The 482,644-nt window shown below is 41.8% G+C and overlaps 1 protein-coding gene and 1 long non-coding RNA gene across 38 annotated transcripts; both read right to left on the bottom strand.

The window, feature by feature from the left end:
• Window positions 1-82,004: 82,004 nt before the first annotated feature.
• Window positions 82,005-420,875, bottom strand: TCF4 (transcription factor 4). 37 transcript variants are annotated; one of them, XR_014556176.1, is made up of 20 exons: window positions 417,245-418,016; window positions 412,636-412,708; window positions 313,499-313,560; window positions 308,596-308,692; window positions 250,103-250,167; window positions 214,486-214,615; window positions 214,268-214,317; window positions 141,097-141,202; window positions 138,913-139,046; window positions 134,652-134,784; window positions 128,901-128,968; window positions 126,602-126,680; window positions 124,045-124,121; window positions 120,466-120,669; window positions 97,430-97,565; window positions 93,969-94,131; window positions 90,261-90,490; window positions 89,248-89,397; window positions 87,489-87,841; window positions 82,005-82,995 (listed from the first exon to the last, which is right to left on the bottom strand). XR_014556176.1 is itself a non-coding variant. In XM_083702698.1 (20 exons), the coding sequence occupies exons 2-19, from the start codon at window positions 414,568-414,570 to the stop codon at window positions 89,261-89,263; spliced, it is 2,016 nt and encodes a 671-aa protein (XP_083558824.1). In that variant the 5' UTR covers window positions 414,571-414,590; window positions 417,245-418,019; the 3' UTR covers window positions 83,048-87,841; window positions 89,248-89,260. The 37 variants fall into 37 exon arrangements, 33 of the variants coding, with proteins under 33 accessions (XP_083558824.1, XP_083558825.1, XP_083558826.1 ...); XR_014556177.1 differs by having other exon boundaries at window positions 93,981-94,131; XR_014556178.1 differs by lacking the exon at window positions 417,245-418,016 and adding exons at window positions 414,499-414,590; window positions 415,646-416,102 and having other exon boundaries at window positions 87,489-89,397.
• Window positions 216,047-225,364, bottom strand: LOC310827249. Its single transcript, XR_014556256.1, has 2 exons — window positions 222,900-225,364; window positions 216,047-222,860 (listed from the first exon to the last, which is right to left on the bottom strand). It is a non-coding gene; the product is annotated as an uncharacterized lncRNA (long non-coding RNA).
• Window positions 420,876-482,644: the final 61,769 nt, after the last annotated feature.

The raw sequence follows: 482,644 nt of genomic DNA, 5'->3' as shown, positions 1-482,644 counted from the left end.
CATGTGGCCAGCATGACTAAGCCGCTTCTGGCGAACCAGAGCAGCACACGGAAATGCCGTTTACCTTCCCCCCAGAGCAGTACCTATTTATCTACTTGCACTTTGATGTGCTTTCGAACTGCTATGTTGGCAGGAGCAGGGACAGAGCAATGGGAGCTCACCCCGTCGCGGGGATTCGAACCGCCAACCTTCTGATAGGCAAGCCCTAGGCCCTGTGGTTTAACCCACAGTGCCACCCGTGTCACATACCCTATATATAGAAATGAGCAAACCAGTGATATTTTAGGGAGCAGCCTGGCAAGCTGGGCCCATTACTCACATCATAGGAGCCTACACAACACAAAACACTGTTGCTGTATGTAGGTTTTATTTTATTTGTTTTTTATCTTATACTTTGGAAATTTACATCCAGGTTTTTTTCCCTTTACATTTTTTTGGGGCCCCCAAGAGAGTGGGGCCCTAAGCTATAGTTTGTTTAGCTTGTATGTAAATCTGGCACTGGGGAGCGTTACAGCCTCTGACCGAGGAGGCAAAGCATAGTCATCATGGTCAGTAGACATTGATTGCCTTATCCTCCAGGAATCTGTCTAATCCCCTTTTCAAACCATTCAAGCTGGTGGCCATCAGGGGCAAGCTATAGAGTAGCTGTGATAACGAAGAAGAGATTCATCCACTCAGGGACTGAATATACCCCCAAGATCCCCCCAGAAAGTTGAGACACAAATGCTTCCAAACTATAGTGGTACCTCGGGTTACAGACACTTCAGGTTACATACACTTCAGGTTACAAACTCTGCTAACCCAGAAATAGTACTTTCTAGTAGCACCTTAAAGACCAACTAAGTTAGTTCTTGGTATGAGCTTTCGTGTGCATGCACACTTCTTCAGACCAACACGGCTACCTATCTGTAACCAGAAATAGTACCTCGGGTTAAGAACTTTGCTTCAGGATGAGAACAGAAATTGCGTGGCAGCGGCACGGCAACAGTGGGAGGCCCCATTAGCTAAAGTGGTACCTCAGGTTAAGAACAGTTTCAGGTTAAGAACGGACCTCCAGAATGAATTAAGTTCTTAACCTGAGATACCACTGTACTGCACTCAAGTTCTGCTTGGGGCCACTGTGAAAACAGGATGGGGAGGGGGGTTGTTTGTTTATTTATTTTCTTAGACACCTATACCTACTACAAAAAATAGTATTGAGGTGATTTATAATATAAAAGTACTTTGAAAAATATGTTATTTAAATGCTGTGCTTCCCAGTGGAATATATGTGAGTTGAATGAGCAATTAAATACTCTGCAGTTGTTATTGTTTGCATATAGCTTGTACAACCAGAGAAGACAGAGACTGGCTCTCTTGAGAAGCCTCTCCCTGCGAAGGGAGTAGAGACCTTTTTCATCATCTAGCCAAGGCACATATATAAGCCTAATAATAATAATAATAATAATATACTCTTTTCCCCTGGTGGGACTCAAGGCGGCTTCTAGATAAAAACAAGAATTTCTAAAATCATAGGAAAAACAAGAATTTAAGAACAATTAAACATTAATAGAATTAAAACTATATACATGTATTAAACCCTGTTTAAAGCATACAAATAATTGCCACGAAAACAGCACAACGCCAGCCCTTTCATGGAAAGCAGTCAGTTCCCAAAAGCCTGTTGGAAGAAGGTCTTCACCTGCCAGTGGAAAGACAAAAAGGAGGGAGCCAGTCTAGCTTCTCAAGGGAGGAAGTTGCAGAGTCTGGGAGCAGCCACCGAGAAGGCCCTCTGCCATGTCCCCACCAAGTGCCTGCGCCAAGACTGAGAGAAGGGCCTCAGCATCTTTCCTTTATCAAGTATTGCAAAGAATATGGCTACTGTGCAGAACTGTTTTCCCCTGTAAGAAAGAGTATATTTCTATAGAGAAATGAGTGCATGAAAACAATTCCACACAGTTCTAGGTAGGACTGCTACAGAATTCAGAGACAAAAACATGAAGAGCTTTGAAGGCACAATCAGAGGAAAGCCAATGTGCTACATCTGCCACACTTTTCAAGTGTTCTTACTGTAAAACCAAAGCCTTCTGATATTTGAAATTCCGACTGTCAAACTTTTGCTTTAGCTCTTTTTTCTTTCTTTTTTTGGATTAGTAAGGAGGCACGCAGAAGTGACTGGAGCTAGATAGGCCTTTGGTCTGATCTAGGAGGGCTCTTCTTAAGTTCTTAACTGTAATTAGTGCCAGGCAAAACCTGCTCTCCTGTTTGTGTGTGTGGAAAGATTTTCTTCCCTGTGGGAAAAAGCTTCCATTTTCCTGCCTCATTCTAAAGATACTTAAGAAGGGTAGGTGATAGATAGATAGATAGATAGATAGATGATAGATAGATAGATATAGATAGATGATAGATGATATAGATATACAAAATACAGTAAAAAGAATAAGTATAATCAGTGCAAATGCATGAAGAATTAGAAAAGATAAAATGAAGATACAATGGGGAGGAGAATCTGAAAGCACTTGAGAATATAACTGGGGCATAGAAAGGGATATGCAATTGGATAGTTAGGTAGGAAGGTGAGAAAAACCCATACAATGAGCCCCATACATGTAGGCACACCATTCAAATGTGCTCCCCTGGCCTTCATGTTTCTTAAAGGGTGTGTGTGGAATGTAGCACATTGCAAGTGGTTAAGGAAGACTCACTTTCAGATTATGGAATCAGTAGGGGAAGAAATGGAGGCAGTGAGAGATTTTACTTTCTTGGGCTCCATGATCACTGCAGATGGTGACAGCAGTCACAGAATTAAAAGATGCCTGCTTCTTGGGAGAAAAGTGATGACAAACCTAGACAGCATCTTAAAAAGCAGAGACATCACCTTGCCAACAAAGGTCCGTATAGTTAAAGCTATGGTTTTCCCAATAGTGATGTATGGAAGTGAGAGCTGTACCATAAAGAAGCCTGATTGCCGAAGAATTGATGCTTTTGAATTATGGTGCTGGAGGAGACTCTTGAGAGTCCCATGGACTGCAAGAAGATCAAACCTATCCATTTTTTAAATCAGCCCTGAGTGCTCACTGGAAGGACAGATCCTGAAGCTGAGGATCCAATACTTTGGCCACCATGAAAGGAGAAGCCTCCCTGGAAAAGACCCTAACGTTGGGAAAGACTGAGGGCACAAGGAGAAGGGGACGAGATGGTTGGACAGTGTTCTCGAAGCTACTAACATGAGTTTGACCAACCTGCAGGAGGCAGTGGAAGACAGAAGTGCCTGGCGTGCTCTGGTCCACGGGGTCACGAAGAGTCAGACATGACTAAACGACTAAACAACAATAACTCACAAATGAGTTCAGGACAAAACAACGTTAAGAGTTCCTCCTTCCTAAAGGGTTTCAGGGACCTGGCAAAGAAGTTCATAAGATGGACAGTATTAGAAGAACTCTGAAAAGCCCAAGGCAATTATTATAGATGACAGCGGTCAATTTTTGCTCATACATTTGCCCAACTTATTTGATTATACAATGGCTGCCGAGCCAATGCCGAACAAGATTACAAAGTCTAAAAACCTATAAGTGATTGTTATGAAAAGAAAACTCCGCCACATATTAGAGTGGCTTAGTTTTTCATTAGATCATGACAGAATATCTTTGGCCAAATATTCACTGTGGGACTGGTTTTAATGATTTATGGGTACATTTCCCCCCTTGCCTAGCAGCTGGGAAAGCAAGCATCTCTGCTTTGAAAGATAGTGATATGTGATGTTTGCCTAAAACCCATAGAATAAAGAACAAAACAGTACAGATTGAGCCTCCAAGGAACCCAACAAATTATGCACAGATTTTCTGTTTATTAACTCATTCCCACCACTAAAACAAACATAGATAAAGTTGACCCAACATGGAGATGTGTCAGAACTGATTTTGTAGCAAGCCACGTTCCATAAAACCTCTATAGAGGCTGAGAACTTACAGCCTGACAGCTGGATTCAACCCATGGCTTCATTTCATCCAGTTTACCTGAAGGGAGTTTCGAAGATACAGAATAGGTGGCTGAAAACTGCCCAATTTGTGCCTTCAAAGCTTTCACTTCTTCAGCATGACATGGTCCAGCACTGGGAAGCCTCTCACCTGAGGAACCCATCTGAAGGTGTAGATTAGCTGTTTGACAACCTTACTAATTATCTTCTTCTTCTTTGGCAATCACTCGTAGCTGAGTAAGATTGTCTTCCATGAACACAGTCTTAACAGTAAGTCCGTAAGTGACTGTGAAAGCCAATTCTGAATCCACAGTGGGGACATAGGTTTCCAGATGGGAGTTGATCACAGTGAGGGTTTGCCAAAGTGCCTTTCTCTTAGCACGTTTCGTCCTGAGTTTCAGCATCTTCAAAGTCTATGACACCTTTGGTTAAGGCTGTTTGCTACAATTGGAGCACTCCCTGCCCAGTGTTTCCCAATATACTAATGTACACCTTGTCGATGAGAGCCTAGATTGGCACAGCTGTCTGTCATCTCGTTCTGTGCCTTCAAAGTTGTCCTTGAAGGAGAGAGGTTCTATCATGAAAGATAATCAAAATAATTACAGAAGACAGGTTCAAAATATCAAGGCAGAGACAAAAAAAAAAAAAAGCAGGGCAGAGACCTCAGTAATACATTCCAGAATTCATAATATGTCTATAACAGTAAATACACCATTAGCATGGAGATCCCTTTCCCAGGGAGGTGTGAGCTGCCTTGGTTTGTGAAGCTCTGTGTGCATTTTATTGTATTATCGACAACCATTTATAAGCCAAGTGGGAAGTTGGCGATGTCTCTCCAGACATGAAGACTCGCAGTGACTTCTGGCCTGTGCAACTTGTCATCCACCAAGCTGAATACAAATCACCAGCAGCATATTGTGCCCTACCAAGTTATTGGCAACCCCATCTAGGCAGAAAAGCAAGAGATTGAAAAAGTCACTGGTGGGAAATGCTGCCAGACTGGGAAGCACTGTTTTGGCTTCTTGGGTTGCAGCTTAGGCAGGCCTGTTATGGGTGTCATTGTGGAGCAATGGAAGGTTTTTCTGGGTGAGATTCTGATGTCAAACACAGTTCCAGTATGTTCACTGACTTCAAGACACGTGAACTTGGAAACAGGTCTCAATGAATTGAGCAGGGATCCTTTCCAAGGAAACGTCTATGGGGATTGCACTATCAAAAGTAAAATAAATATGCATAAAGTCCACATCAAGCTGTCCACAGCCCTTTTTCAGAGCACTGGAATCCTCTTTGCTCATCCCACCATGTTCAGTATACAGTTTCCTGCATACTTCAAAAACCTGCAGACCTCCAAGACAATTGTGAGATGTGTGTATACCAAGGGCAATGTGGCCTTCACCACAGCATTTCCTTATATCTTAAAAGCCATTGCCCATCTCCAGTTTAGCATAAGCAGGCTCCAGTCCTGCTTTCAAAAAGAGCAGAAATGGTGTATCTGAATAGCAGGCTCCAGATTGACTTCTAGAGATACAACTCTGCCCTCGCTAGTTTTAACCATGTTGCTCTCAGGAAAGTTAATTGCTTACAATTTAATTAAGATCTCTCACTCATTAATGCTCTAGTCACTTAGCAAGTTTGGGTTAAGCGCAGCATGCAGCAAAGATTTCATTCTATCCGTTATCTTTCCATTAAGTCACCCTGCATCGGTAACCCTGCTTGCTTACCCTTTTCTGCCCCAGGTTGCTAAACCATCTGAGATTTCATTAACTAGGAGGTTCCAAAGATTTGGATTTCTGGATTTGCCCTGCTCAGAGTTAGGTTACCGTATTTGTGCACATTGACATGGCTTACTCTTATGTGTTAGAAGTAATGAGTCATACATGACACTTCTGGTCTTTAAATGGACATTGCTTAACATTAGACAAGCAAGTCATACATGCAAACTTGTGTGAGAGACTATCAAGCCAAATTTATTCAATTTTAAACCCATGGATTTCAACGACTGCATAGGTGATGCAGGGTACTTAAACATTTCAGCACTTAGGAATGTAGACACAAATCAGAATAAATTTGATTGGTTGATTTGTACATAAGCAAATTTAGAATTTAAATGTCACAGTAGGCAAACCTACTAATTTAGTATCCAAATCACTGCAGATATTATTATTTTTTGAGTGTCCAGTACTCTATTCCAGATCACCCCAAATCAATTTCTTTTCCATGCATTTGCCCCTAATCAATTCTGACTCCAAGATTAAATTACTCTTTGGTTACCCAATTTATTATCCCCAAATAATTTCTATATAAGGCATCTTGAATGTTACATATTTTTGTGTTTTTATATTGTAAACTGTCCTGTGATCCTTGGATGAAAATAAACAGTAATGAACAACCCCATAAACCAGATCTCCCCACCCAAAAAAGCAACTCCCCACCCCAAATTCTTACTGATCTAAAAACACTTTGGATGCATAGTAAATGATCTGGAAAACGTGGAAAACTGGACTTCAGATTGGAAAAATGAGAAACTAAGAGAAGCAAAACTGATAAATTTGTCCATCCTATTGGGGTGTATGTGTGTGGGAATCTGTGAGGGCTCCTTTTTGGGGGGATAGTTTGTATGTAGAGATGGCAGAGCAAATATCTGAGTACTGCACCACTGGCTTAACTGCTAGATTTTACCATCCTGGATTTTACCCCCTGCCATTCTACCATATCAGTTCCACATCACAAATATGTTTTCATGGTGTTTCCCTAGCAAGGTAAACACTACCTTTCGCAAGAAGTGTAAGTCTGATGTATTCACCGTGCAAAATGGATGGCAGTGAAGTCAGCTTGTGGCGACTGCTCCTCACCCAAAACTGGTGTGAAAGGACAGCCCTGACTTTAAAATTCTGAAGTGTTTTCTTTGCAATCTCAGACTCTGTCTCTTGTTTGTTATGTCAGGAACCACAGAGGCTAAAACGAGGGTGGCAGAAGATAAAAGGGTTAGCAAATGCAAAGCTCAGAGTCTTGTGCTATTGGCTCTCAGAGACACTTTCTAAAATTATGCTGAGTGAGGGGAAAATGACACAAAGACAAGATGATGTTTCTGCTATTGTTGTAAGAGCTAATAATAGCTGTGGCATTTGCTTATGCAGAATATCATAATGAAAAACGTTTTCCTCTAAGGCATGGGCGTCAATGGATTTAAAATAGCTCTCGCAGGAGTCTGTTAGAGGAGTAAAGTTGAAAATGCGGGCGGAATGAGTTTTTTGATTGAGAGGAAGGAGAAGGGAGCTGAGGTGAATTTTGGAAGATTCACAACAGGTGAAAGAACAGGCTTCATGCAACACATCAGGTGTGCCAACTCTTAGGGGCAGAGGCAGTTTTGTCCCCACCCCAGGTACTTTTTGAGGGAGTCAATATTAGGGGGTGTTTGGCTCCGCCCCCTGGCATCACATGCATGACGTCATGATGTCACACAGTGTCATACAGGGTCCCCCTCAATCCCCCTAAGAAGATGGCGCTTCTACAACACATAGTGATATTATGGAACTCATTCCCTCAGGAAAAAATGGTGGCCACCAGTTTACATGGACAAATTTGTGGAGGAGAAGGCTCTCCATGGCTACTAACCATGAGGGAGGAGAGTGCTTTTGTGCCTACTCAGAAGTAACCCCCACTTAGGTGCATGAGATTAAGTCCCAGATAAATGTGTGCAGGACTGAAGCCTAACTGGTCATATTAGGTAAAGGTAAAGGTAAAGGGACCCCTGACCATTAGGTCCAGTCGTGGCCGACTCTGGGGTTGCGGCGCTCATCTCACTTTATTGGCCGAGGAAGCCAGCATACAGCTTCCAGGTCATGTGACCAGCATGACTAAGCCGCTTCTGGCGAACCAGAGCAGCACACGTTTACCTTCCCGCCAGAGCGGTACCTATTTATCTACTTGCACATTGATGTGCTTTCGAACTGCTAGGTTGGCAGGAGCAGGGACCGAGCAACGGGAGCTCACCCTGTCGCGGGGATTCGAACTGCCGACCTTCTGATTGGCAAGTCCTAGGCTCTGTGGTTTAACCCACAGCACCACCTGTGTCCCACTGGTCATATTAATCTGACGCATAATAGAGATACTAAAATTCAGGAAGAGCTTTTCTCAGCCCAGCCCATCTTTTCCAGCACAGTGTTTCAAGCAGAAACAGGCATCCCAATCCTCTCAGCATTTGCAGCTGAGAGATTAGAAGGTACGCTGCCTCTGACTGTGGAGGTTCTATCTAGCTGTCATGGATAATAGACCTGTCCACCATTAATTTTCTCTCTGTCCCCCCTCTCCCCACTTCCCTCTCTCTTGAAAGCAATTATTGAAAGCAAATCTAGGATGATGGCCATCTTGTGGCAAGAGGTTTTATGAGCAAAGCTTTGCTTTGCCTAAAGAAGCATTTTCTTTTGCCTGCCCTAAGCCTACTGTCTCTTAAAAAGTAGAGACATCACCTTGCCCACAAAGGTCCATATAGCTAAAGCCATTGTTTTCCCAGTAGTGATGTATGGAAGTGAGAGCTGGACCATAAAGAAGGCTGATCGCCGAAGAATTGATGCTTTTGAATTATGGTGTTGGATGAGACTCTTGAGAGTCCCATGGACTGCAAGAAGAACAAACCTATCCATTCTGAAGAGAATCAGCCCTGAGTGCTCACTGGAAGGACAGATCCTGAAGCCGAGGCTCCAATACTTTGGCTACCTCTTGGGAAGAGAAGACTCCCTGGAAAAGACCCTGATGTTGGGAAAGATGGAGGGCACAAGGAGAAGGGGACAACAGAGGATGAGATGGTTGGACAATGTTCTCGAAGCTACAAACATGAGTCTGACCAAACTGCGGGAGGCAGTGGAAGACTGGAGTGCCTGGCGTGCTCTGGTCCATGGGGTCACGAAGAGTCGGACACGATTAAACAACAAAGCCTACTGTCAGTCAGATGTACTGGGTGATTCCCCTGAGTTCTTCTGTTATATGGCAGAGGGAGAGGGAAAGAAATGTATCTCGCTCCACACCATTCAAGCTTTCCCCAGGCACACTCTCCAGCTTTACTGAACCCTTCTTGGAGGTGAGATGAATAGGCCTCTGCACAACATTCCAAATGTGAACAACCAATCCATTTATCTAATTTCATTTCAATTTTTTAATTGCACTTATGCACTGTTTTTCCTTTGAGAGTAGCTTGCATATGGTACCCAGGTGGTCCAAACATTTTACAGTGCTAGCCCTGCCTAGCATTAGCAATAGAAATGCATGATCAGACCTTTCTCTGGACCATATAATGGCAACAGAATGCTTGCTACTTTATTACCCATTTCTTCCTTGCCTAATTATCCCTACATTGGGTTTGCCTTTGCAGAAACACACTGAATCGGGTTAACCTTTTAAATGCTCCCTTTCCGAGGCCTAAAGGCTCTTCCCTGTGCTTTATTTACATGCCTTAGACGTTAGCCAGGTTCCCCAAAAACACATATGCTGGATAATCCTAAAACAAATGCTAGGCCAGATATGAGCAGATGGTTAGTTGTGCTTTACGTAGACCTTTTTTAACGTGCAGTTTCCAAGCTTAAGTTTTATTTAAATTTTACACTAGTCCGTCCCATCAGAAGTCTGTAGGGAATGTGTTGGTTAAAAATAACAGGAACTATTCACTACATTACACGTTATTTATAGACATTCATATACATAGCACTTTACGGGACTGCGTATACATGCCTGCATGGATATAGGAGAGCTGCCAAATTTAAATTTCAACAGAGTGATGGGGAAGGGGATAAATATGGAACATGCAAATACGTTCTTAGGGTTGGTTTCAAATAGAAACTGGCAAATCTGCTGATGTAGTTTTCTCAGTTATTCATCTTTAAGTTCTTCAGTTCTGCACATTTCCACATTATTATTATTATTATTATTATTATTATTATTATTATTATTAAAATTTCTATACTGCCCTTCATCCAAGGATCACAGGGCAGTTTACAATATAAAACATCAGTTTATGAGCTGTTTTTTTAAGTGGTCAGCAGGTTTCACCGAATTTTAGTGTGACTGTCTCCTAGTACCCACATTTTGTTTGCAATTTTGCCCAATATATCCATTTTTGCAAAGCAGCTTTCCTGAAAATAGTGCTTCCTTTGATATGTTGTTTTGACGAATATGTGCATCTTTTTGCACACTTTACCCTAGTATATGATTTATTTATTTATTTATTGCACTTGGCTTGAGAACTGCATTGCAAATTTGACGAAGTGCAAATTTCAATGGTTGGCTGGGTTTGGTTCTTGTATTTATTCAGAATAAACCTCCATTTGCCCTGCTGCTTACCCCCAGGAATCTCAGTCTTTAGCACTGACTCAGAACAAACAGCTGCCGGGTTTTCTGCAGATTGCCATTTGTTCTGGTTTAGCACTAAAGAGTGAGTTTTCCAAAGGAAAGCAGTGGGGCAAAGGCAAAACCACTCGGACCATTGCCTAGAAAGCCTGGGTCAAGCAGAAAACCACTGTGCTTTCTAGGCAAGCGACAAGCAGAAGTTTGGGTGAGCCCTAGGTCAGATCGCCTTTACACATGAACTGAATCACTCCTGCATTGCAGGGGGTTAGACTAGATGACCCAACAACTACTCACAATGATGGTTGTGGTCTACCTTCACCGTCACAGGCAGAATGCTACCCTTGTGAAATTCCCCATGGCATTTGGTCAGCCACTGTGATAGCAGGATGCTCAGCTAGGTGGCACATCAGGGCTCTTCATCGTTAAGTACCGTATAATAATTTAATTAACTCTGAAATGGAGAATAGCTAAATGTGTATTGCTAGCATTGGGTTTTTCCCCATAGCAGCATACTATTGGACTCGGAGCTTTAACCATTTGATCAATAACTGAGAATGTTCTCTGCTCTTAAACTGAGTGTGTGCCTTTGATCACATGAAAAAGGTATTTGGTTGCAAATCTCCATCTTGAAAAGGAGTTGCCTTCGGTCTTTTGTTCCCAGCCAGAGTGGAAGTAAGATGTGATAATGAAGTCACTCCAGGAGTTGCATAGCCTCAGGCTGCAAGGGATGCTAGAATGGGGAAGACACAGAATTTTGATCCCAGCCTTGTTTAAAGTTATTTCTAAGATGCTGAGCCCGTGTTGGACATGTTCAAGATATTATGGAACTGTTTGGATGTATCATTTACTACTTTTTTGTTCTGTTTTGAAGAAAGTTCTGCAAGTAAAGCTTTGAATCAAACTTATGGGTCTGGACAACGTTTTATTCCAGAAGGAGTCCGTTTTTATGCATCCAGTCACTTCAAGCTGCACAATATTAATATCTGCAAAATTATTATATCCTGCTTTCCGGTGCGAATGTAGTAACACCTATGTGAAACCCACGGGCCACTATCGGATTGTGTATGTGATTGTGATCCAGGAAACTGCACGCATGCATACAGAGTTAGTGTAGAGAGGTTCCATGTGCTTGCAGTAATTTTGGACGGCAGCTGATGTTTTTATTGTTTTCCAATACCCGTGAGTTATTTAACACAAGCATTTGGAAGCATCTTCTTCCCACTATGATCCCAAAGAGCAATGAAGGGATTTGAAAAACCAACCATCTCTTTTAAAAATAGGAATTATTATTACTGCAGTCAGAACAACAATAACCAGATCCTCCTTGTTTCCTTACAAAGGCAACTCAGCAATGCACTCTAGTCTAGCCAAATGCTAGTCACAGCCTTAGTATGATCCTGCATGCATCATGGAAAACTTTATTGAATTTTGCCGGGCAGACATGAATATTATTTTTGTAATACCTTCTCTTCCTCTCAAATCCTCCTATTAATCTCTTTTTTTTCTCCTTCCAAAAATGCCTTTTGAATTAGTTTCTTGGGTCAAGGCTAATGAAGGCAATTACTGAGGGATTCTGACTTCTGAGGAAAAAGGAAATGAGCCAGAAAGCAATGTTGTTGATCTAGTTTCCATCTCTTTTCCGCAGATCCTACTTATTAAATGGGAGGGAAAAAATCTTGGTTATCAGAAGTAGAGTACACAGGATCCAAGTACAGTTAGAGTGAACGGGCCAGGAATCTGGAAGCTCATTCATCCTAATCCAACCAAAGGGTGATAATCCAATTTATTGGACTTGAATACTTAGAATGTTGTCAGCTAAATTAACATTATTAGGTGCTTAGGAACAGAGCTGGCCAGCTAAAGGACAAGGAGTTAAAAGTACCAGTCCAAAATTACCAAATGGATAATCCTTAGCAGTGTTTTTATTTGGCTTTCCTTTGAATACTTCTGATATTGGCCTAGTGTGCACATCATACTAGGCCTGGGGGCCAGAAGCAACCTCCTCTCCTCTCTGTGTGGATTTCAGGACTCTCCTTAGGCCACACCCTCTCCCAGAGGCCACACCCTCCTTGAGTGCCTTTGCCTGCCTGGAATGTGCCCTTGAACTTCGCTAATTCCTTTTGCTGGTCTAGAAGGAGGATGGAGAAATGTGTGTTGGGTGTGGATATGCGCTGCAGAAATCTCTAACATTTGCATGCCTGAAATGTAACCTACTGTACAGAGGTAACATGCAGAGGTATGTGACCCTCAAAGGTGTAGCCCTTGGGCTGAAAGCAGTTCCCAACCCCCACAATACACCATAATTTAAAGCTCTGGTTTGATGTGGATGAACAGCATGATAGTGCATTGTATGCAAGAGATTCCTGTGACACTACTGCTACTACTGTTGCCGTGCCATGAACAAAACAAGTCTCGTAGAAGCCTGGGCTTGTGGTTCGTCCCAAACAAACCATGAATGCTAGCCAAGATGTGTTATTGGCTTACTGTCTGTGGTTTGTCTGTTATCTCTACCTGATCACTAGAGTCTTTAGGGGAGTTGCTGTTAGTGGTCCCCGATGGTTTGCTACTTACATGAGTTTGACCAAACTGCAGGAGGCAGTGGAAGACAGGAGTGCCTGGTGTGCTCTGGTCCATGGGGTCACGAAGAGTCAGACACGACTAAACAACAACAATGGTTTGGGTGCACAACTTGTACTCACTAGGAGGCATATTGTGGGCCCAATTCTGCGGGTCTTCCTCCCAAGTGAAATCATGCTCCCTCCATGTCGACCTTCCCATGCCTAAAGGTAAAGGTAAAGGTACCCCTGCCCGTATGGGCCAGTCGTGTCCGACTCTAGGGTTGTGCGCCCATCTCACTTAAGAGGCCGGGGGCCAGCGCTGTCCGGAGACACTTCCGGGTCATGTGGCCAGCGTGACGAAGCTGCTCTGGCAAGCCAGCACCAGCGCAGCACATGGAAATGCCATTTACCTTCCCGCTATAAAGCTGTACCTATTTATCTACTTGCACTTAAGGGTGCTTTCGAACTGCTAGGTGGGCAGGAGCTGGGACCGAAAGATGGGAGCTCACCCCGCCGCAGGGATTCGAACCACTGACCATATGATCGGCAAGTCCTAGGCACTGAGGTTTAACCCACAGTGCCACCCACGTCCCTTCCCATGCCTAGTGCTGGCCTTTTTATAAAAAAAAATATTCAAGCACTGTAAGTATTATTTTCTGATTTTATGGTTGAATTAATTAATGAATGAATGTTAACATGATTGCAAAAAAGATTGTGGCCTTAAAGACTGTGTTTTTGGACACCGTACTCTCACGCAAGATTGCAGCCCTGAAAGATGTGTGTCCCGTTTCCCTCTGGGACATGCCAGAGGGTATGGAAGTACCACCTTGTCTTTGCCTCAAGTAGCAAAACCTATTGGTCCAGCCCTGCCATTGAGGGGACACTTGTGTAATGTCAGGTTTCAGGGAATTGGCTTCCTCCCCTATGGCAGTAGATAAGCAGAACAAAGGAAAAGGAATCTTCTTACCAGTTAGAATCTTTAATAATCACAGCAAGAGACAACAGAATGCATCTCTCTAGAATGGCGGTGCTCCCAATTAAGGCTCACTCCCCTTCCATCCCTATTAATCTACGTCACTCCTACGTCTTGTAACCCGAGCTTGTACTCTCTGTGCTTTTTGTTTGGAGACTTTCTGAGCTCTTCTAGACCGGGGGTAGGGGATGGGGGTGAAGGAATACTATCCAGAGACTGTTAACCCTCTCTCTTCCAGTGTTTCTTCTCCTAGCTGTTCTCCATCCACTATTTCCCAGCTTCTGCTTTCTGAAATATGCCCCTCTGCAAACCACTGTTCTAAATCTATACTGTCCTCCTGCTCATGGGGAGATTCAGGATCGGGGGGAGGAGGAGGCTTCCACCGCATTTTGGCCCTCCTCAGCACAGTCCCTGACAAGTATGTATAAACTCACCGGCGCTATGCTGAGGACCTCCTCAAGTCAGGCAGCTACCCTCCTACTGCTTAGTCCTTCAAATGTGTACTGAGAACAGAGAGGAAGGAGGCAGTCACCCTTATTTTCCATGGCAGCGTTCACTAAGCTGAAGTCCTCTAGAAGTCTTGGACTACAATTCCCATCAACCCCAGCAGGCTTCTGGCTGAGACTGATGGATGTTGAAGTCCAAAGCATCCTGAATGTCACCCAGGTAGTGAATACTGCTCTACAATAACAACAACACACGCACACACACCCAAGTTTCTCTGAATGCTGTTTTCCTTCTCCATCGGTTCATGCAATGAGGGAAAAGACTAAGTAAGAATGAATTCAGTTATTGAAATAAAAGATCTAAAGAAATTGAAGCACCACAGCTGAGAGGGAGCAAGGTAAACAAACACATGAGTATTAAAATTTAAGCTCTAGTAGCTAGTGGAGAAGTATAGGGTAATAAGCACAGTGGGGTGTCCCTCAAGGTACTTGAGCGTCCCACTGTTTTTATTGCCTAGTATCAGTAAGGAAATATATGCCTGACTACATTTATGGGGCCATTTAGAACTTTAAAACAGGCTCTTCTTCCCAGAAAGAGGTCATTAAAATACTCACCCTCCAAGGTCTTTCTGCAGATTAGTCTACTGCCGAGTCAGCCATGGTATGCCTGATCAAAGATGCGCTCCCCCTGTGGTACTATGTAGGAGAAGGGTAAGCATTCAAAAAGCCCGTGGTCTCATACGTGGTGTGTGTTGTGGTGGCCAGAGCATTTGAAAGGGAGCTGGCTTCGTTGCAACACAAGCCTTATGATGAACCTCCCAATAGAAATCAAAACAAAACAACAACACCACCAAACCTTGCAACCTGTGTCTCTCTTAGGCCACAGAAAAATCCCTCTTGTAGGACTGGTGGGATTCCAACTCCCATCAGACTCAGTCAGCAATGGCCAACAGTCAGGGAAGATGAGAGTCGTAGTTCACAATATAGTGATGCCTCAGGTTAAGTACTTAATTCATTCTGGAGGTCCGTTCTTAACCTGAAACTGTTCTTAACCTGAAGCACCACTTTAGCTAATGGGGCCTCCTGCGGGAGCACGATTTCTGTTCTCATCCTGAAGCAAAGTTCTTAACCCGAGGTACTGTTTCTGGGTTAGCGGAGTCTGTAACCTGAAGCATATGTAACTCAAGGTACCACTGTATGCAGAGGAACAGAGATTCCCTATCCCTGCAATACGTAAGGTCTTTAGATTTCAGAGCTTTCCACATTTTTCAGTGAGACAGAAATTCCAGGGGTATGTTTACCCGAACCTTTCCAAATTGAAATATATTGTGATTGTGATTCATGTACAGAGTGTTAAAAGTACAGCAGCAGATATCATTCCATCTGTTACTTAAGGGGTGATTCTGTTATCCATTGGTCCACTAATCAAGGGTGAGGGAGGTGTTGCTTAGCAACCAAACAGAGTGAGGTAGCCCATGCTCTGATTGGCTGTGTAGTTCTGTGGGAGGTTTTTCATCTGTATTGTTTGGTTTAATGTCTTCCTGCTATGTACAAGGGTCTGTTTGTTTCTTCTAAAATGATACACTGTTTTGTTCAGTTTTCTCAATAAAGTGTTATCGGGATTTATTTTCTCCCTGAACTCTATCTGCATTATTTAAATGATTTTGCTAACATATAGCACTCTCAGTGTACATGGCACTTTGCAGAGTGACATAAGCAAATGTTCCCTGAAAGAAATGTGAGATAAAAATGAAATAAACAAGCAGCCATTTTAAACTAAGCTCATCAAGTGCAAATACAAGGGATACATCTGTGAATTCCATTGTCATGAATTGTAGTCAACCTTTAATTGTTTGGGGTTAACTCCACTTTTTAGGCCCTGTGCAAACACCTCTATAAATCATCTAACATTGACTTTGGGGAAGAGTTGGTGTATATAATTGAGGCCCCCGACTTCAAAGTCTCTGTGCATGATCACTTGATTGAATCGTACTGTACTTTTGGACTATGTGTCCCATGGTGCAGTGCAACTGTAGTATTTCTGTTTGCATAAGAAGTTATAAGGGAACCTTTGGCCCTCCAGTTGTTGCTGAACTACAACTTTCCTCATCCCTGCTTTTTGGGGATGATGGGAGTTGTAGTTCTGCAACATCTGGAGGGTCAGAGATTCCCCATATATGCCTTAGGCCTTATAAAATTGCTGGAACATATTTGGCATAAATCATGCCCTCAGGCGTTACAGATAGTCCTTGCAGATGCTATGGCTAGGACACAGCCTCTAAAGGGGAGAATGCAGGGATCTCTCCTGGGCCCATTGTTGTTCTACGTCTTTATAAACAACTTGGATGAAGGAATTGAGGGGATGCTCATCCAATTTGCAGATGACACCAAACTGGGAGGAGTAGCTAATGCAGCAGAGGACAGAATCAAGATGACCTGAACAGATTGGAGAACTGGGCCCAAACTAACAAAATGAATTTCAGTAGTGAAAAATGTAAGATTCTGCACTTAGGCAGGAAGAACCAGCTGCAGAAATATAAAATGTGGGACACCTAACTTACCAGTAGTACATGTAAAAAGGATCTAGGGGTCTTAGCAGACCACAAGCTTAACATGAGTCATCAGTGTGATGCAGCAGCAAAAAAGCTAATGCCCTTCTTTGCTGCATCAACAGAAGTAGTGTCCAGATCAAGGGAAGTAATAGTACCACTCTATTCTGCCTTGGTCAGACCAAACCTGGAATACTGTGTCCAATTCTGGGCACCACAATTTAAGCAGAATGTGTGCAAAGGAGGGCAACCAAGATGATCAAGGGTCTTGGGGGGGGGGATCCTTATGAGGAATGGTTGAAGGAGCTAGGTATGTTTAGCCTGGGAAAGAGGAGATATGATAGCCATCTTCCAATATCTTAAGGGCTGTTTTCTCCTGCTCTGGAGGATAGGACTCAAACAAATGGATTCAAGTTACAAGAAAGAAGATTCTGACTAAACATCAGGAAGGACCTCCTGACAGTGAGAGCTGCCTGGCAGTGGAACAGTCTCCCTCGTGAGGTTGTGGGCTCTCCATCATTGGAGGTTTTTAAGCAGAGGTTGGAAGGCCATCTGTCACAGTTGCTTTCATTGAGGTTTTTGTATTGCAGGGGGTGGACTATTTGACCCTCAGGGTCCCTTCCAACCCTACAATTTTATGTGTCTATGACCTTTTGGGGCACAATTCCCTTGACAGCAGTAGCATGTTCTCCTCTTGAGAACCAAACTACATATTGAAATACTTTATTGTCACTTGTACAACTTGTATACAGTGAGATTACATGAGCACCCCCCACTCAGTTCTCTTAGTCTTAATTCCCCTTGTTTACCCACACAACACACACACCAAACCCCAAAGTCAGTTGCCCTGTTGTTATCTTTTCATTCAGCAGCCTAACAGCCCATGGATAGAAGCTGTTCTTTTACCCTGTTGGTGCAACGAATTATGCTTTTATATCTACTGCCCGAGGGCATGAGATCAAGGAAGTGCCGGCCAGGGTGTGACTCATCCCTGAGAATTTTCCTCACTCTCCTGAGGCAACGCAATGTCATCCAGTGGATTCACGGAACAGCCCATAATATCTTGTGCTGTATTCACCACCCTCTGTAGGCACTTCCTATCAGTTGATGTCAAACCACTGCGATGCAGTATGAAAGGACACTTTCTATTGTGGACCGGTAGAAGGAGATCATCAAATGTTGATTGTTGATTGACATCATTCTTTCACAATACTCTGAGAAGATGGAGTCTCTGTTGGCCTTTCTTAACCACCTGGGTTGTATTGATTTTCCAAGTAAGGTCTTCAGTGAGATAATGATACATTTGTCATTAAGAGCATCTTTGCATGCAACATGCTGGTTTAACATGCTGGATGTGTGTTTATCCTGATCACAATGGCATCTAAAGCTGGTGTGAGAAGGGGAATTTAACCCACACATTGGTACTGAGGAAAGCCCATCCTTTGAAGGTTTTGGAGAAACTCCCCACTGGTCACCTACTATTATTTAAACTACATGAAATCATAACCTTCTGTTCACACTAGATGGCAGCATGGTATACCAGCAAAAGAGTTGGATCGTATTTTTCCCTGTTTAGCAGCAATACGAAAGATACCTAAGGAAGTTTGCTTCTTAAGACACATCTGTTATTGTCTACTTCCATATTACTCCTCAAGAATGTTCTATGGCAGAGATATACATCTATTCCAATGTTTCTTGTGGTATGACTGTGGGTGGCTCAGATCTTGCCAGGAATTTTTTTTTTTTAGACATTAGTAATCTTTCCCAAAGTGTGTTCCCATTGAATTAGGCTGCAATGCAGGGAATCAAGAGTTTTGCCTCGATGAGGCAACTGCAAAGCTTGGCTTTAATTGCTTTTAATCAAAATGTATAGATTGTAAGGTTGGAATAATAAGCCGCCTTCCTGACAGAGACTGTAGATGTTGAACACGATAAGCATCAGAATAGTTTTGTGATATAGAACACTCTGCTTCAAGACCTGTTTGCTCCTGAAGAGAAGTCAGGATGTAAATATTAGAAATAAATACACAAATCAAGTTTGTGGTCTTCTGGAATGCACATGTTAATCAAAAGGCTTCTTTGATGGCTCTTGATTTTTTAGGTACATGAAAAGCGCATAAAGGGATGGATGAAATCATATTTGCTGTATATGGTCTACTCACTGTGAAATTTAATAAAATAATACTCCATTTGTTTGGTCATTTTATAACCCACTCTTCATTAAAATCAATCCCAGAGTAGGATATAGCATGTCTGTCTGTCTGTCTGTCTGTCTATATCTATCTGTCTGTCTATCTATCTTTCTATCTGTCTATCATCTATCTATCTATCTATCTATCTATCTATCTATCTATCTATCTATCTATCATCTATCATCTATCATCTATCTATCATCTATCTATCTATCTATCTATCTATCTATCTATCTATCTATCATCTATCTATCGCTTCCATCATGTTGTTTAGTCATGCTGGCCACACGACCCAGAAAGCTGTCTGTGGACAAACGCCAGCTCCCTTGGCCTGAAAGCTAGATGAGTAACCCCATAGTCGCCTTTGCCTGGACTTAACCATCCAGGGGTCCTTTACAGTGGAACCTTGATTTTCAAACGTAATCCATACCAGAAGACTGTTCAACTTCCGAAACATTTGAAAACCAAGGCGCCAAGGGTGGTCTGCCAATTCAATAGAGAAAATTGTGAAAAACAACAGATACATGCAGGGGAAGCCATTCGACTTCTGAGGTGTGTTCAAAAACGGAGGTATTCACTTTTGGGGGGTGTTTTCTGTATTCAAAAACTGAAACGTTCGGCAACAGAGACATCCGAAAACTGAGGAACCACTTTATATAGATATAATAAAGTAAAACAACACGGAAAATCAAATCACAACAACAGTGAATCAAATTTGTTTCCCAGCACTGCGGGAGTGTCAAAAGATCCAGTCAACTTAACCAAATGCTTGAGTAAAAAGAAGCTCAACTAGGTAATACAGTGGTGCCCTGCAAGACGAACACCTCGCAAGACGAAAAACCCGCTAGACGAAAGGGTTTTCCGTTTTGGAGGCGCTTCGCAAAACGAATTTCCCTATGGGCTTGCTTCACAAGAAGAAAGCCCATAGGGAAATCTCCGGGGACCTCTTTTAAATGCTAGCGGCGGGGAGCAAAGCCTTTTCCCCCCCTCCGGCCTTCAGAAGAGGTCCAGGAAGGCCAGCGGGGGCCGAAAGGCTTTGCTCCCCACCACCAGCATTTTAAAAGCAGTCCAGGATAGCAGCGCTGCATTTCTCCTCTCTCCCGGGAAGGCAGGCAGGGGGACAAAGACTTTTGCCCCCCGCCGGCCTTCAGAACCTCTTCTGAAGGCTGGCGGGGGGCAAAAGTCTTTGTCCCCCCTGCCTGCCTTCCCGGGGGCTTTTAAATCACCCCGGGACAGCGGAGAATTCCTCCGCTGTCCCAGGGCGATTTTAAAATGCTCCTGGATGGCTTTTGAAGGCAGGCGGGGGGGGGAGCAAAGACTTTTGCCCCCACCCTCCTTCAGAAGAGGTCCTGGACCTCTTCTGAAGGCTGGCGGGGGGCAAAAGTCTTTGCTCCCCCCTGCCTGCCTGTCCCGGAGGGCTTTTGAAGGCAGGCGGGGGGGGGGGAGCAAAGACTTTTGTCTTGTCAGAACTCAACCTCAATCTGTTAGCCACCATCCATCCTCCAACCGCCTCCAGGCACTCACACAGGACCTTCACCGCCTTCACTGATTCCGATTTAAAAGAGAGGTAGAGCTGGGTGTCATCTGCATATTGATGAACACCCAGCCCAAACCCCCTGATGATCTCTCCCAGCGGTTTCATATAGATATTAAAAAGCATGGGAGAGAGGACGGAACCCTGAGGCACCCCACAAGTGAGAGCCCAGGGGTCTGAACACTCATCCCCCACCACCACTTTCTGAACACGGCCCAGGAGAAAGCAGTGGAACCGCTGTATAGCAGTGCCCTAGCTCCCAGCCCCTCTAGACGGTCCCAAAGGATGTTATGGTTGATTGTATCAAAGGCTGCTGAGAGATCCAGCAGAACTAGGAAACAGCTCTCACCTTTGTCCCTAGCTTGCCGGAGATGCTATAGGATATGGGGATACGGGGGGAAGGGGGTTTGTTACACATGGGTAGAACACCTGCTTTGCATGCAGAAGGTCCCAGGTTCAATCTTTCCCATCACCATGTGTTGTTGTGAGAGACACTTTCCTGCCTGAAATCCCAGAGAACCTCTGCCAGTGTAGATAGGACTGAGCTACATAGATGAGCCAAAGGTCTCCCTCAGTGTGCTTCATCTCTGACATGCAACCCCATAGTCCAGCCTTTCTCAACCTGTGGGTCCCCAGATGTTGTTGAATTATAACTCCCATCACCCCTAGCTAGCAAGGCCAGAGCTCAGGGATGATGGGAGTCGTAGTCCAACAACATCTGGGGACCCACAGGTTGAGAACCACTGCCTTAGAGCAATTGCTCAGGGGTCCTCAAAAAGAATGCCCAGTGCTCACTATATCGTTCAGTAAGATGAGCATCAATAAATCCCAAAATCTTACAAATATTTTCTACAAAATCTTACATAAGGATTCATACCAGCCTATTCTGGAGGTGGTTGTTTTGGTTCTATTTATAATATGCCTGTTAAGATCAGAACAACAGATATATTGGAAAAGTAGCAGGAACAAAACAAAAGCAGATCCCATCATCTCCATAGCTGGGCCGTTCCCTTTAAAATGGGCAGCGGAATGCTTTGCATTCCACCTTTAATCCTGCATTCCTGCCCTATTAGATCCATTCTAAAAGCCAGTGGTTCTCAGACTTCCCCTTGTGACAAATGGCCTTGAGGTCCCCCAAGGTTAAATAACAACAAAGTCAGCCTTGGCATCTTCACTGGTGATGCCCACTGTTATCTCATTGGTGACTCAGCAGTTCCTCAGTTGCATACAAGTTTGATTCTGTGACTGAGATTTGCTTTGTCTGGCTGCCATTCCTAGCTTGTTCCTTAACTCCTTGTCTCCTAAAGCTTTGCTCCACATGGGACTGTACTAAGCAAGGGGTTGAGTCAGCCCCAGAAGTGGCTTGCTGGATGGGGTGGGGCAGGGCTGCTACATTAGCTCAGCAAGTTGGTCATTGCTGTGGGAGGAAGAGGGGCCCAAATGCAGCAGGTAGGTTGATGCAGCGCAAACATGCTGGCAGAGACAATTCAGACCCTTCCCTTGCGTTTCTACAGCACTGACCTGCCTGCCACCAGAGAGACACCTCCAGGGAAGTTAGCATAGTGAGGTGCTTCTATAAGAGTGGATTTCATGCTCTTTATTCAGCTCATAGTGGTGAGGAGGAATGCAAGTTCCCCTAAAGTATCTGCTTTATATACATTATTTACACAATGGTCTGCACGTGATTGGCTAATTCCGGGATTCTCCTGCAGGCCAATCAGGCTGTGGATTCACTTCCATCTGGAGCTGGATTGGGTGGCTCCTGCAGACCAATCAAACTGCTGCATTGTTCTAGGACCCATCAGACTGCTGCATTTTGGATCCTATTCAACTCAGTACATAACAACCACCAAGGAAGAAACCACTGCAGGATGAAGCCTGCCCTGCTATCCAGATTTGGTGCATGGAAAATGTTTTGAAACAAGTGCTCTCTTGCAGCCTTTAAAAACCTGGTGAAAATCCAATATGTATATATACATGACAGTTTTAAGCTCATAATTTCTGCTCACGCCTTTAGTTTTTTGTTGAGCTCTTTTGATCCAATCTCCAGGCTTTAATTGGTTGCATGTCATAAATCAGGTAAACAGCAACAACCTGTTCTGCAAAGCAAAAGTCATACCATTTCACAATTTGCTAGCGAAGGATCAGGTTGCCCTCAAATGCTTCCATTCCACAACAGCCCGAATGACAATAGGTTCCAATCTCCCAAAGTATGTAATTCTGAACATTCCCCCCAGCATTTCCCAAACTAGGGCTGGCTACATCTACACATTTAATTTGTACCTTTTTTATAGATTTGAAGCTATTTCAGATGGAGGCAAGAGGTTTACCATGCCCTTATCACTCCTCATACAAATAGGGGATAAATATTGGTTATTGGAGGATATTTTTTAAAAAGCCCTTTAGAACTGGACAAGGACAAAATAAGCACCTGTTGCAGATTTTCAAAATTATTTTACTTATTTAATTGTCTTTTGAGTCAAGCAGGGCTGTGGCCCTTCAGATGATTTTGGAGAATAACTCCAATCACCCCTGATAGTTGGCTATGGGATTCCATGAAGTTTATCTATTGGCTTTTAGCCTTACTTTGATCTTAAAGCAATTTGTCGAGAATTTTACTGCACAGAACTATGTTTTATCCTTGAACGTTATCCCTAAAGGCTGCTTCTCACTTTTATGTGTTTTAACTTTTAAAATTTCCCTTCTTTGCACTGAGCCTTTAAAAGTGGGGAGTAGGCTAAAATGATTTTTTAATTAAGAAGCAAATAATTGAGGATCAGAGAATAATTGATTGATTTAATGATCAAATCTGCAGGCAAATCCACTTGCGTGACTGAAATCAGTTGACAGCACAAATTAGAATATTAGATCTAAAGTTTACCATGTTCCTGACTTCATTTTGACATGCAGTGTGACTGGAGTCTATAAAGACGTCTTTTATTCAATTTCTGAATTTAGCCCAGAATAGCTCAATAGGTGTGCAGCGATGTAGACAAGAAGAGGAGGAATTTGAGAAAGAGTTGGGTTGGGGCCACATTCCCACATTTGGCTGGAGTCCCAGTTCTCATCCATTAATATAATGTTCATGAAGCTCTCCGTGGGCTTTGGGTGAAAATAAGCGGAGACGTTTATTCTCATTTGGCACAAACACTTCCTTGTTCTTGTTGATGACAATCGTTAAAAAAAAAGATATTTCATATATAATACATTTTGCAAACACCACATATCTTATCTTATACAATATTTTTAGGACTTCCATCAACGACATCTAATGATTTTCATTCTTGATCACTTGCATTTCATTATTTTCACTATTACTTTTAAAAATCCATAACTAATAGTCCTTTTCATAAATTTTACCTGCAATAGTTCATATAGTCCTCCTTACATAACTTCTTGCAGTCCTACTAGCATATTCAATTGATTACAGTTGGTTTTCAAATAGTTCGTATATTTACTCCAATCTTCTAAGAACCTCTGATCCGGCCAGTTTTGAATGCTTCCTGTCATTTTATCTAATTCTGCATAGTCCATTAATTTCATCTGCCACTCTTCTTTCATCGGCAATTCTTCCTGCTTCCATTTCTGTGCCCATAGTACTTTTGCCGCCGTTAGCGCATATAAAAACAATTTAATATCTTGTCTGCTAATATCTTCACCCACCATACCAAGTAAAAATGCTTCTGGTTTTTTTTACAAATGTATATTTCAACATCTTTTTCATCTCATTATATATCATTTCCCAGAAGCTTTTCACTTTTTTACATTCCCACCACAGATGATAAAAAGTTCCTTCTTTTCCCTTACATTTCCAATGTTTGTTACTCGTTTTATACATTTTAGCTAATTTCACTGGTGTAATATACCACCTCTACATCATTTTCACATTTCCATTTGATTTTATGCCCCGTGGACATCCCAGCCCCTGGTAGGTTGGCCATGCACCTTCTTTTACAGAGAACAGTCCTCTCTTTGAAGGTGTCTCTCATTTCAAGAGCTGCCCAGTCCAAATCTGGTTTGAACACAAGAGCCCTAAGAACAGAAAGCAGGAGGGGCCTTGAAGTTGTCCACCAACAGCACCCGGGCAATAACTGAGCAGACACACAGGTCTTCCCCACCAGGGTGGGATGTATTGTATTTCTGCTGAGATTATAGTGTTAAGACTCAATGCCCATCTGCTACCAAGCCAGGTTGAAGGTTTTTGTATCAACTTACAAAATGGCAAGCAACTGGGGTCCAGGGTACCTTAGGGTACCCTTAGCTTATATCCCAACTTAGTCACTGAGATCATCTGCAGGAGCATCTTTGTCCCATGAGTGGTGAGGCTCACCTGATGTCAACACTAAATCAAGCCTCCAGTGTCATTGGCCCAATCTTGTGGAATGCTTTTCTGACAGAGATTCAGCATGTGCCCTCATAACTATTGGGCTTTTGCTAAAAACCTTTTCATGCCACCAGGCTTATGCAGGCAAAGGGAAAGCTTTCTTTGTCCACATTTAGCCAGTGTTTTGTGACCCCAGATGTTTTCATGTGGTTTTTATTATGCAAGCTACATTCTTGGCTGAGTCATGGGGAGAATCTACACTCATTGTTTATAATGTTAAGGAAGGGTTACCATAATGTATTTGGGCTTTTGCTTGTAACGTTAATAATGTGTTATTAAAATGTGACACTGCAGAGCAATCAGGAACCGGCAGTAAGGGAAACTGCATTGTTACAGAGGAAACAAGGTAAGGAACTTCTTTATTTTACCAGTATGCCCTGTGATGTTTTAAAACAATAGATCTAATATTGTTCTAATACAGTAGTACCTCGGGTTAAGAACTTAATTCATTCTGGAGGTCTGTTCTGAACCTGAAACTGTTCTTAACCTGAGGTACCACTTTAGCTAATGGGGCCTCCCGCTGCCACCACACAATTTCTGTTCTCATCTCATTTCTTAACCTGAGATACTATTTTTGAGTTAGCGGAGTCTGTAACCTAAAGTGTCTGTAACCCGAGGTACCACTGTAATGTTAAAAAAGGTCAGTGTAGATGATATCCCATCATTGTGTGTGAGCGCACATGTGTGCATGGATCCATGCAGATGTTGTTTTGCTGTTGCTTCGGGGCAGCACGAGAAACAATTCCTGACTTTATACAACTGTTCTGACTTCCCTGGCATCTTCTGGGTGGTGGCTCATGGGCTTCCATGTCCTTCCATTCCCCCCCCCCCTTGGATTTGACTTGCCTTGCATTTTCGAAGACAGGAATGAACTGCCAGTGGATCCACGTTTTGAGTTTGGTCAAAACAAATGAGAATTTTAATGGTTCCAGGTGTGTGGATGGAAAGGGCTATTGTCCTAATTCAAGATGGCTTTTCCCTTGACCTTTGGAATGGAAACAGGAGTCAACCTCCCATATTTGGCTGCTAATTGGAACCCAGGCCAACTCAACCCCTGTCTACCACTACTAAGTTACTACCAGACTGTCTTTAATAGGTAACGCTACAGCAAATGACTTGCCTGGGGATATTGTCCGTCATTCACCGTATATGTTTACCCACGCTTTTCAGACTATTTATCTATCTTGCCTGCCTTGGCTTCAGCAACCCGAGCCTTTAAAAAAAAAAAATCCCAAAGAGGAAAGAAAACAAAGGTTACATTCTGCTCAGGATGTCTCTGCTAGCAAACTGCAGCCTATTGGGGGGGGGGGAGAGAGAGAGAGAGAGAGAAAGAAAACAGCGATAAAAATAGATTTAGCAAATTACCAGCCCAAGTCTAGCTAGGATCAAAACACCTGCAGCAGTAAATGGCTGGCTTGCCTATTTCTGTGTATGTATCTTTTGGCAATGAAAGCTTCCCCTGTCATTTGAATGCTAATGTGTATAAAGGTATTGGGTGTGCAATTCTCCAATGTTCTAGTTCATTGTTTTGTCCGTTCCATGCAGTGGGAATGAAGGAAATGGAAATGGGTGGAAATTTCAGGGATGGGAGCAGTGCAGAAGGGAGATTTTCTTCTTCCCTACAGGGAACAGCAGTGTTCCCCGGTCTGGTTTCTGACTGAGCACTTTTCCTGGGTTATCAAGAGGGCTAGAAGCTTATGATTTTTAAAGAGGTTGGCACTGGTGTTTTCGTAGGACTGGCATTGCTGGGATTTCAAAGGCGGAGTTGACGGGGGCGGGATTTGTCCTGGATCGAAAAATCCAGAGGTGGTTTTTTTTTTTGGCATCTTTGTGGAAAAAAAGCTCAGGAGTTTTGGGGTCTCCCTAAAAAAAAGCTGAACCATTTTCTGCAAGAGGAAGGGGAAGAAGAAGGTTGGGGAGATGAAAGGGGGAAAGGAGTTAAAAATGCAGTTCAGTTACAGATTGTTGTTGTTGTTGAGTTGTTTAGTTGTGTCTGACACTTCGTGACCCCAGGGACCACAGCACGCCAGGCACTCCTGTCTTCCACTGCCTCCTGCAGTTTGGTCAAACTTATGTTGGTAGCTTCGAGAACACCATCCAACCATCTTGTCCTCTGTTGTCCCCTTCTCCTTATGTCCTCAATCTTTCCCAACATCAGGGTCTTTTGCAGGGAGCCTTCTCTTCTCATGAGGTGGCCAAAGTATATGATTAGTATTAGCGTTATTGGATAGGTTAGCCATCCTTCAGTATAAGGTCCCAGGGCAAGCTGCAATAATATTGAAATACAATATCAACATAAGTTAAAACTAAGTTCCGGCGCCTCTCAGGCTGGTGCCATTGCCATTATAAGAGACGAAAGAAGGCATCCGTGGTGAGTTCCAGCACCTCTTTCTCTAGAAAAACGGCACAGAGCAAAGTGAAAGCTAACTAGGAAGGTGTGTAAAGAATGCCTTTCTCCCAATGGTCCGCTGCTTTGCACGATCCATTAAGTCCCTATACCAGGTGCCTCACATAACATTTGTAACAAGACTGCCGTTGTGCTGTGTCAGGTGAGGAGAAGGAGGTGACTTTTCCTCCAGTCTTATATATTTAACTAATGGCTACAGAAGTTTCCTCAATGGGCACTAATGTCTGAAAGATGTTTCTCCAGTAACCCATTAAGGTTGGCCAAACCCCACATACTCAAGTAATGACTACATAAGCAATTGCCAGATGCAATTTATGCAGCCCAAGAGATTGGGGGAGGGGGAGGGTTCGTCTGAGGTTTGCAGCTGTCTGAAAGAGGCTGGGTTGTCGGTGTGTGTGTGTGTGTGTGTGTGTGTGAACATCAAATGGGTGTGACTTGCAAGAGCATCAGGGTTTTGGGTGCAGAGTGATGCTGTTTCACAGGCCACTGTTGCCTGTGCCTGTCTGCTCCTTCCTGCTCAGTGCATAGAGCTGCAAACTGACAGAAAACACAGCCCTCCCGTAAGTCTCCAGTGCTGTTTCCATCACCCTAAAGCAAGCAGATTCCCTGCAGGACTACCCTGGAAGTTCTCTCGCTGCTTGGGGAATCATCTTAACAGTATGCAACAGCTTCGTCAGAAACCACATGCAGGCTGTTTATTCTGGGCCTCTGCGGCCAAGTGCCTTTCCATCAGCTCTTTTACCAGTGTTTACACCATCCCTACTGAGAGACAGTGGTGTAATGCAGCAGTCTCGGATCTGTATAGCTCTGCCTCTGTCTCTTTCCCTGGTCTGCAATTACATCAGCATGCATTACGCAGCGGGGCCTGGTTACCCCATGCCAGAGCTACCTCCACTTGCCATCGCAGGGCACATCAAAGCAGCCAAGGATGTTGGCTGATTCCCTTCCAAACAAGCAGCCTTCCAGGGGGGAGGCGGCGGCGGCAGCAGCAGCAGCAGCAGCGAAGATTCATTGCATTATTATCTGCTCAGAATCTTCAAAGGACTGCAACAACAGTTAAGCCTCTTTCAGCTGTTTGCTACCCAGGCCTTTTTGGAGTTGTCGCCATGGAGATATGGCACAGGTACCACTATTTGCTGGCACACGTTATTAAAAGTGTACCCAAAATGCTCAGCCAGCAAGGCAGGCTGGAGAACACAAAACAAAAACAATGACAACCCTCTTTCTCTCTCACACACACACACACCCCACAATACCCCGCTCCCCAAAACCCCCCAAGTATTCTCCAAACGGATTTGTTTGTGCATGTTGTTAAAAGGGAGAACAAAAGGACTAGATAACAATAACACAATCGAGCTATATTGCTGACGAGGACATCCATAAATTAAGGGAGCTGAACATGAACTAACAAGCAGCCGAGGAATTTGAAGGGGAAGGGAAGGGGAAGGGAAAATCACCTGGACCCAGAAGTGCTGTGTGAGGCACACTATAGCTTTAAAGCACCATCTTTACCTCAAAGAATTCTGGGCAGTGTAGCCTACCCCTCACAGAGTTGCAGTTCCCAACATCCCTTAATGAACTGCAATGCCCAGGATCCTTTGAGGGAAAGAAGGTGCTTAGGATGTGCTTTAAAGGTGTTATAGTGTGTATACAGCTCCAGAGTTCTTCCACTCTCAAGAGCATTTCTGGTCATTTTTCAGGGAAGTTTTTAACAGTTGATTTTTATATCTACAGTGGTACCTTGGTTCCCGAACGGCTTGGCTCCCGAACAAATCGGCCCCTGAACATTGCAAACCCAGAAGTGAATGTTCCAGTTTGCGAACGTTTTTCAGAAGCCAAACGTCCGACATGGCTTCCGATTGAGTGCAGAAAACTCCTGCAGCCAATCGGAAGCAACACCTTGGTTTTTGAACCATTTCAGGAGTCAGACGGACTCCTGGAATGGACTAAGTTTGAGAACCAAGATACCACTGTTAATACTGTATACAGTATATACAGTTGGAAGCTGCCCAGAGTGGCTGGGGTAACACAGTCAGATGGGCAGCATATTATTATTATTATTATTATTATTATTATTATTATTATTATTTAGTCTATAGACTGCAAGGCAAGCTTTAATTTGATGGTGGTTCAGGGAATCCTGTGCAAAAATCATGCCGTTTCAAGATTCTCTATTTTTCATTTACTAAATCCATCTTCCCACAGCTCATGGCAGCCATACTGAGTGATGCCCACAATTCCCCCCTCCCCCAAAGTTCCAAAAGTGCTCTTAAGTCCCAAAAGGTCAGGAATTCCTGTTTTTTTTAGACATTAGTAATCTTTCCCAAAGTGTGTTCCCATTGAATTAGGCTGCAATGCAGGGAATCAAGAGTTTTGCCTCGATGAGGCAACTGCAAAGCTTGGCTTTAATTGCTTTTAATCAAAATGTATAGATTGTAAGGTTGGAATAATAAGCCGCCTTCCTGACAGAGACTGTAGATGTTGAACACGATAAGCATCAGAATAGTTTTGTGATATAGAACACTCTGCTTCAAGACCTGTTTGCTCCTGAAGAGAAGTCAGGATGTAAATATTAGAAATAAATACACAAATCAAGTTTGTGGTCTTCTGGAATGCACATGTTAATCAAAAGGCTTCTTTGATGGCTCTTGATTTTTTAGGTACATGAAAAGCGCATAAAGGGATGGATGAAATCATATTTGCTGTATATGGTCTACTCACTGTGAAATTTAATAAAATAATACTCCATTTGTTTGGTCATTTTATAACCCACTCTTCATTAAAATCAATCCCAGAGTAGGATATAGCATGTCTGTCTGTCTGTCTGTCTGTCTATATCTATCTGTCTGTCTATCTATCTTTCTATCTGTCTATCATCTATCTATCTATCTATCTATCTATCTATCTATCTATCTATCTATCATCTATCATCTATCATCTATCTATCATCTATCTATCTATCTATCTATCTATCTATCTATCTATCTATCATCTATCTATCGCTTCCATCATGTTGTTTAGTCATGCTGGCCACACGACCCAGAAAGCTGTCTGTGGACAAACGCCAGCTCCCTTGGCCTGAAAGCTAGATGAGTAACCCCATAGTCGCCTTTGCCTGGACTTAACCATCCAGGGGTCCTTTACAGTGGAACCTTGATTTTCAAACGTAATCCATACCAGAAGACTGTTCAACTTCCGAAACATTTGAAAACCAAGGCGCCAAGGGTGGTCTGCCAATTCAATAGAGAAAATTGTGAAAAACAACAGATACATGCAGGGGAAGCCATTCGACTTCTGAGGTGTGTTCAAAAACGGAGGTATTCACTTTTGGGGGGTGTTTTCTGTATTCAAAAACTGAAACGTTCGGCAACAGAGACATCCGAAAACTGAGGAACCACTTTATATAGATATAATAAAGTAAAACAACACGGAAAATCAAATCACAACAACAGTGAATCAAATTTGTTTCCCAGCACTGCGGGAGTGTCAAAAGATCCAGTCAACTTAACCAAATGCTTGAGTAAAAAGAAGCTCAACTAGGTAATACAGTGGTGCCCTGCAAGACGAACACCTCGCAAGACGAAAAACCCGCTAGACGAAAGGGTTTTCCGTTTTGGAGGCGCTTCGCAAAACGAATTTCCCTATGGGCTTGCTTCACAAGAAGAAAGCCCATAGGGAAATCTCCGGGGACCTCTTTTAAATGCTAGCGGCGGGGAGCAAAGCCTTTTCCCCCCCTCCGGCCTTCAGAAGAGGTCCAGGAAGGCCAGCGGGGGCCGAAAGGCTTTGCTCCCCACCACCAGCATTTTAAAAGCAGTCCAGGATAGCAGCGCTGCATTTCTCCTCTCTCCCGGGAAGGCAGGCAGGGGGACAAAGACTTTTGCCCCCCGCCGGCCTTCAGAACCTCTTCTGAAGGCTGGCGGGGGGCAAAAGTCTTTGTCCCCCCTGCCTGCCTTCCCGGGGGCTTTTAAATCACCCCGGGACAGCGGAGAATTCCTCCGCTGTCCCAGGGCGATTTTAAAATGCTCCTGGATGGCTTTTGAAGGCAGGCGGGGGGGGGAGCAAAGACTTTTGCCCCCACCCTCCTTCAGAAGAGGTCCTGGACCTCTTCTGAAGGCTGGCGGGGGGCAAAAGTCTTTGCTCCCCCCTGCCTGCCTGTCCCGGAGGGCTTTTGAAGGCAGGCGGGGGGGGGGGAGCAAAGACTTTTGTCTTGTCAGAACTCAACCTCAATCTGTTAGCCACCATCCATCCTCCAACCGCCTCCAGGCACTCACACAGGACCTTCACCGCCTTCACTGATTCCGATTTAAAAGAGAGGTAGAGCTGGGTGTCATCTGCATATTGATGAACACCCAGCCCAAACCCCCTGATGATCTCTCCCAGCGGTTTCATATAGATATTAAAAAGCATGGGAGAGAGGACGGAACCCTGAGGCACCCCACAAGTGAGAGCCCAGGGGTCTGAACACTCATCCCCCACCACCACTTTCTGAACACGGCCCAGGAGAAAGCAGTGGAACCGCTGTATAGCAGTGCCCTAGCTCCCAGCCCCTCTAGACGGTCCCAAAGGATGTTATGGTTGATTGTATCAAAGGCTGCTGAGAGATCCAGCAGAACTAGGAAACAGCTCTCACCTTTGTCCCTAGCTTGCCGGAGATGCTATAGGATATGGGGATACGGGGGGAAGGGGGTTTGTTACACATGGGTAGAACACCTGCTTTGCATGCAGAAGGTCCCAGGTTCAATCTTTCCCATCACCATGTGTTGTTGTGAGAGACACTTTCCTGCCTGAAATCCCAGAGAACCTCTGCCAGTGTAGATAGGACTGAGCTACATAGATGAGCCAAAGGTCTCCCTCAGTGTGCGTCATCTCTGACATGCAACCCCATAGTCCAGCCTTTCTCAACCTGTGGGTCCCCAGATGTTGTTGAATTATAACTCCCATCACCCCTAGCTAGCAAGGCCAGAGCTCAGGGATGATGGGAGTCGTAGTCCAACAACATCTGGGGACCCACAGGTTGAGAACCACTGCCTTAGAGCAATTGCTCAGGGGTCCTCAAAAAGAATGCCCAGTGCTCACTATATCGTTCAGTAAGATGAGCATCAATAAATCCCAAAATCTTACAAATATTTTCTACAAAATCTTACATAAGGATTCATACCAGCCTATTCTGGAGGTGGTTGTTTTGGTTCTATTTATAATATGCCTGTTAAGATCAGAACAACAGATATATTGGAAAAGTAGCAGGAACAAAACAAAAGCAGATCCCATCATCTCCATAGCTGGGCCGTTCCCTTTAAAATGGGCAGCGGAATGCTTTGCATTCCACCTTTAATCCTGCATTCCTGCCCTATTAGATCCATTCTAAAAGCCAGTGGTTCTCAGACTTCCCCTTGTGACAAATGGCCTTGAGGTCCCCCAAGGTTAAATAACAACAAAGTCAGCCTTGGCATCTTCACTGGTGATGCCCACTGTTATCTCATTGGTGACTCAGCAGTTCCTCAGTTGCATACAAGTTTGATTCTGTGACTGAGATTTGCTTTGTCTGGCTGCCATTCCTAGCTTGTTCCTTAACTCCTTGTCTCCTAAAGCTTTGCTCCACATGGGACTGTACTAAGCAAGGGGTTGAGTCAGCCCCAGAAGTGGCTTGCTGGATGGGGTGGGGCAGGGCTGCTACATTAGCTCAGCAAGTTGGTCATTGCTGTGGGAGGAAGAGGGGCCCAAATGCAGCAGGTAGGTTGATGCAGCGCAAACATGCTGGCAGAGACAATTCAGACCCTTCCCTTGCGTTTCTACAGCACTGACCTGCCTGCCACCAGAGAGACACCTCCAGGGAAGTTAGCATAGTGAGGTGCTTCTATAAGAGTGGATTTCATGCTCTTTATTCAGCTCATAGTGGTGAGGAGGAATGCAAGTTCCCCTAAAGTATCTGCTTTATATACATTATTTACACAATGGTCTGCACGTGATTGGCTAATTCCGGGATTCTCCTGCAGGCCAATCAGGCTGTGGATTCACTTCCATCTGGAGCTGGATTGGGTGGCTCCTGCAGACCAATCAAACTGCTGCATTGTTCTAGGACCCATCAGACTGCTGCATTTTGGATCCTATTCAACTCAGTACATAACAACCACCAAGGAAGAAACCACTGCAGGATGAAGCCTGCCCTGCTATCCAGATTTGGTGCATGGAAAATGTTTTGAAACAAGTGCTCTCTTGCAGCCTTTAAAAACCTGGTGAAAATCCAATATGTATATATACATGACAGTTTTAAGCTCATAATTTCTGCTCACGCCTTTAGTTTTTTGTTGAGCTCTTTTGATCCAATCTCCAGGCTTTAATTGGTTGCATGTCATAAATCAGGTAAACAGCAACAACCTGTTCTGCAAAGCAAAAGTCATACCATTTCACAATTTGCTAGCGAAGGATCAGGTTGCCCTCAAATGCTTCCATTCCACAACAGCCCGAATGACAATAGGTTCCAATCTCCCAAAGTATGTAATTCTGAACATTCCCCCCAGCATTTCCCAAACTAGGGCTGGCTACATCTACACATTTAATTTGTACCTTTTTTATAGATTTGAAGCTATTTCAGATGGAGGCAAGAGGTTTACCATGCCCTTATCACTCCTCATACAAATAGGGGATAAATATTGGTTATTGGAGGATATTTTTTAAAAAGCCCTTTAGAACTGGACAAGGACAAAATAAGCACCTGTTGCAGATTTTCAAAATTATTTTACTTATTTAATTGTCTTTTGAGTCAAGCAGGGCTGTGGCCCTTCAGATGATTTTGGAGAATAACTCCAATCACCCCTGATAGTTGGCTATGGGATTCCATGAAGTTTATCTATTGGCTTTTAGCCTTACTTTGATCTTAAAGCAATTTGTCGAGAATTTTACTGCACAGAACTATGTTTTATCCTTGAACGTTATCCCTAAAGGCTGCTTCTCACTTTTATGTGTTTTAACTTTTAAAATTTCCCTTCTTTGCACTGAGCCTTTAAAAGTGGGGAGTAGGCTAAAATGATTTTTTAATTAAGAAGCAAATAATTGAGGATCAGAGAATAATTGATTGATTTAATGATCAAATCTGCAGGCAAATCCACTTGCGTGACTGAAATCAGTTGACAGCACAAATTAGAATATTAGATCTAAAGTTTACCATGTTCCTGACTTCATTTTGACATGCAGTGTGACTGGAGTCTATAAAGACGTCTTTTATTCAATTTCTGAATTTAGCCCAGAATAGCTCAATAGGTGTGCAGCGATGTAGACAAGAAGAGGAGGAATTTGAGAAAGAGTTGGGTTGGGGCCACATTCCCACATTTGGCTGGAGTCCCAGTTCTCATCCATTAATATAATGTTCATGAAGCTCTCCGTGGGCTTTGGGTGAAAATAAGCGGAGACGTTTATTCTCATTTGGCACAAACACTTCCTTGTTCTTGTTGATGACAATCGTTAAAAAAAAAGATATTTCATATATAATACATTTTGCAAACACCACATATCTTATCTTATACAATATTTTTAGGACTTCCATCAACGACATCTAATGATTTTCATTCTTGATCACTTGCATTTCATTATTTTCACTATTACTTTTAAAAATCCATAACTAATAGTCCTTTTCATAAATTTTACCTGCAATAGTTCATATAGTCCTCCTTACATAACTTCTTGCAGTCCTACTAGCATATTCAATTGATTACAGTTGGTTTTCAAATAGTTCGTATATTTACTCCAATCTTCTAAGAACCTCTGATCCGGCCAGTTTTGAATGCTTCCTGTCATTTTATCTAATTCTGCATAGTCCATTAATTTCATCTGCCACTCTTCTTTCATCGGCAATTCTTCCTGCTTCCATTTCTGTGCCCATAGTACTTTTGCCGCCGTTAGCGCATATAAAAACAATTTAATATCTTGTCTGCTAATATCTTCACCCACCATACCAAGTAAAAATGCTTCTGGTTTTTTTTACAAATGTATATTTCAACATCTTTTTCATCTCATTATATATCATTTCCCAGAAGCTTTTCACTTTTTTACATTCCCACCACAGATGATAAAAAGTTCCTTCTTTTCCCTTACATTTCCAATGTTTGTTACTCGTTTTATACATTTTAGCTAATTTCACTGGTGTAATATACCACCTCTACATCATTTTCACATTTCCATTTGATTTTATGCCCCGTGGACATCCCAGCCCCTGGTAGGTTGGCCATGCACCTTCTTTTACAGAGAACAGTCCTCTCTTTGAAGGTGTCTCTCATTTCAAGAGCTGCCCAGTCCAAATCTGGTTTGAACACAAGAGCCCTAAGAACAGAAAGCAGGAGGGGCCTTGAAGTTGTCCACCAACAGCACCCGGGCAATAACTGAGCAGACACACAGGTCTTCCCCACCAGGGTGGGATGTATTGTATTTCTGCTGAGATTATAGTGTTAAGACTCAATGCCCATCTGCTACCAAGCCAGGTTGAAGGTTTTTGTATCAACTTACAAAATGGCAAGCAACTGGGGTCCAGGGTACCTTAGGGTACCCTTAGCTTATATCCCAACTTAGTCACTGAGATCATCTGCAGGAGCATCTTTGTCCCATGAGTGGTGAGGCTCACCTGATGTCAACACTAAATCAAGCCTCCAGTGTCATTGGCCCAATCTTGTGGAATGCTTTTCTGACAGAGATTCAGCATGTGCCCTCATAACTATTGGGCTTTTGCTAAAAACCTTTTCATGCCACCAGGCTTATGCAGGCAAAGGGAAAGCTTTCTTTGTCCACATTTAGCCAGTGTTTTGTGACCCCAGATGTTTTCATGTGGTTTTTATTATGCAAGCTACATTCTTGGCTGAGTCATGGGGAGAATCTACACTCATTGTTTATAATGTTAAGGAAGGGTTACCATAATGTATTTGGGCTTTTGCTTGTAACGTTAATAATGTGTTATTAAAATGTGACACTGCAGAGCAATCAGGAACCGGCAGTAAGGGAAACTGCATTGTTACAGAGGAAACAAGGTAAGGAACTTCTTTATTTTACCAGTATGCCCTGTGATGTTTTAAAACAATAGATCTAATATTGTTCTAATACAGTAGTACCTCGGGTTAAGAACTTAATTCATTCTGGAGGTCTGTTCTGAACCTGAAACTGTTCTTAACCTGAGGTACCACTTTAGCTAATGGGGCCTCCCGCTGCCACCACACAATTTCTGTTCTCATCTCATTTCTTAACCTGAGATACTATTTTTGAGTTAGCGGAGTCTGTAACCTAAAGTGTCTGTAACCCGAGGTACCACTGTAATGTTAAAAAAGGTCAGTGTAGATGATATCCCATCATTGTGTGTGAGCGCACATGTGTGCATGGATCCATGCAGATGTTGTTTTGCTGTTGCTTCGGGGCAGCACGAGAAACAATTCCTGACTTTATACAACTGTTCTGACTTCCCTGGCATCTTCTGGGTGGTGGCTCATGGGCTTCCATGTCCTTCCATTCCCCCCCCCCCTTGGATTTGACTTGCCTTGCATTTTCGAAGACAGGAATGAACTGCCAGTGGATCCACGTTTTGAGTTTGGTCAAAACAAATGAGAATTTTAATGGTTCCAGGTGTGTGGATGGAAAGGGCTATTGTCCTAATTCAAGATGGCTTTTCCCTTGACCTTTGGAATGGAAACAGGAGTCAACCTCCCATATTTGGCTGCTAATTGGAACCCAGGCCAACTCAACCCCTGTCTACCACTACTAAGTTACTACCAGACTGTCTTTAATAGGTAACGCTACAGCAAATGACTTGCCTGGGGATATTGTCCGTCATTCACCGTATATGTTTACCCACGCTTTTCAGACTATTTATCTATCTTGCCTGCCTTGGCTTCAGCAACCCGAGCCTTTAAAAAAAAAAAATCCCAAAGAGGAAAGAAAACAAAGGTTACATTCTGCTCAGGATGTCTCTGCTAGCAAACTGCAGCCTATTGGGGGGGGGGGAGAGAGAGAGAGAGAGAGAAAGAAAACAGCGATAAAAATAGATTTAGCAAATTACCAGCCCAAGTCTAGCTAGGATCAAAACACCTGCAGCAGTAAATGGCTGGCTTGCCTATTTCTGTGTATGTATCTTTTGGCAATGAAAGCTTCCCCTGTCATTTGAATGCTAATGTGTATAAAGGTATTGGGTGTGCAATTCTCCAATGTTCTAGTTCATTGTTTTGTCCGTTCCATGCAGTGGGAATGAAGGAAATGGAAATGGGTGGAAATTTCAGGGATGGGAGCAGTGCAGAAGGGAGATTTTCTTCTTCCCTACAGGGAACAGCAGTGTTCCCCGGTCTGGTTTCTGACTGAGCACTTTTCCTGGGTTATCAAGAGGGCTAGAAGCTTATGATTTTTAAAGAGGTTGGCACTGGTGTTTTCGTAGGACTGGCATTGCTGGGATTTCAAAGGCGGAGTTGACGGGGGCGGGATTTGTCCTGGATCGAAAAATCCAGAGGTGGTTTTTTTTTTTGGCATCTTTGTGGAAAAAAAGCTCAGGAGTTTTGGGGTCTCCCTAAAAAAAAGCTGAACCATTTTCTGCAAGAGGAAGGGGAAGAAGAAGGTTGGGGAGATGAAAGGGGGAAAGGAGTTAAAAATGCAGTTCAGTTACAGATTGTTGTTGTTGTTGAGTTGTTTAGTTGTGTCTGACACTTCGTGACCCCAGGGACCACAGCACGCCAGGCACTCCTGTCTTCCACTGCCTCCTGCAGTTTGGTCAAACTTATGTTGGTAGCTTCGAGAACACCATCCAACCATCTTGTCCTCTGTTGTCCCCTTCTCCTTATGTCCTCAATCTTTCCCAACATCAGGGTCTTTTGCAGGGAGCCTTCTCTTCTCATGAGGTGGCCAAAGTATATGATTAGTATTAGCGTTATTGGATAGGTTAGCCATCCTTCAGTATAAGGTCCCAGGGCAAGCTGCAATAATATTGAAATACAATATCAACATAAGTTAAAACTAAGTTCCGGCGCCTCTCAGGCTGGTGCCATTGCCATTATAAGAGACGAAAGAAGGCATCCGTGGTGAGTTCCAGCACCTCTTTCTCTAGAAAAACGGCACAGAGCAAAGTGAAAGCTAACTAGGAAGGTGTGTAAAGAATGCCTTTCTCCCAATGGTCCGCTGCTTTGCACGATCCATTAAGTCCCTATACCAGGTGCCTCACATAACATTTGTAACAAGACTGCCGTTGTGCTGTGTCAGGTGAGGAGAAGGAGGTGACTTTTCCTCCAGTCTTATATATTTAACTAATGGCTACAGAAGTTTCCTCAATGGGCACTAATGTCTGAAAGATGTTTCTCCAGTAACCCATTAAGGTTGGCCAAACCCCACATACTCAAGTAATGACTACATAAGCAATTGCCAGATGCAATTTATGCAGCCCAAGAGATTGGGGGAGGGGGAGGGTTCGTCTGAGGTTTGCAGCTGTCTGAAAGAGGCTGGGTTGTCGGTGTGTGTGTGTGTGTGTGTGTGTGTGAACATCAAATGGGTGTGACTTGCAAGAGCATCAGGGTTTTGGGTGCAGAGTGATGCTGTTTCACAGGCCACTGTTGCCTGTGCCTGTCTGCTCCTTCCTGCTCAGTGCATAGAGCTGCAAACTGACAGAAAACACAGCCCTCCCGTAAGTCTCCAGTGCTGTTTCCATCACCCTAAAGCAAGCAGATTCCCTGCAGGACTACCCTGGAAGTTCTCTCGCTGCTTGGGGAATCATCTTAACAGTATGCAACAGCTTCGTCAGAAACCACATGCAGGCTGTTTATTCTGGGCCTCTGCGGCCAAGTGCCTTTCCATCAGCTCTTTTACCAGTGTTTACACCATCCCTACTGAGAGACAGTGGTGTAATGCAGCAGTCTCGGATCTGTATAGCTCTGCCTCTGTCTCTTTCCCTGGTCTGCAATTACATCAGCATGCATTACGCAGCGGGGCCTGGTTACCCCATGCCAGAGCTACCTCCACTTGCCATCGCAGGGCACATCAAAGCAGCCAAGGATGTTGGCTGATTCCCTTCCAAACAAGCAGCCTTCCAGGGGGGAGGCGGCGGCGGCAGCAGCAGCAGCAGCAGCGAAGATTCATTGCATTATTATCTGCTCAGAATCTTCAAAGGACTGCAACAACAGTTAAGCCTCTTTCAGCTGTTTGCTACCCAGGCCTTTTTGGAGTTGTCGCCATGGAGATATGGCACAGGTACCACTATTTGCTGGCACACGTTATTAAAAGTGTACCCAAAATGCTCAGCCAGCAAGGCAGGCTGGAGAACACAAAACAAAAACAATGACAACCCTCTTTCTCTCTCACACACACACACACCCCACAATACCCCGCTCCCCAAAACCCCCCAAGTATTCTCCAAACGGATTTGTTTGTGCATGTTGTTAAAAGGGAGAACAAAAGGACTAGATAACAATAACACAATCGAGCTATATTGCTGACGAGGACATCCATAAATTAAGGGAGCTGAACATGAACTAACAAGCAGCCGAGGAATTTGAAGGGGAAGGGAAGGGGAAGGGAAAATCACCTGGACCCAGAAGTGCTGTGTGAGGCACACTATAGCTTTAAAGCACCATCTTTACCTCAAAGAATTCTGGGCAGTGTAGCCTACCCCTCACAGAGTTGCAGTTCCCAACATCCCTTAATGAACTGCAATGCCCAGGATCCTTTGAGGGAAAGAAGGTGCTTAGGATGTGCTTTAAAGGTGTTATAGTGTGTATACAGCTCCAGAGTTCTTCCACTCTCAAGAGCATTTCTGGTCATTTTTCAGGGAAGTTTTTAACAGTTGATTTTTATATCTACAGTGGTACCTTGGTTCCCAAACGGCTTGGCTCCCAAACAAATCGGCCCCTGAACATTGCAAACCCAGAAGTGAATGTTCCAGTTTGCGAACGTTTTTCAGAAGCCAAACGTCCGACATGGCTTCCGATTGAGTGCAGAAAACTCCTGCAGCCAATCGGAAGCAACACCTTGGTTTTTGAACCATTTCAGGAGTCAGACGGACTCCTGGAATGGATTAAGTTTGAGAACCAAGATACCACTGTATATACTGTATACAGTATATACAGTTGGAAGCTGCCCAGAGTGGCTGGGGTAACACAGTCAGATGGGCAGCATATTATTATTATTATTATTATTATTATTATTTAGTCTATAGACTGCAAAGCAAGCTTTAATTTGATGGTGGTTCAGGGAATCCTGTGCAAAAATCATGCCGTTTCAAGATTCTCAATTTTTCATTTACTAAATCCATCTTCCCACAGCTCATGGCAGCCATACTGAGTGATGCCCACAATTCCCCCCTCCCCCAAAGTTCCAAAAGTGCTCTTAAGTCCCAAAAGGTCAGGAATTCCTGTTTCAAAACACACATCCTGGACTGAAATAACAGACACATTAGGGAAATGGGTTTAAGGTTAGAAACCTGTCCTCTAGGCTGATAGTTTTCTATGTCCAGAGGATATTTTCGGGGGGGGGGGGAGGTTCAAACACACATTTTCTCATCTGTGCCCTGAAGTGGCACACTTTTAACAGCTATAACACATAATCCTTCTTCATCTGTAGGTTGGCTCTCTGTGAATGAGAAAGTCCCCTTATGCAGGAGCTCTTCTGTAAGTGGAAGCCATCTTGCTTCACAAGGCTTATCTTGTTTCCCACAATGGCCAGCCAAATCAGAGAACCATCATAGCACTGGAAGGGACCTTGGGGATCATCTAGTCCAACCCGGTGCAATGCAGGAATATGCTGCTGTCCCTTATGGGGAATCGAACCTGCAACCTTGGTACTATCAGCACCTTGCTCTAGTCAACTGAGTGATCCACGCAGCTTTGGGGCAGCCCAGGAGCAGGGGACAAGGGCAACCATCTTCCTGCTGTTTGGAGATATCGTGCACCTGAACCTGGAACATCTGTATAGCCATCACTGCCAGACTTGGCATCAGATGCAACAAACAAAGACATATGTGTTGTTGAAACACACGAGTAGTCAACATGGCATCCTCCAGATGTTATTGGACTCTAACTCGCATCAGCTCAAGCCAGCATGGCCAATGACCAGGGATGAGGAGAGTTGTTGCATCTGGAGGACCATGTATATCCCATCCATGTTCTACAGCAAAACTAGTTACTGGCCAGATGGTCGGAAGGCAGGCTGAGTCTCCTAATCCTATCCTACAGTATTCAGCTTATTTCCCCACCCAATCGGAGGGTGGCACATTGGCTTCCTCTCTTATAGGTAAAAGGTAAAAGTAAAGGACCCCTGGAGGGTTAAGTCTAGTCAAAGGCAACTATGGGGTTGCGGCACTCATCTCACTTTCAGGCTGAGGGAGCCAGTATTTGTCCGCAGACAGCTTTCCGGGCCATGTGGCCAGCATGACTAAACTGCTTCTGGCACAACGGAAGATTGTGACAGAAGCCAGAGTGCACGGAAATGCCATTTACCTTTTCTGCCGCAGTGGTACCTACTTACCTACTTGCGCTGGCGTGCTTTCGAACTGCTAGGTTGGCAGGAGCTGAGATAGAGCAACGGAAGCTCACTCTGTTGTGGGGATTCGAACCGCTGACCTTCCAATTGGTAAGCCCAAGAGGCTCAGTGGTTTAGACCACAGCGCCACCCGTGTCCTCTCTTGTAACATAATGGGTTCTGATATATTGTTATTTACTCCAGGAAAAGAGGATCTGCAGAAGCGGTGGCTGGGACAACTCCTCTGCAGTCCCCGCCTATACCAGTCAAGGACCAGATGGTATTCTTTGTGCATGCAATAATATTCCAGAGCCTGTGCTAACATGAGCCTCTCCTGACTCATGGCTTACTGAGAAACCCACAACTAAACCCTTATTAAAAGCTTTCTCTCGCACTCATTCTTTTCTACCACACCAGTGCTAAGGGTGTATGTTTGAGTCTTATGAGCAGCTGTCTGATTGAAGCCAATTTCACATTAAATCAAAGGGCAGAGAATAATAGCTAATGATAATGATGATAAAAAATAATAAATAGGAGATTGCAGAATGCACAAAAAGTATACATTTCCTACAAAAGTCACACAAAATTCTTGATTTCTGTGTATGCTAAAGCTATTCAAATAATAATAATAATAATAATGTAGAAAATCTATGCATGGTGGTGAAAACTTAAATTAATTTTGTTTTCCTGGAAAATTTTTGTACAGGACCCAAGGAAGGATGGATCTCTTTCAAAGTGCTTTTCCTCCTAGCATGTCACTACCATGCCCAAGGTCATGTCACAGATGAAAAGTGAGCACACTCGATTTCGAAAGATGCAAAATAGCCAGGAAAATAAAACCAGTCACATGAGCCTGGCACTGACAGATTTTTTTATTATTATTATTTCTGTTCTCAGTGATTCTTCCGAGAGAAATGTGAATGGAAGAATTTAATTATAGCAAGCCCGGATTAGCATGCAGTGATTTACGGTGTGTCTCAGACGAGCATGCATGATCAAAAGCAGAAGAGCATGTTACCAATAAAATTAAGTACATGGCACTAATGCATCTGAATGGCTTTATAACATTTTAATTTAACACTACCTTGGCAAGGAAGCCACAGGGGCGGGGGAGGGACACACAATACTTCCCGTTGCTCAAAGCTGGTGACAATCGTCGCTAAGAAACTGCAAATTAAGCGATCTAAAAGGAGATCAAATTGCCGATGGTGGGGTTTTAAACATGACTGCCCCAATCCAGCAAGTGCAGAGCCAGTTTCTGTGTATGGTCAACTCCCACATCACAAGTAAATTTTATTCTAGAGTGCAGAATTGTCATGTGGCATGTGATAGAAAAAGAAAGATTGTGATCATTTTGATTGTGATCATTCTGACTGAGACTGATTAACAGCCCTTCACCCTAAGGTCCCAGGGCAGGAGGGCCACTATGATTTAAAATATAACATTAAGAACAGCTTAAAACAAATTGAAATCACAAGGATAGGGTGGTGTCAGGGGCAGGCCGGAGTCTGAGGGGTGAGCAGAGGGGCAGGAGGATGGTCTGGGAAGGGGGCAGTGATTTGTAGGTCTCTGTGCCACTCATGAGGGTGGAGGAAAAGGAAGAGTCTGGGCAGGCAGAGAAAGGAGGAGAGGGGACAGGGCGGGAGCTGCAAGGAAGCGCAGAGGTGGAAGTATCAGTCCCAGAGAGAGTTGGGCCCTTAGACTTTCCTCCATCCCCTCCCCAGCTGTCTCCAAGGAAAAGGAGGGGCTTAAAGCGACAGGTGCAGCTGTGCAGGAGAAAGTGCCACATCACATCAGACGAGGGGGTTTAAGTGAGCTGAGAGGGGCATGGTTCGCTGTTGCACCAACTGTCTGTGTCAGAGCATAAGTCTGAAGAAGGATAAGGAGGGGTGGTGTGCATCACCATTGCACATTAGGAGCCGGTGTAATCAAGTGTTCTGCCAATAAAGAACTAGACTTCCAAACAGTTGTCATCGTTGGGTGCTAAAAAAATTTCAACCCAAGTGCTAAATACCAAGGTAAAGAGCCTTCAGCATATGAAGAAGGTGCCAGATACACCTCTGTGGGGAGGGAATTCCTAAATTTTGGGGCTGCCACAGAGAGAGATCCTTCTCCCACAATCTTCTGAAGGTTGTGGAACTACCAGGAGGGTCCCCTCTACTGATCTTAACACCCAAGAGATTCTGTAGGGAAGGAGGGAGCTTTCAGATATAAACTAGGACCTTAACTGGTGACTGGGAGTGGCCGCTGAGACCATATAACACCAGTCCTGAAAGACCTACATTGGCTCCCAGTACGTTTCCGAGCACAATTCAAAGTGTTGGTGCTGACCTTTAAAGCCCTAAATGGCCTCTGCCCAGTATACCTGAAGGAGCGTCTCCACCCCCTTCGTTCAGCCCGGACACTGAAGTCCAGCGCTGAGGGCCTTCTGGTGTTTCCCTCACTGTGAGAAGTGAGGTTGCAGGGAACCAGGCAGATGGACTTCTCAGCAGTGGTGCCTGTCCTGTGGAACGCCCTTCCATCAGATGTCAAAGAAATAAACAACTATCTGATTTTTAGAAGACATCTGAAGGCAACTTTTTAATGTTTGATGTTTTATTGTGTTTTTAATAATCTGTTGGGAGCCACCCAGAGTGGCTGCAGAAACCCAGCCAGATGGGCGGGATATAAATAATAAATTTATTACTACTACTGCTACTACTTAACACTAGTGTGAGCACCTTTCGTTGGACGAGAAAGGAGCAACCAATGTAACTTTTTAAGAACAGGTGATGTGTGAGTTCTAAATGGAACCCCAGTCATTTACCTGGCCCCTATGTTCATGAAGCTCCAAGTCAGCTCAAAGCCTGTATGGACAGGTGAGAAGACAATACACTTAATTTCCATCAGGGCACATCAGCACTGTTAACCCTGCCCTCTCCAGGTCCATGGTCAAACAAGCAAATAAACACACTGCGTGCATGTTCAGCCTGTGGGGTTGTGTATGTGGAACCTGCCCTAGTTCACAGAGGGGCGAGAGCATCAGAAGGCTTTGTGATGCTGGCTCATCGTTTTTTGGCAGGGGGATCCAGGGGAAGTTAAGCACCTTTTAATCCCCATTGAACACGAGCTTAGCACGCCCTGTGAAATCAAAGGTAGTGAAAGATGCTTGCTGCTGTTCCTTTCATCAGAGATGTTATTGTTAGCTTCTCAGCTGTGATCGCCAGCCAACTCCACGTAAGTCTACCAATGGCAGCAAATCATGATGGCTATATCCCTTCCTCCTGCTCTCTTTCCTATTTCATTTTTATCCTGCCCTTCATCAAGCAAGCGATCCCAGGATGGGCTGCGTAAAACAATAAACAACAGTCCATATTCAGCTAAATTGTTGTGCTATCGAGAACCAAAGTAAGGATTCCCACTAGCACAAGGGGAATTTCCCTCCCTCCGATCCACTCCATCCCCAAATCCACTTTGGGGGGTTATGGGGGGGGAGCCCAGAAGAGATTTAGAGGTGCAAGGGAGAGGAGACAGGAAAAATGCAAGAAAAATCATTCACCTTAGCACTCTTCCCCCATGTGTCCCTCATCCTCCCCTCTTCTCTGATTGTTGTTCTTGCTGACATTTAAATTTTCCTCAGGTTTATGTCTCTTATATTATGTTTCTTATAAGGTACTGGTACTCTGCTCTGGGGTTATTTTAATGAAGAGTGGTCTAGAAATCTTTAAAGTACAGTGGTACCTCGGGTTACATACGCTTCAGGTTACAGACACTTCAGGTTACAGACTCCGCTAACCCAGATATAGTACCTCGGGTTAAGAACTTTGCTTCAGGATGAGAACAGAAATCGTGCTGCGGCGGCGCGGTGACAGCAGGAGGTCCTATTAGCTAAAGTGGTGCTTCAGGTTAAGAACAGTTTCAGGTTAAGAACGGACCTCCAGAACGAATTAAGTACTTAACCCGAGGTACCACTGTAATCCGAACACAGCAATAGCACATCTGAATAGGGCCAGTATTCTGGCTCTGAGCTGGAATTTCTTTGAACACCGCTACTTTTCTTGTACACTGTGGCAGTGGGTACATTCAGATCTCTGCCACCTTGCAAGAATTGTTTCATTTCCTTCTACTATTATTGTGATTACCTTTATTATTACATTGATACAACGAGAATGAGCAATCTTGATTGCTTGTTTAGGTGGGGTTGATATATACACCGACATTTGCTGCAGTAAAATGTATTTTACCCCACAGCTGAAATTTCATCTTTCTATTTCTCAAGAACTTTGAGTTTAAACTCTGTCTAACACACATATTCCTGAGCATGAAACCTGTTCAGATGCAAATACTTTGTGGCCATTGTCACCCTTCAAATTGCCACCTGTCCAACAGCCTCTGGAAGTCAAGGAGAACGTCCTCCTGAGAGCTTATGTGGGAGGAATGGTCCAACATCTTAGAGGAGGAAATATAGGAGGGCGAAATCTTTTGTGTACACAGTTCTTCTGCTATTCACGTCAGCCCCTGGGGAGAGACGCTGGAGGAAACAGAGAAGATGGAGCACATGGCTAAGGACCTCCAGCCTCTACTCGAGACAAGATAAACAGTGAAGAAAAGCACTAACTGCAACTCTAAGGTGAAAGGCCTCCTTCTGGAAACATCTAAGACGTTTGCATTAGCCTACAGAAACTGAGAGCATTTATCCCATTCAACTTGCTTGCTTCACTGTTTGGAAATGTTAGTATAAGCATGAACTCAGTGAACTTCCGTCCTTTTTATAGAAAAATCCAGCCCGAGTAATGTTTAGTGGGTTGTATCGAATGCAGCACTAAGTTAGTCACCTGGCCTTCGAGTTGTACTGCTGGTGAAATGTTTTGCACCAGAAGAGCGTTGTTGCATAGGGCAATGCATAAATAGGTTGCTGGTGACATTCTTGCACAATAAACGGTTTTGCAGTGAGTTTCCGCTAGCCTGTGTGGGATTCCCTCTGCTGCACACAGTATTAAGGCTCACTCATTTGCAAGAGCACAAGTGGGCAGAGAACGTTGTGAGCCTCTGCTAAATAACTATGGCCCCTTGTCATAGGAACATAAGAAGAGAATGCTGGATCAGGCCAGTGGCCCATCTAGTCCAACATCCAGATCTCACAGTGGCCAGCCAGATGTCTGTGGGAAATCTGCAAGCAGGATCGGACCACAAAGCAACCCTCCTCTCCTGTTCCAGCAACTGGTATTCAGAAACATCACTACCTCCAACTGTGGCGGTAGAGCATAGCCAACATTGAAAGCTTTATTCTCCATGAATACATCCAATTCTTATTTAAACCCATCTAGGTTAGTGGCCATTACTGTCTCCTGTGGGAGCAAGTTTCATAGTTTAGCTACATGCTGTGTGAAGAAATATTTCCATTGATATGTTGTGAACCTTCCAACATTCAACTTCATTAGATGACCGCAAGTTCTAGTGCTGTGAAAGAGGGAGAAAAACTTTTCTCTGTCCACCTTCTCCATGCCATACCTAATTTTACAAACTTCTATCAAGTGACTTCTTACTAAAAAGTCCCAAACACAGCAACTTCTTCATAGATGTATTGCTCCACTCATTTTGGTTGCCCTTTTCTGAACTTTTTCCAGCTCCACAATATCCTTTTTCATGTGAGGCAACCATAATTGTACAGTGGTACCTCTGGTTAAGAACTTAATTCATTCTGGAGGTCCATTCTTAACCTGAAACCATTCTGAACCTGAGGTACCACTTTAGCTAATGGGGCCTCCTGCTGCCGCCGCGCCACCACCACGCAATTTCTGTTCTCATCCTGAAGCAAAGTTCTTAACCCAAGGTACTATATCTGGGTTAGCAGAGTCTGTAACCTGATGCTTCTGTAACCCGAGGTACCACTGTACACAGTTGTTGCAGTGGAAGAAGGGCTGGGGAAGAGAGAAAATATTTCAGTGTTTTACTTCAGTCTAGAGAAGAACTCCCAATATTTGGAACTTTGTATTGCAATCACCTGGAGAAGCTATCCTAAAGGAGCAGTCTAACATAGCTATACTGTGGGGGGGGGGGGATTTCCTGGAAAGAGTTTAAACACTTATTTGTATCCTCTGCCACTACAGCGATGAAGTATACTCCACACTGGTGCCACTTAGAGGAGGGCAGGGGGACGCTGTGGGACAACCAGCCTCATGTAAGCAACATGCTTAAGTCTAATTAACACCTGAAGGGGTTAATACCATAGAGTAGGCTGTCCTCCTAGGCTTAGCTATGTCCACTTCCCCTCACCTTGGGAGGAACCAGTCTTTGTTCCCACCCCCTCTACATGTGAATGCAATGATGTGGAGATGTTTGAGCTGGTTGCTGCACTCAGACCACACAACTCTTTTGAGCCTCTCAAGTTCCTATACCAATAATCTAAGAACTTTCACCATTTTGTAACTAAGCCAAGTTTTACGCCCTGTGAAACTTTCTGAAGCACATGCATCTGACCTTTGGAGAATTTGTAAGTAAACCATTTTTTTAAACTTGCCAGACGGTTTGCTAGGCTGGGGAGATTGGGAAGCTTTGGAAAGAAACTTTTAAAGGGGACATTTTGGAACTCACTTTAAAGGGCATCTCTTTTAAACATCTAATAGCCTACATTTCTGTGCTTTAATTTGCTGCGTATTTCATGATTTTAAATCTCTGCTGGCGTTTTCTCACCAAAGAGTACCTTCCCCAAATTTGAATCTTGGCTTCCAGGAATTCTCATTTCTATAGTTTTTCCTTGCACCAGGAAACACTGCACATTGCTGTTAGCCCAGGTAATGGGGAGCAATAGGAAAACTCTGCTGAGTTGATGGTGTTTGACCTGAGGCTGTTCTCACAGGCAATCTGTGAACCAACCCCTAAGGCATGTAACAAAAACTGTTTCTCACCATCCCTGTGTTTGTAAACACTTTGCATTTTTCTCTCCTTTTTTGGTGCTTGTAAATTTGCAAAGCCCAATCCTCTTCTTTCTCCACCCCCCCTTTGCCCCTCCTCAATCTCCTAAGTATCCAGCACAAAAGGGCTGTGAATGTAATTTGCAAATGACCCTCCATGGCAAGGTCTGTTAGTGTGGATATACTCACCAGTCTAGGACTTAATTAACTGTGACCAAAACACCTGGAGGATAATTAGGCCTGCCAGATGTCACAGTTTGACCACAACAGTTCAGCTTGGTCCTGTTTTTCCTCTTTCTCCAAGTCCATGAGTCAGGATCGTAATCTCCAACCAAGCAAAGGGAAAGGAACTAACTGAGCCCTTCCTCATTTGCACTTTGCTCAGTTTAATGTATGTATTTTGAACACTGCATGTTTTAAAAGCTAATGTTTGAATTAGAGCTTATTTTTTTCTTTGTTTCATTTCGGGTTTTTTTATCTAGTCTGTTTGAGGGAGGACATTTCAGGGCAAACTAGGTGTGCATCAGAATGCATATACATTGGTGCCTCTGGTTACATACTCTTCAGGTTACAGATTCCACTAACCCAGAAATAGTGCTTCAGGTTAAAAACTTTGCTTCAGGATGAGAACAGAAATAGGGCTCCGGTGGCACCGCAGCAGCAGGAGATCCCATTAGCTAAATAGTGCTTCAGGTTAAGAACAGTTTCAGGTTAAGTACGGGCCTCCGGAATGAATTACGGTAAGTACTTAACCAGAGGTACCACTGTATTGGCAAAAACTACACAGAAAACTGCACTTATATGAAGTTAAATTGCTTTGCAAAAGTGTGTCTTTTAGGCAAAAGTGCGTGCGAAATTGTGAATGTTAGGGTAAATGTGTGCTGAAATGCTGGTGAACTTTCACAAGGACTTAAAAACATAATAATAGCAAGCTGATTTAGAAATGTGTGAACTTTGAAAAATGGAAAACAAAGAGAAGCCAAAATGAACAGAATCACCATCCTTAAGTCATATTCTGTGATTTGTTTGGTAGAGGGGACCAGAGTTTCATTTAAACAAACACCCTGCATCCATTAGCCTTTGGTAATCATATTAATTTCAAAATATGGTTATAAAGTTAAATATTTATTTGAAGCAGTGGTGGGGAGTCTCTCGAGATGTAGCTGGAGTCCCCACTTCCATCAGCCCCAGCTTGCATGGCATGATGGGAGTTGTAGTCCAGCAACATTTGGCGGGGCAGAGATTCCTTACCTCTGCTTTAAAGAGGAAGAATATAAAAGAGATATTTCAAAGTGATCCTCCATCTAGTGGAACTTTTGTGGGGTTTTTTCACAGAGTTGGTTTTTTTAAAAATGTTTTTCACTAGCGGTTTGAACTGTGGCACATCTGTATGTGAGCATTACTCATATTGTTGTTTTTAATTAAGTGGTATAAAATAAGCCTGCCTTCATCTAAAAGCATAGTTCTTTACCACTGTAGAAGAAAAGAGCTTGCTGTGTATTTTATGTATGAACCAGGGCAGGTTTTCTCCCCAGGCCAAACGAATAGTAAGGCATTTACTCATTCTAGGTTCTTCTTTATTTGTAATAAAATATTTTTAAGTCTCTTCATAATGCAATAAAAAACACACTGATCTAAACAAAATAATAATAGAGAACTAATTCTAGGTTCCTCTGCCCACACACACAGGACTAAGGGTGTGTGCAACTATATGTAAAGGTATTTTTTTGCGGCGGGGAATTACGTTGAAAGAAAGAAACCAACAACTTAGCCTTTCCAACAGAGAGTCTTTAGATAATTGTGTGATGCTTTTTCTGTGTATCAAGAAGGAGATAATTTGGTCTAGCAATTGAGGGCAGCCCAACATATTTTGCCGCATGAGGAGAAGGGTCGGCTGGCAGCCCTACTTCCGTTTCACACAGAGTAGCAAAAGCAGACTGGAAGTTTCTGGCAAGAGGCTCGCTTTCTCCAGCACATTCAAGATAGCTCAGTCGGTAGAGCATGAGATCTTAATCTCAGAGCCGTGGGTTCAAGCCTCACGTTGGGCAAAAGATTCCCTACAATTCTATTATTCTTTGACCATTTGGTGCGGAACAGGCATATCTGCTCTGTAAGAACATCTGTACAATGTACATAAAGCAAGGTCATGCCACTCTGAAGAGTCAGGGCTTCCTGTTAAGTTGTGGGGGAACATATCAGACAACACAGCGATTCTTCAGGCAGCTCTTGTTTATTCACAGGCCAGAACAGAACTGAACTGAAGGGTTCAGCCAGCCTGCTTATATAGAGCTCCAGTACAACGTAACTGTAACAGTTGTCTAAAACTATCCAATCACTGAACGTTTGCATATGTGGACCTGAGTGAAAACTATCTACAGTATCCCCCTGCTGGCCCAGGGTGAGAACTTCAGTACATAACACTTCCCCCAAAGAATCATGGGAACAGTGGTTTGCTAAGGGGGCTGAGAGTTGCTAGGAGACTCAGGACCCTCCTGAGAAGAGGGAGTGGTTGTTAAACCACTCTGGAAACTTTAGCTCTGTGAAAGGAATAGGGGTCTCTCAGTACCCTTAGCAAACTGCAGTTCCCAGGATTCACCAGGAGAAGCCATGATTGCTCAATGACTGTGTTCAACATATAGCGCAGATGGAGCCTAAGTTTAATTTAGTTCAGTGTGGGACTTACTTTCAACCGAAAAAGGGGGCTGCTATACAAAGTTCGCATTTGGTCGCTGAAAAGAAGCCTCCTGCTGATACTTAGAACACCCTGGACAGTAAACAGACAGAGCGCATCTTGTTTTCAGAAGTAAGCAGATCGCTGCCCGCCCCCCAAAAGTGCTGACTTCATCTGCCGTGCCAAAGAAGAAGCCCTTTGTGTAAACGGATTGCACAAAAGTATGTCTACGTGATGCTGAACTCAGCAGCCCCATCCGGGCGTTCCAGCTGGCTCCAGGAGCCTGGAAGCCTCTGCCTTGCCTTTCATGTGGCTGAGGATGGAGTGATCTTGTGAGACAGCCATCTTTACTGCACAGGGGTAAGCCATGGTGGTACCCACAAGCAGAGATCAAGGGCGTAGTAAAAATTAAATGACAAGACAAGAACACACACACACGGGAAACCGAGCAGACATTGTTTGATAAGGCTGTTGCACACAGTGCTTCCATGCATTTCTTAAACCAGTGCTTGGGCTGATCTGGTGACCAGTAGCTTTTAGCTTGCTGCAAGCAAGGCTCATGGCTAAGGTCATAGATCATAATGTGGTGAGCCTATTCTTGAGCTATGGATGCTTTCAGACTGGGGCTTAATACTGCAACTGTGGGGCGATGGTTTCTTTGCTTTCCAGATTTTTTTTCTTGGTGGTAGGAGGGAATATGGGCTGGCATTTTGATGACAATGATGATGTGTGGATGCTACAGTCTGTTTCCAAGCATGAGGGGCACCAGTCCCAGAATAAACACCTGGCTGGAAGCAGCCATGGGGATTATGTAATTGGTTCTCCCCTTTATAAAACCTGCACTGTGAAGCGAAAGCTAGATACCAAGGAGGAGGATTCTAGAGAAGCTTTCTCCCCGACGTCCTGGTTTTCTGATGTCCTGGTTTTCTACGCAGCAAATTTATTTTCTTTTCATGTGGGAGAAACATTCAAGAAATGCAGTTCCCCCAACCTGTGGTCTGAAGTGGCAGATTCCAGCTTACCACACAATGAGCTGTTTGTCTAGACCAGATCTTAGCCTCAGGATTTGAAACTTGGAAACTCTTTCCCTGTGCTGTTGGCCTGGGATACTCCTTCTTTCCATTGTTTCATCAACTAGAAGTCCTTAAACCATTGCATGATGAAAAACCTGCCCAGCTGGGGTGGCTGTGTGCCTTAGAAACATAAGAAGAGCCTGGTGGATCTAGTCCAGCATTCTGTTCTCATAGTGGCCAACAAGATGCCCATGAAAAGCCCAAAAGGAGGACCTGAGTGCCACAGCAACTGATTGGCCTGCAGGAAAAGACCAATCAGGCTCCAGGAGGAAGTTAATCAGCCTATTAGGCTGGTAGGATTGTAGAATGCAACAGCTGATTGGCCTGCAGGAAAAGACCAATCAGGCTCTAGGAGGGAAGCAGAATAGCCAATCAGATGGGACTCGTTGTGTAAATAATGTACAGTCATACCTCATGTTGCGTCCACTTGAGGTTGTGTTTTTTCGGGTTGCAGACTGCCGAAACCAGGAAGTACCGGAACGGGTTACTTCCGGGTTTCGGCAGTTGCGCATGTGCAGAAGCGCTAAATTGTGCTATGAGCATGCGCAGAAGCGCCACATCGCAACCCATGCATGCACAGACGCGGGTTGTGAATGCTGCGGGTTGTGAACATGCATCACTCACGGATCACGTTCGCAACCTGAGCATCCACTGTATATAAAAGCCTGAGGTTTGGGGTGCAATTCACTCACTGTTTTACAAGCTGCAATAAAGAGCATGAAATCACTACAGGCCCCCGAGTATATTTCAGTGGCCATCAATGTCTCCTGTAGATAGAAGTTCCATAGTTTAACTATGTGCTTCTTCCACAAGGTTTTGCTTACAGAACATAAGAAGAGGCTGCTGCAGCAGGACAATGACCCATCTAGTCCAGCATCCTGTTCTGTTAGGCGAAGGATGGATGGATGGATGGATGGATGGATGGATGAAGAAATATGCATGTGCTGCTTTGATCTAGCATTTGACTTACCAGGCAAGACAAGATGAAAAGTTCAGTTGGCTAACAAAGAACTCACAGATGTTAAGAATGTTATAACTAGCTGGATAGCTCAGTTAATTAGAGTGTGGTGCTGATAACACCAAGGTTGCAGGTTTGATCCCCATATGGGACAGCTACACATACCTGCATTGCAGGGGGTTGGACTAGATAATCCTTAGGGTCCCTTCCAATTCTATTATTCTGTGATTCACAAGGGCCAAACCAATGCCTGAAGGAATCCTACAAGCACAGAAGCTCTCTCCCCTTCTACAGCTTACAGCAACTAGTATTTGGAAGCAACTATTACTGCCTTCCGGACGCAGGTGGCGCTGTGGGTTAAAGCCTCAGTGCCTAGGACTTGCCGATCGAAAGGTCGGCGGTTCGAATCCCTGCGGCGGGGTGCGCTCCCGCTGCTCGGTCCCAGCGCCTGCCAACCTAGCAGTTCGAAAGCACCTCCGGGTGCAAGTAGATAAATAGGGACCGCTTACCAGCGGGAAGGTAAACGGCTTTTCCGTGTGCGGCTCTGGCTCGCCAGATGCAGCTTTGTCACGCTGGCCACGTGACCTGGAAGTGTCTCCGGACAGCGCTGGCCCCTGGCCTCTTGAGTGAGATGGGCGCACAACCCCAGAGTCTGTCAAGACTGGCCCGTTCGGGCAGGGGTACCTTTACCTTTACCTTTATTACTGCCTTCAACCGTTACTGTCCTACTTTTCAGGGGATAGTCTTCTCTTTGAAATAACTTATAAACAGAGCTGACACACACCCACACCCATTAGCCTGCAGTTCAGCCCCAAGGCTATGCGCTTCCCGGAGAGGCATCTTTATCACAAGCTTTTCCCACGGAGCCTGAGAACAAAAGACCAAAGACCAATTACCCAAGATGGCGATTTGCCATTCAATACATCTCATGTGATCTAAGGTTAAACACTCACATACTAGCTAGCAGAGAACAATAACAGTTAATTACCAACCCATCTAGGTGCTTAGAGAGCAGTTCTTGCTCTTCTTTAGCTTCAGTGGAATTTCCCAGTTAAACCCTTCCAGCAATGCACACAGGCATTGTCCATTTCAGTGTCAATTAAACAATTTTACTTAACAGGTCACTCTTTAGGCATGCATAAGCAGCCACCCAGTGCCCAGGCATGCAGTTAACTCTGAAACTGCAGGAGTAGAGTTTTTTTCCATGCATGGCAACCTATAGAACAGGCAGTGGCCAATCATGATGTGTGTAAAAGACAAACACCCAAGATGGTGGGTGGAAGAATTTGGGAAGGCAATTGTCAGTGCTTCCCTAAGGAGGCCCCTTTAAGGCTTGGGAACAGTGAGACAAGATGGAAATTCACTGTGTTTGCATCCTCCATCCTTGCTTATCTAAATCAAAGCCCACCTGCTTCCCATCTTCAATATAATCCATCCCCAATTCCCTTGGCTTTCCTCAAGCTATTTTCTCCCCTGCGATTCTGCCTTCACTCACTCGTTTATTTACAATGGTTACAACTTACAAATAAATAGCTATAAATTGCTGCTCTCCACTTCCATAGATAATGCCTGACAATCTGGAGACAGTTAGTGCCGAAACCCAAATAGATATATATGAAAAAGCTAGCTTGAATTTATCATTGCCTGCCTTGCTAATAAATTATATGAGGGAACTAAATATCCTGTAATTAAGCTGAACAAACTATAAGCTCTGGGCTAAATGAAGACTGTACGGTTCGGCCATGTCTTTAGCGGATTTCTTTCCAGGGCAACAAGGAATATCTTGTTGTTTTTAAATGGTCTAATTGTTTGTGAGCCACCTGGAGCTCAAGGAGGGGTGGGAAAATGTCTCCTAAATACTAACGTTTAGTACAGCTCTCTTTCCCCCGCGATGCTATTTGTATGCATTCTGCATCCACACACAAAGAAAAAAATAGACATTCCTTGCAAAGCCAGTATAGTGCAAAAGGTGGTGTAGTGTAAGGGTTAGAGTGTTGGACTAGAACCTGGAAGTCCAGCGCTCCAGTCACCATGCTGTGTGACCTTGGGCCAGTGGCTCCTTCTCAGGGATATTGTGAGGACAAAATGAGCTCCTTGGCTGAAAGGTGGGGTAGAAATGTTATAGGTAAATAAGATGCTTTCAGCAGACTATGCTTTTCCTCAGTTGTACCATTCCAAGCTGGCACAGTGTGTTTGTGCGTGTGCCTCTAAAAAGGAGCAGTTCAGTGGGAAACATTCAGCTTAATCTTGTCCGCTGTTTTTCTACATGCAGGGAAAGTTTAGGTTTTTAAACGAAGCATTCAAACTTTCAACCCATGTGTCACTAGTTTTTATCATCGCTGTTGATTACCTTTCTAACCACAGCCACCAAATATCTGCATTATACTGCTTACCAACACATTTAATCATAACCCAGAAGCCGTGGAACTTTAGATGTGGTGCAGAACCAGCCTGACACATTTTGTCAGAAAATAAAATCAACAAAATGTTAAGTATTGATTATTAACAATAAAGGTAAAATAAGGTAAACACTTAAAGTGGCTGGTGTTTCTTTGAGGCTTGTGCTTGCTTTTAATTGCCAGTTGCATCCAAATACATAAGGATTATTAAAAAAGTTCTGTCCCTAACCATATTTAACTTACATGCCAATTACCCTTTGCCAGTCAAGTCAATTATCACCTCTACCAGGTACTGAGAACTTCTCTTGATTGTCCTATGAGCCAAGGGTTCAGGCAGTTCTCTCTCTGGTCAGCTCCAGAAACACCTTGCTTGTGGGAGTCATAAAGCCATGGCAGAGGCTTGTAATACTGCAGGGTGCCCCCTGACCTCGGCTGACCAGCACTCTGTGCCTTACAATGTATTAGAATGTATTGACCTTATATGGAGTTGTGTTTCCTCTGGGCAGTGATCACCTTATATGGTGATGGGTGTAGTAAAAGCCATGACTGGATGAGGTAACATGAGACATTGGCAAACGGCCATGCGACAGAGGAGAACAAAGGAGAATAAAATCGGAGGAGAGTGGTCGAAGGAGCTGCTCGTACCATCCTGAAAATATAGCTGGTTCTCTGTGTCTTTTTTCTATGCTAAGCACCATCTCATGATGGCAGGACTTCCGTCACTTGCTGAACTCTTCCTCACCATCCTTAGATAACCTCTCCAGCAATCTTCATCTTGAGCCAGTGATTCAGCTCCTTTGCTGCAAACTGTATCACCGGGCTTTCCATATCCTCAACACTCTCTTGCCAGTCCTTCTCCTCCTTCCAAGTCAGTCACGATCTCTCATTGAACAGGAGTAGAACCCGTGTGTCAGCCAACCTTCCAACCAATCAGATTTGAGCGACTCCACCATTGTTCAATGAGTGGCCAAAAAATTCTATCCAACAAGCCAATCAGAAGCGTAATTTTACAGCCCTCTAGCTCAGTATAAAAAGAACTTTGCTTCCCCCAGACCTAAGTAACAACCAACAAATGGATACTCTGTGTTTTTAAATTAAGTCTTCATTACATATGTAAGGTGATCTCATATACATTGCATATGTATGTATAATAAGTGCATAAAATGAAACACATTTCGAAAGGTTATTTCTCCACAACCACCTGAAGCTGCAATTAATGTGTGTTTGTCTTGTTCCTGTCCGGAAAGGCGTACGGTCTAGAATACATACAGGAAAACAAGAGAGGAAGGAAGGAAATGGATGAATGGATGCATGCATGAGATGGCAGGAGACCTTCTACATGCAAGGCAGCTGTTCTGATACTGAGCTATGTTTCCCTTTGCTTTCATTCAAGGTGTTATGTTGTGTGTAGTTCATGGCCCTGGATAGGAGAGAGACACACCCCTATCAAGGTCCATCACATGCCTCCTCCAACAAATCAAATGGAAGCCAATTAAGCATCTCACAGTGCAGATCCACAACCACACCTGCATGCACATCCATATGTGTTGCGCATGATGCTCTCCTTTGCTTGCTTCAGGCCAGTTTCTTGAATTCTTTCCCCTGGAAGCAGAGCAAACTGAAACCATCCAACAGGTTATTTGCAACGGTGTGTCTGGCCCAAGACAAAGTACCCCAAACAAATCCCATCCACACAGTTCAAAAAAATGCTTAGGATAATTTGGTGGTTTTGTGTGTGCTATATATGAGAGCGAGGTAGGGGGCCCCTCTGTTGTGCGAACTGTACATCCGCCGGCCGTTGGAGGCTGACCTGTCACATCCAATTAGAAGCAAACCTCCGTTGGAAGAGCAGAGCTGAACTTGTTGGGAGGATCTGTCCCAGTTCCAGCCTTCACAGCTCGGGGCATCTCTGCTTTCCGTCAAACCACATAATGGCTGCCAAAGTTGTCCAGTGTTATTTCCCATAGGCTTTGGGGAAATTTATATTTGTGGATGTGGGGAGGAGGATAAAAAAAACCAAAACCTGCTCGCATCTAGGTTCACATTTATTTCTGGGGTCAATTCCATGAGCGAGAGGGGACTTTGCGCAACCAGGAAGTTGCAGGCAGGTCTTCCAGCTTCCCATCAAAGCTCCTTGATGTGCCTACATGCTTGCCCAGCAGATCTGGGCTTAGAGAAAAGATCTAACTCACCAAGGCTATTCTTCCAGCTACCTACCGAGAAAATTATTTAGTATGTGGCTTACGAGGCATTCAGGGAATATTGAACCCAGGCAATAATTTAAATGGTTTCACCACTGAAGCCCCCCACCCACCCAACTCTCTGTAAGGTTGACGTCAACAGTAGTGAATTTAACTGTAGTCCATTTCTGTTTGGCAGTGGAACAGTCTCTCTCGGGAGATTGTGGACTCTCCTTCCTTGGAGGTTTTTAAGCAGATGTTGGATGGCCATCTGTCATGGATGCTTTAGCTGAGATTTCTGCATTGCAGGGGGTTGGAATAGATGACTTTCAGGGTCCCTTCCAACTCTGCAATTCTATGATTCTACAATTCTGTTTGCACTTGAAGCTCTTCAAGTGTAACTTAGCGCACAGGAAGACAGGATTTGTTGTCGGTTTTGGTTTCTCCGTTTTCCATCTTAGCTCACCACATTTCTGCATCAATTAGTTATTGTTGGGTTGTTGTCGTTGTTTTAAAGAAATTGTCCCCACAAAAATGCACCAGCATTTTACTGCACTTTTCTCCAAATATATGCACATATTTTTTGTATGCAACTCTGCTTTAATATACACATTTTTACAAATGTTGTTCCCTAATACAATGCATGCTTGTATGTTATTTTTATAAATATATGGACTTTATGCACACTGCCCTCTAAGTTATGAATGTTTGCGCCCTTTTTTTTTTTTTTAAAAAAAGAACTGCATATCAAATTTGGAGGAATGCAGATTTTGAATGATAGATTCAGTGTTCATGCAGGGGGCGTGTATTGGTTTGTTTTTGTTACGTGTTTTGGGTTCTCATTTTATATGTTTGTGTACCACCCTGTAATCTTCAGATGAAGCGTAGTATTCAAATGTGGGACACGGGTGGCGCTGTGGGTAAAACCTCAGTGCCTAGGACTTGCTGATCGTAAGGTCGGCGGTTCGAATCCCCGCGGCGGGGTGAGCTCCCGTCGTTCGGTCCCAGCTCCTGCCAACCTAGCAGTTCGAAAGCACCCCTAAGTGCAAGTAGATAAATAGGTACCACTTTATAGCGGGAAGGTAAATGGTGTTTCTGTGCGCTGCGCTGATGCTGGCTCGCCAGAGCAGCTTCGTCACGCTGGCCATGTGACCCGGAAGTGTCTTCGGCCGGCGCCGGCTCCCGGCCTCTTGAGCGAGATGAGCGCGCAACCCTAGAGTCGGTCACGACTGGCCCTGTCGGGCAGGGATACCTTTACCTTTACCTTTTTATTCAAATGTAATGAATAAATAATAATAATAATAATTTTGGTTTGCATATTGTTCGGAGAAGGAAGTGTCTATATCTATATCTATATCTATCATCTATCTATCTATCTATCTATCTATCTATCTATCTATCTATCATCTATCTATCTATCTATCATCTATCTATCTATCTATCTATCTATCTATCTATCTATCTATCTATCATCTATCTATCATCTATCTATCTATCATCTATCATCTATCTGTCTGTCTGTCTATCTATCTATCTATCATCATCATCATCATCATCATCATCATCTATCTAATCTAGTTATCTTTCCCTTTATTGCATGTATATGCCACCTTTCTGACAGCCCACTTGAAGCAGGCCCCAGTAAAAATCCATCCACATTTTGTTGCAAATGTCTCTGAATGTATTTTTGCAATGCACACATTTGCAAAGTGACTTCCCCAAATATTTTCTACGTCATTTTTCACTACGATATTAATTTTTATGCACACTTTGCCCTAGTATATGCATTTTTACACACCACTTACTCGGCTGGAGAATTTTGCATTGCAAAATTTAGAGAAGTGCACGTTTGGAACTGTGCCTGTGTTTTCGTTCACATTCTGCAACTTGGGTAGGTTAGCCTTTAAATGTGAACTGAAATTGAGTCTCTCTCCTATCCCTCCCTGTGCCATCTTCCCTTTGCACCTGGTCACTCTATTGCCCTTCCTTCCTACCTCTGTTGGGTCCTGCCATGAAGGCCAGAAACAGGCATATCTCTTTAGCCTTGTTGAAACCTCCCCATTTTCCTCCTTTTTTTAAAGTATCAAGGGGAAAGAAGGGTGCCCTTTTTAGTGGGCTGATACTCTGAGCCACTGATTACCAAGAACTCTGTTACACTAAGAATTCCTACTACTCAATGCATCTGAAGATTAAGCCATCTGGTATTTCCTTTCCTCTCTGTAAGACTCCTTATCAAAGCCATGGACTGTTTTTTGCCGCCGCTTCCATATGGATCCTATTGAGTCCGTGCAAATTCCGTCGTGCAAATTGTCCAAGTAAATGGCCAGTCATCAAGATTTGCCGTCGTTGTCCCTCTCCTTTCATTTCCTGAGACTGCGCTAAGAATTCGCACCTGTGCAATTTCTGGATACTAGGCTGAAATCAACACCAGCTTCTTCTCCTTTTCCCTCCTTCCAAGGGGGCTCATTGAACTGCTCAAAGTTTAACTGCAATCTTTGGGTGGCTGGATTTCAAGGCTTAACACATTTATTTCTTAAAACATATGCAGCTTCTTCCAGCCTGTACACAGATGCCAAGGGAGGAAAAAATTTAACCCGCTCCGGTTTCTAATTTCCTTGGAAGGCTGTTTTCTAGTAATCAACGGATCTCTTCCACATCTGTTTTGCTAGGATGTTGGGGTGTGTGTGTGTGTGTGTGACTAGATATTTTCCAGCTCATCGGGATCTAAATCTTCCTTTGTCATGGGATTGTGGGGCTGTAACTGTAGCCAGAACTCCTGGATACAGCTGTCCAGGAGATGGGATTTTGCATGAGTGAATGAGCAGTGGGACCATGCTGAGACAACCCAGGGCTCTTCCAGTAGCTACAGGAACGTCTAGGGCAGGGGGAGGCAACCTAAGGCCTGGGGGCAGGATGCGGCCCAATCGCCTTCTCAATCCGGCCCTCAGATGGTCTGGGAATCAGTGTGTTTTTACATGAGTAGAATGTATGCTTTAATTTAAAATGCTTCTCTGGGTTATTTGTGGGGCATAGGAATTTGTTCCAAAATATAGTCTGGCCCACCACATGGTCTGAGGGATGGTGGACTGGCCCACGACTGAAAAAGGTTGTCTAGGGATCTCTAGCATCACTTTCATTCTCAGGGGCGAGTAGAAGGTAGACTGTGCTCCAGTGGCGAACCATTGACCAATTTGGGAGTGGCTGTCTAGCAGTTGCCTGTATGTCCAACCCTATCCCAAATGCTATCCTAGCAAAGGGGCATAATCAGCACACCACCCCCATTTGTGCAGCTTTTCTTCTTTTTATTCCACTTGTAGCCCTTTTCATTACTTCTAGGCACAACTTTCACACATCAGGGATTGATCCCTGTCATGTAAGGTTAGCATGCATGCCTTGGATCCCGATTGCTCATTCTGCACACCATTTGTTGACTCAAGTCTGCCTTTGCAACAACGGACTGGGGTAGCTCAGTTGGGTAGAGCGTGGTGCTGATAATGCCAAGGGACAACTGCATATTCCTGCATTGCAGGGTTGGACTAGATGATTCCCCCAGGTCCCTTCCAACTCTGCAATGCTAAGATTCTATGTTTTATAGCTGCACACTGGGGCCCTTTACTGAGAGTAGCACCATATTCAACCATTCCACTCAAGGTGTCATACATGATTCTCTCTCTCTCCATATTTTCCCCTCTCAACAACCCTGTGAGGTAGGCTAGGCTGAGAGACAGTGACCAGCCAAGGTCACCCGTGTGAGCTTCATAGCTCAGTGTAGACTAGAGCTCCAATCTCTCAGGTCTCAGTCCAACCACTAAACCACACTGCCTCTCCATTTGCACATGCCTGTTAAATCCATGGGCATAGCCAAGGGGCAGCAGGGGGCAGTTGTCCGCCCCCCCCCCCCCCGATCAAGTAAGACAATAGAAATACTTAACTAACTGATGAAGGTCCGTATAGTAAAAGCTATGGTTTTCCCAGTAGTGATGTATGGAAGTGAGAGCTGGACCATAAAGAAGGCTGATCGCCGAAGAATTGATGCTTTTGAATTATGGTGCTGGAGGAGATTCTTGAGAGTCCCATGGACTGCAAGAAGAACAAACCGATCCATTCTTAAGGAAATCAGCCCTGAGTGCTCACTGGAAGGACAGATCGTGAAGCTGAGGCTCCAATACTTTGGCCACCTCATGAGAAGAGAAGACTCCCTGGAAAAGACCCTGATGTTGGGAAAGATGGAGGGCACAAGGAGAAGGGGACGACAGAGGACGAGATGGTTGGATAGTGTCTTCAAAGCTACAAACATGAGTCTGACCAAACTGCGGGAGGCAGTGGAAGACAGAAGTGCCTGGCGTGCTCTGGTCCATGGGGGTCACGAAGAGTCGGACACGACTAAACGACTAAACAACAACAACAACAAACTGATGAATCACGTTGGTTCTGAAACACACACCCCCAACAAAAATCCTGGCTATGCTCATGGTTAAATCCGTAGTTTGAGGCAACCTATATTGTGAGTCTGCAAGCAACAAATCCTTTGCAATTTCATACCAAGGTTGTTTTCTGAAGAGTTTAGCTCCCTCTATTTTTTTTGTTTGTGCAGATGTGTACACTTTGGCCCCCAGTCCATCTGTTGGTATGCCATGATCTGGCCATTTTCAGAGGAGAAAGCAGCAAGACAGCCACAGCAAGGGGTGCAATTGACCCTTCTCTTTTCCTAGGAAGTGCCCAACGTCTCCTTAAGAGGTAAAATGAAGGGAAACAAAGATGCTTTAAGACCACAATAACTGATGCCAAATCTCTCCCCCCTCCTTATATTCCTCTTACATCTGGGACATTCAATCCATAACAGCACAGAGGCATTCCTTTGCAGATATGTTACTAAGGTCTTACAAATACTTTACAATATTGCTTTAAAGATTTAAGAGTTATCTTATTTATCTGTATTATCGTCATTATTATGCTGCAAATCTGTCTTATTTTGCTGCTAAAATAAGTTCAATTGATAGCAGATAACACCGCTTCAGCCGTCTTGCATTTGGTGTATGTTAATCTCTGATTATCATTAATGATCTTTGGGTCCCTTTTATTCCACATTATTCAGGAATTTCACATAATCTTTCCATCTAAGTGTGGCTAGAGAGACTTTAATCCACCGGGGTATTTTTGTCCTCTGCTGGCTTTCATCCACATTTCATTGAAGGATTTTCCTCTCCAAGTCCCTCTCCCCCCCTCCTCTATATCCACCATCCCTTGCTTGGGCATTTGTGTGCATTTATTTGCAACATTATGTCTAGAAATTGGGTGTGCTTCCTTGTTTTTTTACGCTACCAAACTCCAAGCGCTCGTTTTAGTGGGCTTCTTTCACGCAAACCAAGGTGCACAGGAAGTTGTCAAACAAGGTCAGGTAACTTATTCATCTAGCCCAGTTCTGCCTACTTTACTCTGACTGACAGCAACAAAATCAGCTCTACTGTTAGGCAGAGTGAGGCAGCCACTTCAGGCAACAAATGTTGGGGGGTTGGTAGGCAAGGAATAGCAGTGAGATGTTGGTTGGAGGACAGACCTTGGTGAACCACAGCCTTTCCTGAACCCTGTAAACCAGCAGGAGGACCTTGTGGGAATGTTCAGGGATGCAGGAGAGGATATATTGTCTGATTATATCCTTTTCCAACTTGTGTTAACAAGTTCCACAATTTAGCAGAGTAACATTCCCCCCTTTTAAACTTGCAGCGGATGCGTTTGCTCAGGCTCGCTAAAGCCTCTATAATATCTGTTCTGGTATTTTCCCCTTATTCCCTCATAATAGATAAGACACGACACAGTCTTCTATAAAAAGGTTTACTCACACATCATTCTGTTCACGATAGGACCCCAGAAGGCAGACTTAGCTTAGAAAAGTAACATACACTTTGAAACTATTCCATAAGAAGACAGTCCCTTTGTCCTCACTTGGCTGGAGCCAAGAGGGCATCTTTGGCTAAGCAGATGTTGCTTCTTCGATGCATGTAGTCAGAGAGAGAGAGAGAGAGAGAGAGATGGCTGCTCTGCCCTGTGCTTTTGTCATTACCTGCACAGGTGATGCAAAGCCCACCTCTAGTCACATGCGGAGGAAGTCTGTTCCAGCCCAGAAGGAAGCAGGAAGTTTGCCTGCTGGCTGGACAAAGATTCCTCCCCATGTGTAAACATGTTCACTCTAGGAATGTTGTACTTTACTGCTCTTGTGTTTCACATCCCACAGCCCTCAGGTATGAGGAAGGATGCTATCCCATCTCCAGTATCAAAATGCAGCAGTCTACTTCAGAACATGCAATGGGAGCGGCTGCCATTTTGTCCTTTGCCTCAGGCAGAAAAATGTATTTGGCCAGCCCTGGGTGGCAGCTCTTTGGGTTCTTGGACAGAGGTCTTTCTCATCATCAGTTGCCTGATCCATTAATACAATACAATAGTGATGCAGTGAGTATTTCTAAAAGGCAGTGTATGATGGAAATCCTTCTGCTCAAATACTTCCAGTCTGTTTTGATTCTGGTCCAGATCTAGATCCATTTGAGTTTCTCTTGGGCTCAAACGATCACTCCTCCTCCTCCTCCTCCTCCTCCTCCGCCTCCTCCTCCGCCTCTCTACAAGATGGGAGGAGAAAAGCAGCAATCTCTGGCAATTTTCGCCCTCCCTTCCCCACAGGTGGGCAGGGTTTGTTTCACCGAGCGAGGGCTCACCTGGGCGGGTGTCTCCCACCTGCTTGGGCCACCTTTGACCCGCCCTTGGTCAGGGAGGACAATGGACGGCCAGCCTAGGGGTGGGGCAAAGGCCAAAGAAAAGAGGCTGACCCCTTAGTCCAAGCCTCTTTTGGTTTTCTTCCTTCCAGGATTTCTGATAATTGCTTGTGAATGGGAGCAGTAACCTCTGGCAGGAAAGAAAGAAAACAGGCTCTGAACATGTGCAAAACACCATTTTCCTGGTAAGATCACAGGAGTTGTAGCTTTTTAAAAAAAAAAATATGTGAGCAAACACAAATTATAGTTATATCCTGTCCACCTTTTCCTCCTTAGCTCGTCATCCAGATTGCTGCATGTGACTGCAGTACAAACATTCCCCCACCACCACCTCCATTTCTGCCCTCCCTCTTTGAGAAATAAGTCCTGCTTCTCCCCCCATGTTGCCATTTCAATGGTATGGAGCAGATCTCTCAACTACAACTGGGTGGAGATATGCAAAATGAGGAAGTCCTCTGAAGTCTGCATGCAATGCAGTTCAATAACTTGCCTGGGGTTCAGGGAAGAACACAGAGGCGTCTATTGCCCCGGGACTTTACTTCTCTCCCCGCCGCACATGCACAAGTGTCAAGTTGCTCACACCCACTTTAATAGGAGAGTTGTACATTTCTCTTCGCCCTCACCATATTCTGGGTTATTCTTTCCTCCTCCCCTCCTCTTAGATGCAACGAACTGCTTTGAACTGCCATGAACTGCCGCACAGGCCCATCTGATTCCCATTTCCTGCGGAGTAATGAGCAGGGCTATCCAATGACCTAAGTGGTCCTTTCCTTAACACCCTTCCAGGAGGCACAACCAGACCAGCCACAAACACATTCCCCAGCTGCCCCCACATGCCACGGACTGCACACATCTCCTCATTATACGTCCATTATTTTGCCGCAATTACTTGAAACGATTAAAATTCAAATTTTCTCGAAAGGGTTGCCCTCATCCAACTTTCCCAATGTTTAAATAATCAGGCGGGGGAAACTTCAAAGGGCAGCAGCGAGAGCCTGGCCAATAAACGCTGCATCGTTATCCAATGGCTATCGCTAGCATGTGTTGCCTCGATGCAATTTATTTTCCAATAGGAGCCAGGCTGTTCTCTGAAGGCCGTGCCAGGTGTGGCTGAATTCTGCCCAGGTGGAGAAGAAGGATTGGGAAGCTGCTTTTCACGGAAATAAGCAGAGCGTTCAGCAATGCAATTGTTTCAAATCGGCCCTTTGAACCTGATTGACAGTTTTAAAGAACATATCCTCCCCTAATTCATAAGCTTAAAAAAAAACCAGACTGGATGTGAGTGCAAGGGGAGGGTGAACGGCTGATATTGTCATGCTAACCTCAGCTTTAGCAAGTGTGGTCGACTTGGTGAGGACTAAGGGCTGTTTCACAAGTCCTGTTTGAGCATTTAGGCACATGCCTTAGTAGCATGAGACAAGGGAAGTAGGTCCACACACATAACAGCCAGTGGTCCATCTATTACAAATGTCCTGTTCTCACAGTGACCACCCAGATGCATACCCTCCAACATTCCTCAGATGAAAATAGTGGCACGTCTCCCTCCCTCCCAACCGACCCTCCTGGATCCACCATTTTTTGTGGGCCCCACCCACATTTCCGCCAACGGGACACACACACCCCGCACTGTCCTGAGAAAACCCCTTAATTCTGATTTCATTTTATTCTTTGTAGATTTACAAAAAGAAAAACAGACACTAATAAATAAATTTTAGAAAGGGGCAAGAATAGATGTGGATGCACAAAGCATTAAAAAATAAATAAATCAAGACCGCTTGAGTTTCTCAAGTCACAGTCTCAAGTGAGGGCAAAAAGAATTGCATTCTGGTTAGATAACAATGATGTAAGGTTGCCAGTTTTTAAATTGACAGGCAAACATTTGCACAGATAAGCATCGTCATTAATTATCTGCTCTTTACCCTAAGGTTCTAGGCAGAGGTACAGCGATTGAAACATTATGTTAGAAACAGTTTAAAACAACATACAGTTACAAAAATAAGGCGGTTCCTTAAAAACGTACAACTCAGGTGTTGAAAGCCAGGGTAAAGAGGTGCAGTTGCCTGTTATAATATTAGGAAATTGCTTCATGTTGGAACCAGCTTGGAAGGTAATAAGTCGTCATAGTGACTGAGCACAGAAATGGTCAAGATTCTACTGCCTCCTTCTGATATACCGTAGGTGTAGACTGGGGGCTAGAGATGGGTGGATCTGTCAATTATGGTTTTTCTCAGTTTCTCAGTTTTCCAACCTTAAGTTCCATTTTGCAACACTTTTGCATCAACTACAATTTGTGATTTCTTCAGAAAAAGACTTCATGAAAGTTCACCAGTTTCAGTCTGCGTTTATCCTAATTCACGCAGTTGTGTAAGCAATTTTGCTAAAGGCAATATTTTTGCAAGCAATTTCCCAAAACACTTTTTTCCTGTTATTTTCAAGGGGGGGGAGAAACATGCATTTTTACGTACACACTTCCCCACTAATAAGTGCACATTTTTGGGCTTGGAAATCAGCACTGCGAAATTTGGAGAACTGCAAGCTCTGGAGGGTAGCTGTTTTTCATTTTGCGCATTGTTTTGGAGAAGTGAAAATTGGGGATGTTCACATTGAAAAAATGCAAGCGAAGCTGAGCTCCCCCCCCCCAACCTACCCCCCACATCCCTCCCAGAAACTGATCAAAAGGAAAATAAAAGAATGTTTCCGTGGCCTTACCATCCGCCTTAAACCACATCTATTAAGAGGCAGAACCACGAGAGTGCAGGAGGAAATAATAACAGAGGGGACCTTTTCTATTTAAAATTAAGGAGCAAAGCAAGGCAGGGCTCTGCCTTTGTTTGGTTTTATTTATTTGTCTGGCTGTTTCATAAAACTGTTTAAAAATAGCCTCTCCTCCTCCCTGCACCGCCAACCCCCCCCCCCCCGCATCAAAGCCCCATTGGAACATGGAGCCATTTAAATTCTTATTTGGCACCTTCCCATTTCTGTTGATTATGGTGTTGTGTGTGATCCTGTCCGTCCTCTTACTGCTGTTCAGCCTTTATCTGCTGCTAGTTTCCGTCCAACTGCTGTGGTTACTCATGGGGCTGGCTTGACAGCTGCAGAGCCCAGATGCCAAGCGCTGGCAAGGCTTCCTCCGGCAGCAGCCACAGCAGCATTGGGGGGGGGGGGGTAGGGAGCAGGCGGTGGAGGGGTAGAGATGGCCTCCTTTCGGTTTCCATCCTTGGCTCCCAGGATAGGATAACACCCCCAGCAGCCGGCAGAGAGAGAGAGAGTTTTTTCTATTGTCATATCCTGTTAATATTTTTATCTCCCTCCTCCTCCTCCTGCTAGATGCTAAGGGGCTGACCTTTGTTCTCTGCCCCCCTGCTGCCCCCTCCTCTGCTTGAGGTCTTGGCAAGCTGCTTCCAGTCAGAGTCGACAGTATTAGGCTGGGCAGGCCAAAGGTCTGACACAGGATAAGGCCGCTTAAAGTAGAGAAGGCTGGTGCCAACTTACCCCCCCCCCACAGCAATAATAATAATAATAATAATAAATTGTATTTCTATAATAAATTGTATTTCTATCCCGCCCTCCCCAGCTGAAGCCGGGCTCAAAGCAGCTAACAACAGTAAAATAATACAGCATTCTAAAATCAATTCATTATAAAATCAATTCAAATCAAATTAATGACAACCATTGGGCAAGAAGAAGAAGAGTTTGGATTTGATATCCTGCTTTATCACTACCCAAAGGAATCTCAAAGCGGCTGACATTCTCCTTTCCCTTCCTCCCCCACAACAAACGCTCTGTGAGGTGAGTGGGGCTGAGAGACTTCAGAGAAGTGTGACTGGCCCAAGGTCACCCAGCAGCTGCAGGTGGAGGAGCGGGGAAGCGAACCCAGTTCACCAGATTACGAATCTACCACTCTTAACCACTACACCACATCTGTGAGGATTACCAAAGGATTGCCAAATTCGTTGGCATCTTATGTCACCTTTGTGGCATCTTTGTGGCCTGTTGGGGTTGTAGGCATTGGGCACCAGGTGACTGTGTTTGGGGGTCCGTGTACTCATGTTTTGCCATTGATTGTCTTGTGGACACAATGAAGATGGTGCACAGGCTCTTTATAGCATCTAACAGGTGTCTCTACAACCTCACCTGAGCCATGGAAAGCCTCACATCAAGGGAGATGAATATAAGGAAGAACATACGAACCTGAGAACATACGAATGACCTGCTGGATGAGGCCAGTGGCCCATCTAGTTCAGCATCCTATTCTCACAGTGGGAGAAACCCAAAAACAGGACCTGCACATTCTGCACTCCTGATATGCAGAAGTACAGTATTACTGCCCCTCTAACATTTCTCCTATGAAAATAGGGACATCCTATGATGATTATAACTTTATTATTTATAAAATAAAGCTGCTTCAATCATATATAAAAACATAATACAGTGGCACCTCAGGTTAAGAACTTAATTCGTTCCGGAGGTCGGTTCTTAACCTGAAACTGTTCTTAACCTGAAGCACCACTTTAGCTAATGAGGCCTCCTGCTGCCACCGCACGATTTCTGTTCTCATCCTGAAGCAAAGTTCTAAACCCAAGGTACTATTTCTGGGTTAGTGGAGTCTGTAACTTGAAGCATCTGAAACCTGAAGCATCTGTAACCTGAAGAATCTGTAACCTGAGGAACCACTGTACAGTCATTTTCGAACAGCTTAGTTCCCAGACATTTTGGCTCCCAAATGTCTCCAACCCAGAAGTGACTGCTCCAGTTTGCGAACTATTTTTGGAAGCCAAATGTCCGACGGGGCTTCTGTGGCTTCCGATTGGCTGCAGGAGCTTCCTGCAGCCAATTAGAAGCTGCACTTTGGTTTCCAATGGACTTTAAAAAAAAAAAAAAAACCTTCCCTATACAAGGTTGCCTTTAGATGTCTTATAAAGTTGTAGAGTTACTTATCTACTTGGCATGGGGTGTCACATAACTCCATACCCTCCCAACATTTCTCTGATGAAACGTGTGCCATTTCCGGGATCAAATCAGAAACCACGATGGCTTCTGTAAGTCCAGGACTGTCCCTGGAAAATAGGGACACTTGGAGGGTCTACTACTATGGAGGCAGATCCGGTAGCCATTAATAGGCAGGCAGGCAGGCAGGGGCTAACTGAGGAGAGACTGTGGCTGGTGGGGGCAGTAACTCATTCACCCTAATGGACCAGCCCCCCCCCCCCCGCCCTATATACAGTGACACTTTATGAAACACCAAAACAAGAGAGTCTTGCAGCACCTTAAAGATGAAGCATTTTCATTATGGCATGTGGTTCCAGCGTTTTGCTTCCTCTACCCTAAAGCATAAAGTGGCCGTTTCTTCCAGTCTGTTCAGCGCTGTAGGTTTTGTGCTCCAGACCTGCTTTTCAGAACTTTGGTGTATAGAATCAACAGCTTGCTGGCTGGGATGCTGTTTGGGGTTGGCGTGGGGGGAGAGAAATGCAGAAGGAGGATTGTGTTTGCAGGGGGGGAAAGGAAAGGGAAAAAAACCCCTCAATGGATTAGTCAGTCTGTTAAGCTTTTCTCTCTGGCTAGCATGCCCTAGATTGCAAGTCCCTGCTTTTTCCACCACCAATTTCCTAAATTTTCTTTTGAGTGTGTGTGGGGGGGGATGAACAAACAAACGTCTTTGGTTCTAATGTTATTCCTCCTTTTCCTCTAAAAATTAATAAATCTTATTCTTGTTTATGAAGGATGGAGCTTTCCCCCCCTTCCCATACACCTCCCCCACCATTGGTTTTCCATTTCAACCAAGTTAAAACAACAGCAACAAAGTAGTCCTGGCCTATTTCAGATTATTTAATCCTCTTTAGTCGTCTTTGAATCTCAGGCTTACAAGTTATTTAGTGCTTTCCAATAAGTATCTGAGCTCGTTCAGGGACACATCTGTACCAAAGTTTTATTTTGTGATCTAGCCTGTGTGTTGTCGCCGTTATCTCACTGACAGTAGGAGGCATTGGCTAGGTTGGCGTTTTGACGCCGGATCACATTAATTTCTAATGTCTGCATTTAGACTGCCGCCTTAAGCCGCGGGGGGCGACAACAACAGCAGTTTATATATATATGTATTCCCTTCAAGGTTCAAGAAGGCTTCTTTGGAATGCATAAGGTTCACTTTCAGGACCAAAAAATTTTGTATTCTTACATGAATGAAAATGGGGACCATACAGTAGTGCTTTTTTAAAACAATAACAACAATTAAGCCTTTCCTCATCTCAGCCTATTAAAACTCACACTTAAAACTTAACAGTCACATTCATAACAAAGCATTACTTCCATCAACAGCTCAGCAACTCTCAGCAGGTGGAAGCACAAGAATAAAAGCAATCTGCAATCTGTGTGAAACCTCCAGGCTGAGAAATACGCTTTGCCTCTCAGGACCATTTTCTGGAGAACACTGCAAGAGGGCTATTGTCCGCAGCCTCCTCTGAAGCCAGAGGCATTTGTTTGGCCACTGTGGAAACCAAGAGCCCTTGGGTATGTTTTAATAAAGGCTCTTCTTCTCAGGACACAGGTGGCACTGTGGTCTAAACCACTGAGCCTCTTGGGCTTGCTGATCAGAAGGTTGGCGGTTCAAATCCCCGCGACGGGGTGAGCTCCCGTTGCTCAGTCCCAGCTCCTGCCAACCTCGAAGTTCGAAAGCACGCCAATACAAGTAGATAAATAGGTACCACTGTGGCAGGAAGGTAAATGGCATTTCTTTGTGCTCTGGTTTCCTTCATGGTATCCCGTTGCACCAGAAGAGGTTTAGTCATGCTGGCCACATGACCCGGAAACAGTGGCGTAGCGTGGGTTGTCAGCACCCAGGGCAAGGCAAGTAATTTGCGCCCCTAACCCGTGGATTTGTGCCCCCTAACCCTAACCCCCAGATGTTGCGCCCGGTGTGGCCGGGCCCCCCTGCACCCCCCACGCTATGCCACTGCCCGGAAAACAGTCTGTGGACAAATGCCGGCTCCTTTGGCCTGAAAGCGAGATGAGCACTGCAACCATATAGTCTCCTTTGACTGGACTTAAGTGTCCAGGGGTCCTTTACCTTTTTTACCTTCTTCTCAGGTGTGCGTGCTGAGCATGCTGCTTTGTGGAAGTGGGTAGAGAACAACTTACAACCACCAGGAACAACAGCTTCCACATGTGCTGCTTCAGGAATATTTGGGGCTTCACATGGTAGGACAGAGTTTCATACAAAGATGTGCTCTCCCAAGGCCACATTCCCAGCACGTTCTCACTCCTATCTCAGTGACGTCTAAGCTGGCTTGGTTATGTCCACAGAATGCAAAATGGCAGGATACCCAAGGATGTGCTCTATAGGGTGTTGTCTTCAGGCACCAGGCCTGTTGGCAGACAAACTCTGAATTATAAAGACGTCTGCAAACATGACATTAAGGCTGGCAACATTAACCCCACTGTTTGGGAATCCCTTGCAGATGACCGCACTGCCAGGAGACAATCAGTCATATTATATATCCACAGGAGTGACCAGAGAAGGATTGATCACTGGGAGGAGCGCAGAGAGAAGAAACTCCATGGTGCATCTGTAAAAGCGAAACCAGACTCCTTCATCTGCCCCAGCTGCAACAAAACATGTCTCTCCTGTATCGGTCTCTACAGCCACAGCGGGCGCTGCAACCTCCCAGCAGTGTGACTTCACCCCCAAAGGCACACTCCTCCATTATCTCCCGAGACAGACGGATGCCAATCTTCTCATGTTCTTAGTCAAGCATCTCAAAAGAAATATGAGAGGAGCAATCATATCCATCGTCTGGGAGGACATTCCAGAGCTTTGGCGCAACGGCGTCACTTCTCACGGTGGATGTTCTTAGGGCCAGCAAGTGTCACAAGGTGCTAATGGTGCTGCCTGCATCATGCCATGATGTAGTAATTAATTAATTAAGTGTGGGGGTGGGGAACAGGGCAGTGGTCCTTGGGAAACCTTCTCACCATGATTGAAATAGCACTGCCCCCTCCTTAGGTACTGCTTTGGGATAACAAGCTCTCATTGACATGCCCAGTGAACATCATGACCTGTGCCTATAGTTTGATAAAGAAAAAGCCTGCAAAGCAATGCACTGACACTGCACACATTTAGAGTCAGACCCCGGTGTTTTTAAAAGAAGCTTCTGGAAGCAGCACCTTTCCTGTAGACTTGAGAAGCTAGTCGTTAACCTACAAAGAATGCCTAAAATGAGTAAGTTTGAGCTTTTGTTACAAGACTGCTTCCTGGCAAGCAGAAATTGAGCCTCAAAGTCCTGCGGGACACCCTGCCACTAGAGATTCATCAGGCGCGTTGAGTGCCAACTTGCAAATGCCTGGTGAAAACTTTGCTGCTCCACCAAGCCTATGCAGACAATTAAGAGAACATCACCCACAATGGCTCTCATTGAGGCTTGTTTTCAATTTATATTCGCTTTTAACTTGTATTTAACTTTTGTATTATTTTACCACATGGCTTTATGTTTTTATATTGTTGCAAACCGCTGCACTATATATATATATATATTTGCGATACAGCGGTACGTAGATATTTTTTAATAAAAAAATAAAGAAGCAGTACAAGTGTGTTGCTTTTGTAGTTAGAACTGGCTGTAGGAAAAACACATGATGGCATCTTATATGCATTTAATTAAGCACTGATCAACTGCTTAGAAGCCATTTTGGCATACAAGCGGCATGCCAATTAATTAATTAATTAGTCAACCAATCATTCTCATCCTTCTTTCCTAAATAGAAAATCTGGGTTGACCTTCGTTTCACCTCTGCCAAAGTCCTGATGGAGATTAGGCCACTGCTCAGTTTCATAGATGATTTATAAATGCATACCTAAAACATTTCTCTGACGAAGATAAGGATGTCCTATTTAATAAGAATAAGAATAAGAATAAGAATAAGAATAAGAATAAGAATAAGAATACTATTCATAGCCTGCCCATCTGACTGGGTTGCTTCAGCCACTCTGGGTGGCTTCCAACATATACAAAAACATAATAAAAAAGATAACCATTAAACAGGGCCAGATGTCTTCTAAAGTTTGTATAGTTACTTATCTCCTTGGCTTGTGGGGGTCGCATAACTCTATACCCTCCAATATTTCTCGGATGACAATAGGTGTGTCTTCTGCAAAGCAGGGACGTGGGTGGCGCTGTGGGTTAAACCACAGAGCCTAGGACTTGCCGATCAGAAGGTCGGCAGTTTGAATCCCCGCAACGGGGTGAGCTCCTGTTGTTCAGCCCCTGCTCCTGCCAACCTAGCAGTTCGAAAGCACGTCAAAGTGCAAGTAGATAAATAGGTACTGCTCTGGCGGGAAGGTAAACGGCATTTCCGTGCACTGCTCTGGTTCGCCAGAAGTGGCTTAGTCATGCTGGCCACATGACCTGGAAGCTGTATGCCGGCTCCCTCGGCCAATTAAGCGAGATGAGCGCCGCAACCCCAGAGTCGGCCACGACTGGACCTAAAGGTCAGGGGTCCCTTTACCTTTACCTTTACGCAAAAGCAGGACATTCTGGGATCAAATCAGAGGCCAGGACGACTTCTGTAAATCAGGGACTGTCCCTGGAAAATAGGGACACTTGGAGGGTCTGTAAGTGCTTAGCAATGTCCGCAACTTCTGGCTCAGCCAAGGGCTGCTAGTTATAATAGGTGTGCCCCACCCCCGCTGTTTGGGGGCAGTATATAGCGGTACCTCAGGTTAAGAACTTAATTCGTTCCGGAGGTCCGTTCTTAACCTGAAACCGTTCTTAACCTGAGGTACCACTTTAGCTAATGGGGCTTACCGCTGCCGCACGATTTCTGTTCTCATCCTGAAGCAAAGTTCTTAACCCGAGGTACTATTTCTGGGTTAGCAGAGTCTGTAACCTGAAGTGTCTGTAACCTGAGGTACCACTGTGTATACTCTGGATACCAGCTGCTGGGATTCACAAGTGGCAAGAGCGCTGTGGCGCTCCAGTCCTGCTTCTGGGCTTCCCAGAGCTATCTGGTTGGTCTCTGTGAAAAGACTGGCCTTATCGCGCAGGCTCTCCTTAGGTTCTGAAGGTCTGTGCTGCTCTGTGTGGGTGTGGGGAGTCTTCAGTTGGAGTGAGGCTCCATGAAATTCACACCGTTCATCTGCCAGAAGGAGAGAGAGACTGAGAGATTGTTGACTTCCGACTCAACTATTGCTGCAGAATGTGTGAGAGAAATTGCCTGCCCCTGTTAGTAGTTGGGACAAGTTCGGAAGTTCTAATAAAATGTTATTGCTTATTTAAAAGTGACTGCATTACCCTGCACTCTATATTCTGGTGATAAATCAAATGGTTGGGATAAAGTGCAGCTGGTGTAGGATATTCTAAGTAATTTGTCTGTTTCACCCCACATCCATCCCTGCCTTGGACCATCTAGGCAAATCATATGTTCCTGTATTCCGTAGGTAGGAGAATAGGCAAAGCTGCCTTATGCTGAATTAAGCCATTCACCCACATAGCTCAGTATTGTCTGTCCTGAGTGCCAGAAGCTCTCCAGCATTTCAGACACGGGACATTTCCTGGAGAAGCAGGAGACTGAACCTGGGACCTTCTGAATGACCCTCTGTCATGGATGCTTTAGTTGAAATTCCTGCATCAAAGGGGGTTGGACTGGACGGCTCCTGGGCTCCTTCCAACTCTACAAATCTAGGAATGCAAAGCAGATGTTCTTCCACCTGAGCTCTGTGTCAGGTGTGCGTGCAGGAGCCAGGCCCTGTGACCTGTAGGACTTTGCAGGACTGGGGCCTTCCTAAGTTTGTTCTGAAGAGGCAAGGCGTGGCCACACAGGTAAAGCCGATTGGTAACTCACAGCACCTGGTGAGGTCTTTGGAGGTGCTCTTTGGAGGTCTTTAAGCAGAGGCTTGACAACCATATGTCAGGAGTGCTCTGATGGTGTTTCCTGCTTGGCAGGGGGTTGGACTCGATGGCCCTTGTGGTCTCTTCCAACTCTATGATTCTATGATTCTATGGTGGCAAGAGCCGGGAAGGGATATAAGGTCAGCATTTCCCTTCGGCTCTTTGTCACAGCAACATGTTCCCTGCCTTGCTGTGTTTGACTCCTTGCTTCTTGATCCTTGGATCCCTGACTTCGTGACTCCTTGCTTCTTGATCCTCAGACCCCTGACTTTGTGACTCCTTGCTTCTTGAGACTCGGACCCTTGACTTCCTGACTCCTGGACTCCCGTTCCTGCTCCCACCCTGCCATCTTGCCCCCGGTCCTGACATCCCCAGCAGGGACTTTGATCGCTTGTGAACTGAACCATGACACTCTGGCCCTTCCACACTGTGGAAGCTGACAAGCCACTTAGATGCCAAGCTAAGCTGGCCTTCGTTTGACCACCAGGGCACAAGTTAGGGCTAGAACCCTCCAAAAGGAATGCAGGTCATAGGAGCCATATGCATCTAAGTGGCTTGTCAACTTCCACAGTGTGGAAGGTTACAATATTAGACTAAGACCTGGGAGACGAGGATTCAAATTCTTGCTCAGCCATAATACTCAGTGGGAAACCTTGGGCCAGTCGCTTCCTCTCAGCCTACCTCACAGAGTTGTTGTGAAGGCGAAATGGGGGAGGACAAGAACTGCGTAAGCCAACTTGGAGAAAAGGTGGGATATAAATGTAAAAGAAATAAACATCACAGGAGCCCTTGAATTGAGATAGGAGTCCAAATCATGGGACCACCACAGTCCGTCATTCCTTCCCCATAATTCAAGCCCTGAGCACAACCAACTTGTGCCTTCTTCAGCTACCCCCACCCTTACAATGAGCACTGCAAGGAGCAGTAAGGTGATTTGAGGGCACTGTGAGGGGTTGTCAGGTTCAGGCAGAGCAGTGACGGTGTGATGACATTCCATTTGGAAGGGATGCCTTCCTCTGTTATGACTTCTTCCCGCTCAAAGTGCCAGGTAAATAAATGGTAAGCACACCTATATATTGCAGGTCTCTGGTATCATAGCGGGGCAGGTGCAAAGCCAAATTGGAGTTAGCAGAGACTGAAGAAAGTGTTGTGTGCTGATGTAGGCCATAAGAGAGAACGCAGAGTCCCTGACCCCCACAGACCTTGCAAACTAAGTGCAAAATGGTACAACTCAAGCACAACATGTGCTAGGTGAAGAGTGGACAGGTTTAATTTAGCCCAGAATGATGGAGATTTCCTAGAGAATGGCAGTGTTTCTTAGTTTGGCCAGCTAGAGCTGATAAATCATTTCCCTCTAATGATCCAGAAAAGGTGCTTAGCATTTCTGCCGCGATGGCAGCTCTCAGTGATTAACAAGGCAAAACACAAAAACAACCCATCAGCAAAAAAAACACCTTGTGAGCCTTAAACACACACACACACACACACACAAACACACACACACACCCCTCTGATGTGACCAGTTTTGTGTCAAATGCTGTTTTCCTTCTGTCTGCCAAAGGGCTTAAGAACCAAGCTTGCTTCCTATGGAATGGAGAAGAAAATGCTCATTTACTTTGGCAGGAGGGGAAACGGGTTTTAATATCCACCGAAAAAGCAAAGAGAATGTTTTCAATGCCTGAGTTTCCCAGCCAAATTGCTTGCAGTGCAGAAATGTTGCAGGGATTTCTAGAAACCTTCAGCCAGCCCCTTCAGATGTTTTGTAAAGGCATAGCTTTTTGCCCAGGCTTTCCCTTACCCCTTGGTTGATTTGTTTTGATAATACCCTTTTACTGGTTTTTATGCTGTGCCTGTTTTTCTGATACTTATTATTTTTGTTTCCTTTTTTCCGAATACCACTGAGAAAATTTAAAATATTATGGTAGTTTAGTAACATTCTATGCCAGTACAACTAGGGTGTGTTAAGATTTGGTCCTGTTGTGCCAGAGAAAGTAGTGTTTCCTAGGCATATACTACCATAAGAGGTGAAGCTTCCCAGTAGTCTACTCATTTTGGCAAAGGTGGTTGCAAATCTGAGCATGTCAGGAAGTTCAGTCTGGGATTTCTGCAGATAAGGTACTGGCTCACTTCTGCCTGTGCCTCTCACTAGCCACAAGAAAGACCTATAGACAATTCCAGCTGGGGCATATTTTTGGAAGTGCAACAGCAGAGATAATCCAGTGTTGAACTTAAGGGTTAATTCTTTTAGTTCTCATATCAACTAGTTAAGATGGGGATGGGATGAGGTGCCACTTACTAACTGGCCAGGTGTCATCAGTACACACAGAAATTCCTGCCCATGACATTATGTATCAGGAGAAGCTGTAAAAGCTCTAGATCAGTGTTTGCCTACAGTGGTGAGATAGGTGAAGGCCAGCAAACTGTCCTCGAATCTTGGAAAGACAGAGGATTTTGGGATTGGTGGTTCCCATGACTGGGAGATAGACACGTTACCTGTTCTGGATGGGCCTGCCCCTCTGAAGGAGCAAGTGCATAGCTTTGAGGTACTCACAGACGCATCTTTGTCACAATGGTCCTCTGTGGGACATGGGTGGTGCTGTGGTCTAAACCACTGAGCCTCTTGGGCTTGGAAAGTCAGTGGTTTAAATCCATGCGACGGGGTGAGCTCCCATTGCTCTGTCCCAGCTCCTGCCAACCTAGCAGTTCGAAAGCACCCCAGTGCAAGTAGATAAATAAGTACCGCTACAGTGGGAAGGTAAATGGCATTTCCGTGTGTTCTGGCTTGCGTCACTGTGCTCCATTGCGCCAGAAGCGGTTTAGTCATGCTGGCCACATGACCCGGAAAGCTGTCTGTGGACAAACGCTGGCTCCCTCGGCCTGAAAGCGAGATGAGCGCCACAATCCCATAGTCACCTTTGACTGGACTTAACCATCCAGGGGTCCTTTACCCCTCTTACCAGCTTGCTTTGGTTTGCCAGCTATGGCTGTTGCTGGACAAGGATAGCCTAGCCACTGTATTCCACATGTTGGTAAACTTGAGGCTAGATTACTGCAATGTGCTCCATGCGGGGCTGCCCTTGGGCCTGGTTCAGAAGCCCCAGCTGGTGTAGAACACTGGTGGCAGACTGCTGATTGGGGGGACAAGACTGACTTGCGGCACCATGGATAAAACATTTCCTTGTAAGGACCTTGAACCTCACTCGGTTGTAAATGGGCAGCCGGTGGAAATGTTTTATCCATGGTGCCGCAAGTCAGTCTTGTCCCCCCAATCAGCCGTCTGCCACCAAAGAAGGACACGGGTGGCGCTGTGGGTTAAACCACAGAGCCTAGGACTTGTCGATCAGAAGGTTGGCAGTTCGAATCCCCGTGACGGGGTGAGCTCCCGTTGCTCGGTCCCTGCTCCTGCCAACCTAGCAATTTGAAAGCACATCAAAGTGCAAGTAGATAAATAGGTACTGCTCTGGCGGGAAGGTAAAAGGTGTTTCCGTGCACTGCTCTGGTTTGCCAGAAGCGGCTTAGTCATGCTGGCCACATGACTCGGAAGCTGTACGCCGGCTCCCTCGGCCAATAAAGTGAGATGAGCGCCACAACCCCAGAGTCGGCCACGACTGGACCTAATGGTCAGGGGTCTCTTTACCTTTATATATTTACAAAGCCCTGAATGACAAATAGGCTTTTGCTGCCTTCATCTGGGCCGTGCACACTCTTCTCTTTCCCTCCCTCCCTCCCTCTTACACAAATACACACTACTCTAGAGACAGCAGATGCAACACACAGCTCACAGGGGCACAGAAATGAACCAGTGTTGCATCAGCAGCACCAGGATGAACAGAGGACTTGGGTCTGCTTTGTATTTTGGGGGAAGAAAACCTGGCACCCCCACAGGTCCGGAGGACCACTGGTGCTCTACAAAGGGTTGAAATAAGCAACTCTACAGGGAGATGCATTTAGGACTGAGGGAGATGCATTTAGGGGAATTGTGTCTCGTCCTTCAGTCCCCACAGGACCAAAGGGAAGGGGCTGTAACTCATTGGGGGAGTATCTGCTTTGCATACAAGAGGGTCAGGTTTGATTCCCAGAATCTCTAGGTAGGGCTGGTAAAGACTCCCTACCTGAAGCGGCAGCTAAAAAAGCCAATGCAATTCTGGGCTGCATCAATAGGAGTATAGCATCTAGATCAAGGGAAGTAATAGTGCCACTGTATTCTGCTCTGGTCAGACCTCACCTGGAGTACTGTGTCTAGTTCTGGGCACCACAGTTCAAGAAGGACACTGACAAACTGGAACATGTCCAGAGGAGGGCAACCAAAATGGTCAAAGGCCTGGAAACGATGCCTTATGAGGAACGGCTAAGGGAGCTGGGCATGTTTAGCCTGGAGAAGAGGAGGTTAAGGGGTGATATGATAGCCATGTTCAAATATATGAAAGGATGTCACATAGAGGAGGGAGAAAGGTTGTTTTCTGCTGCTCCAGAGAAGTGGACACGGAGCAATGGTTCCAAACTACAAGAAGGAAGATTCCACCTAAACATTAGGAAGAACTTCCCGACAGTAAGAGCTGTTTGACAGTGGAATTTGCTGCCAAGGAGTGTGGTGGAGTCTCCTTCTTTGGAAGTCTTTAAGCAGAGGCTTGACAACCATGTCAGGAGTGCTCTGATGGTGTTTCCTGCTTGGCAGGGGGTTGGACTCGATGGCCCTTGTGGTCTATTCCAACTCTATGATTCTATGAAACTCTGGAGATCTGCTGTCAGCCAGTGTTGACAATACTGAGTGAGGTGGGTTAATGCTGACTCAGTAGAAGGCAGCTCCTTCTACTTCCTGCGAAATCCCCAATGGCATTGAAGGGAAGGCAGCAACACCAATAACCTCAGCCGTTGACTATCTGGGGAATGACTGGGTTTTCATCACCTTGATGGGAGTGAAGCTGCAGCAATAGCCTCCTGACAGCAACGTCACTGCTACTTGTTGGGAGGAGGGGGTTGGGTGAGCCTGGGGCTGTGTGTGTGCACTGTAAGGAACACAGGACTGACTTTTCCGGTGTGTCCATGAAGCCCTGACCTTGTCATTCCCTGTTGGTAGGCAGGCGGGCGGTGATGCTGCTACCCGAAGGCTGTTGCCCAGGCTCCAGCCAACCGAGTGAGCCGACCTTGGACATTTCCTGCTCTGCTGTGGAAGGGAGTAAATAATGGTAGGGGGAGAGATACAGCTCTGGGTCAGTTTGGAAAAAGGTGGTTGCATCTCCTCCTTGACATCTTTAGAGTCAGTCAGGCAAATTTAGTTGTACTCCATAATGAAACCAGGGGAGGAACCGTCAGTGGACAACCAATTTCATCCAACCACCCTAATCTGTAGTTTACCTCTGCTGCTTAAGGACTGAGCCACTGATGCCCTCATTTGGTATTGCTTTGCCCCTTTCCTCAGGCGGTCTTATCAAGGTGAAATGGGGCTTAACCGCCAAACTGTCACTGCCCATGCTTAAGCTCCACCTCTTATAGAAGATGGAAGAGTAGCAACAGGATCATCTAGACCTGTTCTTCAGAATTCCCTACATTAGCCAGATGCCCTTAATATCTTGCTCCAGATGCCTGCTGGGAACTTTTTTCAGCAAGCCTACCCTATCAGAATACCTATATTCTGATTTTTACTGATTGCAACGTTTTGCCGATAGTTTTGTGCATGTTTGTTTCTTAATGGTTTTGTGGATTTCGCCTGTTTTATCTACAATATTATGTGCACCACTTAGCTCTTTGAATAAGTGGTTTATAAATCTGTTTGAATAACTAAGAGATTCTGCACCTCTTCCATCTTTCTTAGAAAAGCTGGACTTTCTCTACTCTCACAAAAGGTGGAAGAGCAAAAGAAAAAAACAAAGGAGTCATTTGATTTCCTAATGCTATCATGCGGACCATCTATAAAAAGTGAGTAAACAAACTGTGGCAATTCTATACTAAACCTTCTGTCTGAAAGAGCCCCATGAGATGAATTGAAGCCACAATGTCCCCATATTCAGAGGGTGACTTCCATAAGAACATAAAGAGACCAGTGGCCAATCTGGCCCAGCATCCTGTTCTCACAATGTCCAACCAGATGTCTGTGGGAAGTCTAGAAGCAGGACCTGAATGCAACAGCACTCTCCCTTCTTCAGGTTTGCAGCAACTGGCATTCAGAAGCATGACAATCTCAGACAGTGGAGGTGGAACATAGGCATCCGTGTTGGCAGCAACTTAGTATTATTTGCACAGGACCAGATTTCCACTTTCCTCAAGAAGGATCCGTCTGACAAACACATCTCCTAATAGTGTACCGTATGTAACATGGGCTTCTGAATTTTGTTTTAACGGTCCTTTTTTGTGATACTAAGAGATTGAGAAAACCTTCTGGACTGATAAAATGCAACAGGGCCAACCAGAATTTATTACTTTCTTTCCCACCCGTTAACAAGATGTTAAATACAATGTTAGCATTTATAATTTACAACTTCAACACACGTTTCATTGGGGGGCAAGGTAAAAATAAAGGTGACCATCCCTTTTGGCTTTTTAGTACAGCTCAGACTGCAGTCGGAGGGAAGAAATGCTTCTGCCTGGAGACATGGAAATAATCTCATCAATATATGAAAGCTACATGAAGATCTGGATCAACAGAAGCACTATGCCCACTGATTTTTCTTCTAGTCCTTAGCTTTGAATTGGACAGATGGTACCTTCCCCCCTCCCGAGGGCTAGTTCATCACATAGTTCAGTTTATTTTATTTTTTTGCATACATGTCAGCACCTTCTTGACATTTCCCCCATTGTCCAAAGGTGCATTATATCCTCTCATTATGTACATAACAGTTTTTTTCCCCAAGTGAAATACAGGTGCTATATTTACAGAGTAGCTATATACCGATGATCATGAAAGCGATTTTACATTTTATATAGCACCTTCCATTCCAAAAGATATGAAAGAACTTTACAAAGGAGTTAAAACTTACAAACAACTTTCTCCACCAATTGGGATTCAAGCCAACCGTGAGCCAGTCCTCTCCCCAACCCCAACCCTTTTTAAAACAACTATATTACAATGCATAGCCGTATTACAGAAAGGTTTAGGCCAAGACGTGAAGTACATGTGCTTCTGCTAGAGTTATGTCCAGAAAGCAGATTCTTTTATCAGCTACCCAAGTCAGCACATGAAGAGCATGGAGGCCTCTAGAAGAACTCTTTTGTGTTCTGAGAAGAAACTCAGATGGCCAGAGCTTCAGTTTTTTACACATCATCTGGAATGTGGCAGTTCCGAACACACCAAGGGCACCTTTAAACCCCATTTGCATTTTGAGGGTTGTGTCTGGGACGAAAACGCCACCTAACCAGGTCAGCCAAAAGCAGCGCTTCCTGTGACACCTACAGAAATGGGACAATGCAAAATGAAATGAAACGAAAGTGTCAGAAGCAGTTTATAAAAATGGCACATTTATTGCTACAGAACGGTCATGTACATGACGGCATCGGATAACTACAGATGGGAAACAGGTAATGGCCTACGGCAAGCTGTGTTTGTTTGCTTTTTTTCTCTCTCTTCTTGAAGGAACTCCAGCACACAACCTGTTTGGACACTTCTACAAATCAGAAAGTACACCAAAAACATGGAGGGGAAATTGAGGCACTCAGCCACACGTTGAAAACAAAGTGTAACTGTATTAACTTTTTTCTTCTTCCTTTTTTTGTCCCTATTGTAATTTTCACCTCCCCCCCCCCTTTTTTCCTTTTTTGAACTGTTGCAGCTACTACAGGGTCGCAAAAAAAAAAAAAAATCCTGCCCCCCCCCGCGACCTACAACTAAAAAAGAAAAAGAAGCTACCATACAATTTCATCTTAGTAACACATGGTCAAAATAACATCTTTTAAATAGTAAAATAAAGTAACAAACTTTTACTCAGAATGATTCAGAAAATCTATAAAGAAGAAATATTCAGAATCTGACGATTCCCCTCCCCCGCCCCTTGCAATATTCATGGTATAAAAGGATTGCTCCTGTGAAAAATAAGCCAAATATATTTTTTATTTTTTAAATTTAGGGTTTTTCTTTTATCCTACTAGGGTGTACTACAGTTCTATTTTATAGCAAAAAGGTCACTAGACAAACGAAGCTTTGTAACAAAAAGCCAGGCACTGATACATGGTAAATCTCTGCTTTTTTTTTTCTTCTTCTCTTATCTTCACTTAGTTGCATCACAAGTAACAAGAATGAAAAAGGCCACAGGTCATATATTTTCACCATTACATAAGTCTATAATACTTGAAATGAGTATGCTCAAACCAGCACTGCACAAAGGTGAGTCAATTTCAAGTCCCAAGAGAAAGAATATGTTATTTTGGAAAAAAGAAAGAGAAACAAAACAAAACAAGCTGAAACGGTCTTGGTGCCCCATTGTGCTGGAATTCATCTTATTCCATCTTTAAGATCCCTCCGCCCTACCCCACTTCAAGTGAGTCAGTGGGCCAAGTTTAATCTATTTGTGCTTTTTCTTCTCCCCTGATGAATTCTCTTCATTCCTGGCAATGTACTGTATTGTTCGCTTTCCCCCTCCCCCCCCCGGCACAGATTGAAGCGTGCCTATCAGAATAGAAAGATGAAATTTGCAAATTCCACCCCGTTCCACCCACGCACCCCCCCCACCCGCCAAAGGAAATTAACAAACGAAACAAATCGGAAGACTGCATCGGTACAAGTTGCATCACTGGTTGAACTGACAAGTTGTCTGTATACACATTAGTGTTCCTTGCAGCTACACGAAAGACAAATGTGAAAAGGAGAAAGGAAAAAGAAGTTCTAGATGAACAGATTTCCCTAACCAGCATATTCATAAATTACTTGAATGTGGAGGTGGATCACCCACTAAAATATCTGATGGGTTTTTGAGTACTGTTGGTTACAACACATAGCCCTCCTTGAATGTTTAAAAGCCAAGCCACCACCAGGTCGATTATCAAGTGACAGCTTCCTCCGAGGACACCTGTTTGAAAAGACAGGAGCAGGGGGAAGGCCTCAGAGGTTTGTGGTGTCTTGTCTCTTACGGCCAGACCCTAAATTAATGCATGCACGCAGCAAAAAAATAAGAAAACCCAAATGGGGGGAGGTTGGGTGTGTGAGACAAAGGACAGTGTGGCTGAATAGTTTTCAAGTTTAAATTCCATTATGGAACAGGAAACCATCTCAAAAGCCATACGGATAAGATTACCATTTGATACATCACTAACCTTTCTCCTGGTTCTATGTAGATCATCAACAGTTTAGAAGCATGCTCTGTGCATAAGTGCACATTGAAAGAAAGGTGATTTTTTTAAAAAAAAAAATCCTCCTATCACTTGGGTTGTGATTTTGACAGAATAAAGTGATCTTGACTCTGCATGTTTAAGGTGTGACATAACTGCTAGGTGATATTATTATTATTATTATTATGGTTATTTACTGGTATTCTGTTTGGAAGGCATAATTAAATGGAGAAAAGGGTTTTATATTCATTCTCCCATCCTGCCCCTCAACAGCCTCATTTCAGTTATCACTGCAGTTATCTTTTAATTTAGGTGGGCAACACTCAGTGGTCTTGAAGTAAGTAAATGGAAAAACTGTCCATGGAGATGGTTTATAACAAAAATCCCCCCTCAAACTGTTCGTTTTCATATAAAAAAAACTTTTAATGTCAAGCAATTTTAATATCCTTTAAAGGAATCCTTCAGTCTGTCCAGAATACTAGTACATAGAAGAATTAGGATTACCCATTCACCTGCATAAATGCTATTAAAAGTATGGCATTTGTACTGAAACGTTCTGAGCTAAACTAATATGGTCTTTGCTCTGTTAAGATGGTTTCAATCCACCTCCACATTTGAGAAACTTACTGACAAATAAAAGCATTTAAAGTTTTACTGCTACTGAACATATTTACAATTTTCAACACACGCACACGCACACACACAGCTAATCAAAATGTTTATGGATATGTAGAAGGTGGTTCACATGGTAAACTATCATATTTGTTCTTTATGTTTTTCAGAAACATAAAATTCAGATTCTCGTATCTCACTACTCCATGAGATTTTGTTTCAACCACACAGTTTTTTTAAAAAAAACACAAAAAACTGATACAATGTATTAAAACACATAATAACAAGAGTCTACATGTAAAAATATAACTTTTACATACACAATTTCAAAATAATGATACGTTTGCCATTTTGTTGCATAAAATTTACAAATGTATTTTCCCCCCATTACTATGTAACTGGCAAAACAGGAGAACAGATGGAACGTCTAGACCGTTTTCAATGGACTTATGGCGTTTACTCAGTGCTGATAGGTGGAAAATCTACTTGAACAGGGAGATTTCATTTAAAAAATACATGCCAAGTTTGTGTGGCTATTTAAAAAAAAAAAAAACGGAAGCTGGAACAGGAGACAAAAGGATGCTGACGAAGACAATTTGGGAGCACTGTTTGTTAATTGTTCTATACCGTATACCAAAGTCAATCTTTTGAAGATTCGCTATGGATACTAGTCTCTGCTGTGCCCAAAGCTAGTTGTTGGATCAGTTGCTGTGCCATAGGTTTGATCTATGCTACAATTATATATATATATTTATATGTTAAGTAAAAACTTGGTTCATACTGGCCAGAGAAATACTGCTCTACTTCCCCCTCCTCAACAAAGTGCAACTTGTTGCTTTAGAACGGGTAAGGCTTGTTCTAAATGCTGCATTACAAGTGGATATTGGCATTATTTTCATAAATGAAGGAGGAGGCAGCTAATGGTCTACCTTTCATTAATCCACTTCTTTTCCTTTAAAAAAATGGTGTGTGTTTTTCCCCTTAAAAAAAACCCCACAAAAATCTTTCATACAACTAGCAACAACCCCCTTTGTAATCCCCCCCCCCCCAAATCTGACCATGTATTCTGAAATGCCTTGCTGCAAAATTGTATTCAGGCTACACACATTAGGTTAACACTTCTACTGGTTCGTTAAAATCACAGCCACCTTTGATTTATGTTATGTTTTCGATGATATAAACATTGGAAGGCACAGTGGTAACATTGTAGCATTCTAACCTTGTACCTCTGAAAATTCCAGAAATAGTGTCTAATGAGAGAGAGAGAAAAAGAGAGAGAGAGAGAGAGAGCGCAACATCTACAATTCGGACAAAAAACGCAAACGAAATCAGCCCACAACTGTTTGGACCAAGCCTCCGCAAATGCTGCCTTGCAGTGATGCGACTTGCCAAGTCCTGTATTCTCCCCAAAAGACTGAAGGAACAACTCTCTACTTATTTTACGAATGATAAGTAACATCAGGGCCAGCGTTTCGTCCTGAACTGCCCCCTCCAGCAACAGAGTTGGCGCTACAGGCTACAACAAAAAAAGGGGGGACCCAAAATGGGGGAGTGGGAGAGAAATAAGACCAAAAAAAAAAAAAAAAAATCAAAAAATCATTATTTACAGTAAAATCTTTTTTTAAAAAAGTTAATCGGTACTTTTTTTTTTTACAGGAGCAAAAAAGTTTGAAACAAATGAACAAAAGCTTACCATATTCACTAATTTTAATATATATTTATATATATATATTTATATATGTGTGTGTGTGTGTCATAGGTCTATAAGATCCATCTGTTCCTCCTACCCCAAGGAATGGCTAATGTCATCACTTCAGTTTTCATTAGGTCGTTTGCTGGTTTTGTAAATATGTGGGTAGCAAAAGCTTCCCTTTTTAATATCCAGTAAGTATAAACACTAGCTGACTAGTACACCAATGAAAACGTTCATTTTTTTTTCTTCAGAAGTACACTTTTCATTATTGCAAGTTTACAATTTTTAAATTAAATATTTTTTTTTTCAGACTTACAAATTAATTATATTTTTTTTTCCAAAAGAAGTTTAGGCACAAATGCATTGTCCCACAGTGTGGAGAAGATTGCCAATTCAGTCTCTTGGCTGTGCATTTACAGCTCCTAACATACTGCTTGAAACATTCTGAATGATATGTTGAAAAAAGACGTCCCTCAAGTTGCACTTTTCTTTTTGTGTTTGTTTCGAAATCGGGAATGCTGAAATCTCTTGCGTCTGTGATTCGTAACTACTCAGACTTGTCTTATTATATTACAAAAAAGGGGGTTAAGTGTTTATGTGGGTTTAAGATAATACAGCTGTTAAGGAAGTGGTCTCTGGTTTACGTAAAGAAAATGTGGCAACTTGGACCTGCAAAAGAAGTGAAAAATATTTAGGTCAATTCTTGCTCTTATTCTTAATTTTCCATACAATATACAGTTTTAAAAGTGCATTTTAACATGCTTTACAAGCCATTTCTCAATAAATCTCACCGTACTATTGGGATGTAGATTTTTTTATGCCCATTTTAGAGATATGGAAAAAGGGCACACTCGAATGATGGTGGCCTCGCTCTCTAAGATCCAAGAAAAATCTGCCCCCATCCCAGTAACTCCGAGGCAAGGAAAGGAGGCCAGCTGCAGAGGCAGAGTAGCACAGCTCAAAGACCACCTCCTTTCCTGATGGCTCTGCTTTCACCCTTTAGGTTGGCACTGCCTGTACTTCCAGCATAAGGCTGGGGTTGACCGGTTGATGGCCTTGGGTAGAATTTTCTTTATCCTGCTGGCTTCAGCTGGTCACGTGGCTGCTTTTCTACCTAACCCACATGCCGAAGATGCACAGGACAAGTTGACAGGTGCAGTGCTGGTTTAAGGGATGTTAAACAAAAATTGACCACCTGGTGCCATCTTTTAAGAAGAAGGGAGACTTCCTCAGACCTGCCCTCTTCAAGGAGGCAAGGCTAGAGGGGATAGGGGGCAAAAACAGAGCCTCCAGTTTGGGTTTGCCTGGCTCACCCACATAAAGCTGCAGAAGGTGTGTGGTGGCTTTTGCTGCCACCAGGCCACAGTAATGTGAGGCCCATGGCAGGCCATGAGTAGATTAAAGACTAACCAACAGTCCAGAGCTGGGTGAGCTTACCTAGAAATGGCAACGCATAAGGAGGAAAGCCCCTTTAACTCTGTCAGGTAAGATACCAGCACCAAAGGAAGTTATTCATGCTACTCTATTTGCCCGTAGAATATTGCTAGAAGCTGCCACCTGTCAAAATCTCCAAATACGCATCTTGCGTTTTTATTCTAGGGGAACAGTGCAATGGCGCAGCTCAGGTGGCATTAAATACCTACCGAGTTGCAGAGAGATTAATGTGTGTGAAGAACTAAAAAAGTGGTTCAAGTAATAAAACCAAGTGTGCTGTATGGAAACATTTTAATCAATAAAATCAAAGTGGGAAATATATATATATTACGGGGCCAATAGCAGGAACCAAGTGAATGTTTGGGAACATGGATGCCTATGCTTGGATGTGTTTCTGACTTCCAATGGAAGCCGCCCAAGGTTATCGCCTGCCTGATCTCAACCAGGAGGTCATTCTACAGGGCAGGAGCTACTACCGATAAGGCCCTTCTTTGCACTACAGGCAGATGTACGTTGTTGGATGGCCAGCAGGGGCTCCCCAGCAGATTGCAGTCAACTGTCTGCCTGTCTGGAAGAAGGTAAGCCTTTCAGCTATCCTGGTACTGAGCTAGTTGAGGGTAGGTTGCAATAAACAAACTTGCCTTTTTTGTTTTTTTACATCTGTCCCATATGATTAGATGTGTCTCCCATCCCAGGGTGGGGTCCTGCCAAAGAAAGGGGAGGGGGGTCCGAAGATACTTTCTCTTCTTCCCTTCTTTTCAGACATGCTGCTTTAGGATTCAGATTCCTTTCTGCAGAACCAAAGCAAACGGGCATTAAACTTGTTAGCATTTGAACATGGTACCAGCTTACTTCACAATCCCACAGCAACACCTTCCCCTCCTTTTCATTCTCGGTGTCTCATGAATCTCCATTAGAATAACAGTACATGAGAGCAGTACATGTGAAAAGGATCTAGGAGTCTTGGTTGACCACAAACTTGACATGAGCCAACAGTGTGACGCGGCAGCTAAAAAAGCCAATGCAAGTCTGGGCTGCATCAATAGGAGTATAGCATCTAGATCAAGGGAAGTAATAGTGCCACTGTATTCTGCTCTGGTCAGACCTCACCTGGAGTACTGTGTCTAGTTCTGGGCACCACAGTTCAAGAAGGACACTGACAAACTGGAACGTGTCCAGAGGAGGGCAACCAAAATGGTCAAAGGCCTGGAAACGATGCCTTATGAGGAACGGCTAAGACAGCTGGGCATGTTTAGCCTGGAGAAGAGGAGGTTAAGGGGTGATATGATAGCCATGTTCAAATATATAAAAGGATGCCACATAGAGGAGGGAGAAAGGTTGTTCTCTGCTGCTCCAGAGAAGCGGACATGGAGCAATGGTTCCAAACTACAAGAAGGAAGATTCCACCTAAACATTAGGAAGAACTTCCTGACAGTAAGAGCTGTTTGACAGTGGAATTTGCTGCCAAGGAGTGTGGTGGAGTCTCCTTCTTTGGAAGTCTTTAAGCAGAGGCTTGACAACCATATGTCAGGAGTGCTCTGATGGTGTTTCCTGCTTGGCAGGGGGTTGGACTCGATGGCCCTTGTGGTCTCTTCCAACTCTATGATTACTATATAATTAAAACAGGGACATGTTGGCCAGGCATCTAACTGACCTCTGACTTGCTGCTCTAAGCTGAGGATCACAGCTACAGCTTGATGCAAGATCAGAAGTTTGGTCTGGGGCTTGTCGCTCTTCAGGTGAAGCTGCACCATCCGGCCCAGCTCCTTGAAAGCCTCATTGATGTCTCGGACGCGGAGGCGCTCACGAGCGTTGTTGGCCATTCTCCTCTCTTTCTCACGCTCCGCCTTTTGCTCCGGTGTAAGATCTTCATCATCGTTATTGCTGGGAGGCAAACAGAAAACAGTATTTTCTAATGGTGTAGAAAATGCAGGTGTTCTACAAGAGTTCATACTATGCTCAAGTCACAGAATGATCTTTGCTAGGAGGAGATGCAGGAATGCAGCAGTTTTGGGGCACACTGTTTAGCCTGTAAAATTGTAACTTCACCTGTGATGGTAATGCAGAAGGCTAAAAGCGACACGAAAGGTTAATGCTTTAATGGTACACTGATTTGGTTTTTAGACTCTGCACAGCATAGAGATTTCGGAAACATTAAGAGGATTAAAAATACTTTTAAATAAAGCTATATAAATATATCACACTTATTTAAACTCCAGAGTCCACACATACAAATACCTCTTTTTAAGATCTGGGAATCAAGTTTCTTGGATTGCATGCAATTCACTGAGAGTTACTCTTGCACAAGCCAAAAGCCCCACTGCAAGGAAATTAATTTCTGTGGCTTGCACCCAAAGCAGAGCTGAGTGAATGTTCCATCAGTGCAAGGATTTGTGCTTGTGCAAAATCCCCCAAACCTTTTCCAGGGATTCCCCCACACAGCAGGGGATGGAAGTCCATTGTGGAAGCAGAAATCCTTTCACTGACAAAACACAGTAGCTGAATATTGGCCAAAGTGGCTTGTCCAGGACAATTTCCCATGCTCAGTGAGGGCAAAAAGATAAGAAACATACATCTGCATTTTTTTAAAAAAACCCCTGCATTGTGGCATCAGCTACATTCAAGAAAACAATATGTAGATTATGCTGTGTTAAACCAAAATTAAGATAACCCTTTGTCCTTTGTTATAGTTTATGCTTTTGGCTGGGCTTTCTGTGCTCAACACATTTTGGTCCTTTAAGGCTTATTTTCTGTGTAGGTTTATTATGGGTTATTGCTGAAAAGTTGATCTAGTCTGCAGCTGACCTGTGTTGCCTATAATGAAAAAAGTCAGGAACCTGTCTTGACATCCCTCAAAGAAATGCTTTGTGATTTAAATAAGGTGCCACTCTGAGGAAGACAGATGCCGAGGTAACTCTGTACTTGGCTAGGACGGCTGCGTTATGGAGTTTCATTCTATAATCTATACTGAGGAATATAAATTGCAGCAGCAGCAGCAACAGTTGTTGTCGAAATGGTGGTGGTGATAACTGAATGGTTCTCCGCTTCTTCCTCTGCCACATTTGTCGTTCTGGTGGCAATCAGAAATGACACTCACAGGGGAGACTGTTTCATGTATGGGGGTGAATTTTCTGCTCTGCACAATCTATGCAGCACGAGCATACTGCAATTATGTTGCTTTATTAAGAGAGTGCAGCTGTAGATTTCTCCATTAGGATTATTAAAATAGTTTTAAGGGTGGTCTATGAGGGTGAAAAAAATAGGTGATTTTCAAAAGCCTCGGAAGGGGGGCATTTTCTTCCACGATGCTGTTTATGATCCTCACCCCTGGAGCAACTGACCTGTGTGGAGACTTCTTCAGCTACATAAGCACTGAACCACACGCACCTCATGGTGGGCATGGGTAGAGTGTGTGAGGGGCCTTGGCAGGTTGGCTATGGAGCAAAGGCCTTAGGTTGCCTATTGACCTGGACTCTGCAGTCATCATCTAAGACCCTTCTTTGTGTCTCCTCCATGAGAAGTCTGGAGTTTGGCAACATGAGAACGGGCCTTTTCTGCAGCGTCTGTGGAATTCCCTCCCCAGGGAGGTTCATCTGGCGGCTTCATTATACATCTTTAGGTGACAGGAAAAAACGTTCCTTTTCAACCAGGCCTTGAGCTGGTTGGTATTCTATGCTTCAGGTTACAGACTCCGCTAACCCAGAAATAGTACCTCGGGTTAAGAACTTTGCTTCAGGATGAGAACAGAAATCGTGTTCTGGCGGCGCGGCGGCAGCAGGAGGTCCCATTAGCTAAAGTGGTGCTTCAGGTTAAGAACAGTTTCAGGTTAAGAACGGACCTCCGGAATGATTTAAGTACTTAACCCGAGGTACCACTGTATTTATTTTGTGCTTCTTATCCTGTGTTTTTATCTTGTGAACTGCCCTGAGATCTTTGGATGAAGGGAGTGTATAAATTTAATAAATCAAAAAAGTTGCTTCTGTAGGAGATTAGCTAGTTCTCCTGGTTATATTCACAACCCTAAGCAGAATAGTCTTAAATCCTTCTCGTGTCTCTGGTTGTATGTGAGCTACGTCATTCCTTGCACATAAGCACACCATGCCAAAGCCAGTTGAGTTTTCCTTATGGGTTGTCATCTTGATCTGATGATGACTCAGGTGTTCACGTTGCTGAAGGCAGTGACCAGGCTGAAGGGAGCCTGTCAAGGCTATTTCACTAGCAAGCAAGTTACATTACACCTGTATCATTGGCTCTGACTGGCCAGGAAATTCTTCCAGTCACTGGCCCACTGAAGGAATGGAAAGGGCAGAGAAGTCATGGGAAATGCTGAAGCAGCATAGAGTCTGCTGGCTAAATGTGGGTATGCATCTAATCCATACACTCTTTGCTTCCAGCCTTTATTTTTATGAAATACCGTATCATACTTCCTGTCCAGTGCCAATGACTGATGACTTCTCTACCTTGATCTCATTCTTTCTCGTCTGCCAGCAGTCTGGATTTACTATCAGTTGTAATTCTCCTTTACACTGAGCCTAAGTTTTTGTTTCATTTTTAAAACCGTAAGTTTCTACATTCTATTTATTTTTGACTCCGAACTCCATATTCTCCCACATTTGCAAGGGCAGAAGACAAGGGCCGACCAGCTTGCTCACCTGCCTCTCGATTGTGTCAGTGAAAAAGTCTTGATGATAAAACCGGAGGACAGGTTTTCACTAATGCTCCGCAGTGATTTCTTGTGCGGAACATGAAGAACAGATTGAGGGCCGGTGGCGATCCACGCGAAATCATGCAAGTTAGGGGCCACTGATGCTTTGTGAGCGAGAAATGCTGGTCTGTGTGAGGAGGACCAGGCCATTCTCGGGATCAAGATGTGATGAAACCACTCAGCGCCATGCAAAAAGCTCAACAAAGGGTCTCAGATGGTACAAACAGGCTTAGCTTTGTTTATCCCAATGAAGCTACTATACTGATATATATATCCGTTCATAGTTACGCACATAAAAAGGCAGAAGGAAAACAAGTATTCCGCTGGGTATAAAATGTTATACAAATGGCATCTGTTTTAAGACATATTCGTTTTCAAGCAAGTTATCTCTGAATTTGATTACTTACAATACATACCCCTCTCTCTCTAAATGTAAATTTTGTTTCTTTTGTCCAATTCCATGACCTAGATGAAACTTCCGGCCCTTCCAGTGTACACGCATCCGAACAGATACTCCAAGTACTACCAAAAAGGGCCATCGGCTTCCTGTTACCTTTTGTCTGACAAGAAGAAACTCCAGAGTTTCTCCTTGTCCCGTTCACTTCATCAAAATCCAATAAAGGAATTAAATGAAGCGACACTATTATATACTGTTACCTAGATCTTGACCTAGTAATTGATTTGATATCCTTCTTGTCGTCGTCTAACTTCTTGTCCTCAGAAGATTTTGCGTCCTGAAGGTTTTCGTCTCCCTCGTCATCAGATTTGATTTCGGAGCTCCCTGAAGATACGCTTTGTCCTTGAAGGCCAGTTGGCATGCCTAGGTGGGACGAACAAGCAGACACACATTTCCTGGTAATATAACTTAAGCAAAGGTATTAAGGAATTTGTATGCACGTTCCTCAGAAGTGCAGCTATTGCACTTCTTTCCTTAACTGCAGAATTTCTTTTCACAAAAGGGGATTTTAAGAAAATTGTGGCTAAAACTGGTTCCCCACCTCTGATTTCGTGGCTCTGGTCTATTCTGATCTGCTTTGGAAGAGTTAACAATTTCAATGCCTACGGATCACCAGATTTAACTGCTTTAGAAACCATAATTGTGATCAAGCACACATATCTACAATCAAGGGCAAGCACAGATACTAGGCGATGAGACAAGAAGAAGATCTTTCAATAGCATTTTCTGAAGGAGAATAAATTTAGGACTATCTAATTTCTCTGAAGGGGTATTCTTAATTTATCTGGCTGCAAGCAGTCCTTCTCTACTGCACGGAAGTAAGTTTGTGGGAGAAGGCCGGGGGGGGGGTTGGAGAAAGGCCAGCTATTGACACGACCAGATAACACAGGAGAATAGATTAACAGGAACAAAATTTGTTGATAAGAAAGACTATTCCTTAATACACAAAGTACTCACTAAGCAAGTCACCAAGTCCAATCCCCTGCAATGCAGGAAACTTTTGCCCAATGTGGAGATCAAACCCACAACCCTGAGATTAAGAGTTTCATTGAATATCTTCTGGATTGATGGCATCCCACTCCAAGAAAGAAACAGAGACTCTGTTTTGGTCCTAATCTCCTATTCATGTACCATAAATTCTGCCAATGCCATCTTATTTGGGTCTATATAAGTCATGATGCTGCCCTTCATCGTTTCATTGGCTATGGACCCCAAACAGGTGTCTAACAAATCTTTTTAATTTTTTGTGGAGCCCCTTAATACTGACTGCTCCTCATATTTTATAATCCTGACTTGCTGATTCATCTCTGTACTGGTCCTGATTTCCCCCTCAAATTTAGGTGCCACCTAGCTTGAGTAATGCCCCCCATGTGCTGATTTTTCTCTTAGTCTTCCAAATTCAGTTCCCCATTCATGTTCCCATCCTGTTTTCTTTAATGTGTGTATTCAGATATACTAGAATATTTTTTTGCAATCCCCACTGGGATAATTTTCCAGTCCCCTGGTTGATGATCTGGCTTCCCCTTTCTAATTTAAAGAGGTACATTCAACAATGAGCAATGCTTGTACCCCTGAGTATCCGCATTGTGAAATTCTTTTATACCAGCGGCTATGAATAATGCTCAGTTTAAACTTATAAGATAGCGGAGCCTGATGTTCAAGTGCTTTCAATCAATAATTTGCGGGGGGTGGGGGACCTCAGGGTCTCACATTTCCTTGAAAAAAACACACACCCAGGTTTGCCTCTGTAAATAAAGTTTCTCTTTCTCCAACTTTTCCCCTGCCCAAGCGTATGGTGTGGTAGAATGAGGCCTTGTGGTTAGCTGTGGGGTGATGCAACTCTCCATGGCAGACCCCACCACTGGGTGAATTAGCTCAGCAAAAGGGATAACAAGAGTGGACCAGAAAGGAGACTGTTTCTATTTGGCCTGCTTCGGGTGAATAGGAGCCCAAACATGGGACGTAATCACTTTCAGTTTACCAGCGATGAAGCTGAGCACGACATAAGGGCTTTGCCTGCCCACCAGTCACTGACCCTTACGTCTGCTACAAACCTATACTGAGCTCACTAAGGTCTCATCCAAATACAACATCTGATGATTCCGAGGATAAACATATGCTGTTATAATGTTCAGGTATAATGGATTCTCCTTAAAACATTATATAAATTTATACCTGTCAGGGGCTCAATACCGTATTCTGACCCCTGGGCTTCAAATCAGTTATATGAACATTTGCTGTTTTGCCTAGACAGGAAGGAGGAGGCTCCACTGGAGACTGGATTCATATTACAGTCCACCCACCCCCCGAGACATGACAGTATTATGGAAACATTGTTACTCATGATGTATACACTCATTTTTTATTTTATTAATCCTAAATTCATTGCAGGCTTGCGCTTCAGAAACATGCAAAGCCAACCAAACTGAGGCGGAAGAAATCTATGTGTACATAACGAGCATTAATGGTTCATTGTGTTCCCTCTAATAATTGTTGTTGTTGGCAGATGTCTGTCTCAAGAGACAATGGAGTGTGCCCCTGGGGGTGAAGTCAACCTGCTGTGTTAGCAGCACCGAAGTGACATCTTGGGGAGCAAGCCTGGGCAGTGTGTATGGAAGTGCTTGGTTGCCCAGAGGACAAGACCCTGCTCTTGGCCTTGCTGATGTGGTCAGAAGGAAAGCAGAGCAGCATTTAGTAGGAATCTGCCTTATACCAAGGTCCTTCTAGTTCACTCTGTCTGCTACAGCTCTCTAGAGTTTCAGACAAAGGCCTTTTTCTATCCAGAGATAGAACTGGTACTTTTCTCATGCAAAGCTATGTGCTCAACAACAGAGCTACAATTTTTCTCGTTGATTGTCTGGATGTAGCCTTGGCTCCAGTCAACTTCCATAATGCTGCTGCATAGGTATTTATCAATGTCACAGGATCCCACCCCCCACTCCCAAAGCACAGTAAGCACCTGGACCATGAAGACAATTTATTTGAAAGCTTGCAGATGTGGTAATACTTTAGGGTTCTCTGCATCACAGAACTACCAATTCTCTCCAGTAAACAGGCCTCCTCATTAGAGTGTTCCTGTAACTACATATCCTGTCTGCAAACAAACCCAAACTGTTTGTTTATTATATTTGCCTCATGCAGAAGCCCCTAGGCCAGGGATAGCCAACGTGGTGTTGCCTGCCAGATGTTGTGGACTACAATTCCCATGATGCAGGGAATTCTCATCCATAGTATTTGAAGGCTAGCACACTGCCTACCTTTATTCTACGCAAAGCACAGAAAACCAGATTTTAAAATTTGACAGCCAAATACAACTATTAATAGAAAAGAAAAGCAACTTCAGCCTTGGTACAATTACACCGAAACAAATGAACAAGCATCTCCTATCCATGCAATAATCTAGTTAGCTGTTGCATCTAGCGAGTATTATGTTGCTATCGTTGGACTTGTAGGTTTGAACTAATGACAAAGTCCAACAAATTGTTGCATCAACTTTAAAGGACATTGTTCGTCAAGTGGCAATGACAGTGCAACATTAAGGTCTACAGATACTGTGGAAAGCCACACTGCAGGACTGCACACAGGTCTGCTAACACAACGGCGCAGGATTCAGTTATGGGTCAAAAATGCATCACTCAGAGTCCGGCGCTCCCTTACTCACCTCTGTATGGATCTTGAGGCTGGTTTAAGTCGGGAGATGTAGCAGACTGTACTGGCAGCTGTGGGACTGGGACCTGATTTGGCACGAGTGGATGGCTGCCGCGGAGGCCAACAGCATCCTCACGATGAGCCCCAACCTGTAACAGAAGAGCGGCAGGGAGGCATTAATAGGAACCTGTTTGGGTGAAACGAAGGAGAGAAGCAACAACTCCTAGAGACTGTACGGGGAGAGGCTGGAAAGAGACGTGGGCATTTGAGAATAATGCCAAGGTTCCCCATAGCGTTTCACTAGAGGGCGCCTGGGTACTGCTATAGGTACGTACTCTGTATGTATATGCAAAAACACTTAACGCTCAGTAAGATGCTGTGCAGCACATTTAGTGACAAATACGGCAGAGGAGCTCAGGCAGGTAAAACGTCAAATTGCCTCTCCCAGGGTGCTGCAGCGGAGAGCACTGATTCGTACCCATCTGTCTTCTATCATGTCCGCCAACAGATCTGACAATTATCTTAATGCCCATATGCTTAATTGTGGGCTTCTCAATTCCCTCATTGCTATCAGAAATCCTGCAGGAATTTCAATTTGGCATCAGACTTTCGTTTTAGGGGGATAAGATTCTTGGGCCTGCCATTCCCCCCTCCCCTTCCTCCCCCCTCCCCACTTTCATAATGCCAGCTAAGCCTCTGACAGTGGGAGCCACTGAAGTTATCTGACATTTCCCCCCACCCCCACCAGTTTGGAGCAAACACATATATCTATCTATATATGTATAGAACACCTGGCTTTCCAAAAACTAGAAGCCCAGGCCCCACTCTAAATTAATCTTCACTGTTATGTCATTAACCACAGAATTTCAGCTCCAAAAGGGGCAGTTTTCTTTGCCAACGCAATGACTCTGGATAATATATCAATAAAGGTTTTATTAACCACACCAGTAATGCCATCATTGTAGGCATGATGGTGTCAGCATAATGGCACTATTGGCATTAATGGATGGAGCCAGAATAAGGAAGACAAAATTTCCGCACGCCGCACTGTTGTTCAGTGCACCTGTGGGTTAAATCTGTTTTGGGTTTTAAGTAAAGAAAAAGATACACAAGGACACAACACAGCCTTGCTATTCTAAGTGTGCAAGGAAACATATGAAATGGTTGCCTAATCAGATTGACTAGAAGTCTTATTTGTGCACCACTTCTGCTGCTGCTCTTACTGTCTATAGCAATGTACCTGAAACTATTAAGGTCCTGTACAAATATAAGAGAACAAGACAAGGATCTCCCTAATGGACTTATTAGGGAGGAAAGGGAATGAAGGGGAAAGAGAAAAGCTAGGGTGAAGAGACGCCTGCTAAGGAGTTGCTTAATGTCAGATGTCAGTTGGAGGGACATTCCAGGGGGAAGAGGGAGCAAGGGGAAAGGAACATAAGTGGAAATAACATAAGAGCCTGTTGGATCAGGCCAATTGCCGATTAGTCACACTGTGGCCGACCACTCACATGCAAAGCCCGCAAGTAGGACCGAAGCCAGGCTTCCTCAAACTTGGCCCTCCAGATGTTTTGAGACTACAATTCCCATCATCCCTGACCACTGGTCCTGCTAGCTAGGGATCATGGGAGTTGAAGGCCAAAAACATCTGGAGTGCCGAGTTTGAGGAAGCCTGACCTAAGTACATGAGCGCTCTTCTCCCCTCCAGCAACTAGTATTCAGCAACTAGTATTCAGAAAGCATTACTGCCTCTGACTGTGAAGGCAGAGCAGAGAAAGCAAAACCGGTAACCTTAAGTATATATAAGGGATTGGGGGAATAGTCCGGGAGTAGCACGTAGAGAAAGAAGACAAAAGGTTTTTTTTAAAAAAATCCCTCCGAGGGTAGCAGGAATGCAACTGCTGCTTGTCCACCTGATACATTTGAAATCTGCAGCACCATTGTGGGAGGGCCGTGGGCCAGAGGAACAGGGCCACGGAATCCTTTGAAGGAATGCCCATAGCACCGTGAAGATGAGATAATGAAGATTACATATTCCTGTCAAGCTGTTCTTCCTCCATGCAATTACCATTGTGAGACGGGGAGAGCAGGGGTGAGTCCACTGTCCCCTCCTCTTCCATACATCCCCACTCCGGCAGCCCCCCTCCACGTGTTTGGGGCTCCACATCTGCAATGGGGAAACTTTTCTACATGAGTAGGCTCCTGGCCTGATGAGGGTACTAAACCAAGTGAGGAGGTTAATCTCTGTTGCAGATGTCCAGCCCCCAACATGTGGGGCACCCCAGAGATGGTGAAAGGGACATGAGGGAGTGGGTAAGGTCATATGGTTCACCCAAGTGATGATAAGCATGTGAGGCTGGAGAATGACTGAACAGATCACCTTGCAAGATCAGGAATCTCAAAAGGTGGTAACAGCAGAAAAAGAAGCTATGAAATGTTGAAATTAAGAGAGAAGGAGATAGTCTTAAATTTATTATGATACTTAGAATGGTTTACACCTTGAAATGCAATTGCTTTTATTCCAGACATTCCTTTTCAGTCAGGAATGGTTTCATCTTACTGTATCGGAACCCTGTGGGTCCACACAATATGGCATTTTGAGTCTCTAATGGTATCATTCACTGATCAGAATTTGCAGAGATTAAGAACAAGGAATGTTTCTAATCAGGCCTACGAGACAATATAGCCTAATTGTTACCAGGAAGACTGAAAGACAGATTAAAAAGAATTCTGCCAAAGCCAAGAAGAAGAAAAAGAAAAAGCATGGTATACTAGGCATAACTTTGCTAATCCACAATGACTATAAATGACAATTCTCCATTGATTGCATTTTAAAATTATTAATTTCAAGGTAATGGCCCTCTTCTCTGGAGGACTTCCACAAACAGGAGTTATACGCAATAATCCCCAACTGGGGAGCAAGAAGGCACTGCAGAGCCTAGAATGGAGTCCAAAGTTGAGATTCTACACTTGTTACAAGATGGCAATGAAGAAGCAGAAGCTGCTGGGCCAAATCCTGCCCTTAGAGAGTGTTGCCTGGCCCCTTAGTTGCCAACCTAGAGGAAATGTCTCTAACACAACAGAACTTGCTTGCACACCTCTTTAGGGAATGGGGGCTGAAGGAATAACAACTCTCTTAATTCCTTAGACTGGCCCTTCAGAAATATTGATTGCTGACTAGGGTTTTAAAGAGGCTCTGAAATAAACGGCAAAGTGAAGGATTTTTAACAAATCTCAAAGATTTAACCGAGTCATATTGCCTTTGGATTGTATGAGAAATAACAACTGTAGCCAACTACTGTTTTTTCCGTGGACAAATGCAGTTCAGGCACTGAAGGCAATAATCTGTTTTCATTCTTGGGTGGAGTTAATGTAAGAGTTATAATGATTTCATCTGGGTCTATCATGTAATGAGAGAGAGAGAGAGAGAGAGAGAGAGAGAGAGAGAGAGAGAGAGAGAGAGAGAAGGCACACATATTACCATGACAATGGAGCAGATCTTTCCTGGCCACTGTAAAGAGATTAATATATTTTGAAAGATCTCCACCAAATTAAAAAATCCCTGCTAACCCATGTCCAAAATTTGGGAATAAACAACTGAGAATGTCACTTCTGGACATCATAGAACTCTACAGTTCTATGATGCTATGATTTCTAGCTGTCATATGCAAGAACAATTTACACTGGATTTCCACCAAAGAAAAGTTCAGGGTTTTTCCCATATATTTTTTTAAAAACACACAGACAAATGGACTGTAGCTTCTGAGTAAATGAGAAAGGGAGACCTCTTGCACTTTAAGAGCTACCAAATTGATTGTGGCAAGAAGCAGCATGGAGAGCTGGCAAGTTTGTATGAAGAAACAGCTGTATAACGTTAGGCTAAAATGAATAAGCACATTTTAAGAGATGAAGTATTGGGACAAATCCATGCTCCACTGATGTCCAAGACCATGGATGAATACTGAGCACAGGTAAGCATTTGCTCTGGCCAGAATTTGGTATGTCTGACTTCTACTGAATCCTAAGACTATAGAATCCTTAGCCAAATAATGTTCAGAAGGACAAATGTGTGTGTGTGTGTGTGTGTGAGAGAGAGAGAGAGAGAGAGAGAGAGAGAGAGAGAGCGAGCGCACAGGGGCAGTGGCTTCTGAATATTCGGATTGAGCAAGCTGTCTGTTGATTACTGTCTATTGCAGCTGGAATGCAGTGCCACCCCAAAGAATGCTTTGAACAGGAGCAAAAATGAAATTTCTCTCTGTGTGGCACAGGATAGAAAAGAGAGACTGAAAAGCTAATTTTTTAAAAAAATCAAACAATCCTCATCCTCAGCATACACACACACACACACACACACACACACGCAACCTCAATCATTTGTCCTGTACTTATTATGAACAAATGAGGTAGAAAGGGGAAAGTATTATTTAGTACAACAATGGAGAAAGATAGGAGACTCACTGAGACATTTTCAAGTGGCATTTCCCTCCCCTGAATCACATGGTGAGAATATGTAGCCAAGAAGCCACAGAATGAGAGAGGAAGACCTTATTCAGCTACTGGTTCAAAGCACAAATGTGAATATTCTGTGAAGCACTGATTGCTCCGTTTCTATGCAATTTGAGTGCGGTCCAGAAGGTCGGCCTGGGCATTGTCAAGCTGCTTGTAGCAGACCTTGAGGGCTTCCAGACGTTAAGAGCCCAATTTATTCCTGGTGAAATTCCAGTGATGGCAACAGAATTATGGCAAGGCCAGCTGGTGTAAAAGGATTCATTCAATCCCACTCTGGTTTCGTAACCCTTCTTCGTCTATGTGCAAATATAGCAAGCTGCTTTATGCAACATCAGACCAGTGGTCCATCCAGACTAGAATTAGCTACTCAGACTGGCAGCAGCTTTCCAGGCCTTCCTACCCAAAAACATTTTGCTGATGATGATGCAGGGACTTCCTGTGTGTCAAGTGTCTGCTCTATGAATGAGCACTTCTTTGATTATTATTCTATGGTTCTTCCTCTTTCTTCTACTTCATTCTCAGGTAAACATGTCCTTGCAGGGACCAGAAGTATCCTAAGACATCCTTCTGACTTATTTGCAATGTCCAAGCTAGAATCAAAACTATGGAATCTGTTCCCTTCTGAATTAATGCAAGGGTCAACAGTAATGTTGTTCAAGTGCTTGCTAAAAAGTCACTGATTTTCTCGACAGTGCCAGTTGGCTGTGTTTCTTAATTTTAGGATGACACTGAAGTCTTCGCAGTAAGGTTCACAGAACCACTGTTTTGTATATTCTTTGTGTTCGCTGGCCTGATCTTTGGAGCAAAACCCTGCATTATAAATAGGTTCAGTTTCAGTAACCTACCAATAAACCAAAGAAGCCATTCTGTTCTTGTTGTTTTCTCATTTTCAGCTTTTTAATGACATTGTACACATATGGAGAGTTCTAGTGATGAAGGAGCAACACACTTTGATGCTCTCTAATAGTTCCTTATTTCTGGCCTCCATCTAGGTTGCCATGCTCTCAACAGGAAACAATGCCTCTTCCTTTAAACAAGGAATGGGGAACCTGTTGACCTCCAGGCCTACAACTCACATAATCATCCCTGACCATTGGATTGGCCATTCTGACTGAGGCTGATGGGAGCTGGAGCACAGCAACATCTGGAGAACCACTGACTCCCCATCCCTGAAAGCTCTGGGTGTGAGGCAGCAGCCACTGTGCTTCCTACCCAGATTCTCCACCAGTTCTATTGCCTAGCCTGCAACTGCTATGGACAGCAGGCTAGAGGACGAGGCGATGAGTGAAAGGGCAGGTGCAGGATTGGAGTGCAAGGTAAAACAACTGGAGCTTTGCCCAGAGGCTTGGTATATTTAATGGAACTACCCCAGGCAAGAATCTCAACCTCAACCTGCCCTCTTTTCTTCCACGATCTCCAAAACATTTCCTTGTTTTATGGTAACCTGAATGCTAGATCCAGAGCAAAATAAACTAAAATTGACAAGGTGTGCATAATTTACTCTGACGGCAGAATTGCTGTGGAATCAAGAGAAACATATGCACGCTTAACTTCTATTGCCATCATTGGGATCTGAGCAGCAAGATTTCAATTTGGGCAGGAAAACTTTCTCTAGATTGTGGTTTCTTGGCACACCCACTGGCTACCTCCCTGAATGTGGATTTTCTACTTGCCTAGAGTATACATGGCTCTGTACACGGCTACATCTGTACAAGCAGGCACAAAAACCTCATTCACATTAAACTGTTAAGTTTACATATTTGATAGATGAGATCATCCCCTCCCACCCCCCATCCAGTAAACACGGAAAGAAAAGTTGATGTATTCTCACTGTAATCAGACACCCATCGACACAGAAAACTGTTTTGGTGTCTTTGAATCGTAATCTCCCCGTGAAATATCAATTATACCTGACAGGCTCAGAGTGTTAAATTCCAGTTTCAATTACCCTGCCAGTATCTGTCATATCAAAGGAAGGCAAAATGTATTTGCTCTAACGTGGAAAAAAACACACCATTTAGCCCCAAAAGCGCATCTTTAAAAGTGGTAAGAAACACTCATCCAAATGTTAACTTTTATTGCACACAGATGGGCACTCTGAAGTTTGTGAATTGTGGGCAGCAGATAAAAGCTGCAAAAAATTAAAACAATGGAGGAAGGTTTCTTATGAAGTTATGAGAAGTATACCCTGCTGCTGCTTACAGTTAACTCTTTTCATACTGAGGGGCAGAACTTCAAAAGTTTTCTTACTTTTGAGGTATAATTACTTTAAAGAAAATTGAAACCAGTTCTCAAAAGAAAGCAAATGGGAGAAATTGGTGTATCTTCACAGCTTTGGAATTCTCAACGACAATCATGAGGCAAAAAAAAGAAAAGGGGGGTGCACATTGCACCTTTGTTTTTGTTTTTATAAAACTGTCTTAACACTGCAATCCTAACCAGAAGCAAGTGCTATTGAACTGAATGGGGTTTACTCCCAGGTAAGGATGAGCATATCTGTAAATTTCAGTTTCTCTCAGTGGCTCATATATTTACCAATTTTAATTCAGTCCTCCACATTTCCACATCAGTTTGTGGCTGTTGTTTTCAACAACTACAATGTCCTCATGAAAATTCACGAATTTCTCCTAATAGACACGTTTTTGCAAAGCAATTTCCCCTAAAACAGTGGTATTTTGTATGTTATTTTCACTAGCATGTATATTTCATCCGCCACTGTCCTTGCTTATGCATTTCTGTACACATTACTTGGCTGGAGAACTTCACTGCAAAATTCGGAGAACTGCGAATTTTGAAAGATTGGTGTGTTTTGGTTCTTGTACTGTTTCAGGAAGTGAGAATTAAGTAGGATTGCCTATAAAATCTGAACTGAAATGAATTTCTCCCACATCCCTACACCCAGGTAAATTGCAGCCTAGATCTCATCGGATTACCGGATAACCAAATCTCCCACTACTGAATGCCACACAACACCTTGACCCGAATCAAAATTCTGTTACACTTTTTAGTAATCTAGAATTCATAGTGGGTCTCGTACATTCATAATCATGTGAACAGATTGTCAATATTGTTTTGATGTATAGCATAGCCTTGGTGTGTTCAAGGTGGGCATCATAATTATATATGAAATAAAGGGCTGTCAGCGGCCACTAGCTATGATGGCTATGTTCTACCTCCACTGTCAGAGGCAATGCGCCTCTGAATGACATTTGCTAGGAATCACAAGTGAACTGAGTGCAGTTTGGCTCCCTATAGGGATCTGAATGGCTACTGTGAGAACAGGATGCTAAACTAGATGGGCAACTAGGCTGATCTAGTCCCCTCTCCCCACCCAAGCAACTTGCTTAAAAATTGAAAAACTGCACCGCTAGTTGGTCCTCAGAAAATGCATTACTTCACTAAGTTTTTAAATATGTTTTGGTCTAGGTTAATAGTGAAAATGTGTGAAACCGTTAAAGATTGATTGTCGCAGGACTGGAAAGGAGTTTTTGCCTGAACTATTGGGCAGCCACTACCAATCAGGGGACGCATTACTGAGCCAGATAGATCAGTGGTCTGATAGTATAAAGGAGCGTCCTCTATACTGTATGCTATAACTGAATTGAGACACTTTGGAAAACCAGTCCTGGTCAGCCTCCTTTTCGTAAGAAAAATTGGGCACCTGCAATCAATGAAGATAGAGCTTGTCAAGCAAACAAAGCTGTGTTGCCAAAGCTGTTACTGACTAATGCACGTTTGGAAGAATACGGCCAACCAAATAAAATAATGGCAGGTCCTTATGCACACCCTATTTAATACATTTTTAAATGATGACCATTTTAAAAAAGAATCCAATTAGAAGTGTTAACGAAAAAGGCAAGGAAAAATGATGGCAAGCAGTGCACAAGGTGATGTGTGTTAACATGAGCCCAACACTGTCAAAATGCATAAGCTGGATGGAAAGCAGGTTTGTGCACATATCTTATAAACTTCCATGGCTAAGGGAAAAGGGAATGATGAGGGACACTTCCAACAGAATCGGGTTCTCACACTGTGTGTGCATGTTATTGGTCCGAATTATTCACTCTTATTTAACTGTGCTCAAAGTCTTTCATCTCCATGCTATACAATAATAGTTTCCATATGACTGGTGGCTTAGCTATAAATAAGATCAAAAGCAAAAGAAAGGATTTCATAGTAACCCCCGGGGGGGGGGGGAGAGGGAGAGAATCAGTATGAGCAGCATTAAATCAAGAAAAAATAGCAAAGTTTAACAGTTTTCTTTTTAATACAGAAAAGTACCACAGAGTAATAAGCAGCTTTCCAAACAGCTTATGAAAAAGGCATTCTGCAAGTGGTCGTCATATGCAAAATCCATTTAAACGTAACCAAAAGTGGCAAAGCAGAAGTTTGGCTTTCAAGAGAGAGAGAGAGAGCGAAAGAGAGAGAGGTACAGTGCCACGTCTTAAGTAGAGGGAGCAACCAGCTATAAACAAGGGGAGGGGGAGTTATTTTCATGTTTCTGCATACTGTAAGAGAAGACAATATGGCAGCACTCCACACATTTTTCTATGCTCTTCCTGTTCTGTTCTTTTTTAAAAACGAGGGTGGCGGGGTTGGATAATCTAGTATTATTATCATTATTATTGAAAGAATTGCGACATTGCTCAACTCGGGCCCATGAGCTCCGCACAAAAGGAAGTTTTATTTGGCTTCACATGTCCACTCAATGGGAAGAGCCAACTTCTCAAACTAATTTTCTTCTAGAGAAGCAAAAACAACAATGCTAAGCTCCATCCCCTCCTGGACAAACAGATGTTAATAATCCACGGGAGGAGATGCAGTTCCTTTGTGCCTATAGACAGCTAACACATGCACTTTTGCAGCATTTTAATACATCTGAGGACATTTCTTGCCCTTTGGGAGGCTATCTTATGGGGACTGCTGCCTCTTTCTGCCGCAGCAGTCACACACTTACTCCTCTCCCTAAGGACCTAAATTGGCTGATTTGGCATTCTTTGTTTAACGCACAAGGTGGAAAGGAGACCACGGTGCTTTAAAATGTGAATCGAGCAAAGCATGGGGAGCAGCGATCACCGCTGCCAATGAAATAAAGTCAGCAATAATTTCCTTCCTACGGAGATGATTATTCATTTTACATACTGGCTGAATTTGGAGACGCTCAAGATCCAAAAGCTACGGGATTAGGAATATTAGCGTTTAGCTGTACGTAATGGCCCTGCCAGCGCAACCCACAGAGTCAAAATAAACAGTGAAATGGGGCAGGCTGGATGCCTTATTCTTAAGGAAGAGAAGAATATCTTTCAAGAGACACATGCAGCTAGCCCAGTCTCTCAATCTTTCTTCCCCACTTGCTTCTAAGCACCTGTTGAATGGTGACCTCAACTCTACACCTCAAGATTCAGACGTTTTACAAAACAGCTTTTTAAACAAAAGACAGCTGTTACTCATCTACGCTACAGGGGAAATAGAAATCAGGGCAGCGCTGGAGAAATGTTACCCAGAGACTTCCTATTCTCCAATAACTTTCACACACCCAGCTGCACAATGGAGCCACCCATGTGTGGAAAAGCAGGGAACACAGTCTAATGCTAAATTAAAACGTGGAAACCAAATACTACTGTTTTAACAATACACCTAATTAGTTAGTTTCAAATGAATGAAGCCATTGTATTAGGTTTTTGGTTTTTTAAGTGTCATTTTATATAATGTCTGGATCCCCTGCTATCACCGTTATACTAAACATCAACACTATAGTTCAAAAATGATTTTAAGTGTGTGATATAATTATACAGAATTTGTAATGCTCACAAAATTAGATAGGCCTCAAACGTTATATAAAATGATTGGCTGCAGCCCCTTTTTAAATGATTCAACAAGATGTTTTATTGTCTGTGAAAGAAAACCTTTTTTTCAATTAAAAAAAAAAGCAATGTCACAATACCTTTTTGCATTATTGTGATAATGCTAAATGTGACAAGAGTTAAGCAATGTATTCCTTTTACTTAGTAAACAAGGCACAGCCTTTAAGATGATTTTAAGTTGTTCCCCTCTTTTGATACAAATGCCATAAAACAACTGCTACTTTATTTCCTAAGGGCGGAAAATTCCATGAGTTAATCTAATTTGGATGTTTAAAAACACACGGACAAGCATGTGGTCTTCCTGTGTGCGATCATGTGAAGCAAACAGGCAAATTGACAGCAGTATCCCCCAAACATAGCAGGCTGGATCCAAACGTGCCTTTTCATGAATGAAATGCACCCTTTTGTTTGTGGAAGGGGCTTGAATGCAGTGGAATGGAAAGTTAGGGGTAAGGGATTTTTTGTTGTTGTTGCTGGTTTTCCCTTCTCCCTTGCAGTGCCTCCTATGCTGTTTACGAAGGTTCCACAACCCACCAGCACAGATTTTTAAGGATGCAGGGATAAGATGCAAGAGCAATCTTGGAACTCCACTCACAGAATTTTCAATCGACATAATAAGCTGTTTTGCACATAAAACTACGGCTTACTGCAAATGTACAGGTTCCTCCTCTGGTCCTGCTGCTCTTGCTGCGCTGCCATCAGGAAAGCCATGGTTTGGCTTAGTGTGTTGTCTGAACCTGGGCTTGTGGTTTGTCATTCTCCAAGCCATCAGTAGTTGCCAGGACTTGTTCTAGGGCTTACAGCTTGTAGTTTGTCCAGAGGAGGCCAACAAAGAATCTGAGTTCGGACAACATGCTAAGCCAAACCATGGAAGGATCAGGCTCACAGGAGAAACAAAGCAGCTGCAATCCATTTGTGCTAATCCCAAGACTCGTTTAGAGTTATGTGACTTAGTTCACAGCAGGAGGACTGGGGAAGGAGTGTGGTGGCTGCAATCTCATCCCTGGGAAACCCTCAGATTTGTGTGTTATAGCATGAAGCCATGGTTTGGCTCAGTGTTACGTGCAAACCAGCTCTCTGCTTCTGCAACTCAACATTTGTTGCACAGGCATGAAAAACATAAACCTCACAATTCCACTGCTAGTGTTATCATACAAATGCCACTTTGCCAAACTCTCTTTAAACATCTCTAAACAAAATCGTCCAATATTCGTACAGCGGCAGGAGCTGTCCGAAGTCAGAACAACGGCTGCCGATCATGTCAAAAAAGGCATTATCAGTTTGCTAACTACAATATTCTCTTTCTTTAGTGGATTTCCCCCCCAAAATATGGTGTATTTTTCTGGGCCAGCCAATTTTATATTTGGGTGTATTTGAATCCCTATTTTCACAGTGTATCCTGTGCAATTACAGACAAACATCCATGTTGCAGGTAGATCAGTTTTTATGTTACAGAGACTACAAAGCAAAGGCCTGGACAACTTGGGTGCACCTAAATTATTTCAATGACTGAAGCCTCTCAGAACACCTTATCTCAATTCCTATGATAGTCTCTTTCAAAAGTCCTCACCTCTTGTATCTGATGACAGGGAACTGTTCTGATTCCCACTGGAGAGAGAACTTGCCCAGCAGAGGGCAAGATAGCATTTTAAGAATCTTGACATATACGGTTCAAATCATTTGTTTATCTAGTCCAGTACTGTCTACTGTGGTTGGCAGTGGTCTCCAGACATATACGGTTCAAATCATTTGTTTATCTAGTCCAGTACTGTCTATGGTGGTTGGCAGTGGTCTCCAGGGTCATAGGCAGAGGGTTTTCATATTGGCCTCGTTTGCACAACACGGTAAGCCCTAGTTGATGGTTCACTGTATACACACTGATCTCGTGAGCTATGATCCTCTCTGCTTGCACCCTGGAGAAACAGAGCATCATCTCTGGCTTTGCATTACGACCAAAGAGCACCATGGCTAGAAGTGGTGGTTTGGAGTGGGGGGAAAACACAATGCCCAGTTCAGACATAATCTGAGCCAGGGATGATGGTTTGTTGCTCCTGCACAGAAGTGGAGATGAGAAAATCTGGCTATCCCATTTTATGTTGCGCAGTGGAGGAGACAGAATCCTGTCCTGGAAGGCCAGCTGCTATAGGCCAGAATTAAGAAGCTAAAAGAGTCGTGCTTTGGGGGACTAGTGGGCTGCTTTTTTTCAGGGGGGAAAACAGACCAACTTATATGAATGAGTCTTTGGCCTGTAACTCCTGCAGTCTTTCTGAATGGCCTTAAGTTAGTTAAAGTTTGTTGAAACAGTAAAAATCCACCATCTAATGATCTCTTTGGAATCCCATGCCTGACTCCACTACCAAGGTTAAAGGAATATCTATACATGTCTAGCTGATGACTGTAGTACAAGCTATCATTTATTCTGATGAATGGAAGTTTTCACTTGAGATTTTTACATAGATGCTGGTTGGCCATCTGCCAGGTGTTCTTTACCTATGGTTCCTGCATTGCTGGGCCCTGCACCAGATGACCTTTCGTGGTCCTCCACAATTCTATGAATGCACTGCCATCAATGTACATAGGACTGCTTTTAGAAATTCATAAACAGAAAAGGAGGAAGGCAGGTCTCTAATCCAGAGAGCTCAGAAATCTAAATTTGGACTGTGGGAGCGACAACACAGGCGAGAGAGAAATGGAAGAGCAAGGGACGAATGTAAGGAAATGCAAAGATTGCAAATGGTAACCTTGATTACTACGGCCGAAGGGGAGGATTTAAGAGGCTAAGGCAAAAGCTTCGTGGAAAAGGTGAGTTCCAAAGATGAATCAGCAGCGGCAGGAGAGAAACAGCACTGCACACATGCCCTCCGTTTTATTAATATTATAAGCTGTTGTGGTTTTTCTTCCCATGAGCAGTAGAATTCATATAGGAGAGTGTGCTGGTTATTTGATAAGAAAAGACTTCTGGAAACTAACTCGCGTTCTGGACCGTGTCTCAGATTACTTTAAATGTACCCCCTTCCCCACATCCCCCACCCCCCAAAAGGTACAAAGCTGACAAAGGAAGGTGTACAGTGGGCAGAGCAGCTCCAAGCAGCACATTCTGAACAAGTTTCCGGTCCATACCTCCCACTGCTACTTTATTTACTGCAGCTGGCCAAAGTTTTATAGCCTGTTTCATGTATTAAAATTCAAATGTGGAAAACATTACCAGTGTCCTCCTTGATTTTTTTTTATTTCTCTCCCCCCCCCCTTTCAACTTCCTTTTCAGTGTGGAATGTATCAAATGGTCAAAGGCTAACTTAAGACTGACTCTACTCAAAAACTATTTCCTTTGTTCTTGGTGTTTTCACTTCAAAATTTAGACCAGTTTTCCAGAAAGAAAATAGCAGCCCTGATGCTTTCTCACAAGCAACAGTTTCAGACAGTGAATAATGCTGTCTACGAACTACCAGAAACTGGGGTTCCCTGCCCCCCCTCCTGCAAGAGGAAACAAAGAGTGGCATTCGCAAAGCCTTCACTAGCTTTGGCAGAGGTTTTTCTGTTTTTTGGTCATGTTTCCAAGAAATTGCCTGCCCGTCACTGGTGTTACTGTGTTAACTGTACTTTGTGCCTGAGGTTCATTTATTATTTTATAAATTTCGCATAAGCAAACAGGAACTTGAGATCAGCGGCAAAATCAACACACGAGTTTCATACTTTACATGCTGCATAATCACCATTTGATAAAGAAAGCAAACAAACCAGAGGACAAATACCTGCTCTTTCATTGCAGGAAGCCAAATTCAAGGGTCAGATATTTCCATCAAGAACTATATGCCGAGCTGACATTTCTGGCCGCCCTCCCCCCGCCCCCAAGTCTTTCCTTAGCTACATCTGGCATATAAGAGAGAAGTACATATTTATGGAACAACTCTCTCTGAAGTGATGCCCTGGGTGCATGTTGCATCAGTTTAACATATGCAAAGCAAAAAAGGAGAGAGAGAAAGAAAAGCTACCCAAGAAGTGGGGGGGGGGGGGGGAGAGAGAGAGAGAGAGAGAGAGAGAGAGAGAGAGAGAGAGAGAGAGAGAGATGGAACCTCTCCTCTCTCTCTTGATTGAGAGCAGATATACAGGAATAGTTGCAAGTCACAGATCTGGCTTTTAATAGAGCCAGATTTCTTCATTAAAAGCAGTATTGTTTAAACACGATGCGGTATGTGTTTGTGCATGGAATCACTTCGTACAAACCCAAATCTTAAGATCCTATGTATCCCAGGGGAACCTAATACATCACCAGAGGGCAATCTAAATTACAAACCAGAATTTCCTTTTTTTGTGAATTCTCAGCAACTACGATACAGAAACAAAATCGTGCCTGGTTCATGATATTTTTTATTGGGGAAAGTCAGGAATGAGGATGCTGAAAAAGCATCTTTCCAGCTTCCTGGTCTAGTGGGTAGACTATTTCAAGCAAGCATTTATGTAGTTATCTATAAATTCCTATGGTCTACTTCTAGCCTTTAATAATACAGTGCTCAAAACACCATTGCTTTTAACTTTACTTTTAAGAGGCAATGTCTGCAGAGTTCCTTTGTTCAAATGGTCCTTCTCTCCGCATTTTTAATGACAAACAAAACTCAGTGGTAATAACTGCCATAAATCCACTGCCTTTCATCTTGATTTGAATGAGGAGGCTGGCTACATACAGCAACACTGATTTGTAAGCATTAAACCTGGGCAAAGAGTAAGTATTTAGCCAAGAGCAGCTGGTCCAAATCACATGTTTTTAAAGGGAGAACTGGAATAATGAGTTCTGAATGTAGCCCATTGCTGTTCTGTTAATACACTATAATTCCTTGCAGAGAGTTAGTCCTGACATTTTTCAGTGCTGTCCCTAAACTGCTACTTCATAACCCAAGACATGCTTCCCCCGCCTTTCTTTTTGGTGCATATAATCTGGACATGGACTTCTGGCCAGAGTGATAGATCAAACTGGTCCCTATTGTAGGATCTTCTGGGCTGGCTTCCCATTTTGGCAACACTCGTTTAGAACTCTCAGCAGACAGGTCAAGTGAAACACATGCAAATTCTCTGGGACTGAGTACAGGAGTAAGTGCACAAGAGATTGCAAACCATTCCATTGGATATTTTATGTTAGTTATTTCAAAGCTGTAGAGTTTTACAATGATGTTTGCATGTGTCTTATTAATCATCATAGAGGAACAGAAATTTAACCATGACAAGATAACCATAGTCTTCAGAGCTTACTGAATCAGATGCTCCTTGTCTGGAAAATATCAGCAGTGCAGTTTCTACCATGAAAGCCAGATTAAAATAAATTGTTTAAAGGAAATTGACACATTTGGATCCAAAACACGAAGCTTGGAGAGCTATGATGGAAGAATGGAATCATAGATTTTTCTGGCTCCTATTAGATATGGCCTCAGGTAGAACTCAGGTCACAATTCATAAACACATAATATTGAAGTAGTTTGCCTAATGGACCTAATTAACTGATGTTTTTGTTTTCTATCAAATTAAGTCTCCCCTCAATGGGAATGAACTGTGAGCAGTACATTTTTCAGGGGTGAGTACTTAGTTTCTGCAATGAAAAAGCAGGTGTGATTTCTTAAGACATTTGTTTGCATTTATTGTCAAATGGTGATTAAGCAGCACGTTAATAATGAATCATTGTGTTGATTTTGCCATGGATCTCAAGTTCCTCTTTGCCTATATGAAATTCATAAAACAACATGTATTTATGGGATGAACCAGACGGTAGACTCTACCGCAGTATTTGTTTTCTTGTACATCTTTCAGCCAGACCCAAAAACCTCACAGGATGTTCCTTGGGTTTCAACATGGGGAACTCTATCAACTACCTTACAGCTTTTAGTATATGTGCTGCCAAAGCGAGCACAACTACCTTTCGGCTTTTGTACTAAAAGGCAGATTTCCTGCTGTAACTAAATTTTCCACAACATTCTCAGCAGCAGCTACTCGCAACAAATTTATCTTATTCAGTGTAAAAGTGACCATTCAGTCATTTGGATGGTTTTGACAGATGTGAGATTGCTGGTTTAGTTCATGTCAGTAACTGTAGTGCAATTTTATACCTGATTTTAATTATACTTGGTTTTATTCCAGTTATGCTGGAGATTGTTTGACTGTCTCTGACAGTCTGCAAACTCTTTACTGTGCATTGTAATGGTCAATTGGATGAACAATAAACCAGAACTTGACTTGACAAACACCAACATGAATAGAATTCAACATTGTGCTCCTCTGAATGCTTCATCAGCAAAAGCATTTCATCTTGCCAGACAGAATGATCCCTCCTCTCCTGTTCCCATGCTGTTCTAGGGTTTCTCCTGACCCCTCTAATTTCAGGGAGTCCCACTGAAGAAGCTGAAGTTCCTGCATGGGTTTCTGCTGATGGGATTCATTAATTGAATACCGCTCAATGGTATTTATGAAAGTAGGCACAACCAGTTTAGTCTCATCTTATAAAATGGTTTTATATTTGCTGACTGTCAACATCAAAGTAGTAATTATGATTGCCTGAGCTGAGCTTCTTCTATACATTCAACCACTGATTATCTTGAATAATAGAATACAAAGATAACACAGAAAATAGTAACTTTAAAAATTATTCACCATGAAAGTCAATGAAGACATGGGAATCTGTAAGAGGAGAAGGGAGTGGAGGAACCAGATTTAGACAGTAGTCCTATAACACTCACCAGGGAGTAAGCCCCATTGAATTCAAACTACTCTTCAAGTGTGCAAAAGAGGGCAACCAAAATGATAAAGGGGCTCAAGCAACTTCCTTATGTGGAAAGGTTACAACATTTGGGTTTTTTAGTTTGGGGTGGGCAAGACCAGTAAGGGAAAACATGACCGATGTAAAATTTAAGGATGATATGAAAAAATTAGCTAGGGAAGAGGTTTTCTACCTCACTCACAACACTATAACTGGGGTAACACAATGAAGATGAAGATCAAGACAGAGAAATGGAAGTTCTTATTCACACAGTGCATATTGGCTGTAAACTTTAAAAGGGAAATAGGAAATTTCATGGAGGGTAAGGCAGTATGCCTCTGGATGCCAGTTGCTGAGAAACACAAGTGTGATGAGTACTGTTGTGCTCAGGTCTTCCCCCTGAGTTCCACTCTAGAAAGAGAATGCTGGACTAGACAAGGCAGAGTTCTTATCAGAATTGATGGACTAAGGAACTTTCCTTACCTTAAAAGAGTATTTCTCCTCACTACTTGAACAGGATTGATGGATAAGGAACTGGTAGAAAGTTTTGTGCCCTAGCAGAAGCTGACACAGAAGCTAAACCTGAAGCTGCTTCATATATCATGCTTTAAGATTAGCCGAAGAACTGCTTGTTACAGAAGAAGTGGTCTTGGAGACTGATCACTGTTCTACCAACCTCAGTATTATCTACACCAATAGTCTTCAACCTTTTCGGATCTGGGCTCTACATACATACATAGCAACCAACTTCATAATTTTAGCATATATTTGTATGGTGGCAGTACTGCTGTTGCTCTACACCTTAGGCTAGGCTGCAACCTAATAACAGGCCATAATGTGACAGCTGTAGATGAATGGTATCCTCACTGCCCATCAGCAGCTCCCCAGGGAATCTTTCCCAATTAATAATAATAATAATAATAATAATAATAATAATAATAATTTATTTATACCCCGCCCATCTGGCTGAGTTTCCCCAGCCACTCTGGGCGGCTCCCAATCAGTGTTAAAAACAGTACAGCATTACATATTAAAAACTTCCCTGAACAGGGCTGCCTGAATGTCAGGTAATTACTCTGAATGTCAGGTAATTCTTTATCTCTTTGACATCTGATGGGAGGGCGTTCCACAGGGCGGGCGCCACTACCGAGAAGGCCCTCTGTCTGGTTCCCTGTAGCCTCACTTCTCGCAATGAGGGAACCGCCAGAAGGCCCTCGGTGCTGGATCTCAGTGTCCGGGCTGAACGATGGGGGTGGAGACGCTCCTTCAGGTATACAGGACCGAGGCCGTTTAGGGCTTTAAAGGTCAGCACCAACACTTTGAATCGTGCTCGGAAACGTACTGGGAGCCAGTGCAGATCTCTCAGAACCGGTGTTATGTGGTCCCGGCGGCCACTCCCAGTCACCAGTCTAGCTGCCACATTCTGGATTAATTGCAGTTTCCGGGTCACCTTCAAAGGTAGCCCCACGTAGAGCGCGTTGCAGTAGTCCAAGCGTGAGATAACTAGAGCATGCACCACTCTGGCGAGACAGTCCGTGGGGAGGTAGGGTCTTAGCCTGCGTACCAGGTGGAGCTGGTAGACAGCTGCCCTGGACACAGAGTTAACCTGCGCCTCCATGGACAGCTGTGAGTCCAAAATGACTCCCAGGCTGCGCACCTGGTCCTTCAGGGGCACAGTTACCCCATTCAGGACCAGGGAATCCTCCAGGGAATTTAGCCTGAAAATGCCAAAGAATTGAAAGTGGGACCTTTTGCATGTAAATCACGTGCTCTACTATTGAGCTATGACTTTTCCCCACTGTAAGAAGCCAATAAGAGAGAGGGACAAATAGTTTCACCGTCACCACTCCCTGCTTCTGCCTGAAAAGCAGAGTGACAGCTATTCCACTATCTATTCTGTTCTGAGATGCAATTAACATGTAGGATATTTGCAGCAAAGTGTGTAGTTAAGTACAAACAAGATTCAGCACTTCGATGTAAAAAATACTGTATGAAAAGATTAAGTACACCAACTAACAATAAATGTCCTGGCCTCCAATTCAAATTCAGTACTGAAGCATATGCCTAACGTAGGTTTGGTCTGAAATCACATCTCTTAATTGCCTTCAATATGTTGGCTTTGATGGCACATGGGGGGAAAAGTCTATTACATCAAACTACAGAAAGAGGGAAAATACACAGCAATATGGCAATAATTCCTTGATTTCTATGTAGACTGATGTGAACAGGAGGAAACTCCAAAAACTGCAGTTGTGCAATAACTTTACGAGAACTACACAAAATAAGACAGAAAAATGTGGGATGCTTTCAAGTTCTTCAAAACTCTTTACTAGGAAAGATGTTCTAAAAAGAGAGGTGTGAGGTGGGTGAGGAAAACCAAAAATGAAGAAATGAACAAAAAATACGCTGCTGTAGTTGCCAGGAGGTCAGCTTGTAGACTCCATTCAAAGATAGGAGGCTGCAGGCTGAACAAGAACCCCTGACCCTGACTGTGTGTGTAACAACTTGTCTAATTCAGAATTCTGGAGAAAATGAAAGCTCACTATGAATTTCTGACACTTTCAGTTGCCTCCCATAGCGGGGAACCTGTGGATTTTGGAGTCTTTTCTTAAGAACCAACATGGCTCCCTTTACTTATATGAAACTGGCGCTTTTTATAAAGGCATGGTGCAGGAAATAGGTGCATAAATCTGTAATTAGCTAGAAATTTAGATTTCCTTCCCTCCCTCTTTTTAAATTTCCCTTTTCTCCTCTGTTCTTTCAACATGTGTGCTGAGCCACCCTGAAACCTCCGGGTATAGGGCGGTATATAAATTCAATCAATCAAAAATGGGATATCTATCTTATCTATCTATCTATCTATCTATCTATCTAGGTGTATGGTAGCCGGGAATTGTTTGTGTAAATTAAATACATCAATGGTTAAGAATAATAAAAAAGAGTGGAAATGCCCCCTCCCCAAATTATTTTAAATCCAAGTAAGTTATTTTTTCATCCGAGGGCTGCGTGAATTGCGAGTGGGGTGAGGAGAGAGATTTTGTGATTCTTGAACATAGGAAATGCACATTCTGCTCTCTACAGATTGCATGGGGCCCTTTAAAAGTTGCTGCAGCCCCTGGATGTTGTTTTTCTGTGAGCAGTTCCTGTGTGGCTGAGGATAACATGTAGGAAGAGGCTGTTGACCATGGAATCAGTCCCTTGGTCGATTTAAATACACTTATCCCAGGCATGCAGGACCATATAGAAAATAGATTGTCTTATGTTTCAGGTGCAAAGGACTCCAAGTATTAAACCCACTGACTACAGATGTAAATGTGCATCCGAGATATCCCCCCACAAAAGGTGCAGTCAAAAGGAGACAGTTGCTCCAAAAAATAGGGAACAATGTGTTTGTTTTTAAAGCAAAGCACAATGACATTGGCTGCACTGGAATCTGAATAGCGCATGCCTGCTTATAGCACATGCAGATTCAACTTTCACTAGCCTCTCAGTAACCAGCACAAGCATGGACTGCAGGCATGGGCACCTTGAGAGGGTAGAAAACCCCATCAGCTACCCATGAATGTCTGCTGGCTTCTGTTTGTATAACATCAACTTTGCGTCCAATGAGGTGAACTGCAGCCCATGAAAGCATATGCCATGATGAATGTTTGAGATGCCAAAAGATGCTTTCTTGGTTGTGCTGCCACAGACTATGTGCAAGTGTTAGTCCATCTAGCTCAGTACTATTTACACTCACTGAAAGTGGATCTCCAGAGTTTACAGGCAGGGGCCTCCCCCCCCCCCCAATCTGGAGATGCTGCTGTTGGGAGATTTATCCTGGGACCTTCTGCAGGCAAAGCAGACACTCTGCCACTGAGCTACAGCCAGTTCGCTAACTAGCTAACATGGTTAACCAACATTGACTAACATGGCTACCCCTATGGGAAGTACAGGGTTATGTGCAGTGGTAGGGTAAACACAGTGAAATTAATAGACCTTATGAACATAGGTCCATTAATTTCAGTAGGTCAACTTTGAGAAGAAATTAAGATACCACCCACTGTGCTTTTCCTTTGTACTTTCCCCCTGAATCTTGCATTCACATCGTCCAAAGAAAAGAGTCAAATGTTTTGGCCAAAGGTGTGGGTTAAAGCCTCAGCGCCTAGGACTTGCCGATCGAAAGGTCGGCGGTTCGAATCCCTGCGGCGGGGTGCGCTCCCGCTGCTCGGTCCCAGCGCCTGCCAACCTAGCAGTTCGAAAGCACCTCCGGGTGCAAGTAGATAAATAGGGACCGCTTACCAGCGGGAAGGTAAACGGCGTTTCCGTGTGCGGCTCTGGCTCGCCAAAGCAGCGATGTCACGCTGGCCACGTGACCCGGAAGTGTCTCCGGACAGCGCTGGCCCCTGGCCTCTTGAGTGAGATGGGCGCACAACCCCAGAGTCTGTCAAGACTGGCCCGTACGGGCAGGGGTACCTTTACCTTTACCTATCCTTGAGATAGATAGATGGATAGATAGATATAGATAGATAGATAGATAGATAGATAGATAGATAGATAGATAGATGATAGATAGATATAGATAGATAGATAGATAGATAGATAGATAGATAGATAGATAGATAGAGATAGATAGATGATAGATATAATTAGGACTGAAGCAACAGGATGGCTTCCAACCAGATTTTAAAAGCATGAACAATGGTAATGGACTGGGTGAGAGCCAGTAAACTGAAGCTCAATCCACATAAGTGAGGCACTGTTAGTGGGTGGTTCCTTAGACCTGATGAATGGTAGGGCAACTGCTCTCAATTGCGTTACACTCCATTAAACCTGGGGATACTGCTGGATCCATCCCTTTCACCTGAGACTCAAGTGGCCTTGGTGGAGCAAAGTGCCCTCTGTCAGCTTCAGCTAGTGGCCCAGCTACCATCCCTATGTTGACAGGGATAGCCTAACTTCTGCTGCCAACGCTTTGATAACTGTTAGGGTTAGATTACTACAATGTTTTATACATGGAGCTGCCTTTGAAGAGAATTCGGAAACTGCACCTGGTGCAGAATTCAACAGCCAGGCTCCTCACTGGGGCAAAAGTGCTGGTTTTGCCCCAGAAAAATCCAAAGTGCTGGTTTTGACCGAAGTGTTATCTGGCTCAGGACCCCAATACTTCAAGGACCCTCCCCATGCAAACCAACCTGAACCCTACAATCATCATCTGAGGCCTTTTTCATGTGACCTCTCCACATGAGGTCTGGAGGGCGGCAATATGAGAACAGGCTTTTTCAGTGCTGGTTCCCCACTTGTGGAATGCTCTCCCCAGGGAGATTCACCTGGTGCCATTGTTACATAACTTGAGGTGCCAGGCAAAAACATTCCTTTTTCTCCAGGCCTTTGATTTTTAATTATCTATGGACTTTCTTGGTGGGTGGCATGTTTCAATCTCGTTTTTTTCAAAAATAAAATTGTCTTTTTTATTTTTTAAAAAATGCTGGTTTTTATGTCTGCCTGTCTGTCTGTCTGCCTGTCTGTATTTATGTATGTATGTATGTATGTATGTATGTTCCTTGCTTAAAATATTGTAAGTTGTTTTGAGTTGCTATTGCAAAAAGCGACTAATGAAGTTAATAAATTATAATGATATTAACAATAATAACAAACAATTCGGAGAACGCTGATTCTACAACCACAAATATATGCAATATGAAAGCAATAGGTGTCTTTAAAACACATCCAGAAGAGGGCTAAATGGATCTGCATAATATGAGTATGTTTGTAAACCAATTAACTGCACCAACAATATTAGCAAGGTATCATGTTTATAAGCTCAGAATGGCTACATTTTGCCCCAGTTAAAAGCCTGATAAAAAAAGAACAATGTAAAAAAAAAAATCCTAATTACTTCACTGTTGCTGTTGGTATTATTATTATTTTTAAGAGCAGTGTTTAATCTTTATAGCTTACCATTAGCGAGTGTCTATTGGCTGAAAGAAGGCCTGTCCCATATCCTGACCCAAGACCTCCCATTGCTCCATTATGAGAGGGCCCTATTAAGCCATGCATGTCGCTATGACTACCGGGCATGGCAGTTGAAGGCCCCACTGCATGATTCCGGAGAACATGAATAGCATCATCCAGTCTTTCCAAGCGGTCTTCAATCCGGCTTTGCTGTTTGTTTATGAAAAACAAATCAAGAGAAGCATCAGCAAATGTGAAGGGCCATTTAATGCTTGAGACAAAACCCACAGAGATTAGGAACCCCACACTTAAAAATAAAATAAAATTCTATTGCTTCATGCTGGCAGGGGAAGGGGGAGAGATGGGCTGCTCCTGAATTTGCATTTACATTATAGACACATTATGGGTTGAATCTAAAGTTACTCCAGCTCAGAGAAGACACAGTGAAATTAACTGACCCAAGTTAGTTATATACATTAATTTCAATGGGTACACTCTTAAGCAGGACTGATATATATAATGATATAGAAATTAAATAATAATAACAACAACTTTGGACACAACCCACTGTCTTATATAAAACAATGATACCAGAACTGTTTCTCTAGGGAACCATGCAAGTTCCATTCACAAAAAAGATAGCTTTCATTTTCATGGGCAAAACAGTTTCATTGATTCCTCATGAACATAACATCTGAAGTACATATGTTACCTTCTGGTTTTGAAACATTTTGCATCATTCAGAAATACCTAATTGCTGTGACAATTTAAAATGTTTAAATACACCGGGCTGCAATCCTATATTCATTTATTCCCTTGTGGCTTTGTTAATATCAAGTTAAAGTTAGTTAGGTTGTGCACTGTGACCTACATACAGCAAGCATTGTTAGGGCCTATTATTCTCATGCAACCAGAGAAAAGGGTAAGAACATATCTGGCTGCCACCCATTTCCCTGTGGTGCTATGGGCCCAAATAACTTTCAGAGCAATTGCACATTAAACAGGTTGACCACATCAGTTGCACAGCTAGATTGAGATTAAAACACGCACTCATGTACCAATCCCCCCAAAACAAACCCTGGGGTAAGCTGTGTCATTCACCTTCACCAACACTTATATACAAATCCTGACCTGTTCTTAGGAGCAGCCTCATTACCACTGCATTATTCTGGAGCCAGAAAGAGCAGTGGCATTGATTCTTAAGAAGCTGAATGTCTGCTTCACTGAGCTACTTCCAAGGGCCAACTTTCACTGCAAAATGAGGTGAAGCAGTGTGTTGCTTTGCCTATTCTGCAGTTCATACCAGAATTCCCAAGGAAGCTTCTGAAGTCACACAGGCCTGGTTCACAACATGCAAATGTGAGAGCTCCCAGAAAGGATCTCATAGCAGCTTAGCTGCTCCCTGGTCTTTTCTACTGCCATGCTGAAGGAAGCCAAAGTGTGCCTTCGTGTGCTGTCCAAACTGGGGCTTTGGGTTGAGTTGTATCCTCACTAACTGCAACCCATAGCCAAGAACAAACTTTGGCTACAGCTAATGGCTACTGAAGAGAGAGAGCATAACCACTAGCCCCAGTTTGGACAACACACTAAGCCAAACCTTGGCTTAGCATGTTGCAATAGTGACTTACTGGGGTGGAGCAAATTGTTTGTCAACTTCTCTATAGGAACCTGCACATTCTCATTGTTCCTATGAGCCATATTTTGGCTTCCTGCATCATGCAAATCAGGCCTTTGCAACCTTAGGAAGGCCAGGCTGATATTAACATATTTATTTACATTATTATATACCAGGGAGTAGAGAATCTAGTGCAAGCTATCTTGCACATAACACTACTTGCACTTAATCGTTACCCTTCTCTACTCCATGCCATAAGCTATGTTTTGTTTTTAATTACTTTAAAAACCTTTTGCTATGCAGCATTCTGGGTATTTGGGGTATGGTTTTGTTATTATTCATAAAATTGAAGTTTTTTTCATGGAACTAGCTGAGGAGTTCTTTGGATCTCTGGCATATTAATGCCTTTTTCTTACCATCTAACCAGGAAAAAGAGAATAAACATTGACTATTCTGGGGAAAAGGCCATTTGCAGAATACTAAGCTATATGTAAAAAAAAGAAATCCAGACCAATCTTCATCACTATTTCTTATTGTAACATTATTCTTGTGCTGAGATTACCATGTTAGTTAGATGACCTCAAAGTCAACTTTTTCAGACTTGCTGGACACTCTTATGACTTATGGGTAGCCGAATATGGTGCCCTCAAGGTTTTGTTGGACTACAACTCCCATCATCCCTGACCGCTGGCCCTGCTGGCTAGGGTTGATGGAACCGGAGGGCACTATGTTGGGTAACTCTTGCATAGGTGAAGGACACCAACCAAAGTTGAACCTCCTCATGAAAAGTACCTTCCATGGGAACCTCAAAAACATGCTGATGAGCTGCAAAAATCACCCAGTGGCAGAAAGTGGGTTATCTGGAATTTACTTAGAACCAGATAAACAATGCAGCCACTGACACTATGCATGCTTGCAGGAATATCATCTGGAAATAAATAATATCTGACATTTCCTCATGACAGCAGCATTGCATCCTTAATAGCTAGATGCTATAATTCATAATACTTCTGAAGTCGACAAAAATTCCGATGCTGAACTTGAGTTTTCCAAGAGTCTGTATTATGTGGCCACTCCTGAAGTCCTCAGTAGTCCTCTGTCCGCCCCGCCCCCAAACTGGGAATCATTTGTTTGCTATCAGCTTTTCTTTCTTTTTTTAGTTTTCTTAGAGACATGACTTTTAATTTTTGTGTGTTTTACACTGCTTAGTTTTAATTGGTGATACAGAACCGTGTTTTGCTTTTAATCTAGTTTTCATGAAATTTTATTGAATGTTCTTGTGCTTTTATTGCTTTTATGTAAACCATTCAGAGATTATAATTATTTTAAGTGTTGTTGTTTTTTAAAAAACAAATGAACAAATAAATAAATACATTCGCTATCACTGATGGCACATCAAAAGTATGCTTATGCTATGATCCTTTACCTCCCCAACTAAGCTGACAACACAAAAAAAGGTTGAAGGTTTTATTAATTATAGGCTGAGTGACTTCTCTTACCCTCCCATTTAAATAAACTCTCTTTATCATTTCTTTAGTATTCCATAATTAGAATCTTCAGTGATTCCACTGTCATAAACAAGTGCAGCACTAATACACAATGCTTTTTCCCCCTCCCAAATGCCAGCCTGTCCTTCAAATCTGCACCTCTGTACTATGTATGGCATCCCTACCTCCTGCATCAAATTGTGCATTTTGTGCCCCATTTTTCATGTGTTCGTTTTTTTGCCACTAGTTATCAGCTAAGAGTGCACAAGGTGGGGGTGGAAGTATCTACAAATATTTAATGGTTTATGAGTGAAGTTTCACACCACCTAGTTTGGAAACGGTCAGAAGGACCGTGAAAAATCCAAGGACATTGCAAATCACCAGCAAAAGGAAAAACCTGTGTTAGAAAAGTGGGTGAGAAATGGAAGACGTAGACAGCAGATAAAATACTAACACCAAGGAGGTCACCAGTCAAAAACATACCAAAGAGTGTAAGGGACCTTCATAATTGGGAGATGATGATGCTTGCCCTCCATTCCTAGACCAAACAGCTGTGCCTGCTAATAGTAAAATGGGAGTTACCATCGGAACTATGCAAACAAAATGCTTCTTTTTTAAAAAATAAATAAATATGGAGACATGTAAATGCTTTTTCCTAGATAAGACATACAAAACAGACTTATGGAGAACTTTCAAAATATATGCTGATTAAGGAGAAGAAAAAGTACTTTTGTAGCAAATGCCGACAATACATGCTACAAAGGTTCCCCAGATTACTCGCTAACATGCAAACTTTCACTGACTGTACCTACTAAAAGCTGCATCAGGAAGAGAGGTGTCACCAACTAAAGCAAGAATCGCTCTCTTTAAAAAGTGCTAAGGGGACTGCTGGACTGTGCCATAATTCTATAAATGGGAGACAGTATCACTGAATCATCAAACCTATGGCAAGCTTCTTCTTTTTTAAAAAATTAAAAATTCCATTCTTCTGTTCCACCAACTCCATTCATTTCAATGCACCAAATAAAGGGAAAGTTTCTGATGCACTGTGCCTGTCTGCACTGCAATTTTCACATTTGGTTACTGGCTCTCAAAAGTATTAAAAGAAGCTGCCTTTTTATTTGTGTCATTCTATTCAGCCAGCCAACCTCCCCACCCCCTCTCATTTTTTTTAATTGCTCTTAAGAGTGAAATACAAAAGGGTCAACAGGGTAATGTATCCGTTTCCTAATGAAGTCACACTGAACACCCAGGGATCAAATGTTGTTTTGGAAGCTCTTCCTTACAGAATGTGCTTATGGAGATTAATAATCTGGATATTCACAATGTGACTTTCCCCTTCTATGACACAACTGGCTTTCTGAATAACAGCAGAGCCATCCACATTTTTTTCCTCTAGACTATCTATGGCATAACTTGACACATTCACTAATAACTTTTAGGATGCACATGGAAGCAAAATCAGAAATTTCTAAGTCTAAATTAAGGGACATGGTCTAAATTTACAGAGGTTCATTTGAGACCTTTAGTATAATTATTTCACTCTGGAATATTTATCAAAATGTGCCATTTCGGAAAAAGATAAAAACAACTGTTATCAACCTATACTCTCAAGGTATTATTTTGATAAAAAAAAAATTTGTTCAAGAAGTTCTTCTTTTCTCCTCCATTATATTTATTTAGACTGCTTAATTCTCTTGATTTTGACAGTCAATCTGTTGCAGGATGTGCTAGTAAAGTGGCTCTGCATATACTTACTTGGGTTATCTGCTGACTACTCAGCTTCCACAGTGCAAACCTAACCCCACTTACCCAGGGATAAGTCCCACTGAATTCAAAGGGGCTTATTTCTGAGTAGACATAGGATTGCAGCGGAAGCTATCCAATATCATGCATTGCTTTGCCACTGCCCTCATACCTCCCCTGTAATGGGATGGGGCTCGCCACAGGAAGATGTGAACAATTAAAAAGGAGATTTTGCATTGCAAATAACTGAAGCATCTTCCATTTAGTCATTCACTTCACTCTGCAATGAAGGGATTTGCCGCCTTAACTCTTTGAGTGTGTGGATGGGCTTCTGAAAATGGAAGCACAGTTGGGGCATTGCTCCTTAACTAGGCTTCAGATGACTCTCTGAGTCCCTTTCAACTCTACACCTCTATGATTCTAAGTGTAGAAAAAATCCCCGCTACATGTTTCCTCTCTCATGTAGCTTTCATAGTTCTCATGTGATAAACACATGAATTCAGAAAGCATATGAGTTGTCCCTAGATCTTGGGATATGTTCCAGTTAAGATATATCTTCAGCATCTTAACCGTCCAAGCTCACTCTTTACTTAAGAGAAGCCGAGTAAGGCTGAGCACAGTAGAGATTATCTAGCAAACTAGAGTCAGGCTATACTCTGCTTGCCTGGTGAGGTATGGGAATAGCAGAGCAAGGAGTTGATAAAATTTTGCAGTTTAGAATGGTGATGCACACCTGATTTGTGTAGCCTTGGCAAATTTCACACTCTTGGGTTCATCCTCTTGGATCAACTCACATGACAATGGGGGGTCCCTTCAATTTTCTTGTAATTAAATTATCTTGGGGAATCAACAGCAAGTGTTAGGATCACCCATTAGTGAGGAAGACGGCTAGGAAACTGATTTGTGGCACAACGGGGGGGGGGGGGGAAATGTCTCAAATATATTGTTCTATCAATACAACTACAAAATTCAGATTGTGTGTATTATTAGGAACACAGGAAGTTGTCTTACACTTAGTGAGACTATTGGTTCACCTAGTCAACACTGGCTGGTAGTGGCTTTCCAGGGTTTCAGACACGGTCTGCCAGCTCTAGCTGGATATTTTAAACCTGGGAACCTCTGCATGCAAAGCTTGCAAACAATGACCAAGCTATGGACCTTCCCTAGTATTAAGATGGTGAATGTTTCTGGGACAATTAAGCTCTCCTACCTTGCAGAGAAGGGCTATATTTAAGGATCTACTACTTTCTACAAAACCAAAATGTTCAGCAAAGTAGAATGTTAACCACTATACCTGAGAGAGAAGGGGGAGAACCAACAGGAGTTGAAGGATTTGATGAAAAGCTGTTGTTGGTGTGATCTGGAGAGTAGATCTTTAAAAAATGATAAAGAATTATTCTAAACCCATTCGTTAATGGATGCAGACAGACCTATGGCACTTCTATAGTTAAGGAAGGGGAAAAAACCACACCATCTCTGCCTCCTTATAACCATTAGCCCCTAAAACATGTAAATATGCTGTGAACAGCAACATGACAAAAACATCTTGTAGAACCAGACAGTTGTGCTGAAGGGAAAGTTCTAATTGTCACAGTGTTTTATCCTTCCTTATCATTTATAATAGTTTTAATGCTCCTTACAGTCTGCACTATGGTTGAAATGTATTTTTTACATATGAAGGTTTCAGACAGTTATTCTATTTGAAGCTAAACTTATTTTAACAACTACAACAGAGTGAAGATTTAGGAAGCAGGGGTATAAGTGGGCCATGTTTATTACAGAGAGCTCTAAAGCAGGGGTAGCCAGGCCGATGACTTCCAGATACTGCTGGACTACAACTCCCATCAGTCCCAGGCAGCACGACCAATACTCAGAGATGATTGGAGTTGGAGTACAGCAACATCAGCAGGGCTCTGCTCTAAAGAATAGTCCGGTTGCTACACCTGTTAAGTAGGTTTTGCTACAGGCTATATCTGTTGAGAATGAGTTATATTTTATATTATTCAGGTAAGACCCACCAGATATCGCTCGATACCCGGAACAGGTGAAACTTCTTATGACACGGTTAGATGGCATAGATAATTGATTCTTATTTCAAACAATTATCCAGTATTGGGCAGCATGCTGGGAACCCATGTTGGCGACCGTTTAAGCTGCCTATATGTGAACTCTTCCTCTGAGTTATGTATAGGCAATTAAATTAATTAGCCCTTGATCATCTTCCCTGTTAAATAAATGCCTTGGGGCACCTGCTAAATAACTTTTTTTTGGGGGGGGGTACTGTATTCATCTATCATACAGAAATTGTGATAAACCCCCAACCCCTGGCTGTTTTTGTAACACATGTTAGATGGACACGGAAAATGTCAAATTCTCATGAGAACTCAGTGGAATCCACTCTGCCCAGAAAATTTAAGTTGCAGTGATGGTTCTTTTAAAAGTCAGCATACACAAAGTATTGCGGCATTAAGAGATGACTGCCCAGACCTTAAAAAACACAGACTTTTAAATATTAACCACTGCAAAGAAACAGACTTGGGGGGCCTTTAAACATTACCAAGGCTGTGCAGCTGCTTTCTCTAAGGTAGCAGAGAGTAGAGCATTTTAAAAAAACCTCCAACACGTGAACAGAGGCTGAAGAGAAGCCGATGGCGCAGGGCTTGACCACAAAATCGGCACAACAGCGGGCGGTGCCAATTCTGCAGGGAGGACCCAAGCTATCGGCCCCCTTGCCCATATGAGTGGGTCATGAAAAATGTGTGTCAATTGTGCAGGAGTTGCTCGCAGAAAAGCAGCTTGAGCACAGTTAGGGCAGCGTTTAAAGGCCCCTGAGGTTTGAAAGGAAAACACAAAACGGAAAGCCAAATCCCTTCCCAATGAATCCTTTCTCTGGCTCGCTGCTCAAATTACATTTGAAAGTCACAGCTGTACTCATTCTTGTGGAGAGGATTTGTGTTAAGGACAACTCTGGACACAGAGCGTCCAGGCTGCGAGATAAACACACGTATTGCAGCTCCAACTTCGAGGGTATGACTGCTCTACAAACTTAAAGGGGATTCACTGTCATGGCTTCCTCCCAAAGAACCCTGGGAATCAATTATGTGATGCAGAGCAGGAATGTTCATCACCCTGACAAGGAACTAAAATCCCAGAGTTTCTTGGATGAAAATACATAACTGGAACTGGGTGAAAACTGGTTTAAGTTTGTAGTGGAAGTGTGTCCTAGATTTTCACGCACGTGAATACACGAGAAGCCACCCTGCCTTTCAAACGTAAGATGAGAAGCAATACTCAGAAACATTATTGCTATTGAGTTTTTATGTCAAGTGAATGGAAGACTGCAAAGCAAGAGTTGGGCATCGACAACTCACCCCAAATTATCTACATTCTCCAGAAAGCTTCATTCTCATATATATATATATATATATATATATATATATATATATGCAACATCACTACAGTATTAAAAAAATTATTTTAGCTAGCAGTGATGAAATCTATCCCACATGGTACTCATGTTCCGAAATATTTGGTAACTGTTTCTGACTCAAGTCTATGCTATGCAAGTGATCCCAAAGTGAATATTTCCTTACAGATGCAAGTGCTTTCCCCAGTGCATCGCCTGTCTGTGAACTTCCTGCTGCTCCACTTCCTCTGTTTGCTGAAAAACAAAAGAATGAACATAAAAGAAAGGCAAGAAAATAATCCCATTTTCTATTCTTGGTGCAGGCATCCATAATTCAATTGCATTTTAATGCTAATTGCATTGTGTGAACCCTTTAACTAGCATTAATTTTTGTTTGCCGTGGTAAATCTCAAACATACCTCAAGCACTGAATCACCTTATGTGTGCTGCACACCAGAATTCCACACCCAAAGGATATACTTTCGTTTTCCCAGAGGACCCTACCTACCCCATCAATTCCATGGTTATCCCTGAGGAAGATGCTGGAGCAGGCCTTGAATGCATTCTCTTTTTCCCTCCCCTCTGTTCAAAGAACAACTGAAGAGGATGTTTTGCAAATAACTACAACTTCTCCTACATAGTCATTCACTTCTCCCTGCAATAAGGGGACACAGAGGTCTTACTTTACTGCCTTCACATTTCCTGCACTGCATGGGACAGCACAGTCTAAGTCTATTGACACAGAGTAGCCAACAGATGCCCTCCAGATATTGCTGATTCCACCTCTCATCTGCCCCAGTCAGTATGGCCAATGGTCAGGAATGATGGGATTTGTCATCCAGGAACATCTGGAGGGTACCACACTGGCTATCCCACATAATGGACTGAATTGCTGCCTTCACCCCATCTTTATTTATATCAGAGAGACAGGCAACCCTAGCTCTAGAGTCACTCAGAACACTTGAAACAACTGGGGAGGTGGGCTATTCCTGATTTCCTCCTCTGGGTTAAATTGGGCACAAAACTTGAAGCAAGCTAACAGTCTGTCATGAAAAAAATGTAAGCTCTTATTAAATAAAATAATTCATTTTAGCGAAAAAGCTAAATGTAGCATAAAACTTGGCGAACAAAAGGCTACTTCCACAGGTCCCCTTTCTTTACTTGAGTTGGATGGTATTATCAAGCGGGCTCTAAAAATTCAACAGTTCCTAGGATCCTATGCTCAATGTATGTCAAAGAGTTAAAACTGGAATTTTGGTTTCGTGGTCTCAAGGCCCCAGGGTCCTGGGCAACTCTAAATGACTCATGTGTCTTTAAGCAGACATCAAGTAGATAATAAGGTTAGGACAGCTCTCCTACCTCTTTTTAAACATAAAACCTCCCATTTATTGACCAGATGAGACTCCATGCCTTCAGGGCCATAGGGAAAAACATAAAAGACAACAAGAATGCAGAGCTAGGAAACCCACCTCCCCAATACGTACAAATAATCATCCAATTAAAATCACAGAATCATGGACCACTGGTGACAGGCAGGAACCAGGAGTAAACTTGATTAAGCATGCCATGATGGAAGATAGCTCACAAATGGCTCAAGCAAACACCCCCTCCCCTACCTAGATATTACATGGTCCTCCCTTGAATTTTCAGGTTTCTGACATTACATCCCCACCAACTCTTTCATTTGTGTGGCTATATAAAGCAAACCATGAAGACAGTATCCTACCTTACTGCACTCTACAAAGTAAATCTCCTTCTGCCTTCCAGATTTATGGGCAATTACAATGACACTGTGGGCAACTGATAAACACTGAGGCCTTATTATTTATTGCATAATCCTACATTTTATTTTAGAATATTTAGTACTGTAACAGTGCAATCCTAATCATGTACAGTGGTACCTTGGTTTACAAGCATAATCCGTTCCGGAGGTCCAGTTGTAAACCAAACAGGTTGTAACCCAAGGTGCACTTTCGCCAATGAGGCCTCCCCCCCCAAAAAAGGGTTGTAATCCAAAAAAAAAAAGGGATGTAATCCAAAAAAGGGGACACGCACTTCCGGGTTTCACATGGTTGTAATCCAAAATGGTTGTAATCCAAAACAGTTCTAAACCAAGGTACCACAGTATTCTCAAGTGCAAATCCTACTGAGATCAATGGTTCTTATGAAGTTTACAGCACAAATAACTTTATATTAAACTGTATGTTAAATAACTTTAAACCTATTTGGCTGTCTATGTATAGTTCAAGGTACCTTATCATAAAGTTTCTGGCTATGGTCTTGGAAGCAAAATAGCCAAGCCAGATGCTATTCTGAAAAGCTCCTCCCGCCCATCTTTCCATGCAAATGTAACCATAGTGGGAATGACTCCCTGCAATCTAGGTCCTGATTGGGAATTGGGATGCCTAGGAACGCAAATCTGCTGATGTGGAAATGTCAAGGATCAGGACCACACAGCAATGATATATTAAGAAGCTGAACGTATTTGGGAAGGGACTCAGCCATTCTCTGTGAGGATATAACTGTAAGGGATGGTATAGTGATTAATCCTGCACATTTCTGGCATAGTATCTAAAGGATTGTCCCTTTCCTGTCCCCCCAACCCCATATATGTTTGTTTATGAATCTGCCTGTTCTCTTATGGTCCTCTGGTGAGGCCTCTTGTGTGAAGGTTTGGTGGGAATGTGTTGTTAGAGCATTTTCTCTGTACCATCCATTCTGTTGCTTCCCTACTGCCAGTCTTCCATCACGGCCTGAGGATATGGCTTTTTAGTGAATTACTGAATAATCCGTCCCAGGCCTTTGGGAGGGGTTGAAGAGTGCAAAGAACAATTCAACTATGATCATTTATAATGTGCTTCAGAATCTTAACTGATTTTGTTTATTTCAATTATGATTCTCAACAGGTGCATTTGACCTTGTTTTTTATTGTACAGTGGTACCTTGGTTTAAGAACAGCCCTGTTTATGAACTATTCGGTTTATGAACTCCGGAAAACCAGAAGTAGTATCCTGGTTTGTGAACTTTACCTTGGTCTAAGAATGGAATCCGAACAGTGGAAGGGCACTGGTGGTGGGAGGCCTCTTTAGGGAAAGTGTGCCTCAGTTTAAGAATGGTTTCAGTTTAATAATGGACTTCTGGAACAGATTAAGTTTGTAAACTGAGGTACCACTGTACTATGTTTTAATGATATTGATAATAAGGTATTGCATTAGTAAGATATGAATAAAGAGGCTTGATTTTATTCAGTCCTAGCTCTTTTTAGATTTGCTAAGCTTTGAGTTTCATGGCAACCTTCCTATATTATAGATTTGTTCCCACCTGATAGCATTTAATGCCTTCTTAATGGTTGCTTTTATGGTTCACCTGAGCCACTTTGGGCACCTCCATTTTGAGGGAGAAGGCCTAACTAATTTTTGGAAGAGCTTTTTAGGATTTTTTAGGATGTAAGTATCTGGTATATGCCAGTATTATGTATAAGTAAGTACAGGGACCCGGGTGGCGCTGTGGGTAAAACCTCAGCGCCTAGGACTTGCCGACCGCATGGTCGGCGGTTTGAATCCCCATGGCGGGGTGCGCTCCCGTCGTTCGGTCCCAGCGCCTGCCAACCTAGCAGTTCAAAAGCACCTCCGGGTGCAAGTAGATAAATAGGGACCGCTTACCAGCGGGAAGTCAGATGCAGCTTGTCACGCTGGCCACGTAACCCGGAAGTGTTTGCGGACAGCGCTGGCTCCTGGCCTATAGAGTGAGATGAGCGCACAACCCTAGAGTCTGGCAAGACTGGCCCGTACTGTCAGGGGTACCTTTACCTTACTAAGTACAGTGGTACCTCGGTTTTCAAACATAATCCATTCTGGAAGACTATTCGGCTTCTGAAACATTTGAAAACCGAGGCGCAAAGGGATAATTTCAATTTCAGTGGAGAAAATCAAAAAATACGCAGTGGAAGGCATTTGACTTCTGAGACTCATTCGAAAACGAAAGCATTTACAGTGGTGCCCCGCAAGACGAATGCCTCGCAAGATGAAAAACCCGCTAGATGAAAGGGTTTACCGCTTTTCGATGCACTTCGCAAGATGAATTTCCCTATAGGCTTGCTTCGCAAGACGAAAACGTCTTGCGATTTTTTTCGCTCCCCCCTTTTTCTAAGCCGCTAAGCCTTTAATAGCCGCTAAGCTGCTAATAGCACTAATTCGCTAAGCCACTAATAGGGTTGCTTCGCAAGACGAAAAAAACCGCTAGACGAAGAGACTCGTGGAACGGATTATTTTCGTCTTGCAAGGCACCACTGTACTTCTGGGTTTTCGGCGTTCAAAAACCTAAATGTTCAGCTTCCGAGATGCTTGAAAACCGAGGTACCACTTTACTTGATATGTTCCTTGCTGAAATACCAGAAGCCCCATAAGTATTGACATTCCACCAGCTTTTGAAGGAACACTTGGTTTAGGCATTGAAACTGTTTCTTAACCATTTTAATTATGTTTTTCAACCAGTTTGTTTTATTAGATATTTTGATTGTGGGTGCCTTTAATGCATTGATGGAATTATTTTGTTGTGTACTTGAATTAGGAATGGATTTTATAATTGATCTTATACCTGTAAACAGCTTGGAAGCCATTCGGCATATAATGGGTAGACTATATAAATTTAATACTACTAATGCCAGGATTATGTAAAAACCAACCCAAACATCTCACTATGAAATCTCGTCTCAGATTGCAACCTTCTCAGGCATGTAAAATGTTGACAGAGTAAACAATGTTGATGCAACCTAAAAGTGACTCTGATTAAGAGTATAATAAGATCTCTGCTTGATCAGACCAAGGCCTATCCAGCCCAATATTCTGTTCCCATGGTTTAGTTGAGCCAAAGAATTATTTTTTTGATAAAGCAGTTACTGTGAGTTAACAAGCAAAACTCTTACAACCCGGCATCAACTTCCTGGATGGAACACAAATCTCTGAGTTGCACAAAAGTTATGGTTATAAGACTTAAGAAAGAGAACGGAAACTTGGGTCAATTTGATATTTTCACTCTTCCTAAGATAAGAAGTACTGACACAGCAGGATAAAAATTCATGTCCCTCCTGTGCCATATGACAGTTTATCACCCCACTGCACTGGAAGCTTAACACGCTTGTAAAAAAAATAAAAAAATCAAGTGCAGTATTATGTGACTGTTCTAATAATAAAATCACAGTAAAACCAAGGCCTCAAGGGAAAGCACACATAATGTTTCCACTAAAAAAGCCACATACTGCCATGCGTCATGTCATTCAAACATGTCATTTAAAGTGAGAGTAGAAAGCAGGATTAATACATGAATGAGGGAGATATTCTGGAGTAATCTTTAGCATATGCTGCATTAAATCTCTTCTGGTAAGTGGCTGACTGAATGCCACATAGCTTTGAACCTTTGAAAACACATGGGTAATGCTCTGCACAGACTTAAGCATCGTTTTCAGTTAATATCCTCACATGATCCACTCAGGAAACTGGAACTGTTGTGTTCACAGCTTTTTAGGACATCAGCTGTTGATACCCATGGTCTGTGAAAGTTTCTCTCGTCCAGAGAGAAAACTCATTGTGCATGTAATTTTTTAAGGCATATGCGTAACTTGAATAAAGCAAACACTTTTTTGGGAAGGAAGGGAAAATAATGGGGAAATAATAAGGCAAGTGGCTGTGCTTGTAGTATGTAGAGATGAAATTCTAGTTCCAAAGAACTTGACAAGAGGTTTGCCTTGTGCAGGCATCTGTGCAGCAAGGACTTTAACCACCCACACCGTTTTAGTCATAATATATTTGAAAAGCATAGAGAACCAATCCTTTCTGATGACACAACTGATGAAACATTGCCCCTTCCCTCTTGCAGAATCTTGTGGGAATCAAAGAGAAGCTTGACATTCCTCAAGCATGAAAACAGCTTGTCAACTCACCCATTATGCTATCTGTCCCATTTGCGGGTGGTGTGCAGGAAGAAGCACTGTAATGGGTTGTGCCACTGCGATGGAAAGTGGACATTGGAGGAAGACTGGAATTGATGTCTGCTGAGGAGTGTGATGGGTAGCTCTGTGGTAGAAAGCATAACGAGAGAACATTTCAGTCAGCAGAAGAGCACGTTAACAGCTGGACCTCTGCACTTGGATCACTTCAACTTTCTTTAAAACGTGTGGGACACAGCTTTCTGAGCAGATATATATTCATTAAGATATATGATATAATAATAACACACACATATCTCACAGCTGGGCATGCTGCAGATGAAAGGACATGGGGCTCTGCAGGCTGCCTGTGTGAGCCTAGTCTCCTTTAGACATGCCCCAACCTCCCTCTTCCTATGCGGTTCAATTAAATAATTATTACATATATCAGATTTTATTGGGGTTTCACCATTTCAGACTCACTTGCAATGGTAAGCACAAATGCACACACCTACTTCACCATGAAATTTCTGGCGATGAGCCTGGAAAGACTGCTGGTGGAAGACACTATGGAAAGAACCAAAAGTCCTACAGAGTACTAGTTCAGCCTTCTGTAGGGAGTTCACCAGAGAGCCATTCCTATGCCATTGTTTGATATAAAGTTCCCAGATCTGGTGCTCTCCATCAGTGTGGGACACCGGACATTAGAGGTCGCTAGGTGAATCCCACCATAGACCTCCTGTATGCAGAGGACTAGAACATATAAATATATGGGCTTTTGTAGCCTCACATCCCAGAGACTACTCTTATCCCATATACAACAGATGGGCAGCATAAACAATAGAAATGTTTGTCATGTTCCATTTTGAAGACATGAGATGTTTACAAATATTTATTTCTATTCCGCTCTATCCCAAGGTGGTTGCATGCTCAAAGCCGCAATATAAAAATAAACTCTAAGAGACATCAACAAAGATATACACCCATGACTTGCAACAAATTTAAATGATGTGTGATCCAGCTAAACTCAAACCTATTTGTCAAAGCACTTTCAAGTCCTGTTGAATTTGGTGGAAGAGAATTAACCATGCACCTAACTCTTGTGCAGTGCAGTGCAATTCAATCCAATCCATGTTTACTTGGGAGCAAGATCCACTATGCTCAGTAGAGTTTGTTGCCTCGTCAATGCTTCTGGGATTTCAGCCCCAGTGAACCAGTGGGATATAAAAGGGAGTTAAACTTCAGCTGCATCATGTCCACAATTTGCAAGGATGATTTAGCATTGTGTTAGGGCAGCCTTCCCCAACCTAGTGCCTTCCAGATGTTTTGGACTACATTTCCCAGTGCTAGCCTGGGGCTGATGGTAGTTGTAGTCCAAAATATCTGAAGGGCACCAGGTTGGCTCTCTAGCTGGGTTAGAGCTGCTACACTGGTTTCCTGGTAGGAGGGTTACATGGTGTTAATGCACCAGCTGAGCCACTCTGCATCTCCTGTTAGTGCACCTGCACCATGCCTACCTCCCTGCCACCTCCCCTCTCAGTAAGGAACAGAGACCCAGCTTCCAAGGACCTACTGCAATGGCTTCGCCCCACCTGTTTCTGCCGACCACAGTTGAGGAATGTCAAAAAGAAGTTGTGTGCAAAACGTAGGTTGATTCCTATAGAGTGTTTCTCTTCTTTCTTCTCTTGCGTAGCTTAACACACTGGTCTTCAACTGGTGGGTCGTGGCCTTGGCCTGATCCAAGGTGAGTTGCAACAGGCACACTACCACCATGCAAATACATGGTAAAGGATTTAGAAATGGGTCCCTCAATGCATGTTTACAGGTTAAAAGTGAGTCCTGGGTTCTCAAAACGTTGATACAGTGGTACCTCTGGATGCAAATGGGATCCATTCCGGAGCCCCGTTTGCATCCTGAAGCGAATGCAACCCGCATCTGCGCGGGCCACAATTCACCGCTTCCGCCTGTGACGTCATTTTGAACATCTGCGCATGTGGCAAAACCCAGAAGTAATGTGCTCCATTACTTCCAGGTCGCCGTGGAGCGCAACCCGAAAATGCTCAACCTGAATCTACTTCATCCCGAGGTATGACTGTACCTGGCTTAACAGATTTATTAAGTTGTTATGCTGGAAACTGGAAGATCTGCATGGATTTTCCAGGAAGATTCTGCCCCCTGGCTCCTTCTCCCACTCATGGATCTGCTCTGCTGTGACAGACCAGCTCCATCAGGCCTCTTCTCTCTCACTTGTCACCTGGGAGCAGCCATACCATCAGGCTGCCTCAGTGGGGGAGATGGGAAGCAGGGCTCATTCCATCAGCTCTGCCAAAAGACCAGCTGTATCAGGTACTTCCTACCCCTGAATTGTGCCAGCTGTTCAAGTACAGGTGCCTGAGTTTGATTTTTTCGTCTTCCCTCCCTGTCCCTTCTCCCTTGTGTGTTGTTGTTTTTAGATTGTAAGCCTGCAGGCAGGGACTGATTTGTTTTAATTGACTGCATGTAAGCCACTCTGGGAGCCTGTTGACTGAAGAGTGGGGCACAAATGCTCCAGATGAATGAATGATCTTTACTGTTAAAAGTAGTGTGCAAAAACACACACACCAGCTCAAACTGGCACCAGTTTCCAACAACACTCCTTCTCAGTATGCAATTATAAGCTCTTTTGCCTTGAAGTAAGTTAGATGGCTATGATAGCACAGAGAATGAAAGTTTATTTGTTCTGTTTATAAACAGCATCCCTCCATGCTATTTATTACTTTTTTATCTACAAACCCTACTAATAGCCCCCTTTCCCTTTCAGGACCTACCAGGGCACCAAACTTCTTATTTCTTTTTAAAAATCCCCACTGGAAATAAAAATAAAATTAGCAAAGGAATGCACAGAACAGGCCTTTCCATTGCGTGGGGATGTGCAGTAGTACATGGCGTGCTGGCGTCGTGTTCACCTGACCTCACAACAGCTGAGTCTCTGTTGCTTACCAGGAAGAAGATGGGGAGGGGTAGACGGCAGGGAAGCTGGCGTAGTGCAAATGCACCAGCAGAACCAATCTGGCACTCCTGCTGGCACTTTTGCAATGCGCCAACCCCCTCACCGCTAACTCCCTCACCGCCTTGCCCCTCTCCCTCCCAGGTGAGCATCACCGCCCTAACATGCTCTCTCCTACTGGGTATGTGAGCCAATTCTTTAAAAAGGTATCTTCTATATTTGTGTCACACAAATGTACCAGCGCTGAACTGAAACTCCCCCCCCCCCCCAGCTAATGAAAAGTTTTCTTCCTACAATGAAAGAGGCTGTTTCATTTGCAGGGTGCTTCAGAAATTCTTCAGAACTCCTGTGAGTGTGATTTGAGCTTACCTTATCGTTGTAGGGTGGCTGAGGCTGGGGTTTGTGTTTTTTCTTTCCGTTATACCTTTCTCCAGTGTTTTGCAGCCTCCCTAGCTGCCCACACTTCCTGATTTGAAAAAGCCCTGTGGGAGGAGTTACCTCTTGCTGTCTTCTCCTGGGCTTTAACTGAAGCATGGGAAGCTGACAAGACTGACTACTGAGGGCCTAAGATTAGTGCACTTATTGATTTAATTTTTTAGGGAAGCCCTTCCTTTTACCTTTACCAATTTTTTTTTTTAAAAAACCACGCTACTTTATAAGTAAAAAGAAAAGAAAAAAGGCTTAATTGTGTTAAAAATAAAGTTCTTCTCCCTTCTGCACTTACAGGGAAACACATTTCAGGGCATCATGGAGTTTTCAGGAAGTGTAGACAACTTGAAAGGCTACAGAATGATGACCACTTTCAGGAAGTGTAGACAACTTGAAAGGCTACAGAATGATGACCACTTGCATGATAGTTTGTAGAACAGGGAAAAAAGACATTCTCAAGCCCTCTCGCCCACCTCAGAAATAGCACGAGCACAACAAAAGCCCTACATGTCTTCCATGAAAATGTTACCAACATTTTCTTTCCTTTCTAATTTTCAAATGAATGTTGTTGTTTGTTTTTTTTTTTAAAAAAAGTAGTAGAAGATGCCATTTTCAGAACAGCACTCTCACACATGCACAAAGAATGATGCTCGTGCAAGAGGGCTTTCCTCTGTTCCTCTCTGAAATGGCCCTCAATATTGGCAAGCGGAAGGGAATTGGGAGACCAACGCCCCCCCCCCAAACAAACAAATCAGCATGTGGGGGGAGGAGAGGGGGGAGCGTTCCACCTGACAAAATGAAATGTTTGCGCAGATGGAACATACGTTATAGCGTGATGTTGAAATCCACTCATAGGCTTACCAAGCGGTCATGAGGATGAAGACTGCAATAGCTACTGGACTGTGGAATATGAGAAGAATTGCCCAGCATTCCGCCATAACCAGGCTGATTCATCCCACTGGAGGAGCTCCACGGATCACTGCTGTGATGACCGTCTGTAAGACAGAAAAGAAAAATAGGCTTCTCTGAAGGCTCGGTTACCTAACATTCTGGTGTTGTGTTTCCAGTAAATGTTAAAATTAGCATTCTAATAAGGTCTGGTGCACACCTAATGCTCTGCTACGTTGGGTAGCAGTTTACGTTAAAAGATAGCAATCGCAAATGGGAAGAGCTATGTATCACCCTTTTGCTTCCCAAGGGCTACACTAATTTTATATAAGTATGTGCTCATGATTAAAAAAAAAGTTTGCTCCAGAGAAAAGCAAATGACATCTCTTGAATCACCACCAATTAGTCACAGGTCTTATGTGCAAAGACTTTCCTATAGTTTGTTGTGCTATCTTTATCTAAATCCTAAATACCTACGACCTATATTGTTACACATTTTTGCTAGGGTAAAAGAGAGCTTAAAATAGGGTGTTATTAAAATTTCTATGTGACCCTTCCTCCCAAAGGAGTCACACAACACCATAAATACCATCCACACTATAATTAAAGCATCTAAAATTATATATCTAAACAATATAAAAACATGTAAAAAATGGAATTCCTCCATATTCAGGCACTATTCACATGGTGAACTGGAGCGTTTCCATGACATTTATTCAATAAAGTGAATATTGTACACGTTTCATTTTTTTAATTTATAAAAAAAGCCAGACAAAAGTTAACATACGAATGAGCAGAGGACATATTTTGGCCACCTTTACCAATCTTTGGATGGAAGTATAACAGAAGAGCCCTGGAGGCGGGGCCTTTTCTGTGGAGGCATCACACCTTTGGAATGCCCTCTCTGGGAAAATATTACAGGCTCTTTCTGCTTGTAGATGGGCCTGTGGAAAAAATGTACCCAGACAGGCATTTGATGGGCAATTCTAACTGCTTTTATGCGTCTGTAGGGAACAATCCTAAATCCCAATCCATGGTGCTAGAGATTAGGATTTAGAAGAGGTGGCCCTCTGCCAGGCTCTGCCAGCAGAAGTGCTACTGCAGGTGCCTCTGCTGTGCCCACTGAAGGTGGGAGCTGTCATGAAGTTGGAATCCTGCCACTGGTGGTCAGTGTAAGGCTCTGAAAGAGGAAGTATCATGGGGGGGGGGGTGCGGAGAGAAGCAGGGCTAGCGATGGATCTGCTGGAGCTGGCACATTAAAAATCCACCTCCACCTTCTGCCCTGATTGGCAGGTGCTAGTTCCAATTGTCACTGAGGCTGAGTTTGGACTGCTCCATCCATCTTTGGAAACTGCTGTCTCTTAACGCTTACGTTTCTAATGCGTGTGCATTCTTTTATTTGCGCATTTGGGCAATAATACCATTCTGGTTTTGCAGTTATTATAGATGTTAATCCCACTGCTGGGTGAGTAAGGATTTTCTTGCTTTATAACTGATTATTGTGGATAAACAGTTTTAGTGTGCAGTATTGTTTTAATGGATATGTTCACTACGTATATTTCGTTCTTGCATTTTACTTTGGTTATGGCAAGTGACAAACTAAACAACAATAATATTTTGCATTGTTTATATGGTTGTCTAGGTTATTGCATGCCAGTGTGAATAAAAAGGTAGGGCTGAAATGAATGAAAATGTATACATGCCTAGCATGTTGTTCTGTCGTCTCTCAAAGCAACAGGGGAGGCTGAATAACTTTGTAGAAACATAACAAAGGGAGCAAATAGGCAAGCTATTCAGCTTTATTAATTTCTAAAATGTGCATGAAGTTTAATGCTTTAATTTTAGGACATAAGCCTAACTGTTCAAGTTTGCCTTAGGGTACATGACATTTAAACCTCAAAACTGAGGAATATCAAAGGCATGAGTGACCTGCAGTATTCAAAAGGAGAACCAGGACTTTCAACAATATTTCAGGGCTAAGTCGTTTAGGATTTTAAACAGTAATGTGATCACCTTGAATTGGGCTTGGAAACGAATTGGCAACCAACACTGCTCATACAGTGGCCATATGAGTTCGGAAGGGAACCCCAGCTAGTAAGCTGACTGCTGTTTTTGACCCATTTCCTACTGGTTCTCAAAATGCATGCACCACCTTACCTTGCATGAAGAAGGAACTAGGAAAAGTGCTGGCTGCTGGTTTTGAGGATGGATAGCCTGGTGAATCCCGATTGTAGTCGGCAGTGCTTGCAGAAGGGGCATAAACCTAAGGTGGAAAAAGAGGAGAAAAGAATTGCCTTTAGTATTCCACCAAGAATGACTGCACTTGAAACAAGGGGGTTAAAAATGGGATTTTTATCCCTATTCTTTATTCAGCACAATCCACTTCATAACGTTAGACTCTGTGCTTCATTTAAAACTGAAATAGGAAAAAAAACACCATAGCTATTTGTAATAGAGAATGTTTTAGGCCTGGTTCACACTAAGGTGGCAAACTAGAGTTTGGGCTGTACAGGTGGGATCTCACATTGCTGAAAAATTAACATGCTGGAGAAAAGGTTAGGTGAGGTTACCCTTCTCCCCGGTATCTGGTTTGCTCTATGGAGATTTCATATAGTCAGGGGAGCATTCAATCGTGTGAGCAGTCAGAACAGTACAACCCAGGCATGGGTTGGATATGAAGATGCCTTGCATTACGCTAAAGGATTTCAACCTGTTCTAGGTGTGCCCTCAAATCTCTCTTGATTGCTTCTTCATCCCTGGAGATCTCTATGCTCTGCCCCATCCTATCCCGCTAAGCATGAATTATGCAGACGGGAACTCAGTTGGTTGGAGAGTGGTGCTGATAGTGCTAAGGTCGCAGGTTCGATCCCCGTACTGCACAACTGCATATTCCTGCATTGCAGGGGGTTGGACTAGATCAGGCACCCCCAACCTGTGGCCCTCCAGATGTTTTGGACTACAATTCCCATCATCCCTGACCACTGGTCCTGTTAGCTAGGGATCATGGGAGTTGTAGGCCAAAACATCTGGATGCCTGGACTAGATGTTCCTTGAGGTTCCTTCCAACTCTACAATTCCATGATTTTATGGGAGGAAGAAGCTCCATCTCATGAGCGGAGCTCTTAGCACTTGCGCTTCAACCAAATCACATATTTATCATCTGAGAGAGAATGCAGCCCCTGACTGGCACGGCTGACCTGCATAGGGCATTTGTTAAGGGCAGCTTCTTGACTTTCTTACAAAACTCAGAGGAAAAATATGAGTGGGAGTTGCGGGAGCCACAAAATAGAAACAGAAATCTGGTGTGTGTGTGTGTGTTTCGGCATATGCAGATGTGTAGGCAGGCTGTACTCCAGAGTGCGGGGTACACTCAGTGGCATCACTAAAGGGGTTTGAGTCTCTGAAGTGGGGTAAACATAGAAAAGAAACCCACTGCTGAAATGAGTGATATCTGCCACGTCTGCCTGGCTGCAAGCTCTCTGCCCAACATATGCACGGTGGAACTGTGATATCATGGAGTTTAACATAATTTTACAAAACCATTGAAAGTGCTATATTGTGTGGAAATATGCAGATTTCATACATGAGAAGAGGAACAATGGGAGAAGTTAGGAAATCAGCCCTTTGTTCCCATGACTGAAAAATGAAATTGAGAAAGCAGTACCAAGCATATCCTGGGATGCTAAACTCCTGTGATCTTTGGTCTTTGCTGAGAAACTTAAAAGAACCATTAAAAATTGGGATAGGCACAAGACCACCAAGACAGCATGCGTGCACTTTAGGGGAAAAACCCTGCTTTTTAGTACTTAGCGCATTTGGCCGCGCAATAAACTTAGCAAGTATGCCAAAAACCTAATTTACTTAACATTTGCTTACTAATACAACAAAGGTTTTTCTAGCCATCTCTTCACAAGGAATAAAAACAATCTTATTCTTGCTTTGATTTAAGCAGAAATCATTTTTTAAAATTTTATTAAATGCCCAGATTTTGTTGCCATTTTTTTTAATGCAGTTTAATGGACAGCATTTTTATTTTTGCATTTTATTCGACTTTAATATATGCAGATATCTGTATATTTAAAATATATATGTTCCTACTTTTTAAAGACCTCTCTACTCCAGATGGTCAGGAAGACCAAAACATCCCCATCATCTTGATGAAAATGGATACCTTCCTGCCTCCATTTTGAAGCAGGCAGCAGATCACAAAACTGGCAGGGAGCCTACTCTAACATTCACACGCCATGGCAAAAGGAACGAAATTTCACCAATACAATGCAACAGCAATCAGAAATGGTAGAGAAGGGGAGGGGGGAGGTATCTTACAAAACATGGCAATTTCCCTCCAAGAATGAATGCCTGAAGCTAGAAGTCAAATCCTGACAATAACAGTGAAGATTAATGAATCGTTATTTTGCCGAAATCTAGTAAATAAAGAGCTGCACCTCAGTGTAAACTCTCTTACAGGGAGATTTTCCCAGCATGCAAGGTAATTTTCATAGGATATCATATAGCACAAGGGACTGGCATTAGCTTGTTTGCTGTTGCCGTAGAAAAATGCCTTATAAAATTTCTTTTTTAAAAAGTAAAAATATATATGATATATTATACGAAATAACTCTTTCCTTCAGAAAGAGTAATCACATCAAGACCAGGGGTAGTTGGTGTCGGCTGACAGAAGTTGGTGATGTCATTTTTAATGTTTTATCCATTATGTTTTGTTAATTATTTATTAAGCAATTTTATTATGTACATGAGCCCAGAGGCCAATTCAGCTTTTTTTTTAGAACTAGAAATGCTACTATTATAATTACTATTTATGGATGCAATAGCATATGGTGAGTGGAGGACAGCCCTAGCACCAACGAAATTCCCTGAACCGAACCCAGATCCCCTAGATGCAGTTTAAAATCACACCAAACATTTTTATTTGGGATTAGCTGGACAGCCAAGGCTTGCTGCAAATACAAGTTTGATTTTTTTGGTTTTGTTTCCTCCAGTCAGATGGCGTTTGCAATCCTGCACACACTTACCTGGCAGTAAACCCTATTACACCTAGTGGCACCTTAGCCCTGGTTGCGTGTTCTAGTCCTTGTAAAATTAGGATTGCAAAAAAGGAGAGTGGGAATGGCTGTGCTAGCTCCACAGTTCCCATCACCCTCCAGATGTTTTGAGGCAAATAAATGCAGTGGCCTATTTGCAGCAGCATGGGCTTCCCTTGGGAGAAGGCTTGTCCTAATCTGTATTAGGAAGCTCGCATGAACAGAAAGATTGCTTGTTTCAGAAGTTATCTGGGGACAGGAAGGGCTAGCATACTCTCCTACTCTCCCTCATCGAGTGATGGATTAAAACACCTGAATAGAGTTGCACATTTGCATAGATATGCATCCAGCTAATCTACAGATGGGCCTAGGGAACCACAATGCTGAGCTAGGTCAACCAGATTCTCTAGATTTTCAAATTACGTCAATCAAAGATATGGAAGTGGCTCATTTGGAAAGGATACTCTCCCATCTGTTTTGCTGGAGGGGATGGTTGCTCTCTCTCTCGTTGGTGTACTTGCTTTATTATGTGATGGGGAATATGAAGCAGGAGAACAATTAAGTATTAGTCATGGTCTAGCATGCTAAACCATGGTTTAGTGCAGGCATAGGCAAACTCGGCCCTCCAGATCTTTTGGGACTACAAATCCCATCATCCCTGAACACTAGTCCTGTTAGCTAGGGATGATGGGAGTTGTAGTCCCAAAACATCTGGAGGGTCGAGTTTGCCTATGCCTGGTTTAGTGAAACATGCCTTAGCAGGAAGAAGGTTCCATGATCCTCAGTCTTGTGTGCATTCAACAGCTGTTACTTTCATTTTCCATGAACCTTGGTTTTCTGGATGAATGATCGTGGTTTATCACAAACTCTGGTTAGTTTAAACAAGCTGGCTTAAGCAACCCATGACACAGCAAAAGTTCCTTTAAGTTTTTAACTGTCTACCTACCCATAACAGAATTCTCAGTATTAAAGGGCCGCTCAATTCAAAATGCCTCAATAGATCAACACCCCCAAACCCAACACTATTTCATTTCAATGTTTCTCAAACTTCCAAATAGTTACAAAAACACAAATAACCCAAAAGCATAAATATTGGTCTGGTGAAACTATATGTACCAGGAAAGCTTGCTTCTATTTGTTCAATAAAAACATAAGGGACAGCAACGCCAATGAATCAGATTTCTTGGGAGTGATACATTAGGTAAAGTTTGAACCATATTCTTTAGAGATAATGCTACAGTAAATTTACATTTTGCTGGTTATAAATACCTAGTTTGTTTTAAATCTTTGTTGAAGAATGAGAAATCCCTCCCCCCCCACTGCCAAAAAACCCCACCCGCAACCAGCTGAAAAGCAGCATGATCATTTGGGTTGGCAAACTATGGTACATGTTTAAGTATAGGGAGAAATAGCATTTCTTGCATTTAAAAAACTGCATAAGCCTCTTAACTGTCATATCTGTTCCCATACTCCTTCGCTTTGTATCTTGTGCATCCCAAGATCCTAGGCTTATTTTCCTGGAAGCAAGTCCCAGTGAATTCAATGGGGTTTGTTCACCTGTAATGCCCCTAGGATTGTAGCCTGATGGGTTAAGTAAGTACTGTGAGAGAGACAGAGCTGCCACTGCTTCGTGGCTGTTTGCTCCCACCGCCTTGCAATGTCATGGTAAACAAAATGCATGAGGTTACATCATTGCACTGTGCATTGTTCTACCCCAGCAGCTGATATGATCCAGTAATCTGAGATGGTGGGGGGCGGGGGACATGAAAGATGACTTCTACACCCTCCTCAATCATTTCTACAACCCCAAGGCCTGCATTGGCCCAAGCATTGGAACAGACCTCTCAGCATCCATGACGGCAAGGCTACCTGTTCAGTGTCACTTCCAGTTTCTCTCCAAATCACAAGCTAACCTGTTAGCGTTGCGACAGGTACTCCCTCTATATTCTTTGTAGTGTATCCCTGTCCACTTCCAGCTTCTGTTTATGGTCTTCCTTCCTTTTTGTGCCTTCTCAAGCCCCAACCCTATTCTGCCTTTCCAGCAACAGGCAGGCAAGGCAGCATCTGAATAAGCAAGAAACTGTAGTTTCCTCCATATCCAGGAAGTGTAAAATTGACGAGTCCTTAGTGAGCAGAAGAATGGGTCCCAACTTGCACCACTGCAACCACCCAGGACACGCTTTTGTAGATAGCAGTCCAATTCAAACGGCTTGGGAGTACTTGGCACATGACTGCTGCAACATCAGCCCATTGCTTCTAATGGCTGCAGCTGCCATGGGTTTGCTCCAGCTCAGACTGGAGGCATGTACCTGACAACTGTTTACGATGCGGAGGATGCACACTCCTGCCACCTTTCCAGCATGGTGCACACAGTGGTGTACAAAACAACAAAGCCTAATAAAATGCTCAAAATTGAAACTGAACTTAAAACACCCCAGCAACTGCAATATCCAGCAACAAGGCAGAGGGAAAAGATCAGTTAGGGTCTTAGTAATCAGTTACAGATAGGTAGCCGTGTTGGTCTGCCATAGTCAAAACAAAAAAAATTCCTTCCAGTAGCACCTTAAAGACCAACTAAGTCAGTTCTTGCATGCACACAAAAGCTCATACCAAGAACTGACTTAGTTGGTCTTTAAGGTGCTACTGGAAGGAATTTTTTTTGTTTGGTCTTAGTAATGTCCACCTTCTCATGCTCTAAGACCAGGGTTTCCCAAACTTGGGTCTCCAGCTGTTTTTTGACTAAAAGTTCCATCATCCCTGACCACTAGTCTTGCTAGCTATGGGTGATGGGAACTGTAGTCCAAAAACAGCTGGAGACCTAAGTTTGGGAAACCCTGATCTAGATGCAGCTTCCCCATCGCTAGAGAACAAAGGCTACAAAACCAACACAGATTAAGCATGCTTAAACCCACTGATGTACTTCATTCTGTCCTGGACTGTGATGCCAGAAAACCAATTTTATGCTTTCTCCTGCCATTCATGTTTTTGCTTCATGGTTTGATCATTTTAGAACTGCTGATATTGAGCTGGTTCACATGTAATACTAAGCCAAAACATGGTTCAGTGAGAACACATCAGCATGAAGGTTCCCAAAGAGGAAATTGATGCCTCATTGCTGCTCCCTTGGACCTGCTGCTGCTGTGAGCTAATCCATGGTTTGACTCAGCATGTTGTCTGAGGCATCTGGTTTGTCTTGTACCAGACGAACCATAAGCCCATGTTGGAGCAACAAGCTAAGTCAAACCATGGCTTAGCTCACAGAAGCAGCAGGGCCAGGGGAGGAGCATAGCGGCTGCAATCTCCTCTTGTTCAGCCACAGCTTACATGTGAACCAGTGTTGCATGTGAACCAGTACAGTGGACGCTCGGGTTGTGAACATGATCCGTGCAGGAAGCACGTTTGAAACCTGCAGTGTTCACAATCCGCAGTGCGGCATGTGCGCGTGCACGGGTCGCGATTCGGCACTTCTGCGCAAGCACCGAAACCCGGAAGTAACCAGTTCCGGTACTTCTGGGTTTGGTGCGGTGCACAACCTGAAGTGTCTGTAACCCGAGGTGTGACTGTATATTGTATACAGCACTAGTTCCCAACTGGTGGTCCGCAGACCCCAGGGAGTCTCCATGACCCACTCAGGGTGTGTGTGGCATATAACCGTCAACTGTCTGGAACATCCCATTGGGGGGGGGCTGTGTTTTTCTGTGAGAGCACAGCGCCCCAAAGCCCATGAAATCACAGCTGGACGTGTGTCTTGTGTGAGGTCGCAGTGCCAAAAAATATGTGGTTTTGGGTGCCGTGCTCTTGCATGGGTCATGCAACTCACAGCCTGGTTTTGCGCTGGGACACATTGGGAGGGCATGGGGGCACCATTCACATAACAAAAACTACCACAAAGACATCAACATTTTCAAAAGTAGAGGGCCCAGGGCTTGGCTTTTGAAAAATGGGATCTACAGTGCTTAGCTAACTGGGAACACAGGTGTACAGCATTACAACTGTTTGCAAAGTTGGGAAATGACATGTAGGATTGGTTGTGTGAACAATGAATGAGTTAATTAAGCTGCTCACAAGACTCACACAGGTCGCCACCAGATTAAGTCGCAATGCAGATCAGCATGCTGCTGGTTTTACTTGTGTTGCACGAAAAGCACTCTTTGAGCCAAGGGCGGACAGTCTTTTTCCTTCTCCTTTTCTTTTGAGGTCAACATTCCCTTGGGGTTATGATGTAATGGGGCTGCATGCTGACTGGTGCTGGGGCTAAAATCAGCACTGGGTGCAGAGAGTCCAAAGTAGATGAGGCCAACCCTTTTGTTCCTATGTCGCTGCCTTATGTTTCCTCACTCCTGGCACCCCCCCCCCCCCAGGGCTGGCAGGGAAGGGGATAGATTACTTTTTTCACAGGTCTGACCTGATCACATGCCCAGGGCTTTTGGAATTAGTCTCATGTTTTCTAGCACTGCAAGTTGCCCATCCCTGCCTTAAACCATATTCAAACTTTTAATTTAAAATAAATACATTTTTTTAAAAAATGTTGTATTACTCACCCTAAGGACCCATCGCAACAATTTAAAATACATTTAAAGCAGTTTAAAACAAATTGCAATGACACAAATAGGCTGGGTTACAAAAAATGTGCATCTCAGGTGTCCCAGGCCAGGGTAAAGAGGTACATTTTCAGCATCTGATGCGAACTATATAGTGAAGTTGCACAGCTTAGGGGCTGCCACAGAGAATGCCCTCCTCCAGGCTGACTCCCCATGTGGAGGCTGGAACTACAAAGGACCACTCCCCCCCGCCCACCCCCTCTTAATAAACAAAGGGGGTCCTTTAAGTATTTCAGATATTTAGGACCTAGATCATTTAGGGCTTTAAACACCTTGAATCAGGCCCAGAGGCTAACTGGCAACCAATTGCTTCCAATGGGCAAAAAGCCCAAAGCCCTGAAAGATAATTTATTTGATTTGAACTATTTTGGGGATAGCTACAAGAGTATGCAGACACTGCTGGTTCTCTTTCCAATGGAGCCTCTGTATGGCTGAGCTGAGACATAATGATCGCAGTCCACTAAACCATGGCTTATGGGACAAAGGATGATTGTTGTAACGATGTGCTCGCTCCTCGTGTTTTCTTTCAGCCCTGAGATATCCCCGACTCCACTGAATGATCAGTGCGGGGGGGGGGGGGGGGAGAGAGCAGTGTTATATAGTCCTCGTCTTCAGACTTGTGTAAACCGTAGCGTAGTATAGCATACACTCCAGAATAATCTCCGCACAGATACCGAATGCGGCTTTGCTCCGATTTTTGTGGGTTCCGTCTTCATGGAAGGCCTCTGTTAATGAAACCTATCCAATTTAGCTTGCATCTAAAAGTCATATGAAGAGGAAAACGGGATTGAAATGCAAATTTGAGCAGATGTGCAGATCTGACCTGGGCAGTCTGGATTTCTGCCAATTCCCCCACTATGGTGATGTATGGACCAAGGGACTATTGTCTGAAGTTGGGCCTAGGCCAGAACATGGAGCAAATTTAAAGCTCAAGCAGATGATGGTGTTAGAAAGTCTGAATGAGAGGCATCTTTTAGGGACAGCTTGATTATGACAAAGTTATCACTGCCTCTCTCATCCCAGTTTTAATTTGCAGTTTCTCCTTCAAATATATATATATATATATATATATATATATATATATATATATATATATATATATAAATGTGGATTCACCAGGATTTCCTTGCACTTATTTGAAGTGGGGTGGTTTGGGCGTAATAGTAAAGTAAGCCATAGTTTAGCATTACGAGAACAAACCTAACCTCTCCCCAGGCTCCAAAAATCCTCCCTCTTTCTCCTACATTGTAATTGTGTATTTCACAAGCTTTCATTTCCTTTTAAAAAATAAATAAATAACCTCAGATTTTTATGTCATCCAAATCCAGATAAACTGTAATGTATGGTTAGTGGAAACAAGCTAACTTCAAAACATAAGTTTACATTGTTGCTCCATAACCCCCCCCCCCATAGTTAAGTTTAATCACTGTGATCTTTGGTTAACCTGCTAAACCAGGGGTCAGCAAACTTTTTCCGCAGGGGGCTGGTCCATTGTTCCTCAGACCTTGTGGGGGGGCTGGACTATATTTTGAAAAAACAGAAACAAAAAAAACCCCGACTCTCCCCTCCCTTCTCCACAGCACCGGACGAGTCTCGGTGGCTGCTTACCTGTGCCTTACGGGCGGCAGGAGCTGGTGGTGGAGGGATGATAAACAGCACAAAAGGGCTGGCTCTGGAGAGGCAGTGCTCTGCTTTAAATGGCGCTCAGCCAACCACAGCTCCTGTGCCTTGAGTGGCAGGGGCTGGCCGCAGCGGCGGGACAATGAGCAGAGCGAAAGGGCTGGCTCCGGAGAGGGGCTGCTTAAAATGGTGCTATGCCAACCGTGGCTCAACAAAGCCCAGCCCCTTCCTCCTCTAGGCAGGGCAGGGAGAAGCCAGGAGGAGGGAGGGAGGAGGCGCCACCGCGGTGTCTGTGTGTGTGTGGGGAATGGTGCAGCCCTAAAGATCAGAATCCCCACGCCAATCCACGTGGCGATCCCTGGACCATCCGCGGGCCGGATCCAGAAGGCAATTGGGCTGGATCCAGCCCCCAGGCCTTAGTTTGCCGACCCATGTGCTAAACAGTAGGGTTTGGCTAACATGCTAAACTGCAGTTAATCTGAAATCAAAGTATCTCTTTTTGTCCGATTGGCTGTGCTAGAGGAGGATGAAGCAAGAGCAGAGAAGAGGCTTGGGTCATTCTCATAATGCTAAACCATAGTTTAATATTAATGCCTGAACACACCCAATGTGAATTTTGCTCTACTCTTCATTCCCTTTGGTTAGTAAGCATTGTTCAGAACAATTCTTCGCACAAAATTACATCTGCATTCCCTTTCATTACCCAGCGTTTTCAAATAGATTGAGGATTCCTAAACAAAAGATTTCACATATTTACACTTTTGGTACATTCCAGCTCCAGCCTCTGTTCTTAAAGTTATTTTCTTGCCTGCCTACTTCCATATGCTAGTGCTCATTTGAAATTATGCCTCAAAGAAATAGCTGTGTAAATAGTAGTTAAACAAGAATATGCTTTTGAAATTTTTCAGATGAGCAAAATGCAAATCCCAATTCAGATATGAACTCAAAATATTCATTAATATGAGCAATCATACAGCACAATTAATGAATTCTTGATTACTGGTTAGTGGAAACATATTTGTCAGGTCACAGTAATTGCAAAATTAACAGCACGTTTTGAAATTCTCTCAAAGGAAAACACCATGAATGTCCAAACTGCAACCTGAAAACTGTACAAACTCGGAACACATACAGTACAGTGGTACCTCTGGTTGCGAACGGGATCCGTTCCAGAGCCCCATTCGCAACATGAGCAGAACGCAACCCGCGTCTGCGCGGGTCGCAATTCGCCTCTTCTGTGCATGTGCGTGACATCATTTTGAGCGTCTGCACATGTGTGAGCAGCGAAACCCGGAAGTAACCCTTTCCAGTACTTCCCGGTCGCCGTGGGACGCAACCTGAAAAAGATTTAACCTGAAGCAAACGTAACAAGAGGTATGACTGTATATAATTTTTAGTACTAATATGCACATATATTATGGGTGCCTCTCAAAACACACCCAGGAAGTGTATTTTATATCTTCTTTTTTGCCATTATCACTTACATAGGTATTTGTGAAATCAAAGCTAGTTTGCTAGGGAATTTAGTAGGCTCATGGGGGACAATGAGATATTGAATTAAACCGCAGAACACAGATTTGCAAGAAATGTGGTTTTGCAAATTTGTTATTCTACCCTCACATCAGATAAACTTGACAAAAGTAAGAAACCTTAGATAGAGATATGCTGCAGGCCTACAGTGGTCATTGGGCCATAAGAACTCAGGTCTTGATGCCTTGAGATGAGCTCTGCCTTGTCAATACTATGGGACAGCTGCCTCCTGCCTTGCAGAGGGTTGGTCTGGATGATCCTCAGGGTCCCTTCCAATTCTATGTCTGTGCAGAAATTAGGGCCACTGAATTCAAGGGGACACAATCTCAGGTTAAAGTATATAAGGACCAGCTTTAGTCATTTTAACTTTGGGTGGTGGGGGTTAAGGTATTTAACAGTGAGCTGAAATAATGACTATACTTTTCTCTCTTTTCTTTTTTGTTGAATCATCCTGAGAATACTTAAAAGAAAAGAAAAAAACCACCATGGAACAACTCCAGAAAAGATCTGAAAGTACAATATCAAATATACCCTAGCTAAGTCCTACAACGAAAAAGTCCCTTAACTGAGACATACAGTAGACTGTGTACATCATGTTACTTTTTCAACAGGGTGACATTTTAGAACACCACCATGCATAATGGGCCCCACTGCTGCTAATTTCGGGAGTAAAAAAAAAGGAAGGGTAGAAGTCAGTGCTATACTAAGATGAAGGTTCTTTCTGCACAATTTCAGCTTACTAGAAGGAGGAATCTCTCTCTCCCACCTGCCGCTGTGCTGTTCTGGGGGTTCACCTGCCCCCCAAACCAATTTCAGGGGGCACATGGGGATAGGGAGAACAGCATGAAGAGTGTTCTGAGTGCCAGATGGAGGGGGCTGAAGGACTGCAATTGGCCTACAGTATTCAAGAAAGTAAGGGGAAAGGATAAAGACCACCTCTCCCCATGTGACACTCTATATGCATAGATTCAAATTTAGAAATATTATCTCAACAGAGTGAGGAACAAGATTCTGATCAAGTGACCTATGCACCTGCCTGCTCAGTCTGAGGTCCAGAAAGGCAACTTCATGGTCCCTTCTTATGGCTCTCTCTTTATTCCAGGCAGGGGACTGGACAGCCCTTCAGGTAGAGGACTATCCTCTGTAAAGTAGGACACATGGCCATCCTAGGGAGATATCAACATGCTTATAGAAGATATACTTGAAATATTTTACTGAGAATATCTAGGGTGTATGTGGAATCCCAGTGTTCAAAGGGTAGAACTGTTGTGATCTGCATAGGTAATTAGCCCTCTCCTTTGACCGGTTTCCTTCTTCTATTCACCTTTACTGACCATCTCTTGACCAAGCTGGTCTGCTTGCCTTAAACCACTACAATGGGCCCAACACAGTTCCAAAGCAAACTCGAGTGGTTGCCATTCAACTGAACAATATTCTGCAAAACAGACCATTTGTAATAAATAAATAAAAAACGCCCAAACTTTGTTGAAACGTAATTTTATTTTATGTGTGCTAGAAAATGTAGAAGTTCTGCTCCAACCTTCCAAGCTATGTATTGCAGAAGGCTGTTCAAAAGATTCTTAAGATACAAACACATTTGGATTTCCCAGGATAAAGTCTAGACTTATTGTAATACAAAGCAGGAAATGCACCCACCCTTGGAAATGCATCATGCTATTTTACTATTTCTTGCAGAATTCTCCTCTGCATTCTAGACTAGAACCTAGTGGTTGGGCTATGGGATTACAAGATGTCAGGGACTGGCAGGACGCTGATAAGTGTGAACTGGAGGCCAGGGGGGGGGGCTGGAATCTGACTTAGGAGATGGGGGGCAGTGGTTTGTGGGGACGTGTATCAGCCAGGAGGCAAGAATCAGAGGCAGGGGAAGCTTTGGAGCTGGAGGGTGGAGCACAGTATGGGTCAGAGAAGAGCAGGAAGAGGCAGGTCAGGCAACTGAAGGGCCAGGTGCTTCCCCACCCTTTCCTGTACCACCATCTCCAAGATCCAGGAGGGAAATGAAAGGGGATAAGCAGAGGAAGTTTCTGTGCAGGTGCAGTCTCTGGCTATGAGCACACAGCCCACCAGGAGAAGGTACATAAACTGGTGGAGGGGAGTGGTCCCCTATTGCTGCAACTGCTGCAAGAGCACAGATCTGGGAATAGCTGCCTAGCTGTTAGATTGGTACTCGTAGATTATAAGTGACTGTAAGTGTTCTCTTTGACAATAACTACTTAATTATCTGCCACATGCATTGCTTTGGCCAAGAAGTGCCCTTGGCACACGAGCTTCAGACTTAAAACTGGCTATTGACTCTGTGCTGTTGTTAAACTGACCTGTGAGACTTTCCTGTGCTTTAACTCTGATGCCCTATTTTTGGCCGCAAGGTGTGGTATGCTTTCTCCATTGAGGCTCCCAAGCCTCCCAATTTAGGCTACAATCCTGCCCACATGGATAACTTCTGCTGAAGTAACTGGGGTGCACACTGGCATATAGACGGGGACAGGAAGGCTGCCAACGTTTTTCAGGTAGACTAAATTCCTAATTTTCCTTGGGAAGTTTCAGGCAAGGGAGCAAGCTGTGCTATGCCATCTCTTTATCGGAATGTGGCATTTCCTAGAAAAGTCAGGCTGGCAGCATAATCAAGGCAGACCTGCTGGAAAGCCAAACAAAGTGCTTCCCATTCAAAAGTTTCTATTTACTCATTTAGGATCTTGCTATGTGCCAGTCTGCTAGCCCTCCCCTAGGCATACTTACGTATGCATCCCCCTGCTGGGAAACAGTAATGAGACTCTTTCTGGGTACCCTACTGTTTCAGCTAAAAAAGAAATGGAAAGATTCCTCCTACCCCGAACAAACGACTATGCAGAGAGCATGATCCTGCACAAACCTTCCGAAAGGAAACAGACATGTATTTTGGTAGCTTCTTCACTTCTCCCTCCTACTTTTCCACGAAAACACTATTTTGCCGTCGTAGGGATAAATTTCCCTGACTTGCAGTGAAAAATCAGTTTGTACTTTGCTATGTGTTAGGAGCAGATTCGCCATTTCCTGCACTGATCCATTCCAGGCTTCCAGCAGAAGGGTGCTTTTTAAAAAAAATAAAAAAAATCCTAATTTGGGCCACATGTTGCTGGTGGTGATTTGGAGTTTAGGAGGGAGGGAGAGAGAAGGGGAGGTATGTGGGGTGGGAGATTGTTGGGGGGGGGGGGGAGAGGGAGGAAGATGATGAAAAGACCAGCACCACAAGTGAAGCACATTACCAGCCCAGAGTGGAAAGGGCCGGAAGGAAAACCCACCCACCTCACCCTGCGTTTATTCTATCAACCTGCAATTGCAACAATCAAAGCCAGATGTCGGCTCTTCCAGATCTTTCTCACAGGACAAACATGCGAAAGGCCTAGGGCCTGGCGTTGCCATCAAATGGTAATTGATACCATATGAGCCACGAAACAGAAAAAGCACATGCAAACCACCCCCAGACCCGTGAGAGGTATGAAACGGCAGGCCCCGCTGAGCTGCTAAGTGCACGGTGCGCCATGGAAAACAAGTGTACATAGCTATGGTAACCACCTGTAAGTCAGAAAGACCAAAAAAGAAAAAAAAAACCCTCATTGGCAAAGACAGAACCCTAGAGGATAACAAGAGGTTAAAGATCACGCAGGGTTAATGAAAAGGGTTGTTTAGCACAGCAGAAAATGAATGCAGGTGTGAGAACGATCACAATGGCTATGATGCTTTCTGGTCTCACATGCCTCCCCACCCTCCCCAATTCTTTAATTGCAACATGTTCTCCTGCAATTGCCTTACGCTAAGCACGGGCAACTTTAATAATAATAATAATAATAATAATAATAATAATAATAATAATAGGTATTTATTTCTCACTTCCCATTTCCCCAAAATTTGTAATGTCAAAGACTTAAAAAAAAGAAGTCTTTAAAAAATATAATAACAACAACATCATAATGGATTCATTACAAAGAGAATGGTTGCAATGTTCATTCTAAAACCTTAGTGATGTCCTTGTTTCAAGCAAACATCGTGGCTAAGCCAGCTGGAGAACTGGTGTTTTAAAACAAAGAAGTTTGCTAGGCGGAAAGAGCAATGTCTCCCCCCCCCCCGGCGTAATATATGTGAAAATTCTGTTTCCCCTTGTTTGGATGAGAAACACTACAAGCCACTGTGCTCCCATATATTTTACACCAATGCAATCAAGCAGAAATATGCGGAGACTGCTGCACATTCAAAAGTTGCCGTTCAAATGCTAGTTTTTAAAAACCACAGCTCGTTCCGAGGTGAAATGTTGAGACGCAGACCACACCACCCATCTGCTCCTCACTATTTGTTCGAATTCCATCACCAATCACTTCTATACAAACAACAGCCTGATTCTAAACATACCCTAACCATTAGTAGTCTTGATTTTCCCCCCTTATCCCACTGTATATTATATCCTAACTCCACAGATCAAGTAAACTTAAAATATTTTCCAGATGGAGCAGCTAAATTCTACATTTTGTGAACGCCCAATGTTAAAAAAAGGTCAACTAAATTAAAAGAGAGAGAAAGAAATGCAACATGATGTCATCCCCATGCAGCAACATTCATTCTAGTACAGTAACAATAACAAAACACACACAAACACACACCGAAGGCCCTGGGTAGCACCTATTCACATTTCTGTCTCCACTCCACCGCACCCTAGCCAGTGTAGTTTCCAGAATTCGTTTCTGGAATCTTATGGTGTCTGCTACAGTATTTCAATTAACACATCTGCAAGGAAACAAAGTACAGATGAGATCAGCCATGGTCACAGTTAGCTCCAAAGCCGGAGTTAGTTGAAGCCTAATAAACCAACTCTTGGATCCTCTGTCTCTATACCTACCCTCTCTCTAGTCACTGGAAATGTAGAGCTCAGCCAATTTTGAGCTAGCTATCGACATTACTTGGGTGACCTCCTTGATTGACTTAGGGCTCCAAGTGATAGGTGTTAACAGATCATAGAACCATAGAGTTCTATGTAGAGTTGGAATCGTAGAGTTGGAATGACCGCAAGGGTCATCTAGTCCCAACACCCTGCAATGCAGGAAGCTCAGGTAAACCATCCACGACAGAGGGCCATCTAACCTCTTTAAAAACCTCCAAGGCAGGACAGTCCACAACCTCCCAAGGGAGGTTTGGAAAAAAAATACTCTTTCTGCAAGACCAGGTTTCAAGACTCCTACTAGTACAAAACCCTGTACAAAGCAAACAACCATTATCTTTCCTCCCAGCTATCATAGTCTCTTCTTTTTTAACTCAGAGGCTGCACGTTTCTCCATATGCTGCAATACAAAACGATTGCAATGGAAAAGAATGGTTACTGGAAGAAGGAATTTCCTGCATGGGTTATTCAGCTGGAAGCTGCATGATGAGAGAAAAGGACGTGACAAATGAAGGATATGTTTAAAAGACAGAAGTATTAGCAAGATCAAAAAGTAAATAATGAAAGAAAGAACTGGATTTGCATTAATACCACAATTTCTAAATGGCTGTCGAGCACCTAACAACAGCTTGCTTAAGATTTTTAGGTGTATCACAAAGACGTAAAGAAGCATGTAAGAGTAGAAGATAGCTATCTTCTTGATCCAGGAGTAGGTTCTTCACCAAGATGGAACATAATTGAAGGCTAACACTGTGTACCACTAGACTACAGAGACATCACCTTGCCAACAAAGGTCCGTAAAGTTAAAGCTATGATTTTCCCAGTAGTGATGTATGGAAGTGAGAGCTGGACCATAAAAAAGGCTGATCGCCGAAGAATTGATGGTTTTGAATTATGGTGTTGGAGGAGACTCTAGAGAGTCCCATGGACTGCAAGAAGATCAAGCCTCTCCATTCTTAAGGAAATCAGCCCTGAGTGCTCATTGGAAGGACAGATCGTGAAGCTGAGGCTCCAATACTTTGGCCACCTCATGAGAAGAGAAAACTCCCTGGAAAAGACCCTGATGTTGGGAAACATTGAGGGCACAAGGAGAAGAGGACTACAGAGGACGAAATGGTTGGACAGTGTTTTCGAAGCTACCAGCACGAGTTTGACCAAACTGTGAGAGGCAGTGGAAGACAGGAGTGCCTGGTGTGCTCTGGTCCATGGGGTCACGAAGAGTCGGACACGACTAAACAACAACAACAAGACTACAGAGAATGGAACTACAAACATGAGTGGGGGAAAATATTTGAATGGCAGAATGATAGTGAGAAGTGAGACTGGACTGCTCGCCGCACAAAAAAGCACCTGAGTTTGCAGTGGCCTACCTTCTAATAGTTCACAGATGAAAACAGGATGTTTATGTGTTCTTCTAACACCGGTGCCTTTTGGACATGATGTTAAAGCATAATTTTGCACAGAAACAAACTTCAGTCTCACACGCTCCCCCCACCTGCAGCAGCACAGCTGCTAGGGGGAGATCACTTCCGCTTGTGAAGAGATTCCCGATCTGTTCAAATTCTGGGGAACACCATCTTATTTGAAACATCCAGGATCAAACCATGGTTTACAATTCCCGAGTTCACATGTAACAGGGAACAAGAGCTAATTTAAAATGGAATCAGATGCTCCTCCAGTGGAGGAGGCAGAAGGTTGGCACATGTAAGCCTGAGGCTCAGGAAACTCGTTCCTATAGTGCTAAACCGTATTCCACACTCCATACCACTTACACGTTGCAGACAGCTGGACCGATATACGCTGTGTTAATTAAATCTGCCTGTCCAACACTGTTTTCTAAAACGGGTATATTATAAACTGAGTTTCCTTTGTTAAAAAACACCCAGCTTTAAAAGGCTTCAATGTTTAATCAATACAATTATTGCATTTCCTATACAATACCAGTAACTGAGAACATGGTCACCTTCCCCGCAGCATCTTGACAAAGGGGTATGTGGGGTATCACAGGGACTGTCATCTGGATTTAGATCAGGGGTTGGAAATCCATGGTCTCTACCTCCCAACAGCTCCAGTCAGCATAGCCGTTGGTCAGTGATGAAAAAGATTTGGAACCCAAGAACATCTGGAGGGCAACAGGTTCATCAGGTCTGGTTTAGTCAAGAAAGAATGTCCTGATTTTATCACAGCCTGGATCTAGTCGCGTGACTGAAAAGCAAAGATAGTGCTGCACTTATTTGGTTGGGGGGGAGAGACCACCCCCATAGCATATTATTTTATTGATATTCTACCTTTCAGAATACATATCCTCCAAGCCAAAGTACACTGAATTAAAAAATCATACCAAAGTCACCTCACATCTAAAGACTGGCAGAAATCAGTCTTGGCAGGGCTCCTGAGGAACTGAATTCTAGCATCTGTAGGGCCACAACTAAAAAGGCCCTGTCTCTAGTGCCTACCAATGACACCTTCACCAATGACAGGACAAAGAACAGGACCTCAGTGGTCTTGGATACATTCATACAGGCGCAGGTAGTCCTTTGAATAGCCCCATCCCAGATTGTTTAGGGCTTTAATGGTTAATACCAGCACTTCAAACTGGGTCCAGAAATAAAGTGGTAGCCAATATAACAGGCACAAAATAGCTGTAATGTAACTGTTGAGCTTTCCCCCATCATATTTCGATCTACTTGTAGTTTCATCTTTAAAAGCAGTGTTGGGTGGAGAGTATTATGCTGCTTTTAAAGTATCAAACAGTCCACCACCTCCTAAGGCAGCCTGTTCCACTCTGGAACAGCTCTTACCATTAGGAAGTTTAGCCAAAATCTGCTTCCTCACCATTTCCGGCCATTAGGAGCGAAAGTGAACATGTTTGCTCCACCTCCTATATAACAAATTTTCTGGAATTTATTTATAACAAATATTTATACGCTGCTATTCATAGAATGCGTCAGGGCAGTTTACAACACCCAGAGGGCTCCCCATCAGTGCACTAGACGAAAGATACAGCCGTGTCCCATTTAGAGATTTAAAGTCTAGGGTCTCAGTGGAGAGGACAAAGACTGGAACTTTAAATAGAGCACCTCTGATGTTCACACACACACACACACACACACACACACACTTTAAAGGTATTATCGATGGTGGTGGCGACGCTGAAGGAGCGTCTCCACCTCCATCGTTCTGCCCGGACTCTGAGATCCAGCACCGAGGGCCTTCTGGCAGTTCCTGCGAGAAGCAAAGCTACAGGGAACCAGGCAGAGGGCCTTCTCGGTAGTGACGCCAGCACTGTGGTACGCCCTCCCACCAGATGTCAAAGAGAAAAATAACTACCAAACTTTTAGAAGACATCTAAAGGCAGCCCTGTTTAGGGAAGCTTTTAATGTTTAATAGGTTATTGTATTTTAGTGTTTTGTTGGAAGCCGCCCAGAGTGGCTGGAGGGACCCAGCCAGATGGGCGGGGTATAAATAAATTATTATTATTATTATTATTATTATTATTATTATTATTATTATTAGCCACTTACATACTCAAATGGCATCTAAAGTACAGTCAAGGGATGAGGCGGAGATCGCGTTGATTACTGAATTATTATTTTTTAAAAAGAAGAAGTAGGTTCAGATATGGCTTTAAGCTGTAAGAATTGTGGAAGGAAAGTTATTGAAGAAATGGAAGACAGAGCATAAGTAGGGCCTACAAAGGAACAGTAAAACATAAACAGTTTCTCAAGAGTTATTCTGTTTCTCGTAAAGATACCACCCTGTTAGGTACACAAGATGTGGCAGGAATAAGGTAGGTCAAGCATGAGAAGGAAATGTAAGGTGAAAATGATGTGCAGAAAATGAAAGAACAAAGGGAAGACATGCAAGCAACAGTAAGGGTTGATACTCAAAGGGGATGGTAATTCCACAATCCCATTATTTCAATAGAAGTCGGGAGGGGCTTGGAAATTCAGCACCAGCTTTTGCATGGGGGGATTTTTTATTATTATTATTATTTTAAAGTGCAAAGGAGAAATGATGGAAGACAGAAATAAAAGTGATGACAAAAAGAACAAAGGTGCCATTTGGCAGAAATTCAGGGGTGGCTGCCATATGTAAATTCTAAATCACATTTAATTTAAGCTAGTATGTCCCCAAGCATTTTTTAAAAAGGGCTCCCAGTAGAGGGAGAGAAAAGAAAGAGAAGCAATTCATGTGTTTTCCTTTCATTTCCTCTCAGCTATATGGAATTTCTCCTAGCCAGATTTACTGAGAACCATTTTGTGTTTTCAATTTCAACATTCTGTTTACAAATACACATGAATGCAGAGAAGGCATAAGACATCTGCTCAAATTCTCTTCCATGACTTCTCTGCAAGAAATGAACCTTAATTTGAGGATTTTTTTCCCCAGTCACTATGGTCATTACCTACCTAGTACAGCGTGATCAAGCAACTCTCAAGAAATATGCACTTCATTAATTAGATTTTACCAATTTCTGCGAAACACCCCCAGCAAATTCCTACTAATCTTGTTTTTCATACTACAAACACTGTCATTCACGATCTCCCTCTCTGATATATCATCTGCAACACTCATCTAAAATCAAAGGAGTTGCATTTATCTGGCTCAGATAGTGTGAAATATCACTAAAATAATGGCATCGAGTGCCAACTATAAAATACTAGATGTACCTTTGCCACAGAAGCACTCAATAAAACAAAAGGAAAAATCCAGCCTGCAATCTGAATGTGTAGGATAAATTACTGAACACTTCTTCAAAATGCTTCATTTGAAATCTTTATTTGCATTGTAATTTTACCGCACTAAAATTGAATTTGTCAGGCGATTGGATAGTGGGTGGAACTAAGAGAGATATACAGAGGTACTATACATGTTGATCAAAGAACAGAGAAACTGGAAAATCATAGGGAAGGTTAAGATATGGAAGTATCTTAACATTAGGTCACAGTAAAAACAGCCTTCTCTCGTCTTCAAAAAAACAAACAGCTATTAGCCTATATCTGACTCAGAGGTAGACATACTAAATCCATTAGTTTCAATGGAACTAAACAAGCCTAGATAGATCATTAAATTCTTCAGGATGCTATGGCATAGCTATCATAACGCACATTTCCACATTTATTACAATAAACATCAATGTATCTTTTGCTAGGCCCGTCTCACATACGCGAATTGCTTCAAAGTGCCATATGGCAGCTGAGACATTTAATTGTACCTATGTAGACTTTTAATTGTATCTGCCCTATATAGAAATGTTTCTTCAACTATTGGTTACTGCTGCTTGACTAGATTCCTGGAAGTTAGTCAAAGTTAGCACCTACAATCTTCTCAAGCAATTCTTGTAAACTACACAACAGAAGGGAAATAGGTGACAGCAGCTTCAGGTGCAAAGACACAATAAAACTACAAGGGGGGGGGGATGTTTGCTTTTTATGTCAGAGGAGATGTCAGTACCCATTAATAAATCTATCTGCTAAATCTGCTCTTATTCATGAGGGACATCACTGAGTTAAACTAAAATAAATTATCTTAATTAAATGGAATTGTTGTCTTCCTCCCGCTATCATTCCCAATTATTACATCCTAATCAGTCCTTTTGGGAGAAAGCACAAGAAAAGGCTGAGAGGTACATTGCCTATAAACAATTTGTCTCTATGTCAAGAGGTGATTTTTTAAATAGTTGGGCCTTGAAATGCATCCTGCCCTTCATAAACGGGATCAAAAGTTTAAAAGGGTATCAGTTCAAAAGAGAAAAAGGAAAGCTTTTTGTGTCATCAGCCAAGCACTACTTCCTCTTAGGCCACTCCTACAATTAAAAGCCTTGAGCAAGGCAGAGGCAAATAGGAAACATGCAAATCATTTGTTTAAATGAGAGCTGAAGGATTTAATTTTGACCTGAACGGCAAGGTAATGCAACACAGAATGCGACCCTTTGACCACAGCATAGAAAGAAGGCTAGGAATAAAGTTTCCGCAAATTTAACAATATTGCGCTCGAGGCCAAACCATTTGTGCCTTAGTCTGGCAATATGCTAAAATTGGGATATTATGTAAAGTAGATAAAACAAAACACACCACAGCTGGTCTGTTAGAAGTATGTGGATTCCATGTATCAATGCATCTAACCACTTAGAATCTTAGGACTCAGGCGTTGTCTATGCCAGACCATTGCAAAAGACAGATTCCCTACACTTAAAGCCATGTGTGATACTCATCTAATACATGATGAAAAACTTCCAGAAAAGGAAATTCCATAATGCCTTTGGGCAGTCTGCTCCATTGTACTAACATCTAGGGAGTATTTCCTGATATTCAGCATAATTCCCTCCTTCTTTGGTGTTTTGGTTCAGCTTGACCCCATAGCTTCTTACATTGTACTCACAAGTTTCTCTTTCGCATGGCTCCTTTGTGAACATTTGGGTGGAAAACCTAACCATATCCTGGCTTGATCTTCTTTTCCTTTTGCTATACCATCTCATTCATTTGTGACCAAAAACCTATTGTGATAGATATGAGTTTGATGAAATTGCTGTAAGTTGCCATGAGCCAACAGGATAGGAGAGGGTTTAAGAATAATAAACCGATGGATGGAAACTCTTTATTGCCTTTGCTGTTTTTCTCTGAGGATGGAATTATATGGTACAAAAATAAAGAAGGGGGCTGCTGCTAAAAACAGAAGCCCCCACGTCAAGTTCTGTCCTCCCCTCTCTCCATGATGTGTTGTCCAACTTACTTCGTGTCCTGGCATCATTATGCTAAATGTTGCCTTGCCTTGCTCCTGCTCCATAGTGTCAGCTGCTAAAAGGCTGACCCTCAGAACAACAGCACTGGGGCATGAAATAAACTGAATTACATGCTACTGTGGGAGGGAGTCTGACATAGGCTGCCATTTTCAACCACATACCTCCACCCCCCATTTCTATGTAAACAGGAATTAGGGGGGAGGAATTAGATTCAGTTTGCATTTAAAGGTGAATCTACCTGATTTGCCCTTCCCCAAACAATACATGAACCAAAACACAGCCATCCTTTTAAATTCACACCTCTCTGAATTTTGCAATGCAGTTTTCCAGCTGAAATTGACAGATTCGGCCATCCCTAGTTAGGATAGACTTTTTTTAAAAAAAATGAGCACATGAATTATTCGTTTTCACTCATCTAAACCCTTTTCACACTAAGCCACAGAAAACGGGAGGGTTTCAGCTATGTTTAAGATTTGGATTCATTAAAAGTTGGTATTCAGATCAAAAAGGAGGGCTTGGATGTGCAAAGGATGCAGATGAACATTTCCCTAGACTTCTCTTAGATCATAGATGAAGCGTTCCATACAGTGGTCACGGCGAGAACTTTTGCTATCTGAAAAAGTTGTGAAGGTGTGTAAGTAAGCTGGCTTTCCCAAAAACGATTTCCCAAGAAGGAGCAACTGCCTTTAGTATACAGTATATGCAAATTAAGTACATTTACAAATTAAGTCCACAATGCCTCTACTTTGCCATTTATTCTCAAACACAACTTGGGTATGTGACAGCAGTAACTGGCCTCATCATTCACACTCCCAAAAGAATGAGTGGAGAAGAAAGGAAACGGAATGGGTCTTGGGAAAAGAAAAGAATGGAATACATAAAAGCTGACAAAAGATTCCTGAATTGCAGGAAGTTGCACTAGATCACCCTTGCGGTCCCTTCCGGTGTGGCTGCACAGGTGTTGACGCATTGCTCTCTTGTCTTCCCAATGCTGTGTGTTGCTGTTGACTGTTTAAAGAGGGGGGGGGGGTGCAAGGCAAAGAAGCTTGGATCTCTATGGGTGCACTGCAGGTTCAGTGTCAAAGTAGCTCCACCACCGCACCTGCACAACATCAAGCTCCCATTGCCTGACCCCTCACCCTCTCAGTAAGTGGCGGCAGTATATGGTGTTGGGAAGATGGGAGAGCCATGCAGCCCTGCCTGTGCAGCCATACTGGCCAATGATGTTCCTAGTACCCATCAACCTATTTTACTACAGTCAATGTCCAGGATTCAAAAATAGACTTTGCCCAAACAAAACAATGATGATTAACAATAAAATTACCATATAATGCCATGGAAAACCAGATACAGAAAGCAAAGTTGTTATTAGGTGGGAGGGGGGAATGAAATGAAGCATCTTGGAAAATGGGGGCAGAGGGAGACACACACTGATATAAAAAAGGCAGAGAAACCTCTATATATTTGGATGGAAGTGAGAACTGCCTTAAGGAGTGCAGTAGCACTTAGAAATCAATGGAGTAATCCAATATTTTTACATAACTGGGTTTGGGTACCTGCCCCCCATCCCTCCCCAAAAAGGGGTTTCTACCAAATAGTCCAATAAAGACTATTGGTCATGGAATGCTGCCTCAGTGTAGTGGGGTGAGCAAGATGAAAAAGCAATGGGGGGTGGAATAAGGGGATGGAATGGTTAAAACCCCAAACAGAAGCACTCCAGTCTGTGACATGTTGACAAAGGGCCCCTATATGTCTTATTATAATGTAAGATAGGAAAATAATTCTAGATCAAAATGACAATAGCAGCAAAATTTCCTATAGCAGGGGGATAATTCAAATTCTTCTTTGCACCAAATGTTGTATGGTTTGCTCACTCATTAGTTAGGAGGGTACTAAAAGACGTCTTTACAATTACTGAGATCACCTTTTTTACGAATAATATTCTATATATAATGAAGTTCAAAACACTGTCAATGAAGGTGGGTTGTTGTTTTACAATAAATGGAGTAAAGACGGCAACTGTATTCTGATTTATTAATCCAATGTTCCTTTTAAAAATTAATGTTTTCCAGGGCATTGCACTGTTTTTATTTACTGTGGCTTTGAATTTCCGCTTACAGAACTTTGAGAGAGAAACAGAGTGAAGGACAGACCACAGCTACGCAAGCCTGCTGACTTCTTATAAAAGGGCTAGTTTTAAACTTGTTTACACAACTGATTTCAAATTAATTCAAGATGGTGGCTAGTTACGAGAAAAAGACCATAACAGGGATTTTGATTAAAGAACTTAAACTCAGCCATGTTCAATTGACCACTAATATAGGAATTTTAGCTCCTCATTAGGTATCCACCTTCCCCAAACATTCGCCTTCCAGATGTTTTGGACTACAATTCCCATCAGCCCCATCCAGCTGGGGGAAGGCTGGTCTATATCTTTTGCAGTCAATCGATTGAAAATTGTACAATTCTGCAATTTAGGTAAATTGTGGGGAATAGTATCAATTGTTTGGCATATTATCAAAGCACTGGTTTAATATGCCTAATATTTAATTGTGCTTTTCAAATTTAAAACAGTATCTGGAATAAAGCTGAAAGTTTCCCAAGTTGGTTTGACGAAACAAACGTACAAGGACAGTTTCCTACACTGCAGAAGTCCCCATTTAGTGGGGACATATGTACATACAGAGTAGGATTGCCCACTGGTGAAGGCCTTCTTGGTACAGGTTTTTCAAGCAGTGAGCACCATAACGGACCAATGGTCTCCCCAAATGGCACTCTTAACATTGTTCAAAAGATTTGGACGCTTGCTATCTTTGGCATAGAATATAATAGCTTGACATTTCAAGGGATAGTTTTTGGGTGAATGGAACCAAGGAGTCTGGGAAGCAGCCACTTTGGAAAACGTAACTCAAAAATTAAGGGTGGCTAAGGGGCAGAAAAAGACAGAATCGGTATGGGCTGCAATTGTTGATTTCATAAGAAAGTCTTGGCTATGGTCACCCACCATTACTGATATATGCTCGACTATGGGCTTCCTAACATAGATCCCAGCTGCTCTGAAGAAGGAACTTGTGTACAATTTTTATTCAATTTGTAGATTTCCGAAATACATTAATATACTAATTCGTTAAATATTTGTCCTGCATGCCCAGTGGCAGTGTACTATTTTAGTCCCAAATCTGAGGTTAATGTCATTTATATAATATACATCAAGTACAAAACTCTAAAATGCAAAATCACACTCATTAGAGCAATGCTGAAAATATTAAGGAAAGCTCAGTGTGTGTGTGTGTGTGTGTGTGTGTGTGTGTGGCTTTTTTCTTTGTTCAAACAGCAGAACCTATTTCAAAGCAGTACTATGGACTACCAGAATGCAGGTCTTAGAGAGAGACGAGATAGAATTACACTAGGCAGTGAACAGCACTGAAGCTTTACAATTCCATACGGTCATCATTCTCTATGATGAGAGATATACTAGTGGCCTCAAAATGCACTACATTTTATCCTAATGACTTCTGGCAACAAACTACTGCATTTCATACAATTGAGCTTAATGAAGGCCATATTTTTTCAGCTTCCTGCCAATGCTCATTATAATGCATTTTTAAAATTTTCTGTGATGCAACAGCTAGCTATACGGAACCAAAATATTAATGCAAATTGGCATTTCTAAGTTTAAAGTGGTCTTTTGCATAACAGAACCAAACGTTGGGAAAGTTGAAAGAGTGTACACAAACACAAGTGACTCTTAACACCATAATTATTACAGAGAGAAATGATGGTTTGTGCAGAGCATCGCGAGACACATGATAAAGCATCTGACAGCTTGTGACACTGTTATCTCCTGATGCGCTGTGTTCGTATCTTAATATAAAGAGGTTGTCTGAAAAATACTCAGCGTGCATTTGAACTGATAACAGAAGAAGAAAAGGAGACAGGCTACCAATCAGAAGTTCATGATTTTGAAATGGAAGGGAATTTTTGCAAATACTGACCTAACTAAAAAGTTAGAAGGCACATTTTGACACCCACTCACAGTGACATATTAACTGTGTAAGCTTATGGTTATTACTAGTTTGATCATGTAGCTCAGTAACTTTTATCCTGTGCCATGATGAACCAAGCTTCATCTTAAGTGGCAATATGCACACTTACTTGGAAAGTAACTCCAACTGTGTTAAATGCTGTAAGCATGTTTAGGATTGAGCACACTGAAAAGATCCCCACCTAGAAGTATGCATTGTATCCAGCTCCACACGGATCAAAACAAAAAACACCACCATGCAGAACTCCTCTTATAATGCAGTATGGCTATGCTATTCATGTTTCTTCAAAGCAGGCTACTGCAAGCCTCCCTATGCACCTTGCAACCAGACATCCAGCTCAGATTTGTACAGTCATAGCCATGCAGGATCCAAGCCACCACTGACACCCGCCTGATCCCTTATTGTCTTATTCCAAACTCCCTGAGATTTAGAACGCAACCATCTTGCACTTTGACCCTTAACCAGCACAGATTTGCCCATAGGAAGGGTTGTAGCTCAGTTGGTGGAGCATCTGTTTTGTATGCAAAAGGTTTCTGGTTCAATCTCTGGCATCTCCAGGTTGTACTGGGTGAGAATCCTGCCTGAAACTCCAGAGAGTCGCTGCCACCTAGTGTAGACGTTACTGAGCGATATGGATCAATGGGTATACGCAGAGGCGGAGCTAGCTGCTCCAGCACCTGGAGTGGCATGCATGCGGTGCACCTGGGGGCAAAGCTAGCCGCCCGTGGGGGCGAGCATTCCACGGGGGTGCCGCCTGTGGCAAGCATCCCATGGGGGCGCCGCCCCTAAGGGATAACACCCGAGGCAAACCGCCCCCTTCTTCCGCCAGTGGGTATAAGGCAGCTTCCTATGGTCCTAAGAGATGCTTTCTGTGCTAACTGTGAATGCTGTAACGGCAGAATATATATTGCGAAAGAAACTCTACTAATGTGCTTCTTGCATGTGTGAAGTAAATGTGTTTACTCGGACCAGGGGTTGCAATTTTAGTCCCACCGCCATTGTCACTATGTCGCCTTCCTCAAACAACCATGTGTTGTCCACAGCAACCCGGAAAGAAAGTCACAATGCACGAGCTTGTGATCAGGACACCTGCACAACCACTCTAAATAATCGTAATTTTACCCTGCGCATGAAGAGGACTCAGATCATCCACAAAAGAAAAGTCAGGTGTACATGACAGCCAATGAAGGCATTGCAGGCTGACTCGAGCACACACTGAATAGAAGTTTACATGCAATAGCGGCTACAGACTTATCTAGGAGTGTTAATAAACAAACAAACAAATCCCAACATACATCAAAAGGGCATTTAAACATGTGATTTGCACAAGTCTCTTTTACATTTGGCAACCACTCCTAAATGGAAGCTGATTTGGGCTGCAAGAATTACCCGGTCGTGATCCCACGGAAGTCATTGGCAAAACTGATATCATATTCAGTAATGCAGAGCTGAACATTAAGCTGATCTGTTGTACAGCTGGAATTGCTTACAAAAGCTTCCAGACACTACACGTTAGCATGCCAAGGACTGTGCCCCCAGGTAGTTTAATTTGGATTTTCAACTGAAGATCCATGAATTTAGTAACAGAGTGAACCTTATAGCTGACTAGTTCAAAGTGTTAAGATAGGCAAACAAAACGTAGCCATAATGAAAGTAACTGTTACAAAGTAAGAGTGAGGTTTTAATGACCAAAATCCTAAAGTGCAAGTTGTTCTCACTCCTGAAGGGATAATTCTGACTACCAAAAGAGAAAGGAATGTTGTTTTTAGAAATATGTGTAAGTATCACAGTCGAGGATCAAGCAGATACAAATGTATTTTATACTTCCTTGCCAGAAAAGCTTATACTTAAATCAATGCACATACACTCTTGGCCAGGGTCGGCAAGGTTTATTTTGCCTGAGCCGATTCACTCCAACGGAGATCCCTTCTGCACGGGAACAGATGCGATTTCCGGCGCAGCGGAAGTGAGTTCCTGCGCTGTGCTGGTTTAGAGCAGCGCATGGGGACTCGCTGAGCAGGCAGCTCGGTTCAGGAGCGGCTCGGGAGCCGGTTAAACGAGCCCCGTGGGCCACTTGTGGCCCGTGGGCCTTAGGTTGCCTACCCCTGCTGTTGGCAATTCCTTTAAACCATATATATTGCCATTTAAATCAGGGGTAGACAATGTGCTGCCCTCTAGGTGTTGCTGGAATACAACTCCTATTAGCCTTGGCCGGCATTGACAGTGATCAGGAATGATGGGAGTTGTAGTGGAACAATATCTAGAGGGTACCCCATTGGCTACCCTTACTTTAAATAGTAATTCCCAAAACCAACCAAGTACATTAATATTTCTAGGCACATCACATTTTCTGTATGGTGAGAATGACACTTACCAATCAATTACTCCCCCCATCCCCTAACCACCAATCAGTATGGATTCACGCCTCCTTCATCTTTATTAAGTATTATGTAGCATTACATCTGCACTGAAGTTCATGATAGCGATGGTTAGGCTTAAACTAGAGCTTGACAATATTTGAAGGTTTGCAAATATTGGTTAAATATTGTTTTACTCTCAGTGCAGGTGTGATATACTTCAGACTGAAAAATGAAGGGAGGGGGGATTCATGCAGGACTGGGGAAGAGGGACCCTGCGGAGAACCTCTTGATCCTTATGTTTCGGGCACAGGGGTTCAGTCTGATGAGCTGCATGCAATGTGACAAATATAAATACTTGGTATACAACCCAAAGTGTTCCTCACACATTTATTTTTGAAACACAGCAACAGACCAAGTGTGTCTGGAATATAAATCATTATTGCAAATAAATACTGCGCAATTTAAAGAAACAGAGCTGCTTTTGCACACCACACTAAGTCAAACCATCGCTGAGAGAGAATGTTCGAGTGTGCAGGCTCTAGGAGAGGAGATTGTGGTTGCTTTGCCCCTTTTGCCATGCTAAGTGAAGCCATTCTTTGGCTTAGTGTGTTGCCTGAGTTTAGCTACTCCCCTGGACAAATCACAAGCCTTAAACCAGGGGTCGGCAACCTAAGGCCCATGGGCCACAAGCGGCACACGGGGGTCGTTTAACCGGCCCACAAGCTGCCCCCAAACTGAGCTGTTTGGCGAGTCCCCACGTGCTGCACTAAACAGGTGCTACACGCCGACTCGATTCCACAGCGCTGAAAATCGCGTCTGTGCAGACGCAGAAAATCACGTCTGCGCAGACGCTGGAAAACGCTTCTGTGCAGATGCTGGAAATCGTGGGTGGGCGCGCTCATATGCATGATCCGGCCCACGGAGGGATCTCCACTGGAGTAAAACGGCTGAGGTCAGGGAAACCTTGCCAACCCTTGCCTTAAACCATAAGATAAATGTTGGAAACAGCCCTTTGTTATGCTGCAGGGAGAGTTGTACCATGAGCCAAGGTTCAGACGACACCCTAAACCAGACTATGGCTTGGCTCATTGTGGAGTAGTAGGAAAAGAACTAGGGGAGACTAAAGCATCTGCAAGCTCAACTCCAGGAGCCCTCACTTGAGGATACACACTCAGCCATGGTTTGGGCTCAGTGTAGTGTATGAACCAGGCCACAGAACACTCTTCTAACAGTCTCCAGCTGTTCTTTTGGCATTGGTTTAGCATACTGTATAAATACATCATGGCAGACTTTAGAACTTCAGCGACAACAATGACTAGATATGTTATTTTCTAGTTCTCAGGCAGACTTTTTAATGAGAAATGTAGGAACGCTCCTCCTGTGGCACAAGCCTCTTGATCTCCAAGCCAACTAAGAGAGGACTGCATAGATTTTTGTTTGTTTTCCTTTGGCAAACGTATGGCAACTGTCGTTACTTTCTCTTCTAATAGTACAATCCTGTACAAAAACCTAACACAATTGGAACTTTATTCCAAGTACGTACAGGATCAGACTTCCAGAACTGTGAGAAGTAGTCTCAGATCAATATGTTTCTGTTCTGATTACTCTGGTTAATCAGTAACAATATTCAGAAGGAGGAGGAGTAGCATTTATTATTTACTTCTATTTATTTTATAACCTGATGCTACTCTATATAAATGTAAGGAACAATAGTGATGCTACAAAACCTGGGTTGCAATAATCAAAGAACTGAACCTTAATCTTGTCCCAGTTCTCGTCAAACATCAGTTGAGTAGAAAAGTGTTTTTGGCTGTTCCTGGTTTAAAACTCAGAATGGTCTACTCCTTAAAACTCAAGGTACCATGGAAGTGAAGATGGAATGGATTTCAAAATATATTTATTGTGGATGAACCACTCTCTCTCTCTTACTTCCCAAAGCCTTAGGATGGATGTTGGGATATTTAAGCCTGCTCTGTCCTCACCTTGGCCTTCTGAGCTGTTTTTTTTGTTTTTGTTTTTTTTTTGCAGCACTCATTCTCCAACCCTTACTATGTAAACACATTGGCTAGTTGCCTTTCTTGGTCCAAGCAAGACTTGCCACAAGAGTTAAAAAAGGGCAGGGAGGCCTCTGCTTCATTCTCACACAACCCAATTCAGTTTGTGGTCCAGCAAAAGGACACTTTGACCAGAGATACCTTCACTACAAACTCTGCTTCTGCTAACCTTCAAAGTCCAGAACAACATAGGAACAGACACACGTCTTTTAAAAACCCATTTAGTTAGTATGCTCTTGATATGTGCATGCAAAACAAAATTAGCCACCACCACTATCCAATGAGTCTAACTTGGGATCATTTTTCAATGTGTGATCGGTACACTGCTGTATGGGGGAATTCAAGTTAATACATGGTAAACTAGGTAGCATGTATGCAACAGGGTTCCCTCTGGAGTTTGGCTGTGGGTTTCCTTGTTGGATTGATCTAAGCCAATTCCATAGGGTAAAATTCTCTCCTTTTACGTGTCTGACTATCTCATTTGGCCTGTGAGAACAGAAGATCTTGAAAAACATTGTACGAAACACCTGCCCTTTAATTATCTATCTATTTATATTAATCAGTACCTTTCCCTCACCTTTTTTCTCCCACCTAACTCTTACTGTAGCCCACTACAGTACATTGGCAATAATGTACAATTTGTCAATCATTCTATGTACATTTGAAATAAGATGTCAGGACTGTGTGGCAGTTAGCCTGGACAGCAAAGTGGTCATCTGAATGATCTACCGTGCAAACAGATCCTAGGTTTGCTGTGGCATTTGGTGATGAATCCAGGTAGACAAAAACAGTTTGTCCATCTTGAATATTTGAATTTCCAAGCAGAGGGATTTGCTGACAAAGCACTCTTCAACTCTGATTCTATGACTGAAAGAAACCTCCAACTGGATAGTGTGAATTGCTCCAAGCTTTGTGTATTTCAAGCCCATTCTTTCCATTTTTGCATAACATTTACATATGTGCTTTTGTTGATAGTGCTCAAGAGACCACCTGGTGGTATCGACTCTTGCACCAGAATTATTGGTTGGAATGCACTGAGCTGCCAAGAAGGTGAAATATGATAAATGTAAGCATCAGGGCCTAAATTTGCCTATAGTTTTAGAAGGTTATAATATGCAGATTATAATTCTGGAAAGTGATATATAAAAAGGATAAAATTCTAGCAGGTGACGTTCATTATCAGCTCTGGTACCTTCGGGGGGGGGCAGGTAGTTTTAATTGACCCCAAGGTAAAACCAGCAGCAATATCTCTAGACATACTATGGGAAAGTATCCATATAAACACATGGAACCTATTGCTAATGGAGACCAAGTTGACACTGGATATTATACCCCTTTGTATACAATTTTGGACTGAGTCAAAAAGGGTACGCCTGCACCTTTTGCAAACATCTGACATCCTGTAAAAAGTGCCACCACCTCTTTCAAGGGGTGCCAAAGGTAGTGGCAGCATTTGTGAAGCCCTGTTTCCTGTGATGTTCTCACCCTGATCAGTCTAAACAAGCTTCATTTGCCCTCAATAACATCATAATGTAGCCAAATCTAATTTGCCATGTGACGCTATCGCCGTTCCTACACAGGTGTTTGATGAGACCTATATGCAAACAAAAAATGGCACCACAGCAGCAGCCAATTGAGGCAACGAACAACAACAAATGTTTTGGAGGGAAAGGCCCCAACGATGCTGAAAACGTTATGCATTCTTATTAAATACACATAGATTTTAAGTAAGTTGCAGGGGACCTTTCTCCCCCCCCCCCCACCACTCCCATGAAATCCCTTACCAACTGATGGCACCAAGTGATTTGACTGAATAAGTAAATATGGCAGCAGTAGCAACTATACATTTTAAGTGCTTGGAATAGATTTTGCAGAACTGTTTTCCCCTTTAAGCATACGTACCTGGGAGTAAGTCCCAGCTAACATAGAGGGAGTTACTTTGAGTAAATATGTACAAGATTGTGCTGTTAAAGTCTGATGTATTCTAAAACAATGTTTAGAGATGACAAACAAAAGAAGCACGGTTGCTCCTAGGGTGTGTGTGTGTGTTTAAGATGTATTGTTTTATCATTTAAACACTTCTTTGACAATACAGATTTATGTGTCTGTAGAAATAAAAACAGTGCAAATGAGTTTCTGACAATGCAGAATCTACATCAAATGCATGGTTTCGGGATTTTGTAGAGTTAATCAAATTCCATCCACATTGGTTTTGAGAGGGGCCATTTTAACAAAGGAGCTTTCCAGCGCAAATCGTAAGGGTGTTTACGAAGAAGGAAGCCCCACTGACTTCAATGGAACTTACTTCCTGGTAATAGTGCATAGGATAAGATCAAATGTTCAAAAGGGCTTAATTTATTATGTCGCTCCTTCCTGTTGTAAGTGATTTCAAAACTGCATGTGCATATTTCCGACAGCTCCAGTCAAGAAACAGGCTTGCTTTTATTTGCAAGTGCTGGGAAATGGGATTACCATAGGCAAATCAGAACATATCATATTACTGTCCAACCATTCACATGCTTAGTACTACACAAGGTCTCTTTTTCAGGTGTTAATAGAAAAATCAATTTTGCATCACAACAGCTGGGATCGTTTTAAATATCACAGCTGTCAGAATTTGAAAATAAGTAATCTGAACCTGGCCGCTGTGTTGAAAATACACTAAAATGAAAATGCAGCCGATCTGTACATATTACCCCCTTTGCCAATCGAACTTCCGGTATCACTGGACAAATATCTAATAACAGGTTTCAGCATTTTAGCCAGCTAAGGGAATGGTAAATGCATGGGATTTATTTCCCGCATGAAGCAGGTGAGAAGCTCACCACCGCAACAGTTAAATTATCTGTTTTATGTATATCCTCTTAGCTTAGCTGGGGGAAAAAATAATTACAGAAATAGTGCTAACTCTTAAAAAACCCAACACCTTGATTTAAAGAACATTCAATCCGTTTATGTAAGTATTTTGCTGCCAAGCCAGTCTTCCGATTAAGTAATAGATGTGATAAATATCAGCCCTTTGTAATTCTAGAAATTGAGATGCTTGTGTTAAGGCGAAACTCTTCAATTGTTTGTAGTCCATGCAGAAACAATTTAACCATTTCTTTCCTAAGAGTTAAGCCCTGGAACTATTCTGGGAAGCTATTAATCAAGTCAGAATATATCTATAATGGGACTAACTTTACTTTCCTCAAACCCAGAGCAAAGGGATTAATTTAAAGACTATAAAGAAGTATGGTAAGAAAGATTTATTTTGAACTAATGATAAACAGCAACAAGAAACGTTTTCAATTTCTGAACAGGGAGTGGCCGGATATGAAGCCAAATGAGAAGTCACACCCTCCACCCCAAAATATGTCATGGGTGCGAGTTGAACGGGCCACTCAGGGAACGCTCTTGTGAGCTTGAAGGCACTCTCTGCATGGCACTTTCCATGAGCTCAAAGGCATTGCTTGCTTCATGTGCTCTTGACTTTGCTCTGGTGCTGAAAGGGGAACTGGGTCTAGCCTATGAGAACTTGTGCAGAGACCCTCTGAGAACTTGTGTAGCATGGTAACCAACAATGCAATCTCAGAAGTCATAGAATTTTAGAGCTGGAAGGGACCACGAGAGTCATCTAGTCCAACCCACTGCAATGCAGGAATCTTTTTGCCCAGTGCGGGACTCGAACCCATGACCTTGAGAATCTCATGCTATCTGAGTCCCTGGTTCAAAAACTGCCCTGGCCACAAAATTCAGCAGGCAGCATAAGGAAAGCTACTATTTGACCCTCCCTCTCGTCTGCACTATGGGAAGATTTTTGCAATGATTTCTGAGATGAAGTGCTTTGATTATACTTTATATTGCTAATATTATTATTATTAGTTAGGTACAGAGGAAAACGAAGGACTTCTTCATGCTGCCATCCTTTGTGTGAGCTCCCCTGTCGATAAATGGGCACATCAAATGCTGCTGGCATAACCAGATTACCAAAAAGCATCTGCAAGCATTACAAAATGGCCCATAAAGTTCACCTTGCTGTTAAAACGGTAAGATGCAAATACTGAAATGATTTCATCATTATTAATATTATTACATTTCACAAAGGCACTACGCATCAATAACACAACCACCATCCTTTTAATCTTTAGCCACGGAAGAGAACTCTTAAAAACAAAACAAAAAGCAAGGCAAGGGAAGTCATTGTTACTGGACGAGGCTTCATCTTGAAAAGATATCAGAACATGCAATGCTACGTGGAAACTACTGCTTGCATAGAAAACGCCACAAGAAAGCGCACAATTCAATGAGGAATGGTATCTTTCAGTGGAATTTAAGATCATATCACTGTGCACTGGATTGTGGCCCATATCTGTGGACGGCGATTCTGAATGCCCCCGCCCCCCGGAAATAAATCCCAGTGCTCTCGACTTAATTTGCTCTCAAGCTTATTTTGTACAAAGCAAAGGGAGGGGGTGCTTGCATCTGGGCCACCGTGTTTAGGACTTGGGTTCATAAGTGGATGCGGTTAAAATAAATAAATAAACGAAAACCATCAGAAACTTTTAGGCAGTACATATCACAGAAAGTGTATTTTCCCCACTTTCTGAATATGCGTTTACAACCTGTACTAAAAGCTTCAGCACTAATCAAAGTAAGCAGAAGACATCGCAACGAAAATTACACTAAGTATATTTTCTAGCTGTTTCCATCACTCCCCACAACTGCTCACAGAAACAGTCAAAGAATCATGGTGATGCCTCGCCTGTTGGAATTGTTGTAACAGGTGCAGTAGTAATAAAATGTTGGGCAATCAACTTTTTCACGATGATCTGTCAGTTCAGCTTAATAATGCCATTAAGAATGCAAACATTTCTGCAATTTATATTTAAAAGTCAATAAAATAATGGGGTGCACCACTTATCCTTTTTAATTTTTTAAGTAATACATTTGATTATTTTAATCATGTCATCCTTTAACTGGCTGGGCTTAAATATTCAGGCAGTATCAATGTGGATTCCATCCCCCCCCCCCAACCCTCCTTTCATTTTTTTTTAAAAAGCCATTGAGCAATTCTTTCTTGCTCCCTTTAAAACAGAGACTGTTTAGGGACAATCAGCAGACATTCGACGTTCAGTTGTTCTTAAGGGCAGGGAAATAAGTGAAATAAATCTTTTATTAAAGAGGAAGGGTACTGTAATTGACCATAAAGGAGTGGGAATCTGAACCACAGCAGTCAAATAAAATAACTTAGTAATAATAAGGATCAGCTATAAAAACTACCCGAGTGTAATTACAGGGAGTTTAGCTAGCAAGTGCAAAATGTTTCTGTTTTAAAAGCCAAAAAAAAGAGGAGAGAGAAAAGAAAACGTTAATATTATAGACTCTCCCATTATAATCTGCAGTATTACTAGTGCTCAAGGTTTGTTAGTCTATAATTCTCAGTGAATCGCCTACAGAGGTGAAAAAGCCAAGTCAAATGTTAGCCTGGATTGTTAACATCCTCTTTGCATTTTGCAGGTCAGCTACAATAGAAGCAGCTGGAATCTAACATTCTCCACGCTGCCCCACCAATTACTTCAACACTGCCTTCTCACTGGACGAGTGTAATTTGGTCTCTATGAAAGCTCAGCTCTGGGTCCCCTGAGGACGGCAAGCAAAGACTACATATTTCAGGGGTGTCTGAGCAGAGACACATCGCAACCCTGCTTTTTCATTTGCCAGGCTTCAGACTAGCCTTCTTTGGCTTGAGCTTCGTTCAATGCCGAAACACACCTTCTCTTGCAACAACCAGGTTTTGTACACTGGGATATTTATAGCAGCTGTGCTCTTGGCTTAGGCACCTATTAAAAAGAGTGCAGGTGTAGTACATTTCCTCTATTTAATTTTTTTTAATTAATCTTTCGGGACATCACACTAATAAAACAAAAAAGGGGGGGGGAATATACCACACATGCCTATGTACACGAGCATTAAAAGCACACGTGAAGAATTCCACATTATAAAACAGGAACGCCCACAGAATTATCATCACAATTAGTTGATATGATATTATAAATTGATAAAATCTTAAATAGTAGGAGTTTTACAGGGACTAGTGGCATGACTGCGTATTAGCAAAAGGTTCCTACGATGGCAACTACACTGGTAATTCCAACAAGACAACCGCCAGCAACAACAAAAACAACAACACAACTTTACATATGCAGTCAACATGCAACTCTACTTTTGTCTGTGAAACTGTCCAGGGAGGGGGGTGGATATAAGACGGTTCTAGTTAAGTGAAGGATGATAAAGTTGCCCTTTTGACACGCTAGCAGCCATATACTTTAGGACGCACAAATGCTTTAAGGATTTCACTTCATACGCACACAGCAGAGTTTTTAGGTTACTCCAGTGGCAAAAAAATGGGAACCTTATTGTTTTCCTGAGCAAATTCTGTCAGATGCAAATTTGGCGAAACAAAAATATGGCGTATTCAACTGAGGAAATGTTGTGTGTTCACCACAACGTGAAGTCAATCCTCTGGGTTTTTAGGGAATATATTTCCCCCTCCATCCTCTACCCCAAGATGTCTTTGGAGACAGACATCTGCCACGTGTATAAGCACAGGAAGCACGTCAAAAGCAAACCTGGACCGACAGACAACTGCCCAGACAAAAGTGAAGCGGAGCCACAATCCAGTTAAGCTGAATTACGACGGCTGAAGCCAATTTATCCCCACCCCAAAATTGACTGCAGTGGCAGTAAATAATTTCAGCTCGGGGACTGAGAAACTTCATTGGGTTGTGGATCAGGCTGGCAGCATCTCACACTGTTTTCCATATGTGACAAGAGTCCCATAGACGGTGTGGTGGCTGCAAGAAACGGACAGCAGTTGCCTTTTCCAAATGCCCTTAAAAAAAAAAAAAACCATCGGGAAAAATCCTGTTAGTGAATGAAGATGACAATACGCCTATGAATTTAGACAGCTCTTGTCTATCTTTCGCTCTTTCTAAACACAGCTTGGTGCAATATCTCTAAATCCTAGGTCCTTGACATACTACGGCAATTTTACAGTAAACTGAGTATAACATGAACCAGACATATTCTCGAACAGGAAACAAACAGCTCTTCTGCACAATTTCCTGTAGATCACTTGGAAAGGTATTTAAAGACTGTACTGGCAATAAGCATTTTTTAAATTAACCTCCCCGCTCCCTCCCCAAACCAAAATATGCACTCAGCCCAAGATGTTGAGAATGCAGTATTTTTCTTTAAAGGCGAGATGTATTAATTTCTCAGAGCTACCTCATCCATTCACCATTAAGTGAAACAGCCACCACGTATAATTTTATTTGCAAAGAAACTGAAGGAGAGCTTTATTTCTGCAACCATGCTGAAATTCATGCTTATTACAGGGAGGTGGTCAGCGTACGATATGCTACAAACATATGTGAGGGCTCTGAGCCAACATAAAGCTGCATTCGAAAATGATGATTTAAACAGGGTTCCGTCTTTAAACGTATCTATAATGTCAGTTCAGCAAATAAACAGAATAACGGCCACATATATTTTTGCACCATAAAGAGGCAACACTAGATATCATTGTAAAAGTAAAGGTTTAAAAGCAATTAATTTATTTTAGAAAGGATTTCCACCATTGTTATTTCCATAAACTCCTGCTAAGCTGTTTTGTTTTGAAAAGGGTCAGGAATAGGCAAACGCAGACACATTAAAATTAGTACATACTCATCTTTCCCAACCTTTTTCTTTTCATGATATCAAATGGGCGGTTTTGAAAACTATTCATTTTAGATCCAAGATGAGCAATGATTTTGGAATTCTCCAACAATTTAGAAAGATAACCAATGTATACCTATATATTCTACTAGCTATTTTATTCTGTAAATATAATGTAGAAAATGCAGACCTATTTTTTTTAAAAAAAACCCCATATAATTAAAGTATCTATTTATTATACTATTTGCAAAAAAGTTGCAACTGTAGTATTGCTTATGAGACTGAGATAACTATCACAGCATACATGTTTCTAACTCACATGCACCATTTGGGTATAGGTTCCAAAGATTTCAATAGAATTTCTTTCTGCTTAACATCGTTTGAATATGCTCCTTTATTTCTGACCTTCAGTATTTCCAAAATTCAAACACTAACACTGCATTTTCTTCATGTTCATGCCAGTTAAAAATATGAAAAATGGATTATAGTTTGCTTTTTAAAAATACGAAAAACCCTAGATGAAATGAAGGGTATCTATTGGCAGGTGTTGTTTTTTTGTTTTAAAAATGCAATTTTACAGGAAAAGGGACAACACTATCATGATATTCATCATAAGAGTTTTTACTCTTCATTTACTAGAGTTCATATAAGGAGTTATCACACTATTTGGCCTAGACTATTAGCAGGAACAACACTATGAACTATTCATCTCTGTCTTAAGAACTTTATGGAGTTGAAAAGGTCCATAATAAGAATAGCAGACATAATACAAACATAAAAACTCATTAGCATTTACTTTTTGTGATTTGATAACTTGACAAATAACTATTTCAAAACAACTAGTTGGTGAGATGGCTTGACGCTTGTTGGTATAATGTACAAAAAAAGAGCAATTATGATAATTATAGGGTTCGCTATATGATTTAACACATGCGCATGCGGGCGGGAGCCAATGATGGGAGCTTAAAGTACTATTAAGTGAAAGTTTTGCCACTTTTGTTTTCAATTTCATTTGCAATAATGTCATCTTTGCTGTCTCCGTGTTCTTCCAAGTATGGCATTTGATCAAACAACTGCTTGCTAAAATCTCAGTCATGTGCAATTAGAAATGCTAAACATCAGATTAAAAAAGTGACACTACACAATTTCAGACCATACATGCTATCACAAATATCTTAAGAGTCTCAAGAAGCAAAACATTAAAGGAGCAGATGCTCTGGCAACATAGTTATTGTGCGCAATGTGTTACAGAACCCAAAGCATGCATTATTAAAATAAATATGGATAATAATTAATTTAAAAACAACAACAAAGCACGATAAATTTAAGCACTGGATATTATTAGTTATAGTGAAACGTATGCTGCAACCGATCATATGATGTGTGTTTGAAGCATTTCCTCTAAAAGCGGTGCTTATTTTTTATCATCTAAAAAAATTGAAGAAATATATGTCTTTTAACAGGGGAAAAGGAACCTATCCTGCTACTTCAGAGAGAAGGGATGACACGGACAACAGGTGAATGGGGGAAAAGAAGTGTATGGTTTCTTCAAACACCATAACGCATTCATTACGAAAAGAGCAACTCTGAGTACTCATCGGTCAGATGGATTTACATTTTGAAGAGAGAGATAGAGAGTTTATTCCTCACCACATTCTTCTTCCCATACTGCTAACTTACATACAGAGGAGATCTGGAATGATTTTACATCCCCCACCCTATTGTTTATTCCCAGGAAAGACCTGCTTCCACCTAGCTGCTCTCAGTTCAGAAAGTTCAAACTGAATTTAAACAAGTAATTGACTTGTCAAGGGAGGTGGGGGGAGAGAGAGAAAGAGAGAGAGAGATGAGGAGGAGGAGGAATTCCAAACTATATCTTGTTTAAAGACAAAAAAAGTCATGCAACTTATTGTAGCCTGCACTTTCCTCCGACTAAGTGGAGAAAGAGGTGCAACACCCGAAACGAAATCTAGCATCAGTCCTCCCCCCAAACAGGCATTCTAAACAATTCACGCAGGGCAAACACAATCTCTGCAAGATGCCTGGCACCCAATCAAGACCTGCATTATGTACAATCCGAGCTAGAACGATGCTGGCCACATAAAAAGGTAGCCCCGCAAAAAGACAGAAACACAATTTCTCCCCCTCTCCCGTCAAATGCCAAGATTCTGGCCTCTTCCACAAAGACCCTGTAACTTTACCATGAGGACTGATTTCTTATTACAGAGCTGAATCAAGGAACTTCCAGGTTTGGGTGTTTTTTTAAAAAATGCCCTCTGCTGATACCACCAGTGTTTATTGTTTCACCTCCCACCCCACAAAAAGCTTCATGTGCAGTGTGACATTTCCTGGTTTCTTTTTGTTGAACACATACCAACAGATTTGTTTTTAATAAATGCCATTTAATGGTTCCTATAAATACATTTCCTCTGACAGTGCTCTTGAATTTTATGAGTAACATCCTCCTTTCCAGACTCTCCCTCCCCTGTCAAAAAATCAACTCCAACTGAAAATATTTACTAAATGGGGGGAGTAGAGGAAGGGGGGTATTACCAGCAGTATGATCTCATGTCCAGAATTTCCCTTCTAAACGTCTACAAACCACATGGATGCAATTGTACTGTGCGTGGCCACCTTAGCATGTGCGATGAATGTTTAATCTATTTTACTTTTAATGAAAGTTTTGTAACTTCAGGCCCTCAGTGATAAAAGGACAGCCACTTCATTTCATTGATGACCTCAGTCATTCACCCTATCAAAACTATCCCCATGGAAAAAAAAAAGTATTTTCTTCTACAGAAAACCCTGCAGTTGTGATATGTAAATGCTGGACACTTTATGATTTTTCTAATTTTAACGTTTGCATTTATTAGCTCCCCCACATGCTCCAAATGCAGGTACTGGATTCAAATGCAATAGATCAATATATCAAATGCAATATATATGGCTTCAAATGAGATATAAATATAGCTATAGCTATAGATATAGACACACACCCCTAATATATAAAGATGTATTTCTCCGTGTTTACTTAAACTCTCCTCTTTCTTAACAAACTGCATTAATCCAGAATATTATTTAAAAACAATGCTAAATACCTGACGAAGACAATATCTCTTGCTAGTAAGTGTTCTAACTGAGGGTGGAACTGAGTTATTCCAACAGATGCTCATTCATAGGGATGGGTTTCTCATACGAAATAATGTAGTCTCTATATATTATACGTGTGTGCTTGTATAGCACACGCTCATATGCATGGCATAATTAGTTTGCGCTGTCCCGTACCTTTGAAAAAGGCCTTGGTTCAAGCTCTAATAGTTCCCTTTTGGCCTAACTGCTCTCCCCATGACTGGTATCAGACGAAATGCTGAAAAGTTGAGTGAATGCAGGCTGCCTTCTTTCCAGAACTTCCACATTTTATTTTCCTGTGGTTTTTTTTCCAGCAACACATCTCTTTACTTCAGCAGCCCATTAAAAGATTATTATTTTTTATTTTTAAATCTCTTTTTTTCCTTCCCAGGACCTAGCCAGGAATAAAAAAATAAAAAAATAAATTCAGCAGACTTCCAGATGGCAAGTATAAACCTTCTGCTGAGGTTATCCGTAAAATACCAGACACTATTCCCCCCCCTCCTTAAATAAAGTGTTTCTGAAGAGAGAGAGAAAGAGAGAAGAGAAAAAGAAAGAAAGAAAGAAAGAAAGAAAGAAAGAAAGAAAGAAAGAAAGAAAGAAAGAAATGCAGGGAAACATTCCAAACAATGTAAAGTGATGCTTGCAATAATTGGTCTTTTTTGTTATTTTGCATTATTTTATTACTGTTTCTCACTGAATTCATCAAATGCTCAGCGTCTAGCGTTCTCTGTCAGTGGCTGCTAGGTAAAATGAACTCAGCTGCAGACCCCGACTGGGGAAGCTGAAACGTCTCGTCTCAGACAAGAGAGAAATGGACTAACAACTTATCTGTACAGAAAACTGATTTCTCCCTGTTTACATTAATAATGCCCTTGTTCCGTACAGACCATCCAGATAAGTGAAAGAACGACTGGCTCAAAAATGACCAACTTTATGACTTTAAAAAGTTTCAGGCAGTAAAAAGCATTGCAATCTATTTTGAAGTCAGTTTTTGCTTTTTAAAAACAAAATAAAAAAAATAAACAAAACAAACGAAAAGACCAGCTTTCTCTTTCTGGTTATAAAGCCCCCACCAACCCCCCTACGCTCAATAGTATATATAACATTAGCAAGAATTAAATAGCTTACGGAATAAGGAAGGCTGAAGTAGCCCAGAACAACTTTCAAAGCAATAAATGCAGCAAATGACTCTCATTCCTACGACAATAAAACTTGTCAAAATTACACCTTTAATTACAGAGCTAGCTTACCGCTTTGCCATTATAGTAGTACATCAAAGAGTTTCCTCCCATGCCAGGGATTGTGTATGCGCAATACATGGTCTCGTATTCTTTTTTTTTTTTCCCCTCTCCAGTACCACTCTTAACAACTTTTTATTTCAAACTCGCTGTCCCTTTTTTCACAACAATTCCTTCAGTCGCATTTTCCCATATGGCCAGGCCAAGCATGGTGAATATGCAAAGCAGGGAGAAACCATTCCTGACGTTAGGGGTGGGGTGGTGCGGGGAGGGGGGGGAGAGGAGGTGGCTAGGACTCTTCTGTCAGACAGTTAACTTTCCACAGCAAATCTGGAAGCCTTCCCAGTCCCGATTTAGCCGCAATTCCTAGTGCATGCAAGAACAGATAGCTTCAACTTTTTCACTTGGATCCCCCCCCCCCACAAACAACAACAACAATAACGGTGATTCTTAAAAGAGATTTTGGAAAGAAAAATAAAATAAAGATTTATTTTTTTAGAAAAAAATATCCCCACCAAAAAGCAAAACAAAAAAACCCAAGTTGCAGCCACACTCTTTTCTCCCCTAAAATTTCCACTCAACTGCCTTAGGGTAAAAGTGGAATAGGGTCCATTATTGAAGAGAATACAAATGCAGTTAATTGACTCCCCCCTCGCTCTCTCTCTCTCCCTCTCTTTCTTTTTTGTTTTAATTTGATTAAAAAGCGAGTGGCAGGAAGGGAATCGTATGATGCACATCTAATAACTCTACCATCTGTCTCTGCTGCTGGCTGGCTCCCAGCATTGTACGCAGCTGCCTGAGAACTCGACTCAGAGAGAAAAAGAAGGGGGGGGGTGGATAAAAAAAAAACCCACCCAGCAGCCCCCCGTCTCTGACCTCGCTCAAAAGGAGAGAGGAGCAGTGTTTTCTGACTGCCTGGTCAACAACCTACAAAACGAGGGTTGAGAATGAAACACAGGAAGATTGCTTCAAGCCCTAGCCTCTTTTTAATTTTTTCTCTTCTCTCTCTCTCCCCCCACCGCCCCCCCCACCGCAAAGTCACTGGGCTTTCTTTTGAAAGCAGGAAATAGGTTAGAGGCACAGAACGTAATTCAGCTTCAGAGCTGGCATTTAATGCTTAAAGGGAAATCAATTGACAGGCTACTATAGAACCCCCCCCCCCCCGACAGAGCACTTGCTCTTTTCATTTTGGTGGGGGGGTTTCGGTATGGTGGAGGCGGACGGTGTGTGTGAGTGTGTGTTTGGGTATGGGGGGGGGGGGTTGTTCTCCGCCCTTCCCAAATGCAACTGCTTCTGAATGCTGAACTTGAAAATTGCTTGCTGCTATCATTACAGGAGATTGGCCCGGAAAATATTTGGAATGAAATGAAGCTTGCTGCTAATGTTTTAATGTATTGGACAGGTGAAAACTGTTTTCTAACAACAACAACAACAACAACAACAAAACACCTCATCAATTTCTTTTGTTAAGGTGGAGGAAAACCCTCCCCTCCCCACCAATGTATAAACACCAACGAAAACTCCTGTTTTTCCTGTATTCATATAATCTTTTTTGTCCATGGTATTGGAAAAATAAAGCATGTTCATTGCACAATACACTAGTGGGTGGATTCCGCTTCTTAATTTTCTTTTGCACTGTACAAGCTAAGCCAAAAATGGGGAGAGAGGTTAAGAGGGTTGGGGGGGGGGAGAGAGAGAGAGAGAGAGAGAGAGAGAGAGAGAGAGAGAGAGAGAAAGAAGATTGGGACTGGCTTAAACTTGCCAAATTCAGAGCATCACAGGAAAGGATGGCCCCTGGGAATTGATCCCAAATGAAACTAAATAATTTGCATATGCTGAAGCAAATGCCATCTGAGCATACAGCTATTCTCCAGAATCAACTTTAATAATTCAAAGCACCTATTTCCTTACTACTCAATGTGGTAACAAAACACATACAGTATTAATAAACAGCAAGAGGTGGCAACGTCAGTTCTAAGCAGCCGCCTTTTGCTAATGGTAAAGTTTTATTTTGTACTCTTCCTTACGAATCTATGCAGAGTGTAGGTCCATATGTATATTTTAGAGAGGGAAGAGGGAACAGAGGGTTTATCTAACTTCCCTGCTCTGCATTTATTTGGGAGGTCCCCAGAGATTCGGGTAAACAGTTCTTGAATTATAATCACACATTTCATTCAAATTTCATGCTTTGAGGATTTTTTCCTCATTAGAACAGTTAGTTGTCAATCTGACAGGATCACATTTGTAACCTTTAAACCACCCTCTGTGTATAAATACATAAGGCCAGGAAACCCAAGTAAGGTCTATGTGCAGGAAAAACGTAATGCCTACAAGCAGAAGGGGAGATCTCAGGGCACACACACTCTGAAAACTGACTATTTCACTTATGAATACATTTAGCTTGCTAACAGTGCATCCTGTGCATGTCTACTCAGAAGTAAGTTCAGTAGGATTTGCCCCCAGGAACTAGGCACAAGATTACAACTTAAGTCATCTAGATACTCAATTTAGATGTATTCTCACCTGCTTTGGGAGGAGTAACATTGAAAGACAGTCTCTTAATAAATTATATATCAAAAGTATCCACAGTATTATTTTTTTAATAAAAACCTGACCCAACACAGTATTTTCCCACCACCCCAATGCACAATTCTATCTATTATGCTTTCAAAATTTAAGAGTCTTAAGATATACCTTCAAATCATGTGGTGGTAGGGAAATCCCACAAAGTTGTGGATTAGTATAATATGCAATTAATGCTTAATTCTAATAAAAGTTTACCCCCGAAAGTAGATTTGATGGATTCCTAAGCCACTAAATTCACTCTAATCAGTTCACAGCCATTGAAACAACCCTCTAAAATCGGACTAACACTATAAGCTTTAATTACTGGCACAAGATAATTATGAAATTTCATATACTGATGAAGCCTATAGGAAAACACAAATTAATGCAGACTGGTCATATTGAAGAGTGGTCTTGAAATAATGACCTTTCAGATACAAAAGTGACTGTGTTTGGGTCAGTGTTGCTTTCATCAAGATGGAAGAAAGGCTTTATTCCTTCACCAGGACACCTTAAAATAAAACAAATAAATGGAAGTCCATGTAGTTAAAATCAGAATACATGGAGTTTCTCAACTTCTTCTTTTTACTTCTTTTAAAAACAGAGCTCTTTCATGTCAGAAGTGTGTAGTATAATTGATTACTGCAATCAAGGAGAAGCCAGAGCTTAGAAGCAGAGGCCAAGGTTTGAAGGTTTAAGGTTCATGTTAGATTCCTTGCATCTTCAGATAAAAGAGCTGGAGGAGACCCAAGAGACAAGGCCTTGCTCATGGAAGGCACTACTGGGTTAAATGGATCAGTGATCTCACTGGGTATATAAAGCAGTTTCTTACTCTTGACTATGAGAATGCATTCACACAACTCAATATTAACTGTACAGAGATGATCAACTTGAATGTATGGTGGTGGATTGTGCCAGCTCCACTTTCTCCTGCCTGGTGGCCACACTCGGATCTTAAAATTTTGCACACACAGATCCCAGCATGCACAGAGAGGTCCAATCTGTGCAATTTGCTTGCCACAAGATCAAGATGCCCAGATTCTGCCTGAAAGTTGGGTCTTTGCATGCATCCCCTTATCCAAACATGTGAACATCACGTGGGGACCTGTACATCAGGCTAATGCAGTTCTTACCGCCACACATACAAAATGAATGTCTGCACAGGGTATACCAGTCCAATAAAAAAATCCCCTTTTTGCCTGATGATGATGCTCAGATGTTTCTCTTGCTTTACTACACAACCCACAATTTTCTTCCTGGCCCAGTCAGGATTATATGACTACTGTACAAGTTGATAAAGACACAAGAGTGTTATCAGGGCGACACAATTTCTGCTTGGGGTACTGAAATAATCAAACACAAGTCTTGTAAGTTCTCTGAACGAACATGAAAACAGCTGGGGAAAACTCCCTCTTTCAACTCAAGTTCTCAATTCCAAGCATCAGTCTCACTGGGTCCACTTGCCTTCATTTAAGCTTCTTTCCAGAATCACAATAGAAAGTATGCATTCAGACAAACAGAGCCACCTCTGCTAAGCAGTAGGGTTGCACCAAATGAGATATCAACTTCTCTTTTCTTTTCTACTTTCCCCAAGTAGAGGTTAGAACATCAGTCTAGGACTTGGGAGACCCAGATTCAAAATCCCACTCATCCATGGAGCTCACTGGGTGATCTTGGGCCAGTCATTTTCTCTCAGTCTAACCTATTCCAAAGTCTTTTTTTGAGGGTAAAGGGGCAGTGGAAAAATGCCCTGTATTCTGCCTTGAGCTCCTTGGACAAAAGATGGGATAGAAATGTAATCAACATTTAAGACAAAATAAACTCATTCCTTACCCTTGTAAAGCTAGCACATCAATGAGAAGGATTCTAGCTTGGCTATATTACTAACAGAGCAATCATATCCATGCCTACTCAGAAATAAGTCCTGTTGAATTCAGCGGGACTGACTCACAGGTACGTGGGGTTAGGATTGTAGCATGTCATATTAATTTCACAAAGGCAAAGAGCATTTCATTCATGGACACTTCCCCATGTGCTTTCTGAGGTTCTGTAATCACAGTTATGCTCAAGGTAATCTGAATCAATCCTGCTTCTAGTCAATATCAGCTATCCACATTAATCTCATCCAGCAGCATCCCTCATACAAAGAACCAAATGGTCAAGGAGCCAAAACTGTAACACTTTTTAGAAGACACTAACATGCTCCTAACTCTCTCTTTGAATTGCAATCATATCTTAAACACAACACCCAGCTCCTTAACGCACTTCTTGCACTTTTAAGCATGTCCTTCAGGAAACAGCAGGAGAAAGATAACAGCACCAAGTTGGGAAGGCGGGAAGTTCAGAGAAACTAGAGACAGATGGACAGTAGAAGCAGTGACAAAGGAAAGATTAACCTTCTGAGGTGAGCAAGAAACTCTGACGGCCACTGAAGTCCAAGCTGCTTTTGAAACTCCAACAGGTTCATATAGTTGCATATGTGGGTCCCCCCCCCACATTCACAAAGGCTACAGTGCATCTTTCTTCAGCCCTTGTTGTAGTCCAGATGTTTTGGACTACAACTCCCATCATCCTTGGTCATTGCCCATGCTGGGGCTCTTAGAATTTGGAGTCCCAGAACATCTGAAAGATACCCAACTGGGAAGGCTATAGAGACTTATTATCCCCTCAAATAATAGGTGGTATCCCACTAAGTCAAACTCCAAGTAGGCCCATTAAGATAAAGGGGTCTACTCTGAAAATGACATATCTCTTAGAACAGCGAGCTCCTTGGGCAGGTGCTTCAGTTGCTTATCCAGCTTGGGTCAAGCAGTTTGGTATTTCTAGCGGTCTGAACACTATTTTCAATAGTAAAAGAGAGTGGATTGAAATGTTGGTTCCCTTCCTGCACAACACAATGTTACAGTGTGTGAAACCTTATATAGAGAATTAACTGGGAGAAGGCATATTCTTACTGGTCCATTCGAAATGAGGCTTTGGGGGTAACAGGGTGCTATTGATTAAAAAAGAGTGAACAGCTAAAAATATAAACAGTTATCTGACAAGAAACAGCTTTAAAAAATAATAATAATAAAATAAAATAAAAAATAAATGTGTGTTGGTGTTTTAATCTCCTAATGCAGTGCTGTCAAATTTGCATCTGGACACAATGTAACTACTTTAGGGATTTTCACTGAGCCAGGCAAAGGCAGTTGTTAAGCTACATTTTGTTGATCCAAAAAGCTGGTATTAATACAAATTGCTAAAAAGCCAAGTCCCCAGTTATTACAAACCAAAATGCCCCAACAGGAGTCGCTGCTGTCAAATGCTATTTGCAAACATTTGTTTGCGTTTAAAAAAGTTATAGAGAAAAACATTGTGCAGCCACAAACAAGATACAGAATCAACATATTTACTAGATTAGGATATATAATCAATCAGTACCTCTATATCTCTTGACATAGACATATAATAGGGATGCTGCATTAATCCAGAAGATATGATTTCTCACAGGGGTACTGCAAGCTCTCTTGGTGTGGACTGTTATCCTAAATGCAGCTTCTCTGCAATGGTAACTCTCCAAATGTACTTTGCACCAGGAAAAAGCTGTTAGGGTCTGGATGTACAAACACCTGTGCCAGCTCGCCAGGGAGACATGTTAAGAATGGATATGCACACCCAAACGCACACCTTATTGAAAGCAGTGGGTGGTGTCTGCATTTGAACGTGCATCCCAATTCACACCTGGTTTACACTGGTCCTGACAGTGTCCTGGGGTCTGAACAGTAAGACAAGCATACAACCATTGTTCTGTAAGTTAGGTTGACGGAATAGCTCAACAATTCCATGGTAGAGGAACTGGTTGAGAAGAGGTCCCATAACACCCGGAGCTCTTGACTGAAGCAGTTTTTCCCCTCCCCATCATGGAAAAGCATAAAACTAATGTCTTGGCAAAGGTGTTAGATTTTGGTGTAAGCCAAAAGACAAGCGCAAAAGAGCACTTGGGCACTTGAACTCAGTCTTAAGGTCACTAGAGTGGATCTGCATCCATCAATAGTGTATCCTTGTGCTGTAGAAAAAACATACCCAGGATGGTGCTATGCAGCTCCTCTCAGTTTATAGTTGTTGCTGAAGAAGAAGGAGGAGGAGGTGGAGGAGGAGTTTGGATTTGATATCCCACTTTATCACTACCTTAAGGAGTCTCAAAGTGGCTAATAATCTCCTTTCCCTTCCTCCCACACAACAAACACTCTGTGAGGTGAGTGAGGCTGAGAGACTTCAGAGAAGTGTGATTAGCCCAAGGTCACCCAGCAGCTGCATGTGCAAGAGCGGGGACGTGAACCCAGTTCACCAGATTACGAGCCCACCTCTCTTAACCACTACACCACACTACTGTAGTACAAATGTCTATTTCACAACCCATCACATTTACACAAAACGTTTCTGCATCCCACTCAAAAGTGGAGGAAACATTCTGGGACACTCAGGGAGGTGGGTGAATTTTCATTTCTCAATTTTGCGTAAGAGGTGGCCTAAGGTTTTTCTCTCCTTTGAAGAATAAAATATAGAAAGCATTAACCACCTCATACTTAAAGGTAAGAAATAAAAATTATTAAAATCTGTCTACCCACCCACTCAGAAAGAAAAAGGAAAAGAAAGATGAATCCAATATTGCAGGAAGACATTTTTTGCTGCATCCCCATGAAAATTGGAGGAAAACTCTGGGGCTAATACTTCAGCCTGTGAATGACTATGAGTGGTCTATCACTTTACAGCAACATGCTTAACCTTACTCTGTTTGGAAATCTAGATTTAAAAATATAAATCTAATAACCTATTTTCAGTGCTTTGCACCACTTTCTAGCTCAGAAACTACAAAACAAGAATCATTAGGTGTAATCTATAACCACTCAGGTTCTATCAATATATTTATATGCAACAGGTGTGGACAAATTTGTTTTAATATGAGCTTTTATCCAACGTGACACAGAAAGCAGGAGATACCACGTTACCGCAAACATTGTGTCAGGAACTACTTCGCTCAGTATTTCTAATTCACCAACCCAACTTTCATTTTATAAGTTAGTTATAGCTGTGCCATCATGTCTCTTGTTCAGCGCAGTATATAATTTCCGGACAAAAGTAAATAAGAAGCTTCATTTTTCATTTAAGATCAACCCATAAGGTAGATGGAAAAGAATGCAGCTGGAAGTCTGAGAATGCGTACAAAGCCATGTCTCATTGGGCTCAGTACTGCCTATACTTACTGGTAACAGATCTCCAGGGTTTCAGAGAGTGATCTCTCCAAACCTTGCATAGACCTATCAAAGATTGAACTTTGGACTTTCTGCATACAAAGCAAATGATCTGTGGCTCTGGGTCTGCATAAATGGTGTAGGGTGTGTGTGTCAAGAATCCAGCAGACCACAATAAATGCCTGGTGGTTGCATGCAGGCCTGCTTTACTGAAATGAACTGATTGTTCAGTTTTCATGGGCTTGAGAAAAAGAACCATGAAAGATTGGTCTTGTTATCTTGTTGGCATCCATGGCAGAAATGCTAAGAACTGAACGGGCCGAGTCCCTACCAAGATATTGGTGCTTGCGAAGCTATTAAGGCAAAAGCTGTCCCCTTTTCTGTGCTTCATTCTTCTTTGACATCATCCTGTCACCTTTCATGAAAAGTAAATGCATATCCAAACAACATTAAAATATAATTTGCAGTCAATCTATTTTAAACGAACTGTTTTTCTGAAATATTCATTTGGCACTCTCTTCTTTTCACTATGCTGCTCATAAAAGCCAAGAGAAAGCTGAAACATGGAAGACTGTATTCCCAACAGCATAGGGAACCTGAAAGTTGGTGCTGACATGGAACATAAAGCCATGCCCCGATTATCTGATGACTGGCGAAGAGGATGAAAAAGGCCTTCCACTCTATAATAGAGGATGGTCCATCTGCTCACCAGACTGCTTACAATATGCCACCCAATCAGAGTTGGGATGGATCTCAGCGTTCAAGAAGTCCAATCAACTCCCAAGTAGAGGAGACCATATTCAACCATAAAGAAGGGACTGGAGCTTGAATTTTAACAGCATCCTTAAAGAGACTAAAATGCCAACTAAATAGCAGAATGAGTATCAGGTGCTAGCTATCCTTAACAGGCATTGTTTATGCTTCAGCTGAGGAGGGAAATCGGTAGGTAGTTAAATTCCCATAGCACTGCATTTTGGTTGCAGGTTCTGTGAACCACCCTGAACCCTCCAGGTATAGGGTGGTATATAAATTCATTCATTCATTCATTCATTCAATCAATCAATCAATCAATCAATCAACTCTTGTTTAGCTCAAACCAGTCTCTGCTTAACCTGAAGACAGAGTCTGCCTAAGAGAGGATGGCAATGAACATTAACTTATCAGATGTGGCAAGACAGGGACCCACTTGACACAAGAGACTATGTAGTACACCAAGAGTGGGACATCTTAGGTCCTCTGCACCTCGTTATTTGGCCTTGAAATTCTTCTGAGACAGCATCACCTAAAGGAGGCCATACCCTCCTTAATTGCTTTTGCTTTTCTAGAATGTTTCCTTGAACTATGATAGCTCCTCTTGACTGACGAGAAAGAATATGGAGGTGTGGCCATGCACACATGCATGCAAAGAAACTGTCAACTTTTATTTGGCTGGATTGGAGCACTGCACCATCTACAGTACCAGTATGCAGCCCCTGAAAGAGAGCTCATGAGAGAATGCAGGCCCCAGACTGAAAAGGGTACCCCACTATGGACTACATGTCTCTCTTTCTTGGGTTGCAACTTTTGGCAACGTCAATATGATGCATTTCATTGCATGCAAGAAACCTGCAGCAATAAGCACCGTGGTACCTTCAATGCTGATAAAATCCTTCTCTAAGCAGAACTGAATTATATTATGACATCATTGTAGCATGCAAGATAAATTTAAGCAGTGTGTGTGTGTGAGGACATGTGGTGCCATCAATGGGATGCCAAGTACTACAGACTTGTGTGACAGGTGAGAGACAATGAATCAGGAGAGACTAGAGAGAAGGATGAGATGGGTTTCAGCCAGTTTGATAATTTTGCGTTCAAATATGTGGGTTTTTCAGATGCTACTGGAATTAATTGTGATGCATTAATTGAGATTTTTATGTACCGGTAACCACAAACCACAAGTTTTTGGGATGGAGTGGAATAAAAAAAAACCCAAGGGACATATAATATTATAGTACTGGTATCTACTGCTAAACCACACTTATAACCAAGGACATACCTGTCTCTTTATTATATTCATAATAACAAAGGATCCAAAGAGCATTGTAGTATGAGACATAAACAAGAAAAGGACAGTGGAAGCGACAAAACAAAAAACTGTTAATATTTTATACAAAAACTATGAATACAGTCAATGAATACTCTCAATCAGAAGGGAAGAACATTACCGGTCGAGCTACTGAAATGGTTTGCCAGTTATGTTGTTTATGGTAGACTAGTATTACGGCCAATGTAACTTAACAAGATAGAACTTGGCTGTTACATGGCAGTGGAATGTAGCACAAGGAATTCAAGAGCAGTGAAACCAGCTTTCACCAGTATTGGATTTTGTTGGCCTGGCCTTAAATTTGTTTTTGTAGATCTGTCCCTTAACAGCATTTAAACACTATTTTGTGGCTTAACTCAAAGTTGTACTGTGCAGGAGGGTAAGTAGTGGTGAGTATTAAGTAGTTACATTCCTCTCTGATTAGAGGAATCTGCATAAGGATACTACAACACAGTTGCACCATTTTATTATTATTTTTTTGCAATGTGAAATCTAATTTAAAAAGGAGAATAGATATGCTGAAATGTGTTTGGCTTGGGTTCCTTTTGTTTGTAGACAACTGAAACTGTTCTGTCTTCCAATTTGATAACACTTTTACTGTGCATGTTTTAAAAAGAGCTGTTCCTCTCTTTTCTACTTACTTAGCATACTTTGTTCACCCTCACAACAATCCTGTGGTCAGGTCATCCTTACGCCCATTTTATAGATAGGGATACTGAAGCTGATGGGTTCACGACTCAGCTGAGATTAGAAGGCTAAGTCCACAGAGCCAAACTCTTAATGCATTCACAGTGTCTTAAGTCTCTGTTTAAACTTATTATCGTGGTTGTCCTGAATGATGCAAGCCCTATTCAGGCATTCTTCTCCTTACACCAGGCACCCTCAACCTGCGGCCCTCCAGATGTTCTGGACTACAATTCCCATCATCCCTGACCACTGGTCCTGTTAGCTAAGGATCATGGGAGTTGTAGGCCAAAACATCTGGAAGGCCGCAGGTTGGGGATGCCCGCCTTACACAATTACTATGATGGGAGATAAGGATCAGGGATGTGCTCTCTGCTTCTGTCCCTCCAGCACCATTCCCACAGTTTCCCATAGTTTGGTGCTGAACTAGCCTGCTTCATTCATGTAGGCTCCCTGAATAATTTTGAACCCGAGAATATCAGCTTTCTAGGTCACATAGGGAGTCTAAATGACTAGAAAAGGTTCCTGGCTACAGACATTCAGCTACCAGGTGTGGAGGGTTGTGAAGGTGGTGCTGGTGATGTGCAAAGGACCAGCAGCCCCTCTGCTTCCCATAAAACAGTGGTAATTGTATGAGGGAGAACACCTGAGGAGGGCTGTACAAAGTGCAAGAAGTTAAGTAGATGAGCTCATGCAGGGAAGTGGTAAAAGGGTAGGGAAGTCGCTTGTGTTATAGGTAATTTATTATCATGGCTCAGGCGTAGAGCATCTGATTTGCTTACAGGAGGTCTCAGATCCCTGGAATTTCAAAGTAGAAAAGATCTCGGGACGAAATGCTGGAGAGTTGCTGCCAGTCAGTGCAGACAACACTGAGCTGAATGGGTCGAGGTTTCTGAGTTTAAAACAGCTTCCTATGCCCCATTCCTTACTTGTGAGTTCAAAATCTCCACTTAGTATCAACAGCTGACCTTTGGCAAGCCACAATTCTCTGCTTCCCCTTTGCAACATGAGGATAATCTGACTCGGGGCCAGCCCAAGATGTTTGGCTGCTTGAGGCAAAACAGAAAATGCCACCTGCCCGTCTCAACCACTCCCTCCTCCACAGCCCAACCACCACTGCCTCTACCTCCACAGTCCCCCATGCACTGACAAGCGCAGGAGGCAGCAAGTGGTGCACTCCTTGGAGGCCAGACCTGTCGCCCGAGGCAACTGCCTCAGTGTGCCTCGTGGGCGGGCCAACTTTGTTTAAGGGTCAAGACTGGCTACCAGTCTTGTTTATGGGCAAATTTGAAGTGCTAGTTATTTTACATAAACACACACACAACATTAAAATAAAACAATCTACCAGTATTTAATTGTTTTTTAATTATTATTTTTTCTGTTTTTAGCTGTTCTTATTTTTATCTGTACCCTAAAAAATTGAAATATGCTATATAAAGGTTAAGTCTCATCCGCAGGTTATATATAAGTTTAGAGGTGGAATCAGGGTTAGATCTGGAGAATCCTGGTTAATTTTTTTGTTTAATTTAATCTATTCTAGTTGCAGCAATCTGCAGTAGTTTCAGTTCTCAACGGCACTTCCCAAAGGAAGTTGCATGTAGAGCTTGTTGGAACAATCTGGGCGTGACCAAGGCATTTGACAGTGGCTACATTTCTCTCCTCTTGAAAAGGGTACAGCTGGAACTATACAAAATCAATCCTGGCCACAGCCACTACCTTACAATCCAAGACCAAACTCAGGTCCATTCCATCACTGACCTCAGGTACTTGTTAAGAGACCTCAGCTCCTCCTCTGTATGTAAATAACAGGAAGCAAGTCCCATGGAAGTGGACTTTTAATAGACATGCATAGCCTTACTTAGGCAGAAGTTTAATAAGAGCAAAACCTGCACCTTAGACCTGCCTTCACCAACTCTGCATCCACCAGGTGTTTTGTATGAAACAACCAACAACTGTAGTCCATAACAGCTGTTATGGAAGACTGCCCTAGATGGAATTCTCCATAAAAAGGGGGAAAGCCGAGCTAAATGCTGGAAGGCAGTCCACCAAGAAACCAGATCGTGCTTTAGATTTCATACAACAAGAGGTGAGTTGGTGCTCATCAACATATCACTATAATATCAACCTTTTGAGGCATACAGGGTTGTATCAAAAGTAGTGTTTTGCCACTTGTTCCATTAGTGCAAGGATTTACTCTTGTACAACTGAACTTTCCCCCTTCCTTCCATCTCTCCCTAAATCTGTTCTAGGGGGGGTTCCTCTACCCCAGAACAGATTTGGAAAGGAGAAGGGGAAGTTCTGTTGCACAAGCATAAATACTTGTGCTAATGCAACAAGGGTAATTTGATACCACACCACACAAAGTAGCTATTGCATCACTGGTGATAGAACCCACCTGCATATATCACACGATCAGAAAACATGCAGGAATCACCCAATTATGAGTCAATAGTTTGTCATGTACCCCTGTCTTCAGAGCTTCCATAACCCTGTCCACTTTCCCCCCACAAAGCCAATTTCAACATGAAACGATGCACCACAAGTCTTGGTGCAGAAGGAAGTGGCTTGCGCAATGAAATATTTTCCATGGCCATCAATTTGTCATAGTAGCTTTAAACCACATCATTATTGTATCAGAAATGTATTTGAGTGTGGCTACGACAACTGCAATATGCAATGGGCTTCACAGCATTATTTTTTCATTCTTGCAAATACATTGTGCTGTTCGTTTTACAGGTGGAGAACAGAGGTTGAGATGTTGTGGCTTCCTCAAAGCCACCAAGTAAGTTTGCACAACTTTTATAACTTGATTTCCTAGGCTGGAGTCCAGCATGTCTACTCTCTTACAATTAGCCCCTGCTGTTGGGATGAAGAGACTGTAACTGGTGAAGAAATGTTGGGATTGGCTCAGATAAACGCATGGATGGGAATGGTACATCACAATCCTAAACCCGTCTTTTATGAGCCACGTCAGGATTTATTTATTTTGCCCTGAAAGGAGACTGAAAAGTACCTTTAAAAAATTAACAAATAAAGATGTGAATTCTGCAATTCCACTTTTCCATGCATACTCTAAAAGAAAACAAATGTTAAGACTGAATTCTTCTTTCTAAAACTTATGTGGGATGTAATCAGTATGTACAGGGAAGAAGAGATGAAATGAAAGCAATGACAGCTCCCACCATCCGGCCTTCTACTCACTTATAGTGGACTTTTCTAAAAGCAAATTAATTGCCCATGTAAAGTGGTTGCAAGCAGCTGTGATTTGGCTCCCTGTTTTTAACACCATCCTGGCTTTTATGGGGTTTAAATCAGAGATATTTAGCATCACTTTGGAGATGTTTCCAGTAGCTAAGATTTTTGCACTTGGCTTGCCCTTGATTATTTCTTTCAGTGGGCAGCTATTAACTGAGATCTGATTATTGCCTGAACCCAAGTAACACATCACAACATTTTTTAAGCTCTTCTGAAAAATATTCTGTGCCAGACAAAGCTATGTGAGGTGCAAACAATTGTGATAAATAGTTGAAGAATGGAGTGAAATGATTCAAATTATACATATATATATATATTTTTTAAAAAAATCAAAACCCCAAATACTGCAGCAGTGAAAATGGCAATGAAATAGTTAACAGACATATGCTGTATAATTAGGAGATGCATTAATGATTATGAATAGTAAATGATTTGGTGCAAGGAAGAAAAAAACCTAGTCAAAAGGGACATGCACCTATCTTACATGTTTTGTTAGTAACTGTATATAACTAGAGATTTCTGCTATTAAGAATCCTGCATTATTGGTGTAAACACTTCCAAGGGTACATCAAATTGTAATCTTTCATACGACATCCATCAAACCAGGCTGGAGATTTTGACAAACATTAAACACAGTAAGGAGGCAATTATGTATGCATGATTTAATCTGCAACTAATTAATATGCAAATTTATTCATATGTTAGTTACTAAATTAAAAATGCAAAGAAGCCCTTATGGTGATTCTCAAAAATTTTGCACAAACAGAACATTTAAAATGTAAGAAAAATGAAGTTTTTTTTGAAAACCTGCAGCATACTTTTAGCCTTTTAGAAACCTGTTGCATGGAGAAGGTTAAAAATATTTGCTTTATTATTGGGAAAGGATAAATGGAGTGCTAATTTGAAGTGAGAATGTGGTAAAAGAAAGGTTAAACATGATTCCATCAAAGTCTTATGAGATGCACACTAATTATCAAACAAACTGTATTCGAAAACCAGTTCACATAACTTGCAAAGATTTTGGAATATACATTGTTCTTCTGACTTTGTTTTTGGGGGGGAGGGGGAGGGGGGTGTTACTAGTTTATTCTTTGCACAGACAACTTACTGCTGAATTAAATTCTTTCTAGCCATTTGAATGAAGACAATATTTTCACTCCAAGCTTGCTAATATTTTGATGGTGAGTAGCCACACCAGATTTGCTCATTTAAATGTACTTTGCAAGAAGCAGATTTAGAAAACAAGGCTGGGAATGGTGGTGGGAGGGGGAGTATTGCCTTTTAATATCCATCCCAGATGCATATTGAAAGAAAGACAATAAAGCAATGAAAAGAAAGCATCTGAAACAATTCATACACAGGTTCTTATTGCAGCAAGCCTTCTCTTTCAGTGTAGATTGAGAAAAAGGCAATACTCTCTGCAAAGGTGAGTGCAGGAGGGTCATTAAATGGTCTATACAACAATTTTAAACTTTGTAGCTCATGTTACATTTTAAAGGTCTCCAACATATTAAGGATATACTAGTAAAAACAAACAAACAAACGACCCTTTCTGCTTATTAAGATTTTCGGCTGCCTTTTCAATTTACAGTATATGTATCTGTGTAAAATGGGTGGGTGGGTGTTTGCCCACCCAAATAAAAAAGAAGCAGAGGTTCTGATTGCTTTAGACATAAAGTACAATCAGCTCCTCCCAGCTGCCTCATAAGGTGCTGAACCCGACTTGTATTCCTTTTCTGCAAACCAGAGAGAGAGAAATATTAGGTCCATTATAGCCACAAAAAATGGGACGGTAAGCTAGTGGCGACAATTGCATTTGCTGTGTGATTTCGTTCCTCCTTTAAAAAAACAAAACAAAAACCATGCTGGTGCCAGAATGCCCACTTTGTGCATACCAGTTCCAACAAGGGGTGGTATGATGAGGAAAATCCTTCTACCCTGCTGTGATAATATAAACAAGGCTATTTTGATACCCCTTTTTATAACAATAGTACGTAATAATAATACAAGAAAGATGTTGGTTGGACCCTCTTCTGAACAAAGCTCTAAAGGTGATGAGCTCAGAACTCTGAAATGGAGGGCAGATAGTAATGAGAAAGTGAGTTTGTTAAATTGGGGGAGTAAAGCAATGTGCTGAAAGAGAAAGGATAAAGGGGGGGAGGCTGACAAACTCAAGTTTTAAAAGACATGCATCTTTTCATTCCTTTTAATACCAATAATGGACCAGCCACATTAACGCTCAAATTTCCTTAAAAATAAACTTTTCTTTTATGTCGCCATTCCTATGGAATCCTATGGACTGAACTTTCATCATCAGAGAAATAAAATTTTGAATAAACTGCTCTGACAAAGGACAGGTAGTGTGCCCTTCCTTCGAGGTTTACTGTGCCGTAACCTGAGAGGCAACACTCAGTTTCTGTTAAGACCTGAAATGAATGTAAGGCTTTTAAAAGCTTAAACGTACACATTTGTGCATTCATTAGGCAGTGCTAAATCTAATTTGTTCTCTTTACTGTAACAGGAAGCACATGTTTAAAGCAATCTGTTTCCTCATATGAATGCTTTCCTGTCTGTTTGGGGGGGGGGGGGGGGAACGCAACACACTTTACCCCAAGTAACCAAGAGGTGATCGTAAATATCCCTAAATAGCATTAAACAGATATGAAAGACATTAACACTTCCAGAATGCCAAAGTAGTATTTTTTAATATATTTTTTTAAATCTAACAGATGCTTCTAGGTCAAAAAGTGAAATGTGTGTTTCTTGAAAAAAAGGGGGGGGCATTCTCATCAGAATCATAAATGAACTGTGAGTGGAGAAATGAAGTGTCATGCAGAAAACAAAAGGATCCAGTTGAGAACTCCAACACGCCCTTGCCAGAGTGCGGGTTGCAAGGAAAGAGCCACATTTACATGTAACTTTGTTTAACAAATCAATATCCTTTGTAATCCACAAGGTGGCATTGGCAACAAATGACGGCTGCCTGTGTAGAATCTACTCTGGGGCTGCTGAACTTTCCTTGAAAAAGATCCGATCTCTGTGAAACGGAGTATGTACAAAAATCTAAGGGGACTTAAAAATCACTGGTGGGAAAAGAGTGGAAGCGAGTCAGCCAAAACCGGATATTAACCATGTACTCTTTAACATTACATTGTCACTTACGTTGCAGGCATTCGTTGGGGAAACGGATTTCCCCGCCCCCAGAGAAACACCGAAATAATACGTGGTGTGCAAGTCTGGTATAACCGACAAGGTATTTCACCCCCTTTAAAACATCATCCCTATCACCGGCAAGCTGTCCTGCTTAAGAATTTTCGGAAACCATTAAAAAGAAATAACAGCATAGGAATGACGCGGAAGAGAACAAGAAGCTCTTTGAATGCACCTAAAACATCTGTATAAATACTCCTATTATCTACCAGAGATTCATAACTTCAAAATAAATAAACATTTCCCCCCCAAAAAATATGATATGCAGTAAATTATCGTGTGCAATTGCCCAGATAGATCTTTGATTCTAGTTGGTGATAAAGCAAAGAAATGGGTGCAAAAGATGGTTTGCTACAGAGGCACGAGGCAAGCAAAGTGTGTCCTATGGCACTCCGGGAAGAGGGACATCAAGCAGCCAATTAAAGAACAGCATTGATGCATTCCAATGGGAGAATTATTATGCCCAGTTATTATGGCACATTCTGAGGGGGGCCTCCAGTGGTCCTACTATAACACATTTTTAAAGGTGTGAGAAAGAGTTTGTCTTGCAAGGAAGAAACACGTCTTTTTGCAAAAGGTTTCCGAGTGTCGGTCATGCAGATGATTCTTTTGTTTTATCCCCTGGACTGGTGGAGAGTCAGTGAGTGTGTGTGCTTGCTGCTGTGTGACTTGAGCACATGAGTTGCACCAGATCAGACCCCCAAATGAGGCTCTGATGAATAAATGGATGCACTCAGAGAACGTGCCTGGCATCATGGAATGGGGTCAGTGGTGTTGTGCACCCAAAATGCAGCATTCATTTGCTGGAGTGACACAAGACTTCAATTTAGAAAGTTTAAAATTTTGGGTCAAAACACTGGGAAGCAGAAATCATTACACTGCTGTGTAAGTAAATGAAGAGAAGCATTTTCTACAAAGACACAAGCTGATCAGAAAGTAAATAAAGGTGACAAAAACCCTTTTAGCTTCTGATCCTTGATTTACACTTCATTATTTGGAAAGGTTCTTCCTATCCCTGAATGCCAGTGTTTTATAGGTTGTAATTGTTTCACTGATTATTTTATATGATTTATGCTGTATTTGTGGTGTTCTATTATGTAACATCACATTGCTATTATTGATCGATTATTAAGCCGCTTTGGGGTTCTTTTGAATGAAAAGTGGCATAGAAATAAAATAAATGAAATCAAATAATCAGTCATTAACGTCTTATTTCAGATTATGATTACAAATCAAAACCATGCATGGCTACAAGAACACCACGCTGCCCTTTAGTTTTCAGTAGTTCGATCTGGCATTCCTAAGCAAAGGTTTATCTACAACTACAACTTTAAAATAAAATAATAATAATAATAATGAAATTCCAAAACGAACCAGAATAGTTACAAATAAACAGTAACCTAAAAAGCTGTATAGATATTTAAAAAAAATAATCCAGAAGATATAACTGAAGACAAGGAGGTATAAAAACAGTATTTCTTAATAGCTTCTTCACTTGAGTTATGATACCTCACACCAATCAACAATATGAAGATGCTAAAGTCTAGCAGGAATGTTTAAAACACAGTAAAAAGAATCTGGTGTTAGTGCTTACAGAAAGTAGTTATTTTTATATCTCTAAATCTCTTGTATTAGAAATCATTCCCTGAGGGGATAAGTTCAAAGAGAGGATTAAATGCCAAGTTCCCTTACACTCATGCAACCACAATGGGGATTCTATGGATGTTTCCCAGGAGAGCAGAAAATTCCCCTGCTGTGTACATCTCGCTTACAACTTCATACTTGCCTGTACAGTTAAGAAGGTGCATTATTGTACAGTGCAATTTCCATTTTCCCCATTCATACATTCGTAAAAACTTCCCATTTCTTTTAATCCGTTGAGAAGACTGTATGTTCTGTTTCAACCACAACACATAATTAAGAAGAAGAAAAAGAATCAACAGTATTAGATCTTTGCATAGGATCTGGTTCATTTATGGGCTAAAGTCTAGCCGTACAGAAAGTCGTGCATGAGCTTCGAGAAATTCCTTAACAGATGTTTAACATACATTATGCAGGATCGGGCCCCGCAGTAACAACTGGAATATAATTTTAAAAAGCTAAACTGAGATGCTGTTCGGCACAAAGTGCAGTTTGACTTCACTTCAGGCTTCCTTGAAATACTCTCTCACAAGTATAACAATTCTCGAATCCTGTGCTCTCGTGAGACTGCAAGGAGAATTAAAAATCACCATTGCTGCTCATATTCCGAGAAGCCCACTATTAAATAAGATGCAAAAATAAATAAATATTAGAAATATTTTAAACGTACTGCGGGCTTCCTTTAATATAATAGTTTCCTAAAACATAAAAGTACTGGGAAATACACCGTTTCAGTATAATGAATGCAACAGAACTATATATTTGACGGTCAAAAACCTCTGCCTCTAAGAAATGCTGTTCCCTGCATTACCTATATTCCTCTGAAGAGGGAGTCTATGTTTAAGCAAAACTCAAGAGCCCTAACAGCGATGCACCTATGCTAGTAGCTGCTGAGAAACAGGATGCAATGGTCACAACTGCTACTTCCAGGTCTAGTTATTTATTTTGAGCCACACAAGTACAAGCTCATCACGCAACAAAACACACAATGTAGTATCTACATTCTCCTCTACAAATTGCTTCATTTTAAAGCGGAAGGTTCCTAACTTTTTAAACCATACAAGTTCGCAGCGACAGCCTCCTTCCCACTTTTTCCATAGGGGTTATTTGTCGCTTATTTTGGTTTCCAGCAGCAGAACATCTCTTAAAGCCAAGACTGTGTGAAGGAGACAGACACAGAGAGGGAGAAATTGGGAGACTGTATCTGTGACCCATGCCAACACTCACTGACTGCAATTCTGCAACCTGTTTTCTAGGAGCATGTTTGCCCCCACGATATAATCACACAGGTATATTAAACAATGGCACATTGCATGTTCGATCTCAGCAAGTGCATGAGAATAAGTGATATCTGTTTTACAGCCTACATAGGAACATAGGAAGCTGCCTCGTACGGAGTCAGACCATCGGTTTACCTAGCTCAGTACTACCTGCGCTGACTACCAGCAGCTCTCCACTGTTTTCAAGCTGGACTGTTTCTCTGCCCTACCTGGGGATGCCAGAGATTGAATGTGGAACTGTTTGCATACAAAGCAGGTGCTGTCCCACTGAGCCATGGCCCTTCCCCAATAGAAAGAAACAGGAGTGCACAGAACAGCCAATGTAGTAAAAGGCAGCAATGGGCAAATAGTAGGCAACAAGTCCTGCAGCCTGTGACCCTGACTCACGAGAAGTCACATGCATGAAAGGAAAAGTACTGTGCATGCAGCAGCTGTGTCTGCCTTTGTCAGGATGTTTTTGTAACTCAGCAGACAAGAAGCCACCAAGGAACAGAGCTTGCTTCTTCGGCAGGGTGGAGAAGTTGGAGAGAAAGTATTTAAGAAAGCATGATTCTTTCATTCGCACATAAATTACTTCTTCAGATTGCAGCCTCTTATTTTTTATAAGACTCCTTGGGACACAAGTTTTCATTTAAAGGAGCTGCTGTGGAGTTCAGGTCTGAAGGTTCCTATCTAAAACGGGTGCATGGCCACAAAATTAATCAACACGTTATTAATTGATCTGAACACAGGGAAACTACAAACAGCTCAACAACACACTGCCGTGGCATGAGACTTCCCTGCTGTAGAGTTAGCAAAGAACACTAACTGGACACTCTTAAAAAGTTTTCCCATCTCCAAAAGAGAGCAAAGCCACGGAACTAGTTGTTTTCTTCCCCTCCTTCAGTTTCAGTTTTCTCGAACAACTCTCTCTTTTCTGCTTTCTTTCCTCTAAAGCTGAGTTTGTTTCCACTGGGTTAATCTACTCCATCTTTAGACTGAACTTACACCTCTTCCATCTTTGCTTTTAATATTCCTCTCTAACGAAACAGTAGGTCGGCTATGTCCTCATCTGTCACCACTACCTTTGCTGAAATTCCACCAAATATATAATGGGATCTCAGCAGGACTGGCATTCACTGGTAGAACAAGCTGCCATTTCCAATTCAAGTTACCTCGGGGCCTCACTAGGTCAGTGGCAAATTGGTGCACAAAGCACATCTCTAACTCCAGGGAAACCCCATCGTTCATGGCAACTGACGATAGCGTGCCTGCCAAAAAAGAGGGTATTGTGATCCTCCCCTTTGTGAGGTGGATTTAGCAGGGGTCGTTGGGTAAGTGGCAAATATTCTTAACTGCTGGGTTCATTAAGGACAGAGGTGGGGAAATTCACAGGATATATCTGTGTGAACAGAGGACTACCTGGATCTGTTTCAATCTAGTTTCAGACCTGGTTTTGGTATAGTGGAGGACAACACTGTTGGTTCTCTGGGATCTCTTAGGGGTGTGCTTGATAGCATTGACAGTTATATCCTTCTGGATAGGCTCTGGGTGTTGGGATCTGTATGCACAGTGGGTCGGTGGCTCCATTCCTACCCTGGAGAGATGATTCCAGAAGGTGGTCTTCTGTTTGACCCTATGGCAATTATGCTGCAGGGTTTCAAGGGGGCTCTATCTTGTCCTCCATGCTTTAACATACACCTGAAAAAGCTGAGTGAGATTGATTGAAATGTATTAATGCTTCCTTCAAGGCAATCAGGTGAGGAAGTGGAATTGCAGCATACTGAAGATGAATCCTTACAAGATAGAGTTGCTATTGATGTCAAGGGTATGGGCATTCCTGCTCTTCTAGATGGGTTGACCTTTCATAAATGATCAGATTCAGAGTTTGGGAGTGTTCATAGCTTCAGCTTGGGTACCAGAGTGGCCTTAGTGGCACTGAGCATTTTCAAATAGCTTAGGCTGGTACACAAACACATCCTGGACAGAGGTAGCTTGGCCACATTTTTCTAACCTCAAGACTGGATTACTGCAATAGGGTGTTGCCTTATACTGAGCCAGCCCATCTAGTTCATTACTGCCTACACCAACAGTGGTTCTCAAAGGTTTCAGGTAGGGAGTCTTTCCTAGGGGATGAAACTAGGGCATTGTGTATGCAAAGCAAGATACTCAGCCACTGAACTACAGGCATGGAGCAGGCTTTGAAGAGGTACTGAAAACTGCAGTTAGTGCATAACAAAGCAGATGGTCTTCTATCTAGAGAGGGGCAGCTGGAACATGGATGAATTTCACCTACAAAATTATAAGCAAAATTGTAAAATGAACAGTTTTATTTGTATTACTTAAGAAGTATGTTTCCTATAGTTCGAAGAGACTCATCATTATTTTGTTGTTGACATCTGTCTGTCTCGAGAGGCAATGGAGTATGCCTCCAGGGGTGAGGACAAACCAGTGTGTTAGCAGCACCGAAGTGACCTTCTCTGGATGCAAGCCTGGGCACTGTGTATGGAGGTTCTGGACTGCCCAGAAGACAAGACCTGCCTCTATGTGGTTTCAGAAAACTGAGGCCCTTTAACCTTCCAGATCAGTCACTGACTTCTAGGAGAAGAGGAAGGAGACTCAAAGACCTGTCAGGTAGGGACTAATATTTCAAAAATGATCACAATTTTCAAAAGGGAGAGCTACAAAGGTCAATACTTCCATGGTAAATATCCAAAAGCAAAACAGCAACAGCTGCCTTGGACTAGAATAATAAAATGCAATTAGAAGCCATGACATTTGAAAAACAGCAAGTTGGTTTTTTATTATTAGACACATTTTGAAGTTTATCTCTACAAGCATGAAAACTGAAAGTTCTTTTTTAAAAGAAAAAGAAAGGAATGTAAGGTACTGAGATTTTAAGGATTCTACGAAGAATCAATCGATAGAACAGATGATGCTCAGAAGAGTGACAGAAATGTCTTGAACTTTTAAAGGCATCAAGAGCTCAGTTCAGAAAGCACAACAAACCATGGTTCAGAGCTGCTTCTCTGCTTTCATTTTCCATCTCATCAGCATTTAACTTTTAAAGTTTACTCTCATCTCCATGATTTAGCAGAGACTTGAGGTACAGCAACTTCTCCTCCTCCACAGTTGCAGCAGCCTCTTGAGGTAGAATAATGAAATGCATCCGACATGATTGGTTTCTTTTTCCTTTTCTTTAAGCACCTGGACTTCTTCCCTCTCTTATCCTATCAGTGGTTCTTTCACTGATTTTAGTAGTTGAGTTTTCTGCTTTCGCTTCAGCATTTTAAAAAATAGGTTCAGGTGTTCAGATGTAAAACCAACCATGGTTCGGTGTGACATCTGAATAGAGTCCAACACTCTATCCTTGAGTACCTCAGTGGTGATTTCCATCATCATGTTATATCTTGGACAAGCCAATTTGCAAATTACACTCTCAGTGCAATCATGGGCCCATGGAGTAGAGCTGATTTTGAATGTGTGAATTAGATCTACAATTCTATGATCTCACTGCTCTTCCGAGGCACTCTCAGTGCCTTGAAGCTCATTTTGGTGTCCAAGACTAAATTCCTACCTCTCCCACAAGTTGGTGTAGGAACAGTTACATGGCAACCACAAATATATGAAAGGACTTTCCTTGGAAATACAACCAAACCCAGCTACAAACTATGGTAAGAAAACATGCACTGTATTATAAGCAATAAAACACAAGTGCAATACTGAATATTAATAGAACCAATTCACTTGGGTCTTGGGTAAATAAACTTTGGTGTATAAACTCATTTACAGACGTTTGAATTTAGAACTAGTAATATCAGTGCTCTTAGTCAATTAAGCCATCTCGGATGGTAAAACAAGATTTAATCTATCCCACTGATCAGTCCATTTTTATGCAGACTATTATGCGATCTCATGCAGATTCAGAAAGCATATATATTCTGGGCCAAAAGTACATGATATAATTCCAGAAATGGCTGACAATGGAAAGGATGGCAACCACTCAGATGTGTGCATATATGTGCTTTCTTATTGCACATGTAGAGAATTTTGCATATTTATAGAGATACAGATATCAATGTGCCAGATGACAGAATTTGTGTGCTTGTTGCAATATGTGGCAAAGCCATCAAAGGGAACCCAGGGCAGGGGTCTGCAGGAAGAGATGACCTAGATTCTCAATAGTTCCCAGTGCCCACTGATATCAATGAGAAAATAATAAAGACAGCTGAAAGAGGTGGCAGAACCAGTCTCTCCTCAAGACACAAGGATCACTTGTGTTGGGAAGGGTGTTTCCAAAACGCAGTGTGTCCTAATTATAACCTGCTCACTTTCTCCCATATAAGTTAATGCTCCTCTATTATAAATAGAAAGAGGGCTCCAGTTGATTGCCAGGGAGGGGCAGCATGCTCCTTCCCCTAGAAATTGGAAAACGTAGAGAGAACCATGAGGGATCAGTCCAAAGGCTCATCTAGTCTTCTTGTCACAGTGGACAACCAGAGGCCTGTGGAATCAGAACAAGAGCATAGCAGTGTTCTCCCCACTAGAGTTCCCCAGCAACTGGTGTCTTGAAGCAAACACCAAGGAAACAACAGAGAGGTTCATCTTCTCTTGGTTAAGTCCCTTTTGTTATTTCCTCGCATATAAGTAACAGTTCTTATTCACCCCACCAGGAAAAGAATAGGAGCGCTCAGGGACACAGATGGTGGCAGTAAACTCTGATGCCAGCTACTACTGCCAGGGAAACAGAGGGGCACATATAGAACGGGCCCAGACTTTTCCTTCCATGGATGGAAAAGCTGCTTGTGTCAACTCCCCAAACTTCCACAACAGTGTGGGAGGTGAAAATGGAGGCTGATGGGAATCATCAAAAAGTCAACCCCACTATCTATTAGTGTCCTCTAAGCATAGACTCCAGAAATTCTCTCACTTATGGGAACAAAATCTTCATCCAACCCAGTTTGTATGGGTATGGCAGAGCACACAAATATATTATTTTATTGGTTTAATTTTCTTAAATTTGTTTCTATTATGGAATCCAAGGTGGTACACCTATCCAGGCACTGACCAGAACAAGGCATGCTTAGTTTCAGCAAAGTTTTGGCCTCCTATACATTCACACCACCCCTTTCTACCATTCAGGAACAAACATGAATTTCAAACCAACAGATAAACAGAGGGATATTCTTAAGCAATATTCTTTTCTGCTCTCCTATCTTAGGGAGGTTTTCTTAATCTTAAACTTTACCGATCACTTGCTTAAATAACATAGGTGTATTCCAACGTTGATTTCTTAAAGCTATTTACAGAAAGCCATGGGAAATGCCAGTAACTGTGGCAATGGCTATTGAAAACTGAGCAGATGTTACTTTTTTTCAAACTTTCTCAGCGATTATAAGGACTGGAATCTTTCTTTTAAATAGGTTAGCGAGCAAAAGGAAGTTTAAAATTAGCTCTGACAAAAGAAAGTTGAAATTTATTATGCAATGTCATATTCCAGTTGGAACAGTGCTGGCTGGCTATTTTTGTGATAAAACAGTTCTCTGTATTTTAGATGACTAAAAATAGATGGGGATATCAATATTATACTATTTTATGGAGAGCAGAGAGGAAAAAGAGAAACAATACTGTAATCCATTTCATTTTTTCAGATGATTATTTCCAACTGTTGCACGTTGCACCTGAAGACTAAATTTCATAACGTTCAGTTGCACTTTACTGTACATTTTTAGTTCTGAGCATTTCACACATTATGTTCCATATTAGGATCTTGCTTTGTTTGTTTGTTTGTTTGTTTGTATTATCCCGTTATTGGAATTCCATGACTTCATGCTCTAAGTCTTTGAACATTAAGGGGTTTATTAATTAAAAAACACTTTTATGGTCTTCCGTGCTAGTTAAATACCACGATCTTATCTCTGCACCTGGACAGTCTTTTCATATAAATACAATACAGCCAGATCACAAAGATCTTTATTAAATTTTCTGGGGCAGAAAATGAAAAAAGACATTTGGGTGTGGAATGTGTGTGGGAAACTTCTGTACATGGTTAACTGTTCCAGATCAGCTCTCTGATTTCCACCCCTCCCTCTAAAAATTCAAATAAACTCAATGCTTTGAAGAAGCTAAAAACACACCTTTCATTCTAAATTTAGTCCCTGTTTAGGATAGATAAACAGTTGAAAAAGCTGCCAAGAATCGAGACACCCTGCCTGGTGAGTACTGCCAAAGTTTTCATCTCTTTCTTTTTTGTTTTTTCTTAGTTCAAAAGAAGCCTTTTATTACATCTAATAAACTCATCTGCGAGGGCACAAAATTCCGGAGTCCCCGTGTATATGGGTAAATGGCACAGAAAGAATATGATGCCTCTTGCACTAAGTGGATGTTACCTTTTTGAAATGTATGGTCTATGAATGAAGAGTAAAATTAATTAATTCTTAGTTTCACACATACACTTGGTAGACGTAAAAGCAAACACCAGCTAAGATTCAGCTCGGCTGAAAGTACATGCCTGGGCAATCCACACATGTATTAAGGGCTTTTCCCTTCATGCTGAATAACAAAACTACGTTCCAAGTAAAGAGCAGTTTGGGCTATGTACCTTTCTTAACTCTGTAACTGTTTGTCACTTAACGGCCTGGTTTATACATTACCTGAGCAGTGCAGGAGGCACATGGCACGGCTAAGTCCCACACCTCTGCCTTGTAAAATCTAATCCTCAAAGTGATGCACCGCTGAAATGAATGGGACTAGCATTATCAGGCTGCTGTGAGGACTGCAGGTCTAGTTGATGAGACAGCCCCCCAAAAAGAAAGGAGCAAAAACCTGAATGCTCTATGCAAAGTTTCCGCCTGAGGTTGTTTCAGAATGACTGCATAATTCACATCCATAGAATGCCCTTAATGCGCTTCTTGGGAGTTAATTGAAAGAGGTCTCCTTCTCATGTAGCCGTAAGTAGGGAGGCAAGGCAACATCTTTCCCATTATGTAATTCCCTCTAGCTGCAGGTAATTGGCTGGGAGGTGCAGATCATATGGGAAAGAACCACATAATTACCTGTGCTTATATGGTCACAAAATCCGTACACAGCTCAAGCCCCTTGGGACCAATGCCATGAAAAAGCTGTGTGAAGGGAGCTGGGGACTAATTTACATGTATAGAAATGTAATAGCCCAAAACCAAGGGCAAGCATGTTTTCAGTTATTAATGTTATTGCTAGTCGCCATTGTTCCATCTAAACAAAGAAGCAATTCCTCCTCCATCCACAGGAGGAGGAGGAGACAGCGAAACTGAGGCTTGGTTCGGACGCTACATGTTGTGCATGGCAGGTGTGTAGGAAAGCAGTGGGGGGAACAAGTTCAGGAACATATTTCCGAAAGCCCCAGTCGCCAGGAATGTCCATTCATAAAAGCTTCCGGGTGTGTGTCTCAAGACTCATATCTGCAATTATTTCATAGCCACTTACATGCACGCCGTACGCACACATTTTAAAAGCTTGGATGAAGAATAGCAATATTGGAGCCAAATCTGAGATCAGGCGATTCTTCCCGCAACCCAGCATATCCACAAAGAATAACCCAGACTACTGATGATCCAGGGATTATCTTTATCTTTGACCATAGTGACAAAGTACTGAAATTATGCTTATGCAGGAAGGAGCTAGCTGCTTAACAGTGAGTCAAGCCAGTGGTCTTGCTTCTGAAAGCCCCCCCCCCAAAATAAAAAGACAAAGAGCTTAGTACCTTTCCAGAAAATGTTTGTTTGTTTGTTTGTTTGTCATACTCTCTCTGTCTCTTCTCTCTATATAGCCATGGAAATTTGTCATAGACATCTGTGCATTAACACAACTCCTGAAGCCCTTTATAGACAATTGTATGAATATTCAGTGACAGTTTAATACCCATATTTTAATAGAAAGAGAATAATATTTTCATTCTATCAGCTAAGTACAATATAATCTGTTTAGTCAATTTATAAATGAGTACTGTTTATCCAACATAATAGCATCATCTACTATAATGTGATAAGATGAATTATTTAAAAAAATATTTTGCCCTTTAATAGAGTATAGTACCATTTTGAAAATCTTTGCATTTTAACTACTGATAAAAAAAAAATCACAACATATTTTGATCATGAAGGTGATTAGTTGTTTGTTCAAATATGTTAAGGAACAATTATTAGACACACACACAAAGTTCTGGATAACCTGATATATCTCCCAATAATAGCATCAGGTCATTTGAATTTCAAGGAAATCATTTGTGGCAAAATTGTTTTTTTCCTCTTGTTTTTATATTTCAAACAATAGGTTTCAGTGCGTGCAAGAAGCAAAATGAACTACGGAATCCAAACTTTGTAACTCAAAGAACAAATTTTGCTAGGAATTAAGGAACCCTAATTGGCTAATTCTTTTTTAAACTTATTTTGTTCTTTTTGGTTCAAAGAAACAGCCAAATGCCTGAAATGTCTGCAAGGGAAATAATAACAACAGAGTTCTAACCCTTAAATGGAAATGGCAACCAATCTGATGTTTTTACATCATCACAGCAGTCCTCTTTCTTTACAGTTGTAGCCATTTCACTGCCCTGCATGCGTTTAGCTTTCTAAATGGAAATATGTCCCAGTCAAACAGGTTCTACACAGTAAAGTGTACAGATATGGGAGAAAATGAGCATTAAAAATACAGAGGCACATGATTTTTCTATCAGAATTTATCTGAAAAAAAGGAATCTTTATGTACGTATTTTTAAATGAAGAAAATACGGCACTACATTTTATTAAAATTTAAGCATTCTAGACATATACAAATTACAAAAAAGGTGTATAAAGTGTTACGTACTGGCCTGATTCAAAATTTGAGAAGCAGCAATATGTATTTATCATCTGAGTTCTCTTAAAAGCTATTAGAAGCTAAAGTTTCAAGTAAAGACGCCATTAACGAAAAGTGAACCACCCAAAATCCTTTGGATTGTAAAAAAAATCCATGATTTCTTTAAAGAAACAAAGAAAGAAACATTTATGCAATCTAATTTTAAATTTGTCCTCATTTTTTCTCTCTGTTAGTCAAAAACAGCAATGTTTTTGTTGTTGTCAACTTTTATTTTTACTTCTTAAGTACTGTCAGCAGTCTGCCCAAGGGTTCACATACCCATATCACTATTGCTATATTAATTAAACATGTTCATTTAATTCCTTTCCTAGCTTCAGTCACTTACTGATATGACAATAGCAAAGACGGAAATTAAGGTACTAGTTTTACAATATGAAGGTTTTGCTATTGATTTGAAAGTCCATCTAATTTATGATCACATTAATAAGTGCTATGCCAAAGTAATCTCAGAAAAACCTGTAGGATTGCTCTGATGTTGGTGAATTTTTGATTGCACTTCCTTGTAACCCCCCACTCCCGCAATACACATCTCTACAATACAACTACTACTATTAGCAAAGTCAAATATTTTTAATTCTTAGATCTAAAAGTATTTGTCACTCTGCTGCACTACGGTGCATTGTTGTTACTTATCTACAAATTAATCAATATGGTATCTGCTTTAAAACAGATCATACTGTTTATTTACACATCAGCATTTTTTATTTTTAAAAGAAGAACGCAAAATAAAATCCAACTCATACATGAGCCAATTATTTGCTGCATGAACGCAAGGGCATTATAAAATGAAAAAGCATATCTAGCCTTTATTGCAAACACAGTCTAAATATGTGCAGGTAGTTGATTAGGAATACACACACACACACACACACACACACACACACACACACACACTATTTCCTAAAAAGAAGGGGGGACAGGATGACAATCAGGGTATTAAATGTGACTTCATTTATTACCATAGCCCATAATTCCTTTGGTAACACCTGGAGTCAACTGGTTTGACACCTGGAAATCACACACACTGAGAAAGCTATTTGTGCAGGTATGCTCAAAGTCCTAATTCAAAAACTTCAGTGGAAAATGAAGACGTCCTCCTTCTATTCTGGGCTGAGACCCATGTAAATGTTTCATAAATCCCTCTCCACAAATCTCTTTTAACATGCAAATCCATAAATCATCATAATACTGACAAAGAAGTTAACCCGCACGTGAAGCTAATGCGTATTCTATCTGGAACTGCATACTGGTAAAGCTACCCAAACTAGAGGCACTTTTTCAGAGTTCTATTTATATACACTACAAAATAATAATGCAACAACACCCACCAAAACTTTTTATTCCCACAGGTCAGAATTTTATAGACTTCTCTGTTTTGTCTGCCGACATGATGGTGGAGAAAACCAAAACAAACAAAAAAACGTTTAGGATAGGAACCTGTTTCATTTGAAAACATGTTAATCAAAGGAACCAGTGGAGCCGCAAACGGTAAGACAGACAAGGAGTACTTACTGAAGATGGTAAACCTGGAGGAACCTTTCGAACTTTCTTTGTTTGTACTTCTGAAAAAAGAAGACAAGTGTGGCTGTAAGATGTATGTTTGCAGGCTCAGACCCTCCAGTCTAAGATTCAGCACTGAGCTAGCATTTATTATTAATTACTTGCAAGACAGAAGTTCAGTCTAAGTTTCCTTTTAGAAATGTGGAGAAAAGTGGCACAAAGTAACTCACCCACAGAGGTACTGTGCAGAGGCCTTCTTCGCGGATTATTGCTAGAATACTGATAGTACTGAGAGCCAGGTTTGGTGGGTGAGAGAGCGCCTGGGTTGCCCATTTCCATGTCACCTCCGAGGAGACTTTGCTAAAAGATTTTTGAAAAATAAGTATTGTTATATCTAACTTCTCCCTTACTCGCCTTTCTATGCTGATTTAAATAACACACACACACGTTTGTTTGTTTTTTAAAAAAGGCTCTGCGACTGGCAAATTGGAATACTAACACAAAAAATACTTTATTTTCAGATATGACAAAAATAGTACTGAGGCAAGTGATTTCTTTTCAGCAGAATACGTATTCTGATGGCCAAGCAAATGCTTTGGAAATTTTACAATAGCCTTCCACTGTTATTGCTGAAAAGAAACAACAGTTGAACATATGAACTCTTTTGGAGCTACATCAAGTAAAGATCCCCCTCCCCACCTGTTTTGTTTTAAACTTACAGGGCGAACAAAATATACTGTGTTCATCAGTATTTTAAAAATCACCCTGTTGCTACAAAATCATTTCGTCATAAAAGAGTAGGTATTTTACCCAATAATGGAAAAAATGCATGTGTTAAATATAGCTAAATAGGAAACACAGCAAATACTTAAAAATACAATATAAAATGTGTTAATCAGGTATAACATCTGTGATGTGAAAATAATAGTATACAATGCAAAAATGAACTAGTGTTTTGCTAAATTGCTGGGGGGGGGGAGAGAATGACTCTTAAAGCGAGTGGATAGAAGACGTTGCAGCAAAGTACTTCAACAGCATCTATTTTATTAAGTAAGACAGTGAACATCCACAAATATGAAATGTACTTATGAATGGACAATAGCTATGGCTAAACCAGAAGAAATGATATCTCAGTGCAATAACAAGGAAAAAGCAAAGACTGACATTTTCTAAAAATTCTATTTGCTATAACTACATTGAAACTTACCCATAATATATAAATCCCCTGATTATACTCTGCATTGAACACATTGTTCTTTTAATTTTTTCTGGTATGCAATAAAACAGGTGCAGATACTACCATTTATTTTATATGATGAAGAAATTTTCCATTTAATAAAGAAATTTTAAAATTAAGTACCAAAAATCTAACTTTATCGTTACTTGTAATCAACTTTTACTGACTGAACTAATTACTGTACTTGATAAAGTACAGAATGTGTTTTCCCTAATCTAAATTCTAATCACCATGTCACTCACAACAGACTTAGTAATGCTTCACTAACACACCATTCACATGCAAAACACCCTAAATAGGCCAATTATGACTCTGCCCCTGTTCCCTGGTTAACCCGCTGAGAACTGAAAAATTTCACAAGGCAGTCACCAACTAAAACAAAGGCTCCTTGTTTTAAATTAAGACAGTCTTTTTGATTCTTAAATAGCTCAACAAAGTGCCATGTCTTCGTCTGAAAGCAGTTGGTCAAATATGACCCATGAGCTGGAAAATACTTTGTAAAATAAAAATAAAATCCAAATATAACTTTTTTTCTTCTTGGGGATGCATATTCGTTTCTTTTCCTAGATGTGCAACTAGTAAATTGGTAGTGCATCATCAGCTACTTTCATAATTTTATGTGGTAGTCTTCAGTTTCTAACTTATTGCAAAAGGGAGATAAAAAACCCCACCTACACATGACTCTGAAAATTGCAGAGCATTAAAATCACAAATTGTTTGGTAGATAATTAACAGCTGATAAGGTTATTTCCCTGTAGACCACTTTTTTTGCTTTTGACCAAAAAAAGGGGGGGGTGGAGTGTTCAGAATATGTTGCACACAGTTAAAAATAAATATTGCCAACTTTTCCCCACCAAAGTTTTAAATCTTTCATAAGTATCCTGGGAGAAGAAGCAGATTTCCTAAGTCAAGAGATCAAGCCAGAATCAACAACTAAGTATTACCAACCTCTTACTAATACATATTTTATAAAATGTATGGAATTCAGATACAAAATCAGACATACTACATTTAAGTATGGGGCACCTACTGGAATGAGCTACATATCTTAACAGTAAGATATAAGCAACAATTAAACTGATAGAATATATATAAAATTAACCAATTATCTCTCAATATATTCACAGTATGTTTCCTATCAGGCTGTTTGTTTCTTGTCTCTGTACCTCAACACTAAGTTTTAATGTAACTAGGAACAAGTCAGAAATAACTGGAAACCAAAATGGTACAAATCCACTATTTGACTCGATTTAGTTGGCACTGTTGCTATTCTTTACCTTTAGCACAGTCCACAGCTTCAATGCTGAGATAGCTCAGTCAGTAGAGCATGAAGCTCTAAATCTCAGAATTGTGGGTTCGAGTCCTGTATTGGGCAAAAAGATTCCTGGATTGCAGGGGGTTGGCCTACATGACCCTGGTACCCTCTTCCAACTCTATGATTCTATGATCAAAGCATTTCAGTTTTCAAAATTACAAGGCATGCTGGAATCATGAAGGTGGCAATAGGGAAGCCCATTGCAAACTATCGGCCTGCGGTACTGCCAGAAAAAACACAGCCACCGAAGTGCACTTCAAAGTAGGCAAAAGGTAAAGGTTAAGTCCGGTCTAAGGCAACTATGGGGTACGGCACTCATCTCGCTTCAGGTTGAGGGAGCCGGCATTTGTCCACAGACAGCTTTCCGGGTCATCGGCCTAAACCGATGTCATTTAAGACTAAACCGCTTCTGGCACAACAAAATATCACAACAGAAACCAGAGCGCATGGAAACGCCGTTTACCTTCCCACCACATTGGTACCTATTTATCTACTTGCACTTGCGTGCTTTTGAACTGCTAGGTTGAAGCTGGGACAGAGCAACGGGAGCTCGCCCTCTTGTGGGGATTCGAACCGCCAACCTTTTGATCAGCAAGCCCAAGAGCCTCAGTAGTTTAGACCACAGAGCCACCTGCGTTCCTTTTACTTTAAAGTAAGCCCCAGTGATGTAGGGTGAGACTAGGATTGCAGGACTGTTAGAACTGTAGCTTCAAACAAGATGATGCAGTAGTCTAAAAACACTTTGAAATATGTACAAAAAGCAACAAACGTGCATTTTACAATATGTGAATATACATTAATCAGGCATGCTAGCAATTGCACCAAGTAAATGCCTACCACAAAACACTGCTGGCTCTCCCCTCCAGCTTGTCACATAAGCGCCTCTAATTTTGCCTTTATTTAAGCCTTTGTTTTTCATTGGAACAGCTAAGTCATTCTTCTGAGGCAACAAAACATCCTTTTACGTGCTCTTATGGGGGCTTCTCTAAGTACTCCACTGGGGAGAACCAAGATAAATATATATCTACTCATTCTGAGATACTTGTAAATAGAACAACAGGCATTTACTATTGTTCAGCCAGTGCTAACATCTTGTAGTTGAGGAAAGGGAAGACTGGGAAACCACGTAACATTTGGACTTTCTGAACCTAAAAAAGTGAATAAAACATTTTATAGCTAATAAATCTACTACTGTAGATTTATTCGGAAGTGAACCTTTTGAGATGCCCATTTTCTCTCTTGTACTCTGATAAGGATACAAGGGTTGCACCTGCTATCATTTCAAGGATATCACTGTGTACCACCAATATGCAGTCAAGATAAAGAAAACGTTACAAAACCTAACAGAAATAGGCTTAGATGCATCCAAGCTATCAGAAATTTTATCTCCCCTCCGCTTGAATGCCAGAACCCCATATCACAAATTGCTTTTGAAACCCTGTACACATTTGCATATGCAGTAAATACTTAAGAAAATCTAAAAACTCCCTTGAACATGCAAAACAAGTTGTGCAGTTCCAAGGGTCCAGGTTGAAGAGGGGTGGGGGCAGAAATCTTTATTAAAAATTACTGCCACGATCCAAACCAAAATCCAGTCTTACACATACTACGACTAAATTCAAATGGTTGGTTCTATCTAAAACATGCTAAGCAGCCTGAAGGATTGACATCACCCAAATAAACTGTGCCCAGCAACTCAGAAAACCTTCAGAGCTACTTTTCCATGTGTCCTCACCTTCTGAAATAAGGTTGGTGGCTAATTCCCCAGATACATTTACCTGGAGATGCCTTTGTTATCTTTTAAGTGCCAGGTGAATGTAGTTTGGCTCGTTCACTTGGGCTTTTAATTGCAACCAGCACACCTTTCTTTTTTAAAAATATATTATTTATTAAATTTGTATACCTCCCATCATCTGAAGATCACAGGGTGGTTCACAACATAAAAATACAAAATGAGAAAACAAAATACACAATAAAACAAAAACAAACCAATAGCTCCCTCCCACAAACATATTTAAAAGGCCATCAAATGTTAATCACCCAAAGGCCTGATTACAGAGAAATGTTTTCACCTGCTGCCTAAAGCTATGTAATGAAGGCACCAGGTGAACATCCGTAAGGAGAGCATTCCACAAATTGGGAGCCACCAAAGAAAAGACCCATCTTTGCATTGCCATCCTCCGGACCTCTATTGGATGAGGCACACACACAAAGAAGGGCCTCAGATTATATTTCTCTTTCAAACGTTTTACACTAATCGAAATGCTTTCTGAGGACTTTGGAAATCTCTTTAAAATGTAAAGAGAAACTAGATTTTGAGCTGCCTTTCTACTATTGGAAAGGGCTCATTCCATTTTTAAAAGGGAAAAGCAAACTGGTGGAAGAGCACCTCTCATGCTGTTACAGAGGGTCCCTCAATCTCCCAGAGCCTATTTTCAGAGGGAGGGAGAATTAGCAAGAATCACCTTCCCTGTATTCTGCCAGTGATAGGTGTCTTGTGAGCAGAATTCATTTCATGGGCTCTTGGGCTCCAAGTGATTGCTTTGGTCATCTTGAAGCGGTTCCCACCATTTGTAATCCATGCAGACAGAAATAATCTCAAATTACCCTCATTCTCTTTCTTTCTTTACTGATGCACACCAGTGTGCGTGGCATACAAGAGGGCAGATCTCTGCCTCAACACTACTAGGCAGTGCAGAAGGACCCCTACGAGAACATGGCTAAGCTTCCAGGTCCTCTTCATAAAAGACAAGAAGAAGGTAACATGAGGAATACTACCCTAAGGCAACTGGTTAATACTGTAGCATCATCTGCTAACTGCAGGTGCTACATACCCAATCATTATGATACTTGTGTTAGTTAGTGACGGTCTCTATAATCCTCCACAGTTTACAACAAACACAAATGACACACTCACTTTCCCAAGTAAGAGTTCCACATTCGGGTCAAAGCGCATTCCACAGCAGGAAACTCGATCTCAACAAGAGACCCCCAATGCCAGATTCATTCCAAAATCCTCATTGTAAAGCTGGGGATGAACTGAATGCAAATTGTGTCTTTCATGTATGAATCTTCCCCCCCCCCCATCCCCTCTCCTTCAGATTTGGTTGTTTTTGTCATATAAGTGCACATGATACCTTTTCATTAAAAAAATGAACTAGTAACCGAATTCTAGCTGAGAAAATGAAACCATGAATTAAGGAGGAGATTACATTTATTTGTTTGCTTTTTTAAAAAAAGATTAATTATCAATGCACTTTAAAAGGGGGAGGGGGTTTACTCTCATATATTATGAAACTTTTCTCCACCAATGAAAACGATTGTTTTCAGCTAGATAACTGCTGCACTTTAATTTTACATACAGGCACACACAAACACACACACAGGTTTTTAAACATGAGTGGAAAATATATTTTCCACCTCCCAAACTATTATGTTTAAGCTTAATTACAGATATGACTAAGATTAAAATGGGATGAGTGGTGGCTTTCTGAATGAATAATGAATTAACGAGAAAGGTAAATGACCTTGAATGGTACAATCTGTTAAAAGAAATGAATATTTTATTTTATTTTTTAAAAAAAGCAGGATAGGGAAAACGTTTCTCTGGAAAGTCCCTTTGGCTGGACTTCCCAAAACTCACTCCCTCTCTCTTTCTCACCCCCCCTACCCCCACTTTTTCTCTCTGTCACTTCTATTAAATTGTGATCAGATATCAAACACTATTTCATGGGGATGTAGAACAGAGCTTGGTGGGGGGATGAGTCTTAGATGAAACCAGATTACGCTCTTTTTCTGAACACTTGCCAAATGTTTGTAAGTTGAATACATGTTTGGGCATTCTTGCACTCAAACAGCTGCAGTTCTACACTGCCATCACAAACCTATGTGATCTATAGTGACTCTAGGCCATATGTTCCTCTCTTCTTATGCAGCGAAGAAAGGAGAATGGCCTTGGGGCTTAAAGAAGGGGGGGTGAGGGCTTGCATGGCACTGATAGGTGGATGCCTTCTAGATTTCTCCCGTACAGAGTCACTGCCATAAAGGCCTGGGCTACCCGTTTGCTATCCAGTTCCTACATGGCACAGAAGGTTGTAGGAGACAGTAAGTTTTGACAAGCAGTTGTTGTTTTTTAAGCACAGTCAAAAGCATCATTCATTTATTTTATTTTTCTTGGACGGGGAATTATTCACAAGACAGCAAGGAGTGAATGCAGCAATGCTAACTTGCCTATCACATCTTATTGCTTGTGGGCATTGGGAGGGATGGCAAGTGAATGGACCAGCCTAGCTTTTAGCAACACTTTTCTCTTTTCTCCTGCAAAGAATTCATGGGGGAAAGGAAAGTGGCACCCTATCTACTCTACTACATAAATACTCCAGTATGTGTCATTTATGAAAGTGTACAGATCTCTTCCTCCCATAGAATTTTACATGGAACTCCAGAACGCATATCAACCCCGTGTGATCCTAACTGTGCTAAGTCAAAAACTATATATATAGTGGAGGCTTACTATCAGATAAACATATCTAGGGTTATAGCCTAAAAATAAGATTTGTCATACGATGGTTCTGTCAACGTCACGTGCATCAAGTAGCATCACCTTCAAAGTCCAAGCAACAGAAAAAGCTTACAAAGTAAGCAGCTGCTTGTGAACAGGTGTTCCATGCAATTTAGACTCCCAGTTGCAGTGCACCTATGGTGAAACAGGTAGCTGCTACTGCATAAACTCTTTTGTAAGGGGCAGGACTAGCTAGTTTGCATGACCATGGGTGTAGCTGCATTTCCTGTTCTCCTGTTCTCCTGTTGATTGCCTTACACATGAGTAACACGTACAATTAAACTTTGTGATTATTCCACACTAACTTCCAATTCTCCCTGATCTCTATGCAGCACCTTTGATACAACAAACTTTCCAAACTGGCTCTATGGGTTGGGCATGGGTTGAAGGCAAGGGTACCAGTGTGGTTCTACTCATACCCACAGAACCAGTTCCAGGATGAGGACTTCGAGCTTGGTCCCTTGGCAGTTACACTGTGTGGTTCTGTAGATATATCTTGTCCCTTGTGCAAAATATCATTTTTTTAAAAAAAGCATTTGGGGCATGGTGATGCTGATAACGCCTAGCTCTGTCTCTCTTTTCCACTAGAGGAAGGGAAAGCTTTCCAGGTGCTTAATTTGTGCCTGAAACAGATGGTGGGCAGCATGAGGACCAATTAACTGAAACTGAATCTCAACAAGAGATTCTGGGTGTCCAGAAGTTAGGAGAGTGTCTTACTCTGCACAGCACTCCATTCCTTCTGAAGGAGAAGGTGCATAGGATGGGTGTACCCCTTGATTTCACCTTCAGTGCAGGCCTAGCTGGCCACAAGTGATGATATCCATCTACATCTACACTTTATTAGCTACGGCCATCCTTAGATAGGGATAGTCTGGCCACAATGATCAATGTCCTTCAGGTTAAGATTACTGTAATGCACTCTATGTGGGGCTGCCCTCGATGAAGGGTTGTAGTTTGTAGCTATTGCAAAAATGCAGCCACAAAGTTGCTGACAAGTATGGTTGGATGAGACAGCCTAATACTGGTTCTTCAAGATCTCTACTGGCTGCCTGTTTGTTATTGAGTCCAATATAAGATGCCCTGATGGATAAATCTGTAAATTGTTTGGAACCTTGCTACCTAAAGCAGCATCTCATACTATACTCTCTTGCCCATATAAAGTAGCTCCTTTTTCTATGCCATCATCAAAGGAGGCCAAGGCAGCTGGAAGTTTTAAAAGGGCCTTCTCAGCGGTGGCAATTCAATTTTGGAACACTCTTCCCCCAGCCTAGCACCAACACTTGCTAGTTTTCAACATTAGCTGCAAATGTTTCTTTTATGCAAGTGAAATGTCTGCTTGTGCAGTATTTTTATTTGGTTTTATGTTAGTGTATTTTGCTGTGACCTACCCTGAGATTGCATCGTGATTAATTCCACAAGCAAACAAACATGTAGAGATGTCAAGCTCTGCTCTCAAATACCCATAACTTAAATATACATACATGCATGCATACTTACATACATACATACACAAATATAAGGACACACACACACACACACACACACACACACACACACACACACCTTTCTTACAAAACAATGCAAGGCATTGGATACCACATCACTGAAACAAGTAAACAAAAAATCAAAAGAAAATACAATCAAATAATACCCATAAAATCCACAGCAATTACCCAAAACACAGAAAGCAGCAAACAAAGCTGAAATAAAAATCCAACTTTCAACCTAGCCAAAAGGCGACTCAGGATTTAGCCTGTTGCCTGGAGCCATATGATAGCTGGGCTCATATAATACTGGCACCTATTTAATTCCCTGGGAAGGGCATTTTATACTTGATGAACACCACAACTGAAAAGGCCTTTCCCCTGATAGATATACACCAAGCCACAGCTGACACAAGCCACCTGGGGCATGGCCTCTGAAGTTGAACACATACCAGAAAAGGTAGTATCTTAGGGACAGAGTATATAAACACACTTAGTGCATAGGATGCACCTATGCCTTCTGCTTTGCCTTTGCCAAATTGATATGCAGACTACAGTGAGATGGTGGGGAAGGTTTATGCCTCCATTCCCCAGCCACAATAGACATGGAAATTCTGTTGCCCCCCATCCACCCCACCCCCTGTGACTATGGACTTAGTAAAAAGAAAGTAAGAAAGTTACTACCGATGCCAAAGGGGACCTATTTATTAAGTCCCATAGCTGCATTAAGGGAGGGGTTTTTTTCACCTTGATCACAGCTGGGGGAGGAAAGAAGTAAACCTCCCCTCCCCATATACTGCTGTTAGGATAACAGTTCTTCTCCCTTCATCTCTAATAAATTAAGGGGGGAAACAGAAGACTTGAATTAACTATAATGCATGGTTTTTCCCAGAGTTATACCTACTGAAGCAGCTGTATTGTGAGAGCCAAACGCAACACAACAAAGATAGCCATATTTTTGTCCCTATGTCAACCCCATTCTCATGTAAAGCAGGGAACTCATTTTTCACATTAGAAAGGGGCACACAGGTTAGGAAAACTTAATATTTCACAGCCTTAACGCCACATTTTTCCCAGTGCTAAGAACATGAAGAGGCAAGAGTTTAGTTCCTTCAAACATATGCACATTTTCAATGCAAAACCAAAAAAACCTATCCCCATTCCATACGTGAATGAGACAGACAAAGGGATAAAACGTGTGTTTGCAATTATTAGGTTCAGTTTGATACTGATTTTTTTCAGGATTCTGGAGCAAAATCTGCTGTTGTCCTGATGTAAAAGATGATTGGCATTGGGTAGACAGTATCTCTCAATGGTGGAAACAGAATGTCAAGGCATGAAGTGCTTAAAAAAACCACAACGCAAACAACCCCTATTTACAGTGTTTTCAGGTAACCCATCAGACGTCCATGTTCTTCAACAAAATTTTACTAAGTGGGTACATACTATTTCAGAGGGTTTTCCCTCTCATTGACATTACCTTAAAATGCATCATGATGGAACAAGCTATTGTGTATTAATGTCAATGATAATTATTTTAATTCTTCTCCTCACTCCCTCCACAGTTGCAATATCTCATGGTTGAGCTACAAGATTAAATCTCACTATTAAAAAAATATCAACGATGAATTAATTTCCCTTAATTGCATACTTTGAACATTGAACATAATGGATAAGTAGTCCCATTATTTGTCTGCTAGCTGTTCTTTTAGGGTATAATCATGGATTAATCCTGGGCATCATTTGGCTTTTATTTTAAAAAATAGATGGTCCAACAGAATAGTGCAAATGACCACAGATGACATGTTTTGATGAGGAAGATGCTGGTGACATTAAATAGATCCCACTGAGACCCCCCCCCCAATCTTTTCAACCAGAGAAAGCAGAAATGTTGCTCTGATCTTCCAAGTTCTTACACTGGAGTACTACCGAGGCAACTGATTTTATGATTAGGCAACTTTTAATATGCACTGTTTTTAGATGGAGGCTTTCACATATTTACATGCATCTTTCTGGCATGAAACTTCTCAAAGCTGCCCAAATGAAATACCTAGATTTTGCTGAACAGAGTAACAAAAGCTACTGTCATAGCTTCCAGCGATTAGTGAACATCTTTACTGTCAGAAATATATAATCAAAATACAGTAACTATCTTGTGAGCAAACATTATCAATAAATTGTGTTATTGATCTCTACTTTGCACAGATATTGTGTTTATATACATCACAACCACAATCTCTAAATAAATATTCTTTATTAAGAACTGCAATAAAATTCAGTGGCAATCTTCTTAGGAAGCTTGATGTTGCAACAACAAACCTGTACCTTTGAACACTTGCTGAGACCACTGGATCAGCACTCAGAGAGGTCTATCCATAGCTCTAAGTAAAAATATATAATAGAACCTTCATGTTCAGGGGAAGTATACCTCTGAATAAGCAATAGTGAAAACAAACCACTTGTATGTTTCTTGTATTTGAACTGCTTGAAACAAGACTGGCTAGATGATCCAAGTACTCCACCATTCGGATAAGGCTCTGAGCTCTGCCAGAGAGGCAAAGGAGAGAGATAGCACCTAAGTGCACATAGGACTGCAGCCTCACGAGTATTGGAAATGTAGCAATTAAATCGTGCAAGGGCTAAGAGAGTAAGATTTATTTTCTATAAAACACTAATATCCCACCTTGCAGCCTAAAATGCCTTCATGGTGGCTTCAGGACAAAAAAATGATTAGTTCCCGAAAGATATGTAGTTTAAATGAAATAGTGTTTGTGATCTTTCTCTCTGTGTTGTGAGTGAAATGCACAAGGACTGTGGGCAAAAATGCCTAGTCAGTTGATGCGTCTTTGAGCACATCCTTTAGCACATAATTCCACTGTATGCTGCAATCACCTCTTGCTTAAAAAGTGTTCCACTGACAAACTATTTCAAAAGACTCACTAGCCTATCAAGATGATTGACGTCAGTCTTTCCTGTGTGATTCAACTATAAAGAGATTGCGCCATAAAATCTAAGTCAAGGTATTTTAGATTGGGTGGATTGTAACTGGATTCTTATTTTATACTACTTCCTCCATTTGTTTGAATAGGAGAACACGGGGGGCGGGGGGGAGAGTGGTGACAAGTGCAAATACCCCAGAACAAATACTACACTGAAATGATGCTCTAACAGTATGGAAGCCCAAATTAAAATTCCAATTACTACCTCCAAATGTCAGCAGTTCGAATCCCCACAACGGGGTGAACTCCCCGTTGCTCTGTCCCAGCTTCTGCAAACCTAGCAGCTCAAAAGCACAACAGTGCAAGTAGATAAATAGGTACCGCTGTGGCAGGAAGGTAAACGACATTTGCATGTGCTCTAGCTTCCATCACAATATTCTGTTGCACCAGAAGCAGTTTAGTGATACTGGCCCCATGACCCGGAAAGCTGTCTGTGGACAAATACCAGCTCCCTCAGCCTGAAGCAAGATGAATGTCATACTCCATAGTCGCCTTTGACTGGACTTAACCATCCAGGGGTCCTTTACCTTCCTTTACCTTTTTACTATTAGTGTTTCAGGATTTGGGTCCTAGTTTAGGACTGTAATAGTTTGAGCAGCTGCCCTTCCTTAAATTACTTGGCATCTTGCGATCCTGAGCCCAGTAGCTAGAATGATATGCTCCTACCCCTATATTGTACCTATATGCCTTGCTGTGGGAAATTGTTTTCTAATGTGAACAGGGCACACCTTCAGTATCTCTTGTCTGTGTTGTCTTATACAGTTCTTCATGTCTGTGTTTCTTACTTTCCGTGTTTTGCAAAATTGGAATCCTTGAAGCTTTCCATTAAAAGCAAGCATAAAACTTTCTAGAGTGGTAAGCTTTTCTAGGAGGAATTGGGTCATATGAATGGTTCAAAATGCATCATGCTTTTTTAGAATCTTCAAGATATCGACTGTTGAAAATTAAATAGCCTTGGAATCAATGTTCCTTTTGATGTCATGTTCCCCAATGCTCCAGTCATTGTTTGGAGGATTAGCAATGAGCCCTGTCCATGTTCCTGCCTCCTGGCTTAATAGAACATTTCCCAGTTTGTCAAACCACTATTTGCTGTGACACCCAAACCAGCCAATTGTAGCCTGAGACATTCTTCCAAACCAGGATTACAAACCAGGGTTGTTATAGAGGACTAGAGAACACAATATTTGAATGCAGTCATTGACATTCTTCACTTCAAAGTGACCTAGTTTCTGTGGCTCCCACTGCACAGTGATTGTATTAAGTCACTGTGCCATAGAACAATGGATCATTTAAATCTAGTCCAATTCTCTCCCCCCACCACACACTTTCTTGACTAGGATCAACCTATCACAGTTGGTCAGGTCACCAACACTGGCTCATGACTACCTTGTACACATTACTGGATTGCCAGCAGGGCCAGAAGATACAGCAGAAGCAGTACAAAAGAGGAAGTGCATGATCCCTTTACTGGGGAAAATAAAATATTAGGAACCACTCCCCTGTGGATAATTCCCTCCCTTTCTTCTTCCCAGGAATAATCTACAGTTGTCAGGGAGTGGGGGAACGAAACACACCTTCAAGTATCAAGTACAATGTAAAGTGTTTATTGTGCTATAGACTGGTAGTTCCCAACCCCTTTGGCATGAAATTTACTTGGCATGGTGACCCACAGATTTATTGTTGCATGATTTTTGGACCTCAAGTCTTCGGCAGCCATCAATTTCATGCATTTTAATTGCAACTGAGAAAACACTATGCAACCCACAGCCCACTTGCAGTTCACAACAGACAGGTTAGGAAACACTGCAAAATATCGTACAGTATGTGATACAATTCACCAAATATGGTGTGGGTTTTCTGTTCAGAGGCATGTCTGTAATATAAAACAATATTGAATTAAAACAAACAAACATTTGGCCAGCCAAACATTCAAGTGCAAATCAAGCATTGCAACATGTTTTATGAATACACTTCTCTGTTAAAAATTCTTATCTTGAAATAAACAGCATGGGAATAAAATATTGCACAAGCACAGCTCCAAGTGGTGGAGAAATCCTTTTTGTTTCCCCTCCATCCCTGGTGGTCCTGTGCTTACTTTGCAACACAACAGAAAACACCTGAAAGTGTGGCAGTCTCAGGCTGCAGGAATTTAAGCACGGAGCAGGAAAATTCAGCTGTCTTGTTAAAGCCAGCTGGGTACATAGTGGTATGTAGTATTGTTACATGCCAAGTGTGTTTACAAGGTGTGTGAGGGTTACTGGAAAGATCACAACATGATGTGGATAAAGTGCCTCCACTCTACTACCTTAACTGTTGCCCAAATGTGAAGTGGACTCATTTTACACAGGCTCCAAGCAGCACACATTTTAGGTAGAAGCACTCAAAAAATTTGGACAGACATCAAGAAAACAAGAAGCTGGGCCAAAAATCATAATATTTTTAAAATATATATATTTAGTAGAGGGCCTTTTTTTGTTGTTAAAACACCTGCTACCCCTTTAAATTGCAAAGAAAATCAAGTGCCATTGAAACCAATGGAATCTAAGCGCACAATTAAAGCATTTAAGTTCCCAATGGACTTCAAAAGGAACAGCCAAGTTTCTACAGCTTCATGATCTACCCTTGCATGATGTCGGAGTCTGGTTGCTGGGGGGTTTTGTGTGCTTTTTTAATGAAAGTCAAGAGCAAAACAAATGACATAGAACTTGAAGGAAATATTGAAAGAAATAATAGAAGCACAAAATTAATTGCACAGAATGTGGCTCTGAATTAATTAGCTGGAACCACAGATTAAGATGACCAGGAGTTTTCTTTTCCAGCAGGGAAAGGGGTATGTCAGTTTACTGAAGTATTATTCTAGCAATCGGGCAAGTGTGAACCTCAACAGAAATTATGCAGAATATGGAGTAAGTTTTTAAATACTTCTTACAGATGTTTTACAGATATTTGCATCATCAGGTTGCAACCTTAAAAAAAAGGTTGTGCAGGCCTTGGGTTACACATCCAGAGAGCTAAGCAGGGAGGAGAGGGTTGGTCTGTTCTCCCAGCCAGCATGAGTGCTTGTTTTTTGCTTGCTCATTCAGTGAGACATCTGCTTGCAGGTAAGAAAGTGTGCTTATTGCAGTGTTTGGTAGCCTGATTGCTAGCTGAGCTGGGGTGTGAGCATGGTCCAGAACCTCCCTTGCTATAAGAACAGGTTCTGCCACAGGCAGTGGGGTCGTCCCCAAAGAGGATGACAGCAAATGGGGTTTTCATTGTGGGTCATCCATCACTGCCAGTCAGGATATGGAATTGTAGGCTAGGAACTGTGGGAGAAAGGCCTGTTACCCTTACCTGGGATGGTAGAGGGGGGAAGTCTGGCTTGACAGGGTTCCCTTAGAGTCAGAGACAGGGCGAGGACTTACCATCTTCCTCCTAACAGTGTGGGATTCACATGCTACTAGGTCTTAGTTTACTATCTGTGGTCCTAAAATGTGTCTGGGTGGGAAGGAAGCAGGAGGTTGCAAAGATGCTGCCCCAGTTTCAGTGGTGATGGGCAAGGGAAGATACAGTCAGAGAGGAAGGGCTGACTACCATTTGGGGTAGAGACATAGATATTTGGTCTCTGTTCTTTGTTACAGCTTTCCCACTCCTCGAGAAGGTACTGGTAGCTTATCCCCTGAGTCCTCTGGTTTGGTGGTGCTATTATTGAATGCCAGATTAGTCCATGATAAGACCATGCTCATCCATGACTTGACTGTGGATGAAAGGGGCTGATATGGCTTGCATTACTCAGACCTGGATGAGTGAGCTGTGTGGGACTGACCTTACTTATCTGTGCTCATCTGGGTGCTTAGTACAGTACCAGGCTGGGGAGGGGAGTGTTGATATTGTCCATAAAAGCACCATCTCATTTACCAGAAAATCTATTGACCTTGGAATGGGCCTAGGGAGAGAGATTGGGGATGCTGCTGGTCTACTGACTAGCCTGTTGCTCAGCCACATCTTTGATTGGGCTGGCCAATGTACATCTCTGAGATATTGCTGGGGGACCTCAGGGTTGATAGTCCTGGGTGAGTTCAATATCAATGCAGAGGCTGCCACTGGGCTGGGTCAAGACTTAATGGCCTCCATGACAATCATAGGGTGCACCTTTGATGTAGCCTTTGACCCAAGAGATATCAGGGATGGACCAAGGATAGAGGGCAGAAATACATTTGTTGGTAGCTTCATGGCAATGACGGAAGTAAATTTCATTAATATGACAGTGCTACAAAAGCTATCCTGAATTGGAACTGCACATCAAGCTATATCATGCATTGCAACAGTGTATCAAGCATAACAAATTTACAAATTACTAACAGAATATCAGTATGTACACCAATCCGGTTAAAAAGAAAGGACAAATGTTTTCTAGCCACCTGCAGTTAAAAAGTTCTCACCAGATGAAACCAACAGGATTTTTTGCAATATGAATTAAGGTCAAGCTTGAGGGGGAAAACTTGCTCATGTAATCATCTTGATAGGTTGGCAGAAATAAAGTAAAATAAATGGCAACTTACAGTGTCATAGTACGCATGGCTACCTGAAAGCAAGCTCCACTGAATTCATTGGCCCTTACTCTTGCATTAAGTCTGCAAAGGATTGCATCCTCAAAAGTTTATTTTAACTAAAGAATGCACAAAACATTCCTGTGAATGACCTTGTAATTATTTTAGGCACTACAGGAAAATATAATATTTAGAAAGGAGTCAGTGCGCTTTTAAATGAAAGCTGAAGGGGGGAAAAGATTTTATTGACAGATCTCCCAGAGTTGTGCATGCTGTAGATTTAAGTGCATCACACACCTAGCAGGTGCAGATTCTGCCAGTGAGATACACACAATGTTTTGTTACCTGGGTGCATCAAGATAACCAGGTGGCGTCTCTAGCTGAGCCAGCAGCTTCCTATATATAAATGCATACAGAAAGTGAGAAGAAGAAAAATATGTGTGTGTTTTAAATAAAAATGAGGGCATAGTTAGCTTTACAGAAATGAAAGGTAAGGAAGGATGGTTTCACAGCTGCTTGTAGATATGAAATCTATACTGCCTTATAAGTTCTTTCTTTTCGATGTAATTTTTTTTATTTTTTTGCTGTTGTTCAAGATGCTGCTATAAAGAGACCATTTAGCCTGTAATCCGACTGCCATTTACCTGGAAGTAAGCTCTACTGAATTCAGAGAGACTTGCTTCTGAGTAAACATGTACAATATTGTGCTGTTAGCTATTTATTTATTTAGACTTATCGTTCATCCCATCCCCGAGGCTAAGATGCAAATCTGCCACTTCAAAGACCCACCGCAACTGTGAAGTAACCAATTTTCACTAATCAATGCTTTATCCCATTCCTAGGTTGAGGGAGAAATAAATATCCCATGTTACAGGGATATTATATATCAAAGGAATTTCCTTTGCATAAAGACTGATGATCAAAATGCCATGGAAAAAGGATCCTGATTTGTTCCTTATACCTTCCCTACTGATCTGTCTTCTAACAGCTACTGCAGAAAATGAGTCTGGTGTTGCATGGAGATTTAAAAGGCTCTGTGGCAAAAATGGCTGATTATTTTCTGTTCAACTTTGGACCTTTGGTCGGAACATCTGGGACCAATGTGTGCAACTTCTTTAGTAGTGATATTATTTTCTTCTTAAATGCTTCTGATTACAGCAGTACCTTGGCTTACAAACACTTCGGGTTACAGACTTCGCTAACCCGGAAGTAGTACCTCGTGTTTCAAGCATGGACTTAACCTGCCCTACCTGGATATGTTGGGGACTGAATCTGGGACAATCTGCATGTAAAACATGCACTCTTAACATTCACCTATTGCTCGTTACCTAACATCCTTCCCATAAAATCCCTGGAGACAGCTTTTAAATGGTAAAAAGAAAAACAACCCCCCCAAGCTGTTTTTGGTGGCTGAATCGCAGCTCCTGAAATGGTACCAAATCACCACTCAAAAACAATAATTTAGAGAACTGGGCGGCCATTTCAATCCATTCAGCCATTAGGTTATGCTAATGGTCTCCTTACATTATTTATTGTTGTAGCATCCACACAGCATTGTTGTCATATATATTTATATCTCCCAACTATATCCTGCACACGCACACACACACAAAATCTGGTTTCTCCCCCTCTTAAAATCTGTTTTGTGCCAATTTCTCTTTCTAGTGTTGCAAACTAGGGGGGGAAAGACGATCAGTGGAACAAGGAACTTATTTTCTATCTAAAGGATGGATCCATGCCATCCTTCATTTCATTATTCACTGAGAGCATCTCTGACACAGACCTCCATAGGGCCGATGTGGCAACTACTAAGAACTGTGCTCTAAACATAAGCTCTTTTGTGAACCTAAGTCCTAGCTAGAGGCTTGAGGAGTGGTTCCACAAGTAATTAGCTCCTCAGCATCACTCCCTTGAGCTCCATGGGCTCCTCAGCATCACTCCCTTGAGAAATGTTGGGTGTGATGTACCAAACTTGATTGCGCTCCGCAAATCAGCTTGCTTTTGCTGATTACAGGCCTATTTGATGGAAACCCATAGTCTCTGTAAATTTACACTTTGTCCAAACAGAATCCTTCATTGGCACTCTGGAAAATGAACCTTGTCTTGCAATCACTGTTACACATTCTGTTTTTTGAATCCCGACACTTAAAAACAATTGGTGTCCAAGACCCTCCTAAGAGAAACTTACATCATTTGTGTCTTTCTGCTCAGTGTCGTTGTTGTTAGCTGGAGTGTGTTGTTGTATGAGTGCACCAGAATAGAAGACCTTGGTGACAACAACCAATAACTGCTGTAGTAGACTAGGGCTACATTGGCCAAAATGTGCCCACTAGGATGACCACACATTCTATAGTCCCCAATTAGCTGAATAAATCTCAGAGGCACAGAGGCTAGAATAAAGACTTGTTTGTTGCAAGAACATCTGTGTGGTTTGCTTCCAGATAACTGACGATGGGTATGGTGCACACTTAGCAGTTTTCTGTGCTTGCACGATGATCTAGAACCAGATTTCTGAAGCTTTCTACATGATTTGTTTGAACACCACGGGGACACAGTCTCCATTCTCGTAGTTCAGTTCTCCTGCTGCATATTCCACTCTTATATTGATGCCAATTGAATCTTTGCTATTCTCGGAATCTCACTAGCTTCATTGTGAAGAGATCTCAATTTTGTTTCCCCTTACCAGTTCGAAAAGCCTCTTCTCAGGTGTAAATGCTGATAACTTCATTCTGAAAAACAAAAAAAAATTCCTTCCAGTAGCACCTTAAAGACCAACTAAGTTAGTTCTTGGTATGAGCTTTCGTGTGCATACACACTTCTTCAGATAGGTATCTGAAGAAGTGTGCATGCACATGAAAGCTCATACCAAGAACTAACTTAGTTGGTCTTTAAGGTGCTACTGGAAGGAATTTTTTTTGTTTTGACTATGGCAGACCAACACGGCTACCTATCTGTAACTGGAACTTCATTCTGGATATGCAAATACTGAATCCTATCCTTGAAGGGACATATAGTCAATCATCTGGCTCCCACGTACAGCCTGGTGTTGGTCAATTGGGCCCCTCTTTGCACCATGTGCCCTATGGAACCTGATTCTATTCATGTGCTTCCCAGATGAAAATTAGTTATGAATGTTCTGTGGGGTTTCCAAAAGGGTCTACCTCCAGATATAGTTCTTGCGTCTCAATCAATCGAGGTATGATCTCACTTTCCTTCTAACAATCACTACTTCATGTGATTGCTTTGTGATCTGACATTAGAAAAGTAATTAGAAACTACTGAAGTGGCTTTGTATATGCATGCTATTGAAATACCAATATCTCCACAAACTTTGCAAGATGCACGAGATCAATTGCACCTAGCTAAGACCTTAATAAGCTAAGACCTTAATAAGCACGGGTGGCGCTGTGGGTTAAACCACAAAGCCTAGGACTTGCCGATCAGAAGGTCGGCAGTTCAAATCCCCGCAACGGGGTGAGCTCCCATTGCTCGGTCCCTGCTCCTGCCAACCTAGCAGTTCGAAAGCACGTCAAAGTGCAAGTAGATAAATAGGTACTGCTCCAGCGGGAAGGTAAACGGTGTTTCCGTGCGCTGCTCTGGTTCGCCAGAAGTGGCTTAGTCATGCTGGCCACATGACCCGGAAGTTGTACACCGTCTCCCTCAACCAGTAAAGTGAGATGAGCGCCGCAACCCCAGAGTCGGCCATGACTGGACCTAATGGTCAGGGGTCCCTTTACCTTTACCTAAGACCTTAATAATTCTCACTGTCAGATGCCTCTGCTCATTAGTTGGTTGGTCACGATGAGAACAGGATTCAGTACTAGGTGGGCCACTGGCCTGACTGAGCAAGCTCTTCTTAACTTCTTATCTACTACTTTGGCAAAAGATGGGCAGCTATCTCCCCCCCCCCCCCGGAAACCACATTGTGGATGAGACACATAGATATATAAAGTATAGGAAAAACCATTATGTTGCCTGAATAGAAGAATTCCTGGTGAATACTGAAAATCTATTTTAAAATGCATCCAAAGATGAAAGTGAAAACTACCCATGGAAATCAATGGAGAAATCAAAAATTTCAATGTAAAAGGTGCTGAGCACAACCACAGCCGCATGACAACAGGCACAGAACTTGGAATGACCGCTGGAGAAAAAGGGAAAAGCTAGCATAGGAGGGTGGAATGAAGTGGTTTGAACCCTCAACAGAAACAACCGACGCTGAAACACTTTTCTCCCAGAGTACCACTTGCACAAACTATTTAAAAACTCTTAATGCCATCGCTGACATGTAGGGTTATTTGCAAATGTAAAGTACAATTAATTGCTGGCCCTTTTAGTTCATAATATTTAGGGCTGTGGGTTATTAGAGGTGTTTTTAATTGATTAACTGTTTTGCTATTAACTGATTAATGAGCCAATTAAAATAAATATGACAGTATCTCAATACAGGTGATATATTGAGGAAATTTCATCACATCAACATTCTTTCAACTAAGTATTCATAGTACATATTCAAGTATTTTTGCTGGTATAAAAAAGGCGCTGCTGACTCCACACACACCCCAACCTGCCCATCTCAAAATGCTTAAATGTGGGAGTCAGAGCACCGAACTAGACATTGCACTTAATGAAAAGTTGTTATTGTCATTGCTTTTAATGCAAACAGCAATACCAGCTAGGCAGATGACAATTAGTCTGATTGCAGCAGGCAGGGAGGGGCATTTAACCCTTTCCCCCCTCCTGTGGTCCTGAAGCTGGTATTTATATTTGGAAAAAATCTCACAATGGGAGACGTAGAGCTGTCTTCTACATTTAAGTGAACAGGAATGTATGAATGAGCACAGGATGATCATGCATGTACCAGCCAACATGTACCAGGAAAGAGTTGAACATAGATTGATTGCTATAATGCAATCCACTCTGAAACCCCCACTTTGTGGAAATATCTGCAGGATAAATCCAATAAAACATATATATTTAATGTGTAGTTAATGAAAACTGGCCTTTCTGTTCTCACCACCACCATCGTTAAAAGGGCCATTGTAAGTTTCTGCCCCAGTGCTTTGAATCTAACATGACCCGTGCTCTTCCCAGATGGTGAACAACATTTCAGAACTAAGGAAGTGGCACTTCCCCTCCTCCTGACTTTCAGAGGGTTCTTGCCTGAAAGAGGAAGAGAAGGATGGACAGAAAGCAGGGAGGGCAAGCAGCCAGAAGCAGTGGGCGAGAGGAGGCAAATGGGTGCAAGAGAGTCATACTGGTTATGTGGATAATAATCTCACTGAAAAATTATCTGCAAAATCACTTATAGTATCTAAGCTTATTATCTGTCACCACTAAGGTTTAAGTCCATTAAAAGAAAATTTACGGGCTTGTTTTTTAAATCTCTTTTGCAGAGAAAAATTGGTCACCTTGGTACAGTTATGCTGACAACACCTTGTATCTAGGTTTTTGCCATTGTGTTGGGTTTGTTAATGCATGGGTTGTAAATCTAACCCCATATGTTCCAGTAGTATGCTTCTTTTAAAAAAGAAGAAGCAAAAATGCCCACATGTATTATATTGAAGAGATACATTCATTTTATTAGACATTATCTGGACTATTCTCCCCTAGATGGATTTGAAAAGCAAATAGATGGGAGCTATCCACATTTCAACCTCAGCCTCTGCATTTGATAAGATCAGCTTTCCTATTATATCAAAATGCAAACCCTTCCAGAGCCAAGCTACTTCTTTTATTACAGAAAGAAAACAGTTTTTTTATATAAAAAATCTCCAATAAAAATGCAGACAGATGGTTACATTCCATCATTAACTTCAAAACAAAATAAAAATATTAACTTCTCCACTGCTACTAAACATACCAAGATGAATCCTGTGTCTGGTAGACAGACACTTCATCATAAGCTGAAAAGAACAATAATGTGCCCTTCTCTCTTTGTTATTATTTACTATTATTATTAAATACTAAGAGCTCAGAGGTATTAGGAGATAAGGAAAAAAGTATAAGCTAAACGGAGGAAGGCATCTGAGACCTGGAGCTTTCCACTGTTGGCATGATGAATCCACACTGACATTTCTCCCCCGCCTCCTTAAAAGCACTGAGGGACTGTTCAATATTAACAATAACAGCAACCTTTAACTCCACCCCCCAAAAAGAAAATATTTTGCCCAGGGTCATCTAGTCCAAACCCCTGCAAGGCAGGAATCTCAACTAAAATATCCATGACAGGTGGTCATCCAACCTCTGCTTTAAAACCTCCCCTTGGAGACCACCACCTTCCAAGGGAGACTGTTTCACTGTTGAACGGCTCTTCCCACCAGAAAGCTTTCTCCTGATGTTCAGTTGGGATCTTCTTGTTACTTGAAACTATTGGTTAGGGTCCTACCCTCCAAATCCTACCACAGTTTGGTGTCATCTGCAAGTTAGATGAGCACCCCTCAAAATCCCCTCATCCAAGTTGTTTATAAAGACGTTGAACAACAGGCCTAGGACAGAACACTGTGGCACCCCACTTGTTGCTTTCCCCCAGCATGATGAGGAACTATTAGTGAGCACTTTTGGGGTTCAGTCAGTCAGCCAGCTACAAAAGATACTCAACTGGATATTTTGTTTACTGATTCTGTAGAGGCCAAAGGCAATGGTTTTAGGTGGTATCCGACGGTGCTCTCTCCATTGATGGAAGATATCCATCAGAGGCATGCAGACAGAAACAATATTTGGCGATTCCTCTTCCCCCAATGCACCGCTTGAATCTATTTAGCAGGGTCTCCCAAACATCTGGAGAAGATTTAAGGAGAGGGAATAAGAGGGGGATACCTTCTCCAAAAGCCTTTCTATCCTCTACCTAAGGGAGGGATGGGAGACTGCAGTGGGAAGGGTACATCTCTGAAAACTGCCTCCCTCCCCTTTCTGCTGACTGATGCCTTCCATCAGCAGAGGAGACAACGCTGGATAGCACTCTCGTTTGAAGAAATTACACTTTCTAGATGCAACATGCTGGCTTCCTTGAACCTTATCCGCCTCTCTAATGGGATGCTATACATACATATACTCCTCTTAAGAGAGCTTATTCCATATTGTGTCTGTTATTACTGCAGCATTGAGGCTTGGGTTTAGGGATAAAGGAAAATAGAAAGTTGCCTTATGCTTAGCCATTGGTCCATCTAGCTCAGTTTCGGGCAACAGTTCTTCATGATTTTAGGTCAACTCTACCTGGAGATTCTGGAGGTGGAAGCTGGAACCTTTTGCACGCAAAGAAGATGTCCTATCACTGAGCCACCATTATTCTTGCCTGCATGGTAGTCAATGCAAATTGATAAATCAGTAACATTATCAGGAAAGATCCACTAACTTTCTGCTGCAATGTAGCCCACAGCTGTACATGCAATAAAGCCCATTTAGTAGGCTTCAGTGCAGCCATTATTTCTGTCCTTTTCTTTCCCCCCTTTTTTAATTTCAAGTTCTACACTCAGGATGCCACAAAGAGAATTACAGGTTAAGCTTCTGAACAACTGGAGAATGTGGCTCAGCAGGGGGGAATGCTATTCTTGGACATTAGAAGCAGCTGTGTTTATTTTCAGTGACCAGGATATTACTAAGGTAGTGTTTCTTTTCGATTCAGAGGGTCACATTTTTTCCAGAATACCCGTGTTCCTCTTAGCATTGAATTTCATTGTTATACTTCCGCAGCAGTGACAAAGGAGGCAAGGACCTCTTTGACACACTTCCAGGTGAGTTGTCCCACACCAGCTAATTATAATTATATTGCATATAAAACAGCACTTATTTCAATCAATTCAGCAAGTGTTGGTCTGATGCCTAACCCTCAAGTCAGTATGATCCACAGCCCTGATCCTATGCATGTTTACTCAGAAACAAGGCCCACAGAGTTCAGTTGGGCTTGTTTCCAAGTTAAATGCACACAGGGTCACAGTCTGCATCAATTTAAACCTGTACTTCGGTGTAATTAGTGTATAATCTGGAGTCAACAGCATCCAGGAAAAAAATAAAAGAAAACCTAGTACAGTCTAGGACAGGGCACTTATTAATCTTGATTTTACCTCTTTGGACGTTTTTACCAGGAAATTAGAGAAATAAACATCACACTAGCATGCCTATACAGGAATGCAGCCTGTTCAACTTCAACTTGATTTGCACCTATATGCTGAACCATTCACACAACCAGGAACGCCTTCATAAAAAGTGGTGTCAAAGATGGGAATAACAATACAGTCACAGCATTCCAGTCAGGACTCTGTCTGTGAACCTGTGCAGGACTCAGCATGGCCAAAAGGACTCTGAGTAATAGTCTATAACTTTAGCTGCTTCATTCTTTGACCAATTTGTGTCTTGCTTTTTCTATTTATGTATTTTGGTTCTGAGCTGTTAAAAAAATGAAGTCTCCTACATTTCAACACTGTCTTAAAAAAATATGCCAATGCAAAATGTGTACAAGCTTTGTACGGCAAAGGTTAACATAAGATGACTTATTTTTATTTATTATCAAATAATATGTAATGCTATTTATTATTAAATTAATTTCATTTCAATTTATTTATTTATTACTAAAAGTATCCCAGTTTTTGCTTCAGACTGTGGCACTCATGGCATCTTGCATCAACAAAATCATATATGTGTGTGTGTGTGTGTGTGTGTATGAATGAAAATATTTGCCTTTACGTGCAATCAAAGTTTAGAATCTGAACCTACTGACTGAATGAAGTAACCACAATTTGAGCAAGTAACAAAAACCTAACAGCATGTATCCATTGTAAACAACTGAAGATCCAGACTGTGCTACAAGTGAGACACCACCACCAAGTCTTGATGGGAGTAAATTTTACTTGCCATGAAATGGTGCAGCAGCTGTGGAGCTTTATTGTTCACCGGAGGGTCTCAAATGGCTTGCTGGAGACGCATGCCACTCTAACACAGACAGCTGTAGCCAAAACATGTGCCTTTGGCATGAGCCACAGGAGTGTGGTGAAGAACATCAACAAAGGATATCCTTGCAGTAGGCTTGGGAATCCAAACTGGAGATGATTTTAGAATATCCTCTATTGCCTGAAGGAGTGCAGCATAAGGGAGAGTGAGGACCAGGGTGTTGACTGGGCTTGGAAGACCCATGTGATGGGCTTCTCCCACATGGTTGGAAGGATGTTCAGATGCACTCCTCAGTGACATGGATTCACACCACAGGAAAGCAGCTCCTATCATTTCACAAATGAGGCCAAGTGTGGGGACCTGGTGAGACTCAAGTATCTTTGAGTGCCCCAACAGCCACCCACAGAAGCCAGAGATCTAAATTTGCGGTGCTTATGCATTCTTAGTCTCTACAGCTCTTGCTTGGATTCCTGTACATCCCAGAAGCCTAGGAAGAAGGAATTTAATGAGCTGCATAATGAGGCCCTCTGTGTCCTATAATGGATCAGGGGTTCGCTTGAGCATCCTATTTTGGACAGCAGCTTCCTCTAATTCCTCCAATTTCAGCCTCTTCCTGCAATTACTTTTTATCTGTTTCTAGAAAGCAGCCAATATGGAGCTGAGTATACCTCCAATGAGAGGTGGGCTGACTTCTGAGAAGACCCTGCTCCAAGTGGAGACCAGATGGAACACTGAGCAGCTTCTCTGGAAGATCTCAAAGCATCTGGGCGGCATTATATGACTCCATATCAATTGTATAGTATTACTGAGTACAGCTTCAAACATTTAGTAAAAGACTATATTATATATTAAATAATGTATAAATGCATAAAAATTGCACACACAGGATGGTTCGTAGAAGGCAATATTTCATAGACCAGGGGTAACCAACATTGCTGGACTCCCACTGCCATCAGCCCAATCATGAATGACAGGAATTTCCCCCCAGCAACATCTGGAGGGCACTACATTGACCAGCCACAATGCTCAACCCCATCATGTATGAGCAGAAAGTGCTTCCATATATAGCAGCATTGGTAGTTTTCATTTACAGGCAATATGTTCTACCACTCCCAACTTGCTCATTGGATCAGCTGCACTGTCTCATTCACCATACCATCTAACACTCCTAAAATATATTCTGTCCCGAAACAATGTAAAGGGGAGGAGTGAAGGGACCAAAGAGATATAAGAGAAAGGAATTTATCTTCTGAATTCCTTGCTTTTATTTGATTTAATGCTATCTCAATACAACATTTATGTGTTTTTATGTGCAGAGAGCAGGAAGGAGATTTGATAATAGGCAGAGATAACTTGCCACGAGAGCAAGAAGAAATCTACTTATTTGACTAATCAAAAAACATACTTAGTGATTTGTAACAGAAGAGTAAAATGAACTCTTGCGTCTCAAGAGGTCTGCAATATGATCTTCACAAAAGGTAGCTTGCCAATTTAATTGAGGTAGTAGTTATTTAATTTTTTTATAGATAGGTATAGCTTTCAATAAAACCACATATGCCTATAACACTGCAATGGCAGATGTGTCTCGATTATTAGAGGTGGGCTCTAGGGAATATATACAACCGATCTTGAAATCTGTAAGCAGCTGTTTGGAAGAGGGGGGTGAAACATTGCAACACACACACACGTTCCTTAAGTGCAGTAATGTTTTGTTATTTTACTGCAGGTGTATTACAGAGATGAAATTTAATAACTTATTGTATACAATACCAATAAAGCAGGAAAGATTCCAGGCCCTGATGTTCATGAATAAAGTACAAATTAAGAGACAGATAGTGTGAAATTGTGTGTGTGTGTGTGTGTGAGAGAGAGAGAGGGGGGGGGAATATTTGTCAGCTGATTGCTATTAATTTTAATGATGTGGTGCAAAGCAAGAGTTTGCAAAGGCTGATGATCACAGCACTCATCTACATCCAACAGTAAGCATGTGTGCAGCAGGGTGGGATGTGGGTAAAATAAAATAAAATAAATGACCTACCAGTGATCTGATTCAAGAGACACGAGTTAAAATCCCCAGCAACTATGAAAATCAGTGTGCAATGTGTGGCCAGCCACTGTACCTCACCCTAACAGTCCTCACAGGGGTGTTGTAAGGACAGAAATGTGGGACAGGAAAGAACGAGGGAAACCACCGCTAGCTCTTTAGAATATTTAAATGCAATATACAATTTTCAATAAAGCAAAAATCACTTTGGTACACTAACGGGATTTGCCAGAAGCTATTAATTGTTTGACATAACAATATCTTATTTGACTTAACAATATATTATTTATTGATTTCTGTTTAATTTATTTCTGATCCATATACTGTACATTTTATTTTATGGATTAATTGTGATATCGGCTGCCCTGGGAATTTGTTTTGTGACAGGCAGATAATAAATTAGTTTTAAAAATAAATGAAACCTACACAACTCATCAAATACCTCTTAAAGGCTACCAGTCGTGGTTTCACTAGTCTCACATAATTATTTCTGCCAGGACAGAAGCCTTATTCCGTTTTTGGGTCGGTAAATTAGAGGGAGGTCTACATGTTACACACATACATAGGAAACAGAAGCCCCAAACCTGCTTTTCCTAGAGGAGAGCAGCTTTGGGAGAAACGCAGAGTATCTGTCTAGTTGAAGTAGGCTACTGCCAACTTCCTTCTGAACATTAGAATACCTTCTCTCTTAAAGGGGACCCCTGACCATTAGGTCCAGTTGTGGCCGATTCGGGGGTTGCAGCGCTCATCTCACTTTATTGGCCGAGGGAGCCGGCGTACAGCTTCTGGGTCATGGGGCCAGCATGACTAAGATGCTTCTGGCAAACCAGAGCAGCACACGGAAATGCCGTTTACCTTCTCGCTGGAGTGGTACCTATTTATCTACTTGCAATTTGATGTGTTTTCAAACTGCTAGGTTGGCAGGAGCAGGGACCAAGCAACGGGAGCTCACCTCATCGCAGGGATTCGAACCACCGACTTTCTGATCGGCAAGTCCTAGGCTCTGTGGTTTAACCCACAGCGCCACCCACGTCCCTATCTTCTCTCTTACCAGAAGGTAATACTTTCCAGAAATCAAGTCAGAAGCTGGATTTGTTTAACCTCCATGTTTTACTTAAAAGCAACAAAATTCCTTATCTAATTCCTCAAATGTTAAATTAAACTGCAACTAAATTAAATATTAAATTAAACTGAGGTCAGCAAGTTCTTGCCGAGTGAACTGCAACTCTATTGAAATGTGTCAGGTTTCTATCATTGGCTTCAATGGAATGTGAACTGCACCATAGTTTACTGTGACCCTTTCCTTTCCTTGGGCATATCCATAGATATCATTGAGAGATGATTCTTGCACTTCCCTTCAGTTTTAATGATGGAACTTCCCCAGTTCTTCTTCAACATCTCTAAAGACAGTTAAGAATTTTCCATTAGTGGTTTCCTGGCCACAACGTCCATTGCAGTCCTGGTATTCTCCTCTCACTAAGAAAGAAGAATTTCACAACAAGGGTGGGTGAAAAGAAGGTTGGAGCCATTGAGTCCTTTCTTTACCATCCTAACAGCTTTCCTTTCCCTTGTTCCCTTTAGCATCAGAATTTGTATGGGACTGTGAAGGTTTTCTACCAGAAATTGTAACTGCCTGCTCTTTTAGAGAATTATAAGACATGGCTAGGATAACTAAAGTTTTTTAAGTCAGAAAAGCTTGGTGTAAGTTGGAAATTTTTCTAACTAACGGCACAATCTGAACCACGTCTACTACAAATAAGCCCTGTTAAATTCAATGAAGCTTACTGCTAGGTAAGTGTATTTATGATTTCAGCCTTAACCATTAAGAGTAAGATAAGTTTCTGAATCTCAGCCAATCTCTTTTTGACCTATCTTTTCCTAAACGGCCAGGGGTGGGGAATGTGGCACTCTCAGGGCCATTAAGACCCATCAGCTGAATTTAAGACGCTCGTAAAATCTTTCATTTTTTAAATTTTGCAAAAAATGAAGTTAATACAGTAAACAACCAAAATATGTATATACGGTAACTATTATAAGAATAAATTTGCAGTTTTAACAGGTAGTATCTGAATGTTCAACTAAAATACCAAACAATACATTTTTAACACCATGTGGATCCTATTTATAAATGTTCCTCTATGATAAATATTCCAAATTGACTTATCGGGAAGCTTTATGTTCACTTTTTGATGCATGTAAGGTGAAATAATTGTTGTATTGCTAGTATTACATTGCAGTGATATTATAACTTCCATAATGATTATGTACTGTTATTATAGACTGCTTATTTCCTGTGAATCATTTCAGTACAAAATTATTTACGGAAAATGCAGAATATAAACTGCCTATGGTAAAATCTCCCTGAAAACAGAAAGCAGGCAAAAAGTGGGGCTGAAATCTTTCTCCCTGAGTTTTTCATTTGTTCCCTGAATTTTCTATTTGCATAGGGTGTTTTGTTGTTGTTCTTGTTGTTGTTTTACATAAAGCGTCATCAACCACCTATATTCTGAAGTAGCATACTGCATTTCTATAGCCTTATTAGGATTAATTTCTGCTCCATGTTCAGCCTCATTCCCAGTATACGAGAGGTGTTGGGCTCTCCTTCCTTGAACTTTTTAAAGCAGAGGTTGGACAGCCATCTGCCATGCATGATCTAGTTGAGATTCCTGTATTGCAGGGGGTTAGACTAGATGACCCTCAGGGTCCCTTCCAACTCTACGATTCCATGATTTTACAGGTAGTTATTGCTTGACTGCTGGTGATGCGTTCTGAACAAAATTGAAGGCAAAACACTGAGAAAGCCCAGTGGTGGTACACAATGGAAGGAAAAGGTGTACTACTGTATTTTTCGCTCTATAACATGCACCCGACCATAACACACACGTAGTTTTTAGAGGAATAAAACAAGAAAAAAATATTCTAAACGAAACAGTGGATGTATGAGTTTTGTGGTTCATGCTGTGGCCACAGACATGTGATCTGACAGTGAGTTTGGAGTAGCCCAATGCAAAAATCCTGAGGATCCATGTGGATCTTGTAACCACGTTTTAAGTGGGGAGGGAAGGAAAAGCACTCAAGGGACAAGGAGCGCGCGTGGGGTGGGTGGAGAAGGATGCTGCTAATAATGAAGAAGAGGGGTATAAGGGGAGAAGGCTCCTCTCCTCTCCCACTTTGCTCCTTTAAAGCAAGCAGGCTCTGCTTTTCTCCCTCCTCCCCGCTCATCCCCGTCTTAGCAAGCTGAAAATTTTTGCTGCTATGTAGCGAGCTGAGTGGGGAGGAGAGAGGGACAGAGAACCTGCTTGCTTTAAAGGAACCAACCGGACAGGAGCCGCTTACACTCATGTAAGCGGCTCCTCTCCTTTCCTGCTTTGCTCCTTTAAAGAAGGAGGCTCTCTGTCCCTCTCTCCTCCCCACTCAGCAGCTCTTCTCCCGCTTTGCTGTTTCAAAGCAAGCCACGGAGGAGGGAAGGAAGGGGAACCATGGATCCTCTGCTCAGACTGCAGCAGATTCCCCCCCCCCCGCCACCCATAGGCATTCCCTCTATAACACGCACAGACATTTCCCCTTACTTTCTAGGAGGAAAAAAGTGAGTGTTATGGTGCAAAAAATACGGTACTTGATCCCTGCTGTTGAGTGGTGACTAAGAGTGAGAGGCACTGATATGCATACTGCCAAGGTCACTGCATGAGTGCAAGATGCCTGTGCAGTAGCTTGCAGTGACCAGCACAAACCATTGATGTAATCAGCTTGTGTCATCCCTGCTCATCCAGTGCCACCTGCTACTATCAACACAAACCATTGAGTGGTGAGCTTGTCCATGTACCACAAATAAGGGAACATCTCATGTTGCTTAAAGCATGGTGCTTCCTAGTTTGTATGCCATGGGGGAAAGAGGTGGAATAGATATTGATGCATTGACGTCGTGGTCTCTCAGCAAGAAGAGAGTTTATTTGCTTGCAATGGTTTTAGTGACTCACACACAAGTAGAAAAAGATAACGTAAGAAGCTGGTTTTTGTTTTGGGATTTTTATTTTGTTTTGTTTTTTTGCTGTAAGCATCTGGTAATATTTGTTTGGGCACTCAGATCTACAAATAAAGGGTCAGGCTTCTTAGCTCTAATAAGAGTAATTTCCATTCACCTTTCAGGTCTTGTGGAATTTTCCATTTATAAGCCTCCTTTAATCTCTGCTTGGACATTTTACAACAAATCGAAGATGGCAGGCAGCCTCTCGCTCTGCAAAAATAGTTATTTCTTGACTATATTTTGCTATAATGAAGTTTTGCTGTATTTTAGTAACAGGATGTTAAAATAAATATATTGATAGTTCCTGCACGGTCCATGAACTTTCTGCTTCTCCTAAACATTTCACCTGGTAGACAGGTTGTCAATGAATGGTTCAAAAATATTAAATAATTTATGGCAGACTCCTACACATGGAGGTACGTGGCTTTAGGGTTACAACATTAGTACCTTTCCTCCAGAAGATTGATGATAAAAACTATTTATTGGCTAACAGTAAATATTTTGAGTACTGAATATTTTCTAAGCATAATTCAAAGCTCCAGTGCTAACCATTAAGGCCATATATGGTTCACAAGAACTTGCCCGCATATTGAGGTCATCTTCTGAGGTCCTTCTCTAGAAAGTCCCACCTTCAGAGGTTTGGTGGATGGTGCCCCAAGAAAGGGCCTTTTCAGTTGTGGTGAATGACCAAGTAACATCCTCCCTGGGCATAAAGGTCTAAATAAACAAAGGGTTAGGTAATTTGCTATCATATGATGGTGGATGGCACGAATATGTTTGAGAGGGGATTATACATCCATGGAGGACAGATGGAGCATCAGTCACAGTAGCGAAATGAAACCCCCATTTCAGGAGTGGAGCACTTGAGGGACAAAAAATGGGATAATGGCTTCATGCCCTGCCTGTGGTCCTGTGGCAGGCAGTTGACTGTATAATCTGCATGTTTATATTTTATTATCAGGTGAACTTTATTTTTATTGGTGATTATAAGCTACTTTGTAGAGGAAGTGTCTCAAACATGGGGTATATAATAATAAATAAAATAAATATGGATGGAAACAAGATTCCTTTTGCCTGGTCCAGCAGGACTCATCTTATGTTCTTAAAGTATGAAACATCTCTTGCTCTTGTTCAAAAGTAAACATTATTTTATTGATGTGTAGAACTGCATAACCACATTTTGAGTAAAGTTTTATAGGCCTTTTGCAACCCGCTAAAAATACATCAGCACTTGGGGCCCTAGTCACCCTGAGCTAACCACTTTCAAGCATGAGTGAAAGAACTTTATTTATTTATGAACTTATATGCTGCTTTTCAAAGCAAAACGTAAAAATAAAAAAGCCTTCAGAAAGCTTCTTACAATATTCAGCTAGCAGTAAATACAAAAAAAAAACCAAAAAACCAAAAACAAACAGTTGAATATTGCAAACAATACAATAATGTGAATTCATTTTATTTTATTTTTTTACAAAACCCCAATGAATTCTTATCAGCGAAAAGGCTTGTCTTTCTGGGAAGGTATGTAGAAACAAAACAAGTGTCCAGCATACGAGAAAAAGTACAGATCGCTGTTGCCTATCTAATTTCAAGGGGAAGCAGATTCCAAAATGCAAGAGACACTATGCAAAAGGCTCGAGTCTTAACAGTTACAGGGCAAGTCTCCAGCTTATGTGGAACCCCAAAGGCCCCCCAGTTGATCATTATCACTGGGGCTAGGATTTAGGGGCTAAGGTGATCCCTCAGAAACCCTGATCCCAAGTTATTTAGTGCTTCGTATGGTAACATCAAAACCTTGAACTTTCAATTCCTATGCTGTTTTTTTCTGCCCATCTTCTTTGTTGGGATCAGTCATTTACCTCCATGACCGTTGACCGAGCTTGACCTTGCTATTTTACTTGGCTAAGAGCTTGTTTTCTGTGTTTCATAGCAGGTAATCACTATTCTTGGATTATTGTTCTTCACCCACCTCCCCTGGCTTTTTTCCAGGAATGTTTGAATCTGTGTTCCTTTCAAATGTAAATCGGCATTGTCAAAAAATGTCCAGCCACTTCCTTATTTTGAGGACAATCAGAACTAAGTAGGTGCACTCAAGCATCTGTTTCAAGGATTAGGGTTGCCTGCAACTGGACTTTACACAACTGTACACAAGAACGTTAAGAAACAGTACCATCGTGGAAAAGTTATGAATAACAAGGCTGTTAGATATGGACATCATCTGTTTCCTCTGATTTATAGAGCAATTTCTTAAGATGAAGACAGAATTAGTCAGCTGAGTATTTATTTCTTACAACAGAAGAATTTGGGTATTGGCCTGTGAGAAATGACAGGACTTTCAGTGGTCAGCTAAAAGGTTATTATAATGGAGGGGGGCAAATAAAAAAGGGTTGGTGAGCAGAGATGGATGAAGATTGGGAAATGCTAATTTTCCATTTCCATTGCAGGGGGGAGCAAAGAGCTATGGAGTGATTAAAGGAGATGGCAGAGACAGAGGGTGGGGAGGGTAAAATGGGGAGAAAAAACAATGCTTTATTCAAACTCACAAGGCAACGATAAGGAAACAAGGCAGCAAATTTGAGACAAACCTACTTTCTATAGGTAGGTGTATTTCATTCACAGGATGACTTACTTTTGCTGAGCATTATGCGTAGGCATTTATTGTTAGACAGATTTGCAACAGCATCATGTATCTGGACACAAAGAAACTGTAACACAGCTAAATAAACATGCAGGATCAGTGACGGTACTGATGGTGGCACTACAGCAAACTCTAACCTATAATGAGCATGGAATAATTTTAAATAAGTAAAGTATTCGCCAGAGCCTTGAAATGAATCGAAGGACTCTTATAGGAATAGTCAGGAGGTTGAATGTGAAAAATGCACCCAGCGCAGCTTTCTTTCTACTTTTTTTGCTTGAAACAAAAGGAAAAGCTATTTTCTTTTTCCACGAAGTATCTAAAGTCTCAGGCAGCTTGAATGACAATTTCACAGCTTAAGGGGACTTTGCTCTAACTAAAGTCGGCAGGGAAATCTTGTTGCGTATAATAAGGAACCAGTATAAATTATTATTAGCTACAGAAACACACACAAAGCTGTCCAAAATCACATAAGACTACTTCCCCAGCCAACAAAGAGGGCCCCTCTGAAAATTGCAGTTTGTTCCACCACCACCTGCAAAAAAGGAAGCATGTGGTCAACCTCCTCCTCTCTCACTTAGAACAGCCTCTGCCTTGACCCTCAGAAACCAGATACACAGGAACAGGCCTTCCACAGGAATTGAAAGCTTTACACTAGAGACACAGCACTAAGCTCTTCATTGCCTAAGCTATCTGCTCCTAGCACTTGCAGCTGCATTCCAAAGATGTTTCCGTTGCCCTGGAATGGCTGTAAATTTACTTTTCTGTGGAATTCCTCCCAGAAAAAAAGTGGGGTGAATTGCACTTGATAACACATGCAGCCCTTAAGTTCTTGTCCCAGCCACTCTCATGTCTCCTTTCCACAAATCTCTGGCTACAGCAGATCTGGACAGAACTGATGGCTTATCTGAGTAGGCTGGAAAGTCCAAACTTGAAAAAGCTAACAGATGCAAGAAGGCAATGGAATACCAGCTCTAAGGATACACTAATACTTAGTGTGTGTGCTTTCCAAGGCAAGATCCTATTTAATTACTAGAATTGTTTATATTTTTCTATGCTTAATTAAACAGAGTAGCAACCCGCAGCCTCAAAATCCCACATTGTTCCCCCCATATCACTAAGGGACTTGACCATATTAAAAGGATAAAAAGGGTGAGGGAACACATACTCCCTTCAACAAGAGAAACAGCATTTTGGCTAGCTGAGTTAAAACTCTGTAAAGTTTGGATATTAAAAAGAGAGTATTAATCCCTCTCTGTAGTTTTCAAAATTGAGCAACTACTGCTCCACGAAGAAAGAAAGAAAGAAAGAAAGAAAGAAAGAAAGAAAGAAAGAAAGAAAGAAAGAAAGAAAGAAAGCAAAGGTTCGGAGAGAGAAATGAATGGTAAAATTATATTGCAGCATCTTTTTTTATCACTTGGCTTGAAAGGAGCTTAAACGTTTGGCTATTGATAGCAATTTTAGACTAAGGCGCTCTCTGGAGAGTCAGAAGTATGCAAATGTGGAGTGTTCAGAGGCACAAACACACACATGCTATACCTTTGTATTACATTGGCATTTTATTATTTAATTAAACTACTCTTATTTTTCTAGCTCGCGCATGCTTCCCTTGAGACGGTTTTGCTGTTAGCCTGCTGGCCTTGACTTCCAGCCAAAAACAATTCAGAAACAAAAAGGGACAACAAATCATATTTTCTCAGACATTTTTATCCTTCAATACAACCCTGTTTTCACACAACATCATACAGACTCTATGAAAACTGTAATTTATTGCAATAGCCATCCAAAGCAAGGGTTTTACACATCCTCCGTGGGTGCTCTCCCTTTACAATTCCTTAAGTTGTGCCATTAGTCAGGAATTGTCATGTTGAAGACGGTACGGAAGGAGGTTGATCAATACTCTACCAACATGATACGAGGATACTAATTGAAATCCACAGACAATAATCAGAAGGAACTGGAAAAATATCTTAACATCTACATTTTCAAACACAAATTAAATTTTGTTAAAGACCCCTTTGCAAACCATCTGGCGTCCTCAGAAAGCAAGACTGAGACTGCATAATCCACAAAAATCATGTTTGGGATAAATCGTAAGACTGTACATTTTCCTGTATCATGGCTGGCTCTTACCTGGTGGCAACCCTGTAGGTTTGAGTCTCGCCCATATGATGAATAGGAGCCCCTTTCTGATTTACCTGTTTTTTAAAAAACAACAACAGAGAAAGTAGTGTTAGCTGATATATGCATTTTTATAAATAATATACTGCATAATTATTTTATCTATATAGCAGACTATTTTTTGGGTTGCACTGTCTATCCCTTTTCTTCAGGTTCAACTTCTATAATCCTGGAATAGAACAAAATCACTGCATATTATGCATTTTCACTTCAGAGCTACAATCCACCCTCCATAAAAAATACTCCATTTGCCCAAACGTGAAGTCTTATTACATGGAGAAGAGTTCCTACTCATTAAAAGCCTTCATCATAGAGTTCAGTCTAGGGGCTACTTCACATTCCATTGTATGGGACACAGGGTTGGGGCGGGGCATAGACTGGTGGTGTGGGCGAAAGAGTAAGCTTTACAGGGCTATAGCAAAGATACAATTTGGAAGGAAGCTTCGTGGTTGCTTTAAACTCAAAAGCAAAAATAAATAAATAAGGGCAGTCCATCATGGACTGCTCATAGTCTTATCTAGTTTGGCCTCTGGTGCCCTTCATAACTACATAACTAGATAGGCCTACTGACACACTGTTCTTGCGCAACTGCCATTCATTTCCACAGGACTAGTGAAAAAGAAGTTCTTGGGGGACTGTGTTGTAAGTCACCTTCAAGATTTGGTATGATGAAAAAAAGAAAATAAATGCCCTGTTCTCATTCCAAATGTCACTCATGTTTCCTAAAGCCCTGAAACAGGATCAGCAAATCAGCAACCTCTCTCAAGAAGCAAACAACTCTCATTTCCTCTTCCTTTTCACCCCATCCCTAAAACCTGAGTAAATTTATTTTTACGTACACAGCAGGAAGGTTACCGTGTCATGACCTGACCATAATAATTCTCACTGATTACACTGCAGTCACCAGTGAGGTCAGAGGTAATCAATCAGAAGCTCTCCAGATGGTGAATTTAGCAAAGAAACCTTTCAGAAGTCTGATTCTTCTCACTCTTTCTCAGTGTAATTCCCTAGCGAATGACCTGAGCTCGGCAGTTACACTCAGGAAAGAAAAATTTGGATCAAAAAATGTCGCTTCCTACCAGCGTTTCAGCTGCCTCAGAACTGCAAAGGATTTGAATAGAGTGCTGGGTTTCTGTGCCAACTCTAAGTACCTAATTTGATTCCCTTATATGCTCCTTTGATTTCCTTTAGAACACTAACTGCACATGACATAGTCAAAAATAGTTCTTGTTACTTCAGTAAGAAAAGAGTTTCCAAATGTAAAGGTGAACATTAAAAAACCTGGGGGGGGGTAGGGTGTGTGGGATTTGACTGGTGAAAAACATGAAACCCTAATAGCCCTGATCCACGAGGGAAACAAAGAACAATATGGGTGTTGATATCAAAGAGATGGCATGAAAACCACCCAAGTGATTAAGACTCCTATAGCGAGGAAGTTATAGATTAAGATAAAGTGGGCAAGGGCATATCTGCAATTACGGGGATCATACAAGATCACCAGAGATAAGATTAAATGGCTTAGTACAGCAAGAACCACATATAACACAATGTGATTGGATATCAACTACATTTGATTCATGTACGATTTACCAATGGGTGGTCAACAATAATGACACTTGGGTGTACAGATCTAATGTAATGCAGAGTTCAGGTTGTTTTCCCAATCAAGCATATAATAAATCGCAATAACTGACTATACGTAGTACAGTACATTACCCCTGCAAATGAATCATTTAATTACTATCACTATCAAAGACATGTCCTTTGCACAAGTGCCTGTGGTTTAAAGAATTTTATTTGAGAATGTAATACGCATTCTGAATTTCACAGAATCATAACCAATGAAAAAGAAAATGCTTACTTTTTTGCACTGAAAATATTGAATAAAGTACATTAAGAATCTGCTACTTCATTTCCCAGAGAAAGTGTTGAATGCATGTCAAAAAACCTAGTCTTCACTTAATTAAATACATGTAAGGCACTATTTAATATTTGCTGAATATGGCTAGGCTTCAATAAAAACAGTGCCTAAGTTATGTGACTTTATGGTATAAAATAAAGTCACACTGACAAATTGTGGTTGTGCTTATTCTACAAGCTCTTAAAATGGCATCTGCAGATGTTAACATGCTCATATGAAATTATTTGTATTCAGTTACCCTGTTTAGAAATACAGGGCACACTCATGGGAGGGGGGGGGGCTCTAGTATTGGAAAGGAATAGGAATTACATGAACACGCAACTGTGCTCCCATTTAGTCTGCCACTTTCAATGGAGCATTTACAGCAGAATATCTCCATAGACTGAACTCATTATACGGCCAGAAAAAGTAAGATCTTGTAACCTGTTCTTGAATCATCTGTGCCTTGGCAGAAAACAGAACCAACACTACAGAATGAATTTGTCTACAGACCAAGAAAGCAATATTTCTTAAACTGAGTTTATGATTTAAGTCAGTACCATGTGCAATTAATACAAAGGATAGTAGTAATATAGCAGTAGCCATGACCAATTCAAATACTGAGTTAACAAGACACAAAACAGGGAGCAAGGTGGACAGGGGTCTTTGAAAGGAATAGGTGCAGTGTAGCTTTTACTCAGCATTGCACCTGTAAGGAGAACTTCATTACTAGGTGAATCTACTAGGTGAACTGAAGCAATAAAATTTAACGCTGGGGTGAGGGGCAGAGGAATAAAGCCAACAATCGCAACCTTATTGTACAAAGAGCCCAGCAAACATTTCTATTTGCTGCATGTGAATACCTGTCCGCCTCCTTACTATCAGATCAGTCACAGGCTGCCTTGTTTTAATTTCAGTTGTTAAAAAATATTTATCCAGATACAAAAATAAACGCACTGCAAATTACAAGTTGTCAGGGTTAAAAATCTACTTCTATTTGTGTGGGGGAGGATAAGAGAACAGCACAGACATGAATCATTCTCAGTAATTTGAGTGTTTCCATGACATCAATGGGCACTCGTCCAGGACTCTGTCGAAGTCTGTGAGGTACCAAAGAGACATAGCAACCAGCAGGAGATTGACTTTTTTTTTAGGATTATGCTCCTTGTAAAGATTTCATCTGTAGCATCCACTTTTACCACCAAATAGATAGCGTTGGAGATCATGAGTGAACACATTTCATTCTAATAGTGTAAGCCTTTAACTTTCATTGCATCTTTATTTTTGCTCTCAAATCCAACCAGATTCCTCCCAGTTAAGAACAAAATAATCAAAATTTACAAGAAACCCTTTGGAGATGAGTGTGTGCTTGGGTATCTGTGTGTTTCTGTCTTTGTATATATTCACAATCAATTGTCATTATGGAACGAACAGACTTTTTTTTGTAAATGACATTTCGTTTTGTGGAAGGGGAAAAAATCATTTGTAAAAAAAAACAAAAAACCTGTCCATTTAAAATTAGCTGCACTCTTTTATGTTGATTTTCTGCTTAAAATTCACTGGCACATTTGTTTCAGATAATAAAATTTGAAAGAGTGTTGATAATATGCTAGAGTAGGCTCTTTAAGTAACTATTTGTGTGCATGGTTTTTTTGTTTTTTTTAAAGAAAGATCAACCAGAATTTCTATGCTTACTTTACAATATTGCAACATTCTCAGGTGCTGCTGAAACCCAGCAATCCAGGATGTCTATTTCTTAACTGGGGTGGTACAAACGATTGTTTATTTTTAAATGGATTGGGGAGGGATCTGTTTTAAAAAGAAAGAGTCTACAGCAATGTAGAAACTCGACGCATTCACTGCGGAATTTTCGACTCAACCCTCCTGTACTAGAATGCGGCAGTCGCTGCGGATATTTTTTGGCACGAAGACAATGGTGGAAGTGCCAAGCCCCATGGCTACAACTACTCAAAAGAGGCATAAGGGTAGCATTAATCGCTCAAGTCTTTTACTGCACGGAGTACTGCTGTCCATCTTTTTTAATTAAAAAAAAAATCTAATGTACTCATTAATATATATATTTTTGTATGAACTGGGGAGGGTAGAGTATTGAAATTTCAGCCAATAACAAATCTTGTCAAATATCTGATTAATTTATTTTTTTTACCCTTCCCTTTGACCAAAGAAGACCCATACCACGTCAATTGCTAACACAAAAGATCTATTTTTACATGATGGTAGCATGATAATCAAAACCAGGGTTTCGAATGAGAGGCTGACTCGCAGCAATAACACATATATTTTGCAAGTTGTGGTCTTCAGGGTAGGAAATATATTATCAATAATACTAATGCCTTTTAAAATAAATAAATACGCTCCAGTCAAAATACATATAAAGAGAAGCAGGCTTTGAACTGCCAAGGCTCTTCTCCAAGGCATAATCCACACCCGTGCACCCAATAAACACCCGAAAAATAAAAAGGAAGGCTCTCTAAAATGAACTCAATTGACTGCATTTGCAAGCATTTGAGATGTACTGTAATAAAGAGCAAGAGAGTCAGAGAAAAAGAGAAGCAGTATAGGATTTCCAATCAGTCAATGAAGAAGCCAGTTGCCTCTCCATGGTGTTCTTTGAAAAATTAATCGAATTAAGTAGAAAATTTAAGCAACTTGCAAAGAATAAATGCAAGTCATCTAACTCTCACACATAACATTTTTCTTTTGCTCTGAAAGATAGGGCACCTTGTTTTTACTCTGCCATGGAAAATAATGAGGCACAGGGCAACTCCTTTCTGTCTGCTGAGGAAACTGGAGGAGCAGCTATTGTTGTGAGAGATTTTGCTTCAGTGTTCATGTTGATCTTGCATCTTAAAATTCTCAGAGACTTGGGCTCAAGCTGCAGAATCCAGATACAATTGCAAATGATCCCAGATGTAGAGTTTTCAGCTACAGTTTGGCTTTAGATGAAACCATGATGGTCAACAAGCTTCTGATGTGCTTGGATTGCGAACTTCTCAGCTGGGGGACTGCTTTTGTCTGGGCCCAAGCTCCTAGTTTTACTGCAAGACATTGCCTTTCCCCACTGAGTTCCACTATAAATAAAAATCACCAGGAACTGAAAAATGAAAATCCATCGAAGTAGAACAGAGAAGTGGGGGAGGTTTTCCCCCCTTTCCTTTTTTCTTTTTTGCTTAACGTCAGCGTCTCTCATAGACTTGAGTAGCTATGGTGGTGTACATGGGCGGCTCGTGCTTGGAAAGTGAGACAATCTTGTCCTGGCTGGCAATCCCATTTTAAAAAGCAACTACCAATTACAGGGTTCCAATTAAAATAAGTGTGTAGATATGCAGCTGGCTACATGATGGCCCAAGTGCCTTTAAAAAAACGCTTAGCTGAATTATTTCCATACTTTTTTCTATCGCACATCATATAGACAAAAAAGGTACATACTCCCCCCCCCCTTTAGTACATATTGCACTTTGGGGTTTTTTCCACATCAATCAGTCAGCACAATATTGCATGAGCAGGCTCGCCCTCTCTTAGTGCCCACCCCCGCAATTGCAGAAACCTCCCAGAACTGCTCTAAAGGACCCTCCAGAGAGGATTATTAAATGTTCAACTCTAAAAACTTATTCACCAGCATGTAGTGTGGTAGGTATTGCTCACATCTCAAGGGAGGCTAACTGTCCTTTTGGACCACACAGTAATAATAGAGTAGTTGCCCAAAGCTTGGTGTTTTACTGATACCAAATGCAGCTGGCTGTCAAAAGAAATCCAGCACTGCAGAGAGTCACAGGAATTGTTTGATACAGAACTTAATTTCAGTCCAACGCTGGCTTGATTCAGACATCACCAAAGTCTGATTTCCAAACCATGGTTTTAAGAAATAGGAATCTGCAGCAGATTCACATGGTGCCCCTCTGCTCTTGCATGAAGATTCCCTACTCTGTTTCCTTGTTTGTTCTAACCAAAGCTCATCACTACATCTCAATCAGCACACTCTGTTAGCCAGTGATGGCTCACAGAGGAGGTGGAGGCAGTGAGATGCAGTGTTGAGCTCACTGGGACACAAGCAGGCCAGCCACCTGCAGCCTAGAACTCCTCCATCATTCCTGCTTCACTCCACAACATCCCCACAACACCACTGGGAGATTCTCTGTGCCTCCACTACCCTGCTGAGGAACCACCGCTATTAGCAGTAAAACCATGATCTGAAGTGGGATTTGGTTGCCTCTAACCATAGTTTACCCAATTCAGGCATCAGAGTGAATTATGGTTCATATTAAATACAAACTGGATGATGGAAACAGCACGCAAGAAGCTCCCAAATCTATGGTGCACTCATGATCTCCAATCCATTGTTTAGAGCAGGCATAGGCAAACTCAGCCCTCCAGATGTTTTGAGACTACAATTCCCATCATCCCTAACCACTGGTCCTGTTAGCTAGGGATGATAGGAGTTGTAATCCCAAAACATCTGGAGGGCCAAGTTTGCCTATGCCTGGTTTAGAGATTAGGTTTTGTGACATCTGAATTGAACAATTGTATTAAGCATCCCAAGTCAACAGGATATTAGAATAACTTTAGAGGCGCTACAAGAATTGCAGGTGCTTCAGAGATATTGGGGGAGGGGGAAACACTGAAGAATGCTGGTGTTTTCACAAAGTGAAAGACTTCAGTATATACAGTGACATGCAATAAAAATTGATTGTTTCTAAAGAGACATTGCAGTGCCAGTGCAACGTGCTATTACAACAGAAGATAGTACAGTTTTTACAGAGCCACCATAAGACAAAGGAAATGAAAGCCTTAAAGCTGCACTTAACAGAAGGATGCTTCCAGGTGGGCAGTTTTTCAGGTGTCAAGCTGATTCAATGCACCTCACACCACATGCAGGACTGTGCCAATTCCTGTGTTGACCCTATTCGTTTAAAGAAGGGGTGGCTATTGTGTGGCCCTCCAGATGTCACTTAACTCCAAGTCCTATGAACCCCAGCCAACATGGCCAACAGTCAGGGACGATGGGCACTGTAGTTCAGCATCTGGAGGGCCTCCAGGTTTAAACAGAGGCATCGCAAAATTGGCATGTGTGGAATAAGTGAAAACTGTCCAAGAACATGCCATTGATTGGAGACTTATCCCCCGAGATGCTTTTGCCCCAGTTTCCACTTGGGTATTTTAGCATGCACACAAAACAGCCTTCAAAACAGATAGTACTTGGAGAAATCCTGAAGTTAAACCCAACACAGAACACTGTTGACCTAAGTGCATGTAACACAGTACTTGCTCATTATTTTGGTAGCTGGTTAATCCAAATTATTGCTTCTCAACAGTCTACTCAGTTGTGGTTTATTCCTGCATAATCGATAGTCATTGTGTAATCAATAGTCATTGTGCTGCCACCGCTGCTGTTTTAAGATCAAATTGATACTGCAACATTAGCAAAGTTGCTAGTTTGCAAGTGGGAAGTACTGTTTCACATTTTAATGAACATTTAAGGAAGGAAGGAAGGAAGGAAGGAAGGAAGGAAGGAAGGAGAAAGAAAGGAAGGAAGGAAGGAAGGAAGGAAGGAAGGAAGGAAGGAAGGAAGAAATTGAAGAAATGAAAAAGGGCAACTTTAGTCACACAGAAGAAGCCCAGCTGAAGACTCAACCAGTAGAGTTCTGATAGTGGAGAAATGAAAGCAAATATACTGTATTTTGCTGTGTATAAGACGCCCCATGTATAAGACAACCCCTTTTTTAAAAAAACCCAAAATTAAGTAATTAAGTTGCTTAACTTTTTTTTTGGGGGGGGGAGGTCACTTCCGCCAATCGCTCACCCGCCTGCCCACCACTGCCAATTGCTTGCCAGAGCCACTACCAATCGCACATCTTGCCGCACTGGTACTGGATGGAGTTGACCTCTCTTTAGGCTCAAGTTTACGTCTCAGGATGGGGTGTTCTCCTTGACTCACCTATCTGTGGCAGTAGCAATGGCTAGCAATGTCTTTAATCAGTTTAATCACATATATCATCTGCAACAGCAGACCTTGCCTCACTAATGGTGTGGACAAGAGACAGGACCTTTTCCATTGTGGCCCCTTATCTGTGGAACTCTCTGTCATGAGAGCCTTTGGGAGGGGGGGGCTTCTTCCCTGTTTTCTTTTCTTAAAAGTCTTTAATCTATTCTGCCTTTGAACAAAATGGTAAGATGGACTTTAAATTGCTACCGTTCAATGTCTGATTTATTTATTTACAAAAAAGTGATACTATTAACTTGCTTTTCTGAAGAGTTTTATGCTGTTGTTTCAGTCTTAATGTATTAGATAATATTTATTTAAAATCTTTTATGAACTGCTTAATATTTTAAAATCCCCAAGTGGTCTACAGTCTAAAAACAAACGTTGAAACTGAAACACAACTTAAAACCAGCAAAACAGCAGTATAAAAACACACGAAAGCATATGGAGCAGAAATTCAGAAGACTCAAACATGTAAAACAGGATCCAGTCTTTTGGGTCAATGAAAGTCTGAGCAAATCAGTGTTACTTCAAAATGATTTAATATGCATATAAGCCACCTTGGAAAAACTTTGTGCTCTGAAATGTGGCACAGAATTTTTACAAAAAAAATTAATTACTTCCTGGACACTATTTCCCCACATCTAATACAATGATAACAGTAAGACACCCCCAGCTAAAAACACCCCCCTCTCTTAGCCAGTTTATAATCTTAATATCTGATACTAATGCATAAGGACTACATAATGCAATGTATAGTATTTTTCATGCCTTTTTTTAAAGTTAGTACCAATAAATATTTGTCCAGCATTGACAAATCAGGTTTCCTAATGGATCCACAACCTCAACGCTTACAGAGCATACATATATTGTTTGTGTCACAAAGAACACTAGGGAGACACAGCCTTAAATTGTGCTTGAACAATACTACCATTTTTAAAAGAAAATGCTAAGTAAATAGTTCTGAATATCCTGGACTTGAAATAGTGATGTGTTCAATAGATGCAGGAACTGAAAACAATGCAAATATAATATGGTCCTTCAATTTGTTAAGGCTTAACAAAACAAATATGTTACTATTCGGTAGCCTTGAAAGCAAGTCTATTTCTTGGGTTAAAAAATATTTTACCACCATGATTCATCTCTAAATTTCTCTGCTTTTCCTAGGCAAAATAAACTCAATAAACAAGAGGATTTCACTCATGTAGCACTCTATACCTCAGTCCCAATGTCTGGGAGCAGAGAGTTCCTGATTATCCACTACAGTACAGCTTATTTTACATCTGAAATACAAATGTATTTTCACCAGTCATCTAAATCTCAGGATTTGAAAGCTTGGGGGGGGGGGGGATTCAGGAAAATTTGTTGTTTTTTAGTCGTGTCTGACCCTTCGTGACCCCCTGGACCAGAACATGCCAGGCACGCCTGTCTTCCACTGCCTCCTGCAGTTTGGTCCGACTCATGTTGATAGCTTCGAGAACACTGTCCAACCATCATTCAGGAAAATATGTATGTATTTTTTTGAAGTATGTATATACAGATTCCATAAGAAAAGATTGCAAAGTCCTTTACAAAAAGAAAATACATCAAATCCAAAAATATGATTCAATTTACTCAACACACTCATTCTGTGTCTACTAACACACCTGTATCTCAACCTATACCAACACTCATTCGCCCAAACTTACACCCATAAACACACGGTACCTTCTCAACAATTGCACACCCAAACAACCCCCTAAGTACATATGCAAAAGACCCCACTGCAGCATTGGCAGCCTAACAGCCTAATGAGATGCAGGCTGCCCACTAGCCCCAGTAAAAGTGAAAATATAATAAAATATGCCGTTCAGGCAAAAAAATACCCGTTCACAGTGGGTTCAGGCTCTCACCTTAGTAATCAAATAAATATAGGATTTTTAAAAATCTATATCTAGGTCCCAAATACACTATTTAAAGCAGGAATACTGAGATCAATTTAAGTACCATCCTTTATTTCACACCCGAAGCCCACCGAGTCTCAAAATATCACACAAAGCATGAGCCTAAACTTCCAAGGTCTCTTATATCTGACAGGTCCCTGGAAGTGACTAATCCAGTAGCATGACAATTAGGCAACGGAAAGGGAGCGAGGGCTGTATTTCAGGGGTAAGAAGCAAATCCAGGAGAACCTGGAGTAGCCCCATTCCTCATAAGGCTTTCATGCACTGTTGATCTCATTTTTGTTATGGTTGAACAGTGGTCCAAGAAACCTATCTATTACAAGAAGCTTCCTTTTATCTCAGTATTCTTAAGTTCAAATGCAGAAATAAGCACCTGCTCTTTCAAGCCTCTGGAAAGTCTGGATTAAAAGCAAAGCAACCCATCATTGGTTAGGGGCCAACAGGCCATTGCTCGATATTGCTGGTGCTTGATTAAGTATCTGGAAACTTTGGCTTTTCAGTCAACAAGGAAGCACAGCTATCTTAAAACAACTGAGTTACAGATTTCTGAAGTCTTGAAAGGAGCAGAATTGAAGGAGTACAATAAGCACTGATAGCCACTTGCTTAGATGGTTTTAAAAAGAGTTAGGGAGATTCATGGCAGCTAGACGTTGATGGACTGGTAGCCATGACAGTGAAGCCAAATACAGAGCCAGTATACCTCTGAAGATATTGCAGATAAAGTAACTAGTAAAGATTGTGGTCTTCACAACCTCCTTGTGGGTTTCCTAGAGGAATCTGGCTGACCCCTGTAGGAAGGCAATTGCTGGATTAGAAGAATTACTGGTCTGATCCAGCAGACAATTCTTGGATTCTTATCCATCATGAATTCCATGCACATATACTTTAAATCACTACTGCTTCTTTGATCCAGTTTTTTTTTTTTTTTTTTGTAAAACAAAACATGTGGGTCAGCAAATGGCTCAGAATATCTATTTTTAAACCATATCTTTAGGCTAGTGGATAAATCCACTGTTTGGATCATTATGAAGAGCAATTCCCATTCTGGCCAGAGGGCTGTCTTTTGTCCTAAAAGTAAACCAGGTTTTGTAATCTCAAATTTTCACACCATTATGCTGCTGCCTGAGGGCTTGGAGAGCTGCTGCCAGTCAGAATAGAAAATAGTGGGTCCGGTGGACCAGCAGTCTGCTTCCAGATCCACACCACACATTGAAAGCACACACAGCACTGATTTAAAGCACATGTCTTCCTCCAAAGAATGATGGGAAGTGTACTTTGTTAAGGGCTTGTGATGGGGAAAACTACAGTACCCACGATTCTTTGGGGAATGTCATGTGATTTAAATGTGCACTGGATTCACTTTAAGTGAATTTGCAGTTTAAGTCAGCTTTATCTGTCCATATAATGAACGAAAGGACAACATGGTAAATGGGATGTATTGCATATAAGACTAAAGGATGCACACTGAGAGGGGCAAATCCCAGAACCTTGAAAGAGTTGGAAGAGTCATTTAGTCCAACCCTGTGTGTGTATCTGTCATTCTGCTGGTGCATCTCTGGTCCTATCATAATGGAAGTATAAGGATGGCCTGGTAAAAGGAGGCAGGATGGAGGTTTATAAAATTATTTCAGTTAATTTTAGGCAAGATGTAAAATTTGCCCCACTTACCTGCGCGCTTGCTGCCATCGTGACCCACTATTCTCAGTGCTGCCAGTTGACATTTTTAATCCCCCCCCCTTTACTTTCACCCAAAAGCCTGAGAGCCAGAAGCACCCATCTCCCTCCAATCACATGGCCAGACTCTATTTGCTGTGTGTGTCCTCATAAAACCAGATCAGAGGAAAGGCAAAAAATATTACTACCTATCCTTGCTCTGGTGATTCGTGGGTAAAAAACAAAACCTAAAGCACCAGGAAACTTTGTCACTGTCTGCCCCAATAAGAGGTGACCTGAGAAAGCACTCTCTGTGTACACAGGTAGGCAGAAAGCACTTCAAAAATGCATTATCGGCACTAAATGCATTATAACCATTTCAGTGGAATATGCTTTAGAGCATGGGTAGGCAAACTAAGGCCTGGGGGCCTGATCCGGCCCAATCGCCTTCTAAATCCGGCCCACAGACAGTCCGGGAATCGGAGTGTTTTTACATGAGTAGAATGTGTGCTTTTATTTATAATGCATCTAAGGGTTATTTGTGGGGCATAGGAATTTGTTTATATATATTTTTTTCAAAATATAGTCCAGCCCCCCACAAGGTCTGAGGGACAGTGGACCGGCCCCCTGCTGAAAAAGTTTGCTGACCCCTGCTTTAGAAACACAAATAGTATGGGATGGGGATAAAGATGTAAAATTTTCAGAAATTTTGAAGACAGGGGGAGGGGGAGGGGAGACACACATTTTTGGGGTTTTCTCCACAGGTGTCAAGCAAACAAAGAGAGAGAGGAGAGGAGGAAAGCATCGATGAACGCCACATGAAATGTAATCAGACTCTTTTTCTAAGCTATCACAATCAATTTCTGTTTCTTTACATTGTCATCATATTTAACATGGATTTCTAAAAACCGAAGGCTTGCCCAGATTAAAACTAGCTCCTGAGCTTTTACATGTCGGTTTATTTCCTGATTTGGTGTGAGTATTTCCAAAGACAGACCAGCTTCACGTGCTGCAGAAGATGGAGCTATCTGAAGTAGGTAAGAGTAGGAAGAGGAGGCCTTGCCACCATGTTGCAGGAGGAATATGCTTGGAAGAATCCCAGACTGTATTCATTTGGTCAAATAGCTGAAGATGCTCTGTATTCTGAAACATTTGAGAGTAACTTTCAAGCACCAAGCCCTAAGTGGGCTGCTTGCTTTATAACCCTGTCAAATTCAGAAACAGTAATATAGACACTTTCATTTCTGCCTTTAAATCTTGGATCCAACAGATTTGCAGCTGCATGAATAGGATGGAAACAAAATTATATTGCTCTGTACTTTTTCCCAGTCCCAATCCTTTGTAGCCTAGTCAAGAGGACAGAAACAGATCTACCAACTAGGCCAACAAGCAGAAGGTCACAATCAAAGAAGGCACTGAATCTATCTTTCTTCTCTTGTTGTCAGTGGTAGCGAGCTCCAAGCAGAAATGCATCTTGCTCTTGCATTTGAGAGTTATACTCTCAATGTACAACTGAGGACTTGTTTGCCGTCAGTGTACAGAAATTGTTGGCTTGCTGATCGGAAGCTTGGCGGTTCAAATCCACATGACGGTGGTGAGCTCCCATTGCTCTGTCCCAGCTCCTGCCAACCTAGCAGTTTGAAAGCACACCAGTGCAAGTAGATAAATAGGTACCACTGTGTCAGGAAGGTAAATGGCATTTCCATGCGCTCTGGCTTCTGTCACAGTGTTCCGTTGTGCCAGAAGCAGTTTAGTGATACTGGCCACATGACCCAGAAAGCTGTCTGTGGACAAATGCCGGCTCCCTTGGCTTGAAGTGAGATGAGCACCACACCCCATAGTTGCCTTTGACTGGACTTAATCGTCCAGCAGTTCTTTACCTTTACCTACAGAAATCGTAATGGTCTGATACTGTACATAGTCTTGCATAAAGGTCTTCCTGATACACGGTTTTAGAAATTTGCGGGGGGGGGGGAGAACATATATACGTAAGTTGTTGTTGTTAGTTTAGTTGTTTAGTCATGTCCGACTCTTCGTGACCCCATGGACCAGAGCACGCCAGGCACTCCTGTCTTCCACTGCCTCCCGCAGTTTGCTCAAAGTAAGTAAGTACCCTGTCTTAAATATTTGCTCATCATCCTAAAAGAAAACATGTCCTATTTTTTTTTAAAAAAAAAATCCATTGGAAGAGGAGGCTTGGGGAGGGGAGTCCCCCTGCCAAATTATGCTGGCATTTTTCTTCAGGCCATCACATGGGAATGATGTCATGCGTACAGCACCTCCAAAAGGCATCTACATCTCATACCAAATGTATACTTGCCCCAGGAGTGGGGAGCAAGCTATCTTTCGGGGGAACTTGTTCACTCATGGAGAAACCTCTGATAGACAATTTGCCCCAAATAGCCCAGGCCTCTCCACAACGCAGTTGGAAAACCATTGCACTAGGTGCACCCAAGAGTGCACTGCGGGATTCAGAGAATATGCTGTAGGTACAGATATACTCTGCCTCCATGCTTCTGAATAACACTTGCCAGAAAGAAGCCACAGGAGGGGAGAGCGCTGCTGTGCCCAGGTCCTGTTTGCAGAATTCCCATGGGCATCTGGTGAGGACAGAGTTCTGGACTAGATGGGCTTCTAGCCTGACCCTATGTTTTTACACACCACAAACATGAGAGCCAGTGTGGTGCAGTGGTTAAGAGCGGCAGTCACATAATCTGGGGAACCGGGTTCGCGTCTCCGCTCCTCCACATGCAGCTGCTGGGTGACCTTGGGCCAGTCACACTTCCTTGAAGTCTCTCAGCCCTACTCGCCCCACAGAGTGTTTGTTGTGGGGGAGGAAGGGAAAGGAGAATGTTAGCCGCTTTGAGACTCCTGAAGGGGAGTGAAAGGCGGGATATCAAATCCAAACTCTTCTTCTTCTTTAAAAACAAAACGTCGAAGCAAAAGTGCCTTTATCAGATGTGCTTAGATATTATCACAGATCAATAGGCAAAGATTCATGGGGCTGTTTAGGTGTGAGTGTGTACAGGTCTATATGTACCTGTGCGCACACACATGTTAGGGAGGGAAGGAGGATTTTAAAAAGATGCAATACAATGATTGACCTTGATACTTTACATCCATATCTGAAAAGCAAATATAGAATGCTATGTCTTGCTTTTATTTTGCCTACACGGTTCATTTTAGTGCAATATATATTACTTTACCAATCCCAGCTAACTTTACCTCTCCTCCTTCAGAGCTGCCTTAATGGTAATTTTTTAAGTGCTCACAGTGACAAGTTATCACTAAGAAATACACTAAGTTTGGAACATGTCTAAATCCTCATATATGCTAGCTGTGCTTCATCTATTGCAGCACTTTGTACTATTCACAGCACCCTGAAATCAAACTATATCCATTAAAGGAATTGTGATCGTATTAGGGTATCCAAATAATGAGAGTTTCACAGTGCTGTGTGGTTAGCTTTTGAAAGAAAATACTAAAAATAATTCAGCAATTTATACTTTAACCTTGTTGGCAAATGGGCATCTACTAATGATAATATAAGAAACCAATAATTCAGATAACATCAGTGCTTTTTTTCTTTAAAAAAAATGTTTAGGGGGTACTCTCATTTTCTTACTCATATTGAAATATTGCCCCTCAATCAGGCCAAACTTAAGATTCACAAAATGTTTAGGGGTGTGCCGTACCCCCTGCGTACCCCCAGGGGAAAAAGCACTGGGTAACATAATTGGTAAACAAGGGAATAAGGTAATATTAGGAATTTCCCAAGTGAAAGACCAATGAAAAGTTTAAGAAATCCATCCAGAAGGATCAAATTAGCATTATCCAGCAGAGGGCATCCATAACCTAATATGATAGTTACACTTGAGACCTGCTTTTTCCTCTTTTGCCACAGGTATGAAAATTGTTCTGAAAATACAGGGAAATTTGCCACTTCTTCCAATTATCAACATAATGTCAGGTGCGCTGTAGGGGAAAAAATCATCACTATTTGAAACAAATTTATGGTTGCTCTCACATACTGATACTTTCAGAAAATCAAGCGGCACGTGTTATTTTTAAGCAGCCATCAACTGAAACTTTGAGAAGAGAACAACTTTTTAGCACTTTCTAAATCTTCCCCCCTTCTGCACAATAATGGATTTTGGAGCCAAAGCAGCAGAAAATTCTAAAGTTTTTGATTGTACACCTTTTATTGAATTCAGCAGCTCATAGGAAAAGAATTAAAAGCAAGGGGAAAAAAAGTTAAGAGTCTATCACTAACACTTGTAAGAAATACATCGTACTAAAACAGGAACTGAGTATTGCCACTACTGCAAAACCAAGGTATTGCGGGCAGCTACAGTGGTAGCTGGAAAATATCCCACTCCTCTATTTGTCTATTTAGACCCAACAAATAAACCCTACATTTTGCAAGATGGAACTCTATGGTTACCCTAAACATTCCTCTACTTGTACTTCCAAACTTTTTTAATCCGATGTAGATTTGTTGGTTGTAAAGATATGCTAAATATAAATATATAGTAAATATAAACAGAGTAGTAAAATCTCTCTCTCTCTCTCTCTCTCTCTCTCTCTCTCTCACACACACACACACACACACACACACACACACACACGTTCAGTGATCTTGGGGGACATGTGCTAAGTTTATTAGGTGAATAAACACAGCTTCCAATTATAGTCATGGGAGCTTGAATGGGAGACCATGCAAGCGCCATTGAAATAAATGGAAGTTGCACGACAGCAGGGATCGGTGGATGGTACCCAAGATCTACAAAGCAGGCAGTTTAGGTTACACGTAGGTCACAATAAATAATACTCATTGCTTGGCCAATGCGAGCTGCAACATTGCTGCATAAGTTGAAATGACAAGCTTTTATTATTCCTAAGCACTTGATTTCTGAAACATTTGCACAATCTGTTAAGTCCAGACAAATTTAAATGGTTCTGACATGCAGCCTGCTAGGGTCAGTGACAAGGATAATGCCTCTGTTCGCGGGTAAAAATTTGTGGCATATAGGTCACTCTCTTAAGGGGAATCAACTGTGTGTTTCTTCTTTGCAGCTCCACCACAATCCTTCATCCTGCAGCCTGGAGCTGAGAGTGAAATGCAAGAAAGGAGTCGAGTGCTCAAAGCAAAAATCTGCTTCCAGGACAATCCATTATATCTGACAAGTTAAATGTTCCATGGTAGACCATATGGCATGAGAGCAGGGCTGACGATGGAAGAGGGAAACTCAGCAAATGCATCACAATTAAGGAGTTTGACTATAGTCTATACTTTGATTTGCTTTATTTTTAAAATATTTTTTTAATTGTGGGGGCCATATAAATTTAGCAGTAGCCCTAATTAGACCTCACTATAGGTTTTGCTTGCCCACTGCTCACCAAAATGTTGTTTCTTTCATCTTAAAGCTATTGCAATTTAAAATAGTGATCTCCATTCACACAGCTTCTATTCCTAAATCTGCTAGAAACACTAGGACCTTTATATTACTTAATGTTATGTCTATACATGGCACAGACGTTAAAACACAAGGAAGGAGGAATCTAGCCACATTTAGGATTTAGATTGGTCCAGTTATGCAGGATAATAATATGAAAATGAGTCATTGCTCCAACTCCAATTCTCTGGACTACTGTCCTTAAGTTCTCTGTGGGAGGATCCCCACCCACACCCCTGCCATGTCTACTCAGGAGTAAATTCAATTGGATTCAGTGGGATTGTATCCTAAGAAATTTTAACTTCCTCCAAAGAAGCTGGCTGGTGACACCCTCTAACTTTCTCTCCCTTTATCAAAAGTATTTGAGAACATTCCATGACATCAATACCAGTTAAGTGTCAAGAAAAGTTTTATTTGCCTTGGTTAATACAGTCATGGGGTGACAACCAATGTTACTCATACTTAGAGTAGACCCTTTTGGAGCACAGTTACATGGGATTCCCAGTGGTCTCTCACTCAGACAAATATCAGGTTGTCACATATTTAGTTTCAGTAATGGAACCCATTAAGTGCTCAGAACCAGCACTTCAGTTCCTGCACTCAATTGGATCATAGTTTCAGTATGTGAAATGCCAGGTAGTAGTCCACTGAGCTTTACTCAAGAGTAAACCCACTGAAAATAATGAACACAATTATGCTCAGTCCATTCATTTTAGCAGGTATAACTTACAACTGAATACCAGCCATTTTATTCAAGATTCAAACGTGCAAGCATATGGGACTCTCAACTGGAGAAATTTGTAGTTAACGAATTGATTAATTTTGCGAAGTTTCTTTTTTAGATAACACACATGTGTTGCACTGCACTCATGTTACAGCAGCATCAGAATGGAGAAAGCAAGAAACAGCAGAGACCCTGCCGTTGTGGAACTCCATTTTATGGAATGTACATCTGGATTCCTCCTTGCTCAACATTTTAAAAGGCCTCACAGATATTTTTATTTCAGTCTGTTTTCAACCGCTAATGTCAGTCTGGAGCAGGAGTCACTAGTGCAATGCCTGTGGGTGCCAGTTTTCCCACCACTGCCTCCACCACTGCCTCCCGTGGTACCCCTGAAAGATCTGGGTAAATATCCCCTCAAAAATCCACAATGCATGACCAACTGTTTTCCCCAGCCCATCCTTTCCTACACGTTCCACAGCAGCTATTTTGTGCTTTTGCCATTTTGTGACTGGCACCCATGACAGTTTCCCAAAATTCCAAACGCATCCACCGACCCTCAAAAAATGGTTATTGTGTGATTTATCCTTGCTCTCTGAATTTTGTTATTTTATTTCAATGGTTTTATTTGCATTTCATATTTTATTTTTTAAAAATTAATAATTTCAACAACCGTACATTACATTGCATTTAATGTTAGTTTTTGCTATGGGGTGGTTCATTTTCTAAGCTGCTTCGTTAAAGCGTTTGCCCAGAAAAATGGGGATAATGTATTTTTCGCCCTATAGGACACACTTTTTCCCCTCCAAAAATGAAGGGGAAATGTGTGTGCGTCCTATGGGGCAAATGCAGGCTTTCGCTCAAGCCTGGAGAGCGAGAGGGGTCGGTGCGCACCGACCCCTCTCGTTCTCCAGGCTTCGCGCAGCTCTCTGCGAGCCGTGGGAGCCCGCGCTGAGCTCCCACGCCTTGCGGAAAGTTGCCTGCATGCCGAAGCCTGTGTGCGCTGAGCTCAGCGCACACAGGCTTCGTGCAGCACTCCGCAAGGCGCGGGAGCCCAGCGTGGGGCTCCCACGCCTTGCGGAGAGTTGCGTGTTCTGGGGGCTGGGGTCGGGGGAAGCTCGGGCTTCCCCTGCCCCAGCCCCACGCCTGGGGGGGGGGGAATATTTTTTTTTACTTTATTCCCCCCCCCCCAAAAAAAAACTAGGTGCGCATTATGGGATGCTGCGTCCTATAGGGTGAAAAATACGGTAAATACTTCAATAATAATAAAAAATTAAATTATCTTAAAAGAGGCATTCTGTCCCACATGAGATAAAAGAGAGAGCGAGAGCTAGGGTTAATTTGGGCTGCTGCTGTTGATTCTAGAAAACAATTATCATTTTCTCTTGTTAAATACCTTAAAGTGCTGCTGGGCGATGAGCAGATTCAACGAGTTAGAGACTACAAAAAAGTAGAGGAAAGTGTAACATAAATATGAAAATCTCCCACGTTGTGCCTTTCCAAACAGGCAGTGGTCCCCACATATCCAGTTTTATGCTGAAGTACAAACTGGGAGTGCTGAAGACCCAGAGCATATGGGCATGAACAAATGAGGCACCTCCACAACTACAAATGTGGATTTACTGCTGCTAATTGCAAAAGAAGAATGGGCCAGTGTGGCCTTTGGATATTTGCTCTCCCAAATATCTCCCCAGTGGGGTGGAAGGCTGCATAGTTAACATGCTGCGCTGTGCTAGCCATGGGTTTTGCCTAGCTACCATGCCCAATGGAGAACCGTTTTGGTGGCTAAACATGAACAAGATAGGATCCAATGATTTGAACATCACTTGGAAGGAAATGGCACCTGTCAGCAGATTGGAGAGGGAGGCAATTTTCATAAAGTGCTCCTTCCTCCTGAAGCCTCTCTACCCTTCAAAGCAGATTTTGGGGAAGGGTACAGGAAGGAGGCTGCAGATGAGAAAGAGATACAGAATCATCCAAAATTGCCTCTATCCTTGTTCTGATGTTGGATAACTTCCCTCAGCATCCTGGCCGTCACCCACTATGCTTCCTAAATTTGAGCTACAGTGGTACCTCTGGTTACGTACTTAATTCGTTCTGGAGGTCCATTCTTAACCTGAAACCGTTCTTAACCTGAGGTACCACTTTAGCTAATGGGGTCTCCTGCTGCTGCCGCGCGGCCACCGCATGATTTCTGTTCTCATCCTGTGGTAAAGTCCTTAACCCCAAGGTACTACTTCCGGGTTAGGGGAGTCTGTAACCCAAAGTGTTTGTAACCCAAGGTGTTTGTAACCCAAGGTACCACTGTATTAGTGATTTGTAATTATACACACACATATAAATAAGTGCACAGATTCACACATTACTCTATCCACATATAACCCAGAGCAGTGAGTGGAAATGAGTGGTAAATAATTCTTTTAAAGGACCCTTATTTCATGCATCCATAAAAGTTCAAATATCAAAATATTTAATGCAAAAATATTTTGTATATTCTTTACCACTGGATGGAAATTAAGTTCATTACAATATAATTATTTGAAGATATTTGTGTTTCTGAATGTAAAAAATCCTGTTTCTTGTTATTTGTATTCCTGTGCCTTTATTAGCCCTGTCACTACAATTGCCATTTACATATCGCTGGGGTGACTCTTTTAACTACTGACAACTACTCAATTTTTTTTAATTAAAAAAAAGGTTCTAAAACTGTTATTAGGCGTGGGCATGTCACAATTTGAGCATTAGTGTTACATGCCTAAAGACAGCATTGCCAGCAATCTCTAAGCCTTCATTAATTAAGACATTTGGAATTTTACACTGAATTTTAAGTACAATTTTTTGGTTTTCTCATCTATGTGAAAGTTAACTAAAGAAAATTTCAGGTTTCAAAACCAAATGTAAGTAGTGTTAAAATCTGGTTACTTTAGAACTGCAAATATGTCACGTCACGAATAAGCAACCGTGCCTTTGAGGTTTACATTGCACACAATTTCTATCTTAACAGACCCCCCAGAATGCATTGCTCCTGCTTCTTGGTGCCTATTGGTTCAAGCCACAAAAAGAATTACGGTGCTCTAAATATATTCCTGCCTTTAAAAGCTTACAAGTCAAGGCAGGTACAGAGCATGCAAATACAATTTACAGATGTTCAGTTACAGTTAAAACTCCAGTAGCCAAGAGGATGATGTTCATTTAATTGCATCTTTGACATTCATCTATATCCATAAAGAACGTATCCTCTTCCTCCTCATCCTACAGATTTGTACAGCTGTGAGCGAAGCACAGTGTGGTTTGCACCAACACATCCACAGCGCACTCTCATGGAAGGTACATCTGCGGATGCTGCTACTTTCCATTTCATTAGACCCAGCAGTGGTTGCATTTCGGCAGAATAGGGGTTATCCGATGGAGCTTTAAGTCTTGCTCAGTCTCACACTGAATGACAATCCTTTGTGCACAATGGACATTAGCAGCATGGTGGGATCCATAATTTTAAACAGTTTTTTCAAAGGCAGATAAAAGGAATGACACCCCACTCAAATGGATGCAAAATAAGAAAATTATGTTACGGTGTCAATCTATGTAGAAAGGGTGGGAAGAACTACCCTCACTCTTGATTGTATTTGTGACATCACAATGTATGGAGCTCTGATTGGCTGTGTGGCATTGTCAGGAAGCCTGTTTAGAATTAGGACAATCCTTCCTAACCTCCTTCTGATCTGGCATCATTATCTCATCACAGGGCTAATTCTAACAGCCAATGTGATCTCTCGTAGTCTAGGTGGACCATCTCAGGGATGAATTCATGTTTGGCTTGGTTTTTAAAGGCAATGAAGCTGCAAAGCAGAGAAAGAAGGAGGTGTGAAGAGATGCAGGGCATGGAAAAAGCAAGTAAAGAAGTGTGGTAAAACTACCCCTCTCCCTCCATGAAAAATTTTAGTTGGGAAAAATTTGGCACTGCCTTGCTGACTGCATCTCTCCAAGGACTGGCTACTGTGTTATAGAACACTCAACCCAACCGAATGCCTTGTGTCAGCTAGTTAAAGTCTAGCTTTGCTCAGGAGTTTTCCACAGTAGAACTGGGATAATAAATGAGAGAAGCAGATTCAAAGAATAGCAACTGAACACACTTTTAAATGGGGTCTTTTGCACTATTGACGTTATACACAAAATCCAAATCCATAGACTAAATTTGCCAGTGCTAGTAGTATTTTTTATTTTTTTATAAATGTGCTATCACTGCACATTTTCCATATGACATTTCTCTCTCTCAAAAAAAAATAAATATTATTGAACAACAGGGGGGAAAGGGATAGAAAGGAGCAATTTAATTATGAATAAATATGAGGAGGACAACAAGGCCTAGAGAAAAGAGGAGGAAATGGGTGTGTTATGGAGGCTACAGTGCTGCTGCCACTACTTCCCCACCAACAATGAATGTCCTGTCGAAAATATGCCCAATTAGTTACTGAACCATCAGGGACACCCCCACACATTTTTAAACCAATGTTTTGAGCCACAAGCATGGCACCTTTTAAATAATAATGAAACTTCAAGGAAGCCAAATTCTGCATTTGGCAGGTCGGGGGTGGGGGTTCTGCTTTTAAAAACATTTTTAATTAACAAGATTACAGTAATACAATAATACTTCCTTAGCTGTGGCAATAAACTGTCTACAATCTATGGCTACCGCTGCATTGAAGAAAGCCATGCATATATCAATGCAAGTATGCACACACAGAAGGCAGTTTGGGGGCTGGAGGGAAAGGGAATAAAAAGAAGAAAGGAAGGAAGATTCAGTTCTACAAACTCACACCAGTATAATGAGGCAGGACTTTGTGCTTTGTAAACCTAAGTACTGTATACAAATCAACATTTTTTTTTATTGCTAATTAATATGCCCATATGGTAAAATAACACTTTATCCAAGGAGCTTCTAAGCACAGTAATTGTCAAGCCTTGAACTTGCATAATGTTAACATTGTTATCTGAAATTTTGGCATAGTTTGAGTTTGAAAGCCAGTGTTTCTTAACCAATATGAAATACAATTAACACTCTAGGCTAAGTATGTATTTTACTAGAGGCTCGACTAAGATAATCACATTTGCAGTTAGCAGTGAGATAGTATTGGAAAAAGAAAAGTGAAATCTAACACACTGTCAATAGTGAAATTTGTTATAAGTACATACATGCCAACTACTCGTGCCCCATGTCACGGAGCGCCAATAAAATAATGGTTTTGGGGTGGGGAGAGGATAAAGACTAAACAAAAGACTGAAGAGCGTGGTGCACATCCCCGCTATCTTGTTTTTAATGGCATTAAAATAGATTAAAATCTAGCACCAACTGGAAGTTCAACAATAGTTTATTGATTCACTATCAATATATTAATCAGATATTTAGGAACTTTTACCCATTGGGGGGAAAACCCCATAGCAGCAGCATAAAGCACAATCTTCAGAAATAAACCTGATTTATTTCAACAGGGCTTTCTCCCAGGTAAGTGGGGTTAGGATTGCAGCCTAAATCTATGGTCTTGGCTATGCTTCTCCTACCTGGAAAAACTAATAATATTGGCAGGTGGGTTGCCTGTGGTGGGGCACCTTTGATGAGGCTCTTGTGTGGCATAAGAAACAATATGCAATTTCCACCTGCCATTTCTATGGACTATGAGAGCTAACCAGTGGTGTCTGACAGATCAGTGGACAGAGATTGTTAGACAGGAAGTCTAGAAGCAGTTCAGACACCTATCTCCCCCAGCCCTATCTGAAGATGCTGACGATTCAACCTGAGAACTTTCTGCATTCAAAGCAGATGCTATACCATTAACCTATTTCACAAATAGATTCAGCCTGGTGAGTGAATGGCTGCTAGTGTTACACGGCCCTAGTACCTCCCTGAAAGAAGGGGAAACAACCCTAAACTCTGTGACCTTTTCAGAGGCAGTATTTGGGGGACTACTGCTACCCTCTCTCAGCTTTCTAACAGTAAAGCAGTTTTGGAAGGAGGAAACAGGCAGGCATGCTATTATACAAGATTGTAACAACTAATATTCTAAAATCCTATAGACTGTTCCCGCCCCCCCCACGTCTCACCACAATACAATGGGCTAAGAATTATTTCCCCAACCTTCTACCTGTGTCACTTTTATGCAACTAAAGCATGCAAAGATACATTATCATTTATTGCTATGGTTTTCCTGATTCAAGGACCAGCAGTGGAGGAAAACTGTAGCATTCACAGAAGAAAATGCATGCATTTTCCAATGCAAAAAAATAAGCTCCATGTGAGGTTAAAGTACCACATCTCTCTTAGTGGCCAGAGTTAAACTGCTACTATTAATATTGGGAGTTTTGTGTGATTTAAACAGTTCTAGATTTGTTTACCACATTCCACAATGTGCTAATAATAATAATAATCCCATCTTCCTCACACCAAGATGAATAATGTTAGTTTGTCTTGCTCTCAACAAGCATATGATTCCCCACCCCCCAAACTCATATGGATGGGCAGCTGTCTACCAAGAATGGTATCCCAACTTCTTCAGCCACCCTGCAGTTTCACCTACACAATGTCTATTTATTTGGGCTTGTGCAAGAGCTGTGAATTTAATCAAACGGGGTTTGATCCTGCTGTCTGTGTGTGGGAAACGTTTCCATTAACCTCAGTGGGGTTATGCTTGCTTAAGTGCTGCTGAAGCAAATGAAACATCTGTGCATGGCTGCTCTTTTTTCAAAACAACAACAACAAGCAGCCAGAAACATTTATATTCTTTAAAAAAAAAGAACTAAAAACACGACCATGCATTTTGCAAGTGAATGCATTACAATAACATTTACTTATGGGGGGGGGGGCGAGTTGAAATGATGCTGGATTTTTGAGCGCAACGTGGAAATAAAAGGTACATAATGAGGAAGGGTGTTGTCAATTTTTGAAAATGTGACTGGGAATGTTTTACGTATTTATAGATTTCTCTCTCTCTCTCGCTCTGTGTGTATCTATATCTGACATGGACTGGCTGGATGCAGAGGATTGGTGGGAGGCACCAGCTGGGGAAGCCCCAAGGGAACCTGCAAGGGAAGAAGGCGCAGAGCCCAGAGATTGGTGATGGGATGCCAATGAGTGGTCAGAGGGAGAATAAGGGGCGGACTGGGAGGAGGAGCTGTCAGAAGCTGGAGAAGTAACAGGGTTTAGTGACCAGAAAGAGGCTGTGGCAGAGAGCAGTCCAGAAACAGTGGCTGCAGAGGAGGGGTGCCAAGAGGCAGGATGGATGGAGGCAGGCATCAAATGATGGTGGGATACATAGAGGTCCCCTATAGCAGCTTCATTCTCCATCACTCCCAGAACTATTTCCTACTTTGTCCATTTGACTACAGCATTTTGCCAGGTGCCTGAGTCTTATAATCATAGAATTGTCAAGTTGGAAGAGACCTCGAGGACCACCTAGTACAAGCCCCTGCAATCCAGCAATCTCAACGAGATCATACCTGGCAGGTGGCCATCCAACCTCTGCCTAAATACCTCCAATAGCTCTCATAAAAACAAACAAACAAACTACCGCTAGAGTGTGGCATGTGCTATAATGCATTCGGAAGGCTAAATGGTCAGTTGGCCTTACAGTACATAGTGGTGGTAAGTTACTATCCCAAAGTTTTCAACAGTTAGGAAGTGACATGCAAAAACAACAAAACAAAAAACACACTTTCAAATAGACTTGTGTCCCTTTCCCCTTAACTCAGAACAAATGAGCTTGTGATTACCAAAATGGTACCAGTTCCATCCTCTTCTGGAACCAAACAAAAGCAAAGGGGCACTGGTGCTTCCCTAGAATTCTCCAGCTCAGCAGCTCTAAACTATTGGAAGATAACAAAGACTCAGAGCAGCAACAATAATCTGGCCAGGTTCAAATAGTAGCTGAACATGAGGTGGTAATGATGAACATACCAAACAATGTCCCAGTTTGGAATTTCACCGCAGGCAGTATGAACAATGGGAATGTGTGTCATAGAAGCTGGGGACAAGCTGGGATGCACACTCCTGCCTTGACCCTCAACGCTCCTTCCCCCCATACACCAGCTTTGACAATTTTGTTGTGGTTTGTTTCAATCCAGAGTTTCCTGTTACATGAGTGAGGGAAAGGGCAAGAGCAACAGAAGTGCACTACATACAGTCCCAGTGTTCATTTCTGACTTCGTAAACTATGGCTTAATAAGCCTTGAATGAGCATCTGATATGTGCCAATGTCTTTGTTCAAGTGATAAGGACCTTGCAATCCATAATTGTTGATCCATACAAGTAGCTTCACAGAAGTGAAAAGAACACAATGTTTAAACCCTAATATTCAATTCACAATGCAATACAATATTCACACTCAAGTCTGATTGCACTCAATGAAGCTTACTTTTGAAGAGATATGCTTAGGACTGTGCTGTAACAGTTATGAAACACTGCACCTTTTTCTTTTATTTTCGCCTCTCAAAATTAACTGCATTGATATTAGCTAAGGTAGATTTACTGACCTTGGAGTGAGGAGGGTTTAAGACTGGGGAGTTTTGCTTCTGGGGTTTGGATTTGAGGGGCAGTAGGTGTATTCTGCAACATGTCACTGACACAATAAAAGTGCATTAACAGTGGGTTTATACTTGACTGTCTACACCTCATTCCACTTTATTAGTTGATCTGTGATGCTACCCAAATGTTACCACATTATTGCTAGCTGGAGGGGCAGTCTTGCACTATAGCATGACAAAAGACAAAAACAAGGGATGATAACAACAACCACCCAACTCTGAAAAGATGCAGGGTTTCAGCAGAAAGCTATAAGACATGCACTGAATAAAGCAGTATGTCCACTCTAAAAAATATGCATGTGCAAACAGTATAGAAAGCAAGATTGGTTGTAACTGTCCCAATACCATCATGAACACAAACCACACACAATAAAAAGGGTATCTGTAGAGACTCTGAAACTCACTCTCCAGAGAAGCTTTCTGTTGTCATTTGGGCACTAAGTAAAGACCTTTTATTCTTTCAGGCTTTAGAAAACCATTTTAAAGTGCAAACCTATGCATCTTAAGTTCCACTGAGTTGAATGGAGCTTACTCCCATAAAAGTGGTTATAGTTTAAACACTTATAGCAGGCACCCCCAAACTCGGCCCTCCAGATGTTTTGGGACTACAACTCCCATCATTCCTAGCCAACAGGACCAGTGGTCAGGGATGATGGGAATTGTAGTCCCAAAACATGTGGAGGGCTGATTTTGGGGATGCCTGACTTAAAGGCTGTTTATATCTGAGTATTAAATGCTGCTTTAAATGATATTATGACTGAAGCGCTTTTTACCATTTTATTTGCAAACTACCCTGGAATTATTAAAGGGAGTACAAAAACAAATACACAGTCACAGCATACAATGTAAGCTACTATACTAGAGAGCTGGGGTGACAGTTATTATTATTATTATTATTATTATTATTATTATTATTATTAATCTTTGTCTTTTTTCCGGCTTTACATTATATTGTACATGAAGTACATGTGACGTTCAAAATGTCCATTTCATATATACCCATGTGATAAACTCTATCCTGCAACTGAAAGCTCCTATAGCAATCAACGGCACAAGTACTGTGTCCCAAATAAATTCCAGAGTAGTGCATGATGGGGTCAATCCAAATATGATTTGTATACTGTTCAAATTGACCACAAGGGGGCAACTGGATGATGGGTGAACATAGGTCAAATAGGGTTCAGCAAATTTCTACCCTCATACCATACAGGTATTATTTATTTACTTATAAAATGCACCCATGAATAACATTATAATGCCAGCAAATGCATTACAGTACCAGTGTTATCTGAATAGAAGACATACAAAATCTTCTGCAACTGTTGGGTTTTTTTTTTCCTGGGTGCCAAAGGATAGAGGTTCCTATTTGTCTGAAGACACTAAAGTACCAGAATTACAAAGTGCAATGTATTATATACAGTGGTACCTCGGGTTAAGAACTTAATTCTTTCTGGAGGTCTGTTCTTAACCTGAAGCACCACTTTAGCTAATGGGGCCTCCCGCTGCTGCCGCGCCACCACTGCCACGCGATTTCTGTTCTCATCCTGAAGCAAAGTTCTTAACCTGAGGTAATATTTCTGGGTTAACGGAGTCTGTAACCTGAAGCGTATGTAACATGAAGTGTATGTAACCTGAAGCATATGTAACCTGAGGTACCGTCGTACGTGGATGCAGAAGTTGCACTGAAGCAGCACATTGTGTTCTAGCTTCTGATACATGAAGGTACTGGATGTACATTATCATGCTCTCTAAGATGGCACCCCACAGCAGTTCCAGCTATTGGGTTGTTATCTATAAAGTCCTACACTTTACATCTGATAATGATCCATCAATCAAGAGTGTTCGTTTAATAATACTACCAATGCATCATGTTCAGACAAGCAGCGTGCGTAAGGAAGAATGGATTCAGATAGTTCTCCTGAAAGTTGAGTCTGAACTTTTCCCAAAGAAAGCCCTGGATCTTCCTATTTGGCTTGGAATGTATTTTTCTGCTTCATTTTAATCATGTTATCTAGCCATAGTCTTTGGGACAGAACTGAAGTAAGAAGCATCTACAGGTTTATGGAGACTCCCAGTGTATTTCCTTCTGAAATCAGGACGCCTGCCAACTCAATCACCAGTGGGTCTCTTACAACACAAGTTCCCTCCAAACATCAGGGGATTTGCTTGTGGGAAACAGCAGGACCCGTAGTGCTATGATCTGCCAATGTAATTACATAGCATTGCTCTGGGACATGGTTAGAAATTAAAACCCCACTGCTACTGCTGGGTAAGCCAGGACCCAGAGATTTGTCACAAATCTCTTATCTCACTCATATCTCACATATCTCAATGTCACACTAACGGCCAATGCCAAGATGAAGGTCTACTAGACTTGCGTATTGAGCATGCTGCTTTATGATAGTGAGACGTGGGCAACTTACATTCGCCAGGAGCGATGCCTCAACACCTTCCACATGTGCTGTGTCAGGGAGATTTTAGGCATCACATGGCAAGACAGAGTCTCAAACATAGATGTGATCTTCCAAACACATGTTCCCAGAATATTTGCACTCCTGTCTCAGTCATGTCCACAGAATGCAAAATGGCAGGATACCCAAGGATGTGCTCTATAGGGTGTTGTCTTCGGGCACCAGGCCTGTTGGCAGACAAACTCTGAATTATAATGATGTCTGCAAACATGACATTAAGGCTGGCAACATTAACCCCACTGTTTGGGAATCCCTTGCAGGTGACCGCACTGCCTGGAGACAATCAGTCATATTATGGATCCACAGCTGTGACCAGAGAAGGATTGATCACTGGGAGGAGGGCAGAGAGAAGAAAGGCCATGCTGCGTCTGTAAAAGTGAAACCAGACTCCTTCATCTGCCCCAGCTGCAACAAAACACGTCTCTCCTATATTGGTCTCTACAGCAGGCTCTATAACCTTCTAACAGTTTGACTCCAACCCCAAAGGCACACTTTTCCATTGCCTCTCAAGACAGGTGGATGCCAGGGCATACCACTTAACTACTATAATCTTTAAGCAGTTTACCATACACTGATGGGTGCAATTTGAACTTAGAAAATAGACAGTAGCTAGCTGTTTTTGTTTTTAAGGTGACATGGCAGGCAGGCCCCTGAAAACCATGTATTACAAACCGACAGAAAATGGTGTTTGGGATATATGTCCCTGTGGCAACAATGGTTCATATTGCGTTAAAGCTCTTATTTAACTTATTTTATTCTTGCAAGAGTGGCTTCAGCATGTCCTAGAGGCAAGTGCTGATCTGTGGGCACTCTATCCTCCACTGGGCCGAGAACCATGCAGGCACTCAGCCATCAGAACCTAGCTTAGCTTCAACCAATAAGCTCAAGTGGATTGATTTGGCAAATGGGAGTGTGCTGTGCATAAGCTGCCACCTTATCGCCCCAACAGGAAATGTGGGACCATAGCCTATCTTGGTCTTCCATTTGGGTGAGAATGATTTGGAACAAATTTTGGGCTTGGAATTCAGCAGAACCTAGAGGATGTCAAACGCGTATTAACAGGATGAACATAACTTAAGAGGAGCCATGCTGGATCAGGCCAGGGGCCTATCCTGTCCACTGCATTCTGTTCTCAAAGAGGCCATCTAGGTGCCTCTGGGAAGCCCCAAAACAGGGCATGAGCACAATAGCACTCTCTTGCTCATGACGCCCAGAAGCTGGTACACAGCCTCTGATAGTAGAGGTAATAAAGCCATCATGACTAGTAGCCACGGATAGCCTGATCCCGCATGAATGACAACTGTTTGGCCAGGAATGTCATCTGGGGGAGTTTTGAACAGAGCAGTACACCCTACAATGATCACCAAATGTCAATGCAAGGCCAATACGGACATCAAGAAGACTTCGGAACAAAGAAAGGGGAGAGCATTCACCCATAAGGATAGAATTTCAAAAGCACCAGCTGTATCAAAAGGAGGGTATATATCTCTCAAATTCAAGGGCAAATATTTTCTAGTAGAATCCCCAAAGGGAACTGAAATAACTCTCCTTGTTCACAGTAGGAAGGCAACTAAGTTTGGTCCTTCCTGTAGCAAGGAAAGTGAAGACAAAGGGCGTAAAACATATGGTGAGCGTTTTGAGAGAAAGGGTTGATTTCAGGGAAATCCAAGGGGGCTGGGTCAGCTATTGGTTTTCTGGGGAGAATCCTTTGGGACTGAATGAACTTTAGTCAGCCAGAGGATGAGGGTTCTTGGGGATTGCCAGGCTCCCTTTCCACCATGCATCAGCAGGGTATGTGGTGGACAGAACCACACTCTTTAAGGCCAGCATCACTGCTGCCTGCCTGGGACAGGGCTTAGGATGGTTGGTGGTGATATGGTTGGGGATACATAGATGCACCAATATAAGTCGTATCACCAATCTGGTACAAGCATCAGTGGTCACACATAAACCCCAATATCACCACTAATACTGCGACCACATGATATGGGTGTGGTAACTGGATCTGCCATTCTTTGATGTGAACTTAGATGGAATGGTCAGTAAGAGGGGAAAAGGAAATGTTGGCATCTTCCTTTGGGGCAGTAGCTGAAGGACTTCCCACACTGATTTAGGAAGGAGATGTTTGGGATTACAGTTAACACCCCTATATATAACCTTTCCATTTTTAATAAATAACATAATAGTCTAGTTCAGGGGTGGCCAACTCTTGGGAGTGATCTACCCCCGTTTTTTTGGGGAGGGTTCAGGTATTGGGGAGGAACAGCCTATCACCAACAAATTGCTGAGGAAAAAAAGCCTCACTGAGTAAACTCTGTCTTCCGTTCTGCCGATCGTGCAGCTATGAAGGGCAGGGCCAGATTTGATTTTACCAACGATAAAGAAAGCGATCGACCCAGCGATCGATCGTGATCAACCAAAACCTCCCGGGAATCTACCAGTAGATCGCGATCGACCTGTTGGACATCCCTGGTCTAGTTCATTCTAATCTTGGTAATGCAGATGGAAGCAATCGGATTCTACACTAAACCAATAAACTGAAATGTTTAAGCCCAGTTCATAGCTCTAAATCTAAATGTCACACATCGTGACACCCAAAAGATCAAGGGTTAACCTAAGATAAGAGCCATGCTGGATCAGGCCAAAGGCTTACCGAGTCCTGCACCCTGTTCTCACAATAACCAATCAGATGCCTATGAGAAGTACACAAACAGGACTTGAGTGCAACAGTGTCCCCTCCATCCCACTTGTATTTCTGACCAAAAAGTCTACTTTTTGGATATACAATTTTTGTATACAAAACTATAATCTGGACATACATTACAACTGAAATTCTAACCATGTCTACTCAGGAGTAAACCCCATTTAATTCAATGAGGCGTACTTCCAGGGTTAGGATTACTGCTGGGTAAAGCATTCATAAATCTGGTCCAATGCACACAATTCCACTGAAAAATCAACCCATGCCAATTTCAGCACTTGCCAAACAGAGGTCATAGACACCACATACCTTTCCTTTAGAAACAACACAAGCGCTTCAGTTAGTGGCATTACACAAACTAACGTGACCCGTGGATTTCAACAGCAGCATGGGCTACAAATGTTCAAAAAAGGCAGATCTTTGAGTGTGTGTTGTTTTTAATTTTCTATCTTAAAGTGATTACACGTTTTGAACAATTTCTTGATATTTGTTTCCACCGTTGACAGGTATTTCATCAGACATTCCAGCAAGAGGAGTACAGATATAGTATATATATTTTAAGAGCCCAATATATAGCTTTCATTTAACCACAGGAAGAGTTTTTATTTTTATTTTTTTTAAAATGAAGTTACTGTCTTTAATTGCCATACAATAGCAGAAATGCAGGTGGCTGGAATAAAATAATCTTAACTTTAAAAATAATCAAATCTATATAGACTCACCTCTTAAGAGGTGGCTGTGATATTATACTATTAGACACTTTGTCCATCCAAAATAAATATACTCTTAAAAAGTAAAATATTTCTGGCGGGGGTAGTGTGCAAGAAACAAGTGAAACATAACCATGTAAGTATGTTTATGCTCAAAACATGAAGTCTACTTTGGGGGGGGGGCACAAATCAATTCAAGGAAATTGATGCTATCTTAACCAGGACAAATGGAAAGAAAAATATTGTTGAGATCATAGATTAAAAATAAATGAATTTCAGAATTTACTGACACTTCTTGGGAAATGAGTATAAATTTATCTTCAAATTCTGGACTTTTTTGCGGGGGGGGGGGGCTGTTTGTATTTCTCCATCTCTGTGAAGAAAGAACATTTCCGCATTTAATGACCAACCGACCAACCAAATACTGGAAAGGATTTAGCTATTAAACTGAATTTACAGTAATTTGCCAGAAGACAGAACATGCTTTTAATTTCACCTCACACATCCCTTCACAGAGCTGGTTCTGTTTCTTATTTGAAATCATCTGCCATGCTATTTGTCAAAAAAAAAAAATATTGATGTCACCTTATCACCAAGGCATTAAAGGTCCATGAATTGCTATTCTTAATTTCGTTGTTTGGATCAATCTTTCTCCTGTACTTCCGGCTGATATGGCCAAACAGGCAGTACTTACTGCTCCCAAATGATCCCACGCAGATCTTGAAGTTCCAAGTTTGGATGACAGCACACACAGAGAGCCATTTGCAACGGGGGTAACTGTGCACAAAATATTTGCTCACGTTTCTCTGCAAGAGCAGCAAGACACTCATTTTGGAATTAGTGCTTAATAGCATATGTAGGTTTTGAAAAGGACGCGGAGAACCAGATGCTGCCGCCAAATCAGGTATAACTATAATGGACAAGATTCCAACTATTTTGCAAAACAAAAATAAAAGCAGATTGTCAGAACATCTAAGGCAATAACACACACATGCTCAACGAAAAAAATGTTTTTAATTTAAAAAAATAATTCATCTCAACAGAGCAACGCTATGCGTGCATTTAGAACGTGTGCAACATCGGGCTGGGTTCAAATGCAATTCCTTAGAGGAATCGCAAAACATTTTAAGACCTGCACCGTCTTCCAAATTTGCACTGACCGTTCCCCCCTGCCTTTTTCTGTGTGTTTCTTTATGAGCCTGAAATATGAAAAAAAAAGTAGTCCCCAGAGAAATAAATAACAGAAGTAACTTTGCGTTAGAATATGCAATGGATAAAGCGGGCTTTTCAGGATTCTCCAGCCACGGTCTTCAATAGATTTAGGATTGCATCGTATAAAAACAAACAAACAAACAAACAAAAAAGGAAACATTAAAAATATACAAGTGAAGTTTTAACATCAATATTTGCACTTTTAGCAATTTAAAGGAAATGGCGCTTAAAACAACTCTGTTTCAGTATCTTCTGTGTTTTTATGCTATGTTTTAAAGAAGTGAAGCTTCTTTTTTTAAAAAAAAAAGGGGGGGGAGAAGAGTTTAAAGAGTTAAAAGCTCCCTACCATTAATTTGCATCTGGTGCTTTTAGTGTGTGCGTATTTTTTTTTCTTCCCTGAAAAGTTGGCAGAGCCACCGATTTTCCATAATGCAAGCATTTGGGAATTGTGAGCGGAATGAAACCGATCCAATCTCCTGACTGCGACATGAATTTTCATTAATTACAACCTTGTCAGCAAAAGCATTATCAAAGCTGAATATGAAAATGCTAATGAGTTCTCATTTGCATATTTTTCTTTGTTGGAATGTCATTAATTATTACATTTTATGATGATGAATGCAGCTGTCGAAGCTCTCCGATGCATAATTAGCCATCAGAATGCCAGGAGCCGATCAGCATTTTTGGGTAAAAAAAAAAAAACCAACAACAACAAATTTCACTTCAACCTCTTCCACTTCTCCCTTCCCACTAGGAAAAAAACAACAACCCAAAGTTTGTGCAGATGACGATGGTTCTGCCATCTTTTTACTTTGGAAAAGTTACGGTATGTGAAAAGGAGAGATTTCTCTCAATTTTATGACCAAATTATTTTGTTTTTGCCGATCTCAGTCTTATACAATTGGAGCAGCTCTTAATAAAAAAATCGTTATTCCAGCTTAATTAATGCCATGCTTAATTATAACACCATGATGTCAGCGGTTTTAATTAAGTATTGGCTCAGTTACAAAAAAACTCCTTGCTGCAGTAAGAGTCACTATCTGCACATTTGTGCAAGCCTTTTCACTCTGGGGTTTTTTTGAGGGGGGGCGGAGATGCGGGGAGAGGGAAGGGGGGCATTTCTTACTGGTTTGTGAGCCATTTCAAATATCAGCAAGCATTAAATTCTGCATGTGGAAAGAAGGAAGCAGGGAAAGAAATAAGAAGTCAGCCTGGGCAGGGGAATTGCTCTAGTACACTCACTACTTGGATATATTTTCAGCCCTTTACCTACTTGACCACTTTTTTGAGCTAAAGTGTAAGTGAAGATGACAAAACATAGCTCATCTTCCCTCAGCCACTGGGAACGGTGTTTATAAGTAAAAAAGGAAAAACAACACAGAGCAGATGGGACCATTACACATGACCAAACCAATCAATCACAGATGAAGGGCCCAGGTGCAGCGCAGCCGCGCAACAACGCACCATTTCACAGTCTGTCAGACACATACACATGGTCGTACATGAATGACCCTCCTCAGCTCCCCCAGGACCTCATCTGGAGCGCTTCCCCCCTTTCGCCTGCCTAAGCTCCAAATGACGTCTTCATAATCGCCCTGTCTCTCTATCTACTTTAACTCTAGCTAAGAGACAGGGAAGTGGGGAGGAGGGCTGGATAAGTAAGTGGACGGCGCCGTTTTAACATATAGTTAAATGCCTTCTCCTTTCCCCTCACTTCATTTACCCGTCCCACACACACCTCCCTCCCTCCCTCCCTCTCTCTAATTCCCTCAGATTTCTTAGCACTACTGTGACACCACAAAATTGTAAAAGCAGCGATTCGTGCAGATTATCCTGGGTGGCACCTGTGTTCTTAAAACGCACTCCCAGAGCTGATTTCAAAAAGGAAGACACTTGAAGCAGGCTGTGCCAACCTACACTGGAACCAGTTAAGCCGGTGTGGTGTGGTGGTGGTTAAGAGTGCCAGAGCAGGGGCTGAAGAGACCCATGTTCAAAGAAATGCCCTCTCTCCTATGAAACTCAATTGTACGGATCAGCATCATTCAGCCTAACACAAATGGTTAGGCTATGCTTATTTAGTTTGAGCCGATAATAAAATTGATGAGGAGAGAGAACGGTGTGTGCTGCCCTGACTCCAAATCATGCAAGGTTCTCCCACCTGGTTTCAGGTGATTTCCCGCACATACACATGAAGCATTCCAATCAATGTGCAGGGGTCCCCAAACCCTCTTTCGTATATTGCAGCTTCTGCACAGGTAGGGAAAATAAAGGTGAGTCGTGCAAGTTTTCTGCTACTGGACAGAACCCTTGTATCTAATGAAATGCTCTTATCTTTTCTCTTTAGAATACAGTTCGATTTTTAAGCATGATTATCTCAAAAATGTTGTTGCCGATTTGGGGCTGAATAGAAAAATTACTTCAAATTGCTCCGCTCCATAGTAGATCAAGAGAAATATGAAGTTTCTGCCTGCAAAACACTTTCTCTGTGCATGTAAAATGGTACTGCTGGGTCAAGTAGGAGAATGACCAGGGCTGCCAGTTGGGAGGACACACAAACAAACACACAGTCATCACTGCTAATACAGTCAGTGGCATTGACTGAAGCTTACTGAACACCCTAGAGAACAGCATGCATTGAATGGTGAGCAAACATAAGGTTAAAGAATGTGATATTATGAAGATACTGCATGCTATTGCTTGGATATTTTTGCTGCAAACCGGTACAGTTGTGCCCCGCAAGACGAATGCCTCGCTAAACGAAAAACCCGCAAGACAAAAGGGTTTTCTGATTTTTTAGCGGCTTCGCAAGACGAATTTCCCTATGGGCTTGCTTCGCAAGACGAAAGCCCATAGGGAAATCTCCGGGGACAGCGGGGAAGCGCAGCGCGCCTTCTCCTCTGTTCCCAGACCTGTCCTAAGGCTTGCGGTGGGAGGTCCGGGAACAGAGGAGAAGGCACGAAGGGCTTCTCCTCTGTTCCCGGGGCTTGCGGTGAGAGGAGGGTTTTTCCTCCCCACCGCCAACATTCAGAACAGCATTCTGAATGTTGGCGGTGGGGAGGAAAGCCCTCCTCCCACCGCAAGCCTTCAGGACAGGTCCGGGAACAGAGGGGAAGGTGCGCAGCGCTTCCCCGCTGTCCCCGGACCTGTCCTGAAGGCTTGCGGTGGGAGGAGGGCTTTCCTCCCCACCGCCAACATTCAGAAGGCTGTTCTGAAGGCTGGCGGTGGGAAGAAAAGCCCTTCTCCCCCGCCAGCCTTCAGAAGAGTTCCCGCCTAGGCTGCGGAAAGCAGCCTGCTGCCCCGCGCGAGGGGCGCTCTGCTTAAGAGCGCCCCTCGCGCGGGGCAGGAGGCTGCTATCCGCAGCTTGGAGAGCCCTCTGGACCTCTTCTGAAGGTGGGCGGGGGGCAAAAGTCTTTGTCCCCCCTGGCTGCCTTCCCGGGGGCTTTTAAATCGCCCCGGGACAGCGGAGAATTCATCCGCTGTCCCGGGGCGATTTTAAAATGCTGGCGGGCGGCAGCGCTGCCGCCCACCAGCATTTTAAGATCGCCCTGGACAGCGGAGAAGTCCTCCGCTGTCCCGGGGTTTTTAAAATGCTGGCGGGCGGCAGAGAAGGATTCGCTGCCGCCCGCCAGCATTTTAAAATCGCCCCGGGACAGTGGAGAAGTCTCCACTGTCCCGGGGGCTTTTAAAATGCTGGGGGACGGCAGCGAAGCCTTCGCTGCCGCCTGCCAGCATTTTAAGATCGCCCCGGGACAGCGGAGAAGTCTCTGCTGTCCCGGGAAGGCAGGCGGGGGGAAGCAAAGACTTTCGCCCCCCCCCCCGCCGGCCTTCAGAAGAGGTCGGGGGACAGACTGTCCCCAGACCTGGTCTGAAGGCGGTTTCCATAGGAACGCATCGATTGATTTTCAATGCATTCCTATGGGAAACCGTGCTTCGCAAGACGAAAAACTCGCAAGACGAAAAGACTTGCGGAACGAATTAATTTCGTCTTGCGAGGCACCACTGTACTCAATATAGGAGTGCAGAAAATAAACAAATCTGGAACTATCTGATGTCTAATAAATGAAAACTCCATTGTCAAAAGGGTGACAAAATATAGGGCACATCTTACAGGCTGAACTTCATTAACCGTTGTTTGGGGGAAAAGACACTTGTCATGGAAACTATTCAGTATATGACTTGGGAATCTAAACGGGATGGCGACTTACAGATTACCCCACCCCCAAAAGCAGATATTCATAAAACCTGCATAACCTTACATATAAAGCATGCGAAGATATACATTTTTAGAAAAAAAAAACAATACATCTCCACCATAGCGGGGAAGACTGTGACCAGGTGACTTGAGTGCCTACTCAGTTTGCTGTCCAGGGCTGTTATTGTTTCTTTTTAAGGTTTAAAATGGACTTGAATTGTACAGCCCTTCAAAAATAAAGGAGTGTCTTACATATGGCCACCCTGATTCTAAAATTCCAGGTTAACGTTTATACCAATTATTATCTCGTTGTTGTTTTAAGTTTAATAATAATAATAATAATAATAATAATAATTTTAAGTGTGAAATACTGACACAGGTGCTGCACATCAGTAACTCAAAATTTCTTTGTATGCAAACTCCCTTCAAAAGCTGAATCTGCAGTTGCACACAATTATTTTAAAAGCATTTACCTTGATTGGATCATGTCCAATTTATATGGCATAACCAATTTTACAGCACACTAGGCACCACTAGAGCAAGTGAAACAACTCCTCTGTCTTGGGGCGGGGAAGCTGACGCTATCACCCTTCGAGGATCTATGAAAAGTTTAAAAGACAGCTGTCTGGAACTGCACACTTCTTTGAAATGTTTCACAACTGCCTGATAGATATGTATTCAGCTTTCTTCCGACTATACTTCCAAAGTGATCATATTCTTAAAACTGTTCCAAAGAACTCCCTATTCTTCCCTCTTAGCATTAATAAAACAGTCTTTGGAAGGGTTCTACTTGATCCCAGATTTCACCAGAACTCCCCATGCAACATATTGCTTTAAGGTTTTCAAAAGGCACAGCGGACATAGTCTGTATATATCAAAGTCAACTGCTCCAATAGATAAATCAATGTCTTGTTCTCCCTCATATCTAAGACATTCTTCTTGTTAAGAATTGTTTTGGATTTTGAGTGAATGTCTCTTCTACAACCTTCATTCTACAACAAGACAGTGCACCTACAGAGCAGTGGCTGGGACCTACCAGACCTGGTGGGGTTGCTAGACAGTCATGGCGGCTTGACCAGTGAGCAGTTACAGTGGCGTGGGCAAGTTGTTCTGGTTTCCTTCCAAACCTCCTCCTGTGCAAAGTTACCGGGAATATTTAAGAACTGCAATTTTGCAAATAGCACCTAAATTAAACTGAAAATTATCTTTGGTTCACAGTTGCTGCCACAATTTCCGGTGCGGTTTCAGGCCAAATAAGCTATACATTAGTCAGAATTACATTGTCAGAATACTCTGACAAGTATGTACTGGACTGTAGCCTGAGTTAGTGAATCTTAAAGGTGTCATAAAGGACTTTTACCAAGAGACACCATAAAATTCTACAGCAATGGGAAAGGATTATTCCCCCTCCCATAACTAGATAAATACAGTGGTACCTCGGGTTACATACGCTTCAGGTTACAGACACTGATAACCCAGAAATGGTACCTCAGGTTAAGAATTTTGCTTCAGGATGAGAACGGGCGACGGTGGCGCGGCAGCAGCAGGAGGCCCCATTAGCAAAGTGGTGCCTCAGGTTAAGAATAGTTTCAGGTTAAGAACAGACCTCCAGAACAAATTAAGTTCTTAACCCGAGGTACCACTGTAATCTAGAAGTTGCAGTGGGGCGGGGGGGATTAAATGAACTAGGAGACCAGGGTTAAAATTAGCCATGAAATTCAATGTGTGGCTCTTTCATTTTAACTTACCTCACATGGTTGCTGTGGGGATAACATGGCGAAAGGAAACCCTCGAGCTCCTTGGAGGAAAGGTAAAGGTAAAGGTAAAGGTACCCCTGCCCGTACGGGCCAGTCTTGACAGACTCTGGGGTTGTGCGCCCATCTCACTTAAGAGGCCAGGGGCCAGCGCTGTCCGGAGACACTTCCGGGTCACGTGGCCAGCGTGACAAAGCTGCATCTGGCGAGCCAGAGCCGCACACGGAAACGCCGTTTACCTTCCCGCTGGTAAGCGGTCCCTATTTATCTACTTGCACCCGGAGGTGCTTTCGAACTGCTAGGTTGGCAGGCGCTGGGACCGAGCAGCGGGAGCGCACCCCGCCGCAGGGATTCGAACCGCCGACCTTTCGATCAGCAAGTCCTAGGCGCTGAGGCTTTAACCCACAGCGCCACCTGCGTCCCCTTTGGAGGAAAGGTAGGATGGATATAAACAAAATACTGGTAAATAAGGAATAAGCAAAATGAAAGCCCCTCTCCAGCCTGCTTGCCCCCAGTTTTTGAATCGAGGAAGGGGAGTGCAGCTTTGGAATCATGAAAAATGCTTTTCTATAAAAAGGGGGGAAAGACACAATAAGGCTATTCAGGCTTACAAACATTGGACTTTACATATAGGCTCCTGTCAAATCCAAGGCAAGGTGCAATCCATGATCTTGTACTATATACAGGTTCTGTGCACTAAGTTCTCATCTCAACCATCATCTGAAATGTCCTGCTTTTAGCATTTTAAAGGTTTTTTAAAAAAAAAAAATCCTCACAACAATCCTGTAAAGCAGACCATAGCGCAATTTTAGCAGAATATCCACAACAGCAAAATTGTATTAGCACTTTAAAGACTAACGTTTTATTATGGAATAAGCTTCGGAGGGTGAAAGTCCACTTCATCAGATGCCTCGTTCTTGACAAACCGTTAAAGCTTATGCAATAATACATTTGCTAGCCTCTTAAATTATACTTGACTACTGTTTTATGTCTAGTTGGCTAGCCCTTTTGATTGAAAGGATAGCAGAATAATGCTGCCAACAGCACACTATGAGCCAGTGACAAAGATGAGGATTTTTAAGTTAAGTTCCCAGATCCTCTGGTGTGATTGTTTTTTAAAGGTATGAAGACAAGGAGATTCTCACCAACTGGCTTACTGAGAAGAAAAATGTGCAGGCAGTTTTCTACTCAAAGTGTGATGCAGCCTAAGGAGTTTCACTATCAGCACCACCAACTCCTCCCTACAAAAGACAGCCTCCACTTACGGACTTGAGCAGAGGAGACATGATGAGCCTCAAAAATAAAGAGAAGGAATACACCTCCCACACCAAGGAGGAACCTCTGTTTGTGCAGAGTGGTTCCACCACAATAAGGTGGTCCCACCACAGGTATCCTTTGTATAAACAGCACATCATATAATCGCCACAACAGAAGATCCCGTGCTGGATCAGGCCAAAGACCCAGCAAGTCCAACTCCCTGTTCTCACAGCAGCCAAACACACGTAGCATTTTTAAACCTAAAGAAAACAGGAATGCAAAATATCTGTACTTCTCTCAAACCTAGAAACACACCTAGAAACAGTTCTAATAATGTACAAGTGTTGAAAGTTGCAACACAGTCAGATGCCACCCACCATTTCTCCTATCAGTGATCCTCCCTGTTCACTAAAGTAAATGCAAATGATTAAAGGTGGCAAAGTGTATTATAGAAAGATCCTGACACATCCTGTCCAGCATTGCTCTCTCTTAACATATATTAATGATAAACAAGCTGCTCAAACTAGCAACCACAAGCTTTCCTTGGCTAGCTACAAGAATGTAGGGAGTAGCTCTAGTAGGTCAATATTGTGAATGCTGCTTATCCCTCATAATAACAGATGGAGTGGAAGGCTTCATAGTGGGTCTGTCTTGAAAGGCAGTCCAATCAGTCACATGGTTTCTCCCAAATGGGAGGGGCCTATTTGCCACAGCCATACTTCTCAATTGGGATTGGCTGAGAGCTATGCAGTCCTGATGCACAGAAATGTTTGCACAACTTCACTGAGGTCAGACAGATGTATAACCTCTGTGAGAGACAAGAAAGTGTGTGTGGCTTCCAAGTTTTTGAAAGGTATATTTTTTAAAATAAAATAAAATTTATTGACATTCCAGGACCAGCCTCCACTAAGAGTAACTACCTTTTCTCAGGAGCAACTTTAAATGTGTGCAAAAATGCAGACATATGTGTTGGGTTCTTTCAAATTAAATTTTCTAAAAGCAGACCCCTTTCCAGCTCAAGATCCGAGGCACTAAAATGCAATTTTCTCTCCCTTCCCATATAATTACAGAGGTTTTGTTTCTTTTGTTACAACAAGCACTACAGGTAAACCATAAAATGGAAGGAATAATGATCAGGTGCTATAGAGCAGCTTAAACAATGCCGTAGTATTCCTCTGTTCTGTACCCCTGCTGTTTAAACTTCCACTACAGCAGAGATGGAGTCCCCTAGCATGATAACCTAACCCAACCCCCCTGTTCTCTGTCAGGATATGTCAAATACCAAGGCTGCATACACCATAAAATACTCTCTATCATCAATAGTACATATCACTAGAGAAGAATATGCAAGAGTCAGTAAAGAGTTGCCTTTACAGAGCAATTTTATTTGAGTTTACTCGGAACTAAATCCCAATGCGTTCATTAGCACATAGGATTGTGCCCTTAGTCAGGTTATTCATGCAGCTCGAACAAGAACTCAGTAGAAGAAAGCAAACTTTGTGTGTGTTCAACTCTGGCTGAAGGGAGAGGGTTAGGAAAGACTCTGTCTGAATCCTGGAATAGATGGAGTTCAATTACATTGCCTCAGTACAAGCCAGTTCCAGCATATAGCCAGCAAGTAAACCAAGAGATCCCATTTTGTACCCTTGCATAAAACCTGTGTTTCTACCCCTTCGCCAATCAGAGTGGTGTCGAGAGCCAGGATTACCCCAAAACCTCTCAACCAAGGGCAATGTCACACTTTATGAACAAAGCAAATTCAACAAAGTTTCAGTCAATCCCATTTCTCTGACACATGGGGATGTGAATCCATTTTGGAACAGTTGAAAAACTGTACCAAAAATGGCACACTCAGTTAAATACTCATTCATTCTGAAACTAATCCTTTGAGTAACAAAAAAAAAAAATGCAAAGGAGTTCACTCTTCATTGCATGCAAGCCTATTCCGGGGATGGAAAGACTTACCTTTCTCCAAACAGTGGAATCTGTGAAGTGGTTGTAGAGGCTAACCGTACTATTTTATTTACTCTGAATGCCCTGGACAATGCATCCCAGGGTACAAATGGTAACAGTCTTTTTAGTCTAAGTCCTATTCTGCAAAACAGATCTCACTCCTAGGTAAGTATATGCAGGATGGAAGCCTAAGCTATTTGCTCCAGAAATACTTTGAAACTCTAAGTACACTGTGAAAAGCTTCAAAGAAGTCAAAATACTTCAAAATTGTAAAACACTTTAGAATTAAAATGATAAATATGAACTAGATGAACATGCTATTAAAATGTTTCTCTATCCATGGTATAAGTGCTTTCCAGAATAATTTTTTAAAACTCATTACATTTTTTCCCCCTGAATGGCACCAATCTAGGAAAACCAGAATACAGAGATCATATGGTATAAAGGTGTCCCCTAAACTAGGAAGATGAAAGTTAGGTTCTGGGCAGAGTTGCACTCCCCTGGAAGCAACAGGTTTTCACCTTGATGGTGCTCTTCCATTTGACAATGTCACTGGATACTCATGTGGCGTCAGTGGCTATAAGTTCCCCATGGTGAACTAGTACATGCAGCTGAACAAAACAGGATTGAACCCCTGCCCATCAGCTGACGTTGCCTGCCCATCAAGTGATACCAGGTGGGTGTGGTATGGGGGGGAAGAGACTTGCAGGCCAAATTGGAAACCCTGGTAGACTAAGAATGGACTGCATGCCAGAGGGTCTCTACCCCTATTTTAAATCAAGGTGAATCATGATATAAAGAAGCAAGGGGAAAGGACTGAATTGAATTATTTATTGAAACCAACTTTCTCACTCATACTTCTTCAGATACAGATATAGAGTCCACTTTATTTCTATGGTTGCAGGTTGTTTTTGATGTTGTGTTCTAACTGTTGCAATATGTCCTGCGACAGTAGGGTGAAAGGCGTGTGATTAAAAGTAGTGACATACCCTGAACAAGAGCGCATATTTGACCACCAAGGCTGCAATCCTAACCTTGCCTATTCAGAAGTAAGTTCAATTATGGTGCTGACTCCCAAGGAAAGGGGGTTAGGATTGCATCCTATATCATGTTAATTTTACAACCCAACAGAGCATTGTTCCCACTGCTGTTCCATCCTTATAACCAGGCTTTCCATCTCTTCTGCCACATTGAAAATACTTTGCAGTACCTATACAGCAGCAGCAGCCCTGGAACCTGTTTGTGAGCAAGCCACGCCCATCACTCACTCACCTAACATTATACAACGTCGGCCACACGACAAGTAAACTGAAGCTGAAAAGGAACAATCGGAAGTGCACTCTAAGCAGTGTGATTGTTTCTCTGCAGCACAGCTTGCATTTGGCACTGTTTGAATTTGGCATCAAGCACAAGCCAGGCTGCTTTTGGCAGAAGTCAGCCATGCCTACCTGTCCAGCATGAGAGCTGGTCACTCAAGGATCTGATCCTTTGCTTAAAAGTGGTTCCCATCCCTGCTACAGACGGAATGTTTTGGTTTTTTTAATATTCCCATATAGTAGAAGAAGCTAACTTTTCATTTTCCGTTTTAATAGGCATGTTCAAGATTGGAAAAACCTCCAAGGGGCACATAAAGGTAAAGGTAAAGGTACCCCTGCCCGTACGGGCCAGTCTTGACAGACTCTGGGGTTGTGCGCCCATCTCACTCAAGAGGCCAGGGGCCAGCGCTGTCCGGAGACACTTCCGGGTCACGTGGCCAACGTGACAAAGCTGCATCTGGCGAGCCAGAACCGCACACGGAAACGCCGTTTACCTTCCCGCTGGTAAGCGGTCCCTATTTATCTACTTGCACCTGGAGGTGCTTTCGAACTGCTAGGTTGGCAGGCGCTGGGACCGAGCAGCGGGAGCGCACCCCGCCGCAGGGATTCGAACCGCCGACCTTTCGATCGGCAAGTCCTAGGCGCTGAGGCTTTAACCCACAGCGCCACCTGCGTCCCTCTCAAGGGGCACATGCTTATATCCATATTATTTATTATTATTTAAACTTCATCCATTTCCCAAAAACAACAATACACTAATGGCGGTTGGGGGGGAGGGGAGCTGTAATGAGATTTCCAAATTATGGTTGGGTATAACTTTTACCCATGATAAAAATCTGTGTCTGTATGTAGTGCCAGATGTGACAATACCCAAATACCCAGAGTTACCCAAATGAAGGTTTTGGTTTTTTAAAAATATATATATATAGTAAATGTTTGCCCCTGCACACTGAGTTCTCTGTTCCTTTAAGAAACTATTCTTTTTTTTTCAATTACAAACAAAAAAACCCTGAATTTTAAAGTTAAAATGTTATGAAAGTATTGTAAACAATCTAGGAAAAATTCTCACTATAACTGAGAACTAACATTAACTATCTTTAATGGTTTTCTGGGTTACCAAGTGAATTGTCCTTGATGAGAGAAAAGTGCCCAAACGACATATGGCATGTGCTAGCCCCATACACTTTCTTGACCTTTCCCTGACAAATTCTCTATGAAAAAAATCAATCTGGTGTTCTACTACATCCCTATCTGGACAGGGATATCCTAACTTCTGTCGTCTATGCTCTGTTTACCTCTAGGTTAGATTACTGCAACACATTATACATGGGGCTGCCCCTGAAGACACTTGGAAAACTTCAGCAGGTGCAGAATTCAGCAGCTAAGTTGCTCACTAGGGCAAGACCATCTGAGCATACTGAACTGGCTGCCAATTATTTTCAAGGCCCAATTCAAATAGCTAACCTATAGAGCTATAGAGATGGCTTTTATGTCACAGGGTTTTTGTTTTGTTTGTTTAAAGTGGTGACTGACTGAAATATGGGACTGTTGTACCAGTGACAATATGTGGCAATGTCCTAGAAGGACTACTCTATACGTCTACTTATACAGGAATTGCACAATGAAAAGTACAACAAGAGTACATTCACTGCCACCCAAAATAGAATGAAGGTTAAGACTACATATATGAGTGTGTATATGCACACCTGATTTATAACCTGCCTTTAAGTAAATATGTTTATGATCACTCCAGCAAGCTAATAGCATGAAGTAATTTTTCGGGCTGTTTTAGTATTTTAACTTTTGTATGATTTTAAATTAGGGTTGTCATTTTCCCCCTTGATTTTACCATGTTACCTTTTGTAAAATTATTTGAGGGGTTTTTAAAAATAATAATAATAATCAAGCTGTGTACAAATTTATGAAATAAATATATAAATCAAGCATAGGCAAACTCGGCCCTCCAGATGTTTTAGGACTACAACTCCCATCATCCCTAGCTAACAGGACCAGTGGCCAGGGATGATGGGAATTGTAGTCCCAAAACATCTGGAGGGCTGATATGCCTATGCCTGGTATAAATAAAAATAATACAACATATGCAATCAGGACCATTCTAATTGCAATCCAGAAATATTATGATACTGATCACCACTGAACAGAAAAGTATAAGGACACACTGCACAACAGAATAGCAGAGCAACATGATTCTGGAAACACTGTATCCACTTCTCCCATTTCATATTTTTAAGAGGTTGAGACATTTTTTTAAAAAAAACAACAACAATGAATTAACAATTCTAGCACATGATACTGCTGGGGCAAGGGGGAAGGATTTCTGAATTTCAGTTGGGGTGAGACGTATATTGTATTTCTGAATAAGCTGGGGAACTCATTAAAATGCAGCTGATGGGGGATGAGTTTTAAAGTCAATATAAACTTTTTAAAAAAAGAAACATATGCTGCAATGTTACACTCACTTACCTGGAAATAAGCCCCACTGAATTCAGTGGAACCTATGCATAATTGCTAGGGAGTAATGTTCACAGGGGATGCGGGTGGCGCTGTGGGTTAAACCACAGAGCTTAGGACTTGCTGATCAGAAGGTCAGCGGTTCAAATCCCCGTGACGGGGTGAGCTCCCGTTGCTCGGTCCCTGCTCCTGCCAACCTAGCAGTTCAAAAGCACGTCAAAGTGCAAGTAGATAAATAGGTACCGCTTCAGCGGGAAGATAAACGGCGTTTCTGTGCACTGCTCTGGTTCGCCAGAAGTGGCTTAGTCATGCTGGCCACATGACCCAGAAGCTGTACGCCGGCTCCCTCGGCCAATAAAGCGAGATGAGCGCTGCAACCCTGGAGTCAGTCATGACTGGACCTAATACCCCTTTACCCCTTTACCTTTAATGTTCACAGAGCTCAGGGAGATTTACTATGTCCAAGTAAGTATGCATAGCAACAGGTGCTAAATTCTACAAATATCCCTGGCATTCACCTTTGGACAGAGTAGATCCGTGGTGAGGGATCTGTGAGCAGCTTTTAAAGGTCAGCGGGTTACTCAATATATGGCATTATGTTAATTATCTTGTGACCAGACCAACATAGCTGCTTTTATCTGTCTCTCTATCCTCTCCCCCACAACCTTATCATCAGACCTTGTTCATGGTTTCCCAGAAATTAAGTCCCAAAACATTAAAAATGGCAAACGTGAAAATTTGTAATAGTGCAAATTTCAAAGCATAATTGTGTTTCAGTTTGCAAATTGGTTTGGAAAGTGTGAACTGGACAGTTTCTCATCAAAATTCACACAAAATTTAATTTCTTCCACTTCCCTACTTCCCCCTTGCTGGTGAAAGCCCAGTGAGGCTTAGGATGGGCAGTAAAACCACCTTTGGATTCCACACTATAATCCCTTACCTGGCGACAAATCCCACTGGACTTCATGGGAATTACTTCTGAGTAAGCATGCATATGATTGTATTACTGATTAACAGCACAGTCGATATCTCAAAATCATAATAAATCCGTGGAATGACAACATTGTTTCCTTAGCAGTTTTATGTAGGATAGATAATTCAGTACAACCACGCAATTACTGGAGAGTGACCAGAGATGCTGAGCAGAAGTGTGTGTCTAACACATTCTGGAATCCCCTGGCCATATAAACAAAGGATGTCAATTTGCGAAGGCAACCTACATTTCTGATTGTATAAACAAGACCTCAGAGAGAAAAGGAATTACGGTCTCGTTAAGCTACCCTTGTCTTCTCTTGGGGAGCCTACCCTGGGTGTAACACAGCTGTGGAAGAGGAAATGCCTCTCTGTAAATAACTGAACAGAAGAACAACACATGTCAGCTCGCTGGATACAGTGCCGTTCCATCACAATGCCATGAAGGAATAGGGATACGACTTGCGTGTTTCCTAGGAAGCTGCGTTTATCTGGCACAGAAAGAATCTCAGTTTTAATTTGCATTTAAGCAAAACCTGGGCACTCATACCTGAAAATATAAACCGAAAAGGTGTGAGCAGCATGAGGGGAGGAAGCTTCATAAAACAGTGTTAATTGTTTTTCATATCAAGGATGGGTCAACCCTTTACCTTTGCTAGAGACAGATTTATCTGTCCTTCTGATGACAGGCTTCCCAAACTAGCTTTCATTCCCTCCCTCCCTCATTCCTTGGGTTCTGCAAATATATTTACAGTGCAATGCTATATGTCTACTCAGAAGTAAATACCATTCAATTTAAGGAAACAAACTCACATGCAAGTAATGCCATTTCAATATTGATAATTTGCAGTACTCTGTGTCTGAAGTACTGTGCAAGTTAAAACTATGCCTAACTTCTGAAGCTCATGTTGTTACATGTACTGTTACATATACCAACAGACCTCAGTACTAATTTCTTTATATTATTCATTACTGAAACATTTACATGTTGCATTCTCTGCCATTCACATGGCAACAGAAGTGGCTTAAAACCCAAAACTTGAAATGTAACAACTCCCAATAAAACTGTAACAGCTTTACAAATCTTTGGTTAGAAAACAAGGCAGACTTTCCAAACAACATATATCATCCCTTTAGAAAATGCTTTTTGAGAAAAGACAATAGATACATTTTTTTTTAAAAAAATGTATAGACAATTACAAATAACCCCAGTATCAGTAAGTAAGTAAACACCTAACAAAAATATAAATCCATACATACAAGTTTGTAAGCAATACAAATCAATACAAACTGACCTAATCCAACAATTTTAACAAAACAAAACAAACAAAAGAGGGAAAATCTAGCCTAGGACATACACACAAAGATACAGATCATACAAGGGCCAAATAGATCACAAAGTCAACAATGGGTTTTGCACAAATAAGCTACAAACTCTAGTTAGCAGCCACACCTCAAATATGGCAGTCTTCCTCCTACTTCCCACCTGGGTTGCCATTCTCAGACTTTACCCCCAGGTGATAACAATCATCGCTCCTAGTCCCACATACATTAACAGTTTTGAAATTATTCTCAGTCTTGCAGCTCCAAGACCACGTCCACGAGCAGCAACCTTCTATTTATCTCCAGGGGACGAGGAAAGACAGAATCACAGAATTGTAGAGTCACCTACATCACCTACAATGTAGAAATCTCAACTACATGGCAGATGGCCACCAAACCTCTGCTTAAAAACCTCCAAGGAAGGAGAGTCCTCCGCCTTTCATAAAGTCTCTTCCAGGTGGATGCCAACCTCTCTTCCAAGTACCCCTTTCCTGGGGCTGGGAGGATGGAAAGCAGGGAGGAAAGCCAACAGTAGGTGGAACCAAAGCCAATGCTAGGCAGCACCAATGAATTCTCATTTTGTCTCCATCCTCTGCCCTGCCAAGTTCTACAAGGGCAACACTGGGAGTGAAGGAGGTGACCTCTGCACTGCTTGTAAGAAAAAAAAGTCAGGTGGGGAATGAAGCAGAAGAATGGAAGCCTCTTTCAAAGTTGGAAGAAAACTTGAGAAAGTGGAGAACAGATTTCAGCACAGCACTATTTAATGGGCCCTATCTAACCTCTGAGTACTTCCTTTCAATATGTGACTTTTCCTTATTCTCCAAATAAAATTGGTTGTAATGCATACAAGTAATCCGGGGTCTTATGTAGAGCACACAGCATATGTTATCACTATTCACTACATTAACCTAAGGAACAGATCAGCAGGTATCACAGCTTTTTATGAGCTGTTCATCAAGTGCCTTTAATCCCTTTACACAGTGGTCAACCAAGAAACCCACTAGCTTCACACTAAAATCAGGCCAATATTGGAATGAAATCACCCAATTACCAAGAGAGATACCAGTTTTTCATAGAAGTTGCTTAGATAAATTAGAGGATGCATCTAATTAAAATGAGAGAGAGATCTGTTGTGGGGAGGATGTGAATGCCTTCAAAATTTCCAAAGATTAGTAGAGTCCATGTAGGAATTTTGCAAGTTATGAAATGGAAGCCACATTCAACATATTGGGAGCCATTCAGTTCATTGATTTCAATAGGCAAGATTTGATCAAATGCTTAATGTGGCATTTACATGGCAGCTTATTCAATTTGCATGGTGTTCCCTATCTGTTAATCTCCACTTTATATTTGAGCTTTCACTCTATGTAAAAGCCACTTTCTGAACTGTAGTGGGACTACAGTAGAATACAGCACAAGTTTATCACTTATTTCCATATTATTTGCAAACAAAATTCTGGAAACAAATAACATGGAAACTTGCACCATATTTCTGGAACTAGCTTTAACATAGTATGAAAGTTGAAATATAATATAATATGGAACTTAACGGTTAGGAAAAAGTCATGAAAATGAAATAGAATATTTGTGTGTGTGTGTGTGTGTGTGTGTGTGTGTGCGTGTATAGATAGATAGTTTTGCTCACTGGAAGGACAGATTGTGAAGGTGAGGCTCCAATACTTTGGCCACCTCATGAGAAGAGAAGACTCCCTGGAAAAGACCCTGATGTTGGGAAAGATTGAGGGTACAAGGAGAAGGGGACGACAGAGGACGAGATGGTTGGACAGCATGAGTTTGACCAAACTGCGGGAGGCAGTGGAAGACAGGAGTGCCTGGCATGCTCTGGTCCATGGGGTCACGAAGAGTCGGACACGACTAAATGACTAAACAACAACAACAAATATAGTTTTATTTCTACTAATGTTTCATTGTTTTTAATTTTTTCCCTATGTTCTTAGCAATTCTTGTTTCTATCTGTAAGCCGCCTTGAGTCCCATCAGTGAAAAATGTGAGGTATAAATACATGCATACTGCTTTGAGATGGTAGCCTAATGCTACATTCAGATAGCACTTTATACTGTTTTCTCAATGTTTCCTTACCTGCTAATTTCTGTGTTTTATGAGCTCTTTCATACAACGTAAAATGTACTAGAAATCTAGCACAAGTTTAGCACTCATTTCTGTGTTAATTGCTTCCAGAAAAAAACAACAGAGGTAGAAATCCAGCAGCCCCCAACACTCACATAAACATGCTTCCTCTCCAGAACTTGGCTGGTGCTAGCAGTGGTTTTATTCTAAATGGATGGAAGAGGAACAGCACCCAACTGCTGTTGCTACTCATCCAGCTAGTGCTACATATGCAGAAGCCTAATTCTGTGCATTAACAGACCTTGGCCATTGGGGGCTGGTGCCCATTGGGAATTGGTAGGGCAAAAGGTCAGGAACTCAGCAATCAGCAAAGGCAGAACCAATGGCAGGCTGAGCCAACTAATTCTACTTTTGTTCACCTCCTCCTCCTTTTCCCTGCACTGTTCTTCAAGAGGCTAAGAAAGTGGGAGTTGATAGGCAGTGCCACTCCCAGGTAAGTTGGTGGCTAAGAACAGGCTGAGGTTGGTGGGGCAACACTGGATTTCCCCTAGCACAGTGTTTCCCAACCTTGGGCCTCCAGCTGTTTTTGAACTACAATTCCCATCATCCCTGACCACTGGTCTTGCTAGCTAGGGATGATGGGAGTTGTAGGCCAAAAACATCTGGAGGCCCAAGGTTGGGAAACACTGCCCTAGCAGACTACCCTTCACTGGCCTTGGTTGGATAAGAACAGCAATGTGTTGTTTCTGGTTGTAGAACTGGAAATGGAGTATTGATGCTGACCTCCAGACCCATTTACAAACTGTATGTAAACCTACAGTTATAATGCTTTCCCTAAAACATATTTTCCCTGACACGGTTATTGTTCCTTGAAGAGTTTTGTTCCTTGAACACAGAATCGGTTGATTATTGATTATCTAGCTAAGTCCACACATCCTGTGACTTTAAGTAGAGAACAGCATCACTCTGTGTGTGTGTGTGTGTGTGTGTGTGTGTGTGTGTGTGTGAATGCACTCAGTAAACTCTAGTAAACCAGCAAATTTGTTTTGTTTCACATATTTCTTGCATGTGAAGCCATTTCCAGCTATAATGCAACTGTGTACCATGGCATACCAAAAGCCATCATATCCGCTTGAAATAAGTATATTCCTTTAAATAATATAATTATGTGACCAAAAATACCTCTGGAAAGTATTAATACTGGAAACCAATTCATAAACCAAATGTGTGGTTCCCCCTCCCCCTCAAAAGGCAAGCCTGTGAATGATTTCCTGGTTGGCTAAGATTTTCTAGAAATTGGATTTTCCCTCCTCTATGAATATTTTAAAGAAGTCACTTATAGACGCCTTTTAATGCAAGAACAGGTGTGAGCTCAAATTCCCTCAGCTACTAATATCAGCTCAACTGAGAGAACAGCAGTAAATTCTTATTTGAAAGCTAAACTAAGTTCATCTTGATAAGGGCTGGGAGCTCATTAACCATTAAAATGCCATATAAACGCTATTCGGAAAGCTATTTCTTTGTCTGGTTGGATTTTATGTGAATTTGGAATGCAGAAAAATAAACATGAAGAAGCACATGAAAATAAAGCGTCTGTTCTGTGCACCAAAGGCGTCTCTGCTTAGAGCTGAAGAAAGCCAGAACAGTTTTGTGATCAGCACCCTACAGTTTAGTTCAACAGGATCAGGAAACAAAAGACTGGTGTTTACAATTTTGCTTACAGTGCCTTGGTTTGAATTTAGCAACCCTTGCTCAACTGTCCTAAACCAAATGTATTTATTTATGGTGTTGGGTGGGTGGCTCCCAGTTCTACCTAAAGTCAGTCCAAAAGTGTGTCACCAAAACCTATTATTTTACATATTCACTTTTTCAGCTTAAGGTAATAAGTATAAGAAAATAGTCACTCGTATTTGTTAAAAAATTACCTGTTTTTTTGTTCTTGCACCATTTCTCAGTCTTTTCTCCTCTCCTTTCCTTTTCCTATCCCTAAGAATTTTCATGGAAGACAGCTATAAATTAACTATCTGAAAATCAAAACTTGTTCAAACATAGCCCCAAAGCGAGGATTTAAATTCAGTGATTTTGGAGTTCATAGGAGTTCCCTTCCACCCACGGGGATCAAATTCGTCTGAAGGCAGATGAAAGATGTTTCACACACATTACTCTGCACTTTTCTTTTAAGGAATGCGGCTGAAGCTAAAAATAACTAATTAAAAATGTTCAGGCTTGTTCTAAAACAAAACACATTGGAATGTAAACTTCCCTGAAAACTATGTGGCACTAAATAACATTAGTCCTTTGTTACACAGGCATTAATTCTCAGTGCCTACACTATTACCTTTATAAAGCTGCTAATTTTCATTTCCCCAGGTGAACAGAATGAAGTATTTCAGAAAACAAGTTTCCATGTTTGTTTGTGTGTGTGCGTGAACATATATCTGATACGCAACACAGGGAAACGGACACAGGATAGTAACAGTAATATTTTACAATGTCTTTTTTTATTAAAAAATGCTCAGTGACTTGATACACAAACAGCCTCTGACTTACAACTGCCCTAGCTTGAAAGGAGGTATAAAGAGTTAACCCACTGGGAAAAATAAGGTGTTTTATTTTGTTTTTTAAGGTGCAGAAAAAAGAGTAGAACCACCTTACCCTGAAATGCAGCCTCCTATTTTGGTCAGGATTGGAATGCTATAAATTCAGCCAGTTGTTTTGTGTGTGTGTGTGAGAGAGAGAGAGAGAAATTGGGTCAGTCATTTGTCAGAGCAGACCTGGTGAGGCTATCTGGAGTGGGATGGGTTATTTGGGAATGTGTGTGCTACTGCCAAAAAAGTCCACTCTTATTTCTAGTAATCTTTCTTCAAATGGAACTAAGAACATTAAGAAGAGTCCTGTTCGATCAGACCGTAGACCCATCTGCTACTGGGGATGGGGGGACGGACAATACACAGGATATACTACTATCAGTCTTAGGCTCCACACACCCTTAATCTGGGCCTGCAAGGAGCGAGGGGAAAGGATACAAACCTGAGGCCTACTCCAAATTTTACCAAAGGGTAAAGCGCCGAGTGGGGAGGGCTAACATCTATTCTAAGCAATACTGGTGATTACAGGAACACAGGATAGTTGACACAATGGGTCAATTATCTTATCTCATAGAATCATAGAATTGTAGAGTTGGAAAGGACTATGAGGGTCATAAAGTCCAACCCCCCTGCAAATGCAGGGATGTTCCGCCCAACATGGGGCTTGAACTTACAACCCCAGGATTGAGAGTCTCATGCTCTACTAACTGAGCTAGCCAACATGCCCATAATTTCTTTTATCATTTTTATCATGTATTTTAATATCGAGTGTTGTTCAACTAAACTTGTAGTCCTCAAATAAGATTCCAGCTTCGTATGACATACATTGCGTAGAGTGGCTTATTTCTTATTTGAGCTATTTCTTCTCTCTCTCTCTCTCTCGCTCCCTCCCTTTCCGGCTCCAATGTGTTTGTCACTCAAAAGATGCTAACCAGCTCAGCCCCTTAAAGGCAGTGCTGCAAAGAAGAAAGCATTTTCAATGTTTCACCTTTACATGGTGCTAGGTTAAACTCAGGATGGTTAGAAACTCTTTGAAGCAACCCAAACCTAAATATTCCTGCTAGGCAGACTGAGCAGCGAAACTGAATTATAATGAACCAGCAGCTGTCACAATATGACCACAGTAACCAAATCAAAATATCAGCCACTAACCCAGATGAGATTCAAAAGGTCAATGCAGAAAGCCAGAAGCTTTCTTCAAGATCGCCTGAAACCTCAATCTAATCCTAGCAGTGAAATGTCCCATTAAGCTACAGGGTGTAAAGAAACAAGTTACTGTATATTGGTAAATGATTTAATGTACTAGCAAGATAACCCAGGAAGGATAAGAGGAGCTCGCAAAGAAGGCACCTGAAAATTGAGCAGCAAATCTGGAATGACATGCATCCATAGCAATATATTCTGACTCCTATATAGTACTGAAATATGTGGACAGATTCCCACTGCCCCAAAAGTGCACTACTGATTTATTCTGTAAAAGAGAGTTTACTTGATTGGCTGGCAAGCCCGAGAGCTATGCTTCTACACAAAAAATTTGGGAAGTCAATCTTTTTTTGGCCATAAATAAATTTAGCTTTGCTAATTCCCCACAGCTAATTATTGCACGGCTTGAAGTGAAGGCTAATTTAAATACTTCTTGCATGGTTTCCAACTACTTTGAAAGCATTTAAAGCTGGAATTAATACCTAAAAGCAAGCGCTTGCAATGTAGGTCCACAGTTGCCACATTATTTCAACAAATATTCATGGTTCCTCTGCACATTTCCAGTAATGACGATGCTAAATTATGTCCAATTCCCCCCATCCCTCCAGTTCACGTAAAATTAAGACAACAGCTACTTTGTGTAGGATGGCTATGCAAGTATCAGTCTACAAGTTCAACAGAATGGCTGCAATCTTCTCCCCACTGACCTGAGAGTAAGTGTGACTGAACTCAATAGGACTTGATTTTGAGGTGATGAACATAGGATTGTGCTGGAAGGCATGGGCTTGGTACTATGTCACATTAAACTAGGGGCTGCCCACACACATTTGAAAAGCAAAGAGGGAACCAGAGACACTGTAACCCCACACACATGAACACAGAATCCACCAGCAGCAATTGGGCTTCTAAACCCCCTTCCATTAGTTACATTCTTTCTCACTTTGTACTCCTAGCTTTGAGGAAGATATCATGGCTTTTAAAATCAGTTTCCCACCATGCCGGAACTGGGATACTGTGGTTCAAGTATATGTACATAGCAAGCAAGACATGGCGCAGTGAAACCAGATGGTGTTCATCTGGTGCTCCTGATGGTGTGTTTGCACTGTGACAACCTCCCTCTCTCTCCTGCTAGGCCACAGCGACTCACCGGCCCAGGAAGGTAGCTCCAACCTACCCAACAAGTCACTTCTGCTTTTAAGGTGTCATTTCAACAGATCTGTGTGAATCCTTGTTCCCATAATTACTATCATTTTAATCCTCCTCCTCTTCCTTTTTAAAAATAATAAAATAAAACATGCCCAATATGTGTAAGACACAATTACTTTTAAAACTGTAATGCCTGAGGGGGGTAGAGCTTTCCCTGATCAAACAATCATTTTTGGTCTGTCTCTGAAAGTCATCTTTCTATCAGCTGGTTTTTCACTTCCCATTCCCTGATGCCATCTCGTAGACAGTTTCATTACATTCAGGTAAACTGTCTAGCCTGCAACACAGCCGCACTCAGTTCCAAATCTGCTCAAGGTGGAAAATGTAGCGTTCCATAAACACCAAAATACCATGTTTCAGACCAGACTGCTTATCTGACAGAACGGCACTTTCATTAATGCCAGGTGCACAGATAGAGAAGTGTTCACTGTTGCAGTAAGTAAGATGGCCTTGTCTCCCACATTTATACTTTTCAGCCTTCCTTTCATTATAGGGAAAGGCCAGCTCAGGAAGAGGTTTCTTTAAACAGAAGATTTTCTGAGCATGATTACTCTTACAGATTTGCTAGCTCTGCAAAATAGGGGCAGAATCTACTGCACTCAGGTGAGCATGCATTAGAGCAGGGGTAGTCAACTACAACTCCCATAACCCCTGACCATGCTGGCTGAGGATAATGGGAGTCATAGTCTAGCCACATCTGGAGTGCCCCAGGTTGGCTACCCCTGCAGCAGACCCACCTGTTCTTAACATTTCTCACATGCAAATGAATGTATGTTTTAATTTCAGTGGCACAAGAGGAGCAGACATTTCTCTTGTGAGATCTCTCTGTAACCTTTTCCCCTCTGCATACCTTCTGCAGTTTGGGTTCAGGGTAAATGACAAAAATCAACAAAAGGGGTGGAACTGTTTAGCCTGAACAGACACAAATGAAAAGGGAACCATTCTAATTACAAAAGTACAATTTTAAATTAAGGTAACATAACACTGAGCAAGGTCACTGGTTCGAACGGTAGGCATGCCTTATTACATGATACCACACTTATTAGAAGCTGTTAGCTCCCCTCATATGCATACTCAAGCACACAGAAGACCAGTATCCTTGGGTCTAAAAATGCGCCAGAACGCATAGAAATGTCTGGAACGTGCAGATACAGAACACACACTGGCCAATTGAAGCCAAGCAATCCCGATAGTGCTGATGAGCAACAACAAAGGACCCTTTGCATCAAATACAAAAGGGCAATTATTTGTTTAGGTTTGAAAAATCAAGCTCCTAACAGCTCTTCAATAAATGAGTGTGCTGTCTTTCCAACAATTCTCATCAGAATATGTTCGCTTTTAAGCTTTAGAATGTGCTTGTAAAAGTCTTTTCCCAGAGAAAAGCGAATACTCGCGGTTAAAACAAAGGGACGCACAATTTTCTTGGCAAAAACTGAAACACAACACGATTTACAGGCTAAAGTGTTCTTTGTTGAGGGAAGCCAAAACAAAGTGAGACAAGAGAAACAAACTTTTCAGTTGCAAAAGAAGAAGAAGAAGAAGAAGAAGAAGAAGAAGAAGAAGAAGAAGAAGAAGAAGAAGAACAACCCTCAAAGTGAAAAGGTCAAACCTTAAAGCATCACTCAGCACAGTGGGTTTCACAGAAGACCATGCATACAATGTAAAGATTGTATTTACACTGCCTGCAGTCAAACCTAATAGTGTGAGTTAAGAAGGGAGGGTCAGAATTTCCTTGCTTTTGTTGGCTCACGCCAACCCCTTGGAACTGCTGTAACTACGTTGCACGTGTGTGACTAACATATACATTACTGCAAGCTTCAACGCTGTCTCACATGTTAAACAACTCACAAATATTTCCTAATAATGAAAGGCAAGGAATATTTCAGGGGCATATATTGGTCCCAGAATGATATATTGCAGTTACAACTCAGTGCTTTCCTTGGCTCAAGTTCAGTTGTTTGAAACTAAGGCATCTCAGTTAGTTCATTGACAAGTGGAAGGAGAACGGTGTGATTTTGGCCAGGGAAAAAGGATTACTAATATTTTTACATCATATATTTATCTTAACAGAACTCATTTATCACATGTGATTAAAGGAAGGCTGCTATCTGCACTTGCAAGTAATTAAAGACTTTCTTCTGACAGCCAAAATTATTGCTGTAGATTCAGAAAGAGATCCTTGCAAGTCAGAATGATAGTGGCCGAGCATTATCCAACTGTGAGGGCACACACTTGCCAAATACCACAGGCTGTCAGAAGAGGAGCATGTTGCAGGCATGGTCAGCCTTAATGTAGAAATTTACAGCCCAGAGACTACAAGTCCCTGCAGGCAACTTCACACTGTTATCCAAAGAAAACAACGTTTTCAGATTGCTGATAGCTTAACCTCCAATTGTTTTTTCATTGAGACAACTAAGCGCTGCTAAGTACTTTTTTTTTTTGTTTCATTTTGCAATGCCAACGATTTGCTGAAAAGTACGTAATTTGTAAACCAGCACATCACGCAACTGAAAATGCTTATAAAACGTATACACTGTTTCTACATTGTGGACATTGCAGGGTACCTTACCAAGTCATTTAATTGGCACTGCTGGGAATGGTTTATGGAAAACATTTGGTAAGTACCACAATCAAACACAAACTTACTGGAAACACAGATTTCAAACACTGTAAAAATAGAGAACTCTCTTTTATTTACACACACACACACACACACACACACACACACACACACTTATAAACACAAAGCCATAATACAAATTTTGACAAGTCTTTTTCTTACTCTGTATTCTGGAATTCACAAAAGGAGGAGATAGATTGTCATGTGATCCAAGGTCCCTGTTTGTCATATGTTCATAAGGAGTTCCATCTCCATAGTTCTGTTAATAAATTGGAAACAAATACAGTTTAAGTGTAACATACATATTCCAATCTTTTAGAGACATTTCCCCCCGTATATTACGACTAGAAAAGCACGACTGCTTTTCCAATGAAACTGATGACATTTGCAGATAATTATTCTGTCAGCAATACATTAAAATTTTGTGTCCATACCTTTGCTAATTCCTAGGCTACAAGCCAGTAAAAATGTTGTTATCATTTTCAAATCTGTGGCAAGGATTGAATTATGTTGTGTTGCAGTCCCAAAGAATGAGAACTTCTACAAGTTAATGTTGCATATTTTATTTAAGGAAAGATAAACTTTCAAGTTACTCTATTCCAGGCACTTCAGACTGCAACACTGGCTGGACTGAAATTAACTTGTTCCTCCTGGCTATTTTATAATTCTTTCAGAGGTTTGATGTGCTGATTCCGTGTGCAATCAGGTTAGTTTTAGAAGTCCATTCTACTTTTGCACCAATTGGTTTTCGCTAAATGAAAATTTTGTTATACTAAATTCTGCACAGCAAATATCACTACTGAAAGAAGAAATGTTTATAACTACATTTGTCAATTAAAGCAAATATAATATTTGCATTTTCTGTTTTACTTCAGAATGTGTTGTTGTTTTCTAAAGGGGGGGGAGGGAGATTACAGCCCAAGTGCAAGAATGAAGATTCTCTTCCGATCCCCTTCAGAATGATTTCTCAACTGCCTTTACCACAATTCCAAAATTCAAGCATTCCAGGAAAAATATGGCTTTCACTGAGGCTAAGTTGAAAAGGGGATTTAAATGGAAAAATTTGGGGATGTTCCTACTCTCCAGCAGTAACAATACCAGGTGTCAGCATTGTTCTTGCTCCTTGGTGACAGTTTGTAGTCCAATGGATCAACAGAGGAGATTCCAGCTCATGCTCCTAATCCCCTTTTTATACAACCTGGTTGTATTTCAGTATCAGCTACTATGAAAAAGCAACACAAAGTGGGCAGAGTACTTTTGTAGTTGCAATCTGAGTAGAGTGGTTTATAAAATTAATCCAGATTAGCCAGGGCCATCTAGGATATGTAGATTTTTGAGAGCTTACAGGATGTGAATAGCAAGGTTTATCACAAAACAAATAAGAAGAATTGGGCTTGCATATTCTGCCTCATATCTCATGACCTATGATGATATAAACTTTTTCTTTCTTTCAAAAAATGAAAGCAGGGAATCTGGAGGTTATGGTTCATCTGGGTAAACTAACCTCTTGACCCACCCCCAGTGGATGCCCATGAAGATCCTGAAGATTTTAAGAGCTGCTGCACAGATAGTGCTGAACTAGGTGGACAACTGACAAGCGGTTTTTTATAGCAATGGAAGTGATGATACCACAATATTGCTAAAAACCTTTATATTAGCATTGGCTTTCCTTGCAGTTCCTCAACTAGACATTATTATTTGCATATTATTGTCTGAATGAGTTGTATTTTATATATTTAATTCATATTGTTTTATAAGATCTTTACGCTGTCTTTACGACTCAAGACGTTCTTTGCTTAAGCATGATATAAATGTGCATAACAGCACCACATTGAACAGAAAGAAACACATTTGCCTGTCAGAATGGGGTGAAATTATCACAGAGAAAGAATTTTGAAGTATAGACAATGGTGCTACTTTAGACTTTAAAGACCCCGAAACATTATTTTGCTTGGTTCAAACCTTGTGTATCTTGGAAAACACAGTGCTTTAAAGTGGGAGGCATAAACCAACTGCACCAGTCAGATGAGTGTTGGGCTTTTTTTCTTTTTTTGAAGGGTGGGGAATGCAACTGTTCTAATCTCCTCCAACTGTCATAAGAATTAGTAATTTTGATACTACTAAGATGTATTTCCTGAGTCTATTGCTTACTGCCAATAGGAATGAATGTGTGAGCATTGTAATATGAGAAGCAGGAGAGACAGCTTCACCTCATCTACATAATGCACTTGAATGTCAAACTTGACAGCTGGAGTAATGGCTTGCAAAATAGTAAGCTGGAAGATCCTAAAGTGCTTTGAAGACTGCAGTTAGGAGCATAGTGTCAAAGAGAGAGGATATCTCCAGCTCTTTAAAATGTCCTTAACTTGAAGGTTCAGGTATCATCTCTTTAACCTTGGCAAAACACCACAACTGGTCGTCCCTTTGAAAGCTGGAGTGTGTCTACAAAATATGTAAGCTATGTGTAAAAGAAAATACAAGCAATTATATCCAAGTTAGGAATAGTGAGGGGTTATATAGAACAAGCAGACAAAGGGGTAATTTGCATCTGGTAACTAGCACAAATAGGGAAAAACTAACAGAACAAGACTACTTTTCCCCCTTAAATACCACAATTGTCCAGAAATCTGAACTGGCCAAAAGGTCAGACTACAGGGGATTATTCCCAGTAGACCTTTTGGCTCCCACAGGATCATGTCTCTCCAAACAGAATTTTCAGCTCTAACGCAGAAGTGTTTATATTACTGCTAAGAAGATTCAATGACAGAGATACCTAGTTCTGGTTTCTGTTCCACTGTTCCCCCACCCGCCACCCCATCATTTCTATCTATTAATATTGATTCTCCTTGCAGTTTTTATCATAGTATGTGTACTTCATATTGATCTTAAGTCACCTTGGATATTTCATTGCAAGGCAGGATATAAATATTGTTAGCAAATAAAGCAAATATTTAACCTCCTTGAGGAACAGCAGCAAGAGTTGGGGAGCGATTCCAAAATGTGTCTGGGACATAAATGAGAGACACTTCCATATACAGGCTACACAGTCTACGGAGCTGGCTTGACCACGACACAAGTCAAAGGTGGGGATCTCAAATCCAAGGGCTTAATGTAACCCCCTCCAGGCCTCAATCTGGACCTCAGAACGTTCCCCAAGCCCCACACCCTTTCTCCTCACTGGCCTTGCTTCACACCCGGACTGGTTTTTGCCTGGCTGGAATGTGTCCTTGAACTCTGATAGTGCCTTCTTCAATCTCTGGATCATAGAATCATAGAATTATAGAGTTGGAAAAGTGGAAGATACTGGGTGTGGGGTGTGTGTATGGGTCCTGTGTTGAAACTAGCCAACTGTACAAAGGTAAAATCTGCATTTATTGCTCCACTCACTTTCCCTCCTCCTGGTACTAGCTCCACCCTCAATTGATATGTGGCCCATAGAAGAACTGCCTTCAAGGGAATATGGCCCTTGGACTATAAAGGTTTCCACATCAGAAGGAGGTTGATAGGCAGAAACTTGGGATAATACACTACCACACCGTACTGAAAAACCATATAACTTGGGGGGGGGGGGGAGATGCCGAAGCCCTAGAACAGTTGCTAGGAAATACCTTTGAGCCATGGACATGCATGCACCTATCTTTCAAGTAGAATAGACAAGGTAGCTTACATCGAAACAGCAATAACATTACTGTAAAACTTATGAAAACCAGATCCATCTCTCGGCTGTAGCCAAAGCATCCCAATAGATGCTGAAGAACAGTTCTCACTTCTCTTACTGCCGCAGAGACATCATGGGAAATGGCTCTAAAGGTGTGCTACACATGTAGCTGAATAAGATAGCTTTTTTTTGGGGGGGGGGAGCTTTGGGGTTGAGAGTTACATATGGATGAGACAAAAAAGAAGCAAGATAGACAATTATTTCCAAACAATGCCTTCAGGGGAAAGTATAACGGGATTCCTTATGCCCAGCAGACATGGGCCTGTGGTACCAGAAAGGTGGAGGATATGGGACATTGCCTTTTGCACTGTTCCTTGTATAGAGCTCTCAAACCTTGGTTTTTTTTAGGGGAGACCTTCTGAGAGCAAGAGCTGGTTGGACCCTTATGGATATTATTTCTGATCTGTTGGCAGACCACAATAAAATCATTGCAAACAAGGTTGCCATCTATGTGGTAGCAGCTAAAAAAAAAAAAAAAATCACCACAATCTTCTAATGATGTCTACAAAGAGGACCACCTGCAATAGTATTTTGATGCTGCTGTTAATCTCAGTTTGTATTGATAATTATTAGTGGTATAATTAGTGGTACGCTTTGTCCCTGCTTCCCTAGTGTTTCTCCTAGCAGGAGTGTAGATACGCTACCAATCTGTGATTGTAGCTACTTGCATTATTCCCATGCTTTGTAATGGCCATTGTGTCACAAACAAATAAAATTGCTGAAAGACAATTATTATTCCCTCTAGAACCTTTTTAGTCTGGGCGTAGAAGAATAAACGTTGATACATGAACTTTAACTATTTTGTACTAATTGTATTATACAATGGCTCTATCTATATTTTTACTTGTGCTTTAATAACCAACTATATACACCTTATATAATCATAATAATGGTATCAAGACTAAGGCAAAATATTGTGCTTGGAAATCTCCTAGAATGCAAGATGCCCAGAGTGTGTCTTACATATTTTGTGCCTGTTAAGTAGAAACATCTGGAAAGCCATCTACGACAAATGAAAAGTCAACCGCTACCAAAAACACAGCTTACAGACCAGAGATAACTTACAGCAATGGAACAAGGGCTGATAGCAACAAGCAAGGCAAAGAAGAAGAAGTCATTTTAATGAAGTTCCCTGCTCCCTCTTAGCAGGAACAGAGCAGTTGTCAAATTCAACCATGGGATCAGATAAGAATCTTTTAAAAAAGCAATTCGGGGAAGATGATGCTCTGTAACCAAATTTGCATGTACATTTTCCTAAGCAATCAGGTGTAAAACTCACATTTAGATTTTAAATTTACATACACAGTAAGTCTGGTGAGGAAGAGAAAAAAGATTAGATATACTTACCCTGGATGGACTAGGATGTCCTCCGTTCCCCCAGGACCCTGAGCTAGTTCTGTCTTCTACATCTAGGGACAAAAAAGTTCTTTAGGCTTTATTGCAATAATTCTTTCCTTTTGTATAGGCACTTTTAAATTAATGTTTCAAATTAATCTCCTGTTGCCTTTAATTAAGAACCAGGCACAGGGCTACTACAATGATAGTGGCTTCTGACCCAACCACTTAAATTAACTCATTTAAATTCACAGCAGAAATGAACTGGACCCTCAGGAACCGGAGGGTTTGCACATAAAAATTATTCTAGTCACTCAGTCTTTCAGGAGACATTTAAGAAGTGGCTGGAAGTCACTGACTAAAGTTGGAATTCAAAACCACACAGGCTCAAGGATAAAACTGACAATGCTACGTAGCAAATAAAGCATGCTCTCCCTATATAAAAGTTATTTTGTATAATTGCAAGAAATATCCCTTCATGAATCACTTTTGATGAATTGATTTGGAGAGCATCCCTCATAAAAGAAAAAAAGAAAAACTTGCAGGATGAGGAATCCTGTGTTTCAATGAACCAAATTGCTGAATTGGGACACTAATGAACTTAAATTTCAGCTTGGCCATAAACTCACCAGATGCATTTTTCAGGGTTGCCAACTCTTTAAATAAATAAATTTTAAAATCCCAATACCTGGAGGGGGCACAGTGTTTGGGTGGGTGGAACCTAGGAGTCAAATCAACCACAAAAGCAATCAATTCACTCAGGCAGCCTTCCTCAACTTGATGTACTCCAGAAGTTTTGGAATACAATTCCCATCAACGCTGGCAGTTGGGCAAGTTGTCTGATTCTGATGAGGATTGGGAGTTCAAAAATGTCTTAGCAGCAACAAGTTGGGGAAGGCTAAACTAAGATGCACACTGTACAGAATTTCTAAAGAGGTCACCGAGTGGAGAGGGGAAGTCCAGCTGTTGTCTCTTCCTGGTCAGTTGGCAAATCCAACTGAAACTCTTCAGGGTGGCTTTCTGAAACTCGAAAACTTTTTGGGAAACTTTCTAACGTGTTTTCAGGTTTGGGAGGTTAACAACGATGGGAATAAAATATTCCAGTGCCTGGGAAATACTCTTGAGAAGGTTTAGCTCAAAATGCGAGCTGTACTGTTGATCTGTCATTTCCTTTTAAATTAGAATATTAAGACTGTTGTTAAAGAGATTTCCAAGATTTATTTCTGCCAATGCAAAGACACAGTTTGTAGCATGAACCAAGGAGGTTAAAAACTTTGCATTCTGTCCTTCATTCCTGATTTATGACTCTCAGAAAATCACCTTTTGGGAAGTGGAAGGTATAGCATTCACCTCGCAAAGGTGCTGCAAGGCTTAACTAATTACATATGCTAAACTGCTATTAAGACCTTTTTGATGAAAAAGGTTATAGGAATTTTTAATTATTGCTCTACAAGTACATGCTTCTCCTTGACAAAAATGGAAGAGGGTACAGAAACGTTTGTTTCCCCGGAAAATTGCACCTCTCGTGCTTATTTCATTGGAGGAGGCTTCTAATGCAAAGCAACTCTTTTTGTAAATAAAATAAAGAGAGGAAGTGAGGAAGGGAAGAATGGGGGGGGAGCACACAATATGTTTCCACATGAGTTATTTTCATTACAGCTTGCTCTGTTGTCTAATTTTATTGACTTAGGCCACCTGAGAAGGGAGGCAGAATGGCTGCTTCCAATTGTACCTTGAATGCAACCTGGTGTTCCTTGTGGATAGTCAGAGACAGTGCATCATGTGCCTCAGGGTACATTGTGGCAGTTCTGAGGTTGTGTCAGGGCCCAAGAGAAGAAACAGAAGTCCCTCAACTCTACTGTTTAAGGCAGAGTCCATTACGTGCTTTGTGGCATACTAAAGCGCGTTGGAGTATGCTTGCCTGACTGCTCATTAAAAATGTGTTGAGAATCTCCTGTGACTATTCTAGTTAGGCAGACGTCCAGCAAAGCAATTAAGAGCAAGCTTAATTTTAAGCATAACTATAAAGTTCTAGTGAATTATTTTTTCCCAGTGATATTTAATATCAAATCATAACATATGAAGAACAGCATACCAAAGCAGGCAAAGAGAAAACATCCTATCCCTAAATGTTTGTGTTAGATGCATTGTACTGGAGCCAAGAGCACAACTCCTCCCAGCTGCATTGTGCTACTAGTAGTTTAAAGGGGTTCTACATTGTTTTGAAATAATTTTAAACTGCCAGAATGAGGTTTTGTGATGAGAATTTAAGGAAAGCCCTGCTGCATCATACCAAAGGCCTGTCTTGTCCAGACGGACAGACAGACAGACAGACAGACAGTAGCCAACCAGATGACCCTGGTAGGCTGAAAACCAGACACAAGTACAAGGGTACTCTTCTGCCTGTGACCCTCAACATTACCACCTCTGATCAAGGATGTAATATAGCAGCCTTTAACAGCCATACCTCTATCAATTTGTCCAATACCCTTTCAAAGCTGTCCATGTCAGTGAACATCACTACATCTTGCACAGCTTAACTATGTGCTTTGAAATAGTACTTTCTTTTGTCTGTCACTTTGTTCTGCTTCGTTGGATGACCCTGAGTTATATTATTATGAAAAGTCACTTGGGGCTTAACCAGGCAAGATGACAGAGACCCATAATCTGGATTTCCTGGGTGTCTCTTAAAATTTTAGCAAACTGCCATTATGAGGGGGGAAGGGGATTTGGATTGGGCCCTCAGCACCCAGGAGGGGGATGTAACCCTTTCCCCATTTTCTTGAGTAAAGCTTACCATTCCCTGACAAGTAGATACTGAATAGAATTCTTCCTCACGATATGGCTGTTTTCATAAAACATAGGGATGGCTTCAGACCTGCATAAATGGAACCAGAATCCAGAGACCCAGAATGCAGCAGGAGCTTCCAAGTGGAGGAAGGGGACAGGGTGGTGATTTTCACCAATTCCCCATTCCCTCTGCAACCTGCAGGGCTGCCTTTCACACTGTTCCAGAGGGTCTCTCACAGAAAGCTGCAGAAGGATTGAGGAATCAGGGGAAATGGATGAAGCACCTTCAGCATCAGAACTATGCTGAGCACAAGTCATGACCTAACCTATAGTTAGAGTACGGAATTTTCTCCCACAATAAGTAGTAGTAGCAGTACTAGTAGTAGTAGTAGTAGTAGTAGTAGTAGTAGTAGTAGTATACCACCCTTCATCCAAAGATCACAGAGAGATTTACAATGTAAAAATACAAAACAAGATTACAAAATACATAATAAAAACAAAGACAACCCAAAAATCCACAACACATTTTAAAAGGGCATCAGATGTCACAGGCCTGACACCTGTGCTTTCGCCTGGCACCCTAAAAGTGTTTAATAATGAAGGCACCAGCTGAACCTCCCTGGGGAAAGCAGTCAACAAACAGGGAATCACTGTTGTTCTTGTGTTGCCACCCTCCGGAACTTTTGCAAAGAAGGCACATGAAGAAGGGCCTCCGTTTATGACTGCAGGGTCAAGGTTGGGTCATATGAAGAGAAGCAGTCCCAAATGTATTGTGATCCTGGTAGAAATGGCCACCAGTTCGCATGACTTGAAAAGAGGATTGGACAAATTAATGGAGAATAAGACTGTCAATGGCTATGTTCTATCTCCACTCTCAAAGTCTTTATGCCTCTGCTTAACAGCTACTAGGTGGAGAGAACGCAGTTGCACTCAGGTCCTGTTTCCCAAGTGCGTCTGATTGATCACTGAAAACAAAAATGATGGACTGCATGGGTCTCTGGCCTGATCAAGCAGGGCTCTTCCTAGGCTCTCAATTTTTGGAAGGAAGGAACTGAGAAGATACCAGATGAACAGGACAATCTTGTTATCTGATGAATAGCCACAATTTGTCAACTGAATGCAACGGAATGGTGCTTCCCCCAGCAATGTGCATTGCTAAAAAATAGTTGGCATCCGTTCCTTGGATACTGTTTTGAGTGCTTAAATCAAGAAGCTGAAATATAAAACCAGAAGTCCAGTGTAGTCATTCTCACGGAACATTACTGAATGCCTCCACACTATTAAAACCACATACTTCCTCTTTAAATAACTGGAATAACTTTCCAGGTGAGAGCAAGCCATTAATTTATCATAAAGGCATGCTAGAGCATTATCCGCCATCACATTCATTATGGATTATTATTAATTCTATTACTTGAAACAATAGATTTAATCTGATTGAACAAAAAGGCATGTAGAAAAGATTAACAAAAGCAAAGCACTTAAATTACATGTAGAATATGAATTGGGTTTGCACGTGCAGTTATGAAGCTTCGGCATCTGCGCTGCGTATCTGTGACCTAGCTGTATGAGCAAAGAAAGTGTTTGCCTCCACCTTGATCTGTCCCCCTCCCCTTGCATGTTAACATGTTTGTTAATGTTATATTTCTCCGCATCACAATTCCTAATATCTCAATGAAACATTAAAGTGCTAATAACACAAGGCATTCCAGGTAAATATTTAATTACATTCTTTAAAATATGTGCATCATTTAAATGACAGATCAGATCAACCATTGCATTCAGTTAATTAGGCAGAGCTTTTTAAAATCACGGGTGTTATGCAACTGATTATTAACTCTTTTGGATTCTGATTCAAGGCACATCCAAACCATAGATGAAACTGAATGGCTTTTCAACAGACTTTTTCAGCACATTTTGGCTTCACAGTCTCTGATCCATTCTGAACGCTGAAATCACGTGCCCAGGAGAAATCAATCATTAGCCTAAGTGAAAATCGTACATATCTGAATACAGGATCATAGCCTCAATTATGATACATGGCATCATTTATGAATGTCCAGCTACTTATTCCCAAAATTGCAATTTTGCTTCAGGTAGGTACCTGTGTTGGTCTGACGCAGTCAAAATAAATAAAAAAACAAAAAAAACTGTCCAGTAGCACCTTAGAGACCAACTAAGTTTGTTCTGGGCATAAGCTTTCATGTACATGCACACTTCTTCTACATGCACACAAAAGCTTATACCCAGAACAAACTTAGTTGGTCTCTAAGGTGCTACTGGACTTTTTTTTATTGCAATTTTGTGTCTCCCTTCCCATTCTTTCTTTCCCCGAAATTCCAGCTCCTCCACAAAAGTTTAAACAATAATATAAGCTGGTCATGTCACAGCTGTGCCAAATTTCAGCCTGCTGTAAATGAGGGGTATCCATCTTCCACTCAGGCAATGGGGTTTCTCTTTCTTCTCCTCCCTCCTGCAGCCCTCCTTCGTGCCCCCAGTCTGCCACAGAGATTCCTCAATGCTCAAGAGCAAATTTTGTGGGTGCGCCAGGTGATGGACAGAAAAGAAGAGTATGGGAATGTTCTTTTACATGAGCAGAAGTCTATTACACAGGCAGATGGACACTGTTGGATGTCACCCAAAGTTTATGACTTGAGTGGGGGAAATGTCATGTATGATGTAAATATTTCAGCAGCAATGATCCTGTAGTATACCCCCATCAGTAAAATGTGTGTGTGTGTGTACAGAAAGGTTATAGAAATCAATATTGATATGATTGTAGATATTATTTATTGTGACTACTGCAAATATGTGTGATCCTCTTGTGAATTCCAAAGTTTTTTCAGATGCATTAGAACTTTGCAACAGCCATTCCCACATTTTACTACAAATGCTCCCTCATCAAAATTCAACAGAGAACCTAAGAGGGTGGCCAGTCATGAACTTTATATGTGAATTGACTTTACTAATATAACCAAGAGCTGACTCTTTCTCTTCCTAATAACTTATCTGATTGAAATGCACATCTCCACTTAACTCTCCCAAGACACAAATACCCTAATCATGTGCAAATTTATTAGCAAACCAAGTTCGGATTGCTGCCAAACAGTGTGATCCACAAGACATTTAAACAAACATACTTTAATTTAATCCACTGTGGTCACTTGAAGTCAACAGGACTCAAAAGATGATGATTCACAGCTGAGTGCTTGACCTGTTGCCAATAAAAAGCACTGCATAAAGCATAAAATTTTGATCTCTGTTGTTTCATCTGTGATATTCCATTGCCATGTGCAAATCACTGCTTAGTGCTATTGTTATTCAAATTCCAAACTTGTTTATGTGAACAAGCTGCAGGTATAAACCTACATCTAACACTGCTTTGGCTACTTTAGCCATGGAAAATTCATTCAGTATCCTTAAACTGTGTGTAGAATGGAGGTAGCTAATTCTAGATCTTTAGGACGGTATCCAACTAAATTATTAATTGTATTTAGGAGCTTCACAAAATGACATCTGTAAGTGCAATACAACTTTCCCCTCCTTTTTCATCCAACCCTCCAGAGCAGATCTTGGGTAACGTGGGACAGGAGAGAGAGGGGAAGTCCCACTGTAATTGTGGAGTCATTCCACATTCACAAGGATACAACCCTCAGACTTTCTTGCACTAATATTTTTCTCTGCTAATTAACTCCCCTCTATTTTTACCCAAATGTCACATAATACATGCAGAACTTCACTTTAGCCTAACCTATGCTAAACATTTGGCTACTTTCATTCATAACATGATAATGGATGCCCAGTGGCGTAGCGTGGGGGGTGCAGGGGGGGCCAGCCGCACTGGGCACAACATCTGGGGGTTAGGGTTAGGGGCGCAAATCCACGGGTTAGGGGGTGCAAATGACTTGCCTTGCCCCGGGTGCTAACAACCCACGCTACGCCACTGTGGATGCCTATACCCTAAAATTTGGATGTAATGATTCTAACCCAGGTTAAACACCTTTCAGCTTATATTATTCCCATTGCTGCTCCTAAGTTCTAAGATGTCTGTAGTGGCATGTAAAAGTCTTCTTTACCACGAAATATTCCAGAAGCTGTGACGATAACTTCCCCCCTACAGACTTCTCCACAACAATGCATGTCAGTGATACCTCAAGGCTAAATTACAGCAATGTGTCCTACTCGAATACGAACATCATGAATCTAGATGAAAAGACATCTACAGAGTGAACAGATAAACATTCCTGCAATAGCAGCATTCTCTCTCTTTTTCTGAAAAGGGCCAAAAACATGATAGAATCCAACTCAGATATGCCTCTGAATGTTGTGTGTCATGTTGATTTCACCCTTCAGTTGAGACCATCAGCCTGAAAACCTACAATTTCTACCTGGGGGGAAAATGCACCTGTTTTACTTCTGTGTCCTGCAGTGGCATCCATGCGTGCAGATCCTATAGTCACCGATTCCTAAACATTCAAAGTGATAACTGTATGAATTTAACTGGAAAATCAAAACAGCAGTGCAAACTACAGCAAAAGGAAACTATGTAGAACTAGGGAAAATCAGACGTGAATGTTCAGTATTGCTCATATACGGCCCCCCAAACCTGAGGCTTATTATGCAATTCTTTAACTACAGGTGGAGACCATTTCACGGGGGGGTTTCATTCCCAGACCCCCATGCACACTCAGGCAGGGGGCATATAAGCATGCCCCACCCCGTTCTGCCCCCATTCCACCTTCTTCTAGGTCCAAAAAGACCCACATGTCAGCGATTGTGCATCAACTAGATGTGCCTAAAATGGTTGTCACTCATGTGCCTTTAACAGGCAGAATGGAAATGCAAGTATCACCCATAGCTACATTTCTGATTTCAAACTGGGCCAGGACTTGAAGAAGTTTCAACTTAGGCTTTCCTTAGATTTATGGTTTGATCTGTTTGTATCAGGGCTGGGTAAAATTCAGTCTTACTTGATCTCTATGCCCCCAGGATCTACTAGAACAGGCATAGGCAACCTTCGGCCCTCCAGATGTTTTGGACTACAATTCCCATCATCCCTGACCACTGGTCCTGTTAACTAGGGATCATGGGAGTTGTAGGCCAAAACTTCTGGATGGCCGAAGGTTGCCTATGCCTGCACTAGAATCCCCAGGATCTACTAGTATATGTTAAACCTGCTACGAAATAACATCAAACAAAGCTGTGTTCAGTGAACCTATGCATAACTAGTGTCTTTTGGGATTAGAATAAGATCCACTTTAAATTCAACATCGTATGCAAGAATCACAGCAACCAGTAACAATTAGGTGGTCCACTATTGAATGGTCCACCAGTGAACCGTCATCTCTACATTCTGCCCATACTTGATTTAAATCATTTATAGGCTGCTGGATCACTCGTGCAACAAAGTGAGCTGACCTACTTCTGGTGGCTCTCAAATGAGAGATGATGAGGGCAGGAACTGGTATCTGAATGGTTCCCTAAGAGACTTAAACAGTTCATTCTAGTAGAGGAAACACCATTTGCATTGTGATTGCAAAACACCATTGGCTGGTATCAACAGGCTGTTTTTCTAGAGCAACACTCACTTTTAAAACTATCAATATTGAAACTAAAAATCCTGGAGCTAGATTCTGCACTACTGGAAGCCAGAACAAGAACTCCTCTGCTAGTGTAATGGGGCAATTCCCCTCTCCTCCCCCAAGCCTGCTCCCAATCTGCTCTGGGGGGTTGGAAGAACCCACAGAACAACATACAGGGGGGGGGGGTGTGAGGTGGGAATAGTTCCATCTAGCAAGCAGAAATGTGTGCATTGTTTGAGCAACTGTATTAGTGTGATGATGAATTCCATCCATGAGGGTTTTCTCATATTCCTGCCAGAGATCTGAAATCTATATACAAAAAGGGCGTTGCTGCACACATGATGCAGGTATTTTTAATTGCTCCTTAGTGCACAGCTGATCACCATGAGAATCAGGCCATTCTCACTTCTTCTCCATGCATAGATGGAATACATCAAGTACGCTGCCTACTTGGCTGAACCACCATATACATCACAAGAGGTGGACATGAACATGTCCTGGGACTCCTGCATAGCAAAAGAAGAACTGTGGAATCCCCTGTACCCAAATCTGCTAAAAGTAAAAATTTCTTCTGAAAAAATCAGGATTTTGAAGATCTGTTTATTTATCTGTTTTTCTTGGGGGATGTATTAAATTTCTGTTACAATATGTAAATTACTGAGTTAAGAAGGGATGGGGATAGAAACAAACAAATATAACCTGATGGAAGAATTAAGAACACGTACAATATACCTACCCACCCATGTCAGCAAAGCCAGGGGATCATAGTGCCAAAGTTCTCTCATGACATCACTGAAAGCTCTTTGCCATCAAGCTATTTTAATTTCAGCTTTACAATATTCAGGTCTTTCTAGCATATTAAGGTTTTACTCAGTGATCTGAAAAATGGCAAGCAATCACTCCTGTGTATTATCTTCGTAGGTCGTGCCTAAGCTTTCAGCCAATTTTCTTTGTATTTAGACTTAAATGTGCAAACCGCACTATATTAGTCTGCAAAGCATCAATGAGAAGGCTTAATTAAGTAACACTGACAGATAAATCCATTTCTTTTTCAGTAATCAAATCAAAGCAGGTTGACATAACACAGAAACTTAATACAGTTATTCCCTTGTAATTGGAAAAAGGCCCTTTACTTCTCATTAAAGTAATCTTCTGGGTATTGGCATAATAAGACATCTCAGGGCTTTAATATTACCCTATAAAAGTCTCAAGACACAGACTCCCTTAAGCAAACATGCAAGATTATCTAATTCCTTCATCACAGTGGAACATGTCGTTCCTATTGTTTCAAAATTGTTAATTCTTTATCTCATCTATAGTCCAAAAAGAATACATCAGTATATAAAAAAATGAAGACACAAATGCTACTCTTGAAATGATTTCAAAACTGAATGATGAGCTATTACTAAAATTAGAGGATTTTTTTGTTTAGAATTTATGAAATACTTGTACAAATTGGTTACAAAGATATTAGGCAAACCTAACTTTACTACTATAGGTTTCCTTGCTTTGAAACTTTTTTTTAAAACAACAACAACAACTTGAAAGCTTTCCATTATAAGTTCATTTTGAGCTTTTGAATCATGCCTCAAGCCTGGGTTCTTGATTGAGCAGTCACTAGGAGAGGTACAATAGGTTGAGGAAAAGGAAATCGCAAAAAAATTACACCAGGAAAAAATTCTATGGTTACTACCTAAAATCTCAACAGAAAAAGGCCTAAACATATCCTCAAACCCTCGGTTCCATGCTTTTCAATTTTAGAAATTGTTCCTAATCTATTTGATTCTCACAACCACTGTTAAGATAAACCCGAGAAACAATGGCTTGCCCATGGTTGTTTGATAAGCAGGTTGTTTTTACCTGAATATTCTACCCCATGCTTCACTGATCAAGTAATTTAGAAGATCACTCCAACATCAAAATATTTGTATCAGACAGTCAATTACTTGCTTTATCTATTGCCTTCTACTGGCTTTGACTTAAAGCTGAACTCTTCTAAATTGTAATTAATTGCAATGAAGAATGTGGCTTGGATCCTAAGTTCAACCTCCATGAAAAGAAAGCAGCTTCCATTCACAGATGAAAAGTTCTACTCATGAAACAAATCTTTACATGAGTGCAACTCTCCTTCTAGAAGATGACTACAAGCAACTAAAAATGTGGTAAGGTGTTTGACTGTATGGCTGTTAAGTCATCTGTTTTAACACAAATATAAGGGACCTTTTCTGTTCCTATCAGGCATTCTAATGTGTGGCAAAAGTTGAGAACCTTACAAAATGGTAACGGTTCTGCACTTTTCCCACATGGCTGCATGCTTATAATGGTCTACATTAGTGGTCTATGAATGACTATGTTGCATGCATATGCAATTTCCTCAAGCTATAGAATTTCATGGGAAGGAATCTTCTTAGAGAAGAGCTTGTTTTCCCTGCAGAATTACAATACCAGGTGTTGATTACCTTTGAAATAACGAAATCCTTGCTGTTTTTGTAAAAGAAAATCTCACTAAAGTTTTGGTATTTGAAGTATTTTTTTTTCTGTAGCAAGAAAGCCCATAGTATGCAATCTCTAAACACATGTAAGTTCATGTGTTTTGTGCTTAGGTTTATCGGATATTAATCTTAACACATTCTCATTTGGACTGCTCCCTAATTTATTTCTTCATTTCAAGATCACCCTCAGCATTTTTGTCAGGGGGCAACAGTATGTCCCCAGTACTAAATTACTTAAAAAAAAATCTTTTAGATGTTTATCCTCTAGGTTCCGGCCTTTTTCTGTGCTTTAAAACCAGGGTTTCAAAACTGGTTAAAGAGCAAGTTACTTGGCTTTCAAAAACCAATTCCTGGTTTATTAAATTACGTATATGGCTGCATTGCAGTCAATCGATTCAGATTTCTGTCAAAGTTTCCAACCTCACCAACACAGTCTTCTGTGTTGTCCTCTTTCATCACAAGTTGTGATCACACATTTAAGAAGCAGGCAAGCACCACTGATTTCTTCATGGGATAAGTGTCTGCATTCACCCAGAGTTCTCCCTTCATTTATCTCAACTTCTCACTTATATACCTGAAATGGGAGGGGCCATATGAGATGCAAAAAAGGAAAACTTTGCCCAAAGCTTCCATTGCTATGGTACCTCTAGTTACGGACTCGATCTGTTCCAGGATGCCGTTTGCACCCCAAAAAGTCAGTAACTAGAGCATCACTTCTGCGCATGCGCACAGCACGATAGAGCACTTCTGCACATGTGCGAAGAGCCTAGAACACTTCTGCACACGCACATGTGGCGAAACCCGGAAGTATACTCTTCGGGGTTTGCCGCGTTCGCAAGCCGAAAAGATGCGACATGAACCTAACGCAACACGAGGTGTGACTGTACTATTTGGTTCACAAAAGAATAGGTGGAACCAATGATAGTGGCCCTTCAGATATCGCAGTTAAAAATACATCCTTTGTGAAAAATGATAAGCGAGCATAGACCCCCCCCCCATACTACTAAACCATGTTCCATTCCATAACTTTTTGTAAGTGAATCCACCACCTCACCTTGGTGGGGGAAGGAATAAGGTCTCTTGTCATCAGCATATCCACAGAATTCGTTTCCTGCTATGAAATTAAATAGCTGAGAGGCTCGTGTAAGCTTTTCGTTATAAACTTTTAATCAATTGGACCACATTCTGGACTATGATTGCACCTTACACCAGAGGGAGGTATGCTTTCCATCTACCCATGTTCATCAAGGTCCCCAGGTGGCTAATCATGTGTGAGCGAGTAAGCTTGTTTCCATTTGAAAGGCTCCAGAAGAGTGCATGTCCCACGTGTGGCTTCCTTGCTCCTTGAGGAGCAAACCCTCCATTTGGAATGCTACCAAGATGCCTTCTCTGTGCAGAGAACTGCTGCTGCTGTTATTGCTATCATGTGAGAAGCGTTGGGGAAGATGCCAGCACTAAGGGGGAATGAAGTGGACCGGAAACACAGCTGACCTGCCGTGAAACAAAGGTAGGAGAAATTTGGATGTGTGAGGATATAGCTATGTGCTGCAGGTTGTGCAAGATTTCAAATAGTAGGAAGCTCCCAAATCCTGAAAGCTCTCAGTATATAACAACAACAACAACAACAACAACAACAACAACAACAACAACAACAACAACAATTTATTATTTATACCCCGCCCATCTGGCTGGGCTTCCCCAGCCACTCTGGGGCGGCTTCCAATAAAATATTAAAATACACTATTGGATCAAACATTAAAAGCTTCCCTAAACAGGGCTGCCTTCAGATGTCTTCTAAAAGTCTGGTAGTTGTTCTTCTCTTTGCCATCTGGTGGGGTGGCTTTCCACAGGGCAGGTGCAACTACCGAGAAGGCCCTCTGCCTGGTTCCCTATAACTTGGCTTCTTGGAGTGAGGGAACCACCAGAAGGCCCTTGGCGCTGGACCTCAGTGTCCGGGCAGAACGATGGGGGTGGAGACGCTCCTTCAGGTATACTGGAATGAGGCTGTTTAGGGCTTTAAAGGTCAGCACCAACACTTTGAATTGTGCTCGGAAACGTACTGGAAGCCAATATAGGTCTTTCAAAACCAATGTTATGTGGTCTTGGCAGTCATTCCCAGTCACCAGTCTAGCTGCCGCATTCTGGATTAGTTGTAGTTTCCGGGTCACCTTCAAAGGTAGCCTCACATAGAGCGCATTGCAGTAGTCCAAGTGAGAGATAACCAGAGCATGCACCACTCTGGCAAGGCAGTCCACAGGCAGATAGGATCTCGGCCTGCATACCAGGTGGAGCTGGTAAACAGCTGCCCTGGACACAGAATTGACCTGCGTCTCCATGGACAGCTGTGAGTCCAAATTCCCAGGCTGCTCACTTGGTCCTTCAGGGGCACAGTTACCCCATTCAGGACCAGGGAGTCCTCCACAGCCACCCGCCTCCTGTCCCCCCAAAACAGTACTTGTGTCTTGTCAGAATTCAACCTCAATCTGTTAGCTGCCATTCATCTTCCAACTGCCTCCAGGAACTTCACCACTTTCACTGGTTCTGATTTGAAAGAGAGGTAGAGCTGGGTATCATCCGCATATTGATGGACACCCAGCCCAAACCTGCTGATGATCTCTCCCAGCAGCTGCATGTAGATGCTGAAAAGCATGGGGGAGAGGACAGAACCCTGAGGCACCCCACGAGTGAGAGCCCAGGGGTCTGAACACTCATCCCCCACCACCACTTTCTGAACCCGGCCCAGGAGGAAGGAGCAGAACCACTGTATGACAGTGCCCCCAGCTCCCAGCCCCTCAAGACTGTCCAGAAGGATGTTATGGTCAATGGTATCAAACGCCGCTGAGAGATCCAGCAGAACTAGGAACCAGCTCTCACCTTTGTCCCTAGTCTGCCAGAGATCATCAATCATATAGCTTTCAACAGGAGAATTACTAATTTTGAGTTATAAAATAGACAAATTATTTCAAATGCATGATGGCTCGTTCCTTCAAAGAAACAACCACAACCACCTTTAACCTTTAAGTGTTAAATGATTCAGAGAAATAGTTAACTGAGGAAGAGAAAAACCAAGTTCTTAACAGAAGCTTCTCTTGTTTGTAAGTAGCCTGGTTTATCAGAGGGCAAGGAGGTACAAATCACATTAACAGCAGCAAGTTCAGTGTGCACAGTAGAACTTGAAAAAGAAAAACAGGTCTGATATAAAATATACAGTAGTGGTGTGGAACTGGTCAACCTTCAGATGTTGCTGGACTACAACTCCCATCATCTCTGGCCACTGGCCACAAAGCAGGCCCTAATCTTAATTGTGTTATGAGGTTCCTATTAGTACCTCAGAAGAACTGGAAGAGTTTGCTAAGTTGCTCAAGCACAATAAAATCTAACCAGGCTTTACTCAGGCAGACGTGGGACTGGCCCTGGGTCTGTGTGATGGTGGGTATTTTATTATTCAATATTAATTAATAATAATACCACAAAGGAGACCTTTAAGATGTTCAATGGGGGGGGGGGGTCCAGAGACAACTTGAACCCAATGAACTTATTCTCCTTCTGCAGAAGTGTGGGTGGAAGTACTTACTGGGCTGGACCAAGGCATTTCGCTGGGTGAGGCAGAGCAGAAATCTGCATTTTTCCTCTGCCTGAAGCCAAAATGCATATATACCAGGAGTCAGCAACCTTTTTTAGCTGTGGGGTGGTCCATTGTCCCTCAGACCATGTGGTGGGCTGGAGTATATTTTTTTTTGGGGGGGGGGGGAATGAACAAATTCCTATGCCCCACAAATAACCCAGAGAAGCATTTTAAATAAAAGCACACATTCTACTCATGTAAAAACATGCTGATTCCCGGACCGATTGGGCTGCATCCAGGCCCCGGGCCTTAGGTTGCCTACTCCTGGTATATACTATTGGTATAGGGAGTGTTAGGGGAGGGGCAGTACCTCTGGTGAAGGACACATTGTTTAGACCACATCAGTGATGCCGAGAGTGGGGTATTGTCGTCCGGGCAACCCAAGACCTCCATACACACTGCCAAGGCTTGCTCCCCATTGAGCTCACATTGGTACTGCTAACACAAGGGTTTGACTTCACCCCCAGAGGCGCACTCCATTGTATCTCGAGACAAATGAATGCCAACAACAATGATTGTGCTTATTTTAAATACAGAATACATGTTCTTATTTAAAATAACTAACTTTTAACAATATGCTTTTATATTTTTCTGCTGTGTTTTATTTTATAGATGTTCAGAGTTACTGCTGTTTAAATTAGTTTAAAAAGAAAGAGTAACGTGTGTGTGTGTGTGTGTGTGTGTGTGTGTGTTGAAGGGACTGATGGGACTGATGGAAGCCCAACATTCCCTGATGTACAGGAATGATAAGCTCTGGAAAACCCTCTGCTCTAGTTCACACATGCATGGATGGATGGATGTCAGTTGCAGTACAACCCCACTCAGAAGCAAGTCCCACTGAGTCTAATGAGACTTTAGTGAGTTTAAGGTTGCAGACTTAATTATTCCTACTCCTATCACCTTGGAAATACTCAACTGAACCTGTGGGTTGTTTTCTTTGAAAAGTATAGCAGGTGCAGAGAGTAAGATCAGGTGATATGAAATCTCTGTCTGTGGTGATTAATGTGAGGGGACATTTACACACATAGATATCATAACTTGATACTAAAATCCCTGAGAAATGAATGGTATGTGTGAAATTAGACCTCTGGGGCACAGTGACTTGGATGGATAAGGCATTAAACACAATATCCATTGCTGATATCCTAGAGTTAATGACATGCTAGGCTTTTCCGCCCTTCTCTCAAGCTGTTGACCAAAATCTCTTTAAAGGAAATTCCCTTCCCTGCAGAATAAAGTTGGCAATATTACTAGAACTGATTTATTCACAGTGAACACTTGTCCCATATTCACACATGTACACATAGGTAATTTAAAAGTATAACTTTTCACAACTGTCAGTTCCATATGAGCCATGCCAAATTTATAAAGCACAAATGCTCTGAGCTTTATCTTTTAAAGTCCACAGAAGAAAGTATAAATCTGAGTTGCCAAGTAAAGTTTAAAATAACAACAGCCACCCAGTCTTGAATGTCACAACAAGAAACCTACCTAAATTTAATTCTGGCAAGAATAGGGAAGCAATGATAGGGTGCGAGTTTTCTAAGGGAACTGTTGCAGCGATGCTGAAGTTTAGATTTTGTGAACAAAGCTAGACTTGCATCAACGATCCTTCAAAACAAGCAGTAAATCTCGACAGGCAACATAACTTCAGACCTGCCCTCCAGTATCTCAAGGAAAAGTCCCCACCCTCCACACAAAAAACTGCAAGCTTAAATTTCCTAACTGGAAATGGCGGGCAATAAACTAAAACCTAAAACTCATGTGTTCCACCACACACCAACAATAGGGCTCAAAAAAGGTTTAATAAACAGGAGGTAGCTATATAAATTGTAAACAAATTTCACTGCAATATGTATCCCTTCCAAATAACCTCCACATTGAAGAATATATAAAGGCAAGATGTGAAATATCAAAAGCATACTTTCTCCTTGGTAAAATAATTTATTACTAGTATGCTTAAAGAGCAAGGTGCAAATCTATGAGTTATACAAATAAGTTGAACCACCTACTGCATATATAGAATATACAGAGATTGCCTCAATTAGTAGCTTTTGATAACAAAGCACATCAGGACTGTGACCTCTCTTCCTGTGCTTTCCTATTTTTCACTCACACAGAAAGAAGAGTGTCTGGATATCACTCATGGTTGTGTCTGGGAGTCTCAACACATCATGTCTGCTGAACAATTTAGCTTGCATCCAGTTTTGACTGAGTGTGTCTAGAGCAGGATTTCACAATTTGGTGCCTTTCAGATGCATTGCACTACAATTCTTGATCATCCTTGACCAATGGTCATTCTGGTTGAGGCTGACAGCAGTTGATAGTCCAAAAACATCTGAGGGAGGCACCAGCTTGGGAAAAGCTAGAATGCAATCTGGCCCAGTTTTCTGGCTTGCAGATGCAGATGAGGTGCTTGGAAGGATGTTGGCTATATCATGTTTGTTAAACTATTGTCCTTTATGGAGAATCATATCTTGCAAAGGGGGATTAATTGTCTGTGTTCGGTTCTGACCATCTTGAAATAAGTGCATGTGCAATTGCTCCTTAAGAAATGCTCCCTGCACCAGTCACAAATCTTGAAAGAGATGCTTGAGTTGGGTGATGATGTGCAATTCCAGATTCTCTTCAAAAGCAATGATTAGCTGGTTCCATTTCAATCCTGCCTGGGTTGGGTTCACAAATTGCCTTGGTCAGTCATAGATTATCTATACTGGGAAGGTGACAGGGAGAGTGTGTCTCTGTTAATTCTATTGGACCTCTTAGTGACTTTTGATAACATCAACCATGGTATTCTTGTGGTTAGGCTTCATAGCGAAGTGATATGGTGGTTTCACCCCTACCTTCAGGACCATTTCTACTACTACTACTACTATTATTATTATTATTATTATTATTATTATTATTATTATTACCACCCCGCCCATCTGGCTGGGTTTCCTCAGCCAATCTGGGAGGCTTACAGCATATATAAAGGTAAAGGTAAAGGGACACCTGACTATTAGGTCCAGTCATGTCCGACTCTGGGGTTGCGGCGCACATCTCGCTTTATTGGCCAAGGGAGCTGGCGTACAGCTTCCGGGTCATGTGGCCAGCATGACTAAGCTGCTTCTGGCGAACCAGAGCAGCGCACGGAAACGCCGTTTACCTTCCCGCCGGAGCGGTACCTATTTATCTACTTCCACTTTGACGTGCTTTCGAACTGCTAGGTTGGCAGGATACAGCATATATATAATGTAAAATATCAGACATAAAAAATTTCCCGATACAGGGCTGCCTTCAGGTATCTTCTAAAAGTCAGATAGTTGTTTATTTCCATGACATCTAATGTGAGGGTGTTCCACAGCACGAGAAAGCCCTCTGCCTGGCTCCCAGTAACCTTACTTTGTGCAGTGAGGGAACCGCCAGAAGGCCCTCGGAGCTGGACCTCAGAGCTGGACCCCATTTCTAGATGATGGCACTGAGGGATTATTCCTTGGCCCATGCCATTTATGCTATGAAAGCACAGGACTCTACATCATTACAACCTTTTAACATCTACACGGTGTCTATGAGAGAATGATCCAAGGAGGTAGGTGAAGTATTAGCAATATGCTGATGACTCACAGCTCTATTTCTCCTTGACATCTGAGTCATGTGAGGTGGTGGAGGTGCTGAATTGGTGCCTGGAGCAGGGTAACGCCATAGGGTGTAATTCTAGCTTTCAGGCTAGAGTAAGCAACTTTCAGCCATTAAGTGAATAAAGCTTATGCACAGAGCTGAGTATAGGTATTCCTGATGTAGCCTGATCACAGATCAGAAACATGGGGAGATGGAACAGAACCTTCCCTTCATCTAACATAAATGGCACCACAAAGCCAAGCAGCTTTCTCCTGCCTGCCATGATGCAAAAGCTTTTATAAAACATTTCATTGTTTTTAATCCCATGAAAGGGATTCCTCGCTTTCAATTCCCACAATCTCGTGCCACACCACTACTAAGGGCTGAATTCAAGTCCTCTGCTATGAAGTAACAGTTCATATTGTTTACGATTAGTAGTTTTACGACGACAAAAAAACTAAAGACAATCATATTCAGTGGCAAGAGCTTTCCAAACAGATAAATGGGACGGGGGAAATCTCCAAGAAGCTCATCCTGAGGAGAATGCTCCAAATTCATTGGGACTGTATGCCATAATAAATAATCAGTTGTGAAAGCTACCTAAATGTCACCTACAGAAGACAAAATGAAACATTTCCATGGCGCTCCTCATCTGTTTCAATCACAACACTCTGAGCAGGTGGTCCTGATCATTATTTTAGTTGAGCCTGCCAACTTCTTGCCAGAATAGCAATGATGCCATGATATTTGGCTTAGCAGGCCATGAAATATTAGGAAGAACTGTGCTCAGGTAATTAAAGCTAGATAATGAATTCCTAGAAGTTGATTTTTTTTTTTTAATGTCAACATTTGTTTCCTGCACAATAGAAAGGAGGGTCCGTTTTTGGCACAACAAAGACCCCCAGCACAAAGACCTACATTCATAAAATCAAAGCTATTAAAATATATTTGGAAAAATAAGTGACATTCTTTAAAAAAACACAAAAACCTTAAGGAGGGGAAAGATCTCATTTTTTAGTTATTTACTACAGGGTTTGATGTCTTCTGCCATGAGTTGTCCACTGTCATTTTTTAAATGATTGAGGGTTAAAATGTTGGCCTTCATTTAACTTTGAGTTAAAAATAATAATCTCAACACAGTCTGATTTATAATGAGGGAAAATCTCAAATTACCAAAATAAACTGAATAATCATATGGAATAGCATTTAATAATTTGCTACACGGTTACGCCACATTAGTAATCTCATTAAAAGTTGGCAGCACAACCTCAATACATCACTGCAATCCAGGGAAATGGTGGGGTTCCCATAAGACGTGGAAGGAATAACCAGGTTAATGCTGTTGTTCACATACATTATGTAGTTTATTTTATAGAATAAGTAACCATAATGAATTATAGCATCATAGTCAGTGTCACTATTGATCATGAAAATGCCGCTTAAAAAAAAAAGAAAAAAGATTTGGCACCTAAATTTAATTTGCTAAGTAATTTGCTAAATCTGTATTCAAGAAGCCAGCTAAGCATTTGCACATATAAAGAACTCAATACACACTTCATTCTCACCAAAATAAAGCTGAATTGAGGAATGCTGAGTACATTTGCAAAGGCAATAACATAAACAGTTAACTAAGGGCTAAACCCCAAATCATGGTTTCCAAAATACTATTCCAATTTAGGGCTTGTACACACTTCCACTTGCCTAGAAAGTACAGATCCAAGTGGTTTTCTGCATGGTCTGCGCTTTCTAGGCATGGTTCTGAGCGGTTTTTCCCTTGCCCCACTCCTTTCCCAAGGAAAACCTGCTCTTCTGTGCTCAATCAGAGCGAACATGTATCCTGAAAAAAACCCCGAACTGATGTTTGCTCTGACTGAGCACTAAAGAGTGGTTTTCCCCAGGGGGAAGCAGTGGAACAATAGGAAATATGGGTAAGCCCTTGGCTTGGCAAGAACTTAACTGAAGTCTGGCTCTCTTGTGCTGCTGCCTGATCTTGCTTCTCTGTTTCTGAAGCAGGACAGTATTTGGCAGTTTTTTCACCCTTCATTCTGCTTTCTCTCCACTCCCTTAAGCAGCCTTTCTCAACCTTGGGTCCCCAGATGTTCTTGAACTACAACTCCTATCATCCCTGACTACTGGCCATGCTGGAGAGGACTGGTGGGAGTTGCAACAAGGAACCCAAGGTTGAGAAAGGCGGCTCTTAAGGATGGCCCTTCCCATATCTTTATATTCCACAGCCACAGAACTACAGCAACAAAGAGACTCTCTTCCATAAATTTCTTAGCAGTAGATCCTAAGAATCCTGAGTGCCAGGAAATAAGTCACCTGTACTTTACTGCAAACATGTTTGTCAAACCCAGGCAAAAGATAGGTACTGTGCACAGAACCTACCATACTTATGCTAATGCAAAAAGCTGCAGAATTCCTGCCGCCACCTGCGCCTGCCGCCATTTTGCATTTTCTGACACAACTGCCTAGAGCAAAATATAGAACATCCCTTCTTTGAGCAGGAGATACCTTCAACTGGTGGAAAGGAAACTGGATCCAACCTTTGCATTCATCACCATATGTAAACTCAATCACGTTGCTATATAAATTCAATATTATCCCAAACTTTACAGACCACAGTAGCAGCTGGACTTTGCTTATTTCTAGTTAAGAAAAGGCTGGTTAATTCCCAGCATTTACATTTCTAGAAAACGGGGAGATTAGCCCCAAACACACAAGGGTAAACAAAACAAAACTTGAGTTAGAAACAGAACCATTTCCCAGTTCTTAAGAAGAACAAACATCACATTAAAAATAATTCTGCGGATTAAGCCTGTGGAGATCTGATGAAAAGAAGGTTAAATGCAAATAGCAAGAGTATGAGAATAAATAAAAAAGCTAAACTCAGCAACTGAGATTTGCATCAGTTATCAGTTAAATTCAAACAAATTTAAGTTCCATTTAGACTATACATAGAATTAAACAACTATATTAGATACAACTGGCAATCTTGAAAACACAGGAAAACTGTAAGAATCAAGTAAATTTGATTATTTTAAGATTCAGAATTCCCATAATTTGCATATGTCGGCACTATTGAACTATGAACTTTTGTAACCATGGAATTTTTAATATTGATAGCTGCTTCTTATTTCAGTTCTAGGAACCCGTTTTTGGAAGCTTTCTGCAAATGATGCTTCTGAGACACCTCGACCATTCAGTTAGTCTAAGGCAGGATTTCCCAAACTTGGATCTCCAGCTGTTTTTGGACTACAACTCCCATCATCTTTAGCTAGCAGGACCATCTAACCTGATATCTGTTTTAGTCCAGTGCCATCCCTGTGATGGGCAGATATGGCGTTGCTGTTTTCTCAGCCCACCTTGAAAATGTAGGTGACTTTGTGGTTCCTAGTTGGCCTTGCATACTTGTTGTTCCAGGTTTGGTACTTCCATCTGAGCAAACAGTTTGTGAATAAAAACAACCAGCATAATAACCTTTCCTGTTCCACAGCCTAATAATCAGCCCATCTTAAACTGTGTCGCCTGTCTCTGTCACTTTTATCCTTGTCTGACCTTCTGGACCCTAAACTTGACCAATTAGACCATATTTGCCTCTGACATTTGCCAGGCCTGGACAGGATGCACTACTTTGGAGTAGGCAATGGGTATCAATAGTCACATTTCATTTTTTAAAAACTGCATTACATGGACTGGGAATACACAACAGCCTTTCAACAGAAATATGGTCTTAGCGGATGATGTTTGTACTTTGTGCAACAGATAGGAAAAATGCAAATGTGCACTGATTGCATAGTAAACTAAACTTGCAGAAAATACCTCAAGAAGCTGAACAGGGTGTGGAAGAAGAGATCAATTTTTCCATACCCCAGTGTCATCTTGCATGATTAATCACGGTCAAAAAATAGCTTTGATGATTCTTCCATGTAGATGAATGACTCATCAAACTGCCAAACCAGTAAGTCATTTAAGCATGTACTCATAAACCCTCCCATGTAAAGAAGTCATGGAAATGTGTCCAGAAATGCTACCAACCCACAAAAAGCCTATCTGCCTACACATGAAGATGTAAGTAATGTGTGACATCTCAACAGCCCCTGGAAACAGCTTCATTGCAATGCATAAAAGGCTTTCCTGCTCTGGTCACCAGGAGATAGGTATTGTTTAGCACAGGCGAGCCTGATAGCATGATTCCCAAGCATTGTTTAAACAAGCCTTGTGTGCAAGTTCATAGCCTCAAATAATTACAAGAAAATGAAGGCGTGTTGCAAGTAGAGTCAGATGGGAATGAAGTGTGCAACAATGGGGAAGCCCTGAGAAGTCGAGGTTGGCAGAGGCATGGGAAGGATTGGAGAGGGTGTTTGGTCTCCAGCACTAATTAATGCAATGAGTTATGGTGCTTGCAGTATTTGATTTTGTTTGCTACATTTATAGCCCATCTTTCTTCCATCACAGAAACAAAAATCATCCACATAATGGATTTCCCAGTTCTATGTCGTTTCAGGTGCTATATATTGTGCCCACAAACCATACATCTTGGTGTAATCAATGTTTAGCTACAAAAACAATGAACAGAGCTAGGAGAAAGGGAAAAAACTTGTGTATCCACAGGCCCTTTCTAATGGAGAAATATACTTCCTGTTTTGAAAACCATGCGTCTTATAAAAGGTAAAGGACTCCTGGACGGTTAGGTCCAGTCAAAGGTGACTATGGGGTTGTGGTGCTCATCTCACTTTCAGACCGAGGGAGCCGGCATTTGTCCACAGACAGCTTTCTGGGTCATGTGGCCAGAATGATTAAACCGTTTCTGGTACAACGGGGCACTGTGACAGAAACTAGAGTGGACAGAAACACGGTTTCCCTTCCCACCACAGTGGTACCTTTTTATCTACTTGCACTGGCATGCTTTTGAACTGCTAGATTGGTAGGAGCTGGGACAGACCAACGGGAGCTCGCCCCATCATGCGGATTCGAACCGCCAACCTTCCAATCATCCAATCCCAAGAGGCTCAGTGGTTTAGACCACAAAGCCACCCGCATACATATCATGCGTACTTTACTACCAAGAGGAGAGCATGCCACAATGCCATGGTTCTCATAAGAGTGCTGCAAGCTCCTGGTCAGATGCATAAAACATTGTAGGGCGACAATATTATAAGGAGAAATTGAGCACTGAGGCAGACAGGTTTTCCTTCCACCTGAAACTAGAATGCTCCCAGAGGACTATCAATAGTCTGTACTGGATTTGTGGGAAATAATGGATCTTCCACTTTGCACCATCATGGTGTTTAGTGCTTTGCTTTCTTGCATATTTCTCTGCCTATGGTCTTAGGAGGGGTCAAGCAAACCCTGTCAATATTCTAATGACCGTATTGGATTAATGCCCCAACCTTTGCACTCAGCAGCAGATCCCTGCACTCAGCAGCAGACTGTACAAACACAACAGCATGCAAGGATATCTGTATGCTCAACTGTGGAACAGATGGTTGGTGCTGGTTTTGGGAGGCCCAGCAGAAAAAAAGGGGGAGGGACAACCTCAAAAAGTTTGGGAAGCACTGCCATAAGCAGAAAGCAGGAATAAGATGTACCATCACAAACATGCCTTATGACAGACGGAATGCACTTAATGAAACAGCCAAAAATTTGGTTTCCTGTGTTTGGAAGGGTAGTAGTGCTATTCCTGCTAAGAATTCTTTGACTCCATTTGTGTTTACATGTAGAAACCTTATGCCATTTCGTTTTACTTTAACACAAATAAAATACAGAGGAAATGGTGAATGGGAATGCAGCCCTCTTGATTGCTGCTCTGAGCCTTAAAATACACAGATGTAAATGAAAATACATGCTTGACATTTGGTGGAACCAGCTCTGTTTAAAGCTGCCAAACACAGGAAGGAAGTTCAAGTGTTGGATAAATGTTACAAAAATTGTGCCAAAATTCTAGTAATTAAAAAAAAAAATATCTTAACTAAATTATCAATTCACTTAAACTTTCTTCCTAGTGAACAACCCATCACATTTTCATATGATGTTCAGACTAATCAATAAGGCATTGGCAGTATAGTATCTAATCTGTCCATTTATATGTACAATGCAAGTATTGAGCCATGTATCCAGAACATTATGGCATTCTGAGAGTTCTCATTTCACTTTGTGCCTTTCTAGTTCTCATGGCCACAAAAACCAGTAAGCTAGATCCTCCATTCTGCTGCTCCTACATCTTTGTCCTAATTCCATTTTTAGGACAACCTCTCAATTTGTTCTCTATTTCTTTCTAAATTTCTAGGCTACTTTACAACTCACGTTATCCTCAGAGCTGCTTACAACAGGATAAAGGAAACAACCAACCAACCAGCTGCTTACAATGGGGGGTGAGAAACAACCAACCAATAAACCATTCTCTCTTCCTGCTCTCCTGGCCAGAGAAATGTCATTCCGCGAGGCAAACGTAAGAACATTTTATCAAGTTGCATGATCTTGGGGTGCCTTCCAGATGTTGTTACGCCAACACACATCAACCCCCAGCCAGCATGGCTAAATTGTCAGGAATGTTGAGAGTTGTAATTCAGCAATATCTGGAGCTCACCAAGTTGGATATCCCATTATGTAATTTTGAAGTTTTCCACCCAAGCCTTGGTTACTAAACTTGGGTTGTATTTACAGGCTCAAAAGAAGAGGAGTTGGAGCTTTCTATCTGCAAAGCATGTACTACTAATTTGCAGAGAACTCTTTTAATTCTCTCCTGTTGTGAAAGTCATCCTAACATTAAGCTAATGTGTTCTCCACCATTTTAAGGTGTTTACAAAGCTTAAAGCCACTAGTACTATTTTCACTTACCAGCATGCTACCCAATTCAACTAAAACATTTATTTTATAAACAGAAAAGAAAATGAGATTGAGCAAGATATATTTACGCAATTAACATATTTAATAGGCAATTATGCATCCTCTTTACAAGAACAGATAAATAATATATGCATATACATTTATCAACTGAGAATGTACGTGGGAGAATAAAGTAGGTGTAATAAAAAGTAGAGCATTATGTGTTTCTATGCAGTTTCCATCATTTAATATTTGCACAAGAGAAAGTAATATTGGTCTTCAATGATGCTACAAATCACTTGCAATGCAGTTTGACTTGGGCATTGGACAGGAGAAATAAATGTCATGCTTTTTGCCCAAGCTATAAACCAAAGCCCTACATTAGAGCTCCTTGTTAGGAAAACTCGGTGTTTTGGCCAGAATAATGCATGTGTACCATCATGACAGGGAGATACTTTTTAATGTATGTTCTATAAGCTTTACATAGCAAATGAGTGAGGCAAGCAAGTCACAGAAACTTCTGAGTGAGATGAATAACACAACTGTGTATGTAAACAGAATAACTGGCATGAACATCATAAATCATTATGTATTGTTGCTGCTTTGATTACCACTATTATTAAATCATCAAGATAGAATTTACAAAGCTTTATCCACTTTTTAATGCTCTAGGAAGATGATCATCATTTCTCAACGAGGGGTACAAAGTTGCAATCATTATTGGCAGGGTAACATGTTGATATCATGCAACACCTCTGATGCAGGGGCTGTACTCACTGTGAATATGCTACCAAGTGAAGTTCAAGGTCCCACATGAAGCATTTAAGGTCCTAAACAACCTGGGACTGGAATATTTAATGGGCCACCTTGCCCACTCTATCCCAGCCAAAGAACTGTGCTTTGTGGTGGTGGGAAATGCTCAGAGTACCATATGCCCCAGAAGAGCACTTAAGACTGTACTACAAACCATTATTGCGACTCCAGCTCTATGGAATCAAAACTGCCACCCAAAACCAGGCAGGCGCCTAAAGTGATATGTGTTTGGTCACTTACTGAATACATTCTTTTTTGTTTAGGAAGGCTTTCCCCAAGGTGGAACCCCATCCTGTATGGAAGATCAACATTACATATTATGAAATGGTTTGTTGCTTTTAGAGTTTGTATGGCTGGCTTTATTGTTTTAGAGATTGCTTAATTTATTGCATTATTCTTAGAACTTGTGTTTTATACTAGTTTTACTGTGTGCACTGCTTTGATGGCTTAATGATGTGAAGCAGTGTGTGGATTTGCTTAATATAAATAGATAATATTAATTCATGGATAAGTGGCATCTCTTTAACATATTTACATCCATATTTAATTTCCTACGTGGTTACTAAGCAGGTCAGATAAATCTGACATACCTTGCAGGACATCTTTCAAGGGACACAAAAGCACATCAAGTAATAACCACACAGTGCTGTATCTTGGTAATAGTTTCTTAGTGTTGGACCTGTATTTGAAGAGCCTCATTCAAATTCCCAGATACATATCCCAGTCCAGAAAGCCACACATAATCACAGATGCACACAGCTCATTTGTGTGTAGCAAGCTGCCGCATTCATTTCAATGGAGCTGACCTAATCACATTCTTTCATGTATAACTCCATTGAAATTAATGAAAAGCTTTTACAGGGGAACTTCTCACTTCCTGTGTCCAAAGAAAACTGATTAAAATGTGACTGGAAAAATAGAAAGATTATCAGAGGTCATACACATCTGAATACCAGTGACCAAAGATCATAAGTCGAGAGAGTGTTATTACATTCATGTCCTGCTTGCAGGCTTCACATATCCATCTGGTTAGCCAGAATGCTGGAATAGACAGACCTTTCATCTGAAGCAATAGGGTTCTTCTTCATTTGTATGTCCATAAATTGTTTATAATAACAACGATCAGCAGTGAAATTAGTTCACAGGCCTAAGCTCTTATCAAAACCCAGTTTTTCAGTCTGTAACAGAGGAACAAATTGACTCATTATACTGATTACTGAATTAATAGCTGGAATTTTTTTCTTCCTGTTAAACTCAGAATTCAGTGTTAATATTAGTTCTTTGAGAAAATGAGGAATACATTTTTAAATAAAACATTTTAATGTATTCAATGTATTTAGTGATGTATTTAATGTTGATATGTTTAGCTGGTTGAACCTAGTCATCAAAAATTCTAGTTTTTCTGCCAGAGTATAATCTACTCCCTTGCACCTCAACGTGTCATTCTGCAAGGGAAAGAGTTATAGCACAGTGATAGCAAAAGATTTCAGATTCAATCCCTGGCATCTCCTGGTAGGGAAGAGAGAGGAGACCCTGCCTGAAACCCAGGGCAGCTTCGGCTCGCCATACTGAGCTAGATGGACCAATTATCTGATTTGTTATGAGACAGCTCTCTATGCTCCTTTGTTCCTATAATTCATATTGTGCTTTTCTATACTAAACATCTTCATTCTGGGCCTCTGTGGCTGTTTCTTTCTCTGCTAGAGCAGTCAACTGGAAAGTCTAGGCAGTAACAGCAAGACCAGAACCTATGGCTGGGCAAGAACTTAACCAGCTCCGAAGTTCAAACCAAAAGAACACATTTGTTCCATCTAAGAGAGCAGAAGAAGAGGCAAGCTGGTTTAAAAGAAAGGAAACTTACATGCACTATCTAAGATAGTCTTAGTAACTTACAAAAAAACAGATCTTAGGCTGACTTGCAAAATACCTAGGGTCATCCCAGGCAACTCTTTGAAGGCATTCATGGGTACAGACCAAGAACAGTGGAAACTTTACTCTTTTTTTTATCTGCATATTCAATAAGGCAGCCAGGTAGGGAGAGGTTCCAACCATTAGGAGAGAGCAGTTCTACTTGGCATCCCTTAGATCCATCACATACATGGTGGGGTAACAAGCTAGTTGGGACAAGAGAGGTGAAGGAGGCCAACCTCCTCTTGTTTTTTCCTGTCAGCCAAAGAGGTAAGGGGGCATCCTTTGTGGATGGCAGAAATATGCTATGGACATGACTTGCCATCTCTTACATTAATGGTATGGAGAGTTTCTGCCTACAGGTAGATTCTCTCCGACAGAGGTGGCACTGTTTACTACAAACGGAACATGCTCTTGTGCTCCTGTTCTACTTGCTGGTTTCCCATGGGCATATGGCTGGCCAATGTGACAGCAGGATGATGGACTAGACGGGCCACTGGCCTAATCCAGCAGGCTCTTCTTATGTTCCTTAAATAAGAAGAGCTTATCAATGTTCAAAGAAGGAAGAAGTTGAGAGAAACAAATGTTTAAAAGTTAAAGGGAAAACAAGTTCTATTGTGTAAGCAACCTGCATTGAAATTGGTAGGTACTGCTGACCTCTTCTACAGCTCCCATTTACGCAATGGGCAATGTTTGTGCCTCCCAGAAGTTTTGAACTACAAAACTATCAGCTCTGACCATTGACCACACTGGGAAGTGCAGTCCAAAACATCTGGACGGAACCAAGGGGTGGAGAGATTAGGCTATTCCTTGACGATGCAATTCTTTGTAGTTTGCTTCAGAGCAAGGACCGCCAAACATTGTGAGACATACTTCTGAGTAAATGTGCATAGGAATGTACTGTCTAGGGACTTGCCTTTGAGTAAGGATCAGAGTGAAATAAATGTTTAAGACCATCAATGAGAGAAAGAGGATTAGAAGTATTAGACATGTCCTGAAAGAAAGGTTACAAAGGAAATTAATTGAGAATTTCATCAGAGTGGAAAGAGACAGAGAGAAGAGGCAAAAATTATCCCTGCCTTATTTCCAATATTTCAATATATGTTGCTTACTTCTGCATTACACAGGGTTCAATATAACATGTCAACTCAGTAAACACCAAATCTGCTAATGATATGGGATAATAAGTCAACTCTTTCACAACTACCCAAATGAGAGGTACAATCCACCTCCCATTGAGTTCAAAGGAGAAATTCTCATAACTTTTAGTGAAGCTGAAGTGCACCCACAATTTTTCATGGCACCCTGTAATACAGCCGAACAGGAGTTCATAGAATCATAGAATCATAGAGTTGGAAGAGACCATAAGGGCCATCAGAAAACACCATCAGAGCACTCCTGACATATGGTTGTCAAGCCTCTGCTTAAAGACCTCCAAAGAAGGAGACTCCACCACACTCCTTGGCAGCAAATTCCACTGTCGAACAGCTCTTACTGTCAGGAAGTTCTTCCTAATGTTTAGGTGGAATCTTCTTTCTTGTAGTTTGGAGCAGCAGAAAACAACCTTTCTCCCTCCTCTATGTGACATCCTTTTATATATTTGAACATGGCTATCATATCACCCCTTAACCTCCTCTTCTCCAGGCTAAACATGCCCAGCTCCCTTAGCCGTTCCTCATAAGGCATCGTTTCCAGGCCTTTGACCATTTTGGTTGCCCTCCTCTGGACACGTTCCAGTTTGTCAGTGTCCTTCTTGAACTGTTCCTTTGCAATCCAATCAGCCTGGATGTTCTCGGAGGTAATGGTGCTACTTATGCATAGTTTTTGAAATTCTTTAAAAGTTTACAACAGTGCATCTTTAGATTGAAAAATCATTTCCAAAATGAGGCAGCCAGGCATTGAAAAGACCAGGGCAGTGGAACTCTTCACAAGTACATCCTGTTTATGGCCCTCTTGCTACTTACTAAGCCGTTCAAGTGTGACAACTGTTGCTTTTCTGAATATGGTAATTGTGGTATTTTTATAGATCTCCAGAAACATGTTTACAAACCACAGCAGACCTTCACCCACAATGAAACCAATAAGCAATAAACACAAGACAGTCATCCAGAAACATCCCCAGATCCTTCAACGCATCTCGACATTTGGGACACCATTTCCATCCAAAGCATATGCTTAAAAACTGCTTTAAAGCACAAAGCAAATGAGGTGGTGCTCACCCATATGCTACTGATTTCATCATGATACAAAAAAATACATCTAGAATTGTACTGCAATTGGCTGGGCCATGTACAGCTGTTACTCCAGCTACCTCATGGCAATCTTTAAGAGCCTCCTAGTTTTTTAAAAAATAGCTGCAAATCTAACAGCCATACTAAGCTATGATACTTTTAAAGTGGTCTTCATCAACCTGGTGCACTCCAGATCTTCTGGGCCAACAGTGCTGGCTGGTGGGAGTTGTGGTCTAAAAGATCTGAAGGGCACAAAGCTGGCGAGTTATTATTTTTATTTTTTAATATCTTTACCACCCCTCATCCAAGGATCACAAGGGCAGTTGACAATAGAAAAGCACAAAAATGCACACCACCATAAAAAACAAAAATGACAACCCCCCCCCCAACAGTTTAAAAGGTTATAAATTGTTTAATTAGCTAAATGCCTCGGAGAAGAGAAATGTTTTTGCCTGGCACCTAAAGGTGTATAATGCAAGTGCCAGCCGAGTCCCCCTGAGAAGAGCATTGCTCAAATGGGAAGCCACCACAGAAAAGGCCTGTTCTCGTATTGCCGCGCTCCCCAACCTTCTGTGGAGGGGGCACACGAAGAGGGGGCTCAGGTGATGATCACAAAATCCAAGGCTGGTTCATACGGAGAGAAATCCAAGGCTGGTTCATACGGAGAGAGGTGGTCTTTGAAGTATTATTATTTAAATCACTCACCTGAAGATTGCATTCACCTAAAACTTTTAGAGAAAGGAGCATAAAGTGTCTGCTTAATTTGATGGCTAGCTGGCACAGATTACCACTAAAACAAAAGTGCAGCTATATAGCACAAAGGCACAATACATGCTATTTAAGCAGAAGGCTCCCATGCTCAATGACCAGCATCTTTAAAGTGCTTCAAGTGGGATTATCCAAAATAATCCCACTATATGTTCTCACCGTTGGAACAAGTCGTGGTTATGGACCAATTAAAGTTAAAATATAACAGCTATACATGGGAAATTGCTGGCTAAACTGCAAGAGTTCATAAATGTAAATTACAGTAATCTCTTAACATTAAACTTGATCTGAGAAGATGCTCTTATTTAAAGCTATCATAGCTTGCCGGTATAACAACTATTAAAAAAATCATTTCCATTCTTGTTTATGGCCCTACCAGCATTAGTGGGTTATAGGGAAAAGAAGACATAGGGCATACTAGTTAACTAAGGCTGCAAGTAGGGCTGGGTGATATCTGGTTTTCAACATCGTGATATATCACCAGCTAAACATCGCAATCTACTGATATATCACAATGTCAAATATAAGAACGGAGCTACGTAGAGGCATTGGCTGGCTTCACGATTTTTCCTGCAATGTGATTTTTGCATAGCGCACGCACGCACGCACACGCGCGCACACACACACACACACACACACACACATCATGATTTGCAATATATTGCCAGGTCAAAAATTATGTAACTTCTATATGGACTTCAAACTGATTTTGGACTATACATTTCCCAACCCTAGCTGCAAGCTTAAATCCATTTACCTGGGAGTAAGCCCCAGTAAGACTTGCTTCTGAGTAGATGTGCTTAGGGTTGCAGCACTTGTCTTGGAGATGAAATTAACGACCTTATGTCAAACAGTGCTGACTTACTCACTCTCTGGTGAACTGCACATATGTGGTCCCAGGCACATATGGTAGACTCCCCTACAGCTTCTCTATACAGAACACTCCTACTCTTGTCTGGCTTCAGACAAGAACTGGCCATTGGCTCCTTGAGCAACAAGGACCACCTGAGCTCTGGCATGTCTCTGGGTTTCTAATTATTATTTCTAATAGAGACCCAGTGTGGTGTAGTGGTTAAGAGTGGTAGTCTCGTAATCTGGGGAACCGGGTTCGCGTCTCCGCTCCTCCAAATGCAGCTGCTGGGTGACCTTAGGCCAATCACACTTCTTTGAAGTCTCTCAGCCTCACTCACCTCACAGAGTGTTTGTTGTGGGGGAGGAAGAGAAAGGAGAATGTTAGCCGCTTTGAGATTCCTGAAGGGGAGTGAAAGGCGGGATATCAAATCCAAACTCTTCTTCTTCTTCTTTGGTAAGGACTTCTGCCTTGTTTTCTCATCCTGGTTTTGGAGCCATGTGGCGTAGCTCTTAGTGTGTTAGACTATGTTCTGGGAGATCATGGTTCAAATCCCCACTCAGTCAGGAACATCACTTGCTGACCTTGGGCCAGTCACTGTCTCTCAGCCCAATCAGCTTCTTGTAAGAACAGAATGAAAAGGGGGAGAACCAGGTATTATTTATGTCTTTATGTATTATTTGTTTGTTTATTTATTTCACTTATTAATTGCTTCCTGTAAGCAATTTGCTATATAATAAAACCTATGTGAAACAGTTAAAACAATTGAATATGTAAAATATTTTTAAAACAATTATATCTGTTATTATTATTTTGAGTTAGGTAATAATAAACAAGCAAGCAAGCAAACAGTGGCAAATGCCTAAAATTAATTGAAATCTGATATAGGTACCCTAGTAGACATATGCTACCTTGAGGCTCTTGAAGGAAAGGCAGGGTAATCTTAAATTAAATTAAAACTTTTATATTAAATCATCAGGCAACTTCATGGTCAATAGACATAGGAGAGGTTCACAGGGGACAATGTGCTGGAGTCAATACATGATAGAAACAGACATTTCACAATATGCTGTTTTTTCAGAGAACTCAGTATGAAGGGTTTTCTCCAAACATACGGAGTAACTACTGGAAAGAAAGAATTAAGATTTATGCCATGTTTGGTGACACCATATGAATAAGCAAAGTTTCTAGAAATTTGTAAGCAAGATATAGAGAGCTAATAATATTGTCCTTTTAGGGGCAGGGCACCCCAATGATTTGCAGTTTGTTAGTAAACTACATAGTTTGCAGTTAAAACTACTTTGGCTCATTACTGGAAAAATTATTTTCATCCTACCATGCAACGCTGGCTGTTAAAGGTTCTGCAAACAGAAAATATGAGTAAATTGCTTGAACTACTTAATCAAATAAATGGACACACCAATTGGACTTCCTCTTGAAATGACAACTATTTGTTTCACACTGAAATCAAAGATGCTGAAATACGAATCTACTTGTGTGTAACACACATTTCTTTTGTAATAAAGCTGTGAAAGACCTTAGAACACAGGTAACTAATGTGATGTCCTCCAGATATTTAGGAAACCTGCTGACATAGTCAGTGGTGAGGGGTGATAGGAGTTGTACTCCCAGAGCCCAGAAAACTGCTTCCCCATTGGAGCAGCCAGAACTAGACTAAATTTACATGTTCCGTAAATGCAAAACAATGCCATGTTGGGAACTGCAACATGTTCCTCCGTAGCAATTCCAGGTAAAAAACCATTTTGAGCACCGAGGCTCTGAACTGTTTACAAACATTTATCTAACTACTTCTACAAGACAAATTACACTCATGATACCTCTGCTGAATCTACCGGTCATCGTAACTACTCATGCCATCGAAACAGAGCCTTACTGCAAAGACTGTGCGTTGGTCAGTGTGCACTGATATACACACATAAAACAAATTCATGCACAGGCGTCTTCCAAAAATCATCCCAAATCCAAAGTCCAATGACGATCAGCAAATGGTAACGGGGGCAGGATCATGAAATCTGGAAGCTCCTAGTCATGAACTGGTGCATGGACTGTGGATACAGAGTCAGTCATTCTGACTCAAGGAATGAGGCAGTTGAGCAGCTTGGCAGCTGTATCCATGACTGAGCAGCCCTTTTTAGGATCCAGTCTACTCACCCTGAAAAGCGGGGAGGGCTAGAAATGGTGCCTTAAGCATAGTCTGCCTCCCTTTTCCCCTGACTGGATTACCACGCCCGGTGGGGTCACCACCCAGCAGTCATTAAAAAAACCGTGTTTATGGAAGACAATCTAACTCAGCTACGAGTGATTTCCAAAGAAGAGAAGAAGACTCTTTGCTGAAGTGCTTAGTTGTTTTAACAAAGCCTGATACACAAACCATCTCCTTAAACAAATATGAGGCACTTCAACTGGTATATGATATAAACCGAAATATCTGCACAGAAAAAGGATGTGCAGGAAAAGCAGCAGAATCCACAAATGAACATATGTGTGCACACTATGTGCACACTAAACACCATAAAAATGTGCACACATGTGCACACATGTGTGAATAAATGAACACATGTGCACACTAAACACCATAAAAACACCTTGTGCAGCACCTATCTCACTGCTGGCTCAAAAGCTAATAATCACAAAATAAAAGAAATTGAGGGGAGGGGTAGAATGGAGAGGCTGGAGATATGAACAGAAGTGCTCCACACTGCAACATTTTGTTGCAAGGATACACTTGTTTAATACTTCAGTCATGGCTCTCAGAGAAGCTGACAAATAAAAAGACAAAATACAATAAAACCTCCACACTACAATTATATATTATGCCCCACCAATTTTATATATAAAAAAACCACTATGTGTGGGTCCCATTGGCAAAACATTTATTGGTCTTTGTACTTCAATAAGCGTTCTTTATAAAAGCAGGTTTGTTCTTCTGAGTGGCAACAGCAACAAAAAAATCTGAAAAGGGCAGGTTGATTTTTAAAAGAGACAGATATGACCTGAAGGGAAAACATTTTACTGTAGTGAAATAAACTGAGGAAACAGTTTGCAGATTAAAAAAAACCCTTGAAAGGAAGCATCATCTTTGGAAGAAGGGGGGGGGGGAATCTTTGCAGAGGAAAACAGCTGGAAACAGGAAGCTTTTGTACTTTCATCCTGACTGCTTTGATACCACCATATCCCCGTATCATAAAAACGCAAAGAGACTAATGTCAGCTGCATCTTATTTCAACAGAGGAGGGAAAAAAGGAATTTGTAGATCGTATGCAAGACCAGTGCAACCTAGAGAGAGATTTCCTGCATGAACTGATTGATCAAGTAGTAAAATAAAATGGCACTGGATTTGTTATTTCTTTAACACACACAAAATAACACACAGTGTTACAAAACAGTGGCATGGGAGAAATTGCCAATGTTGGGAGAAATGGGTGGTCTGTTCCTATTCCCGCCCGCCCACCCGATCTCTTTGAGTGTTTATGTCAGGCATAGGGAATGTGTGGCCCTCCAAGTGTTGTAGGACTACAATTCCTATCATCCCTGACCATTTGCCATACTTGATGAGGCTGATGGGAGTTTGGAGTCCAGCAACATTACGAAGATTCCCTATCCATGGTATATTTACTCTCATATCCAAACATTCAGATAACATTATCAGGCTTTTTGCCAGAAGTACTTCTACAGTTAAGCAAAAGCAGAAACCATAGTTATTTGCTTTTAAACATTTGTTTAAAATATCCAACTCAACCGAAAAAGGGTTTTTTTACATACTAGAAAACTTAGTGTCCAGTGGTCCACATAACTGGGTTTCATTCTATCCCAAGTTGAAGGATTTTCACTTGTTAAACTTTTGAGGATAATTCATGACTAGAGAATAAAATGCTTACATGGTTACCTAAGGGACACTTTATGGAAGAGGCAGGATTTCCTTTCACAGTATAAACTATAACGTGACCACACCATATAGTTCATTTTACTGTTCAGAATGTCTGCAGTTTTTTTAAAACCATAAGCTTAGAAACCATTTCCTTCCCTGCAATGAATTGGTGATCCCCAAGGACAATCGATATCCAACTATTGGAGGCATGGGAAACTCAGTTATGCAGCTGATCAAGGAGGCTTTAAGGCATCACCCATCAATGGCTTGGCTGTGCAATAATGTCACCTATGGGGAATTCAGCCATACAGCTGAACCAGCCACATCTCTACCTGCCCAGCTACTTGAGACCTCTTTTAGACTTTTCTTTTCTCTTTCTTTCTTTTCCTTTCTTGCTTTAAGGTACCACTAGACTTCTCTTAGAAAGACTGAAGGGGGTTTGTTTGTTTGTTTGTACCATGACAGCCCAAGTTTCTTTGCAGGTTTATAAACCACTCCACAACTAAAGATTACCAAAGTGGTATACAAAAAAAAAAAAAAAGATAAAATACAAAAGATTACAAACTTGGTACATTAAAGGCAACAAAAACCACTACTATCAGTATACCACACAATGACGGGGTGACACTTTAGGGAAAGCATTCTTAAACAAAAACGTCTTCAATTTTTGTGTTTTCTTGCATGCAATACATTTCAACAGAGAGGGGCTGAGGTCATAAAAAGAGTATTTGAACATTGCTATCCAAGGAATTATTGGTGCTTATGTAAATTTCTGCTGTTCAAGCTATTTCATGTTCTAAAATTATTCTTTCAGAATTATTTCAATCATCTGAAGAATGGAGATTTATCCAAGGGCATTTTAGAATACAATATGCTTTTGTTCTAGCAAGTCCACATATATATTTCCCTCACTGTCTCCAGAAGAGATTCTCTGACATTCTGTTTACGCGCTGAAATATTGCTGCCTGCACCTTTTCTAGCACCCGAACTGTTGTGGAATTAACTAATTACAAATTAAAACCCCCTACAGCAAACTGGACCAAGGCAACAACAAAAAAGGTAATGTGTCAGAACACATCATATACTGTAGATGTAGAACAATCATAAAACCAACAGCATTATAAAACAGAATTCCAGCAGCAAAAATGTGACTCTTCTGATCAGCCATCTCTACAGGTCTGAAGAAAAAGTGGTGCCTAAACTTAAAAGTCTAAAAGCAGTTGGTGTGGAGGAAAGACTATGTCTGAGGGGTGGAATTCCACACCTAAGGTGCCTGTAGAATAGCCTTGTTTCACACTTACCACACCACGAACTGCAGCTGCAGGTGGAAATACAACCAGGGTCTCACCTATAGATCTTAAAGCATGGGCCAATATGCTGTGGGAGACACAGTCCAAGTATATGGGCCCCAAGCCAGGTAGGGCTTAATAAATCACTTCATCTCTGTATACCTGAAGGAGCATGTCCACCCCCATCGTTCAGCCTGGACACTGAGATCCAGCTCTGAGGGTCTGCTGGCGGTTCCCTCACTGCAAGAAGTGAAGTTACAGGGAACCAGGCAGAGAGCCTTTTGGACAGTGGCACCTGCCCTGTGGAATGCCCTCCCATCAGATGCTAAGGAAATAAATAAATATCTGACTTTTAGAAGACATCTGAAGGCAGCCCTGTACAGGGAAGTTTTTAAGTTTTTATATTCTTTTGGAAGCTCCCCAGAGTAGCTGGGGCAACCCAATCAAATGAGCAGCATAAAATTGTTGTTGTTGACGACCAACACCAGCACTTTACATCAACATCTGTAGCAAATAGGCAGCCAGTGCAAATCTTTATGGATCCCACTTGATGACACCACTCAACAATCTGGCAGCTGCATATTCTACACTACCTGTAGTTTCTAGGCTATCTTCAACTTAATTTAAGCCGCAAAAGACATGGACAGACAAGACTTGCGAAATGGCTGTTAAATTGTACAAACAAAAGATTGACAACAGATTGTTAAGTGCTGAGAGACAGGCCTTCCTTTGTCAGGTAACATATTTGCTTTGAAGATACTTTTCCTTTGTTTTCACCTTCTTCATGTAACAAATGAGCACTAATTTGTTTTGCATGGGAAACATGTTGAGGTTTGCCTCTGAAAATCCTTTGCGTTCCTTAAACTGATCCCCAGTTAATCCATCCGGTTTGTCATAAAAAAACACACCAGGGAATGCAATATCAAACTGGCTCACCAATCCTTCCATACCAGCATAAACACGAACTTGCTGGCAAAGCAATTCAGGTTTGAGGCCATAAATCCACTGTTACTGTCTGCATCTTTACACTTGGAGATGACAAAAGCCACATACAAGGTCACAGTTTTAAAGTACTTGACTGGAATAAGGAATATAATCTAGGGATCATGTCTTTACAGCATTTACATTCCACAAGGTTGAAGTACTCTTACATGAGGAGCTTTTGGAAAAAAAGACATACTGTATTAGTCTGTTTTTACTTCACCCTGGTTCAGTTTTGGTTGTATGAAACAAGTATGTTATAGAGTCAGCAGTGACCTAGCTCTCACTCTCTCTACCAAGAAAAGGACACTCTCTCTCTCTCTCTCTCTCTCTCTCTCTCTGTGTGTGTGTGTGTGTACGAGACAGCACACATCCTGAAGCACAGGATGTGAAGTTCACACAGTTGTGAAGTTCTAAAAGTTTCCTGGTCTTGACCTTTTCCTTAGCAACAAGTCCCATGCAAAACAGCTAGGGACCATGATACATTTCCTGCAGTGGCAAAGCTTAGCAACAGTAATATTATGAAGAGTATCAAATGTATGTGTTGATGTTGCTTCCATCTTTGATATAGCTAGTGGCTCAGTCCATGGCGGGTGACTGCCCCTCTAGTTTTCTGACTGCTCTCACTGAGCCAAAGAAAGGACGTAAGAAGGTAAATGGTACCAAGAAAAGGTTCCTACTAAACATCAATGTCCACCAGTTCTGATTCTCTACATAAATAGAAAATCCCTCTCTGGTAGCCACAACAACTTGATGCAGAATAAATTCATCAGGTTGTGTCCCCATTTTTTCCATCAGAAGAGACATGTGTTTTAAAGCAACCAGGAAGGTTCATACATATTTTATTCTTCCCTAAGTAGGGAATGACATGATCCATGATGTTATAGTCTAAGGAATCTACTCTTAGTTTACATTATGCTAAAGAAATAGGAAGAAGCAAAACAGCCATCTGTTATATAAAATGGAAAAAGAGAAATAAAACAATATTGGATGGATATATATATCCATATATATATATGATTTGTCATCTAAAGCACAACAGCTGTCCCATTTAAGTATGCTACTTATTTCAGGACTGTCCATTATCCCAGAATATCACAGCCACACGGAACTTAGAGCGGGTCTGAAATAAAAAGTGTCCCCCCTCATTTCACATTCATCTTTCAGATAATAAAGGTCAGTTCACATGTAGCACCAAAACCAAGCACTGGCATGATCAAAATGTATCTTATGGTCACACTCTCCAGCCTGCCCTCATATACTCCAGTTATTTTGTGGTTTGCATTATGCCATTGTTTCCTACTACACCCAGAAAATTATGATATTTAGTTGCCCTTCAAACTTGAATTGAAAACCAGCTTTGAACCATGGTTTGAAATCTTGGTTTGGACAACCAAATACAAACTATTGTTTGTCAGTTCAGATGGAACAGTACACTGTGGTTTGTTGCAAACAAGGGCCAATCAAGCAAATCACAGGAACGAAGGAGTAAGAATGCAAGCATAGGTCTCATGCTCATCATCCCAATCAAGGATTGGTGTTGTGTGTGATAGGATCCACTATTTGTACAGTAACACTTATTTCTGGAATATTAAACTGACAATCCTGAAAAACAAATATATACAATAAAAGGGCAGGTGTAATTTTACATCATAATTTATATTACAGCAAAATTTATATTGCAGTTCCTCCCCCAATATCTGCCTAAACAGCAAGCTTATGCTCTGCTTGGGAAGAAGCATTTTTCTGCAATTGCAGAAAGCACTTTAACATCCTGGGGTCCTCTTTATACATGCGTTCCTGCTGCTCAGGAAAATCAGGGTGTGAATAACAGGAGAACTGATATATTCATGCACCAGTCAACAGACAACGTATGTTAGCAGCTATATCACATGCAAGGAGGGGGCAGGTAGACCATATTAGAGGCCTTAGTGAGTGACAAAGCAGCAGCTTGTTATGCTCTGCGAGTAAGGATTCAATGAGTGGTATTTTGGAAAGGTGTGCACATAGAAGCACAGCTGCATACTTGGCAGCTGTGGGGAAGATGAGTCTCAAGTAAGTTACAAGACTGAGTGATGTTGAGATGCTTCAGCCCAGGTATGTAGGCAGGCAAATTAAAGGCTTTATGACTCAGCAGCTGTGCAAAACACTGGAATTATTTCTCTGAAAACTGATCACATTGGGCTCTGCTGATTTCACAATGGTCAAGTCTTTGACAGATATATATTTAATCAGAGCTCTAGAATACCAAAGACCTATCTAAAAGCACAATCAGTATTAACCTAAGATGGAAAAAGGCTAAGCCTGACTATAAAGCTGTCTTAGAAGAATTGTGAGCACAACAAAAAGAACAGGAAGCACATTGCTTGTGTCCAAATAAAGTTAAAGTCAGGCACACTGTTTGGTTTTGGGGAGAAGTATTTTGAAATAGCAAATCAATTAAGCAATCCATGTTCTTGCTGACCTTGGCCAAAGAGTGTCCAAAGCTATATTAAAATAAAAAATCTCCCACTTAGCTACAAAAGAAGGAAAAAGCAAAGGCTGCAATCCTGTGAGTAAGCTCTGTTGTGTTCAGTGGGGCTACCTACTGAACATACACAGGATAGTGTGTGTGTTTAATTTCTTTTAGGAACTACTGTTTTTCATACACCTTTTGTTAAAAGAGGAAATGCTACTCTTACTACATTGATTCTTAACTCACTGTAATGCTAAGGAAGTGTTATCACCCGATAGTCTTTGTGGAATAATAAGTTCTCACGTATTGGGATGGATGCATGACATGTCTACATGTACCAAAGAACAGTGGACACTTGCTTTCCTGAAATACTTGATATTTATTATGACCTGAAAATACATAGATATGTGAAACAAAATGAAATGAAATAATACCAGGAAATTGAGAAGTTTTTGTCTTTAAGATTACAGGGGTTAAGACGTCTGTAAGGATTTAAACCCCAACTTGTCACATGTACTGTATTTGTAGAAAATACTCCAACTGAGATGCAAGATTTCAAAATTAGATCTGACAATCCAATCCTGCCCAGTACTCCAACCTGCTTCTCACCTCACTTTTCTTCTGTGTGAGGATGGGAATCCACCAGCATATCTTGAATTATCCATCCATCCATCCAGTACTTAGGTCCCCTCAATTCAATCTCTGCTTCTACAGTGGTCATTGTCCATGACCTACTGAACATCCTACATCACACTCACATGTTCCAAGTGCTTGGGTATTCCATTCCGAGAAACTTCCACAGAACAGGCAAATGAGATGCCTGTAAAATTGGCATTGTTCAGTCTGGAAAAGTAACTACTTGAACAGTAGATAGTGCCTCCCATATATCTGTCAACTATCCATCAATCATTTGCCATGGTGCGCTTGTGTGTTGGGGGAACCCAAGCAGTTTATTTATAGGCTACAACTCAACTGGAACAATAAGCGACGAGTAACAAAAACAACCCAAATAAAATATGAGTCAAGTAACTCATTGCCAGACTGAGGTCTCAAGATGGGCTGGTGTGGTCCCTTGGGAGTCCCGCTGCTTCAAGCACAATAGCAGCAGGATGTGCCTCATTTCCTTCAACTGCTCAACATGGCTCTCTGTGCGATGTTTGTAAACTTCCTTCCTTTACGCATCAGGCTCTCAAACTGTCGTCAGTCTTTGGGACTAATAATATCTTGTTGATGCTTGAACAAGCCAATTCTTCTCCTTTCTTTTTACCTTTTTTGTAGATATTTTCCCTACCCATTTGTCAGCTCAAAATGCTGAATGAGTAACTTGCAGGCATACAGAGTTGATGCTATGCTTGTAAAGCAGTACCACCTTTCCAAGCCTTTATCCCAATTTAGCATCAGTTCAAAGAACAACTGACCTAAGACATCTGCACAAATGATAACGGGGAATCAGTAGGACCACATTAACTATTCAAAGTTCGATGGGAAGAAGCAAATCATATTATTAAAATGGAACAAAATATGATATGAGCGCATTGATTGCATCCAGGATGTTTTGGACAAGTAGAGACCTTGTAACATTCCACTGCTACCTTTGTCCATTTCCTATGGAACAGAGCAAAAGTTCTCAATCTTTTTTTGCTTTGACTTTGTTGGCAAGGAAACTGTGTGCATTAGTCAATAAACATCTGTTGCAGAGGATTATGTTGTAGAGTCTGCTCACAATTTATACAGCATACCAGCCAAATCTCTTAGGTTTAGCCCCTACACTTGAGGTGAGAGAGCATTAATTGTCCCCTACCTCTGACTTATCTCCAATTCGGAACCCTTGTGGGAGTCAAGCTGGTATTGAATGTGAAAAGTAGAATTGTGTCCTGAGCATGTGTATAAAATTTTATTCCAATATCTCAATGATCAAAAGAGCTATCTTGTTAAACTAACAATACCTTATATTCTGCTTAAACAAAAGGCCTCACTTTGCTCAACTATATATATTACAATTTTGATTCAGCAGCTGAAATGTCTCCAAGAAAACAGTGGGTTTTCCAGAAAATGTTGAATTGGAAAATTTTCTGGGGGGAAATCCAACATTTTCCAGAAAATGTTGAATTGGAAAATTTTCTGGGGGGAAATAAACTTAATTTGCACAGTCCAATTTACATTGGAGGTAAGATCAGTTATGAAGTTATTTTATTGTTTCTGTAAATTTAATTTTTTCAAAAAATAAAGCATCATGAATGGCACGAGGCAGCATAGTTACAAGCATTTTTTTGTAACAGAGGAAGCCACTGTGGTGCATTGAAGTGAATGCAGGGTCCATTCATGAGTTCCTCCCCCCATCTTGGGATGGTTCCTGCCATGATTCCCAGGATGAATTCATATGCAAAAACATTGTGAAATGGTGCCAGCAATGGAACTACATGGCAGTGATCCCAGGAATAGAAACTTAAGATTGTTGGCATGATGTTCCCTCATCAGCAATACTCCCTCAAAGCATTTTCACAGATATCTGTCAAAGCAATTATGGCAGAAATTGTCCCATGACAAGGGAGGAGGGGAAACCATGTCGGATTGTGCTCTTAGATTTTCATTTCATTGGCAATAACTCCCAATGTAAACGTGCATAGGAGTGCAACTATGGGTAAAAGTCTTAACTCTGCTATGAGCCTCAGAAAACCAAGTCTCCATTTTATGGATTGGAATAATAATGACATTTCTACTTTACATGTAAGTTAGACTAAAGAGAAAATGACACATATAAACCTATGTAGAGTCCTGCTGGATCTAACCCAGAGTCCATCTATCTCAGTAGCTTCCTTTCTACTATGGTCAGTCACATGTGTCCAGGAAACCCACAAGCTAGTCCCCACAAAATGAATATAATCTAAGCACTTCTAAAGTCCGTTGCTTTCAGTGGCAAAGGTTTGAGCACATGTTCATTCAAATCAATGAGGCTTATAACTACTCAACTTTGCCTGCATTGGACCTACTGTAATTATACAACGTGACTATTTTATAAGATGAACAATTAACTTGAAGAGCACTGCTTTGAGAAGATGTGACATACTTACAGAGATTCAAACAAGAGTTTGCAGATAAAATGCAAAATTCTCTGTTGGAAAGTAGGACCAAAAGCCATTAGTCCTTGATACTGATGGAGAAGCTATGAAAAGACACTTGAGTAACATGCTTGTTTCTCTTGCACATTGGTGGTCATTGCAAAAGCAAGTTATCAAAAGAACTAGACCACTAAAAGGACAGAAATGATACCTCATATGATCTCAAGGTTAGATAGGCTTAAGGGTTACTATACTGGAAAAACGACGCCACTGAACAATGCAATTTCTACTATAAAGCCATATTTTTTGTTGCCTTGTTCCCATCCATATATCACAGGGTTTACTCAAATCTCCATTAACCACTATCTGCACTGTCTGCGATGAATAAATTGGATTTACCCATTTAATAAAATTGTTTCCCGTTTCTTGCAATACTTTAAACAAAAATACCAATTCAGGTTGTCAAAGGCCTTTTCTGCATCCAGGAAAATCAGGGCAGCTTGCTTTTCATTATGAAGATTCAAACATTCCAAAAGGTCTAATGCATTTCTAACATTGTCTCTTAACTGTCTTTTAGGCAAGAATCCACATTGATTAACATCCTGTAGGATCTTTTTTAGTCTTTCCACCAATATCAATGTAAATAGTTTATAGTCATTATTCAGCAAGCAAATAGGTCAATTTTTTTTTTTTTGCTAAAGTCACATCTTGACTGAATATTAAATAGATTGAAACAGATTAAATAGATTTAGTATCTTATCATTGCCAAGTCCAAGATTCAGATCTTCTCATGCAATCACACTATCCATATTATTTCAATTGCCTTTGTGCTTCAAATGTGTGAAATGTGTTGCAGTCATCATAATGATTCTGCTTTTTATTCCATGCCTAATAATAGAGAATCAAGGTGCTTTTTTGGCCCAAGGTGAGTCCCCCTGCCTCCATATTCAGGCCTGCTGCATCGTGCTGCCTTATGAACAAAACAGATGTCAAGGATGTTCCAGGGATGTTGGGTTTTTTTTAAGGGAAGGCTACACAGTAAGTATCAATAGTGCTTTGGCTAATTTATAATTAACTTAATTTTAATCATGTTTGCAGGAACTTGGTGGGCCAATGGCAGTCTGAGAATATCTAATGACTGCCAACATGGGTTGCTGGGATGACGTAGTTATCAACCACGTAGAAAATTCACCTGCCCACAGGCAGGTATCACCTATGAAGTTACTATGTCACTGCAGCAAATCACATGGGCAGAAACATTCTCCTACTGCCACTGAGCAACTGCTGCACCTATGCAGCTAAAAGAGGGGTCTTAGTTACATCATTATAATGCCCAGCAAGTAGCAACAAATCTTTAAACTCTACAGTAAGGTATAATAATAACTCGGGGCCAGAAACTTGAAAACACTATTCAGGTCTTCTAAGAAAATAAATATATAAACATACCACAAAGCCGGTCTGTATTTGTTTTACTTAGAAATGTCATATATCACCTTTCAATATAAAAGGCTCACCCAAAGTGTTTAAACATAAAAGAACCTCCTTTGCCTTTACATTACCTATTCAAGCGAAAGCAGAAGTGAACAGATGGGCTTTGAATTATGCTGAGGCTGACATTTTGGGGCATTCTGGCAGGACAATCCACAAACCATTAAACTTATGTATGTACATTTAAACTACTTTAGTCCCGCTGGCCGAGCCGAGAGTAAATCAACTTAAATCCAAATATTCCAGAGACTGCCTCATTCACAGCCTGCAACTTGAAGTTAATAGGCAGCTTAACCCACAATCACAAGCAAATATCCACAAAGATTCTGACCTGGGTTTTCTACTGTCTTCATTCAAAAACTTTACGTATAAAAGCAAATTTTGGTTTTAAGCTACGTGCCATAAATAAGGGTGCAGAAGGGTCGTTAGATGTCTTTGCACCACGTCATGTTTGTCATTCTAAAAAGTATTCTATGGCAATGAAATCAAATTCTCTCTAAATCCAAAAGGTTACTGATGTGGTCCTTGTGCTCACTGCCCTGCATTGTAGGAAGCGCAATAATAAGAAGAACAAAGAAAAGGCTGTGGAGAGAAAAGGTAGGGCTGCTGAGTGACTACTGGTAAGGTTGCATTGGCCTTTTGCTATACAACCTTATTTATTATCCCTATAGCCTTCCCTTGGAAAGAGGCCATATTCACATGGAAGACAAAAGGATGTTCTCTGCCAAGTTTGGAGAAATAAGCATCAAATATGTATGCAGGTCTCGTAGGAAGCAGCGTATTTGGCTCTTGTGATTTTATGCCAGATTTTGCACAAAATTCCACACGTGCAGAATCTCAGAAGACACACAGCCTGCCTAAAGGCTCTGAAACAAAAGGGAGTGAACTACAAATGTTATTGCGTTTTTGTAAGTCCTGTGATTACAGAAATTCTTTGTTCTGCCTGTCCAGGGCCATGACTCTGGTGTTGGGACTCCCTTTTCTCCATAGGATGAGGCTGGAAGAGGGAACGGCCCTCAGGACCAGCCCCCAATGGGGAAAGGTCATAGCTCAGTGGCAACGCATCAGCTTTGCATGTAGAATGTTCCACCCCAGAAATTTCCTGGGGGAGCTGAAAACCTGGATCCCTAGAGCGCCACTGCCCCTCATTGCAGACAGTACTGAACTGGACAGGGCAATGGTCAGACAGAGTATAAGAGACTTCCTGTGCTTCTTCCTACTAACCTAGAAAAACTATCCCAAGAGCAGCCTGTTGGCCTTAATGCAGAGGTAGAAGACATGGTGCCCTCCAGATGCTGCTGGACTTCAAATCCCATCATCCCTGACCATTGGCCATGTAGACATATCCTTATGCACAGAAGTGCACAGACAGACTTATTGCTCTCTTGCAACTTGCCGGTGACATAATGCTGATTAAAAAAAGAAAGAAAGAATTCTTTTCCTCCTCCCTGGTCCATCCCATTCTCCTTACATTACTTGGGCTGAAGAACTTATTCTCCATAATGCCATTTCCAGAGGTGTAACTGTTAGTCTCTGGCAGCAAAAAAATAAAAAATGACAAAGCATCTTGAAAACTTAACAGATCTTTGGGCGATATCCCATAATTGTCATACCCAGAGCAGACTCACTGAAAACACATTGATTTAAATGGGTCTACTATAAGAAGGAATTAGTTGCATATCACCCTTAGTCTTTAATATTTAATGATGTGACGGCATTAATATTAATAGTGTATAACAAAATTTATATGCAATAATAAATATATCATACACTTGCAGAATGCTCTCACCACATCATCTTTATCTATTTTTAGGTGCCATTCAAAAGCTTTCCTTTCTACCCAGGCTTTTGGCCCTTAATTTGAAGGATTTCTGGTATCTGTGGCCTCCTTAAGTGGGGAAAGATTTCTGAGAACCTGCCTTTTATTTGCATAGATATGTTTTCTTTTTGAAGTTCATATTTCCTGTTGGTCGTAATTGGTTTTTAGTGTTTATACTGCATTTGCAAGTCGCTTTGGGTCACTTTTGTGAGGAAAGCGAATAACAACAACAACAGCACAAGGAAGAAGGAGACAAATGGTTCTTTGTCTTCAAGGTGCCACAAAACTTTGTTTTTCATAATGCCAGGATATGGACTGAAACAGATCACGCCAATGTGGAAAACTTCAGAGTTTTTTTTAAGAGTAAAGGTATTTCATAGATTGGCCTTGATATAGTTCTGTGAACTTAAGTCTACAAATTTATATATGGTTTATGAGCTGCAGAAGGAATGACTGACCATTTAATAACCTCCACTGGTCAAAATTTAGTCTGCTTTCATTTAGCATTTCGGCTTCTAGCTGCTTCTGAGGCTTGAAACATGGAACCAGCACCACAAGTGTCTTTTCATTTCCATATTATCTCTTTGCTACGCTGCCAACCAGTTTTAATCTTTCCCTATAGTATCTCTGATACAGGCAATTGGAATCGGTCCATCTTGTTGCTAACTTTTCCCTCTGCCAAATTTCTCTCAGACCTTAAGATCTTTTATACCATGTTTCTACAACACATGACTAATGAAATGGTGAAGTCACCCAATGATGAATCAGTTCTATTGTTTAGCATGGTGTCATTCAGAATAGCAGTGCTGATTTACACCAAGAGCCCAATTCTGAAAACGTTCCGTCGATCCCATCATTGTACTTCTACCAACCCGGCACAGTGAAAATCAGAACCAAAAGACAGTAAGATTGAACATCTTTACATACATATATAGGCACATATTTTAGCAATTTATTATACTCACTTTGGTCTCTTATATTTTTATCCCATTAACGACAATTCTATGCATTATCATTAGGACATAAGAAGCCAGTCTATACTGTCAAGCTTTTTGATACTCTAGCTAGTTCATCACTGTCTATAGTGACTGGCACAGCTATCTGTGGTTTCAAACAGAAATATTTTCCAGACATTTCTGGAGATGTTGAAGGTTAAACCCAGGACCTTCTATAAGCAAGGTGCCCTACCTATGAACTATGAATACTTCCCTGAAATATGGTGACAGGAAACAGAAAAGCTATACTGATGACTCCCACAGCAAATATTTCATGTGGATGTCACACAAGTGTGTGTGTGTGTGTGTGTGTGTGTGTGTGTGTGTGTGTGTGTACTGTATCTCCATAAATACAAGGGCATGTATGTCTGGAAAAACTATCCCAATCAATTTCATGCGTGTACACTAATGTGTGATGTTCACACCTTGCATTCTTATCATGAAACACAGGTGCTTATACTGGTGTTTCATGTAGCTAGCCATATATGCAACTTGCTGGGTTTTTTAACAGTTTCCCTTCCTTTCTAAAAGTTATTCAACGGTCAGATGATGCAGCAGGGAAGGAGAGAAATCTTATGCCACTTAGTGATGGCTTCTAAGTGGTTTGCAAAACATAAAATCCGATTGCACAGAAGAATTAAAAAATGACCATGAGTAAAATTTTACTTTTATCCACTTTTATGGACAATTCTGAAATAATTCTATGTTTGTTGATATGTGTACATTTACATCAGGGGTTTTTTAAGCACATTGGTGATGGTAGATAGTACTCAGAAATAAATAAAATATGGTTCATGATTAAATTTAATTTGTAACAACTATTGATTAATACATCAAGTTCGTATTCTGTTGTTGTTAGCTATGGCTTGTATATCTTCCTGCAAAATATACAGGGGGGGGGTTGTTGTACACTGAGTATGTTGTAGTTCAGATTGGCCACGGAAATAGTTATTTTGCTGTTCCTATATTCCCATTTTTACTTTCAGATCTAGCAAAGAGAGTTCTTGTTGACCTTTTGGTTTCACAAACAGTGTACCCACATGGCAGGCCTATATAAAAAAGCGCTACACGAGTTACTTCATCCATTTTAGCATCTAACTTACTTGTTCAATTTCAAGGTCAGATTCACATGCAGCTACACAGTGCTCCATGGTGCTATAACTGTGAATCGGGTTTCACTTTCTCCTGAGCGAAAACCCAGCTGATACTGACAAGAGTACCTAATACAACTGACAGCTATAAAGAGCCAACACCTTTACTAAAAATTCAACACATCGCTAACAAGGTGAGAGCTTATTTCGAGGGAAATTTGAAGAACAGAAGCTGGCCCAGGGGTCACAAATTTGGTGTGTATTCATAATCTGTTCTTCTCAAATAAGCAGCACTGAAAACTAACAAATGAACACAAAAATAAAGCTTTGCTTGAGCAACACAAGCTCAGGGTTCCACTGAGCATCTGAAACAATCTGTGTTGTTCTCTGGATGATATCAAATGCTGTGCACAGAAGAGAAGGAGTATCCATTCATGGAATGACCGTTTCCATGAGTGCAGCTCTCATTCTCCATTCATGGAATGACTAGATGCTGCCCATTAACCTACTCTGGATTTGCTGTTGTTTCTTTTTTAGGTGTTGCCTATTATGGAGACGCGGGTGGCGCTGTGGGTAAAAGCCTCAGCGCCTAGGGCTTGCCGATCGAAAGGTCGGCGGTTCGAATCCCCGCGGCAGGGTGCGCTCCCGTTGCTCGGTCCCAGCGCCTGCCAACCTAGCAGTTCGAAAGCACCCCCGGGGGCAAGTAGATAAATAGGGACCGCTTACCAGCGGGAAGGTAAACGGCGTTTCCGTGTGCAGCTCTGGCTCGCCAGAGCAGCGATGTCACGCTGGCCACGTGACCCGGAAGTGTCTCTGGACAGCGCTGGCCCCTGGCCTCTTAAGTGAGATGGGTGCACAACCCCAGAGTCTGTCAAGACTGGCCCGTACGGGCAGGGGTACCTTTACCTTTACCTTTATTATGGAGAAGTTTTGTCTGCTTTCAAAATCCGTGTTTTATTTGATATTTTGCGGGATGTAGATGTATTGCATGCTGCTTCTTTGCGGGGCGCAGGGGAGACTGAGCATCACCAGCCTTCCTTCTGTGAAATTGGTATTTTGTGGTGTCCCCAATAGTTTTAGATTTTCAGATACATCCACAGGGCAAAAATGGTTTGGAACCCCTGTCCCATAAATCTTATCAACTACCTTTTAACCTATATCCATGCTATCAGTACCGAAGGTCAACTCTTAACAATATATATTCTATTTATTTACATATTTTTTTTACTGTTTATTTATTTGCATTTCTAACCTGCCTTTCACCATGCAGTTCCAGAGCAGGGTACACACAGTGCAATATGAATAAACCATATAATGAATAAACATTACTAGATGATAAATGAAATCAAATCTATGCAGCATCAAGAGCAGCATCAGAAAGCAATTGACAGGCGGTCCATAGCTGTGGAACTTCTTTACCTAGGATACCCACCAGACCTTTGGAGTAGTTGCTCAGCAAAAAATGCATGCACATCAGAGAGAGAAAGCAACACTTAGGCACCCTCCATCATTCCTTGCTGGTCTAGCTAACAACTGCAATTTCTGATGCCATGAAAGAGAGAAGCAGCTGCCCCTCCATCACCATAACCAGCATTATTATATATTTATTTCTAGCCTGCCTTTTTCCCTGCCAGAGACTCAAGGAGATAACAGCAATTTAAAAATAATTAAAATTAAAACTTTCTATATTAAAAACATACAGATAATTTCAATAAAAATAGCAGGGCACCATCCCTTTCAATTAAAGCTGTCAGTTCTCCAGAGTGGAAGGACAACATGGAGAGAGGCTGTCTAAATCATCTAGGCAAGGAGTTCCAAAATCTGGGAGCAACCACCAGGAAGACCCTCTCCTACTTTCCTACCAAGTGTTCCTGTGAGGAAGGGCCTCCCCAAAGATCTCAGAACCTGGGCAGGTTCATGCGAGGGAATATGGCCTTCAGATAATTTTCAAGTGACATGCACATAACCCTATGGGGATTTTTTTGCACACTGCTACCAACTCTTGTAGGAGCTCAAGAAGTTTCAGCAAACTAGCACTCATCAAAAACTTCAGGCATTCTACTATGGGGCAAGAACGGTTAAGTCCCCCAGCTACAGTAGCTTGTCTATCAAATGTGACCTTGCAAGAGAAACTGACTTTGAAAATAGCTCATCATTTTGCAATGAGAAAGGACAGAAAAGTAGTATCTCTTCCGTATTGGTCTCTACAGTCACAGCAGGCGATGTAATCTTCCAACAGTTTGACTACACCCCAAAAGGCACACTCATACACTGTCTCCCAAGACAGATGGATGCCAATATATAAAGTTGTGTGTGAGAGTGCATGTGTAAATTTATTAATTTATTTCATCAAATTTATGCACTGCATGATTGTAAAAACTCAAAAACTCAAAGTGGTTTACAAAAAGATTAAGACTAAGACTATAAAATCAAGCAAAATCCACAACCTTACTTTAAAACACACAAAACTTAAAATACTAAAACAGATTTAATTTACATCAACTTTCTCAGTAGGCTAATGTTTTAGCAGGTGCAGAAAAAGTACAGTGGTACCTCGGCTTACAGACGCTTCAGGTTACAGACTCTGCTAACCCAGAAATAGTACCTTGGGTTAAGAACTTTGCTTCAGGATGAGAACAGAAATCGTGCAGTGGTGGCACGGCGGAAGAGGGAGGCCCCATTAGCTAAAGTGGTACCTCAGGTTAAGAACAGTTTCAGGTTAAGAACGGACCTCCGGAACAAATTAAGTTCTTAACCTGAGGTACCACTGTACAATGAAGGTGCCTGCTTGATCTCAATAAGTAGGGAATTGAGAAGATAGCTAGATACACAGACAGACCAGGTCAAACCTTTCTTAGACACCATAGAAGTTACAAAAAAGTCAGCAAGCTTTGCAAGATGCTTCAGGCTGCATGTTATGTTAAACGAAAATAGCAAAAAAAGAAGAAGAAGAAGAAGAAGAGGCAGTTATTTGGGGGCACGTAGTGTAATTTCAGAAATAAAGAAACTGTAATTTCAGCATTAAAATAGAAACTTTTGTCTCGTGAGTCGTGATATTAGATGTGTAGGATGGGATCGTGGTATTGTGTGGGAGGGAGGGATGCATGTTATTTGTTTTTACTGGGTGCAAAAAGAAGTTTGAGCTCTCAGCAGACCAGACAGTCTTCTAGAAAGGCCAGTAGTCTCATTCCCTACAAGGTAGTTTCATACATGGCAATGTGATGTTTTCAGCGTATGTTGAATGATAATGAATGGAGCTTTAGCCTGCATACATGCAAGTTATGGATGAGAAACACAGCCTACAGTCACAATGCTGACATTGACTTAAACAATGCAGTCCTGCTGAAATCAAAGGGGCTTCGCTAACAGCAATAAATTATAGGGGATTGCACTATAAAGATTTGGATATCCTTTACATATGACTCTCTGCACATATTTTTTAACAAGCAAACAAAATCAGAAGCAACACAAAGGAAGGGGTGCTATGCTAACCTTTGTGTGTAAAACATGTGGAGCTCCCACAGAAAACAGCCATCAGCATGGAGTAATGGGCTTTGTGACCTTGTGGCACTGGGTTGTTAACTACCTAAAAATAAGACTATGCTTCCTTGGGGAAAACAAAAGATTCAAAAAGAGACTTATCTAGCTTTAGGCAAGCCAAGCAGCTGCTTATTGCAGCAGATCTGCGGAGAAGCAGAACTATAAATGCTTATGATGGCCAAACCTTGACCAAAAAAACTGACTACTTAGCTGAGAGGAGGACAGTTTGTTATCGTTTTGCAAATTGAGGTCATAACATTAAATCAAAGAGAGGGGGAGAGAACCCCTGCAAGCTCATGGGGTAGGGGAAACTTAAATGAAACACTTTTTTTCTCGCTCTGTTCTAGGGTTTCCTAGAGCTCAGAACTGCTGAGTTGGTTAGATTTTCCAAAACAGCATCTCCATTTTCAGATACTGGAGTTTTCTGCATCCTGAGTATGAAAATCATATTCTTGCTCTCTCTCCCTCTCCTTATTTTAGTCCCTTGCTGAATACTAAGCATATTAAAGGTTCATTAAACTGAAGCTACTGTTTAGTTAGAAAACTGACTGGGTGGACCCAAGTGGAAGACTTGTCCATAATCAATATCACTGCAACAAGAACATTCATAAAAATGTTGTTATCAAGTGCCAAAAGCCTACGCCAAATAGATGCCACTTACTGATAGCTTATTATTATATGTTTAGGTTTCCAATGCAGCCTATGGTGTTGAACAAGTCGCCAACCCCAGCCAAGAGCTTTGGTTCAAATCATCACTGAGAAGTTCAAATGTTTATCCAAACCATTCAGATGGCAATCTTGGGTCTGGAAAAGCGAGTGGGAAATCTCACACGAACAGACTGTCTCCTGGCATTTCAGCACTTTCACTTCTGGTCCTGACCAGAGCCAGGAAGTGCAGAGGCGTGTGCTCAAGTGATAAATACTTGGGGAGATGGGAAGGCAGGGAAATGTTGTCGGAACATTTCCCAACTAGCAAAAACACATTTGGTTAAAACCGAGAAGCCCAATTTTGGTATAATTGCTTTGTTTGATCGCATTTGTTCATCCCTACTAAAAATGTCAAAAGTTTTTCTAACTTGGCAATAACAACTCAATGTACAAAAGAGACATTTGGGAAACCAAACTAGTTATATCAAGGGTAGAAAGGTGGCATGGTAAAATGTTTGGTACGACATTTTTATCAGTTGGGTTGTTGTTGTTTTTAGCAAACCTCAACACTTCCCCTTTGAATGGGACTACTAATTGTAGGATTCCCAGCTTCAGAACAATCTTGGAAGACATAAGATGACATAAGGGTGGTTCAGTTGAATGAAATTGCACTTTATTTCTGTTGTAGGTATTCCAGACTTATTCCATATAATGATGTGATCCTTCTGGCTTTCCTGAAATCTTGCTCATTCAGTTTATTATTACAGTTTTGTTGATGGTGGCAATTATAAGACTTTGCCTAGTAATTTTTAGGCTTTATCCAACTGATCTTGTATGAATGTACAAACGACAATGGAGAGAAGTTTGTCAAGGCATGGCCTGAAAGCATGTGAGGCTACCATATTGATAAACTAAGCAGGTCTGGTCAATACCTGCATGGATATCCACCTGGGAACCATTTGCATCCCACCTTGGGTTCCATGATGGAAGAAGAATTAGTGAAGGACAAGATATAAACTATTTAAATAAATCCTTAAATATTTATTTACTGCATTTACTGCCCACCTTTTTCTCCAAGGAGCTTAAGGTGGCATACGTGGTTCAACCCTTCCTCCTTTAATCCCCACAACAACCCTGTGAGGTAGGTTATGTTGAGAGGCATTGACTGGTCCAAGGTCCTTTACTGAGCTTCATAGCTGAGCGGGGATTGGAAAGCTGGTCTAGGGATGAAAAGATAAGACAGCTGGCAGGATAAAATAGTGACTAACTTGTGCAGGCATGAACAGTGTCAGGCATACAGTGGTACCTCGGGTTAAGAACTTAATTCGTTCTGGAGGTCCGTTCTTAACCTGAAACTGTTCTTAAACCGAGATAACACTTTAGCTAATGGGGCCTCCTGCTGCCACCACCGCACAATTTCTGTTCTCATCCTGAAGCAAAGTTCTTAACCCGAGGTACTATTTCTGGGTTAGCGGAGTCTGTAACCTAAAGCGTCTGTAACCTGAAGCGTCTGAAACCCGAGGTACCACTGTATTGCAAAGATTATTGAAATGGGCTGCCTAACTTTAAATGAGATGACTCTTTTGTACTCATCTAGGCAGTGTTATTGATGCTTTTGAATTATGGTGCTGGAGGAAACTCTTGAGAGTCCCATGGACTGCAAGAAGATCAAAACCTATCCATTCTTAAGGAAATCAGCCCTGAGTGCTCACTGGAAGGACAGATCCTGAAGCTGAGGCTCCAATACTTTGGCCACCTCATGAGAAGAGAAGACTCCCTGGAAAAGACCCTGATGTTGGGAAAGATAGAGGACACAAGGAGAAGAGGACGACAGAGGACGAGATGGTTGGACAGTGTTCTCGAAGCTACCAGCATGAGTTTGACCAAACTGTGGGAGGCAGTGGAAGACAGGAGTGCCTGGCGTGCTCTGGTCCATGGGGTCACAAAGAGTCGGACACGACTAAACGACTAAACAACAACAAAGGCAGTGTTATACACAGCTAACATTTTCAGTGACATGTTCATTATGACTTTCCCAAGCCATATATAGAAGAGGTGAGCAAGAAATGAAATATGTCTGACTTCAGGCCAGTGATTTTCTGATGCAAACTGAAAGTTTTCCAATGCAAACTACCATATGTAAATTACTCTAATTTGCATCGGGGGAAATTCCAGAAAACTAAGCATGACCTTCCAAAACCACTACAAATATATATGCCAAATTACATATATAGTTCTGGAACAGGATAAACATTGAAGGGGGGAAAGGATCTAGACAGAACAGGTGAAATTAAATGTGACTAACATCAGACAAGAGCCAATGATCAGTTGGGTTAACAGGTTTTGGCAAACAAGGTCTGGAAACTATTTTAATTGGGGATGTTTAAATATGTGTGCATAACTCATGTTAGAAAAGTAGTAACTTGCTGACTAGAAAACATGAAAGACTTAATCTTTGACCATGTACCAAAAGCTGGCCCAAGCCTTGAAAGTCTTGCTATTTGAAGAGACTTCACAGGAGTTGGGGATAGGATTGACACTCAACAGAAAGTTTTAAATTTAGAATGAAGATTTAAAATCGTAAGTTCCAAGGAGAATTCTGCAAAACATTGTTTCATTTTTTGTTTTGCAAGCTTTTAGTAATATGCGTGAGGTGGTGGACTCTCTCCTTCCATGGGAGATTTTTTAGCAGAGGTTGGATAACCACCTGCCATGTATGATCTAGTTGAGATTCTTACGTTGCAGGGGGTTGGACTAGATCAGTGTTTCCCAACCTTGTGCCTCCAGATGTTTTTGGCCTACAACTCCCATCATCCCTAGCTAGCAAGACCAGTGGTCAGGGATGATGGGAGTTGTAGGCCAAAAACATCTGGAGGCACAAGGTTGGGAAACACTGGACTAGATGACCCCCAGGCTCCCTTCCCACTCTACGATTCCATGATTTTATGAAACGCTTTGCAAATAAGTGAAATATGTTCTATGTATTTATTATTATATTTTGTAATATTTTGTAACATAGTACAATTTAAGCTGCTTTAGGGACGCGGGTGGCGCTGTGGGTAAAAGCCTCAGCGCCTAGGGCTTGCCGATCGAAAGGTCGGCGGTTCGAATCCCCGCGGCGGGGTGCGCTCCCGTTGCTCGGTCCCAGCGCCTGCCAACCTAGCAGTTCGAAAGCACCCCCGGGGGCAAGTAGATAAATAGGGACCGCTTACTAGCGGGAAGGTAAACGGCTTTTCCGTGTGCAGCTCTGGCTCGCCAGAGCAGCGATGTCACGCTGGCCACGTGACCCGGAAGTGTCTCCGGACAGCGCTGGCCCCTGGCCTCTTAAGTGAGATGGGCGCACAACCCCAGAGTCTGTCAAGACTGGCCCGTACGGGCAGGGGTACCTTTACCTTTACCTTACAATTTAAGCTGCCCACCCTTAACACATTTGTATGTGTATTTTATTCCCTTTCAGCCACTTGGAAAGTACTACTACTACTAATAATTTAAATGCAATTGTACAGCATTCCTAAGTTTAAGAGAATGAAGAAATATCACCAGAAAGCTCCAGTCCATATATAGCATTCCTACATAATCCTAGGCTTCCTGCTAATTTCAATTTTGAAGGATCTCCACATATGTCCTGGTATGAGCATATCGGAACAAGTGCCCTATAGATGAGAATATGGGTTACCAAACTGACCGCAGGAAGCTTATAAGCATGGAATGAAGGCAACATTGCTTCTGAACATGGTGCCACTGCTGCTAATAACCACTGATAGACCAAACTCCTATGAAGTTTTGGGTTGGTTTACTAGCGCATACAATGCTCTTGAGGCAGCATGAGTCCTTTGAAGACAAGGAACACTACATTTCTTTCCTTATGCTATAATCTAAAATTGTCTCACCTACCTATAAATAAGGAGATGGCCTGGGCTGAAAACGTTATTTTTAAATATGCATACACAACAAGGCGATGATGACTAATGTGCTGGACCCACTTATAGTCCAGTGACTTCTCCTTACAATCCTGATGAAATACTTCATTGGACCAATAGCTTTGGGATTCGCCTTTATGAAAATAGATGCCAGTGCTGCTGGGACATAGGAATGCAGCTGCAGGGGTGGGTGGGGTGGAGAGACATTTCTGAGTGGAATTAAAGGGATCAAGCTTTTTAAGGCATTGCAATGCTGTGAGCACTTCTGTCAAAATGTTTTGCATTATGGTGGCCTTAACTAACGCTTTTGGCATCTCTGATTACTTAAATTTCCATGCTTATTCTTTTCCAATTTAAAAATACGACATCCAAATGGAAACTTAAGCATATTTTCTGAAGATCAAAATGTCAGCACAGGTAAATTTCCTCCACGGCTCTAGTAGCAGGGGAAACAGCATATCACATCAAGGCCCGACCTAGGAGGGCAAATTAGCTTCTTCCTTTTTTTTCCTTTCCATTGATTGTAAAGGGGAGAAAGCTACTTGAGCATCTGACAAGAGAAGCCATAAAATGTATTTCTCTTGAAGGCAAATCTTGTAACAGATAGCAAAAACAATCTCAGCCTCCTGCTAAAGGCATGCACACTAATTGAAACAGAAATAAAATGGGGAATAGGAAAGAGACAAAGTCACAAAGTTATATCTTGGTCCAATTAGTAGGTAGGGAGTTAAAACAAATTATCGGTGAAAAGCACTCTACAAGTGTGAGCGCTGAAAACTGGGAGAGAATGTTAAAAATATGTATAAAACAAAGCACCACCAAGTCCTAAAAACACCTGGTGCTGATAGCACATCCTCGGGCATTTTTGGTCAAATAATATTTTACATCTGGATACAGTGAAAAACGAGAGCAAACTAGAAAAACAGCAAGCGAAGCTAAAAAAAAATACATATATATTTTTGCACTGAAGTTAAGCAAAATAATTAGCAGCTGAAAAGCCTACTCAGGTCATCTGGTTATCATCTTGCCAGCATTCCCCATGATATACTACAAGGTCAGCTCTAGTGATGGTAGAATTAATTTAGTTCACAAATAAAGCGAGAAACCTCCTTTGCTGATGCTTCGCACTACTGTCCCCAGAAAAACTTGAAGGGTATGCAGTGGAGTGGGGAATTCTTGTGCTTTTCATTTTTCTGTACTTAAAGCAACATTTGTTTTACATTCATTTGCACTGCATTGCGGAAGTGCCTTTATTTTCATTATTCCACGGACTGTCTTCCACTGTCAGCGTTTCCTGTTTCAGATGCGATTTTTACAAGGGTGACATCCTTTAAGTTTCCCATTTTCTTATATGGTGACCAACCCTATATATGTACCACTGTTGTTTTCCACACAAATGACATGAAATTAGCTGGAACTGACTTCATTCATGCATCATAGTAAGCCATAAACCAAAGTTTACCATGCATGAATGAATTGCTCCTGTTTCGTTCACTTCTCCTGGTACATGTTGGGGGGAAACAAACCATGCTTCCACAATACATTTGTTTTACATGAAAGTTGATGTAGAACAAATGGGGCCACTTTTATTTCGTTTCTCATTCATATATTTGTTTGAATGAATGAATGCAAACTCCCAGTTGGTTCCTTTGGGTGACATTTGCGGGCAGATATCCATAGAAAACATTACGCCAGAAAGGTCATTGAAACAAGTTGCTTGGATTCATAGCTCAAGAGCCACTCTGTGGATACAAAACATCCCAGAAGCATCAGCTTCAAGGCTGTGTCACAAAATAATGAAAAAAAAATGCAGTTACATCCACGCATTTTACTCCCCCACCCTCTGCTGTGCTATTTTATTAAGCTAAGCACCGGTAAAACTGTCTCAGTAGGCTAACAAAATAGAGAAGGACCTCCTTTTTATATTATATCTTAAAAGGTAAAGGGACCCCTGACCATTAGGTCCAGTCTGGGGTTGTGGCGCTCATCTTGCTTTATTGGCTGAGGGAGCCGGCATACAGCTTCCGGGTCATGTGGCCAGAATGACTAAGCCACTTCTGGTGAACCAGAGCAGCACACAGAAACGCCGTTTATCTTCCCGCCGGAGCGGTACCTATTTATCTACTTGCACTTTTGACGTGCTTTCGAACAGCTAGGTTGGCAGGAGCAGGGACCGAGCAACGGGAGCTCACCCTGTCGTGGGGATTCAAACCGCTGACCTTCTGATCAGCAAGTCCTAGGCTCTGTGGTTTAACCCACAGCACCACCCGTGTCCCTAACATACAATGTTAGGTTAATGTTATTATCCCCATATTACAGAAGGAAGGGCTGAGGCTGAGAAAGTAGCGGACTGTCTAAGGCTACCTGAACATTGTAAATTAATAGCGTGGGTAAGATATGGACCAGGGGCTTCCTGATTCACAGATCAGTATCTCAGCCACTGTGCTATGGGCAGAACGACATGCGAAGCCAGAACCTTGGATTTTATTTTTATAAAAGAGACGGCCTTGCTATCAGTGTGAATTCACTGAAACACCAGAGCCAGGCAAAGCTCCTGCAGCACTTATACTTTACAACACACAACACTCCTCTTTGGATTGCAGCTGGCATGCCAACATTCTTCATAGCAAAGGGCAGGCATACCTGCTAACAGGAAGCTATATATTAACGCTAACTAACATATGATGTATTATCTTTCTTTTAAGTGCACTTCCCGAAGCATTTAGTAAATACTAATTAATGTGCTTGCCACAAGATTAAGGGGGAAACTTTATTATAAATCAACAGGAGTCCTTTTTATATTAACGGCTATATTGCTGCAGTGTACAAAAGCACCCACAAGGATCAGTTAACCCAACATACCAGGCACTGCACATTAATTAAGACTTTGTTCTTTCTGCAAAGGGTTTGCAACTATCAGTAATATAAAGCAAGGTGAGTGATGATGCAAAAAAAATGAGGCTGTGTGACTTTAACGCATGAACTCCATATTGCTCGTTCCTCAAAAAAGTTGCCGCTTTCTAAAATTGCAATGTGCCTATCCTATTTGGGGGCCGGTGGCTGGAAACCAGCTATAGTAAGCAAGTGCCCAAAGTCTCAGGCCCAAGAATAGCATTAGCCAACTTTGTGTGAAAAGGTCATCTTGAAACAAGCAAGGCTACAGAAGCTGAGGCCCTCCAGTCTCCAACAGAGTCTGATAGGAATTGGGAGTCCAATGACAAGTGGAGGGTCATACACTCCTCATTTCTGGCCTAAAAAGAAATAGACTGCTGGAGACTCAAACACCAAGCCTAGCCCGCAACATGTTCTCTGATCCCAGCAAACCTATTCCCAATGACAAACTTTTACAAATAAATTATAATGCACTTCACTCACTGTCTCACAAGCCAAGACATCACCAAGAGGTTCTTTAATCACCTCTCCTGCAATGGGTACAGCAAATTCAGCAGGCTCCTTCCTTATTACGTTCCCTAACCTGCTCACTGCCATGAGCCCACTGAGATACAGGGAAACAAGATTGAACAGAAAATGTGCTACCTAAAGGAATGCCCCTGTTGATGTTCACAATGGAGGAGAGAGAGGACTGAACTTGGTTCATGGGATCCAGTCAGTGGGTGGAGCCAACTCTGTTGACCTTCAGCTTAGGTGAAAGTACGCTCAGTGTTAAAAACTGGTTGGCAACCATAGGCCTAAAGGTATCATAAAACACCTGTCCAGTCCTTACTTGATAAGTTGTCAATTATTCTAACATCCACACACACATTCCGGGAATAAATCCAAAGAGAGAGAAACCTGGTCCAACCACCAAGTTTTTCCCTAACCCTAATTCATTTTCATTTAAAAGACTTTATATACTACTTAACAAAACCTCCAGGCGGTGTACACTCTAAAAAAACAAGCAATATAACATTAAAACAAAAACACAACCTAAAATCAGTAAAATATGCATATGAGGATATAAAAGCAAATTTTTAAAAACAAAAACAAAACAGAAATTCAGAAGTAAAGAGGACCCCATCTTATGGGTCAGGAGAAAGCAGTCTTCACAAGGTGTCAGAGGCAACTGGTGATTGCTGCTTCATGTTTGGCAGGGGGGAGCACATTCCACAGCACAGGGTTAACAACAGAAAATGCCCATTTTCAAGTCACCACTCTATGATATTATGTAGGATGCAGTGCCACAAGTAGAATTTATCCAGATGATCTAAGTTATCTTACAGGTCTACACAGCGGCAGGTGGTCTTACAGGCAATAGGTCTAACAGTTGTTTCAGTAGTAGTATCAGAAGCGGCCATTTAAAATAACTAATTAATATTCTGCTCAGGTTTGCCTATATAACCCTAAATAATATCAACTTGCACCCTAAGAACAAACTATTTTGTTTTTCACAGTGGGAAACTATAATAAACCAGGAAAAAATGTATTCCCTTAGAATAGCACAATCACCAAAATATACATGAGTGTGAGTCAGTTATTCCAAAAATACTTTCCATGTGTGGCAAATCAGATATGTATGCTGCCACAACATTTCAGGAGAATTAACAGATCCGAATTCTAGATTATGCATGTACAAATATGGAAGGCTACAATCCCATGCACGCTTCCCTAAAAGTAGCTCCTGTATAGGATTTTCTTCTGAGTAAGCATGCAAAGGTTTCTCTAAGCAAACTGTTCAATTTCTCAGAACTTTGAATCGCAAACAATTATAGTTGGCTTGGCTATTCATCAAAATAGAGCTAGAATAAGGCTGCCAATGGCCACAAACATTCACCTTTCACGAACAAATCCTAACACTCAATGGACAACTCTGAAATATACTGAATTTCACATTTTTTTTCCATTCATTCACAGACATCACAGCTGGGATTCAAAGAGTTACTTTAGGTGTATCCAAGACACAGCACACACCCAAGAGGATTTTGAACACCTTCTTTCTTTCTTTCTTTCTTTCTTTCTTTCTTTCTTTCTTTCTTTCTTTCTTTCTCTTTATGTTCTCTCTCACTCTCCAAGAGACTGATTTCTATTATCAGAAACTGCTTTTGAAACTCCACTCAGTTTCCATGCAGCTGCTATTTGAGAAGTGTGAATGCAAAGCCCCCTTGGAGGCAGGACTAGTTTTGGAGTTCTTTGGACCCTGGCCCACATACATAATTTACCACTCTGAAGCCAGAAGAGCTGAATTTCAGTTTATTGCAGAAGCAATGGAAGCAGCGGAAGGCCTTATCTGCACTATATGCTTAAAGCAGTATCAAATTGATTGAACGATCAATCCCTCTTCCTACTGAAATTTTGGTGATTGTACCTCCGGGAGGACAACTCTCGGAACCCTTTCCAAGCTATCCAAATGTAAAGAATTATGTTCAAGCCTTGCTATACTCTGCTGATTCAGATATCCGAACATCCAGAGTTCACCCATTTCCTTCCTTCCTTGTGCTTTGCTGGTTGGCTGTAGCCATTTTTAGACAGAAGCCAGATTGGACAAATTGGAGCCTAGGAGAAATCAGACAAATCAAGTTTATTGTTTGTCTCTCTTTTGCTGATTGGCTGCAGTCATTTCAGGAAGAAACCGTGGAGGGGTGGGAGAGATTGGACAAATCTCCAAAATGTTCCCGTAGGAATCAATTGAAATCATGGACTGATTATGCAAACGCTCACCTAATGAATGATTTCCAAGGACCACGTTGTGTTCTGCAAGCAGGACTTGCATGTACTTTCCTATAAGCCTCACTGAATTAAATAACATTTGAGTATACACATATAGGATTGGTCTGTTAACCTTTTCCCCTACTGACGGTACATACCAAAAAGGCAACCTCAGAAGAGCCAACACACAAGGGATGCTTCCATCAACCAAGCTACCCTATTAATTTTATAACCATTGTGTGATTTGGAAACATGTTCTATATAAAACCATATCCAATGTAAAATAGCTTTAATATGTAGCAAAACATAATTAAATCTGTGATCCGAATTCCACTTATCTGGGAGTAAGCCCAACTGAATTCAGTAGGACTTACTTCTGTGTAGGCATGTGCAGGACTGCACTATAACTTTCCTAGTCTCCCACCTTCAAAAATATTTTCATCATCACGTGTAATTCTTTTGTTTATTTATTTATTGAAGAAATCGTTATGAAATCAGCACAAGTGGTTATAAAAATACTGCTTCTCATAAACTGAGCACCAGTATCAACTTCACAAGAAGTGACACTTCCTTGCCATCTATAAGGTGAGCTTTTAGACAGCCTAAGTGAAGGCTAGAAAAACTAAACTTGTTTGAATTGTCTTTCTTGCAAAATTGCAAATGGAACAGAGAACAAGAGCTTTTTTAAAGAAAAGAAATGTTGAATTCTTTAAAAACCCTAGCAGCATGCAAATAATGTCATCCTAACTCACGAGTTTAAGAAGCATATTCCTGTAATTGTGCACAAAAGGCCAAAAAAACAAGGAAGGGAAAAAATAATAAATTAGCAATTTTTGCAGCCTTTTAATCTCACCATTTAAACTCACATTGATATTCAGCTCCACATTAACAGCCCTTACATTCAAAAATAGACATAACACTATCATAACATTTCATGTTTCAGCTTTTTTAAAAATAAGAATGTCAAGAAAACGCTCCTAGCAAGTGTTTCCATCAATCACAGTTTGTGAAGTGGGGTGGGGTGGGGAGAGAAAGGAGGAGAGGAGAATAGAAAAGGAACCACAAATCTTTTCTTGCGTGGGCTGAGGGGAGGGTTGTGTTCCAACTCCTGAGGAGAAACATTTACCAAAAGTTCTGTTCTGACTCCAGACAGCTGTGAATCCCTGGCAAATGAGAACAGGCTACATTTTTCTACAATAAATGTAGTTGCTTGTTGACCCATCACTCATCCAAGAATCCTCATCCAAGAGTTTGGGGAGGGGGAGATTAGAAGGGAGGGGGGAAATCCCCCTGCAACTCCCCACTATTGGCAACTTTTATAGAGATGTTTAAGCTACTAGCAATTGGTTCTGGGTTTTGTAACTCAGCAATGGCATTTTTAAAATGTGCAAAGCCGAAGTCTGTGGAAATCCAAAAGCAGGAAATATGAGAGAGACACTCAGTATGATCCTAAGCAAGTTCAGACAGAGGAAAGTCCCACTATGTTCAATGAGACTTATTGCTTAGAAGACCGCACACAGGGCTGATGTCTCAGTGTGCAAAACTGTTAATGCAAGCCCCAAGAGTTTTAGTAGGTGCACCCCTTTGATTTGTGAACCCAAGTACACCATGTGTCAAGGGAAGGAGAGACCAGACCAGCACCACCACAGTCATTCAAAAGCATGCACACAGTTGGTGTCCATTGGTATTAGGCCCATGGGTAGGCAAACTAAGGCCTGAGGGCCGGATGCGGCCCAATTGCCTTCTAAATCCGGCCCACGGATGGTCCGGGAATCAGCGTGTTTTGACATGAGTAGAATGTGTCCTTTTATTTAAAATACATCTCTGGGTTATCTGTGGGGCTGCCTGGTGTTTTTACATGAGTAGAATGTGTGCTTTTATTTAAAATGCATCTCTGGGCTATTTGTGGGACATAGAAATTCATTCTTTTTTTTCTTCAAAATATAGTCCGCCGTGCGCCCCCAAGGTCTGAGGGACAGTGGACTGGCCCCCTGCTGAAAAAGTTTGCTGAACCCTGGATTGGCAGATTTTAATCATGGAGCCAAAAGGGTCGTTGTGCAGCAAAAATGAATGTGTTGTAGGAATCCAAGCAAATGAGCATACACAGCAAATATCAAGAGAAAGCATCTTGACAACGTGAGTGAGGGAACCTTTAGACACGCCCCCCCTTTGGTGGACTGCAGCTTTAAAAATGCTTCCTTGTCATTGGGCTCTTTTGTCACACTAGTAAAAAAAATGGGGAGATCCAACTACATGGTTGTCAGATTCATGTGACTTTTTTACATGCAAATGGCACACCACGCCCAGGATCACTGAAAAAGTAAAAGATTAAAAATAACAAACCTGAAGAACGGAATTACAAATGAAGCGGAAACAATGTCAACTGTTGTAGATGCTGTATATGTCCTACACAAGACTTGGCATGCAAAAAAATGCAAAGCACTTTTTATCTTAAGAATATCTATCATTTTACAACAGCATTATAATTTTCTAAAATCTGGTGGACCCTCAAGGTCAGGGTATAAAGTTACTACCCCAGTGATAACAGCCTCAACCCTTGTGAACCAAGAGAAAACAATAACAAAAAAATTCTGCTCTGTCCGTAAGAGGACACCAAGAATCAGCAAGAATCAGCAACTGAAGAAGATGGCCAAAATCCTCTGTTGATTTTATTATAACCATTGCCATTATATGTGTCTTACAATCCACTCTGAATCTTCTATGTGATGGCTGCGAATGTGAAACAGCTATACAGTAGTAACAATAACACCCCAAAATCCTGCATCTCCCATTCCATCAAGGACACAGGCCCTTCCTATCTTTTTTTCCCTTATGTTAGCTCCACTTATCTGGTTTGCTGTGAGAGTTATTATCATGTGATCAGTATTTCAGAAGATAAATAGGCCTTTGTTGAATTAAGTTTGTTCACATTTCAACCCTAAACCAACATCTGGTGCTCTCAGTGTCCAACACATTGCTCATTAACTTCCAGCACACACATTATTTTCTACCGAGACACACACCAGTGACTAGGTTGAAAATACTGTGGAAAAAGAAATGCGCTGGACCATTTAAACTGTTTTTATACATAGCTCAATGGGCACAATGGCGCTGAATACAAGGCTGCCGCTCAATTGAAGTGTTCTACTGTCATCAGAAACAGCTGCAGAACCCCAGAGTCTGAAATGCAGTCTTCCCATTCAAGCTCATTTCTTCCATTGTTACTTATAATGTGATCTAAAGGAACATTTGCAGGATTTCATAGAAAGTTTAAATGTTGTTTGATGAGAGCCATTAGATATTTAAATCTGAAAAACGAATGACATACAGTAGGCAAGAGATGCAATCACCACACACCTAAACTGGAGCAGAAAACTTCATGGCTATTATCCTGCTCTTGTTTGTGGCTAATATTTGTAATGGAGAATGTGGCACAGTAATGTCAATATTCATTTCCATGAGGGAGGGGCAGGGGAGGGGGGAAGGAAAGCTCTAAACCCTCAGGATGCTGGCCTCTTGTCCCAGTTCCACTCTATTTAAACTGAACACAGGCTGGTTTGGAAAATGCCCAGTGAAGAAACATTTTATTATTTGTTATTGTTTTATTTATTGAACTTGTTGGTCACTTTAATCTTGCTCAGGGCAAACCAAACCAAACAAACAGACAAAAAACAAACAAACCCACATTACAACCAAGAGGAAAAAGAAATACACTTTAAAAATCCCACCCACTTCTAAAAGGCCACAGATAGTTAAAGGACAAGGGCCTGGTTATAAAGGAAAGCTTTTTTGCTTGACACCTAAAGATATATAATGGTGGCGTCAAGCAAACCTCTCTGGGGAAAGCATTAGACAAATGGGGAGCTACCACAGAAAAGGCCCATTGTTGTGTGGCCACTCTCCTGAGCCTTCGTGGAGGGGGCATATGAACAATGTATTCTGTATTTACTATACTTTTATTTCATGGATTAGTGCAGTGGTTCAAGAGTTTTTTTCTCTGAGCCAAATCAAAATTTGCTCATTTTTATTGATAAGAAATACACTGGAAAACAGAAAAGAAACAACTCCTAGCAGTACTTGATTGATAACAGAACACAACTACCTCATATATATTGTGGGACATCCAAAAAGTATAAAACAATGCTGTTACATAACAACATGAATCATCCCCACACAGCTCTTGCTCTCATTTTGAAAAATATATATCTCTATATTCTGCAAACAGATATATACCATACTAAAATATACTACACTCAAATGTTTAAATATTTCTTTGATTATCATTAAATCTTCCCACCATGCTTGCCATATTCTCCTGCCACATCAGTGTGGCATGCAACACTCTTTGAAAACCACTGAATTAGTGAGCATGTAGCACAGATGAGGATGGGTAAAGGTAAAAGTAAAGGGACCCCTAACCATTAGGTCCAGTCGTAACCGACTCTGGGGTTGCGGCGCTCATCTCGCTTTACTGGCCGAGGGAGCTGGTGTACAGCTTCCAGGTCATGTGGCGAGCATGACTAAGCCGCTTCTGGTGAACAAGAGCAGCGCACGGAAACACCATTTACCTTCCCGCGGGAGCAGTACCTATTTATCTACTTGCACTTTGACGTGCTTTCAAATTGCTAGGGACCAAGCAAAGTGGACCTAGCAACGGGAGCTCACGCCGTCGCGGGGATTCGAACCGCCGACCTTCTGATTGGCAAGTCCTAGGCTCTGTGGTTTAACCCACAGCACCACCTGCATCCCTTCACAAGGGTGGGAGCAACCTATTAACACAATTCACAACTGCATATAATATCTTCAGATTCACTATCTGGCACTTAAGTATCTTATTTGGTTCTTCTAGCGCAGAAATGGTGGTGTGCAGTCCTCCAAGCCTGACCTTCTGACCCCTCCCCAGCCACACTCCTTCTCCCCAGGCCTGCTACACCCCCTCCTGTCTGGTTAGAATGCATAATTGAACTGTTACACTTTTCATTTTCCTGGATGGAAGACGGAGGATGGCTGAGTGTGTGTAGAAACAAGCCTACTGTACAAAGATATAGAATTAACATTAGCTGCTCTGACCACTTTGGCTCTGGCCCCACCGACCACCGGCTTGTGTCTTCTAAAAGATTGCCTCGAAGGAACAGCAGCCGTTGGGCTGAAAAGGATTCTCCATCCTTGTTCTGGGCCCTCCAACTCCATGACTTAAAAAGCACCAGTGTTATCATAAAGAGTGAAGCCAAGCATCACTAAACCCCAGAAAAATTGTTCTGCAGCAGGATTGGACCCATCACACAAGATCTCAGCGTTTTGCTTTCACAAACTCTCTTGAGTCTACCTATGACTGCTGCCCAGCCGTCAAAGCTGAAAGCTAGCAATGACCAAACTGCGGGAGGCAGTGGAATATAGGAGTGCCTGGCGTGCTCTGGTCCATGGGGTCACGAAGAGTCGGACGCGACTAAACGACTAAACAACAACAAAGCAATGAGATACTTTTAGGGTGGTGAAAGGAAGTTTAATGGGCCCCAGGAATGGCTGCAACTCAGCAATAGTGAACTGTATACATATGGCAAAAATATACATGCAAAAGGCCCCGGATTCAGTACTCAGCATTTCCAGGAAGGGCCGGGAAAGACCCATAAGAGTCACTGAAAGCAATGTAGTGTAGACTGTGAGAGGCTGTCTGATTTGGTATACGGCTGCTTCCTATGGAGATGGGCCAGGATTTTGACTTTTCTCCTCTTCCCCTCTACTTACCCTTCAACTTCAGCTGAGTCTCAGTTGCTTGGCAGCTCACCCTCATGTCGGGGTGGGGGCTGGGGAGTGATCAGAAGATTAAGAGCTTCTCAACCATAAAGTATTTATGTCAGTTGGATGTAGGTTAACTAGTGGCACTTGCAGAAATTCGATTGCTTATAATCAGTTTTCCCAGCATGGCAGTAGATGAAAATTGAATATGGAATGGACCACTGCATTTCATCCGTTTACTTACAATGTATTTTTTTTTAAAAAAGAAGTTAATTGATTATAATTGAATTTCAAAGCAAGTGTCATTGGCACAATGGAAAAGTTAACTTCAAATTACAAAAATATCTTAAGGCTTCTGTCAGTTACCTTTATATTCAAGATGCCTTACTGAATCCATGAGTAAAATGTCCCACATTATAGAAGGTTACTTTCATGATTCTACATAACCCTTCTTATGCAGAATTTTTACGTTTCTTAAGATCCTTCCAAATGCCATCTATATACTAAGCGAGACATTATTCCAAGCTGCCAGTTAATTAACACCTGTGTATAAGTGGCTTTCAGGAAACAGAAGATATTTATCGTTGCATTTAAGGTGTTCCATCATAAACCCTCAAGGGCAACCGCCTACTGTCAATTTATTACACTTGGGAATGACCAGAACAAAATGCATTCACTGGGAGATCAAAGCAAATATGCCTTCTCAGAGTCATTTTGCATACCAAGGCAGGGGAGACACTTAGAAAGAAATTTATTAAGACTAACAGTGTGAACCACCAATGGTAATTCATTATCCTTGTGCCTATGCATTCTTATATATATTACATTTATATTGCACAACATCCAATGGCATGCAACCGAACTTCTACTAGCATGGTGAGACCTCTCCTTCCGTTCCTCCCCTCTGCAGTTCCCCTACCACCCTTCCAAAACTTCCCTAGAAACCCGGGCTCTCATAAAAGCATCTGGTTTTGTTCCTGGGCCCCAGATTCTGAGCTTTCATTTTTATACCTATATATGCCCCTAGCCTCCTAGAAAGAAAGGTATTGGGCAAAATGCTGAAGTACAGTCTATGTGATTTCTGTGAAATGAGAGTGGTGTGTCCATCTTGTATATTTTTCAAGGTACTGAGGAATGTTCCATAATTAGACAGCAACAGCACCTGTCGGTGTGTTTGTATGCACATGTGATCCCAATAATCAGGACTAGTAGGACAGAGTGCACTTCCCATTTATATGTACATTATCTATACATTCATATACCAACTTTTCTTCCAGTGAGCTCAAGGTGCTGTACACGGCTCTCCCTTCCCCATTTTATACTCACAGAAACCCTGCGAGGTAGGTCAGGCTGAGAGACGGTCAGTGACCCAAGGTCACCCTGTGAGCTTCATGGCTGGGTGGGGATCTAAATCTGGTATCCCAGCTCATAATCCAACACTCTTAACAATTACACCATACTGGCCTCTCAACAGTAAGAGATTCTGTAAGAGTGGCCTAACAAGTCAAAGCAACCAGCATGTTGGATGGACCATAACGCTGACCGTTCAGCTGCCTGAATGCCCTACAGTGTAAACTGGAAGTGGAATTTGATCTTCTCCCTTTATTTTTTTCAAATGCTTGTGATGGAGGAAAAAAATCCATGGTGCATTCTGTCCTTTTTCAGTAAGTTATATCAATAATGTCTTTCACTAACTGCATTAGAGAGCAATTACAGCATAATGGCTGTCTAAATCCATTATCGGCGTACACTTAACCTTTCAATATTTAAAGATAATACTTAATTTGAGTAAATTAACGGACTGCGCATGAGACCAAACATATCTATTTAGCTTCTGGTTTTCCACCAGTGATATTTCTCTTTAGATCACAACTCCTCCGATAAGGAGGCTTAGTTAACAATGTTCTCCTTTGCACTTCAAAAGGAGGTTAATACAAGAAAAACTACAAATGAAATTCAGTTTTCTTATTAACTGCCGCATCCACCACTATCACTATTAGCATTGCTTTTAATCCTACAAATAATTTCTGATCATTTACAGGAAGATTTGCATTTAATTGTCTACCTTCCTCTTCCTTTTTGTTAAACAGCTAATCATAAAAACGCCACTGTTTCTAGAGATGAATTCACATCTTTTCATCTCCTTGCCAGGATATATAGCAACATTTACAGAGAACAGCATTTTCAACAGAATGCCCAATATATTCAATATTTTCAGTAATGGGGATTTATGAATATGAACATTATGCTGGCTTCAGATATCTATTTTAAGAAACTATAAAGAGTGGCAAGAAAGAGTTGTTACTCAGCTGATAACCGAGCTGCCCATACTATCTTTCAGTCTGTCTGTCTGTCTATCTATCTATCTATCTATCTATCTATCATCTATCTATCTATCTATCTATCTATCTATCTATCTATCTATCTATGCACATGCAACAGACATTGTAAAGTGATTGTGAGTCATCATATGTGCCTATCTAATAACTTATATTGATATATTCTGTCATATAGTGTGTACCTTTTGATTCAGGAAGCTTGTGCAGAAGAACTGCTAGGCAGATAACTTCTGAAGCCCAAGTATTAGATCTGAACTGGGAAACAAGACAGCATATTAAACCCACTTTAAACCATGGCTTCACGCCCTGATTTGTTCAGAATTCACTAACCATTGCTTGCTGGTGAGGACGTAATGGGACTTCCTGTTCTGTTTCCTAGGTTCCATGAAGGGAGGAATGAAGTTCCTGTGTGTGGGTGCATGAGGCTCACATGTCTTTCATGGTCCAGAGAACCCTGCATGGGTAATGGAATTCTCTCCTTCCTCTAATATATGATCATTTGAGTAGAGTCATGTTAACTGCTTCTTAGTGGAGGGTGTAACACTGCGTAGCACTGAAGCAGTTTGGTGCATGTTTACCACCAACTAAGTACAGTATTGTACTACAAAGTAAAGAAGCAGCTGTAAATACTGCTTTAGAAAGAGCCTTTTGTTGTTATTTCTCAAAAAGTTATTTAAAGGTCAGATATGAAAAGGGAAACAAAATATACACTAATGTTGCAGTCTCACAATTCTGTTAAAAGAAGAACAACTTGTGATGTGATTTCTACAGAGAATGGGGAAGCCTGACAGAGAACACCACTATAGGGTTCTCTGGGTGATTTTAAAGCAAATAAAAACTTATAAAGCGGAGGGTGGGTAAAAACCCAGAGACCATGCTTAGTGCTGCTACATGAATAATTTTAAGATCTATATAAATTGATCAACAAAAATGACTGCATTTTGGAAGCTATCACTGGAATGCAAAGTGACACAAAGTTGGCTATAATGAAACACTGAACTGCAAGCTTAGAAGTTATCAGAACCACACGGACAAATCATGCAAATACTTCTGAAGACTTCAAAATCAGAAATAGTCTGAGGAAATGAATGATCTATCCAGGTTTGAAAATTTGGTGACCACGGCTGCTAATTCAGGATATTTTAATTTCAAGTAAAAAGCCACCAGAACAGTGGGTCTTCTATCAACCTGGGATCCATATACATCTCTCAACCTTGCCCTTGACCTATCAATCATTGGCTTAACCGGCAAACAGAACATTACATTTAAAATTGTTAAGTGAAATATATAAGTTGAGACTACCAAGTTGTATGTCAAGAATAACAAAACTCTGATATAACTGGTTGTGAATTTCTGCTAAATATTTTTGGTGTGAAAGTACAGCATACATAGCCATCCCTGCTTACAAGATTCCTCTTCAATCCTAGCATTTTCTGAAACTTTCTTTCAACCCAAGGTCCTCTTTCTTAACATATGCAACAGACTGCTGCAGTTACCAGTTACCCTGGGACTGCAGATCTAAAAGGAAGCGCACTCCATCAATAGTACTGGGAGACTGCAACCCAGACCTCCCAGAAAGACCATAGCAGAAATGGGAAGAGTAACCTGGCCTCATCCACCTGCCAGTGATAGTACAGCTGCAAAAATCATTGCTTTCCTCTTCCCTCCAGGTTCCCTTTTCCCCTTTTGTGGAATATAGATCAGACTGTGAGCCTGTAGGAAAGGAATGCCTTATGTTTTAGGATCTGAACAGTGCTAAGAAAATGAAAGGTGCTTAGTTGCTTAGTAAATATTAAATCTTCACTGCCATTGTGCTAGAGCCACAACTCAGCAGCAATTCTCAGTTCCATGCAGAGATTTGAGTGCTTAGGGGTTCTGCTGTTGCCTGCAATAATCTGTAGATCAGAGTGACATCTCACATTGATTAATAGGGTATCTCTGACTTCTCCTATGCACAGGGAAACAGTTCCCTCACAACTCCCTAAACCAAACTGTGATGATGGGCAATAAAAGTGCAGTCACCACAAATGTAATGGATTAATGAGGTTCCACAGCCATGGGGCATTCAACCTAAACAGGTCTTATTTAGTGGTAAAGATGTACCCATCAGACTCAGAACTCTTAACCTTCCCTGGAACTTCCAAAGGGATATCCCCTCTACAGTTTGAGAACGACTCCTTAAAGGACAATAACTAATTTTTATCCTTCAGAGGGTAGGACCATTCAGATATCACTTTAGATAAAAAGCTACTGACTTAAACAACAGTGGTGTCTCTCAAATGACTGAACAAGAAATGCACTTTGCACATGAACAGCATGGCAATATCACAAACAACTCTGATGGTACAGCAAGCCTCAAGGGAGCCTAAGGAAAAGAGAAGGCTATTTCTGCATGGCTGGAATAAAGATAATTACTGGTTGGTCTTCTGTTTGTGACCATCAGAAATGTTACCTTAATTTGCCTTTAATGACCAATAATCTCTTTTAGTATATGGCTTTTAAAACTGTTATTATTCAGCTTGATCTATGGCTATAATGGAGCAGAACTGAACTGTGGGTGCAATTAAAATAAGTCCCTGTAAAAGTGGAGAACGTAGTACGTTGCTAATGTGCAAATGACTAAATAACTTAATTACGTGAAATGAAGTGCACTTATAAACACAGATGCTTAAGCTGAATCATGATAATGTTGTGTATATGAATATATTCTTTTAAAAATCTGTTTATTAACCAAAGGGGAGGCCAAGGAAATACAAATGCTCGTAAGTTATGAAAATAATGATGGGTTTTTCATTACTAGTTAACAGGAGGCTTAGAAAAATCCCATCACTGAACATCTTGGAGAAGAAATATCCTTTGTACTGCTACTCCTTCCATGAAAATCTCATTTTTTTAAAGACTTCTTTAACATATGGAATAAGGAAAACACCTGAATGCTAAGCACATTTAATTTACAAATATGCCATCACTGATGTCAATGGCCAGGATCTACAGTGCTGCTTTAGGAGTTCCTAAGGAGCTAGGCATTCCCAGTGGGATTTTTCAAAAACCTTTTTTCTTTGAACCGCTGACCCCTGTGCCATAAAGCAAATTGCTTTTGAAACTCCATGGGGACACGTGGTGTGTGTGTGTGTGTGTGTGTGTGTGTGTGTGTAGGTGTTTGGGGGCAGGGGCTGCAATTTGAGAAATGCAAGTCCTAAGCTCATTGGGGAACATGAAACTAGCTGCATGGTACTTGGAATCCTAGCCAATTTCCAAACAATGTGTTTGGAATGAGAGGACACAGTTTGGACTTGTAGGGCTGGCCCAAACCGAACAAAAGACCCTTAAAAAGTTTTTATAGCGAGAGGGTGGGGAGGGGTATTACTCAGAAGGGTGGTGGGAATGGGTGATTACCTGATAGGTGTGGGAAACCTGTTGACGACTGTTAATGACTGCAATAGGTCTTACAGGAAAAAGCAAGGGGTGAGATGGCTAAAAATAGCTTTATCATGTATAATGAGATAAGAATCCAATGTCTCTATTCAGACCAGTCTCTCCATGGTTTTAAGTTTGGTAATGAGTTGCAATTCAGCAACTTCTCTTTCCAGTCTATTTCTGAAATTCTTTTGTAATAAGATATAATAAGACAGCTACTTTGAGATCTTGTATAGAATGTCCTGGGAGACTGAAGTGTTCTCCTACTGGTTTCTCTGTCTTGTGATTCACCCTTCTGAGTAATACCTCTCCCCATCCTCTCACTATATATAAGTGTCTGGTGACTTATGTTTCAGTGTATCTGAAGAAGTGTGCATGCACACAAAAGCTCATACCAATAACAAACTTAGTTGATCTCTAAGGTGCGACTGGAAGGAATTTTTTAATTTTGTTTCAACTACCAACACAGCTACTTACCTGTAACTAAAGTTATTTGAGACAACTTACATCACTCATTGTCTTCTATTACTTCCACGTGAGCAATATATATCTCACACTTGCCACGTTCTTTAGATCCCACAGAACTGTGAAAGTTCTTTAGAGAGGTCAGGGTGGAATAAACAGCCGCATCAGTTTACTACTGAAGTTAGCGGGGAAATTCCTACTAACTTCATTAAGAGGCAGATTAGATTCTGACACTGAAGGAAAAGAACATAAAGTGCACTTGATTCAAAAACAGACTGTGGCTTAACCGTGTCCCATTTGAGAGTGTCATGCTGAATATGAGAAGCTGCACAAATCACTTACAGAATTCCAAGTGTTCATTGATTCATCCATATTCATTCTTCCTCTCTCTGCCACTGTGCCCTCGCTGTAGGTGAATGTAGCATAAGCATGTGCATGATGAGGAAATGAATAAGACAAATTTCTGGATGTGATTTTGAAGGAGGCTTCAACCAAATGAGCAACACTGAAATGCACACTTCTGATTTTTACAATGGAAGATAAAACGAGTGATGTCCTCCAAGTGGCAGATTTGCAAATCTGCCACACACAAGAAGAAGAAGAAAGAGCACGAAGGATCTCTTCTTATCAGGAAGCAAGGATGCTCCGCCCTGCCTTGTCCACAGTGAAGATGCTCTGAGCAGTTCTCTGACTAGTGTCTTCCTCATGCTTGCATTTATATTTAGGTACTTAAAGAAGCCGTGAGTGTGAGCGGACTTCTTTTTCCACACTGCATATTTATGCATATTCTGGACTTTCATGTGTTACTTACAGTAAGTTTCTGCGGGATAGGAAGACCAGTCTCTAGCTCTCCTGACTTACAAGTTAGATTATGTCCCTGGACATTTCTCTACAGGATAAAGTTCTCAGAAATAGGTAAGTTCTCCATGAATGAGGGTGAGAAGAAAACCTGACTGGAGTGCACAGTTGTCTTTTACTGTTTACTGGCAAGTTTCACTAGTAATTCCAAGCTTGAAGTCACAAAGTACAGCAAGAACTGAACTATGTGGATGATTATATACACACACACACACACACACACACACACGGCCCTCTGTGATTTAGTATGGCTGAATTTATAATTGTAACTAATCAGTTAAAGTAGCAAAGTTAATCAACCTAAAGGGCTTTAATTGACTCACAGACATATGAAGCACAGATCAACTCTCTAACAATTACTTATTTGGAAAATAAGCCAGCACAGCACACCAAGAGGATAACATGCTTCATCCTTTTTTTTTTTTAATTTCTGTGGTGTGTCTTTTAAATTGTAAACCTAAGGGACAGGGGTGGGTTTTTTAAAAAATATTATTATTGCTCAACTGGGAAAAGAACACTATAAATAAATAAATACAGACCTAAAGGGACACAAGGACTGCTACACATGAGCATGGGTCAATCTGACTTTTGCTACAAGGCAAAGTTCAAGGTCTTAGTATTAGTATTGCCTTGCCCACTATGTGCCACAGTTAGATAACTCACACTCTTACAAGTACCGTGCAATGTCTACGCTGTACTTCTAACAGTCAAACTTTCACTGTGGCAATGCCTGTGCTTTAGAACTCTCTGCCCACTAACATCAGGCAGGTACCCTGTTTCAGATGCCTGCTAAATTCTTATGCTTTGGCAAGACTATCAGGGCCAGGGAGGTGACTGATGCTTTTCTGCGAGAGGGGGTGGTCCTTGCCTGCTTGAAGGACGCAGTGGTAAAACCACTCCTCAAGAAGCCCTCCTTCAATTCAGAAAATGTAAGTAATTAAATTGGCAATCAGTTACCAACCTCCCCTTCTTGGGAAAGGTTATTGAGCGAGTGGTCGGAAACCAGATCCAAGCGCTCTTGAACAATCGTTGATCCAAATACGGCTAAAGCACTCCTGAGCTTATCACATAAAGGTAAAGGTAACCCTGCCCGTGCGGGCCAGTCGTGACTGACTCTAGGGTTGCATGCTCATCTTGCTCAAGAGGCCGGGAGCCGGCACTGTCCAAAGACACTTCCGGGTCACGTGGCCAGCGTGACGAAGCTGCAGCTGGCGAGCCAGCACCAGCGCAGCACACGGAAACGCCATTTACCTTCCCGCTATAAAGCGGTACCTATTTATCTACTTGCACTTAGGGGTGCTTTCGAACTGCTAGGTGGGCAGGAGCTGGGACCGAACGACGAGAGCTCACCCCGCCACGGGGATTCGAACCGCCGACCTTACGATCAGCAAGTCCTAGGCACTGACGTTTTACCCACAGCGACACCCACGTCCCTTATCGCATATGATTCCCAAATAATGAATGTTATTTGTTAATTTATTGCACAATCCTAGCCAGTAAGCCCTACTGACTCCAATGAGGAAAGTGGGGTTAGGATTGCAGCTTAATTTATTACATTCATATCCCACTTTCTTCATCCAAGGAGTGGTGTACATGGTTCCAGTGTTTGAAACTCCCTATATTCTAGGCAAATTTTGCAACAGGGAATTTAATTACTGCGAGCAGTTTCTCAGCTCTGGGATCAGTACTGCACCTAAGATTTCAGATTAAAACTGTAGAGTGGAAGGAAAGGAGGACCTTTTTCTGCCTCCCCACTTCCAGCTACTCTCTGGAGAAGAGACCCTCTTAAAAACAGTGGGGAGGCGGGCAGTGGAATGACTAGACTATGTGAAAAATGTACATAGTATTTTAGCTGCAGTTCATTCATTTTCAGCTTTGTATTCTTGTTATAAAAAAGCGTGCCTAGACATTCCATAACCTAGGTTTAAGGTGTCATTTAGCTCCTAGCTTTCATATCTCAGTTTCTAACACTGCATGGTTCCTTCCCCCTCTATCTTCCCTTCATGACAACCCCATGATGTACATGAGGCTGAGAGAGAGAAAGACTGGCCCAAGAACACCCAGTGAGGTTCATGACCAGGTGTATGGGGAGGGAGAGATTTAAACCCTGGTCTTCCCAGTCCTAACTTGTTTAACCATTGTAAGCTTTCCCCAGGTAAAGATGTCTCATTTTCAGAAATGTCATCTGATATTTTTTGCACATTACATTACCCACCCAGCCTTCTGGTGCTTTGGTTGATTTCTAGTCTATTGACCTGAGGAGGATGTCAAGAAGAGGATGGCAGGAGTGAGGCCTTGATGCTAGACCACTGCTAGGCCTGCTCCTCCTATCCAAATCCCTCCTGTTTCTGCCACTCATGCTATAGGTTGGTCATCCATGAGATACAGCTTAATGAATTAGAGGCAGCCATCTGGTAAAGGGCTAACAGCAGAATCAGGCAACTGCCTCACAGTAACCACTTTTAGACTGTCTGCGTAACACCTCCAAACCTATGGGCTTTCAGGCTCCAGCTGTGCAGCCAAATAGGCATTACCATCCTAGGCCAGCGCTCAAACTACAAGGGGGAGAGGGAAGTGGAGTTTCAGCCCCAGCATCTTTTGTGGCAGCCCCCTTAAGCTGCTGCTTTTCCCTAATGGACACACCAGAAATAAAGTGCTGCCCCATGCTTCACTGAGCATCTGCGTTATGATGGGATCAAGGTAAGAAAACCCATGGTCTCCAATAAGAGCAGCCATAGCTCAGTTGGTAGAGCATGAGACTCTTAATCTCAGGATTGTGGGTTTGAGCTCCACGTTGGGTGAAAGATTCCTGCATTGCAGGGGACGGGACTAGACAATCCTCATGGTCCCTTCCAATTCTTTGATTCTGTGATACAGGATGCTTAAAAACTGCCACCGTGCTTTAGGTGATCATGCAACTCCAACCATGTGAAAATTAAAACATGGATTTGGGAATTTCCTCATCTCAGGTGGGGGCAGGCACCAGGACAAAGTTCCCTCCCCTTCACAGATGCGCCATAATCTCCAGATTCCCAGTTTTGCTATCTTTTTAAAGTAAGTTCCTAACACATATAGAACCTGAGATATAATGCAAAACGTGCAGGCACTATTCTCATTTGTGTTCTGAGAAACTAGCCTGCCCACATCTTTCTGTGTTTTTAGAAGTCAAAACAATAACTGATACTTTAGAAAAGCATATATAGGCAATTAGACAAAAAGAAGGCTAGAGCTGAACACCAATTATCTAGGCTATGGAGAAGGCATTTCTTGATTTGTTTTTAGGCTTTTTCTGCTAGTTGTCCCTGGTGAAGAAGTGATTATTTCTCCATAGAAAACAATTCTGGCACTTTGATGTAGTAGCTATGATTGGGGATTAGCATCAAAGCCAGTTTATAAACATTTCAAAAACTACTCTCCCATTACTAATGCTGGTAAATTCATTGTTATTATACCCACCCTGCAGAGGGTAGGGCTGTGTGGGTCATGCCAACCTTGCGAGGTAAAGCAAGTGTTCTTATACCCATTTTGCTGTGGGGAGAGCAGAGTTACAGTAATAATGCATGACAACCCTGACATGTCTCCACTGTTGTTAAATCGTTTTGCTTTGCTTCAGCAAAATACAGTTGAGGAGAGGAGACTGTGAAGTCTATTAAAGCATTAATGCAATTAATTAAGGGCTGGTGGTGGTAAGGAAGTAGGGAAAGAAGTGAGAGTTTCAGTGGTGAATGGAAAGACCTAGGCGTCTATATAGAGTACACCTTTCAGGGAAGCCAAGTCTACCAGGCCTCAATACGGTTCAGTCACCCAATGCAGACTTTGCTGGGAGTCAGGAGACCAGCACCATCAAATACATTCAGCTCTTCCTCTTGGACAAGTAACTTTCTCTGTACTGTACTCACTTTGGCCAAAAGAAACACAGCCATAATCTACCTCCTCCTTATTTGACCTCAACTTCTCAGTTGTTATCTTAACTATACTAATCCCTTATATCCTTTATATAATAGTACGGCAATATTATCAAAATCCATTATTGTTTTTGTTACAGTAATGTATTTGCAAAATGTTTTGAAACTCTTAATCTTTAAGAGCTGCATTTTAAGCTGTATTTTAATTAACTGATTTTTTTTTGTTTTTCTATTACCTTTTATCGTAATTTACCCTATATTTGTTAGCCGCCCTGAACCCGGCCCTGGCCAGGTAGGGCAGGGTTTGAATAAAAGCTGTTGTTGTTACAGTGGTACCTCGGGTTAAGAACTTAAGTCATCCTGGAGGTCCATTCTTAACCTGAAACTGTTCTTAACCTGAAGCACCACTTTAGCTAATGGGGCCTCCTGCTACTGCTGCCGCCGCACAATTTCTGTTCTCATCCTAAAGCAAAGTTCTTAACCCGAGGTACTATTTCTGGGTTAGAGGAGTCTGTAACCTGAAGCATCTGTAACCCGAGGTACCACTGTATTATTATTATTACTATTAGATGTATCTGAAATGGTTCTGTTTTCTAACGCTAGTTACACAGGAATCTCTCTCTCTCTTTCTATTTATATATATTCAATTACTTTTAAACTTTACTTTGCCCACCCACCTAAAAAAAAACAACATCCTCCAGATGCTCATCTCACCTGTCCTTAACTTATTGCAAATGATGCCTATTTCCTAAATAAAACATGGATTTATTATTTTCTTTATGTTTAAAAAGAATCTTTTGACGTTCTTGTGCAAACGTATTTTGATAATCATGAAATTGCAATGATTTATACGGTGTTCCAAGGAGTATCTACGGTAGCGAAGGTACTAAAAGCTACAGCACAGCCAAATTTGTTCTGAACTGAGTGTTTACTTAATGGTAATTGGTAATTCCGCTAAGCTAACTTCCTAATTAGGTGTCAGGCGCATTTTCAAGATCTTGTACATTTCAATCATAGATGGGGATACAAAGGACAGCATCACTATCTCACATTGACCAAACTGCTTAATCAAATCTTGACACGAGCATGAACCTGAAGCACTGTCACCACTAAGCTGCCACTAGCGCCAATTAGCTGATCCAGTTTTAAGGACAGAGATAAAAGAAATAAACTGGAATATAAATGAGGACATTAGGAGAGAAAATAGACAATGCCTATTAGTTAATGAGCTGGATTGTAAATTTAATTCCTTGATACGATGGTGTTTACAAAATATTTCATTTTGGAAACATAAATCTTCTTCTGTTAGTATTAAGAGGCAAATTTCCGAAGTAAGTAGATCTGCTCAAAGGAATAGAGCAGGGAGAACTAAGCAAAGAAAAGCATTTACTAATAAATTTGTGTATGCAGAAGTTACAATATTTCCCCTACTCAAAACTTTCAGGGACAAAATGCAGCCAAATAAAAACAACGTCAGCTTAAAGAATGGAAATGCATAGACGTGCATAATTAAAACTAATCAACAAGGACAACAGAGTGGCTACTAAGTTTGGAATTCTTAATGTCAGCCTATTTTATTTTATTTTATTTTTGCTTATTCCAATTCAATGTGACTCTCAAAAAAATGAGTTGTGTCTTCCTTTCAGCTCAGTTAAAATCTATTAATCATATACCAAAGTCCTGCAATGCTCCTTTAAAACACACACACACACACATATATAAGCATCAATACTGACATCAAATAACTGATAACCATAGCCAGAGTACAATGCACAATATTTAATGAGGCCAATATGAGATAAAATACTGATTCTATTAAAAATAGAAGCTTTTTATTATTATTACTGGTTTCAAAATGTAATGAACTCTACCCACATATCTCAATCCTAAATATGTTTACTTGAAAGTGACCATCATATATTTTGTTGAAAGTGATCATCATATATTTTGATGGAACTTACACTCCAAGTAATTGCATGCTTAGGGCCTCCATCACACATTACCCACTATGGAGATATTTGTAGTGTGGTTTCAATAAAATGTATACACTACTGAAATAGGTGCATGATTTCATCAATCCCATGTGTGACATGTTGAAAAAAAAAGTTTTAAAAAACCAATCAGTCCACTGAATAGGCCTATCAAAGAAGAAAAGGTCATCTGTTTCAGCTACAGAGAGCAAAAGGGCAAATCTTGATCGCAAATATGACTTGCGGCTGGGAAAGAATTTTGAATATAACATTCACTGAAACGTCAGTAAAATTAAGCAATGGAGATTGAGGTCAGCTGTTTTATCTCTGTGTTAATCTGTACTGTGGCAAAGGGAAATAGGATGAGGCATCAACTATGTTTAGAGCAGCAAGGTAGATTTGATTTCTGCAAGGTGAAGTACAAAACATTTATTGCAACGAACTTAATAGGGTCTCTTGCTGATTAAGACACTTGTTTACCAGAGTTGCACAGAAGGTGTACACGTGCAACATACCAAGCAGAACTCGCCCCAAATATTTCTTTAAAAGATCCCTCTTAAAGGCAAGTATCTCCTGTTAGCTGTGTATTCAGCAAGCTTAATCTCTACCTTCTTTTCTTGTTTTGCTATGTCTCCATAGCTGCTGAAAGCAAGGTGCATTCTACTACATTTGCAACACCAACTCCATTTGTTTCTTTACATTTATAGCTCACCCATCACCATGCAGTCCCAGGGAAGGAGGCGTACAGCTTAACACGATTACACCGTGTAACACCTTCTGCCTCCAAAGGCCTGTGGCAAAAAGGTGCATCTTGGTCAGATGGTGAAATAGGTTCAGTTAGGTGGGCAAGTGCTCCTCAGAAGAAAAGACATTCTACAATCTGTGGGCCACCAGTGAAACAGCCTTCTCACACCATGCCCCAAGAATTTTACTGAGGGAAGCAGAGACCGCAGAAGAAACACAACACACACAGTATCTCAGATTTCTCCATGCTCTCCAGATGTTTGTCAACCACTCCCATCAGCTCCAGCCAGCATAGGTTGGCAAAAGTTTCAGTTAATGAATGGGATAGCTAAAATACATTCAGTAATTGGAAAACTTCAGCAGGTTGGTTTTTCAAGTCTGTGAGCTTATTCTGTATTATATTTGCATATGATACGAAACTGGGTTTTTTAAAGCAGGAAAAATGATAAAGCTACAATACTGACAGGTAACACAATATTCCAGTTGCCCTAAAACTGCATAAACATTATACTTATAATCCTCTGCAGGTATACTCAGAAGTAAGTCGCACTGAATTCAGTGGGGTTTACTCTCCTGTGACTGCTACCTTAAGGCATCATTGACAGATGTCTAACCTTTCATTGAAAATATCCAAGGTGAATCCATAACCTCCCTTGAAAACTTACTCATTTTTAATTAAAAAAAATCAGTTGCTATTCTTTTAATTAAGAAGCGTGGGATATATCTATATATAGATGGGATCTATATATGGTGCATTGACTTCTGCTGGGAGGTGAGGTAGGAAGAGAAAGGTGGCATAGGTCAGAATCAAAGCATATACTTTGCATTCAGGAGGTCCAAGGCTCATTCCCTGGCATCTCCACTTAAAAGTAACAACGTGAAATCCTTCTGATGGGAACCCTGAAAAGCAGTCTCCAGCAGTCAGAAGTAGACCAACCTTCACCAATTCACCAATCTGGTACCCTCCAGATGTTTCAGACTTCAGGTCCCATCATCAACTTGCAGGGATGATGGGAGTTGTAGTCCAAAATATCTGGACCGCATCAGGTTAGAGAAGGATGGAGTAGAAAATGCAGGGCTAAATGACCAGTAGCCTAACTCAGCTTCAATCACAATGGAGCTTGGGGTCTTATAATGTGAATTTATGAAAAAAGAGATAGGAAATAAATGAAAATCCATTGAAGAAAATCTTGCACTGCTGCTTTCCTCAGATTCTCCCTCAATGGTGTTAAATTTCCTTAAGTGATCTGTGACAGCAAAGATTCAGCTCCTAACGCACCTAGTATTGATTGATTGATTCAGAATAGTTATAGGGTGCTCTTCGGCAATGCTCTCAGACTGGTTTATGTGCCACCCACCTACATCTACCATTGAGCTATTGGAATTTGGCCTCACTTTCACTTCCTCTCCATTGGACAGGAAGCAGAGGCTGGCTTTGAGCAACTCACCTTCTCAGCCAACCATTTTCTAGAAGAGATCTAACCCATACCTTGAAAGTGTCTCTTGTTGCTCACTGTTGATTTCAGTAAGTGGTTACTGAGGGCAAGTGAGAAAACCAATCTGCATGAAAAACAGTCACTCAAACATTGAAAGGGGGGGAATACTTATTTGTAAAAATCTTCAAAAATCAAAGCTCAAAATAAAATTACTTAATATGAAAAATAAAAGTTAGTAAAAATCCAAAGCCAAAGATGCCTCATTTACCACATGAATTTTACTGCTAAAGTCATGGACCACTCTTAATTCAACACATTTAAATCAAATACATCAATTGATACACTGATTTCTGAGTATTGTCATTTGTGCAACATACTTCCAAATTTTCTTGGCAATGCACCATTAAAGCTTGTTTCTTCTTTTAATGCAAAAAGAACAACCATTTTCGTCAAAAGCTGCAGCCAGCATTTAAGCCATAGATGATTAAAAGAAAAATATACAGATGCAGAAAGATAGATGATAGATAGATAGATAGATAGATAGACGATAGATAGATGATAGATAGATAGATAGATAGATAGATAGATTAGATAGATAGATAGATGATAGAGATAGATAGATGATAGATGATAGATGATAGATAGATGATAGATAGATAGATAGATAGATAGATAGATAGATAGATAGATAGTTGATAGATAGATAGATGATAGATATAGATGATAGATAGATGATAGATAGATAGATGATAGATAGATAGATAGATAGATAGATAGATAGATAGATAGATATAGATATAGATAGATAGATGATGATAGATAGATAGATAGATATAGATAGATAGATAGATGATAGATAGATAGATGATAGATAGATAGATAGATGATAGATAGATAGATATAGATAGATAGATGATAGATAGATAGATAGATAGATAGATAGATAGATATAGATTAGATAGATAGATAGATGATAGAGATAGATAGATGATAGATAGATAGATAGATAGATAGATAGATAGATAGATAGATAGATGGATGATAGATAGATGATAGATATAGATGATAGATAGATGATAGATAGATAGATGATAGATAGATAGATAGATATAGATAGATATAGATAGATAGATGATGATAGATAGATAGATAGATAGATAGATAGATAGATAGATAGATAGATAGATAGATGATAGATAGATGATAGATGATAGATAGATAGATAGATAGATAGATAGATAGATAGATAGATAGATAGATAGATAGATAGATAGATATAGATAGATGATAGATAGATAGATAGATAGATAGATAGATAGATAGATGATAGATAGATATAGATGTAGATCTAATTTAAACATTAGAAAGAAAAGTCATGACAACTAAAAGAGATCACGTAAGTTTGAACAGGCAAGAAAGAAACCAGTTTTTATATTTATTCCACTTGCATAGATGTATCATCAATCTGATTCCCCACCTGCCATTCTCATTCACTCAGACTTCATTAACACTTTGCCAACATAAGAAATTAACGAGCCAATATTTTTAAGTGATTTGGGAGTTTTTTTCATAAAAAGATGTCACTGACTCAAGAGATTTATTTCTAGTCTGTGAATTCAAATATAAGATCAGGTTCAGAGGTCCCAATTTTTACCCCAGGTCTAGAAGCGGATGTACCTTGTGTGTCAAAGCAGCAGGAACAACAACAACTAGTATTGCTACTTAAGTATATGGGGAACCCAATAAATTACTTTGCCATAGGTTGAAATCTTGACATAGGGACATAGAAGCCAGGACAGCATGAAGATTAGGTGATGGGTTTAATTTGTTACTTGCCTTTTTATATAGGAAAGCAGGAATGAGAGGAGGAATTGACTGTATTCAGCAAGAAAGGGTTGCTAACCCCACACTAAAACACAACTGGGGACATCGCAGATGCAGTTTAATGGGGGGGGGGGAGGAATTCTACCAGGATGAAAGCAAATGCTTCGCCTCATTCAAAAACTCTGAGCTAAATTACAAACTTCTCAAAATAAAGACTAGCAATGGAGTTGGTGACAGATTCTGAAGTCTAGAAGCAACAGCAGGTGTTCCAACAATACAAGGATATAATTCAATCAGGCTTTTGGCTGATGTTGTAAAGTGCAAAATGACTCAAATTGTTTACGAACAGCACCAGAACCCCCAAGATTAAATTACAGCCTTGATATTTGATCAGGAGTCATGCATTGGGGTTTTTTTTTAATAAAACAATTTTTAAAGTTATTTACGTTTTAGGTCAACTGAATTTAAAAGGTGTTGTGAGAAAAAGTATCTGGGCTACATGCTCTGCTAAGACAGCAGCTTCCAGTTTTACATATATATAGTTTAGAGTCACATTGGTCACACAAGGGATGAAGGAGGAATTTGTTCAGTTTACTTTTTGCAGCAGACTGACCCGGCACTCTCAAATTTCACTTGTGGACTGGCATGCAGCTCTCTGCATTTCGCCATGCAGTTTCCGTGTGCAGACAGTGTCCACAGAAACAAGATATTTTACATCAAAGATGCATACTCAATGCACATTGTTCAGATTAATGCATTGAAACTTTTGTATTTTAAGTTTAAAGGGTATGGTTTATTATATAAGCAGTCCATGCAAAATGCATACAAATGGGTAAAGTACAAACTAGAATTTGTCTCCCTTAATTCAGAGTGCCTTCTTAAGTTTGGCAAACATGCAGATGGTAGAAATATGTGGCCACTATATGTTGGTCTTAAGCAGGGTTAGAAACTCAAGATATATAAGCTAGGTGCCAAATGGCTCCTTAAACCAGGGTTACAGTCGCCAAAACATAATGCCTAGTTTCCATTTGGCCAGACAGCTCTAAAGTTGCTTTTTTCAGTACCTCTTCAATCCTCCTTTCACACAGCTGAATAAATCAAAAAGCCACCATTTCCTGTTATGTGAATACTGGGAAACGATGGTTAATACCTTCAAAGCAAGCCAGGATATGAAGCTTAATATCCCAGCTTGTTTTGAAGACATTAACCATGGTTTCTTCTTGTTTCACATATAACATGAAGATGTGGTAAAATGTTTAATCCAGGCTTGTTCGTGCACTCTCATGAGGAAGTGGGTGCATGGAAGTCCTTTGCACGCAGCTTCTGCATATCCTGTCTTATTAAGCCAGACTGTTTGACTGACTACTGAATGCGAACATTAACTTGTGCCTTACTCAAGACCACCCAACATTGCTGTTCAGGATTTGAACACAGACTTGGCCCAAGCACTCTGTTATACTATATCTTAAGAGCTACCTCTGAGCATAAAATAAAAATAAAAATGAATAAGCATAAAGCTGGCATTAGTGCATATGAGCCTGCTGAATCAGGCCAAAAGCTCATCTGCTCCAGCACTGTGTTTGTATGGAGACCAAACAGATGTTCATGGTAAACCGGCAAACAAAACCTGAGCACAACACTGTTCTTCCGACCTACAATTCCCAGGAAATACTATTCAGAGGCAGCAGTGAAGATAGGCTATATCCATCACAGACTTATTTGCAGGTCTGTTCTACACATACCAGTATTTTCACAACTCACTGTCCTCAGCACCAATTTAGTGAGAACCATCCTCTGAAAAAGCCAATGGCATGGTGGGAACTATAGGAAGGAAGCCATTATCCCTTTTCTAAGGCAAGCAATGCCTTCCCCAGAAGTTACACAAACCAAAGTGCACACAGTTTCAAGGGCTGCAAGCCAGTGAAGACCCAACATAAACAATCGCAAGTTGTGACTGCACATATTTTTTGTTTGGGCTCCATTTGTGCTCCTGCCTTTCCATGAAATGGAAACATACGTTTTGTACAACTCACACCCACACTCTTGTCATTTTGGGAGAAGAGTGAAGGTGCTGAAGTAAATCTTTTTTAAAAATAATAAAAAAGTAGTTTCTAGCTGGATCACAGTACAGGCTGTCTGATAGGTCAATCAATTGATATACATCACACACACGAGTTTTTAAAGTTTTTTTTTTTTTAATTATTACAAAAAGTATAGATGCTGAAGTCTCCCAGTACTGCCACTCAATTTCCTCAATTTTAGTCTTACAGAAGACTTGCTTACATCTGTACCATTGGTGTGACAACGGGCATGGCTATGACTAAGCTAAATAGACATACCTTGGCTATACCTTCATGGAGTTGTCAGCATGGTGGGGTGTGATGCCTTACCACCACCCTCCAAGATGCGGTGTCACTGCCATTTATAGTGTGGGGATGGGGCAGGGCAACTGCAAGACTGACACCAACAAAGCCAATCCATGGGTGCACCCATGCAGCTCCAACCTCGCTGGCACTGTGCCCCATCCCTGTGACATCCAGGTGCACAGAAGCAACACCACTTGGGGGAAGGCAGAGAGGACACAGTTCCTGCCTTTGATAGAGCTACCCAGAAAGATTGTGCAGTTTAATCCAATATTATAGAAGATTAGGACGTTGCAGCTGCACAAACTGGGATTCCACAGCTCAAGTCAAGAGCAGCCAAATTATTCAAAATACAGAACTGTGGTGTAGTGGTTACAGTTTTAGACTAGGACCGGAGAGACCCAGATTTGAATCCCCACTTGGCCATGAAGCTCAGCAGATGATCCTGGGCCAGTCACTGGTTATTATAAAAGAAAAACGGGGAGGCGGAAGAACCATGTGCATCACTTTCAGCTCCTTGCAGAAAGAGCACTAAACAGAATTATAAATAAATGTTATACTGGAATTACATAATGAGTCAGAGGGCCACAGCTGATCTGCATATTTTACCTGCATGAATTATCATTTTCATTAACCTAGAAGATGCCTTCAGCGACTAGATATGCTGCACTAATTCTGCAGCATTCATCATTCTCAAACAGGTATCTTTCAAATATGAAAGTCACTTTGAAAAAGTTGACAGGTAAATTTTCTACCTGACTCACTGAGGGTAGAAGTGGAAAGAGTTCTGTTTGTTTTGTTTAGGTTGCTTTGCAAAGCAGCACAATTCTCGGCAAGATTTTGTTTTTTTAAGAAGCAACGTAAAGGAAAACAGAGGTGTTCTCTAGTGCTATCAGGCAATTAAAACTGTGCAACAAGGCCTCTCATACAAAGGAATGAACAGGATGGGAAATTATAAACAAGTTTGCTTATAATTCTCAAGCAGCTTTAAAAGCAAATGCTCCTATGCAAACCATGTAAACTAGCACAAATGTAAACCTTGCAGGCTTCAGAGACAGCAGCGAAAACTCTACAGATCCTAAAAGGAGTATTATTTACCTTAGCAATATAGCACAAAACTCCTAACTTCAAAATGAATTGATACATTTTACAAATGTGTGTACCTGGCCATTAAGCTTTAAAAGAAATGGAAGTGTGGCGATTAATAAATTGTTGTTGTTGTTGTTGTTATTTCTTTATGGTGCATATAGAAACAGACCCTTAAATATAGTTTGTTTATTTTCTGCCCTATCCTAATCCCCCCTTCCTCTGCATATTATTGTAGAGACAATACTACCCAAATAAAAGGAAAGGCTTTCTTGCAGTGCGAAGAATAGTTGGAGGTAGGAAGACAAGTGGGGAGGGTTGTTGGGTTTTTTTTAATTAAAAAGGAAAGGAGGGGAGTACAGGAATACTGTTTGAGTAGCAGGACTTCTGTCCCCATTTATTTAGCCAAAGAATTCTTAGGCTGCCTTATAGGACCATGTCCTATCTAGGTGGCACCAGGGAAATAATTTTATCAGCAGGCTTCCTAATATGCAGAGAAGCTGGTTATGAAATAAAAATAATGGCATACTGTCACAGGGTCGTTGTAAGGATGAAGACAATAGAATTTTAAGGCTCTCTTCTAAAGCCTCAGAAACTGTAAATAATAATTATGAAAATTAATCATCCTAAGTTTTGTGCTGGCTATCAAATAAAAATCTACCTATCCATTGAGCCATAAATGGGTAACGTTCCAGATGTCTAAACTTTTTTTCATGAATCTGGAACCTTAAGCCATATATGACCCATTGGATTCCAAGGGATGGTACTTACTGACAATAGTTTCTGCAAAAGGCTTTGATAGCACCAACAGGTCCCGCTTCCCAAGTGACATGATTGGCACTTTCTGTGCCCAATTGAGTATGGCTGCTTGGGTGGCTTCAAAAGCCAGGCAAATAGCAATGCAGGAATACAGCATCTACCCGTAACTGCAACATATCTGTGACACAACCAGATGCCAGCTTTCAAACAGGAAGTGTGGTCTCTAGTCTTTTTTGTACCTAATCCTTGTAGACAACAATGCTGACCAAGCCCTGACCTTTAGTAACCACAGGAGTAGTGACACATGCAAGGATGAAAACCATCTTTTCATTTTCCATAGAGATATGTCAATTTTAAGAACCTCTGGTGTTTATTTTCCTGAGAACCAAGCAAGAGGATGTGCACCCAGCTAGGATGAGGGAGTCAATTATTTACTTATTTCATGGGGGAAAATGTTACTGGTCTTCAAAAGCCAAAATATTTTTTTTTGAAAAAAAAAAGAGAAATATGTACTCCTTAGTACAACAACCTGATTACTCAAGGTAAATTCACCTGATTAATTATTATTTCATACACAAGCCTGCAGTTAGGACTTAGTATTGATATATTTCATACTACGTAGCATAAAAGCTGAGCAACAGAAAGGAAGACAATAAACATCTATATTAAGCAATTCTGAACATATTTATACTCTTTGAATAAATATGCAAAGTGTTTGCAAATTAATCTAATTGTTCCCTCTAAGGACCGCTTCATGCATGATGAATTCCCTACACGGACTATCATTGCTATGTAGAAAATTGCATGTACCCTTTATGTTTGCCATCAAATGTGATAAGCATATATGTACCTATTTTGCATCATATGGAAGTGATAACTTCAACACAGGCACAGGGTCCTAGGAACCCTGAAATGCATGTGGTTTTTTATAAGCCACCTTCAATGAATCCCTCAAAGGACCATTCACTTTCAAAGTATCTAAACAGATATTCTATTAAATCAGAGCTTGCATGTCTTCGTAACTTTAATGCCTCCCCTTTATCTGATACACCTCTTGTTATGTCCACCACACTGACAAACATTTACTCAAGAACAGTTTGGTAAATGATCTTTAAAATGCAGACCATTGCAAACATACACACTGTTCCTGATTAAGCAATTGCAGATCTGTTATCTTGCCTTCTGGGAACGGATCTAAATAGCATCATAATATCAAACGCTGAAAACCACAGGCCTGGGGCCACCAGGACTGCGCTTCTTTGTAGGCTCTGTTAAGTCACAAACTTCCTGATATAAAATGTAGCTTACCATTAGGAGTAAATGTTTGATCTGAAATGCTTACAAAACGGCTATGTTTATAATAACAGATTAAAGATTAAGCTTAAAACAAAACTGTTTATGGAAGACTTTACTTCTCTGCAATTCTGTGCATTTAAAAGAGAATCAAGTAATTAAGAGCATAAACTTTCATTACTTCACTCTATTATATACAGTAGTTCATCTGTTATTTAATTGATTATCTCATTACAAGGGTAAAAGACAATTTGCTGATTTTGTCAAATGTTCCAAGGAGCTTCATTCCTGGCAGCCCTCAGATCACAAGAAATGAATCTGTGCACGTGCGTAAATACATATTTTGAAATAAACAATATTAGACCAGTTCACAGAATACTGTCCTCTAAGCTCTCCTGTGAGTGGTGGAAGAGTAAGATTATGCTCATGCATGAACTTTCAGTGAATCAGATATACATGGTGGGTAGAAAGGCTCCATGTTTGGAGGGTGCACATACGTAAAATTGAACACATTTAAGCCTGAGTAGCACAATGAATACCCTAGACAAAACCCAGAAATCAACCACAGGATCAACCAATTCCCATGTGTGCATCCTATTCAAAAGTTAGCTAGGCATGGCTATCTGCCACTCACATCAGAGGCAGGCAGGTGCACCAGTGGACAGGGGGGGGGAGTGTGCTTTCGGTGCCATACCACATGTAAAAGAAAGATCACCCTCAGTGAGACCAGTGCTTTGAATTAGGATTTCGAAAAGAAACAAGTCAACGATGCAGAGGTGTAAGTGCTTCAGTCTGGACCTCCCTGAAGGCACAGAATGTTTGTTTTATACCAGACCGATTCAAAAGCCAGGGAAGAGCAAGCGGTGAGATATGGGGAAATTCAGCCCCATTCAGTAGAATGGGACTAAACCGAACTAAATGTAAGCAATTTATTTCAACTGAATGGTAAGAATGAACTGCATGCCCATGAGCTTCTTCGTATGCAATACGTCTAAATGGTAACTCTGCACACTTACGACTTGAACAAACACTCTAATCCATCACCTTCCCTTTCCCCTTTGTGCATCTGGTAGAGATCGCCACAAGGGCTTGTGCCAAAATCGAGCACCTTTAATATGTCAGTGCCACAAGCCCTTTCTCACTTTTTAAAATAAAAGTAAAATAAAAATAAACATAGATTTGGTTTCAGAACAACTGCAGTGAGAGATACAAAATTTATCTATTTTTTTCCGAAAAGGGCCTGATGCGTGCCACACTTTCCCATGAGTCATTATAAAGTGGTACCTGAAGAAATACTGCATTTTACTTATGTGCCTTTACCCCATGGTAAATTGATTTTCATAACCGATAGTTGTCTCCGTCATGCTGAAGGTAGCCTGCATTTCCTATTCATACTGTGAGCCCACTGCTTAAAAGGCAGGACTACAGCTATTTGGCCATAAATTCAGCAACCAAATGATAAAAACATAATATATGTAGAGGTCCAAAGCATAAAAATCACTCCAGCTTTGCATTCTTACTCAATGAAAAGACTGGCCACTTTTGCTCGTTTCATACCCATATTTTATGCCACCAATTTTGCTCCTGCTGCCTTATTGCCTTCAAGTTAGTTGCATCTTTGCCCAGAACACTTAAAAGAAAAATGAAAAGGCTAAGTTTAAGACCATGCTTTCACATTAGAACTGCAATGTTCAAACAATTCACCCCGGAGCAGGACCCACTGTAGTCAACATGACTATTTCAAAATAAGAGTTGGTCCAGGGGTCAGCAAGGTTTACCTTGCCTGGGCTGGTTAACTCCAGCGGAGATCCCTCCGTGGGCTGGATCGTGTGTGTGTGTGTGTGTGTGTGTGTGTGTGTGAGAGAGAGAGAGAGAGAGAGAGAGAGAGAGAGAGAGAGAGCTCGCGCCTGTGATTTCCGGCGTCTGCATCTGCGTAGATGCAATTTCCGGTACCTGCATCTGTGCAGATGCAATTTCCGGCACCGCGGAAGCAAGTCCCTGCACCACGCTGGTTTAGCGCAGCAGACGGGGACTCGCTGAGCAGGCGGCTCGGTTTAGGGGTGGCTCGTGGGCCGGTTAAACGACCCCCATGGGCCGCTTGTGGCCCATGGGTCTTAGGTTGCCGACCCCTGAGTTGGTCAGTGCTAAACAGCAATTTTGTATTGCAGAACTAGGATGTGTGTGAAGCACACTGAATACTCTAAAGTGCTACAAAAAAGCTAAGCATTACTATTAATTATAGTATTAAATGCAATAAATGTACCAAAGTAAACAGCACTATACTCCTTGATTTTATCATTCATGCTACAACCAATACCGTATTCCATTAAACATTTTGTAACTCATTACCAATTAAATCATCTCATAAAACAGGTCTTATCAGTGACCCCTGCTATCGGAAACCAAAAGCTCAGCTATGTTTTCTGCCATAAGAAAATGAGAAGGATTTGTATTGCCTCTCACAGGATCTCCAAGGGTTATTTTAACCAGGTTTGATTTTTAGCAGATCGAAAATATTTCAACTGGTTATTTTTTGGAAAGGCTAATGCAACAGGAAAATACTATTTTCTAGTTTTGTGCATATGACTGCTCACTGAAACATTTTGTAGCCTTGAAGAATGTTAGCATGTAGTACAATATCTCACCCAAGTACCACCCCTTGGGGCCTTCTCACACAATAGCTAATAACTGGTTGAATTGGGAGCATGACTAACCTTGTGAGATAAGGAAACATAGCTGAAAGGACTTGAGGATGGGAGACGAGTATTCCTTCTCTTTTTAATCATAACTACAATGTAAGCAATGACAAACATAGTGGTAGATTCTCTTGTGCATTTGCATGGCTAAATCCCTAATGATTTGCAAAAGACAAAACAAAGAGGAAACTATTCGAAAATATAAGTGCCATCTGCCATCAAAGAGTGGCATCTTAAATGATTCATGGCACTTCAATTTATGTGGGTACTAAGTGCATTTTTGGTGCAACAATGCTACGCTGAAATGGTGGAACATCATGTGGCAAGATAACAAACATAGTCAAACATGCAAATGTAGTTCATCTCTATGTTCTGCCATGTGCTCTAAGCTTCCTTTGCTGAACTGTGTCTTCCATGCAACTGAAGCCATTCAGTTTTTAAGGTTGCAGTTGTATACAGTTACCAGGGAGTAAGCCCCATGGAACTCAGTAGGGCTTACTTCTGAGTATACATGTATAGAATTTAACTATTAGTCACTTTCCTGTTCTTGTCAGGATGCCCTTAAAGCTATCACATGCATCTCTACATCAAAATGCAACTTTCAGTTTGTTGGGCAGTAAACCTTCTTGATCCCTGTATTCTTCTATTGTTCATTCTAAAACTGTCATTTTGCTTGTTTTTATTGTTTTCAAATGGACCAACTGAAAAGCCAAAGATTTAGGTCTAATGTTACCGTTAAAAAGCAGTGGAATTCTCTCCCCACAGAGGTTCACCCCACAGTCTACGAGCAAATGCCGAAGACACACCTCCTTGCCCCGACCTTTGACACCTGAAATGTGAGTTTTCCAGGACCTTCTTTATTCATGTGAATGTAACTAATTTTAACTGTTCTTAATTTAACCATTTAATTTTGAATTGTTGTGACCCATCATAGGACCTGATGTTGAAGTGTAGATAACACATTTTATTATTATTATTATTATTATTAATAATAATAATAATAATAATCCATCTAAAGTTAATGAGAAACATATGCTTATATTGTATTTATATTGGGACTAGGGAGAAGTCTCTCTAAAGGTTAGAAGCAAGAATAAGGGTAGACAAGAAAAGGTGGGGGAAAGGTGAGGAATTTTAAACTTCTGTCTAACTTTATTATATTAGTAGCAACCTGCTCAGAGCATCCAAGACTGAGTGGCATAAAAATCAAAATAAATAAAATAAGTATTACAGCCAGTCAGTCTAAAGACAAACATTCAATCTCATTTAAGAACTCCTGCTGCCATAATACCAAAATAACAGTATTTTATTTGAGAAGGCCACACCACCAATGTAATGTGCTTTTCCAGAGAAATATAAAAGAAATTAATTTATCTCATCGCACATAGATCTAGCCATCCAAACCGAGGCAGTCTGAAAACAACACTTCAAATGCTTTGAACTGAAAGGGTTCTAAAGTAAATTATATCCACTCTGTGATATGTTAAATCCATCAAGTCCTAACTGGACTAAATGGTCCTTAGTAATAACAACAGCAACAACCACACTAGATCCCTGCATATAAAAAGTGGTATCTGAGGAAGATATCTAGCCCAGAAATCTCATGTTCAGGGTGTGGGGGGGGGTGTGTATTCCTTGCTTTTGTAACATGTGAGACTATCACTTCAGTCTGCAGTGGTACAATCCACACACAGGATTAACACCCCTACTGTTTCTGAGAACTTGACCCAAGATTTTTCACTTTAAAGCAGAAGATTCAAGGGCCCCCATGTATATCTGAAGCAAGATAAAACCAGAGGTTTCTGCAGGCGGAGCCCATTTCTACTGTATATCTTGGGGAAAACACTACAAAGGATACAGAGCAGCTTGATGTTGAGCTAATAGTTAAGTGGGGCACACAGTGATCATCACTAAGAATACAAGTGGGATATGCCACCACCTGCGCTATTCTGACTGGAGTAGTTGGATGTCAGGAAGTAGCTTGACATTAAGGAAAGAGTGGCAGAAGAGCTCACCCCTTTCCTGGCAACTCCTGACGCCTCCACCCCCATTGTTCAGCCCGGACACTGAGATCCAACGCCGAGGGCCTTCTGGCGGTTCCCTCATTGCGAGAAGTGAGGTTACAGGGAACCAGGCAGAGGGCTTTCTCGGTAGTGGCACCTGCCCCGTGGAACACCCTCCCATCAGTTGTCAAGGAAATAAGCAACTATTCTATTTTTAAAAGACATCTGAAGGCAGCCCTGTTTAGGGAAGTTTTTAATATTTAATGCTGTATTGTTTTTAACTCGATTGGGAGCCGCCCAGAGTGGCCGAGGAAACTCAGCCAGATGGGAGGGGTATAAATACTATTGTTATTATTGTTATAACATTGTTATAATTATATAATAATAACAATAACAATAATAACAGTAATTATAACATTGTTATAATTATTGTTATTATTATTATTATTACACCTAGCCCACACTTTGAAAACCTTGGCTTTATGGGAATGGCCAGTCTCATTACTGCCCTCATGCAACTCATCTACACAATAATCAACTGAGACAACTTTAACACATTCTTGAAAGTGTTCTGTCAAAGCAACTACTTGTAGAGGGTTAGAAATGTCAAAAGGGGACGAAGGAGGAGGAGGAGGAGGAGGAGAAACAGAAACTACTCAGTTGGAAATCTCAAATGCTGAATATGTAGCTAGGCCACGAGAATTTATTTTATACACATACACACAACACACATACATACATACACATAAAATTACTGGGAACAACAATTGATGGGAATGAAAGCTAAGCATCCTCATGCAGGCAGACTTTAACTGTTGTAGAAGCTGACTCCAATTGTCCTGAAGTCACTGGTGAAGACAAATCAAACCCATAAGCTCCATATTACTGAGGCTGAGCCTGGGGAAGTTTCCTTAAACATTATTCACATCTTTTCCAGTTCTCCCTGTTGAGGTCATAAGGCCTCTGAACCATCATGGCTGGATTGTTTTAGTGCTCTCTGCTGAACACCTGCAAACATCAAACAAAAACTGCTGGTCCTTTACAGCGTTGACAAAAAGCCTTTCATGTGAAAAACGCACTCTGGGAATGTCAGGTCTATGGCTCAGGTTACATTCCTTTCTCCCTTGCAGCTTCACAATTTCTTGTGGTAGTAGGAGGCCACATTTGTAAAATTAAAGATTAAAGGAAATACAGGCCCACTTTCCTTTTATTCGCACATTACAAATCACACCAGACCATCATGCGTTGAAGAAGCAGATTAAAACACACACATTCACATTCTCACACACAGTAAAAAAATCAAAAAATCAAAAAATTCAGGATCTGCTGTTTTACAACGAAAATCCCAAAACAATACACAAGTCACTAATAACATTTCCATTAAATGAACATCAATTTTAAAGCAGGTAAGTCAAACATTTACAGAGTATATACACCAGTAAAGACAGGAAACCGCATCCGAGACTCAACTTAATGGACGTAATTATTTCACTAAAAGTACAGCTATCAATTTGAGGCAAAGCCAGGAAAGTAATCTAGACATATTCTGAAACTGCAAATCTGTTTGTTAAAACATATTTTGATGCAGTCTGAAAGTGTTTTATAATACAATTACCTATCCTCAAATTTAGACTTACCTTAAGAGTGAAACTATAAAGTGCAAGAGTTCTAAAACAGCTTATTTGCCAGAATCCACACTAGGAAACAAGGTACATGTAAGTGCACCTTGAGGTCAGTTTTCCTAGGATAAGGGTCAGTTTTATATGATACTGGATTCTACAATCTTCTCTAACCACCGAATGATCGGTTTTAAAACCATTTGCCAGTTAAGAAAAAAGATGCAGTCTATATAACAAAGAGTATGCTATTTAGCCATACAAATGTCTGCACCTTCACCACATAATTATCTCCACCATACTTTATTTAATTAAGTAAGATAGAACACTAGGGTTTCTTCCTATCTTATTCTTACACATGGGTGGTGAAAGTGACCTTCCATTCATATGCGGCATTCACTAGAAAAGCAATGAACTTACTTGCAAGGTGTGCTTAGGATGATGGCCTTAGGATGGTTTCTAAAAAGAAGCATTGTTTTAAGATATCTATAGATTAATTTTACTGTCTTGCCTCAGGGTTTTGTGTGTATGTTTCTTTTTAAATTATTTGCATGTCAGGCTTACATACCAATGACAAGATGTTTGCACTGGGCGTACTAGGAAAAAATGTTTTGCACACCCCCCCCAAATATATTTTCAGCTTGTTTCTTCACCCTTTTAAAACTGTTGATCAACTGGCCTTACAAGAGACTATTAAACTGTGGGAAATCCCTTAAAAGTAGCATACAGCTAATATTTGCTAGAACAATAGTTAACTGCAGCATTGATTGAATGTAACTGGCAAATCGATTTATCTATCACAAATACTTTGCACTGCTTCTACAATGAAAAAAAAATAGAATACTCTGCTTTCTTTAAAATCACCAAAATAAGCAAAATATTACAAAATGATTTATTACAAGGTGTGCCTTGGTAGGTATAAAGTTCCAAAGGAATGGATGAGGCTTTGATCCAAGACAATACATTTAGAAATCAAGGTGTACAGAGGCCCATCAATGAAACCTGAAATAACGCTACACTGAAATCATCAACTTTCATATCACACGTGTCTTCATTTTTAAAATTCTGAATATAATCGAAGTATGTTTAATGATAGAACTTATCAAAAATACAAACTTATGAAAAATAATGGTACAACTTATCAAAAGCACAAGCTAACTTCAATTTAGTTCTCTGTATGTCATCCTTAAAAAAGCTATATAAAACCATATAATGTATGGAGAGGAATACTCTTTTAAGCAGTTAAATAGGAAATGAAAATTACAGACATTATCTTATTCCTCATACACTTTGACTCCATTAAAACTATTGGGAATTCTGCCATTAACTTTGATAGATATGGGATAACACCCCTACATAATCATAGGTAGCAAGCTTGTAAAGGCTTGTGAAAATTCAACATCTGTTTCAGATATGCTTTTTACAGAGTACTGTTATGTACAATTGCCAAAATTTCAAAAACACTGCAGCTGTTTAATTGTAGGTATATCTAAGGAACATCCAAGGAACTACGTGTAATAATGTAGGGAACACTATGAAATTAAATTATGGGCGTGGAAGGTATTCAAATGTGCATTCCCCCCCCCTCCAGCCTGACACAAAATGCATTATTTCCAATATATAAACATCCTTTGTGCTTAACATTCAGTTATTATATCCAGTGGCTTACTTCATCAATAAGCAGACTCTTTATTTTGGTCAAAGATAAATGTTGCATTTTTGTTGAAAGCAAAACATTCCTGTGTTCAATAGATGAACACATTTGCAAAAACGCAAACATACTCTTTATCCAAAAGGTGTAATATGCATTAAGAAAGTCACATCAGTAAAATATTTTTTTTAAAAGTTTTGTGTGTGTGTCAAGGAATAATGCATAAGACTGTAATCTTGATGCGTATCCCAAAACAATCCATCAGCAAATGCTAATTTCTGGAAGAGAATTAGGACTTTTTCTTTAAAAAAAGATATATACTACTGAAAAGAACTTAAAACAGGACTTATTCTTCTTGTAATGCATAAGAAACCTTGAGTGAGTTGGTTATCGTTCCCCACGCAACAAAAGGATAAAAGTACTTTGGATTTTTAAAAATACCCCAAACTTGGTTATGCTTAAAACTAAATCCTATAAAATAACTATTCACTCCAAATATTATTTCTGAGAAAGGTACGATATTAAACATGAAGCAGTATGAAATAAATGTTTCAGTTTCTTAATGGAAGCCATTTCTACCAAGATAAGAGTTATTTCACTAACACACACTGATTGGGGGTGGGGGGGATGGAAGATACCTAAAGGAGACACTTTAACTGCATTCCAAACAGAAGCTGTACATACTTGAGCCAGTAAAATGTCCACTTGCCAAAGAAGTTGGTCCATTTTTCCCACTGCTGACGGGAGGTGAAAACATCTAAAAGAAAACAAAGAGGCATTATTGTTGGTAAACAGGGCTTTTTCCCCCCCTCTACATTCGCTGATAGCTCACATTTCATTCAACTTTATACGAAACCTAAGAACAGTTTATTTAAACATCTCCCATCTCTGCTCTCGTAATGGTATAGCAGTATTTGCAGTCTCCCCCCTTTTCCCCTTATGTTAGTTTTATGTCTCCCCAAACAATACAAGATTTGTTAGGGGAGGGACCTCAGTACCCCAGCCACAATATCAGGCAACAAGGAGAAGGGGGGGGGGACCCTTTTGGAAACATTTAGATTGACAAAAGTGAGGGAAAAAAGTTTGTGACTGAAACCTTGGTCATAAACGTAGCTATATCCATTTCCATCCCGTTTTAGGATCTGTCTGTCATATGTGAACCCAAATAATAATAATGCAAAGTTCCACCTGCCCTAAATTTTCATCTCGGCTCTGAACATGAGAGCAATTTGAAGCAAGTCTCCTCTCTCTCTCTTTCTCTCTCTCTCTCTCTCTCTCTCTCTCTCTCCGCCCCCCCTCTTTCTCTCACTCTCCAGCATTTATTTCAACCCTAATTGGTTTCCATCTTCTTCGACGTGTCTAGCGGATAATACGCACCTTCCCTGAGTCAGAGACTACAAAAAGCAAAGGAACAAATGGAAAAAAGCACAGCTAGGGAAGTGGGAGCTACAGAGCTGCCTCAGGCTACGGTTCCTGGCCAAACTTCCCAAAGCCATTTCTCAAAAGGAAAGTCTTGGAGAGACAACAGCAGACTGAGATAGCCCCCACTTACAAGGTGGATTTTATCCCCCCCCTCCCAGCACTGAAATTATTTAAAGACACAAATGCATCCTACATCAAATTGATTTGTCTTGGTCTCTCTCTCCCCACCCTCCACAAATCTGTGAATAAATAAATAAAGACTTCTGACATATTGGAAGAAGGGGGGAAGATTAGGAAGCGGGAGAAAAGCAGGGATGGGGGGGGGAGAAAAGCAGGAGTAGATGGAAATGGGGGGGGGAGTATGGCAATTAGGCAACTACCCAGAACCTGGTTAATATCTGGCCAAGATATTTATAAACGGAAAAAAGCCTAAAGATAAAATAAATATTTTTTTTAATTAAAAAGAATAACCACACACGCACACACACCACTAGCCATCAGTTGGGGGGGGGGAGTTTTCTACAGAAAAGTTGCAACTCATTCATTGACAGAGCAATCTGAGATTTCAGTGAAAACTTGAAGCTGAGCTAGTGCTGGATTTCTTTTCCCTTTTCCATGTGCCAAAATAAATGAAACAAGGGAAGAATGGGGAGCACACTTTAAGCAACTGATTAGCTATCAGTTAGTTGGTGTGCAAGCCATACTTTTAAGAACGCAATGCACAATGGCAAGTAACTATTATTCTGAGAGAATTTTGGAGAGAAAAAAATACCCACAATTTTATCAGAGGGTGTGTAAGGGTTGGTGGTTTTTTTTGTGGGGTGTCAAATGATAAGAACACATCCCAGTACATTGCAGACAATATTCAATCTCCTTTCAGATAATGTAACAAAATTCTAATTGATAATAGTAATAAAGCGTTCATATTTACCATGGGTCTAGTTGCTGGTTAAAAATTACCTAATGTACTGAAGATCACAGGTTTGGGGGCATTTATTTATTTATTTTGCTTTGCTTTGCTTTAGTTTAACATACTTTTGGGAAGGTGTTGTTGGGTTTTTTAATTAATTTTGTATTTATTTATTTTTTTTAGAGCTGTTGTTAATTTCCACCGTTGTTTCTTACCGCACTGAAATCCAGTAAATCACTGAGTTCTTTGTCCGTCCCTAAGGCAGCCATTCGCTGTTGGTGGTGCATTTTAGCAAAATCACACAAACCTAGAAACATGGAAATAACCGCAATCAGAAAACCCAGTCCCGAGCCTTACAGGAAACAACAATCGGATTTTTTTTGATTTTTTTAAATGAGAGTTGGGGTGGGGAGGGGGGAAAGGTTGGGGAAGGGAGTTGGGGGTAAGATGGAGGGGCAGCAACGACAAGAAGACAGGAAAGGCGACACTAGTTTCACCGGATCGCTCGAAACCCCCGTTTATCAGGCACTAGTCTAACCCCAAAATCCAGAACAGAGGGAGAGACAGAGAGAGAGAGAGAGAGAAGAGCCGGCGCGCCGTTCAGCGCATCGTTTATGCAACAGGAGGTTCAACGAGGAATGAATGAGAAACCCAGAGCAGAAACTACAGCCATCCGTTCCCAACTTTCTTTTTTGTTTCATTTTGCACCGCTCCCTTCTCCCCCCGTGCACATATCCTCACCACCACCACCACCCCGATAATTTTACATAAAGGCAGGCGGCAAACAAAGTATTTATAGAGTGGAGCAACACAGGCTCGGTCGGTGCAAAGGAGACGTGGGGTGGGGGGAGGTCAACAGAATAGGGATGGGAGGTTTGGGAGTGGAGTTGGAGAGGTGGGGGGGGGGAGAGACACACCAGCCTTTGGGAGACCAGCCTACGTTCATACTATAATTAAACCCCTCGAAGACTTGTTTGGGGGTTTTTTTTAGAGGGGGGGAGGAAGAAAGAGAGTTAACCCTTGGCGATTAGATAACTAATGTATGAAAGGTGACTTGCAAGTAACCAGCTGGGACTAAAGGGCATCTTCAGGCCCCGTTTGCAACAAAGTCCGTTTCTCTAGTCTAGAACAAACAATTGGAAAGCAGGGGGGGGGGGGCTGAGACAGGCCACTGCAGACCCTTCCCCGGGCGCACCCCATGGAGAAAGAAAGAAGGGGGGGGTGAATTCCCCGTGTTTAAATGAAGCCACCAGAAGCAGCAGCTCCTCTTCCATTAGCAGCAGCCACAACTAAACTCCAAACTAAAGACATTTTAAAAAGCGAGGGGGGGGGGGAGTAAAGAGGACACCTCCGGTTACCTACCGGCCGAGAGAGGAGAGAAGGGGCTCCCTTTCCGACCGCAGCCCCGAGCTCTGGGTTTCATTGCTCGAAATCACTGCATCCACCAACCGCACACAACAACACGCAGGAGAGAAAGAGAGAGAGGGAGATAGATACAGAGAGAGATAGAAAGAGAGAAGGGGGGAGAAAAAGGAGAGACCCCGCCGGCGCGCCACGCTAAAAGCTCTCCCCCGAACTGGAGCGGGGAGGAAAAAGGGGAAGAAAAAAAAAAAAAAAACACAGGAGGAGAGACGAGAAGAAGACGCGGCGGAGGAGGGAAGAAGGAGCCCCGATTCCTAAACCCAAACTCTTCTTCTGCCTTAATCAGGGGAAGCGAGAGGGAGAAGAGAAGGGGGCGATAGGAGGGGGGCAAAGCACGAGCCGCTACACCCCGCGAAACACACGCACACAAGCAAACCCCGAATAAAGCCGGACTGGAAGTTCAGCAAAAGGGGGGGGGGAGAGGGGAAGCCCAGGAGCACCGCCAGACGCCACCGTCCCCCGATATTGCCTTTGCCTGCCTAAGGATTCACACACACATGCAACACACACACACAGACAGCCCCCCCCCCCTTCAATGAAATATATGTTTATATATGCAATAAAGATAAATGGGCACTTCGTTTTCTTCCATGCCCCTGATCATTGACGCTGGGAAGCTACACATGGATTGTATATATCTCGCCTCCCTTCACGTCCCCTAAGTCCCCAAACACTTCTCTCTCTCTCTCTCTCTCTCTCTAAAGGATTTATTATATAAAACAATCATTCTGCAGTTCGCGCGCGAGCGCGCAAAGAGACCTAAGCAAGCGGACTACTTTATACACCGTTGCAAAAAAATAATAATAAAAAAGAAAACGCACGTGAGACCAAGGGTATATGCCAGGAAGGAACACTAATATTGTTTTCTCCGTTTCCCAACCCCCCCCCCCCACACACAATTGTTTAGGCCACTCGCAAGACATAAAATAAAAGTGCTTTTGTGTCACGATCTTGGTGCGTCTATCTTTAATTTGCTCGATGCTGCTTCCACGGCACGTTTTACGATGCAGACGACACCAAGAGAGAGCAACGCTGCAAACTTTTTCTCCCAAAATCGAACGTTCGACTGGCTTTCTGCACAGGCAAGTTTTCTGGAGACTATGCCAGCCTCCTCCCCCTTTCTCTCCCTCCCTCCCTTCTCGCAAGCATGTTGTATATACAGTACTTTAATTTCAAAATGCTGCTACTACAGGCCTCAGGTTATTCCCCTTTCCCAGACTCCCCCCTCCCCCAAAGAAAGCCCGATTGATTTTCGTTCCTCCTCGCCGCCCCCCGCTCCTCCAGCACGCGTGATAGAAAACAATTTCATTACTTATTACTGGCATGGTATATATATATTTTTTCCAGCCCATACCCCCTCTGTCTATGCGCTTATTGCTAAGCCTGTGGATGCTATTATCACATGCACGGTGCACTTGGATTCACACTGCCGAAGTTGCATCAAGTTAAAAACAGTGGGATCAACATATTTTTTTTTAATGAGAAAGAAAAGAAAGAAAAGAAAAAAAGAACGACTCCAAGAGGAAATTGTAACTTTACCTTAAATGGCCACAAATATGTTCACAATATTCCAAGGAAAGATATTTTAGGGGAAGAAAAGAGAGCTCTTCTGCAAAGGTGCTTTATTATCTCACGTGTGTTTGACCCTCAAAAAAGCAGAAGTACTTTAAACTCGCACTCAGTCTTGAGATCCAGAGAGTATTCCACAATTCTTAAAGCAACTTTTACACCGGGCGCGAGGGGTTTTGCTTTGTTTTTGATTTATCCACCGTAAGGCATAAGTCTTCCCACCCAAAGTAAAGCAAAACGAAGCCAGCCAGCCAGCAAAAGAAAAAAAAGATATATCGCAACAAAAACAATAAAAAGGAAGATCCAGCAAACTACTCTCCCGCCCTGTGACTTTTCTTTATAAACACATGGCTGCTAATGAACTATTTTGGAAAAGAGAAGAAAAAAATATCGGTGGCAGTACGATTTCGACCCCCTCAAGTCTCTGTTGTTGTTTTGTTTTTGTTTTTGTTTTGTTTTGTTTAAAAAAAGCCCAGCGATAAAAAGTCTCAAACTTGTCCCAACTTTACAGAGCTCTCCTCCTCCTCATTATCGCCATCATCATCATCATCACGGACTTCCCCGCGGAGAAATTGATAGCAATACGTTTCCCTGAAAGATACATTGTAATCCATTCACATCCGGGCAATGCAGTGGTGCTTATAAAGAGGGGTGGGAAAAAAGCTTGCTGCTGCTGCCGCCGCCGCCGCCGCCGCCGCTGCTCGCTGCACGTTGCCTGCTTCGGCCGCGTCGCCTATTGCAGAGAATGACGACAGGAGGAGGGGGAGGGAGGGAGGGAGGGAAGGAGGGCGCGCGCGGAGCATAGAGAGGTAAACAGCCGGGCTAGAAAGTCAACCAAGATGGAGGAAAAGCAAAACTCTGGGAGAGGAGGAGGAGGAGGAGGAGAGGAGGGTTGTGTGGTACAGAAGTGAAGGGGAAACTGAACTTTACGTTTCCCCGCGATACGTGTGCACAGACCACTATAAGCTGCGCGAGCAAATATGAATAATAAAAAACAAACTTTCCCTTCCCAAAATAAGAAAAAAAAACAAACTTTCCCTTCCCAAAATAAGAAAAAAAAACTTTCCCTTCCCAAAATAAAAAAAATTCCTTCCAGTAGCACCTTAGAGACCAACTAAATTTGTTATTGGTATGAGCTTTCCTGTGCATGCACACTTCTTCAGTTATCCTTTATGGTTTTCCCACAGATTAGGGGTTTGGACCACAGAGGTTTGAGGGGCTTCTCTGGAAAAGTTTTCATTGTTCTCTTCGCGCCATTTAATTAAACTCCCAACACAATGCAAAAAAACAAAAAAAACAAAAACAGCCCACCCTGGTTTTGCTAATTGCAATAATTATGTGAGGGAGGCTTCAGGTCAGGTATGCACATGCAAAAAAGCAGGCACTCTTAAAAGTGTTTATCGCTCATGTAGGAGGAAAAGGCCTTCTAAAACGATCCCCAACACAGTTTTTGTAACTTATTTATCATCATCACCATTAATAAAACACTAAAGGGGGGTTGCTATTTTTAAATGTAAATTGCCTCAAGGCTGAAACTGGTATAGCTCAGCTGGTAGAGCATGAGATTCTCATGTTGGGCAAAATATTCCTGCAATATTGGACTAGATGACCCTTGTGGTCCCTTCCAGCTTTACAATTCTGTAATTCTATGAAACTCTTAATAAATACACCTGAAGACAAAGGTTTCACTGTTGTTGGGGGTGGGGTGTGAGCTACATACTCAAAGCCCTACTCTTGGATATTTTCAAGATTAAAGGCACTTCCACGTGGCAATTCATTGTGGGTTCAGAACTGTTCATGCATGCGCTTGCAGGCGTGAGCAGCAGAGTCCACAATAAAAATTTTGTAGAAGCATCCTAAACTGCAGGATATGCAGTTTATTTTAAAGGGCATTTGTTGTTCTTTCTTTTTATATTTCACTAGCAGCCTCATATCTGGTATTGTTCGGGAATTCTAAGAAACCAAAAAAATCAGTGCAATTTTGTAAGGTTCATTCCTCCATCTTGATTCAAAATGGTATCCAGTTGTATCTACGTTTAGAGGAATTACTGCTCCTTGATCCTAGGAATATTATTATTATTTTAAAAAATATATACACCTGTCATCCAGGGATCAAAGGGCAGTTTACAATAGAAAAACACAAAAATAAATACTGCTATGAGTTTGCGGTGGGGTAGGCTGTATGCCTAAACCTCCTTCTAATTCCTCGATCCAGCAGATTCCATTACTGGAATAGCCACATTAGGTAACTGCCCTCTATGTATGGGCCATTAAGGTCACAAAGGAAGTGGCTATGTGCCACTTATTATGTGCCCCCCCCAAAGACAAAGGCCAGAGTTGGGAATTGAGTTGTGTGGAGCTAGATGCTAGAAGCCTGTGGGTTGGGCAGCTGGGAGACAGAACCATGTCTGATTTCTGCTGGAATCAAAATCTGTGGCTATGGGAGAAGCAAAATTCTTTTGAGCTGTTAATGCTGTGAGCCCCTTCATCATATGTTCAGGCTGTATATATGTGTAAATAAATCATATAGCATAAAGGCATCACTACCTCCATTGTGCCTCATTCCGAGAAAACCGAAACCAGGAACTCCTTATATCTCACACGTAAGGCAGAGAGCTTTTCATCCAGCTGGAAAAGTTTGTGGTAACAAACCTTGTTCAAATGTTTCTCAAAAGTGCTACAGAATCAGATAACCAGGCGCTTGTTTACCCCAACAACTGAGAAAGAGGAGGTGGCAGTGGCCAGGCCATTTTATAGTCTCTCCCAGCTCCTTTCCCCTACTGGCAATTGCCAGGTCTTCTTGAGAAGAAGCGGCTTCTTGCCCAATTTCCTCTCCCTTTGCAAAAAGCACTCCTGTCTGGATCCATTTTGGAACTGCAGAGCAGGTAGCAGCATAGTGGGTTTCTGTCTTATCTCAACGAGACTAGCCCTAATCTGAATTGCTGCTGATATTTTGGGAACTTTAGGGAGAAACTCTCCCTCAGTACACCTAGTGGGCATAAGAGAGAGAGATTTTTCTAATTTAAAGAATCCCTTCCTGTTGTTTTTCCCCTTCCTTGGCTCTCTCTGAGATTCATTTTCCAACCAAACTGAAAATCAAGTCCCTGTATAGTCTGTGCACCAGTTATCAGTATTTTTGAGCCTTTCTCCTCAGCAATGGCAAGATACTTACTGGTCAAGCCGATGGTACTCATATGAGGAAATTTCCCTTTCTCATTCTGAAGCGAATTAATGAATGGAACAACTTCTCTAGGTTATTCTGTGGATATTCAGTTTGTGTCATGGGAATGTGGGAAGACACTTTATACTGAGGTAGGCCACTGGTACCAGTAATGTCTACACTGACCGGCAGTGGCTTTCCTGAATTTTAGACAGGGCTATCTCCCAGTTTTATCTAAAGTTGCCCATGATTGAACCTAAGGCCTTCCCCATGAGAAGCGCTTGCTCTGAGCTTCAACCTTTCTCCCACTTACCTTTGAAGGAGTTGCTTTCCTAAGCAGTTTGCCTTCACGAACAGGCTGATGAGATGATGGCACTGTTTTCGGAATGGTGTTCGTCACTATGGCTTTACTGGTGAATTTTGGTGATTGGCTCTTTCTAGCTGTGGGATAGAAATTTAAAAATAAGTCAGTGAAGAGGCACCTTTGATCAAGGCCATATTAAACCACAGAGCGACAGGGCTACAGCCCAAGGCTCACTGCTTCACGGGACCCGGTGATGTTCTAGACTTCCCTTCAAATTATGGTGCATGCAGTGCTGGGGCAACCCAGATGGACAGAGTTGAAATAATAATAATAATAATAATAATAATAATAATAATAATAATAAATGCTATTGTTATTATATTACAACACAGAACGAGGTGGGGAAGGTGTTTCCCCTTATTCACACATACACTGTTTATGTCAACAAAAAAGCTATGAGAGAAAAACACAGTGCAATTGTTTTCCCTTAACAGCCCACTGGCCAGAGACAGGGCTGGTAGGTAATTCAGACCCTTTTAAATAGGCAACCATCTCACCCTGGCTTTGGTTTAGGACAAAAAACAGGCCGCTTTTATGCAGACATGGACGTTGGGATTGGGACCAGGGATGGTGCGTGCACACCCCTGCTTTCTCTTGCGCAAGAGGAGGAACCCATGATACAATTAAAACTAGGAACCATAGGGTTTTTTTAAAAAAAAAAATATTAAGGAAAGCATGGAAGAGTATGTTCTCTAAGATATGTAGTATTCCCCTCTGCAATGTATACTGCATAGTTTTCTTCCAGTGTGTGCATATGTGTGTACACACCATTTCCAGGCGTTACCTCAGAGTTGCGAGTGAAACAGGGAGCCCACTGCCTGAGGCCCATTATGGCTTTCATCCAGCCTTGCCTCTAAATACTGAGGAGAGTTGTCTTTGCTTTTGTCCCTCAACAGAGATAATGTCTTATTCCTTGGTGCTGCTTATTAATGCAGTCACAAATACTGAGTTGTTGTCCCCCCCACCCAGGACAACTTTTCTATGAGGGTAGTGATTTGACTCTTGCCCTTTATTTTCCAGACACGCTTCAAACTTCTTGAACTCCATTGGGGGGTGGGGGTGGCAGTGGCCATTGGTGTACATGGGGAATGGTTCACCTCACATTTTACCCTCACAACTCTGTGAGGTAGATTAGGCTGGGAGATAGGGAACCCTTTCAAGGTCACCCAACAAGCTTCATGGACAAATGGGGGTTAGTCTGGCGTATTAACCACTATATTACACCTAGTCTCTGACATAAGTTGCCCTCAGGTCCTCTCCTTTAATCTGCAGCCCTTCAGAAACCGCAGCCACTCAGGCTTTCCCTGTTAAAGAAACACACCTTTTTCAGACCTGGTCTACTCAGACAGCAGAAAGAGAGGGCAAAACCCTGAGGGGATGCAGCAGCCTGTACCAGTTCAGAGTGCAGGTTGAAAACAGCAACCCCAAACTCCATGCAACTTTAATAATATTAAAAAAAAACCCACCCTTGCATATCTAGAGAAAATATTCCTGTGCTGGTTTTCTGTTTGCTGGGTTTTGTTTTTGTTTTTTTGTATGCAGGGAAGCATTTATCATTGTAAAACCCCCACCTGCAGTCTGAAGTGGTGTAGTCCATTTTGCAATCTCACAGAATTGGTACCACAGTTCTGCTGCATGTGTAGCCCTGGCCCTAGTGAGGGGTAGCCAGCTTGCTAGCTAGTTGTATTGGGCCTGGGCAGAATTTCATCCTGTCAGCCAGTTGCCATGGCAGGAGGATAGAAAGCCAGGGGAGGAAATGTTCCAGACACATAGGGATGGCAGCCATTGCATATGCAAATTTGTAACTTTAAAAAATGATTATATTTACATAATTTAATTTAAATGCTGCTTTGAAAGTTACAGAGTTGAATAAATATAAATTAGTAATTAAGCAATGGCAATATCCTAAACTGTTTTGATGTGTGGATATACAATGCCAGGATAAGTTACTCATCCCTTTGTATTTTGAGAATATGTTTTTCTAAGCGCCTTGCTGAGTCACCATGTTCTCAACCGACTGCCACACGTTCTGGAAGTTTCTGTCCAGAAGCCTGGATACAAACTAGATCCGTTCAGTTGTAGCATTGCTTCAAAAACAGGGACTAGGCCATATATTTCCTAAGGGTTTCAGTCCAAGACTGAATTCACATATTTATCTGTATAAGCTATATCTAAAAACCAATGCAATTTGCCTAACCCTGCTTTGAAGACATTCAAATTGGAACTTTATTAACTACAAACCCTGACATCTGGGATCCCCTCCAAAATGCTGCCAAAGTTTTGCAGTTCTTTAGCAGGGTTTTGCAGCACAAATCCCAGTTTTTGCAATGCCCTGGACCAAGTTTTTTGGGGGGTAAAAGCTATGACCCGCAGTTTAATTACTCAGTTGGGTGGGGGGCACTTCAAAATGCAGAGTTTTCACTGCAAAACTATTGCAAAACTTTGGCACCAGTTTGGAGTAAGTCACACACTGTTGGTTTTTGGAGTCTGTAGAATCAGCCAGCACCTGAGTTCAATCAGTAGTAGATAGATAAATAGGTAGATAGATGCACACATTTCAATCAAAGGTAACTTTTATCCATCTGTAATGACTGCCCATTTCTATGAAGGGACTACGTTTTATCAGCTTTACATGAACTCATGTCAGCTTCCCTCTTGGGCAAGGACTTGCCGTCTGCTCCCTCCCACTTAATGCTCTGTAAAGAACTTAGTTTATTTTAAGGGTAATAATAATTACACTGTGGCAAGCAGTATTATTGTGCTGAGGACTACTCACGGGGCTGGTGTGTGAATGCTAGTATTTATATAATTGTAATCTGCAAAGTGTTTTTGTTTTTTTTAAAACTTTATCTACTGTTTCTGAAGGGATAACCATGTCAGTCTGTTAGGAACATTGGAAGCTGCCTTATGCTAAGTCAGACCAGTGGTCCATTTAACTCAGTATTGCCTACACCGACTGGCAGCAACCCTCCAGGATTTCATACCAGGATTTCATATCTCTCTCATCCCTGCCTGTTATTTTGAACTGTTTTAAATGATGTGTTTTAATGATTATAACCTGCCTTGGGACCTTCAGGTTGAAGGGTGGGTAATAAATTGTAATAATATTAGTACCTGGAAATGCTGGAGATTTCAACCTGAGACCTTCTGCATGCAAAGCAGATGTTCTGCTCCTGAGTTATGGCTTTACTTGCTGGCTGCAGCAAGAACAGCCAAGGGTCTAGAGCCACCTTCAAGTTTAACAAATCAGTACGTTTTTTGCCATAAGAAGGAGTGTGTTGGTCGGTGTTATATACTGAAGTTCTCACCCTGGGCCAGCAGGGGGATACTGTAGATAGTTATGCAAATGAAGGATCAAAAGTGACATTCAGTGATTGGATAGTTTGTATGCAAATGAAGGATCAAAAGTGATGTTCAGTGATTGGCTAGTTACAGAAAATGGTTACTGTTGCATTCTAGTGGAGCTCTATATAAGCAGGCTGGCTGAGCTCCTCAGTTCAGTTCTGTTCCAGCTTACAAATAAAGAGCTGCTTTGGAAGAATCACTGTGTCATCTGATATGTTCGCCCACAACTTAACAGTCTTAGGAAGCCACCTTTTGTTGTTTTCACTTTTGTGATGTTTCTCAACAAGCCTGTGTGCTGGATCATACCAGTTGCAGCTTCTCTCCATAGCATAGACAGAACTTTAATCCAGGGTTCTATGTCCCAAATCCTATTTCTATGCCCAGATGGTCACAAGTCCTACATTTACCTTCTTTCTTTTCTTTTTTTTTACCTTTCCAGGTTTTCATTATCCTGTTCCTTTAGCACAATGGTCTTCAACTGTTGGGTCAACTGACTGGGTCACGGCCTGAACTAAGGTAGTCCACAACAGCAGCACTGCCACCATACAAAAATACTGTAAACAAATTAAGGAATGGGTTCCCAAATACATGTTTTGGGGATAAAAGTAATTCCTGGGTCAGAAAAGGCTGGAGGCTACACCTGAGCAGAAGCTTGCAGACAATAGCAGGGCAGGGAATAATGTTTAAGCGAGTAGGAATATTTAAATACAAGTGAATCAGTGCCAGAAGTAACCTACTGTCTTTTACTGGAATTATGTTTTATTGTTTTCATATAAGCTGCCTTGAGAAGCCTTTGCTCTTAAGGCACCCTAGAAATATTTGATACAAATAAATACTATGAATCTGACAGCATCCTTGGCTTCTTGTTGAACTCGGCTTTGGCTGGGGAGGGCAGGATATAAAAAAATATATATAATTATTATTTATTATTCTACCTACACAGCAAATAAGCACCCACTCCCTGAGGTAGGCATTGACATCCCGAGAAGGAAAAGAGTGGACTTTACCTCAGCAAATCTTCTCACAAGCAAACGATCAAGAATTAGGTTGTCTTTTTTAAAAAATAAATAAATTAAACTCTTCTTAAGGAGGTGTTTCCATTTCTTTTCCTTTCTCACTTTACTCCTCTTCCAGTGTGAACAGTATCTGGGACCTGACAGTAGTATGAACAATTGCACACCTGCTCATGATCTTAAAGTCCTCCTTTAATTATGCAGCACAGAATCAGAGAATCAATTAATATGGTATCACCCACATATTGCTTAAGTCTACACCCCGCTCCTGCACACAGTCTGACATCAGTTAATTTTGTGCATGCTACCCCCAAATTAGTTTTGTCAAGGATGGTCGCTAGTGGCATTGCTAAGTAGCACAAGAAGGTTCCAAAAGAATTAGGGAGGAAACAAAATACCTTTTTAAACCCTGTAATGTTAGGCTTCCGTCTGCTTTTATTGCTGCTGGAAGCTACACCGTTTTGACCCTATAAGCATATAGTGCCTAAAAGGCCTACTGTGCATTGCATTAGGGACCACACTACTTTAACTGCAATGGCCAGAGATCTACAAAAGGTTCATAAATATTGTTACAAAAGTTGGGCACCACCCCTACTGTCTGCCAAGCAGAAGGAAGATTCCAGGAGGTGCCAGGGGCTCATCCAGGGACTCAGCTATACAGCTGCAAATAAAACGTTTTAAGTGCAATATTCAATGTGATACTAGGTGGTGATGGTGAGGCTTATGGAAAATTCAATGTATTTTATTTATTTATTTTTTTAAAAAGAGCTTTTAAAAAAGCATTTTCTGAACAGTTTTTATATGTGTGCAGATTTCACCCAGGATTTGTGCTCCCTTGGAGAACTGAAGACACAGTGGATTTAAGAAATCTGATTTATTCAATCTGCATGGAGGGAGTCCAGATCAAACAGCATGGTCATCTCAAGCCGGGCTTGTTTCCCACAGCTGTACAGCACTGAAGTCAAAAGGCATTTCTCCTAGCCAGCCTTCAGCCAGCTTTCCCAAGATGGAGGGAGGAGCAAAATGGTACTGGAAACTTACACATTTGTGCATTTGCTCTAAGCAATTATTTGACTTAATGTGACAAGTGAGCCATTTTATTTTATTGACTTTTCTTTTACTAACTGTAAGCTGCCTTCAGTTAAAAAGGTGCCATCTACCCATAGCTGTCAACCTTCCCTTTTTTTGCGGGAAATTCCCTTATTTCAGCGCCATTTCCCGCTGCTATCCCAGATTGTTAGATATCCCATAGACTGTCTCCAGGACAGGTGAGGCTGCTGATCCCTTATTTTCAAATCCGAAAGTTGACAGCTATGCATCTATCTATCTATCTATCTATCTATCTATCTATCTATCTATCATCTATCATCTATTTATCTATCCAATGAATGTTGCTTAGTCCTGCTAAATATTTCAAAAAACCCCAAAACAAACCACCTGCCCCTACCACTCCCAAGTTGCCCTAACTATTCCATACCTCTTTTCTCTGGTCTTCCCTTAACCCACCTCTCACCTCTATCCAAAACTCCGCTGCCAATATCACCGCCCTGTCATTCAGATCATTTTAATGTGTAGTTTGAATTGTAGTTTATGCATGTAGCAGGGAAGGCTTTAAGAATGGCTTGTAGCTGATGTTCTCTGGAGCTACAGAGATGAATTTGCCTCAGATGACTAAAAACATATTTTATTTTATTTTTGTCAGTTTTCCACAGAGGAGCATTTTGTAAAGGAATAAAGCTTCTCCACACAGCTCTCCCTAATATATATCAAAATCTGGCCTAGGCTGCTCCCCGATGGAACAGTATGCTCAATTTTAAATTAAATATGAAATGTCAGCATTTTTAATGCAGTCTTAATGGACAAACACTCCTCCACATTAGCACATTAGGGGGGAAATACGTTTGGAAAATATTGATGGAGTAGGATTTTGCTTTGAAAAATATATATATATATATATATATATATATATATATATATATATATATGCAGGTTTTGGTGTCCTCGGGTGTCTTCCCGTGTAAAAGTTGGGGTGTCTAGGCGACGTTTCGACGAGGTCTCACTCGTCATCTTCAGGCTGGTGCTTTCGGCTTCTTGTTACTGGAACAAAGCGGGATCTCAATGTTTGAGTTCCTATAAATACTGTAGAGGGGGTGTGGTGTCTAGCCTCCAATGTTCTGGGCAGAGAGGAAGTTCCCAGGCTAGTGTGCCTTTTCTTCTTTTGTTCCTTAATTACTTGAGAGATACCTTGAGTGATTTCTTGAGTGATATCCTGAGTACCACTTAGGTGGGTCATTAGGTGTGGATTAGTTGCTAAAGTCTTTGTGTCTTGACCTCTTGAACTTTGTGAAGAGTTTTCCTGAGAAGATGGCTGTATTGCACTTAGTTGTGCTTTGGCTTGGCTTCGTGTATAGGGGCGAGCTGTGGTTTTGTGGCTTGTGTCAGCCAGATCTGTGTAGGGATTGCAGGGGGGTGCAGCATCCGGAGGTGCCACCATGGATTGGCTACTGGATGGTGTCAGTAATTCATCTGTGGAGAGGGTCTGGGTTTGGGTCTGGTGTGGTTGATTGGTGTTGGCGTTCTGTGTGCCTCTGGATCTGGTGTCAGTTTTTGTGGAGAGGGCTAATTTCCAGATGTCTGGCAAGCGGGATGTGTCGTCACGCTTGTTCATGTTGTGAGGGTGTTTCTCTATCTCGATGGCTTCCATGATTATTCTCTTGTGGTGATGTTCCGTGTTAAAGAGCAATTTGGAATCTGCAAAATTAATTTCGTGTCCTGTTTCTTTCATGTGTTGGAAAAGAGAGGAAGTTTTTTCTTCTTTTTTGACGGCATTCTTGTGTTCTGCGATACGTGCATTTATTCGTCTGTTTGTTTGTCCAATGTACGTGGCTGGGCAGACTTTGCAGGGTATTTCATAGATCCCTTGGTTTTCCAACTGGATTTTATCCTTGGGGTTTCTGAGGATATTGGCTATTTTTTGGTTGGTGCAAAAGGCTGTTTTGATATTGTGTTTATGGAGGATTTTGCTAATTTTATCTGTAGTGCCCTTGATATAAGGAAGGAGGGCCATGCCATTGTTTTCTTCTGTGTCTTGGTTTTTGGGGGGTGTTTCCTTTTGGATTAGCTTCGTAATCCTGTTTTGCTGGTATCCATTGGCAATTAACACATTTGAGAGATTCTGTAACTCAGTTGTCAAGTGGTCTTTGTCAGCCAGGCGTTTGGTTCTGGAGATGAGAGTCTTGGCTACGGAGTTTATTTGTGCAGGGTGGTGGTGTGATTGTGCATGTAAGTAGCGGTTGGTGTGTGTTTTTTTCTGGTAGATAGTGTGTCCTAGGGAGCCATCAGGTTTTTTGTAGATTAGGACGTCAAGGAAGGGAAGTTGGTTGTTGGCTTCTATTTCCATAGTGAATTGTATTTTGGGGTGTAAGTTGTTGAGATGTGTGAGGAAGCTATCCAGTTTTTCCTTCCCGTGTGGCCAAATTACAAAGGTGTCGTCAACATATCTGAGCCAAAGTTTGGGTTTGTGTTCTGACTTGTCTAAAGCCAAGCCAAAGCACAACTAAGTGCAATACAGCCATCTTCTCAGGAAAACTCTTCACAAAGTTCAAGAGGTCAAGACACAAAGACTTTAGCAACTAATCCACACCTAATGACCCACCTAAGTGGTACTCAGGATATCACTCAAGAAATCACTCAAGGTATCTCTCAAGTAATTAAGGAACAAAAGAAGAAAAGGCACACTAGCCTGGGAACTTCCTCTCTGCCCAGAACATTGGAGGCTAGACACCACACCCCCTCTACAGTATTTATAGGAACTCAAACATTGAGATCCCGCTTTGTTCCAGTAACAAGAAGCCGAAAGCACCAGCCTGAAGATGACGAGTGAGACCTCGTCGAAACGTCGCCTAGACACCCCAACTTTTACACGGGAAGACACCCGAGGACACCAAAACCTGCATTCCTGTACCCGTGAAAATCTACGAAAGCATATATATATATATATATATATATATGGAGGGATTTTATCAAAACGTTTATATTAGATCCTGTGGCAAGTTGCCTTGCAACTCCATTGCTCAGCTTATTTAAAGATGCAACTACTGGTTTATTATTATAACAAATAGAATATATTACAGACGGTGCTTTTTTCTGGGGGTACACAGGGGCACGCATACCCCCAAACATTTTATGAATCTTTGTACTTTTGTCCATTTACTGTATTTATTTTTCCCAGTTTGAACTATAAAATGGTGATTTTCTTGAGTCAAAATGAGAATACTCCTAAACATTTTTTAAGAAAAAAAGCAATAATTACAGCATTGGCACCAGTGCTGTGACTTTTAGCCCAGGGGTCAGCAAACTTTTTCAGCAGGAGGCCGGTCCACTGTCCCTCAGACCTTGTGGGGGCGGGGCCGGACTATATTTTGGAAAAGAAAGAAAAAAGAACAAATTCATATGCCCCACAAATAACCCAGAGATGCATTTTAAATCGAAGGACATATTCTGTTCATGTAAAAACACCAGGCAGGCCCCACAAATAACCCAGAAATGCATTTTAAATAAAAGGACACATTCTACTCATGTAAAAACATGCTGATTCCCGTACCGTCCTCAGGCTGGTTTAGAAGGCGATTGGGCCAGATCCGGCCCCCAGGCCTTAGGTTGCCTACCGATGCTTTTAGCAATCAGGGACTTCCTGTGCAAGTATGCTCAACTTGTAGTCCAGTTATCAGTTGCTGAGTGAGGAGGGGAGGGTAAGGTTGGCAGATGAGAGAGTGATGGGGGAGCTGGTGGTGCAATACTTCTAAGAACAAGTCCCTTTGCTCTGTACTGGCTAAATGTTACCATTCCCTTAAAACCACCCTTCTGTATAACATTTCTTCTTTCAAGATAGCGTTTCCATGTGTTCTGAATTTCTGGCTGCTGCAAGTTTGTCAGATCTTTATTATATATATATGCCTGATATGAGTGAAACTAGAGCCAAGATAATACCCACCCCCACTTTCTCCCTCCCAAGTATATGGGCATGTGCAGGTACTTATAGAAAACTATAGGTGGTGATGACAGCTTGACTAGGAGTGCAAAATGTACAATAAAGCAATCGCTTCTAAAAAATTTCATCAGGGGACCTTTAATATTTCCTGAAGTGCCAGCATCTGGAAATGGGGGGGGGGGGGAGAGAAATAACGAGAAGGTGGTTTCGTAATTTAGGTTCTGCAACAGTAAAACTGAGTGCAGCTAAACTGCATGCGTAGGGATTTGCAATATTCCGATCAATGACTAATTAACAGTCGGCCGATGTTCTGAAGCTAGAAAACAGATATCTGTTTCATTCTCCATAATATATTCTGCTTATTTTGTTTTATTGATTTTATTCTTTTTTTAAAAAAATAGAAGCGTTTGAAAAGTATAGAAGTATTTTTTTAAAAAAAATTCTAAACAGTTGTAGGCCAGGCTAGATGAGAAGATTTGTGATTGAATCACCTGACAATTATTTTTAAAAAGCAGCTGGGGGCAGGTGGGATTGGACTGAGACCTAAATGGTGGGTGGGATTTACCTTTTCCACTATGCCTTTTTTGCAGTCTTAATCTGTGCATTGTACACATAGAAATGCAGCTGCCATTTGTACCGCTTGGGAGGGGAAACAAATGGATGGGGAGAGATATAGTTCTGCTATAAATAAATAAATAAATAAATAAAGAGTTATCTGTGCTATATTTCTGCTCTAAATCTCTTAGCACAGATAAATGTTTTTTTTTTATTTAACATTTGTATTACTTGCTTGCTTTCCAATGGGAAATAATTTCCTAATTGCATTAACAGGAGCTTCCCTCTCACTGCCAATAGCAGGTGGGGGTGATGTGGTAGAGCAAAGGATTATGGGTGAAACCGAACTGCAGCAAATTCTTCCAGGAGTATAAGTGTTAAAATGAATGGGCATAATGTGAGAATGCAGCACCAAAAAAAGTGCGCCTTTTGGTCTTGCGCGATGACAAGCCCAGCACACAGGACCAAAATGGGACATACGATACGATACAATATCTTTATTGTCATTGTCCCATACAGAACAATGAAATTGAAAAATCTACATAAGACATTCAAAAACCCCTAAAAACTCTGAAACCCCATTTAAAAATACAATATACTCCTATAGAGAGTCCTTTAAACCAGAATTGCATTTGGGTAGAAACTGTTTCTCAGGTGGCTAGTCCCAAGATGGAATCAGAATCCAGAGTGGCTTCTGCCATTCTGGGATGTCCTGCTTAAGATGGGACAGTCACAAGTGTGTGATATAACTGGTTTTTTTAATGGTGCAACATTCTGTATAGTATTATAGGATGTGTATTTCTTTCTGGTGGTGGCTGAAATGTCCATGATGGTCGGCAAGAATTTTGTTAAGCCAAAGATGGAAACAACAGGAGTTACCAACAAAAGAAGAGTGGCAGGTGAAGCCGATGGACTTTGCAGAACTGGCGAAACTGATGGAAAGAATACGGAACCAGCGAGACCAAGCCATTCCAAAAGGACTGGAACAAATTTATATTATATTTGAAAGACAACTGTAAGCAATTAACATCATTACCAGGGTTATCTGAAGATCTATAAGATGAAATTGCTACCTATTCAGGTTGAGTAATATAATATTTCAGGTAACGTTACAACAAGGATAGGAAACCAAGCGAAATGTAAAGATGTAAAGTTTAATTTTGTAAACCTTCAGACGGGAGGGAGGGAAGTTGTTGGCTCAGTTGAGCCAAAGAGATAAAATAAGAGGGTACGATGTTACGTAATATGATTGCATGTAAAACCAATAAAAATCATTTATAAAAAAGAAAATAAAAGACCATGATGGTCATAGCAACAAATAAAACTGAATTGATATAACACCTGTTATAAAATGGCTGCAGTGCTTGCCAGATCGTTTCAAGGTTCTAAATGACTCAGTCCCCACATGCCTGAAAGACAGACTCCTTCCAGACAGACCCTTCCTCTTGATAATTCATTATCATTATGGTGAGGGTGGCCCAGGAGATGGCATTCTCTGTGGCAACCCCTAAACTGTGGAACTTCCTCCCCAACATATCATCCTTGTTCCCCCGCCCATTTTTCCTCCCTCCCTCTCTCCCACACAACCCCCCCCCCTGCCCCCCGACTTCCCTCAGTTCCAGTCTTTGGTTTCTCTAAGAATGCTGTTTTCTGCATGTTACAAAGTTGTATAGATCCTCAAACTATTTAGCTGATTATATTCAATAAAAGGTTTGTGAATGTTTATTCAAAACCTGCCAAGGAGTCCAGTTCGCTTTGTTGCATCTTCAGATACTTTGTAAAAGGTTCCCATTCATCCTTAAAGTCACAGTTATACTTGTCCCGTAGCTTATATGTCAGTTTTGCCAGTTCTGCATAGTCCATCAATTTTTCTTGCCATGATTCTTTAGTTGGGGTTTCTTCAGTCTTCCATCCTTGTGCTACCAGAACTCTCGCGGCCGTTGTCGCATACATGAAGATGTTTTTCTACTTTTTTGGCAGGTCATTATGCAGCTTCATTATGCTGGAGATACACTTCGTCACCCTTGGTATTGTCATTTGATACATGCATTTTTAGGACCTTATTTATGTAATTTTAATCTGCTTTAATATAGTTTCAATGTTGTAACCCACACTTAGGGTGACTTTAAGATGAAAAGCAGGTTAATAATAATAATGGCACCAAATGGCTAGCTCAACCTTGAATCGTGACTAAATTACACTTCATTTTTTTAAAATACTAAAGCATGCTAAGCTTGGCCCCTGTTACTAATCCATGCTACACTTGTGAGTTCTGCTACAAAAATGAGGTAACTATTCATACACATCACTGTTTCTAACTAGGGAAAAATCAGACAGCTGCTGTATGACTGAATGATTTAAAAACAACACATATGCCAAGTGAAAGGCAATGATACGGTTGCAACTCGGGGCCAGTAACTTATTTATAAATAAATAAATAAATAAATAAATAAATAAATAAATAGTTAGTTAGAATCTACTTGCAACTTGTGGGACAGGCCACCTTCAAGGCTCACCCAATAACCTTCTATCTTCCTCTGCCCAGCTGAAATAAACACGGACTATATAAAAAGAGAAATATGAGACAGTAGTCACTATTCTAATAGTCGTAATGGCTAGCCTCACAGATTTTGTAAGACAAATGGTTTCAAAGTTCCTAAGGCCGAGCAAAAAGATTGCAGAAAGCTGGCTTAGAAAACGCCAAAATAGATGGTGGGTTTCTTGGCCCGTGAATTTCAGTGGTGCCCTGTGTGAGGCCAAAATTTTGCACCTACCCGAATATCACATTCTATTCTGCCCAATTCACTGTGTTATAGTTGTTGTGCTGCCCTAAAGCCGCCTCTGGTTACATCAGATCCAACTGAGCTAAACCTGCCTAATCCTGGCAGAGGAAAAACAAGGCTTTAAAACAGAGTTCTATGCCAGGTTGCCAAGCGGAATGCGAATTCTACCTTTCTACAGTAGACTGTAGAATCACACACCCCTTTGCAAGATTTCTTAATTGACTTGAAGGATGCACATTCCAGCTGAGCAGAAACACTTGAGAAAGTAGGGGTGTGGAGAGTCCTCAGAGCCAAACAGATAGGCTTGGCATTTCTCCATCCCTGGTATAATTTGACTTCCTCTCCAGTGTCCAACCAGATGCCTCCTGGAAGACTTTAAGCAGGGCATGAGAGCATCCGTCTTCCCCAATGGTTGCTCTTCCCAGCAACTCTTGGTACATGTTCTCTGATAGGAAGAACATGGAAGGAACGTTCTGTATCACCAACCCCAGTGAGGTTAATCTGAGGCATGATTTTTGCTAACCATTAACACATAGTTGTGGTGAATCCCCAGAACCTCCAGAGATTATATAAGAGGACTTCATTTTGATGTGTGTCCCATTTATGATCAAGATTGCACCCTCTGAACAGTGTCAGAAAAAGACCTCTGGGCCACATCATGCTCACAGTGATTCTGTGACTGTGGACATTGGGTAATAACAGAGAAGAGTCCTCAGAGGACTTGGATGAAGTACTTAATATAAATGTTCTGGGGAAGGATATTTCACAGTTCCAAGCCCATTATGTCAATGTGACGATCACACAGGGTCCCCGGACGTTTAATGGTCTATTGATCCCTGTGCCACCACTGTGCTCTCTTCCCCGCTGCCACCAACCAGTTACTCTCTGGTAAAACACTGAGCCCAGTCAATTGTTAAAAGTGAACCAAAAAAACCCAAGTTTATTTTACAAACATTAGCAAGTTTATGGTTTCTCAGATAATATTCCTGTCAGTATCGCTGTGGGTTAAACCACAGAGCCTAGGACTTGCCGATCAGAAGGTCAGCAGTTCGAATCCCCGTGATGGGGTGAGCTCCCGTTGCTCAGTCCCTGCTCCTGCCCACCTAGCAGTTCGAAAGCAAGTAGATAAATAGGTACTGCTCCGGCAGGAAGTTAAACGGCGTTTCCGTGTGCTGCTCTGGAGGGTACCACTGTACCTTCTGACTGATTATCTCAACTGTTTGACTGACTCCTCTTAACAAATTCTCTCACTCTCTCACACCAGACTAGCCCAACCCACAGACTTATCTTCTCTTCTAACTCCAGACTGTCTTCTCAACAACTCCCTCAAAAAAACTCTGTGCTTAAACCTTATACAGTGGTACCTCGGGTTACATACGCTTCAGGTTACAGACTCCGCTAACCCAGAAATATTACCTCGGGTTAAGAACTTTGCTTCAGGATGAGAACAGAAATCGTTCTCCAGTGGTGCAGCAGCAGCAGGAGGCCCCATTAGCTAAAGTGGTGCTTCAGGTTAAGAACAGTTTAAGGTTAAGAACGGACCTCCGGAACGAATTAAGTACTTAACCTGAGGTACCACTGTACACAGTTAACTCTGCCCCCTGGGTTCCCATTGGTTAGTCATTTTACAATTAGTTAACCCGTTCCCTATGAACCCAGTATAATGTCACACACATAGGAGGGGAAATGCCACAGTCAATGACTTCTTGATTTAAAATCTGCGCGCCACTAAAGATCTAATTCTGTCTCTGTTTGCTGTTACTCTCACGCACAGCCCTACCACACAAGGGTACAGGCAGATACAATGCTTCCTCGCAGCTTTGCTTACTCACTCATATACCCTGCCAGTGGTAGCAGCTGTCCAATGAGTCATGGTTAAACTACTCATAAGGCTCAGCCCCGGGACCTATTTTCAATGGTAGAGGTTGTTCCTGGAGCATGCCCCTTCTCAAAAGAATGTAAGAGCAGCCCTGCAGGACTGGTCCAAGAAGAGTCCATCAAGTCTTTCGTTTTGTTTGCAACACTGGCCCACCAGATGTTCCTAGAAAACGTCCAAACACATCAAGAAAGTTAGTCCTTCTCTGTTTCTTTTCAATATTTGATATTTACTGGCACAGTGAGTTTCCATTTAGTTCCCATGGCTGATGGTAGTAGCTGACTAGCCCATTCTCCATAAACTTACCTTAGTTTCCCTAGTTTATTTGTAATTATGATGCAAGTTATGATCATCAACTATTTTAGAAGCGGCCTAAGCCTGTGGCCATCAGTGCTTCTACTGCCAGTGAGTTCACACACCGCCCCCATTTTCTACATATGCAAGAATATAGTGTCCTGCAAATTGGTCTCCAAATTTTCTTGAGCTTGGATTATATATCTAGGGCACTTTTAGTAGCTAGTAAAATAAGAAAGCCACTTTATATTCAGATAATCAATGTCCAGCCTCAGGACTATTTCAGAAGACAGCTTTCAGGACCAATTTGTATGCCTTTTTAAAAGAAGTGCTGTATGTAAGATAAAAAATGGTTTTGACCATTTATTTATAGAAAATAAGTTGTATCCTAAAGGAGGATAAAGGGGGTTCGACTAGATGACCCTTTGGGTCCCTTCCAACTCCACAATTCTTTGAAAGTTGAAAAATGCAGTTTCCACCTGTATTTTCTTTCTCTCTCTTTACACTAAGCTATAGTATAAATGCTAATTCATTTTAGAAAACATCATTGGTGGGGAGAGAATCGAGAAATGTGTTTAGTTTAATTCTCATCCCCACCTCACTTGTCTATGCACCTTGTTCACATCCCGAGGCCTAAAAATCTGATAATCATCTGCAGGAAATTCAGAATACTGTACAAGACGAAGCAGAGTCTTGGCCCCTTCCATACAGCGACCTGACCCACTAATCACATGAAAGTAGTTAAACTTATAGTTTATCTCTTGTCTGTTATCATGATATTCCCTTTGCTAATTGATTTTGAATTTTGAATGCAAAATCATCCCTAAAATTGAGTACACTTTGTCCTGAACTATTTTTTTATTACATTTGAAAATGTAGTAATTTATTTTAATCCTCTGGAAGAAAGGTACAGTCTAGTGCCACATGAAAGCAGTTTTAATAATGTTTCCTCCAATATGGGTCCAGGGCTGTTAAAGGATCCCAAGCAGATTTTATGATTGGGTACTTAGAATGAAACTAAGAATCCCACCCACCACAAAAAAATATAATCCATGTTACAGAGAATTCAAGGTCACACACTTCTTTACCCAAAAGATGCAATGAGACAGAGCTTCTCTACCAGAGTTTGGTATGTCTACCTACTAAGCTAAAGGCTTGAGCTCAGAATGTGGGCAGTTTGCTTATTTGAGGAATCTGACTTTTAAAAAAGAAATTGTAATACTTGCTCTGTATGAGGAGATTTAGAGTTTAACCCTGATGTTGTGTCTTCCTACATTTCCCCATATGAATCCTGCAGTTGCAGCTCATTTGGACGACTGCCCCAAAATGTACACTTTGTACTTCACCCAGCAATTGATGCAGAACTGGACAGGATTATCATTAAGGAATCCCCACGCCAATTATACATGCATTCAAGTTAGGTTATGCCTGTAGTTGCTGCCCTGAAACCTAATGGCTGTGTTTGTAACAGTAATAATTACGAAAGAACTGCAAACAAGGTACCGTATTTTTCACTCTATAAGACGCACTTTTCCCCCTCCAAAAATTAAGGGGAAATGTGTGTTTGCGTCCTATGGAGCGAATGCAGGCTCCATGGCTTCAGCAATAGCAACGTGAAGCCTCCAAAGCGCAGTGGGAGCGTTCCAGAGGCTTCGTGTTGCTTTCGCTGAAGCCTGGAAAGCGAGAGGGGTCGGTGCACACTGACCCCTCTCACTCTCCAGGCTTCAGGCATAGCCGCCTGAAGCCTCCGGAGGCTTTGGATTGCTTTCGCTGAAGACAGGAGAGCCAGAGGTGTGCACCGATCCCTCTTGTTCTCCTGGCTTCATTTCGCTGTTGAGGCGCTACACAGATTTTCCTCTCTGCGCAGCGCCCCTTCAGCGAAGCGGGAAGAGAAATGGAAGGGGCTCCATTTCTCCTGCCGCTTCACTGAAGGGATGCTACGCAGAGAGGGAGAGATTTCCCCCCCTTGTTCTCCCCCTCTAAAACAAGGTGCGTCCTATGGTCGGGTGCGTCCTATAGAGCGAAAAATACGGTACTTAAACTGGACCCACCCCCAATGCTTGCCATTAATCAGGTATTGTCTCCTCTTGCAAGAGGAAAGGTTTTTGCCAAACTTGACCTAGCTCAGGTCTATCAGCAGTTGACAGTGGTTAACGGTGCTGCTGATGTCCAAATAATTATCACACATCGAGAAACTTGCCTTCAGTTTGGAATTTATGTAAGCTCCAGACATTTCCCAGCTGTTTATGGAAATGTTGCTGGCTAGAATGGCTGGGCTGTTCCATACTTTGATGATGTATTAATCATGGGCCTATCCATTCACATTTCTCTGAAACATTCTTCAGAGGTCTCTATTGTTCTGTTTGTTCCCTCAGAAAAATATTGTAGTGCAAAATTTTTGGACCCTATAGCCCACTTTATGTATTCCAGGTCCTACTGAAATCAGGATATGGGAGATAATCTTTTGTTATTTAGACATCTTTTTCAGTTCATTACCAGTAACTTCAAGCTTGGTCTGGTTTAGAAAAGTGTAGAATGTATTTTTCTCTTTTATTTTATTTTTTAAAATATTTTTTTTTAATGCTTATATGGAAAAATTCCAAACTTAATATGAAATATTTTTTTCCTTTTTTTTTTGTCCAAACTAAGACTTTGAACTAAATACAATAAAAACATACAGAGAGAGAAAGGTATAAAGAAAGAGAGAAATAAAGAAAGTGCAGAGACAGAAACAGGCACTGAAGTACAGTGGTACCTCAGGTTACATACGCTTCAGGTTACATACACTTCAGGTTACAGACTCCGCTAACCCAGAAATAGTGCTTCAGGTTAAGAACTTTGCTTCAGGATGAGAACAGAAATCGTACAGCAGCAGGAGGCCCCATTAGCTAAAGTGGAGCTTCAGGTTAAGAACAGTTTCAGGTTAAGTACGGACCTCCGGAACGAATTAAGTACTTAACCTGAGGTACCACTGTACTGATGACAATTGGCAACTGCGTTATCACTGCGTTTGAGACTAGGAAAATAGTTGGCCGGGTGATGCAATATGATATTCATTAGTATGAAATCCTCTTTTTTAAAAAAAGGGGGGGGGGGCTGTCTTCCGTGCAAATGATGATAAATAATGGGTTGAAAAGAAACAATTCATTAAGGTGTTGCTACAGCTAAGTGCAAATTTCTATGGGCATTGCGGCTTCCCACATGGACTTGATGCTGAACTGCAACTTGTGAATACATACTAAAGTGTCATATGCACAGGAACATCAAGTTAACACACAACTAGTTTAATGTTAATTGGAGTTCAAGTAATATTAATTTAAAAGACTATGTAAAGAAGCTTACAAATGGTATGTTGGTCACTACAGTATTACCCCACAGCCAGAAAGTTGTACAGTCAAGAAACAGGTTTACTGCCTCACCTGCTAGTTGTAAATACTAAGTCAGGGTGAATATACACTTCATGCATTAAATGTTTTAGATTTAGATTTGGCAGATTTATCTTACAAGAAGAAGAAATGCATTCTCTAATGGCAAGCAGTGCAAATGTACTGAAGCCTTTTCCAGTGACACAGGAAGTTAAACGCTAAATCATATATGGCAAATATCATAGTCCATAGTTTTGGGTGGACTTAATGGAAATCTTCCGTAACAGTAGAAATGTCCTCAAGGAATTCTCTTTTACAGTGGAAAGATGCTTGGAGAGTTACCTAGCAGAATTAATTCCTTACTTCAGGAAATACGTTTTGGCTACTTTCTAGATTCTTGATTCGAAATATCTGTTCTTGCTAATGACATAATGGGAAATGCTATATCAAATTTGGCAGGATGTATTCAAATGACCAATGAGGCAGTTCAAAGAACGGCAAGGCAATCTGTTCGTCGGGCTTTGGCCACTGCTGTTTCTACTTCTGGTGCTTCCACCATTTCACCTGGAGATTTATGGATGCATCTGGATTTCGTAAAATAACAGCAGCATGAACCACGTGCAGCCATTGCTGACCAAACAACAACGGACTAATCTATTGTAAATGCAGACCTGATTGAACCCACAATAAATCACAAGGCCAAGCCTCTTGACTATTCAAAGACCAAGGCCAACCATCTGGCCAGCACTCACGCTTTGGGCTAATGAGTAGCTTGGATGCCCTCCCACTATTGTGTTATCTGGAGGAATATTAGAATAGGGTGGGGGAAAATGAATCCTAAACTTAAATTCCACATTATCCCAGCAGCCCAGTGTATTAGCATTTCTTGGTTATACCAATATCGCGATGTGTTTCAGATTTTGTATGTGCATGTGCAGGTGAGTCCACACATTCATATTTGCAGCATCAAATCAGGATTTGCATATGTGAAACGGCCATTGCAGATCAAACATCACAGGGAGCTCGTGTACCCCTGCCGTCACAATATTTCCGTTGGAAGTAGCTTGCACATTTGATAATAATTCTGTGATTAGGCTGCAGGTTGCATTCATTTTTAAGGACAGAAATACAAAGGTTATCAGTTTCTGTTTGTCCACTTGTACAATCCTTTGTCCCTCTCTGGCCATTTGACAAATATTTATTTATCATTTTATTTCTGAAGCCATTAAAAAAAACCTCCAAAACCTGGGTTCATAGTGACACTTCTTTTATGCCACCTTCAGTTTTCTAAGGGGGGAACCCAAACAATGGCCCAGAGTTCAAATTCCAAACCGTGGCTTAGCATGAACACATGGGCTTACAAGCTCCTGGAGAAGAGATCACAGCTTCTTAGCTCCTACACTGCTGCACTGTTGTGAATGAACCCATGGTTTGGCTTAGCTCATCATCCAAACTTGGACTCATGGGTTGTTTCCCTCCAGACAAACCACTAGTGTTAAGCCATAGAAACACTAGTGTTAAGCCATAGAACAAACTTTGGCTTCAGCTCATGGTTTGTCTGGAATGAGACCAGAAACAAGCTCAGGTTCAGATGACAAACTAAGCGAAACATGAACTGAGCGAAACATCACAGTCGTGCAGCAGGAGGAGGTCTGGAGGAGCCAAGCAGCCACAATCTACCATCACCCTCAATTGTCCTCATTTTCATTGCCTTCCAACTTTGGAACCCGGGGTTCTAAAGTGCATGGGGAATCTCCAGGGGTACAAAGGGCTTTCTACTTCAGAGAGTCATGTTCCGCAGGTTCGAAGGTGATGAAAACAGCAGTGGGCGGGGGGAGTTACTTATGTCCCCACTTCTCCTCTCACATCTTTACTTACCCCTAACTGCAACACCATGGGACGCGGGTGGCATGTGGGTTAAACCATAGAGCCTAGGGCTTGCCAATCAGAAGGTCGGTGGTTCGAATCCCCGCAATGGGGTGAGCTCCTGGTGTTCGGTCTCTGCTCCTGCCCACCTAGGAGTTTGAAAGCACGTCAAAGTGCAAGTAGATAAATGGGTACTGCTCTGGCAGGAAGGTAAACGGCGTTTCCATGTGCTGCTCTGGTTTGCCAGAAGCAGCTTAGTCATGCTGGCCACATGACCCGGAAGCTGTCTGTGGACAAACGCCGGCTCCCTCGGTCAGTAAAGCGAGAAGAGCGCTGCAAACCCAGAGTCATCCACAGGGGTCCCTTTACCTTTACCTAACTGCAACACCTGAGAAGGACTTTGTTTAGCTGCATGTCTGGTGTGGAGATGCCAAGGGCTGAATGTGCAGTCCTATACTTCCAAAGCAGATGCTCTACCGACCCATGACTCTACTTATATCCTCAACTCCTAAACTGTAATTAGCACCCACAGCTCATCCCTGCCACACAAAGATTTCTGCGAGTTGACAGTGAAATGCATATTTTTCAACTCATTCATTCTGGGTTTTTCCTCTCTTTTTTGCATTTTTAAAAAAGAGTTCAGATAAGAAAGTTGGTGGAATGGAATGCGGTGCTGCTTCACATTCTTCCTGTGTTGTTTTTAGTACCTCCAACCACTGATAAATCTGGAAACACTAAATTGTGGAGCAAGGCTTTAATACGAACAAGGTTTTAATATGAAAAAGGTAGTTTATGGTCCATAGCTTCCCAACGTGTTGCACTGCCTTCATTTGATGGAAGATCTGCTTTGACACTGTACACCTCAGCACATTTGCGAACTCAACATTTTTTATTAAACCAAATAATCTCTCTCTCGTTCTCTCTCTGTGCATATTTTCCTTCCTTCCCCATAAAAATGAAAGGTAGAGCATAAGAGGTTTTAAAATTGGCATGGAAAGAGTAATGCGTGAAATCGTTGCTGACATTCCCATTTCCCCAGTGGAGGAACAGCAGAGCCTTTCTGGGTGAGACTGAAGGTGCTTTAATTGAGTCCTGTGAGAAGCCAGGAAGAAAGCTTAAAAATGATGAAAGGATGTGGTAGATTCCAAAATGCACCAGGGGGAGAAAAACATGAGCTCATATGTATCTTGTTTAATGTGGAGCATGATCCTATGTGTGTTTACCTTGACTCTAAACCTGCAGTCTTATTCATGCTTGCTTGAGGGTAAGCCTCCACTGATCTCAATAGGATTACTTCTGACTAAACACTTCTGAGCACTTAACTCCTATGCTCAGTGGATACACTGGAGAATTTCCTCCTTGAACAACTCTATATAGGTCTAACTGGGTTCAGCCAGTTTACACAGGCTGGGATATAGATCCGTGACCAGCTTTTCTTAGACTATAATACTGACCCAATGAAGTAACAAAGCAGATCAACAAGCCCAGATTAGTACCCAGGAGTCATAGGTGCCAACTCCTGGGGGCCCAGCACTTCTGCCTCCACCAATAATTTTTTGGGGGGCGTCGTCTCCCAATGTTCAAAAAAATCAAGGGCCAGAGGAGTCTAAACATGGAGCCAAGCATCGTGTGTCTTCAGTGGCCAGCTCCTCCTCCTCCTGCTGTGAATGGGAAGGATGGGGGAACAGCCAAGTGCCAGAGAGGAGGAGCCACCGGCCATTGAAGCTGCACCACTACCCCATTTGACTGTGCCCCTGGCTCCTCCCAATGTCCTGATGTCACACAAGTGTCTTCACCCTCCAATCTCCCTTACAAGTTGGCGCCTCGGCCAGGAGTAATCTACCAGAGGACCAGGGTCAGAGGAGAAAGTGACAGATCAGCACTTCTTGTCACCTGTAGCTTCCAGCTAAAACATGATAAATGCTCTATAGCCCATTCTGGACAATGATCCTTCTCCCTTAAAGGCTTTGGGTGGTAGGCCTGTTATAAGGATATACGAAGAGCCCTGCTGGATCAGACCAAAGGCCCAGCTAGTCCAGGATTCTCTTCTCACAGCGGCCAACCAGATGCCTATAGGAAGGGTACAAGGAGGACATGGGTGTGTAAACAGGACTCTTCCCACTTAGTTTCCAGAGGCCAATTGCTTCTGGTAACGGAGGTAGTAACTACTGATACCTTTATCTGTCATGAGTTTATCTAAAACCCACCCATCACTACATCTTGTGTGGTAGGTAGCAAATTCCACAATTGTACAATGTGCTGCGTGAAGCCTTTGGTCTCCCAAAGTTCAGCTTCATAGGATGGCCCCAAGTTTTCATATTTTGAAAAAGGAAGAAAAACTCTCTAACCACATTCTTCACAACTTGTTTAAGGGCAGTCACCTAATCCAAACCAGCTACTTACCACTGGTGACAGGCAGCACAACACAAACATAAACAGAGGGACCAAATGACAACACTGCAAGATCCCCAGTTGCCAATATTGTCCCCATAACTACTCAGGCAACACTAATGGATAACCTAATGACACCAGCCAAGACCTCGAGGGTTCGTTCACCTGCTCGTCTTTCTTTATAGTATACAGGGTGGAATTCAATGATGTTGTGCTATGTAGATTGTTCCCATCAGAGCAAGCATTTCAGCATGTGAGATGGAGCAATCGCCCCTCCCCGCATGCTGTTCTGGGGTTCTTTTGAATGCCCCCTCCCCAATTTCAAGGGGAAAGAGGGATGTGATGGGGGAGAGGGTGTGCAACCAAAAGCCATTGTGGAGAGTTTCTACTGATGGGTTCGTTAGATGAATCCCGCCCAAAATGTCATTGGCCAGCCTTCTTCATTCTACACTGAACAAATAGCATAACCTCAATGCAAAAGGATAAGTGAATCTCTGGCCTCAGAAAGGGCCATATTCAGAAACCAGTGTTTCATTAGCTTACCAGTGATAGGTTGCTTGTGTTATCATCAAAATTGCTCTGGCCACTGCAACAATTTTGCATATATTTACACTTTACTAAGGGACACAGGTGGCGCTGTGGGTTAAACCACAGAACCTAGGACTTGCCGATCAGAAGGTCAGCTGTTCAAATCCCCGCGACGGGGTGAGCTCCCGTTGCTCGGTCCCTGCTCCTGCCAACCTAGCAGTTCAAAAGCACGTCAAGTAGATAAATAGGTACCGCTCTGGTGGGAAGGTAAACGGTGTTTCTGTGCGCTGCTTTGGTTTGCCAGAAGCGGCTTAGTCATGCTGGCCATGTAACCCGGAAGCTGTACGCCGGCTCCCCTGGCCAATAAAGCGAGATGAGCGCCGCAACCCCAGAGTCGGTCACGACTGGACCTAATGGTCAGGGGTCCCTTTTCCTTTACCTTTACACTTTACTGCAACTGTCAAAGTCTGTACCTTTTTTGCATTTCACTTTCCTCTGATTACATTTACACGTCTCTCCCCCCCCCCCCTGCTCAGAATAAACCCACCCATATGTGTATGTATGACAGCTGAACATTACACTTCATGCATCGGGTGCAGGGGACTCTAGTTCACAGAAGCTTATGCCACAGCAAATTTGTTAGTCTTTAAAGCAGCAAGATTCTGTTGTGTTGATTCAAGCTCAGTTACTCCTACTTTACACTCGTGGAAAGGAGAGGAGAATCGGGTTGCATGTGCCCTTCAGTTTATGGTAGTCGAATAGCTATTTTCAAAGTAAATACAAATTATAATGCTGTGTTTTCCTTCATCTGCAAGCTCTAGGGGAGGGGGAGAAATAAATTCAAAGGGGTTAAGTCAAGGAACAGAGGCTGGCTAAGCAGGAAAAGAGAATGCTAAAGTAACGACGTGTTCCCTTGTATGAGTAACTCCCTAACAATCTGCTGAAGGAGTGATTTTATATCAGGCTGAAACCCCCAAACCACCATATTTTTAATTTGCCAAGCACCTGTGAAAGAATGCAGCTGCAAGACCCTGGGAAAACAATGGGAACTGTGACAGTTCATTAATATAAACCAGAAACTAGATGTATTTTGGAAAAGTCGTTGATATAGAATTACACTGGAGGACACAGTGGCATTCATGAAGTATACCAGGCATGCAACTAACTAAGATTATAGATGGGCGTACATCATTTGAACCTGGATGGTAATTTGGTTACTATTTATCATGGTATGTCCAATACAAATGTATAAAGAACAAGATTGATTTATTCATTTTTTTGGAAGGGGAGGAACTGACTGCTTCAGCATTTCCTTGTTACTCCTTCAGCATCTCCCCCCCGCCCCCGCCCCCAAGAAATGCTTCAATCCTATTGCCCAATTTCTTGGGAATGAGTCTTATTGCACTCACTGGGACTTGCTTCAGCAATAACATGCATGAGTTTGCGCCCAAGAAGCTGTTAAGTGCTGGAACGTCTGCTTGGAAACCAAGTTCACAAATACCGCCCCTTGTTCCTAAGTCCTCGTCTGTACGGACAGCAATTATGCAGTGGTCGGGGGAAAATGAACCCTGCACCTGCTCAGGGGTACTCTTACAGCTTTTCTTCAATATCTTCAAAAGTTGAGCAAGGCATTGGAAAGAAATGGGGAAGGGCTAAGTGATAAGCCCTGGCACAGATTCCTCCCTGAAACATATGGGAGGGATGACACCTCAGAAAAAGGCTGTTGCTCCCAGGTCTTCCTTGTTAGCCATCATGAGAACAGGACTAGATGGGCCTTTTGCCAGATCCAACAGGGCCATTCTTATGTTCTGAAGATTGCATTGTAATTCTGTTAGCCTTTAAGGGAAGTTTAGGGAAGTTTTTAATGTTTGATTCTATTTTTAATATTGTGTTGGAAGCCACCCAGACTGGCTGGGGAAACCCGGCCAGATGGGTGGGGTGCAAATAAATTATTATTATTATTAGTAGTAGTAGTAGTAGTAGTAGTAGTAGTATTTAATGAGAATGGTTGAAATGGTATACAGTGGTACCTCGGGTTACAGATGCTTCAGGTTACAGACTCCGCTAACCCAGAAATAGTACCTTGGGTTAAGAACTTTGCTTCAGGATGAGAACAGAAATCGCGTGGTGGCAACAGTGGGAGGACACGTTAGTTAAAGTGGTACCTCAGGTTAAGAACAGTTTCAGGTTAAGAACGGACCTCCGGAACAAATTAAGTTCTTAACCCGAGGTACCACTGTATAACTGACAACTTACACCTGCCAGAAGCGATGCCTCAACACCTTCAACGTGCACTATGTCAGGAAGATTTTGGGCATCACATGGTAGGACAGAGGCTCAAAGATGTGCTCTCCCAAGTCCACACTCAGAGCATGTTCACACTCCTGTCTCAGTGATATCTACACTGGCTTGGCCACGTCCGTGGAATGGAAGATGTCAGGATCCCCAAGGTTGTCCTCTACAGGGAGGCATCAGGCCAACTCTGCATTACAAAGATGTCTGCAAACATGACATGAGGGTTGACAACATTAACCCCACCATGTGGGAATCAATCCTGTTAAGTTGTGGCTGAACATATCAGACGACACAGCGATTCTTCAAACAGCTCTTGTTTATTCACAGGCCAGAACAGAACTGAACTGAAGGGTTCAGCCAGCCTGCTTATATAGAGCTCCAGAACAACGTAATTGTAACAACTTTCTGTAACTATCCAATCACTGAATGTCACTTTCGATCCCTTATTTGCATATGTGGACCTGAACTATCTACAGTATCCCCCTACTGGCCCAGGGTGAGAACTTCAGTACATAACAAATCCCTTGTAGACAACCGCAGTGCCTGGAGAAAGGCAGTCAGGTCATGTATCCACAGCAGTGACCAAAGGAGGAACGACCACTGGGAGGAGCGCTGAAAGAAGAAACATCATGGTACACCTTAAGCAGCACAACCAGACACCTGCATCTGCCCCAGCTGCAACAAAACATGTCTCTCCTGCATTGGTCTCTACAGCCACAGCGGAAGCTGTAACTCTCCAGCGATTTGACTTCATCCCCAAAGGCACACTCCTCCATTGTCTCCCGAGACAGACAGATGCCACCCAACCATCCAGGACTTCAGACAAGGGTTGCTCCCAGCCATACCTGCAGATCCCGGGGACTGAACCTGGGACCTTCTGCATGCAGAACAGGTGCTCTGCCACTGAGCTACACCTGGGATGGCAAGAAGAAGAAGAATGGAGCCCATAGGGTGTGGCAGCACAAATCTTTGTAGCTGCCACACCTAACACACGAAGTTTCAAAACTGAAATCACACTGAGAGCGTTTAGTGGGAGTGACTGAGTTCACGTTCTCTTTAAACATTTTGCTCAGCTCCAGCTTGGGCCTATAGTGAGGCAGGCCCACCACCATCCATTTTCCTCGGCAGGAGCCTACTGATGCACTGATATTTCATTAGTGGCTCTAAGGGAAAATGGCTGCCCTCACTGTGGTCTATGGGCTAGATGCCTGTCCCCTGGAGATGCGGGTCACACAACTCAAGACAGCTGGCAGCATTTGCTGAATATTTTAAAATGCCCTTTCCCTCTCTCTTTCGCATTTAACAAGGATGCAACGCAACTTCGGGCCCACAGTGTGATTAAGTGCAATTGTCACGCCATGTAACTATTACAAATTGCAGAGAGTATAAAGATATTGCAGAGCGATTCACATGGCAGAGATTAAGGGCCACTAAGAGATGGGAGCTCATAGACGTTAATCACTAGTGAGGGAGCATGTGGGTACACACACACACACACTCACACACACACCTTCTGCTAAGAGCTCTTGTTCACATCAAGTCTATGTGTTCACTTGCAGTTTGGGCGTTCTCTGTTTCACCAGCAGAATCCTGGTTCCAGATCCTTCTTCTTCTCAATCACCTGAGGATTTGAGCACACAGTTCCGGCAGATTTGGGAGGTTGTGGACTCTCCTTCCTTGGAGGTTTTTAAGCAGAGGTTGGATGGCCATCTGTCATGGATGCTGTAGTTGATGTTCCTGCATAGCAGGCGCTTGGACAAGGTGATCATTGGGGCCCCTTCCAACCTTACAGTTCTATGAATCTACGAATCTTTAATTCTATGACAAGCTAGCCCTACTGCTTACTTGTGGCAAACCAAATGGTTTTATCCACTCTTGAAGATGACTGCCCGCAGGGGTGGACTTTGGTAACCCTGAACAAGGACAAAATTTGGCAACCCCCTCCATATTTCTTATTTTCACAATAATTTCTTTAGGTACAGTTACTTTTTAGAAATCTCCTCTGAAGGTAAAGGGAGGACCCCTGACCATTAGGTCCAGTCGTGACTGACTCTGGGGTTGCAGCGCTCATCTCGCTTTATTGGCCGAGGGAGCCGGTGTATGGCTTCCGGGTCATGTGGCCAGCATGACTAAGCCGCTTCTGGCAAACCAGAGCAGCACACGGAAACGCCATTTACCTTCCCACCAGAGCGGTAATTATTTATCTACTTGCACTCTGATGTGCTTTCAAACTGCTAGGTGGGCATGAGCAGGGACCGAGCAACGGGAGCTCACCCCGTCGCGGGGATTTGAACCGCCGACCTTCTGATCGGCAAGTCCTAGGCTCTGTAGTTTAACCCACAGCGCCACCTGTGTCCCTTCCTCTGAAGGTACTTGCGTAAATATGGGTGGTGGTGATGATTTTGCACCCCCTTGGCTCAGCGCCCTGTTCAGGGACAACTGCCTGACCACCTGCAGCATCCTAAATCTGGCACTGCTGCCCAGAACTGTAGCAACTGGCAGGGCTGTTTGGTGCTGCTCACCTGACTTCCTGGTGTTGTACATCATTGCAGCTTAGTGCAGGTGCAACAGCAGGGGCGGGAATCAAACTCTCCTGTTGCTACTCCCACACCATGCTGAACTCCCCGCTGCCTTGTCCCTCCCCCTCTTGGTACCTGGAGGCAATGTGTAGCATTGGAAAGCCAGGTAAATAAAGCTGCCCTGCTGGCCTCTACTGACCAGATCCCTCACCTTGACCAGTCAAGCTTTGGTTTTCTGTTCCCTCACTCCTCACTGAGAGGACAAATCCTGAGCCACAACGCCTGGCTCCTTATCTTTCTCCAGGAAAGATTTGTGAAGTGAAACCCTTTAGTAATAGTCAATAAGATCGCATTATCTCAAATCAAGCGGGAGTTATTTAATTTAGAGACTAGGAAATAGAGAGAAAATCAAACCAAATGAAATGTAAACAAGGTAACGAATCTCCAGAAAGCTTTGCTTGACCGAGATGTTTAGAGGTATTTGAGCTTAGGAATACAACGGTTGTGGCTTGTGCTTCATAGAGGACAGTCCTCTGTTGTAAGGGCTGCCAGACGACAGGCCTCTAATTGAGGGTGTCCACTGTTTGAAGGCTTGTCCGGTCCAAGTCTGGTTGAAGGATAAAGAACCATATGGCGAAAGAGCAGCAGGAGCCTTGAAGCTGCCCATCAACAGCACTGGGACAGCAGACTGAGCAGTCACAGAGATCACGTATGGCATTTCTACTTAGAGTAATTACTTCTAAATTTGCATCTATACATATAAATTAGCATATGCATCTTTAATGCAAATCTGTTTCCTGCTTTGCCCTTTTTCCTGGTGCTGGATTTCCTCCTTTCTGGCAATGTGTAGGCAGCCACTCAAACTAAGAAGAGGCCTACTGCAGCCAGTCAGGGAGCCAACTAGTCCAGCCCCCTGGTGCTGCCAGCCAAATGCCTGCAACGGCATATGCCAACACCCTACCCCTTCTTCTTCTTCTTCTTCTTCTTCTTCTTCTTCTTCTTCTTCTTCTTCTTCTTCTTCTTCTGGTATCCAGTGGTATAAAAAAGGAGATCCCATGCAGATATCATGGCTAATAGCTCAATGCCGGCCCACCCATGGGGCAAGGTGAGGTAAGTGTTTCAGGCGGCAGGACCCAAAGGGACAGCAAGTCCTGATGCCAATCTTTCTTCAGCTCCTTGTTCCTGATGTAGATCTTCCCTCACCCCTTTTTCCCTGACAGGGAGTGGGGCACCATTTTGCGGTCTGCTTCGGGTCCCAAGTTGTCTTGGGCCGGCCCTGTAATAGCTATTGATAGATGTTGTCCTTCATAAATTTGTCTAACTCTTAAAAAAACAAAACACTTTATGTAGCCATTAATGCAACCATGGTTAAGAGAATTTCCTAGATTAATTATACATCGAGTGAAAAAGTAGTTCACTTCTGTTGGTTTGCTCTGCTGATGAATTTCCCCAGTGACCAACATTCTTGTGCTACCTTGGGGTCAAATACCACGATCCAGGCAAGAGCTGAATTGGGCACATACCCAAAATATGACACCATAATGGTGCAAAGCGTAGTCAGTGCTGATACAGGTACACAACATTCCCGTCATTGTCATCTGTTGTCATCTCCATCATCATCATCATCATGATTAATTTTTAAAAGTAATATTTTTAAAGATTAATTTTTGTAAACCTCTCTGAGGATTTGGGTCCCTCTACCCACAATCAAAGGGTCTATAAGTAAATAAAATAAGTGCCTATGTTATGCTTAGCAATTTGTATAGGTAAGAGGAAACTCGTAACTTTAAAAAATTGAAAAAGAAAAGAACAAAGTAAAAGGCAGATTTTCCCCTCTACCCCAGTTTATCCAGTCGGGCCCCATCTGCACTGCACATTTAAAGCAGTATCATGCCACTTTGAAACTGTCATGGCTTCTCCCAAAGAATGCTGGGAATGCTAGATTGTTATGGAAGAGTTGTTAGGAGACACCTACTCCCCCCTCTGAGAGCTACCATCCCCTGAGATCCCTGGGAAGAGGAACTGATCGTTAAACAACTCTGTGAATTGTAACTCTGGTATCTCTGAACAGCCCCCTTAAGGAACTACAGTTTCCAGAATTCTTTGGAGGAAGCCAAAGAATGACTATTTAAAGTGGCAAGATACGGCTTTAAATGCACAGTGAGACTGTGGCCCAAGTTTCTGTGTCTAGGCATCTTGTGATTTAACTTCACATTTTCTTGTTGTATTTACAGTGTTACCTCTGGTTATGTACTTAATTCCATAGCTATCAACGTTTCCCTTTTTTGAAAGGGAAATTCCCTTATTCCGAATAGGATTCCTCACAAGAAAAGGGAAACGTTGACAGCTATGCTTAATTCGTTCTGGAGCTCCGTTCTTAACCTGAAACCATTCTTAACCTGAGGTACCACTTTAGCTAATGGGGCCTCCTGCTGCCACCATGCCGCTGGCACACGATTTCTGTTCTCATCCTGAGGTAAAGTTCTTAACCCGAGGTACTACTTCCAGGTTAGCGGAGTCTGTAACCCGAAGTGTTTGTAACGTACTATGCTTTACAACTCATGGTTTTGTGTTTGTTTTTTTAATTGAGCATTGCTTTTATGCTTAGTTATTTTAAGTTGCCAGGAGATCTTACTATGTTGTGAGGTGGCTTGCAAATGTCGTCAATAAGGAAATAATCTGCCAGGCTTTCTTTGAATGCTTGCGAGGTACCAGTAGCATTCTGCCCAGTATGCAATTACTTCCCTTGACTGTCCCCAGCTTCACTCCCCTTTGACCTCATGGCAGCTCTGGATTTCCTATTTGCTTATGCCCATGTATGTAAGATTGAAGGGTTAAAGCACTGCTGCTACTACTGTGGGTGATAACTGATGTTATCCTTTGTGATCTTATAAACAGGCCTCTTTGGTTATTCCCTCTTCAGTTTGATTATCCTTTCCTGCCTCTGATGCTGCCGTTCCTCTCCCTTTGATGTTGCATCTTGCCATTTTGGGCCTGAGGCCACCTCTTCGCATTAGCTAGGAGATGATGATTTCTTAAACAGCACACCTCCAAACGATCTGATGCCGTTTCCTTTTCATATGTGGCTTACCACCATATCCAGCATTTGGGAGATCATTACAGAAACTTGATAGAAAGCTTTCCAGCCTCGTCTCAATTAACATTCAGCCGTTCAGTCAGAGCAGTCCTTTGAACCTGGATGTGCCGCACCTTGCTGCATGCAGCTTCACTTAAGATATCCTTGTTAGATTAAAGACTATTTGCATGTTGATTGCCCCCTCCTGTCAGGATTCTCCTTTATTTTCCAGGTGGAACGCTCAGTTTCAGGCACAGGCTTGCATTGATCATCACCACAACATATTTACTGAGCTTACTTTAGACAGGCTTATGTTTTCAAAAGTTATCTTCAACTTCATGCTGGCTAGAGGCTTAAGAACACAGGAAGGTCCCTGCTGGATCAGGCCCATCTAGTCCAACATCCTGTTCTCACAGTTGCCATAAGCAGTGCCAACTGCACTCTGCCTACTTATGACTCTCGGAAACTGGCATTCAGAGGCATACAGTCTCTGACACTGGCAATAGTGCACAGCCATCATAGCTAGTAGCCTCACCTCCATGAATTTGTCAAAGTTCACTTGGTTGTTGGTGTTGTTTAGTCGTTTAGTCGTGTCCGACTCTTCGTGACCCCATGGACCAGAGCACACCAGACACTCCTGTCTTCCACTGCCTCCCGCAGTTTGGTCAAACTCATGTTGGTAGCTTTGAGAACACTGTCCAACCATCTCGTCCTCTGTCGTCCCCTTCTCCTTGTGCCCTCCATCTTTCCCAACATCAGGGTCTTTTCCAGGGAGTCTTCTCCTCTTCTCACGAGGTGGCCTCAGATTCGGGATCTGTCCTTCCAGTGAGCACTCAGGGCTGATTTCCTTAAGAATGGATAGGTTTGATCTTCTTGCAGTCCATGGGACTCTCAAGAGTCTCCTCCAGCACAAAAGTCCGCTTTAAAGCTATCCAAATTGTTGCTGGTGAATTCCATTGTTTAACAATCCGCTATGTGAGCAAGTACTCTCTTTTGTCTGTCCCCCCCCCCCACTGACCTCTCCTCAGTGTCCCGCTACCATTCCCTGGACTCAGAGCCTTCCTCCTCTGGGATTTCTCTTGGGAATTCCCCGGCTGGTGCCACCCAACACTCCTCATTGGAGTGGTGGGTGCCAGTCCCTGACAGTCAATCACAAAAGCCCTGTTCCCTATGATTCTATTTGTCTATCACAATTATACCCCTTTCCATTCAATCCTGACTACCAGTTTCTTGCCTGGCATGTCTTCTCTTTGTTGTCTTGTCAAGAGTTGCCATGTGTCCTGCTTTGCAGAGGACAGTTCTCTATCTAATGACGCATTCAAGGGAATGAGATTTTTTGTTGTTGGGGGGGGAGTTGAGTGATGAGTTGGGAGGAGCAAAGGTCCTTATGAGCAGGCAATAAGGGAAGAAATGCAAGCTCACTGAAGGCTTTGAAGGTAAATAAGGATATGGCTATGGCTATTTTTCACAGTTTGGCTGTTGGGTTTGCAGCCTCCCTGTAATATGGCAATTTCTCCTGGGCCACATGTCAGACTGAGACACATCTTAAGAACATGCAGAGCTTTGTCTTTTTGTATTTTGGAATCTGCATCTTGATTCCCTCTATCTGCTGCCTGCATACCTTTCCCTCCCTTCTGCAGCATACAAAGCAAAACCCTCGAAGAGAAAGTTAAAACGAATCCTCTTTCAACACTGAAAGATCTAGAGGGCAGAGTTCAAAACATCCAAAAAAGATGCCCTCTTTTAATGACTGTCATTATATTTTGATGTGTTTAATAATACAGCAGAGGTTAAATGAAACATGAAAAAAGGGATGTACATTAAAATTGAGATAACTCTTCCTTCAGTGAAGTGGAACCCAGCAGATGTAGCTGCACACTGTAATTGCTGCCTGCTTCCTGTCAGTCTGATTAAGTTGCATTGTCCCCGCTCCAAGTGTAAGAATCAGTGGCTTCCCATAGGGCACAGCATGGGACAACTGGCTTATGCAGTCAGATCACTATGCACGCCTCCTGCTTGGGCCTGGTAATGGTGCAGGCATGCAATATACATTGATGACTTATAAAATCAATAGTGCAGCACATTGGGAAACAAAATAGGTGCTTATCTCCCCGACAGTCCAGCCAGGGAACCCCCGACACCCCCCTCCCCCAAATTCGGTTGCAAAGTTAAATTCCCAACTCAGCATTTCGGATAATTCCAAATGACTTCTCATTTAAAGGCTTTCCCTTTTTGTTTTGCAGATAAAAGCAGGCGCACTCACTAGGAGCGATGTAACACAACTCTTCAATGTCTTATATGGCACTCAGTGGAACAATGTGTGTATGTGTATACGCACACATATACAGTTTGCTGCAATTTAGAAGCTGCTAGTGTTTGTCATTATGAAACAAGAACCCCTCTTTTCAGGACTACGGTACCTGAAAAGGTCCTACCTGCTCAAAATGTACTGGGCCAAGGCGTTACTCAAAATGGTTGATCATTACTTTGTGCACTTCCTGAGTTGTAAGATTTGAAAGGAGCAGAAAGGAACACTCCTTTAGTTGAAGAAAATAAGCTTATTGCAAAAGTGACTTTTGATCCAGTAGTAGTATATCCCCAGAATGCCATCAAATTGCCATCTCTTGCAGAGTCTTAGTGGACAGGTTCACACACAACACTAAACCAAGGTTCACATAAACCAAGGTTTGTAAATCAACAAACCCTGACCTATGGTTTAATATACCATGGCTTAGTATTACATGCAATCTAAGCCTGTACCCTTCAGTGACCCACAATACCATACTGTGTCCCACAATGCAATATGTTACCTCTTGGCCATTATTCATATTGTGAGCTCAAAAAGCAATAGATGGCAAATGTGGCTGGCTAAGGTTGAAGTCCAATTCACACAACCTCATTTGTTCATTCAAGACTTGTCTGCTGCCTTTCCACACAAAGATTGTGGCATACAAAGATAAAATTAACAGTCAAAATGGATTTAAACAGCAATATTGGTATACAGTAGATAAACATCCTCGACAAATCATGGTCACTACACTGCTGAAATCTTGCAAATAAATAAACCTACTTCCAGCTGGTGTTCAAAAGTAGGTGGCAGGTGAATTTTGCAGGAGGACATTCCATAAAGGGGGCACAATAACAGAAAATTTGCTGTCCCTAGAAGCTACTCCCATCGCTTGTGGCAGTGGTGGCATCTGTAACAGGGTCCCAGTTAGGAGTCTTAATACAGATTTGAATTGGAGAGGCTGGTCATTACTTAAGACGCACTTGTCCTAGACAACTTTTCATGCTGGGGTGAACATGAGTTGATTCCCCCTCGCCAATGCAGTTTCAAGTGGTCAGACTGCAACTCAAGGTGCCCTGAAAAATCTTCAACAAGTGATGTTGAAAGAATCACAAGATTAGTGAAACCCATTCAGATGCACCCAAGTAGCATGTCTGTTCCAGCCCGTCGTACTTTTTCCTGGTAGCATTCCATGGTAGAATGCAATTAGTATCTAGGGTGTATGCCATTAATATTCTACTTTTCTTCTCAAGAGCTCAGGGTGCTTTGCACAGGATTCATATGTCAGACCTATTTAGCTTCAGAAGTAGAAAGTATGTATTTGTATCAGTTGCTCAAGCCATACCAAGTGCTTGGAAAGGGAGTAAGATATGATAAAGGAGATCATTAAAAAAAAAACCTATTCAAATGGAATAAATCCTAATAAAAGAGAGATGCAACTGATAAAAACTAATTTTGGCAGTGTGGAACATTTCTCCCAAATCCTACTTACCTTGTTTAGATATAAAGTTTCCTTTTTTTAAAAAAAATATCTGTGCAGTTCCATTATTTCCTCTGGTGGTGACTACTTCAGCACCAACTGTTCAGCTTCCTGAATTAGTCACCTGTGTGATCTCAGCCAATCCAAAATCATATAATGAATGTTATGAAATGCTTATTACATTAGGCTACGCGGCGCTGTGGTCTAAACCACAGAGCCTAGGGCTTGCCGATCAGAAGTTCAGCGGTTCGAATCCTTGCAACGGCGTGAGCTCCCGTTGTTCGGTCAATGCTCGTGCCAACCTAGCAGTTCGAAAGCACGTCAGAGTGCAAGTAGATAAATAGGTACTGCTCTGGCGGGAAGGTAAACGGCGTTTCCGTGTGCTGGTCTGGTTTCGCCAGAAGTGGCTTAGTTATGCTGGCCACATGACCCGGAAGCTGTACGCTGGCTCCCTCGGCCTGCAAAGCGAGATGAGCGCCGGAACTCCAGAGTCAACCACGACTGGACCTAATGGTCAGGGATCCCTTTACCTTTTACCTATGTGACATTGCCAAGGGGAAAGTTTAGGCAATGGAAAAGGAGGTACCGTGGGCAGTTGCGGTTCAGGTGTTTGGTGAGAAATGGAGAAGAGACTCTGCAGAAAAGCTAAACTGCAGGACAGTTTTCATAGGAAAGGGAGTCCTTTGTTCTCTTTGCTTTTTAACTGTGGAGGCTCAGTTAGGCTGGCTAAAAATCAAGAATTCCAATAACTTTAAAAAGCACTTGTTTGTTTGTTTTGAGTCAAAATATGTGCTCTTCTGGACAGACACATGCTTGATCATAATTATTGTCCGGTGTATACCCAAGACACTCATCCCAAAGACCTAGATGTCATTCCAGAAATTGAGGGAGGCAATGTTTCTGCTAAGGATATCAGCAATGTCCACTTTCCTGCTAAAACCAAGGAAGTGAAATAATAAGCAAATGTGACAACAAGTCAGCTGAGGAGAAAGCAGGCAACTCTCTGATGAAAAGCTCAACCTGTACCATGAGCCAGGCCTCTCAGAAACAATTTGTCTCAACAAACTAGAAAGAACAATGAGACAGTTTTTTCTTGGACGTGAGGAAAGTCTACCAAATTCCATATCCCTTATGTGCTCTCAGCTGATCTGCAGTGTCAAAATGAATAGCAAAAGAAGAGAAAGGAGGGAGCTTGATTCTTAGATAAAGGAGACCTTGGAGAATTTGAATTTGACCTAGATGGAGAGTGGAAGGAAGGGCAGTTTGTAAGACAGAATGGAAATGGGTTAAAGGCATTGCTATTTTTCTAGAAAAAGGATTGCCAGAACTCATCACAAACGCCTCCCTCGTTCTCTTAGAATGGCAATGGCACCTACCTTAGAGGTGTCAGAACCCACCTAAGAGGTGCTGGAACTCAGTTCCGGTGAGTTCCGAACAAAAGCTCTGGTTAAAATAATCTCCCCCCCCCAAAAAAAAACTTTCTGACTTTTGGGAACCCTTTATAGCATTGGCTGTGTTATTTTGAGGAACTCCTGCACAGGAACATGGGAAGGTGTCTTATAGTGAGTCCATTTGGCTTAGTATTGTCTCCACTGACTGGCAATGGCTCTCCAGGGTTTCAGACGCAATGTTTTCAGAAGAAGAAAAACATAATATGCAGGTACTCTTCCAGGATGCTAAATGGCTACTGGCTCAACCAGCTTTTTCCAGAGGTCATAGAATCATAGAATCATAGAATCATAGAGTTGGAAGAGACCACAAGGGCCATCGAGTCCAACCCCCTGCCAAGCAGGAAACACCATCAGAGCACTCCTGACATATGGTTGTCAAGCCTCTGCTTAAAGCCCTCCAAGGAAAGAGACTCCACCATGCTCCTTGGCAGCAAATTCCACTGTCGAACAGCTCTTACTGTCAGGAAGTTCTTTCTAATGTTTAGGTGGAATCTTCTTTCTTGTAGTTTGGAACCATTGCTCCGTGTCCGCTTCTCTGGAGCAGCAGAAAACAACCTTTCTCCCTCCTCTATGTGACATCCTTTTATATATTTGAACATGGCTATCATATCACCCCATAACCTCCTCTTCTCCAGGCTAAACATGCCCAGTTTTGTCAAAGTTACCAATCAATAATAATATGTGGTTTACTGTTACTATTTATTCTGAGCCACAGAAACATAATGTTTTATGTCCCCCTATATCTCCCATCCCAAAGGGCTGAAGGTATCACATTGAAATGTGCAAGACAGAACGCTCTCCTGGATTTTGGTGTGCTTATGTTCAATACATATTTGGCCTTAGAATTTTAACCAAATAAATCTGAAAATCATGTTCAGCTGTGTTTCCTTGCCTTTCAGTAAAGGTAATTGGCCTTGTATCTCATTTTTGTATATTAATGGGTATACAGTGGTACCTCTGGTTAAGTACTTAATTCGTTCTGGAGGTCCATTCTTAACCTGAAACTGTTCTTAACCTGAAGCACCACTTTAGCTAATGGGGCCTCCTGCTGCTGCTGCGCCGCCAGAGCACAATTTCTGTTCTCATCCTGAAGCAAAGTTCTTAACCTGAAGTACTATTTCTGGGTTAGCGGAGTCTGTAACCTGCAGCGTATGTAACCCAAGGTACCACTGTATACCGATAAGACTATTGTGAGGTCTGTCAACTGGATCCATACTTTGATTGATTGATTGATAATGTAAAATAAAGGGGGGTATCTGCTGCTGTGGTTTTCCATCTTTTGGAGAATTCCCCAGCTCATGGGATCATGGACTTACACCCTCAAAGTCTGGCCCAATGGCACCACTGACTCACAGAATACTTATCATTGCTTTAGTTATCCTATCAATGGATTCAGTAGCCTGTATATATTCAAGCTAAATTAAAGGTGCTACTTTTAAGAAGAAGGGTTGTAGGTCAGTGGCAGAGCAGCTTGTGGCAGAAGGCAGGAGGTTCAGTTCCTGGGAGCTCCAAGCAGGATGGGGGAAATCTGTGAAACCCCGGAGAGCTCCTAGCCAGTGTAGACAATACAGAGCTAGACTGATGAACGGCTTAGTTCTGTACAAGGCGACTTCGTATGTTCCTAACCTACAAAGCCATGCATCTGTTGTAGTCAAGGGAGCACCTTCTCCCATTTATGTCCTTTGCCCCATGTTGTTTTGGGTACCAACTGCATTTGAGGTAGACCAGTCTACTAGAAACCAACCTTTTTTCCGCACCTGCATTCAGTAATTGCCTGCCGAGAGAAATTTGCCAGGCCCCTTTCACTGTGCTGTGTAAGAAAAACTGTAAAGACGTTCTTGGTTCACGAGGGTTTTCTGAGACCCAGGATTGTCTGTTGTTTTAATGGACTGCAGTTAAATGGGTAATATTTTTTTTTTTTTTGCATTTTTCCTTATGAACTGTTTTATGATGTGTTCTATTGTTTTATCGTGAGCTGCTTTGAAGGCTGTTGTAATAAAAAAAAGCAGCCTATTAACTTCAATATAAATAATAAGTAATAAAAAACCCAAACAAAGGAGTATATTGTCAATAGCAAGAATACTACAGATATCAAAATTGTATGCAATATGAACAATATATAATACACTGTGTGCCAACTGCATAGCAATAGAAGGGTGTTGTAACAGAATTATGATACATTAGCCTTTGATAGCTCAGTGGTATAGTGTTTACTTTGCCTGAAGAAGGTCTTAGGTTCAGTCTCTGGCATCTCCTGGTAGGGCTTGTAGAGAATCTGGGGATCTGCTTCCAGTCAGATGAGCCAATGGTCTGTATAAGACAGCTTCCTACATTCCCTCCCTGCCTATACATCCTGTACTCAGAAGCAACTCTCATCTTGTTCTGCCTTAGCCTGCAATCCCACGCACACTTCGCTGGAAGTAAGCCCAGACTGAAACTAAAGGGGAATGTGCTACTATTGCAGCGTAAGGTTTCTTTTTGCTGTTTGGTGGTACCAGAAGAACAGCTTCCTATATGTTAAGGGCTTTCTACACTTTGTAAAAATACTTGATGTTTCCAATAAAGCAGGGCACCCATATCCCAAAGTGCCACATGACACCTATAGAATCTGAGCAACTGCTCTCAATGAGATCTTTGGGTTTTGGAGCGATGGCGATACTATTATTTATTAAATTTGTTAGTCACTTTATCTTGCCCAAGGCAACCCAAAGAAACTTGCTGTCCTGCTCTTGGGCTTCCCATGGCCATCATCTAGTTGCCACCAAAAATACCTGTCCAAACACCTGTTGTTGTTGTTGTTGTTGTTGTTAATACCCTGCCCATCTGGCTGGGTTTCCCCAGCCACACTGGGCGGCTCCCAACCAAATATTAAAAACGCAATACAGCATTAAACATTCAAAACTTCCCTAAGGTTGCTCTCAGTTGATCTTAAAGCCATTAGCAGCAGCAGAAACTATAACAATAATACAGTCATACCTTGATTGTTGAACGGAATCTGTTCCAGAAGTCCGTTTGACTTCCAAAACATTTGGAAACCAAGACTCAGCTTCTGATTGGCTGATTGGCCCTGGAAACAATGCCAGCAGCCGAAACAGATGTTCGGCTTCCAAAATACGTTCACAAACTGGGACACTTACTTCCAGGTTTTTGACATTTGGGAGCCAAAATGTCCGAGTACCAAGGCGTTCGACAACCAAGGTAGAACTGTATAATTTATTGTTTTTTTGTTTTTTAAATGTCCTACTAAGGGAAAGGTTTGCTCCGCTTTCTAAGCACTGAGCTGTAATTTGTGTAAGCTTGACCCACGTTGCTGCAGATTGTGTCAAGCATGTAGGAGAACAAAGCTCGTATGTGTCCAGATGGGCAGCCAAGCAGGTAGCAAGAACAGATAGGCACAACGTTAAGTTCAATGGAAAGTTGCCTGCAGACTCTCTGTGCTAACTAGTCATTATTTACACACTCCACCATCGATGATGTGAGAGTCTGGGCAGGGGGAGGCTTTGAAAAAAAATCTCCATTTTCAAACAGAGCTTTAATTATTTGCAAAAAGCTTCAATTGTTTAAGAGATAATGTCATGGATTGGTCCTCACAGTGTGTCGTGCAACTGTCCAGAACCCCCACAGTATAATAAATAGGCTCCTGATGCTGCAATTGATTGATGTTTGGCATAAAATCTATTCCTCTGAGCCTGCGTATTCCTTCTGTTCACTACGTTCAAACAAATAATCTTGGTTTGGATTTTGTTAAAAAAAATAATAAAAGAACAATGCAATTTGGGAAGAGTTGTTAAATATCCGGAACTCAGTTTTCATCTCCCAACACCCTTCTTTTCATATTTGGAGGTAGTATCAATATGTTACCTTGATAAATAAATGAAAAAGAGATCACAGGGATTTGTTTTCCATATTCCCCCAAGCTACCAGAAAACTTTATTCTTTATACTGACAGTCAAATCAGGTAGTTCCTTGATGCTAATGTCCCAACATTTTCCTACCACAAATATCCAAGGAGATGCCTGGGTTATGAAGGCGCCCTAAAGACGTTAAAGCAAAGATTATGGGATAATACACACAGTGACTTGCAATCTTGATCACACGCAGTCTGTAGTCCGCTGGCAGTAGGAGTACAATATGGGCATGTCTTTAACTTAAAACCTTACATTAAAAACCTGACAGTCCCAAATTATCGAAGGTTATTCACCAAAGCCAGACTGAACGTCTTTCCTTCTGCAGTGTTAGATGGCAGGTTGAGAGGAGTTCCCTACTAGGACAGACTTTGCTCATGTGCTCAAGACATTGATTCTATAAAACACATTTTGCTGCACTGTGCGAAATTTGAACAAGCCAGGGCTGAACTGATATTACCTTTGCTGGTACCTTTCCTGGGAAAATCAGAGGCTCACTATGTCAGGTTCCTATTGGAAGACCGGACAAATGCTAGAACATTAGCAGTGGTGAAGTTTTTATCGGTGGTTGCAAGAACCAATGATCCCTATCTTTACGTCTGAACAAATAGCTTGTTTATCCTGGAGGAAGGCTGTCTGAATTGTGCGTTGCTTTGTAACAATTTGTTGAGTCTCTGGACCGTAATAAAGATTGATTGATTTAACCAGGGATGGAAAATTCAGTGCCCTCTAAGATATTGTGGGACTCCAACTCCCATCAGCCCCAACCAACATGAATTATGGGAGTTGTTGTCCAAATGTCATTTGGTGGGCCACAGGTTTCTCATCCCTGCTCTCACCTCTCGTTCCACTATGATAAAAAAGAAGCTTGGTTCTCAGTTGCTCCCATTTTGGGGCAACTTGTTCCTATCTAAAGCATGATGACCAAGATGAAACCAGGTGATGCTAAGGAAAGAGTGAGTGGAACATAGGAAGCTGTCTTATACTGAGCCAGACCATTGGTCTATTTTGCTCACTGTTGTCTACACTGACTGGCAGCACCTCTCCGGGGTTTCAGGCATGACTTACCTGGAGATGCTGAGGATTGAACTTGGGACCTTCTGCCCAAGATGTGCTCTACCACTAAGCTGGGACGCGGGTGGCGCTGTGGGTTAAATCACAGAGCCTAGGACTTGACGATCAGAAGGTCGGCAGTTCGAATCCCCGCGACTGGGTGAGCTCCCATTGCTCAGTCCCTGATCCTGCCAACCTAGCAGTTTGAAAGCACGTCAAGTGCAAGTAGATAAATAGGTACCACTCCAGCGGGAAGGTAAACGGTGTTTCCGTGCGCTGTTCTGGTTCTCCAGAAGCGGCTTAGTGATGCTGGCCACATGACCCGGAAAGCTGTACGCTGGCTCCCTCCGCCAATAAAGCGAAATGAGCGCCGCAACCCCAGATTCGTCCGCAACTGGACCTAATGGTCAGGGGTCCCTTTACCTTTACCACTAAGCTATGGCCCTTCCCTAAAGTGGATGAGCTGGAAAGTTAGAAGCTTAGAACCAGAGCTGGTTGTAGCTGCTGTTGGAACTGCCAGCTGCTACTATCAATTGGAGGCTTCTCAGCAAAAGAAATCTCATTTATAGGCACACCCTCCATTATGAAAAGGTGTGATGCACCCTCTCTTGCCCATACATCTGTTATTCTGAGCTCCTTGATTCTATGGTTGAAACTTTTTCCAGTCCAGGAATAAATTTAGCAAACGTGAAGTATTCAGGTTCATGTTTAGTCCCTTTGAAAACTTCTTTATTTGTAACAGCTGAGTTGCTTTAATTCACTTCATCTTTGTTCTGTTACTTGGTTTCATTTCATTATTATTTGCTTTGGTTTGCTTCATTTTCCCTTCAAATGAAATAAACCAAAATGAAATAATCTAGCTTAACAAAGCAAGGGGCTTCACAAATAAACTGCCCACCCAATCAATTATCAACTGCTGCAGCAATCAGCTAATCACCAGTTGCAGATACCCATGCCAAGCTGTGAAAATGTTCCTTCGATGGTTTGAGTTGACCTCCACTGATGCACAATTTTCTGGTTTGTTTTGGCCTTTCCATTTGAGTCAACATGTAGGTCCTCACAAATGAAAGTGGCAAAACGTTAGCAGAAGCTATATACAGTTATGCTCTTTGGAGTAATCAAGGTTCTCAGGGTACAATATTTTATACTGGTTTTATTGCAGGACTACGTTGTGAGTTGAGACATTCAGTTTCATCTCTCACACTCTAGAGTGTTACACTAGACAAGACCATGACAAAAAACCCAAACTAGCTGATCACATCAGGTCACTGAATATTTCTCTTAACTCCTTTAGTGGGGTGGGGTGGGGGATTAAATGGTCCCAGCAATGGTTCATCACCACTCAGAAATTGTTTTGTTTTGACTTTGACCTTGGAATGTTGCTCTATTTGTCCTGGACTGGATTAATACTTTGTATATTTGAGTTTGATAAAGGAGTACTGGAACTCTGGATTTTTGGATTAATAAAACTTGGATCTTCACAATCTGACCCAAAGCTGAGCAGGGTAACACTCACTCAACTTTGGGGGGAGAGGGGATCCTCCGGAAGAGTGAGTGCCTGGAATTAGCTGGAGGACGTATGTTGAGACAAAGAAATGAGACTGGTGAAGACCAGTGAGCAAGGAAATTCTGACATTAATTTGGATTTATAATTATTTTGGATAAAAAAGATTAAAAAGAAAAGAACAAAACCTGGATTCAACAAAAGATTGAATTGGACAGAAATGTAAAGAAAAGGAAGGTACGTTTTTCATATGTAGTGGAATTGTAATTAAAAACTATTGGGAAATGATTTATAATGAATTGAAAAGGATGTTTGAGATAACTTTTGTAAAAAGACCGGAAGCTTTTTTGCTAGGCATTTCAGGTCAATAATTGCCAAAAGATAAGAAGAAACTATTTATGTATGCCACAACAGCAGCTAGGATTTTGCTAGCCCAAAGATGGAAAAATGATGAAATAACAACAAAAGAACAATGGCAAGAAAAATTGATGGAATATGCTGAAATGGCAATGCTAACTGTAAGACTTAAAGACAAGGACCATAGAGACTTTAAAAAAGACTGGGAACCTTTTATGTTGTATTTACAGAAACAATGTAAGGAAATGGACTCACTTGTAGGGTTTGACTAAACACTTATAATCAACAAAACAAATATAGAAAATATAAAGATGAGGTTAAAATGATAAGAATATAATAATGTTTAATTTAAAGATTATTACATTTAGGGAAATAACAAGCAGTACAAGTTAATATATTAGAAACCAGAAGGGGAAGTTGGGGGGGAGGGGGGATCAGGAATCTATTTTGTGATTATATTGCAAGATGTGATTTTGTTAAAAATGTAAAACCCAACAAAAATTATTAACAAAAAGAAAGAAAGAAATTGTTTTGTGGGTTACTTTGCGAGAATGCTCTGCTGGGTAGCTTTGTGGGAATGCAGTGTGATGGGAAAGAATAATTAATTTACTGGCATCACCACTGATTAGGCTCTGAAATGACTTCTAGCCTGGCATTTGATAAGTCTTCTTCTACGGCTGTAGCCATAATTGCAGATATCTCAACATCTCCAGTACTCCCATAAACCAAGGAGCTTATCGGACTAAAATGTAGAGGGTGCTTATGAGACATCCTGCTAGCTCTGTGGAATCTCTTTTTTTTAATAAGTTTTATTAACTGGCCAATCACATCAAATTAAATCACATCATATAAGTTCCAAATTACAAAGCCAAATTTTAAATTTTGTTGGGGGGACCCATACTTCAAGATCCAAAGGGGGATTCTGATCATCTTCTTGCTGCTGTGTTAATGTCCAAATCAGTCCAAATCAGTCCAGACAGAGTTCATAATTCTATCCCATCTTATCTTGCTGTTTCCACTTCACATCTTGTTCATATATTTTCTCTTTTTTCTTTATGATCTCTTCTGATAGTCTCCTTAAGCCGATAAACACCAATAGTAATAATAATCCTGTGTGAATTTTCCGTTCTTCCAGTCCTCAAATCAAGATGGTTTCCATATATCATCTTCTTCATAGGTAACATCGCTCTTTCCATCATAATCTTGCAAAACTGTCGCTCTTAAGTCCCACTGAGGAGTTTAATCCACAATATATAAACAGCTTTGTTTCTCTCTTTCTCCTCCCAGACTCAAGACCTCTGACAGAGCTTCCCAATATGGCGTCGGCATTTTTAACTGCATCATTCCAAAGCTCTTATACCTTCCACGCTCTTCTTAAAACATGCTTTGGTTCGAAAGTTTATCTCCACACAGCCTTAAATCCACATCTTAAGTCCTTAAAATGACATTTCTGACTCATAAGGGGAGGGGATTCTTGTTTAATCACATAAGAAAAGAAAGGAAAGTTTTTTCCCCTCCCCCCTCAGTCATTTGCCGTACCGTGTCTTGGCATATCTTCTCATGATTTATTCTTGTCTTGTTTTATCAGAGATCTCTTCTGTTAGCAGTCTTTACTCCCCCTTCTTCCTTGAAGTATGTGCAATTCGCCTCATCCAAATTGTTTCTTTTGAAGTTCTTGCAGCTAGTGGTGCGAATCAGGGACAGCGTCCAGGAGTGCCGAAATCCCACAGGAGGGCTTTGTGCCTAGTGCCCCCATCCCCACAAATTCGGGGGTGGTATAGGGCACAGCAGGCAAGGGCTGTCCCCCCCATCCTGGGGGGGTTAAGGAGGCTAATTACCCCCATCATAGCCTCCAAATTACCTCGTTTGGGTCGGAGAGATGTTATTGTCAGCCATCTTTCGATGCGCCCCCTAGTGGCCCCCCGGCTCTGTGGAATCTCATGGTTCCAGAGTCTGGTCCAGGGGCATCAACAGAGGAACCAGTCATATCAGCAATGAATTCTCCTGAGTCATCACCATCACCATCACCATCAATAATATTGATATACAGCGTAATATGCAAAATACCTAAGCAGTTTACAGAAAATGCAGGGAGTTCATTAGAGAAAGACAAGTGTATATGCACCATTTAGAACCCGGAATACGAAGAAATATGTTGGTAAAAAAAGAAAAGCCATCAATAAAACATTCAGTCAAATATCAACAAGCAATAAAACAGAACAGCGTGGTGACTAATGAGCCTCCTTAAATTGTTGGGTCTTTAGGAGTTGTTTAAAGCAGCAGACCCATTTTCACCAGTTTTCAACGACATCCGTGGTATCTTGGGGGCTTCTAGAAGGCAATATGGGACGCGGGTGGCACTGTGGTTTAAACCACTGTGCCGCTTGGACTTGCCAATCGGAAGGTTGGTGGTTTGAGGCCCCACGACGGGGTGAGCTCCCGTTGTTCGGTCCCAGCTCCTGCCAACCTAGCAGTTCAAAAGCATGCCCAAAAGTGCAAGTAGATAAATAGGTACTGCTCTGGAGGAAAGGTAAACGGCGTTTCCCTGCGCTGCTCTGGTTCGCCAGAAGCTGCTTAGTCATGCTGGCCACATGACCCGGAAAAACTGTCTGTGGAGCGGACAAACACCGGCTCCCCTGGCCTGTAAAGGAAAATAGTGGCACAACCCCAGAGTCGTTTGCGACTGGTCTTAACTGTCAGGGGTCCCTTTACCTTTTAGAAGGCAATATTGGATTGATCTTCCCATATCCATGTATCCAAACGTTATGCATTAATTGCAGCAACATTATAGTATGCTAACCCTTCTATAGAGTGTCTGGCAAATTCAAGTATGTGTGTGCTTGTGGAGAGAGAGAGAGAAGCTAGATGAAAACATACAAAGTCTAAAACGAAACAATATCATCAATTAAGAAAACAAATACTATTATCTGCATGAAGCCATCGTGCTTTATCATATTTCTTAAAGCCCATTAAAAAAGACAACATGCTCAAGAAAACGGATAAATATACATTGTTTACTGCAAATAGAATACCTATTGACGTTTGTGATTTTTCTTTCTTTTCAGAAACAATTATGGATGATACTTGAAAAAAAATATATGTACCAAGCAACTCTTCAAATTGATTCTCAGATGGCAGTTAGACACACATATAGCAGCAAGAGAAATTAAGAGAGTGGCACAAGGTCATGCAAAACAATTATTCAAAACAAATTAATTCAAAACAAATATAATTCTTGTAGCTTGGTTCTTACATAGATTAGAATCACCACTCTTCACTTAAATGGGAGTTCTCAAGAGCACTTAACATGAATTACAGAGCCCTTAATATGATTTGCAGCCCTTTCATTCACACATAGTCTGTGTGGTAAACTCTAACACTTGCTTTTACACCTCCTCTTTTCAACATGGGGCAAAGTTCTGCTGTTATGACAAATAATGGATTTTATTGGTTCCTTCTCTGAGAAGAATCTCTGGCCGGGTATACACGGCCCACTACCACTATTTTTTTGTCACAATATGCTGTTAATAATATTAACAATCATGTGACTCCTAATTATAAGATTTGATTTGTTCTGGGGTTGTTTTTATTGTGGGGGAGGGGTTTACAGAACAAGTCATGCTAGACCACACTAGTCTGTTTCTTCGAAAAAAGCAACAAAGATAGTAGACAAGGGGAAGGCAATAGATATAATATACCTTCCAATAGATATAATATACCTTCAAATTTCAGCAAAGTTCTTCAGAACATCTTGAGGGAAAAGCTCAATACATATGAACCAAAAAAAGTACTTCAACTACTTAAACATGGATTGAAAAATTGCTTGCAAAGGGTAGTAATAAATGAAATGATAACAATAGGTAGCTTGCAACCCTGTCTTAAGTATGTTTACTAGAAAGCAAGTCCCTCTGATTTAAATCTGAGTAGGTGTGCACAGGGGAAGAGCTGTGGCTCAGCGGTAGAGCATTGTTCTGCATGCAGAAGACCCCAGATTCAGTCCTCAGCATCTCTAGGTAGAGCGTGGAAAGACTGCTGACTAAAATTCTACTAGCTAGTGTCAATAATACTGAGCAAGAAGAACCAATAGTCTGACTTGGTATAACTTCAGATGCAAACTGGGAAAGATCTCTACTTGTCTTCCGGAGGCACCAATAAGACCACAAAGAGGCCACCTGTCTAATACCCTTAATTCCAAAGGGTAGGTACCACAAAACTAAAGATTCGGTTCCTGCATTGTGTGGAAAGACCTCCTGATAAGATGGTTATCTGCAGGAGGCCCTCACCTACAGAGCGCAGTGTTCAATCAGATATATAAGGGGTGAGATGATTTAAAAAATAAATAAATTGTACTGAACAAGTAGCAGATCTGAATCATCCCCACAGATACAAAATATCAAATTGATTGAAGCATCTGTAGAATAGTCAGGAACCCTGACAATTAATTTATTTATGTGTGGCCATTTTTGACTAATCCTGATTCCTGACACCTTCCTCTGTCAGCATCGCTTTATACTTAGATCTCTCAATACAAAACTTTTTTTTTTTTTTGGCTTGCTGAAGAAGGATTTGCAATTTAATATTTTTTTTTAAGCAACCCTGGTGATGAAAATCTCATTTGTCAGAACTATGATGAAAACTAGTAACAGTGTGAGGCTGCATTTTGATTGAAAGCACTATTGTTTTTATCAAACGTTTTTTTATAAACAATCGTATCTGAGCAGGATTTGGGGGTACCTGGAGAGTCCTCCGCACAATGCCACTAGTTAGGTTGCTTTGTTCCGTGCTTTGCTGTGTGGAGATAAGCTGTGGACAATTTCCATTACCTCGGCGGGAGGTCTTACTTGCTGGTGTGACTAGAGAGGTGGAAGAAAAAAAATCACCTATGCACAAATGCACATTTATCAAGCACAGAGAGGGGAAAGAATATTAAACATCAGTGCAGTGAAGGTAGAACAGGTTGTGTCAGGCTGTCAGAGTTTAGAGCTATGAATTTTCTGTGAATTTTTTGACTTTAGTGTAAGGCTTGGTTCCTGGAAATGATCTAGGTGGAAGACATGTTGTTCATACCAGCACATCTCAAGAAGGATATTGTACAGCTGGGAAAGGTTCAGAAAAGGGCAGCCAAAATGGTCAAGGAGGTGAAGTGACTCTCCTGCGATGAAAAGTCACAGCATTTGGGACCTTTGAGTTTAGAGGAAAGTTGAGTAAGAGGGCACAGCATAGAAGTTTATAGAATTATGCATGGCATGGGGAAAAGGTTTTCCTCCTCTCTCATAATGTTAGAACTCGTGGACATCCTGTAAAAGGGTAAAAGAGTATTGGGAAATAATTCATAATGAATTGAAAAAAAAAGTTTAAAATACTTTTCAAAAAAAAACCAAACAAAAAACCAGAGTCCTTTTTTTTTGGGGGGGGGGGGATAATTCAGAAGGAAATTCCAAGCTGTCAAAAAAAGATTATTTATGTATGTCACGACTGCTGCCTGTGTTTTGTTAGCCCCAAAATGGAAAACGAGTGAGGTCCCAACTAAAGAAGAATGGCAACTTAAACTGATGGAATACACGCAGCTGGGAGACTTAACTTATAGAATAAGAGAGCAATAAGAACATACCTTTAAAGAAGATTGGGAAATGTTTATGGAATATATGGGGGGAAATTGTGTACACTTGAAAACGTTGCCAGCATTAAGATAATTCCAACAGTGTACATAAGTTTTGATGGATGTAATAATGGAATACTGAATGGTTTAGTTTATGTAAAATATGCAGGGATTTATGGCATGCAGAATGAACCATGGAAAGAGAAGAAGGGAAGTCATTGATATTTTAGGTTGGTTAAATGAATATTCTAAAATGTAAAACAGAATATATATATATATATATATATACGAAATATATATATATATATATATATATATATATATATATATATATATATCGTGGTCATCCAATGAAGCAGAATGTTGGAAGATGCATGTCAGAGAAAATACTTATTCAGGCAGAACATAGTTAAACTATGGAACTCACTGCCACAGGAAGCAGTGGTGGCCACCAACGTGGATGGCTTTGGGCAAATCCATGGATAGTGTAAGGCTCTCAGTGGCTACTAGCCATGATAGCTGTGCTCTGCTTTGAAAGTTGTGGGCAGTACGCTTCTGAATACTGGTTGCTGGAAACCCCAGGAGGAGAGAGTCCTCTTGTGTTAGGGTCCTGCTTGTGGGCTCCCCGCAGGCATCCGGGTGGCCACTGCAAGGACAAGATTAGATGGTCCATTGGCTTGATCCAACAGGGTATGGTTGTGTTCTTATCTGATGGAGTGCAGTTTTATAGTAGTTTATGGGCCTGATCCACAACCAGCTGAATGGTGTCTATGTTAGAATTCCTGCTCCATGATTGCAGTCATGGGACTGTTGTCTTTCACATGACGGTATATGTTTTGACTCCACAGAGTGGGAAGTGATGGAGACAGGATGTTTGTTTTACTGTGTTCCATGAAGTGGGACTATTGTCCTTTTTCTCTTTGCTGTCTGATGCTAGAGAGAGAGGGAGCCATGTTGCGGTGCTCCGTGTGTGTTTATATGTAAATAAAGTAGATTAGCCAAAATGCTGAGTTGCTGAGGTCTGTTACACAAGTTGCGCAAACTCTGTGGATCCCTAAGTGTGCCATTGTTTGTTGGCATCGGTCGCTGTGATGCTCAGGCTGAAGAAAGCTTTTGAAGCTCCCAAACAATCAACCAGGAGGGAGGGAACCTGCCAGCCGGGCATGTGTCTCTGCCAGGGTCCTACCTGAGTGTAGGGCTGAGCTCCTGACAGTCTATACTGTAATACAGCTTAGAGTCAGATGATCTGGTCTTTCAACAGACACAGTTGCTGCTGCTGTTCTTCTTATTTTATACACCCTGCTCTTAGACAAATCATGTTGTTGTCTGTTCCCATCTCTTCATTGCCACCTAAATGAAGGGCCATAAGTTAGAGGAACAGCCTTGGCTCAGTGCTGAGAGCATGCATTGCACATGGAAGGCCCCAGGAACAATTTCTGGCAATTCCAGGTACAGCAGGGAATGTGTCCCCTGTCTGGATCCCAGGAGAGGAACTGTCAATCATTATACAAAATTCTGAGATAGATGGATCAATGGTGTGACCTTGTCTAAGGCAGCTTACTATGTTCCACCATAAAACGTAGAGTCAACAAAATAAATTCTCTCTGGAATGAGCAGTTGCCACCATGAGTGCTTTATAATGAGTATGAAATAGGAGTACATTTGGCCTCATGCAAAACAAAATGGTTCCTTGTTCCTTTTTCCCCATTGTAAGATGTTGGGGGGAAACAGCAGTATAAAAACAACAACAACCACCCTGTTATATATTTATTACTGTATATTTATTCAGCTACCACTGGAACACATAGCCTGAGAAAAGGAAATCTCTTGTTTAGACTTAACTGTGAGTGTAGCAGCCAGAAGTCTCTGGAAACACACATCTAGATGTATAATAAGGAAGCATTCATAATATCCTTGTAATATTAATTAATGTGAAAAAGACTCAGGTAAATGTTTTATGAAAGAGCTATTGTACGCTGGGGTTTACAATAAACAGTTAAGGCTATTAAAGTCGAGCTGATGCAAGTGGAGCATTCGCTTAGATTTGCCAAGATGAAATGTTGTAAATAATTCAAAGGCTGTAATTTGATTCTAGATTTTTCTAGGCTATGTGGCATATGGCCCTTCTGTGTTTTGTTTTGTTTTTTGTTTCGTTTAGCTGTGCTGCCTTGGTTATGTAACTGTTTGCGCTCCCTCTACCCCAACCCCACACGCCTGTAATTAAACTTCAAAGTCAACCAAGAATTAAGCTCAGATGAAGAGGATGGAATGGAAACGAGTCAGGCTGGACAAGGTAGTGTTGTATCACACCTTCTGCAATGAATCACTGGGTGTTAGGAAAAGGAGTCAATGGAAGGCTGCCCATCTTTTGCGCCATAAGAAGCCTCAATCAGGAAAGAGATGAATGTCAACTCGGAGTGGAGCAGCTGAACGTTGGTGTTCAGAGGTAAAAGACATGAAGAGGTGGCGCTGTCAACAAGCATAGGATTGCAGGATACAGGAAGAGTCAGAAATGTTTCCAAAGAAAGTCTTTGTGATAGAATTATCTTCTGATTTCTACAGCAGCTTGTCTTGTAGGCAGAAGCTCCCAGGTTGAATCTTTGGGCTCTCCAGGTAGGTCTGGATGGAGATAAAGGTAAAGGTAAAGGGGCCCCTGACCATTAGGTCCATTTGTGGCCGACTCTGGGGTTGCGACGCTCATCTTGCTTTACTGGCTGAGGGGGCCGGCGTACAGCTTCTGGGTCATGTGGCCAACATGACTAAACCGCTTCTGGAAAACCAGAGCAGCGCACGGAAACGCCGTTTACCTTCCCGCCGGAGTGGTACCTATTTATCTACTTGCAATTTGATGTGCTTTCAAACTGCTAGGTTGGCAGGAGCAGGGACTGAGCAATGGGAGCTCAGTTGCAGGGATTCGAACCGCCGACCTTCTGATCGGCAAGCCCTAGGCTCTGTGGTTTAACCCACAGCGCCACCTGTGTCCCCTGGATGGAGATACACACACACAAAATTGCTAACTTGCTTCAGTGTATTTCACGGGAAATGCTTCATAAACAAAATAAACAAATAAAATAAACAAATCCGACTTCACAGGGTTGTCGTGAGGATGCAAGAAATGGGAGAACTCTTGCAGTCCACTCTGAGCCACCTGGAAGAACTAATGTAAAATAAGTGCATGATGAATCAGAGATATCTCTGAAACTGTTTAAAGTTTTGGCGTCTACCTTCTTCAGTAACACAGCTGGAATCCCAAATGAACGCTGTGAGCCAAGATTACAGTTTTAAGAACAGGCAGGATGGAAGAATTCTGCCATGTGCAAGATAGGGGTTCCTTCTGCCTTTTTCTTGTAATTTAATGGCTAGATAGAGATATCTTCAAGATTAGGTTTGTGGGTCTTCAGTGTACATATGAGTTTGACCTTGCAACTGCAAATCTCAAGGCTCCAATTTTTAATATATTCTCTATTAAATATTTAATATATTTTAATATATATTTTCAAGTTGTGCTTTTGGGGAAAGAGTGAATTACCCCAAATACTAACTTTTTCATGCCCCCCAACCCTTGTCAGTTGCAGCCCTTGCTTATCCTATTTGTAGCTGCCTTGGTTCAATGTTTTCTGTCTGTTCTATTCTGCTGTGATGCGGAATCCCAAGTCGCTTGGGTCACAGAATGGACATGATAATGTCACAATGCTCCATTCAGTCAATCAAACCAAAGGCATTTCTGCTGAATCTTCATGTATCCATTCTGATGTTTCCTTAACATGGGGGACCTACCAGCATGGTGGCAACTGGCTCAGGCATGCCAACTAAGAATAAGAACCTTTCTGAGTGCATAGCTTGTTCAGGCAGCTTAAGGTAGACAGAAAATTCTATGATAGACATAAACACACTGCAAATGGAATGAGTGGATAATGTCAACCTAATAAAGCAGCTTATAAGGGATGGATATTTTCCCTAGGAAACTTTTGTCTAACTCAGGTGGCCTGAGATTTTGCTCATGACAATGTGACTCTAATGGAAACTAGGGTGTGTTCTGTGTGTATGTGTGTATAAGTGTGTGTGTGTGTGTGTGTGTGTGTGTGTATAGAATAGTAGGAAAGGATAATTTAGTAAGATATGCAATTATAGTCTCCTTAGAGGAACAGGATTTTTGATATGCTAATCAAGCAATTAACCACTGTAAAGAGTTGATGACAATCAAAGCACAGCCAGCAGGTGGGGGTCATCAGCTAGAATTATGGTCCAGGAAATGGAGAAATACATCATTTTAAAAATGTGTGATACATGGTTCCTTACAGAGTATGGTCGAAGTGTGGAGAGTGCGCTGGTCACCGTTTCAGAGTCTGAGCTACCTCACATGGTGGTTGTGAGGATAAAGATTTTGACAAAGTTCTCCATTATATTCTTGTGAAGCTGGTAGAAGGTGGCCTGCACAATGTAACTGTTATCTGGATTTGTTGCTGGTTGATGAGCTGAACCTAAAGAATGCTCAGTAATCATTCCTCATCATCCTGGAAAAAAGGGACAAGTGGGGTGCTGCAGGGCTCTGTCCCGGGCCCACTGATGTTCAATGTCTTTCTAAATAACTTGTATGAAAGAATTGAGGGGATGCTAATTTGCAGATGACACCAAACTGGGAAGGGTAGCTAATGCCACAGAAGACAGAATCAGTATTCAGAATGACCTTAACAGATTGGAGAACTGGGCACAAGCTAACAAAATGAATTTCAATAGGGACAAATGGAAGGTTCTGCACTTAGGCAGGAAGAACCAGCTGCACAAATACAGTGGTACCTCAGGTTAAGTACTTAATTCGTTCCGGAGGTCCGTTCTTAACCCGAAACTGTTCTTAACCTGAAGCACCACTTTAGCTAATGGGGCCTCCTGCTGCTGCCTCGCCGCCGGAGCCCGATTTCTGTTCTCATCCTGAAGCAAAGTTCTTATCCCGAGGTACTATTCCTGGGTTAGCGGAGTCTGTAACCTGAAGCGTATGTAACCTGAAGTGTATGTAACATGAGGTACCACTGTATAAGATGGGGGGACACCTGGCTTACCAGTACTACAGGTGAAAAGGATCTAGTGGTCTTAGTAGACCACAAGCTTCACATGAGTCAACAATGTGATGCAACAGTAAAAAAAGAAAAGAAAAGCTAATGCTATTCTAGGCTGAATCAACAGAAGTATAGTGTCTCAATCAAGGGAAGTAATAGTCCTGCTGTATTCCGCCTTCATCAGACCACACCTGCTCAGTTCTGGGTGCCACAATTTAAGAAGGATATTGTTAAACTGGAACGTGTGCAGAGGAGCGTGCCAAAGATGATCAAAGGTCTGGAAGCCAAGCCTTATGAGAAACAGCTGAGGGAGTTGGCTATGTTTAGCCTGGAGAAGAGGATACTGAGAGGAGATATGATAGCCGTCTTCAAAAAAAGCTGTCACATGGAAGATGGACCAAGCTTGTTTTCTCCTGCTCTGGAGTGTAGGATCTGAACCAATGGCTAAAAGTTACGGGAAAGGGGATTCCGATTCAACATCAATAAGAACTTTCTGACAGAGCTGCTTCCAGTGGAACAGTCTCCCTTGGAAGGTGGTGGGCATTCCTTCCTTGGAGGTTTTTAAGCAAAGGTTGGATGGCTACCTGTCATGGATGCTTTAGCTGAGATTCCTGCATTGCAGGGGGTTGGACTAGATGAACCTTAGGGTCCTTTGCAACTCTGTTATTGTATAGTCGTTTAGTCGTGTCCGACTCTTCGTGACCCCATGGACCAGAGCACGCCAGGCACTTCTGTCTTCCACTGCCTCCCGCAGTTTGGTCAAATTTCCAACTCCACAATTCTATTATTCTGATTCTACATACCACACATACTAGTTGGAGGAGGAAAATTTAGGTTAGATTTAGATTTTAGACTAATGTCAAAAGGAAAAGTCCCGGAATACAATTATAAAATGATAGAAGCATTATTAAAAGGCAATTCAATAACATAATAGTTGGTGTCATACAAATGCACAGAAAAGCAAAAAAAAAAAAAAAAGTATTTGCCTGGCATTGAAACAATGACCAAGTTAGTGCATGACGGGCCTCTCTGGGGAGAACATTCCATAAACATGGGACTACTGTGACCCATTCTCTTGTTGCCACCTTCCAGATCATCTTTGGAGGTGGGGTAGAAATGACATCAATATATATACACAATATTTTTCCCATCCTGAAATGCAGGGCCAATGACCACCCTGGCTTCAACACGGTTGCTACATCATGTGCTTCCAAGCTGTACCCTGACACCATAATGTGACTTGTCTGCAAGGCTGCCCTCTGAGAAAGGCAATAAAAGCAATTATTAAGAATCACAATAATAGCCCCATACAGTTTTTCACTTCCTAACGAAAGGACAGTACTTGAACAACTATTTCCTTTCTACGCCAGAAGGAAATATTAAAGAAGTGAGCGGAAGCCAGCAATAGTGCCTAACAATAAGGTACCATAACTTTAATCACTCACCAAAATCTGTTTCTTTGTTTCCCCACTACATTGGCGTTGGCAGAATACTCCCTTTCCCGAGATAGGAACAAGAGCCTTGATACCACTAGGTCACAGATTATTATGGTGTTGTTTGTTTGTTTCAGAAAATCTCATTATTTATTTATTTGGAATATTTTTATCCCCCACTTCCCATATCAAATAAAAAATCAAGGTGGTGCATAACAACAATGAAAAAATAATCACATTAAAAAGAGGCATAAAACAGACATCAGTTTGTGAGTGTTTGTGTTTGTGTATTGCTAGGGAGATAGATACATACATAGATAGATGTTATTGTTTAGTCGTTTAGTCGTGTCCGACTCTTCATGACCCCATGGACCAGAGTATGCCAGGCACTCCTGTCTTCCACTGCCTCCCGCAGTTTGGTCAAACTCATGCTGGTAGCTTCAACAACACTGTCCAACCATCTCGTCCTCTGTCATCCCCTTCTCCTTGTGCCCTCCATCTTTCCCAACATCAGGGTCTTTTCCAAAGAGTCTTCTCTTCTCATGAGGTGGCCAAAGTATTGGAGCCTCAGCTTCAGGATCTGTCCTTCCAGTGAGCACTCAGGGCTGATTTCCTTCAGAATGGATAGGTTTGATCTTCTCGCAGTCCTTGGGACTCTCAAGAGTCTCCTTCAGCATCATAATTCAAAAGCATCAATTCTTTGGCGATCAGCCTTCTTTATGGTCCAGCTTTCACTTCCATACATCACTACTGGGAAAACCATAGCTTTTACTATACGGACCTTTGTTGGCAAGGTGATGTCTCTGCTTTTTAAGATGCTGTCTAGGTTTGTCATTGCTTTTCTCCCAAGAAGCAGGCGCCTTTTAATTTCATGGCTGCTGTCACCATCTGCAGTGATCATGGAGCCCAAGAAGGTAAAATCTCTCACTGCCTCCATTTCTTCCCCTTCTATTTGCCAGGAGGTGATGGGACCAGTGGCCATGATCTTCGTTTTTTTGATGTTGAGCTTCAGCCATAGATAGATAGCCAAACACAAAAATTAACAAGGCCAAGGCCAGGAATTTTTTTAAAAAATCAACTATCTTTCTGATGAAAAGGAGGCTGAAATACAGTAAAACGGTCTTCACATGACATTGGAACAGCATCAAAGGAGGAGCGGGAGGCAGATGGATCTTTTGGGGTAGACCAGCCTTGGCCAACCTGGTCCTCAGTGAGTGCATAGTTACACTATGGAACTCGCTCCTTCAGGTGGCAACTAAGATGGCTACCAACTTGGATGGCTTTAAAAGAGGATTATACAAATTCATGGAGGGTAAGGCTATCAGCTACAATGGCTATGGTCTCCTCCAATGGCAGAAGCAGTAATCCTTCTGAATACTAATTGCTGGAAACCACAGGAGGGGAGAGTGTTCTTATTGTGGCCAATGGGCACGTGGTTGGCCACTGTGGGAAGAGGATGCTGGACTATTGGCCTGATCAACATGCTCTTCTTATGTTCTGATGATGCCATCCAGATGTTTTGAAGGACAACTCTTATTAGTCCAATCTGTGCTGGCTGTGGGCTGATGGGAGCGGCCGTCTAAAACACCTGGAAGGCAAAGGTCGGGGTAGAGAGTTCCATCGTCTAGGTGTTGCAGCAGAGAAGGTCCTATTCATGTGTCCCCACCAATAACACCTCATAAGGTGGCTGATCTGCCAAAAGGGCCTTCCAAGTTGGTGTCACTGACAAAGAGGAGCTGACTGCACTCAGTCTCAAACACTTTTGCAAAGGAACTCTTGGTAGCCTTGTAAAACATCTGGGTCCTGTCTCCAGCAGATATTCCAAACAGAGCATCACCACAGTTACTGCTGCTTTGGTGGTTGTCCTTTTGCAAGGCATTTAATTGCCACACAACCATGCTAAAAGGGGAAAGATCATAGATATGATCAGGGTTTCCATAAATTCCTGGCTTACATAAGATGTCATTGTATGTGGCTTCACAGGTTTGTGCTTCTGAGTCCCAGGCCTCATTGCTGCTGTGCAAAGGATGTTACAAGTGATTTAACTGCCTAAAATATTCCCATGGGATCTTAGCTTCTTTTGACTTATCTAGTGAGCCAGCATTGGACTAGAAGGCAGGACCATATACATGTCTTTATCAGCATCTAAGATTTGGGGAGGGGAATTTTTTTCCACCACCACCTACTGCCCTTCTAAAATTACATTTATTTTTAATTAAGTTTTAATTTTCACTTTTTGCCAACTGCCCTGCAGATCTGTTGTCAGGGTTATAGGCAGCATATACATAGTTTTAACATACAAATAAACGCCAGCCTCATCCCCTCATCTGTAAAATGGGTTTAATAGTAATCTACTTTTCAGAATTGCTTTCTTGGTAAACCTAATGAAAGATAGTGAAGCAAGGATTGGCAGCACACTCCCATACATGTCTACTCAGAGGTAAGTCCCATTGAGTAAGTGGGCACAAAATTGCATTCTAAAAGGCAGTAGTAGTAAAGATGTCGATTCATGGAGGCTGAGCTGAAGATTCCCCCCCCCCATCCTCTTTAGCGTTTGACAAACTGCCTGAAGTAGCTTCATATTTTATATGGAAGCCCTTTTTCACATTTTCAATGTCACTTTAAATAGGCAAGAGGTCCGTGACAAACAACCGTAAAGAGTGTGCCAACCATAATACAGGTACTCTATATGCATATAACCCTTATCTTTTATGGCATAAAGTACATTTGCACCATTGACTGAGATGAGGATGCTGACGCCAAAGCCAAGAGAGCTAATCCACCTGTCAAATAGCTCCTGTAACTCTTCCAGCAGGTTTACAACAGGATGGTCAATTTCAAAAAAACCCTCATTACACATGGCTGTCTTATATTCCCCATAAACACACGTTTAGATGGGGGTAGCTGCTGCCTTGCCTTTAACAGACATCCAATGTCATGCTCCAGGTAAGCCAAGCAAGTCAACAGGGAGGAAGAGGTGCATGGAAGAAAGAGGGTGGGGAAGAAATAGCATGGACAACAACGGGACAACAATACAGGACAACGGGAGCTTTGTAGAGCATCCTTTGCATTAAATAGCCAGACACTGGAGAGACTTGTCAGGAGTTAGCATGGACCAATGGTACCAAATAGTATGGGAAACAGCCTTACTAGAAAAATTAAATAATAATAATAATAATAATAATAATAATAATAATAATAATAATATTTTATTTATACCCCGCCCATCTGGCTGGGTTTCCCCAGCCACTCTGGGCGGCTTCCAACAGAACACCAAAATACAGTAACCTATCAAACATTAAAAGCTGCCTTCAGATGTCTTCTAAAAGTCTGGTAGTTGTTTTTCTCTTTGACATCTGGTGGGAAGGCGTTCCACAGGGCAGGTGCCACTACCGAGAAGGCCCTCTGCCTGGTTCCCTGTAGCATGGCTTCTCGCACCGAGGGAACCTCCAGAAGGCCCTTGGAGCTGGACCTCAGTGTCTGGGCAGAATGATGGGGTGGAGACGCTCCTTCAGGTATACTGGACCGAGGCTGTTTAGGGCTTTAAAGGTCAGCACCGATACTTTGAATTGGTGAACCAATACAGTGGTACCTTGGGTTAAGAACCTAATTCTTTCTGGAGGTCCGTTCTTAACCTGAAACTGTTCTTAACCCGAAGCACCACTTTAGCTAATGGGGCCTCCCGCTGCTGCCACGCTGCTGCCATGTAATTTCTGTTCTCATCCTGAAGCAGAGTTCTTAACCCGAGGTACTATTTCTGGGTTAGTGGAGTCTGTAACCTGAAGCGTCTGTAACCTGAAGCGTCTGTAACCCGAGGTACCACTGTAAACTGAAACTGACTTGGGGACAAATGGAAGAAGATGCCTTCACCCTTGTATGGCTCCCATTTACCACATTCACAGCCCAACAAGACGATGACAAGAATCCACCAACAGCATATGAATCAATATGGCTAACCTGATCCAAAAACAGCCACCCACCCCACTCACACATGAAAACAAAGTTCACTACAGCCAATCACAAACAAGCAACTACACCCTAGGCCAAACCTAACCTCTCTCACCACCAAAGGAACACAAATGAATAGTAAAGAGAACCCACACAAGTGACACTGACACAAAACCCCACACATTCATTAAGTAAAATAGAAACATCGGCACCTGACTCCACCCCCACTCACCATAGCCCCCTCCACCTCTTCCCCCCTTTTCCTGCTAATGTAACACTAATGTCTCAACAAATGAAACTGATCTGTAGAAAACATAACTCAGAAAAAGAGACATTGCGCGTAGTTTCGTAAACCAAGAAATCTTTAATTAAAAATACGTTTAAAAAAGCTATTGGACAGAGATATGGTAAACACTGTCCGCTGCTCAAAGGCAGTTTAGCCAAGTGGAACCTGCTAATTGATGGGGACGATTGCCGCTGATTAATAGAGAATCTGATGTGGAGAAAAACTCTTTGTCCCAACCCCTCTGGAATGTATCACTAAAACCTGAGCATCCAGAACTGATGAAGGAGGTATTAGGTGGGATGTTCTGGGAAAGGACCTCTTGATATGTATGGAGCAGAAGTCTGAATGTGTGATGCTCCCTTGCGTTGAGTCAGTTGCTATAAAAGCCAATGCAGTCTTAGGCTGTGCTAGGAACACAGGAGGTTTGAAGGCTTGTTCACACATTGCACCTAACAAAGGCACACGCTACTACATACTTGTACCTCACCCATCTTACATGGTTGCCCCAGCCACTCTGCATGGCTTCCAACAGAATATAAAAAAAACACAGCGAGACATCAAACATTAAAAACTTCCCAATACAGGGCTGCCTTCAGATGTCTTCTAAAAGTCAGATAGTTGTTTATTTCCTTGACATCTGGTAGGAGGGCGTTCCACAGGGCAGGCGCCACTACCGAGAAGGCCCTCTGCTTGGTTCCCTGTAACTTCACTTCTCGTAGCGAGGGAACCACCAGAAGGCCCTTGGAGCTGGACCTCAGTGTCTGGGCTGAACGATGAGGGTGCTTCATGTATACAAGTGTTTGTATGAAAGAGTGTATACTTGCTGATTTGTACATCTTAACTAATATGTACACAGGTATACAAACTGTACACTCACTGAACATACAAGCAGTTGTACAGTTGTACAGTTTGTACACATGTTGAATGTAACGTGTGAGCACTACTATGAAAGCATTCTGTTCTGTGATGATCAGGCTGAGTCCAGTTCTGAGCGCCACATTTTAAGAAGGATGCAGACGAATGGTGGGAGAAACCAGCTGAGGAACCACCAAGGGGAGAAGGCTTAGAGACCGGGGACCGGTGGTGGGACAATGATGAGTGGTCAGAGGGAGAAGACTGGGAGAAGGTGTCAGAAGCTGAAGAGGTAACAAGGCTTAGTGAGCTGGGAGAGTCTGTGGCAGAGAGAAGTCCAAAATCAGAGGCAGAAGTTGAAGCAGGAGAGGAGGGAGGCCAAGAGGCAGAGATGAGTCAGGCTGGTGAAGAGTCACAAGTGTCTCCCCCTCCTGCTGCAAGAAGCTCCCCTCCCCCCTGTCTCCCAGAACCAGAAGAGGCATGAAAAGGGTGGATATAGGCATAGTCTCTGATTGCTTGGGAAGAGGCAGGGAAGAGGCAGGGATTTTCAGTCTTGGCAACTGATTTTCTTGGTGGAAGACCACTAGGAATGAGCTGTTCTGCTCATTAGGCCTGACACTCAGTCAAGTCTGTGCACATTGTGTTTTTCCTAAGAAAGAGTGAACTCCATCATTGAACTGTGTGATTACTGAATGGCACGCTCCTGTAACACTCACCTTCATCTTTGGGCCAGTAGCTGTTCTTCACATCCTTGTAAATAGCCTTAAAGTTACATACGTTTCAGGTTACATACGCTTCAGGTTACAGACTCTGCTAACCCAGAAATAGTGCTTCAGGTTAAGAACTTTGCTTCAGGATGAGAACAGAAATTGTGCTCTGGCAGCGCAGCGGCAGCAGGAGGCCCCATTAGCTAAAGTGGTGCTTCAGGTTAAGAACAGTTTCAGGTTAAGAATGGACCTCTGGAACAAATTAAGTACTTAACCTGAGGTACCACTGTACCCCCTTTGGGCAGATCCATAAATGAATTGCTGCTGTATATTAGATAAAAAATTCTGACCCTATGAAGAAACTGCCCTTGATGCAAGGAGCATTCATTCAGCAGAGTTCATCCAGCATTTTAAAACTTATTAGTGTGGGGTGTCTGGCAGAGAATTGGTGCAGTTGGAAAATCTGCTTTTAAAAAATCCCTGGCTACAGAACGAATGTATCAGAATCCTCACTCCCTGCCCCATTTTCAGATTTGGTCCCATCACTTGTTCTTGTACTTACATGTTCAGATAAGCCTTTCATATAATCTGTCTTAATTCTTTCCCCTTTTGCACAAGCAATTCCCCCTATCTGGTTCATTAAGGCTGAATTCATAAGGACCTCACTCTGCCTTCTTGGAACAGAATTTGCTGTTCCCATTAAATGTCAGCAACCTATAAACCGCACTGGCGCTGCAGTCAATAGAAAGCGAAAATCACCCAGCAAGCTTAGGGGAAATTGTGGTGAGAATGTCTTGGAAATACCAAAGAACAGGTGCACCGAGATAGGCTGGCAACCCCCCTGGTTTCGTGACAATTACTAATAAGAAAATAAAAAAGTAGTTAGTTGCCCTTACCATTTTTTGAAATTCTAATTTCCCCAAACCATAAAGTGCAGCTAACAATGGCTGTGTGTTTTCGCCTGCAAGAAGCGTCTCTGGAATGAATCTCAAATAGTCTCTCTGTTTAAATTAGTTTAAGGATGCTGTTAGTGG

Source organism: Podarcis gaigeae (assembly GCF_964106915.1).
Source record: "Podarcis gaigeae genome assembly, chromosome: 11".
Classification (NCBI taxonomy): Eukaryota; Metazoa; Chordata; class Lepidosauria; order Squamata; family Lacertidae; genus Podarcis; species Podarcis gaigeae.
The sequence above is the reverse complement of the archived record's forward strand: the minus strand, read 5'-3'. Positions and strand labels throughout refer to the sequence as shown.

Excerpts from the sequence above, each read along its gene's own strand:
- TCF4 (XM_083702695.1), bottom strand. The coding sequence starts at position 415,706 with ATGAAACCCAGAGCTCGGGGCTGCGGTCGGAAAGGGAGCCCCTTCTCT. Across the intron at positions 126,681-128,900 it reads TGGGGAAAGCACTTGCATCT|ATCTACTCTCCAGATCACAC; the intron begins GTAAGGAAATAT and ends CATTTTTTAAAG. Across the intron at positions 89,398-90,260 it reads CTTAGAGCAGCAAGTCAGAG|AAAGGAATCTGAATCCTAAA; the intron begins GTCAGTTAGATG and ends TTGGTTCTGCAG.